This window comes from Saccopteryx bilineata, chromosome 5, assembly GCF_036850765.1.
Source record: "Saccopteryx bilineata isolate mSacBil1 chromosome 5, mSacBil1_pri_phased_curated, whole genome shotgun sequence".
Lineage (NCBI taxonomy): Eukaryota > Metazoa > Chordata > Mammalia > Chiroptera > Emballonuridae > Saccopteryx > Saccopteryx bilineata.
In genome coordinates this window covers 238,598,743-239,072,722 of record NC_089494.1, presented here as the reverse complement: position 1 = coordinate 239,072,722, position 473,980 = coordinate 238,598,743, and the positions used below count along the sequence as shown (strand labels likewise).

Here is a 473,980-nt window from a genome sequence, read left to right as displayed (position 1 = left end):
TAAGTTCAGGTGAGGGGCATTTTACAAAACAACTGACCAATGCACTATAGAGTGGCAAGGTCATGAAAACAGAAGACCGAAGGGTAACCACAGATCAGAGACTGAGGAGACCAGCAACTGACGGCAGTGGGGGATCCTGACACAGATCAAGGACTTGAGTGGGACAATTGGTGAGCTCAGAATAAAGTCGTGGCTTAATTAATGATACACTGATTTTTTTTATTTTTTTAAGTTCATTGTGTTGACATGATTTCAAGTGTCCCACTCAATGTAACGCCATCTACACACCACATTGTGCCCCATACTCCATGCAAAGTCTCTGTCTGTTCACCCCTATTTCCCCCCTTTTACACCCCCTTTCCCTCTGGCTATTGCTACCCTGTCTGTATCTGTTACGTTTATATGCTTTTTGCCCAATCACTTCACCTTGTGTTATCCAATCCCCCCATTGCCCTTCCCTCCGACAGCTGTCCCTGTTCCCTGTGACCTGCCTGTTTCTACTTTGTTCCTCAGTTTATTGTGTTCATTAGAGTCCACACATAAATGAGATCATATGGCATTTTTCTTTCTCTGCCTTGCTTATTTTACTTAAACATAATAACTCCAGGTTCATCCACACTGTTGCAAAGGTAAGATTTCTTCTTTTTCATGGCCATGCAGTATTACATTGTATAAATGGACCACAGCTTTTTTATGCACTCATCCACTAATGGACACTTGGGCTGTTTTCAGATCTTAGCTATTGTAAACAATGCTGCAATAAACATGGGGGTGCACATGTTCTTTTGAACTAGTGTTTCGGGATTCTTAGGATATATTCCTAAAAGTAGGATGGCTGGGTCATAAGGCAGTTTCATTTTTAATTTTTTGAGGAATCTCCATACTGTTTTCCACAGTGGCTGCACCAGTCTGCATTCCCACCAGCAGTGTGGGAAGGTTCTTTTTTCTCCACATCCTTGCCAGCACTTGATTTGTTAATGAAAGCTATTCTAACAGGTGTGAGGTGGTATCTCAATGTGGTTTTAATTTGCATTTCTCTAATGATTAGTGACATTGAGCATTTTTTCATATGCCTATTGGCCATCTGTATGTCCTCTTTGGAGAAGTTTCTAGTCAGGTCCTTTGCGCATTTTTTTTTCTCATTTTTCCGAAGCTGGAAACGGGGAGGCAGTCAGACAGACTCCCGCATGCACCCGACTGGGATCCACCCAGCATGCCCACCAGGGGGCGATGTTCTGCCCCTCTGGGGCGTCGCTCTGTTGCATCCAGAGCCATTCTAGTGCCTGAGGCAGAGGCCACAGAGCCATCCCCAGCGCCCGGGCCATCTTTGCTCCAATGGAGCCTCGGCTGCGGGAGAGGAAGAGAGAGACAGAGAGGAAGGAGAGGGGGAGGGGTGGAGAAGCAGATGGGCGCTTCTCCTGTGTGCCCTGGCCGGGAATCGAACCCGGGACTCCTGCATGCCAGGCCGACGCTCTACCGCTGAGCCAACCGGCCAGGGCCCCTTTGCGCGTTTTTAATTGGATTATTTGTCTTCATAATTTTGCATTTTATAAGTTCTTTATTTTGGTTATTAACGCTTTGTCAGATGTATTGGCAAATATGCTTTTGCATACAGTGGGTTGTCTTTTTGTTAATGGTTTCTTTTGCTGTGAAAAAGCTTTGCAGTTTAATGTAGTCCCATGGGTTTATCTTCTCCATTGTGTTGGTTTTGATCATTGTTCCATGGTTGTATAAGATGTTAGCACGAGGGGCAGTGGAGTGCTTTTGCAACTCTTCTGTATATTCAACAGCATCTCCAAATTTAAAAATCATGATGGCAGGGCTGAGGAATGCTGTTACCATGGGAGGGAAATCCAGGGAGGACCGTCAGCCAAATGATCACTTGCCAAACCAGACGTGAGAAATCAGGCACCGTAACATTAAACACCATCAGTGAAACTTACCACGTGACACTTTCAGTACACAAGGGTCCCCCAACCAGACCATTCACACACAGCACACTGTACGTAACATTTTTATTTTTAACTCTGCTTTGGTAGTACAAAAGTTGTAAAAGTACAAACCAGACAGTTAAAAATATACTTGACACTCAAAAGGGTGAAATTTTTTTCTTTACAAAATTTTACAGCAAGGTGGTCGCCAACACATTCGTGACACCGAAAGTTCATCCACCATTAGTGTTTCGTACATTAACCCGTCGAGGCTCTCCAGCCCTTCCGGAGAAGGAAAGGAAACACAGGCCTGTAAACATCAGTTGCTTTGGGAACACTCAGGAGTTAGTGGATAAGAGAAAAAAGCTTATGTGTTGAAAACATTGAATGCTTAACTTTTGGCATATTTGGAAGCCAGACAGACAAAACTGCTCAAGTATTAGAAAATATTTAAAACGTACTGTTGGTATAAATATAATTTTAAATATTTTTGAGTATTCTTTTGCCTGTTGTATTGCTGTTCAAGAAAGTGCTCTGACCTGAATAAAGTTAAAAAAAAAATTAAAGCTGAAAAATATTTTACATATTACCCCTCACCATTTTGAAGGTATATTCTTTAAACAAACAAAAAAATGATGCTTATCTATAAACTAAAACTATTGGTCTAGACTACACACATATTATTTACACTAATTCACACCCCCAACATTCCTATATAGCTACTTTCTGGACCCCAGTGAAATTTATTTCCATACTGACCCCCTCTCGTCTGGTGTGTGTGTGTGTGTATGTGTGTGTGTGTGTGTGTGTGTGTGTACATATGCCTTTTCATTAGTTGTCAGTAAAAATTTGCATGAAAATGCACCTACCTACTATTCATCTAAAAGGTTAGAAACTTTTAGTTTGATGTCAGAAACAGAGTGGAATAAGTCTATTTACAGTAAATACTTCCAAATACATTTGAATGGAAATCACGTGGGAGTCAAATGAGAGAGACAGGCGCTTTTTCTCTCTGAAATAAAAGAAGCCAGAAGTAGGTCTGGGAGATTCTCTGCAAGTGGACCCTTCCAGCCTTTGGCCTAAAACCTCTCAAAAATCTGCTATCTTTGCCTCTGAGCTCTTTCAAGTGTTTCATAAACTTTCAGGCTTAAAATATTGATATATATATAGGGTTTTCCAGACCCAAAGGAGAAGTAACCACCAAGACTCTCTTAGATAATGAGCATTAGTAACAAGATGGAAAACAGCAAGTGACCAAGGAAAACCAGCCAGGGGAAGGTGCGGCCCCGCCGGCACAAGAATGATGATTTTCTGGTTTGTTTTAACTTTGGGTTGTCAAAACAAGAATTTTTGTTGTTGTTGTTTTTGTGACTTTAAACCATTTCCCCCTTTATTGAATGGACTAAATAAGAATGGCTTAGCTCAAGTTTCAAAAAAAAATTCTCAATATTTTATAAGTGACCTAGGAGAGGGGCAGGGTGGTAGCATTCTTGGTCTCAGAATCCAAAGTCTGCCATCTAGACCCATCGGACTCCATGACCTCTTGGGGGACCCATTTCTCAGGACTAGACTAGGTTATCTTCAAGGACCTTCCCCACCCACGAGTCATCTTTGTCTTTTGTAACAGTTAAACTGTAAGAGGCTCTTCTTACACCAGTAGGGATATAGGAAGTAAAGGTTAGAACAGAAGCACGTGCACATGTGTGTGCGCGCGCGCACACACACACACACACACACACACACACAGCATCCGCTCAGACTGCACACGAATAGCTCCGCTGTACGCAGTGACCATTCTGGAAAAGCTGTGCTGTACACACAGAGGCCAGGGAGGGGGGCCTGGAAGGGGTGTGGCTAGTGGTTGGGAAGATAAAACACGGGCTCTTTCCTTCCCTGGAAATGTAATACATCTTCATCCAACTTTTCTAAAACCAAAACTTGTTTCAAAGCCAACTGAATTCTGTATTCAGCATAGCAACAACATTCCCATTTAGCTTCGTCCCATATGCTTGCAGACTCCATGATAGAAATCGTATAAAAGGTAAAATATACTCCTCGGGCAACTTCAGATCTTGTTAAGTTTTAAGTTTTCAGTCTCTTAGAACTCTTCAAATACAGTCATTCCTGAAAGAGAAATCAAGAAAGGTAAAGCTTCCCAGCAGGTTAAGCATAGCATCACACACTGATCTGCCTGAATATTTAAAAACACAGAGACAGTGTGCAATCCGCCCTCTCCCTGGCCCACCCCCTGCCACGGCGTTCCTTTCCCTGTGACACATTTCACTAGAATTCGGTCCGCAGAAACTGAAGTACCACAATTTCAAAAGGACCTCGTTATCAAGGTTGTGTACATGAAGAAAGAATAAAATCTGAGAACCACAGTAGACAAAGGGAATCGGGCTATTTCAACACGAGTTTCTAAGGTGGGCCTTCTCCCTGTGAGTCCTGTATCCTTCTTGGGACCGTGTTCTTTAACTCCTCGGCCACATTCTGGCAAGTGAACAGGCTCGGTCACAAGGAACCTTAGCTGTCAGGTAAGGTGTCTTTCCCAAGACACATCAAAGAGCTAAGTCTGAGTTTGGGCTGGGAGTTCACGGGGTCAGCAGGAAAGACTACAGTGAGGAAACTCAGCCTGGGTCTTCGCTGTGCCCCCAGGGGCTCGGACTGCATCACTAAGTTCTAACAACGGTCCCTGTGTGTCTACATTTACATTACAAATGAAGCGCCTTGTAAACTTGTAAAAACAGGGTTTTATTTTCCAAAGATTTTTTGTTGTTGTTTTTAAACAAATGTCTCTTCAAGTGACAGACAGTTATGCACCCTATTACTTTCCTGTTTTGAAGACTGGGCTGACCCAGGATAGGACTAGAATTCTCGAGCTACTTGCGCATGTTGAAACACACGCACCCTGCAGGCTAACCTACACCAAGTTAAGGAACAAAACACTCTCTTGTCTGACAAACGCGTGTTTGCCTATAAATGCCAATCGAAATCAGAGATGAAACCAACTTGCAAAAATATGGAGGAACAGCAAAGAGTCGATAGAGATGCCTTAAGTATTATTTTTATTTTCTAACTCACCCTTCAAAAGATCATCCATTATTATCTATATTATCCTTTTCGGTCACTCTGTAATTTATAACATTCACAGTGGTTATGAGAGAGACAGACTGAGAGAGACAAAGATAAAGATACTGACTTACCAAACTAAATAAGTTGGGTAAAGGACCCTTACCCCTTTTACTAAAGAAGGAAATAAAATATTGTCCCCAAAACAGCACAAACTGAATTATTAATTGTAACTCCCTGCAACCTAGCATGGCTGAACTATATGGATTTCAACCTAAAACTGAATGAATCAAGTCTGGGAATACTTTCAATTGTGAGTCAATTAATATGAGGCAGAGGCGAGCAAGGAAAGAGGTAGAAAAAGGCCAGGGGTGGGAAAATAGAAAAATGGTCTTAAAAGAAAAAAAAAGAGAAGTTTCCCAGTAAAACTTCAAACTAGGCTATTATCTACAAAACAGGCATTTGACTATTTTTATGTCTTTTATCATCGGCTCCCTACGGCTAGACTTTTTTTTTTTTTGAATCAAGTAGAAAAGGGTCAAGAGGAAGGGATGTTAGGCCTAGAATGTAATGTTTCATCACAGTAAGAGTTTTCTTTCCGACAAAAACTTTTTCATTGGCATTTCCAGTTCTTTGCCGATTTGACCGACTTTAAGGAGCAGGATTGCAAGGTGGAGGCCCGGGCTAGGGAAGGGGCTCTCAAGCCAGAGCAAGCCGAGCGGGGCATGCCCTGGGGCACCAGGGTTTTACAGGAGGAGCTGTATGCATAGTGCCTAAGACAGCTGAGCAGTCAGTGGGTCTGCCCAGAGGTTAGCTCTCAGGATCGTTACCCTGTTACCACCACGCCTTCTCTGCCTGAACCGAGCAATCACAAATACCTTTGGTGACAGAGTAAAAATGCACCGAACACAGCAGCCCTGAGAGAGTAAGTGAAAAATGCAAATTGCTGCTCAAGGTCCTACTAACACCAGAAACTAAGCATAAAAAGTGGGGGCAGTTACGCTTTTTGAAAGCTCTGTTAGAAGCTCGTCAGCACTGATGTGCAGTTCTGGCCTCTCTCTCCACAAACACACAGTAACAGGCAGCCCTTCACCAGCACAGCACTCTCAACTTTCAGGTGAATATCTGTCTCATCAGAATGACCATCTAGGCCCTGGCCAGTGGGCTCAGTGGTAGAGCATCAGCCCAGCATGTGGATGTCCCGGGTTCAATTCCCAGTCAGAGCACACAGAAGAAGCAACCATCTACTTCTCCACCCTTCCCCCTCTCCTTTCTCTCTCTCTCTCTCTCTCTCTCTTTTCCCCTCCCACAGCCATGGCTCAAGTGGTTTCAGCAGGAGCTGAGGATGGCACCATGCTTTGCCTCAGGCATTAAAATAGCTCGGTTGCCAAGCAACAGAGCAGCGGCCCCAGATGGACAGAGCACTGACCAGTAGGGGGCTTGCTGGATGGATCCAGGTTGGGGTACATGCAAGAGTCTGTCTCTCTTCCTCCCTGCCTCTCAAGTAAAAAAAAAAAAAAGGAAAAGAATGACAATCTAGGGGAAACAGGACAGATACCACATGTTCTAGGCTCGTACATTTCCAACAGTGGCCTTATTTCTGGGCTGTCACATTTTCACATTGTTAAATCTCTTCTCGTTTCATTCTACAGTTGTGAATATATTCATATTGATAAACAAACATAGACTTTAAAATTGTATTTTTTAAAAGATTATTTATTGATTTTACAGAGAGAGAAGAGGGGGCAGGTAGAGCAAGAAGCATCAACTCGTAGTTGCTTCACTTTAGTTGTTCATTGATTGCTTCTCATATGTGCCTTGGCCGGGCAAGCAACCTCAGCCTTCCACACTTTACCCGCTGCACCACCACACGTCAGGCTAAAACAGTATTTCTTGACCACAGCACAGTAATGTTAAGATTGTCAGAGATAAAGCCATTATTATTCCATTATTATGTTTCGATTCCGCTGAAGCCACGGACACAGTAACTGTCTTTTATCCACAGGGGGACCCGCTCGAAGACCCTAGGTGGACGCCCGAAACCCCGGGCAGTACTGACCCCTGCAGACATCCACTGTGGTTTCCCCTCCCATACACACCTACGATGAGGTTTAATGTAGACATTAGACACAGTCAGGCACGTGAGGGGTTCCTGAACACAAGCCCTGCGAGACTGCGGATGTCCATCTGATAACCCAGAGGACACTCTGTGACTGCCAGGCGGGGAGCAATGTGTGCTGGACCCAGGGATGAGTCCCGTCCCGGGCAGGACAGAGCAGGACGGCACGAGGTTGGATCACGCCACTGAGAAAGACTCTCACTTTGACAGTCATGAATTATTTATTTCTGGAACTTCCCATTTAATATTTTGGACTGTGGTTGATGGGTTAACTGAAACTGTGGAAAGTAAAACTTCAGATAAGGGGCGGGGAGGGAGGACTACTACATCTTTTTGACTAAGCTCTATATGTCCCTTGTTAAAAAGGATTCTCTAGAGAAAAGGATCTGATCCCTTCAAAAATTCCAGACATGTTTTAAAACACTAGAAACATAAGTACTCAGACCTCCGAGGACAGGGGGCCGAAGACGGAAAGGATGTCCCGATTACTGAACAGCAGGCGCTGACTCTTAGAGTGCTCACGCTGTGCCGCGCTGCGGGCGGAGCACTGGAGATCCACTAACTCAGTCTCCATCGACTCCGTGAGTCAGCGACCACGGCCCTTTCACAGGACGAAGCCAGGCTCACAGGCCCAACAGCACGCCCAAGGCCACGCATAATCACGGCAAAGTCACCCCCACTGCAGCCACGCTGGGCACCACAGACACAACCATGGCAGCCCTGAGATGTGCTGGTTCCTTCCTTCACCTGTGTGGGGGCCACAGAAAGGGACAGCGGACCCCAGAAGCCACGGCAGGGCCACTCCCTGGAGAAGTCACTGGGCTACACAGCAACCATGAAGTGATGGAGTCGCTGTGGGCACCTCTGTGACAGTGAATGGATTCAAGCCTACAGAATCATACAGCTGGCTTTAGAATTTTCTAGGACACTTAAATAAAAATGGGGAAAGTTATTTACAGCAGCAGTCAAAATTGCAACAGTCATATTCACACTCAAGTCCTATAGCTACGGGTGTGTGAACCTGTAACGCTTCAAGAGCAAACATCTTTGCTAGGGGTTATCTGGTACCCGGCTCCAGTCAGCCCCTGGTCACGTGGTGGCAGGTGCTAGCAGAGAGCGTGTAACCACCTGACAGTATGATCTGGTAATCCAGTCCTGCCTGCATTAGACTGGCACCTGGTCAGGTGGAAATTGACAAGGAGATATCAGAAGGGGTCTGTAGTTCTTTCAATCTTGCTCTGATCTACATGTTGTGGCAAATTTTATAAATTAATATTAATATTTTTGTATCCTTAATAAAGGTTTCATGTTTATTTAGAATGCATAATAGATTCATGCTAATCTAGGCTAATCTGAAGTCTCTTTAAGTCAGAGTTCTCAGAGTGATCAGTAGCACGACCTTTATAATTGGCTCAAGTACTATTAAAAACTGCAGATTCATTGGGCTGAGCCCACGACCTACTAAATCAGAATCTATGGGATTGGAGCCCAGGACACTGCTTTCTTAACAAAGTGCACAGCTGATTAATGCACATATAAGGATTTAAGTCCAAAGAAAAACCCTGTACTAATGTTTGTCAACTGGTAATAACCATAAGAATTAAATGCAGGCCCTGGCCGGGCAGGTCAGTTGGTTCGAGCATCGTCCTGCTACGCCAAGGTTGCAGGTTTGATCCCGGTCAGGGCACATGCAAGAATCAACCAATGAATGCATGAACAAGTGGATGAACAAATCAATGTCTCTCAATCTTTCTCATATTCCCCTCCTCCCCTCTCTCTTGAAAAAAAAAAAAAATCAAGAAATTTAGTTCCAAAGGGCAAACCCTGGAAACACAACACTACAAGGGCATCTGAGGTAAAAAAAAAAAAAAAAAAAAAAAATATATATATATATATATATATATATATATATATATATATATATATATATATAAGAAATGGAAGGGGAAACAGGTATGACAGAAGCATAAAAGACTGACTTATTAATTTTAAAAATCTCAGCAACTCAATCTAAAGAACAAAATTTTTCAATTATAAAATCATTTTTAAACTTATTTCAACATAGTTGGGAACTAGAATTCAGGTCATCTGCAGAGGTGTGTTTTAATGACTGGATGAGTGAGCTATATCACACCTGTTAAGGAATCACTGAGGGCCAACTATACACAAAGCGCCACCTGAAGGCATGGCAAAAGGTGAGAAGCCACAGTGTTAGCCTTCAAAGAGCCTGGCGCTTGTCAAGAGAAAACTTAAATAATCAGCTTCCACCCAAGACGAAATGAGGTACACGGCATATCCTTTCTTAAGCAAAACTAGGTATTTCAAAACTTTTTTCATCTAATAATATATCGTAGATGTATAGTAGATGCTCCGTGTCTGTGCATATATTTCTACTCACCAATGTACCTCCCTGCTTAGCTGTGTGACAATTCCCTTGTCCCTTTACCCTCTTCAAGACAGGGTGCTAACCAAAGAGACCATGGGACCCAACCTGTCTGGAAAGTCTCCATTTACATATATTTATTCTATGATCAAATATGAATAATATTTATAGTGTTCCCTTTTACACGGCGAAGAGTCTCCTTTTGGACGCAAGTTCTATTATCATGCCAGTGTTAACATTTGTCTTCACCGACAAAAAAGCAAAAGGTGATCTCATTTCAGTGTGTATTTGATGATAGGTAAGATCAGGCATTTTGCATGTTTACTGAGCATTGCATCTCCCGTGCATTGTAAGGGTTCTGCATCCAATTCCAATGTATGTGTGTGACTTTGGGGGGGGAGGGCACTGGCACACAGGACAGAAAGTTCTAACCCTCTAGTCACATGCTCGGCTGGCTCCCCAAGCAACCAGCTCCCAGGGGCTTTACCAGTGACCTCAGTGACTTCGCAAAAGATACCTTTTGCTCTCACCACTTAGGAAATGCCAAGGGTTTTATTAGCTTTGTGCCAGAACTGCCTATGAAGACCAAATATATATGTCTTATTATAAGTCACAATATCACAGATTGCCACATTATAGCCCCTACTTTGGGAAGGAGTTTAATAATTAAATTTTAGTTTTTAAAAATATCAATAGTCAGCCTGACCAGGCAGTGGCGCAGTGGATAAAGCGTCGATCTGAGATGCTGAAGACCCAGGTTTGAAACCCCAAGGTCGCCAACTTGAGTGCGGGCTCACCTGGTTTGAGCAAAAGCTCACCAGCTTGAGCCCAAGGTCACTGGCTCGAGTAAGAGGTCACTTAGTCTGCTGTAGCCCCTGGTCAAGGCACATATGAGAAAGCAATCAATGAACAACTAAGGTGCCGCAATGAAGAAGTGATGCTTCTCATCTCTCTCCCTTCATGTCTGTCTGTCCCTATCTGTCCCTCTCTCTGACTCTCTCTTACAAAAAATAAATAAAAATTAAAAATAAAATAAAATAAAAATACTAATAGTCAGCAACTTTTTATGTATGTGGGTCAATTCAGAATAATTTAAAATGTTTATAGGTACTTTTTTCCATTCAAAATGGAAGTAGTTTTTTAAAGTAGCATAGAGATAAAAGTGTATATTCCTGCAAATTATATTGCCTTCTTCACTAAATAACACCAATGAGAAATTACGCACTACCTGAGTTTTGTCTGACGTCAGATTCGGATCTTACTAGGAAGTCTGAAGCTTGCCCTTGATTGAGTTACACCCTCTCAGTTATTTAAATGTGTTCATATATTTAGCAAAAATGAGTTTCCCAAGCGACAGTTAAGTGAACATGTGACTTACTAACCCTATGACAGTAAGAGTCAGAGCACATTATTTCAAGTAAAATGTAATTGACAAAAATATTGTTCTGTATCTGGAAAAACAAGTATTTACCTAGGAAATATTTAAATATAATTCAGCAACATTAGTCTCAACACAACTAGGATTCAACGTCTACACTAAGGTACAGGTATAACTTATTACTCGGAATAGTACCGTGTCTTCCTGGTGACGAAATCAGACCGGTGAGACCTTGCCTCTCTGCTGGCTGGTGAGCTACAGCTCAGTTAACCCGCCATCACTAGGCCTCGATCTGAGCATCAAGTGAACAACACTACCAACACTACAACACCTGATAGGTTATGTCAGACCTGGCCTCTCCGAGTCGCAGAAAAATTAAGAAATATTTTTTAAAAATAGCTTTTCATACATCTATTTGCTAAGTGTATAAACAGGACTTAGTGAATATGGTAGTAACATCAAGCCTTTGCCTCCTTAGCACTAAGTGCCAAGGGACAACATCCCTAAGAGGTAGGTGGTAGTAGTATCATTATGCCCACTTTTCAGATGGAAAAGCTAAGTTACTTTCCCAAGACCACAGAACTTAACAATGATAGAGCAGGACTTCAGCACGAAGAGCCTGAACTGGGGAGTCACTTACAAGATCCTACATCCTGCTATAGATAAAACAGGCACTCTTCGTTACTTAAGCTCCTGTATTTCCCCATGAATAAGATGCTTCCATGTATAAGACGCACCTTAATTTGGGGGTCTGAAATTTGAAGAAAAAAAAAGTATTACATGAAGTTATTGAACTCAAGTTTTACTCATCATTAAAATTCATACAACTCCTCATCACTGTCAAAACTCCCATCCATTAGTTTGTCCTCATCTGTGTCCGATGACGAATCACTTGTCCTCATATATTGCCTCGTCCTCAGTTCCATCTATGGTATTTGAAATGCCACACTTCTTAAATGACTTGACAACGATCTCAATCTTGATATTATCCCAGGATCTTTTCACCCAGGTACAAACTTCTCCTATAGTTGGTTTCTTCACTCTTCCTGCTGGTGTCAAATTATCCCCAGACAAGTAAAAAAAAATCTACAACAATGTGCTCAAAAACAAGTGCTAAAAGCAGGAAATGCAAGTTTAAAAATCTACAACCACTGTATAAAATGCAACCAGTTTTTAGACCCCAAATTTTTTGAAAAAAGATGCGTCTTGTACATGGGCAAATATGGTATTTAATGTTAGTAGAGATCAAAGCCTCAAGGTACAAATTAAGAGAAATAAAAATCCTGGCTCTAACTATGAATTCCCTCTTCTTTCTAGTCCTGGGCAAAAATGTCACCGAGAGCCTTTCATATTTTGCCTCGCGTGAGCCCCTGTACTCTGTCTCTTTAGGTCCTGCCGTCTCCATAAGCGTCCAATGCTGCCGTTTCCATGGTGAGAAGGGCAGATGCCTCGGCCCCTCTTTCCTAAGCTCTGGTCAAAGGACAGGGCTCCCAAGGGAGAAGAGAAAAGCTCTCTGAGGGGCCAGTGGGCCAATGTCTGCTCAGCAGCAGGGAGGGGCCTGCCGCAGACCCTTCCTCGGGAGAGGCGCGTGGAGGGGAGATGGCTTGCTTTAGTGGAAATTCAAAACAAAGCAGAAACCTCCAGTTCCCGTGCTGTCTAAATTCTGGGAATACTGACAACTATGTTTGGGCCTCTTCTGTACACAGGACAAGGCTGTGGAAGAATGACTTACAACAGCATAGTGATGACAACAAAGTATGTTTTTAGGTCCACCCAAAACTCTCAGATTACATCCATAAATTGTTTGGAGTTATTCTCAACAACAAAGAACAAAGAAGGCATGGAACTTTTAAAATGCACCCAGCATCTTTACTATTCATAGCTCAAGCATGTGGGAGAGTACAGCCGCAGGAGTCCAAGGAGCCTAGAACCATCAGCTTCAACGAAAAGGGGGAACTGTATATACGTATGTATATTGTACAAGCACGTGTATATGCATAGAATAATCCCAAAAGGGTACAGAGGACAGCAAGATCTCTGTTTTATTTTACTTTTTTATTTTTTTATTTTTCTGGAGTGAGAAGTGGGGAGGCAGAGAGACATGTGTATCCCACATGTGCCCAACTGGGATACACCGACAAGTCCACCAGGGGGCGATGCTCTGCACATCTGGGGTATCACTCTGTTACAACCAGAGCCATTCTAGTGCCTGCGGCGGAGACCATGGAGCCATCCTCAGCACCCGGGCCCACCCCGCTCCAATGGAGCCTTGGCTGCAAGAGGTGAAAAAAGAGACAGAGAGGAAGGAGAGGGGGAGGGGTGGAAAAGCAGATGGGCGCTTCTCCTGTGTGCCCTGGCCGGGAATTGAAACCCGGACATTCACATGCCAGGACCGATGCTCTACCACTAAGGCAACTGACCAGGGCCAGGGCGGCGATATCTTTAGTCACCTCTTGGAAAGGAGACTGGGAGATGATATGTGTGTGCAGGGGAGAAGAGGGTGTAGACAGGGTGAAGACTTACATTTTTTTAAGATTTATTCAATTATTGTGTGTACTTTCAACATCCAATACCTTGCAGGCAGTGAAGAGACTAAACCATCAGGAAGCCCCAGTTCAGACTCTAGAATGAACTATGGGTATGACCTTGAACAGCATACATAACCTACCAGGGCCTCCCTACTCTGAAACAAGGGAGCCAGAGGCATGGGGAGAAACGTCTAAATACCAGAACGGAAACTCCGCAAGAGCATGGCCCCTATCTGGCCATCTCCCACAAAGCCCCACCCCTAAGGCTAGGCGCAGCGCCTGGCTTATAGTAGGGGCTCAATAAATATTGTAACAGATATAATTATACCTAACTTGACCTAAACTAGCGACCACAGCTCCTCTGAGATCTCACAGTTTATGATCTGGGTCTACTTGTAAGAAAAGCGAATAGCTCACAGTCCGGGACCTGATCCAGGTACAGCTCTAAAAGCCGAATCACATCAGAAGGTCCCCATAGGAGACTGAAGGAGGCCTGGCTGGTGAAAGCCGGTCATGTTGAAAATATCACTACAAAAAACAAGGATGTTCCCCCCTTTATTGGAGAAAGCAAAGCTCCCTTAAACTTCAAAGCCACTGAGCATGTTAGCTCTAAAGTGTGGATTTCTTCCCATCCAAACTCTCTCACTACCTAGCCCCCAGGGATCTGGGAAAAATTAATCCCCCTGAGCCTGGTTCCTTGTCTGTAAAGTGAAGAGATTACCACCCATAACTCACAAAGGTGTGATTTCTTTTTTACAAATTTATATACCATTTCCCCCTTTAACACCAGTAAATCAAATGAAGGGGCTTCCAACAAACCTGAGATCCTTTTGCTTTTTTAAAAAGAGCTATGTATTCACTTCTTCGTTTCTCACCATCCCCCTTCCCTCGTGTTAACAGAAGCCTGACCGCACATAAAGCAGCACGACCTCAGAAAGGCTCTCAGAGACTCTCACCACTCGGCTGGCCCCGAGTTCAAAGGAAAGGAGAAGAGCTTGTTTTCCTTCGCCGTGAGAGGAGAAAAGGAAGGCACTGAAGGTCAGGGAGGCTGACCTCGTGACACACCACCACGCCCGGAGGGCCGGAGGGCGGGAGCAGGACTCGAGGAACAGTCCTGGAACAAGAGCAGAGTGAGCCCAGCAGAGTGGCACAGGTAGGTGAGCAGAGTGAGCCCAGCGGAGTGCACAGGTAGGTGCAGGCGACTTCCCCGTTCTCACTGCCATCCTCTGGTCTTCAGGAGCTGACGTCAGCACAACTTTTCCATTGCCTTGTCACTATTCTGAGCCCAACCCCAGGAAGAGCAGGAATGGTTATTTCTAAGGCCCTCTTAACACAAGCTAGACATTGGCCCCAATTCCTAAGGGACTTGACAAAGTTCTATTTTGAGATGTCACAAGTCAAAGCTCTAATGTCCATTAGAAGGAAAAAGGGATTCACAGAACCTACAGCTGAGGCTTGAGAAATCAGTTAATAAATAAGGCCACCAAGAATAGAATGAGCCTGATCAGGCAGTGGCACAGTGGATAGAGCGTCGGGCTGGGGATGCGGAGGACCCAGGTTTGAGACCCTGAGGTTGCCAGCTTGAGTGTGGGCTCATCTGGTTTGAGTAAAGCTCACCAGCTTGGACCCAAGGTCGCTAACTCAAGCAAGGGGTTACTCGGTCTGCTGAACGCCCACGGTCAAAGGCACATATGAGAAAGCAATCAATGAACAACTAAGGTGTCACAACGAAAAACTAATGATCGATGCTTCTCATTTCTCTCCGTTCCTGTCTGTCTGACCCTATCTATCCCTCTCTCTGACTCTCTCTCTCTGTCTCTGAAAAAAAAAAATAGAATGAAAAATATCGATAACAGTAAATATTTAGTGACTACCAATACCAAGGACTGATGTCAGACTCTTCACATGCAGTACGATATTTACGTCCAGCAACATTTTAAAGATGAAAGGCGTGGAGAGGTTAAGCAACTTGTTTAAAACCATTGGTAGTTAGGGGCAGAGTTAAAATGAAACCTAAACAGTTCAAAACTCATCTTTTAATCACTAACATAAAACACTTAAATTAGAATTAATAGAAGGGTTTCAATAATAAAACGATTTAAAATAAAGAAATGTCTACTATTATGCTTTCGTGTTTTGATTAAAAATAATAGGTAAACTTTCTAAATCAATGTTTTCAATAGGAATTACTGTGCAATGGAAAAAGGAATATATACTTCAGAACTGGGTGCTATAGAATGCTCACGACAGTGTCACTTTTAAAAAATGAGAGACTGCCCTGGCCAGAGAGCTCAGTTGGTTAGAGCGTCGTCCCAAAGCACGGAGGTTGCTGGTTCGATCCCCAGTCAGGGCACAGACAGGAACAAATGTTCCTTGCTCTCTCTGCTCTCTCACTTTCTCTCTCTAAAATCAATAAAATAAGCATTTAAAAATAAATAAAAGTAAGAGACCAGTGATAATAAAGACAAGGCAGTGGCCTTTGCAGGCAGAAAGCAATTTGATTCATTTAACTTTGAAGAACAAAAGCTTATTCTTCTAAGAAGAAACCAAAACATCTTCTGTGGAAAAAAAGAAACTATTTTAACTGCATTGCCAAAATAAATCAGGCAGAGGGCAAGTTTGATGTAGCTGCCCAGGCCAAGGGGGCAGGGTGAAAAGAATGAGGGAAGAAGAGGTGCCAACCAACTGATTCTGTTTTCTAAAAAGAGAAGGAGAGAGAGAGAGAAATCCTGCCCTCGTCTTGACAATGTTCTATTTAGAATACTAAGTCCAGTTTCTAGTATCAATCACCTACTTAAAAGGAAAAAAAAAGGAAACCAGTAAAGGCACTATACTAAAATACTTCGGCAAAAATTCATATTGAAACTAAAACATCTTTCAGGAAAAAAGACAACTCTAAAACCTGTACCTACATGTTGCTTTTGTGAGGACTGAACTCCATGCACGGTCTGTGCCTTTCAGAGCACGTCAGGGGCACGGGGACGTGGTGGTCGACGTGTAGCCGGCATTATGATTAACTCACTCCATGACTCATGAGCGCCCATAGTATTCTCTCTACTTTTGAGTTTGTTTGAAAATTTCCCTAACAAAAAAATTTTACTTTTAATTTCAAAATTAATTACAAGTTGAAGGCTAGGAAAACACATCCCCTTTCTAAGTTATTCATGTGCTGATTTGGATGGCATCACGTAACATGACTACCCTCTGCTGACGGCTAACTACCTGTCAGACACTCCCCGGCACCTGCCCTCACCAGTGGGTAATGTGAATACCCTATTTCACATTCGAGGAGACCAAGAACAGGGCGGTTAAGTGCCATTCCCTATGGGGAAGCTAAGACTGAGTTTGCTTCTGATCAAAATCACCGCTCTCCTACAAAATCCTGGTGGATGAGTACGTGCTCTGCTGGGAAAATCAAATTTAAATCAGTTAAGTGTGGTCAGGACTTCAGATGATTAGATCAAATTCCTATACTCAGATGCAGCGGAATCTGGACCAAGAAAACCAGTTAAGCAATCCTAATTCTTTTAATCTCCCTAATGTTGGAGTTCCTCTCTCCAGGCAACAGCGACCAAGCCCGGCCAGGGCGCATTAGCAAGGCCCTGTCTAATCAGGCTGCGCCCTGCGCTTCCTGCCTGAAGGCAAGCAGCGCCTCTCTCAGCAGCTGTCAGGCTGACTCACATGCAGTCTGTCCTACAACCCATGCTTGCTTCGCAGCAAAACTGGCTGGGTCTCACCTTCAACCTGAATGGCTAGGTGCTTCCCTTCCCAGCCAGACACGTCCTCACGGCTTTAATCAGAATGCTTCTCTAATTTACCAGAGTCACTCAGGATTCCAGTTCTAATGTCTCAGGTACCATCACTCTGACCACTAAAACTTTCTGCAGTGATGGAAATGCTCTGTGTCTGCACTGCCCATGGCACTCCCTAAATTTGTGATTTTCATTCATTTAAGTAGTCACAGCCCAGGAGGTTCTAGATCAGGGGTCCCCAAACTACGGCCCGCGGGCCACATGCGGCCCCCTGAGGCCATTTATCCGGCCCCCACCTCACTTCTAGAAGGGGCGCCTCTTTCATTGATGGTCAGTGAGAGGAGCATAGTTCCCATTGAAATACTGGTCAGTTTGTTGATTTAAATTTACTTGTTCTTTATTTTAAATGTTATATTTGTTTTTATATTTAAATTTACTTGTTCTTTATTTTAAATGTTATATTTGTTTCCGTTTTGTTTTTTTACTTTAAAATAAGATATGTGCAGTGTGCATAGGGATTTGTTCATAGTTTTTTTTTATAGTCCGGCCCTCCAATGGTCTGAGGGACAGTGAACTGGCCCCCTGTGTAAAAAGTTTGGGGACCCCTGTTCTAGATCATTGCTGGAAACATGCCCCGTTTGTGGGCCCAGGGCCGCCCCTCCGTAAGCACCCTAGGACGGTAGAGGAATGTGGTCAGTCTTGTAACCAGAGATCTAGGTTCACATCAGCTCCTCTTTCCAGCTACGTGACCCTGAACATGCAGCTTATCATTTCTGTTCACTGGTTTCTCCTCCATAAAACTGGGATAGTGATACCCATCTCATTAGGGGATGTTTACCACGGGGACATGTGAGACACACATCACATGTCCTGAAGACTAGAATGCTGAACTGATGTTATCTGCTTTTATCATTATCTTCTTCCTTCTCCTAAATTCCTCCCTTAGTTGCCTTCCCAAAGCACCCGGAACTGGCGAAGAAGCCAAAGGCAGACTGCTGCTCTGTTTCTCTCCTTTAAAGGAAGCCCCTACTCAGCTCCTAAACTTGGGGGTAGGGACCAGCTCTCCCCTAAGGCGAGACGGTGAGAACTCGCACTGGGAAGCTAGCTGTCAGGGCCCTCTGTCTACAGAGTGCAGGGGCCAAGCCTTCCAGGTCACTCCCAGGTCCTCCCCAGCCCTCTGGGTCTGGACAGATCATCAGGGAGGCTTCTCTCAGAGCCACTTCGCTGTCCCACTCAGCCGCACCGACCCAGTGGCACGAACAAGTCACCATCGGCAGCATTGACCGAGCATTTCTCAGGTGCCAGGCCTGGGGCCCCGTGTGTTACTGCACAGAAATCTCACTGCCACCATTGGTAACACCATTGCCATTTTCCAGTGACGAAAGTAAGAAATAAAAAGTCAAAGTATCTTGCTCAGGTCCTAGCATTAATGATTGGCAAACTGGGATTTGAACCTGGCTGCCTGACTCCACAGGGCTCACACTCAACCTTGCCATTTCCTGGACCTTCAGAGACTCAGCCTGTCCATTTCCCCCAGGCCCCAGCCTCCGTCCCTCTGCCTTATGCTCAGGCTTTCGTCAGAGCCCTGGCCCGTGCTCACTCCTTTTACATGTAACGGGAAAACAGGACAGGACGACTGCTCCTCAAGCCAGAACAGAGAGAAGAGGAAGATAAAAGCTAAGCCAATATCAAATTATCAGACGCTTTTTTAAAATCAGAATCTTCCAAAATTAAGATCGCCAGACCAAGAAGCCTTTACTTGCGCTTTTAAATTGCTTCAAAATATTTGGTGGAAAGAGCAGTATTCCTAACTGGGAGTATTTTAGAACTATGGCCCATTGAGGAAAACTGGCTTCCAGCTCAATTAATGGAAGAAGCTTGCTCTAGCCTTTTACAAATCACAGTTTACCTAGCAATGACAACAAGGTTTTATTTCTTTTGGCCTGTACAATTTTTTAAAGGTAATTTAATATGTTGTTAATGTTTAAATACCTGCAGTGATTTCACATTTAAGAAGTCTAGATCTTATACAATTTGCATAAGATCGAGCAACATTAATTGCCTCTGCCTTGTGATAATGCAAATGCAATAGATGGGTTACATGACTTCTGGTTTGCCACAATCCCCACCACCCCACAGTGTCTCCTAAGTAAACCTCTCTCCTATGCATTATGCAGGCCAAGCCCCTGGAGGCACCGGAGTGTGCAGCCTCTTTTAAGAATCATTGGACCGACAAGTAATCACGTCCAGTCCTCTCCAGTCTAACCAGTTGCAGGACAGCATTCTCATTTTCCCGCCAAGTCATTACTATCCCCCCTTCCCACACTCCAGAGAGGCTCTCAGGACCCCCTCCCCATCAGGCACCCCCCCCTCAGTGTCCCCAACATGACAACTCACCTGCTACTCTGTGCCACTTCGTTCTCTCTTCACAGGTGTCACAGGCACCTCCCCATTGACGCTTTCAATCCCACTGATTGACATCAAACTTCTCCGCTCCTTCTGATTTGACTTGTGTTCCACCTTTGTAACTCTAAACCTGGGGGAGGAGGAGAAGAGATTGCATGGGTGTTTTGCTTTTAGTAAACAAGAAATATGAGTGAATCAAAAATCACTCAACTACAGGATTCCAAATAAACTCAGCCAGAAGTTAGGACAGCAACAGAAAGCACCATCATCATTAAGAGGGGCATTCCTGCCAGCACATGCCCCTGCCCTCTGCCCCTTGCTAGACTTCCCAGCTGATTTTCACTCAACACATCCCAGACCGTGCAGGATGCTTTGCAGAGCATGGAACATGGTAGTCAGATATCACATAGCCTCAGAGTGTAGTGTCTAATGATGACGTGGCTTTTATATCAGGCCAGATATAAGCATAACTAGCTTGCAAATTAAGCTGATGTAATAAAATGTTCACTCAGGCCTGACCAGGCGGTGGTGCAGTGGATAAAGCGTTGGACTGGGATGCAGAGGACCCAGGTTCAAGACCCTGAGGTCGCCAGCTTGAGCACGGGCTCATCTGGTTTGAGCAAAAGCTCACCAGCTTGAACCCAAGGTCACTGGCTCCAGCAAGGGGTTACTTGGTCTGCTGAAGGCCCGCAGTCAAGGCACATATGAGAAAGCAATCAATGAACAACTAAGGTGTCCCAACGAAAAACTCATGATTGATGTTTCTCATCTCTCTCCGTTCCTGTCTGTCTGTCCCTGTCTATCCCTCTCTCTGATTCACTCTCTGTCTCTGTAAAAAAAAAAAAAAAAAAAAATGTTCACTCAGAAACTGCCTTAGTCAAAGATACATTTGTCAGGGGGTCCGCTCTCTATACACACATACACTCACTCACTCAGTGGAGCCCCTACTATATATTTTATCAGTATCAGTTGGGGGTAGAATTTTTGTGTCTAATTTTTGTCTGTTTTGTTTTTCTTTTAAGTAAATTTGGGTTAATTTCCTATAAGGATTAATAAAAAATTAAGAAAATTAAGGAGGAGATTTTCACTAAGAATAAGCAAGAAATTAGTTACTCCATTTGACTTCTAGACCATCATCATCAAATCCCTACCATCTTTCATAATAGCTTCTCTCTAGGTCTGGCCTTAAATTCCCTTACAAGTATCCGGAACGCATTCTTCGTTGTCCAGATGAGGTCACCCACCATCAGGAGCGCAGAGACAGGACGCGGAGGGGGGACCGGGAGGAGCGGCCCCAGAACTCTGTTCTGAACTCGAGCACTCTCCAAGCAGCGCGTGCTGCAAGCAGCCTCTGCAGGAACTCAACCTGAGGGAGAGGAGGGTGCCCAGAACTCTGTTCTGAACTCGAGCACTCTCCAAGCAGCCCGTGCTGCAAGCAGCCTCTGCAGGAACTCAACGCTCCTGGGAGCCCACACCTGAGGGAGAGGAGGGTGAGCCCAGAACTCTGTTCTGAACTCGAGCACTCTCCAAGCAGCCCATGCTGCAAGCACAGCCTCTGCAGGAACTCAGCCTGAGGGAGAGGAGGGTGTGCCCAGAACTCTGTTCTGAACTCGAGCACTCTCCAAGCAGCATGTGCTGCAAGCAGCCTCTGCAGGAACTCAACCTGAGGGAGAGGAGGGTGTGCCCAGAACTCTGTTCTGAACTCGAGCACTCTCCAAGCAGCCCGTGCTGCAAGCAGCCTCTGCAGGAACTCAACGCTCCTGGGAGCCCACACCTGAGGGAGGGGGGGGGTGCGGTATATAGAAGCCATGTGGCATCGGAATTGAACACTTCTTGTTTCTAAAGCAAACCAAATACGCCCTGTCTCCACCAGCTCTGGGTTCTAGTTACATTCCGCATTCACAGACTCCCACGACTCTGCCTCTTACTAAAGTCGCGTGGTCAGGAGCTGTCCTGTGTGGCTGGAAGTGGCAAACAGGCCTGCAGTCTTCCCCTCACTGCTTGTGCAACCCCTGGTGAAACTCTACCGAATTAAAATAACAAGAGTGACAGCCAACATTTCTTGAGTGCGTTGGAAGTGCCAAAAACTGGCCTGAGACTTTTACGTGAAGCATCTTGTTTAGTCTTCGCTGCAACCCAGTGAGGTGAGTGGTGCAGTCATCCCTATTTTATACAGGGGAAACGGAGGCACTGAGAGAAGCAAGTCTTTGTAAGTTGTGGTACCAAGACTCGAACAGGGGAGACGCAGCGTGCAGGCCGTTCCCCCAGAGCCTGTCCCTAGAGAAGGAAGGGGCCCATGCACGACCACCACCCTCTGCGCGCGGCTGGCCCTGTCTGGTCCGGCACGCAGGCGCTCAACAAATGTAGCAGCAGCAAGGCAGCTCCTGTGTGAGACTCAAAATCAGAACAGCGGACACTGCAAAAATGCTCTACGTAAAGTCAAACTGAGTCATCACTTGCATTGCAATGTCTCCACATCACACGTGAGTCACAAGTGAAGGGCACTTTAACCTGGGAAACCCCGGGCTCGGGAGGTGGGTCAAGGAAGCAGTCAGCACTCCCCACGGAGCTCACGTGCCACAGCCTGCGGAGCGGTGGGTCAGCTCCCTCGCGGTGCATCCCAGCCCGTGGCTGGCATCTCTCAGGGGCCGAGTGACTGAGTTCTCGCTGTGGACCGTGAGGGCAAGGAACGCAGCACACCAGGCCCACCTCCCTGAGACCTCTGGGGACCATCGTCCGGTACTCACCCCGTTTGCCAGCAAGCCTGGCAGAGCTGCGGACGCAAACAACCTGGGACTCTGAGTGACTGCATGGGGAGCCACCTGCTGACCTTCCCACTTCCACAGGCAATATATCAACTAATGTAAATAGTTGAGAATTGGGGTTTAGCAATTACAGCAAGTGTGATGGTCCATTTCATGTCAACTTGACTGATGAAATGTGACTTCTGGGTTTGTCTGTGAGGGTGTTTCCTGAAGAGATTAGCATGTGAATCTGTGGTCTGAGAAAAGAAGACCTCGCTGCCCAGTGGAGGTGGGCATCGTCTAACCAGTGGTCGGCAAACTGCGGCTCGCAAGCCACATGCAGCTTTTTGGCCCCTTGAGTGTGGCTCTTCCACAAAATACCATGTGCGGGCGCTACCTCTTTAAGGAACGTACCTACCTATATAGTTTAAGTTTAAAAAATTTGGCCCTCAGAAGAAATTTCAATCGCTGTACTCTTGATATTTGGCTCTGTTGACTAATGAGGCTGCTGACCACTGGAGGCTTGAATACAACAAAAAGGCAGAGGAAGGTAAATTTGCTCCTTTTGCTGGAGTTGGGACATGCGTCTTCTCCTGCCACTAAGCCTTCAGACTAGGATCTCAAGTTACACCATCAGCTCTCCTGGTTCTCAGCCTTTGAACTAGGACTGAACTGTGCCACCAGCTTTCCTCTGTCCTCGGCTCACGGCCAGCAGATCACAGGACTTCCTGGCCTCCCTGATGGCATCAGCCAATTCCCATAATAAATCTCTTGTTTGTATCAATATCTCTCTCATTGGATCTACTTTTCTGGAGAACACTAATACAGCAAGTAATTAATTTTTTACCTCCAGTAATACATCTGACATCTGCTCTAGCAATAGCGACCTCTTAGGATTCCTCTGCTTTTGGAAAAAGGCAGAACTCAGACCAGAAAACCCCTAAAAAGTCCAGAGCTCTGACTTGGCCAGGCTGAGGAGAACATACTTTTTATATTTCACAGGTCAGTACAAGTCCACACAGCACATGGACGTGTGTTATGCAAACCCAAGGCATCCGCAGGACTCTTACCTGCCCACAGAAAGGACTGTGACCGCTCCTTGACGCCTCGGGCGGCCTTCTTTGGACTTGTTGGTGGGTTTTATGAAGTGCCACCGTTTGTGCCTGCACCGCTGACACACATCCCTCTCAACAGCACCACCCACTGTGTGCAGATGGTGGCCACAGATGTGCTTTCCTGGGGTGCCACCTGGTGACAAGGGCCCGGGGCTCACAGGTGGGCTCCCAGGAGTGCTGGGGGTCACAGGGCTAAAGTGGGAAGGAAAAAAAAGAGTAGAGCTGGTTACCAAAAAGAAACAACACCTAAGGCAATCTCTCCCACACCACCAAAGAAGCTAGTTTAAATCAAAAGAAAAAAGAAATGCCTCTTCTACTGAAGCACAGGGGCTTTGAGAACTGGTTGTGGGCAGCAAATACACCGATCTCAGGGTCGTGCAACTACAGCTCATGTTAACCAGCAATAATGTGACTTATCACTTCTAGAACGGCATTAACTGGCTGGAAACAGACCCCTTCTTCTAATGATGAAGCACAGTTTGCCTTCAAAGTGTTAGGTTTCTGTCTAAACAGCTGACCTCCATTCTCATGCGATCATACTAATGTCTCACACATAGCAAAGTGCCTGCCCAGATATCATTGACAACCAATAGCCAAGAAATGCCCTGGGGGACAGACAAACTGAAATTCCAATCAAGTTATCCAATCACTTAAGATAGACTATTTAATCCAATTGACTGTTGCACCAAAATAAAAATAAAAAGTTTAATAAATTGCCCGAGGACACATCACTAATACATAATGGATCTCATGATCTTGATCGTTGTCCAGTGTGTCAGAAACAGGGAGATCATTTTGATCATCTGAAAGAAATACAGCCAGACCATCCAGAATATTAAAGAGCAGAAGAATACAGGCCGGGGGTTGGCTGCTTGCAAAAGGCACATGTCAAGGCTCTGGTCCACCAGAAAAGGAGCAATGAAAACAGGACAGGGCCAGCCCGACAGGGAATCAGCCCTCTGACCTGCTCTAAGTGGGTGCAGGTGGGTGCAGGTGAGGTGGTATGTCACAGCGGAGCCTGACACCTGAGACTGTGCCAAGAGCCCCAAAGGCACATGGAAGTCTTATGACTGCAAAAACCGGCCTTGATGCTGCCCAAACCAGCCTGCCTGCATATTAAAAAAGAAGTGTAGCACATGGTTGAAAATGCGTTCTCAAATATCACAGACGACCAGTGGCTTCCTGGTGATCTTTAGGGATGCTCCTTCTAGCGTTAAAATAGAAACACACAGCAGCAGCTTTCTGGACAAAACAATGTTAACACCACATAGTAAAAGACTGAATTTAAAAGTTTAACAACATTCATTCAACAAACGTTTATCAAACACCCGCTGTATATAAAACCCAATGAAGGCTCTACATGATACCCAAAGAAGGCAGAGGCAAAGATACCATGAGCGAACATGGTCCTAACACTGGTGTCTCTGCTCAGGGAGAAATCTTGGGAGAAATCACAGCTCACATGTCCCTGTGAACTACACCACCAGAGTTTCCCTTGCTACCCTTCCTGCACTGAATTACCTCGCTAGAGTGCAGAGCTAATACAGCCACTTTCACAAGCAAGTATGAAATAGTTAAAATATGCTGGGTACACCGCCCACAGAGTAAGCAGGGAAAGGACCGGACTCCTTGCCAGGCAACTCAGTCCCAACATGGCTTCCCGGCCCTTTGCAGTACTGCTCACACGGTTCCCTGGCCACCCAGCCCAAACCTTCTCAGGTGCAGCTCACACTCTCACGCTCCAGGGCCTTTCCTCCAGCCCTTTCTGCCTACAAGCAACGCCTGCCTTTTGCCTCTGCTTGTGGCATGCCTGACTCAGGTGGCACTTCTCTGGAACCTTCCCTGGCCTCCTGCTGGCCCCGCGGCCCCTGGAGCTCCTGGTCGTTACCTCTCCTACAGCACCCACATGCTGTCCACCAGTGGGGGCCACACACATCCCCACTCTCCACTAGATCGAGCCCCCCCATGGCAAGAACCTGAAGGCCCAGTTCCAGTACCCAGGAGGACTCAATAAATGCTCCTTATTGTAGAAATGGAAAACTACATAGACACACAGTTCTGTAATTAATTAGGAAGGACTACGATGCTCAACGACCATAACCCACAACTGGTAATACAAAAACACAACTGAGCAGGCGCCCCCAGACAGCCCGGTTTTTCATTCATCATCATTGTTCATGGAGATCTTCCAATGCCCGAGGTAGCTCGTATTTCTTATCATAACCCAGCGAGGCTGGTACTGTGGTTATCTCCATGGTATACTATAGGTGATAGAATTTGAGCACAGTCTGGTCAGTTAACCTCCCCGAGAAGAGCTGCTTGATAAGTAGTGGAGGCAAGACTCCCTCCAGGTCCCCGGAACCAGCGCTGGTACTGCCTCCCCTCCCCGGTCTCTACCACAGCAGTTCTCAACCAGGAGCATCTCTGCCTTCAGGGGACATGGACAGTGGGCCCACCAAGCCATTGGGAGGGAGTAGGACGCTAGAATCCCATGAGCAGAGACCAAGAATGTTGTTAAACACTCCAACGCACAGGACAGCTCCCCACCGCAAATACAGTGGTTATCTGGCCCAACTGTCAACGGTGCCCAAGCTGGGAAACCTGCTCTAGAGAATATCTGGGAAAACAATGCCCCATCACATGGAGGGAGGAGCACTCACCTGTCAGGATCACAGATGCTGTTATCTGCTACCATTGCCTTTAAAATATCAGCGTTGGCTAAGGGGGAAAAATGTCAAGAATTAAAATAGCATGAGAAAGATGAGTAGTCACAGAATTATCACATCAGAAAAGCTGTTTGGAAAACACCTGACTGAGTTTCTTCAGTTCACAGATAAGGCCCTGGGGCCCTGGAGGAGGGCGGGGCTTTCCCAAATCAACCCTGTGATGTGGCCTGCGGCACTCTCAGCCAAAGACTGTTCACTCTGGGGGGAACTGAGTATTGAGTGATGAGAACCTACATGGAGGACAGCCTCCGACATAGAGCTCTGCTTCCTACACATCGTTACAGTATAACGTAGGAGACGGGTCTTCCTCCTCTCAAACCAAAGGGCACAGCTCCAGGTGCTGCTCCACTGCACTCAGCTCACTTTGCTAAGTCTACAATAAAGTATGTGTCCCAAGAGCCCTGTCTGCTAATGATGTCTGTGTGCCCAAATAATAACCTCTAAACTCTGGATACCCAAGTAGTATCAAGTTTATCCCACATATAATTTTCCAGGTTGGACCATCTGGCTCCCCTCTACTTCCTGACCACAGAGGACCTTAACTCAGGCCAGATCACTTAAAATTTCAAGCATTGGTCACACATTCAAGTTACCTAATATGAACTAAGTTAAATTACACTCCTAATGTTAATTTTTTTTAAATGACATCCATTTTGTATATGGCTGTCCACAAAAGCAAATTAAATCTAAGCTTCTGGGGTCCCTCCCTCATCCGCACATACACGCCCCAATCTTGTCGTCTCTTCTTGAGCGAGTGGTCACATACCCAAGAATAAAAGACTGAATTGAATGTTCAAGTTGCTCTGGGATATTTAACCTTTCCACTGATTTTTAAAGCACTGTCCTCATGACCAAGCACAACAAACTCTTCAGAAATAAAAAGTCACTATTTACCATGTGAGCTAATATCAACACTTAACATATAACATCTCAATGACACTCCTACCAGAGGAAAATTAACCCTGGTTCCAACTGCTGCTTTTACACATTAACAGTTAAGGGTTTATACAGTGTTTCTCAACTTTTGTTAAGTTTTTTTATTTTTTTGGCCCCTCTAGGTCAAATAAGTTTGTAAATATGATATATATGTTTGCTCGCTTATAGTTTACATGGGGTGTGGGAGACAGGCTGTGAGCTGGCAAAGTCATTATAGCCTAAGGCTTAGTTTTAAGACTAAGCTTTTCCCACCCTTTTAATACTAAGATCTTTTCAACATCCTTTTAATACTAAGATCTTTTTAACATCCTTTTAATACTAAGATCTTCTCAAAACTAAGCTTTTCTCCATACCCTTGACTGTTTCATGATGTGGGCACTCTTATGAGGAATCCCATTTATGCCTCAGATAAGTGACTTTGTATCAAAGACTTTTTTATTTGTATATTGGCTTAAAGGCTTTAATTTCTACACTATAAGATAAGGCAGACCAGGGGCTCTCTCTCTCAGATCCTGTCATCAGTATTGCAGAGGAGAGGCAGCCAAGATGGCAGAATGCTGAAGGAGAAGCCAGTTTGTGCAGAGTTTGTGCAGAGAAAAGGAGATGGGGAACAGAGGTGAATAAGGCTGGTGAGCTAGAAACCTTTGATTCTAGAAACTCAGATGAGTCAGTGGCTTTGGGAACCCTGAATGGAAAGGGAGGTGTTTCCCACTGTGTGTATTTCTCGCCTGCCAGGTGCAAGCTAGAATTAAAAGTAATGACCCACCAGTTCTTGTCTCCATTGTTTCATTACGGTCTGTCCGAATCAAAAGTGAACCTGCATGGGCCAGGCAGCTGTGATGGTGGCCACAGCCACTGGTTTTACCCCCCCCCCCAATCTAATTCTCACCCCATCACAACCTTTGTGAGTGAATTCTTTCCCTAACAAGTATTAACACAGGAGTGGATGGAGGAGAAGTAGGGCAGAAGGGGGTAGAGTGGGGGGGGTGGGGAGAGACTCTTCATGGGGCCTGGTGGGCATGCGTAGTGAGTAGAGGGTGGTATATTGAGTGGGACACTTGAAACTGTGTCAACACGATAAATTATAAAATAAAACAAGTACTTTCACAACATAACATCCTTTTCTAAAAGAAATGTTTTCTTGCCCTTTATGACTGTCTGTGAGGATGCCCGAGTGCCTTTCCACACACAGGTTTGGCTCTAACCACGACTCCTCATGTCCAATGAAGCAGTGAAACGGGCCGGCAGCCTCTTCTCCCACACGACGAAGAGCATGTTACCCTCTGCAGGGCCAAGTTCAGTATATTCTGGGGCTGGCTCTCATTTTACCTTTTGACTAACATTAAAGATTTAGAAAAACAATTTTCTTTCAGATAAATGAGTTTAGAAATACACAGTTGACACTTATACTCTGCCATAATTTACCAAGCTTTAAAACTACAAACAGGAAAGAGGGAAAACAACCACACACACACACACACACACACACACACACATGAAAGAGGGAAAACAACCACACACACACACACAGGAAAGAGGGAAAACAACCACACACACACACACACACGAAAGAGGGAAAACAACCACACACACACACACACACACACACACACACAGGAAAGAGGGAAAACAACCACATACACACACACACACAAGTATGAAGACAAAGTCAGCACTTTGAAGATGGCCTCCTTTAGAAACATTCAATTAGAAAATGATCCCAGGAAGATTATTAAAACATATTCAAATTATTACTAACACTGGTTTTGTAAAGGCTTGTGTGGTTTCCCATGATAAAAAAACTCTCTAACACAATGCCACCATTAGAACTGACAAACATACTTGATCTGGTTTTAAAAATGACTGTAAGAGCAACAATCTAATTAAATTCTATTGAATATAGACCTCTTCCTTGCATATCACTCCTAACTCCAGTAAGCCATGAAAGGTGGTTTCTCCTACACTTGTCCACATTCAGTCAACTACACCTCCCTTCGAGGGTTTCCAGAGACCAGGAGGAGTGAGTTACAAGGCAAAGAAAACATGTCAAGAAAAGGGAAAATTTTCTCGTGGGCGGTAATTTCCAGGACATGCTTCCTTTCTTCTTTCCTGCCTTTCTGCCTGATAATGTGCATAAACCAACCAAAATCGGGGGGTGGGGGGGGGGGAATGCCCTATTCTCTCTCCCACCACTATTCTTTTCAAAGTTTTCCCTTACAATCAAGGCAGATCTCCCCAGCAAGAACCACTATGGCCATCGGCAACATTAGAATGCCTGGTATACACCAGCCACTAGCTAAAAGCTTTACAGACCTTATATGTTTGACTCTCCTGACAACCCTAAGAGTAGGTAGAATTATCACTCCCATTTTACAAATATAGAGAATGAGGCGTACAGGTTATAACTGGCTGGCCAGAGCCACACAGGTACAGGGACAGTCCGGGACACAAACAAACCCAGGTCTGTTGGACTCCGAGGCACCCTGATGTTCTTCTGACTCCTCCAAATCTCTACCCCAATTCTTAATAGTTCCATCGTTGACGGGACGTTTGCATAATCCTTACAGCAAGTTTCAGAGAACTACAGTAGTTTATAAAGGCATCCTTTCTGCCATAATATAAATCGCAGTAGGAATCTCTCAAATCCCTCTGCCTGGTGTGAATAACCAGGGGCACTTGGAGAATCATCACAATACTCCCGGTTGTAACTCTATCGGACGATTAAGGTCCTGGAAGAGAAGCTCAGGTGTGGGGCTGCAGAGAAACCCCAGCGGCCTCGCAAACACTCTTCAACTCAGCTTCCTCAGGAAGGAAAATTAAAGGTAGCACTGCAGTTCATCCAAGACTTGAGATTAGAAGGAAAATAATTAGTGCTCTGGTCAGCTGATAAATTCATCCTTCAAGAGATATTTATCACAACTAACCTGATTAGCAACATTCAAGACATCATATGTTTAAACCATAAACAGGCAGTTGCCATGAGTACAGGGGAAACATGACCCCGTTTGCCAAATGAAAATGCAAAGCACAGGACCAGCCATACATCACGACTGCAAGTGTTTTAAAATATGTAAATCTAGGCAAAGAAAACCTATATATAAAATGGGAAAGTGGTAATGGATGAACTGTACTTAATTTTATTTTATATATTTTTTTCAGTTTTAAAAGGTTATGCTATGGTGTGCTTACAATTATAAAAGAATTATAAAGGGAGGTCTAAATTGATAGTAAGCTTAGAGTCTCTTAATGACAGAGGCAAAGGAAATAGAGAAATGGATTTGTTCTGTAGAGGATCTAAATCTCAAGGCAAACTGAGAAGGCTAGGTTCCAGCTGGTAAGAGACTCAAGTACGTAATCAATCACTGGGCTGTGGTTTTGGCGCAGGCTGGAAGCTAGGGAGGGCCACAGCTGGGAAAGGGCTGTCCTGTGAGATCATATGTCCCTGATGGCCAAGGAGGACCACGAGTTACACAAGAGGTCGGAGTCCCCACCCAGTGTCGCAGGTTCCAGGCAGACAGGTAAGGCGTGGACAGGGGGGAAAAGGTCAGGAATCAGAGAGAAGGGGAACCGATGAGAAAGAATGAAAACAGGGCCTTGGGTATCAGCCTCACATACATACTGGGAATCCAGCAGCCGAAACAAAAAGGCTGCTTACATCCAAAAGGAAAGGGTGTGATTTTAAAAGAAGAGAACAGACCTATGTGCCCTTGTCTGTGAGGACAAGGGGGTGAGGAAAGGGCAGAGAATGCTTGCTCCAGGGGCCACCATGCTCCTCGGCTGCTGTAATCAGCGGGAGCGCACTGCTGGCACCGCCCACCACACGCTGCTTGTGGGACCTTGTGGGACCTTGTGGGACCTGTGGGACCTTGGGCAAGTTTCATACCCTCTGGGCCTGGGCGGACTCATCTGCAAACTGGGGAGATAACAGGGCATACCTGCCTCATAAGGTAGTTCTGAGAATTTACACTTTTTTTTTGGGGGGGGGGGGAGCAGGAAGCATCAACTCCCATATGTGCCTTGACCAGGCAAGCCCAGGGTTTTGAACCAGCGACCTCAGCATTCCAGGTGAACGCTTGATCCACTGCGTCACCACAGGTCAGGCAGTTCTGAGAATTTAATGCGTTCATGTTCCTGATTTTATAAACTGCCCCAGCTGTATATTTTGACCAGTAAAAGGAGGCAGTTTACCATCCTTGTTTCCTGCTACCACGAACGAGGCAGATGGTAAAGTACAGGCTCTAGAGTCAGATGCTAGAGCTCCAATCTCAGCTCCGCCTCTTGCCAGCAAGTTAGTTAAGCACCGTGGGCCTCAGTCTCTCAACTGTAAAATGGGAATGAAGCATCGGAATCACAGAGTTGCTAGTCCCCGAGAAGCCCTCAGGACAGGCCTGGCGCGTAGCAAACACTCAGTGTGCACTATGCAGTCACACGTGAGACCTTCGGCCCCGGCGCAGTCCCCACAGGTGACTCACGTCTGTGGATTCAGCGCCCCATCCAGCAGCACTAACTGAGGCGCTGCTTCGGGCAGAAGCTCGGGTCCCAGCAGCTCGGAGCTCCCCAAAGCCACAGGCACAGGAGCCACGAGGGGCCACCCAGCCTTACTCTGCACACTCCCGGAGCGGCTGCCGCGTCTATGCCAAGAACTCATCTGAGTATTTCTTGTGCAAGTTAAGAAATACTTCTTTCCTACGTGAAAGAAACACGCACCATTGAGGCTCAAGAACAGCATCGCCAAAGACGGCCCCCTGAAGGAAACCTCTGGAAGACAGATCAAAATCCAAGTATTCTGGTCTTTTTTGCTCTTATTTTAAGCACCATTTCCATTAAGTTTGGTTATTTGGTTTTATCTGCTATTGAGACTGAAAGCTACAGTTAGAAGACAGGAGAGGCAGCACTGTACACGTGAGGGAGACCCGCTCATCCCATGCACTCCACTGCTCTGCGCCTTCCTTCCTTCATCTGTGAAACAGATGTAATACTAACTTCAGAGAGATGTTGATGAGGATTAAATGAAATGACACACAAAAAGTACCTAGCTAAAGGCCAAATACAGAAAGCATACTCTGTAAAGAACAATGAAAATTATGTTGAACAAAACAGCTATTTCTCTAAGACAAAAACTCTGACCAAGCCTGGGGCGGGCAGATGCTCTGTTGAGAGTGAGGATTCGGGGGTAGCGGATCCCCAGGGAAGGGCTGGTGGCAAAAGAGCAGGTATTTATTGAGCAATACAGAGGTATTTTGACTTTTGCACAAATAGCTCAGTTGCATCAGTGCGCACCATAGGTGTTAGCAATGACGAGCAAAGACAGTGCCCAAGGGAAAACATTTCTTTTAAATGCTCGTGAGAATTCAAAGTATGGGGAACTGCAGCTGCTGGGTATGCGGGCCAGGAGTCGCACAGCCTCTAAAGTCACTGAGTGCAGGGACTCAGCCAATGATGACCAGACCACCGTTCAGAGCAAGAACCCTGATATATCTAACCAAGATTAAATTAACCCTCTGTTTAAGAAGACGGGGTTTAGAATACATTTCAGAGAGGGAAATGCTTAAACCCATAAAGGTTAAACTTTTTACAAGTTTTTACACTTAAGAATGGATCACAACCCTGACCGTTGGCTCAGTGGTAGAGCATCAGCCCAGCGCGTGGACATCCCGGGTTCGATTCCCAGTCAGGGCACCCAGGAGAAGTGACCGTTTCTCCACCCCTCCCCCTTCTCTCTCTCTCTCTCTCTCTCTCTCTCTGTGTCTCTCTCTTCCTCTCCCACAGCCATGACTCAACTGTTTTGAGTGTATCAAACCCAGGCGCTAAGGATGGCTCCATGGAGGCTCCACCTCAGGTGCTAAAAATAGCTCCATTGTGAGCATGGCCCCAGATGGGCAGAGCATCGGCCTTAGACAGGAGTTGCCAGGTGAATCCTGGTCAGGGAACATGCAGCAGTCTATCTCTCTATCTCCCCTCCTCTCACTTGGAAAAGAAGGGAAAAAAATTACAGAACAGACAAATTCATAGAAACAGAAAGAGGAGTAGGAGAGGCCAGTGGATGATGAGGGAGGGGATGGACAATGGCAAGTGACTGCTTGACGGGTACAGAGCTTCCATTTGGGATGACAAAGAAATTCTAGAACTAGAGTGGTGATGGCTGTACAACACTGTGAACATAATGCCAATGAATTATGTCTCCTAAAGTGGGTATAATGGTAAATTTTATATCATGTGTATTTTATCATAATTTTAGAGTACAAAGAGAAACAGATAATATTTGAGTGCTTATCATACTAAGCACTTTATATACAGTATGTCACAACAATGCTATGAGGTAACTGTTGTTATTACCTTCATTTTAGAGGGAAACTGAGGCAACGTGACTGTCTCCAAACTGAGGTGAGGCCAGGCTTTGAAGGTAAGCTGTCGCCCACACAGGGCTGACTTGGAAGCCCTCAGACCAACTGACTCTTAGGAAATTCACAAATTTGAAACACAGGTTGAAGCATGCTGGAAGCTGAGCTTAGGTTTGCAAAAAGTGCTGCTGATAACCTGAGAAAGTCAGCAGGAGAGTCCACACAAAGCCTGACTCTTCCAGGCCGGTTTTCAACAAAGCACACGGATACGGCATTGTTCTGGGACACTAAAACAGCCATACCTTCATTTTTCATGATGTAGTGGACAATCTGCCCGACGGTGTCACTATTTTCATTTACACTGTCATTCAACTCTGAAAGAGAAAGGGGGAGGGGGACAGGTTACAACTGATCACCTGCATCAAGTCACTGAGGCCCTCAGTGTTAGAGCCCCAGACCCCACTGAGCAGCCCCCAGAAAACTCAGCGATCCCCCACAGTGCTAAGAATCCAGGCCCCCTCCCGGAGCCCCACACTGCCCGAGGCTCAGCACGCAGGGACCCCCTGGGCCAGACAGACATACAAAGTGTCCGCGTCGTCCCGGCTCTTCTGGAGTGGGAACACCGCTCACTTCCCAAGGCTCAGTCCACACTGCTATTCTTTCTCTCTCAGTGTTTTGTTCACCTCTTTAGGGATATGCAGTAAAGCTAATTAAAAGAAAAAAATTCTTCCTGGGTTATGTTCATTGCAGAGGTACTATTATAAAGTAGGGTATTTGTTTCTTTTTTAAATTGGGTAATATAATATTCATCCGTGTTTAGGAGACTCAATTTTTTAAGTACACTTCCAAGTGATCTAAATTTTGGCCATGGCTATTTGCCCACAGACTCCATTTACTTTGGGTGACCCTGTACACGTGACAGTCTTTGAAAAAACATCAAACCTCGAACTGAGGCGCTGTCGGCACTGACTGTCGCCCTGTCAGGCTGCCCGGGGCGCCCTGAGCCTGATATTTTCAGATGGGGGAACAGGATGAAAGCTTCAGTTCCACCTTGCCCTTCCACCGTCCCGGAAGCCCCAGACCCGAGCTGGTGGCATCCTCGCTCCGGAGATGAGCGCTTGAGAGGCCCACGCCGTGCCAGGGAGCACGCGCCACACGCATGGAGCCAGGGACAACAGGGTGAAGTCACCACACAGGCATTTCCGAAAGGCACAGCGATCAGTGCGAAACTGCCACTGACCAAGGATTGAGGAGTAAATGCCACGGCCGGAAGCTGTGGAGGGAGCAAGAAAGCCCAACCTGTTCCATGGGCAGAAAACTACCCTCCAGAATGTGCGGAGGGCGTTGCTCTCCAGGAAGACGGGGCTGCAGTGCTGAAAACGTCTTTAGAAGGAGTTGACCTCCCTAATCTCTTGCTTTACGGGCCACCTAGAACTGGAAAAACATCCACTATTTTGGCAGCAGCTAGGGAACTCTGTGGGCATGAACTTTTCAATGAAGAGTTCTTGAGTTAAAGACATCTGATGAACGTAGAATACAAGTAGTAAAAAAGGTGAAGAATTTTGCTCAATTAACTGTATCTGGAAGTCGTTCAGATGGGAAGCTACGTCCTCCTTTGAAGATTGTGATTCTGGCCCTGGCCAGTTGGCTCAGTGGATAGCACATCGGCCCCAAGTGCAGATGTCCCCGGTTCAATTTCCGGTCAGGGCACATATGAGAAGCAACCATCTGCTTCTACACCCCTTCCTCTCCCTTTCTCTCTCTTTTCCCTCCTCACAGCCAGTGGCTTGATTGGTTTGAGCATCAGCCCTGGTCACTGATGATAGCTCCGTTTATTTGAGCATTGGCCCCAGACATGGGTTGCCAGATAGATCCCAGTGGGGGTGCATGCAGGAGTCTGTCTCCCTGCCTCCCTTCCTCTCACTTTAAAAAAAAATTTTTTTTTAATAGATTATGATTCTGGATGAAGCAGATTCTATGGTCTTAGCTTCTCTGTCAGCTTTAAGAAATACCACAGAAAAAATCTAAAACCACCCAATTCTTATGTCAGTCAAGTAAATGAACCTCTGACCTCTCAATGTTCTAAATTCACTTCAAATTTCTGTTAGATAAAATTCAAGAGCAGACATTACTAGACGTTGCTGATTAAGAACATGTCAAAATTAGCCGTGAGGTAATTACTAATTATTAGTTATTATAATTACTAATTCCTTTGATGAATGCACATGAAGAGGCCCCAAAAGAAGTCATATACATGTTGCTTCAATTTCTGATGTCAATTTTTCAGGTAAAGTTAAACTAAATGAACAACAGTGGGACTGATTGTCTAAGAATTACAGCTTCAGCCTTTCTGTCACTACTAAAAGTAACAATCAGCATTTTTGAGACCAAAACTGGGGACAGATTTCATAGAAACAATGCGAATTCTGCAACAACTAATCTCTGCATAATGACACAATTTTAGTCTCCCAGCCAGTAAATCCACTTTGAAGACTGATTTAGTACGATGACATTCTGGTCCAGCGATAGACTAGACAGGCCTCTTATTCATTATAACAGAATTTAACCATTAATTTGAATTTCCTTTGCTTTATGTAATCAAAAAAAATAAGATGAGGAACATGGAACATCTCTGTCTGCAAATTTCCTTCAAAGGCAAGAGATCTTTCACTATCCTTCCACTGGACTGAGGCTGTCCCCATGAATTCCGCCACTAGAGGACTGATAATATTCCCTCAACAATGAAAATAAATTTCATTTTTCCCCACTTAAAAATAAAATCAAACCTCTCCTCTGAAACCAGTCTGCATAATTTGTTTCAATAAAGCAGTAAGGAAGGGGGAGGGCTGAAACACTCCATCCTAGTTCACAGAGAGTGAATCAAGGTGTGTAATGTTCTACCTGTGTATCTAGAAGTGTCTTCTCCATCACAGATGGCTTCCTCCTCCCCGAATATGCATGTTTGGTTGGATAGTGCAAATGCTGACTGCTAAGCCAACCTCCAGAGCATCTAGAAAGGGGAAGAGGGGGAGGCTCCGCTTTCTGTCGACAAACACTCAGCTTTGGTTCACTCCTAAGCTTACATATGACTCATCCTGCAACTGTGTTCTTTCTCTGCCGCAAAGGTCAGTGGGGGTGGGAAAAACCAACAGGCCAGCAAGCTGGCAAGGAATGAGGAAGCTCCCCCCACTCCACCCTTGGAGCTGGTTTGAAGGGTGACCTATTTACGCCAAATGTCACCTTCTGCAAAAACTGCCCTTTGAGGAGTGGAAAGGGATATGGAGAGTTAGCAACAACTCCCCAAGACCCAAGTCAGAAACGTCCCTACAGGATGGTGAGACAGGGCATCTATGGAGAAAACAAAATTTCATCTCAGCTTGTTCTACACACTGCCCAACAACTTCATGTCAGGAGGTAAAGAGAAGTCACTACGAAGGCCATTCATATACTGTACTGTTCACACAATCATTAATTTAAACAACACAAACTCCAATCTCATAGATTCAAGATAGAACTCCCCTACCCAACGAAATACCCCCAAATGCTGAGATCTACTGAACGTTCCCATCGTTTTAATTAGAATTTAATTCAATAATACTGGTAAGAATTAATATCTACTGAGAGGCCATCTGCGCCCACGTCATACCTATCTTCTCTCTAAATTTCACAGTAATCCTCTGAGGCCGAGATTACCATACTCATATAAATGAGATAGAAATTTTAATTAAATTGGCATTAAATTAATGGAAGTTACATTTTAGTTAAATTATACACAGCAGAGATTCAAAGCAATTGGAACTTGCCCAAGGCCACAAGTAAGAGTAATGGCCTGGGCAGGTATTCAATAAGTGAAAGCCAGGTTTCACACGCTAGGAGTGGCGACTGGGAAACCTGCATTGACTCTACTGTATATACCATTCCACCTGCCCTGCCGTTCACGTGGACCGTTTTGCCTCACAGGGATGAAATATACATATACACGACTGGTTTCTTATTTAAAAATCGTCCCCACCCACACTCCCATCAAAAGAATTCAGATTACTCACCTATCTTTTCAAGCTTTTCCTCTTCCACGTCTTGCTCGGCTTCCGTTGTACAGCGATAGCCTTTCTTCTTAAGCAGATGGCAGATGAAGACGCCAAAAAGCCCCATGATGAAGAACACGGGGACGAGCGCATAGGCGATATATTCTGGGTGTCCGCTCGCAGTGCTGTTAGCGGGCAGCTGTGTCGTCTCCGCTCTGGAGTGCAGTGGGTGGCTGCCACCATCGTCTGTGGGAGGAAACACGTGTGGCTGCGTTAGATGTCTGCAGGGAGCAAGGGAAACCCGAGGACCTTGGCAAACATTTAGGTTAAAACTGAGTCTGCTCCCAAAACCACGGGCCACGCGGACCCCGGTGGGTCTGACCGTTCAGGCGCACAGTGAGGGCTAACACAGTGCCATCCTGTCCTTGCTACTCATAAACTGGGTCCTACTCTGGATAAAAAATTTTTAAAAACCTCCCCAAGCCGTCCGTTGCCCCCTCCTCTGTATGAGTATCTACACAGCAAGGAATAAAAGTACAGTCAGTGAAGTGTCCAGCACAGAATAAACACACAATTATTAGGCGGTATTATTAGCACAGACACAGGAGACGTGGGTTCAAGTTCTGGTTCCACCTCTTGGCAGCTATGTGACACTGAACAATGACAGAAACAGGCGTACAAATAGTACCTACCCCCCCCCCTTCTAGGGTTGTTATAAAGATGAAATAAATTACTACAAATATTGATCGACTTACGACCTACGCAACTTACGACCGTTCGACTTGACGACCACAATCTCTAGCCACGACTGCTCCACGTCTGGCAGCGCAAGCGTTGCCCAGCTGGGCATACAACAGTGCGGACCAGCTTCCGGCAGCACTACCATCTCCGCGTGCACCATTTCAACTGTTATCCCAGACTCGGTACAGCAATTTGTGTTTTGTGTCTTGGATATTTTTCATCAAACCCCTCCCAAGATGTCTACCAAGAGGAAATTGTCTTTGCAAATATTAAACCAGTTGTACTGGTAATGCAGTGTTTTACTTAAACCTGACGAATATAAAAATAAGAAACAAAATGGTGTAGAGATGATACAAATGGCATAAAATGAACAAAGAAAATTATGATAAAATATGACTTAAAGATTTTTATAACATCATTTCACAGTACTATACATATAGCCAACTCAACTTACAACCAAATCGTGTTATGACCAGTCTGTCAGAACCAATCGTGGTCGTAAGTCGAGCACTAGCTGTACATGTAAAATATTTAGAGCCACTTCTGCAGCATAGTAGAGGCTCAATACACACATGCCAAGCACCACTGGAGGCACTTGTGATATATCACTGGGTGAGAACAAAGGTCCTTGTCTCAGAGAGCTTCCTAGGATTTAGTGAACTGACAGACGTATAGCATGAAAAGGGGGAAAAGCCAGGATGGCATTAAGATTTTGGCCCAGGGCTGCAAACATAAAAATAAAAATGAATGTTTATTCAGTCACTGATCCCAGTGAACATTTATGGCATGACCATTATGTGAAAAGGTCCGTGCTGGGAGCTGGCCATGGAGAATGATAAATAACATAAGCTGGTCAGTGCCCTCTTGGAACTTGTAGGGCAGCATCAGAAACAGCCACTGAACAAGTCAGCACGTGGGCAGATTGTGACAGATTGGGAGAAATGCATGGAAGATACAGATGGGGCACCAGAAGGAGAAACTGACCATGGGGACTTATTTTTTTACTTCAAAAATATGGCAGCTGGGAAGAGGGCATCTTTTGGGGGCAAGGAGAAATCTGCTTTCGGACATGTCAAAGGGTCACATGCCTGTACACCAGAGGCAGTCGGATATCGGGGCAGGTCAGCAGATGCCAGTTAGGCTCCTACATAGAAAACAAGGTAACTTAAGTGAGATATAGCCAACTATAGTAACAGAGAAAGAACCAACACAAAATGTGGAGAAAAATATCAAGCAAAGGCGGGGGTCAGGTAGGATGAGAACTGAAGAAGAACATGGGCTTTGATCAAAATGAAGTTTCAGTATTTTGATGATTCAGATTATAAAGGGATAACAGGAGATTTTCTATATCAAAAAGATTCATACATGTTGCTTAAGAAACCCAGAAATTGGAAGGCAAGATACATTTAATTTCAAGCTCTCCCAAGAGTATTTCGGTGAAAAAAGAATCTGTGTTGTAACGATGACATGGGGGATGAATAGCTGGTGTGAAATGACCACACTTCATCACTGCAGCAAACAGTATCCAACAGGCGCCTCATTTGCAAGCTGGGGTCAAAGAACAGAGGGCTACCTCTCTTTCGCTAGAAATATTCTATTCTCTTTGCACTTGAACCTGAAAAGAAATTGCTGGTTACTTAGATTTGTAAAAGGCTATATTCATTGTCAGGCAACCTTTTAGAATTCTGGATAACCTATATATTTTTCAACCTGTATTTTCAACTTTTTTTTTCTTGATTTCTGTTCCAAGAATGAAAATAATAAATGAATGAGTAAATAAATATACACACTTAACATATGCAAATATGTATATCACCTAAATTAGGGTTTGGACTCAACTTACTTTCTATATAAATCAGAAACGTTTCTTTAACTCCTTTTATAATTCTAAATAAGTGTTATTAATTCCTTTTAACTAACACACATCCCATGCACCCGTAGGTGAAGCAGGCAGCCTGCCAGACAGAGAGGGTTAGACTCGGAATCACAGTTTCAGTCTGGAAGTGATAACACATTCTGTTAGGGGAGCAGCAGGAGACAGGGATGAAGCCCAGGAGCTGAGAGTCGGAGCCAGACAGTTCCTCCTGACTCAGGAGGTTGAGAATGTGTCATCGCTAATACGACACTCAGCAAACCCCCTGCAGATACTACATATGCGCAGTGTTTGTGACTCACAAACAGGTATCAGTCACAATCTCATAACTATTCTACCATAAAAAAGAATTTTAAAAAACTGGAAAAGATATAAATCTAAATGAGTGGAACATGAACTCCAGAAAGATGCCATATAGCCACTGAGGTTGAAAGGTCAAGACTGCCTGGAGTTAAGGAACAGCTTGGCCACTTACTAGGCTTGTCACCTCGGGCAAGTTAACAGGCAGTCCCCTGGGTACTCACTGGGTTCTGTAGGTTTGAAAACATTTGCATTTAAATAAATGCTCTGTGCTTAGTTTCCTTGTCTGAAAAAATGCTGTCAAAATGACTCTATCTTTCTATGATGATTTTAAAACATGATCCAAATTATTAGACACAGACCCATCCATGGAGAGGTAAGGTCAATATCTCCTCCCCTTGAATATGCACTCTATGCTTTGCCTGACCAATGGAGCGCGTTGGAAGCGATCCTTTGTCAGCATTAACGTCCCGTCTCTTGGGGCACTTGCTTTCGGAACCCAGCCACCATGCTGTTAGGAAGCCCATGCTGCCCCGAGAAGAGAAACCAGTAACTTCTCATCTATTCGCCAGTCATGAATCTGAGCCAGCTTGGAAATAGGTCCTCTAGCCCCAGGAGATGCTCCACGAAGCAAAAACGAGCTGTTTCTGATTAAACCTGTCCAAACTGTAGATTCCTAAGCAAAATAAGTGATTGCTGTTGTTTAAAGCCACTAAACTTGGGGGTAGTTTGCTCTATAGCCCTAGTAACAGGAAGACAATGTTATGAAGTCATTGTGGCTATTAAATTTATTAATAAGCACTTAGAGAAGTATCTTAGGAAAAGGCAAAAGACTGTGAAAGTATTCAATCATCATCTCAATAGAACAGCACTATCCAGTTCAGTAACCACGAGCCACAAATAGCTATTTAAATTTAAGTCAATTAAAATTAGATAAAATTAAAAATTCTGTTCCCTGGTTGCACTAATCACATTTCAATTGTTCAGTCGTCTCATGCAGCTCACCGGCTACCATACTGGACAGGTCAGATAAAGAATATTTCCATTATCCCAAACTGGGATAGCTGGTTATAGACTATATAAAACTTTTTAAAAATTGCTAAAAAGCAAAAAGTTGACTGGAGAATCTACTGTGGTCTACCGTAGCAACTCAATGAAGAATAAATTTTAAATCACAAAGTAACTATTCACAAATAATGCCTAAATCATTTGTTAACTTAAGTTTAGCTTCCCTTTCATTTATACTAATAATTAGCTTAAAGACACTGTGTCCTCCTGCTCCTTCTCCCCAGCTGAATATCTGAATTATGAACAAATTATTTATTTGAATCCAAATTAATAGCAAAAGCTATTGCAGCATTTTTTTTTATAAAAGTAAAACAATGGCCTGGCCTGTAGTGGCGTAATGGATAGAACATCAACCCACAGTCACCAGTTTAAAACCCCAGGCTCGCCCAGTCAAGGCACCTACAAAAAGCAATCAATGAACAATTAGAGTGAAGCAACTATGAGTTGATGCTCCTCATTCTCTCCTTTCTCTCTTCTCGCTTGCTCTCCCTCCCCCCTCTCTAAAAATCAATAAATAAAAAATCTTTTTAAATGGCAGCACCTGCGTGTTTGATAATAGGGTAATAAGAAAATGACTAAGTCAATCATAGTCTAGTATTTGATGAAATAATATGCACTATTTAAAACTATTTATGAAGATATTGTGAAGCTATGGAAGAACACTATGATACAATTGTACAAGTTAGATTTAAAATCTTACATACAGTATGACCCAACTAGTAAAAAAAAATGCATAAAGACATAAAACATACAAAGAAGTAACCAAAACGTTAAATGAGTCTGGACAATTAAATAAGATGATTTTACATTTTATTTGTATACTTGTCTGTAATTTTCTAAAATTTGTGCTTACGTATTACTTTTGTACCAGGGTTGACACTTAGAAAAAGAGAGATATAGAGCAGAGGCTGTCAGGCACTTGGGAGTCACAGCTTCTTTGTAAACCTGTTGGATGCTATGGTTCTCATCCCAAAATTTTGCCTCCAATTTTTGTGAGCTCTGAACCCCAGTTAACATAAGGGCGAGTGACATCATAAAGTGGACGCCCACCTTTCTGCTTGAGCAACGTGATGGACATTGGTTCCATTCATTGAAATTAAAAATACCTGGAAAAAAAAGTTGGCCTGGTGTTATGGGTTGCATTTTGCCTCCCTCCCAATTCATGTTTAAATCCTAACCCCAAGTATCTTGGACTGTGGCCTCATTAGGAGATAGGATCTTTAGAACGGTTATCAAGTTAAAACGGGGTCATTACAGTGGACCCTAATTCCATATGACCGGTGTCCTTAAAAAAAAATCTGTAGGGAGACACTGACACAGGGGAAACACCACGTGAACATAAAAGGCAGAAATCGGCGTGATGCTTCTACAAGCCAAAACATGCCAAAGGTTGCCCGCAAACCACCACAAGCCAGGAGAGAGGCATGAAACAGATCCATGCTCACAGCTCTCAGAATGGAAACCACTCCGTCAACCTTGATCTTGGGTTTCTGAGCTCCAGAACTGAGACAATGCATTTCTCTATTTTAAGCCACCTACTTTGTGGGACTTTGTTACAGCAGCTCAAGCAAACTAATATACTTGGCATGGAGACGACAGTATCACGAGAACAGTTTTGAGCACGGAGAGACAGAGATAAACAGAGAACGTTCAGATGGAAATATCTACTGAGCAACCGGATCTATGCCACGAGGAAAAGCCAGGGCGCTACCCTAGGACACAAAGCAAGGAGTTTCCAGAAGGAAGGAGCAGCCAGCAAGGTCAGCTGCTTGCTGCAAGAGAGAACTACCCGGAAAGGAAATGTAAAATGGTGCAGCCGCCACAGAGAAAAGTATGGAGGTTCCTCAAAACTTAAAAATAGAACCACCGTATGATCTGACAGTCCCGTGTCTGGGTATTTATCCGCAAGAACGGAAGTCAGGATCTTGAACAGATAAATACCTGCACCCCACGTTCACTGCAGCACTATTCACACTAGCCAAGCTAGGAAACAACCTAAATGCTCACTGCTGAACAAGCAGATAAAGACAATGCAGTGTATACCAGTGGTCCCCAACCCCGGGGCCGTGGACCGACACCGGTCCGTAAGCAGAGAAAGAATAAACAACTTACATTATTTCCGTTTTATTTATATGTAAGTCTGAAAAAATGTTTTATTTTTTAAAAATGACCAGATTACCTCTGTTACATCCGTCTAAGACTCACTCTTGACGCTTGTCTCGGTCACGTGATACATTTATCCGTCCCACCCTAAAGGCCGGTCCATGAAAATATTTTCTGACATTAAACCAGTCCGTGGCCCAAAAAAGGTTAGGGACCACTGGTATATACATACAATCGAATCCTATTCAGCCTTAAAAAAGAAAGAAATCCTGTCACAGGTGACAACAGGATGAACCGGAAGGACATTAGGAAGAGAAACACCGGTCACAGAAGGACATACACTGCCTGACTCCACTTACATGAGGTACTAAAATAGTCAAACTTTTTAGCAGCAGCGGGTACATATAATGCTGGTTGCCAGGTGCTGGGAGAGGGGATATGTGAAGTTCCTCCTGTAGGTATAACGTTTCGGTTATCCAAGATGCTTAAGTTCTAGAGATTCATTGTGCAACACTGTCACAGTTAACAGCACTGTGCTATGCACTTCTGCATTTGTGAAAAGGGTAAATCTCATGTTAAGCATTCTTACCACAATGAAAAGAAGAAAAAGGAAAAAAAAAACTAAGAAGTATCTTTATAGAAAGAGAATGGAGAACTCAGGCAAATCACGCCACATAGACATTTCGAAGAACACATGGGAAACCTTTAGTTTCTATTTAGTTTCTATTTTAGGAAGCAACTAGGGTTTTTGTGTTTGTTTGTTTTTTGGGTTTTTTTTAAAGGCAGACTGCCCCATGCAGCGCCTCATTTGGATGTGTCTGGAGTCTTGGAAGCTTGACTACCCTACGTTCTCCTACAAATGGAGCTTGAGACTTGTTTGGAGGTTCTAGCAGGGGAGCGCAGCTACTCGTATACCCTTGACCAAAGAACGGTCCTCTCCTCTAGCGGGGAAGGTCATCCTCTTCGACCGAGCATGCACATGGAGCGGTGAGGGAGGAAGGGGACACCCGCCCAGCCGGCCAGATCAGCCAAATCAACCCTGGCGATCAATGGGGTGACAGATGTCGCAGCCAGATCGCCCTCACATCCTGTTTGTTTGTTTTTTAAGCTTTTTCCTCGTTGTATTTTATTCCGTACCTGTTTCTCTGTCATTTCTTGAAGTAAACTTAAAATCCTAAAATACATACACATATAAAATGAGTAAATAAGTGTTAAAAATAAACCAGGAAGAAAAAGCAATGCACAGGCGAGCCCCGTGGCCTTTGAGGGAGCCATTACCAGTCACCTGGAGGCAGGCTGGACTCCCTGGGTTGGGGAATAGGGACTGAGCTCAATTCACTTTCCTAGAAGCCAAGTATGAGTGAAGGATAGAGGAGTTCACCCTCAAGATGAGAGGAAGGAATTTTGGTTTGGAGCTTTGTTGGACTTTTATTTTCAAGTGGCTGAAACTGAAGTATTTAAATGCAGAAAGAGCAAAAGGGAGCGGCAGCCTGCGAGGGGGAGGGAAGTAGAAACCTGGAGGAGGCCGGAGATGATTTCCATATGAAGGAGACAATTAAACACTAGAATAGGAAGGACACACAACAACAAAGGGGGAAAGAAAACCCCCACTTGTTCCTGAGGCAGGGGTGGTGAGTTAGAGACCTCTGCAGGGGGCAGAAGCAAGGTGAGGGAACAGCTGCCCATATCCTCTATTTTCTCTAACATACAAGAAGAGACAGTATCTGCTGACAAGTAGGGCGGCCAGGGCAGAGGAGGGCAGGGGACGCAGAGGGGCTACGCAGAGAGACTGAAGGGACGGGAGAGGCCAGGGAAAGGACTGTGCAAAGCTGAGCCGTGCACACCAATCTCTGACTGGGCTAACCCAGGCAGGGGGACCACGGGAGCTGGAAAGCCCAGGACAATGAGGGACCAGAGTCAGGGTTGGACGAAAGTCGGCTGAGCCAGAGTAAGGAGGGGAAAGGTTTTGGTGGGATGGTTCCGGAAGCGTGAGGAAAGTGTGGTGCAGAGAAGTTATTACTCTTGCTACTCATAATGACAACTACCAATGAATGGAGCAGCCGAGAGTCAGCACTATGCTAAGCATTGCATCTCCACAAGAAACCAATGACATGTTTAATGGTATCATCCCCATGTGACAGACAGGGAATTGGAGGCAGAGAATGGTAAAGCCAGCTTCCCAAAGTCACATGCTACCCAGTACCAGTGCTGGATTCAAATCAGGCAATCTGGATCCTGCCTGCTTTACACTGCCTCCTCTCACCTTCTCAAAGCCTAGGGGTCTGCATATTGACTAGAGAAAAATCCCGAGCTACCCTAAGTTATTGCAGAAGGATGGGATCAATGCACAGAGCCATAGGCTTAAACCAACAAAAGACTGGTCACATTCCTGAAAGTAGGTTGAACCATCTTCCAGGTAGTATTTTTTTTTTTTTTTAACAGCAACAGAGAGAGAGTCAGAGAGAGGGATAGATACAGACAGGAATGGAGAGAGAGGAAAAGCATCAATCATTAGTTTTTCATTGCAACACCTTACTTGTTCATTGATTGCTTTCTCATATGTGCCTGGACCGTGGGGCTACAGCAGACCGAGTAACCCCTTGCCCAAGCCAGCAACCTTGGGTCCAAGTTGGTGAGCTTTTGCTCAAACCAGATGAGCCTGCGCTCAAGCTGGTGACCTTGGGGTCTCTAACCTGGTTCCTCTGCATCCCACTCCGACGCTCTGTCCACTGCGCCACCGCCTGGTCAGGCAACAGGTAGTATTTCAGATCTTATCTAAATGAACAGTCCACCACCAGATGCCATCATATCTTGCTTAGGCGTGAAGTTCCCAGACTGTTGGCCACAACCAGTCGAGAAGCATCAAATACGTCTTCCTTACAGAGTATTCACCTATCCCAGGACTTCCTCTGTTCACCTTTTCCTACCCACCCTACCCCCAATCTACAGCTAAAGTAAACTCTTTCAAAAGAGTGTACATCTTTCTTCCACAAACTCATTAATAAAAGAGCTCTGTCCGCCCCAGTACAGTGGACATGTGTGTCTTCTCCACCTAGCCCTGCTATGGGAGGTTTAGATTGCATGCCCCAGGACTGGGTCCTTTTTCTGACTCAATAAACACTTTCTTTCAAAAAAACTAAAACTAAAACACTTGCAGAGTAAAGGCATTTGCTTAACAATATGTATAACAGGGCTTGTAACAGAGCACCACACAACGACAAACACCTATTTAAGGTGTATTTCAACTATCACATTTTCCTTCAAACAACATTTCAACATTTAGCTACATTTCCGTTCAAGTGCTTACTGCTGGTTTGCTCTCCTATTTCAGAGCTTAAATAATTCCCAAACTTCAAAAGAATGGGTTCATTAAAGACATTCTGATTGAGGCTTGAGTTTTTGGAAAAACAGCCAGCCCCCTTACAGGAAGGTACCACTCCCAAAAAGGTGGGAAAATATGTACAAAATCATGATTGTTTATCAAAAAATGTTAGGAACCTCCAGCCCAGACTCAGATCAGCAGGGGTCAGTGCACCAGGAACAGAGATTTAGAGATTGCTCCCTGTCCTTGGATCCTGCTGGATCCACAAGGCTGTGCTCAGCTGTCCTCTCTTGACCCCTCCTTTCCTGTGACATAAAAGAAGCCTGGATTCTGGACTCTTGGAAGATGAAATTGGGGGAAACTCTGAGACCCCCATCTTCTCACCTGGGAGGCCTGTCAATCAATAAACCTTGCCTTACTCCAAACTCTGGCATTTTGAATGCTGGCCTTTCAAAGCATTGAGCACATGGACTTTGGGCCCGTAACAAGAGGAGCTGAGCTGCACCAGAGCAGAAAGGGCATTCCTCAAACCCAGTGGGCAGCGCTCGAGGGTTGCAACCAATGGGAAGACGATGGGAATAACCAGAGACTCCAGATAAGGAGACCTTGTGACTTCTCCCAAGCAGCTCTTTTCCAACCCAGGCCAAGAGCATTTTGATGGTTGATAGCTATTCCTCTCCTTTTATCAGGAAAGGGCTTGATTCTCAGAAGCTAGGGTTTCCCTGCAGAGAGATTCAACAGCTCTATGATGAGAAAAAGCCTTGGTTAGTAAGTCGATAACCCACATCTAGCTTGGTTGGAAAAGATCATTTAAACAGAAACACACACACACACCCTTTCCCTCCCACCCCACTCCGCCTCCCGGTTTTTTCTTAGCAAACATTCAAATCACAGTACACAAAAGCAGTCTATTTTTGGTCTAGATTACTAAAATCGCTAGAGCTGCATTTTTCTGAAGGTTTTTTTTTAATCCCGCTTTGCCCACCACTACCTACACGATACTGAACAAGTCACTTGGCCTCTCTGGGCCTCGATTTGCTCGGCTGAAAAGTCATGAGCTAGGATAGGTGTCTGTGGTTCTCAGAACTCCGCTTCCCCAGCCCCCCACAGTTCACTGTGGATAGACGCTACTGGATAACAAAACACACAAGTCCACCCTTCCACGTCCACAACACAAAATCCAAAACTATCTAAAAGCCAAAACTATAACAAAGGGAAATGTTCAGTCTGTCTGACTGCACCTGGTTTGGGCCTATGTCTGTTCCCACAGCCTTTGGGCTAATAGCTCCGTTTTAAACATGCTCATCATTGGAGGAATTCTGCTTGAGGATTGAGTTTTTAACAAAAACACTGCCTCCCATTTTCCCTTCCCTAGGCTCAGTAAAAGAAGTTGAACTCTGTACTTTCTTTTAAGGTGGATTTGAGGAACCACTGAGGTGCCCACCTTCTCAATTTAGTGCCTTCTCTAGCAATAAACCTTGCCTTAGTCCAGACTCTGACATTTTCAGATTGGGGATTTTCGAAGCATGGGGTACATGGTCCTTGGAACAGAAACAAAATCAAATCTGAGACACTCACTGGTAGCAAAGCCTCTACCGACCCAATGTGAGGCTATTTACGACCTCGGTTCCACTGAGCTTACTGCTTAAACAGTTCTTATATTTTCTCAGGCTTTCAGACGGTCACAACTATGAGGTGGGCACGATTATTTTGGAGAACAGGAAACGGAGGCCCAGGAGGGTATAGCACTTGCCCATGGCCACATGGATAAAAGCTGGTAAAAGCCTGGACTTTAAAAACCCAGGCAGGTCGTGTTTCAGGCCAGGGCTCACAACCAGATCGACCAGGCCCCTGCAAAATGACCGCCTGTATTAAGTTAACTGGTTACACACAGTTCAAATCAACTACCTACACTAACAGAAGAAGAGAAAGCAAAGCAAATTCTACAAAACAAAATTATTCCCAAATTATCCCTTTTTTTTTTTTTTTAGCTCTAGAGATAACTAAAGTCACAGAGCTTGGAAGATCACCCCCCACAGTACCAGTTACTAAGACTCGGCATTCGCCCAGATGTTAAAAGCTTACAAAGTACAGAGAGAACAAATGATGTTACACAAAAATTGGAAAACCGTGTCAGTCAATAAATAAGTGCTGAATTTTGTAGTGAAACTTTGGGCAGCTGCCAACTTTCAAACACCTCCCAGATAAACAGCTGCTACAGCCCCGCCCTCCCCCACTCCGCGGCTGTGACCAAGCAGGGGGAAGGACACCCAGACAGGACCTGCCTGCTCACAGTCTACCCACCCATGACACAGAATCCCTCCCAACACATATTGCCGGTTACCTTTACTTTGTCCCGGTGCCTGAAACGCCACCGCGACCCAGGAGAGCAGGGCTCTGCTTCTGGGCAGCAAGGACCACTCTGGGAACAGACGGAGGCCCAGACAGCGTTCCCAGCAACACGAGCAGGAGTCAACAAGGCCTGGCCATGCACCCGACTGGCAGAAGCCTTTGGCTAGGAGGCCCCTTGAGAAATGCAGGTGCCTGTGGTTTCTGCTAAGACCTGTGTAAGCTCAGCTGCACCCTCGGCGGTGCCAACACGGACAGCTCAGGGCAGCAGGATCACCCCAGAATCTGGAAAGAGGTATAAAGAGTGAGAGAGGAAAACGGGGAGGGAGCAAGGAGCCAAAGATTTCAAAATACTGGCTGTGCCCCAGATCGTTCCTTCCCCTCCCCCGTACCTAGTGAAATGTGTATGCAAATAGCTTTTGTTAGAACTAAGATAACCAAAGGTAACAAGTAAACCTGGCTTGAAGCCTGGTTCAAACTTTTAAATAATAAAAACGTTAAATAGCGACCAAGGATTATTGTGAGGACAATTGAGGAAACTGGGTTAGACAGTATTGGAGACTTGTTTATTTTCATAGGTAAAATACTGGTGTTGTGGTTATGCGGAGGAAGTCAATCCTACAAGATGCACAGTAGAAGTGTTTAAGGGTGAAATGTCTGCAACTTGATTTCTAGTTTAGCAAAAAAAAAAAAAAGTAGATGACAGGCAGACAGACACAGACAGGTAGGGTGAAAACAAATACGGTGAAATGTTGACTACGCAGACATCTAATTCAAGTGTCCATTTTACTACTCTTTCAACTTTTCTATAATAAAAATTCATAGTCTTATTTTCTCAGTTTTTTCAAAATATTCTTGTGGGAGCCTACCAGTCATTTTTAATGGAAAGTGCATTTTAATTTCCAAGCCAATTACTCAATAAGGAATGTTTGAAGCACAACCCATACTTACACTGTGGTTTTGTTCTTCGTGCTCCATTGTCGTTGAGAAGGGAAGTAATTAGTGTGATCGAGGAAAAGGGGGCTTCATATTAGGTTTCAAAAGAAAATTTGAATTTGGGTGGAAAAAAGGGAACAAGCATTTTTTTAAATTATTTTTTATTTAGTGAGAGGAGGGGAGGCAAAAACAGACTCCCACATGCGCCCAGACTGGGATCCACCCAGCAAGCCCACTGGGAGGTGACGCTCTGCCCATCTGGGGCCTTTGCTCCATTGCAACCAGAGCCATTGTTTAGCGCCTGAAGCGGAGGCCATGGAGCCATCCTCAGTGCCTGGGTCCCCTCACTCCAATCAAGCCATGGCTGCAGGAGGGAAAGAGAAGAGAGAGAGAGAGAGAGAGGTGAGAGGAAGAGGGGTGAAGAAGCAGATGGGTGGTTCTCCTGTGTGCCCTGACTGGGAATCTAATGACATCCACATGCCGGGCAGATGCTCTACTGCTGAGCCAATTGGCCAGGTCCATGAAGTAACGGGAACAAAGGTTTTGTTTTGGGTTTTTTTAGGTTTTATTTATTGGTTTTAGAGAGAGGAGAGAGAGAAGCGGGGAGGAACAGGAAACATCAACTCTCATATGTGCCTTGACCAGGCAAGCCCGGGGTTTTGAACCCGCGACCTCAGTGTTCCAGGTCGACGCTTTACCTACTGCGTCACCACAGCTCAGGTAAGCATTCTTGACAGGCAGGAAATGGGGGAACAACTGGAACGACTCCTGAACCCCCGATAGCTACTCGAACAAAGGACTGAAACTAGGGTGATGTCACAATAAAGAAACAAAGATAGTTAAAAATAATGATGGACTATAAATATTTACCATTGTAGGTTTTCATTTAAACTAACTTCAGAGACAGAGAAAGTCCCTAGCATTCCCCACAACCGGCTCCGACCCCCCCCTGCGAGTGACCGGGCACCGCGGGACGGAGCTCAGAGGACAGCTCCAGCTCCACAGCTGCGCCTTGGGAGGGGACTTACTAACTTTAGGATCCTTGTGTTCTGAGAAGCTGAGGATCTCAACTTCAAGACTCTTCCTGAACCTCCCAGAGTACCTCAAACAATGGTTTCCATTCAGAAGACAACAGAAGGCTCATCTGACCTGGACTCACCCCAGACTGAAGCCAGGTCAGCTCACCCGCATCTGCACTGGGACCCAGGCCAGGAAGCCACCAACCAACAACTGCGCCTCTAAAGCACAGCACGGGGTCCTTAAAGAGGGAGTGTACACCAGGGGCCGCAGGGACCAGAGAGCTCGGCAGGTGGGGCCCCCAGGCCTCCACTTTCCCTTGTTCTCCCGCCCCTTCCTCTGCCTCTCCTCCTTCTCTTGTTAGTTTCAGTGCTCTCCATTGGGAGATTGGTTTTTTTTTTTCAATCTTTACTTACTAATAGCTACGTCTCCAGGACAGGGCTGGGCGACTGCAGGACATATGAGGAATGAGACTTTGGGGACCTTTCTACACCTTGCAGATTATAAGTTACAGCCATTCCAGAAAGAAATCAGGTTTTTAAAAAGTCACTTGCGCCCTGGCCGGTTGGCTCAGCGGTAGAGTGTCAGCCTAGTGTGTAGGAGTCCCGGGTTCGATTCCCAGCCAGGGCACACAGGAGAGGTGCCCATCTGCTTCTTTACCCCTCCCCCTCTCCTTCCTCTCTGTCTCTCTCTTCCCCTCCCGCAGCGAGGCTCCACTGGAGCAAAGATGGCCCAGGCGCTGGGGATGGCTCCTTGGCCTCTGCCCCAGGCGCTAGAGTGGCTCTGGACGCAACAGAGCAACGCCCCAGATGGGCAGAGCATCGCCCCCTGGTGGGCGTGCCGGGTGGATCCCGGTCGGGCGCATGCAGGAGTCTGTCTGACTGCCTCCCCATTTCCAGCTTCAGAAAAATGAGAGAGAGAAAAAAAAAGTCACTTGCTTGAAGTGACCTTTAAGCAATAGCACTTCAGAAACTTAATATTCACTTCAGATTCCTTTTCAAAAGGTGTGTGTTATGAAGAATGAGCTGCTACATTAAAATAATTGTAAGGCAGCATTTACCGAATGTTTACAGGATGGCAGGCACTGCTCTGGGTGCTTATGTACAATTACACTTCATTTCCACAACACCTGTAAGGTAGGTCCTCTCATCACTCCCATCTGCATGAGGTAAAGGAAGCACACAGGGCTCATAACAAGCCCTCCTGTGGGAGGTGGGGCACGATCCACCCCAGGCCTTGCACTCCTGGCCACGTTCTCTAACAGTGTCTATAAGAGTAGGGGTAGCCTGACTAGGAGGTGATGCAGTGGATAGAGCATCGATCTGGGACGCTAAGGACCCAGGTTCAAACCCCAAGGTCACCGGCTTGAGCATGGGTTCATCTGGCTTGAGCGCAGGGTGGTCAACTTGAGCGTGGGATCATAGACATAACCCTGTGGTTGCTGGCTTAAACCCTAAGGTTGCTGGCTTGAAACTCAAGGTCGCTGGCTTGAGCCCAAGGTCAGTGGCTTGAGCAAGGGGTCACTGGCTTAGCTGGAGCCCCCTGGCCCAGGCACACTGAGGTGCCACAATGAAGAACTGATACTTCTCATCTTTCTCCCTTCCTGTCTGTCTGTCTGTCTCTCTCTCTCTCCTCTCTTAAAAAAAAAAAAGAGTAGAGGTAGTCTTCATTTTTATCTAGTGAGTGACATGGGCCTCACAGTAAACAGGTAGGTTAAACTATCACCAACTGACCACAGGGCCGGGCTGAGCCCTGGCCTACATCCACCCACACCTCTAATGCCTTTAAACCCTCAAATGTGGCCTCTCTTGATATGACTCTTTTATGTATGATAAACACTGGAATCTGCATGTATTTTTTAATGTAAAAATCATCTTCATGAAAAAGGATTAGTCAGCTACAGCAAGATGAATTTTGTATTAGTTTCACTTTTTTAAAGAAAACCTCAGCAGCATAAAATTTCCCATTATTAATTTAACTGCATAATGCAAAAGCTCACCCTAGAGAATAACTCTATTTTACCCATCCAGAACTATTATGATGGTAAGTGGAAGACATTTTTCCATCTATGGAAAAAGCATCTTGTGCACATATGTACATTTTCACATTATTACTCACAAACTATTGTACTTGGAAGCAATTCTTTTTTTTTTTTTTTTTTTTTTTAATTTTTCTGAAGCTGGAAACGGGGAGAGACAGTCAGACAGACTCCCGCATGCGCCCGACCGGGATCCACCCGGCACGCCCACCAGGGGCTACGCTCTGCCCACCAGGGGGCAATGCTCTGCCCATCCTGGGCGTCGCCATGTTGCGACCAGAGCCACTCTAGCGCCTGAGGCAGAGGCCACAGAGCCATCCCCAGCGCCCGGGCCATCTTTGCTCCAATGGAGCCTTGGCTGCGGGAGGGGAAGAGAGAGACAGAGAGGAAAGCGCGGCGGAGGGGTGGAGAAGCAAATGGGCGCTTCTCCTGTGTGCCCTGGCCGGGAATCGAACCCGGGTCCTCTGCACGCTAGGCCGACGCTCTACCGCTGAGCCAACCGGCCAGGGCAATTTTTTTTTTTTTTTTTTTTTTTGGAAGCAATTCAATAGTTGCCACAGACATAATTTGTAATAACCATGTCAACTATATGTTATCTGAAAATCTCTGGAAGGAAGGAAGGAGGGGGAAAGGAAGGAAAGGAGGAAGAAAATCTTCAATCACACACATTAGCTAGAGACACCATACATGATATAAAGTTCCCACCCTACTTGATACTTGCACATTCATTATTTTGATGGGAACCTCTAATCCCAAGGAAGTAGCCTAGAGGGTGGATGAGATCTCATTCTGCAAATAAATCAGTGGCCTAACATGACATTGCTGAGGAGACGCACAGCAATGAACCAGGCAGAAGAACCAAACCTCAGAGCTACTGGTGTCTTCCCCGCCCATCTCAGCAACACACATCACTCGGGCATTCCGTGGGCAGCTAAATGCCACACAATCCACAGGAAAATCCCCAAACTCTTCTGTTTCCCCAAACAGGGGGGAGGATGTCCTGTCTGTGCGCCTCTAATCCCTATCACGGTTCCTGGAATCCAGTGGGTGCCCCTGAACCACTCGCTACCTTGAACCTGTGAAAGCAGGTTCCGGCCCTCCCAAAGGGCCCCCAGTAATTGACCAGGTGTCCCCCCTCACTGTCACTTGATAAGCAGTGTTAAGATATGGTTTGGGGCCCTGACTGGTTGGCTCAGTGGTGGAGTGTCAGCCTGGTGTGTGGATATCCCGGGTTCAATTCCCAATCAGGGCACACGGGAGAAGCGACTCTCTGGTTCTACATTCCTCCTCCTTTGTGCTCTGTCTCTTTCTCTCTTCATCTCTCTTTCTCTCTTCCCCTCCTGCAGCTATGGCTCAGTTGGTTCGAGCACATCAGCCAGAGGCACTGAGGATGGCTCTATGGAGCCTCCACCACAGGTACTAAAAATAATTCAGTTGTGAGCATGGCCCCAGATGGGCAGAGCATCAGCCCCTGATGGGAGTTGCCTAATGGATCCCGATCGGGGCACTTGTGGGAGTCTGTCTCTCTATTTCCCCTACTCTAACTTGGAAAATAAGAAGAAAAAAAAGATACTATTTGGTAGGACAGAATGTCCATTGTATTTATACCCCCATATGCCAAATATCAACATATTTTTAAAACATAAATTCATTCCAAAGCTGGACAACTGACACAAACCACAACTTCACACACGTGTCAGGTAAGTCCTTTCTGAAAGATGTAACTATACCAGCAAGCCTCTGTGCTCACTGAAATCAACAGAAGGTTCCAGTAGACCAAGTTCCTAGGAAGACCACAAATAGCAGCACATTCCTAACACCAGCTTTGGGAATTGTCCTCCTTTAGATTTTCACATAACACCATCTTCTTGCAAATGGCCAGGTCCTCAGGGAGCAGAGCGGCATCGCCTCACCATCGCACTGCCCTCCTTCCCCGGGCTGCAGTTCCTGACACATCTGTCCGCACACATTTCCCGCAAGCAGGGAGGTTAGAAATTATTTAAACTGTGGGAGAAAGCTCAGCGGCGAGTTCCAGAATGAAACCAGCAAACGGGAAGAGGCCAGGCCCAGATGGCCTGTTTCAGGCAGAAACCGCGAGACTCGGGCCAGGGCTGAGGTGTTCCCTTAGAAACCAGTGACTGCCCGGAGCGTCGGAGAGAGAGAGCTGGCGCAGGCGGCCTGGCCTGGGGGACCTAGGTCCCTGGTTTCTGGGCACAACCAGGGTCAGAGTCCAGCCAAGCAACTCCCACAGGACAGAAGACAACACAAACCAACCATGTGGGACGACAATGAGGTGTCGCTAAGCCTGCAAGAGCTCAGCAAGACCTTCAAAGAGGAAGATGGCACAGCACTGGCCCAGAAAGGGCTCACCTTTCCCACACCCAAGGCCTCTGGGAAGTTTAACTCTTCTACTACCAACTGCCAATAGCAGCAAACCTGTACCAAGTACTTATTTACTGGCATTATCTTTCTTTAAATCATCACAACTCTTAGGTGTTATTACTAAACCCATTTTATAAATGGGGACATTAAAGAGCAAAGTACTGAGGCCCAGACTGCTCCTCTGGGGAGCGGCCAGGATCTGAGCTGAGGTCTGTGGCAGTCAGGGCCCGAGCTCTGCACCGAAGCCGCACCCTGTAAGGAAAGGGGACCAATGTGGGAGCCAGCCTTCTCTGGGCTGCCCTGTGTTCACCCACTGAGTTCCCAGCAGAGAGACCAGGCAAGTCTCTTACCTTCCTGTGCCTCGGTTTCTTCACCTCTGAAAGGAAGAGAACAACAGAAATGTTTCTGAGTATGGACTGTGGGGAGCCTGGTTTGACCTGAGTGCCCAGCACAGACTCAGTGCTCAGTGAATGTCAGCTGTGACGGCCATGACTGCTGTCAGTGGTGGCCAGAGTCAACACTGCTGTCCTCACACAGCGACGGCTGCACCGGCGATGCCACACCAGCCAGCGGGCAAGGACGGTGAGCCACGTGAGCCCGAACAGAGAAGGCAGCGTTAAATGTCGGGGACAGGATAGTTACGTAAGCCCGGAGGTGAGGGAGCAGCTGTCACGCCATGCCCCTCGGGCTGCCTGGCAGCGGCACACACCGACACCAGCCCAGCAGTTTCTCTTTCTTCCAGGAACAGGAAGTGGATACAGATGCAACAGAAAGCTGCAGCAATCCTAAACACAAAGACTTCCGATTAGTCACAGGTGAAGTCACGCAGGGTGCCTGCAAGGCAGGCATGCGGCCTGCCTTCTGGGAATCTGGGAACTGCAAAACAGAGATGAGTACATGGGAGCCCCGGGGTTCTGTCCCTGAAATCCTCTCGTGTGAATTCCCCACTAGCAAAGTAAAAAAGGGGACTGGGACAGAAAATAAAGCTCACTTCAGAGGAAGCAAGCAAAGGAAAGGTTAGACTGAATTAGGAAAACCCTACACGTGGAGAAGTTGATTTTAAGGGGATGAACATGGAAGTCACTAGCCTAAAACTCATTAAGGACTCTGAAAACCAGTAGCAAGAAAAATACTCTTAACAACCGTCACCCATGGATGCACACGTTGTACAGTTACCAGTCCAAGCATTTTACAGGCATGAACTCATTTAACCCTTACAATAACCCTGTGAGGTAGGTCGTATTATTTTCAACTGCCTTTTAAGGTACAAAAAGTAAAGCACAGTGAGATGGGAACTTGCACCAGGTCATGAGCTAGCAGGTGGCAGAGGCGAGATTTTAATCCACACAGCCTGGCTGCAAAGCCCAGTCCGCACTCGGTTGCCTCTGAAATGTAAGAGGTAACAGTGTTGACCTTCAGTAAAGTTCCATGAAGCGGAATTATCCATAGCTCATCTCTAGTTGAGTTAGAGTTGTGAGAAAAATCCATGGGTAATCATTACTCATCTAATTCAGTAACAGATCTAGAATGATAACATGGTTTTTGCTAGTGTGTCAATTATTGAGGAGGGAAGGTGCATTTAAGTTATAGTCTCGCCAAATCCATTTACCTAATTTTTTGGCATCAAGTACAAATTTAAAAAAATACCGCTACCAGTTTATAAGAAACAAAATCAGAAGGCCATCCAGATTCACACCTAACACTGTTGAAATGGTTCATTCATTACTTGTCGGAAATCCTAAACTTCCCTTGACTTTTTTTTTTTTTTTTGCATTTTTCTAAAGTGAGAAGCAGGGAGGCAGAGAGACAGACCCCCGCATGAACCTGACCAGGATCCACCCAGCATGCCCACTAGGGGGCGATGCTCGGTCCCTCTGGAGAGTTGCTCCGTTGCAACTAGAGCCATTCTAGCGCCTGTGGCGGAAGCCATGGAGCCATCCTCAGCACCTGGGCCAACTTTGCTCCAATGGAACCTTGGCTGCAGGAGGGAAAGAGAGAGATAGAAATAAGAAGGAAGGGTGGAGAAGCATATAGACGCTTCTCCTGTGTGCCCAGGCTGGGAATCGAACCCAGGACTTCCACACACCGGGCCAACACTCTACCAGTGAGCTAGCCAGCCAGGGCCTTCCCTTGACTTTTAAAACAATAGAAACAATTTGTATGAAGGACTCAGATTTGCCTTCTCATCCCTTTGTCCAAAATGATCTCACTTGTTAATGAAAAATGTTAAGTGAATAAATAAATATAAAACAGTAGTTTGAGCTAACATGATCTCAGTTTTATTGGACAAAAGGATACCAAAATGTTTATACTAGTTATCTCTGAGTGGTAAGATTATGAATTACAGTTCAACCTAATAGTAATATTAATGCTGTAGATATAAACCAGAAACCAGAAAAATCGCTTAGTAAGGAAACTACCTATATATAACTGCAATCCACAATACTGACATACCAGATATTTCCACTAACGAGAGGCAGAGACAATGCTATGAGGTCTTTGGACTACATAAGACAAGACTACAGAAGACAAGAGTCAAAGAAAACCATGCAGTGGTATAAATTCTACTTTATTACACTATAAAATACAATGTAAATCCATAAACAATAAGCACTGACCCGACAATGTCTTTTCTTTCTCACTGTGTTTTTTAAATGTCTTTGAGTCTTTATCTAAATAGTAAACCATTATCATTTCAAGATTATTCCAGCCCTGGCCGGTTGGCTCAGCGGTAGAGCGTCGGCCTAGTGTGCGGAGGACCCGGGTTCGATTCCCGGCCAGGGCACACAGGAGAAGCGCCCATTTGCTTCTCCACCCCTCCGCTGCGCTTTCCTCTCTGTCTCTCTCTTCCCCTCCCGCAGCCAAGGCTCCATTGGAGCAAAGATGGCCCGGGCGCTGGGGATGGCTCTGTGGCCTCTGCCTCAGGCGCTAGAGTGGCTCTGGTCGCAACATGGCGACACCCAGGATGGGCAGAGCATCGCCCCCTGGTGGGCAGAGCGTCGCCCCTGGTGGGCGTGCCGGGTGGATCCCGGTCGGGCGCATGCGGGAGTCTGTCTGACTGTCTCTCCCTGTTTCCAGCTTCAGAAAAATGAAAAAAAAAAAAAAAAAGATTATTCCAAGCACTAGCTATAATGTTGAGTTGTTTTTCCCCCAATAGGAAACACGTAACTGTTCCATTTCTTCAACAACTAATCCTCCTTTACCAACGGGGTGTCCTACGGTTCAGTTCGATGCTGACACTAACTACCTGTACAAAGCCCACAGGTTGAGGGGCTCAGTCCCCCAGGACGGCCCCACTTCAGCTGCCAGCTGCAAAAGGGGCCCAGGCTGACCAACCGAAAATCGGGGCTTCCCACACTCTGGTGGTTCGACACTTTGCTGTGACTTACAGAACTCAGGAAAGTGCTGTACTTAGGATTACTGTTTTATTATAAAGAATAGAACTCAGGAGAGGCCAAATGGCAGAGATGCAGAGGGCAAAGTAAGCGTGAGGGTGGGGGACCACTGCTCTAGTGCCGCGATGGTGAACCTTTTTATAAAAACTGCCCACTTTTGCAGTGCCGGTCAACCCGGTCCCTCCTGCCCACTAGTGGGCGTTCCAGCTTTCATGGTAGGCTAGCGGAGCAACCAAACAGCTCCGCGACTGGCCCACCACAAAAGCTGGAATGCCCACTAGTGGGCAGAAGGGACCAGGTTGACCAGAACTGCAAAAGTGGGCAGTTTTTATAAAAAAGGTTCACCATCACTGCTCTAGTGTATGACAAATACACAGTTAGCTAGCTTTTACCATTAATGAACACTTCTTGAGCTAACATGATCACACCATCAAGATTATATCCTACACTTGCTTCATGAGGCCAATTTCCCAGCACTTCTTAAACTGAAAAATTCTATCTACATCCTTCAGGTATTACATTAAACCTATATACTCCTATAGATCACATTTGTATTACTTACAAAGGGTTTGATCCTCCAAAGAACTCTGAGGTTTATAAAGAACTGATCTTCTTTTCCATCCATCTCTCTCTCTCTCTCTCCAGAGAAGAAAATAGGAACAGTAGCTCAACTGCCCTGTTGAACTTAGAGGGCCATGCTTAACTCAGGTCTTTCAGAGCTCTTCTATTGTATCACAAAGCCTAAGGACCACTGTGGTCCCCCTCATCCTCCACCCCACCCCATCCTTGGCCCCACACCCACATAGTCACGAGCACAGCCTCAGCCTCCGCTCTGCAGTATAGACCGGGTCTGCATTGACTTGGCCTCCACTCTGCAGTATAGACCGGGTCTGCATTGACTTGGCCTCCACTCTGCAGTATAGACCGGGTCTCCACTGACTTGGCCTCCGCTCTGCAGTATAGACCGGGTCTGCATTGACTTGGCCTCCACTCTGCAGTATAGACCGGGTCAGCACTGACTTGGCCTCCACTCTGCAGTATAGACTGGGTCTCCACTGACTTGGCCTCCGCTCTGCAGTATAGACCAGGTCAGCACCGACTTGGCCTCCGCTCTGCAGTATAGACCAGGTCAGCACTGACTTGGCCTCCGCTCTGCAGTATAGACCAGGTCAGCACCGACTTGGCCTCCGCTCTGCAGTATAGACCAGGTCAGCACTGACTTGGCCTCCGCTCTGCAGTATAGACCGGGTCTGCATTGACTTGACCTCCGCTCTGCAGTATAGACCAGGTCAGCACTGACTTGGCCTCCGCTCTGCAGTATAGACCGGGTCAGCACCGACTTGGCCTCCGCTCTGCAGTATAGACCAGGTCAGCACCGACTTGACCTCCGCTCTGCAGTATAGACCAGGTCAGCACTGACTTGGCCTCCGCTCTGCAAGTATAGACCGGTCAGCACCCGACTTGGCCTCCGCTCTGCAGTATAGACCGGGTCAGCACTGACTTGGCCTCCGCTCTGCAGTATAGACCAGGTCAGCACTGACTTGGCCTCCGCTCTGCAGTATAGACCGGGTCAGCACTGACCTGGCCTCCGCTCTGCAGTATAGACCGGGTCAGCACCGACCTGGCCTCCGCTCTGCAGTATAGACCGGGTCAGCACCGACCTGGCCTCCGCTCTGCAGTATAGACCGGGTCAGCACCGACTTGGCCTCCGCTCTGCAGTATAGACCGGGTCTGCACTGACTTGGCCTCCGCTCTGCAGTATAGACCGGGTCTGCATTGACTTGGCCTCCGCTCTGCAGTATAGACCGGGTCTGCATTGACTTGGCCTCCGCTCTGCAGTATAGACCAGGTCAGCACCGACTTGACCTCCGCTCTGCAGTATAGACCGGGTCTGCATTGACTTGGCCTCCGCTCTGCAGTATAGACCGGGTCAGCACCGACTTGGCCTCCGCTCTGCAGTATAGACCGGGTCAGCACCGACTTGGCCTCCGCTCTGCAGTATAGACCGGGTCAGCACTGACTTGGCCTCCGCTCTGCAGTATAGACCGGGTCAGCACTGACTTGGCCTCCGCTCTGCAGTATAGACCGGGTCAGCACCGACTTGGCCTCCGCTCTGCAGTATAGACCGGGTCAGCACCGACTTGGCCTCCGCTCTGCAGTATAGACCGGGTCAGCACCGACTTGGCCTCCGCTCTGCAGTATAGACCGGGTCTGCACCGACTTGGCCTCCGCTCTGCAGTATAGACCGGGTCAGCACCGACTTGGCCTCCGCTCTGCAGTATAGACCGGGTCAGCACCGACTTGGCCTCCGCTCTGCAGTATAGACCGGGTCAGCACCGACTTGGCCTCCGCTCTGCAGTATAGACCGGGTCTGCATTGACTTGGCCTCCGCTCTGCAGTATAGACCGGGTCAGCACCGACTTGGCCTCCGCTCTGCAGTATAGACCGGGTCAGCACCGACTTGGCCTCCGCTCTGCAGTATAGACCGGGTCAGCACTGACTTGGCCTCCGCTCTGCAGTATAGACCGGGTCAGCACCGACTTGGCCTCCGCTCTGCAGTATAGACCGGGTCAGCACCGACTTGGCCTCCGCTCTGCAGTATAGACCGGGTCAGCACCGACTTGGCCTCCGCTCTGCAGTATAGACCGGGTCAGCATTGACTTGGCCTCCGCTCTGCAGTATAGACCGGGTCAGCACCGACTTGGCCTCCGCTCTGCAGTATAGACCGGGTCAGCACCGACTGGACTATTAAGTCTTTCCCATCCCTCTCATCAGAAGAAAAGTGTCTCTTCTGTAGTTCCATGCAGCTCTTTGTCTCTAGTTCTATGATTACATCAAACACATTCTCCGTTATTCCATAATAATTTGTATTCATAGTTTATCTTCCCCTTCTCAATCCCAAGTTTGTATAGGACAGAGACCAAGTTTGTTGTTCATTTTACATACTTGCACAACACTGAACAGTGACTCAAATATGGCCTCCCTTTTTAAATGAATTACACACTGTGCTTAAGAAATATCTACAAGCCTTATCTGCAAAGGCTGTTGAGACACCAACTTGGCATTAGTACATGGGAAACGAGTTTTACCTTCAAAGCCCAGCTTCTTGGCTCTATCACCTAGCTGTAAGCAATGTCCGAGGCCTCTTTTTTTCTATCAGCGGTTACTTTGTGCTTCGCCTTTAATAGAGGGGAAGGGAATGGAAAGAATTAAGGAAGCAGCAGAAGCATTCAGGCCATACAAGCATATAGCACAAACACGCAGAGAAAAGTGAAGGAATGCCTGTTCGTTAGCCATCTGCCGCTTCAGCAATGCCAGGAAATTCCGGGCTGCTGTTTTTTATGTGAATAATTCACATGATTGTGTTGGAGTCTTCCCGCTATGAAGAGCGGTTAGAACATTTGAAAATTATTGTTACCAAGTTACATTGTGAGACAGAAAGCCCAACGAATTCTTCAAATCTCCACCCATGAAAGGAGTCTCAGAAAATCACTTTCTGTTTGTATATATGCACGGGGAAGAAAGGCTTGCCATGTTACAGAGATTGAAAAGAATCTGGCTGGCTTTTCACCTTACCTACCACATGACACTTTATGTACAGGTTCTTTATGAATCTTCAACCACCCAGCTCAACTCCTCTGGCCAGTCCAGAAGAATTAATAGCATGAGCTATCTTACTTGTGTTGCTTCAGGAAACCAAAATCAATTTTCCCCTACTCTCTATCTCATGCCAAAATTTTATAAAAATCATTTATAAACTTGACTCGCCTGTGGTGGCGCAGTGGATAAAGCGTCGACCTGGAATGCTGAGGTCGCCGGTTCAAAGCCCTACGCTTGCCTGGCCAAGGCACATACGACAAGCAATCAGCACACGACTACAGTGAAGCAACTATGAGTTGATGCTTCTCACTCCCCACCCTTTCCTCTCTCTGTATAATCAATCAATTTAAAAAAAAAAAAATCATTTATAAACCTAATGATATGTAAATTGAATTATTCCCTTCAACTATTTACTCTAAAAGCAAATAAACAATTCCTGAAGAATTCGTTGGATAACTGCCAATTTTCCACTAAAAGAAAAATCTACATTCAATTTAAAAGATGCCTTGGCTTTCTCTTTAAGTAGATGGTAAACAAACAAACAAACAAGTATAAAACCTTCCTTTCACCAGTGGTGCTAGGCACAGAGTACATGCAATTTCATCTAACACAAACAGCACTTGAGAACAATGAACATACATCCAGCTGTGGCTTCCCTTCATCTGTGACTTGAGTGAGAGATTTTTCACTTCCCTTCGTCTTAGCTATTCTTTAAGCCTCAGTCTCGTCATCTCTTCTAAGCAGAGAGAGAATGTGGCAACCTGCTCCTCGGAGTGGTCGCAAGAAGTAATTCTGATCAAGCAAATATCTGAGCGTGTCTTCTATGAGCCGCTGCCTGGAGGAGCTCTAGTTCGACCAAACACAGTGCAAACAACTGCATCTAGTTACCTGTGAACGTCGAATGGATGCAACATGTACTCATGGACTCCGAGGAGCTATAATCAGTGCGATTTCCTAGGAAAGGTTTCCTGGAGGTGTTACCCTCAATCTCAGCTTGAAGGACGGGTAGAGGACAGGAGACGGGTAGCCCACGAGGAGGAATGAGATTTCCAGGTTAAAAGAAACACAACCCACCGATTTCTTCCATGTCTTATCTCTTCCTCTCACATTTGATCCTTAGGCAGCATCACCTGGGAATATGCCAGGAAAAAGCAAATTCTCCAGTCCCTTCCCAGACCTAATGACTCAAACACCCAGGAGTGGGGCCCAGCGATGTGTTTCAACAGCCCTCTGGTTCATTCTAGGGCTTGCTTGAGTTTGTTTCGCTTTGCTTACTCTCGCCTCCTCTCTTCCATGACCTCTAGTTCCCTTCACCTGGCTCACACGGACGTTTTTACAAGTTCAAACTTCATTTCCTCCAGCAAGTCTTGTTTAACCTTTACTGGACTCTCACCCCACCCCCAGCAGTGGGTCAGATACACAGGCCCTGGGCCATACCTTCCTTACTGAGGTGCCAATGACACTTTATCCCGATTGCTTGTTAATCCCCTTCCATAATAACCTGCTTGCTCCATCAAGGCACGGCCTCAGTCTATCTGGTTCACATCCCTTCTCCCAGGCAGTTCCTTGTACACGGGCAGTTCAGTAATATCTGCTGACTTAATAAATAAATCAGAAACTTAACCCATGAAACAATGGTATAAAGGAAAGGTATAAAATATTATAAAATATGACATATACAATTAATAGGTACGTGTGAAGTACTGGTTGCAGAAACACAACTGAGTTTAGTTCGTCTTTGGAAAGTGCTTCGTAAAGGCAGGGCTGACATTTAATGGTCATTCTTTTCATCTCTGTGACCGACTTTTCCACCTCGGGCATTGGGAGCAATATGGCCCATAGGCTGGCAAACAAAGAGGGGACCACAGCTAAGATTTGTGGGTGAACCTCAGAAGGCCTAACTCTTTGCTGTATTATAAAGGAAAAGCCTCAGACAGAATAGAACACCTGACTTCCAGCTCCGGCTTCCTTCCTTCCTTCCTTCCTTCCAACATTTAAATGTCTGCTCTGTTCTGGGTCCCGAGCCTTGGACAGTGACCAAAACACACACAGTGGCCCTCCCTCACTAAACCTCATAGCCTGCTCTTCGGTACCAATACAGACTACAGCTCTTCCTGCCCTCCGCGGGCCCCTGACCCTCTCAGGCTCAGTTTCCCCATCTGCAAAAAGAGGGGTTAATTACATGATGAGCACCAAGTCCCCTCTGACTCTAAAATGATACAACTGAAAACAACACATTTAGTCTCAACAGGGAGTTGGCCAGTCATTCTTCTCAGGGCCTGCTCACGCAGACCCAGAGCTAAGAAACAAGGCCCTGGGGCATGAGGACCAAGGGCAAATGGAGACCCTGGAACGCAGAGCTGGGGCCACGGCAGAGGGGACCAGCTCGGCCACCGTGGGAGAGTGAGTCCTAGGCCCAGTGAGGAAGCCCCGTCCAAGCCCTGGCTTTGCTGACTCAGCTTCCTCATCTCCGAAGAAGCCTTGAGGAGATTATCAAGGTCCTTTCCAGCCCTAAAGCTACAGGATTCTACTTCTCATTTGAATCTGTGGTTTTTCCAACCCCACCAAGCAATTAACTCAATTCTGACACTCCCTGCGGGGAGACCACGTCAGACACCACCACCCCGCCACTGGGTTAAGGAGTTAGATCCACAAGACTCCCCCCCACCCCCCGCACATCACACAGGTTTCAGATGCGCAAGTCTAGGTTGTCACCTACACTTCTGATCAACAGGCTATAGATCGCAGGTTCCAAAGACCGCCCCTCCCTTTGGGTTTGCTTAATTTAGTAAGCCTCACAGAACTCAAAGAAACATTTTACACACTAAACAGCCGGTTCATTACAAAATGCTGTAACTCAGGAACTGCCACACGGGAAGAGATGCGTAGGGCAAGGTACTGGGAGAGGGCAAGGGGCTTCTGTGCTCTCCTGGGATGGCCCCACCCCCCTCTTCTCCCCCTGCTCCCCAACCAGGGTCAGTGGGCGGGGATGAAAAGGCCAGCCCTCTGATCACCTTCAGGTGGCCAGCCCTATCCCAAGGCGGCACCACCCCAAGTCACTCATTAGCATAGGCTCAAAATGAGACCCTGGATAATAAAAAAATCATGCCAATAGGGTAACTACATCATATCTTAGGGAAAGCTGTCAAAATATTCTGGCTTTATGACTATAGATAAACTGGCTAGAGATAAACCAGTTGGTGAATCTTCCAAAATTCTTTCCCAAAAGAGCATCACATAAAGGTAATGGTTTCTTTCTTTTTTTTCTTCCTCTCTTTCCTTGCGTAATTTTGAGAGCTAAATGGCTCAGTCTCACATACCCCTCTACGTTCCAAGAGAATTCCCTGCCAAGCCCACTGGTCCCTGTTCCTCCCCCTTCCCCTGGAGGCTGGGGTGCTACCCAGCGCTGCCTCCTCAAAGCCCCCTGCCCATCACACACCGGCCTCAGCATCCAGGGCTCAGAGCAAGATGAGACAGGGTAACTGGAAGGAAGATTCTTGAGCGGTTCGGAACTTGGTCCCATCTGATAGTTGTGGCAGGTTAGTAAATGCTTAGTATTTGGTGAAGGACAAAATAATAATAATACTTTGTTAGCACTTACTACATGCCACACACTGTGCCATGCATGTTTTATCTCCCATCCAAGTACTACGGAGGCCCGACCCTGCTTAGCTTCTGAGATCAGACAAGATCAGGCACGTTCAGGGCCGGACGGCATGGACTGTGCATATTTTATCTTGAAACAACCGTCCACGAGGCAACTCCGTCTTATTTTCTCCGTAATACAGACAAGGAAAGTGGGTTAAAGATTTCTTTTCTCTCTGTATCACAGGCACTTTACTAGCAGTCGTACTCTGGGCTGTACAAAAAACTGGGGGTGGAGGTCAGGGAGAGCTGGCCGCTGTTCGGATCCTGGGATGGGCAAAGACAAGAAGACAGGGCCTTGGGGTAGCTTGAAGGGAGCCCAGAAAACCAGTTCCCCGAGTCCCACTAGTTTGGCAAAAGGATCCTCAAGGTGAGATGAGTGGGTACGGGAACTCAGTCTGCCTGGGGTATCTGCCAACCTCGACCTATCCCTCCCTCTGCCAAAAGTCCCTTGGGTGGATTCCGTTTCTTATCTCCCTCACGCAGAGAGCTGCTATGTCAGTAACCGGCAGAGGAGAACTTCTGCCCAACTTCTCTCCAACTTCTCCATTCTAATGGGCGCCTATCCCTAAAGCCATTAAAATGATCAAAACTTCAGCTTTTCCCAGATAGCTTTATCTTACTAGATTCCACACTAGAGTACCCAAAATACCGCTTCTTTCTGCGCGGCGCCACTCATTTGAGGAGTTATTTTCTCCATAGGCTAATTTTACTATTTTGAGCAGTTTTACAGTTGGCTGCCCACTGACGTGAACAGATGAGTCACAGAAGTGGCGATGCAGGGCTGGAATCCCTTATCTGAAAACCCGGGGGTCAGATGTGCCTTGAAATTCAGACTTTGTGATTCTAGAACAGTAATGCAATGCATTTAGCATGCATTATATAACACTCAGAAGTCAAAAACTGATTCATAGAACTGCAGCAAAACTTAGCAATATTCACACTGAGATAAATATAACCTATGGAATCACATTGGTACAGATTACCACCAACGGAGTATGCAAAAAAAAGCCTCAAAAGAAAAAAATTCTTTTGGTTTTCAGAGATTTTTTTCAGAATTGTCTATAAAGGATTACAGATATGTATAAATTGCTCAAATATCACAAAAAAAAATAGTCAACACACTAGTAATCAAAAACATACAAATTAAAACAATCAAGGTACCAATTCTCACCTTACAAATTGATGAATACATTTTTCCGAGAAAATGCCAGCATTGTGAAAGGTTGAGCCCTCTGACTATTGCTTTGAGAATGTATAAACTGGGACAATCTTCAGGTCACCAATATTAATGTCATCAACACCTCAAAAACATGAATAGTTTTGACCCTCACAATATCTTTTCAGGAACTCATTTCCTGGGGAGTCATCAATATTTTGACAAAGCTTCACACACAGATGTTCACTGAATCAATGAGTTTTCAAATTCATTTGAGTCCTGGCCAGATAGTTTGGTTGGTAAGAGTATCGTCTCCGTATGTGAAGGTTGTGGGTTCGAACCCCAGTCAGAGTACATATAGAAACTTGATGTTTTTATCTCTCTCTCTCTCTTCCTTCCTCTCTCTCTAAAGTCAATCAATAAACTTTTAAAAATTCATTTGAAAATAATTAGTAACAACTGAAATATCCTAAATTGGAGGCACAATGAGATAAAATAAAGTGAATCCATGTAATAGAACATGACACAGCCATTTTTGAGTGTAGGGAAATGGAGAAACCTTCATGTATAACATTAAGTGAAGAAGGTAGGCTGCAAAATTATATTTCCATGATGATTCAAGTGAAAAACAGAGAAAAGACCAGAATGAAATAGACTAACAGTAGCAAGCGCCCTAGAGTAATGAGATCCCCTTCCCTCCAAACTTTAAATCTTGTGGGGAATATTCCAAAATACCAAGAGAACTGTATTTTAGCTGAAGGAAAATGAGAAAAGAAGACTCGGCTACCTAACCCCCAGTCAATGGCAGCAAACTCATAGATCTGTGGTGTCCCTCTCAGCTTTTATATATGTACAATGAATTTATCATTGCAAAACCATCGCCACCTCCAGAGTGAAAACCTTACAGGATCAGTGGTATACATGTATTAGATAGTTTGGTTGACATTGTAATGTAAGTCCAACCTGATGGGCACTTTGGGGAAGAAATACAGAAACAAAGATACACAGGATAAAAGATATATGTGCCACTTTGCCATTTGCCAAGACCTTTCAGAGACAATAATAGCTCATTTGATCCCTACCAGTAGCGAGTAAGGCAGATCAAGATAGGAGATGGCACGTGCCCATTTTACAGTTAAGAAAATGGAGGCAGAGAGAACCGTGCTCCCCGAACATGGCAGGGGCTCTTTTCTGACTTAGAGCTTGATGTTCTTCCATTATCTCTTGCCATTACCTTCAGTGATTCTTTATATTTTAGAATAAAAGGATACTTCTCATGTGAAAGAAAAAAATGATTTAGTAATATAATAAGAGCAGGCTTCAGAACTGAGCAGATCTGATAAAGGTCAAAATCCAACTTATACATTTGAGTGGCTTTTTATTTTATTTTATTTTTCAAGTATAGTTTACATTCAATATTATTTTGTATTAGTTTCAGGTGTACAGCATAGTGGTTAGAAAACCATTTACTTTATTGAGTTACTTTTTCAAGCTAACTTCTCAAAGACTCAATTTCTTCATTTATAAAAACAAACAAACAAACAGGAACATTTACATTATTCCAGGACGTATTACAGGACAGGGTATTATAAGAATTGAATTAAATGAGCCGAGTACACAGACAGGAGTCTGCCACAAAACAGGTATTTCTTCCTCCAAAGAAAGTAGAGTGTCAACAATGAACTAACTCCAAATTCCAATTTTAGTCCTCGGTAGCCACCCCACTTGGATTCCTTATTCTACCTGCTTTCAGCAGCCCATCAGATCTTTACCAATTACTAAAGTAAGTGCCCTAAAATAGTTAGAAATCTCTTAACATAATACTTTTAACCAATGAGAATTTAAATAATTTTTGTCGGTTTCAAATAATTTCTCAATATATAATTAAACTTCAACATCAGAGCCAAACAGTTCTTTAAAAAGTCACAATGAGCTTAACGGGTGACCCTGAGGACGCAGGCTTGCCAGCTTGTCCCTGGCTTGAGCGCAGGATCATCAACATGATCCCAAGGTCTCTGGCTTGAGCCCAAAGTTCTCTGGCTTAAAGCCCAAGGGGTCACTAGCTCAGTTTGAGCCCCCCACTCCTCCTTCCGTTAAGGCACATCTGAGAAGCAATCAATGAATAACTAAAGTGAGGCAACTATGAGTTGATGCTTCTCATGTCTTTCCTCTCTCCCTTTCTGTGTGTGTCTCTTTCTCAAATCAATAATAATTTTTTAAAAGGGTAATAATGAAATTTCTTGATTCTATCACCTGTGGCTTTGACCTGTCTCATTCAAAATCAACTTCTGAAATTCCCAAATAGATTGTTTCACTAATTTCTTTGGGGACACGGGGCATGGAAACGGGAAGAGGAAGAGTAACAGCACTTCTCAAATTTATCGTCTCCTTTTTAAATTAAATTTGAACTTGGAAGCCCAAGTTCTACGGGTGCTTTTTCAAAATATTCTGTCTACTCTTGTTTTATGTAGATGTATATCTGGGTAGCTACCCAGCCAGTGGAGAACCAGAATTTAATAAAGATTATCTTTAGCATCTAAATGAGGAGTCAGGAGGCTGGATGGCAGCCCACAGAGCCCAGGAAGTGGGCACTTCTCATTCACGGCCTCTGGACCTTTGCTGTCCACTCTTTACTAGGAGGTCCAGCCCACCATCTGGTAGAGAAACAAATAAGCCCAAAGGTTGAGTAACCAGAGAACTTAAGGGCATAAATAAGCCAAGCTGTGGAAAATCATCCCCTCTGCTGCTTTGGGGTATATAGTTTCAAATGCTGCTACTAAGGGACAGAAATTTAATGATATTCTCCCACGAGGGAGGAAGTATAAGACATTGCCACTGCCCGCTGTGAAGTTATCTGCTCTGCTTTCCTCTACTTCCCACCTTCCCATACCCACATGTTTACCATTTTATAACGTTCTTATCTCCCTGTCTTAGAATTCTAACAACTGCTCTATTTTCTCTCTGAAACAGTAGAAAGAGAAAAAATGAACTTTGGAGTTAAGCACTAGGTTATCAAAGGTAAAGCTACATATAAGTATATATATACACACACACATCTAGTGGTTCTGCTTCTCTGATTAAACGCTGACTGAGATAGTAGCTATGTGATGGTGAGCCAATTGTTTAACTGCTCTGGGCCTCAGTTGCCTCACTGGAAATAAGAACTTGCTAGGGAATGAGAAATAAGTGTAAAATGCACATGAAAAGCCGAATTGGAAACCTGGTACACAGCAGGAACACAACACTACTTCCCACTCTTTTCTCCCTACTTCCGTAACATTCCCTGCAGACAGTAACACTGTCTTTGATTCCAATGCGTGAACAGCTGTTGACTGGTCAGGCCTCAAGTCACACTATTTAGGTATCTCGTTCTTTTCAAGTCTTTCCTTTCATCAAAAAGGTTACTGTGCAATTCAATGAGAGTTTTCTTCATCCCATTCCAGTCCTGGGCGCTGGGGGCTGCTCAGAGATCATGTAAATGCTTACTCTAAGGGATGGACTTCTGTGGGTTATGGAGGATTATATGCATATCATGTGCTGAATTTTATTCCCAGGTTAAGTTCTTCAAATTCTGGAGCAACTGACTTTATATGGTAAAGTACTGTCTACAGCCTTAGGTCTAATTTGAACGTGATAACACACCTACCTGTCTCAGCAATGAAACGCAGGCTGAAAACCAAAATCTCCCCTCCAATAGCTCATCACTAGCTGCCACCTCCTTGGGAGGATGGCTGAAGGGTCCGCTAATAAAGACTCAGGAGATATATTATCCATTCTGTTTCCTTCCTGACATGTTCTGACTTCTATGAAAAAGTGAAAGCCAAAGTGATGAGCCAGTTTAAAAGCTGTCCTTGGAATCTTCTCAGGAGTGAAGACAGTGTTATGCAGGAGACAGTCACAGCTGGAAAGTTTCCAGATGTGTATTATTTAGACCTGAAGAGCTTGCTGAAGTAAGACTCCAGGTCATGGTGACCCCCAATTGGCCAAGGCATAGGTTTATTATTATTTTTAAGCTACTCAGTAAAATGGCATTTAAGAGGGAAATAGGTGGTAAAAAATCCCTGGTGCCTATAATTATAAAAACGAGAGTTTGGGACAGGACTTCTGGTAAGTTACATATCCTTTTAGAATTCAATTAAAAATTCCTGCTCTAAATTCATCATTGGAGACAACACTTCATCAACTTCGCTAGTGGCTTCCTGCTGTAACCACAGAAGGTTCCTTTTGTGGTGACAGGAATCGACTCAGAAGAATGAAAAAATGTTTACGGCTCTTCCCTTTTTCTAAGCCTGATTTATACGGATACGTGAAAAGAAATCTTAAATCCCCAACCTGTTACAAATACATCAGAAGTCGGAAAGTAATGAAATTGAAACTCCCCAAGGTTTTAAACTATAAAGGGCGGGGGGGGGGGGGGGGTGAGGGAGCGGCGATAGTGCACCCGGTCCCCTGTGTCACGATCTTCCGCTCGCAGGGCCTTTCAGGACAAGGACGGCAGAAAAGGGGTCGCTGGGCTCGGAGGTGCCGCGCGGAAGCGCCCCAGATGAATGCAAGACCAGACCGGGTCCCTACACCGGCGACAGCTCAGAACGGGGGTCGGGGTAACAGAGCCTCAGAGGAGCGGGCGAAAGCAGTCAAGGCGGGAGCCCTGCAGGCGGGAAGGAAGGGACCAGAGCCATCGGCATGCCCCGCGGCCGGCCGCCACCCCCGGGCAGCCAGAAGTTCGGCGCCGGCATCCCGCCGTGGTGCCAGGACCGGAGCTGCGCAGGGCAGAGCGGGGCTGCAGTCTCGATCCCTCGCCGCCCCCTGCGAGCCTCCGCCCTTACGGGGAACTCACCCGGGGCCACCAGCGGCGAACTCAAGGCGTCTCCCACAAAGACAGCAATGGCGAAAACGGCGGACCCCGGGAGTCTCCGCAAAGTCATCGCCGCGTCCCTTCGCCCACCTTCCCCGGGCGCCGCGTCCCGGGCTCTGACAAGCTGCGCGGAGCTGGAGCCTGCGGGCCGGCGGACAGTGACAGAAGCCTGCCCCCGCGCGCAGAGAACCCGCCCCGCCCTGACCCTCCCCCTACAGTCCCACCCATCTCGGCTCTGCCCTGCCTCGGAGCTGAGCCCCGGCTCCGCCTGCTCCAGCGCAAGGCCCACCACGTGGCCCCGTCCGGGACACGCCCACCTCTCTTGGCCCCACCTCCTCCGCAGCCTTCGCTTTCCTTCCTCCCTCCCCCCAAGGCTGATCACGGCTTCAACCGCCCAGAATAGGCGATGGCCCCGCCCCTTGTGCCCCCCCACACTTACTCAGCGCCCGCTTCCTATCCAAGACAAGTTTAGCTGTGGCAGCGAGGATTGCGCGGGAGCCCGGGGCTGGGGCTGAGTCGGTTTATCCTCCTGGGCTCTAGCATCAGGTGGGCGTGGGAAGAGGACTTCAGTGGGGCATGGCCAGTACTGGCGTGGGCACGATTTTTCTTTTTCTCTATTGCCATCTCTATTCAGCTGGGTTTCCCCTCGGTGGCTGGTCCAGAAGGGGCGCTGCGCTGGACAACTTGACAAGTTTCACTGTCTGAAAATTGAGAGAATGCAAATCATTCAAATTTCTTCCTATCTCATTTAAGCTACTCATATTGTGGGAGGGAAACCTCTACATACATCCAGGAATAAATTGCTGTTTTTAAAAATCGTGTGCCTACAGTGCACTTTGCAAATACCTCCACGAAATAGCTCTTCAAGTGCCTAGTCACTTATTACCTCCTTATATCCTCACATCAGCTCTCTGACACGAGCAGTATCCTCCTTTCATGAGCTGGAGAGTAAATCCACAATGGCCGGGCCACCGTGACAAATTGGGATTAGCTCATCTTCGTTGTGTGTGCTTCCTGCTGTGTTCTCAGCACCAGGTTTAGTGATAGCACACATTAAGGGCTCAGAGTGAGTTTTGAAGTTGAATCATCATCCCAAGCACTGAACTTTGAGCCTTTCTCTGAGTAGTTGCCTCTTTACATCACTTTAAAGATTGCTGAAGCAGGGAGGTCAGGCAGTGAGAAAATACTAAGAACACCAATAAGTCCAGGAGGTGGAAATTGGGAGTGTTCAGAGAATGGAGCCTGACCAACAGCCTCCAGTTTGCAAAGGGCGACTACTTCTCTTCTCGCTGAGTCCTCCATACAATCTACTAGACTTGCAAACAATTGCACTGAGGTTGGAATTGCCTTTGACAGAAGCTCCGCCCCTTCAGATGGCTGATCTGAGTGATGGAGCCTCTGCACTTTGAAGTCAAAGGCAGAGGCTGTGTGTCCTGTGCACAGTTGTCCCCACACCCTGCAGTCTGGCTGGTGAAGCAGTTCCACACCAACGTAAAACTGAGAATGACTGCGGAGGAAAGAGGTCGATGCAGGTTTCTAACTAAAAAAAAAAAAAGTCCTAGGCCTAGAAATTACACTGTAAATTGTAAGTGGTAGCCAGAACCTGCTTCATAATTTGCAGAGCCCAGTGTAAAATAAAAATGCAGGGACTTTTGTTCAAATATTAAGCATTTCAAGAAGGCAACAGCGGGGCATTAAATCAATCGTAAACCCCTTCTAAGTGGGGTCCTGTGCGATGAACCCATGAAGCCAGTTCTGGTTTGGGGACTTACAATGGCAAAACTCTTGGACGAAAAGATCTAGTCAAAAATTCACTTTAAAACTGAATAATGTTTCACTATTTTCTCACAAATTGAACTTTCTATTAAAAAGAGAAGATAATTTCTAACAACATATTTGAATTGGGTGTCTGCTCTGACTCTCCAAAAAATAAAAAATAAAAATACAATCCAGTAACTGAAACTGGAAGAAACCTTAGTAATCATTTACAGAGAAGAGATTGTTAAGTGACTTGCCTGATACCTCATACCTAGTATGAACTAGGGTTTGAACCCATGTTTCTGAAATCCCCCTTCTCACACTTCCATAACATTTAGATGCTTAACACTCTCTTAATATCTTACACTGCCACACAACCCCATATATGTGCATTTGCACATCTTGTTAAAGGGAGGGAGAAAGGAAAGAAGGAAGGAAGGAAGGAAGGAAGGAAGGAAGGAAGGAAGGAAGGAAGGAAAGATCTATTTTTTAGGTACTTATAACTATAGATTCGTTTACAAAAGTTATAAGCCCCGCATATGCAGATCTAAAAACTTTTGCTTATTGTTTTATTTTAAATTGGAAAAGGAGAGCTGATTGGCTAGTAATTAAATGTGAAGACTCCAATGCAATGGAAGTTCTCTTCTATATTGGAGGGGGATGTCATATTTCTTCTGACATCACAAGATTAAGTGATCTTCCCGTTTTTTCAGAAATAAAATTAAAGAATAGTAGGCAGAAATCATTGTAACAAGAGTTCTCATTTATTCATAGCTTGGTGAGTTCTTCTCCTGTGTTTCTGCATCAAATCATCACAATTTTATATTTTGGGAACTACTGTTACAGGTCCACACTTCCAAACTGTGGAGACCAGGATTTGAGGAATCAAGGCACTAACTCAAGTCACACAGCTGCTTGGCAGCACTGCCAAGACTCCAATACAGTCTGTGCAGGCCTGCACTTGAACTTCTGTTTATACTGGTCTGCCTCTAAAATGCTGAATCCCAGCCAATCAACTTTCCTTTTCCAATATAGAATCTTACTCTGTCGTTGCATGCTTAACCTAGCCTTTCTGAACTCTGTCGACAATTGCTTATATGTTTTTTTTCTCTAAGAAGAATAATTCATTTATTTATGGGAACAGGTTATAAGTAAGGTTCTGTGTTGTGTTGATTTTTTTGTTTGCTTGTTTGGGTTTTTTTTCTAGTTTCTAAGAATTTAGTTAATTATTCCCTTGAGTAGAAACCTTTCCTGTTTTCCTCTGTGCTGCTAAGGCAGTAATTTTCATCAACATCATTTAAATGTCTAAGACTCAGTTGGCTGGTATTTTACTCTAATTAATGTTGAAAATACTTCCATAAACATTCTCTGCAGAATTTCTTTCTGTGATTTAGATGTGGTCATCTTTCCTGTTGAGAGGTTATACCCAGGAGAAAAGTTTACAGTTTTTTTGTTTTTTTTTTAAAGAAACAAAAAATAGCCTGACCTGTGGTGGCGCAGTGGATAAAGCGTCAACCTGGAAATGCTGAGGTCGCCGGTTCGAAACCCTGGTCAAGGCACATATGGGAGTTGATGCTTCCAGCTCCTCCCCCTTCTCTCTCTCTGTCACTCCTCTCTCTCTCTCTCTCTCTCTCTCTGTCTCTCTCTCTCTCTGTCTCTCCCTCTCCTCTTTAAAATGAATAAATAAATAAATAATTTAAAAAGAAACAAAAAATATTTGCAGGGGAATAAAATGATATTTTATAAAATCTAGGGTTATTTTGACCTGACCATTACAGACTGTGATCTTAGTACTAGGGCAATGGTTCTCAAAGTGTGTGCCAGGGCACACTGGTGCACCCTAGAAGATTTCCAGGTGCGCCCTATGGTATAACAGAGAAATATCTGCCTATTGGGGATCAAAAAACCAACAGGGTTTTTGGAGTTTAGATTTTGGGGAGACAGAGGTGTGGGGAATTGGCTATAAGCTGACAGTCTGCTCAACCCCCCTCCTCACTTGCCTGATTAGTTTGCAAAAGGCTGTTAAGGTGTGGTGCTGGATTGTTTACACTACCCTCCATGTTCCCTGGAAAGAATGGAGGTAAGTTTCTTCTATCCTTTGTTTGGTGTAAAGTTAAGGTGATATGTATGGTGGGGGTTTTCTACACTCGACACAATTAAGAGTAAAAAGAGAGGAATTCTTCAATGTATTGACAAGGAAATGAGAGTTTGCCTTTCAAATATATGCCCAAACATTGAAGAAATCACTAAGACACATCAGGCTCATGTTTCTCATAAACACAAGAATGAAAAAACTTAACACAGCCTGACTAGGCGGTGGCGCAGTGGATAGAGCGTCGGACTGGGATGCAGAGGACCCGGGTTTGAGACCCCGAGGTCACCAGCTTGAGTGCGGGCTCATCTGGTTTGAGCAAAAAGCCCACCAGCTTGAACCCAAGGTCGCTGGCTCCAGAAAGGGGTTACTCGGTCTGCTGAAGGCCCACGGTCAAGGCACATATGAGAAAGCAATCAATGAACAACTAAGGTGTTGCAACTGCAATGAAAAACTAATGATTGATGCTTCTCATCTCTCTCCATTCCTGTCTGTCCTTGTCTATCCCTCTCTCTGACTCACTCTCTGTCTCTGTAAAAAATAAATAAATAAAAATTAAAAAAAAAAAAACTTAACACATTTGCACCGGGAGCTGCTGAATTTACTAAATCTTACTACTAATGTATCTATATATATATATAAAGAGAACTTTTTGTCATTTTTAAATTGTTTAACCCCTCTTTTTTATGAATTCTAAAAAACAGAATTCAAAAACTGTAACATAAAAATGTTTTTTAATGTCAGAATAAATTTAATTTTGTCGTATTTATTTCATTTAATTACCATAAAAGCATGCTTGGACTTTATAGTTTTTTCTTTAATATTTGACTTAATAATTATAACATATTTCTTAGAAATTTGTATATAGTGTGCCTACAATTATTTGTAGGATTTTAAATGTGCCCTGACTTCAAAAAGTTTGAGAACCACTGTACTAGGGTGAGGGTAAGAGGTTGGAGGGGAGAGTCACTGCGCATTTAATAAAAGAGCTTACCCTTGCTTATAGAAGCTTTTTAAACCTTCCGGAGAGAAAAGAAACAAGAGCACAGTGAAATGGAACTGGTCAAAAGCCCTGGGGTCAGGGGATAAAGCCGTGCCAATGGCATCCTCTGTGACTTTCAGCAGCTTGTTTTCCGTCAGTCTTTGTACCCATAAATTTAGCGGGGCAACTGGCTGATTTCTTAAGGTTCCCATATAGCCCTTAGAGTTCACTCCATAATGAATAATCAAATAGTAAGGTTCATGGTGCCAAAAGCAGGCTAGACTTAAGGCTTCCCAACTTTATGACGTTGTTGGGTTCTGTGCATTGTAAGGGTGTTTAGCAACATATAATACTTGGCCTCTACCAACTAAATTCCAGTAGCGGAATTGTCACAACCAGTTGTCACAACCAAAAAATATCTCCAAAAATGTCTCCTGTGGGACAAAGTTGACTTTAGTTGAGTACCCCTGAGCTGAAGGAATTCCAAGAAGATTCTAAGAATTGTAACTGGAGGCTCTGAGCAAGGCTTCGTGGGAAGGGTGCAATTTGAGCTGAGTCTACAGGAAGTACAGGAATTAGTGGAGAGGTGAGGGAAGTGTATGAACTTGCAGTGAAGGAATTCGTGTGGTGCAGGCTGCACAGTGATGAGTATGCACGAGGGAAGGAATGACAGAATGGGTCAGCCATGACTGTGGGCCATCGCTGAGCATCATAGTTTCAGAGACCTGAGACTTTCAAATGCCCGTGAATTATCATACATTCTAACAAAGGCTTCTAACACCAAAATGGATTTTTATAGGGATGGTGAGGTAAATGTTCACTATTCAATTCGATATTTCTCTTCATGAATTGGGAAGCTACAAATAGAGCAGTCCTAATGTTGCTGACGTGTTCAGTAGACGGAGGAATTTAATCCCTAGGTTAGCAATGGTGCCGCTGATCTCTGCCTCGCTCCCTGGACCGCCACGTTGAGTTTTGTTTCATAGGCACATGTTCTCCTGAAAATCTTACTTAAGAAAGTCAGACCACCACTTGCCGGCAGAACCTCAAAATCAGATCTATATACCTTGATATAGTTGCTCTCAGTAAAGAACACAAGAGAATTCTAGTGAGGAACCATGTGGTTCCGGCCCAATAAAACCCACAAACATACATTGAAGAGGGCAAACTACAAAGTTCAAACTGTCTCTCTTAGACAAGCTTCCTTTGGATTATAATTAACAGAAACCTAAACACTAGCCCAATAAACAGATAATTTATTATAGGAGTAAAGCGCTCTCCTAGATATAAAAAGGGCCAGGCCTCGAGCCCTCAGGCAATTCAGAACTGGGGACAGTAAATAGTAAACATGGGAAGTGAGGCTTCTCTATCCATCTTTCTGAGCTGCCACCTTGTTCTCACCTCTGCCTCTTAGCAAGTATGTGCTTCCTCTCTGTCTCTGTCTCTCTCTGTCTCCCTCTGTCGCTATCATGTCTATCTTAGTCTCTGTTTCTCTCTCTATCTCTATCTCCCCGTTTCTCTGTGTGTGCCATCTTCTGCTTATCTATTGCTTATTTGTTTTGGCCAAGGCTTCCCATGGCTGCTTCCCACCCAGGTCCTGCTCAGCATGACCTCCACAGATTGGCTGTGGGTAGGTTTTCTGTGTCTCAAAACATGGGGATGCCCAGCCATGGACTCTGAGTGTAGCTATTCCTCACAGACAGGGACATCGGGTGGTCCTCACACTGACTGATAGGTTCTGTACAGGGAGGTATCATGGACGCCAATAAAGTCAAGAGTTTCCTGCAGATAGAAGTGAACACCAATGTCAAATGTCCAGAGTAGTCCAGCAAAATAAGGACTGAAAAGTCATCCAGCAAATCAGGCAATATGGAGGTTCCAGAGGACCCTTGTGAGAGGGGGCAAAGGGGAGTTAAAGGAGGGAAGGGCAGAGTGTAGAAGGGGAAGAAGTAAAAATGACTGTACAGAGTTCTTTTCAGAATCTTAGCTGAGAGAGAATAAAGAGTAGTAGAGGGGACTTTCTGAATCAAGAAAAGGTTTATATGAAAGAAGGTAACAGATTTCACCATGCAGGCCACTCATTTACCAATGAGGTCGTTGAAAACCATGAATGTGACTCTGAGTTCCTCGCCCCCAGCAGCAAAGTCCAGAGGGGGCTGCTGATGGGATCAAGAACATAGGAGGTTCTGGCTTTGCACAAGGGCAGACACCTCATGCTCTGAAATTGAAAGGAAAAGACAAGAGAAAGGCACAAATATTTGCCAGTGGGAAATATAAAGTTGAGGAGGTTACATTAATGAAGGCAAAGCCATCCCCTGACAAAGGGAGGGATGGGAATGGTACCAGTGCTATGAGGAGACCACGGTCAGAGCCATCAGTGCAGGTATCCAGGTTTTAAACGGTACAACGGCATTGTACATTAATTTATTCCAGGATGTAAAGGCAGGAGATTTGGGCCTCCTGATTAAATCTCAGAAAAGCAGAGGAGAGCCTCTTCCTGCACAGCCCACAATGCACCCAAGGCCATGCACACATTTGGAAGAGTACACATTTACACTTCCACTGGTGTTCACACACGTATGCACACACACATGCCCATGTCCTATGTCCATCATGCCCTGAGCATCCCTTGAGATTTCTTCTCTCCCCCACAGAAGCCTGATTCATGCCGACCAGACTTCTCTTTTCTAGGGATGGTCACAAAGCAAGCATACAATGTACAGACTGCTGACAATGTGGAGACCCAAAGTCAAGGGGTTGCACAGAAGGTAAGAATTTGGGCACAGATATTTGTGCAGCCAGGGATCTTTCCCCTTGGGACTCTGGCAATCCTCTTACCCCCACCCCCAGGGTAGAGTGCTCCAGACTGTGCAATAATATCAGAACAAACTAATCAGAGGAAGGGTCACTTTAAAACAGGGAGGTTGTGTTGAATTGTCTGGGTGGACCTAATCGAGTCAGAAGTGAATTAAAAGTGGAAGAGGGCAGTCACACAACAAGGTGAATCAGAGAGATGTGTGGCTGTGGGAGAAAGACACAGAGGCGCAATGTGGCTGGTTTTGAAGACAGAGAAGGAGGCCTGAACCCAAGCCTGTGGGAGGCACTGCAAAGTAGAAAGGGCATTGATCACATGCTGTTCTAGCGCCTCCAGAAGGAAATGGAGCCTTGTTCATGCTTTAATTCAACCCCAAGAAGACCTGTTTCCTCTTTCTGTCATATAAGACTATAAGGTAATAAATGTGTGGTGTGTAAATTGCTAAATTTGAAGTGACTTGTCACAGCAGCAACAAGAAACTAATACAGCTGAGTAACTCAATCTTTACGATGGTTCTTGGAGGGTTAGTGGGAAGAGAAGATACTGAAAACCTCTTGAACCCAGCTCCATGGGTCCTACTCTGAAAATAATGTGTGGGTATGTAAGCATGACTTGAGAGCTATTATCTTTGAACAGCACCAATGTGGTGCTGGGCTCTAGACCAGTAATGGAGTCCTGGATAAACATCCACAACTTTCAAAGAGTCGAGTCACCATCAGTATTGATGTAGGGACCAAAACAAAGACATAGATGCACTGACCAGATCCTTTCTCCCCCATTGCCTCTCTCCCAAGCAATTAGAAAATGGTCCCCATATTGTGTCAACCAATATATTAGAAAAACAGCATAAGGTTACAAATGCTGAAGTTGGTTTTATCTGTCATTGCAGTTCTGGTACTGACTGGTATTTAACACCATGACCTGGACTCATTGCACACCCAATAAATATGTTAACATAGTATCTTAGACTTTCTTTGTGATGTGAATAAATTCAGCCGATCTATAATAAGCCACATGAATGGAAATGACAGTCTAAGTCCAGATCATTATGCCCAGTTCCAGGGAACTAAAGAATAGAGGAATGATGCTTTTTTATTTTTCTCTTTACTGGATCTTACCATAATTTCAGAGTTGGAAGCATAATGAAAAGATTAGTTCTAATACTCCTAACACCTGCGGTCCACTGATTAAAGCTTTATATGCAAGGCTGGCATTTGCAAGTGTAGTGCAGTTTGTTTTTGCTTCCCTCTCTTATAGTTGAGGACTGTCACCGTGATAAGCCATCTGGTCATGACCATGAACGAGCTGAAGAGCAGATCGGAATGCTGTTTGGAGAACTCTGTTTCTGGACTTTTCTTAAGCGGTTGGCAGCTTAACTGGAGGTTGTGGGGGAGGGGACGCTGGAATGTTGTTTAGCTAAAAAAGGCTGTGAAAGACAGCAAACATTCCATGGGGATATGAAAATAAATACTTTAAATTATTTAGTCATCAAATGACCTGAAAGTGACTTGGCAGGCTCTCAGATGATGGGAAGGGTCCCCTGTCTGGTCCATCTAATACTCCAAGCAGCCCAATACTAACTGCAAGGGAAGACGATTTTTAGGACCATGGTAGGGGATTGCACTCAGCATGGTTTGAGGGAACCTGTAAAGTGGATGAAATTTCTTTTAGCGTCTTCACAAATTGCTTAATTCACTCTCTTTCGACCTTCACCTGCTTAACTTCAAGAAGTGTCTCCAGCCTAAATTTTTGCCTTCTTCCCCTCTTAACTCAAAAGCCAGTGCTATTGCTCCCAGCCAGGTAAAAGGTGATTCAGTGACTGACTTGCCAGTTCTCCCAATAAGTATCTTATTTCCACTAGGAATTTAACTGTTACACCAGTCATTTATTATTATTATTAGCAAGTAAAGCAAGGATTTATTGGTCATGAGGTAATATATTCAGAAGAAACTAAGCAGGCAAAAAAAAAAAAAAAAAAAGGAACCCTGGAGATAGGGTCAGGGGGTTAGCCTGGAACCAGCTACCACTGCCCGTTGCTTCCTGGTTGCAAATCTCTGGGGTCCCTTAGAGCTCAGGAGAGAAAGAGACTAGGCATCCGCACCTTGGGAGGGGGGTGAAGGGGAGGAAGAGGAAGAGGAAGAGGAAGAGGAAGAGGGGAGAGGAGCGGGCATGCTCCTTTTGAAAAGGAAAGTGAACCCAGTCAATTGTAATAATCTCAACTGACTACATTTTTACATTCTCTAAATAACTACAAAATATCCATGTATATGATATAGTCATTGAAAAGGTTGAACAAAATTACATAAAGTTTGATTTATTATAATAGCAAGCATTAAAGTACTTGCACATGTTTCGTTTCTCTTACTAGAATTCATATACATGTGTATGTATATTATAAATATAGCTAAAATGTGGAGTGTGTGAAATCATTTATAAAACTGCTAAGCTTTCAGCAAGGCTGGATCATCTGCAAAAGGACAGGTGAGAACAGCCTGAGCGTTGAGAAGGGGCTTGATAAAGCTGATTGTGTCAGGACAACTTGTAAAAAAAATGTTAAGATGGAAATCTTAAAATCATCAAAGTTAAGGAAAAAAAAATGATTTTTTAAATGACTTGATTGTTTTCAATTCAGTAAAGGCAAGGCTTTGAACTGACTTGCTTTTTATGCTGTGACACTTTGATTTCTGTGTTAGAAACCACCTTCTTATTCCAGTCTGTGACGGCCTGGTGAATTGCTTTTTGCTTTAATGTCACCCTCCTCAGTACTGCTGGCTCACAAACATGTCTGAATCACACTTCTGAGATCCCTGAGGCAACAAGAATGAACGCAACCTGAAGATAGATCCTCGGCCTGGAGATTGCTATCAAAATGCCTTTAATGTCACCAACCTTTCCACTACCCACTGAAAAAGTAAAGGAGTTCCCCCATGTTTTAGATTTTATTCATCTACCTGCTCCAAACTTCAAATATCTGTAGTTTAAAAAGAATTCTTTTCTGCTCTAGCAACTAAGTAGTCCATGCTCATTGAAAACAAATATGGAAAACTATAAAAAGTACCATAAGCCCTGGCTGGGTAGCTCAGCATGTCAGAGCATAGTGCTGATAACGACAAGGTTGCAAGTTTGATCCCTGGTCAGGGCATATAAAAGAATCAACCAATGAATGCATGAATAAGTGGAACAACAAATCCAAGTTTCTCTTTCTCTCTCTTCCTCTCTCTCTCCCTTCCTCTCACTCTAAAATAAATTTTTAAAAATGTATAAAGGGAGGCAAGTTGGCAATGGAGTGCGCAGTCAGCAGACGTACCAACTTCCACCTCCCAGAACCAGAGTGGATTACAACTTAAGTTTAAGAACAATCATCTGGAAAAACCAACTCTGTACTAAACTAAGAGGACTCTTTAACCAAGAATCACTGAAGAAGCCACACTGAGACTGGTAGGAAAAGCAGAAACTTGGATAGGCCTGCCCAGCTCCTAAAGCGAGGAGCAGCGCAGAGGGACTTGCGTGGTGGGAGGGGAGTTTAGTGGAAAGGGGAGCATCCAGGGCCCCAGGAACAAAGCCCCAGCCTGCAGCTCCAAAACCTAGAAGAGGCGTACAGACAGTATCTATCTGCGAAACAAGCCAGGAACTGTTTGCAAGAAAGGGACAGATCTTTCAGACCCAGGATTCATCTTAAAGAGACCATGCAGAAAAATTCTTTCACAACCACTCACCCGGAGCTCCAGAGTATGGGGAGAGCTGAGAGGACTGGAGTAACAGGAAGAAAGTGTAATCTAGGAGACACAGGGAGAAACACTTTAAGGGACAGCCACTCTAACCCCTGGGCTGAGTCACTCCCCAAATCTAAAGTGAAGATTTTTCCTGGAACCAGCAATACCAGCAAAGGGAAGCAGGTCACCAGCCAAACAGAAGCTCTCCTGCTGCAGTCAGAGCAAAGAATCGCTTAGAAGCAGGGAGCTATCAGGGATACAGTATTGAGTGCTAAGGTCTGAGCTGCATTGCCCCCACCCACACTGCTGAGTGCTTGCTGGAGAGTGGCCAGAGGCAGGATGCGTGAGCATGGCCCCGTTGGTGAAGGTGGGAGCTAGGGGCTGGCCACAACTGTGGCCCAGGCATGAATGCAGTCCTTCTCGGCAGGGGTAGAGGCCGAGGGCGGCTGCAGTGGCAGAAGGGATGCACAAAAGCAGTCCGACCCATGGCTATGGGCCGGGCACACTAGAGCAGTCCCACCTGCAGTCCTGCCCACAGGGGCAAGGTGAAAGCCAGTAACCAGCTGAGTCTTGGGGCTAGGCACAGGAACGCAGCCCCACTTGCAGGGCCGAGGCTTGCAGCCCCAGTATGTGAGCACAGTTCTGCCTTCAGGGACGGGGCGAAGGCTGGGGGCCGGCCAGGGCTTGTAGCCAAAATGTGTGAACATAGTCCCACCAGTGGAGGCGAGGCCGAAGCCCAGCGACCACTGCAGTGGGGCTGACACCAGCAACGCCTGTGCCCGAACACCCGAGGTGGTAGCAAATAGGGTGGCAGGCCTGCAGACAGACCACACCTAGGGAACACAAAGGCCACACCCATCAGACTCCTGTGGCCACACCTTTCTTATACACAGACAAAATGGGAAGGCAGAGATATGCAACCCAAGTGAATCAACAAGAGAAATACCCAGAAAAAGATTTGAATGAGATGGAAATAACCAAATTACTGGATGCAGAGTTTAAAATAATGATTTTTAGGATGCTCAAAGATTTTAGAGCAAAAATGGATGAACATAACAAGCACCTAAATAAAGAGACAGTAAGTGTAATAAAGGACATTGAAATAATAAAAAAGAATCAGTCAGATATGACAAATACAATATCAGAAATGAAGACCACACTGGAAAGAATTAAAAGCAGGATAGATGAAGCTGAGGATCAAATCAGCGAGTTAGAAGACAAGCTAAATGAAAGCATGGAAGCAGAGCAGCAAAAAGAAAAGAGACTCAAAAAGTCTGAGGAAACTCTAAGAGAGCTCTGTGATAACATGAAGAGAAATAACATCCACATCATAGGGGTTCCTGAAGAAGAAGAGAAAGAACAAGGGATAGAGAATATGATTGAAGAAATCATAGCTGAAAACTTTCCTAAATTGATGAAGGAAAAAGTCATACAAGTTCAAGAAGCACAGAGAGTTCTATAAGGATGAATCCAAAAAGGCCAACACAAAGACACATAATTAAAATACAAAAATTAAGAGATAAAGAAAGAATACTAAAAGCTGTAAGAGAAAAGCAGTCTGTTACTTACAGAAGAGCCCCCATAAGAATGACATCTGACTTCTCAATAGAAATATTAGAGGCCAGAAAGGAATGGCAATAAATATTCAAAGTAATGTAAAACAAGAGCCTACAAACAAGATTTCTCTATCCAGCAAGGCTATCATTTAAAATTGAAGGAGAAATAAAAAGCTTCCCAGACAAAAAAAAAACTCAAGGAACTTATTACAACCAAACCAATGCTACAAGAAATGTTAAGGTGCCTGCTGTAAACAGAACAAAGGAGGGGGGGGAAATCTAGTAAAAGAAGAATGTAGATTTAAAGGGTAGCTACATGGATAAGAAAACAGGACCCATATATATGCTGTCTACAAGAGACACACCTCAAAACAAAAGATACACATAGACTGAAAGTAAAGGGATAGAAAAAAATATTTCATGAAAATGAAAATGAAAGAAAAGCTGGGGTAGCTATACTTATATTAGACAAAATGGACTTTAAAACAAAGGCTATGGAAAGGGATAAAGAAGGTCACTACATAATGCTAAAGGGAGCAATCCAACAGGAAGATATAACCATTATAAATATCTATGCACCTAATATAGGAGCACTAAATATATAAAGCAGATTTTGATGGTTGTAAAGGGCAAGATCAATAGCAATACAATAATAGTAGGAGATTTTAATACACCACTAACATCACTGGATAGATCTTCAAGAAAGAAAATTAACAAAGAAACAGCAGACTTAAAGACACACTAGATCAACTGGATTTAATAGATATCTTCAGAACCTTTCACCCTAAAGCAGCAGAATATACATTCTTTTCAAGTGCTCCTGGTACATTCTCTAGGATAGACCACATGCTAGGACACAAAACGAGTCTCAACAAATTTAAGAAGATTGAAATCATATCAAGCATCTTATCAGATCACAAAGGCATGAAACTAGAAATCAGCTACAATAGAAAAACTGAAAAACACTCAAACACTTGGAAACTAAATAGCATGTTATAATGAATGAAGAAATCAAAATTTTCCTTGAAACAAATGAAAATAAACATACAACAACTCTAAATTTATGGAACACAGCAAAAGCAGTCCTGAGAGGGAAGTTCATAGCACTACAGGCATACCTTAAGAAACTAGAAAAAGCTCAGATAAACAATTTAACCCTGCATCTAAAAGAACCAGAAAAAGAACAGCCAGTAAAACCCAGAGGAAGTAGAAGGAAGGAAATAATAAAGATCAAAGCGGAAATAAATGACATAGAGGCTAAAAAAAAACAATACAGAGGATCAATGAAACCAAGAGCTGGTTCTTTGAATAGGTAAACAAGATAGATCAGGAGTTGGGAACCTTTTTGGCTGAGAGAGCCATGAATGCCCCATATTTTAAAATGTAATTCTGTGAGAGCCATACAATGACCTGTATATGTTATGCATTATCCAATAAAAATTTAGTGTTGTCGGGAGGACAGCTGTGATTGGCTCCAGCCACCCACAGCCATGAACATGAGCGGTAGGAAATATAAAACATGAGAATGTTTTATATTTTTAATGTTATTATTATTTTTATTAAAGATTTGTCTGTGCACCAGATGCAGCCATCAAAAGAGCCACATCTGGCTCATGAGCCATAGGTTCCTGACCCCTGAGATAGATAAACCTTTAACCAGACTCACCAAGAAAAAAAGAGAGAGGACTTAAATAAATAAAATTAGAAACAAGAGAGGAGAAGTAACAACTGACACAGCAGAAATACAAAGAATTGTAAGAAAATACTATGAAAAACTGTATGCCATAAAATTAGACAACCTAGGTGAAAAGGATAAATTCCTAGAAACATATAATCTTTCAAAAATCAATGTAGAAGAATCAGAAAACCTAAACAGAGTGATTTCATCAAAAGAGATTGAAACAGTTATAAAAAAACTCCCAACAAACAAAAGTCCTGGTTCAGATGGCTTCACAGGCTAATTTTACTAAATGTTCAAAGAAGAACTAAACTCCTATCCTTCTCAAGCTATTTCAAAAAATTCAAGAGGAGGGAAGACTTCCAAACTTCTTTTATGAGGTGAGCATAATACTGATTCCCAAACCAGGCAAAGACACTACAAAGAAAGAAAACTATAGACCAATATTCCTGATTAACTTAGATGCTAAAATTCTCAACAAAATATTAGCAAACCAGATCCAGAAATACATGAAAAAAATCATACATCATGATCAGGTGGGAATTATTCTAGGGAGACAAGGCTGGTATAATATCCACAAATCAATCAATGTGATTCAACACATAAACAAAAGAAAGGATAAAAACCACATGATAATATCAATAAATGCAGAAAAAGCATTTGATAAAATCCAGCACTCATTTATGATCAAAACTCTAAGCAAAGTGGGAATACAGGGATCATACCTCAACATGATAAAGGCCATCTACGACAAACCCAAAGCCAACATCATAATCCATGGGCAAAAATGAAAAAGAAATCCCCTTAAGATCAGGAACAAGGCAGGGGTGTCCCCTTTCACCACTCTTATTCTACATAGTTCTGGAAGTCCTAGCCACAGCAATCAGACAAGAAGAAGAGATAAAAGGCATCCAAATTGAAAAAGAAGAAGTAAAACTATCATTATTTGCTGATGAAATAATACTGTACATAGAAAACCCTAAAGTCTCAGTCAAAAAATACTGGACCTTATAAATGAATTCAACAAGGCGGCAGGATATAAAATCAATATTCAGAAGTCAGTGGTATTTTTATACATCAACAATAAACTGTCTGAAAGAGAAATTAAGTAAACAATCCCCTTCACTATTGCAACAACAAAAAAAGTACCTAGGAGTAAATTTAACCAAAGAGGTTAAAGACTTGTACTCAGAAAATTATAAAACATTGATAAAGGAAATCAAGGAAGATACAAACAAGTGGAAGCATATACCGTGCTCATGGATAGGAAGAATAAACATCATTAAAATGTCTATATTACCCACAGCAATTTATAAATTCAGGTGCAGTTACTATTAAAATACCAATGACATACTTCAAAGATATAGAATAAATATTCCAAAAATTTATATGGAATCAAAAAGAACATGAATAGCCTCAGCAATCCTGAAAAAGAAGAATAAAGTGGGTGGTATAACACTTCCAAATGCCAAGTTATACTACAAGGCCATTGTACTCAAAACAACTTGGTACTGGCATAAGAATAGGTATACAGATTAATAGAACAGAACAGAGAACCCAGAAATAAACCCACACCTATATGGACAATTGATATTTGACAAAGAAGGTAAGAGCATACAATTGAGTAAAGACAGTCTCTTTAACAAATGATGTTGGGAAAATTGGACAGGTATAGGGTACTTGCCAAAAAATGAAACTGGATCACCAACTTACTCCATTCACAAAAGTAAACTCAAAATGGATAAAAGACTTAAATGTAAGTCATGAAACCATTAACATCTTAGAAGAAAGCAGGCAGTAAACTCTCCTATATCTCTTGTAGCAATACTTTTACTGATTTATCTCCATGGGCAAGTGAAATAAAGGACAGGATGAACAAATGGGACTATGAAACCAAAAACCTTTTGCACAGCAAAAGACACCATTAACAAAATAAAAAGACAACCCACACAATGGGAGAATATATTTGCCCATACATCTGATAAGGGGTTAATAACCAAAATTTATAAAGAACTTATAAAACTCAACACTAGGAAGGTAAACAATCCAATAAAAAATGGGCAAAAGAAATGAATAGACACTTCTCCAAAGAGGACATACAGATGGCCAATAGGCATATGAAAAAATGTTCATCACTAATCATTAGAAAAATGCAAATTAAAACCACAATGAAATACCACCTCACACCAGTCAGAATGGCGCTGATTAACAAAACAGCACATAATAAGTGCTGGAGAGGGTGTGGAGAAAAGGAACCCCTGTGCATTGCTGGTGGGAATGCAGACTGGTGCAGCCACTGTGGAAAACAATATGGAGATTCCTCAAAAAATTAAAAATGGAACTGCCCTTTGACCCAGCTATCCCACTTTTAGGAATATATCCTATGAATACCAAATCACTGATTCAAAAGAAGAAATGTACCCCCACGTTTATGGCAGCATTGTTTACAATAGCCAAGATCTAGAAACAGCCCAAGTGTCTGTCAGTGGATCAGTGGATTAAAAAGCAGTGGTACATATACACAATGGAATACTACGCAGCTGTGAGGAAGAAGGAAATCTTACCTTTCACGACAACATGGATGGACCTGGAAACTATCATGCTAAGTGAAATAAGCCAGGCAGAGAAAGAAAAATACCATATGGCCTCACTCATTTGAGGAATCCAATGAACAATGTGAACTGAGCAACGGAATAGAGGCAGAGGGGGGATGAAAGGGACCAGAGGGAAAGCAGTCAGAGGGAAAGTAGAAGAGAAGATGGAATCAGAGAAGGGAAAGAGATTAATGAAATTATATATACATAACAGCATTATAGAGAACAGGACAGCAAATCTTGGAGGGAAGGGGGGAAAGTATTTGAGGAGGGGGTATGGGGGGGCTGAGAAGAATAAGGGGGTGAGGGAGATTCGGTGGGACACTTGAATCTATGTAAACACAAATTAAAATCATAAAAAAACTCATAAAGCATCATAAGCTAATTGCTGGGTAATTAACATATTGAGTACATTTTGCTATCATAATGTATTGGTAGGGGTTTTTCAACTAATATTAACACTTTCTCATGTTATTGAATAGTCTCTAAAAACATGATGTAACTGTAAACCATTAACCCTTACTGTGCACATCTGTATTAATTCCTCTAATAATTCCATGAGAAATGGTCTAGTTCATTAACCACTAGCTGCATACCAACATTTTAAAGGATGCATTTCTAGAAGTAACTTTCAGAATTCCTCTTGTTCTTCTAGGGACAAAAATAAAGAAAACCCCATTTTATTCAGGCTTGTTCAAGAATGTGTCTTAGTTCTTCTTACTGACTAGCCTGAGGCAATGCTGTCCAAAAGAACTTCTGGTGATGACAAGAATAGTCCATATCAGGTGCTGGCCGGTTGGCTCAGTGGTAGAGCATTGGCCTGGTGTGCAGAAGTCCCGGGTTTGATTCCCGGCCAGGGCACACAGGAGAAGCGCCCATCTGCTTCTCCACCCATCCCCCTCTCCTTCCTCTCTGTCTCTCTCTTCCCCTCCCGCAGTGAGGCTCCATTGGAGCAAAGATGGCCTGGGCGCTGGGGATGGCTCCTTGGCTTCTGCCCCAGGCGCTAGAGTGGCTCTGGTCGCAACAGAGCGACGCCCCGGAGGGGCAGAGCATCGCCCCCTGGTGGGCAGAGCGGCGCCCCCTGGTGGGCGTGCCGGGTGGATCCCGGTCGGGCGCATGCGGGAGTCTGTCTGACTGTCTCTCCTCGTTTCCAGGTTCAGAAAAATACAAAAAAAAAAAAAAAAAAGAATAGTCCATATTTATACTGTATAATATGTAGCCACTAGTCACATGTGGCTATTGAACACTTGAGAATTGGCTAGGAGAAAGAGGAACTGAATGTTAATTTTTATTTGGTTTAAATTAATTTAAATTTAATTTAGATGACTAGGGAGGCCCATACTGGACAGCACACTGGGAAAAAGCAGAATATATTGATTGTACCTGGAGTTTACCAAGTAATATATTTTAAATTTTCCTTTAAGTGCAAAATCCACATTCTCTGTAATGACTAGTACTTGAAACCCTAACTTTTAAGCGGCAGCCCCTCTGCTCTGCCTCTAATTCAGGCTGATAACTGGCTTTGATGGATGGTAACAGACAAATGATATGTAACAATCTAGACAACCCATACCTCTACAGAAGTTGTGGTGATTTTAATTTCCACAGAGGATCTAAAGACGCTTAAGAAATTATGTTTGGCGAAGACCAATTATGTCACTCAGATCTTCAGAAGTAGCTTGAGATGCAATAAAACATGACATGATTCAGAACCCTAGAGAGATTTGAAAGACAAGTTCTGTCAGAGTATTGCTAAATGTTCCAAGTTCTGGGAAAGGAAGCACAGAAATCAAATAAGATTTTTAGGTCTCGTTTATGTTTGGGAGAGAATTTACCAAGGTATGCATCTTCAGGAAAACACTGTCTCACACTTACTTCCATGCTATCACCAATCCCTCCCTGTTGAGTCAGTCAACACTAGTGAAGACCTCAGTATCATCTTATTTTTTCCCACTCTGAACACTCTTCCTTTTGTTTGTTTCTTTTTTTTTCTCTTTTATGAAGCTGGAAATGGGGAGAGACAGACAGACTCCCGCATGCGCCCAGCCGGGATCCACCCGGTACGCCCACCAGGGGCAACGCTCTGCCCACCAAGGGGCGATGCTCTGCCCCTCCGGGGCATCGCTCTGCCGCGACCAGAGCCACTCTAGCGCCTGGGGCAGAGGCCAAGGAGCCATCCCCAGTGCCCGGGCCATCTTTGCTCCAAGGGAGCCTTGGCTGCGGGAGGGGAAGAGAGAGACAGAGAGGAAGGAAGGGGGGGGGGGTGGAGAAGCAAATGGGCGCTTCTCCTATGTGCCCTGGCCGGGAATCGAACCCAGGTCCCCCTCACGCCAGGCCAACACTCTACCGCTGAGCCAACCAGCCAGGGCCTCTTCCTTTTGTTTTAAAGATGACTTCTCATCATCCAACCTTATGGGTATGGAAGTGAGTAACACTCATTGTACTCCTTACTATTCAGTATCTCTCCTCACCTCTGCACTAGAAACTCCTTGAGGTTGGGGACCATGGGTCATGCTGTCTGTTTCATTGCTATATCGGCAGTGTCTTTTATATATAATGTAGGTGTTCCATAAATATTTGATTAATGCATGAACAAATTTAATTTTCACAACTATTTGATGAATACATGAATGAATTTAGTCTTCACAGCCACCATGAGAAAAGCAGGTTCTCATCCCTACGATGAACAAGGAAAAGGAGGTTCAGAAACAGCTGAGAGGTGGCAGAAGTGGGATTTGAAGTCAGGTCCCAGACTCGAAGTCTGCAGTTCTTTTGATTACATGAGAGCTGCCCTCTCCTTTTCCTTCTCCAGAATGGCGCTGAGCATTCATCTCTTTCCTTAGCCTAAGAGACACGTGAGCAATGAAAGCAATTCCAGTAAGAACAGGACTGCAGTGGAGACAGCTGTGGCCACAGAAGAGATGAATGCAGGAACAGAGCTCTCTCTAGAGCCAAATGCTCTTCTCATTCAGAGTGAATTACCACCCTCTCCAATCCGAAAAAAACAAGACCACAGATGTCCGCTCCCTTTCTTTGTAATAGTTTATAATGCAACAACTCAATTTAACCACCATAAAAAAAAAAATCCATGTGGAATGCTGTGAAACTTTAGTAACTACCATTGACTTACTACTATCCCATGGATTCTGCTTTAGTTAGTTAACCAAATCATGTAGCTCTTTATATAACAACATATTTCACTGAATTAGAATGAGAATAGGTTCTAGATACACCCTCTTTTCCTACCATACCTTTTTTCAGATGTAGGAATTGAGGTTCAGAAACTTGAGAAGACCTGCCCAAGCCACTAGGTACCGGGGTGAAAACAAAACGACCGTGTGTCTCTGTTAGGTGACCTGTCCCCTTTGCCAGTGGTCTCCGGATGCCGAGCTGCAGAGGGGTCCTCACTGGCAACCCGGTCCCTATCAGTCCGATGGAATGAGAATGTTGTCAGTACAGTGAGCTCTCTACATTATAATTAACAAAGTTTGCCATTTGTTATTTGTTCATTTGTTTGTTTTCTACCAGTCTTCCCTCATTGAAATATTAGTTTTGCGTATCAAGGAGCATGGCGGTCCTGTGACAATTCTTCCTCTCGCACTTGAACACTCCTCCCTAGCCTTCAAGAGCCTTCCAAACTGGGCTCAAGCATCCACCCCAGAGAAGCCTTCACTGAGCTCACCAGCCAGAGCAAGGGCTGCCTCCTTGCAAACTCTACAGTAACTTCTATTTGATGAGGGAATGAGTCATATGCTTTTAATTTTTATTTCTAAAGACTTTATTCATAACATAAGTTTTGCTTTGCTAGGGTTGCTGTAACAAAGTACCCCAAACTTGGTGGCTTGAAACAACAGAAATGTATTCTCTCATGGTTCTGGAGGCCGGAAGTCTGATGGCAAGGTGTCGGCAGGGCCGTCCCCCCTCTGAAGCCTCTAGGGGGGACCCTTCCTTGCCTCTTCCAGCTCTGGGTGCCCCAGACTTTCCCTGCCTTGTGGAGGCACAACTCTACCCTCTGCCTTCGTCTTCACATGGCTGTATTTCCTGTGTGTCTGTTTCCCTTCTTCATGGACACCAGTCGTATTGGATTAAGTTCTCAGTCCCCTCTAGTGTGACCTCATCTTAACTCATTATCTACAATGACTCTATTTCCAAACAAGGTCATAGTCTGGGATGGCAGGGGTTGAACAATGAAAACAATATACACCCAAACATGCATACTGAAGTTCCCCGTTCCAGCTCACAGTGAACGAAGCTATGGAACCAGTACCCAGATCAAGAAGCAGCACACAATCAGCACCCGGAGTTCTCTCGTGCTCTCCTCCAGTCACTTGTCCCCACCCTCACCAGTGGGCACCATCCTGCCTAACGGAGTGGATCAGTTTCTTCTTTTAGTCATAATCCATATGCCATAAAATTTCTCTTTTTTTTTTTTTTTTTTTTTGCACCTCCCTGAAGCTGGAAACGGGGAGAGACAGCCAGACAGACTCCCGCATGCACCCGACCGGGATCCACCCGGCACGCCCACCAGGGGGACGCTCTGCCCACCAGGGGGCAGTGCTCTGCCCCTCCGGGGCATCCCTCCGGGGCATCGCTCCGCCGCTCCCAGAGCCACTCTAGTGCCTGGGGCAGAGGCCAAGGAGCCATCCCCAGCGCCCGGGCCATCCCTGCTCCAATGGAGCCTTGGCTGCAGGAGGGGAAGAGAGAGACAGAGAGGAAGCGGGGGCGGAGAAGCAAATGGGCGCTTCTCCTATGTGCCCTCGCCAGGAATCGAACCCGGGTCCCCCGCACGCCAGGCCAACGCTCCACCATTGAGCCAACCGGCCAGGGCCAAAATTTCTCTTTTAAAGTACAAAATTCAGCCATTTTTACTATATTCAAGAAGCTGTGCAACCATCAACATTATCTAATTCTAGAACGTTTTCGTCACCTCTACAAGAAACCTCAGTCTACAGGACTGCCCATTAGCAGTCATTTCCATCACCTGCTGGTCACGCCAGTGACAACCACTCATCTGCTGTCTGTCACTATTGATTTGCCTCTTCTGGGCAGTCATTTCATGTCGATGGAATCACATGTGTCTGATTTCTTTCGTGTTGCATAATGTGTTCGAGGTTCACCGTGTTGTAGCAGGTAGCAGTCCTTCATTTGTCTTTATGACCGAATACTGTTCTACTGTTTATCCATTCTTCAGTTGCTATACATTCAGGCTGTTTTCACTTTTAAGCAATTAGGAATAATGACCATCTTTGTCCATGTTTTTGTGTGGATATATGTTTTCGATTCTCTCGGGTATGTATCATACTACATGTTTTGCACCCTACTCATCCAGTGCCATTTGAGGCTAATGGTAGATCACTATTGATTGATTGCACGTGACAAGTAATCCTGACCACTGAAAAGGCTAGCCTCTCCTACATCAGGGAATAATTGGGACTCTTAAGAGGACGGTAGCTCACCTGTGTTTGAATCACATTGTTTCTTTACCTTCATCCTTCCTAACAATCTCTCATCATCATGGGCTTTTCCACATCAGCGTCAGAGCAGGAAGCAGCATGTGTGCTCAGAACACGTCACCTCGAATCACAGCGAAAGGCCATATGTATAAAATAACAAAAGGAAACATTTTGGAAAGTGCTTTATTTTATTTTTATTTTTTTCTTTTTCATTTTTCTGAAGCTGGAAACAGGGAGAGACAGTCAGACAGACTCCCGCATGCGCCCGACCGGGATCCACCCGGCACGCCCACCAGGGGCTACGCTCTGCCCACCAGGGGGCGATGCTCTGCCCATCCTGGGCGTCGCCATGTTGCGACCAGAGCCACTCTAGCGCCTGAGGCAGAGGCCACAGAGCCATCCCCAGCGCCCGGGCCATCTTTGCTCCAATGGAGCCTTGGCTGCGGGAGGGGAAAAGAGAGACAGAGAGGAAAGCGCGGCGGAGGGGTGGAGAAGCAAATGGGCGCTTCTCCTGTGTGCCCTGGCCGAGAATCGAACCCGGGTCCTCCGCACGCTAGGCCGACGCTCTGCCGCTGAGCCAACCGGCCAGGGCGAAAGTGCTTTATAAGATAATGGCAAAGTACTTTCCAAAATGGTTATACCATTTTTTACCACTAGTGTGTTAGGAGTTCCCTTCGTTCATATTTTTCTGGTTTCTAGCCCTTTCTACTGTTTCTCTTTACTATAATCAACTCATTATTATTTTCTTGTGTTTTTGGCCTATACGTATGCTTTCTTCTATTTCATTTATGACACCTTTTCATATTGCAAATTGCCGGGATACTTTCTTATATCCTCTTTAATATTTTCAAAGTTTTGCTTGGGGCATTTTGGTTTATTAACTATCAGGAATTGATTTTTGCATCTGATATGAAGTAGCAATTCAACTCTCACTTTTTCCCATATGGAAAAGTACGGTATCCTGGCAACATTTACGGAATCCACTCCCTCCGCCCACTGACCTGACTTGCTGCAGCTGTCCTATAGCACGTTCCACCTTTGTTTTATCTGTACCTGAGCTTTCTGTTCTGTTCTCTGATCCTGTCAACCCCTGTGCCGGCAATACAATCTCAAATTGTAGCTTTATAACAAGTTTTAATACCTATCTAACAAATTTTACACTGTTTTTCTTTGGAAGTTTCTTGACTTTTTTTTCTTGCAATTTGGTTTGTTTTTGCTTTATTTTTGTTTTTGGTAAAATTTCAGGTTGACAAGGTCCATGAAAAGCCTATTTCAATCTAGAGTTTCCTATAGGTCAAATTTGGGAAAATCTGACATATTCTAGGTTGTTTTGGGGCCTTACTTTATGTTTTTTAATACATTTTTACAATTTTCTTGTTAAAGGTTTTGTCCCACTTTCTCAGATTTATTCACAGTTATCTTAATTTTTCTTCCTTTGATTTCCTCTAGATACAGACTCTGAAGCAACTGGTCTACCTGGGAGCTCACCCCAGGAAATTCTGGTGGGGCGACAGGGAAGTGAAACACAAAGTCAATCAATGATATTCTTCCAAGCAAATTTCTACTGTGTGTTTTTGGAGCTCAGTCCCACTGGAGACCCTGGGGGACATTAAAGAGTATACCTGAGTCCCTGCTGAGAGACGAGGGAGTTGGGCTACTAACCACCATCTCCCATCAGCCACTGGTTGGGGACAATGTGTGTGTGGGAGTGGTGACAGGGTGTTGGTGATGGTTAATTCCCCTGCACCTCTGGATACTTACGGAAGTCCTTAGGTCTTAGACAAAGAGTTGCAAGTTCTGGCAGTTGAAAGTGTGGTAAGAAATAAGTGCTCCAAGGGAATAGGAGTGGAGCTACGTATACATCTCCCAGAACTAATATACTGTCTAGTTTTGATGTTCATTCCAAGTTTCCATGTTAAAGAATAGAAGGAACATTTCACCAGATGTGGCTGAAGTCTTGCCTTCATTCTCCTTGAAGCACCTTGGTGCCCCCCCCCCCTTTGGGAGTTCTGGTGCCATTCAGGTACCAGCTGTTTGCCTTGCACGGTACCAATTGTATCTGTTCCCTTATAATGTCCGTGAGTAGAATTTCTGTCCATCGGCCGTGCTGCCGCGTCCTCACCGACAAGGTCTGAGGAGGATGGTTTCCTCCGATGACACTCTCTCGGAAAGGCCTGCGCAGCCACCATTTTGTCCGTATTCATTTCACTATCGTTACTCTTGGAGAGGCCTCAAGAGCAAAGTTACTACACCCATCCTGACTGGGAGAGCGAGAGAGCAGCCTCGGGAGTGGGTAGGATTTGGAGTTGGCTCCTCCCTCTTTTGAGAGGTGATTGGTTCTCAGACCCTTCCACTCCGGCACTAAACACCATCCATCTTCCCTTGCTAATGAACTAGAGGGTTTTTCCTGTTTAACTGTTTCAGGTGACCAATTCTAAGTAAGCTGTCTCTAGGTTGACATTCTTAACCATCAGTTTGAACATTTACTCCTATACTATGTGGACAGGTGGTCTAAAGAGAGATTTTGAGAGCAGACTCTGGCATCCGACCAGATTAAAAATATAGGTGTTTTTGTAGGATGTCATTACTAGGATCACAAAGTTTTCGTAGGTTATGCTCTGCTTGTGAACGGCTTTGTTCTCCTCTCCATCTGTAAGCTTGCCTCTGGGCAGGGAGTTCTGCTTCTGGGATGAGTAGGGAAGCATTAAAGCCACTGCTCTTAGGGTTGACTTCTGTCCATTAGCTCCTTTGATACAACAATCTGGTGAAGCACATGTAACAGGTCGTTGTATATTCTTCCCGTTCCTTACATACCTGTTTGTTGTGAAGCTTAAGATGGTGCAGCTATTTATATTCAATCTTAAAAACAGGACCCACTTTTAGGGTCATGTGGACTAGAACTATGCATTTCTCTTTTCCTTACCCTATTTTCCTACCTGGATACCTAAGTCAAACCAAACCACAATAATAACAGCCAAAAATACAATACAAAACAAGACAAAAGCCTCTGAGTTTGTACCTAATTTCAGTCTGATGTGTCCAAGAAGCTGCCTTCTCTTTTAGGACTTCTTACAAGATCATCTAGAAACTTGAGAGACTTTGCTTCCCAAGGACTGTTTGTTCCAGAGGTGTTGAAGGAAAACACAGACAAGCAAACAGGCTTCGAGAGGAAGAGTCAGCTCTGGGGTGGTCCCAGGACGCCAGGCCTAACCAGAGTAGGTTCCGCAGGAACAGGGGATCACTCTAAGTGTTAGGGTGCCAAGAGTGTCAGGGCAAGAGACAGAAAGATGAACTTTGGAGTCAGGCAGCCCTTGAGCAAGGGTTTAACTCTCTGTGCTTCCATTTTTTCTTCTGAGCAAACTGAGGCCCATAATGGCATGAAGACCTACCTTATATAATAGTGATGAGGATTAAGTACAATCATGGAACTTTAAAACAGGCAAAGCTTTGGGCAAAAGAACCGAATAGATGCTTCTCCAAAAAGGACATGCAGATGGCCAATAGGCATATAAAAAAATGTTCAACATAATGATGAATATTAGAGAAATGCAAATTAAAACCACAATGAGATACTACCTCACATCAGAATGGCGCTCATCAACAAAACAACACAGAATAAGTGCTGGTGAGGATGTGGAGAAAAGAGAACCCTCCTGCACTGCTGGTGGGAATGCAGACTGGTGCAGTCACTATGGAAAACAATATGGAGATTCCTCAAAAAATTAGAAATGGGACTGCCTTTGACCCAGCTATCCCATTTCTAGGAATATATCATAAGAATAACAAATCACTGATTCAAAAGGAGAAATGTACCCCCATGTTTATTGCAGAATTGTTTACAATAGCCAAGATCTGGAAACAGCCCAGGTGTCCATTAGTGGACAAATGGATTAAAAAGCAGTGGTACAGATACACATTGGAATACTATGCAGCTGTGAAAAAGAAGAAAATCTTACCCTTTGCAGCAACATGGATGGACCTGGAGCATATTATACTAAGTGAAATAAGCCAGGCAGAGAAAGAAAAATATCATATGATCTCACTCATATGAGTAATCCAATGAACAATGTGAACTGAGGAACAGAAGGGAGGCAGAGAAGGGGTCAAAGAGTCCAGAGGGAAAATGGGCAGAGGAAAAGAGGATGAGAGAAGGGGAATAAAGAAAGGAAAGACTTTAGTAAAAGTATATACATATAACACAGAGAGATAGAGGGCAGGATACTAAATCATGGAGGGAAGGGGGAAGGCGTTCTAAACAGGGGGGTATCAAGGAGAACATGGGGGGAGGGAGTGGGATATATTCGGGGGTACACTTGTAACTATGTAAACACAACAAATTAAAATCAATAAAAATAATGGGCTAAGTAGGAAACCACATTTTAAATTGAAAAAATAGATAAAATAGAATAAAATAAAATAGGCAAAGCTTTCTTAACTACCACACACTAAGAATTAGCCATAAAAGAAAAGACTGACACATTGGCCTTTACTAAAATAAAGAACTTTTGTAAACTGTTAGGATACCATTAACACAGTAACACTTTTAAGTAACACTGTTAAGATACCATTAACACAGTAAGACAGACACTTTTCTGGAAGTGTCTATGATATTTCCCATCTCGTCTGCTCATTCAGAACCTTGCCACTATCCCATGAAGGTTTGTGCCCCAGGTTTATGCCCCTCCCTTGAACCTGGGCCAATCTTTGTGACTATTTGACTAATACAATATGGCTGAAGCAATGCTAAGAGGCTTCCTAGGCTAGATCATAAAAACTCATCCCGTTTCCACCTCTCTTGGGACATTCACCATTGTAACTCAGCTACCATATTGTGAGGAAACATAAGCCATACAGAGAAGCCCATATACATAGGAACCAAGACAGACACGTCGCATCAACTTGCCAGTCATGTGAGCGAGCAGTCTTGGGAGCAAACGTTTCTGCTCACGTTTGAGCAGCTCCAGCTGACGCTGTGTGGAACAGAGAAAAGCCTCCCCTGTGGAGCCTTGCCCAAACTGTGGCAGCACATAATTAGGAACGTAATTCAGTGCCAGGACGCTTCCATCAGGCCTGATTAGTAGCGTGTTGCTGTCGGTGGATCTGTGGAGTTCCTCTAGGGCAGACAGGCTCAGTAGGTCACGATGCTTGCCAGGTGCCAAGGCCCTTTTCTCTAATTCTCCATTCTAAAAATGCATGCTCTTTTAAAATTCAGTATTTAAAATGTTACCAAGGGGACGTCTGGTGCCTCTGGTGGTGTGGTAGTTCCTGGTTCCAGTGTCTGTAACTATAGCATGAAATTGGTAGAACGAGATCATCCATGTACCCTAGATCAATCTCACCCCTTTCTGATGTCAAGTATTGAGGAGAGGCTCTTGGGAACAGGTAGCCCAGATAGACCACAGGCAGTAATAATGGGGAGATGCTGCGCTATTGAATTCACTGTATGTGAATCAGAAAAATACACATGCTTCAAAATTGCACTTGGCAAGACTCCAAAATGCTTGGTTGTGGGCATTGTTCAGTGTTACTAATAAGAATATTCCTATATGCTCCAAAACATGCATTATTTGAGGGTTGATACAAAATCAAGTTCCCACCAAAATTGATGTTCACTGTAATCATACCACACATTTCATTTTTTAGAAACACAGTGACCCACTCTAAGGTTTACAAAATAAAAAAATAACATTAAGTAATTTTACTATATATTGAAAATTTGTTTATAATCAGGTAAATCTATGTTTAACTATTCTCAAATTAAACAATATGTGGAAATTATTTTTAACCTACTTGTACTCTGGTTTTCCATGGTAAATTCAAATACAATCTGTTGAACTCAGGAAAAACAAAGATTTCCCAGGGACTTGGAGCATAATAACAACTATAATTACCATAATTTCATAATTCCATGAAAAATACTATACATGGAAATTGAACTTATATCTATTTTTTAAATGTTAAGATCATAGAAAACTTTAAAAATTTTAATACATGTCATCTCTGTGAGAGATACTGATTTAATAATATATTGCAACCTAGGTACATTGGGGATCTTTGATCACACTATAACTAATCACGAATTGGTTTTCCAACCAATACATGTAATCATATATTAGGAGTCAGAAAAATACTTTTGAATAACTCTTTGCACTTGCATTTGAATTTCAACTATTCTCCTGTGAAAAGTCACGCATTATATTGCAACGTCTCAGTACTTGTTGACCGGCTGTCTCTGAGTGATAACTTTTTTTTTTTTTTTTTTTGTATTTTTCCGAAGCTGGAAACGGGGAGAGACAGTCAGACAGACTCCTGCATGCGCCCGACCGGGATCCACCCGGCACGCCCACCAGGGGCGATGCTCTGCCCACCAGGGGGGCGATGCTCTGCCCCTCCGGGGTGTCGCTCTGCCGCGACCAGAGCCACTCTAGCGCCTGGGGCAGAGGCCAAGGAGCCATCCCCAGCGCCCGGGCCATCTTTGTTCCAATGGAGCCTCGCTGCGGGAGGGGAAGAGATAGAGAGGAAGGAGGGGGGGAGAGGTGGAGAAGCACACACGCTTCTCCTGTGTGCCCTGGCCGGGAATCGAACCCAGGACCCCTTGCACGCCAGGCCGACGCTCTACCACTGAGCCAACCGGCCAGGGCCGTCTGAGTGATAACTTTATATTGATAATTCCACTGATATGGACATTCTGGACACCATGCCTAGACATCTGCTTCTTCAACCAGAACTTGGGGCTTCTTGGGACCTGTCCCAGCTCTTGTACTCTCTGCTGAGCCCTGGATGAATCACTGCCGATTCCCAGGGTCACATTTTTCAGTCTATCAAATAGGGTGAAAGCCTGCCAACCTCCCCATCTTCTGTTCTATCTACACAGCGCTCAGTGCTGGGCAAAAACATCCTCTCCAAGGATTCGCATAAGGTCTAAATAGATGGTGTGGAAGCTCCGCAGAAGAAAGATGCTGTATCAATAGACACGAGTCACTTATTATGATGTAATTGAAATCCTTATAAAAGTCTTACAAACAAGACAGGATATATAACTGCCCAAATACAGGCTGAATGTTCAGCACAGCATCACTTTTCTGACTGCAAAATTAACATATGTTGGTTCTGGAAAAGACAAAAAATATAAAGAAGATAACAACAACAAAATTGTGCCTATAACATCTTCACACAAAGATAACTGAAAATATAACAAGATTTAAGATTGATTTCCCCCTTTTCCCCTAAGAGAATAATGCTCAAAATAATACACGGGTTGTCAAAAGAAAACCTTTGTTAAATCAAAGGCATTAATACAAATATTCATAGTGTTTTTTCTTCCCTGTGTCTCTAAGAAATGCACTGTATAGAAATTATATCACACCTTCTAGCTCAGCATAATCATACTCCTTCATTAACTCTCTGCTCTCTTTCTAGACTCTTCCTTCTGTGTCTTCCCAACCAGGTCTCTGTTCTCTATTTGCACTGCCCCCTAATTCTCCACTTCCACTGCAATATAAGCAGCTGCTGAAAGTCCTCGAGCAACTCAGTTTCTGTCCTCTGCCTGCGGAGTCCACTCAGCAGACCAAATCCCCGTATCTGACCGAAGAGCAAGCCAACTCTGCTCCTCAAGCATGGCCCTGGGACGGATGAGCTCTCCTACCACGTTCAGTTTAGAGAGTCGTTTCAGAATGGTTTCCTTCTGACTCAGGGTGCGGTTTCCAGAGAAATTCCAAAACAATTTGTAAAGTAAAAAAAAAAAAAAATGCATGTGGGAGAAGCTTCTAAACCTAACGTCAAACAGACAGAGAGACAATGTCCAAGAGGCTACAGGACCAGAGGAAACTTTATGAAGCTCAACTATAACTGCCGTGAAAATTACAAAGTCAAAAAGAAGGCTCTACACACGCAGGTGCTTTACAAGCTGAGGGGCAGAACTGATGCCGGCCAAGGGAACACAAAAGAGCAGAGCCAAGGAGAAAGGTTCCCACTGAACTCTAGGCTCGCCACTGCCAATTATCTCCTGATGACAGAGGCTGGCTACTCAGGGGCTGAGCGTGTCTTCAGATGTGGTGATGGTTTACTCAGACCTGCCCAATCAATCTCCTGATTCTTCTGGCTAAACAACACACAGTTACCTAAAAAAAGATCCAGGCTTACCCAAGAGTGCCCAAGGAGACTGAGAGGCAGCAGTGCCAACTGCTTTAAAACGGCCACAGTAGCTTCTGGTAACAGCTCTGAGCTGCCAGGAAGAAGTTTGACTACCCTGAGGTTGCCATGCACTAGGGAAGCCGGAAGCACATGGGGGCGGTCTGTGTAAACACTCCGGGAACACTCCTGGCTGGGCCCCATTCTTCAGCCACCCCAGCCCAGGCATCGGATGCGGATGCGTAAGTGAAGAAGCCGTCTTGGAGTGGATCCTTCAGTCCCAGCTATTCCAATCTTCACCCACTTAACTTACCCCTGGCCCTTCCAGTCCCTCCAACTGAGACTGCAGACGCTGTGGAGAACGGAAGAGCTATTATTCCCGCTATGTGTTGCTTGACTTCCTGGCCCACAGAATCCGTGAGCTGAGTGAAAAGGTTGTTATCCACCACAGAGTCTGGTGTGGTTTGTTACTGGGGGACAGATAACTGGAGCGGCTGCTCTTTATTAAGCACTTACTCTGTACTAATATTCTACACGTGGGTAGTTTTATATCACTGAAAAATCTGAGTTTGAGAGAAGCAAAGACCTTATTAAGATCACACTTCTGGGCCTGACCTGTGGTGGCGCAGTGGATAAAGCGTCGCCCTGGAAATACTGAGGTTGCCGGTTCAAAACCCTGGGCTTGCCTAGACAAGGCACATATGGAAGTTGATGCTTCCAGCTCCCCCCCCCCTTCTCTCTCTCTGTCTCCCCTCTCTCTCTGTCTCTCCCTCTCCTCTCTAAAATGAATAAAAAAAAAACTCCTTTTAAGATCACACTTCTGGAAAGGAAGGTGGCACAGTTGAAGACCTTGCCCATTCAAATCAGGAGCCTATGCTCTCTCTTTTTTATTATTTTTTTTTAGAGTTTATTTATTCATTTAGAGAGGAGGGTGGGGAAGGAGCAAGAAGCATCGACTTACATATGTATTTTCACCAGGCAAGCCCAGGGTTTTGAACCAGCAACCACAGCATTCCAGGTCGACACTTGATCCACTGTGCCACCACAGGTCAGGTGGAAGCCTAAGCTCTTAACCATTCCGTGGGACCACGGGGAATCCCTCCCACCGGAAGGGAGAGGGAGGGGAGAAGAGTGGTGTCTCTGCTGTTCTCTCAAATCACTACTGAGTCCTCCATATTAAATATGAACATTTACTGCTTCATTCTCTTATCTTTTTTTTTTTTTTTCTTTTGACAGAAACAGAGAGAGTCAGAGACAAGAGTTAGGGACAGACAGGAAGGGAGAGAGATGAGAAGTATCAATTCTTCCTTGTGACATTTTAGTTGTTCGTCGGTTGCTTTCTCATATGTGCCTTGACCAGGGGGCTACAGCAGAGCCAGTGACCCCTTGCTCAAGCCAGCAACCTTGGGCTCAAGCCAGCGACCTTTGGGTTCAAACCAGTGACCATGGCGTCATGTCTATGATCCCATGCTCAAGCCAGCAACCCCACACTCAAGCTGGTGATCCCGTGCCCAAGCTGGCGACCTCAGGGTTTCGAACTTGGGTCCTCTGCATCCCAGTCCGAGCCTTTATCCACTGTGCCACCGCCTGGTCAGGCTCTTCTTAATTCTAAATTTTCCCAAGGATTAGAGAGATTTACCCACTAAGAAATGTTTCTGTTGTTCTTCATAATTTGGAGGAGGAGAATGGTTTTGGTGTTTTTTTTAAGGTTTTTTTTTTCCGATTACATTTGACACTCAATAGTATATTAGTTTCAGGTGTACAGCATAGTGGTTACACAATCATACACTTTACAAAGTGCCCACCCCCAAGCCTACTACCTATCTGGCACCACAATATTATTGACTATTGTTATAGTATTGACTAATATTACTACAATACTATTGACTATACTCCCTATATTTACACCCCTATACTGCATTTCCATTCCTGGGACTATTTTGTAACTACCAATTTGTTCTTCCTAATCCTTCCCCCTTTCTGCCCAGGCCCTATCCCCCCTCCCTCTGGCAACCACCAGCCTGTTCTTTGTCTCTATGAGTCTGTTGAGAGTGGTTATCTTTTCATGTAATCTTTGAAGGTTTGGTGGTTTTTTTTTTGCTTGCTTGAGGTTATGAAATGACGCAACTGGTCTGTTGGTGACTTAGATAAATAAATTCATTTTCTCTCTCTTCTTTCTTTCTTTCTTTCTTTCTTTCTTTCTTTCTTTCTTTCTTTCTTTCTTTCTTTCTTTCTATTTGTTTATTTTACATTCTGACCCTAATTGAAGTTTCTGGGCCAGTGACTCCCATTTCAAGGGAGAAAAAGTGTCACATGGTTCACTTGGCTGGACTCAGTTTGTATGTCACCTAATCTTTCTACTCTCCAAAGTTTGCAGACCACCCCCCTACACACTGCTCATGGCAATCATAGCAAAAAATAAATAAATTATGAAGGAAAGAATGTCTCCTGTTAAACACTTCTCTGTCAATGGATAAACCTTTTGAGCAAACACTCACATGCATATGTTTAAAGTTTTTAATGGAAAAAATGGGCTGCTTCTTTCTTGTTAGCGTAGCTAATAGAGGTTAGATCAGTGACAACACTGCTTTGTGAGCCTAAGTCTCAACTGCTTCTATGTTTTGTATGCTAACACTCACAGCACACAATCCAGTGCCACAGTATGTGGACAGGAATGGACTGAGATATTAAAGCAATTTTAGTACACTCAGGATATTTATTAACTCTTATCCAAATACCTCATCTTCAGTTCTTCCTTAGAAGCCAGTTTTAATTATTTATTACATAAATTTTAGCAATATTTATATTATCTTTGGATAAAAGATACATTCTACATCCAGGAATTCCCTATATGTGAAAAATAAAATTCAAAAATTTTCTATCAATCTTCTAAATTATCTGATGATAAGTTTCATAGGTGTGAAATGCCTAGCTCATTACCTACTTCATTGATAAGTAGAGTTAAATAAATGTCATAACAATTTATGAAAACTCTGTTATTTGGAGTTTGTAACTTGTTTTATACTATGCCTTTATCTGAAGATTTAAAAATGCTTTATTCTGAGTATCTCATTCATCTTTGATTTTTTTTGTTTTTGTTTTATTCAGTGAGAGGAGGGGAGGTGGAGAGACAGATTCCCGCATGCACTCTAACCAGGGTCCGCTCAGCAAGCCCACTAGGGGGCAATGTTCTGCTCATCTGGGGCATTGCTTCATTGCTCAGCAACTGAGCTCTTATTAGCACCTGGAGTAGAGGCCATGGAGCTATCTTCAGTGCCCAGGGCTAACATGCTCTAATCAAGCCATAGCTGCAGGAGGAGAAAGAGAGAGAGAGAGAAGTGAGAGAGAAAGGCATAGAAAAGCAGATCAGAGCTTCTCCTGTTTGCCCTGACCAAGAATCAAACCCTGGACATCCACACACCAGGCTGACATTCTACCACTGAGCCAACTGGCTGGGGCCTCATTCATTTTTATAATACAGATATACATTTTATACACGTTCTTCACCAGCCAAGACAACATAACAAATAACTCATTTTCTTTGTAACCAATCACCAGTGTCACACTGAGTAGAGGTCCTATCACTGACATTGCATGGAGATAGGTCATACAAACTCACAGGGTTAAGTCACCATTTCAGTTCAGGTCAACATAAACTTATTGAACTCCGACTGAGTGCTTGATGTTGCATTAGATACTGGGGACACAACACAAATAAATATAATCCCTACTGTTAAGATGGAAAATTCTGGGTGTGTTTGAAAACAGAGGCCTAGTTAGGCAAAATGCCAAGGTTCTGACTACCATGTGAGAGTCCTCAAAATGAGAGATTGTAGAGATTTACTCGTGGAGGATTTTGCAGGGTTGGCAGTGCCTCTATCTGGGTGTTACCCTGGCGACGGACTACAATACACTCTTATAACTTTCAACTGTGGCCTCACAATAGAGATCATTATTAATGTGCTCTCCATGTTTAAGCCTTGAAAATATACCTCGAGCTTCAGAGGCAGATGTTAGAGTTGGGTTTTTTAAACATACATTATAGAAGTCTCTGATAGATGAGTCCCCCAGTGCCAAAGAAACAGGAAGTCACTGACAGATGGCAATAACAGAAACTCCAGGGAGCACATAATGATATTCCATATGGCATACGGCATGGGGCTTATCAAAGCGGTTCTAATATCCAGAAATGAATTCACCAGCAGTCACAGAGGAATGCAATCTTCTCCAGTGACCTTTCATGCTATGCAGGACTCCCTTTCAAAACAGCACACAGTGCAGCAAGAGTGAGTGTGACAGAGGACGAGAGAGCAAACACAAAGTTAAACCAAAATGAAATGCAAATCAAGCAGTCAGCAACGGAATCATAAAGCTTTAGTAGGCCGGTAGGACGAGCTCACAGTGCCAGCTACCACCATTCAGAGGGGTGTTGAGACTTTACAGGAACAGTGTTGGAAGTTGAATGTGTGAGCAATATTCTAACTTTGGGGTGAGCATGCTGCAGCCTGCAGATGAAATGAGGCTTGCTGCCCTGTGTATTGCCTGCAAGTTAAAGGGTTGGGAGAAAAATCAAAATAAGAATAACATTTCATGATCCATATAAATTATATGACATGCAAAGTTCTATTGGAACCTACAAGAGACTTGCAAAGCTGCCGGTAGTTTTGATGGACCAGGGCCATGCTCATTTGCTTAGGGATTGGCGAGACCTGCTTGGTGCTACAGTGGAGCTGAGCAGTTGTGACGCAGACTTCCCGCAAAGCCTGACATGTTGACTGTCTGCCCCTTACAGGAAAAGTTTGTGCACCCTCAGTGCCCAGGGCCAACATGCTCTAATCAAGCCATAGCTGCAGGAGGAGAAAGAGAGAGAGAGAAGTGAGAGAGAAAGGCATAGAAAAGCAGATCAGAGCTTCTCCTGTTTGCCCTGACCAAGAATCAAACCCTGGACATCCGCACACCAGGCCGACATTCTACGACTGAGCACCCCTGTTGTAGCTCAACGCCAACAGTTTAAAAATGAGAAACTGAGGCCTGCTAGGTAAGGCTTTTGCCACAAAAATAACTTCTTGAGCTCTAAGGGTCGTGTACTCAGAGCAAGGATCTGTTGTCTGTGCCTGGTTAGGGCTCCAGAGCCCCCGCGGTCACCAGAGCACCTGTCTCGTGTCCCTCTCTCTTTGACTGGAAATTCCATCTGGGTAGGGGCGGGTCCCCACACTTATTTCATCTCTCCCCTGCTATCCTGATGCTCATATATGTATATCTGTTGAGTGAGATGATCTTCAGAACCCTCTTTACTGCCAGTGTTATCTTCCTACTGTTCATCATGGTTTTCTCAGAATAATGTATGCTTTTATATTCATAAATAATAGTTGGAGATGGGACATTCTTAGAAATGCACAAGGTAGACAGTGAGAAGAGACCTTCCCTCTTACTCATGCCCCAACCTCCCAGTCGGTCTCCTCGGAGACAGAGAATGCTCTTGGTTTCTTCTGTCTCCTTCTAGAGGAATTCTGTGCAGAAATACGCTTACAGACATTCTTTATTTTACCCGGTGTCAGCATATTGTACACACTGTTTTGTACCTTGTTTTTTGTTTTGTTTTGTTTTTTCATTTTCAGCACATCTGGGAGCTTGTGCTATACCAAAGGTTAGCTGGCCATCAAGTCTAGAAATAAAGAATATGTTTTTTATTTTTTTAAATATAGTTTACTAATCTAAGATATATGATAAAATGATGTTTCCAGAATTTATAACCTGGCAGTATATATGTATCGGGATAAAAATCTCCATATGCTTTTTAAAATTCCCTCAGCATCCTCCTCCTTTCTCTCCCGGTCAGTCCTTCTCCGGCTGCCCCTGCGCCCAGGACCGGTGGAGACCCCTCCGCCACGCTTCCTGTGCGCCGCTCAGGGGCTGCTGACACAACCAGTGAGTGCGCACGTCCACCAACTGGAAAGCAGGGGTGGGAGGAGCCAAGCAGTGGATTCTCTCTCTTGTTTCTCCTCTGTGGACTGTTCTGAGATGGTTCCCACAATAACCCGTGTGCCAGCCGTGTGCTGAGTGAAATAACTCTCTTTTTCCTGTTCACTGACCTGGTCAGTGAGGTAACACATTGCATTGCATGGCACATCTCTTGACCCCTTATCTGCAATCCCCACCATCCTGGGCTTGTACCTCCCAAGTAAACGACGAGTTTTGCTTTCTAGAGAATGTGATTTAGGACACTGTAAATCTGCCTCAGTCTTTTCTTAATAGCGGCACAGTTTTTCATTTATACACATACAAATTTATTTAACCGATCCTCTACTGGTGGACATTTAGGTCAACCCCCAATCTTTTGCAGGCATGAAAAAATTAAATATCAATTGCTTTTGGATCTCTATGCTTTCATATCCATCACTTATTGGGTGACATTACATGGCTACATAATTAGTATTTTTATCCTAAAAGAATGAAAGCTATAGCCTGACCTGTGGTGGCGCAGTGGATAAAGCTTCAACCTGGAAACACTGAGGTCGCCGGTTCAAAACCCTGGGCTTGCCTGGTCAAGGCACAAATGGGAGTTGATGCTTCCTGCTCCTCCTCCCTTCTCTCTCTCTCTCTCTCTCTCTCTCCCCTCTCCTCTCTATAATGAATAAATAAAGTCTTTAAAAAAATAAAAAAGAATGAAAGCTATACCCTTTTAGAAGGAATGGACACTTTTCCCTAAGAACCCATTTTCTGCAGCTCTAGCTGCCTGGCAAATTCCTATTTGTCCTTAAACCAGTGTCCTGTGCCAAAGTTATAGCCAGTCCTCTTTCTCTAATCCCTCCAGATGGTGACTTCTTTTTCTGTGATCTACCTCTATTTTGACTATGTGACCATTGTAGCAGTCATCATGTTGCATGCTAATCCTTTCTTTGAATTTCTGTTTCTCCACTGGTCTGTGAGTTTTCTGCTGACAGTAATCGCGTTTTTCACCTTTGCAACTCCAAGGCTGTAAGTAATCAACAACAGTTATCCAGAAACAGAGCCAGACCGTCTTCGCCTCTAGGGACATCAACAGCCATCCAGCTTACGTGGATTGGTGCTCTTTTTATAAACAGCTACAGCTTTTATCGATATACCAAATATTTTGCCCTGTGAATCTGGTTTTTTTTTAAAGCAATCATATTTTCTTAAGAAAAGCATGACTCAGTTAAGACAGATCTGAATTAGATTTGCTGCTCACTAACTTACCTCGCACAAGTCACTTCAACTTTCTGAGCTCCTATTTCCTCACTGGAATAATACTTAACTCGTGGGGTTGGTTGTAAGGATTAAATGCAATAACACACACATGCATATTGTCTCTCCTGCACCTGAAATAGATAGAAAAAAAGATCTAGAAGTGTTAGCTTTCTTACCCTTCCCTTCTCTCCACTGCTCTCTCTTTAACATACTGTCTTGGTGCAAACCGTGCAATCTCTCTTCATTCCAAGAGCTTTGAGATCTATAACAATAACAGCTTTATATAAAGTCCAGTGTGTGTCAAGCAGCATTTTGTGTGCCTCACATATGTTGACTTAGCTACTAATGTTGATTAGCGTCTTGCCTCGACAACGGGACCCTTTGATGGTTTAAATTAATTCTCAAAGTACTGTGATGATAACTATTTTTTTTATATTACTGACATGACATACAAGGCTAGAGAATGCCCATGAGTATAGCTGTTTTATCCAAAATTAAAATTTTTTTAAAAAGGGAAATAAGCATATACTTTAGGATACCAAAAAAGTTTTTGAAAAAGTTAATATTGTTGATAAAAAAAAAAAAACATTGAAGCAAGTGATAGTCAAGGGGGAAACTTTGGTAGTTATGAGTTGGATTGTGTGTTTATTTTCAATTACTTGGGTAGGTGGAAGAGAGAAAGAAGGCCTCAGATCTGTTCAGTGCTTACAACTTGTGGTGCTAACTGCCATTTACCCTTGACTGGAATTTCTTAAATGGCATTTGTAGATAAAGAGCTGAGAGTGAATCCCAGATAAGGACTTCCACTCAGAATCGTGAAGATTCCTTCAGAACACAGGACAAGTGCATTTCTGATGCGGCCCCAGCAGCCTCAGTGAGAGCTGCTGCAATAGGCATAGTTTGAGCTCCTTTCTTGCAAAACCAAGACGTTTGCCGTTTCCTAAGTCCTATTTCTCCTCTTCTTCTTCCTTTCAGCACCTCAGTGCCTGCTGGTTGCAAACGATTGGTTGTCCACCTAACAACCGGTCACCCCCACTTCCTCTCTGCTAACAAAGCTCAGCCAGTGGAAATCCATTCATCTCAGAAGAGGAGGCATCTATTCCAGTCACAGCTGATTAGCTGTGTTTGGTCTAAAACTATCACCGGAAGACAGTTCTTGGTCCCAAAACTTTACTGTAAAATGCAATGACCTGGCATCTTTAAAATTTCTGATGCCTGGTTCCCATACCCAGACATTCCCATTTAATTGGGATCAGGTATACTCCAGGCATTAGTTTAAAAATCTCCCTGGGTGATTCTAAAGTGCAGCGAAGTTGGCAGCTGCCATTCTGGAGGCAGGTCTAGAGCAGGTCCTTGAATACCTAGATTTCCTTCCATGTCATTTCTTTACAACGTTGAGATACGTTACAACGTAGGAACTTACTCTTGCTTATACCAATTGGCCTATGGTATAATTGGTTTTGTTACATGTTATTGCCACAGTTTGAAGAACCTGTCAACAACATTAAGAACTTACCTGTAGTGTTTTTTCTTTTCCTTTTTTTTTTCTTTTAGGAGGGGGGGGTGAGAAGCATTGACTCGTAGTTGCATCACTTTAGTTTTGCAATGATCGCTTCTCATACGTGCCTTGACTTGGGGCTGAGCCAGTGACCCCTTGCTCAAGCCAGTGACCTGGGGGCTACGAACTGGCAACCTCAGCATTCTGGGTCCACACTTTATCCACTGCACCACCAGTCAGGCATAACTGTAGTGTCTTGATGTTAAACGGTGACATTACAATTACTTTTTCTTAAAATGACTTCTTTTTCAGTAGTCCCCACCTGCGCTGCCCCAGAGACTCACCTGGAAAGCTTTTAGAGTATACTTCTGCTTGGCCTCACCTCATGGATTCTGATCCAAATGGTCTGGAGGTAGACCAGGTACCGTTTAAAGCTCCCCAGATGATTCAAGTGTATAATCAGGGTTGATACCCCTGTGTCAGGAGAACACGCTGACGTGCTTCCCGGCTGGAAGCCCACTGTATTGTGGGTCATTCTGAGAACTCTGGGTGCCGGGGGAAAGGAAAGGAGGTTTCTGTGGCAGAGCGGATACTCTACTCCCCAGCGAGATGTTTGAGGGTAAATGTTTCCAGCTGTCCCTGACAGGAAATGTTGACACATATTTGCGGAACTTCTCTATCAGCATTGAGCAAGAATGCACTGTTTCGGAAGAACAGCCAAGTGAACCCTTGTAACCTAGGATTTATAAGGAATACAAAAGAAAGTTTATCAAAGGGATTTTAGAGATGGCGCTCCGAGGCCATCATGAGTTTCTCTCCAGCACACAGGATGGAAGAGGCAGATGTCACTATCCATGTGACAGATTGCTCCTGATGGGCTACGTGCAGGGTGCTAAGTTAGCTTCGCACTGGTTTCTAATCGTGATGGAGAAAAATGACACTTTCAATGGAAAGTTCTAGCAGGTGACACCCTAGCCTAATAGTCACATTTAGTGTCAGTCGTACAAGGACACCTTGTACAAATCACCCTAAGTGATTCCTGATGAGATGCAATGTGAAAGGCACAGGGTCACCTCTGAAACATTCATGCTAAACCTCCTTTCAAACCTCCGGACCTCCCTTCCAGCTGTCAGGTATTTCCCTGGGCAAAAAGAACAAGGTAAATGACCCCATGAGAAAACAAGCCGGTGAATCCAGACTGTGGAACATGCTACAAGACAGATGGCCTGGTCTCTTCAAAAGGACAACATTTTAAAAAGTACATACACACACACACCCATCCCTATAAAGCAAAATGTCAAATCTTAAGTTATTGAATAAAAGTGGTGGGTACACATTATACTCTTCTTTCAGCTTCTCTGACTCTCAGTTTTCAATGATTTCCATAACATTTGGGGAAATATTTCTATTCCTAATCTCTCGGTGCTAGAACGTGCCTCTTTGAGATTTGGTCTCTAGGGGTGCCAGAGATGCAAGTCCTTTCTGCCACTTTTCTCAGCTGCTTCTGGGCGACTCCTGGAGTGTTCACCTGAGTACAAGCCACTTCAATGGGCCCTTTTTTCTCAATCTTGACCTTATGTTTCTGGAGTTAAATAGTCTTTCTCGGGCTCATCTGCAGAGCTGACTCACCGTCCAGACTTCTTAACACAAATGCCACGATGCCTTGCCTCTGTTAGAAACACACTTAAAAGAAAAAATAATAAGGTGTGAACATAATGTGAAGTGATTGGCTCTTTTTGAAATCAGCATACTGTAATTCATGTATTTAAGAGCCCTCTTCAAAGACACGCCTTGCACAAAACAGGTTTGGAAGTTTGTCTTTTAGGATCACCTTTAGAGTCCACTTCACGTTCTCACAGGTCACATACCTTTGTCCCTTAAGGGTGGATTGGGTTTGTGTGAACAGCTAAATATACTTGAGAGTCACAAGTAGTATATAAAGTAATTAAGCAAATGCAGGAATGCCCTTCTGGCCAAACATGACGTGTGGTTATGTGTAGTGATATTTATTTACTAAAATAAATTGGCCTTACTAATACTTCTTTGTAAATGCAGTTCAGAAATGTTTTAATAGAAGTAACAATGCCTGCCTCAAACAGTTGTAAGGCCTAAATGAGTTGATATATGCAAAGCACTTGAAATATTGCCTGACATCTAGTAAATCAAGATAAACATTGTCTCTACCACAGTATTGTTACTATTATCTACTGAACATTCACTTATATCACTTTCTGGTTACATCTGTGTATAAACCTTGAGTAAGGTGGTTCTTTCAGTTGCAAGAGACAGAAACCTAACTTAAAATAACTTCAGTAAATAATAATAATAAGAAGAAGAAGAATAGCAACAATAAGAAGAAGAAATAACAGTATCACCAAGCTGGAAGGTTCAAGTACTGTGCTAGCTTCAGGTATGGCTAAATCCAGGGCTGAAACAATGAAGCTAAGGCTCTGTGACTGCTCTCCATGGCTCAGTTGGGCTTCTTTTTCAGTGATGGGCTATGGCAGCCAATCTCCATTAGATGGGTCAGCTGCCCACTGGTAGCTAGACCACATGCTGAGCCTTAGCACTTTTGCTCACAATCCCAGAGAAAGAGACCCTTTCTCCTCCAGCAAGTGCATGTCACCATTCAAAGGTGACTCCAAGCTGCCACAGTTGGGCCTGGCCCACTTTGTGCAAACTGCTGCACTTGAACGTGGAGCACCGAGGTTGGCTAGTGTGGGTGCCAAGGTGGGCAGGAGCTTGTGCATTTATGCAGGCCTCCCTGGAGAGGGATAGGATAGATACCAACGGAAGTCCTGGGGGCAAGGCAAGTCTGCTGACCCAGACATGAATAACCTGCTTCAGCTCACTCCACGTTCATTTATTTATTGTCAGATAGGTTTGGGTTTTTTTTATTACTCTCTGTATATACTAGGGGCTATACATAAAAGTAAAATGTAATACTAGCTAAAATTGATTGGGTGGTTGACATGCACATTCTAGGTTATGTATTCCAGATGTCTTATCTTATTTAATCTTCCCAATAACCTTATGAAGTAAACACTATTACTGTTCTCGGTTTATGAAACTGAGGCTCAGAGAATAGTAACTCACCAAAGCCACCCCCATTAGTAAAAAAGAGACGAGATTTGGACCCAATGCAACCTGACCTTCTTTTCACGTTCTGTCAATTTGACTCTCATAAAAGTCCTGAGATGTTTGCCTTGTTTAAAAAAACCACGATATTACACATGAAGAAATAAGACTCAAAGAGGTTAAGTAGATTTCTCAAGGTCATGACTGGGCCCTGTGCTGGGCAACAGGGAGCCAGGAGTGGAGATACGGCCCCCACTGGGCTGCTGGGTGTGGCCATACAGCTTGAACCGAGCACAGAGAGGCTGGCCTGCTGGGGCCGAAGGGGATGGGGACGAACTCCAGCCAGAGTTCTGCTCACCCCTCATGGCCCTCAGTCTGCTGCCTCCCCAGCCTTTTTCTGCTCGACAAGCTGTATCTACGAGCTTGCAGCTAACCAGAGGGGGAAGCATTTTACAAACAAGAGCAAAACCTGTAGAGGTTTAACGGGAGACTAGACCCCAAACCTCAAAGGCAGCCTGAGAAGCAGACGATTACAGTGGAACCTTGTAGTACTGAGGAAGAGGCTTCTGCAGGGTGCTAGGTGACACAGAGCAGGGCAGTCTGGCTGCTTACTCTGCCACGTTCAGACTTGCCCAGGTCCAGTAGCGCTCGTCTGAGGAATCTCGGGGCTGCCGAGCAAACGGGTCTATTTGTGTGGGAGCACTGGGCCCGTCCAGAGCTTGCTCTCTGATTCACTCTCAGATGAGCCAACCCGCTGACCATCCCAGCAGTCTCAGCCTGACGGAAGCAATGTACATGTTCCAGGGCAACTATAAAGTGTAAGAACGGTGTATTCAAGAGTGTGGGAACAGCTAGCTACTCATTAATCTCAACATAGAAAACCAGACTTGGCTAAAGACACCCGGGGGGGTCATTGCTAGCTGCCCACCTGCAGTCATTCCCCTTTTCCTAGCGAAGAGCCCTGATGTGCTGTGATGTTGCACACTCCCAGTCCCGGCCTCAGGGGGTCAATAATGATTGATCTAAGATGACAATTATAGTTTGGGCTCCTTCCAGAGTAAGGTCCAGGATTTTAGGAAGTGATCCCAGAAACTACTTAGAAACACAGTTTAAGAGATTTTTTTAAACGTACATAGAGCACCGGTCCCAAAGCCCTGATCGTAGTTGGCACTGATACATGATAGTCATCGTTCTTTTCTTCTTTTTTTTTTTTTTTTTTTTCATTTTTCTGAAGCTGGAAACAGGGAGAGACAGTCAGACAGACTCCCGCATGCGCCCGACCGGGATCCACCCGGCACGCCCACCAGGGGTGACGCTCTGCCCACCAGGGGGCGATGCTCTGCCCATCCTGGGCGTCGCCATGTTGCGACCAGAGCCACTCTAGCGCCTGGGGCAGAGGCCACAGAGCCATCCCCAGCGCCCGGGCCATCTTTGCTCCAATGGAGCCTTGGCTGCGGGAGGGGAAGAGAGAGACAGAGAGGAAGGCGCGGCGGAGGGGTGGAGAAGCAAATGGGCGCTTCTCCTGTGTGCCCTGGCCGGGAATCGAACCCGGGTCCTCTGCACACTAGGCCGACGCTCTACCGCTGAGCCAACCGGCCAGGGCATCGTTCTTAATTTGATGTAAGTCCTTCCTGGCTCATCACAGACGTCTGCGGAGCCAGGTAGGGTCTGAGGGATATGTGTGCTAGACTGGATAGTTTCCTGATGCCTAATCATTCAAGGGTGTGCTCATTTTCAATAAGTGTTACAATACGCTGTGCCTGGGGCCAACCAGTATGCTTGAAACCCATAGCAACAATGTTCGAATCCTGACAACAATGAATCGATATGCCAAGGGAGAAAGGAGTTCAAGTCAGGACTGGGCTTGCTCTATAAGCACTGAGGCAACTGCCTCTTTGAGTTCAAGCTCATTGAGGGAGAAGCAGGGGATTCTGCTGTGAGCAGTCTCACTGGGCTTAAAAGAAGTTTTTTTTTATTATTATTAATTTTTTTTTTCTGAAGCTGGAAATAGAGAGAGACAGTCAGACAGACTCCCGCATGCGCCCAACCGGGCTCCACCCGGCATGCCCACCAGGGGCGAAGCTCTGCCCACCAGGGGGCGATGCTCTGCCCACCAGGGGGCGATGCTCTGCCCCTCCGGGGCGTCACTCTGCCACGACCAGAGCCACTCTAGCACCTGGGGCAGAGGCCAAGGAGCCATCCCCAGCGCCCGGGCCATCTTTGCTCCAATGGAGCCTTGGCTGTGGGAGGGGAAGAGAGAGACAGAGAGGAATAAGGGGGGAGGTGGAGAAGCAAATGGGCGCTTCTCCTATGTGCCCTGGCCAGGAATCGAACCCGGGTCTCCCGCACACCCGGCCGACGCTCTACTGCTGAGCCAACCGGCCAGGGCCTTAAAAGAAGTTTTAAAGTATCAACTATATCTCTAAGGGGTGGGGAAACAGAGGAAGGAGATGGAGGAAGGAGATTGGTGGAGCACTAAAATTCTGCCATAGTGAGGAATTGCTCTACCAAAACCTTTTCTCACTTTCTTGGATCATGTAATAAAGTTACAGTTCGAGCACAGGACTGCCAGCTATTAATAGACTATGTTTCCCAGCATCCCTTGCAGCTTGGTATGGCCATGTGACCATGTTCTCATCAATGCAGGGTTAATACATACAATCCACCTATTTTGTTTAGAGGAAATTACTATCTTGTACTATTACTTTTCCCCTTCTTGAAGCTGAAACTTATCTTGACTCAGCATTGACTTATACAGAAGAAGGCTGATTTACACTGAGTATTAATTTAGAAAAGCAGGCACTTCCTGTGGTAAAAACCAGAGGTTCAGGATGTCAAAGGGTAGCTAATATCAAAGAAAAGCTACTGATCTCTCTCTCTCTCTCTCTCTTTCTCTCTCTCTCTCTCTCTCTCTCTCTCTCTGTGTATGTGAGAGAGAGAGAGAGAGAGACAGAGAGAGAGAGAGAGAGAGAGTGTGTTAATGCTACATCTACATTTATTTACTTCAACAGAGCAAGCAGGGAGAAGGTTGGTGGGAATGAGTGATAGGCACGCAGCAGTCTGCAGTCTTTCTCTGCTTCCCCCCCTGCTGACCCCAGAGGGTGTGTCAGAAATCTTGCTTTCTTTGTCTACAGGCTGAAGTCAGAACCTCTTCCAAACTGCATGCCACAGTCTACAAAAGCCATTTCAGCATTCTCCAAAGAGATGCATGAGATCGATGCTCAAGGTTCAGTGATGGGCAGGCAGACTGGGCTTTTATGCAAAAAGCTTTTACTCAGGGACGGGGGTTGGAGCCTGAGCAGTATTAGCTTAAACACTCACCAGCTTTTCCATGGGCTTTCTCTCCAGCACAAACCACTAGTTTATACTGCTTGCTTTGGGGGCACAGACATGTTTTCTAAGTTTTCCTTAAAAACAACACATGCAATAACAAATTTTATATAAACCCTAGTATGGCATCTCTTAATTTCAACATGTTTATAGCTTGCCAAAGTGCACTGTCAAAACGGGTTCCCTTTTGTGGGAAGGGTGAGTGATGTAGCCTTTAAATATTTATCTGTACAAACCACATGCATCACAGGGCCAGAGTCTGGGGGACGGAGGAGCAACAGGATGGCTGAGTGACCATCCGCAGCCCAGCCGTCCTGCCCACCTGGACCGTTTGGACTGTGACTGTGAAGGGTAGAAGCTTCTTTCTTTCTTAAGCCACTGCATGTTTTATGTCTTTGTTATAGCTGCTTACCCTTTATCCAGGCAAATACGCTCAGTAGGAGAGTAAGTAGACAATCAACATTTACTGAATAAATAAACGCATGAGTGAAGTACAAGACAGTACATCTTTCCTCCTACATCCAGAATAATGCAGCATGCTCTATTGTTTTGTTTCATCTGTTTCTGGGACATTGTGTCTCCAGAGATGGCTTCATCCTGAGGAGGGTCACACTGAGTCACTCTGTGGCTGGACAGGAATGCCCACTGCCGAGGGGGAGACAGGCCCACCTTGGCATCATGCAGCTGCTGGTGAGCCGCTGGGAAACTGGGGCAGGCCCTCTGCCCTCCAGGTGTTCGGGCGAGGAACACAACAGCACCACCAACCGCAAACCACCAACCGTGGGCGGAAATGCTCATTGTCAGGGATTTCTGAATGAAAATAAATTAAAGAACAGATGGCAAAATAAAGAGTCTATACAAATGCGAAGTCTACGCTTGCTCTGTACATGCATTTCACTTGCCCAACATTTATGCCACTTCTTGTGGTAACAAGCTCATTTTGCCAGCTCCATTTACAGCTAATAACAATCAACAATCCCAATTATTGATGTTCTCTTCGCTGCCACCTCCTACCACATGAACATTTATTGTCAGCGCTAATACACAGAAAAGAAAATTGTTGCACAGAGCCATCAAATCAGGCCTCGATATAAAAATAGTCTTTTAAAATATATATTTTTTTAACTGTAGAGACTTTGATCAAACCACTGCAAGAAAAATATTAACATGGTGGATTTCTTGGAAAAATGTGTTGTTAAGATGAAGGGGAAAGTGAGCCAGCAGCCACTGGGATACAGCAACGAGAACTGTTTACAGATTCCAGATTCCTTCGAGCCACACTACGTCTAAACATTATCTTAGGTCCAGAGAGCGTGTGACTGAGCCCCGTGTCCTGTGCAAGATGAAGTGGCTGGCTCCTGACTTCCTTCACGAGAGAACGCACAGACCCCCGCCTGGGAAAGAGATTCGGTTCATCTCTTCCAGGATAGTGCCTGGTGGGAATTCTAAATTGTAAGCTTCTATCTTCTTTAAACCACTACAATGTTAGGTTTCTTTGTTTCGACTGCTTGGCTTTTATCTTGACAAATACACTCAGCGAGACGGATTAAGATCTCAATCAAGTACTGTACGTGTCGAAGCGTGCATGCGCGCAAGCTCGGTTCCCAAATGAATTCACTGGAATCAGCAGGGCGTCAGTGCGGGTGAACTGTAAGTATTTCAGAGAGGCTCTTTCCAGAATGGCAGAGCAAAAGGAGGGTAACACAAGGCCTGAGGCTTGGGATGAGACCGAGAGAAAGAACTGGGGGCTCATTCTTCCCAGTAACTGGGTTTGCAGCTCCAGTAGTAATAATGCTAACTTACACCCATATGGTGGTTCCTAGGACTAGGAACCACTCTAACTTGGTTAAATTACTGCATCCTCATGAGAACTTTTGAAACAGGTATATTCTCCCCAATGTATAGATAATGAACCCAAGTTACAGAGAGGGTAAGTCAGTTACCTGAGGTCACACAGCAATAAGTGGTGGACCTAAGATCCCAAACCAAACGCTATGATCTCACCCATCCTGCCATCATGCCAAGGCCCAGCAGGCAGGATTGAAATGCAATTGGTGCTCTGCCCTGATAGGGAACTATACCTGTGCAAAGGAAGGGGTGCCTTTTTCTAATGGGCTCAGAGACTTCCGATGGCCAAGGTGGCACCTGTCCAGAGAGCACGTTTCTTCTGTTGTCAGACAGGCCAGGTACAGCCCAGCAGGCGCCTGTGCATCACCTCTCATCACTGTAGCAGAAACGAACTACAGTAGGCGGGAGCTCAGAACTATGGGCTGGCCACCCGCCAGCAGCTCTGGTGGAAAGAGCGGAACTCCGTGTCACCTGCCATTGCGCATGCGGCAGGAGCAGGGCGGCAATTTGCGAATGGTTGTGGGCACGCAGAACAAAGTCAAGAACCGCACCCAACGTGAAAGCTCTGCCACAGAGGGTTTTGTTGTATTACAAAAAAAGACAAGCAACTGTTAGATTTTACTTTTGAAAATAAGTAGCAAGAAATGACCAACAATAAAATATACACCGTGGTGCTATGCCACAGGCAGGTGTGGAGTCAGAATTTAGGGGCCAGCGTCATAGCTCAGCCACCACTGAGTGCACGGGCTTAGGAACTTGCCTTGGCTCTCTGGCTCTCACTTCCCATCTGTGACATAATAAGAAATACATATTTGGTCTCTGCCCCTGGTTCGTGACACAGGGTCCCTATTGCCTGAGTGATGGGGTACTGGGAGCATCTTTTGTTCTAATATTAAGTCTTTGACCTTGAATCCTTTGTAAGTTTCTGAGTGGTGGGTGTGATAGAAGTATCTTACACAGAGCTCTGAAATTCCTTGAAATTTCCTTTCTTTTGCTGTAATAATAAGGTGACTCTTGGTGGGCTCCTGGATAGCTTCAGGATGGTTACCAGAAAGACCGAGCCATGATTAGAAGCTTAGGATTTCAGTCCCACCCACTAACCTCCGGGGAGGGGAGAGGGGCTAGAGACTGAGTTAATGAATCAGTCATGCCCGTGTGGTGAAGCTTCTATAAAAATCCTGAGCTCTGGGACTGGAAGAGTTTCTGAGTCAGTTAACACGTCTGTGTGCTGGGAGGGTGGGCACCCCAACTCCGCAGGGACAGAAGCTCTTGTGCTGAGGATCCTTCCAGACCTCACCCTAGTATCTGCTCATCTGTTTGTTCATGTGTATCCTTTATTTCAACCTTTCTAAGAAACTGCTAAATGTTTACGATGTACTGAGTTCTATGAGCCATTATAGCAAATTATCGAACCTGATGTGGGGTGTGAGGACCCCCCATGTATGCCAAGTAGGACAGAAATGTGGGTAACCTGGAGACTCGCTACTTACGAATGGTGTCTGAAGCGGGAGGGGGGCAGTTTTGTGGGACTGAGCCCTTAACTCGTGGGGTCTGCCCTAACTCTGGGCAGTTAGTGTCAGAAATGAGTTGCTGTTCAGAGAGTTGGGGGCTTGTTTGGTGTGGAAAAAATTTCCACCTGTTTGGTAGCAGGAGTGTTGTGAATAGAGTAAGAAATTTTTCTTTAGCCTCAAAAAGGGGAAATAAATCTGTCTCACAAGGTTGTTATGCAAACACATGAGACGATACGTGTGCAAGTGCCTGGAATACTGGCTGTACAGAGGGGGCGCTCAGGAGGGGTGCTCCGATCCCACAGAGAGGGGAAGACTGCGAGATGGAGAAAGACAGAGGAGAGGTGGCGTTAGTATGAGTCCAGTGTTTTCTCCAAAGGTTATCTCGTGTAATGTTTTGCAAGCCCCACCCTGAGATCATTGAGGTTGTTACACGTATTCTAACAAGCAAGTCATTTCAGGTTTAGAGGTTAAGTGATTGGACCAAGGTCACAAAGTGTGGGAGAGATTGGGCCATATGACAGCAAGTCTCCTGCTTCTTAACACAAAGAGGAAGGAAAGGAATGGAGGAGAAAGCGTGTGGGGCATAGATGCACATCACAGTGAGAGTGGTACTAAGAGACACCAGGGAAGGCGATGGAGGTCGAGTTAGCCCGCTTCTCCACCTGTCAGGGTCACTGCGAACGGGGTCAGGCAAATGTCCTGTTATCTCATCACTCACCTTCTTCATGTTTCTAACTCCTCGGGACTTACTACCGGCAACTAACTTTCCCGGTGTTCAAGTTTCTCCTTCTTGGAAATAAATTACTTTTTCTTTCCCTAGGTACCTATGATAGCCTAATAACATCTGCCCAAAGATGCCTACATTCTAAACCCGGGAAATTGTGAGCCTGTTATATGGCAAAAACAAACCACTATTTGAAAAAGTAATTATGTTAAGAAGCTTGAGATGGGAAGATTATTCTGAATTATCCAGGTGAGCCCAATGTAATCTCAAGAATCCATATAGGAAGGAGGAAGTAGAGTCGGGGTCAGAGAGAGAAGTTGCAAGGACAGTAGCAGAGGCCAGAGAAGAGAGAGGATGCTTTTATCCGGCTTGGAAGATGGATGAGGAGACTATAGCCCAAGGAATGGAGTCAGACTCTAGAAGCAGAAAACGGCCAGAAAACAGATTCTCCCCAGGGCTTCCAGAAGAACCTGCCCTACTGGCACCTTGACTGTAGCCCAGAGGAGAGGTCTGACTTCTGACCTTCAGGATGGTAAGAGTACCACTTTTCGTTTGTTCATGTAATTTCTTACAACAGCAACAGGAAGCTGACACAGTACCTCAGCCCCGCCCTCTGTGCATGGTCACCTTTACAGCTTCGTAGTGGTAAGAATGATTACAAACTTAGTAATAGCCTCCTGCACAGTGCTTCAAGATGTGCAAAGAGAACCTAGTAACACCTGAGCATCTGCCCTGTGCCAGGCGTGTGTAAGTGCTCTCCAGGCATTGGCCATTGGTTCCCACAAATATCCTATTGCTCAGGGGTCCCCCAACTTTTTACACAGGGTGCCAGTTCACTGTCCCTCAGACCATTGGAGGGCTGGACTATAAAAAAAACTATGAACAAATCCCTATGCACACTGCACATATCTTATTTTAAAGTAAAAAAACAAAAACGGGAACAAATACAATATTTAAAATAAAGAACAAGTAAATTTAAATCAACAAACTGACCAGTATTTCAATGGGAACTATGGGCCTGCTTTTGGCTAATGAGATGGTCAATGTCCGGGTTCATATTTGTCACTGCTAGCCGTAACAAGTGATATGATGCACTTCCGGAGCCATGACACATGCGTCCCGTGTCACCGGAAGTAGTACTGTACATGAGTGACGCCGCGCTTTGCAGCATTGCTGTGCTTCTCTCACTGACCACCAATGAAAGAGGTGCCCCTTCCGAAAGTGCAGCAGGGGCCGGGTAAATGGCCTCAGGGGGCCACATGCAGCCCACGGGTCATAGTTTGGGGACCCCTGCTATTGCTTGTCCATGTACACAGTGAGCTTAGTTTCAAACCCATGTGTATCTAGCTTCACAACCCATACTCTCAACTGAAACTCTCAACCACTTCTTTAGAGTATACATTCAGTATCTCATTGATCCTTGTCTGAAGCTTTTAAGGAGAGTATTTCTTTACATTATTCTTCATTTATAGATGAGGAAATCGAAGCTCAAAGGGTTTAAGTGATTTCACTATGATTGTTCACTCAGTAAGAGTCAAAGCCAGCCCCCAAACAGATCAACTGCTTCACTCTCTCTGACTCATTCATGAGAAAGAATTGCTCCTCCCTTGAGTTCCGTACAACTCTGTAGATACCTCTGTCACCACAGCGCACTCCAAAATGTCTGCATGAGGCGTGAGCCTTAAGAATGCCAACCTCTCGTGCTTCGGTTTCTGCCAGAGGCAGGCACAGCCAGAAATATTCAAGAGAAAATCTTTGTTCTCTAACTTATCTCTCAAAAAGAAAAGGGGAGGAGGGGCCAACTCAAAATGTCATTACATTTTTATATCCCCTCCTTCCCATCCCCCCAATTCTCTTACGCTACAGGTCCAGAGCCCTCATTCATCACCCACCCTCCTCTTCCTCCTCCTCCCCAGCCTTGAAAAGATGCTCCCCATCTCCTCCGTGTCTGATTCCCCATTATGAATCCACTCAGCAGAGGCTCCAGCGCCTTCACCTCCTCCTTCCTGCGACTTTGATTCTTGCATCGACCTTCTGCTTCACCTCGGATTTTCACACCCGAAACCCTATGACGAGGAGCCCAGGAAAGTCGTCTCTTCATGTAGAGCAGGACTCTCGGGGTGGGCAAGGGGCAGCCTGGAAGCGTTTCCACTCAGTAATCTGACACCCTGTCACACCAGTAATGACAGCAAGCCATTCCGTGAGCACCACTTCTGTTGGAGATGCTCTTCTGGTCAGCTTATCAGAGCTATTTCCAACTTTCCCAACAACCCCGAGAAGTCAGCCTTTCATTAGAAGACAATGCAGAGATTACGTGGCCGAGCCAAGGTTCCACAGGACAACCCCCCAGGCCCTCTTCCTTGACTTATCCCACTACTGCTCACCAAGTCTTCTCACTAAACTGAGAGATCCTCAGTGTCGGGGACCATGTCTTACCCAGCACTTTATTCCCAAAGCCTACTACCCATTCCTTGACTTATCCCACTACTGCTCACCAAGTCTTCTCACTAAACTGAGAGATCCTCAGTGTCGGGGACCATGTCTTACCCAGCATTTTATTCCCAAAGCCAACTACGGAGTTGGGCACATAAAAAGTATTTGAACAAAATGCAGTGCCCTCATCACACAGTACACGTCTAAAAGAAGTCACCCCTGGCACCATCCCTCCCTCACCCACAAAAGAAGTAATTTTCCTTTTGCTAAATTCTGAAGCCACATTGTTCACACTTATCTGGATCCTTAGTATCCTCAGGCATAGGGTGGGATGGACTTTTGCACACATCTAGTCTAAATGTCTTATTTTACCCACAGGAAGCTGTACCCAGGGGGTCACTCGTCTGGTTAATGACCTTATCCTGCACCGTTTTCATTCTATTCCACGGTTTCTCCTTGCTGAAGGGTAGTTGCGAATGCAAAGCAGGAATTTGGCACTGGCCTTCTTCAGGTGGTTTCCTAGGTGCCAGCCCGACCTCTTCCCAGCAAGCTGTATGGCAGACAGGTTATCTTTCTACATGACTTTCCAGGAAGTTTTAAGCTCTGTTACTGGATTCAGACTAGGTTGAACAAAAATTGTCCTTCAATTCTGGGAAAACCATTTGACCACCTAGTGGTTTTGTTTGCTCATCTGCAAAAGGGCAAGAGTACTGACCTAAGAATAAAGAAGGAGATTGGGTTCTAGTTCTGGTCCTGATATTTGATCTTGGGCATTTTCCCAAACATCTTATGGCTGACTTTGACCCAAGGACTCCCTGGTAGCCTTTCTAGGGCACTTTACCCATCCCTCTTTTCCTCTCTTTCCGCGTGGTCTGACGACTCTCCTTCCTGGCCTGGATCCCTCTCTGTTTTCCCTCAGGCGTTTCCCTTGGTAAAACCCTTACACAGTTTATCTCATCTTGGCAGCTGTTCCTCACCCAAGTTCACAGAAGCTTCCAGCCTCCCTTTCCAAACACATTTCTTCATTATTCAAATTGGTCTGATTAGTCCCTCGATCATACATCTATCCTCCCTTGCAGGCCCAGAATTCATTCTCATTTAACTGGTGTTGACAGACTGTCCACCATGTCCAGGGATCTGCTGGGTGCTGGTGCCAACAGTGATGGACAAGCCAGACACGGTCTCCTGGAGCCCAATTTTTGGAGCCGTGTCTCTCTGCCTTTATCTCTCTTCATCAGAATCCCACTCCTTCTTCAACTTTAATATTGCCTTCTCTCCGCCTCTGGACCACAGTCTGCCTGGCCTAGCCACCCAAACCCAGGTATTGGACAACTACAGACAGTATCTTAAACTAGCCAATTCCTGAAGTGCCTTACTCATCCCCACCCATCTGTTCCTGCAGAAACCACAATAAATACTCCTGCTCACAGCTCTCCCATCCCCGGCTGCCTCCTGACTGACCCTGGCAGCTCCCCGTGTGGCCCAGCCCACGGCGTTGGCATGACCCCTCTTCTTCGTAACTGTGAGTAATAACTATCTTTTTTGAATGACCATCAACTGCTGATATGTTGGCCTTACCATACCTCAAAATTTCTATCAATGCGCTATATTTAAAAGCATTAAGGAGGGTATCCGATTTTTTTTTTCCATGGGAGAGGATATATGGAAAAAATTAAATAATGTCATTTATATTTGGTAAAAAATATCCAATTGTTCTGGAACTTCAAATAAAGTAAAATCTGATTCCATTTCCCCAGCAGGTGGAAACATCCAGAATCTACAGTGATTTTCCACCAGAGTTCGCAGTGGAGGAAATATGGGAGGGGGGAAGAGAGAGACTTATGTTTGTCTGAATAGAGCTGTATTCACTGGGATAGGACTAGGATGCTGTCACACGCAAAAAAGAGGAACAATTAACCAGGCACTTAAAGTGGACAGAAGTATATTATTTCCTCATGGAATAGTGTGAGTTGAATATTCAAGGCTGTTAGATGCTGTGCTCCATACAATCATTCAGGGCCTTGGGTCCCCGGCCTCACCCACGTGGCCCACACAGGGTCTCCACCGGTTCTAGCTAGGGCAGAAACGTAGACAAGGCACACCAGGGTCTTAGCCAGTAGCCCAGAGTGGCCCCTTTGGTGTTCGCTCATATGCTGTTGGTGAGAGAACTCATTCAGACAGGAAAATAGAGGGGCCAAGCAGTCACGTATCCAGCTACCGTTTAATTACTACAAAAGGAGAGGAAAGTGGCTCACTCTGCCTCAGTGCCACAGACGGGAACAAACAGCTTGAGAAACGCAGCCCTGCAGTCGTGTTATGAAGAATTGTTTTTATTTAAGAGTTGGGGCCACTTGAGCTCAGAGTGGTAAACTAATTAATTAGGCCAAGGTCACAGTCTGTTGAAATTGGAACTGGAATTTGAAGTTAGGGCTACTGGATCTGAAAGCTTCTTTTCCTTCTTTTTCTTTTTTACTTTCTGCTTTTTTGAGCTATAGGTAACAAGTAAAATTGTAATATATTTAAAAGTATACAACATGATCATTTGATACATGTACATATTGTGAAAGATTTTCTCCATCTAGTTAATTAACATATCCATCACCTCACGTATTTGCTGTTTTTTCTTTCTTGGTGAGAACATAGAAGTTCTACTCTGTTAGTAAATTTCAGCTACACAATATAATGTTATCAACTATACTGGCCATGTTAGACATTAGAGCCTCAGAACTTACTCATTTTATAATTGAAAATTTGTAACTTTTTACCAACCTCTCCCTGCTTCCTCCACCCCAGGCCCAGCAACCCACTTTTCCACTCTGTTTCCAAGTATCTTGTTCAGGTTTGTTTTTTGTTTGCTGGTTTGTTTTCAGATACCTCATATAAGTGATACCCTGTGGTATTTGTCATTTTCCATCTGGCTTGTTTCACTTAACGTAATGTTCTCCAAGTTTACCCATGTTGTCACAAATAACAGAACTTCCTTCTCTTTCTTAAACGTTTAGTATACTTTGCACTCCTACTGCTCTTACTAATATTCTCCAGTTATCTTATCTCTTTTAGTTTGAGTAAAATGTTTATTTTATTCTCCCTTTTCTTTCTTCAGCCTGTAATTTATAAAATGTGTCTATCTGTATTGATTTTTTTTTTACCTTATTTGACTTCCCTCATGTTTATTTCTCCCCTGTGGTTACCCTTCTTTCACATCCAAATTATCATAATTCAAACATTCTTCTGTTCTATGCACTGTTTATGTTTTGGGGTTGGTTTTTTTTTTTACCTCATCTTTTTTGCAACAACTCATTCCTGCAAAAATAGAAATATTTCTGGTCTGAGTTAGCCCATCTTAATTTCACTCAATAAAGTCCATGAAATAATAAAAATGATACTTTAAGTTTTCCAAGTATGCTTCTGTATTATATATTAAGTCATTTCATTAAATAAACTTGAATTCTAGTACTGATTCTTTTTGAGTTCAGGGTACAAGATAAAACGTAATACAATAAGGTCACTAAGATTACAGAGTGGTATTCTGGAGACAGATTCTAAATGGTGACATCATTGTGCATAAGAAGAAAAGTTAAGAGAGATAAGCTTGAAAGCACAAGGACCCACTAATAAGCAGTAACTTTATCTCTTAGCTTTTACTGTATCACCTCTCAATATACTTGGGCTTTAGTCTAGGGCAATGTTTACATAAATTAATTATATTAGATTAATAAAGGAAACATAAGTTAGATTTTAAGCTTTCTAATTTCCAGAGTACTTTTTAACTAATAAGAGAAATTATAAATTATTTTTCTTTACTAGTAGATCTATGTAGACATTGTTTTAAAACTATAATAGTGTATGTAGCAAAAAGAATAGAATATTATTTAATCTCCCCTTTAATGTAATTTATACTTTTTTATATCTTTTGGGTTCTAGTAGTCTTAGGCCATGGATTATGGTTTTTGTTTAAAACAATAAAAAAAGTAACGAAAGGAACACTAACATAGATTAATGATGCTCGTCTAAGCATCAGTTAGGAAGAACACGTGGCTGAGCTCTGTGGCCAGGGACAGTGTGAAATCCACCTGTACTAGTCAGGGGAGGCTAACTGTGTAACAAACAGCCCTGGCATGTTAGTGCTCGACACAGAAAGTTCATTTTCACTTATGAAATAGTCCAAAGTGGATGTTCCTGGTCAGGCAGACCTCCTGTGTGGCTCTCTTCCACACAGTGACTCAGGATGCAGCCTCCTTCAATCTTGGGTCTGTCTCCACTATCCCCTAAGGCATTTGAGTCCTCTCACTTTCAACTTTCCAGAAAAGGAGAAACCTAAGAATGGATTGTGTGGGAGGGTAGTTACCAATCTGTATGCCCAAGGGCAAGACTGCTAAAGTGTAGTCTGCCTCCATATCCCAGAGGAAAAAGACTAGTCAGGAGAACACACAGGATCCCAGCTGTACTGCTTATCAGCCCAAATCACTCTCCATGGCTGTCCAATGAGGAGAATAATAGTGCCAGTCTCGCCAGGTTGTGAGGATTTAATGAGTTCTGTTTGCTCCAAATAGGATGTAAGAGTGTAAGGTACAGAGTGTGTATATGAGAGTAAATATGCGTTTTACTCATTGAGTCACTTGTATTTCTAAAATGGCTAGCACAGGGCCAAGAACATGGTGAGCACTTATTAAATATTAATTTCTCCTATTCTCTCTCCCAAGAACACACACAACAAGCCAGCACCTCTTTACTCTCACAGAGATAAGCTGGTCTCCATGGTAAATGTGTGGTGATTGGTTGGCTGGACTGTAATTGATTGTTTCTGGCAACCTTGTCTTTCAGAAGTGTCTCAACCTTCTGAGATTCACTGGCCCATTCAGTGAGGTTTCAACAATCTTGGTTACCATTTGACTGCAGACTGAGTCAGCAGTACTGACGGCTTCTACCAAAACAGAAGAAGTTCACACTAGCAATTACTTTTTTGAGACAGAGAGAGAAAAAAAGAGAGAGAGAGAAAAAAAACCATCAACTGTTGTTCCACTTAATAGTGCCATTGATTGCTTCTCATGTGCCCTGACCAGGGTTAGAACCGGCAACCTTGGCACTCAGGAATAAGGTTCTATCCACTGCACCACCAGGATTATACAAATCATTTTAAATTGATGCTCTATTCTCAGCGGAAAAAAAAAAAAAACTAGAATTATAGTGAACTACAATGCTTATAAAAAAAAAAACCATTACTGAATTCCACCTAAAATGTGTCTTACATTAAAAAATACATAAAGGTCCATGAGCCTGAATGAATACAGTGAATGCAAAGATTCTAAGGAATGAACTAAACAATGACCACTGCCAGAAAAAGAAAGGATGCCCTGAGAAGACCTCCTGTTCTACCCTTTCTTGAAGTCTATTTCCGGAAAGCTCAGTGATGAATTAAAACCTCACTGGAACCTGGAGAGAGGATTCAGGTATGGGAGGAGGGATGTTTTGAGCAATGATAAAATGTCTGTGGTCCTTCCTAACCTTCATCTGTAACCCGCTAAAGCACCTTATCTATACCATCAATTGGGTCCACAGAACTGCTTTGTCCTTTGCGAACTCCTTCATGGCCCAAATATAGACAATGAAGAACAAGCTCTTGCTAGGGGAAAACTTGCACTGTGCAAATGTGGTGACTTCACTTATGAAGAGAAGACAAGTCATCAGGTTGGATGAAAACTACAGAAACCTGTGTTGAAGCTGACACATTTAAATGCCAGAATAAACTCTACAGCGTCACGGTCCCTTCAGTGTGTCTAGCGTCCCTTACATACCCGAGTTCTCCTGTTAGCTTTCATTTCCCTCTGAAGGAGAACAGTAATAACTTCAATCCCTCTGCCATTTCACATCTAGATGGATCTTAAGTGATGAGCTTTTGCTCCTCCCCACAATTTTGTGGTGGCTCCTCGGGAGAATGAGCCAGGGGGAAAAGACAAAGGCAAAGAAAGATATAAAAATAAACGGCCTGCTTTTTACTATGCCCCCTTTCTCGGTGGAATCTGCAAACTTCTTGCCTAGGTCCTTCTGTGTCTGCTTCTAGACTCTCAAAGCCGTCCAAGCTGAGCCACAGGTAAAGAGTAGAAAGGGGCCTGACCAGGCAATGGCGCAGTGGATAGAGTGTCGGACTGGGATGCAGAGGACCCAGGTTCGAGACCCCGAGGTCGCCAGCTTGAGCGCAGGCTCATCTGGTTTGAGCAAAAGCCTACCAGCTTGAATCCAAGGTCGCTGGGTCCAACAAGGGGTTACTAGGTCTGCTGAAGGCCCGCGGTCAAGGCACATATGAGAAAGCAATCAATGAACAACTACTAAGGTGTTGCAATGAGCAATGAAAAACTAATGATTGATGCTTCTCATCTTTCTCCGTTCCTGTCTGTCTGTCCCTGTCTATCCCTCTCTCTGACTCACTCTCTGTCTCTGTAAATAAATAAATAAATAAATAAATAAATAAATAAATAATTTTTTTTTTAAAATTAAAAAAAAAAAAAAGAGCAGAAAGGGGCTGGGCTGCAAACCACAGCGATTTCCTGGGGAGAGAGTGGCCCGGGCGGCCCATTGATCTTCATTGTTCCCTGCTGAACAAATAGACTTCTTGGCCTCAAGTAAAAACTGTAGCACGGCAAAGCTTTGTTAGGGAGGATGCTTTGAATATATTTCTTTTATCTTTTTAAAAATATTACCTGCAGTTCCGGAGCATATGTGCCCGGATGAAAGGGCCTGGTAAGCACGGAGACAGAGCACCCTGACTCCGCGCCCTAAAGGACCAGGAAAGAGGTCTGAAAACACCTGGGAACGTGAAACATGTCGCGTACCGGCTGAACGGCGCAGAGTAGCCAAACTGGTTTGGGTTTCTGCATACTTCTTAAAAGACAGCGTTACTAATTTGCCCTGTCAAATTCTCAGCATGATAAATGCAAAATAATTCTCCTAGTGCACAAAGTGCTTTCTCTTAAGAATCAATTAAACATGGGAAAATTTGGGGTTCTTACCTCTGGGATAGCAACCAGATCATGTGGTTAGCAAATACAAGGCGTGCCTGACCAGGTGGTGGTGCAGTGGATAGAGCATTAGACTTGGGATGCAGAGGACCCAGATTCGAGACTCGGAGGTCCCCAGCTTGGGCGAGGGCTCATCTGGTTTGAGCAAAAGCTCACCAGCTTGGACCCAAGGTCCCTGGCTTGAGCAAGGGGGTACTCCGTCTGCTGAAGGCCCACAGTCAAGGCACATATGAGAAAGCAATCAATGAGCAAATACGAGGCGTGTACACAATAAAGGAATCATACACCCAGTGATCAACCTCCGAACAAAGGCAGCATAGGATGTTATAACCGAGCACGGCTGTAACCCATTTTGAGTAGTGGGCTGATTTTGATTGGTTTGTCCCTAAACATGATTGAATTGATTTAACCTCAATCCTGTCACCCTATTGATAATACCCACGGGGAGACCCTTGCTGGTACCTGTTCTGAAGTGAAAGAGGACGGATCTGTGGGTGCTGGAGCTGACTGAGGGTGAGGTCAGCTTCTAGAATTGTCCGGAAGCTTCTGTAACAGGCTCTTCCCTCAAACTGCTGAGACGCTCTTGGGGGAAACGTGAAATGAGCCCTGCTGCTGAACCGTTACCATTTGATTACTTTTAAGTGATTTTTCTGACTATAAAAGAACTATGGTGAGCTCAGGCGGGTAGCTCAGTCAGAGCATCGTCCCGAACATGAACCTCGCAGGTTTGATCCCGATCAGGGCACATACAAAAACTAACCAATGACTGCATAAATAAGTAGAACAACAAATCGATGTTTCTCTTCTCTCTCTCCCTCTAAAATCAATCAATAAATAATTTTAAAAATTAAAAATGTATTAAAATTAAAGTTTTATGGCTTCAATATAGAGAATTAGAAACTGTAGATGAGAATAAAAGCTTTTTTTTTTCACAGTCCCATTATCAAAAATAGATACTACCCACTTTTTCATCTATATTATATCTATTTAAACCTTTTTGAATATAAATATGGTAAAGTAGCAAGTGACTCAAGGTTTACCTCTGAAGTCATCTAATAAGATGAAATAACTTGCAAACTCTCTGAACTGTCCCCAAATCACTCACAAGCTACAGTCTGAATGGTTTTATGTTCACAACACCATGAAGTGCTTCTGAGCAGTTTGAGAATGCCCAGCTAGAGGGAAAGAAGAAACAAAAGCAATACCTAGAGTAACCCAGGCAGGGACTGGCGAGTTCTACACTTGTCCTGCTGGCACTATCCACTCTATTATGTTTTCATCTTAAGCAACTGTGACCTTGATTCATATTAATAGATTGGTTTATTACCATATTTTCCCATGTATAAGACACACCTTAATTTTGGGGCCCAAATTTTGAAAAAAAAATGTATTACATAAAGTTATAAACTCAAGTTGTATTCATCATAAAATTCTTACAATACCTCATCACTGTCAAAACTCCCATCCATTAGCTTGTCCTCTTCTGTGTCTGATGATGAATCGCTTGTGTCAATGAGCACAAAAACAAGTGTGAAAAAGCAGGAAATGCAAGTAAAAAAATTTACAACCACTGCATAAGATTCACCCAGTTTTTAGACCCCAAATTTTTTGAAAAAAGGTGTGTCTTATACATGGGGAAATACAGTATGTAGATCAAAGATGATAATGAAGCAACAATTGGAGATTAAATTTTAAACTTGGTGCCTATGATGCACAAATAATGCAATGCTTCTCTCTTTCTTTCTCTCCCTCTCTCTCTCTCTCTCTCCTTTTTTTTTTTAGCAAGAAAGAGGGAGGGTCAGATAGGGTCAGACAGGGACAGACAGAGAAGAAGGGAGAAAGATGAGAAGCTTCAACTCATAACTACAGCACCTTAGTTATTCATTGATTGCTTTCTCATATGTGCCCTGACCAGGGGGCTACAGCAGAGCGAGTGACCTCTTGCTCAAGCCAACGATCTTTAGGCTCAAGCCAGCGACTACGGAATAATGTCTATAATCCCACACTCAAGCTGGTGACACCAGATGAGCCCACACTGAAGCTGGCAACCTCGGAGTTTCATACCTGGGTTCTCAGCACACCAGGTTGATGCTTTATCCACTGCGCCACCGCCTGGTCAGACTCTGGTGTTTTCTCTCTCCCGCTCTCTCTCCTTTGCGTGTGTGTGTGTGTGTGTGTGTGTGTGTGTGTGTGTGTGTGTGTAAAACTCAGATTTTACATGCTGCTTTGGAGCTCATTTCTCCCATTTAACCAGATGTTTTAAGCATTATCCCAAGATAGTCAAATATTCTAAAACACATTTTCTATTTATGGTTGTTGTTCAAAGTTTGTTTTAATGTAATTAAATTTCTATTGCTTATTATGAAGAAAGGTAACATATCTCCTCGAACTTTCACCATAATTTTCACCACAATGTATTGGCGTGCGCCGCCTTTGTGCCTGGGAATCTAGAGGCCTCTGTGCTGCTCCGGCCGGGATGGGGAGCTGAGGCTGAAGGACCTCTGGTTTGAGGAGTGAGCTCTCAGGGCCAAAGAGGGGGACATCTCAACCCAGCATCAGCCGGGATGGGGAGCTGAGGCTGAAGGACCTCTGGTTTGAGGAGTGAGCTCTCGGGGCCAAAGAGGGGGACATCTCAACCCAGCATCAGCCGGGATGGGGAACTGAGGCTGAAGGACCTCTGGTTTGAGGAGTGAGCTCTCAGGGACAAAGAGAGGGACATCTCAACCCAGCATCAGGCTAGACGTTTCTGTTGGTAACTTCTCACCAGTGTCCAAGGCCTTCTGTTTTCTAACCATTTATTCATTATGCTATTTCTTTCTAAAAGCAGTTTTGCAGCTTCTAGGTACAAGACAACAACTAAACACCAACAAGCTACATGAGGCTGAGCTAGAAAAAAAACCTTCAAAAAACTGAAGGCAGAGAAACAAAGCAACGACAGAAATTTCAGGAATGGCATGGAAGGTGTTAGACGTGAAGCTAAAGAAAAAGAGGGCCCTGACCAGTTTGCTCAGCGGTAGAGTGTCAGCCTGGCGTGTGGATGTCCTGGGTTCAATTCCCGGTCAGGGCACACAGGAAAAGCAACCATCTTTTTCTCCCTCCTCCCCCTTCCCTTTCTCTCTCTCTCTGTCTCTCTCTGTCTCTCTCTCTCTCTTCACCTCCTGCAGCCATGGCTTGATTGATTTCAGCATGTTGGCCCTGGGTGCTGAGGATGGCTCTGTAGAGCCTCTGTCTCAGGTTCTAAAAATCTATAGCTTGGTTGCAAGCATGGCCCCAGATGGGCAGAGCATGGCCCCAGATGGGGGTTGCCAGATGGATCCCAGTTGGGCACATATGGGAGCCTGTATCTCTATCTCCTTTCCTCTCACTTGGAAAAGAAAAGAAAAAAGGGACCGGGTAAAAGTGGCAAATTTGAAGACCACAGAGAAGAATAATTAATAGGAATTGGTGACTGACTAGAGATGAATATAACCCAGATATCAACCATGAGAGCTAATTGTCATGATTGGCCTGCCCCTCAACTTCACAGCCTGGGAATGCCTGGTCTCACCTTGATTTCTGCTCATTCTGGGGGGCTGCGCTCCCTGGCCTGCCCTGCTCTGTGGCCTCTTACTTTCCCATGGACTGCCTGCACTCACACCAGATCAGTACTCAAGCTGAAACACGCCGCCCTCTCTCATTTCCCAGCCTGGCTCACACACAGCCCACGTCTCCAAGTTCAGCAGACATGGTGGATGGTGGAGGCTGGCTGACGCAGCACACTGCCTCTCCCTTACCAGCCTCTGTGGAAGAGGACATAAAAGCTAATTATTTCCTTTCACCCCTCATGTTCAGGGAGGCCATGTGATGTAATTAGGAACTTGCTGGGAGTGTTTCTGGGAAAGATTTTACTTTGTTAAAAGAATATTGCCCTCATGGGTAGCTTTTCCCTCTTCCTGTTTCCTGTCTTGGATTTAGACTTAATGTGTGAGCCCACGGCAGCTACTTAAGACCATAACACAGCAGGCATGCGCACAAAAGCCCATAGAATCGGGTGACAAAGTGGAGAGAGAGAGAGAGTGCTGGGTCCCTGATGCCATCATTTGGTAGCTAAATTCATGCCAACAACAAGGTGACTCTGATTTTAAATAAAGTCCCAGTTCTCTAAGCCACAGGGATCGTGGTATTCCATTACATGCCACCCACTCACTATGTCCCTACCAGATAAAGAAGATTTTGCTGGCCCTGGCCAGTTGGCTCAGTGGTAGAGCGTCAGCCTGGCATGCAGGAGTCCCGGGTTCGATTCCCGGCCAGGGCACACAGGAGAAGCGCCCATCTGTTTCTCCACCCCTCCCACTCTCCTTCCTCTCTGTCTCTCTCTTCCCCTCCCGCCGCCAAGGCTCCATTGGAGCTAAGTTGGCCTGGGCGCTGAGGATGGCTCCATCGCCTCTGCCTCAGGGACTAGACTGGCTCTGGTAGCAACAGAGCAATGCCCCAGATGGGCAGAGCATCACCCCCTGGTGGGCATGCCGAGTGGATCCCTGTCAGGCACATGCGGGAGTCTGTCTGATTGTCTCCCTGTTTCCAGCTTCGGAAAAATACAAAAAAAAAAAAAAAAAAAAAAAGGTTGTGCTGTGATATTTTGGGAGCCCCATGGAGGGTGAAAATTACACGTTTTGCCATCTTGCTTATTTCTCATTCTATTTCTCTTCCCCTTTCCTTCCTTTACTTCACCATCTCCCCCAAAGGGTAAAGTACAACTATCTATTTCACATTTACATAAAAGTTTGGTAATAAGAATGACTTTTTACATAAATATAGCTTAGACATCTCTTCCCTGATTCTAACTATTCACCAAATATATATATTTTCTCCTCAGTAAAGTCAAAGCTCTTCCCCAAAAGAATTCTGGTGCTAGATGTTCAGATAAAAATATACTCTGGGCCCTGGTCGGTTGGCTCAATGATAGAGTGTCAACCTGGAGTGTGGATGTCCCGGGTTCGATTTCTGGTCAGGGCACACAAGAGAAGCTCCCATCTGCTTTTCCACCCCTCCCCCTCTCCTCTCTCTCTCTACTTCTCTCCTGCAGCCATGGCTCAAACTGGCTAAAGCAAGTTGGCCCCAGGCTCTGAGGATGGCTCCATGGCCTCTGCCCTACACACTAAGAAGAGCTCGGTTGCTGACCAATGGAGCAATATCCAAGATGGGCAGAGCATCGCCCCCTAGTGGGCTTGCCAGGTGGGCTTGCCAGTCGGGGTACATGTAGGAGTCTGTCTCTGCCTCCCCTCCTCTTAAAAGGATAGCAGTGCTTACAGCCCCGGAGACTGAGAAGAGGACAGCATTGCCAGTGTCGATGAGGTCATCCTGATGGCAACGGGAATCGATCACAATATGGACTCCATCTGACTGGAGGGCACTGCCTGGCAAAGGCTGAGCCATTTGGCTTGCTCTCTCCAAACAGGGAAGATCATTTCATGGGGCTCAGTCAGCTGAGCATACTCCCCACATCTTGCACATCCACTCTGAGATAGCATTGTAAACCCTGGGGGCAAGCTGTCTGTCTCAACCAGCTTCACCTAAGACCCTGACGGTTGATCAGTCACGGAATGCTCACCAAATAACAACATGAGAGTATGCACCAGCCTGGCCTCAGAAAGTTCCTGCCCTCAGCCCGCAGAGGTCAGCTGCCAAGAACAGCCAAGCCTTGGCTTGGATACTCAAGACAGATGGTGGCTTGCTCAGAAATAATACTCTGTGTGTTTTCTATCAGAAATAATTGAGGCTGCTGGGCATAAATGAAAGTGTACTTCTTTGCACAGATGTTTTATTTATTATTATTATTATTTTAAGTGAGAGGAGGGTTTATAGTGAGACAGACTCCTGCATGTGCCCCAACCAGGATCCACCCAGCAACCCCATCTAGGGCCAATGCTTGAATTAACCAAGCTATCCTCAACACCTGAGGCTGACACACTTGGACCAGCTGAGCTATCCTCAGAGCCCAGGGCAGATGCTCGAACCAATTGAGCCACTGGCTGTGGAAGAGGAAGAGGGAGAGAAGGGGGAGGAGAGGGGAGGAGCAGACGGTCACTTCTCCTGTGTGCCCTGACTGAGAATTGAACCAGTAAGTCCATATGCCAGGCAGACACTCTATCCACTGAGCCAACTGGCCAGGGCCCGCAAATGTTTTAAATGTTTCTCTTTTTTTTTTTTTCCCTGTGTGCTAACCCCACACTTTACCTTACGTATGTGATCCTTTGTTAAAGCTATTCAGGACTTTAAAAAAAAATAGACTTATTGTCTAAGCCAGTAGTTCTCAACAGGAGTGATGTCTGCAGACAGCGTTGGTTGTCACGACTGGGGTTTGTCATGACTGGGGGTGGGGAAGATGCTCTCCTAGGTAGAGGACAGGGAAGCAGCTAAGCATGCTATAATGTAGGCAGTCCCAAACATCCCAGAATGCCAATAGTGCTGTGGGTGAGCAACCTCAATCAAAGTCAAGGGCCAGTAAAAGTTACCAGAGAGACCCCTGGATGGATGCTCGGTTGGTAGAGCATCGAACTGAAGTACAAAGGTTGCCAGTTCAATCCCCAGTCAGGGCACATACAGGAACAGATCGATGTTCCTGTCTCTCCCTCCTTCTCTTCCTCTCTCACTCAATCAATAAATTAAAAAAAAAAAAAAGTGAAGTGAGAGAGTGTGCACACTGTCCATCTTCTTAGTAACATTTAATTGATGTATTTTTAATTTATTGGCTTTGTCATTTGTTGTCAGTATCCCTGGATTCATCTATTATATCCTAATATAATATATTTTTATAATTTAGTAACAGTAACTGCACAGTTAGAATCAGTTGCCAATATTGATTTTCTTACCTACTTTTTTTTCTGTACTACATTTTTGTTTGGTTGGCCTTGCCCTGCTGAGGCTGGACACAAGCTGCATACCCCCAGCCACCCCCCCAGCCACGACTACCAAGGAGCAGCCTTCCCGCCCAGCGACAGGTGCCCCAGGGTTCCCGTCACCGCCCCTAGCCATTGCTCCTCCCAGCCCAGGACTTCCAGTGGCTTCCCGCTGCTGTCTCCTGGGAGTGCCTCATTACCCCCTCCTGGTTCTCCTTGACCTAGAAACGTCAGCCCGGTCATTAAACTTCCTTTCGTTTACTTCCGGCGTGCCCACACAGAGAGGCAAGCGCAGCAACAATAAACGTCATCAGTGTTGAACGTGCCGTGAGGGTTCAAGGAAGGAGCCATCGGTCCTAGCCAGGAGGTCAGGCGAGGCTTGGTTTGTGGAGTCCTGCTGCGATTTCCCTTTTCAATCACACATTCAAGTTTCCCTAGGGGCATGGAAGCAGCCACGTTATTTTCCAGCAATTGCTGTGGAAAAAAATCTCATGACAACACCAGGAAGAAAGTTCAATAGCCATGTGATTGACTATGTAATGAAGTCCCATTTATCTATTCAATAGAAATGGTAGCACATGGATGTGTCCTAAGGTTATGATATACACTTAAAACAAGAGGAGCTACTTTTAAGATCTAATCTGTGTTCTAGTTGATAAAATGGCTGAGAGTTATTGAATCTCACTAATTATACTTAAAGTAGTATAGTATTACTTAAGGAATAACACATATAGATCTTGTGTACCTACTTATTTTTTACCACACCACCATAAGATTGTGCTATTATTATTCCCATTTTACAGCAGAGGAACTGAGGCTTACAGCGAGCTAGTGACTCACTCAAAGCCAGACACCTAGTAAGTGGCAAGGTGGGGATTCCATTTACCTCCGTTCTTAATGACTACAAAATTCTCAGGTTATAAATTAAGGTTAAGGTTGCATTAAATCTTATAACAAACTCCCAAGTCTCGGTGACTATCCATTTTAGAAGTTTCTCTCTCATCATCTTCCATTCATTTGAACTTCAACTGGCAGTGGTTTGTGTAAAAAAAAAAAAAAAAAAAGGTCTGCTCCAGGTGGACTGTCAGGAATCGGGTCGATGGGGGGCTCTGACCTCTTCAACCTCAACTTCCAGAGTCGCCCTGAATGTTGAAGTCCAGCAGAAAGGGGAAGAGAGAGAGAAGGGTGATTTTTATGAATCAGGCCCAGAAATTCCAGACATGCGTTCTGTCCACCTTCCCTTTGCCAGCAATCCATTGTGTGACTGGGAAAGGGCGTCTAGCTGGGAGTCTGGGAAGACAGAGAGAGGGTTTGATGGATAACTTAACTAGCCGTGGTAGTCAACCTGGTCCCTACCGCCCACTAGCGGGCATTTCAGCTTTCATGGTGGGTGGTAGCGGAGCAACCAAAGTATAAATAAAAAGATAGATTTAACTAAAGTAAGTTGTTTAATAAAGATTTATTCTGCCAAACTTAGCAAAAATTCGACATAAAGTACTTGGTAAATAATTATTATTATATGCTTTAACTTGCAGTGTAATTCTGCTTTATAAATTTTATAAAGTAAAGTTACTTCCCTACTTTATAAAGCACCATTACTGTGGAACCGGTGGGCGGTTAGAAAATTTTACTACTAACAGAGATACAAAAGTGGGCGGTAGGTATAAAAAGGTTGACTCCCCCTGGATAACTAGGCACACTCTGCTTCGGATTATAACTCCCCATTTGAATAAGGGTGTTCTCAGGTAACAGGAAGCTCTGTCGGAATCTAATGACTTCTTGTCAGGAGAACAGAAAAACACTTTAGATCTTTCCGGAAATGAGAATTTAATTCAATGAATATATAAAAGAACTTGAGAAGCCAAATAGGGGACAGTGAGACCACTACCCAGAGTTTAGAGGTATTGGAAGCCACTACCACCCCCAGGAGGAGAAGGCCAATGGAGTGAGGTAGGATTATCGGAGCTCCAAAGCAGGGGCTTTCCTGAGGGAGATGCCCGGCAGGACAGGTGGACAGAGTGGAGACAGCTGCCATGGGAGACTCCACCAGGGGGTGAGGGGGAGAGACAGAGAGACAGACAGACAGAGGGAAGGATGCACAGGCATGGAGAGAGAAGTTCTCTGGCTTCTCTCCTACTCCTTACCCCAAATCCCCCTTTAATGCCTCCTTCTACCTGAACTTACTGAGAAGCCAGTTGACAAGGGAGCCTGAGAAATGTGGGTCCCGGCAGTATGGAGCGGGGCGGGGGGAGAGGGGAGAAAGGCTCTGAGAGCAAGCAGGCAGGTGATCAGCAGGAATACCTCTAACCCCCTCCGAAGTTGCCCTTTCAACGAACAGCAAACAGATGCACTAAAACTGTTCAGCTTGTATTTATGCCAGTAAGGCACTGCGGAAACTTAGTAGTTGAAGCAAAAGCTAATGAACCTGGATTTTTGGGGTCTTTGATGTCCCTGTCATGTCATATCTCGAAGACATGCAGAAAATTAGAGTAAGCCCTTATCGCTGCAGATACTGAGTACCACTTTCTGCCTTAGAAACCTCTACAGAAGGAAGAAACTTATACAACATTCATGCATTTATCATTAAGGGCCAGGCTCTCTGCGAAGGGCCGGGCTAGGCCTAAGACAGGGAACACAATCTCTTTCCCATTCCTGTCACTCCACATTTTCCTCTCGTTGTGTCTGATGTATAACTGCACCTGTTTCTACGCCTAGAACTCTTGGGTGCTCCAAATCTGAAATCTTAAACTCTCATGTCCTACTTTCTGACAGTCTCCTATGTTTCCAGCATTCTCATTCTTGACGTTTAAAAATGCATCAAAGCCTGACCTGTGGCGGTGGAATGGATAAAATGTCCACCTAGAATGCTGAGGTCACCAGTTCGTAACCCAGGGCTTACTTGGTCAAGGCACATAGGAGAAGCAACTACAGTGAGTTGATGCTTCCTATTCCTCCACCTCCCCTTTCTCTCTCTCTCTCCTCTCCCTTTAAGTCAATAAATAAAATATTAAAAATATAAATAAATAAAAATGCATCATAACTTCCAGTCTCCTTCTCCCTCTCTTTTCTCCCCAGATTTCAACCACCGTCTTTCCCCACACCTGTTCCTAGAATCCCAGAACCAAGGCAGGCTCTGACCTCTTCAACCTCGACGTCCAGAGTTGCCCTGAATGTTGAAGCCCAGCAGAAAGGGGAAGAGAGAGAGAAGGGAGATGTTTTGGGGTCAGGCTTGGAAATGCCAGACGTACCTTCTGTTCATATTGCACTTGCCAGCACTCCATTGTGTGGCCGAGAGGGCGTCTAGCTGGGAGTCTGAGAGGACAGAGAGAGGGTTTGGTGGCTGTCCTCTTCCAGAACCATGTACAACAGGGTTTTGCCACTGTCTGCTTGTTTTCCTGTGTGGTGTCTGAACTTCCTTCCTCACTGGGGAGAATCCCCATGGCGAGAGCGTGCTGGGAGGTACAGACTCATGCCCAGTATGGAAGCCAAAGAGACCAGCTACTTCTCTCCTCCTCCTAGAAGTTGAGAATGGACACATGACCAAGGCTCAGTCAACTGAATGCTCCTGCCTGCAGCCCCAGAACTTAACCCCTAGGGACAAATGTATAGCTTAGTGTGTAGCATTCATTGCCACAGAATCCAGACAAGGAGGGTCTAGAGCCGGTGGGAGGGAGACCAAGTGGTAGTGGGGTCCCTTGGCAAAAGTGCCAACCTTCACAGCAGGGTGTCTGGTCATTCATTCTTGTGCTGCCTGATGTCCCTGGGTTTGCACCTGATTCTTTAACCTTTTCTTTGAGCTATGAGCTATTCATTACACTGGGGAACAATTTTTTTCATTTTCTGTTGCATGAGGTTTTAGAACTGTTTCTATATATTTATGCATTGCTGATTCCAAATCTGAAATCTGTTTTTTGGTGCATGCTCTAGTTTTTATGCAATTTTAATTTATTTTTGTTATAGTTAATGGCATGCATTGGTTTTTAAATTGGAGTTAAAGGGCAATGACTCTGGATTGAATATAACCACAAGGCAATTAATGTTTTACAAACATCACTTTTACATAATTGTAGTTGTTTTTAAATGTAAAAAATTATTATTTGATAAAAACACCCTCTTATTTCGTTTTAAGATTGAATCATTGCTTCTTTGAGTAGGTGTAAATGTAAGAATAGTCCTGACACCTTCTGTTATATACGTGGCTGTCACATGCTTCAACATCAAAGGTGCAATATTTCATCATTTGTGACACGTGCATATATTTCCCATTTTCAAGTTCTCCTTGGCGATCAAGACAAGAATAGGGCTCCTCATATTGTGTGCCATAATTGTGAGGAAATGCTTCATGACTGGACAAAAGGAAAATGCAAAGGAATGCCTTTTGGTATTCCCATAGTTTGGCGTGAACCTAAGGACCACAGCAGTGACTGTTACTTCTGTCTGATCCATACTAAGGGCATCAGCAAGAAAAAATGGCATACAATCACATATCCTAATACTCCTTCAGCAATACGACCTATCCCACACTCTGAGACACTCCCGGTTCCAGTTTTCAATCGTTTTATTTCTTCTAAGGGTGAAGAAAGTGAACATGGTGATCAAGTGTATTTTGATAAGATGAGGAAATGGTTGTAGAATCTGAAGGGTCTTCTTCTGATGCCAAGCAGTCATTAACCCCTCAGCAGTTTAGCCAACCTGAATTGAATGACTTAGTAAGAATGACATAAAAATTGTCCTCGACTTTCTGAAGTATGAGGAGCATAACTGCATCATTTGTGTGGATCTGAAAATGGTAAATTTCCTGCTAGGACAACAGAGAGGTTTCACGAAGTATCCTTGCTTTCTGTGTTTGTGAGACAGCTGAGCTCAGAAGAAACACTGGACACAGAAGGAGTGGCCGAAATGTGAAGCTCTGGAAGTAGGGATGCAAAATATTGTGAATGAACCTGTAGTTAATCGAGACAGGATCATTTTTCCCCCACTTCACATCCAACTTGGCTTAATGAAGCAGTTTGTTCAGGCTTTGAATAGAGAAAGTGAATGCTTTCAACATATTATTTCTGCTTTTCCTGCCTTGTCTTTCGAGAAGATAAAAGCGGGTGTATTCGATGGACCTCAAATTTGAACTCTCATACGTGATGAAGAATTAGCCAAGAAGGTGAATAAGGAGGAGAAAGCAGCATGGCAGTCTTTTGTGGCAGTTACAAAGAACTTCCTTAGCAACAAAAAAGCAGAAAACTATGAACTTCTGGTTTAAAGGATGCTGTTGGCTTTCCGCAACATTGGATGTAACATGAGCATTAAGATTCACTTCCTGAACAGTCATCTTGATAAGTTTCCTGAAAATCTTGGAGCTGTTAGTGATGAGCAGACTACTGCTGGAGCATCAAACGAGATTGTCCTCAACAAGTACACAAATGCAAGAGCTACAAACAGAGATTTTTGCCTGAATAGAATTTAAATAAGCTTTGCACAAATTTTATGATTAAAATAAGTGTTTTAATATGTTCTATTTTGAAATTGTAGACAAATTCTGATGCAATCATATCTTTTAGTGTATTAGTGTATTTACTGCATTAATAAATCATTATATTTTTACAAAGATGATGCCCAAGAAGACATTCTACTTCATTATGTTAAACTAAATGTTAAAAATTTTACAATAAGCCCTGGCCGGTTGGCTCAGCAGTAGAGCGTCGGCCTAGCGTGCGGAGGACCCGGGTTCGATTCCCGGCCAGGGCACAAAGGAGAAGCGCCCATTTGCTTCTCCACCCCTCCGCCGTGCTTTCCTCTCTGTCTCTCTCTTCCCCTCCCGCAGCCAAGGCTCCATTGGAGCAAAGATGGCCCAGGCGCTGGGGATGGCTCTGTGGCCTCTGCCTCAGGCGCTAGAGTGGCTCTGGTCGCAACATGGCGACGCCCAGGATGGGCAGAGCATCGCCCCTTGGTGGGCAGAGCGTAGCCCCTGGTGGGCGTGCCGGGTGGATCCCGGTCGGGCGCATGCGGGAGTCTGTCTGACTGTCTCTCCCTGTTTCCAGCTTCAGAAAAGTAAAAAAAAAATAAAAAAATTTAAAAAAAAAAAAAATTTTACAATAAGATGAAAGTCTAAAATCTTGAATTGCAAAAAAACTTAGCTTACAGAGAAAAACTAATGTCAGATTTGAGATCAGCACACTCGAATTAGGTAAGAACAAGTGTTTTTGTGGATGCAACAAAAATTTTGTTCCCCAGTGTTATTTACTTAAAAATAATAGTTCTATTACTTTCAACCAAATGATTGATATAAATATTTACCAGTACTTCAATTCACTTATTCCTTTCACCTCTCCACAAACTTTAACTTTCGTTTTATTGACTCTATTCGCATTTTTCGCTTCCATATTCTGACCCTGGATCAGTGTCAGGAAGAAAATGACTCTTGAGGCTAGAACGCATTTACTCCATGGCCACAGCCACAGTCCTTCTAAGAGTACTTGGCTCTTTATCTCATTCCAGCTTCTTCTTAGTATAAAATTCTTAAACTCACCCCCCCATCACCTCTTACCCTCCTCCTTCCCAAGTACTACTTTCAACAAACAACTTAGTCATCTGCTTCACAGAGGAAACAGGGACCAGGAGACATAAACTCAACTGAATAAACAATCAGTGCAGGAATAGTTACAGTTGCAATGGCACGTAACTGCTACTTTGTGCTTCTCTTTTTCACCTTAAGATTATGTTCATAAAAATAATTCCAAGTATTTACACTGACCACATAAGCTTTTTCTGTCTAAAGAATATGTCAATGTATATATTTGTATTATGTGTGTGTGTCATATTTTTTGTTGTTGTTGAAGTAAACTCTCTTTCCCTTTCTATTTATTTATTTTGTATTATAAATGGAGCATCTATATTTGTACTTCTACAACTGATGTTTCTTTTAAGTTTATTTCCTTAGGGTACATTTCCAAAATAGAATTAGTGGATTAAAGGGTATAAATAGTTTTTAAAGAGCCTACAAGATATTGGAAATTTATTCTCTGGAGAGTTGTACCCCCTCCTGCAGTGAGAAAGCTCATTTTTGTTTCCCCTTGAAGACCATGTCACCCTGGCTCCACTGAACATTATCATTTTTACTGATTTTTGCTGCCTTATTTTATAATCCTTCTTCCTATTGGTTTGTAGACTCTTCATGAGACAAGCACTCTCTCTTGTTCTGGATTGCCCCTCACGTCTACCTAATGAATTCTACCTGTTGATCTTCAGATTCGTGTGCTTGCCCTATTTGAATAGTAAAGCTCTTATCAGATGTTGTCACACTTGTTTCCTCTACCCCGTTAGTTTCTTTCAATATTTATTTCATTACATTGTATGCACACCAGTTTTTTTTAAAATTTTTTTTTTATTTATTCATTTTAGAAAAGAGAGAGAGAGGAGATAGAGAAGGGGGGAGGAGCAGGAAGCATCAACTCCCATATGTGCTTTGACCAGGCAAGCCCAGGGTTTCGAACCGGCAACCTCAGCATTTCCAGGTCGACGCTTTATCCACTGCACCACCACAGGTCAGGCTACATTGTGTGCACACCAGTTTTTGTTTGACTTTACATACTTGATTTTATGTAATGCAGCTCTGGTCATCTTGAGCCTAAACTATTTATCTCTCCTCCACAATTGGGTTAACATTGACATTCCATTTTTCTAAGGATTTTTTTTCTTTACTAGATCAGCATTAAATGTTTAACTCTTTGACCCTCTGAAGTTTAGTTCAATGAATAATATGAAGTACAGGTCCAAGTTCATCCAAATCAATTTTTATCCCTATCAGTCTACTTGTCTGACAGCATGTATTAAAGAGTGATTTATCCCTCAACCCACCACCACCATTTTCTTTCATTGCTGACAATAATTTTCTTTCTTTCTTTTTATTTCAATGAGAGGAGGGGAGGCAGAGACAGACTCCCGCATGCGTCCTTACTGGGATCCACTTGGCAAGCCCACTAGGGGGTGATGCTCTGCCCATCTAGGATATTGCTCCATTGCTCAGCAACCAAGCTCTTCTTAGCGCCTGAGGCAGAGGCCATGGAGCCATCCTCAGTGCCCCAGGGGTCAACTCGCTCTAATCGAGCCATGGTTGTAGGAGGGGAAGAGAGAGAGAAAGAGAAAGGAAAGGGGGAGGAATAGAGAAGCAGACGGATGCTTCTTCTGTGTGCCCTGACCTGGAATGGAACCCAGGACATCCACAAACCGGGCCGATGCTTTACCATTAAGCCAACCAGCCAGGGCCTGGACAATGATTTTCAATCCATATTTTTCATTGGGCAGTCAGAGGAATGAATTATTATAAGATGCTAATGTACATAGTTCAAACTTGGAAACCTTCTGAGAATCGGCAGTTTGGGGCTTCAGAAAACCAAATGATGAGCATGTGGAAAGTCAGGGCTAAAGGCGATTTTTAAATTGTTTGGTTCAACCCTTCCCTCCTTATACACATGAGGAAACTGAGGCACCAATGAATTAAACATGGTACAAGTCACCCTGCGAAGGACCGTGGGAAAATATAGAGAATTAAGGCACAAAGATAAATAAAAATGCATCATAACCTCCAGTCTCATTCTCCCTCTCTTTTCTCCCCAGATTTCACCACCATCTTTCCCCACATCTGTTCCTAGAATCCCAGAACCGAGGCAGGCTCTGACCTCTTCAGCCTCGACTTCCAGAGTCGCCCTGAATGTTGAAGCTCAGCAGAAAGGGGAAGAGAGAGAGGGGGGAGACGTTTTAAAAAATTAGGAGGCTAGCTTTCAGGTGAAAACTGAATATTGGCAGTAAGAACATGGCAAATAAAATATACAACAAAATAATACACAAAATAGAAAGCTAATAATACAAATATGTAACTAATCAAAATATACAGCTAGTAATAATGGCAACTACTATTCATTGAAGATTTACAGTGTTCTGACCTCTGTACATCTCTTTTAAGCCCCATGATAATCCTTATAATAATGCGCTTTTACTCTCTTTTAGATCCCTAGTAATTTGTTCAATATCTGCCACCAAGTGGCAGGCACTCCCAGCTCTCTCTGCTGGGAAAGCTTTTTCCCACTATACGACACTGCCTCCCAGCTTCCCAATGGTGAAGCCTCAAGCAAGCCAGTGCCCACTAAAGAACCTATTCCGCGGCTGAGATGAAAATCGCCCCTCTACTGAAGTTCGTTTGAAACAGGTTAAAAGAGTTATCTCCATTGCTAAAATTGAGTGATTTGGGACAAATCAAGGGGCCACTTTGTGTGTGTGTGTGTGTGTGTGTGTGTGTGTGTGTGTGTGTGTGTGTGTGTGTATTTTTCTGAAGCTGGAAACGGGGAGAGACAGTCAGACAGACTCCCGCATGCGCCCGGCCGGGATCCACCCGGCACGCCCACCAGGGGGCGACGCTCTGCCCCTCCGGGGCGTCGCTCTGCCGAGACCAGAGCCACTCTAGCGCCTGGGGCAGAGGCCAAGGAGCTACCCCCAGCGCCCGGGCCATCTTTGCTCCAATGGAGCCTTGGCTGCGGGAGGGGAAGAGAGTGACAGAGAGGAAAGAGGGGGGTGGGGTGGAGAAGCAAATGGGCGCTTCTCCTATGTGCCCTGGCCAGGAATCGAACCCGGGTCCCCCGCACGCCAGGCCGACGCTCTACCGCTGAGCTAACCGGCCAGGGCAAGGGGCCACTTGAGAACTCGGTTTCCTCAGTTGACCTCTGTAGGGTGCGGCAGACAGGTGATCGCTCCCAGTTTTCAGCTTCTAGCATTCTACCTTCTGCTGCCTTCTGTTAGTTCTTCCACACCTAATAAAAGAAAGACAAGTTTTTTAAAGCAGTGCAACTCATTTCTTACTCAATTAACATGTTTTTCTATAAAATAACCTCAGGGCCAATAAAACCCGTCATAGAAATTAAGTTTTTGCTAGCCATGAAAGAAAAGCGAAACAATAAACTAACAAATGAGTTGCAATGTTTTCAAACTGACATACAATTTTAAAAGGGGATTTTTTTTTTCAAAAAAGATTACTTTTGATCCACTGGTGGTCTAAGATGATCTGAAAGAATAAGTACTATGTTTGATTTAAGGTTGGAATAACAGTAACATCATAAATAAGTGCCAGTTGGAGTCAACAATGGGATCAATTTTATTGAACTAAACTGTAATGGCTGGGTTAAAAAAAATACAAATTTATTCATTCCGAGTTACTAATACTTCAACTATATTTTTTTAGTAATTACTGACTAAAGGGTAAGTTTTGTTTAGATTCTTTAGATCTATATAGACTATAGTAGAAATATGCATATTCAATAGAGCCATGTGTTAAATATTCTGACAATCCAGAGTAGTTCCCACAGGACCTAAGATCTGAATAGATTTTTTTTCCTCTGGATAAAGATAAAATTCTGACATACTTGCAAGAATAAAGAAGCAATTGCAAAGAAGACACTCTACCTTGCCCACCTTTTGGAGCAAATACAAGCTACGGGAGGCATTTCATGACAATCATTTCTGTAGTTGTACCCTACCTCTTCCCACAAGGGATTCAAAGGGATTTCATGTATTGAAAAGAAATAGAAATTAGAGAAAAAAGGAAATAAGGATTTGTAAAACTAAACTAAATCATTACTAGTAAGTAAAAATGGCGGGGGGGAGTGCCTCCCTAGATTTCTAAAAATAAAATACCTTGGCTGGTTAAAAATAGACATAAAAACCCTCACAATGTGACTTTTAGTTGTGTGATTCTACAAGCTTCCGGGAGTTCCAAGCCTGTTTTCTATTCAGAATCCTGAACAACATTGGACGTTTTGCCTGAAGAGGGCGCCCTTTCCCACAAAATCCAGCTCCGCTGATGAAACTAATTTGTAAACAGATCTAGGAAATAAACCCCTCTGTCAACTTCGAATTGTCAGTGGCGATGCTTTCTTAAAAATTAGATCGTATTTAATAAAACACGCGTTTATATATATTTGTAGTTTAAAGGATGAGAAGAAACTCCTGCGTGCCCAAATGAACATTTAGAAAATGGAGAAACTCCAGTAACTAGGAAGCTCCTATATGCTTTTCCAACATATTGTCATTTCCCCTCATCCCTAAGGAAACGCCTTTCTTGAATTACGTATTTATCATTCCTTTGCCTTTTTTCACAGTTTTACTACCTATGAGTTGTTTAAGTTTGTCCCCACTTCTTTTTACCTGTACTAGAACGACCATACTGTGCGAATTCTGTGGCTTGCTTTTTCCATCAGCGTCAAGTGTTTGGGATCCTTCGTACTAGTCCAGGCGGCTGTAGGTCATTCATTTCCAGCGCCGCGTCGTGCTCCACCCTATGAATCTGTCGTAGCCTACTCCATCGACGATGCTTCTGTGGTATCGACTCTCCATTTTGTCGCTATTACAAGTAACCCTGCTGGAAACTTCTTGCATGAGCCTCTCACTACACATATACACAACAGCTCTGCTAGGAGTCGTCTGCTGACTGTTTTTTTCCTTTTCATTGACTGTTTTAGGGTGACATTGGTTAATAAAATTATACAGGTTTCAGGTGCACAGTTCTAGATATAATACATCATCTTGCTGACTGTTTTTGTATGGCCTAGAAGCTAAGAATAATTTTTACATTTTAAATAGTTTTAAAAAGAGAGAAAAGACATTATTTTATGAAAATTATTTGAAATTTAAATTTTGGTATCTACAAGCAAAGCTTTATTGGAACATAAATGCGTCCATTCGGTTCCATGTGGTCTCTGGCAGCTTTCCAACTGGAGCAGCAGAGTTGAGTAGCTGTGGCCCAGACCTTCTGGGGCGACAAAGCCCTGCTATTTATTATCTGGCTCCTTACAGAAAAGAATTTGCAGACCCCTGCTCTAGGTTCTGTAAGTGCTGGTGCATAGAGTATGTACATTTTCTGTTTTGCTTGTTTTTGAAGCTGGCTCCTGCCAGTACGCAATCCCATCACCAGCATATGTGCATTAATTTCTCATGGTGAGGACAGGAAAAAGAAGTAGACTGTAGAAATACAGAACACTTTTTCTATAGCTGCAATAAACTATTAATAATGCTTTTTTTTTTTTTTTTAGTGAGAGGAGGGGAGGCAGAGAGACAGACTACCGTATGCACCTGGACTGGTATCCACCAGGCAAGCCCACTAGGGGGCAATGCTCTGCCCATCTGGGCCGTTGCAACCAGGGTCATTTTTTAGCACCTGAGGCAGAGGCCATGGACCCATACTCAGTGCCCAGGGCTAACTCACTTGAGCCAATTGAGCCGTGGCTGTAGGAGGGGAAGAGAGAGGGAGAGAGAGAAGAAGAAAAGGTGGAGAAACAGATGGTCACTTCTCTTGTGTTCCCTGTCTGGGTATCGAACCCAGGACATCCACACACTGGGCTGATGCTCTACCACTGAGCCAACCGGCCAGGGCAGTTAATAATTTTGACTGTGTTTTGGCTAATGTTGGACAGCCTTTCTTAGTTTAAGCCTGTCAGAAGACAAGATTTTGAAATTTTGATATTTTCTAGACCACATCTTCCCATCATATCATGATCAACACCATGCCATGGGGTTCCCAGCCCCTTCTAGAGGGATTTCATCTGGCTAGGACCATTCACGGGCCTCCTCCGACACCTGTGGTACAATGTGATGTATGATTGGCATTACGGCCACGTCTTGTGCGTTTATCCTGCAGTCTCGTCTTGTGAGGTCTGCGTTTATCCTGCAGTCTCGTCTTGTGAGGTCTGCGTTTATCCTGCAGTCTCGTCTTGTGAGGTCTGCGTTTATCCTGCAGTCTCGTCTTGTGAGGTCTGCGTTTATCCTGCAGTCTTGTCTTGTGAGATCTAAAACACACTCTGACGTGATCTGGCCCAGGCCGTCCTCATCACCAGTGCTGTGTCTTCATGCAGCACGTGTGTTAACACGGGGCTTCGGGCACTTGAAACGAGGCTGGTCCCAACTGAAATGTAAAGTCAGTGGACCACACTCATCAGGTTTCAGAGACTTAATATAATAAAAAGAATATAAAATATTTGGTGTTTTTAGCTGCAGCCTCAGGTAATTTTTATCCAGCAACAGCAGAAAGCTAACACAGTAGAAAAAAGATAAAAATGAAATATTTCAAGATACTCTTTAAGTTATTTTCTTAATATGCTCTTAATATTTGTATTAGTTTTAATTGGCTTGGCCAACACTTAATTTTTTTTAATGGAGATTAAGCACGTACAACAACTATCTTTAGACATTTTTAAAACCGTCGCTTCAGTTCCGGAGATGAATGGTGGTGACAGCAGCTACATAATGTGAATGGATGTCATGCCACAGAGCTGTATACTTAACACCGGTTGAAGTGGCAAATGACATGGTGTATATTTTACTACAATAAGAAGGCCTTTTTAGAATTGTAACTTTCATCTTTAGAGAATGATATTACTAGGTTACATAATAAAAATAAATAACCATTAATGCAAGAAATAATATTTTTCATATTTACTGCTACAGGAAGTCTCTCTGGCTTAAAAGATAGCCACATGGTTAATAATTGAATCATAAACTGTCTTCTTTGTTGTGTAAGTTGTTTTTTACAAAGCCACTGAAGAACAGCTTTGCCTCTTTGTCTCAACACCTAACACTTCCATTAAAAAGGAACCGTTTTCAGGGTCTGAATGACAAGTACGCTTGTGCATGAGAACAGACATCACCTGAGACTTGAGACTCTAGAAGGAAAATCCCGTACAACGAAAGCAAAATTGGTATTTTAAAACAAGATGCTCAGATTCATTCCAGATAGGGAGCCCATGTGGATGCAAGCTCCAGATGTGTGAATTAGTGTTGAGGACAAAGCACCCGAAGTGTGAGAAGGGACTGTAGGTGTGGCCAATGCCCAGCTATCAGCTATTGCTCCGGATGAAGTCTATCTGGGCCAAGCCTCGCTGACCACCAGAGTCAGAGCTGTGACTTCCTAAAATGCAGATTCCTACGTGACACCCCGTAACACACCACGTCTGACTACTGTTCGGGTTGGAGTGTGTGTATGCGCGCACGTGTGAATGACAGCTCTTTTTTTTTTTTTTTTTTTTCTGCACTCTTCTGAAGCTGGAAACAGGGAGAGACAGTCAGACAGACTCCCGCATGCGCCCGACCGGGATCCACCCGGCACGCCCACCATGGGGCGACGCTCTGCCCACCAGGGGGCAATGCTCTGCCCATCCTGGGCGTCGCCATGTTGTGACCAGAGCCACTCTAGCGCCTGGGGCAGAGGCCAAGGAGCCATCCCCAGCGCCCAGGCCATCTTTGCTCCAATGGAGCCTTGGCTGCAGGAGGGGAAGAGAGAGACAGAGAGGAAGGCGCGGCGGAGGGTTGGAGAAGCAAATGGGCGCTTCTCCTATGTGCCCTGGCCGGGAATCGAACCCGGGTCCTCCGCACGCTAGGCCGACGCTCTACCGCTGAGCCAACGGCCAGGGCAACAGAGCTCTTTTCTAAGGTCCCCAGGTCATTCTGGTTTGGGAGTCACTGAACTAGGAGGCTCATGGCTTCTTTCTAGGGGTTGGAAATCTCAAGCAAACAGCTGGAATTTCCGTATTCTTTATTCCAGTGGTAATTTCTGAAACTGCCCTCTATCTTCTCCGCAGCAGTTTGAGAAAGCTGACCAGTCCTCCTGGAAACACTCGCCTCCCTGGGCTGCTGGGACACATACTGGCTGGTTTCCCTCCTGCAGGTCCGGCTGGGCCTTCTCAGGGTCTCTGATGGTGTCTCTGATAGTGGGGATGCCCCACAGCTCGGTTCTTGAAAGGAAAGTTTACGGATTTAAATTTGTTTTTCTTGAGTTTAAACACAGTGGTGGCCCTGGCCAGTTTGCTCAGTGGTAGAGCATCGGCCTGGCGTGCGGGAGTCCCGGGTTCGATTCCCGGCCAGGGCACACAGGAGAGGCGCCCATCTGCTTCTCTGCCCCTCCCCCTCTCTTTCCTCTCTGTCTCTCTCTTCCCCTCCCTCAGCCAAGGCTCCATTGGAGCAGCGTTTGCCCGGGCGCTGAGGATGGCTCTGTGGCCTCTGCCTCTGGCGCTAGAATGGCTCTGATTACGGCAGAGCATCGCCCCCTGGTGGGCAGAGCATCGCCCCCTGGTGGGCGTGCCGGGTGGATCCCGGTTGGGCGCATGCGGGAGTCTGTCTGAATGTTTCCCCATTTCCAACTTCACAAAAATACAAAAAATAAAATAAATAAACACAGTGGTACTTTAAGGAATTTAAGGCTGGTTTATCCACCTTAAACTATGATTTGTGGGTTATCTTTGCAATATACTTTTATTAGGGCCCATATTGGTTTTAGCAGGGCATGTTGATGCCCTGATGTTGTTCACTCCAAGAAGTTCCAGCTACATCCCATATCACGCAGAGAAAATGAAAGACAACTGAGGTGAGAAAGCGGTAGATCGAAATGACCCTGTGACGAAGAAAAACGCAATCTTACTGGAAAGTTTTAATGGGAACACAGTATTTTACCGAGTGGCTAGCAAACCGGAAACTGGATTTTCTGGTTACTGTCTTGAAATGCAAGGCTGAATATTCAGTTGCCAAAACAGTGGTGTTTCAGAAACCTCAGAAATTTTGTGGTGCACAGAAAAAAACATCTTTCCTTTCTGTGAATTCTCTTCATCACTTTGTAAGGTGCATTTTTTTTCTTTTTTAACACAAAAATTGGTCCTACACTGGAATAAGCACACTAACACTTTAGAGAGCTTTGGATTTTTCAAACACAAATCTCGCAGAGTTTATTCCTCACACATTCTGACGATGTGGTCAGGGTGTCTCTTCTTCTGACCGAGACAGAAACAAGGCTCATAGCACTCAGGAGCATCAGGGCCTGGGCAAATACCCATATACCTCAGGCAGAAGGGCACAATCATGCTCAACTGGTCACCAACCATCTGACGAAGGTGAATGACTCACTGGCTGAGGTGAATCTGGTTGCGACAGGTTAGCAGGGGAGGTGAGGGACGGGGAAGGTATGTAGACAGCTGGGCACCGTGAAGAAGGCAGAGAGAAGTGGGAGGAGGAGGCTGGCAGAGGGGAGCACAGCCCAGCCCTGGTGCTACATTTTTCATGATCAGAAGGCTTAGCGGGGGTTCGAGTGCAAAGATCTATTAAAATGAGTGATGAGTGAGAACTAGCCAACTATGTGAACTTATTTAATGAAAATAGACATAAATAATAGATCTTTTTAAGTAGTTTTCACCTAGAAAGGACATTACACTGCAGCTGGTCTGCAGAAATGTTTGTAGTTGGTGTACTTTGGGTTTACGGCCGGTAATGAGCATACTGATAAAGTCTGTTGACACACTATTTACTCCTTCTCTTATCAGTCTGGAAACTGGCTGCAGAGAACAGGGACAGCAGTTTGTCTTTCTCGGCTGAATTCAGACATGCTGGCTTGTTTGGGAGAACAGGTTTGCCTCGGCGCTATACCTGCACCATACAGGTACACCTCGTGTCCTGCACCTGCTTGACTCACCTTCCCACATGTTTCCGAGTTTACAAATTGAAGGCACAACCCACCACCAGCAAAAAGATTATGACTCACTTTATTGTGAGACTCCCTCTATCGTGGTGGTCCAGAACGGACCCGCACCACCTCCAAGGTGTGCCTGTATTATTGTTACATGCCAGCGTCCCTCCAGGAGGGGAAGGGGACCCAAGGACTCGTTCTTCAACAAGTACTTGTTTAACACCTATTCTGAACCAAGCACTGTTCTAGGTGCTGGACACTCGGTCAGAATAAAAGAGTTTACATTATAACAGGGCAATATTTTTTTAAAAAATTGAAGTTATGCTATCATGGCAGGTACTGATAACTGCTTTGAAGAAAAATAAAGTAAGATAAGAGAGTGGTGCAGGTCCCGTTTCAGGAGAGGCAATGGTGGATTGGTGACAGCTCACACTGGTTCATTAGAGCTGACTGTTACATTTTTAGGAATTTTGCTAGCTGGATGTTAAACACAACCATTATTACAATTTAACTATATAACTTCACAAGTAAATGCATTATAATAAAAGCAAAGGTAATAAACTCATCATTTTCTATTGATTTCACTATTAGCTCTGCTCCTTCAGTTATTTACATCCATTAGAACTGTGCATTACAAATATTACATAATCGTGTGCATCTCCTGCCAGCTCCGTGTTCAGACACGTCATGTTGGTGGCTTAAAATCATCCATGGTGGAAGTATTTACACCAAGGAAATTGGCAAATACTAAAAATCGGGGCTTTTTATCCCAGAGAGCTAGTTGTTAAACATTTACCAGCACTTGACAGAGGAGATTCTTCTGGTGAGAAACTATTTGAGCAGAAGCCTGACTTGTATGAGACATCTGTTATTGGGATATCTGGGGGACCGCAATGGCTATAGGCCTCAGACCAGCACGTGCTTGACATGTTCAAGGAGCTTCACAGCACGGCGTCACTGATCGCAATGAGCGAAAAACGTGGCAGGAAATCAAGGCAGGGGAACAGTTAGGTTGGACTCTGAAGCCCAGGCTGAAAGATACAGTTTTTATTCTAAGTACGTTGTGAAGCCATGAGAGGATGAGAAACGTGAGGGACGTGATAGGATTTCTATTACAATGGGTCACCCATTATATGGAGAAGAACAGATTGTTCTATCAGGTGGTGGTTCTACAGTTCCACTGAGTGTCATCTAAGAATTACTCCTTGCTTGTTAGAAATATACCAGAACCACTGATATTTGCAACCGTACTATTATTCAATCATAGGCAACATAGATTGTGTGGCAAATATTATGAGGGCTGATCCCTATGAAATTCTCTTCTCTTTCCTGGGCACACGAGTAGTTTATACTTCCCAGCACTCTCGTGATTAAGTGGATTCACGTGATGAACTCTAGCTAATGAAATACAAGCAGATGCTCCTGCCACTCCCCAGGCAGAAGCATCTAAGAGCCATTGTGTGACCTCCACACTTTTCTCTTGCCCTCCCATGGTGACTGCAGAGATGATATATCAAGATGGAGGAGCCATCTGATCCCAGAGTGACTGCATGGAGTATAGCATTCACTGATTTGCCTTAGACACATAACATGAGCAAGCAAAAAATTCAGTTTTACTAAATCCTGAGATTTATGGATTAATTTATTACTCCAGCTGGGCCTAGCCTCTGCTGACTAGTACAAAATGTTAACCTAGTAGAACTTGCCTAACAGCAGCTAACACGTATTAAGTGCTTACTCTATACCAGGAAGTAATGCTAAGCAATTTACATATATGTCGTCATTTAAGCCCGACATCACCCTTATGAGATGAACACTATTATTGTTTCCATTCTAGAACTAAGGAAACTAAGCCCAAGAGAGGTTGAGTGACTTTCCCAGGGGTCCCCCAGAGAACAAAAGGCAGAGGCAAGATCCAGTCGGATTCTAGAGCCTTCCCTTTTCCTACATGAAGAATGGACACACAGCCTCCCAACTTCATTTATTTCTTCACCCACTTATTGGGCGCTTACAGTGCTGGGCTCTGGGTAGACAAAGATCAATAAAACACGGTTGCTGCCCACAGGGAGCTCACAGTGAGGGTAAGGCCATGAAGAGAAAGTTATGATAAATTACTGCACAGGCAATACAAAAGACAAAGAAACAGGCACCCTGGGAGGTGATCAGCAAAATCCAGACTGTGGGAAACCCACAGGACAAATGACTTAGTGTCTTTCTTCAACAAGTAATTTGTGAAGAAGTTGAGGTAGATCCTATAGATTAAAAGAGATTTATCAACCAATGGCAAAAGCATTTGACTCCTGATTCAAGCAAATGGCAGGGGGGAAAAAAGATAGTTCCTAGATTATTTGACAACTTGAACAATAAATGAACATTTAATTATATTAAGAAATTATTAATTTCAACTTAAAAACTGTTAGGTGATATGATGACTTTGTGGTTGTTTTTTGTGTCTTTACCTTTTAGAGTTACACGCTAGAATATTTATAGACAAAATGGTATGATGTCTGGAATCTTCTTTGAAGTATACAAGAGTGGGAAGTGGGCAGATGAAACAAGAATGGCCATGGATGGTCGCCGTTGACCTGAGTGATAATTACGTGGTGAACCATTTAGTGAATATTTAAAACTTTCCAAAATAAATGTTTCAGAATGACTGTTCCTGGGCTGGATACAAGGGACTTGTAGGATCACTAACAAGGTGTCTGGGGAAGGTGGGGAAGCTTCCAAGAAAAATGGGACACCCACATATGGAAGAGTTCTTGGGTGGCAGGGGAGCACACACAAACAGATCAAGTTATTCTGAGCAGCATCTCTTATGATCCATGCCAGAGGTGGTTAATATTTGTTCCTCTTCGAGAGCTGGCGGCTATCATGGGGACACAGGTTACCAGAGTTCATGGGACTTCCTTCTGTGCACATGTGTAAAAATGTGTTGCGTGCAACAGGAGATTGAACGTTGGATTTGAAAATCAGGAGACTGGGCGTGAGAATCTTGGCTCTGTCATTGACCAGCTGTGTATCCTAGAGAGGCACTCTGACATTCTGTGTCTTGGTTCCCTTGTCTACAAAACAAGGAAGTCAGAATTGTTCCCAGAGGACCCTTCCTGTTCCAGCATTCTGTTCTTCTACATGGGCTTCCACAGACGTGACATGTTAATTTGGGGTTACGTGTGGGAGTCAGATGCTTCACTGCAGCATCATTGTCAGAACTCTAAAGACTTGCAGTGGTAGAATCCTAGCTGCAGGAGACCCTGGGGAAGTCTTCTGCATGTAGAGACCCCCTGTTGCAACCGTAGAGAGGCCAGCTTCTGCTTCACGTGGGAAGCAGGAAGGGGGACAGAAACCACGTGCCATGTTTCATTTTTTTGTTGTTGTTTTTTACAGAGACAGAGAGAGAGAGATAGGTAGGGACAGACAGACAGGAACGGAGAGAGATGAGAAGCATCAATCATCAGTTTTTCATTGCGATACCTTAGTTGTTCATTGATTGCTTTCTCATATGTGCCTTGACCGTGGGCCTTCAGCAGACCGAGTAACCCCTTGCTCGAGCCAGAGACCTTGTATCCAAGCTGGTGAGCTTTTGCTCAAACCAGATGAGCCCGCGCTCAAGCTGGTGACCTCGGGGTCTCGAACCTCGGTCCTCCACATCCCAGTCTGACACTCTATCCACTGTGCCACCGCCTGGTCAGGCCGTACCATGTTTTCAGTATAGTACCTGAGAGCCTGCTGTCCTTTGCAGGTCAAGGGAGGAGAATTTATTCACAACACAGCAATTCCTTGTGAGAAACTCCTCCTGGCTTGAAAAATCCTACTTGCTTTCTTTCCTTGAACACTGAATATTGAGACACCTGCCCCTTGGTGTCCCAAATGAAGGTTAAGATTATGCGGTTGGGATGTCACCATGGTCCCATAATCTCCGTGCTGAGGAAAGGAACGCAAAGTGTCAAAATATCTCCTAGCCACCCCACTCTCCATGCTTTCTGAACTAGAACAAATCCTCAGCTGCAACTGCCCCCATCATGGAGGGAGAGATAGGAGCTCTGAGGCCCCCTGCCTCCCCACCCACACCCCACCCTTCCCCTGCAGAAGGCTGGGAGCCACACAGAGCTCTTTGGGAGAGCTCTATCAATCAAGAGGGAAACAAAAGCAAGCAAGACCTGACAGGTCTCTAACTCTCTGTGCCCCACAATTTCTGTCCTAGGTGTGTCTGGTGAAGAGAAAGGAGACAACCCCGAGTGTGGCAGACCCGCAGACAATCTGAGAAACAGGGAGCCACAGGCTGCTCATCTTTCTTCTCTTCTTGGAAGGACACTTGTTCTTTCTATCCGGAACATGTCTTCCCGGCTGCCTCCCCCAATGTTAACAGCATCTTTCCCTGACATCTCTACCCAAGTTTCCAGGGGTCCGGGAAGCTCCCCACACCAGGACAGCCCCCTTACGTGCACGCCTGTGGAACCTCCTGGCTTCCCTGACATTTGTATCAGTTTGGAATTATGTATTAACTGATGTGATGATCTGATTAACATACCTGTCTCATTACAATTGAGCAGATATCATGGATCCCAGATATATATGGTTTTATTTTAAAACTGAAATAGAATACACAGAAAAAGCACAATTCATAAGGGAAGCCCAGTTAATTACTACACAGTGAACGCGCCTGAGCAACTACTACCTGGGTCAAGAAAGAGAGCGGCTCCGGCCTCACAGGAGGCGCCCTCCTTTCCCCCCAAATTACTACTCTCCTGATGTCCATATATTAGTTTTGCCTCCTTTTACAGTTTTAAATCTCAAGACTTTAAAAAACTGAGGTATAATTTACATATACAGTTCTATGAGTTTTGATAAACATAGCTTTTTTTGTGGTGTTTATCACAACCACAATTAAGATATAAAACAGCCTGACCACGCGGTGGTGCAGCAAATAGAGGGTTGGCCTGGGATGCTGAGAACCCAGGTTTGAAACCCAGAGGTTGCTGGCTTGAGCATGGGATCATAGATGTGACCCCATGATCACTGGCTTAAGCCCAAGGTCGCTGGCTTGAGCGAAGAGTCACTGGCTCTGCTGTAGCCCCTGGTCAAGACACATATGAGAAGACCATCAATGAACAACTAAGGTGCTGCAACAAAGAATTGATGCTTCTCATCTCTCTCCCTTCCTATCTGTCCCTATATGTCCCTCTCTATCTCTGTCTCCCATTAAAAAAAAAAAAAAGATACAAAACAGTTCCATAACCCTGTAAAATCCATTGCGCCCTTTGTAGTCAACCTGTCTCCCTACCTCCAGTTCTTAAAAAGCACTTTTTATCTGTTTCCTTTCCCTATATTATTATGCAGTCTAGACTTTTGTATACATAGAATGATGCAGGATTTGGGGGATGGCTGTGGGTGGGAGGGAGGGTGTGGCTTGTTTCATCAATGTAATGTTTGTGAGGTTGATCCATGGTATTGTGCATAATAGTTCATTTTGTTGCTGTACAAATTTTTCTATTTTGTTTCTATCACTATATCAATATATCACAATGTATTTATCTATTGTATTGTTGATGGGCATTTGGGTTGTTTCTAGTCTAGGGTTAGTAGAAATAATGTTGCTAGAAACATTCTTACACATGACTTTTCATGCTCACTGTATACATCTCCTTTATGGCTTAGTGATCCCAAGGTCATGAAGATGGACTCCTATCCTAGTTTCTAGAAGTTTCATTTTACTTTTCACACTTAGATCTACAACTGACCTGGATGCATATTTGCATGTGACATGACCTACAGGTTCAAGTTTCTTTATTCTTTTTCCTATAAGGATATACAGTGGACCCTGTATCTTTCTTTGGAAAGAAAAGTCCTGTCCCTTTGTTCCGAAATAAATAAGCTGCCCACACAGGTGCAGTTTTGTTTTTGGACTCTCCATTCTGTTTCATTGTCTATCTTCAGCCTCCCACTCTGTTCTTTACACAAGAATTTTCTCGGTAATTCGGTTGTTCTTGACCCTCAACATTTCTACTTAAATTTTAGGGTCCTGAATTCACATATCCTTAGATTCCAGCCGCTGACCGGTGCCTGGCACATAGTAGGAACTCAGTGAATAGCTGTTGTATGGATGGGTGGGGTGACACAGGGGGCCTCTTCAGAGATGGTGGGAAGGACCCGGCACCCACTCCCGCCCCGCCCCGCCCGTCTACCGCTCCCGCTGCCCCCGGAGGCGCGCGCGTGAACTGCAAGGGGGCGTGCTCGCCGGAGCGCGTCACTCCCTGCCCCGGGCCTGGCTCCGCCGCGCCCTCCCCGCCCCGCCGGAAGGGCGAACTCGCCGCGGCTGAACTCGGTGGCGGCAGCGCAGGGATGGTGGCGGCGGCGGCGGCTCCGGGCGTCAGCGGGCCGGGCCCGGACCCGGAGACAGCCCGGTGGCTCCAGTGGGACCAGGTGAGGGGCGACAGGGGGCTGGAGGGCCCGGACGGGTGCGGGGACCTCCGCCTGCGCCCCAGGGCGCCGGTGCCCCCGCTTCCTCCCCTTCCTCCGCTCCCGCGGGCGGGCGGCGAGCAGGGCGCTGCGGCAGCCAGGCCTCCTCGGGGCGGGCCGGCCGGCGTGGGGCCGATCCGAGTTCGTCCGGGGAAGACGGTCCCGGGACAGAGCAGCCAGCCAGCCCCCCGCCGGCTGCGGCTGCGAGTTGGAGAGTCGGCCCGAACCCCGCTGGGCTCCGGGGTCTTGTCCGGTTGCGGACCGCGCGTGGTCCCGTCACTCGGACCGCCGGCTCGTCCTCTGCGGGCCGGTGCGGGTCCCCACCTGCCGGAGTCGCTCCGTCCCGCCTGTGCCCTCGCTCCCGGGACGCCTGCCGGGCGGCTTCCCGTCCTCACCTCCCAGGGGCTTGGGTGCGAACTCGGGGCCCCCCGGGAGGGCCCGCCCGACCTCGGGCGTCTTGCCCGAGTCTCTGACTTTGCTGGGGTGAGAAGGAGCCCGGGACACCGCACGCCCAGCGCTGCCCGCTCTCCGAGGCAGGAACAAAGGGAGTCGGGGGGCAGCTCCGGACCTGCCTCCCTCTCTCCAGCGCGAGCCTCCCGCCTCCTCCTCGTTCCTTCCTGCGCGCACTGTGCGTTCTTGGCACGGTCTCCGCTCTCCTCTGCTGAGCTGGGTTCTCACGCTGTTCCTCGTGTTCCGGATCCGAACTTCAACGTGGCTTAGGCAGAGGGGCCTTCCCTGGCTCCCAGGGTCAAGTATTTCTCCCTAATACTCTCCCTAAACAGACTGCTCTGTTCCTTCATAGCTCTTATGTGATTGGTCCAAAAAAAACCCAAAACTAAAACTCGTTGGTTGCTCACTGTCTCCTGGGCTGACTTCAAAGGCACGAACGAGGTCCCGTGGCTGCTGCGAGGGACGCCCTTCTCCGCGGAGGGCCCAGCACTTGGTTCAATACTCTGCTGTCTTCTCTTGAAATTCTTAAAAATCGTTGAACAAGAAGGCCCGTTCTTTATTTTGCACTGGGACCCAGCAAGTCTTGTCGCGGCCCTGTCCACGCCTTCACTCTGGCTGTTCCCAGAGCACAGATTGTAGATACAGGTTCCCCGCACTCCGGAACTAGAGCCTTCCTGTGAAACCTTTGGTCAACTCAGAGGGCGCCCCGCAAAGAAGCAATTACCATTCATTTCTATGGACAATATTTTCAGCATTCTCAGACCTCAAAAAATAACCTACCAGGTGATACCAAATAACACATAAAGCCTAAAATAACCCTAATATATAGTAAAGGCAGGAATGGTACGATAAACACACACCAGGCTTTGTACCCCCATCCGTCCACTCTAGCAACGGACGTTCCGTTGTCTCCATTTCTGGAGAGACCGCTCTGCTACCAGCAGAGCCAACAGCAGTAACTTCGGCAGCTTTCATGAGTTTTCCTCTCTGTGTGGAGATCGTCGGGGTGCTCGATGCAGGCAAGTTCAGCATGCGCGCGTCTTTATTTCATTCATCACCATCACAGTGCTTTATTTTGTCAAGTTTCATGCTAAGCCTAACACTGTGAGCTCCTAGGCTTTTCTGCTGTCTTAGGACATCCTGCTAACAGATGCACAAAATAGCCGAGATAAAGCCCAGATGCTCACAGACACCGTTCACAGCTCTGGTGGCTGGATGCTGAGCGCAGTTCCCGGGGACGGGGCCTGGCGCACCTGTCGCTGCTGGGGTGCTGTTGCCTCGGTCACGGCTGCCGCCAAGCAAGTGCTGACAGCTATTTATTTTCACCTGTCTTTTTTCATCAAGGCAAAAATCCTCTTCGGGTTTCTTTCTTTCAGTTATCAGAAACAGGTACACCAACTTTTGGAAAGTGAAGGGTACCTACCTGTACCTGAAACATTTACTGAGTAAATGAAGGAGATGGCTGCCTGTCAGCAGGACCAGGTCTCCCTTTTCTTCACCCTCGGGCGGGGTTACCTGAAAGTCACATCCTGTCCCTGGATGCTACTGGCAACTCGGGGTGGTTTTTCTTTCCCTGAAAAGAAAACCTTGTAATTCTTTAGAGAGGGAAAATGTTTCCATTTCTGATAACTTAGTAACGTGCAGTGCTTAGAAGTCGTTTTGCTGGTAATGAATTGTTGATAAAACTTTCCCTTTGAAGAAATAAACACCTAATTTCCACACAATGTTGTATCTGTATAGAGAGGGGGGTACTTCCCCAGGTAGAGGCAAAGGTGATGTTGTCCTTTTTATTTTTTAGTATCTGCCACTTTTCTTCTCTTCACTCCCAGTTTCTTTGGTTTGGGACAGGTAGCGAGAGGGAACTTCCTGCTGGCTAAAAGTATGGCAGCCCTCCAGTTGAGCCTCCAAGGGTGACAGGTTATCCTGCGTTTCCACTGAGCCTTAACTGCTGTTCCTTTAGCTGCTGTCAGCTCTGGCCACTCCCACAGCTGATTCTCATCTCTGCTTCCCTTTTGACTTTTCATTCGTATCTCGGCCTCTTTTGGTTTCTCTCAGGCTATTGGTCTTCTATAGATATCAAAGGCCAATTGCATTTGCACTGAAAATCACCAGATGTTGGGTGTGGCTTTGAGGTTTCTGTTTTCTCATTCACTCAGCAAATATCTATTGAATTTCTCTTATGTTCCAGACCCCGAGCCCTTAACTGGGGGCACCTGCCTATCTGATTGGTCAGATGGTTATCTGGGATTAGTGGTCATTGCTTTTAACCAAAAAGGTATTGCTTTTACTTGGTTCCTTTGGAATCTGGAACAATCTGGAAATGTGGGCTCAGTTCCAGAAGGCCAAGGTTTTATTGCAATAGCATTTTAAAGTTTAATTATGTGGCCATATCTTACCTGCATGCTCATCTAGTGAAATGATGACTGTAAAATAGAAATAAAGAATTGACTCTGTTGTTGTTCTGAATTCTTATTTTAAAATGTCTGCTATGGAGTTAATGTGATTGTCATGTTTTCCCCATTCTTAACATTTTCTGCAAATGTTATTCAAAGAAAACAGGGCAGTGTAAAATGAACTTAAGTGATTCCTGTGAATGTCTATTTGAAGCTGTGTATAATAGAAAAGGCGTAAAATTCATACTTATCATGCAGTTTAAGCAAGTCTCTGAATCTCTGAGGCGTCTCCCGCTGTAAAATGGGGGTTTTGTTAGGTTCTGCTCCTTGAAGTCATTACACGGTTCCTGTCTGACCAGTTATGTGAAATCATTGTACAAGTTATAAAACACTACAAAAATAAGGTTTTGACTTAAATTTTATAATCTTTTACTCTCTGGGAAAATTTGAAGGTGTTAAGGAAGAAAATGAAGATTTGATTACAACTAAGTGCCAGGCAGAGAAAGGTGTTTTACATTACATTAATGTGAATCACCTCAAAACCATCCTACAAACGTTCTAGACTATTTGCCCAGGTGAATAGGGTTGGTGAGTGGTGGTGTGGCTGAGATTCCATTTTGTTAGACCCCCAAACCTATAAGTTCATTCCATTTTCCTAAAATTGCTTGCCTTGCTGGAAAAGAAAATAATATTTATATTATAAAGACTAAGTAGTATGTATGTCTATTCTAAAATTATTCTAAAACATACATTTCTTATTAATCGCAATATCACTCATTCTAGTTAAAAAACCTGACTATATATATTTATATATTATATATATATATAATATATATATATGGTGTGTGTGTGTGTGTATATTATATATATATATATTCCCTTCCCCTTCCTGGATAGTAGAATTATCGTGGGTTGTTGTTTTATATACAGTGGTCCCTTGTCTATCACAGGGATTAGGTTCCAGACCCCCCCTCCCTGCAATAGGTGAAAACCCGCTAAGTAGCGACCTTATATTTATTTTATTATATATATATATATTTTTTTTTTAAGGCTTTATAAACCTTTCCCACACTGTTACTAACCTTTCCCATACTCTTATAAACACTTTTAATTTTTTAGGCCCAAAAATGCTTATTTTACCGCAAAAATAATTAAAATAATAAATATATAAAATAACTATATACCGCAAAATCCCATGATATAGCAAAAGATCTGTGATACAAAATTAGATATATACAATTTTGAAATTTGCAATACAGTGAGACCGCGAAAAGAACTGTGATACGGCAAGGGATGACTGTATTTCAGATTTTTCCTTCTGTTATTCACCTGACTGTATCTGGTTTATACATTTCTGTTTTGCAGAACCCTTTAACTTTGGAGTCAGTGAAACAACTGATTGCAGAAGGCAATAAAGAAGAGCTACAGAAATGTTTTGGGGCTCGCATGCAGTTTGGGACGGCTGGCCTCCGGGCTGCTATGGGGGCAGGGACTTCGCGTATGAATGACTTGACCATCATCCAGACTACACAGGTACCACGGTTTTATGTGTCTGAGTTATTCTTCACCTACCCCCCCCCCCGGGTATTAAAAGATAAACTGAGGCATAGTAAAAAGTTTAAGAGTTTATCTGAGCAAAAGTCTATTCGAATCGGGCAGTACCCAACTGGAAATGGTTAGAAGGCCTCCACCAGCAGGATCTAGGAGAAGGATTATTGAGAAAGGGCAGAAGCGAAGCCAGGAGCTTAGTAGATCTGCTATAGCTCAAGCGGTTACTTTATTTGGGGACGCCCAGTTGGCTACTTGTGGTTGATGGCCCTCAGGTTTTGATTTCTTAATCTAAGGCATTTGTAAGCTTAGGTCTTGGTTTGCTTAACAGGTTTTGGTTTGCTTACTTGGGCTACCAAGACATTAAAGCCACCTCAACCTAATGGCCTCCTTGTTGGACTGATTTAACCCTGGGCTCCCTTTATAGCTGACAGACCTAATTTGTTTTAGTTATGTCCAGATCTTGTGGGTTCATCTAGGCACAAGGAGTCACACATTTACTCCGTAAAGTAAGGCTTGTGCAGTTGTTGAAGCAGTATTTGTTTCAAAGCTTACACAGCCATTTCTTCATTCATTCATATAACAGAGGTTTATTGAGCGCCTACTATGTGCCAGGTGTTGGGAATATAATAATGACTAAAACGGACTCATGGACCTTTCATTCCAGTGCAAGTTTACCAACTAAGCCAACTGACTTTCATGATCTTAAAATTTTTTGTTTCAGTCGTATAGATGCAAGCATTGAAAAGGTTTTCTTTTCTTTTTTAAAGATTTTATCTATTCATTTTAGAGAGGGGGGAGAGAGAGAGAGAGAGAGAGAGAGAGGGAGAGGGAGAGAGAAAGGGGAGGAGCAGGAAGCATCAACTCCCGTATGTGCTTTGACTGGCTGGGATCTCGAACCAACCACCTCAGCGTTCCAGGTTGATGCTTTATCCACTGCGCCACCACAGGACAGGCTGACAAGCTTTATCTAACTGCCAGAATAACCAAATTCTATTTAGGTTTAACACACAGGATAGGTGGAAATTATTGCCGAGTTCCCTTGCCTTCGGCTGTGAATTTTACCATCAAATTTAGACCCAACTTTGAAGAATGGCGATAAAGCATTTGGCAAAGCAGGAGCGGCCACTGAGGGTGGAGATCTCTGATTACGAGGGAGACGACAAAGAGCAGATTCTTCTGTCTCCTCAGCTTCTTGCCTTTGTTAAAAATGGAGGTTACATTAATTCTGGGAAAGAAAAGGCTGGGAAAGTTGACTGTGGTGATAACGTGTACCTGACATGTGCCTCCCAACATAAAAGGCGACTGGGCATCTTGTAGCAAAACCCTAATGAGACGACGAGTTACTGGGGCTGTAAGAACAAATTACCCAAAACAGTGATTTTAATCAGTTTATTTTGCTCACAAATCTGCAGTGTGAGCAGAGCTCAGTGGAGATAGGTAATCTTGGCTGCACATAGTATCATCTGGGCCAGGTAGGAGCTGGGAATCATCTAAAGGCTCCTTCACTCACACGTCTGTTGTTATTGCTGGCTCCCAGCTGAGATCTTAGCGGAGGCTGGGCCACTGCATGTGGCCTGGGCTTCCTTGCATTATGGAGCTTGGGATCGCAGCCAGACAGAGGGGCTGTGCCAGGCGGAGGCTGTATTGATTTTTATAACCTCGCCTCGAAAGTCACCCCAAATCACTTATTCCCACCATACTGTGTTTGTTAAAAGTGGGTAAATAGGGCTGCTCATATTCAAGGAAAGGGTACAGAGGCACCCACTTCTCACTGGAGGGGAACTCAGTGTCTCATGAGAGGAGCACATAGGATGGGATATATTGGTGTGGCCATCTTTGGAAAATTAAATTGGTCATACCTCCAATTAGGCCTAAGTGTAGGGGATCCTATGGGTGTCTCAGTGCATGTAGTCTTTTCTCGTGCATTGATCTACATCTAATTTCAGTCTATCCCCAGAAAGGGGGAGAGGTCTTAGGACCTATCTCATATCTTGTCTTCCCTAGAGGACTTAGTCTATGCTGGGAATAGATGCTGTGATAGCTAAGAAGCCTATAAAACTAAGATGAGTATATCCCTTAAAGGTCACCTCATACATCCAACTACACATTTGGAAAATTTTCCCCACAATCCTTACCACTCCAAAGTGGTCATCCAGTCTACACTGGAATATTTACAATAAAAGGTAAGGATGTTAAGAGTTAAGATAATGTTATGAAAGCAACAGGGCATTTAAAAAATCTTAGCAATGTTGGCCCTGGCTGCTTGACTTAGCAGTAGAGTGTCGGCCCGGCGTGTGGATGTCCTGGGTTTGATTCCCGGTCAGGGCACACAGGAGAAGCACCCATCTGCTTCTCCACCCTTCCCCTTCTCCTTTCTCTCTACCTCTCTCTTCCCCTCCCACAGCCAAGGCTCCCTTGGAGCAAAGTTGGCCCGGGTGCTGAGGATGGTTCCATGGCCTCCACTTCAGGTTTTAGAATGGCTCCAGCCACAACAGAGCAACGCCCCAGATGGGCAGAGCATTGCCCCCCAGTGGGCACACCAGGTGGATCCTGGTTGGGCACATGTGGGAGTCTGTCTGACTGCCTCCCCACTTCTAACTTCAAAAAAATACAAAAAAATAAGATCTTAGCAGTGGTTTCCAAGTGAGAGGAAAAGGATTCCCAGGACAAACACTCAGGCTCCCACTCTCAGCCTTGGGCAGTGTGACCTGGGGGACTGTGCTGGCTTTCTCTGTGGCTTGGGCATGCTGCCTGCTAGTCTCCAGTTTGGACTCTCCTAATGGGGCTCCCAAATTCATCTGATTAGAATTAAGAAGCAGATATATGTGAGTCAAGAACACCCCAGTGAGAAACAGGAGAGAGACTGGAGGGAAATTTTTATATTGTTTGCCTCATTCATAGAGATCATAATTTCCTCTTAGGTTACTTCACTGAGCCACAAGACATCGCTGATGGAGAACTCACTGTCTTCTGAAGTAGTTGTTCTGTCTTTAAACGGTTGTCATTAAAGAATGGTTTTATTATTTTGTGTCAAAATCAGTCTTTCTGTAGCTTTTACATATTGGTCGTGGTTTGACCTGCTGAAGTCTTACAAAGTCTGTCTCTCGAGTCATGGGGTAACATTTCAGCATTCTGAAAGCCTCCCTCGGTGGGCTCTGTGGCGCAATAGATAGCGCATTGGACTTCTAGTGATGAAAGCCTCCCTCATCCCACACTGAGTCTGCTCTTCGCCGTTCTTCCCTGTTCTCCCGGGTGCTCGGTCTCAGCAGGCTCCAAGGCCTTTTCAAACTATTTGGAGATGGGAGGATTTTTGGCTGAGTGCTTTTTGCCCCCTTTAACTTTGGAGCCACAACTCAGGAGTTGACCAGGGACAGAGGGAGGGTGCTGTCACTGCTCTGTGACAGCTTCTCGGTTCCTTCTGGGAAACCCACAAAACCAATATACATGTGTCCTTATGTCTTTGTGTTGCTCAGCCTTTGGAGATATGCCTAATGTAATGTTTTTGTCCAGGAAAAACAGAGGCATTCCAAATGGACCCAGCTCTGGCAACAGAGCTCTGACGTGTCCTCCCTACCCAAATTGATTTCCTTCAGCCAAAGTGAAGTAACTAATATGAACCATCATTATTATCTGATCAACCTTTATTCTCCTTTTTCTATGATAAAACCTCATTATCCCACGTACTAAATCTGTGAAATTCAAAGTTCACTGTTTCCTAATCTTTCGTATGTCAGATTGAAGTGATGTTATTGTGCCCTCTGTGATATAGGAATTGTGTGTTCTCTCATTTGTAGGCAAGTGTACTAGCCCACATTCTGCATACTTTGTATTTGTATAATTGGCTGTGTTATGCAATTGGACTGATATGGCCTCCTTAACACCTCTACCTGCTAAAAAACAATATCACAAACAGAACATGTTAGTACAGGCAGAAATATCTGAAACATTCCCCTGTCCTCAGGCACATAAAACTAGTATAAAAGGAGTATAGGCTTTAAAGGAAAAAAAACAATAAAAATAATGTTTCTAACAGCAGCACCTAGTGCTTTCTTGGTGTTAGATTCTCAGCACTTGGCATATTTTACTCATTTAATTCTTATAACAGTCCACTGAGGTAGGTTATTGTTACTGTTTCACAAAAGAGGAAACTGAGGCACCAAGAGGTTAAGGGACTTGTCATTTGCTTGCAGGTGGTGGAGTAGAGTCCAAACCCACAGACACTGCCTGCTTTTAACCCAGCATGAACCACCTCTAATCAGACCCAGGGAACATCCAGGCTCTGCTACTCATTTATCTGGGCAAGTCACTGAGCCTTTCTGAGCCTCAGTTTTCCCATCTGTAAAATGGGACTTCTTGGCAAAGCTGATCTGGGGTTAGTGATATTAGATAGTAAGTGTCCAGCATAGTACCTGATACATATAGATCAATGATACTTAAAGCTTTTGTTTTCCTGTTGGTCAGTTTGTTTAATTACAGATTCCTCCCCTCTCTGCTACAGTGTTCTCTTGTGGAAGTATAGAAAATTTGACCAATTTATTATATACATATGTTGCGTTAAAACATTTAGACTCTTTTAACCCATCGGGTATTTTTTTAGGGATTTTGCAGATACCTTGAGAAACAGTTCAGTGACCTCAAGCAAAGAGGTGTCGTGATCAGCTTTGACGCTCGGGCTCACCCAGCGAGTGGAGGCAGCAGCAGAAGGTATTTAAGGATATTCTGTTTCTTTGTAGTGTATTATGTGGTTTTATTTTAGATGAGCATATCAATAGCTTGCCTTTAAAAAAACGTTTGTCAACTACATTGCTTAACTACAAAAAATGATGGGTAAATTCTGTTTGCAACTTTTAAGAATTCTAGTTTTATGCTTGGGTTAAGAAAATAAAATTATTTTGACAATTTAGAATTTAATACATGTCTAAACAAAAGCAATTTTTCTTTAGTGAGAGAGAGAGAGACAGATGGACAAACAGGGACAGACAGACAGGAAGGGGAGCAATGAGAGAAGCATCAACTTGTAGTTGCGGCACTTTAGTTGTTCACTGATTGCTTCTCATATATGCCTTGACCAGGGGGCTCCAGCTGAGCCAGTGACCCTTTGCTCAAGTCAGCAACCTTGGGATTCAAGCCAGCAACTTTGGGTTCACGCCAGCAACCATGGGATCATGCTTATGATTTCATGTTCAAGCTAGCAACCCCACACTCAAGCCAGATTAGCCCATGCTCAAGCCGATGACCTTGGAGTTTTGAACCCGGGTCCTCAGCATCCCAGGTCTATGCTCTATCCAATGCGCCACTGCCTGGTCAGGTCAAAAGAAAATTTTTTAAGTGTCAACCTTGTTTCTCTTTCTTCCTTGTATGTAAATTTTTTCCTTCCACTACTCATAAGCCTTATGAGCTCCTTCCTGATCTTGAATGCCTGTTTCACGGTGCATTCTTGTAACATTCCCAAACCCATGGGACTCTCTTGTGTAGCTGTACGAGGAGGATGGTGATAATGGTGATGGTCATGATGATGGCGATCATGATGATGGTGATGCTGCTGCTGCTGGTGATGGTGGCATTGATGATGAGGATAATGATGGTGGTGATGATGGTGATGGTGATGATAGGATAGCAATCATCTAACTCAGTGGTAGTCAACCTGGTCCCTACCACCCACTGGTGGGCATTCCGGCTTTCATGGTGGGCGGTAGTGGAGCAACCAAAGTATAAATAAAAAGATAGATTTAACTATAGTAAGTTGTTTTATAAAGATTTATTCTGCCAAACAGTGAAAATCTGACATAAAGTACTTGGTAAGTAGTTATTAATATATGCTTTTAACTTGCTGTAACTCTGCTTTATAAATTTAATAAAGTAAAGTTACTTCCCTACTTTATAAATCACCATTACTGTGTAACCCGTGGGCGGTTAGAAAATTTTACTACTAACAGAGATACAAAAGTGGGCGGTAGGTATAAAAAGGTTAACTACCTCCGATCTAACTGAGTGCTGAGTGTGAGCTAGGCATCTAGGGATTTACTCGTTTAATCCTCACGACAACCTGTAAGGCATGCCCTTTTATCTCTGCTCTAGATCGTACCGTGAAAGAAGGAACCACAATTTAAGCATCAAGAAGCTGGCACCAGGAGTTGGCACAGTTTTTCTCTAAAGGGCAAAGAGTAAACATCTTACACATTGCGGGTCGTGCACTTTGTCACAACTACTGATTCTGCCAGGTAGCACAAACACAGCCATATGCAGCACATAACTGAATGGGCGTGGCAGCATCCCAGTAAAACCCTGTTTAGAAAATGAGCTGTGGTTTGCCAGTCCCTGCTCTTAACCATGTAATGTGACCCTTTTTTTTTCACTTGACTACTTCCCTGAAGAACATACAAACATTTAATATTAATGAAATTTTCGTTAACTTTACTTTGCAGGATGAGTTCATAGAGTCCTAACCTTTGCCTTTCTGGACTCTTAGACTAAGAAGCATTCATGGGCACAAGTGTGCGGCTGTGAGGAAGGGAATGTAGACAGGACGCAACTAGATGACATCAGTCCCCAGATTAAACTCAGGGTGACCTAAGATTTTTGATCTTCAGTTGTGGGTTATAAATGTGACTTTCTTTTTTTCCAACTAAGCAAGAGAGAAGCTGTAGCTCTCGGGGATAGATGCACATAAAGTACATTTACAAGAGAGTAGTGTACAAACCAGACTATCAGTTTGTCAGTTTCCAGTTTGTGAACTTACAGTTAGCCTTAGATCATACACATGTGTGACCCCAGGCAGGTCATATCCTCCAGCCAGAGCATGTGCACGGCGTATATGCGGCAACCTCTACCTGTGTAACTTCTCAAATTTCTTCATTTGAGGCTGACTGCCCTGTGTCTGATTGACAGATCCTTTAGATTTGCTAACATTGTCAATTAGGTTTGTTAACATTAACAATTGTTAATGTTGCCAATAGAGATACCGCCATTTCTTGCTCTGGCCTTGCTCTGGGGCCACATTATTTCCGGAAAGTAACTGATGTTATTAACTGTACTTAATTTATGGTTCAGGTCTCAGAGTCAGATGGGATGGGATGGAGCAGAAGCTCAGGGTGGCTATCACCTACAACAGGCAAGCTTTTAGAGCTTGTCACCTAAATACTAAAAATGGCAAAGCATTCATAATCAGTCAATGGAATCTTTTTAAAGAGTTGAATACTACTGATGTCTCCAAATTTTTCCTAAGGAAATGTTTATTTGTTCTTTAATGTTCCAACTTTAAAGATGGGGGGGGGGTGCCCTGGCCGGTTGGCTCAGCAGTAGAGTGTCGACCTGGCGTGCGGGAGTCCCGGGATCTATTCCTGGCCAGGGCACATAGGAGAAGCGCCCATTTCCTTCTCCACCCCCCCCCTCCTTCCTCTCTGTCTCTCTCTTCCCCTCCTGCAGCCAAGGCTCCATTGGAGCAAAGATGGCCCAGGCGCTGGGGATGGCTCCTTGGCCTCTGCCCCAGGCGTTAGAGTGGCTCTGGTTGCAGCAGAGCGATGCCCCGGAGGGGCAGAGCATCGCCCCCTGGTGGGCAGAGCGTCGCCCCTGGCGGGCGTGCCGGGTGGATCCCGGTCAGGCGCATGCGGGAGTCTGTCTGACTGTCTCTCCCCGTTTCCAGCTTCAGAAAAAAAAAAAAAAAAAAGATGGGGGGGGTGGTGGGAACTAAGTTATAATTGTTAAACATATTCAGAGAACACACAGAGTTTTTTTAGTGCACATTTGTAACTTAGTTCATATATATCATGTATCTAATTATATATACAGTGCCGCGTGTCTCCTTGGCCAATGTTAAGAGAGTGCTTCTAAAGTCAGCCTGACCCGTGATAAATGTTTCATGAGGGTAAAAGTGACTTCCATGCCATTCATTTTAGTAAATACAGTTTAGATTTCAGATGTTTATTACATTTGTTTTTGATGCATTTTGTATTTTTATGACTTTCCCCTATGTAGAAACCTTTTTTTTTTCTGTCAAAATCTTTTTTGTATTGCTCTTGATGCTGAGGGTTTCCAGTTGTTAAAGTGCAGAGGTCTCCTGTGCTCCAGCCAGCTCCCAGAATTTGGAGAGAGAATGAATGATCTGGTTAATTCCATAATGGCATAATGTTACTCACTGGAAGTAAATTTCTCATTTATTGTGCTAACGTATTTCACTCCAAGCATGAAGAAAGACTTGGTGCTGTGTGTCCTGCCCTAAGCCACTTGTTGTAAAAGTTAAGAAAAAATGTCAATGACAAAGATTTAAGTCTTCTAAGGGCTGAATAGAGCCAAGATGTGTATATGTCATATACATAGATGTCATATACTGTCGTATACATATATATATGACACACGCACGTATGCCAACATGCCTTGTATATGACAATAAGATAATAAGTAATCAAATGCTAGTCTACGTGGTCTACTCTGGATTGTGATAGTTTGGGGTTATATCTTCTTAGTCTCTGCACTATTGACATGTGACTTCATATTGATCCAGACAGTTCTTTTTTGTGGAGGACTGCCCTGGGCACTGCAGGGTGGTTAGCAGCGTCCTTGACTTACACCCGCTACCACCAGTAGAACCTTACATCTGTGCCTAGTGACAACCCAAACTGTCTGATGCCCCATGGTCAAGAACTGCTGAGACAGACTGGGAGTTGAAAGACGGGTGTATAGGCCTGGCTCTGCTGCTAAGTGACTGTTTGACATGGGGCACATCATCTGGCCTTGCTGGGCTTTAGTCCCACTTCTGTAAAGCAAAGGGGTAGAATGAGATGACTCTTAAGGTTCCTCCAGCTGTAATGTTCTCTGCCAGTGGAAATACATTAATGTTTTCCTTGATCTGGCTGCCATACTCAGTCTAAAGAAGCGTTCAGACATTTCCTTCTTCACCGTCACCTGCGGCCCTGACAGTATGTTCTCTGTTCTCCCCGTCGTGCTGCATTTCCAGGTTTGCCAGACTGGCTGCAACCACGTTTATCTCTCAGGGGGTTCCTGTGTACCTGTTTTCTGACATAACCCCAACCCCATTTGTGGTAAGTAACCGGTTCATTCTATAATTTCCTGTCACAGGGTTGGGGGTGGGACAGAGCTGAATTTTACAGTCTTTAATACTGTTGAGAATTGGATATTTGAATGACAGAAAAGCTTCAAGGGCAGTTTGCCTTTTATTGATACTTACATTCAAAAGATATTTTAGCTAGGTAACAAATTATCTTTTGTTTGTGTTTTCTCTTTCTCATTTGGTTTGTAGTTCTTTTTCCGTCTAAGTCTGAATTCACTGCCCACCATGTCTTACCGTGAATATTTTTGACAAGTTGGTGCACCAGCTTTTTGTACAAATGTACATTCTAACTATTATTCATGGCCAGTACAGAAAGCATGCTTGACATGTTTTAGTAAGATTTTTATCAAATACTTAATGTGGCAGAATCAAAAGAAAAGAGTCGTAGGGAGTGTGGCAGCTGTTGTTTTTATGTAGATAGACATTTTAAGATTGGGACCAGATGCTAAGAACCTATTTTTTAGAAATTAAGTGAAAAACATGATTTCAGTGCATTTGCTTAGGTCAAGTAGAAATAAAAGTGTACAGATGCAAGAGAAGTAATGTCCACTGTTTTGCGTGTACTGTCTCTAGTGCACTGACAGGGAGATAGAGCACCTTCAAGGTTGTAAAAACCCAGTAGACACTCAGTGTCACATTCAAATGTAGTCAGGTTTCATTATTTGATGGGAAAATCGCAGTGGTCTTCTGTATATCTAAGTGTTAATAGCGATTATTTTTATATCAGACCTGAATTAAATGAGTGTCTCACGATCATTTCCCACTCCATGGAGTGGTTCTCCCCTTTCCTTTGCTCCAGAACACATGGGGGCTGTGATTTGACTCCGAAGGGGACAAATAGCCTGCAGTGATTCTTAATACAAGGGTGGAGGGGACAGACGGTTAGAATCCTGTGTTGCCTGTGCACGGTAAATCTCACGTGCAGCCGCAGAGGGGACAACCCTGCCCTGCTACCCATTTTGAGAAGTCGTGTTGTAAAGATAGAAGCCAAGTAGAAATAGAAAAGAGGGAGATTTTCTTCTGGAGTGCAAGATAACTAAGCAAGCTGTAAAAGCATTCTTTATTTCCTCAACTTCTTCCTTAAAAGTGACTATGGGGAAGGAAAAGAAGAGAAAGCAGTTGGAGGAAATAAACTGAATCCATAAGCTTCTGTCCCAAGAAGGAAGCTTTAAAAAGACTGTGAAATGGAAGATTAGACAATCTTATGGTTTGGAGAGTTTGCTAGCTCTACCAAGTAGAAGAAGATGAGGAGAAGACACCTAAGAAAATATTCTCCTTTCTCATTAGGGTACATGTCACAGAATTTTGAGCAGTGAGTTAGTTCTAAGGGTAAGAAGAGTATATATTGCTTGGGTCTGGCAGGAAAATATTGAATGACACACCGTTGTATTTATGTGTTATGTTTCGTTAAAGGAAACAAATTGGTACAAACAAGCAATATAGTTATACCAGACATTTTAACTATACCTAATGTGTTTGTTTAAAACTGTTCTTGTTTCCTGTTACGACAGCCCTACGCAGTCTTGCATTTGAAACTTTGTGCTGGAATCATGATAACTGCCTCCCACAATCCGAAGCAGGACAATGGTTATAAGGTCAGGTATTTTTACTTTTCTGTCCAGAAAAGTATGTATGTCCTTCTTTGTGAACCCGAAACCTTCACAGTTTTGGGGGTCCGGGAAAGGAAGGGATGCTTTTCCCTTAACCTGAAACGGTCTGTTCCTACATTCTCCAGGTCTATTGGGATAACGGAGCTCAGATCACGCCTCCTCATGACATAGGGATTTCTCAGGCTATTGAAGAGAATCTAGAGCCATGGCCTCAAGCTTGGGATGATTCTTTAATTAATGGCAGTCCACTTCTTCACGACCCGAGTGCTTCTGTCAGTAAGGACTACTATGAAGACCTTAAAAAATACTGTTTTCACAGGTAAATGGGTTGTAAACTCATTTGGCTGAGTTCAATTAATGTGATTTAGCCAGATTCTATCAGTTTTTACTTCCGTTGGTTCATATGCTATAGCTGCATGAGATTTCAGAGGCTGTAGATTGGGGCTTGGTAACTTTCTTTAAAAAGATAGGTAGTAAATATTTTTGGCTTTGTGAGCCATAGAGACTATGTCACAACTACCCAACTCTGCTGTCACAGGAAAGCAGTCATACATGATATGTAAATGAGTAAGTGCAAGTATAGCTCCGTAAAAAGAAAATGCTTATTTACAAAAGCAGGAAGCTAGCCCATAGGCCACAATTTGCTGACCACTGTTATAGATTCATATATATGTATGTGAGTGTGTATGTGTGTTTACATATATGTGTGTCTCTGTTTGTATGTATGTATGTGAAAAACTTGCTGAAATGTGTTGAATAAGAAACACTGACTTTTTTTATTTTTCCAGAAATTTTCTGTGCATATGCCAGCATATATATGTGTAATATACTTCAAAACCATAAGTAGGAGGCCCTGGCCGGTTGGCTCAGCGGTAGAGCGTCCGCCTGGCGTGCGGGGGACCTGGGTTCGATTCCCGGCCAGGGCACATAGGAGAAGCACCCATTTGCTTCTCCACCCCTCCCTCCTTCCTCTCTGTCTCTCTCTTTCCCTCCCGCAGCCAAGGCTCCATTGGAGCAAAGATGGCCTAGGCGCTGGGGATGGCTCCTTGGCCTCTGCCCCAGGTGCTAAAGTGGCTCTGGTCGCGACAGAGCGACCCCCCGGAGGGGCAGAGCATCGCCCCCTGGTGGGCGTGCCGGGTGGATCCCGGTGGGGCGCATGCTGGAGTCTGTCTGTCTCTCCCCGTTTCCAGCTTCAGAAAATTAAAAAAAAAAAAAAAGATTAAAAAAAGGAATATCCTGTGTGTGTGGTTTGTTCTATGCCTTTTCTCCCCCAGTGAATTTGTCATGGATGCCTTCTCTGTTAGCCCCTATTAATTAGTCCTGGCCCTTGTTTTTGTAATGTCTGCTGTGCCGGTTTATTTAACCCAGTGACACAGACTCAGTAATTACCGTGAAATAAGGAGCAGATGAGCGGAGTGACAGTGTTGTCCCTCCATAGTGTGCTCAGTTGGATCGTTCCCCTAGCAGGAAACCACTGATTTTAAAGAAGTGAAACTTCTAGCTTGTCTCTAACATTGTGTTTGTTGGACCACCCGGGAGTGGAGGCTCCTGGGTAATGTGTGGAGTCCCTGTGCCATCTGATGGGAGCAGCCATGTCAGCTGGGTGTCACCATGTACAAATGTGGCCCAGAGTGGCCAGGTCAGCTGATTTCTTCTCCCTATAAGAAACTGGAAACCTAGATCTTGTTTGTGAAATCTCCTAATTTTTAAATGTTGGGAGCAAACAGTCCATCTGCGAGCCTTCCCTCCGTCCCTCTGACTCAGCTTCACAAAGACTAAGGGGTTCCAGCTTGGGGCTCCTCCAGGGAGCTCTTGAGCCGTTACTGGGGTGTGTGTGTGTGCGCGTGTGTGCGTGTGTGTGTGTGTGTGTGTTAGGTACATTTCTGGCATCAGAATTGTATCTGCACCTGCATTTACAAGGCTGTTAATCATTTACGAACTGCTCTCCAAATTCTTAGGCTGGCCGACGCTCCCACCGACAGTATAGGATCCGTGTATTCTCACCTTCACTGAGGATTTTCAAAATTTCTCCTGTTTCCCCAATTTGCTGGATGAAAGTAGTATCTCACTTTATTTGCATTCTTATAAATAAGCTATTTTTTTTAATATTTCTTTAACCTCTATATTTTTATGTATTTGTTCGTCTTTTGCAATTGTGAAGCTTCTTTGCTTATTTAGAAAACAGATCCTTGGTTGTCTCGTTCCTTTGTATTACTACACTGATGTCTGACATTCTTAGGGGTCCGGTTCCTTGATGTTTTGCAAACCTTCCAATTTTGAGAGTCACGTTTGTATATTTTATCATCTTCCATGGTGTGTCTGGTTCTAGGAGTGTGAACAGGGAGAGCCCGCTGCGGTTCGTGCACACTGCCGTGCACGGCGTGGCTCACAGCTTCGTCCAGTCAGCGTTCAGCGCCTTCGACCTGGCTCCTCCCGAGGCGGTTGCTGAGCAGAAGGACCCCGACCCTGAGTTCCCCACAGTGAAGTACCCGAATCCCGAAGAGGGTAAAGGTGTCTTGGTAACCTCATATTTTTAACTATAAATTCATCTCTTATATTCAAAACTATGATTATCAAGTAACATAAGTTTGTTTTTTTTTAAATGTGTTTTCATTGTACTGAACAAAAGTAATTTCATCATTGGAAGTACTTCTTTAATCAATCATCTGTTTCTTAAAGGAACTTTCAAATTAAACATCTTAGTGTCAGGATGTGAGGACTGAAATCTAAATGTTTTAAATTTCAAATTAATTAATTAAATTTAAATTTAAGTTACTGTGCTTCCTTAATGCCAAAAAGAAACAGCAATAGAATGCACGTTTATCCCATGACTTTTATTCCTTAATTGTTATTTTTCATGTTGAAGAAGTGCTATTTATTTATTTATTTATTTTGAAAGAGAGAGAGAGAGAGACAGAGAGAGAGACAGAGGGATAGGCAGGGGCAGGCAGACAAGAAGGGAGAGAGATGAGAAGCATCAACTTGTTGTGGCACTTTAGTTGTTCATTGACTACTTTTTCATATGTGCCTTGACTGGGGGGCTTCAGCTGAGCTTGGACCTCTTGCTCAAGCCAGCAACTTTCGGCTTCAAGCCAGTGACCATGGGGTCATGTCTATGATCCCACACTCAAGCCAGTGACCCTGTGCTCAAGCCAGTGACCTCAGGTTTCAAACCTAGGTCCTCAGCATCCCAGGCCAATGCTCTATTCACTGCGCCATCGCCCGATCAGGCAAAAAGTGCTATTTAAATTATGATTCCTTCAGCCTTTATAAAGGGTAACGACGTTATTCATAGAGTCAGTTTATTTTGGTTTGTTTGTGAGGTTGATCTCACTCAAAACCTGAAAGTGCCAGTCCAGCCCCACACACTCTCGGATGTGGGACAGATCCCCCAGGCCAGCATGGGCCCTGCACTGGTGTTCCCATTATCTGTCCCGGCTGAGGAGGTAGTGTGTGAGCGGCCTGAGCCAGCTCCAGAAATAAAGCTTAGCCTCAGTTGGGGGAAAGCTTGCTTTTGGTTCTTAAATAACTGAACGTTTTTAAAGGCCACAATAGGCTTGATTCTTGACTGAAGTATTCTTTTTTCCGCTCTTTTTCAGACTTTATCTTTTGCTTTGGCTGACAAAATCAAGGCCAAAATCGTTTTAGCAAATGACCCAGATGCTGATAGACTTGCTGTGGCAGAAAAGCAAGACAGGTACAAATCAGTTGTGATTACCTACATAATAGAAAACAGAAAGGGTGACGTCTTCGCTTTCTAACATCTCTGGGGAGACCAGACCTATTTGAAAATATTTCCCGTTTACTTTGCAAATGACCATCTCACTGGATTTCTGTCACGTCCTCAAACATAGAGCAAGGTGCTGATAAGGGGGCCACACGATTACTCTCTAAGTATAATGCAGAGTCAACCCGCCCAGTCTGTCCCTGGAATTGAAATTACTGTCTGTTATCTTCCCTCATTTTATCAGTGATATTTATTACAATTAATGACTCAGCGCCTAATGAGGGCAAAGTACTTTGCTGGGTGCTGGTCTCACAGTTCTGTATTTGCCAGTGGGTTTGGTAAGGAGCCAGGCCTTTAATAAAATGTTGAATTTATGTTGAGCAGACTAGCGAGGAATACCTGCGGAGGTCAGACACAGTGTCTAAGACCAGTCTGACCGCAGAGTTTGTAGAGAGGAGTGGTCGGTGTGGGGAGAGGAGGGAAAGGGGGGGGGGGGTTGAAAGGTAGTCAGGGTGCGAGCAGTTTCGGCTGGCAAACAGCATATATGATGTGTGGGGAGTAGTGATGTGAACCAAAGGGGTTTAGATTATGATAAAACAGGTTCAATTCTATATCAGTTTTTAGAAAATTAATCCAAGGCGACACATGCTGAAACGTGAGAGGTACTTGTAGCCACATAAACGACAGAGAGGAAGATGCCTCGCACATGCGCCCCTGGTGTCCTCACCGTTTCAGCCCCGAGCTCGGTCTTGAGGAATGCCAAGCCGTTGTCCTCTCGGACTCAGCCACGCCGGCCGAGCACGAGGACATACACACTGTTCCGCTCGGGGGAGCCTGTCAGCACATTTCTGTTGTGTTTGGAAAACAAAGGCTTTTGCTGTAGACTGAGACAAAGAATTCTGTGTTGTCACTGACATGCTTATTTTATACGCTCTTCAAAGACTGGACGTTTGTCTAGGTCAGGGGTCCCCAAACTTTTTACACAGGGGGCCAGTTCACTGTCCCTCAGACCGTTGGAGGGCCGGACTATAAAAAAAACTATGAACAAATCCCTATGCACACTGCACATATCTTATTTTAAAGTAAAAAAACAAAATGGGAACAAATACAATATTTAAAATAAAGAACAAGTAAATTTAAATCAACAAACTGACCAGTATTTCAATGGGAACTATGCTCCTCTCACTGACCACCAATGAAAGAGGTGCCCCTTCCGGAAGTGCAGCGGGGGCCGGATAAATGGCCTCAGGGGGCCGCATGTGGCCCGTGGGCCGTAGTTTGGGGACCCCTGATCTAGGTAAACGGGCTGACACACGGTCGGTGCTCAGATGTGTGTGAAATGGCGGCCACATTTCTGTCCATTTACTTAAACATGAATGACAAGTCTCCCAGCAATTACTTTGAGCCTTGTTTGGCTTCACTGTCCTGTCTCAGGGACCCCAGTGTCTCTATGAAGATCACAGCACTGTATGGTGGTTGTTTTTTCAGTGGTGAGTGGAGAGTGTTTTCGGGCAACGAGTTGGGGGCCCTTTTGGGCTGGTGGCTCTTTACTTCTTGGAAAGAAAAGCACCGAGACCACAGCGCCCTCAAAGACACGTACATGCTGTCCAGCACCGTCTCCTCCAAAATCCTGCGGGCCATCGCCTTAAAGGAGGGCTTTCACTTTGAGGTGAGGTGTGTGGGGGGCATGGTCTTGGTCTTGGCCCTTTCCTTTGCTCTGCAGAAGGTCTAAGGCACGTCTTTCTCTTTTGGATTATCCCTTTAGGAAACATTAACTGGCTTTAAGTGGATGGGAAACAGAGCCAAACAGCTCATAGACCAGGGGAAAAATGTCTTATTTGCGTTTGAAGAAGCTATCGGTAAGAAGTGGTAATGATGGTCATAGACTTTGTTAATATATAGACTGCAAATGCAAGGGGAGAGGTGTTGGTTTGCACTTGGGTTCGAAAAGTTAGCGTGAAACAGGAGCACCCAGTCTGCTTTGCTTCTGTGGCATTCAAAGAGCGTGGAACTGTCCTACCTCTCAGCTGGCGTCTTGGATTCTTTTCTGCTAAAAAGAACGTCTCACAAGTAACCAAGCCATTCATGGAAGAAGGTGAATCCTTTCCCAGATGAGTCAGAACAGCGATGTTCTGCACATGGCTGCTGGTGGCTCGAGAAGCCACCTGGTGTGGGAGTTGCGATGTTTCCTCACTTGTGGCAATGATATCCAGGCCTATTGCAGTTCACTTGTCCTCCGACAGTGCTAGGCAGAGGTCTGTCCAGAGCGAAGGGCATGGTGCCTTCATCAAAGTGATTGTCACCTGAAAGGACAACCCCAAGCCCAGTCAAAATGACTGAAAAACACTTGTCTTAAACTGTCAATAGAAATGGACAGAAAGGAGAGCGAGGTATAGAAACCTGAAATTCAGACGTTCACGCTGGGGATCGTTTCACTATCCATTTAGTAAAAGCTATGCTGCGTTATACTCATTCTGTAATATGTATTCTTCTGATTCGAGCTCTGTATTTCCTACAGCACACATGTCGTTGAACTAATTAATCAAATGAAGTGGAATTGTTCAGCTTTGCTCTTTTGTTTCACAATTAGCAGTCTTATCTTTCTACAACTCTTTATTAAAATGCTTTTACATCCTTATCAAATATGTATTGAATAGCAATTACAATTGATACTGAAAGAAAGAAATACTGACCTTAGCCTATGGCAGCTTCTAAGAACCTAATTAAATAACCACACAAAAGAAGATAGACCCGGCATCAAGATGAGTAATATAACACAAGAGCTATGGGAATCCAGAGAGGGCAGGCTGACCCTCGACTGGAACCAGTGGAATCATTTCGTGGGAGCTGGATGAATTTGGGCTGGACCTGGGAAACAAGCACCACTTGTCTAAGAGGAAGAATCTCCTTCCAGGTTGTGGGAAATCTCTGTCTTCAGCAGAGACTTCTTGAAGGCCTGCTATGCGCTAGGCACTGGGCTGGATTCTTAAATGTAATAATGATAAATGAGAAGCATCCACAGACTCATACCGGACAACCTCTTATGCGATAGTTAGGAGGCTCATAGGTCTGTGCGTGCAGTGTTGTAAAGAGCCCACTCCTAAGCGTATGTATGTCTGACACGTGTTTCTGCAGGATATATGTGCTGCCCTTTTGTTCTGGACAAAGATGGAGTCAGTGCTGCTGTCATAAGCGCCGAGTTGGCTAGCTTTCTAGCAACGAAGAATCTGTCTTTGTCTCAGCAGCTAAAGGCCATCTATGTCGAGTAAGTTCCTGGAGACTATTCAATTGAAATAATATGTTTTTATTAGCTTCAGGTATACAACATAATAATTTGATATATGTATATATTGTGATATGATTGCCACAGTAATGTAGTTAACGCATTACCCCATGTGGTGATATTTTAAATGTATACTGTTCTTATGTCTGAGATACATAATATTCTTTCTAATGCTCTTATTTCAGTTACGAATTATATTTCCTATGAAAATGAAATGAGATTATCTTTGCCTTTTGATTCTTAGCCACTTGTTAAGTATCAAATTACCATTTGCGATGGCCTTGATCTTTATGAAATGGCAACTTGAGTTGCAGGATGTGATTTTAAGTGTCTGATGTCGAAAAAGATTAAATATACTGCTCACAAAAATTAGGGGATATTTCAAAATGAATATGAAGCTATAAAATATTCCCTATTTTTTTTTTATTTTTTATTTTTGTATTTTTCTGAAGCTGGAAACGGGGAGAGACAGTCAGACAGACTCCCGCATGCACCCGACCGGGATCCACCCGGCATGCCCACCAGGGGCGAAGCTCTGCCCACCAGGGGGCGATGCTCTGCCGCGACCAGAGCCACTCTAGCACCTGGGGCAGAGGCCAAGGAGCCATCCCCAGCGCCCGGGCCATCTTTGCTCCAATGGAGCCTTGGCTGCAGGAGGGGAAGAGAGAGACAGAGGAAGGGGGGCGGGGATGGAGAAGCAAATGGGCACTTCTCCTATGTGCCCTGGCCAGGAATCAAACCCGGGTCCCCCACACGCCAGGCCGACGCTCTACTGCTGAGCCAACCGGCCAGTGCATATTCCCTAATTTTTGTGAGCAGTGCATGTTCACAAAACATCTATTTAGTCTTTATAGCATTTAATCAACTCTGATTGTGTCATGCAAAAGCAGCCAGACACAATACATAATGTGATGGGTCTGGTGTGGCAGTAACATTTTTACTTACAAATAAAGGCTGACAGCAAGTAGCGGTTTGGTAAACTCTGGGATAAATTTGTACTCTTTTTTAATACTAAATGATTTCCTTGGAACCAGTCATGGTCATTTGTTTCATTAAATGTTTTAGAATGTACTGGTCAATGCCTGTTCTGTACACACTATGCAGAATTATATTTCCTCATTTTGCATGTATCTGTATTTGTTTTGATAGGTATGGCTACCATATTACCAAAGCTTCATATTTTATCTGCCATGATCAAGACACTATTAAAAAATTATTTGAAAACCTTAGAAACTATGATGGGAAGAATAATTATCCAAAAACTTGTGGCAAATTTGAAATTTCTGGCATTAGAGACCTGACCACTGGCTATGATGACAGCCAACCTGATAAAACAGCTGTAAGTAATGTCCACTTTCATCCAACGCTTCTCTGTTCGCCTTCCCTCATACTTTGAAAACATATCATTGTGCTATTGTGATTTCTGATAAGAAATACATATTTGGACCCTGGCCACTTGGCTCAGCGGTAGAGCGTCGGCCTGGCGTGCGGGGGACCCGGGTTCGATTCCCGGCCAGGGCACACAGGAGAAGCGCCCATCTGCTTCTCCACCCCCCACCCCCCCTCCTTCCTCTCTGTCTCTCTCTTCCCCTCCTGCAGCCAAGGCACCATTGGAGCAAAGATGGCCCGGGGCGCTGGGGATGGCTCCTTGGCCTCTGCCCCAGGCGTTAGAGTGGCTCTGGTCGCAGCAGAGCGACGCCCCGGAGGGGCAGAGCATCGCCCCCTGGTGGGCAGAGCGTCGCCCCTGGTGGGTGTGCCGGGTGGATCCCGGTCGGGCGCATGCGGGAGTCTGTCTGACTGTCTATCCCCGTTTCCAGCTTCAGAAAAATACAAAAAAAAAAAAAAAAAAAGAAATACATATTTGGTTTTTGTTCTCTTTTTGGCACAGAGCTCCTAAATCCCTTAGAATTTTATAACTGGTGACAGCATAAAAGTGTCTTATGTCCTGTGGCTAAGGGGACCTTTGGAAAGCACCTATGAGTGGGGGCTGGTTGCCAGGAGAACCAACCAGGTGACTGATTAGAGAGTCTGAACTTTCAGTCCCACCTGACCTCCAGGGAGGGAAAGGGGCTGGAAATTGAGTTTAATTGCCAATGGCCAATGATTTAATCGTCATGCCTATGTAATGAAGCCGCCATATAAAAAACCAAATGGATAGGGCTGGAGAGCTTCTAGGCTGGTGAGCAGGTGGAGGTCTGGGGAGAGTTGCAAGCTCGTAGAGGGCATGAGAGCTCCTGCTCTGTCCCCAAGCATTCCCCTGAGCTGTTCCAGAGTCATATCCTGTTATAATAAATTAGTAATCTAATACGTAATATGTTTCTCTGAGTTGTATGAGCTGCTCTAGCAAATTAATGAAACCCCAGGAGGGAGTCTTTGGAACCTCCGGCCCAAAGCCAATTAGAAGCACAGGTGACAACCTGGACTCGCAACTGGCACCTGAGGTGGGGGGAGGGGTGGTTTTGCAGGACTGAGCCATTAACCTGCGGAATCTGATGCTATCTCAGGTAGATAGTTTCAAAGTTGAGATTAATTGCAGGACACTGTCTGGTATCGGAGAATTGCTTGGTTGTGTGGGGAATACCCCTCCTCTACCCAACCCAGTGTTGGAATTGGGGGCAAAGCCATTGTAATCATATAATTAATTGAAGCTGATTTTAGGGCATGTAGGCATTATTATAAATAAGCTAATGGAAAGTTAAAAATCATGGGCTAGAACTAAAAGGGTTCTCACTAGCCATCTCAGCCAATGGCATGATTTAACACAAGAGGAAATCAATCCTCAGAGGTGTAGCGTCTGCCTGAGGCAACGTAGCTAGTTGGTGATAGTTGAGGTACGGTCCGGGTCTTCTGATCCCAGATCCCGCTTCTCCACTGTCTCAGTAGTTCTCAGTCTTGAATAAGCCTCAGCGTCACCTGGCCACCTGGTCCAATGCCACTGCTGCTGCAGACCAATCCTGTTGGTTCTGGTTGAGAAGGTTTGGGGTGGAGACTAAGAATTTGTCTTTCGAGGACATGGGAGGGAGGGAGGGAGAGAGTTAGGGGGAGGGGGAGGGGCACAGAGAACCAGATAGAGGGTGACGGAGGACAATCTGACTTTGGGCGAGGGGTATGCAACATAATTTGATGACAAAATAACCTAGACATGTTTTCTTTGAATATATGTACCCTGATTTATTAATGTCATCCCATTACCATTAATAAAAATTTATTAAAAAAAAAAAAAAAAAAAAAAGAATTTGTCTTTCTTACAAGTTTCTAGCTAATATTGGTGCTACTAGTCCAACTTTGAGAACCGCTGTTCGCTTCCTACTTAGTTTTGCACTATCCTCTGAATGTGCGGTAGCTGTTAGCTAGTCAGAAAGCATGAGAGCACATCCTTCACACCATGTGGATCCCCACTGGAGTTCAAATACGGCAGGAGAATATTGCTAGCTATGACACAAAGTAGGGAAAGGAAAGTGTGAATATCTTTATGAGGAGTTAGACATTTTCTTTGATGTTTACCTTTCTGTATATTTTTCATTTTCATCAATGCACAATAAATTTTTAAAAGATAAATAGTTTTTTGTTTTGTTTTTTTTCATTTTTTGTATTTTTCTGAAGTGAGAAGCTGAGAGGCAGAGAGACTCCCACAAGCGCTCGACCGGGATCCACCTGACATGGCCACTAGGGGGCGATGCTCTGCCCATCTGGGGCATTGTTCCATTGCTGCTGGAGCCATTCTAGCACCTGAGGCGGAGGCCATGGAGCCGTCTTCAGCGCCTGAGCCAACTTTGCTCCAGTGGAGCCTTGGCTGTGGGAGGGGAAGAGAGAGACAGAGAGGAAGGAGAAGGGGAGGGGTGGAGAAGCAGATGGGCACTTCTACTGTGTGCCCTGACTGGGAATCGAACCCGGGACATCCACATGCCAGGCCGACACTCTAACGCTGAGCCAACCAGCGAGGGCCAGAAGTTAAATAGTTTTAAAAGTCACAATGAAACGTGACAGCTCCGGCCACTGCCATCTCATTGTTGTGCTGTCGACTGGCACCTTCCCTCTCAGTTTCCTCCTGGTCTTTACCGCCAGGTTTCTCAACAGTGTGCTGGGGGGATGTTCTAACTTACCAGCAATTAGACTTTATTAATTTTCTGTTCCAGAGATAGGATTTAGTTCTTATACTTCCAGCATTCACTATTCCCCTTTCTTCCCTGTCCTCACAATACACTTTTACCACACCTTTGGGTGACGTCAGATTCTGCACTTGTGGAATTATACTATTATGGCAAATAACTGTTATTTCCTGCTTAGTTCAGTAGTGTACTTGGCTTGGGTTCCCTAACTTGTGAGGAATTGTTTTTTTCTACAGCTAATCACTGCTTTGTTCTTTTGATTGCTTGGATTTCTATGTAACTATCACCAGTTCTTCCCACTCTTGTCCAATACCTCTCCGGAGGGTTTCCACAGGGTCCAGTGGTTCAGCCCGTCGGTTGGTTCAGTTTTGTTTCCAATGGGCTCCCCCCTGCTCTCTGGTTTGGGTGCATAGTTGTCATCCTGGGAATGCCTTCCACCAACCCCTTGCTCCTGGACCTCATGACTTCCTCTTTGTATATTTGTTTTCCTAAATCCCATCCTCTTGTAGGCACCCAAGAAAAAGTGAATGGGAAGTCTAAAAAGTAAATTTAAGACTTCTAGATCTGCAAATGTCTTGTTCTGCCCCCAGACTTGACTGACTCACAGTTTTGTAAGCATTCCTCCATTGTTGTTTGGCTTCCAGTGTTGCTCTTGAGCATCCATCCATCCGTCCATCCATCCATCCATCCATCCATCCACCCAAACACTAGGCGGGCCTACTGTGTGCTGCATACAGGGACGTAGATGCCATATGTGCTCGGTCCTTTCTGTGCCTTGCTTTTTTCTTTATGGGAAGGTTTGAGGAACTTTGGATTCAGGACATACTTTAAAATTTCAGGCACATACTTTACTGTGGGTCTTTTATTCATTCCTTTTTCTAGACGTTTGGTGGGTCTTTTCTTTTAGTTCTGAGTAATTTTCTTGGTTTTGTGTCAGAGAAGGGGGCTGAATGACTGGATGGTTGTTTTTCAGATAACTTCATTTTTTGTTCTCTCTTTCTCACCTGTTTTTAGTTAGGCGCTGGCTCTCCAGGGCCGATTTTCTACTTTTCAGTGCTTCTCCCTTTTCTGTCGCTCGTCTGTATCTTCCGGTCCTACTGTGGGGAGATTTCCTCAACATGAACTTTTCATGTTTCTCTGGACTATATATTTCAGCTCTTAGTCTCTAATTTATTAAAAATAGCACCCTATTCTTGTTTCACATATATAAAATCTTAACTCTTTTAAGGGTATTAATGATAGCTTTTTAAAAATGTAGATTTGTTGTTGTTGTTGTTCTGTATTGCCTTTATTTCTTCTAAATTCTTTTGTTTGTTTGTTTTGGACTTTGTCTTTCATTCGATGTCTTTTCCCCCAAAGTCTGGTGAACCTTAGTTATCCTTTGGGCACTAAAAAGCTGATTGAAAGATGTCACTCCAGGGAGGCTGGATAGCAGATTCACTTTTGTGTGGGGGCCCCATGTGGGGAAGCCTAACTTTGACCCTTATCTCTTGCCTGAGGGTGTTGGAGAGGTTGTGGGGACATGGGAAGAGGGTGCCAGCGTTCAGTGTGGACTCTTACCTAATCTCTGTTTTCACCATACCCTGCCTTCCACGGTGCCTGGTACCCCCAACTCCTGAGCCACTCTGGTTCAATCACACCGGAGAATTACACCATCTCCTGTGAGCTGGTGGCCTGTGGACAGAGGGTGAGGATCTGAGAGAGTCTGGTAGCTGTTTCCAGGTGCTCCCCCTGCCTCCCCCCGCCCTTCGCAGTACCTGTGCCTGAGGTGGGGAGCTCGGCCAGGGCTCCGCAGAACACCTGGACTCGGTTCTCATCTGCTGCCTGCGGGGCTCAGCTGTCGTCCTGTGTTCCACCAGGTGGATTCCGCTCCGCCATCTGTTTCTGGCTTCTCGGGCTATTGGCAACCCCATCAAGCGCTGCTTCCTTTTCCCCTCTTTGCCCTGGTGTTTGTTTCATTTTTTATACTTCTGTCATCTTAGTGAGACTTGGAGAGCAATCAGCTACGAATACATCTGCCAGAAGCTTTATTTTTTAAGTCTGTGTATAGACTTTGTTTGCTAAGTTAAATAAGATTGGGTTTTTCTTTCTTTTTTTTTTTTTTTTGTAATGCATTAGTCTGTGTAAATCAATTTCTCATGAAATGATATATTCCAATTTTAGTAAAACTTGAATAGTTTTAAATAATAAAACGGAAGAGGTAAAAAAACCTAGCATACAAATTTACTTAATTTTCACAAATTTTCTTATTTTTATTATCTAGCATGCCATGTATATAGAGGACATTTTTAGATTTAGTCCGAAATGTTCTTTCCGAACCAATCTATTTGTCTGGCATTTATTCTCTTGCTTCTCCAGGAGAAATGATTATTTAGGCCATAGGAGCTTCTTCTGTTACTGTTTCAATTGAGCGAATATGTCATTCACATCCAGGTCCTCCCTACAAGTAAGAGCAGCCAAATGATCACCTTTACCTTTGCTAATGGATGCGTGGCCACCATGCGGACCAGTGGGACAGAGCCCAAAATCAAGTACTATTCGGAACTGTGTGCCCCGCCTGGAAACAGGTAAGCCCAGTATGGCCGCTGCTGTGGCTCTTAGTCCCTCAGCTCCCTAATTGGTTCTGTTCAAACGTGAAGTAAAACATTCCATCTTTCCGATATGTCGTTTCAGTAGGAAGGTTGTGATACCAGCAGCTGCTTGGTGCGTCCAGGGACAAGAACGTTCACTTTCTACTTAATTATTTCTTTCTCTCCCAACTAATCTTTGTATGAGAAAATTTCATTTCTAGTTTCAGTAATAATAATAACATTTCCTTGTTCTAGTACTTTTTATTTGAGGCAAGCAACGATGTTTTTTTTTTTCTTTTCCCGCATGTATGAAGAAATATTTTGAGCATCTATTTGTGTAAGTCAGTGCTGGGTCCCAAGCAGGATGAAGAGCTAATAGCAGAAAGACCTCTTGCAGTAGCAGCTCAGGGTCACGTTTTTGTGACTCTGGTAAAGGGTTTTAGTTGGTCACTTTCTAACAGCTCTAAACTTCGTAAATGGTCACAATGTGGTATATGTAGTTAGCATGGATAAATGTGATACTGCATGCCTACATAACCCACAGTTAACTAGCACTTTTCTATTTAGATAACTGTTAAGAATTGGGGGGGGCAATCATAAGGTGAAGTCGACTCTGTCCAATAGAAATAGAATGTGAGCTCCATATGCAATTTACATGTTCTGTTAGTGAATAGACACAGGTAAAAATAAAATAAGTTGTAATAATGTATAAATATTTTATTTAACTTAGTATATTTAAATATTGTCCTTATAATATGTAATCCATAATAAAAATGATTAATGAAATATTTCACATTTTTGCCAAACTGTCTTCAAAATCCATTTAGTATCTTACAACTTACCATGTATCTCAATTCAAATGTGAAATATTTTTAGAAATACTTGATCTGCATTTAGATTTTATAAAATTTACAGTTGAAAAAGTAGATTTTGATACCCAGTTGTTCCAAACATAGTTTTTCCAACAACTGAATCAAGTGTCAGCTTTTTGTTTGTTTTGTTTTGTTTTTTGTATTTTTCTGAAGTGAGAAGCTGGGAGGCAGAGAGACAGATTCCTGCATGTGCCTGACAGGGATCCACCAGGCATGCCCACTAGGGGGCAATACTCTGCCTATCTGGGGCATTGCTCCATTGTAACCAGAGCCATTCTAGTGCCTGAGGCAGAGGCCATGGAGCTGTCCTCAGTGCCCAGGCCAACTTTGCTCCAATGGAGCCTTGGCTATGGGAGGGGAAGAGAGAGACAGAGAGAAACGGAAAGGGGAAGGGTGGAGAAGCAGCTAGGTGCTTCTCCTGTGTGCCCTGGCCAGGAATCGGACCCGGAACTTACACACGCTGGGCTGACGCTCTACCACTGAGCCAACTAACTGGTGAGGGTCTCAAGTGTCAGTTTTTAAATTTTAATTTCAATCAATCAAACTTAAATAAAATTTTAAAAAGTTTCTTGGTTGCACTGGACACAATTCAGGTGCTCAATGGCTACGTGTGGTTAATGGCTGCTGCAGTGGACAGCACGCATCTCGGTAGTTGTCACAACATATGTATTACAAAGCTTTGCTCCTGGAAGATTTTTTTATGGCTTTGTGAATCAAATGTGCACTGTGTGGAAATAGAATCAGGTGAAAGTTTCTGAGCATGTTACATTGGCAAGCCAATAGCAGATTAAAATGTAGCAAATTTGCAGGGTGGGGAAACAGGTGTTAGGGTTTGCCTTTCCTTAGGCAGGGAGAAGTGAGTGCTGATAGCAAAGCAAAAAATACTGAAGCCAAATAAAACTGGAAACATAAAGACAAGAACTCAGAATGTCACCGCTTCGGGAGTTTATTGTAAGAGAGATAGTGTTCCATACCCAATGAGCCCTGCATCTTCTGTATAAAAGCTCCAACTGTCACAGTCATTATTATAGTTCTCAAACATCAAGATTCTCAAGTATATTTATAAAGTCATGGGACTAATATATTTCATTACAGATTCCCATTCAAAACCTTTGTTTGCTTAAAGGATAAAAACTCAACTATTAAGCAGTTCAAATACATAAAACAATTCATTTTCCAAGCACTTTGTATTACCGATGGTTCACTGAATATTGTGCAGGTGTCAGTGTTTCTGTGTGTGTTAAATAGCAATCTGTTTGCTATTGTATTGAGTATGATTTTTCATTGGCTTCTTTGTAATTGTTTTCACTTAGTGTTTTTATATTTCTATGTCTTACTCTTTTGAAAACAAATAGTCATTAGTCCAATTTAAAGATGCTTTCTCTGTATATATTTGTCTTTTCCTTTTCTTTATCCTATGCCTAATATTTCAAAAAATATTCCTTTATAATAATAGTACTACTTAATGTTTAAGGATCTATAACATTTCCATTTTTTCACATGGCTTATTGAATGGACTTAAATTCAAATACTGGTTTATAAGTTGCTGAAAATACTTTGAAAAATTGTCCTTTTATTATATTCATTGAAATGTAGCATTAAATGGGACAGGAGTCACTAAGTCACCCGTGGCGAGGCTGTCCGGGCTCAAGCCAGACAGCTGCATAGCTAAGGTACAAGGGCAGTAATACCATGGCTAAGGGTTTCTTATTTTCTGATTAATTTAAATAGTATTAATATAATCATATCATGAATTTTACTTATTCATAGAATTTCACAACCTACTAATCTTTGGAATATAAAATTCTTTCCCAGTATAAGTCCTATTTTTGAAAAAATATTTTTGTTGGGGTAGATGTCTTTAGTTTTTATTTTGGAAAATTTCAAACCTCCAGAAATGTTTAAATAATAATGTAGTAAAATATCACATACCCTTACTTAGACCAGAGGTTGGCAAGCTTTTCTTGTAAAGAGCTAGATAGTAAATATTTTGGGGTTTCCAGGTTGTATGTCTCTGTCACAACTAAAGCTCTGCTATTGTAATGAGAAAACAGCCATATACAAGAAGGAATGGGTGTGGCTATATTCCAATAAAACTTTATTTACACACATATACTGTAAGCCCCGGTTTTGCTACCCCAATGTAGAATGAGCAATTGCTACCATCTGTGATATTTGCTCTCTCTCACGGTGTGTGTGTGTCTGTGTGTGTGTGTGTGTGTGTGTGTGTGTGTTTCCTGAGCCATTTGAAAGTAAGTTGCAGACTTCAATATGCATTTCTAAGAAAAAAGGACATTCTCTTACTATCTGAGGTTACGTATATCTGGCAGGGTTCAAACAGAAACAAAACCAGTAGGAGCTAAATATGGATAGATATCTCTCCAAATAGACATACAAATATATGTCTGTATATCTATAGATAATAAATTCACTGTCAAGTTTTAGTTTTATGTATATTGTTGGAAAAAAAAACCCACAATAATTATTAGTTATATATTCTCCTAAGAATTGTTTTTCACTTTGAAGCACACTTATGGGGAAGGAAAAAATTACCTGTATGATCCACACATCCTTATGAAGCATAATTATTTTATATGTTACCAACTGGGGTAAGAATAATTATAACAAGAGCTGCATTTATTGAGGTTTTCGGGCCAGGTTCTATGCTAATTGCTTTATATAATCTATCTCAATCTATACAGCAACCTTCTTGAGAAAATACAGTCTGTATCCCAATTTTACAAATGAGGAATCTGGGCCTCCCAGAGGCTGAGCCTCTTGCACGGCTCGCACCAGGAATGGGGGGAGCCAGAATTACCCTCTGTAATGAAAGGGGCCGTTTCAGTTGAAATTCTTACCTTTCACAAGGTAAAAGTGATCTTAAATTACAAGGATTGCCATTTCCATTAAAATAAAGTTTGTATATAATAAAGATTGTCAAGTATGAAGTAATACAATTTTGAATTGAAGGGTTTAGTTTTTTGTGTTTTGGGTTTTTTTTTGTATTTTTCCGAAGCTGGAAATGGGGAGGCAGTCAGACTCCCGCATGCGCCCGACCGGGATCCACCCGGCATGCCCACCAGGGGGCGATACTCTGCCCATCTAGGGCATCCCTCTGCCGCAATCAGAGCCATTCTAGCGTCTGAGGCAGAGGCCACAGAGCCATCCTCAGCGCCCCGGCAAACGCTGCTCCAGTGGAGCCTTGGCTGCGGGAGGGGAAGAGAGACAGAGAGGAAGGAGAGGGGGAGGGGTGGAGAAGCAGATGGGCGCTTCTCCTGTGTGCCCTGGCCAGGAATCGAACCTGGGACTCCCGCACGCCAGGCCAATGCTCCACCACTGAGCCAACCGGCCAGGGCCGGGTTTAGTATTTTAAGTCTGCTTTTTGGTTTAAAATTCTTACAGTAAGTCACATGGTGCTAGTGTCCTAACACTTCCAGGAGCTGCATATATCTTCCAGTCATTTACATACGAATGGGTGTTTTCCACAGGCTTGAAAACCTGATTTCTCGCAAGGGGTCCCCAAACTTTTTACACAGGGGACCAGTTCACTGTCCCTCAGACCATTGGAGGGCCGCCACATACAGTGCTCCTCTCACTGACCACCAATGAAAGAGGTGCCCCTTCTGGAAGTGTGGTGGGGGGCCGGATAAATGGCCTCAGGGGGCCACATGTGGCCCGCAGGCCATAGTTTGGGGAAGCCTGCCTAGCTCCCTAGATTTATTGTTTATATTTTAGCTGTGGCCCCTTTGCTCTGGAGGTAGAATAATAAAGATAAACCCCCAGGATCTGAGTTCTTGGAATGTGACTACAAGTCCCGCTAGGTGCGCCCCCCACCCCCATCCCCTCACCCCCGTTCATCTGTCTCCCTGTCCATTCTGGGAAGGCCTTACGAACGTCCATTAGTGTGAGGGGGAACGGGGTCAGGAACGTTCTTATCCTGGGAGACCTGGGACAAAACAGATGTCATCGGTAAAGGGTCAGCAGGATTTTACGACCACTGGAGTTGTGAGTGTTTTCTCTGCACTGTTAGGTTCAAACACTGAAGACATTTTAGGGACGCTAGGCCAAAAATTTGTGTTTCTTAAAAATTCTTTTGAAGACCGGAAAGGGACGATTTTTGTTTATGGCTGAGACTTGAGGAAATCCATTGGGGAAAATCATGGATATCATCTGATGGGATTTAGGGGAAGGGGGGGGTCTATGTCAATAGGCAAAAAGTCACTGGAGTTGTCTGATATAGCCCTCCCCTTAAAGGTACATTCCAGTGTTACTTGGTCAGTGTAGGGAGGATTTAAAATATGCTTCGGAATAATCCACTGACCTGGAATGTCCACCCTTATTTTGCAGTGACCCTGAGCAGCTGAAGACAGAACTAAACGAACTAGTCGCTGCTATTGAAGAACATTTCTTCCAGCCACAGAAGTATAACCTGCAGGCAAAGGCAGAGTGAAACATCCCAGCCTGGAGCACCGTGACCTTTACCCACAATTCAGCTGACCTTGATTTGTTAAGCAAATGAATTTAAACTGTCACTAAAAGTATTGATATATTTTTTAATAGACCTACATTCCTCATCGTTTATGTTTGACCTTTAACGTAAATAAAGAAAGGTTGGGCAGACCTAACAAACCAACATTCCTGTTGAAAGATTGAATTTTTCAATTTTTTTTCAGGCCTTATCAGAATTTTTAAAAAACAAAGGTTTTAAAACATGTATTATAATGAATGTACTTTAATTAGAATAAGTAACAATATGTGTTTTCTCTATATTTTTTATATAATTTTTTCTCTATATAATTATTTTTATGTATAAGTAAAATAGCCAGAAATCCCCTACAAGTATTAAATTCTGGGCTGTCACATGTGGTAGGAGACCAGCTTTTTATATATACAGGCAGACCTTGCTTTACTGAGCTTCACGAGTGTTAACATGTTTTTACAAACTGAAGGCAAGATCCTCCCCCCGCAGAAGGACTGAGACTCGCTTTATGATGATACTTGCTTTATTGTGGGAGCCTGGGACTGAACTTGCAATATCTCTGAGGTATTCCCGTATGTATATATGGGACAAAAGGGTGGGGCAAAAGAAGGTTTACAGTTGTGTGTATGGAAAAGGATACAATAATTAATAAATAATGGTACAAGAAAAAACTGTGTTTCACGTACGCACTACTGAAAACCTACTTTGCCCACCCCTATATTTTTATTTTCATCAATTGCCTATAAAGTAAAATGAACAGATGAAATGCTGTGTTCCTGTTTAGGGAAAATACTATTTACAGAAACCTGTAAAAGGAGTAAAAGATACTGAGATACTTTAAAAAGATAAGGTTTTTAAAAAAATATACCCTTGTAGGCCCTGGCTGGTTGGCTCAGCAGTAGAGCGTTGGCCTGGCATGTGGAAGTCCCAGGTTCAATTTCCAGCCAAGGCACACAGGAGAAGCGCCCACCTGCTTCTCCACCCTTCCACCTCTCCCTTCTCTCTGTCTCTCTCTTCCCCTCCCACAGCTCCATGGGAGCAAAGTTGGCCCAGGCGCTGAGGATGGCTCCATGGCCTCTGCCTCAGGTGCTAGAATAAATAGCTCTGGCTGCAGTGAAGCAACTCCCCCGAGGAGCTGAGCATCGCCCCCTGGTGGGCATGCCTAGTGGATCCCAGTCGGGTGCATGAGGGAGTCTATCTGCCTCCCCCCCACTTCTCACTTTGAGGGGGTGGAATATATATATCCTTTTAGTTCTAATAATAATATACCATTATAACTATATATGTGCTAAGAAAAAAAGAGCTTAACCATCCTTGTTCAATACATTAGCATTCATTTTATCTCTTTAAGTCTTGAACCAAACAATTGATTTTTGAAACTTGCAAAGTACTTTATTGTACAATTTTTTTGCTTCAGTACAATTTAATTCTTGTTTCTGAGGCAGCAAGGATGATAAATAACTATTTACCTGACTTTAATTTTATTTCTTGCCTTGTACGTATGTAATCAGAATCTAAAACCAGACTTCTTTATAATATTTTCCAGGTTTAGTATTTTGGTCTATGCCTTCTATCCTCCTCATCACTGTTGGTGCTCTGCCCTTCCAAAATGACTCCCACTGAGTGAGTGCTCCTGAGCCAGGACCAAGCTGTTCTTTCTATACTTTCTGTATTATATGTGACTTTCTATTTTTAAAGCAAACAATTGCCCATTATTATTCTTATTGTTAACTTAAATGGCTATGAACAATTTCAGAACAATGAAAAATTATAATAATTGACAATCATTTTTCAAAAGGAAAAGAAAAAATGTTTTTCTATCTTAGCGCTGCATAGCTGTGCCTACCAGAAAGAACTCTTAAATCTACAACATTCAATCTATTCTATCAGCTGCTTCATTGTAGAAGCTGTATTTATTTTTTTGTGTTATAAATGTTTTCAAGTCTCAAATAGTACTCTGAAATAAAAAAGGAAATGGTAGACCTGTGTCTTCTCTCTGGCTTTCTGAGCATGTAAACTATCCCTCATCACACATTTTGTTTTGGAAACCACAGAAGTGATTGAGATCCAGTTCTGCTGTCATGGAACTCACAGTCTAATTGGAGGGCCAATAAATAACTGTCATACTCACAGATTCTATAACAGAGACTCTGAGGTCAGAAGTGTGTGAGTCATTCTGAGCAGGAAAGCCTCACAGAGTAGGCGATGGGTGAACCTCTTCACCGTTAGAGGTGAGTAGCAGCTGATGGTGGAGTAGAAAGTCTTCCAGGCACAGAGCACAGCATTAACAAAAGGGTAGCGGTGCTGGGATGTTTGTGCATTGGGGGGAATGACGATGGGAAAACATCAGTACCCAGCTGTAAACCTCGGGACATACTCCACGTCTCTGGCACTCACATGAGCGGAACCTAAAGGAGATTCCTCCAACTCTATTTTTCACTTGTATTTTCAAGAGAAAGCACAACATGGATGCTCACTAAGTATTTCTTGACTTTTTATTATGGGATGCAGGGTAGCATAATTTGTGGTGCATAAAACTTGCAGCATGAGACCCCCTGGATTCTAATCTTGATCTGCTGTAAATCAGCTCTGTGATTCTGAGCAAGTCTCTTCACTTCTCCATCTCAAATTCTGTTATTTTTAAAAACTTTTCTTTTTTAGGGCAGTTCTAGGTTCACCTCAAAATGGAGAGGAAGGAACAGAGATATCCCATATAACTCCTGCCACTACACATGTATAGCCTCGCCTATTACCAACATCCCCCACCAGGGTGGCATATCGGTGACTACTGATGAACCTGCCCACACTGACACATCACCACCTGAACTGCAGAGACAATGAAAAGATCTTTGGTTGCCAGGGATTAGCAGGGGGAGGGGAAAGAAGCAGAGCACAGAGGGTTTTTAAGACAGTTTAATACAACCACTATGGAGGAAAGTATGGTGGTTCCTCAAAACACTGCAAATAGAACTACCTTATGACCCAGCAATCCCTCTACTGGGTATATACCCCAAAACCTCAGAAACATTGATACGTGAAGACACATGTAGCCCCATGTTCATTGCAGCACTGTTCACAGTGGCCAAGACATGGAAACAACCAAAAAGCCCTTCAATAGAAAACTGGATAAAGAAGATGTGGCACATATACACTATGGAATACTACTCAGCCATAAGAAATGATGACATCAGATCATTTACAGCAAAATGGTGGGATCTTGATAACATTATACGGAGTGAAATAAGCAAATCAGAAAAAAACAAGAACTACATGATTCCATACATTGGTGGAACATAAAAACGAGACTAAGAGACATGGACAAGAGTGTGGTGGTTACCAGGGGTGGGGGGAGGGAGGACATGGGAGGGAGGGAGGGAGGGAGAGAGTTAGGGGGAGGGGGAGGGGCACAGAGAACTAGATAGAGGGTGGCGGAGGACAATCTGACTTTGGGCGAGGGGTATGCAACATAATTTAATGACAAAATAACCTAGACATGTTTTCTTTGAATATATGTACCCTGATTTATTAATGTCATCCCATTACCATTAATAAAAATTTATTAAAAAAAAAAAGACAGTTTAAAAAAAAATTCTCCATATGATATAATAGTGAATACATGTCATGATACCTTTGTCCAAACCCATAGAATGTACAACACTAAGAGTGAGCCCTAATGTAAACTATGGACTTTCGGAGATAATTCTGTCATTTTTAAAATATAGAGATTTTATTAATGTACTCTGAGGTCATTTCATGCTGCAGGTCTTTAAATTATGTGGAAATCCAGTAAGGGCACTATCAGCAACAAGAAATCATTACAATTCTCTGACAGAGAGCTTCACTAGCCCTCAGAGATGGGGACAAACACTCACCAGGAAGCAGCCTTGTGTTCATATCCTGCCTTGCCTTCAGCCTGAAGGGGGTGGACACAGCAACCAGGGACAAGCAAAGGCAGACCACGTGACCTGAAGGTGCCTGGGAGCATGTTTTGCAGGGGATTAAATCGGTGATCTATTCTAGAGTGAGCACTGTCATAGCAGCCCCCTGTGCATTCTAATAGTGCAACCTGCTTAAGGAAGACCTTCCAATTCGAGTGTAGAGCTGGCAGCCCATTTCCTCTTGGTGCCTAGAAAGGACAAATCCCAAGTTCAGTCTGAGAGGCTGACTTGCAGGAGGAAATGCAGACCAATTGTTTTTGTTTTGTTTTGTTTTGTTTTGTTTTGTTAAGAGAGAGAGAGAGAGAGAGAGAGAGAAGAATCAATTCGTTGCTCCACTTAGTTGTGCATTGATTACTTCTCATACATGCTTGCCCGGGGATCAAACCAGGCACCTCAAGCACAAGCTGGCAACCCTGGGCTCGAGTCGGCAACCCCACGCTCAAGCTGGTGACCTCAGGCTCAAGCCAGCACTCCGGTTTGGGGCTATCCTCTGTGCCACTATCAGTCAGGCTGTTTTCTTTTCTTTGTGGTCTATGAATTAACAGCTGTCCCTCTTTTCTTTAAGAAACACTGGAAGTATCTCTCGTTTAACTCATTGATTTACCTCAAACACCATGCTATCCTGGGAAAGTATTGTTATTTCATGACATGATAACTCATATGGTTTTAAAAATAGTGTTTTATGTGAGGGGTCAAATGCATATGTTCTACTTTGAAAGGATTTTGAAGAAATGTGTGTCTAACTCATTATTTCTACATCCTAAAAGACCAAATCCTCAGAGCTAGTTGTGTGTTCATCCCTATGTTATCTATAAGAATCATGTTTGAAAATTGTTATGGGCCAGGCACTTTTCTGGATACTGGACTAAACTGATCCCAGAGTTGGTCTCGCGGAGGAATACAGCCGTGCCCGGTGCATTGCAATGGAGTGCTCGCGGAGGAATACAGTCAGGGGAAAGTATTCCATCTACGGGCGCGCAGTTCTGAAAAGCCCCTTTAGACTTTTCCAAGACTGCAAAGTTCGAACTACTGACATTTTTGTTTAAAACAATTTGACTCTGGGAGGCTATTTGCATGTCATTTTCCTGCATCGTCCCTTTGTTCCATTCAGAAGAGGCTTCCCCCACATGTGTCCCTTTGGTATGTGAATTAGTTTGGGCTGAAGGTAATCAAGACGCTACAAACTCACAGGAAACTTCTGCCCCCCCCCTTCTCCCTTCACTACCTAGAAGAATATGAATTAAGGGCCTTGCCTGTAATTAAGAGCTTGCCAGAGATAATTTTTTTCTACCTATACCTATATGTCAGGGCTAACTACTAATATTGAACATCTGCTTTTCTTATTGTCCTGCAGTGTCCCTCTGAAGCCCCAGGTGCCTTACCTTATCCTTAGCTCAGAATGTCACATACACCTTGTTTTCTCTGTCTCTGAACCTCTCATACAGGCAGGGTCTCTCATGTATATGGGGTTTCCATATGTATGTATACTGTTACATTTGATTAGTTTGTCGTTAATCTGTTTCATGAAGATTTAACTATTGACTAGTGGAAAGACTGTTGAAGCATAAGGAAAGTTTCTTCCTCTCCCATGCTGGCTACAAGCATATTTGTGTTAGAATAATTCAACCACTGAAAGCAAGCTATCACAGCCGTCAGCATGAGAATCAAAGTTTAAAATAACATCCCCTCTTCTGTAAGCTTCTCCATGTATGCAACTAAGTGACTAAGATTAACTTAAGAGAACCAACAGTAGACCCTCAGACATGAATACATGGTCGCCTGGAGACAGAACGGTGTTGGGATGTAGTTTCTTTTGACCTGGCTCCCTGTGTAGATCCTTGAAAATAAAATGTGAGGAACAGCTGTCGGCCACTTCTCACTTGGGCCCAGTGGAAGCCATTTTGGTGTTTGGTCCAAACCTGGGGCAGAATGGAGTTCAGCACGTAGACCAAAGAGCCAGCTCCAGGTCTAAAGACCTTCTGAAACCATTTCAAAATAGCATTGTGCAACTTCCAAAGGGAAGTTAGGGTTGCAGTTTGCAGGAGTGATGAGCCTGATTGTGTTCTTAAAATACATTGTTCTGCCCTGGTTGGTTAGCTCAGTCTATTAGAGAGTTGTTAGAAACCCCAAGGTTGCAGGTTCAATCCCCTGTCAGGGCAAAAACAGGAAGTGACCGATAACTGCCCAATTCAGTGAAACAACAAATGAATGCTTCCCTCTCTCTTTTTCCCTTCCTCTTTCTCTCTAAAATCAATCAATACAAAATTAAGAAAAATATATATAAATACTTTGTTCTGAACTAGGTTACCTTAACTGGAAAAAAAATAAGAAGAAAAGAAAATTAAGAAAAGTAGCTCCATATCTGAAAAGTGTTCCTGTTGTTTAACAAAACAGAAGAAAACTTTAGATGGAGGCATGGCTACTGGTTCAGCAGGCTTCCCTTGTTTGTTTGTTTGTTTGTTTTGGGACCCTTGGTCAGTTCACTCCCTGAGGTGTGGTCATTCATTCTCTGCCCTCTGAAAGCTTCTCTCCGCTCATGGCTGTCCTTGCCCTAAGTGCAGGACTATAGACTTCTCTCCCAAGCTCTGACCCTATATTGCTTACTTGCTCTTTCCTACGCAGACACCGTCAAATTGCATTCAGGGCAGCCTGTCCCCAAATAGTTCTTCCCCCTCAGCTCTCAGCTGTGCTCCCTCCAGCTTACCCTGTCCACCGCCACCTGAGAACACCGACCCAGAACCTTTGGTGATTTCTGTTTGACATTCACATTTCTCTTTTAAAACATATTATGGAGAATTTCAAAGATATACAATGAATAATACAATGGACCTCCACATACCCATCACTCAGCTATAGCAAATGCTCGATTCAAGCCCAGCCTCGCTGCATCTAAATGCCCCTCATGGCCCTGGCCGGTTGGCTCAGTGGTAGAGCATTGGCCAAACGGGCCTGGACCCAGGTTTGATTCCCAGCCAGGGCACAGAGGAGAAGCGCCCATTTGCTTCTCCACCCCCCCCCCCCTTCCTCTCTGTCTCTCTCTTCCCCTCACGCAGCCAAGGCTCCATTGGAGCAAAGATGGCCCGGGCACTGGGGATGGCTCCTTGGCCTCTGCCCCAGGCGCTAGAGTGGCTCTGGTCGTGGCAGAGTGACGCCCCCTGGTGGGCAGAGCTTCGCCCCTGGTGGGCAGAGCATCGCCCCTGGTGGGCATGCCGGGTGGATCCCGGTTGGGCGCATGCGGGAGTCTGTCTGACTGTCTCTCCCCGTTTCCAGCTTCAGAAAAATACAAAAATAAATAAATAAATAAATAAATAAATAAATAAATAAATAAATGCCCCTCACTACGTTACTCCAGGACAATTCTGAAGCAAACCCAGACCTGTCGTTGCGCCTGCAAACATTTCAGTGTATCTTAGGTACCCATCACTCCTCACAGGCACAGTGGTTATTAGACTCGCCTTGTTACTTAGTGTGGTAGTAACCAAGCGCACATTAACCCCTTATCAGATGTATGGTTTGTTTGCAAAATGTTTTCTCCCATGCCATAGGCTGCCCTCCATTTTGTTGATGATCTCCTTTGCTGTGCAGAGTTTTAGTCTAATGTAGTAGTTTTTACATTTTTAAATGATTGGAAAATAGAAGGGAACAATATTTTATGACGTGTATAAACTTAAACTCAAATTTCAGTGTTCAGGTTCACTAGAACACAACCATACTTATTTATCTACACACTTTGCACTACAAGGTAAAACTGAAAGTGGGGATGGACAAATAATGGTCTGCAAAGGCTAAAATATTTACGAGATGGGCCTTTATTAAAGATTTGCTCACCCTGAATTAGAAGAGTGTAAGGGTCCTGAGGGCAGGGACGGTGTCTCTTACTGCTTTGCATTATAGGAGTGTCTAGTTCAAGTCCATAGAAAGAATCAACAAACCTCTGTTGGTTGAAAGACTCGACTAAGCACTGTTTGGTGCATACCAGCCAGTTTGGGAACCTTGGTAAAATTTACCTCCCCCTTCATTTTTTCTCTAAGCTTCACTCAAGTATTCACAATCCTTTCTCTTGTATAATAGGAGAACTTCATCTTACATTTTATATTTAGCAACAGGAAAATGAGAAGAAGGCTAGCTCAGCTGTACTGTTAAAGGAAATTACTAAGTAATGAGGCAAGCCCCCACTACAATGCTGTGGCACAATATGAATTATTATGAAATAGAAAAAGTGATCAAAAGGAGACCAGCCTAGAGCACATTTCTTCAATATGTGCTGATCAAGGGAAACTTGATTCAGTTCAAAGGACGCTCCCCCAAGCTAAAGGGTCAGAAAGCCCCAGCCAAAGCTCAGCCCTCCCACAGAACATCTTGCAACAAGGAAGTTTATCCTGAAAGCCAAAGAAATAACCAGACTCTCCTAATATCTTATTTAAAACCAACAAGAAAACAACTATGTACAGTATCACCTTCAAAAACAATCATTTTAAAAGGCAGTGATATGGTATAGAAGAAAAGAATTCGGCTTGGAAGCAGAACATCTAGGTTGAAATTCCAGTTTGTCCCCTATAAGTTTTCTGCCTTGTGAAAACTCTAACCTCAGTTTCTCCAGACATATAAGAAGGGAAAGGATACCTCCAAGGGCTGGCAAGAGGATTCAGTAAGATGAGACACATCAGTTATAAAGCACTCTACACTTGCAGGTAATGTCCGAGGTGACGAGTAAGAACCTTTGGTGCACTGCGAAGCTGGAGCCCACACCAAGCAAGTTGATATATGCTTTGCCTTGTATAAGCCTGTTTGCACATCTATTTATTCATTTGCTCATTCATTCATGTCCGCCACATTCCGGAACTGATGTTTAAATGATGCTTGTGGACTTAAATGCAGACAAAGCAACAAAAAATTTTCAAGTAACTGAATAAGAATATAGAACTAAAGGAACAGATGTCAGTGGGGTTGAATAAAGTGAGGAGTAAAGTAATAACCAGTGCTTTTTAAAAGCTGTGGTACATGTACACAATGGCATATGACTTGGTCATGAAAAAGAATGAAATCTTACTATTTGTGACAGCATAGATGGAACTAGAGGGTAGTATACTAAGTGAATGAAGTCATTCAGAGAAAGAAAAATACGACATGATGTTACTGATATGCCGACTCTAGAGACCAAAATAAACAAACTAAACAGAAACAGACTCATAGGTGCAGAGAACAGACTGGTGGTGCCCAGAGGGGAGGAGGCTTGCGGATCTGGGTGGAAAAAGTGAAGGGATTACAAAGCACAAATTGGCAGTTATAAAATAGTCCCGGGGGTGTAAAGTACAGCATAGGGAATATAGTCAATAGTATTGTAATCCCTATTATGTGTAGTGCCAGGTGCATACTTGAAATATGGGAAGATCACTGTGAAAAGTACGTGATGGTCTAACTATGCTGTACACCTGAAACGAATACAAAATGATATTGGATATAAACTGTACTTGAAAAAAAAAAAACACCCAAAAGCAATGCTTCCCAGACTCTGGGTTTTTGGAACCAGTAAAATTTCCCCAAATACTGGGGATGAACAGAGGCATGCTACCATGTTCTTTTGCCAGGTAAAGACAAATCAAGATTAAAACATGCCAACAATGGTTCCAACTATTAACTTTCACCATCATTTCATTAAAAAATACTTTCTTTTGATAACATCTACAAAGTGGAAAAAACAAGATCTCAGAATACAGGGCAGTCCAGTTTAGATTTAAGAAATTACATGTTATTCATGTTTTGTCTCGGATGGATGAAAACTGGCATAAGCCGGCGGTGGCTTAGAAAGGGCATCTGTGAATCAGTGACTTTGTACATAAAATGACCTCGACACTTTCCAAGTAATGGATCTCCAATCTGACCTTGGGCCCGTGAGTCAGTGCGAGGATGGTGACACAACCAGTTCCCCATGGAAAGAAGTTTATTCCTGGTAGAGTCCTAAGAGAGCTTTTTCCTGATTCTCCCTGAAAGGACACTGTGTAAGGTATTAAACAATATCCCCAGGTTGAATAGGGCATTTTTATAAAATGTATTCTCCCAATATAGTAAAATGAGATAATGTCAAAAAGTGCAATTCTATAAAAAAAATTTTTTCTCTGGATAAAGCCCAGGCAAACTGCTCTTCACTTGGATCAATGTGACCGGAACCGATTTTAGGATATCGGAGTCTAGAGGACCAAATGGACTGTATCTCTTTTCGGCAATTCTCCAAAATGGTATTTTTCTCAACCAAGCTTTTGTCAAACATGGAGTGTGGATGAGCTCTCAGGTGTCCCATGATTTGGCAGTCCTTTGACAGTTTATCTGGAAATCAGATCCTGTGTTGAGTGTTAAACAAGGAGTCAATGCTTGAACACTCAGCTCACCCGTGAGGAAGAACTGACTTTTCTTCTAGGACAGCTGGGAAACCTGATGAGAGCACAGGGGTAAACAGAGGGAAACCTGGAAAATTTTTCATCTAAGGGAAGTGCCATATAGACATCCCATGGCCTCACAAATGTCATGTTGCAAATTATTTTAATTAATTCATTCACTCAATCCATAGTTATTGAATGCCCACTGGATGCTAGGCTTCATTCTATGCATGAGATACAACATTATCTTTCTTTATGGGGGAGAAAGAAACAGATGACAAATTATACACAAGTAACTAATATATGTAGTATATAAGAGGGCAACACATGCTATGGAGATGTATAAATCGGGAAAAGGGGCTAAGGGGTGTGTGTGTGAGTGCGTGTGTGTGCGCATACGTGTGTGTGTGTGTGTGTGTGTGTGTGTGTGTGTGTGTGTGTAGTTGGAGCACTGGTTTCCATTTTCAAAGGTTGATCAGAGGCCTCAGCCCTTTCCGGATAGTTTGATTAGTTACATCGTCCGATTCCGTCCCCGGTGGGGGCACATATAAAAACAAATCAATGTTTCAATCTTTCTCTCTCCCCCTGCTTCCTCTCTCTCTAAAATCAATCAGCCTGGCCTGACCTGTGGTGGCGCAATTGATAAAGCATCAACCTGGAAACGCTGAGGTTGCTGGTTCGAAACCCTGGGCTTGCCTGGTCAAGGCACATATGGGAGTTGATGCTTCTTGCTCCTCCCCCCTTCTCTCTCTCTCTCTCTCTCTCTCTCTCCCTCTCTCTCTCACTCTCTCTCCCCTCTCTATAATGAATAAATAAATAAAAATTTTAAAAAATTAAATCAATCAGTCAATAAATACATAAAATAACAAATAAGTTAAAAATAAAGACCTAAAGAAATTGCAGTAGGGGGCAATGTGGATGGATGTCTGAGGGAAGAGCATGCCTGGCAGAGGGAACAGTGAATGCGCATGCGCTGGTCCTGGGGCAGGGGTGAATAACAGCAGGTGTGTGCCCAATGGGTTTGAGTGACAGCAAGCAAGGCCAGTGTGGTTTGAGCAATAAGTGCCCCAAGGCTGGTAGCATGAAGTACAGACGTGGTAGTGTGGGGAGGGTGAAGGGGGAGATCCCACAGCCCTCTACAAACCATTATAAGGATTTTGACTTTTAATCTGGGAAATCAGAAGCCATGGGAGGGTTCTAAGTAGAGTAGTGGCCAATCCCAACCGGTATTTTAACAAATTCAGTTGGCTGCTATATTCTGTATAGACTGCAGGACAGTGAGGGTAAAAAAAAAGCAGGGAGACCAGTTAGCCAAGCTGCTGCATTTTTTTTTTTTAGATGAGTGTATACATTATGTGCTAGCGATGAAGCAATGGCCTTTGGGATACAAGTAAGTGGGGGGCCTTGCAAGTTGGAAGCTTATTCCTCTTACCAGTCTGGGTAAAATCCCTGAGATCCACAACCCTCGCAATTACCAAGAAATTCTCACAGACCTTACACAACTTTAGATATCGTAACACAGGGTGATGTGCTAGCTAATACGTGCTCAGCTCTGCTCTTGCTGCCTAAACCCACAAAACCAGCTCAGGTAGGAAGTGGGAGCCCCAAACTGAGGCCGAAGTGTACCAGAGAGCCGGGAGTAACGGCTGCTAGTGTCCGGCAATGATTTAGTAAATAGGAAAGGGAGCCGAAAGGGAAGTGGAACCAGGCCCGGAGTTTATCTGCTTTGTCCGTAAAAGGAGATTGGATACTTCACAGGAGCTTAGTCTGGGGCTCGGGGAACAGTCCACTTGTTCCCACATGACGTGGTTTATATCGTCTCATCACTGTAAGCACAAGTTCTCTCGTGCAGTAAAATTTGTTTATTTAAATTGCTGAAATTCCAAAATCAGCATTGGGTTATCTGCTCATTTTATGTTTTATTACTGCGCTGCATGTTATCATTCTTATGCCTTTCAGAAAATAATTTCAGGGCTCCAGTATTGCAGGCAAGTCATTGTAAGGAGCTCTCTGATCTTTACTCCAATCCACTTACTTGTCAATGAGGAATATTTCTTATAGCTAATCAAGACACTTTGGGCCTGACTGCATGTACTGTTTAGATGCCACTAGCTGTGGCTTGGGTTGGCATGATCGGCAGGTTCTCCGGCAGACACTGCTGCTCCCTCTCATACCCTTGGCCCACTGAACTTGAACTTGACTCTGAAACCCTCTCCTGACATCTCAGATATCAGGATCCGTCCAGGGTTTTAGAAAGTCACTGCCAATTACTGAGAGTGAGCATACCCACTGGACCACCCTAGTGTCCTATCCCGTATGACCTTAATTTCTTGCCTTTATTTAATAAACCAATTTTGGAAGTAGGCCCATCAGTCAGGAACTCTTACCTCATTATGTACACTTGGGAGTTAGGTGAAGATGTATCATAGCAATAAAGTTTGGGTTTCTAATTAAAGAAACTTTCAACAACTATCTGATAGTTCTAATGATAATGAATAAGTTTATTAAAAGTCTCTCTTCTACATTAATGAAAGACTTTTCGTTCGATTTATCCGTGCTTCTCCCATCTTTTTAAAAGTCAAGTGGCCTCTGTGTTCTTTCTGGCTCTGGGCCTCTCACTTGTTTTGATGGCATGAGTAGTCAGAGTTTTCTAGTGCTCTGCAGCCTTCTTCATGTGGCTATTAATGCTCCTGGCCTTTGGCAATGAATATTTAATTATGCTACAGATGACTAAACTGGGAAAGAAGCTATAGAGGAAGCCCCCCAAAATGATCCGTGGCAGGATTTCAGGAGGAACTGGAGGTGCAGAGGCTGTCCACACAAGGAAACGGCAGCTGCCCAGATTGTGAAAACCTTCTTATCTGGGGTTTTCACTCCCCGAGCCAAGAGGTCAGGAACTGGTATCAGCTAAGTGCCTTGTGTGATCCTGAGTCATACCAGTCATTGGAATCAGGGGCCTGCGGCAGGGTCCCAGTAGAGTTAGGCCCCATTCCCTACTTCCTTTCGTTATTGGAGACTTAAAGAACTACCCACAAAACACCCTGGAGGGCCCCAGCGAGCTCCGTGCTGCCCAGTCTCTGGCATGGCCATGTACCAGGCCTGCTGGGAGTCACGCTTCTGCAGGACAAAGGGAAGGAGCTAGTTTCTTCCTGGAACAATGGCACCTGCAGGTGAGACTGGGTGGTTAGTTCTTACCTCGCCAGTGCACAGGATCATATGGATGTCCCCTCCTAATTTGACACTCTTCATCCTGCCATCAGCCCCCAAATCCCCTTTACTCTTTCTTCCAGGGCTGCTAGAAATGAGTGCAAGCGAGACTGATGGGGCTGTCTCCTACTCTCTGGGACAATGCCATAGCAAAAAAAGAAAGAAAGAAAGAAAGAAAGAAAGAAAGAAAGAAAGAAAGAAAGAAAGAAAGAAAGAAAGAAAGGAAGGAAGGAAGGAAGGAAGAAAGAAAGAAAGAAAAGGAAATCTTTATCTGGCATTATCCTTCCTTGGGCATTTCCTGACCCTGGAAGCTGGAAAAATGATGCAGAAATCACTGCTGTTTACAAGGCCATGGCCTTTCCCTAACCCAGGTGAGAGGTTGGGGCAAATGGTCACTTGCCACCAAACTGTAAATCACTGAGCTGCAACTTGCTGGCTCTCAGCAGAGGGGTGTGGGGCAGGAACGCTTCTGCCCTCCACTCCACTACCGAGGCCGCCTCTGCCCGCCCCCCTCCACTTCCCACCTTTGTGACCCAATCAAGCACCCATCTGGCTGCCTACCTGTTTCTAAGCTTTCCTGTGCCCTGGAACTGGCGGGGAGGGTGGAGCGGGAGTGAGGGGGTAAGTCAGGAAAAGAAAAGGGGGTGCAGAGCAGAATGGTAAGTGGCTCTGGTAAAATGTCCTGTGGGCAGAGCCCAGCCTTGGCCTGACCCCCTCTCCCAGAGGCAGGGGCTAACATGCAGGGTTATTAGAGAACAGTGTCCGCCATCATCTGCCAGGTCATGTATGCAAGGCGGTTCAGGGGTCAATGAAGTGGATGACTGTGCACCTGTCCTGACATTCGGGCTCTAGAGGTAAGAGTGTTGAGCAGGCTGCTGCACAGAGGGCACGGGAGCTGTACAACCAAGTTGGAGATAAAGATATGAAATAATTTGGTGTGACCCAAGTGACAATATAATTTAACTGGTTTACCTGGTCTTGTAACCTAATGGAGAACAATTTCCATAACCCAATGAATGTTCCAATCATTAGAGTATCCATGTCTGTATATATTCCTCACCTTTTTCTGAAAAAGGTTTGAGTTAAGTACACAAATAATTGCGCTATGACAAAGAGTGAGCTAAGTGTTACAAGAGGGCTTCACAGTGGCCAGAAAGAAAGCATGTTACGAGGGGTTCTGGATTGGGGGGGGGTTCTAGCATCTACTAGCTCTGAGGCCTCCAAGAAGCACTAAACTCCTAGTTTCCTCATTAGTCCAATGGCTTAATTCACCTGGGCTCCGCGGAGTTTTTGTGAGGATTAGAGGCAATAAAGTACCTGCCACAATGTCCAGAACAGACTAGCACCTCAATGAATAACAGCTACCACTACTACTAGAGTTTTAAATCAAGCCATGGAGAAAAATTCTGTGTTGCACTTAAACATACCTCCCCGGGATTTGAGCATCCAGAGGAATGGAGTCCAGGAATCTCACAAACGAATCCTGATCAAAAGGCTCCCGGAGCCTGGGCCAGCTTCTAGGAACATACTCTTCCGGAGGCAGGGAGGAGAAGGAAGGGGGGCCCCTTGAACCACTCTGTCTCATTTTCCTTGGCAACTAGCTGCTGCCATTAGTTGAGGCCCAGGTACTGAGGCCACTGTGCTAAGCACTTGACATTTGATTTCCCATTTTATCCTCACAAAGGTCCTATAGTGTGTGTTGGTCCCATTCCACAGGTAAGCGAGTGGAGGTCCAGCAGCTGCCTAGGCCACACCATTGATGGAGTTGGGATTCGGGCTCAGTCCAACCCCGCAGCCCAAGCTCTTTGCCAGTTCCCTAAAGTGGGCCTCCAGGTATCCTAAGCAAAATAACGCCCAAGATGCTTCCTAGGACTTTTCACCACCGTCCTTTCCTCTCACCTCCACCTCCTTCTTTCTCTCCCTCCTCCTGTTGACTCATCTCTGGTGTTGTGTGCAATGTGGTCCACTTTCTTCAAGTCCTACATCCTCCGGAAAGTGAAATTTGTGGGACAGGCTTGGGAGGGTGGTCAGTTTTCTGCTCACCACCATCCTTTAATCATAGGCGCCTTCTTACATATCCCTAGAGTGTCTCCTTACACTATACAAAGCCACTGGGAATTGCCCCAAACCTGACCCAAGGGTTGGCCGCCGCGGGTGTGTGTGTGTGTTCGCGTGCGCGCGTGCATGCGCGAGAAAGCGCCCACTACAGCCCCTGCGTTGCCCCCGCAGCTGCTCAGAAACCGGCTCATCGGTGTTTGACGGGGATGGCACTTCGGCCTTAGCCCCTAAGCCCCTGATCTTCCTGCCTCGCTGCCAGCGCCCGACGGGATGGCGGTGCCTCACTTCCCTCCCTGCCAGTATCCAACCGGAGGACAGGGAGAAGGGCGATGCGGCGAGAGCCAGGTGGCTCGGTCGCCTTCCCGGGTCTGATGCAGTTTTCACCAGGTCCGTTTCGGAGGGAGGAGGCGACAGTGCAGACGAGGCTAGGCTACCGCGGGGCGCGAAGAGCGGGCTGGCAGTGCCACCTGCGGAGAGCCCCGCGGGCCGGCCACCTGCTATAAATAGGCTGCTGAGGACAGCGTGTGCGACCGCGCATCCCACCACGAGGGCCGGAATCACGCGCGGGCCCCGCGTCCCCGGCGCCCCAGGCGGACGGCGAGCCAGGACCCTGCGCTGGGACTGCGCCCGGGGCGCGCTCCCCACTCCCTCCCCGGGGGGGCCGAGGATGGCCCGGCGGGCAGGGGAGAGGCGAGGGCGGGCGAGGGGCCCCGGCGGACCCGCACTGCAGCAGCTGTCGTCCGCGTGCGGGTCGCCCGTCCCGGCCGTGAAGCTCGGGCGGCCCTACGGCGCAGTAGGGAGGGGGGCGCCGCGTCCCCAGCGCAAGTCCCGGGGCGCAGAGGCGGGAGGTTCCCCGCTCGGGCCCTCCCCTCGCCTCCCCCGCGCCCGCCCAGCCCTGGAGGAGGAAACGCGAGCCGCGCGCAGACACCTCCTCCGCCTCCTCCAGCTCCGCCGCCGCCACCGTGCCTGTTGCTGCGGCCGCCGCCGCGGGACCCGCCGTGCTTGCCGCCGGGCGGAGAAGGTGCGGGATCCGCGCCGAGCGGCCCCTCCCGGCCCCTGCGGCACGATGGGCGCCCCGCCCGCTCAGGCCGCCCCCCGGCTGCCCCCGGGCACCTGCGCGCCCCGGTCCGACCCCGCGCCCTGAGCGCGCCGCCGCCCAGGTAGGAGCTTTCCCCGGCTCGGTCCCCGCCGCCGCCCGGTTCCTCCCGGGGCATCCCCGGCGGCCCCCGCACCCAGCGCGCCCTCGCGCGCCCAGGCCCGCGGAGAAGCCAAACCAGGGCAGCGCAGGGGCGTTTCTGCTGTCCCCGCGCGCCGCGGGGCTCTCGGGGGAGGAAGTTCATCGCTGCCTCTTTGCCCCCTACTTGGACGAAAGCGAAACCTTCTCGCTCTTGACGACCCCGCAGGTCCGAAAGCCTCCTTCCCACTGCCTTCCCCAGCCCTGCTTTCTGGTCCTCCTCTCTCCCTCCTTCTTCTCCCGCCAAATATCTCTGTAGCTAGTGTGTTTGTGAGGCGACCAGACTGGGGGGAGGGCGGTCTGAGTAATCCCATGCCACCCTTTAAAAGTTCAGGGTACTTTGCAGTAGTAACTTTGGCAGCTGCACCAGCGCGCACAACATTTCTTTCTATGGGCACATCCTGTACCAGTCATTTCGAAACCCTGCCTAATTGTTTCTAGCAGCTTCCTGATGTCGTGATTATGGGACCTCTCGAACTTCCACACACGTTTTTATTTTAAAAAAGAGGTGTGGTTTTCTTTGAAATTCACCTAGAGGCGACTTTATCCGTTTTCATTTTATTTAAAATAGCTTATTCTCTGTAAGTTGCTTTAAAAAAGGAAAAGAAATAGAAAGTGACGTCTGTTTCTTCCCCTACACAGTTTTCAGAGTGCCCTACATTAATGGACAGGTATTCACTTCACACGGATCTCATCCTCCTTTTAGATGATTTGATGATTTAATTTCTTAACATAGTCAGACTTTGAAAGAGCAATTGAAAATCACTTGTTTTAAATGAGTCACACTCAAGAAACTCAGCTGTCTCTTCAAGGCCAAACTTCTAAGCTCTTTGCACTGAAGTGCATAGGCCTTCATAGAAAGCCCTTCTTCAGGACAGAAGTTCACTCTCTTCCCCGGGTTCCTGATGGGATTGGTTGGAGTTGGGAGAATGGCCACCTGCCGGTTTTGTTGTATTTTGGGAGCCTGCTCAGTGTGGGAGGGGTTGGGTTGAAAGAATGAATGGGGAGCTGTCCCAGGAGGCTGGGAATCCACCTTGCAGAAGGACTCAGGTTCTGGACACTCTGTTCTATTACTCCCTTGGGTTAGAACCCTGAAGCAGGCGAGTCCTAGAGCTCAGATGGCTTCTCTTGGTTGGGGAGGAGCTCCTTCCTGGGAACCCTGAAGATATTCAGGAATAAGAACATGGCATGAAAAAGCTTGTATGGAAAAGGGCTGCCTGCTCTTGTGAACAGGTTGTTTGGTTTTAACATCCTGTTGGAAATGAAATGCTATCACAGTCTCAGATATATATAGATATAGATAGATAGATTTAACCAAGTTATAGGGAAATCAGACTCTTAAACATGCTTTCTCTCCAGATTTATCTATAAGTAACCATCGACAAAATGAGCTACTGGATTGTGAGCACAGTTGTGAGTTAAAGGGTGAAATGTTGAGGGGGAATTTTCATAAGTAAACACAGTAGAGTATCCTAAGACTATTAAATTCAGCACAGGAGATATCAAAGAGACTAAAGTGGCTCAAAGCAGCAAATAAAATCATCAGGTGATAATTAAAATAAATACCTTTATGTGGATTTGTCCAGCTGTTTGCAGACCAGCAAAATAGGAGGAAAATTATAAATTATTGGCATCATAGTCAAGTTTAGCCAATAGGATTGTGCCACAGTCTACCACTATCTTTCCGGCAGAGTGCTCTGGGGTTTTCCCCTTTCACTATGATAACAGTTCTGGCTAGGTGCGGCCATGCCAGGGTTGATCTTTCGTCCCATTTTGACACCGTCTGTCATAGTCCCAGAGGGTATGAGAGAGAAATGGGCAACTGAAGAAACAGCTTGCCCATCTCCCTGATTACTCGGCTCTCGACAATCTCTGTCTCTCACTTCTCTAGAGAGCAGCCTTCACAGGAGGGTTGCAGTAGCAGTCAGATGGACCCTTGCGCCAAGCCAGGCGTGTGCTCAGTTCCTCTCACGCTCAGATCTTCTAGCAGTTTTAGGACGCACATCTGGGAAGCAGCAAGGCGTGCCGCACCGAGCAGCATGGTGCTTACCTGTCCCCCCACTCACATCAACACCTGCAGTCATAGTGCCTCGGGTAGGACTGCCTGCTTGAGAAGATATTGTCTTTGAATATGGTTTTTTTTTTAATTAAAAAATTGTTGTTGATATTTAGAAAGAGAGAGAGAGAACATTGATTTGTTGCCCCACTCATCTATGCATTTCTTGGCTGACTCTTGCATGTGCCCTGATGGGGATCGAACAGCAGCCCTGGCACATCAAGTCAACACTCCAACCAACCGCACTGCCCAGCCAGGGCTGAATATGCTTCTAATTTCACGTCACAAAATGACAGCTCTCTCTAACACCTTTTACTCCCTTCACAGCATTTCTCTGAAGGCCCCTAGTTTCCAATCTTTGGATTCCCCGGTAGACTCAAAATGTGTAGCAGACCATTTGGAGCTCAAGTCTGCTCGTGTGGGGGTGCCTTGGCATAATTTGCTTTGCCCTTTTCCCCGTCTACTGTGTGGCCTTCTCAAGTTTAAGGGCCGCGTTAGTTCTAATACGTGATATGTTTCTCAGCCCTTTTCTCTTCCTGATCCTTGAAAAGTGGAGAAGCAGAATCTGTTCATTAAAAATGACGGTGCGTCCACTGAGCAGACAAGGAATGTTGGTGAGAGCAGAGGATTACCTTACAGTTGCCTTTTCTGACTTTTATTGTCATTTCTTCTTCCCACCCCCACATTCTGCTCAAAATATTTTAAAACCAGGTTCTTCACAAAAGACAGGAAGGTTTCCACTTTCAAGATTTTGACATTTTCAAGCCGAGATTTCCACTGGATGGATTCTTAGATTTAAGAGAAATGTGTCCCTTTTCAGCTTTCAAATGTTTAGAAAGAATGTTTGTCATATTTAGGCCATGTGAAATAATCCTGACACTCATGTTTCAGCGAAGCTGTGCAGAATGCAGGGAATAGGCTTTAGCACCAACAAAGAGGCCTTTAATATTGAGTGTGTTGCTTTCCTTTGTGACAAGCAATGTCTATTTTTCTCTTTAAAAAGAATATACTTATTTAACAAGACATTATTTATGATCAGTGACTCTACATTTTTAAACTAGGTACGTACAAGTTTATTGTCAAACTTAATCAATTTATCTATTTGAAATTCTTAGAACAGTGCCTGATACATAGGGAGCACTCAAATATCACTTATCTCTGTTATTTATTTGTTTGTTTTATCCTTTCGGAGTATAACTTTGACATTTGATTCAGATTACTAAGGCCAAGGAAAATTTAGGTAGAAAAATAACCCAGCTAATCCACTAGAAAGATATATTAGAGTTTACTCCCTTCTAGAGATATTCTTGTATCTCAAAGAATAGAAATTTGGGCAGGTCTGAAATAGAAATAGAAGACAGGTCTGAATTCAAATCCTGCCTTTAGTTACTAGCCAGGGACCCTTAGGAAAATGAGAGTGATAAAACATACTTCTCGGAGTTATAAGAATACAGAAGCTCATATATGAAAGGTCCAAGAAGAGGCAGTTAATCAATAGGTCGTCCTCTAGCAAAGTGGTTAAGAGCACGTACGAACTCTGTGGAAGGACCTGGGTTCAAAACCTGGTTCTGCCACTTCCTATTCGAATGACCTTCAGCAAGTGACTCCATGTCTCTGTGCACCAACTTCCTTCTCATTTCTCATCTTTAAACTGGAGTTGATAATGATAACAGTTCATCATAGTCCTTGTTCCAATATGATAATAACAATCCTTATTGTCCAAGGTGGTTGTAACAGCTAAATCAGTTAGGGGACACAAAAGTATTATTATGTGTTAACAATGATTACTAATAGACAAGTGGATAAAGATGTGATATACATACACAATGGAATATTACTTGGCCATAGAAAAATGAAAAGTTGCCATTTGCGACAACATGGATGGACCTAAAGCAGTCATTTTCAACCTTTTTTGAGCCGCGGCACATTTTTTATATTTACAGAATCCTGGGGCACACCACCTACCAAAATGACACAAAATGACACTCTAACACAGTACATATTATACATATAGATAATAATATAGTTTCTAAATGTATTTATACTCAGTGTGAAACCTGGGCCTGTTTCGATGAACACAAAAGGGATATCCTGGCAGGAATGGTAGAAAGACACACACGAAGCTCTTCCTCAACAGTTCTCAGTCTCTCTCTGGTTTTAGTTTTTATCGCAGTCAAGCTGGAGAAGCTCAGCTCACATAGATATGTGGTTGAAAACGGGAGCAATGTTAAAATAGCTTTGTTGGCCAGAATGGGGAACTCCTTGGCAACAGATAACCAAAAACTGTCCAAAGGAAGATCAGCAAACTTTAGCTTTAAAGTTAGATAACATTGTGATGCATTGTATATCACCCTCTGCAGGGGCCTCTCTCTCTCTTTTTTTTTTTTTTTTTTTTTTTGTATTTTTCTGAAGCTAGAAACGGGGAGAGACAGTCAGACAGACTCCCACATGCGCCGGACCGGGATCCACCTGGCATGCCCACCAGGGGGCGACGCTCTGACCACCTGGGGCGTCTTTGCTCCAATGGAGCTGCGGGGGCCTCTTTTAAAAAGAAAAACGTCAAATATCTATATACACCATCAGGATAGACATAACCAGCTGAGGCTGAGGCTTCATCTAGTGGTGGCAACATTTACCACCAGTCCTGACCAGGATTAGAAATCGGGACCATGGGGAGGAGTAGCAGCTTCAACTACTCGCCTCGGCCACACAATGACAAGTGCACGGCAGCCCCAGCGGGGACCTTCCTGGGTGTGGATGAGAGGCAGCCTACTATTGGTTCATCGCTAGTGGTCGGGATGAATCCTGGAAGGTGATTGGTCAGTGAGCATTCCCTGAGCCTCCACTCTTCCTGTCGCTGATAGCTGGAGGGATTGTGAGGGGAATGTTTCTGTTCGGATGGAGGCGGCTGGTGGTGGTCTGGATAAAAAGCCTCCGCTGGCCGTATCCGGCACGCGGGCCGTAGTTTGGGGACCCATGTTTAATTTCCCCACGGCACACCTGACCATGTCTCATGGCACACTGGTTGAAAAACACTGACCTAGAGAGTATTATGCTAAGTGAAATGCAGACAGAGAAAGACAAATACTAGATGATTTCACTTACATGTGGAATCTAAAAAACCAAACAAAACAGAAACAAAACCATAGATAGAACATTTTGATGGTTGTCAGATGGGGGGTAGATAGATGGGCGAAAAAGGTGAGGGGATTAAAAGTACAAATTGATAGTTACAAAATACAGGGGGTATGTAAAGTACAGCAAGGAATAGAGTCAATAATACTGTAATAACTAATTGGAATGATCACTTTGTAAGTTATATAAGTGCCTAACCACTATGCTGTACACCTGAAACTGATATTGTATGTCAACTGTAATTGAAAATAATGTTTTAATGATTAAATGTTAAAAAAAATATGTTACTATTACTTTTAGAACAACTTAAAGCAGCTACGCCAGGAGGGAGGGTTACACATAACCCCTGAAGGCCAGCTAAGACCTCTCTACCCCTTTATCCTGGGCAGCACAGTAAACGAGAACAGAAGAAATATAAGGACCAGCTTTAAATTGGCTCTGATTTACATAGGAAGGAAATCATTAAAAACATCAATGCTTTATGTGTCAAATCAGAGAGGCACACACCAGTGTGGTAGCGTCCTTGAGGATGGAAAGATTAGAGGCTCCACCTGCAGGAGCTCTGTGAGATGGTGAAATAGATGACCGCTTTACCGGGCCCTGTAGGCAATTCCAGGGTGAGCGGCACACTGCTCTGATTGGACAGCGTTCTGTACACAAACGAACCAATAGGTAATTCGGTTCAGCTGCATGCCCAGTCTGTTTGGATTAAAGAACAGAAAAAGTAACCGTTGATTTGCTGGGGGATAGGGGTGAGTGGCCACCTGGGGACTCTGCACCCAACCTGGAGGTCCCCAATAGGTAATCAGTATCAGCTTTTTCCTAACCTGGCCCGGAACTAGAAACTTCCAACACACCTCCTTTTCTTTCTTTCCTTCTTTTCTCCAGTTGTAAGGAGGTGAGGACGGAGCCTGCAGAGGCTGCAGTAGAGTTAGCCCCTGGAAAGTCCCCATCCTACTCCCCCTGGTGGTTTGCTGGCTGGGAGTGGAGGCGGGACGGAAAGAGAGGGGGTTCCCCATGGCACCCTGTTCCTGACTCCCACCATCCCGCCTCTGGCTCTCTGATCCATCAACCCCATCCTCCCTTCACGTTCCACCTCCACATTTACAGTCCTGACAGGAGGATGAGAGCAGCTTTTCTTCCCCACACAGTGTCGGGGACATTTGGTATTGTATATTATGAAAATTAGATTCACCAGATTTTAGAGAGAGTTGCAAACATGGGGATTATCCTGTTCCATTCTCATAAAAGTAAACTTGAACTTTGGAGAAGTGAAGTAACTTGCTTTCTTAACTGCACAACATGAAAGTGTTTTCATGAGGACACTCAGGTTCTTTGCTGCACTTGGATGGGAGTCAGGGACTTGAATTGTCCTAATTCTGTCACCAAACTTGGACAAGCCACTTAACTTCTCCAGAGCCCAGTTTCCTATTTTCAAATATGAGGGGAATTTCAAAATGGCTTAAAAGGACCTTTCTGGCTTTGAAATGTTATGAGTCTACATGCAGGCTTCCAGGAATATTTTTAGCAGGATTCACTAACGTTATTATTGAAGCTATTCTAATAAAAAGCATCTTTTGTGTTGCAAATACCTACCATGTGTATGGATGTGGTAGGTGGGAGTTGTGTAGAATACATAGAATACAGACGGCCTCTGTAGGTAATCGGGCTTGTGCACACAAAAACATAACCACATCCCTGGCCAGTTGGCTAAGCAGTAGAGCGTCGGCCCGATGTGTGGAAGTCTCCGGTTGGATTCCCAGTCAGGGCACACAGGAGAAGCGCCCATCTGCTTCTCCATCTTCCCTCTCTCATTCCTCTCTATTTCTCTCTTCCCCTCCTGCAACCAAGGCTCCATTGGAGCAAAGTTGGCCCGGGCACTGAGGATGGCTCCATGGCCTCAGCCTCAGGTGCTAGAATGGCTCCAGCCACAACAGAGCAATGCCCCATATGGACAGAGCATTGCCCCCTGGTGGGCATGCCGGGTGGATCCCAGTTGGGTGCATGCGGGAGTCTGTCTGATTGCCTCCCCGCTACTAACTTTGGAAAAATACAAAAAAAAAGAAAAAAAAAAGAACATAACCAAAACTCACTGGACTAGCAGATCACCGTGTATCTTACTGAGGGTTTGAAGTAGAAGAGGCCTCTTGAAATAGGTAGTTCAACCTGGGACCTAAGATCAGAGGTTGTGTGCAAATGATGTGGACTGAGATGACTTAAAAATAATCTAATAGTTTGTTAGTATTATTTAAATAGTTCATCTGTTTCATGGAACTTTTTATTGAAAAGTCATGCAGTTACCTAATCTGTTACTATGAATCTTATATCAACAGAATCTAAATTGCTTATAAATAATTTTGACTTTGAGCTAGAACTTATTTAATAGTTAATAAACAGTATAAAGGTCCCATCTATTTTCTTTTTCTTATTTTCTGAGTGAGAGGAGGGGAGGTAGAGAGACAGATGCCCACATGCACCCTGACCAGGATCCACCTGGCAATCCCCATCTGGGGCTGATGTTTTGCCCATCTGGGGCCATGCTCACAAACCAAGCTATTTTTAGTGCCTGAGGCAGAGGCTCCACAGAGCCAGCCTCAGCGCTTGGAGCCAATGTGCTCGAACCAATCGAGTCATGGTTGTGGGAAAGGAAAAGAGAAAGAGAGAAGAGGGAGGAGGAGGGGTGGAAAAGCAGATGGTTACTTCTCCTGTGTGCCCTGACTGGGAATCGAACCGGGGACTTCACATGCTGGGCCAATGCTCTACCACTGAGCCAACTGGACAGGGCCAAGGTCCTATCTACTTTTTACAGAGATACTATGAACGTGCCCCAGCTGGTTGAAAAGTGAAAACTTTAGACATTCGCATAGTTTCGTCAATGAAACGGCAGAACTGAGTTGATGACTTCTTACTTACCAAATGATTGAAATGACTAATTTGTCAACTTTTTTTGCATTATGTATGTTTTCCCTTAGAAGAAAACTAAAGGTCATTTTGCAGCACTTGTTGCCGTCGTACCTATTGCTGCTTCTTCTACAGTGATTGAGAGATTTCGGCTATACCCTTTGTAATAATTGTGATACTCCTTTAAGCTTGTCTTGGGATTAGCAGCTGTCAACGGTTAGAGCTTGAAACAGATTCAGTTACAGGAATGGAAGCTAACCCAGACATTTAATGCCACTTTCACCTGTAGAGGAGAGAGAGGAAGGAGAGAGAGACCATTATTTATGGGGTTATGTGAACTGCACATCTGTTCTCAGAGAAGCTATACTTGAAAAGAAAAGGAGACAGGGAATACACTGCCATGAAATACGCTGGAGCTTTAAGTAAAGTAGGGCTTTATTTCTGAACCTTTGAACATTTAAAAGAAAAACTTAGCTCTGAGCTATTTCGAATTATATTATAAAAATTCACTCAGCATATACGCGTGTATACCATCTAGAAAAACAAAGAGTAAAAAGAAGAGACTTCTGTTCCAGTTCAGAAAAGGCTTAGAATTTTCAATACTGGTTTTAGAAATCCCAAACCTTAAGAGTTTAAGAAGGGTCATAACAGTCTTGTTGAGGGACACCTATTCAAACTCTTAAAATAAATGTGACAATTCGAAAGGAAGTGCAGAAGGTCATCGTGGTGGATGCCCCAAATCACCTGCCTTGACCTATGACTTAAATAAATGTGTGTCGGAATTAACTTAGCTGGCAAGACTGGGAGTCATTGGGAGAGATCCTGCATGGGGTTCTCACGTGCCTACACATCTTGTGAACAGAGGCACTCACTAACTGCCTTGTTCTGACCTACCTTTTCAGGCTCTTTTCTTAAAAATAGCAAACGGCCACAGAAGACAGAAATAGCGTGTCCCTCTGGAGCAAAGGACAGACAAGCTTACTCCCCATGGTAACATATCGGGGCTACCGAAGCTCAGGTGTCCCTCCTGTTACCCAGTGTGGATACAGGTATCACCGGGGCTGTGGGAATTGGGGGTGGGGACATGACACAAATGCTGACTCCTTGGTCACTGCTGTCGCTCTGAGTAATACATTGTCCTTTGTCTCAGACCCAGGAGTCGCACATCCTCTACCAGCCGGCTAAATGCGGCAGGCTAACCTGTTACCATCTCAGACACTTTATTTCTGAGATAGTTTGTGACAGCTACTCTGTTCCCGGAAAGAGGAACAGTATGCACTATGGCACAGGGCCGTAACAGTCTCACCTCAGGTGGGGAGTCATAACCAGTCTCTATCTTCAGAGCCAAAAGGTGCATGAAGAAGGAAAGGCATCCGAGGGGAGCATATGGTTGGACCAAGTTCCAGAGAGGCCTGATATACCATGTAGAAGACTTAGGTTTTATGGGAGCAACTATTAAGGACTTTTGAGCAGAGGAGTGACATGATCAATTTTGTGCATCTGTTAAATTGCTCTAGGAAATATGGGAAGGATGGGTTGAGGGTTGGGGCATTTTTTTCTTCAACTGAGAAAAGATATATTTAGATGTAGAGCCAGTTTAGAAGTAGTAGTAGGTTGGGGGGGGAAATCGGAATACTCTTAGTCTATTCAGGCTGCATAGCAAGCAGCGTACCACAGACTGGCTGATTCATAAATGGCAGGAATGTGTTTCTCATGGTTCTGGAGGCTGGAAAGGTCAAGGTCAGGTGCTGGCAGATGCAGGGTCCGGGGATCAGCGTACCACACACTGGCTAGCTCATAAACAGCAGAAATGTGTTCCTCACGGTTCTGGAGGCTGGAAAGGTCAAGGTCAAGGTCAGGTGCTGGCAGATGCAGGGTCCGGGGATCAGTGTACCACACACTGGCTAGCTCATAAACAGCAGAAATGTGTTCCTCACGGTTCTGGAGGCTGGAAAGGTCAAGGTCAGGTGCTGGCAGACTCAGTGTCCGGGGATCAGTGTACCACACACTGGCTGGCTCATAAACAGCAGAAATGTGTTTCTCATGGTTCTGGAGGCTGGAAAGGTCAAGGTCAAGGTCAGGTGCTGGCAGATTCAGTGTCCGGGGGTCAGTGTACCACACACTGGCTAGCTCATAAACAGCAGAAATGTGTTCCTCATGGTTCTGGAGGCTGGAAAGGTCAAGGTCAGGTGCTGGCAGACTCAGTGTCCGGGGATCAGTGTACCACACACTGGCTGGCTCATAAACAGCAGAAATGTGTTTCTCACGGTTCTGGAGGCTGGAAAGGTCAAGGTCAAGGTCAGGTGCTGGCAGATTCAGTGTCCGGGGATCAGTGTACCACACACTGGCTAGCTCATAAACAGCAGAAATGTGTTCCTCATGGTTCTGGAGGCTGGAAAGGTCAAGGTCAGGTGCTGGCAGACTCAGTGTCCGGGGATCAGTGTACCACACACTGGCTGGCTCATAAACAGCAGAAATGTGTTTCTCACGGTTCTGGAGGCTGGAAAGGTCAAGGTCAAGGTCAGGTGCTGGCAGATGCAGGGTCCGGGGATCAGTGTACCACACACTGGCTAGCTCATAAACAGCAGAAATGTGTTCCTCACGGTTCTGGAGGCCGGAAAGGTCAAGGTCAGGTGCTGGCAGATTCAGGGTCCGGGGGTCAGTGTACCACACACTGGCTGGCTCATAAACAGCAGAAATGTGTTTCTCATGGTTCTGGAGGCTGGAAAGGTCAAGGTCAAGGTCAGGTGCTGGCAGATTCAGTGTCCAGGGGTCAGTGTACCACAAACTGGCTAGCTCATAAACAGCAGAAATGTGTTTCTCACGGTTCTGGAGGCTGGAAAGGTCAAGGTCAAGGTCAGGTGCTGGCAGATGCAGGGTCCGGGGGTCAGTGTACCACACACTGGCTGGCTCATAAACAGCAGAAATGTGTTCCTCACGGTTCTGGAGGCTGGAAAGGTCAAGGTCAAGGTCAGGTGCTGGCAGATGCAGGGTCCGGGGGTCAGTGTACCACAAACTGGCTAGCTCATAAACAGCAGAAATGTGTTCCTCACGGTTCTGGAGGCCGGAAAGGTCAAGGTCAGGTGCTGGCAGATTCAGGGTCCGGGGGTCAGTGTACCACACACTGGCTGGTTCATAAACAGCAGAAATGTGTTTCTCATGGTTCTGGAGGCTGGAAAGGTCAAGGTCAAGGTCAAGGTCAGGTGCTGGCAGATTCAGGGTCTGGGGATCAGTGTACCACAAACTGGCTAGCTCATAAACAGCAGAAATGTGTTTCTCACGGCTCTGGAGGCTGGAAAGGTCAAGGTCAGGTGCTGGCAGATTCAGTGTCTGGGGATGGCCCCCTTGTTCATAGACAGCCATCTTTTTTCTGTGCCCTCACTTGGTGGGAGGGTCAAGGAGCTGCCTGGGTTTCTTTTATAAGGGCACTAATTCCATTCATGAGGGTTCCACCTTCATGACCCAATTACCCCAGAAAAGCCTGACCTAACATCATCACATTGAAAATTAGGATCTCACCATATGAATTTGAGAAGGGGGGACACAAACCTTTACTATATAGCAATGATGTGGTAGACAGACGAATGTGAGCAGAGCAAGGACGAGAGGTCAGGCACATTAGGCCTCCAGGGTGGAAAGCCCCAGGTACCTAGCAATGGGCACAACTCGGAAGACAAGGGTCTTGCCCTCAGAGTGACCTTTCCTCCACTGGCCTAGTGCTGGTCGTGCAGTTTAGACCCCCTGATTCCATATCTCTGGCCGTGCGGCTTGGACCCTCCCTGACCATTCCTCCCCTGACATGTTGCTAGTCATGGGAGCATACCGCTAAGCAGGGAACTGAACAAGGGGGTCAGAGAATAGCCCTTACGCATTAACCCCTAAGGATAATATCTAGGCTCAGTTGTGTTTCAGCTCCAGGCCCAGAAAAGCAGCAAATCAGATGAAGAAAAGCCACAGCTGACCTCAGGACCTGCTGCATTAACTAACGACCCCCTGCCCTGGCACCGACCAGTCAGTGGACACAGTGACCCTAAAAGAACCCATCTGGAGAGCGGATGAATATTCTGTTAAGCTACTCCCCTGGGCCCTCCCCTAAGCTCTCCACCCTTAAAAGACCTTAGGACCAAAAGACCCAGAGCCCTTTCCCTCCCAAGAGCACGATGGAGCCTCCCCCCCTTCCCTCTTCTCCCCCCACAGGCACGCATCTCCTAAGCTCTAAGGGTCCTCATGAGACTTGCAGGGGAGCATTGGGCAGTGGCAGCTTGTCCTGGGCTGACCCCCTAAACCTGCCTTCATTCTCTCCTTTAAAATATTTATTGAGCCTATTCTGAGTCAGGTGCTGTGCCAGGCACCAAGGGTACAGTGGTGAATCAGAGAGATGTGACCTGTCTTTTTCATGTTTCTCCTCAGCATGTGTAGACATGCCCAGAAACACATGAGAGAGTGAATTCCTGGGGAGCAGATGAGTAGAAAATAGGGCTTGAGGTGCTGTAGTGTAGACAACTCAGTTCTGAACAGAAGAGTTTTGTCATCCAACGGAACAAGAAGATGTTAGGACACATCAAATATGATGGTTGGAAATCACCCACTGCGGGGGGAGAGGGGGAGACAACTGATGGAGTTTGGGTCTAGTAGAAACAACAGCCTGTATTGATGAGGACGGGCAAGGTGTTGGGGTGATGGCTTACATGAATGAAACAAAACAACATTTGTGTCAGTGTTTGGAACATAATAGGCATCAATACCTGTTAATGGAATTTGAATTTGTGATTCAGAACCTCTGGACTACCTCGGGGAGGGGCTTTTAAAATTTAAGCAACAGATGAGGCATTAAAACTTGTCTGTTCAGGAGACTACAATGACGGGTAGCTGATACGTTTTCTGTGAGATTACTTTTTGGGGGGTGGGGAAGGGGGGACTTACCAGTATTGAATTTGATTATCTTTTTTAAAAAAAGCAACTCCTTGAAATATGTGTTAAATAATATAACAGAGTTACAGGCTTTCCGAGTAACGTTACGTTGTTTCTTATCGCGCTTGCCTTCCTAGACTCAACCGGGATTTCCCAGTAGGATCTTTGTAACCCATCGTAAGTGCAAAGTTTACGGCGCGTTCAGGTTTTATATGAAAAGCAATGTCAAGAAAGCACCTTCTTGGCAGAGCAGCCTATGTAAAGTAATAGTCATTTCTTCCTATGTTTGGGGATTCAGACTTTTTTTTTTAATTGAATTTATGGGGATGATATTAGTTAATAAAATTATATAGTTTTCAGGTGTACAGTTCTATAATACACAACTGTGTACTGTATTGTATGTTTACCACGCCAAGCTGGCTTTCAGACTTTCAAGTTCTTCTGAAATAATAACTCTTCGAGAGTAGCTCTTGCTGTGACTTCATTAAATTCTAATCCCTCTGTGTTTCTCCCCCAGGATTCTGCACCACGTCAAATAGATTGCTTGATCTAAAATAGAAAAGGGTGGCAGCGTTTTGCTGAGTTCCCAGACCTTTCCCAAGATGGAACCAATAACATTCACAGCCAGGAAACACCCGCTCCCGAACGAGGCGTGGGTGGACTTCGGCCTCCAGCTGGTGGGCTCCTTGCCGGTGCACTCGCTGACCACCATGTCCATGCTGCCTTGGGTCGTGGCCGAGGTGCGACGGCTCAGCGGCCAGGCCTCCAGGAAGGAACCCGCTACCAAGCAAGTCCGGCTCTGCGTCTCCCCTTCTGGACTGAGATGTGACCCTGAGCCAGGGAAAGCTCAGCAGTGGGACCCCCTGATTTGTTCCAGCATCTTCGAGTGTAAGCCTCAGCGTGTACACAAACTGATTCACAATAGTCATGATCCGAGTTACTTTGCTTGTCTGATCAAGGACGAGGGGCGGAGTATCTGCTACGTGTTCAAAGCTGATGATCAAACCAAAGTAAGTGGAGGTGGGGATCAAAACCATTGAGGTGTGTGGCTGGATGGTTTTTATCGTACTGGGGTCCAGACGTTTATTTTCCATACACTGGAAAGAATAAGCGATAATGCTGCAGTTAGATGCAGATTATTTCACTGGAGTTTTGGTTTCTGGGGAAGAGTTTCTTTATAATCTTGAACACTCACTTGATAACAGTTATTAGAAATTATAAGTTTATAAGGTCAAAAATTCAAAGGAAATACCTGTCTAAACTTATACAGAAGAGCTGAACTTTTAGGATTTAGATCATTAAAGAAGTGTGTTCTAAAGCGGTGCTTCTCGAACAGAAATGTGCGCACGAGCCACCTGGGGATCTGGTTAAAGCGCGAATTCGGACTCAGGAGGTCTGGGACGGAGCCCAGACCGTGCGTTTCTAAGGGGCTGCAGGTGATGCTGACCCTGGCCGCCGCAGGTTGCGCTTTGAGGAGCCGAGTCCAAGCTCTAGATCAGTGAGCCCCCTGTTCTCTGATGCTGCTAATAAAATATGTTTATTTGTAAATTGTATAAATATACTGTTAGTTTCCCAAAGCATGATGCTCACTTAGGTAAGGACTGTTCATAAGGACAGTGGATATGAATCTAAGTTTTGATACTTTCAGTGTGGGCTTTTTTTTTTTTTTTTTTTTTTTTGCCAACTTTACATCAGATCTGATTGGCTTGTTATTGTTCTATCTCATGATGTGGTTGAGAAAAATATTAAATGAGAAATGGTAAAAATGTCCTCAGCTCTACTATTTTCCTGTTCATTCGTGCTTGTGTTGCTGTCGTTGGCATGTTTTGCTCTTCTGTAAGACTTGGTGAAAGCCCATTCTGTGAGGATTAGTTCAGATAAAACTGAAAATGTAATTCCGATAGCCCCTTTCTCAGGTGGGCCTGTGTAAACTACAGTTTGGTGCGGACTATGGGAAGGAAGCGGTGAGAAGGCTCTGCTCACCTGGTGAACTGAGGGATGTCCGCGCGAGGCCCCCCCCCCCCCCCCCCCCCCCCCCCCGGGTGGCTATCTGACAGGTGCAACCGTGAGGATGCCAGTGGCAGACCCGGTGGTAACCGTCAGTCAATAGAAATGCTAACGGTTTCTCCCTGCGTCCCACTGGGTGTTTTGCATACCCACCAGGGTGCACAGAACTCATCTGGAAATTAATGTTCTTGGAGACACTAAGTAGATCTGTGGAAATTCACTTTTGTTTGTTCATCTCTTGGTCCTTTTGCTCCCTCGTTCAGTGGTTGCTGCTCCAGGTTCCGTGCAAGAGGGTATTAGTACAGGCTAAGAAGGAAGGCAGAAGCATCAACAGGTAAATACCATGTGGTCATGGTATGACAGGAAGGACAGAGAATGGAGCCTCACACACCAGAGTGTAAGGAAGTCTTTTTGAAATAACAGCTAATCTGGACCTCAGAGCCACTATCTCCCCCACAGACGTGGGTATCTTCTTATTGTACATCATTTAATGTGACCTTCCAGGCATCTCAAATAGACAGGGTAGCCTCCTGGATTCTGGTTGTCTAACAAGAGCACATGAATCAGGAGGCTTTGGTTAGAAAGAAATGATTAAGATTTATTCAAGGGTCTTGGGGCTTGCAAATTAGAAACAATACAAGGCAATACCAACAGTGCTCTGAAGAAAAAAATAGAAAAGCTGGAGGTTCTTATGGTAAAAAGTATATTCTTGAGAAGAATTAGTCCTGCGTTCTTAGCCTCTGGATTGGTCTGAGGGTGATTCTTTAGATGATTGCTGCTCTGGGTACCGGATGTCAGGCAGTGTGAAAACATGAGCATTCCTTCCTTAGATCTTCAGTGGGTCATCAGAGGGTTATCTGGAGGTTTGTACATCCAGGCATTGACACCAGATTGAAAAGTTCAAAAGGTTTAGTTCCCAGGCTAGTTAAAACAAGAATAGTAATTTAGCAGCTTAACAGCAGTGACTCCATTTTATTTCATCACTCTATTCTTCAGTCCTATCCGCCACTCTGAGCCTGATCTGTAAAATGGGGATAATTATAGTCTCCAGCTCACAGAGATGCTGGGAGGACTAAATGAGTAGAACAGGATCTGAAACTTAACTGAGCATCAAAGAGAGCTTTTCTGGAAGCCAAATATATGCTAATTTAATTTCAAGTCTTCAGGTAAAAGAAAAAGGAGATTAAAACGAGTGCTTCAGCTTTCAGGATGAGATCCTGGTCATTTTCAAAGAGTCAGGCAACATTTTCTAAACTCGACACTTACAAAGTTGCATAAATAAACTTAATGGTTTCTGTTATTTGGGCAAAGGCCAGAATGAAAATTAGAGGCTTGAACAGCCTGTACTCCGGGCCAGCTCTATATAAGGACTGAGTTTCCTTGGGGAAAGTTCTTTGCACAGAACTGTTCAGCACTTTTCACTTTTGACTTTTCCCAAAGTCTTTGCAGCCATCTGTGAACAGGTTTCTGGCCAGTCATTTCAATACCTGACAGGAAGAAGAGATTTATAACTAAATTTTGTAACTGGGGCTTCCAGTCTTGCCAAAAGTCGAGAATTGGCCTTACTCTTTAGTCTGTAAAGCATGGTAGAAATATGAATTGGTTCTTAAGTTGTTTTTGGCTTGCATACAATTTTTGCAAATACAGCTCGTCAGTACTCAGAGTAATAGATTGCTGTCATCCTGCTCATTTTATAAAAGAGTAATTCGTAACATAGGTCCTTCAGTCAGTGATTCAGTTGCTGTTGGAAACTGAATGCTAAACCATATTGGCCATGATTCTAACTGACATGGTGTCTTTTATATTCTTGGGACGTCCCTGGCCCTGCATCTCAGAACGGAGGATTATCTGCTATGTGAGCATGTGGACCTAGGTCATCCTTTCTCTTGACTAGCTGTAATATTTGCTCAGTGAAATAATTCTCTAGAGTAAGACCTCTTCTAAATAGATGAGGTCAGCAGCCACTGTGTTTGCCAGAGGAGTTACATATGCATTCCCTTCCAGGGTCGCCAGCACAGAACTACTGTTTGAGAGGAAACCCATTGATCAGAATGTAGATTAATTTACTGAGGAATATCTAGGGAGAAGAGGCACCTGCACAAATGCTTTTATGAGCCCAGCATGAGATTGTGTTTCCCAGCGTATGTTTGGCAGGATGTACTGAAGGTATTCCCCAGAGAAAGGCTCCCGTGATTAAAATGCATTAGAATAACATTTCAAAATTTTGATCTGAGGACCTTCTTCCACTCTTAGGTATTATTGACGACCCCAAAGAGCATTCATTTATGTGGTTTACATCTACTAATTATTTAAACATTAACACTGAGAAATTATGCAGGTATTAATTAAAATTTACTTATTTTTTTATTTTTATTTTATTTATTTATTTTTTTAAGTAGAGGAGAAAAGATAGTGAGACAGACTCCTGCATGCACCCCGACCAGCATCCCCCTGGCAGCCCCCCCCCCCCGCCCCCGTCTTGAACCGATGCTCAAATCAACCAAGCTATCCTCAGTGCCTGGGGCTGATGCTCAGACCAACTGAGCTGCTGGCTGTGGGAGGGGAAGAGAGAGAGAAAGGGGAGAGGGAGGGGAGAGGAACCGATAGTCAGTTTTACTGTGTGCCCTGACCAGAATCAAACCCAGGACATCCATATACAGGGCCAATGCTCTATCTACTGAGCTAATTGGGCAGGGATTCATTTTTTATTTTAACTATTACATATTATTAAAAAATTATTTAATTATTAAAATAATTTATTTAAAAATTAACCCCTTAAATGCTAGCATAAATAATATTTTTTGTGAAAAAATAACTATATTTAAAAAAAAGCTAGTGACAGAGTTTGTGGGTGGCAATAAGGGCACCAGGTGTTAGACTGGTGGGTCGGACAGGGCCTCGGTTCAGCAAGCTTGGCATTCGCGTTCCGGCTCAGAAAGAATTCAGCGCCAAAACTCAAACTATAAGAGAAAGTTTATTTAGAAAGTCACAGAGGTAGAAGTGAGTTGTAGAAGAAATGGGTTCAGGACACAAGTTATACAGACAAAAGAAGGGCCCTTGGAGCTTAGGGTCCAGAAGGGCAAAGGGGATGTGTGGGGAGAATAGGAGGGTTCGGGGAAGTCGGGGGCGTGCCCTCAGAGGGAGAGCACCGCCAGCTCATTGGTCCTAAGGCCTTTTATGGGCGGGGACTTCAGGGGAGGTCCCAGGGGAGGATCTCAACAGCACATTCGTCAGCTCTCCAGGTGTGTCCTTCTAGAGTTGTTGTCGCCACTGATTGGTCAGGTCCAGGTCCACTGATCGGTCAATGCAGCTGGTCCATAGGTCAGCCAGGGCATCGCTTGTCTGGTTTTGCTGCTTTTCTGGGCCTGGAGCCTAGATGTTATCTCTAGGGGTTAATGCCTAAGGGAGTGGTTGTACATGGTGGGCATGAGAGTTACAGGAACACTTCCACACCAGTCCCTCCTAAGGAGGGGGGGGGGGTCCACCACGTGACTGGCAACATGCCCAGGGAGGAAAGCTCAGGGGAGAGACCGAACCGCATGACCAGTGAAGTGAGAGGTCAGGGGGTCCTAGTTGCATGACCAGAGAAATTCTAGGGGAGGAAAGGTTACCCCAGGGCGAGGTCCTTGTTTTCCCAGACCTGTACCTGGCTCATCATCCTTGCTCTGCTCATGTCTGTCTCACTGCCTATGTTCTACTCTTTCTTTCTCTTTTTTTGGCAAACCTCTTTAATGTATAGATTAATAGACAACTACTGGATTCTCAGCTTCTACATTCTTCGTGATATGTTGCTTTGGTTGAGTATATGAAGAAAGTCTGGCATATCACTGATATGTGCCGTAGTAGGAAAATGGGGGAATATGTTATAGCCTTTTTTAAAAACTGTGGATATTTTTCTCTAACACTGTACCAAAGATGGATGGCGGTAGTTTCTTAAAGGTTTGTTACAATACGATCTCTGACCCCAGACTGAAGTGTACTGGAGGGAATGGATTCTTCGGCGAAAGTACTCTTTGTGCTTTGTTGTGTTAAAAACTCATTGGTCTGTCTTGCACTTCAATTAATCTTTTAAGCATGGGACAGAAACTGAAGGCTTGCCACCCTGAAGCTGCCTTTTGGGGATATTTGTTTTAAGCTGTTTATTAAGAAACAGGACTCAGAAAGAATCTTCGATCCTCTTTTCTGCCCAAGAGATTCAGACAGAAAAACCCGTCTTGGGAAGAAGAGCTTAGGACGCCACCCCAGCCTAGTCTGACTTGAGTATGGTGAGTAAGAGGGCTTCAGACAGGTGTCCCGTCCTCTCTGAGTCCCCGAGCAAGGAGTTTCCCGCCACGGGTGTTCCAGTCTTCCTCACCTACCTGTACACGACCTATTCTCCTGTTTGAAACCTAATACCCAATGTCCCCCCTCTTTCTCCTTTGGCCACAAATGTCATCTATACCCATATAAACTCACTGTCTTTAGAATTTTCATGCTTAGGTGAATTCTCCATGTGCACGCATCAAACATTTTATTTACTCCTGTTAATCTGTCTTTGTTAATTGGATTATTAGCCAAGCCAGAAGAATTCAGAAAGTGAGAGGAAAAAAATTTTAACTTCTTTTAGTCCCCATACATTATGCATTGATTATTAGAAAAATATTGGTTCACTAAATTATTCAGACCACACTCTGAGAACCGCTGTGTTACAAAACATTATATTTTCTGTTCCACTCTCGAGTTGTACATTGGTCTGTTTACAGTGGTTGGCAAACTCATTAGTCAACAGAGCCAAACATCAGCAGGACTACGATTGAAATTTCTTTTGAGAGCCAAATTTTTTAAACTTAAACTACATAGGTAAGTACATTCCTTACTGAGGTAGCGCCCGCATGTGGTATTTTGTGGAAGAGCCGCACTCAAGGGGCCAAAGAGCCGCATGTGGCTCGTGAGCCGCGACTGGTCTATTAAATCCTCAGATCCATTGGGCCATAGATTACATTTTCTCATAAAATCCAAGAACATTCCTCAAAACACATGTGAGTACAAGGCATCAGGTTCTGGACTGAAGTGTAATTTTGAGTTTAGGTCCATGGCAGGAAACGGTACCTTCTGCTCCGGAACACAGATGGTTGCACCCAGACTGGGTGTTTACCCCATCACATCACAAACAAACCAAGAGTTCCGCCTGGACTCAACCCTGGAAAAATCATAAAGTCTAAAAAAACTAGCCCAAGATTCTTCCCTTCTCCAGTTCTTCAGCTTTGTCTAGTCTGTGAAAATCTGAACGAGAAGAACATCGGATTTGCCACCACTTGAGATCCCATTTAGGCACATCTACATTTTAATCTTTACCCAAGGTGTGAAAACCTCCGTTTCCTTTAAAGAGATTTGCCAGCACTGAGTTGCAGGGAGCAGAAGTATTCGGCTGGGGCTTCTGACATTGTACGTTGCTGTTTAAAGTCAATGAAAGGAATGGATTTCCAATGGGAAATGCTGGGATTACTGAGATGGTAATACATGGAGAAGAAGTGTGGGTTGGTGTGCAGTTGAGGAGAGGGAACAGTGTGTGGTGTGGCTCAGAGATTGGGTACATTAGAGTAGTTTTGTTGTAAGTGCCCACTGTCTTTTATTTTTAAAGTTTTAATTTATTTGTTGATTTGAGAGAGAAAGAGGAGAGAAACATCAATTTGTTATTCCACTTATTTATGCATTCCTTGGTAGATTTTTGTATGTTCCCTGACTGGATTGAACCAGCAACCTTGGCGAATCAGGATGACCCTCTAACTGAACTACCTGGCCAGGACTGCCCATTGTTTTTTAAATGACTTTCCTTTTCACATCTGAAAGAGGTCTTGGCTTTTTCAAACACTCTTCCTGACTTTATTCAGATTCTGATTTTTCTGGATTTGGCTTCCAGTTGGGTACAGCATGGGTGTGACATAGCTGTGATGGGACAGATGTCATTCATGCAGAAGTGTGCAGGGGTTTCCCTTTCTCCCTCCTGCCTAAGAGATGCTTGTATTGGCTAAAATCTTGCTAACCTATTCCCCTCTCTTCCAAAAGATGAAGTTTTATTTCCTGCTGGGAGAGAAGCTAATATGATCTCCCTGCTGAAGTGCTGGAGGGGGAACCGTGTGGGAAGGGAGACTGCGCTCTGGGTGGGGCTGGAGGAACAGCGGGGGAGTAGACATCTATCAATGTCCTTTGAATGAATTTTAATGTCCTTTTCTATGATTTTTTTGGCAACTAAACCACATTTCCTGAAGGTGACATACACCTGAGACTAAAAGTGGTGGCTTTGGCCCTGGCCGGTTGGCTCAGTGGTAGAGCATCGGCCTGGCGTGTAGGAGTCCCGGGTTCGATTCCTGGCCAGGGCACACAGGAGAAGCGCCCATCTGCTTCTCCACCCCTCCCCCTCTCCTTCCTCTCTGTCTCTCTCTTCCCCTCCCGCAGCCAAGGTTCCACTGGAGCAAAGACGGCCCGGGCGCTGAGGATAGCTCCATGGCCTCTGCCTCAGGCGCTAGAATGGCTCTGGTTGCAACAGAGCAACGCCCCGGAGGGGCAGAGCATCGCCCCCTGGTGGGCATGCCGGGTGAATCCTGGTCAGGCACATGTGGGAGTCTGTCTGACTGCCTCCCCGTTTCCAACTTCAGAGGGATACAAAAAAAAAATACAAAAAAAAATAAAATAAAAATAAAAGTGGTGGCTTTCCTTACTGCTAAGACTACTTCACTATTGTTAGACTTGTGAGCAATAAATGCTCCCTTTCAAAATGTCCAGCTAGAACCAGCGTATTCTTGCATGAGGCCCTCTGTGTCATTCTTCTCAGTAATGCATGGCCTCTCTGGATTCAGTTACATTGTGTATTAAACAAAAAGATGGCCTACAGTTATTTTCTTATGATTAGCAAGATTAATACTTCACTCTCCTATGTTAAAAGCCAGAGCTTCTTTAGCAGAGTTTTATGATTTAATTTAAATTTGGGGCAGGGGATTTAATTTTAGACTGTAGCTTTGTTTCAGTTGCATTTTACCCATTACTAATTTGTCTTAATAACTCTCCATCTGCTTGGAATTTTAAGTTAGTGACTTAAAATGTGCTCCACTTATTCTAGGGTTTTCAATAAAGTCTAGCTCCAGTTGGGTCTGTTGCTTGCTGTTACATTTGCTGGCTCATTACTTTCTTTGCTGAAGTGGAGATCGAAATTGTAACACTGAGGTGGGATGTCTTCTTCCTGAGGATGATGATCCTGAAGAACATAGCATTATTTTAAAGATATTTTTACCTATTGTCCTTTCTGCAGTTGGTCTTCATAATTTCTAAATATCAGATATTATTTTTATTACTATTATTAGGTACTAGGCAATGGTTCTGGGAAGGTTTGTAGTGTCGGTTTTGGAGGACTTTTAAATCTATGCTAAATTCCCGCTGGGCATCTTTAACTGCATTCTAGTTTATTAATTTTGATCTGGGGTCCCAGTCGGCAGCTGTGACTCAGCGCAGGGTTCCGTGAGTCAGCGTATCCCTGTCAGCTAATCAACACTTGACCGTGTACCATGCTAAATGGAAGTCGGTGCTGGTTGCAAGGGTTGGCAGGCGTTCTTCTTCATCTATAAAAAGAATGTCCCGGGCTGCATGAACTCTGAAGTATTTGCTGGAAGGTTTTGGTTTGTGACGCTGGGTGCATTATGTAATTTATTTTTGACTTTGAGAAACGCGTCGGGAGGCTTCAGAAGCACCCACTTGACGATAGAGGCTTGGGAAAAAAGTGTTAAGTCTTTATGTCTTCAGTACCTATCATGTTAAGTAGCTGTGCATTTTTCACCAAATGCTTTGAGTGTGACAATTATTTTTTAATATAAATCTGTTCCTAAGAATAGACTTTATGACTGTCTGGAACCTAGGGTTGACTTGTATCGTAAGGGGATTTATTTGTAACCTAGACACTTGCAGTGATGGCTGGTCTGAACTGAGATGGGCTGTGTCAAAAGAGTGGGTTAGAGGACTTAGATTGGGGGGGGGGATGTAAAATATCTCCGTAGTTTTTTTTATATTGATTACATGTTGCAATTATTAGCTTTTGGGTATGTTGGGTTAAATAAAACATAACACTAAAATTAATTTCACCTGTTTCATTTTACTTTCTCTAATGTGCTCAGTAGAAAAATTTAAATTTCGTGTGTAGTATGCATGTTCTTCTTCCTAATGAGCCCTGGATGTGACTAGCTAGCTGCCTAAGAAGCGTTTCTGGAAATAATCTGAGCATTCATCTGAGTGACTCCAGGTTTTCCCTTTTTCTTTGCTACCTTCTATTTGTTAACGATGGAATTTTGCTCTAAGTTCCTCTGAAAAGGTCACTTATAACCCTAGGCCTGGTTTTAATTCCAGATGTGTAAGGCAGTGGATAAGAGCCCTGAGGGCTACTGGTTCTGGCTATACTGAAGCAGATAAATTTCTTGTTTCTACTTTTGCTCTTTTTTTAGAATACTTTTCCTCCCTTTGGATGCTTAGGCATCCAACCCTGCTAAATGTGGCCTGAGCCTGAACCAACAACTAGAGCAAGGGGCGTGGGGGCTGGCCCGGCTTGAGCAAGCCCCAGAAGAAGCTGGGTTGGGGTGGGGCTCGGGGCAGGAGCTTGGTGCAGGACACCCGAGGAAAGATGTGGACTTGAGTGTGACCACTGAGGGGCTCTGGTGTCTGACCTGGCACCTCACACGTGACTTCCTGGCAGCCTGTGCTGCAGGAGCACTTTCCTGTCTGCTTTAATCCTGCTGGGGCATCGGGAGCCATTATTTCTGGTGGTGGAATGATGTCAGGGGTCGGGAACCTATGGCTCGCGAGGCAGATGTGGCTCTTTTGATGGCTGCATCTGGCTCGCAGACAAATCTTTAATAAAAAAATAGTAACATTAAAAATATAAAACATTCTCATGTATTACAATCCATTCATTACCTACCGCTCCTGTTCATGGTTGCGGGTGGCTGGAGCCAATCACAGCTGTCCTCCTCCGGGACAACACCAAATTTTTATTGGATAATGCGTAATGTACACGGGTTGTTGTATGGCTCTCACGGAATTATACTTTAAAATATGTGGCGTTCATGGCTCTCTTAGCCAAAAAGGTTCCCGACCCCTGATGTAGATATTGCTAATGTCACAGGTCTTACATGAATTCACTTTGTTAGAGTGCTACCACAGTCGTGTCTATGACTGGGCACCACGGTACAAAATCAAATAAGGCACGATTGCCCCCTCAAGAGGCGTTACGAAGTTTTATATAACAAATATAGGTTCTGAATGCTGCACTGCAGGCGTTAGCAGACATCGGTAGCTGTGGAAGAGGAAATTTGGAGGAATGGGAGGAGGCCGAAGTGTAATAATGTTGCCGTTTGTTATTTGGATAGTGGCCATGTACCAAAAGTAATGGACCAGTTATGAATTGCTGCCTAAGGCAACAATGGAAACATGTAGAGAGACAGATTTTCAGCTTTTCTTAACAACGATAGATGTGATTATTCAACAGGTTATATTGACCAGTGGGCATGGCTGGGTCATGTTCCGAGGTGGGTTCACCTGGAGAGACATCTTCTTCCTTATTTCTACCTCTCATACACTCTGACAACGCCCCACTTTCATTTCAGACAACTGAGTTGCTCTTAAATCTATTTTACGTTGAAGTGAAGTTGTTCCCTGTTCTGTCTAGCTGTTGGTCATAGATCTATCTTCAGGAAGAACCAACCCTGAGCAAAGGTAATGCATTTCCAATGGGGCATTTGAGTGGGTTTTAAAGACCTGCTGTGAGTTTTCCAGGTCAATGAGCTGGGTGCAGACTGAATGGACATTTTAACTAGAGAATATAACACGTGCCAAGCCATTGCAGGGGATTCGGAGATTGTCCACTGTGGCCATGGAAGCTAAGATTACTGTTTTGCAATAGCATGGTCAGAGATAAGACAGAAGGAAAAGGCGGGGGCCAGGGTTTACAGGGCTTTGTATACCTTGCTAAGGGGGTTGAATAGTCTCCTTAAGAAGGTTGTTATGAGAAACATTGATTAGGGGAATGAAATGATTGGGTTGGATTTTGGATTTTGGACTGGGGAGTGGGGCAGAAGAATGAGAGACAAATGAGGTAGACCAGTTAGGAGGCTGTAGAAGTAGGGTTAAAAGCAAAGAAGTGTTTTGGTTCAAAGTATTAGAGGCTTGTTCCCCCTGAACCCACAGGATGTTTTCTGATCCCTACCACAGGGGTTTTAATAGTCTGCTGGTCTCTGACGAAAGAGAAAGCCAGTTAGATTTCAATCTCCTGTCCTATTTTATTACTGATCTGCTCGCTTCCTAAGGAACGAGCAGAAAACTAAATAGAAACAAAATTCTTAATCTGCTTCTGTTTGGTCTTCTAAAAAATATAGCCTGGTATCTCTCATCTTAAAAACAAACCCTTTCCTGACCTCATTTCCCACTACAGTTTCCTTCAGTTACTGGACCAATTTTCTGCTCTATTTTTCAAAGTTGCCATGGTAGTTACCTTCGCTTCCACTCATCCGTCTTCGCCTTGGTTTACTGATTGAGCTTCCGTCCTGACCGTGCCACTAAAATGGCTCCAGCCACCTCCAGCTTGTGGGGTCTGGTGATCCCTCCTCCGCATTTCTCCTGTGTATTTTCTCAGTAGCTTCCGGCATAGTTGAAGAGAACGTGTTTCTTCTATCTGTAAACACTCTCTTCTCTTGGCTTTTGGAAAACCATACCCTCCTGTGTTCCCTTCTACTTCAACAGTGGTTTCTAACCAGTATCCTTTCCTCCTCCTCCTCCTCCTCCTCCTCTTCTTCTTCTTCTTCTTTTTCTTCTCAAATTTGAGTTTTATGTCCCTCAAGACTTGGCCTTCTATAGTTCTCTTTGAGATACCCTTTCTGGGTGAACTCATCATATCATTAAATACCACCTATTCAATGGTGACTCCGAAAAGTTCATCTATTGCTTCAAATTCACCTAACTTTCCAGACTTGTCTATCCAACTGCCAACCTGGCTTTCTACTTGTTTGTTAAATAGGCATTTCTGACTCAACATGGTTAAAATGGAACCCTTGGGTTTATACCCCACCAACCTGTTAGCTATCCCAGTCTTTTGCAGCTCTTACATGGCAATGACAGTTGCTACAGCCCAAATCTAGGAGCCATCTTTGATTTTTCACCTTCCTTCACCCTCTCATCCACATTATGCAAGACCCACTCCAGATCCGCTGCTCCTCTGCTGCTGCAGCTCGCCCTGAGCCCAAGGCCCCGCCACCCTCTCCTCAGGTGCTCCAGTCCTTGCTGGCTGTCCTCCTCGAGTGCTCCAGTCCTTCCTGGCTGTCCTCTCTGTTTCTGTTCCCGCTTTTTTCTTCCCACCAAGAAAGCATCCAGAGCCATCTTTAGAAAACTATCAATTCAGGCCACTCCCCTGCTCAAAACCTATCTAGTGACTTCCCCCTGAACTTAGACTAAATTTCTGGGTCACTGCTGGGGCTTGTCATGTGGACCTTGTCGTCCCACACTCCTTCCAGTGCTCTGTGGATCCCAGCCATCCTGGTGTTTATTTCATGAAAACATGACCACATCATTCTTCACACGAGGTCCTTGCATTTATTGTCACTTCTGCTTGGGTGGCTCTGCTCCCAGCTCATCACGTGGCTCTTCCCTTAGAGCCTCATGAACTCAGTTTGAACCTCATCTTCTGGCGACCCAGTTAAAAGTACCCTCGCGCCAATCACTGTCACAGCATCTGGTTTTAATGCCTTCATAACACTCACCGCTATCTGAAATTATCTTGTTTGTCCATATGCTCTTTGTTTGCCATATCCCCGCCTGCCTAAGTAACAAGAGCTCAGGGCCCTTCCCTGCCTTGTTCACTGTCAGATCTCAGTGCCTGGAACAGTGCCTGATACATAGCGGGTGCTTCGTAATGAATGAAAGAATGAATGTCAGCGGTAGAGCGTCGGCCTGGCGTGCGGGGGACCCGGGTTCGATTCCTGGCCAGGGCACATAGGAGAAGCGCCCATTTGCTTCTCCACCCCCCTCCTTCCTCTTTGCCTCTCTCTTCCCCTCCCGCAGCCAAGGCTCCATTGGAGCAAAGATGGCCCGGGCGCTAGGGATGGCTCCTTGGCCTCTGCCCCAGGCGCTAGAGTGGCTCTGGTCACAGCAGAGCGACGCCCCGGAGGGGCAGAGCATCGCCCCCTGGTGGGCAGAGCGTCGCCCTGGTGGACGTGCTGGGTGGATCCCGGTCAGGCGCATGCGGGAGTCTGTCTGTCTCTCCCCATTTCCAGCTTCAGAAAAATACAAAAAAAAAAAAAAAAAAAAAAAGAATGAATGTTGTTACCTTTTTGTATTCATTCTTAAGGATGTGTTCCTCCTCCCTCCACCCTGCAGTCTTGTCTGCAGACTCTCTTTGCAGCCGTATTAGTTTATTTCCTTGCTTGTCTTTCCTTCCTCATCAGGTCAGGTTCTCTCGCTCCGTAAGGATTTTATTCTTAGAGAACATCCCTGTTCCTCCATCCCTCTTGAGGCTCTTTCCCCTTAGAGTCCGTGTTCATAAGATCATATCCACTGGCTCGCATCTCTTTGAAATCCACACACTTCTTCTCCTTGGTTTTGATGAACACAAAGTTTTCCTGGTATTTATTGGTGATAGTGGTGGGAAAAGATCCAGGAGTGTTAGGGCAGCCTTCACTATTCAGAGTCTCTCTCATGTGCCTAAATTGAATTCTTTCAGCTGTGACATGAGCTCCTTTTTCTGCATCAATCTTCCCCTCACCAAAATAAATAATTTTTTTTTGGTTATAGAAGCATATATGCCACATGTAAAAAAAAAAAAGGTACAAAAATGTTCAAATTAAAAGTCTTATTTTAATCCTACCTTTAAGAGAGAAGCCAACATTAAAAGAATGGGGTAGGTTCTTACAGATTGCATTCTTTTACTTGTATTATATAAACAAACCTTTCTAGATGTGATCAATTCATATATTCATTTCTATCGTCTCTGTTTTCACTCAGCGCTCTCTCTCTCAAAATTAAATACATATTAATATAATAGTATATAATAATATTAATATAGAGCATATTAAATGTATTAATGTAAATAAGTATATTTCTACACATTTATAAAGTAGAAATATATATAGCTGTCGCTATAGATATATGTTAGTCATTATTCTCTGGTGCTCGAGAGGTATCCTCTTGGGTGATTGCAGTTCTGTGCAGCAAGGGAGAGAGGAAGAGCTGGCACCGTGACTGTGCCAGTGCCACTCCAGGGTGACAGCGCCATCCTTGTTTAGCTTTGCTGAGCCATTTTGGTTATAAAAAGAGCACATGACCAGGATGGGCTACAAGTGACTCAGAGATGTCTAATCTGCTTAGCAGAAGAAACAAACAAGATTTTAGAGCAGCAAAAGCAAAACTAAACAAGTGGGACTACATCATACCCAAAAGCTTCTGCACAGCAAAGGACACCATCAACAAAATGAAAGGGCAGCTTATGAAGTGGGAGAAAATAATTGCAAATCCTACATCTGATAAGTGGTTAGTATTTAAAGTTTATAAAAAGAACTTATACCACTCAATAGCCAAAAGTCATTTTGATTTAAAAAATTGGCAGAGGAACTAATTAGACATTTTTCCAAAGAAGTGATACAGATGTCCAACGGGTACGTGAAAAGGTGCTTAACATCACTGATTATCAGGGACATGCTGATCAAAACATGCACTGGCACTTCACACCTATTAGAATGGCTATTCTAAAAAAGACACAACATAGGAAAGTGTTGGTGAGGATATAGAGAAAAGAGAACTCTTGTGCACTGTTGGTGGGAATGTGAATTGGTGCAACCACTATGGAAAACAGTATGGAGGTTTCTCCCAAACTAAGGAATAGAACTACCATATAATCCAGCGATCCTATGGCTCAGTATGTATCCAAAGGAAACAAAAACGGGATTTTGAAGAGATATCTGCACCTCCATGATCATTGCAGCCAATCCAGTAGAAAAGACATGGAAACAGCCCAAGGATCAGTCACCAGCTGAATGGACAAAGAAAAGGTGGTATTGTGTATACAATGGAATATTATTCAGCCATGAACAAGAAGAAAATTCTGCCATTTGTGATGCATGGATGGACCTTGAGGGCATTATGCAAAGCGAAATAAGTCAGACCCAGAAAAACAAACACTGTATATCACTTTTTAAAAAATATTTTATTTATTCATTTAGAGAGAGGAGAGAGAGAAAGAGGGGAGGAGTGGAAGCATTAACTCATAGGAGTTGCTTCTTAAATGTATCTTGACTGGGCAAGCCCACGAGCTTGGGGTTTTGGACTGGCAACATCAGCGTTCCGGGTCAACGCTCTATCCGCTGTGCCACCACAGGTCAGACCATAAAGCACTTTTATGTGGAATCTAAAATGACCAAACTCATAGAAACAGAGAGTAGAATGACAGTTACCAGGGGCTGGAGGAGGGAGAAATGAGGAGATGTTGGTCAAAGAGCATAAACATCCAATTGTAAGGTAAATAAGTTTCGGGGACCTAGTGTACAGCATAGTGATTATAGTTAATAACAGTGTATTACATACTTGACAGTTGCTAAAGAGTGCATCTTAAATGCTCTCACCACAAAAAAGCAATGGTAATTATGTGATGAGACGAAGGTGTTAACTACCATTAAGGGAATTATTTTGCAATATATAAGTGTCTCAAATCAACACCTTGTGCACCTTAAACTTGCACAATGTTATATGTCAGTTACATTGCAAGAAAAGCTGGGGGGAAAAAGATTCACAAGAATTATAAAAAAAATAAAATAACAACAAAAACTGTTTTGGAGAAAGCTAGGCTTCAACAATATAGGACATGAAGGTCGAAGTGAGATTCCTATTTTTGATGGCAAGTAAGGGAATGACCGAGGTCTACGAACGAGAGGCCTAACACTTGTTTTTAGCTAGCTGCTATGTTGTATTATGTTGCAGTAAGCTATTTTGCTCCTCCTCCCAACATGGCCTGCCCTTGCTACTCTTTCCAAATAGCTGTTACATTCTACTACACCTAAGAGGTTGTTTGAATGTTATTTGTCCACATCCAAGAAAAGGGTCGATGTGGTATGTCTGCACGCAGTGAACAGAGAAGGGACGATACAAAAGCGATAGGAGGCAGGATGGGGAAGAGAGCCAGTATTCATTGGGGGCTGGATGCTGGAGGCAGAGGGAACAGGAGGAGCCGTGACTCTCAGGAACCCCTGGAGAATTTAGGATAGATGCTGGGCTTCTCTTTTCCCACGAGGAGAGAGAAATTATTTTCTCATCATTTTGATCCAATTTTTTTCATCTCTCAAATGATAGAAGGACCCCTGTTGCTATATCTGGACTATATATATGGATATACCAGAATTTACCCAGCCTCTGTTAACGGTCATTTAAATTTCCCCTATTTTCCCTGCTTTCTTAATAATTTTCTCTGCAATGAGAATCTTGCATAGCTTTGTATCTGCCACAATGCTGCCCCTCCTTAAAAACAGACTAAGAATATTTTGAAGCTGATTCCTTTGCAGCAGGCATGGCTTGGAGCCCATACTTGCTCTGTGGGACGTCCAGGATGTTAAATTTTAAACCAGAGATTACATTTTAATTATGATGGCATTCCTTAATGGAATTCACTGCTCTAAAAAACAACAACTGCAGACAAGTTGCACATGCAAGTGGATAAATGTCTTTTCTGTGTGATTTCCATTCTGAAAGCTTGATTTATAACACAGGGGCTTCTAAAATCTGTCCTTGCCTTTCTCTTTCCACGGCATTATGGATTTTCCCAGGACTGCTCATAATAGATGAGGTGCCTACCATTGACTTTTACAGTGAAGAAAGGAAAAAAAAAAAGGATGGTTTTACCTTGAAAAGCATTTGTGTTTAGGAAGAAAACAAATTGATACTAAACTAGATTTTAGGTTTTTCTGTCTTGGTTTTCATGTTTTAAAAAGTGAACAACCCAATGTCATCATGGAGTGTTTCTGGCTTTTTTGATCAGTGTACAAACCAGATGTACAAATGTACACTTCATCTGTCAATTAAAAATAAATTAGGCTACTTAATAAAAAAAGATACAACATATACTATTTAAGAAAAATTTTTATTACATTTCTGGTATATATAGCATTTTAAAATGTTAATTAGCATAATTTGACATAATCCCTGTTGAATAACTTTTTCTTTAAGGTTTTAGATGATATTCTACTTCTTACAAGAAACTTAATAGGGAGAAAGGACAAGCAAGTAGATGATTCCTATCTGGAGGCTTGAGGACTTAGCCCCTCCCCTTTAAACAAATTAGAAACATGCATCTTGGAAATGAAAGGTCCAAAAGAAGAAATAACCTGAAGAATTTTAAGGTTATGGATTTTAATTTGATCATATTGCAGGTGATTACTGGGAAAAGAACAACTACTCGTATTTAAGACTCATAACATGATCACTGATTAAAAAGTGCTAGTGCTTATTTCTCAAGGTATATACTCAATGTAAATTCAGAATCTGCTATACTATCTGTTTTGTAGTTTTCTTTAATATTTTAAAAAATGTATTTTTCAATTATAATTGACATACAATATTATATTAGTTTCAGCTGCATAGCCTAGTGTTTAGATATTTATATACCTTATGAAATAATAGCCCTGACCGAGTTTTATAGTTTAGGTGTTTGAACTTTCTTCTCCTTTGACTTTGTCAGTACTAAGTGGTTACCTTAAATTATCCATGTTGACTCTTAAAAGTTAAATTAATTTTTTCAATCACTAACAAAATGTTCTTGTTTAGCTTCATTATCACTGGTGGGAATTGGCTGAGTTCAGTAAACAGTAACTGAACATCTGCTCTGTGCCAGGCACCGTGCTAGGCACAAGGGATAAAAACCCAACAGCTAGCCTGAGAAACTTGAATCCAGGGGCGGAGAGAGCTGGGTGGGAGTTCGGAGCCCGGTTACGGAGAGATGCTTCAATATGATCTGCTGAGAGGTAATGAGGTACAGTTATGCCCAGGGCACAGGGGGAGCTCTGCCCCACCTGGGGTTTCCACGAGGCCACCTTTGAGGAGAATGTGCGAGCTGAACCTTTAAGGAGACATGAGAATCAGGTGAAGAGAAAAGGTACACACTATGGAAACGATGAGGTGGGCAAGTGGAGAGTAGCAGAAAAGAGTGGGGAGAAGAGTGAGTAGGTCTTACTGGCCGCTGGAGGTGGGGACTGGGCGGATAAGGGGTGGACTTGAAGGAGAAGCTGATGGCTTCCATTTGGGGCATGTGGGGTATTGGAGTTGTTTGAGGGGGGGCGTCCCGTGAGCTGAAGCTCAGAGTGGTCAAGGCCAGAGGTGTGTAGATAATGCCGGTCCCTGGTGGTCAGCCTGTGAGAGTGGTTGACAGTACCAAGGAGACAGGAACGTGAGTGTTTTAGGAGGTGGGCAGGGGAAGGGGAGTCCAAAGCAATATTAAGATAAAAGGCGACCAACAAGACAGCAGCATCTTGGTACCCAAGGCGATACAGTTTCAGAAATGAGGACGGGACAGCAATGTCAAGAGCAGCAATGAAGTCTGTAAAAATCTAGCTGACAAGTATTCCCTACGTTTGGCCCTGTGGGCGGTCCTCACCTGGGGACCTTTGTTTCAGTGCAGTGGCAGTGGGTGGATGCCAGATGTCAGCGAAGGGTGGATGAGCAGCAAAGACACAGAGATGCTGTTGTGACTTCTGACACCCGCCCCCCCCCCATGTATTTATATATATACACATACAGTATAGGTAGATAACATTTTCACTATGCTTGACCTAGTTTTTTCTCTTCCCTTTCCTATATTTATCTCTAATCAAGCCCATCCACCTTTTGTTTTTTACTTCCCCTACTTTTTGACCTTAAAAGCATTAACCCCAACTAATTTGCATGGCTCTGTAATTTACAAAATGCTTCCACATAGGGCATTTAGTATGCTTCCCTACTCACCCTCTGGTATAATAACTAACTGACAGTTGTTTAGGGTGGAGGCTCAGACACACAGGGTCCTAGGTGCCTTGTAATGTAACCCCCTTTTGGTATTGAGGAAACTGAGGCTCAGAGACAGTTGGTGTCTTGCGTCAAACTTCACTGCTGTTCGGTGGACTGGGTGGTGCCTGGTTCCTCTTTCGCACGTGGTTGTCTTGTCTTCCTCACTTGCACCACAGGGCTTTATTCCTGCCCAGACTCTGCAGGGTGCTCATGGCTGTATTCTTGCATGAATCCAACCAGATCCGTAGGGAACAAAGAGATGAGCGAAAAGAATTTGTGTATCGCTTCTGATTATACAAATGTCACATAACTATTGCAGACAGTTTGGAAAAATATAGAAACATGTAGCAAAGAAAACAGAAACTACCCTGTACCATTCGGAGATCACTGTTTTTAATGAAACTTTAAAACAAATTAATAAGAGGTTATATTATCCTCTAGTAGGAAAGATCAAAGTAGTTTAGTGTCAATTCAGTCAGTAAAACAAAAGGGAGAAATTGCCCCTAAAAGTCTCCCCATCTACTTCTAGTATGTTTAAATTACTCAATTCAATTACTGCAGATTTGTGTCTTTCTGTTTGGAGGACATTTATCCTACAGAATCTGCCAGATGGTGCCCTGCGATGGCTCTATCATTATCCATCATTATTAGAAGGAAGCGCTCCATAATCTGTCTGCATTAACTTTAAATTACTTGGAAGGAATATATGTGCTTTGGAAGAAAGATACCATGTGAGGAAAACATGCAAGGAAACCTCTCTAGGGAAGATGGTGAATTCTAGCAGTAAACATTATTATCTAAACTCTACAGCCAGGGGCAGAGATGACATAAATGACACCGAGATCTATTCTAGGACATTGATTCTCTCCCTTTGTGCCTCCAAAGGGTACTCTCTTCCTTCTATCTCTGTATGTCAGGTTGGCTTCTTAATGTGTTAGCATTGCTTTCCAGGGCTGCTAAAGTCATATAGCACTTCGTCCAAATTAGAAGGTAGTCCTTCCTTCCTCTGGGAGGAGGTAGCCCGGCTCTACGACCTGGCCAGCAGAATGGTGATGAGTTAGTTCATTGCTCACTTGCTTCCTTGGCCAAGCACCCTTGCTCGGTGAACAATACATACGACTCCATGTGATGGTCCTGGCTCTGCCTTTCTGAGGCTCGCCCTTCTCCAGGGATGTGGAAGATGTGATGTAGGTATTCTAGGTCCAGGTGATGCAGCCCCACGTCTAGGTTGACATGAACCTCAATTGACATGGTCCTCAATTCAATGTATATTTATTGAGCTCTTACTAGCCAACCCTAGTCCCCATGGAAAGCTCCCTGGACTAGACCCCAGTGCCAACTTCTCCATGGACACAGCCACCCCAAACTCTGTGTTTTAGAGACTAGAACTTTCAACAATGTCCTCTAAGTCTTGACTGAATTTATTGGAAGTAATTTTGCTTATAGGTCCTTGAAATCTCACTTAGTAATTATTAGCCCTTCTTCAAATTAATGCTCTCCCAATACGACCAGGGACATATCAGCTAGATCATGCAAAGCTAGAACTGTCATTTCTAATTTTTTTTTAAATTTGAAGCTAAAGTTTACTCTTCTGCTGATAAATCAAATCCTATTGCTTCTTTGAGTCTTGGTTTTTAAACTTACAAGGACTACTTGGTCTCAAGCTTCTCCCTCTCTTAAGCTACTCCTGAAGAGTCTCCCTCACTCGTGTTGCTGTTGATTTTGACTCACACTTCCTCTGATCCAGTCCCAGTTGTACTAGGCATCCCTAGTTATTACTTTGCTACGATGATGTTTTATAAGCAGAACCAGCAATTACATTGTGTTAGATGTGGCAGATGAATTTCTCACATCGGAAACAATCCTGCAAATAAAATGTAATTTTATTTTATTTATTTATTTATTTATTTTTTCTTCTGTATTTTTCTGAAGCCGGAAATGGGGAGAGACAGTCAGACAGACTCCCACATGCGCCCGACCGGGATCCACCCGGCACGCCCACCAGGGGGTGACGCCCTGCCCACCAGGGGGCGATGCTCTGCCCCTCCAGGGCGTCGCTCTGTTGCAACCAGAGCCACTCTAGTGCCTGGGGCAGAGGCCAAGGAGCCATCCCCAGCGCCCGGGCCATCTTTGCTCTAGTGGAGCCTCGGCTGCGGGAGGGGAAGAGAGAGACAGAGAGGAAGGAGAGGGGGAGGGGTGGAGAAGCAGATGGGCACTTCTCCTGTGTGCCCTGGCCAGGAATCGAACCAGGACTTCTGCACACCAGGCCAACACTCTACCACTGAGCCAACCGGCCAGGGCAATAAAATGTAATTTTATAGAAGTATGTGATGCAGCGCGAAGCTGAGCCCCTTAAATACAAATTCTTATGGTTTTGTTCAGTTAACACACCTCAGAAATGTTGGTAGGTTGAAATTCAGGTCGTGATTGTGCCTTCACCAGAACAAAAATGATTACTAGGTGGCAAATGGGATGAAAAACTGTCCTCTAGAGAAACTCACTAGTTTAAGGGCCTCGGGAAAGGTGTTGAGTTTCTCTGTGCCTTAGTGTTCTCTTCTGGGAAATGGGGATATTAAAAGTACCACTGTCCTGGATTTTGCAAGGATTAAATACATTAGTATGTGCAAAGTGCTAGAATAGGGTCTGACGCATAGTAGGAGCTACTAGTATATGAATGTTAGCTATTATATGAAAAATACTATAGGATTACCTTTTGGAAATCAGACAAAAGTTAGGTATGCATTTTTTAAAAAGTAGTATTGCTTTTGTAATGCTTTGGCTAAGCTCATTGTGATTGAATCCAGCAGTGATAAATACCAAACATTTAAATGTTTTAAAACATAGTGGTGTTTCTGTTTTGTTTCACAAACAACAAATTACCCTAGGAGTCCCCCCGCTTAGATGGGATATATCTGTTATCAGTCAAGGTAAGCTGAATACGTAGACCAGTGGTAGTCAACCTGGTCCCTACCGCCCACTAGTGGGCATTCCAGCTTTTATGGTGGGCGGTAGCAGAGCAACCAAAGTATAAATAAAAAGATAGATTTAACTATAGTAAGTTGTTTTATAAAGATTTATTCTGCCTGACCTGTGGTGGTGCAGTGGATAAAGCGTCGACCTGGAAATGCTGAGGTCGCTGGTTCGAAACTCTGGGCTTGCCTGGTCAAGGCACATATGGGAGTTGATGCTTCCAGCTCCTCCCCCTTCTCTCTTTCTGTCTCTCCTCTCTCTCTCTCTCCCTCTGTCTCTCCCTCTCTAAAAATGAATAAATTAAAAAAAAATTAAAAAAAAAATAAATAAAGATTTATTCTGACAAACAGCAAAAATCTGACATAAAATACTTGGTAAGTAATTATTATTATATGCTTTAACTTGCTGTAACTCTGCTTTATAAATTTTATAAAGTAAAGTTACTTCCCTACTTTATAAATCACCATTTCTGTGGAACCGGTGGGCGGTTAGAAAATGTTACTACTAACAGAGATACAAAAGTGGGCGGTGGGTGTTAAAAGGTTGACTCCCCTTGACGTAGACCCTGTCCTTTTCCTCCTTCCAGGTCTGGCTGTTGCGTCTCTGCGTCTGTATTTTTCCTGAATCCTGGAGGCAAGCTCCAGGGTTCTGGTCTGCTTTCTGCAGTTTGTTTGGAGTCTGTTCCCCCTGTCTCTCCCTCACTGCAGGAGGGCAGCCAGCCCCCGCAGTGGGTATGCTTTTGAAGACGCAGATCTTGGTTTTGCAGTTTGTCTGTGCACAATAGACAGCCAACCTGGGCCAGGTTCTTCTAGGCTCCTTTTGGCAAAGGAATGATGGCTGTCTGCTCTGGTCCAGAGCACTGTGTACGCCTCCCTGGGTGGCCAGAGTCTGGGCGAAAATAGAAGAAATCCAACCTTAAGCTAGTCTGGTCTTCTCTGTTGCAGAAATAGATGCCATTATAGCTGAGAAGTTTGTGATGGCAAGTTCATTGCCCTTTTTACACCGCAGTAGTCTGATTACAGGTAACGTCTTGAAACTTGGAGTTATACGAATGGTAGGCAGAGTTATCTGAAGCCTAGCAAGCTCTTCCTGAAAGACTTCTAGGCTTGGATAGGAACTGTAGGGAGGAAACAGAATTTCCTTCTGGACCACTAATCTCAGCCCATCATCGCCTCTCTTTGGGTATTGGTGCTTTAAATTTGTCATGATAAAACTATAAGATGGATCACTGTAAAACCACATTCAGTAATTTGTATCTACTTAATATTTTAAAATTTTTTTATTAAAGTAAAATTAGCCTACAACTGTATGTTAGTTTCAGGCATCCAACATAGTGATCCCACATTTATAAACCTTACAATGTAATCACCACACAAAGTCTACTAACCATCTGTCACTGTCGCATAGCAACTGCAGACCATATTGACAATATAATTGACTATATTCCCTGGGTCGTACACTATACCCCATGACTGATCTGTTTTATAACTGGAAGGTTATACCTCTTATTCCTAATCTTTTTTGATAGTATCATAATTAAGTAATAGTATCTGTAGCTAAGGGATGCCAGAGCAACCTTTTCAAAGAAAATAGCATTTATTTGTCTATTTATCTTCCAGTCATGCTCTTGAACCAGAAAGGACCATAGGTGATTGCATAAGTACAATATGCACAAATGCACCAATATTCTATGGATTAAAAATCGGGTCACAGAGGAAAGATACACAATGCTAAGGACATAATTTGAGCCAGAAAGGAAAGTTAAAATACAATACTGTGTAACATTATACCAGCGGTTTTGACTTTTGGTATGCATTGGCCTCATTGGGAGTGGGTATTTGTTTAAAAATGCAGGTTCCTTGGCCTCACCAGGAACTCCGGCACCTACACTGTTGCCATGCGCCTCAGGTGGGTCTGCTGCAGTGGAGTGGGACTGGACTCGAGACACACTGACCTATTTACTTGCTGCACCTGAATAAACTTGGCCCCGAGATTTCTGGCAGTCAACATAAAAAGGGAAGACTGTTTTTCCACAGTGTGCAGAAGATAACATCTTTGGCATAAGGTATACATGGAAGCTTAGCCATGCTTATATCCACTTTAACATGTAAATAAGATCTTGACTTGCATTGGAATTCAGAAAGGAAATGTCTGTCTTGTATTGTCCTCACTAACAGGAACTATGTCATTGAGTCTGTTGTATTCGATTAAATGGCATTAATTGACCCTTTTGGGGTGTGTGCCAAAGTCTCCTAGGGAGAACAAAAAACAAAAACAAAAAATAAGCGAAGGTGGGACAGTGATGGGGAGAATCAGAAAAGGAAGAGGAGTGAGAGAATGAAAAATGATGTTAGCCACTGTTTTAGACAACTGTTTGCTATTATCTACAAACGGTGAATATCTTGCACAACCATGACTCAGCAGTTTCATTCCAAAGAATGTCTCCTATGCAATTTGTGCCATTAATGCCAGAAAACATGAACAGAGGGTTTAGAGCAGCACGGTCTGTAAGAGAATATTGAAGACAACCCAATGCCTATTAACAATAGAAGGGATAAATTGTGGAATACGATGGAATACTAAACAGCCACAAAAGTGACTGAACTGCAGTTGTGTGCAACAACATGGATGCATTTTAAAATCTACTGCTGATCGGAGGAAGCCAGAGGGAAGAAAATACATACAGCATGAGTCCACTCATATAAACTTCAAAGTGGGTAAAAAGAGAACTGATGCCTTTCTAGGGATGCGCGCTAAGAATTTGGGAATCACTACCTTTTCCAGGGAAGGCAGGGTCTGGGCTCACGAAGGGCACATGGGCTCTGGACTGATGACTGTCATTCATTTCTTTGCTGGGTAGCAGTTAGATATGTGTCTGTTTTAATGTACTTTTCTGTATGTATGTTATTTTTCACAATAAAAATGTTATCAGATGTTGAGGGACTGTTACCAGCACGTTCACGGATAAACAAATTGTGGCATATCTATCCATACAATGGAATATTATTTTGCAATAAAAAGGAATAGACTGTTGGAGCCCTGGCCGGTTGGCTCAGCGGTAGAGCGTCGGCCTAGCGTGCGGAGGACCCGGGTTCGATTCCCGGCCAGGGCACACAGGAGAAGCGCCCATTTGCTTCTCCACCCCTCCGCCACGCCTTCCTCTCTGTCTCTCTCTTCCCCTCCCGCAGCCAAGGCTCCATTGGAGCAAAAGATGGCCCGGGCGCTGGGGATGGCTCTGTGGCCTCTGCCCCAGGCGCTAGAGTGGCTCTGGTCGCAATATGGCGACACCCAGGAGGGTCGCAACATGGCGACGCCCAGGATGGGCAGAGCATCGCCCCCTGGTGGGCAGAGCGTCGCCCCCTGGTGGGCGTGCCGGGTGGATCCCGGTCGGGCACATGCGGGAGTCTGTCTGACTGTCTCTCCCTGTTTCCAGCTTCAGAAAAGATGAAAAAAAAAAAAAAATTAAAAAAAAAAAAGGAATAGACTGTTGATACATGCAACAGATGAATGATTACAAAATCATTATGCTTGAGTAAGCCACTCCCAAGAAAGGATATATTATATGTGATAACATTTATATAAAATTCTAGGAAGTGGGAACTCTTGTAAAGTGACAGAGGGTAGCTCAGTGCCGGCCTGGGCATTGGGCAGGGTTGCTGTGGGAGGGGGGTTTCCCAAGGACAGCAGGGAACTTTTGGGAGTGATGGTGATCTTCATATCGTAACTGTGGTGATTATGTCGCAGGTGTATCCAAACGTCAAAATTTATCAAGTGTGTTCCTTGAATATGTGCGGATTGTTGCATGTTAATTATACCTCAATAAAACTGTTTTTAAAAAGTGTTGTGGGTGGTTTGTGAATAAGGTGTCAGAAATGCCAAAGGAATGGACCTACCCTAGCCTTCTCACGATTAAGGGTGGAGACCAAGCCGAGAGTGCGCGCCAGCCGTGGGGGACTTGGGTGTGCCAAGTAGGCCCACACCTTGCTATGTCTGGGGGATAACCATTCATTGATTTGCTATGCCTTCATTTCTTCACTTGTAAATTGAACATAAACACCTTTCTTTTCATGACTTTTTATTGAGTAAGAGGAAAGCAGAAGAAATCTCACATCAGCCAATTTAGTTGCTTACTCATAGTTAATTCCGACAATTAGGCATTGAAGGGGGAATTGAGTAAAATGTCCACATTTACCTGTTTGCCATGTTTCTCCCCCATTAATAGGAATCATTCTGAGACAGCTACCAGTGTTGGGTTGTCAAGTCTAATCCACTAAGCTGTTAGACAAAAGAGAATGTTCTCTTAAAGGGGACACTTTTCAAAATACAAAAATTTCAAGGCAGTTTTATTTGTTTGTAAAAAATAAAATATGTTTTTTATTTCTGTGTTAAATTTTAGAAATGCACTACTACAGTAACCTGTTTGGAAGGCAGATCTCTCTGTGATGTAGCATGAGTATGTGTGACAACAAAGATCATAGATGTTCATGAGCTCAACAAATCCAACTGCATTTGCACTGGTTTCCTATTTGTGCTTAACTAGAGTCCTTAGGTCAGCGGTTCTCAACCTGTGGGTCGCAACTCCAGCAGGGTTGCCTAAAGCCATCAGAAAATACATAATGCATATCAGGTATTTACATTCCGAATCATAACTGTAGCAAAATTACAGTTATGAAGTAGCCACCAAAATTATTTTTTGGTTTGGAGTCACTGCAACATGAGGAACTGTATTGCAGGGTCACGGCATTAGAAAGGTTGAGAACCACTGCCTTAGGTAGATATGTAAAATAATTTCTTGGAATCATAGCTAGCTCAAAGTGCAATACCAAATGCCAACTATTTAAACAGTTAACTATATAGATATCTGGAATAAGTAAACATGTTAAAGGTAGGATAAACTAATTAATCTATTCAACTTTTCCTTAAAATGCTGAGTTTTGTGGTTACAGGTTTTTGGAGAGACAAGGAATACTTTTAAGCAAATCTGCTTTACTCCTCTGATGGTTTTATATTGAATGAAATAAGTGCTTACATGTTTTCATTTTTCTAAAGGAGTATTTGCGTGATATGAAAATAATAATTACCTAAAACGGTCAGCCATGAGAAGATAAAGAATGGGGCACATCCCCAAAATAAAAAAATTTAAAAAAAAACTCTAATGGCAGAGAAGACTGGATTATACTTCGTGTACTCTCCCTTTCACAGGGAGGGAAATGGATTAGGAGACTTTGTGATACTGGATTTTTATAAGAATAATGATGGCTGTTACTATGTCTTACATGCCTCCATGACATAAACTATTTGCCAAAACACGTACTTATATATTTTAATTCCAATGGTTACAAGTGCTCCTGAGAATAAAGCACTGAATACCCTCTAATGTTTTCCCACGACCCTCACTCCTTCCCATTTAGGCTCATTCATTTTGCAAATTCCTCCTGCAGCAGAAAGTAACATCTGTCTTCTTCGGCCTCACGTGAGTAACTGAGCAGGACCGGGAAACATGTGTTGAGATCACAGAGTACAAAGATCTCAAAGCCCTGGGCCTGTCCCATTTTTTCTGCGTGGGCAGCAGCTGGTAGGATTTTGACTAACACATTTGGAATCCTCTGAAAAAATCCTGAACTCATCTGTCATTGTTTTTTCCCCCAGTAGCAGCTAACCACTGCATTTGACGAGGGCTTTTGCCAGAATAAACAGTCTGAGTCAATGGGAGATCTCTGAAACCTAACTCCCAGTCATTCGCAAAGGATATGAGACCAGGTCTCTTCAGTGTGCCCTTTACAGAAATAGCTCCATCATTCTCTCTCTAACCAATTCCTCCCACAGGGCATAGTCCGGGCCACTGAACTTCAGGAGAGTGGACACTCTTTTTCACTTCTGAGCTTTTCATTGATGCGGGAAATTAAGAATCATCCACCGATGTTTTATAACTGTTATTGTATTAATGCGTTCATTAGACTGGAGGTCATATGAAAGCGATTTTATTGTTCTCATTAAGACTTGGAAAAAATAATTTTATATGGCTTTTCAGGATGGACAAAGGCACTAGAAAGTCAAAAATGTCAACACTAGTAACCCTTACGAGCTAGCATTAATCTACTTTGAGTATTGGTTATAACTGTAAGAGAGGTTTGATTTTGACACTTTCGGTCTTCTGGATCGTGGTGTTTCAAGCAGGAACGGCCCTGATACGACATTAAACTGATCTCCTTCCCTTTACAGACAGGGATTTGCTTCCGAGAGTGAATGTGCTTCTGGGCAGAGACACGGCGGAGACTGGGTCCCAGGATGACTGGCTTCCTGCCCTCACAGAGCATTTCTAAGTGACTTTCACATAAAATGCATTTTAAAGGAGTCTATTTAATAAACTTAAAATTTAATTACTTGAAATCACTTTAAAACTTCTGTTGGGATATTGTATTATATTAAATGTGATACCAAGTGGTTAAAACCCTATATATTATGTACTTTCTAATCTGAGGTCAGAAAATGTCTACACCTATAGCTGTACACACATATATGTATCCATATATACTCCCAAACACAAACATGCACACACATATATACACACTGTATATAAACATACATATATATCCATCTGTACACATATTTATATTTATATATACACACACATGTGTTCACATACACATATATGTAGATACACATATAACACACACATTCCCATATGTGTACACACATACAGTATTATCTATATACACAGATACATAGATATAGCAGAATAATAGAAAATAGGGGCTCAGGAATCAGGCAGACCTAGAACCATACTGATACTAGCTGTATTTCCTCAGGAAATTATGTAAACTTTTAAAGTCTAAGCTTTGCTGCTTGTCAAATCAAGAAAATACTTCTAGTCTTAGCCTGACTAGGAGAAACTAAATGGATACTATGTTGTAGTTAGCACGTTATCTGCCATCTGATACATTGTGAACAAGGTGGACACAGTGTGAACAATGAGTGAACTTCAGACCAGACAGGTGTGCTCCTCATGGTGACCTCCACGCCGATCATAATCATCCTGGCCGGCTGGGGGCCTCAGGTCTCAGGACTGGGCCTAAACCGAAGGAAGTGGCAGATCTGGAGAAAGGGGCTTTTACACGGAGGGCGACAGTCTCGCTCCCGACTTGTGGCGGAAGGAGAAAAGCCTAGCGATCTGGGAAGTGAGGGGCAGACAGCCTGCTGACTGGCCTTGTCCCGGATGGTGGTGAGCAGAAGCCACTTGTGCTGCGTGGTTTTGGTGTAAATGGGGACACTTACACATGTCAGTTTCTGCCGGGTGAACAGCGACTCTCTGGATCCGCTGGGACAAAGCTGGTGGAGCAGCAGCTTTGGCAATAGGTGTCCCGTGTGTCACGGTCTGAATTCTGAGGCTGGGGGGCATGAGTGAGAAGGGAAGAGGAACCAGACAGACTGGAACCTGGCAAGGTCAACTGGGTGCACAGCTGCTGTCTGGGGCGTAGCCTGGAGCCCCGGCCAGAAGCTCAGGATGAGTCAGAATGGGCATGGGCAGCACAGGTGCAGGGTGCCCCAGAGACTGTGCCAGGGCCAGATACACAGCAGGTTGCCCACACAGCCCAGGCGCCGGTGGTTCCAAGACCAAGAACAGGCTATCTGGAAGTGAATCCGAGGAATTGGTTGAAAACTGAAGGGAGTGAAGAGAGCAAGTCCCAGGCAGGACCAGGGCGGGGCCGATGGGAGGGAGGGGATGAAGCTGTGCGGGTTCTCCTGCCATCTGTCCCAGTTGTTCCCTGTGCAGAGTGTGTGCCACCAGGCCTGGAAGTGGATGCACTGTCTTCTGACAAAGGGAACGGGAGCAGAGTGAGCGCGAGAAGAGAAGGCATTTGCTTTTGTTAGGATGGAAACCTGAGGTCGCCTCCAGAGAAGAGCCTGACAAAGGCTGATTTATAGAGGTTCCTGGGAATGAGGCTGGAATTGGAGTGGCCTTTCTTTGTAGGCTCCACGTTATCTGCTGACCCTTACATGCTGGTTTCCCCGAGAGTTCTGTCTTAGATTTGCTTCTCCTCCCGCCTGTGTCAGAATGGACTTGGTTTTGCTGCAATAACAAATGGCTCCCAAACCTCAGTGGTTTATAACAATAAATGTTTATTCCTTGCTCGAGCTACCTGTTCATTGTGAATTGGCTGCCACCCAGTTGCTTGTAACCTTTATTCTGAGACCCAGGCAGACTGAACGGTCTTTGGAAGGCTGCTGCTTGTCATAGCAGATGGCAAAGAGACCACGGAGAACCTTGAGCTGACCTTAAAGCTCTGCACAGAAGGGAGGTGACGTGTGTCATTTCTATACACATTTCATTGGTCAAAACATGTCACGTGGTCTAGCCTGATATCGATAAGAAGCAATAATAGCCCACCCCATGATGGTACTGACCCCAGGGGTATCTCCTTATTCCTATGCCTCAGTAACCGTCCATGTGATGCTAGATCCAGTCGGTCCTCTAGCTCAGATCCCTGCACCAAATCCCGGGCCACCAATGCAGATGTCAATCAGACGGTTTTCCTTCGTTGTTTTGAACCAAACATAACCAAACTAAAGTCCTTTCCTCTTCGGCACTTTGTTTCTTTATGACCGAAGGCCCACTGCCCACCTGGTTACCCAAATCAGACACTTAGGTATATCATCTCTGACCTCTCTTTCTCCTTATTCATCCCCTATCCATCATTAGTCAAAAAGTTGTCTCGATTGTACTTAGTAAATGTCTCCTGAATATTTCTGCTCCTTTTCATCTCTCCTATCCCTGCAAGTTCAGGACATAGTCCAGGGTATATACCCTGGACTACTCTGATGAGCTCTTCAATAGTGTCAATGCCTCCCTGTTTCCTCTCGCCAACTCATTCCACCCGGCATCCCGAATGACCTTTTAGATTTGCAGATCTGATGACACACCCTTCTGTTACCACCTCTGCCTAAGCTCTGCGTGGCTGCTGATTGTTCTGAGAGTGAAGCTGTGGAACGCTGGTAAGTGTCTTCATCTGCCTCTCCAGTCTCACCTTACCCGTCCCCCTACCCCTCACACCAGTTGACACTTCATGCCTCCACCATTCTGAATCCCTTTCATTTTTTCTAACATGCTATATGCTCTCTCTCACTCCTAGAATACTGCGTGTGTTGTTCCTTCTAACTATTAGGCTCTAGATCCTCTTTAGCTGGCTAACTTTTTAAAAATTAAATTTATCAGGGTGGTACTGATTAATGAGATTAGGTAAGTTTCAAGTGTACGATTCTACCATACATCATCTGTATACCGCATCGTGTACTTGACATCCAACGTCTAGTCTCTCTTCCCCTTTATATATTTAACTCCCTTTACCTTCTTCAACTTCCCCCTCGACCCCCTTCTGCTGTCTGGGTCTATGAGTTTGCTCTGTTTGTTCATCTAGTGCTTTTTGTTTTTATCCCACATATGAGTGACATTGTGTGGTTCTTGTCCTTTTCCACCTGACTTACTTTGCTTAGCCTGATACTCTCAAGTTCCACCTATGTTATTGTAGGTGGCTATATGTTATTCTTTCTTATGAATGAGTGGCATTTCATTTTACATATGTACCACATCTTCTTTATCCAGTCATCCATCAAAGGACACTTAGGTGGATTCCATGTCTTAGCTATCATGAATAATTCAGCTGACGAACTAGAACTCATCCCTCAGATTTCGGTTTAAACATTATTTCCCCCAAGAAGCTCTCTTTGGCTCCTTCCTAACCTAAGTGTTCTTACCAGGCACTTCTATGATGCCATGCTTCCTTTTCTAGACACAGGTGCCCTTTGGAGCTTACTTATTAAATGTCTGTTCTCTGTTTGGCCGCTTCACTGTAACCTTTTTTGAGGGCAGTGGCTAGTTTAACATTATGTCTCTAATTCCTAGTAGACTGCCTCATGTAATCTAGACACTAGGAAGTATTTAGGGAACGATGATGAATGGCTGTTTATGGTTTCAAGCGGTAGGGTTTGGTCTGAACTCAAGAGCAAGGTCAGAAGGACATGAAAAGGTTCTCACGTCCTAAATGTCAAGCTTGGCTTGGGGCTAGAGGGATAGTATCAAAGCAAAACAGGTTTATGACAAAGATGTAGGAAAGACAGAGTCAGGAAGAAGTGAGATCCACTATAATATAAAGTTCTAGAAAGAAGGGATGTTTTTGTGCATTTTAGACTCCTCATGGCTAGAACAGTGTTCAGTGCCTATTAGGCAGTTTATAAATAAATACTTTATTGAGTGAATAAACAAATTCTGGGTCAGAGTTCTTGGCTTCAAGAACCTACACTGTCTGACATAGGCAGCAAAAGGAGGTATTAGAAGGATACAGGGAGGTTCACAGAATCAATGTAAGGACCAGAGAATCAAGCAAATAAACAGCAACTAAGGGCAGCCAGGCTGGTGGCATCATGGCCAGGATTGCATCACGGGAATTCCCTGCCGAGGACACTACTGCTGGCACCACTGCTGCTAGACGCTGGTGTCCCTGGCACTGCCACCGCTGGGCATCAGCTGCAGCACCACTGGACTCCAATGGCTCTGCCCTCTTTGTGGGTCAGGGCTCACTGACCTTGTGACCTGGCTTTACTCCTTCAAGATTCGAAGTCTCAGACGAGGACACCTGACTGGCTGAACCAAGGTGGACTGCCTGCCCATTCATTGCCCGGAAGCAGAAGAGAGTGAATATTTGTCCCCATCAGCCGAGGGGGCCATGCTGCCACCTGTTGTTTTAACATATCTTCTTTAATAAGATGGCCATTCAATTCTGGGCAGCCTAAAAAGCTCTGGGTGTCCCTAAGGGAGGACTAGACAAAAAAAAAATGCAGAATGAAGGAAATTATTTTCCCATTTAACATTTTATCATAAATGCTCACTATTGAAAATACAATCAGTTCAGAAGTTTGTAGATATAAAATGCAAGTCCACCCCTTAATTCCCAGTCCTTATTCCACCCCAAGACATAACCAGTTTTCAGTTGAGAATATACTTTTACACACTTTTTAAAAAAAATACTCTTTGGTTAAGAACTGTTTCATAAACCGCACAGTTCATAGCTATTACTGGGTGCTTATAATTTACATATAAAGTTTATTATTGTCTCTTACGTTTTGCGTGGGAATAGGTGGCCTCTTGGAGCCCTAAGACAATGGCATGGCATATGTCGTTTTGGTGAGTGAGCACAATTTGGATTCTGTTGGAAGGAAGGTACTCACTCTGCCTTTGCCCTAGTTGATTTGAGTTGCTGACGGGGCAGCCTCCTGTTTGAGAGTTCTGTTCTTTAAAAAAAATTATCTGAAATAATATTTTGCTGGACTTTTAAAGACATAAAGTTCTAGTAGGAACCCATTCTCAGCTGACCTTCAGAGAAGTTATTCTGGGTGTGTAGCTATTAACTTTTCCTTGTTTCTGTGGCTGGTGGTGTGTAGCACCCAGGAAGCAGCGCTCTGGCGCCCCACAGTGGTTGGGCACTGCAAACGCAAGACTTTTTGATTTGAGACACTTGCAGGAAGAACAGAAGAGTTCTTGTTCAAATAAGCAACTTGAATTTTAACAAAGGAGAACTAGTTGTTAAAAATCGTATTTGCAGGCAACATATGAAAAGCCGTATGTTAAAGTTGTAAAGTGAATAATATACTTAAGTGAGGTTGGATAAATGCATCTCAGGTAGTCACACAGCTGTCCCCAACCGGTCACTGAGACTGGCCCCCAAATAAGGTCGTGGGCTGGATGGAGCCCAGTGTGGCCTTTCTAGAGCCTAAGAGTCAAAACCAGCACTTCAAGTCAGTCTGCTGGGCTCTGGATTGCCACAAGCCCACGCTTATGTCGATGAAAGATGCCGCAGAAGTCAGTTTTGAACAGCGCCACGTGCTTCTTCTTTACCAAACAATCAGTCCATGGTAATTCCTACTCGGAAGGGAGCAGATTTAGTAAGACTAAGATGTGACATACAGGATTCCCCATGCAAAACCTTGATCTGAAACCAAAGCTGTATTTGTAACTGAACCGGTAGTAGTTCTGCTTTATACTCATGGAGTGGGATACATTTTAGGTCTTTTTTGAGGGACAGATGTGGGCTGAAATTTTAAAATAACTTAATTGAGACAGTTTCATTTTGGAACCACTGCCAAACTAAAAATCAGCTGTTACCAGTAACAACTGATAACCAACTCTGCATTAAAAATATTATTTTATGTCTCCGCCTCCCCGCTTCTCACTTTAGAAAAATACAAAAACAAATTATTTTACACCCTGTCTGGATAGGTCTATTGGTTGGAGCGCCATCCTGATACACAGAGGTTGCTGGTTCAATCCCTGGTCAGGGCACATACAGGAGCAGATCAGTGTTTCTGTCTCTCCCTCCCCTCTCCCTCTCTCTCTTAAATCAATAAATTGAAAAATATATATTTCACAGCATGTAATTATAGTGAAGTTATAATCGTTATGACAGAAAGCTGTACATTTGGCTTTTAAAAGAAGGTACTAGTTGAAGTGGCAACATTTAAAAAGAGATGAAAGCAATAAACTTCGGTATCTTCATTTGAATTTAATTTGCCATTGCGTCGGTGACTTGGCCATTACTCAAACGGTCCTCAGCAGGCTGGGAATGTTGGGAAACCCAGTATCATCTGAATCTGTTAAAATAATACCCTTGTTTTGTCTGAACAGGAAGTGAACAATTCTGTCATGTCTCCAAGGAGAGGGCATTCAAGGGTCTGGGGCACTGAAGGGTCAGCTGTGTCCCAAAGAGAAGGATTAGAGGTGTCAGCTGCAGAAAGAGGAAGCTTGCTCTTCCTTTGTTTCAGAAAGAGTTGTGGTGGCCAGAGGGAGAACTGTGAGCTGTGACCGGAGCGGCTGGGACCAGTCGTGTCTGGGGGCGGGCAGATCGGAGTGGAGTCACCGCAGTGCTGAGGCTGGTTGTCTTTTCAGCCCACGGGCCATGAGCCAGGTGTTCTCCTTGGCCTGACAGCTGCAGGATTCTATGTGGAAATGAAAGTACATGTCCACACACGTCTTGCACACCAATGTTCCTAGCAGCTTTACTCGTCATAGCCAAAAATGGAAGACAGCCCAGAAACGGAAACCAACCAGGTGTCCATCGATAGGTGGCGAGTAGAACACTATTCACTCATAGAAGGAATGCACAAAGCCGTGTGGAAAATCTGCAAATCATTAGGCCGAATGAAACAACCCCCGCCCCAATTAAAGAGGACGTGTTATATAACTCCGTTCACATAAAACTCTAGAAAATGCACACTGATCTGTAATGAAGAAAACAGGTCAGTGGTTGCTTGGGATGGGTAGGGGGAGCATCATTTGCAACAGCGTAAGAACTTTGGGGAATGATGGAAATTTTTAGTAAGTTGCATTGGGTTTGCAGATATGTCCATATGTCAACACACATCAAGTTGTGTGCTTTATTTTTTTATATAAAGATTATACTTATCGATTTTTAGAAAGAGGGGAGAGAGGGAGAGAAAGGGGGTTCGGAGGAGCAGGAAGCATCAACTCACAGTAATTGTTTCTCTTATGAGCCCTGACTGGGCAAGCCTGGGGTCTTTTCATTTAAGCTTTTTATTTATTCATTTTACAGAGAGAGAGAGAGAGAGAGAGAGAGAGAGAGAGAGAGAAGGGCAGAGGAGGAGCAGGAAGCATCAACTCCCATATGTGTCCTGACCAGGCAAGCCCAGGGTTTCAAACCGGTGACCTCGGCATTCCAGGTCGGCGCTTTATCCACTGTGCCACTGTAGGTCAGGCAAGCCTGGGGTCTCGATCTGGCAAACCCCAGTACTCCAGGTCAATGCTCCATCCACTGTACCACCACGGGTCAAGCTGTGCACTTTAAATATGTACATTGTACTGTAAAGAATGCTTAACAAAAAACCTCCCCAAAAGAGAACAGGGTCTGTTAGACAGTAAATCCTCAGTAAATGTTACTTCATAAAAATAGTAACAATGTGAGATAGGCACCATCATGTTCTGTTTCCTAATTGAGAAAACAAGCCCAGAGAGGTTGTGTAACTTACCTAAGGTCACGCAGCCAGCTGGTGGTATGGTTAGGATGCAGTCTAACTCTAGAACCTGAACCCCACAGTAGGAAAGAGAGTGTAAAGGCAGAACTAGAAGAATGAGCTAGCCCAGAGAGAGGATTCTAAGGGCAACCTGCCAGCGAGGCAGCAGTACAGAACAGAGAACAGTGGGTGTTGAAAGAGCTTCCACTGTGAACATTCTGTGGCCATTCTTTAAGGACAGGAACTTGCCTTTTCTCTTTCAGTTTCTAATTCACATATTATAAAATTCACCGATTTAAACATTGCAGTGGGTTTTAGTATGTTCACAGGGTTATGCAGCCATCACCACAATCTAATTCTGTGACCTTTATGGCGCCCCAAAGGGAACACTGCGCCTATCAGCTGTGACTCTTCATCTTCCCCCGCCTCCTCCCCTTTTCCCTGCGTAACCCCCAAGCCCTAGAAAACCCGGAATCTATTTTTGTGCCGATAGATTGGCCTCTGTTGAACATTTTCATATAAATGGAATCACACAACATGTGTGGTCTTCGTGTCTGCCATCTCTCACTTAGAATGACGTTTTCAAGGTTTTTCCATCTTATCACAGGTACCAGGGCTTTGTTCCTTTCTATGGCTGCGTACTATTCCATTGCATGGTTACGCCACGTTTGTTTATCCAGTCGTCGGCTGATGGATACTTGGGTTGTTTCTACCTTTTAGCTACGGTGGATGGTGCTGCTGTTCTCAATCAGATGTGTTTGAATGACTGATGGCTATTTTAACTGGTAAAGAGAGAGGCAGGTATCAATCACAGGTATAAAGACCATACGAGCAGAAGGCTCTCTATTTCTCGGCAGGCCTTCTGGTTTATTTTGGATTTAACAAGCCATGTGGTGACTCTTTTGAAATGTTTTCCTCTGAAGTAAAGAAGTTAGACTTAGGCTATGGGTAACCAATAATACAGTTCCTTAATACTAGTGTTTAGGAAAATTATTTGCAAAATAACTGATAACCTTTATTGAGCATTTCCGATCTGCTTGGTACTTCCTAGGAGGTTGGCCTCTGTTTTCCAATATAATTTTTACACTAATCTCTGTGCTAAAGATGGCTATTATCTTTATCATAGAAGAGGCTTCTCAGGCCCAGAGCGATGGTCTGTGGCACACGCTGGTGATGTCTGGCTGTATCTCTGACCCACCTCGGAATCCACCTGTCGCTGTGGGCAGGCAGCTTCTCATTTGAACCATCTGGTCTCTGTGGCGTCTGCCTGAGGCTTGCTCGGGGCTTGAGCTCAGACTGCTGGACAGGCAGCCCGGCAGCACCACGGATCTAATGACCGCAGGACAACCCGAAACTGACCCGAAAGGAAGGAGGTGAATAAATACCCAGCTTCCCTCCTTCCTTCCAGATGTTCTACATCAGGAGTCAGCAACTTTTTCTCTTAAAATCCAGATAGTAAATATTTTCAGCTTTGCAGGCCATACAGTCTCTGTCGCAACGATTCAATTAAAAAGGCGAGCCTGGCTGGGTGCCAATAAAACTTTATTTACAGAATGAGGCGGTGGGTTGGATTGGACCTGGCGGCTGTGGGTTGCTGACCCTTGTTCTCCATGACCCTTCAGAAGAGTCCCCAGGGGAAGGGAACTGCAGCTGCCCCCAGAGGTAGCCCGTTCATTGCCACACTGTTCTCGGCTTTTCTTTCTCCCCTGTGTGATTGTTGGCACACTCTCACTAGAGCTTCCTGGGCTTTCTAACCAAACGCCCTGCCCCCAGCTCCTTTTCTCAGGGCCTTTCGTCAGGGGGGTCAAACTGAGAAACCAGAACAATGCTATTTAGTACAATATTATGACAGGCAGATGATTGAGGATGAAGAGAGGTCATGGGCTCAGCAGGAATGTGAACTGCTGCTCTGCTCCAGCTCAGTAAATGACTCTGTGCCTCATTTTCTTCACCTGTAAAATGGGTAATTATCATACAGCCTACCACAAAGTGTTGTCGTGAGCATTTTATGTTAACCTTTATAAAAGAGTACCTGATACAGACAGTGCATGTTGATATGATAAAACATGAAGACTTTTGCATAGTTGATGAAGTTTTTCTTCCATTCATAGAAAAGTGCCTTACTGCCCCCTTTGTGGGAAAACTTCATAATGAATTAGTGATTTTTGTTATTTAGTATAACAGAAATATAAATGGCTGACCAGTGCTATACATTTTCCCCCAGTTTGGGCCTTGATTTGCAAATCTGTTATCTTTCAAAGTTAAACAGTACAAATTACAAAGAGTTCAGATCTTTTGGAGCTATATACTGAAATATTTATAAATAAAATAATATTTTGAGGATTGTCTTGAAAATAATCTGTGGGAGAGAGGTGGGTGTGGATATAAATGAAACAAGATTGGTCTTGGGTTGACAATTGTTGAAGTTGTATGGTAGAATTTGGGAGTTTATTATAATATTTTTTCTAGTTTTCTATTTGTTTGAAAATTTCCATAATTAAAATTAAAACAATTTTTCAAACTTTGTAAACAAAACGTTGCTGTTATAAGGACTATATTATAGGAAAAAAGGAAAGAAAAAATTATCTCCAGAGAGAGAGTGTGGAGGCCACCACAACTTAATTCCTTAGTATATTGAGAGGAAAGGTTCTTTTTTATTCTTGAATATATCTAAGAGCCTCTGCCAGATTTCTCTTCTGTGGTCAGCATTGGGGGAATGACACTCGGCTAGGGAAGACAAGATATGGTGACACTCAGAAAAATGGAAAAGTAGACCTTATGGTCATAAATTGGCAAACTTCAAAAAGGGTATTTGAAAGGGATGTTCATCACTAACATTTGAAAGTGATCAGATATCTGTTCAGTAAAACACTTGGGATCTATAAGTATAGTATTTGTTCAGGAGAATAAAACACTAAAGATCTAGAAAGAGGTCACAGTGTTTTCACAAAGCAGTAGGACATTAAGTTAAAAGTTTAGGCTGTGGGATATTACCATGAAATACAGTTGATAACTGACATGTACTTCACAATGGCCCCCACTCTGTGAGTATACAGATCTATACTTTAGTACCTAAGAGTCCTCGGGCTATGAGTAAGTCCCTGGATTTGCTCACCATTTCCCTGGGATGCTCATGATTACTGTCAGAGACCTTTGAATGAGTTGAAGGAGAAGGTGGGAAAGATCTACATGAAAAGTAACAGTGAGCCACCAGGGTTGGCAAGGCTGAGGCGGTCGCAAAACCTGTGGCCCAGCTCACACCAGTTCATGCCAGTGGCCCTGAGATTTTTTACGCTGTGTCTTCATACTGTGTCGCGGTCCAGCAGCAAGTCTATTATGGGATCTCGAATGGGAAAAGGTATGAAATTGAATAAATGCTAGACAGAGACTTAAAGATATATACATACAGATGGGTTCTGGAAGACACCATGGTGAACAGTCTCTACTGTTCCTGAGCCGTAAGGTAACGTCTCCCAAAAGCACATCCACCTTTATTCATGGAAAAAAACGTGGAAAATTGGAAAATTCATGGAAAATTACTAATGGTAGTAATTCAATTAAGTTTCCAAGGCCACTCAAAGACAACGCCCACCATACCATTCAAATCTAACTTTACACTAATAAGAAATTAGCTTCCAGCCTCTTTTGGAGAACGTGGGTGAGACAAACTCAAGAATCAGGTGTAGCTCTCTGTTAACTAGGCAGGTGAGGTGGGGGTTGGGCTCAGCACCTCTGTCCAGATTGCAGAAATACCCTGTCTATTTATTCAGTCCCCAACAATACTGTTCTTTGAGTTTTCTGTTGTGGTCTTCACGAAAGCAGTTGTGAATGTCACCAGGTAGTTTTCCATTTTTACTCTAACAGGATGTGATTTAAAGATCGGTTGAGTTTGTAAGGAGGCTGATATTCTTGGGCAAAGTCAATGGAATGATGTCAATTAAAAACCGCATCTCTGGAGCCCTGGTTTCTCAGTTATCCTTTATGTCCTTGTTGTTTGCACAGATTATGTGATGGTTTTCAGTTGAGTTGGGCTGTGGATATATTTCACCGATTTACAGCGGCAATCAAAGCAAAACAACACATGATATACATGATATTGATGATTTGCAATCGTCATTATGTGCCGATGGATGGTTCAGGTCTCTGACAGCTCCAGGTTACCCACACAGTTCTCCGACATTCCTCTCCTGCTCCGGCACGCAGACAAATCTTGCATTCAAATTGAGTATCCAATGCCCTTTCTGGCAAGTTGGGACTGAAAAATATAAATGTTAAATTTTGGAATAATATTAAGAAGATATGTGGGAATACAGTGTGGTATGAAAAGCATGTTGTTAAATAATGAAATAGAATCAGATAGAAATTTCTTCGATTCAGAAGAGAGGGATGGTGTTTTTAAGCTGTGAGTGATCATGAATAATTCTTCTGAATTCAGTTTTAATTTGATGCATATCAATATCAGACTTTAGAAAAAGGGTGTCAAAGTGTTATGTGCAATTAAGGCTTAATCCAGGAGAGGCACATGCATGTCATTACTGCCCACCAACAGAATACTGTCTATGTAGCTTTTAATTCCTCCATTACTGAAACAGAACACAGCCAGTTACATAATATATTATGTAAAATCCATGGAATTCAACAATTTGGCAATTAAGTTTGAGGTCTTTCAAAATCATTTTGCCTGTTAAACGTATCACCGTAGTTGTTCGATAATGACTTGAATAAAAGACGGCAGAGAAACATTTGGAAGTGCATGCAAATAAGATTAAGGAATGAAAGAAGTGACCCACACTAGTGTGTAAAATAGCAGTAAAACCCACAGAAGCTCCTCCAGGGGTGATGAGCGTGAGCCTGCCCGGGAGGGATGTTATCTGTATGTGTTGAGAAGCTTGGAAGGCTAGTGTGGTTCACTTGGTACGTGGGGGAGGTACAGTGAGGACAGGTGCCACTAAAAGTAATAGAATGCCCAATTTATAGTGGCTTATATCCTCATTCTTCAAAATGTGGTCCTCAGACAGCAGTATTACCTGGAGATTGTTATTAATGTAGATTCTTGGCCTCCATTTCAGGCTTACTAAATCAGAATTTTCTTTTTAATGAGTTTTCCAAGTGACTCATAGGCACATTAAAGTCCATTTTAGGCAATAAAGATATTTTGACATCTCACTTAATAAGGATCTGAAAGTAAGCAGTTTCAGAATGGCTATATCTCCATCATTAATATTACAGGCTTTTATCTCAGAATTTGACAGTAAGCAGTTCCAGAGGGGCTTGATCTATACCATCAAGAACACAAGCTCTCATCTCATTACACTCTGCCATCTTTAGCATATTGATTTGGGCCTTTTGGTTGATGACCTCATGGTTCCAAGATGGCTGCTATAGCTCCTTGCCCAAGTGAGTTTCAAGCAGTAGGGATGGAGCACACTCTTCTAATATCTCATTGGCCAGGACTGGGTCACATGTTCACTTGCAGATTAATCACTTGGGAAGAGGAATGGTATAAACATAACTAATTTATGCCATTCATTAACTTAGTTAGACAAATGTACTGCCTACTGTGTGCCAACTTTTGAGCATTCTTGGGATAAAACCTGAACTCGTGTCTTTGTTGATTAATTGAACAAAGTTAGGGTTCTAGTAGTAAAGAGAACTGGGGGCAACCATTATTAGGGAGGAATTGTTGTTCACCACAGGTAGGTGAGTCCAGATTTGGAGGGGTCTTAGAAACCATACCGAGACTGGACTTGACCCAGTTGTCAGTGGAGAATCAAGATGGTGACATAATCAGATCTGTGTTTTGAGAAGCAAGTCTGACCCGTGGAGGATGGACTGAGACCAGGAAGGAGAGTTATGCAGCTGTCCAGGTGAGGATGCTGAGGGCTGACCGAGGGCGGTGGGATGTGGCGTGGAAAGAAGGGGAGGCGTTTGGAAGGCTGCCCTGCGATGGAAGCCATTATAGGGATGCTGTATGTGGTGGGGAGGGAAGGAGGGGCGCAGAGATGATCCACTGAGACTCTGCTGGGATGACTCTCCCAGCGGTCTCACACTGGGGGACAGTGTGAAAAGTCTGTGTGTTTTACACACATAGGATCACAGTGTACAAAGCTCTGTAACCGAGATTCTGCTCTTTATTGACCACAAACTGATTTCTGTGTCAGTACTGATAGAACTATCGCGTTCTTCTTTAACTCTGTTATTTTTTTTATTTGAAAGTATTGTAAAACACAAGCAAGCTAAAGTCCGTTTATAATGTGGTAAATTTAAGAAACTGTGAAAAGTGAGAAAGGAATTGTTTGTGGGCCACGTGCCGCCCTGGCTTGGTTCCGAAGCAATGTAGACACACTGAGAGGTTCTGGGCCCCTACGTTCCTCTGTCCCTTTTCTCTCTCATAATCACACTATTCGAATTAGTCTGCAGTTTCCGTTGTAATTCTTTCCCCCCAAATCTTTGCCCTTTATTTGTCATGAGCAGGCTGTACTCTAAGACTAGCTGTGTTCACTTTAAGATAAAAGTTTGTGCCTTCTGTTTTTCTATTTATGTATTTAGGTTAAAATCTATGCAGTCCACCTCTAACAAATTTCTAGTATATTATGGCATTAAAATTTTTTGTTGATTGTCTCTCTTTCCCTCTTCACTAGTTCGTAGGTTTTGTGAGGGCGGGACTAGCTGTTTTGTTAACAGATGTATCCTCTTGGCCTACGCAGTATCTGGCCCCAAATAGGGGTTGAATAAATATTTGTGGATAAATGAATTAACTTCTAGCTGATTATCCTCATTGCACTTTGCTTGGGCACATTTAAATCTCCAAATGGCTTTTCCTTATACATCCATTCTGTGTCTTTCTCTGTTGACCTCATATGGTGTCAACTAATTTTAATATTAATCTAAAGAAAAGGGAGGACAGAGAAGTCGCTTGTTGTCAGCTGGTCTTTGGAGTCACCTGCCTCCTTCCCTTTGCAGGAAGCCTCTAGCTGACTGCATTGCATGGAGACTCCCTTCGTGGGTTACAGGGACGTAAGCAGCCAATGAATGGGTATAATGCCCACGGCCACACTACCACCATGTGGCAGGCACATCCCTTTCTCTTCCAAGGGAGGAAAAAACTGAGTATGTGTGAGACATGACTTTCTGCGATGCTTTTATTTCTCACAACCATCAAAGTGATAAATATTACCATCCTTTCTGAGATGAGCAAATTTATCTCATCACAAGAATATATAGTAAAGGGAGATAGTTGATATTCTCTTTTAAGATTTTTATTTATTCATTTGAGAAAGAGAGAGAGAGAGAGAGAGAGAGAGAGAGAAGTGGGAGAGGAGCAAGAAGCATCAGCTCCCCTATGTGCCTTGACCAGGCAAGCTCAGGGTTTCCAACCTGCAACCTCAGCACTCCAGGTCAATGCTTTATCCACTGTGCCACCACGGGCCAGGCCAATAGTTGATATTGTAATACACCTTTTTGGACTCCAAATTCTAATTTTATGTACCCTCCACTACTTTTTTGTAAAACTTCAAAAAAAAATTGTTTGATGTTTTTCTTTCTTTTTTTTTTTGTATCACTTTTTAAAGGGTCAGTTCTGACATTGGATTTATATTTCCTGACAGGCTACGCAGGCTTTTCCTCCCTCCCGCCTTCCTGTTTCCTTCCTTCCATTTATAATGCAACAGATGACAGTTTTCCGTGATGTCTTATAGACGGTATATTGTATTGAAAATGCCAGACAAATAAAATTATAAGTGGTCACTGGTGAAAACTTATGCTGGAAAATATGATTTTCAGCTATAGCTCTGTGTTTTTGAAAGTGCTTTTTTTCTTCCCCCTAATTTCTGCTCAGAGTCACAGAAACAGATGGTCACATTTGCCGGCTTCGCTGCTAGTTTTTATGCCTCTTTTCTTATATACAGTTATGGTTATTAGGTTTACTTTTAAAAATATGCTAAGAATAATAATAAGGTTTTTTTTAGATTGAGGTTCTCTAGGAAAAAAAATGCTTAAGAAAGAGTCTGTGATGAACATAGGATATTTATCTCCTAGAAAACTCATTCCCTATTTAGGGCCATTTCATTTCCAAAGCTTTCTGGCCTGTTCACCTTTTAGCCCAACCAATAAATGCTAAGCTCCTTAGTTTGGCAGTCAAGGGCCTTGGCCATCTGGTCTCTAATGATTTTTTATACATTTTCCTCAAAGTCCAAAATTTTGTATTCTGGTCAACAAAATGAGACTGTTTATTTATCCAAAATAGCCAAGCTTTCTTCTTTTTGCCCATTTCTATTTCTTTTATCTGGGAAGTTTTTCTCTTTTTTTTTTTTTTTTTTTTTACTTAAAAGCATTTCATCTCTCCCAGCTCCTATTTCACCTCCTCCCGAAAACTTTCCTGAATTGAATTTATTTTCATACCTCTGGACCTCACCACTCTTTGTTTCTTTCTTCTTTAGGAGGCTATATCTTTTACTTTACTTCTGCCCCAACTGAGAACCATTTTAAGGTTATTGATTTAGAAAACGAGTGTGTCAGAAACACTTTGAAAGGAGCAAAGCTGCTGACAGGTGGCCCGCAGATATTTTTATTTATTTCTCTATAAGCGCGTTTGAAGACGCGCCGTTCAGTGTGGGTGCCTGCAGGTTGGCGTGCACAGCTCATTTCTCCCGTCTCTCCACCCCTGCGGCCTCCCACCTGGCATTCACATGTTTACATGCGCTGCCTGAGCCCTCATGGCACTTGAGTTCACAAGCTCCGTGTAGCCGTTAAATGAATCACTTGATACACCATATCCAACTCAGGGCCCTGTCACAGACTAGCTGTCCCAGGTTAGGGGTGAGAGTTCTAATGATATCTTTGAATGACCTTTTGTCTTTGAGATGGGCCTTATGCAAATAAATGAGATTTGTTTGTTTGTTTGTTTTGCATATGCACTCAAATGCAGACACATAGATGGCTGTGTTTCAGAGATCCCTGGAATGAATTAGAGGACCAGCATATTTATCCTTGAACTGAAAAGACTCCCTGCAAAACTGCCTTTAGCTTATCTGGAGGCCTTAGGAACAAAAGTGACACTTTGCTGCTGTCCATCAAGAGACTAGGCTGAAGTAGTACTGGCAACTGTATACAGTCCTTACAACACTCTTGTGTCCTGTGTCCACGGCAGACACCATAGAAGTCACATCACCTGGGACATCACCACCAAGCTCACACCGGGCCTTGTGGCTGTACTCACGACTGCAGCTCGATTGCTACAGCCCGTTGATCAGAGTTGGCAAAAGAGCAAAGTCATGGTGAGACATATTTGGCATCTTATAATTAGAAGAGCTTTGGGGTGCTGCTTTAGTAAAAAGTGGGAGACTTAAATTTACTGAAGGTCAGGAGGAAGTGAAGCCATGTATGCAAAAGTACATGCTAAATTAGGACATGCTATAAAGTACATGCTAAATTAGGACATGCTATAAAGTACATGCTAAATTAGGACATGCTATGAAGGCAGCTGCTGCTGCTTCATTGGTTGCCCTTTCCCTAAACTGTTTTTGATCATTTCAAAATGCCTGAAAGATTGGTGGTGTCTCCATTTTATGGACGTGGAAATGGAGCTTGGAAGTTTTGTAAACTTGTCCGAGTCTCCCGTCTCACAGTAAGTGACGCGGTGAACTTCGCACCAGCTCTGTCTGACCAGCTCTGTCTGACCACAGGCCTCTGTGCTCTGCATGAGGTCACGTTGGCTCCCAGGTCACGGTCTAGGCCTGTAAGTTAGGTAGCGCAACAATGATTTCCACTCTATCTAACATTCTATCTCAATACAAAGTGGGTTGTGTTTCTTCTTCTTCCCCCTGCTTCCACACTCCTTCCAACCCAAGGCTCCCACTTCGGGGGATGTGTGAACGAGATTTGCTCCCACAGAAAAAGCAGGAAACCAGAAATAGCAAAAGGGAAAAGAGAAAAAGCCAGGGGCGGGTCAACAGCTTCCCACATCTCATCTCAGACCAGCATGAACTGGACAGAAGCCAGAGGGGGTCCTAGCAGCCAGAGCCCACAATCAAAAGATTGAAAGATAAGTGGAATGCTGAAAAATAGGACACACATTTGCAGCTCAGACTAACAGTATCTTGAAATGTCTGGATGGTTACATGATACACAAGCTTTATTTTTGTTTCTCATGTCTTATACCTAAAAGTAGCTGTATATCCATGCCTTGGATTCCGCACAAAGCTTTGCTAGAGTCACGGGTTTCTAATGTCAATGTACATCATCTGTGAAGCTTGAGGAGTTCCTCTGTGGTTGCTGAATGTTAGAATTTAGTGAGTAGTTATCAAACATGTCAGTAGTTTTGCTGCTGCTACTGAAAGTGGGTAGCAGTGACGTGTCTGAACATCTTATTCCATAAGAAGCCAGCTGGGTTCAGCTGCTGGAGCACCATTGGAGGCAGGCAGATACCAAGGGGTCCGGGTTCCCTCCCATTGTAAGGGTGCTGAGAAATGACCTCCAGAAAAAACACCAAGTCCCCGTCCTGTGCTGCCATACTGTTCTTATAGAAGGCTCATGAGTCCATGACCTTTTCTGCCCCTGCTTCCCATTGGAGAGGGTTTACGTTAAAAACTTCAAGGCAAATCATAAAATGTTTGTGAAGTAATCATAGATGGTCTTATTCATATTTTTGAAACTAAAGGTCATTCTTGATTCTTCTCTCTCCTTTATACCCTACTTTCCATCCAGTTGCGAGCCCTGTGGGTTCTATTTCCAAAGTCTGTCTTGACTCCTTCAACTTCTATCTAACTTTCCCTGCAAGCCAGCATCCGAATCCAAGCTGCCACCCCACTAGCCTTCTAACTGGGGAACTGGTCTCTTGTTTGCATCCTGCTCCCCAATATTCCACTCTCCACGCAGTGGTCAGAGTGACTGAGTACAGAGTTGAACCATATAATCCTCTCCTCCAGCCCACCCAGGGTTTTCCATTACGTGTCATATATATATGTGCAAAATATTTAAAACTGGGTAGTAGCTCCATAGGTATCTGTCCTATTATTCTGTTTTTTAAAATCTTCTATTATTAAACAAATCTTTAGAAAACAAGAATGCTGTATGTAATAAAAAGTCCAGTATCAGATTCTACTCCATTACAGATGAGCAGTCTTCTGGCTCCTCTTTGAACCTGTTGTGGCAGATTTCTGCTTGGCCTTTGTGTGCTCCTCAGCCTCGCCTCCTCCAGGCGTTCTGCAGCCCGCAGGATTGGGTAAAGGCCTTCTCTGCATCCTTTCACAGCATCCTCTCCTTTCCTTCTCGAAGCACCTCTCACTCGGTCGTGTCGTTTCCTGTTTACTTGCTGTATGTGCCCACTGGACCCTACCACGTTCCTCTAGGGGCAGGTGGCTTGTTTGCTGTAGCGTCCCCGGAGACTGGTGTGCAGCTGGGCACCACAGATATTTATTAAGTGACTGAACGAATTAACGAGTACTTCAACAGCTTCAGTTTACTGTTATCCTCACGGTGGGTCAGAATTGGATACTTGAAATCACCAACTATTCATGCTATATATCAACTATAAATTGAAACTATAAAGCAACATTCCTTGGCCCAACGGGGCTGTGTGCTTCTGTCCTGGACTTGGTCAGCCCGTGGTCCTTGCACCGCAATGTCAAGGGGATGTGCTTCTTGTAAGCAAACATTGCTCTACCAGGCAGCCCCCTGAGGCCATTTAACCGGTCTCCCGCCCCACTTTCGGAAGGGGCACCTCTTTCATTGGTAGTCAGTGAGAGGAGCACTGTATGTGGCGGCCCTCCAACGGTCTGAGGGACAGTGAACTGGCCCCCTGTGTAAAAAGTTTGGGGACCCCTGCTAGCCCCTTTGACTCATCTAACCCAGGAATCAGGTTCCCTCTCAGCTTCGGCAGGGGCCATGTCCCTTTTCCCCACATTTCCTGGGCACTGGGGGGTTAGGGTCCTTCAGTCCATCAGCCAGGCCAGCTTTTCACAGGGAGGACCACTGTGCCTGCCTCCCCTGCACCCAGCAGCCCAGCCTCTGCTCTGTCCCGGGTTCAGGATGGATCTGGTTTGCTAGCCTACCCTGTGTGGCCTCAGTGGGGAGCCTGCTGCAGGCCTCATTAGCCATTAGAGGGTCCTCCTGCCTCAGACCCACAGAGGATGCGCTTCCCTTCCCACTCCTTCATCCCAGTCATTAGAATCTGCTGCCATTTCGACCTCCACAGAGTCCAGCTGGTGTGGCCTTAGCCCCTGGTCCTGCGAGAGGGGCAGAACTTGCCTGCCAAAGCCCGCTGTTGCCTGGAAGCTGGTGGTTGTCTGAGAACCTCTCTTGACCAGACTAGATCCCTGAAATCTTAGGAGCATGCAGTCCCCGTGTGGATAGCAGTTAGGGCCACTTGCTCTCCTGACACTGCAGAGGGAGCCTCAGCTCACCCAGGTGCAGCCTTGGGCATGCTACTTTACCTTTCCGGAAAGCTTGCTTGTTCTGTGCACCTGAAAATTGTGCTGAGCATAATGGAGGTACATTCCTTTTTAATGAAAATCAAGGTGCACGTGGCATGGTGGACTTTTGTAGGAATCTCAAGCTGCAGAGAGGAAACAGATGCGAATTTCTCTGTGCACCTGTGCAGAGGTGTGCGGCTCTCTGCCGGACACAAGTAATCAACAGGAAGGGTCACCTTTCTGTCTCTGTGGATGCTTGCTGTGTGGTTCTGATTCAAAATACTGATGCACATAAATTTAGGCGGTGAAAAGGGTGAGAATACTGACAAAAATTCAATTATGTTTAAAGCTTGACAATTTTTTTTTTGTATTTTTCTGAAGTGAGAAGCAGAGGGGAGGCAGAGAGACAGACTCCCACATGAGCCCAACCAGGATCCACCCAGCATGCCCACCAGGGGGTGATGCTCGGCCCTTCTGGGGCATTGCTCTGCTGCAATTGGAGCCATTCTAGCACCTGAGGAGGAGGCCATGGAGCCATCCTCAGCGCCCGGACCAACTTTGCTCCAATGGAGGCTTGGCTACGGGAGGGGAAGAGAGAGATACAGAGAAAGGAGAGAGGGAAGGGTGGAGAAGCAGATGGGCGCTTCTCCTGTGTGCCCTGGTCGGGAATCAAGCCCAGGACTTCTTCATGCCGGGCTGACACTCTACCACTGAGCCAACCAGCCAGGGAAGCTTGACAATTTTTTAAGACAAATTTTTAAAGAGCAGTTTTAGGTTCACAGCAAAGTTGAGCAGAAAACACAGAGACTGCCCATAACCACTGCCCTCACACATAACTAGCCTCTCCCATTATCAAAATCCCTCACCAGAGTGAGCATTTGTTACAACTGGTGAACCTACAGTGACGCATCACAGTCTCCAAAAGTCCATAGTTTACATTAGGGTTCTCTCTTGGTGCTGTGCATTCTGTAGCTTTGGGCAAATGTACGGTGGCATATATCTATCATTAGTGTGTCATACAGAGTATTTCCACCACCCTAGAAATCCTCTGTGCCCTGCTGTGTCCTCTCTTCCCTAACCACACCCTTGGCAACCACTGATCTTACATTATTTCCACAGCTTTGCCTTTTCCAGAATGTCATATGGAATCATACAGTATGTAACCTTTTCAGATTGACTTCTTTCACTTAGTAATACGCACTTAAGGTTCCTACATTTCTTTTCATGGCTTGGTCACACATATCTTTTTAGCAATGAATAATACTTTATTGTCTGGTCTTGGCTGAGTAACTCAGTTGCCTGGAGTGTCTTCCCAACATGCAAAGGTTGTGAGTTCGATCCCCAGTCAGGGCATGATATACAAGGAGTAACCAATAAATGCATAAATAAGTGAAACAACAAATCAATGTTTTTTCTCTCTATCTCTCCCTTCCTCTCTCTCTAAAATCAATCAATAAAAAGTTATTCCACTATATGTACCACTGTTCAGTTATCCATTCATCTATTAAATGGCATCTTGAATACTTCCAAGTTTTGGCAATTATGAGTAAAGGTACTATAAACATCCATGTGCAGGATTTTGTATAGACATGAGTTTTTAATTTCTTTGGGTAAATATAATATCAAGGCATGAGATGGCTGGGTTGAAACTTGATAATTTTAAAGAAGTAAATGAAGGTGAACAAATAAAAATTGTAGAAGTGGAAAGTAATTCTAATCTAAAGTAAATTAAACTATCTTTTAAAAAAATATTATGATAGATTATAGGAGAAAAAATGTTTGATCCGAGTTTATTCACTGGTAGGTTTGATCAGGAGATACAAATTCACATTTTTTAGTCTAATTTCTAAGGAGAAATATAACTTTCAGTTTAGAAGACAGTTTTTGGTCAAATTGGTGCCATGTAAGTGGTATTTTTAATGTTTCCATTATAAATTGTAATGAAAATGTTTGAGTTTAAAGTTGAGCATCTATATTTAGTTATAACACAGGGTGAGGATGTCAAAATCTTTGACTCTTAAATTTTCACTGTGTTTTCTTTTATGAGCTCATTGCTGCTGGGTTTTTCCATGTATTTGAAACATGTGTGTGCAGTACTTTGGAAAGAAGATTATTTGCTTAAACTTTATAGGCTGAGCTAAAAATAGAAAAACACTGTTTCTATTTTTGGACTGTCTTGCCTGCTAAATATTGAACAGATCACTGTATATATGAAGCAAAAATATTGAGACAGGAACAGATATTTAAATAGCAAGATGTATTAATTTCTCTGGTTTAGAAATGTCACAAGCATTTTAATGAAAAGGTAAATTTGTGTCAAAACGTAAGTTTTTGTTTTAACAAGACTGCTGAGTGCAGAGAGAAAAAAGGTATCTTAAAACTGGTGTGAACTTTTTTCTTCCGAGGGTTTGTCACCGTCTGGTTCCCTCTAGAGTTACAGGTTCCATGGCTTTCCTTCTCACACTGCGGAGTCTAATCCGGTTGCAGCCAGCTTCTAACTTTGCAAGACTTTGGGATAAATATATTGAAGTGAAGGTGGCTGGACCCACTAAAAATGTTTTTTATTAAATCTGCTTGCTATTGTTCTATCTAAGGAACTACAACTAGACAGACAATTGTGGGGGCTAAAAATATGCATACTTTTCCTCCCACCTTCTAAGTTCTTCAAGGCTGGACCAATATTCATATTAACACAGAGATCAATAGGATAGAATCAACGCTTTAGTACATACGCATGGGAATTCACATGGGTGTGAAAATCCTAAAGACAGTGGGGCAACAGTGGGTACGTAAGACGTTTTGGACAAAGGAGAGAAGGTGATGGTGTTACAGTTCTGGATCCTGACCCTCCTGGTGGGCACTTATGCTCACCAGGCCCAGGACTTCAACAGCAGGACGAAGCTGAGCCGCAAGGTTGTGGATGGGACACTGGGCAGGTGGGGACAGGCCTTTGTGTTTGCTCCAGCCTTAGCAAATCTTACCGTGCCCCTTATCCTCCCATGTGTGGATCCCTGAAATGCTTTTCCTGTGACTCCATGGAAGAACCTTTGGACGAAAAAAGGTCCACATACTAAACCCGTCAAGCTCAGGGGAGGCCTGCATGGTGGCCTTACAGACTCAGAGACCTAAAATAATCACACAGGATGATCTGAAATTAAACTTACTTCCTTCCTTCCTTCCTTCCTTCCTTCCTTCCTCCCTTCCTTCCTTCCTCTCTTCTCTTCTCTTCTCTTCTCTTCTCTTCTCTTCTTTCTATCTTTCTTTCCTTTTCTTTTCCAAGTGAGAGGAGAGGAGACAGAGAGACAAATGCCCATATGTGCCCTGACCAGGATCCACCTGGCAACCCCCATCTGGGTCTGATGCTCTGCCCAACTGGGGCCATGCTCCCAGCTGAGCTATTTTTAGCACCTGAGGCAGAGGCTCCATGGAGCCATCCTCAGCTCCCGAAGCCAACTTTGCTTGAATCATTCGAGCCATGGCTATGGGAGAGGAAGAGAGAGAGAGAGAGTAAAAGAGAGAGGAGGGGAAGGGGAAGGGTGAAGAAGCATATGGTTGCTTCTCCTGTGTACCCTGACCAGGAATCAAATCTGGGACTTCCCCAAGCCGGTTCAACGCTCCACTGCTGAGCCAACTTGCCAGGGCCTAAACTTTTTAACTAAAAACAGGTCAAGACAGGGAGTCATGTCATGGTATTTTTCCCTAACATAGCCTGTCTGTTGTCTTCTTTTTGCATCTAAGATACCATATCTGATAACATAATTTTGGAATAACAAAGTAATTTTTTTTTCTGGACTTCTCAGGGGACTACGGTACTGGAGCAGAGGCCACAGACCCCTCATTGTTATAATTGTGCTCATTGTTAACCATTCGCTATCCTGTACCCACCAATGTGAAAGAAGCACGAGTCTATTCCTTCTACTTTCCATCCAGTCCCAGAGATTCCCCGCTTTGCTTTCTCCCGCCTCCCTGATCAGTCACCAGTGGGTGTCATGGAAACTCCTTCCGTCTTCCCCTTTGATTCCGATGTATAAAATAAGTGGTGAAACTGCCTGCTGATTTTCGGCAACATTTTCTCAATCCCTTGACATTTTTGCTTCCTGGCAAGTGTAGTCAGTTTGGCTCAAATACAGTCATAAAAATTCTTATAAGTTCGGTCATTTCTTTTTTTTTTTTAAATAAATTTTTATTTTAATGGGGTGACATCAATAAATCAGGGTACATACATTCAAAGAAAACATTTCCAGGTTATCTTGTCATTTAGTTCTGTTGCATACCCATCACCCGAAAAGAGATCATCCTCTGCCACCCTCCATCCAGTTCTCTCTGTACCCCTCCCCCTCCCCCTCTCCCTCGTTCCCTCCCCCCACCCCCCATAGCCACCACACTCCTGTCCATGCCTCCTAGTTTCGCTTTTATGTCCCCCCAATGTATGGAATCCTGCAGTTCCTGTTTCTTTCTGATTCGCTTATTTCACCCTGCACAATGCTACCAAGAGTCCACCATTCCGCTATAAGTGATCCGATGTCACCATTTCTCCTAGCTGAATAATATACCATGGTGTATATGTGCCCCATCTTCTTCATCCAGTCCTCTATTTTTTTTTACAGTGATTAAAAGCCTTTAAGCAAACTCTTGGCCCATACAGCAAGAATCCCTAAAAGAGTAGTGTCCTTAACATGTTCCCCAAGTCCAAGATGGCCCCATCACCATGCCAAATCCCTGAAAAATGCAACCCAACCACAGTTCAGTCTGTTAGGAGCTGTCACAGGGAGCAGGAGTCCAGGAAAGTTCCCCACAGGAAAAGTCCGCATGGCACTGGAATTGTTGTCACCATTCTATACTTTGCAGCTCATGTCCAAGTCCCAATGACCGCTGCTTCTAGCTGGTAATGATTCAGGTAGACTGGAAAAAGCCATTTGCAGCATGCGTGGATATGGAGCTTCTGTTCTCCTCAGCCTGGAGAGAAGAGACCAGGTTGCTTTTCCCTGGAGCTCTGTGACTGTGGCCTAGTAAAGAGAACCTTGGGATACACTAAGCTGGGTGGCAAAGGTAAATTCATAATACAAGTTGGCAAAAGGAGGAAAGAGAGCTCTAAATTAGGAGTAGGTCCCAGCCTGAAATATGAGTGGGAAATTGAGGTAGGAGGGATAAAGGAAACACTATATATTAAGCAAAGCAGCAGAAAATAGGACTATCAACACCCACAACAGAGATCTTTGAGGGAAGAATAAAAAACCTGACTATTCAGGCAAAATATAGTTAAGTGGCCCTTGTGCGAATGAGATCAGTTTACCTGCTTCTTGGATGAAATACCCTAGGCTCGTCCACAGTATCGTAGATGGGGCCCACGGGCCTGGGCACCTTCAGCCTTCAGTGGCATACCCCAGCTTTCTGGGCAAGGTTAGGTCATAGGTGGCTGGAGCAGGGCTGGAAGAGACTGAACCCTCCCTTAGAGGAGCGAGGGGGAAGCCCACCTTCCAGTGTCCCTGTTTCCTCACAGCAGAGGCGTGTAAGCCTGGCAGGCTTTAGCTCAATGACCTTCCTTTCCACTATTGAAGCAGGACCCAGATGGCATCCTATGAGACCCCTTTGGGGTGTTGGAGCCTTTAAGGGTGTATCCTAAAAGCTGGTAGTTCCCCTGATCTCTATTGGGCTTTTTCTGCCTCTAGGTATCTTAAAAGCGATTCTCAGAAGATCTCGCTGAGGGGTTTGAGGATCCCCATCTGCCTATATAAATCTTTTCCATATATCTGGAGCTATTTGGAAAAAAGACAGAACAGTGTTATTAGCTAGATCTAATAAAGAAGGTAGTAGTTTGCAGGCGAAAAAGATTTGGTGTCTCCTGTTCAAAAGAAATGTAAATAAATTTTTTTTTTAAGTAAAAAGCATGATATGGTAGACCCGTCGGAGTCATTGGCCTGGTGTGCAGGATTCCCGGGTTCGATTCCTGGCCAGAGCACACGGGAGAAGCGCCCATCTACCTCTCCACTCCTCCCCCTCTCCTTCCTCTTCGTCTCTCTCCTCTCGCCCACAGCCAAGGCTCCACTGGAGCAAATCCACCCTGGGCACTAAGGATGGCCCCATGACCTCTGCCCCAGTCACTAGAATGGCTCCGGTCCTAACAGAGCAACACCCCAGATGGGCAGAGCATTCCCCCCAGTAGGAAGTTCGGTCATTTCTTACGTTGACAAACCCTGTTTCCATCCGCAACACTTCTTCCTAGAAAGCCCCTCCCTCGTTGCCATCTGCAGAAGTCTGGAGTCTTCCAGCCTGGAAGCTGGTTCTTCCCCTGCAGCCCGACCCGGCCCTTTGTTCCCCTGGGGACACCGTGCACCTTCTCTTCCCTGCGAGATCTGCCTGCTCTCCTCTCTGCTCCTGGAGCTCAGGCTTCAGGGCTCGCTATTGCTTCTAAGGACAGGTGTTGCTTTAAATACAATAGGTGTTCATGAATATTTGTGAACTGAATGAACTCCTGATCAGCTGCTATGATACTGAGATTTATAATAAGGAATATATATTAGATTTTTGTCTACCCTTCCTAGCACAGAGCTCCTCAAACCCTTTTCCTGTGAAGAAAATGAGAAAGGTGTCTTTTCTTATGTTAATGAGGCAACTTTTGGTTAAACCTTTAAATCAGCAAAAAGTTGGAGATTGGTTGCCAGGGTGATCCACTGGGTGATGAAAGGGTTGCCGTTCTCTGTCCCATCTCCCTAACCTCTAGGGAGGGAAGAGGGGCTGGAGATTGAGTTCAATCACCAATTGCCAGCTATCTAATTAGTTATCCTTATATAATGGAACCACCATAAAAGCCTAAATGGTTTGGTTCAGGGAGCTTCCAGGTTGGTGAACACGAGTAGATGCAGGAAGAGTGCCAGTCCCAGAGGGCACGGAAACCCTGTGCACTTTGCCCACACCTGCCCTGTTCATCTCTTCCATCTGGCTGTTTCTGAGTCATAGCCTTTTGTAGTAAACCATTCAACTCGTAAGTGAAATGTTTCTCTGGGTTCTGTTAGGTATTCTATTAAATTAATTGAACCCAAGAAGGGGGTTGGGAGAACCTGTGATCTATAGCCAGTTTGCCAGAAGCACAGGTGACAACCTGGACTTGTGATTGGCACCTGAAGTGGGGGAATAGGGCGGTCCTGTAGGATGGAACCCTTAATCTGTGGGATCTGAAGGTATTTCCAGGTAGATAGTGTCAGAAGTGAGCTGAATTGTAGGACTCCCAGGCTGGTGGCAGAGAAGTACTTGGTGGTGTGGAAAAAGAACACACGTTTTAATTGGTGTCAGTTGTAATTGCCTAGTGTCAAGTGGTTCTGATTCACTTGACCTTGAGTTTCCTTGTTGTTGGGATCCCAATGACTATTTTTAACCAGGTCTTGTAGAGAAGTGGCAGGAACAGGTTGGTAGGGTGAGGTCATGCTTTTGCTTCTTCCTGCCTCCCCACATTCGAGTTGGAGAACAGCGTGCCTGAAATCCCTCCCAGTTCTTTGAAGGCTTTGCTGTCCTTGCCGCTTGCTCCTTCTCAAAGGATGAAATTGGGAGAAGGGTAGGGCAGGAGTGTCAGGGTTTTTTTTTGGGCGGGGGGTTAGGGTCAGGCTTCGTTGGGGAGCAAAACTGAGATGGTGAGAGATTAAATCATACTTCTATAAAATTACTTAGAAGTCTTGTATTTTCTGTAGATCTTTTTTTTTTTTTTTACAGAGACAGAGTGATAGTCAGAGAGAGCGATAGACAGGGACAGGCAGACAGGAACAGAGAGAGATGAGAAGAATCAATCATCAGTTTTTTGTTGCGACACCTTAGTTGTTCATTGATTGCTTTCTCATATGTGCCTTGACTGTGGGCCTTCCGCAGACCGAGTAACCCCTTGCTCAAGCTAGTGACCTTGGGTCCAAGCTGGTGAGCTTTGCTCAAACCAGATGAGCCCGTGCTCAAGCTGGCGACCTCAGGGTCTCAAACCTGGGTCTTCCGCATCCCAGTCCGACGCTCTATGCACTGTGCCACCGCCTGGTCAGGCTAGATCCTATTTTTTAGATCTTTGCAGTTCTATCTGGACAGCGTGTAGCTCTCCACAGCAATGTATCCTTTTTTTATTTTTTAATAAGGAATCTAGAACTATGGAAATGGTTGTCAATCCTAGCTGACAAACAGAATCATTAGGGGGAAACACACACACACACACACACACACACACTTATAAGCTTAAGTAAACACCAATATTAACTTCTCTGACTGAATTCATCTGGCTAACACACTTTGCTTGTCTGGGTGGAGTTGAACAATTGAGCATGCCTTCTCCAAGATGCTACAGTTCATTTATTCCTTACTGTCTCACACATGGCCCTCTTCACATATTTATATAACCTGCCTACGAGAATTTTTTTTTAAGATTTTACTTATTAATTTTTACAGGGAGAGGAGAGGGTAGGGGAAGCGAGAAGTATCAACTCATAGTTGCTTCACTTTAGTTGTTCATCAGTTGCTTGCTGTATGTGCCTTGACTCAGTAAGGCCAGGGTTTTGAACTGGCGACCTTAGCACTCCAGGTCTACGATCTATCCACTGCGCCACCACAGGCCAGGTGGGGGAATCTGACCCTGCGTCAGAGCAGCCAATCATCAGCCTTCCTTCCCCACCAACCCCCGTTGGCACCACAGGTAACTCTGATAGACAGTCAGCTCTAGGAACCGTCAGTCTCTGAGCATTGAATTGACTTTTTCTGTCTGTAGAGCTTCTCCATTCTGCTGAAAGAATCACAGGGAGGTGTTAAAAATTACTGATGCCCGGTCTTCCTACAGCCCTTCCCTGGGAGAATATACAGTTTCTTGGGGAAGGACATATTTTTCAGATGGAAGGGAGTGTGGTGTGTTAAGTAAAATTGTTTAATTTGGTTGTGGGATCAGTTAGATTTCTGATATTAAGTTTCCCTTTAATGAAATTCCAGATAATAGCAGAATTTCTTTGTGCAATATGACTGGCAAGCTACATGTTGACAGCAAATTAAAATAAGATCTTTCATGTATATCTCTTAAAATATTTGATATTAGAGCTCCACACCTTACTACTGTCTATCAAGTCGACCCTGTGGAAAGATCCTTAGTTTCCCATGAAATGAGGGATTCTGCCCAGTCTTGGACCAGGGAGACCTGGAACAGAGGGAGACCTCTGTGAGTATAAAAGATATGCAAGCTTTAGGCAAGTTCAGACCAAGCTCTGCAAGAGCCTCCACTGCGATGTGTACATATGGAGACTTGGATTCAGGGTTAAATAAACGAAGCTTTGATGTTCCTGCTTCACCTGCACACTATCCTATTCTAACTGAATTACATTCAGGATTTGGTTTGACTTCAATTTTTTTTTTTTGGTAGGAAGAGCCATTTTTATTCTCCTAAATTTAATGTAATTTTTTTTTGCCTCCCCACCTCCTGCCCAGTGGCAGAAGATTTATCTCAATCAGAGCAGTGTTTTCAACATTTTTCATCTTATGACACGCATAAGCTAATTACCAAAACTCTGTAGCACACCAAAAAAAAATATTTTTTTGCCAATCTGACAAAAAAAAATTGGTATGGCCCTGGCCGGATAGCTCAGTTGGTGAGAGCATCATCCTGATGCTCAGAGATTGCCAGTTCAATTCCCAGTCAAGTCACATACAGAAACAGGTTGATATTTCTCCTTCTCTCTCTCTCACCCCCCCTTCCTCTCTTTCTCAAGTCAATCAATAAATTTTATTTATTTATTTTTTTGTATTTTTCTGAAGCTGGAAATGGGGAGGCAGTCAGACAGACTCCCGCATGCGCCCAACTGGGATCCACCCGGCACGCCCACCAGGAGGCGATGTTCTGCCCATCTGGGGCATTGCTCTGTTGCAACCAGAGCCACTCTAGCACCTGAGGCAGAGGCCATGGAGCCATCCTCAGCGCCCAGGCTGTCTTTGCTCCAATGGAGCCTTGGCTGCGGGAGGGGAAGAGAGAGACAGAGAGGAAGGAGAGGGGAAGGGGTGGAGAAACAGATGGGCGCTTCTCCTGTGTGCCCTGGCCGGGAATCGAACCCGGGACTTCTGCACTCCAGGCCGACGCTCTATCACTGAGCCAACCAACCAGGGCCTAAAAAATTTTTAACCAGGTATAATTTTGATTCATTCATACCAGAAGGCTGTTGTTGTGTTGGCTGTTGTCATTTTTTGAATTTGACAATTAAAGGAAAAGAGGTCAATGCCCCTGAAATATATAGTTCAGGTATTGCATGCTTTAAAAACTCCTGTGGCACGCTGGTTGAAAATCACCGAGTGAGAGGTAATTCAGGTTTCTTTAAGTCAAGTTCAGGCTTCTCTTTGTCTCTCTCCCGGGTTGGTTCTAAGTCCTGGGCCTCCTCTTAGAGCTCAGCGTGGCAGTTGGAGTGATGGGGTATGATGATGTCACCGATCCAGAGCTCAGCGTGGCAGTTGGAGTGATGGGGTATGATGATGTCACCGATCCAGCTTATCCCGCCTGCTCCTCAGCTGCCCATCCTCTCCCAGCAAAACTACTGTATTTCCCCATGGATAAGATGCACCTTTTTTTTGAAAAATTTGGGGTCTAAAAACTGGGTGCGTCTGATACAGTAGTTGTAGACATTTAACTTGCATTTCCCGCTTTTTTGTGCTCATTGTTAAAGACAGTGATTCCTCATCAGACACAGAGGAGGACAAGCTAATGGATGGGAGTTTTGACAGTGATGAGGAATTGTATGAATTTTATGATGGATAAAACTTGAGTTCAATAATTTTGCGTAATACATCTTTTTTTCAAATTTTGGACCCCAAATAAGGTGCGTTTTATCATGGGTGTGTCTTATCCATGGGAGCGTCTTATACATGGGGAAATATGGGTATGTTGTTGCCTAGGCTCTCTTCAGATTTCTCTCTAGCTCAGCGAATTCATACCATTTAAAGGACACGGGACCATTTGTTAGTAACTTATTATTATTAAGACTGATGTCAATGAATCTCACATACTAGTGCAATCTCAAACTTTATTTTTATTTATTTATTTATTTATTTATTTATTTATTTATGTGAGAGGAGGGAAGATAGTGAGGTAGACTTCTGCATGCACCCCGACGAGGATCCATCTAGCAAGCTCATCGGGGTCAATGAATGTTTGAGTACCGAACTAGTTTTAGCACCTGAGGCTGATGTGCTCCAACAAAGCTATTCTCAGCACCTGGGGCCACACTTGAACCAATCAAGTCACTGGCTGCAGTAAAGGAAAAGGGAAAGAAAGGGAGAGGGGGCAGGGGAGAAGCAGATGGTCATTTCTCCTTTGTGCCGTGACTGGGAATTGAACACCAGACCAATGCTCTATCCACTGAGCCACCAGCAGGGCTGCAATCTCAAACTTTAATGTGCATACTAGCTACCGGGAATCATGGTGAAATGAAGGCTGTGACTCAGTAGGTCTGGATTAGTGCAAGGGTGTATACTTCTAACAAATTGTCAGATGATATCCAGGGTACTGGTCCATGGAGCACACTTTGAGGAGGAAGGTTGCAAAGTCGAAAGGGTCTTGACTTTAATGGAACTCAGCCTGTATCTCTTCCATCTGCCTGGGGAAGTGATATAGTAACAGGGAAAGATTCGGTTAAATGGCTACAAATGCACTCCCATTTTCCACCTCTTCATTTCTTTAGGGAACATCTCTGCTTAAATCAATAAAAGAAAAGCACTTCCCTAAGATGCTTTTAAGGCTGTTTTCAATTACCCAGGTATGTTCTGTTAGAATGATATCACTCTTGACTCCCCCCCCCCCCATGCCCTTATAGTTCATTGTATTCCCATGTATCCTACTGGGAAAGAGGAAAAAAAGAGATGACATCCCCTAACACTCATGCCTTGAGTGTGGACAACACTTATTTCCTTATTTTTAAAGACTAGAATACAGCAAAAGTCTTGGGATGTCACTTCTGAGATTGGTTTATACAATAATTGACTTCCTTCTTGGATATGTGCTCTTTCTTAGATCACTTGTGCTGGGGTTGCCAGTTGCCATTTTGTGGGGAGAACCACCACAGTGCAACAAGAAAACAAGGGCCTGAATTAGAGACCTTGAGCCAGAGGCACCCAGCTAAGATAACTCAGGATTTCTCACCGATAGATTTTTTTTCCTTTGAGCAGAGAAACAGAGAGGGAGAGGTGAGAAGCATCAACTTGTAGTTGCCGCACTTTGGTTGTTCACTGATTGCTTTCCATATGTGCCTTGACCAGGAAGGGGCTCCAGCCAAGTCAGTGACCCCTTGCTCAAGCCAGTGCCCTTGGGCTTTAAGCCAGAGACCATAGGATCACATCAATGATCCTACACTCAAGCTACTGAACCTGTGTCCTAGCCTGTTGATCTCACATTCTAGCCTGACGATCTTTTGTTCTAGCTTGATTATCTCATGCTCAAGCTGGTGAACCTGCATTCTAGCCTGATGAGCCCATGCTCAAGCCAGCGACCTCTCAAACCTCAGCGTCCCACACAACCACCAGTGAGCAAACAGAAATTGTTGTTTTAAGCTTCTCAGATTTGGTCTAATTTATTACTCAGTAATAGATAACCAATTTACTTACCTAACTCAGACACTAGGCATTTGGGGAACATTAAAATGGCCTACTAATTTATCACGAAGGTAATGCAGAATTAATATGAAAAAAGGAAAGAAGTAAAATTCTTGGGCTAAGGGTGGATATTTGGAACTCAGTAAGTGCTCAGCAAGACACATTCATTTACATATCAGCTGCTAGACCTTTGGCCTTTATTTTTATTTTTTCAACGTGGAAGTCTATCCAGTGTCTGAGTTCGAAACTCAGCTTAACATTTGTAGCTATAAACTGACTACACTTGTCTTATTATCTTGCCTTGGAAGAGAACGGGTGAAATCAGTATTTCTCAAGTCACTAAAGCCCCGTTGCTAACACCTCGGGGCTGGCAGGAGCTGGAGTTTCTTTTCCTCTGCCCCTTTTCTAGTCTCAATAGCTGAGTTGTCTGACTCTGAGAAAACCACCTTCGATTACATAAAGGTTATTAGGGGCTGGGGAAACACTAGTCCTTTTGTTACCAGCAATCTCCAGAGTTTAGGAGTGGGGGTAACCCCTGGAAAATTGGGCGGGCTTTGTGTTCTCTCCAACTCCGGGGCTTTTATCAAACCCCAGAGACAGGAATTTCTAGTTTTCTAGAAGTTGTGCGGAACGGATCCCGAAGACCAGAAAGGCGCGTCCCCAGCCCCCAGGGGTTGGACTTCTCCCGGAGCTGCGCCGCGCTGGGCGGCCACGAGCAGGGAGACCCCCGCGCCTCCCAACTTCCCGCCGCGCGCCGAGCGCCGAGCGCGGGGGTGGGCGGGGTGGGGGCGGGGCCGCCGCGCTCCTCCCTCCCCCTCCCGCGCTGTCCCCACCTACTTCCCTTTCTGGGTCCGGCCGCCCTGCGGGCGCGACCTCTCCTGACGGTGACGAGCCGGGAGGTGCCCGCTGCCGCCTCCGCCGCTGCGGGGGGAGCCATGCCCGCGCCCCGCTGCGCCCCGAGCGCACCCCCGGCTGCCTGCCGCTGCACGGGCCGGCGGCGGGAGTGAGCGGGAGCGGCGGGCGAAGAGCTGCCGCCTGGCCCGCGATGTCACCATTGTTCAGCTGGGTGGCCAAGGTAGGCGGCGTCCGGGCAGCGGCGGTTGGGTGCCCGTTATGGCAGGGGACGGCTCTGGGAGCCGGTGTTCCAGCGGGCGCGGTTCAGGGAACATGTGTAGCCGTCGGGCCGTCGGGGATCCGCAGCGCGGGGAGCGCCGGCGGCGGAGGGTCCGACTGCGCCCTGGCCGCCACCGCGGGGTCGCTCCGCAGCCCCGGACCGCGGCGGGAGAGCGGCCAGAGCGTGCCGGCTCGTTGTCCTGATGGTTCTCATTCATTCGTATCCGTCTCTCTGGAGCAGATGGGCGAGTGGACAGGTGGGGAGAGTAAGGCTGACGCGGGAACCCAGGAGTTCCCGCCTAGCCTAGCGATCAGCCTCTGTGGTCCCGCAGCCCCGCCACGCACCGGGGGTTCACCGTTTGGTGTTTCACCGGCTTGGGGATCTGTGTCTCACCTCCTCGATCTAGGTGTGTGATTGATGGTCCGGATAGTATACTGAGAATGTCGAAAACGCTGATGAACTTAGTGCACCTGGAGGGTGTCTGTCTTTTTGTCTGTAACTCCCTAGTTTCAAAGACAGGTTTTGAAGTCTGAATTTTAAATATAAGTTCTTTGCTTTCTATTTCCTTAAAGTTTTACTTTCAGAACATTGGCGCCTTCAGAATAACTGAGCGTTACAAATCCAGGCCAGTTTCACTATTGCTAAAATAAAGGGATTGGAGTAGATTTCCAGAGTTCTCACCAGCTTTAATAGCAATGGAATTATAACCCACTGGAGTACCAGGTATTTGTGCGTTTTGAATGAGGCGTCCCTCACAGCCTCTAGGGCCAGCGGGGCAATAGGGCATCTTTCTCGCTCCCCACGGACCCTCTCCCTTTGCTAACACCTTAGTAGAGCTCACTCTAGCCATTCTGTGACCCTTAGGTGGTTGTTCTATGATACAACGCTTTTAGAGTGTTATTTTCAAGTACATTTTTATAAATACCTGTTTATGAAAGAGATAAGGTTTGCTTGTCCTTTAAGTGATAATAAAATGGAAACACAGAAACCAGATAAGATTAGTTATTCGACAGGTGCTATGTGCTATTCCATCACTGGGTCCTCATTAGAATTTTCACTTCTTGAAACATATTTCAAATGAAATGTAGTAAAATGAAATGAGAGAAGTTTTGCATCTTTATAATTTTTTACTGAAGAAAAATTGATAATACCCAGATTAGTTTTTGGTTTGAAATGATTGCTAATTGTCTTTTGTAAGTAATGCTAAATTTTGAAAATGGTGTTATGTAGTTTAAAAAGTAATTCAGGGTGTGTGATCTGGTTATATTTCACTTACACATTCTCGGTTGAGCATTTGAATCTACTTTTATATTTTTATAATGTAAGGTCAAAGAAGGAAAAAATCCAAATAGAAATTCATGTTTTTAATTACAAAATCAATAAGAAGTAAATCTAAAAAAAAACCTCAACTTACTGCCACTACTGTTTTATAATTTTATTTCCTTTTCCAAAATACATTTAATAAAGTGCTTTTCACTATGGGAGTGAGATGGATTTTTGTTTATACTGGCCTACGGAGCTACATGGAAACACCAGACCAAAGCCTTATTTAAAAACAAAACACAAACAAAACAAAAAAAAACAAGGACTTTTACAAGGATTGTTAGCTAATGGGCAATACTTTTGAAAAGCTCATGTAAATGAATTTTATGTTAATAATTTGATCTTAATTCTGGATTATTCCAGAGTTATTTAAACTGCAGAACAATAAGAACAAACTGAAATGTTTTCAGAGTAAATTTATAAATAGCTTTTAAAGATATTGTTATTTTTTAATTTATTTCTTCTAGGAGGTATGCTATTATGAATTACATCCAGAAATTGATTTTTTTGGATAATATGTTATTTTGTGAGAGCTTTTAGAATATGAAAGTTCATTTCTTGGGGTTATAGATTCTAAAAGTTGCTTTTATGGAACTTGTTTGGTTTTCAGTTAAGAGACAAGTCATTAATGCACTTTGAATTATAGACTAGAGAATGTTTTTTGTTGTTTTTTTTTTGCTTGTTTGTTTGTTTTTCATTTTTCCGAAGCTGGAAACAGGGAGAGACAGTCAGACAGACTCCCGCATGCACCCGACCGGGATCCACCCGGCACGCCCACCATGGGGCCACACTCTGCCCACCAGGGGGGCGATGCTCTGCCCATCCTGGGCGTCGCCATGTTGCGACCAGAGCCACTCTAGCGCCTGGGGCAGAGGCCAAGGAGCCATCCCCAGCGCCCGGGCCATGTTTGCTCCAATGGAGCCTTGGCTGCGGGAGGGGAAGAGAGAGACAGAGAGGAAAGTGCGGCGGAGGGGTGGAGAAGCAAATGGGCGCTTCTCCTATGTGCCCTGGCCGGGAATCGAACCCGGGTCCTCCGCACTAGACTAGAGAATGTTTTGAAAGCAGAAGCAACAGTCACAGATACTGCACACAGTGTGCATAATTCCAAAGTGCATTTATAATTGATTTTAGAATGGATCCTTCAAGCACACACAAATACATATGAACACACACCTCACACGAACATCTCATTTCCTTTTCAGTTGTGACCTTTACAAACTGCAGCTCAACAGCTGGTAGGGATGGAAAAGGGGACTGGGAGCAGCTTGAGGTGGGTGGATACCTGAATATGAATTTGTTTTTATTGGGTGATGCATTAATATTGCATAGCTATTTACAGTGAGCAGTTATATGGTGTAAGAATAAAGCCAAAGCTGGGAAGAATTATATTAAAAAGAGGTTATCTGTTTAAAAAAAAGAAAGGAAAAGAAAAAATAGTAAGCACTTTTTTTTTTGTTTTACATCAGGCATGACCTAGAACAGGGATAGTCAACCTTTTTATACCTACCGCCCACTTTTGTATCTCTGTTAGTAGTAAAATTTTCTAACCGCCCACCGGTTCCACAGTAATGGTGATTTATAAAGTAGGGAAGTAACTTTATAAAATTATAAAGCAGAGTTACAGCAAGTTAAAGCATATAATAATAATTACCAGGTACTTTATGTCAGATTTTTGCTAAGTTTGGCAGAATAAATCCTTATAAAACAACTTACTATAGTTAAATCTTTTTATTTATACTTCGGTTGTTCCGCTACCGCCCACCATGAAAGCTGGAACACCCACTATTAGGCGGTAGGGACCAGGTCGACTACCACTGACGTGGAATATTAAAGCAGCTGTGAATTGTGTCACAAATGGGGACAGGTTATGTAGAGGTGTGATGTCTTGATTAGCCTTCCATTGGGGACAGTTTAGTTTTTATGTAGATGATAAATAAAAACAAGCCTCTTAAGCTTTGTGGTTTTCATACCAAACCCATAGAGGTCTCCAGCAGCCTGGCAGTGTGGAGTATGTCTGTGCCTCCGCAGAACAGTTAGTGAAGACTGGCCAACCTGCCAGGCCGCTTTCTGAGTTTACTTGGACTTGCCCCTGCTGGTAAAGATAGCAGCTAAGATTATTGCTGGCATCTCAGGTGAGTGGATTATAAATATATATGTCCATTTATCAAGTAAAATGGAAAACGGAAGTAAAATATAGTCGAATTGCTGTGTTCTCAAGTCCAAATTTAGTTTCATATAGTTTAGGCCTTGTATTAAGTTATTTTCCAGAGCTGATGTATTTATTCAACAGGTGTTTGTGGGTACCTTCTGTGTCCAGACACTGTTCATGCCCTGGAGGAGGAAGTTCTCTTTGCACAATAGGTTTACCCTTTAAAAGGGCATGCGGAAACTTCGTAAGCCACATACTGAAAAATGCATTAGGGGAGGAATGAATCCTTTTGTAAAACAAGTGATTGATTACTAATTGATATCCTAAGCAATACTAGGTTTCTTTTTTTTTTTTTTAAGTGAGAGGCAGGGAGTCAGAGACAGTCTCCTGAATATGCCCTGACCAGGATCCACCCAGCAAACCCGCTACCGTGCAATACTCTGCCCGTCTGGGCCGCTGCTCCATTGCTTGGCAACTGAGCTATTTTAGTGCCTAAGGTGAGGCCAAGAACCATCTTCAGTGCTTGGAGCCAACTTTGATCGAATCAGTTGAACCATGGCTGTGGGAGGAGAAGAGAGAGAGAAAGAGAGAGATAGAGAGAGGGGGTGAGGAGTGGAGAAGCAGATGGTTGCTTCCCCTGTGTACCCTAACCGGGAATCGAACCCAGGACTTCCACACACTAGGCCGATGCTGTACCACTGAGCCAACCAGCCAGGGCTATACTAGGTTTCTTATGTTTTGGCCTTGCTTAAAACATAGGTTTATAGCCATTATCCATTTAATAAGTCATTCAACAAAATGTTTCTGATGCCAGTATTTATTGAGCACCTGCTATGTGCCAGATACTGTTTGAGGAACTGGCGATGAAGCAGTGAACAAGGCAGCCCATGTCCATGTTTTTACGGAGCTCGAATTCTAGCTGGGAGAGACAGCTAATAGATGGGAAGAGCAGGCAAGTAGATAGATGAGCAAGGCAATTTCAGATGGTGGTGAGTGTTAGGAAGTAAAGTAAACAAGGATATTTGGTAGAGGGACTGCGCCTGGGGTGGTGAGGAGGTGACATTGCATCAGAGTGGGAAGAGGGCACTAAAAATGGTCCAGGCAGAGGGAGCAGCAGGAACCGAGGCCTGAGGTGGCACCAGGTGGGCCTGTTGCAGCGGCAGGAAGAAGGCGGGCATGACAAGAGGTAGACCTTGAGTCAGAGGGGTAGTCTGAGCCAGGCCAGTTCAGGCTCTGTAGGCACAGTATGGATTTGGATTTACTTTAAAGCGCAGAAGAAGCCATTAGAGGGTGAGAAAGAGCGGAGTGACGTCAGCTAGTGTGTACTTTGGGTGGAAGCAGATGGACCACTCAGGCTCTTGTGGTTGGGGCAGGAGGCGATGGTGGTAGCTGTACGTGGATAGTAAGGACAGAGCACCGATGGATACATAATAGTTTTTTGTCTTCTGAAATGATGGGACCCAGTGACTTTGCTCTCTTGTTTGTCTGAAGTTGGTGCAAATGACCAGGTAACTAACTGCTTCTATTGAGTTGAGTTCAAGGGCAGCGTGTCCTTTGTTCAGCTGCCTCTAGCTGCTGCTTTCAGTCACAGCTGTGCCTAGACGCCGGGCTTATTTATTTACCTTTGAGGTTTTCTGCAGGCTGGAGCAGCCCACTGTGGGTGCCTTAGATCAGTTGGACTTGCCTTTCTGTTGACACAGCACACAGCAGCCTTCCTGTAAGTGTGCGTCTGACTAGCTAGTATTCAGGGAGTCCTGCTGTTTTAAAGTCAGTCTGATGATAGTGTGTTCTAGCGTAATGTGATGGGTTATTTAAAAATATGTATTAAAAGTGTTTTTTTTCTCCTGTAGACTTACATGACTTTTAATTAGTGTATATTTGAGTTTAATAAAGAGGGAAAACTTGTTGTCATAGTCAAACCATCCCTTGAATTTGAAAAATTTGCTGACTCTGCTAAGCAAAGCTACTGTAGTCCTGAACAAGATTTCAGCAGAGAACCCACGGGGGTGTTTTTGTCTGGCGGTGGCAGTAGCTTCTCTGAGTTTCGGGAGCTCTAGTTTCTCAGTGACAATAATTTGGGCCTAGGTAGGTTGTACTAAGAGAGAATAGAGAAAAGCAGGGAGAGAAACCCCATCCATGGTCTCCTAAAGAGAAAAAAGCAAAGGATATCGTTTGTTTTCCAAATTCTCTGAACTGACCTTAGCCTCTATGTGCCCCTGTCTCCATCTTCCATTTCTGACCCTCTAAACCCTTCTCACCTCTCACCCTTTCCCTGGAACGTCTCCGATTACTCATGCATTCATTCATTCCTTCATTCATTTGATGACTTGTACTAAACAGGGTAGAAAATAGCCCCCAGGGCATTTCCTCTGTCCTGTGGGAACTGCTCTGCAAGGGGACGTCAGACCACTGGCCAGCTGGGCTGTGGCACGGGAGAGTGGGGAGCAGGGAGCGGCCCCGCCCTGCCGGAAGGTGGCCAAGGAGGAGCGAGCAGAGGGCAGCAGGCAGCTGGAGTAGTATGTGCAAAGAGGACCCGGAGCACATGGGAGGAACCCCAGTCCCAGGCTGTGGTCAGGCTGGAAGGAAAATCTGCTGCAGGGAGTAGCAGAGGGTGAGAGGCCAGGTGAGCAGGGGCCAGGCTGCACACGACACGCCCCCCCCCTTCAGAGCAGCTGGCATTTTATCCTGGGGCTCCCAAGTCTCCATGTGGGGACTAAAGCGGATCTTTGCCCGAACTCTCGTAGACACATAGTCCACTCTGTGCGAGGCCTTGAGTTATAGTTATTTGAATGTTTTATCTCCTCCCCTAACCTGTAAACGCCATGAAAACGGGTGGTATTGTGTTACATGCCAGTGCATACAAATCACTGGGGCAACTTGGTCAAATGTACTCCGCTTTAGAAGGTCCGGACTGGAACGGAAGAATGTGTGTTTGCAGCAAGCACCCTGGCGGGGCTGATGTGTCTGTCTGGGGACCCCACTCTGAGCAGCAGGGCTCCCCCCGTGTGCATTCCGTTACACCTGCCTTTACACAGAGCGCTCATTCATATGGTTTTGGAAAAAAAATGCCATGATTTCAGATTAGGTCCTTATATCTTCTGAGAGAATAACAGTGGAAATTATGAAATAAAACTTTTAAAACTTAAACTCAACAATAACCTTGAAACTGGGAGTCTGGGGAACAGGAGTGGAAGGAAGAATTTGAACTGCTTACTCTTGCACCTTTTAAAAAATGTGAGCTTTTTACATATTAACTCTTCGGTTTCTGGAATTTAAAAAATACTTTGGCCTTTCCTCTTTTTCAGTACATTTAACTTTATCAAACCAAATACCATAAAGATATTATAATAGAGTAGGAATCAGATCATTATTAACTCTCATTTTAAATAGACTTTTTAAGAGTAATTACAGCAAAACTGAGCAGGAGGTTCAGAGATTTCCCATAGAAATCGTCTTCCTCATTGTCAGTATCCCCACCAGGGAGGTGCAGTGGTTGCAGTTGATAACCCTGCTTGGCCATATCATCCAAGTCTAGATACTGTTGTTCACTGTTAGCACTGCAGCTCCTGTGTATTTGGACAAATGTATAGTGACGTATATCTGCAGTATCATGCAGAATAGTGCCACTGTCCTAAAAATCCTCTTTGCTCTGCCTGGTCACCTGCTCCTCTGATCTTTATAGTTTTGCCTTTTCCAGAATGTCATGCCGTTGGAATCATAAAGCAAATGTCCTTTTCAGATTGGCTACTTTCACTTAATGATGTACATTGAAGTTTCTTCTGCGTCTTTTCATGACTTGATTGCTCACTTTTTAGCGCTGAACCATATTCCGTTGTCTGGATGGACTGAGTTGATTTCCTCATCTATGGAAGGACATCTTCGTTGCTTCCAAGTTTTGACAATTATGGATAAAGCTGCTATAAACATTTGTGTGCAGGTTTTTGCGTGGACATAAGTTTTCACCTCCTCTGGGTAAACAGCAAGCAGCACAGTTGCTGAATCATATGCTAAGAATATGTTTAGTTTTGTAAGAAGCTGCCAAACTGTCTTCTAAAGTGGCTGTTAACAGTGTGCTTCCCACCAGCAGTGAGTGCGAGTTCCTGTTGCTCCACATCCTCCCCGGCCTCTGGCTGGTCAGGGTTCCAGCTCGCGGCCATGCTGATAGGTACACGGTGGTCTCTCACTGTCGCTGTAGTTAGCATTTCCCTAACGATACATGGTGTGAGGACCCTCCCCCCTTCTTTCGATTGTTAATTTACAACAAGTAAAAACAATCAGTCCTTCTAAATTTTATTTCATAATACACAGTGGTATTCAGGAACATCTATAAAACATAGAAAAACAAAACTTTATACAGTTTATATATTTGTGAATCTAAACTTAAGTATCTCTAATTTTTCCATTATTTCTGTTATTTCAGATTTTACTCTTGGGAGAATGATGAACCAGCAGTCGATTGAACTGTTTGTTAGCTTTACAAGAAAGACATAGGAAGGGGCTTTTTTTAGTGTTCACGTACTTGGTTACTCTCTCTGTAAATTATTTTTATATTTGTCATGTGTTTTAATGAGATTAAACTAACAGGCTTTGCTCACTTCGGCTGAACTTTGTTAACTTGGCTGAGCCTATCATATTCTATATGTATCTTTTAAAAAAAATTAGATCCCATTTTAAAACTGAATACTGTCAAAATGTGCCTAGGACATTGTGAAGAACATTAGTAAATGTAAATTGTTCAAAACATGGTTGAGTGTGCAGCTGAAGTCCGTGGCCTTGGTGTGTGTGTGGTGCTGGCCCTGTGGCTCTGAGCTGAGCAGGACGGGGGCCAGCCTGTGTTCAGCAGGGAGAGGGACACTGGGAAGATCGTTTAACTTAATGTAACACTACAGCTGTACATTGGGCTAGATACGTAACCCAGCTTCGGGGAGATTCTGAGTTAAGAAGGGCCTTCTCTTTCATCCCCGCGCTCCCTGGGCTTTGCATGCATGCGTCAGCCATCGTGGTGGTGGTCAGTCTACTGTAACCAGAATGTAATCTGGAAATTAATTCCACTGACTCTTCCTACATGAGGAAACTGAGGCCCAGAGCAATGAAGTAATTTAGTTTGAACAAGGTCACACAGCTGGTTTGTGGCAGAACTAAAACCCAAGTTCTTAGACCCCGGGGTTTTGCAGGTCTTGTTAATGTTGCCCTGCTCGTTTGTTTGTGCTTTGCCTCTAAAGTATTTTACTAAAATCAAAAGTCTGGCCTGACCAGGCGGTGGCGCAGTGGATAGAGCGTCAGACTGGGATGCGGAAGGACCCCGGTTCGAGACCCCAAGCTTGCCAGCTTGAGCGCGGGCTCATCTGGCTTGAGCAAAAAACTCACCAGCTTGGACCCAAGGTCGCTGGCTCCAGCAAGGAGTTACTCGGTCTGCTGAAGGCCCCCGGTCAAGGCACACATGAGAAAGCAATCAATGAACAACTAAGGTGTCGCAACGAAAAACTGATGATTGATGTTTCTCATTTCTCCGTTTCTGACTATCTGTCTCTATCTATCCCTCTCTCTGACTCTCTCTCTGTCCCTGTAAAAAAAAAAAAAAAAAAAAAAAATCAAAAGTCTGTGTGTCTATCAAATAATACATTGTGTTTCAGCATAGTTGATTTAATCACCTGAGTGTGGACATGGGCACTTCCGAGTGGGTCAGGGTCCCTCCAGGGAAGAGGTCAAAGGGAGGAAGCCTGACATGGAGCATCTGTTGGGGGATGGGTGGGGATTCTCTGACTTGTGAAGGTGTCACATGTGCCCAAGAGCCTGGGCAGCCTAACCAGCTGTGTGAACTGTGTGCAGGAAGGAACCAGGACCCGAGGACTTGAGGAGAATGGCAGTTGCCGGAGTCCAGTGTGGCTCCCTGGTACTGGGCTGCAGTGACCTGCCGAAGTCCCTGGGTGCTCCCCTTCCCTGGAGGGTGTCCTGTGGAGATGGGGTCGGTGTGTGTAACGTATCTCTTCTCTTCTAATATGAGATATGGACTTTGCTCGAAAAAATATAACCTGCAGAGAAAATTTAACAGGAGGAGAAATTCCATTAGTGTTAATACAACCATGGGTAGGAAGAGATGATTATGTTTTTGAGCACTTAATATGTGCCAGTCATTATATTGGGAGCAGTCAACTTTCAAAAAGTTGTGGAAGCAACAGTGTTATGCCTACCTCCTGTCCTTTTTGGAAGAGGAGTATGAGGAAACTGAAGTCCAGAGGTTAGGTCACGTATAGCTATTAAGACGAAAGGTTGAATTACCTGGCTCTACATTTACATTTTATCTGTTGTACTTATGCTGTCTTGGTAACCACACTACCTTAGTCATAAAGGTATTACACACAGGTTCAGGATATAGAACAAGGTTGGTCATAACTTTGAAAAATACCTTGTTCCACTGAGAAACTTTTCTCCCTTAGGCGAGGGGCATCAGATAGGTTCAAGTAATCTGCTTTTAAAAATTGGCGTGTAGTATTGAAGCTGTACAAGAAGTGAAAGTAATACTATTTAAATCCCTGAACTTCATGATGTTCTTGATTGGGGGTGTGGTGGTGAGAAGAAAACAGGAAGTAAGAGGAAAAGTCACAGGTACAAAATTGAAGACACAGATCAAGATTGTGGGGAGGTTAGGGGCAGTTGTGATACACGTGATAGATGGAAAGAGGTCCGTTCTGAGACGACCATGAGCCTGAGTTTTCTAGTTTCTTGTTGATCCACTGTGGGCTTTAGAGAGGGTTCACTTATTATCTGACCTTCTTTCCAAAGCACTGGGAACCATGTTTCATAGCTAGGCAGCTTCTCTGGAGAGTTATCCGAACGTGAAGAGTGTGTTCTGAAGAGGCGCGTGGAGAACCCGGCCACAGTGCCGCTCCAGCCTGTGGCTGTACCCCAGGCAGTGGGTGACAGGCGTGCGCTGCAGGCCCAGGTCTGCCTGTACGCCGGGCAGTGGGTGACAGGCGTGCGCTGCAGGCCCAGGTCTGCCTGTACGCCGGGCAGTGGGTGACAGGCGTGCGCTGCAGGCCCAGGTCTGCCTGTCCACCGGGCAGTGGGTGGCAGGCGTGCGCTCCAGGCCCAGGTCTGCCTGTCCACCAGGCAGTGGGTGGCAGGCGTGCGCTCCAGGCCCAGGTCTGCCTGTACGCCGGGCAGTGGGTGACAGGCGTGCGCTGCAGGCCCAGGTCTGCCTGTACGCCGGGCAGTGGGTGACAGGCGTGCGCTGCAGGCCCAGGTCTGCCTGTACGCCGGGCAGTGGGTGACAGGCGTGCGCTGCAGGCCCAGGTCTGCCTGTACGCCGGGCAGTGGGTGACAGGCGTGCGCTGCAGGCCCAGGTCTGCCTGTACCCTAGGCAGGGGGTGACAGGCGTGCGCTGCAGGCCCAGGTCTGCCTGTCCGCCGGGCAGTGGGTGGCAGGCATGCGCCGCAGGCCCAGGTCTGCCCGAATCTGCTGTTTAACCTTGGCCAGATGCCGTGGGAATGATGACCATTGGCCGGCTGCCCATCAGGTAGCCCTGATTGTCACACAGGGTGATGTCACTGATCATAAACCGTCAGATACATTTTAGGAAGAGTTTGCCAAGGCAACATGGTGAGTGTAGTCATGTGTTTCCAGTAAATTTCTTGACTTGTACTCAAGTTATTACCTCCCGGGGCCTCGGGCCTTTATCTGTAAAATGAGGGCATTATGTTGAGTGATTGGTATGATTCTGTTCAATTTGGAGTCTAGGTCTGTATTCCTGCAAGGTAGGCCAATCCTCTTCAACTGTCCGCCTCTGCTAAGGAAGGGAGGGCCTCTGGGGCCATTGGTCCGGGACAGATTTTCTCTCCAGCTGTTACCAGTGGAGATAGGACCTCCATCAGGTCGCAGTTCTCTGTAAGCATGAATGTGCTCGTCCACAGAACGGGAGTCATAGCCGTTCTCCAGGCTGTGGGGGGTTTATCCACACAACATCCTTCGAATGATGCCTGGCTCAGATTATGCACTTAATAAGGACAAGTGATCACTGCCATTGCTGCTGCCATTGTTGTCATCATCGTTGTGGAATTTAGGGGTGGAGAAGATCTTTACAGTTGCTTAATTCTGTACTTTTTTTTTTTTTAACATGAAACAGTTGAGCCCTCCAGAAGGGAGCTTACTCTTCCAAAGTCATAGCTGAGATTAAGGCGCTCTGGCCCTCAGTCCAGAGCTCTTGCATCACTGATTAATATTTAGAGTTTTTCTGTTGTTTTATCACATTCTGCATGAATTAAACATAAGCCCTGTGGTTCAAGTGCAGAGCAAGAGCAGAGTGCTTTTGTCAGGCCACAAGTCATTTAGATCAGATAGGGAAGTGGGGCGGAGAGAATTCCACAGGCCTCTGCCACCAGCAGCTGGGCTGACCTCGCCCGAGGTCACGCTCTGCCTCGGTTTCCCCTTCCTTAGAAGGGAGCGGCTGCTCCATTGTTTCTGAAGTCCTCTTCATCTCTCAAAATACTGTGAAGAATTTCTTCACTTCTGTGGCTGTTCAAGTCCAGGAAATCATGTGTCAACCAGAGATGTAGATTCTCCAAGTTTGGAAAACTTTAAGAGTAGGAAGGAAGTTTATTTGTTTGGCAGAGTGTATAATTGTAGGCCTGCCGAAAGCAGAGAGTTGGCCAAATGGTAGGTATTTTTGTGCAAGTTCTTTTCACAGGGTGGACCCAGAGGAAATCAGTCATGAGGTGAAAATACACTGTGAGGTCTTTGAGACGATATTTTTGCTTAGAGACACTTGCCCAGGTCTATTGTGATGGTCTCTCTTATGTTAGGCTTTTTGTTTTTCTCAGACATGTAAGTTTCTAAAGTTAAAATATTAGAGATATAACTGTAAAATTTGACTTCAAAAACACAAACCAAAAGTCCCTGTGTACTGATTATTAATAAATGAATTGCACAATGGGCCTGAAATAGTGCTAATACGTTCACTATGTAGTATGGTCACGACCCTCTTAGTGTTCTAGGAATAGTCATGCTGCTGAGTTTCTAGGTGAGTGGAAGGGATTCTCTTCCCGTATCTGATAATTTGTGAAGGTGCCACCCAGGGATTTGTATTACACCCGAGTTTCAGGAAGGCAGCCGCTCGAGTCTGTACCTCCCAGTACCCGTGGAGCTGAGAGAGCCTCACGCCAGAGTTTGGTTGTCGGTTCTCCGCTGTCTAAGCTAGTTGAGCTTTGATGGCTGGGCCATTTTCCCCGGGGAAGTCCCTCCGTGCGCTGGACTGCCAGGGCATGCAGTTCTGCACTGGTCGTTTGCAGCTGCCCCTGTATTTAGAGTAGTCCTGTGGTATTCCCAGACATTCTTGGCCAAGAAAGCCAGCCTCTCCTTCAAGTTCAGTGTTGATCATGACACATTACTTGTGCATCTTCTCTGTGCCAAGTACTTGGGCCACGGGTGCCAGGATGAGAACGATAGCGTGGCTGCCCTCGTGGGGGCGAGGGCAGGGTGTGCTAAGGTGCTCACACAGCAGTCCTGCCAGGAAGCGGACTCGGAGATGAGAAACCCCTGAGGGACCCTTGGGGACGCAGAGGTAGTAATTTTCCAAATGCAGTAAATCCCACCCGACAATCCCACTGCCGAGTTTAAGCAGCAGGGAGAGTCAGGACTGTCGGTACACTGTTAACGGAAACTTTGTTCTCAAAACCATTGCTTTCCTCTTGGGAGCTAGCGATGTGGTTGGATGTGGGTGTTAGGAAGGTGTACAGTGTCCGGGAGCGCCCTCTCTGCAGATTTGGGGGGCTCGTTAAGTCTGACAGTTTTTTTTCTTTTTTTGCTTTAATCCTGATTGAATAAACAGGCGGTGGAGCCCATGTGGCCTCTCTCTGTGGGGGAAGGGTCAGCTAGCCCTTCCTGCAGACCCCAGGATTGGCACCAAAGCCTTCATCCTCACATCTTGCCTGTTGTTAAAACTCGAACTGCAAGGCTTGTGAGTCTAAGAGAAAACCCCAAAGTCACTGGAAATGTGGGCACTGGGTGCTGTTCTATTATTATTTTTTTAACTTAATGGGTTTAGAGGTTTTAGTCAAATAAGGAAATTTTAAACCAAAGACTATATTTCATCCCAGTTAAAAGCAAATCATGGGTACTTGGTGTGGCCCCGAAACAGAGCCCTGAGTGAGAGGTCCGGTTCTGTCCAGCCTGGATACCAGTCATTGCAGCCCACCGAGGCTTGGTTTCCCGCTGAAAGGAATAGGTTGAATGAGCGGTCCGGGGGTTCCATCCGGGGGGTGGGGAAGAACATCGGGATGGAAGAAGCTATGTGAGGAAAGGCATGGAGGTGGGAATGGAGTGGAGTTGAGAGACTGGCCCCACCCCCAGTGGGTGAATAGGAAGAGATAACTGGGAGGTTCCGAAGGCCAGGCTGGAGTGTGGGTGTTCTGGTGGCAGTGAGAGAGGAGCCCTCAGTCTGGGAGTGGTGGGCAGACGCCCTCAGAGCTGTGCTGTCTGGAAGACCAGGCTGTCAGTGGAGAGCGTGGTGGGTGGGCAGAGGCACTAGGAGAGGCGGAGGCGGGGTGCTGCTCAGGGCTCTTGCTGTGGCCTGGCTGAATTAAGTGCAGGCCTAGGCCAGCGTGCGAGGTTTGGGGCTCATCGTGAGAGAGCTGATGGAAAGATGGAGAGAGGAGAGAGAAGAACAGAAGCCACTTTCAAAGTTTTGAAATGAGTTACCAAAGATCATTTGGGAGATGAGGAGGAAGGAGAGAGGTCTATCTCAGGGCTAAGAGAGCGAGCTCGCTTTGGATATTTTAAGGTCAGAGTGCCTGAATTCTGGGTGATTCTTAAAAGACGTGATTGGAAATTTGAGTCAAGTTTAGGAAAGAATTCAGAGCTAAAGATGTAAATAAAGAAATAATTGGAAGAAGGCTAGACTGAATGGTGAGCACACAATGCATTGTGCCCATGATGTGTTGTAGAGTTGTGCACTTGAAACCTAAATAATTTTATTGACCAATATAACCTCAATAAATTCAATAAAGAAACAGAAAGAAAGAATAAAAAATAAAAAGAAGTCATTTTTGGGCTGGGGGAGTGGATGAGATTTCCAGAGAGAGACAGCCAGAGCAGAATACCATAAAGAATCTTCCCCAAGGCATATCTGTGAGAGTGCATTTCACCACGTACATTCAGAGGGAGGGAACTGCGGTATTAAGGGTATTAAGATTGCCTTAACCTTTCTTCCCCTTAGGGCTTATCTCTATTTCGTTCCTCTTCTTGTAAACCAAGATGGAAGTCCCACTTTTGAAAACAGCAGGATTCAGAGACTACAGTTCCCACTTGTCAGTGGCACTCTTGTTCCTTGATGGTAGGAATAATCGAGGGGAGGTCAGAGCCAAGTCAGCGAGGCACTGTGGCTCTAGACACTCCTTAGCCCTTCCCTCGGTGTGGGAAACAGCACGGCTTTGATCCGCGCCCAGTGGCAGACCTCAGCTGGCGAGGCCTGTCTTTCTCTCCCGCCAGCCGTGGTTTCCGTGCTGGTTCTCTGGGGATGTCCCTGATTAAAGTACCCGGTCTGTGAAGATGCCGCGTGTCTCCCCCACCCCCACCCCCACCCCCACCCCATCAACTCCGCAGGGTCTCACTGTGTCTTCACGTAAAGCCCTAGACTCGGGGAATTGAGAGTCTGACAGGGAGCAGTGTGGACTTGCTCTGTCCCTCTGGTGCTTGGACCTTCTCGAGGGATGCTCAGCATTCCTTAAGTCCATTCCTTTTACATAGCTCTAATTAAAAGAAAAATTTTTATCCTCGAAGCAGAAATCTTTCTCCTTTTGGGTCTCACCTTCTTTCCTTCCCGTTTATGAGAGAGCAGGCTGATGCCCTTTCCCTGGGACAGATTTGTGAAGGTGGTGACCTGTGTCCTGTCTTCCCTTCACAAACTGAGAGCCGAGAGCTCCTTCCCCCGTCTCCATTCATGGTTTCACAGACACCGTGGGCCTCTCACTGCTGCTGCTTTCAAAGTCTCCTAAAACCGAGATGGAAACTTCCTATGTAGCTTGATTTGCAGGAAGGACTATGAGGCTGTGACCTCTCTCTTAACCTACGGGTGGCATTTCTCCTAATGCCATAGGCTTTTTGTTCCTTTTCATTCTTTCAGTATCCAGGTCATTTTGCTGGCTTATTCTGGGCTTATAGTTAACGAAATCCTCAAATCTTTTTCACATGAACCTTTGGCAAGCTGGGTCTCTATCCCATGGATACTTACCAGCTTAGGGTTTTATTTTATTCATTCATTCATTTTGCAATTTATATATAATAGTTTACATATATCACCATGTTCCTGATGTTGGAAATTTTTTGGTTTGTTTTTTCATTCTATTAATTTTTTAAAATGGTAGTGATATCAAGAATACTGTAGTTTGGTCATTAATATTGTAATCACTATGCATGGTACCAGGTGGATACTTGAAATATTGGGGGATCACTTTGTAAAGTACATGAATGCCTAGCCACTATGCTGTAAACCTGAAACTCACACAAAATAATATTGAATATAAACTATAATTGAAAAATAAAATAGCCTGACCAGGCGGTGGCGCAGTGGATGGTGCGTCGGACTGGGGTGCGGAGAACCCAGGTTCAAGACCCCGAGGTCACCAGCTTGAGCATGGGCTCATCTGGTTTGAGCAAAGCTCACCAGCTTTGACCCAAGGTTGCTGGCTTGAGCAAGGGGTCACTCGGTCTGCTGAAGGCCCACGGTCAAGGCACATATGAGAAAGCAATCAATGAACAACTAAGGTGCCACAACAAAAAACTGATGATTGATGCTTTTCATCTCTCTCCGTTCCTGTCTTTCTGTCCCTATCTATCCCTCTCTCTGACTCTCTCTCTGTAAAAAAATAAAATAAAATAAAATAAAAAGAAGAATACTGTAGTTCATTTGCTTCGATGTGACAGAGTAGATGGCTTTAGAGAAGGTGGCCAGGGAGGGGTGGTTGGGCACGTGAACAGGATCAGGTTGTCTTTCTTACACACTGGGAGCACAGGCGGGTCGGCTGGCAGAGAAACGTTAGCTGGTGGGGACGCACTGGTTATGAATTCAGACTTGTACAACTTCATTCTGTGTGCAGTTTTATATTGTTTCGTTTTTTGTCTTGTGTGTTGCTTTGATTGATTCCCTTCATCTCTAAAAAGGAGAAAGTATTTGACACATAATTCTGCTTTTGAGGTGTCATGTGTTGAGATACAGTTTGAGTTTTAGAAACACTTGTCAAAGTTATCTAACATTGATCACTTCTGAGGAGCAGCAATCATACTGCTACTGTTATACTTGGTATTATATGAAGTATAAAATATGTTAAGTGGGAAATAGATCACATCAGTTCTAACTAATATCCTTTACTGGCCCAAGTTCTGGCTTGCCTGTGTATCAAGATTAAAGAAAAAGAACGGCTACTTGGTGAGAATAGTTTATTTTAAGAAAATCACTGAAATAATGTGAGAGAAAGGTCTATCTCCACTACTGGTCTGAATGAAGTTCAGGATTCTTTTTTTTTTTTTTTGTATTTTTCTGAAGCTGGAAACGGGGAGAGACAGTCAGACAGACTTTCACATGCGCCCGACCAGGATCCACCCGGCACGCCCACCAGGGGCTACGCTCTGCCCACCAGGGGGCGATGCTCTTCCCCTCCGGGGCGTCGCTCTGCCGCAACCAGAGCCACTCTAGCGCCTGGGGCAGAGGCCAAGGGGCCATCCCCAGCGCCCGGGCCATCTTTGCTCCAATGGAGCCTTGGCTGCGGGAGGGGAAGAGAGAGACAGAGAGGAAGGGGGGGGGGGGTGGAGAAGCAAATGGGCGCTTCTCCTATGTGCCCTGGCCGGGAATCGAACCTGGGTTCCCTGCACGCCAGGCCGACACTCTACTGCTGAGCCAACCGACCAAGGCCGAAGTTCAGGATTCTTGAATGTATGTGACAGTCTTTATTTGAGAATGTAGTTAATGCTGTTAAAACTAGTGTGATGTACTTGTAAATGATTGATAGACAGTTGACCCTTGAACGATGCAAGGTTGGGGTACTGACCCCCTGCACAGTTGACAATCTGCATATAATTTTTGACTGTCCCAAAACTTAAGTTGTCCCTGGGGATCCACTGAGGATTGGTTCCAGGACCCCTTGCAGATAGATAACAAAGTCCACGTCCCTATATAAGATGGTGTGGATCACGCATACAGTCGGCCCTCTGCATACATGGACTTCTGAAAGCAGTACAAGTATTTATTTAAAAAACAAAACAAAACAACTCTGTGTAGAGGTTGTTTGAACAGTTCAAACCCATGTTGCTCAAGGGTCTAAGACATGCCAGAACTCACTCTGTTGATCCCGCATTAGTAAGTTTAAAGTTGTAACATTGTCTTGGGAATTTTCCTGGACCTCAGGGACGTTGGTGACAGGGCTGTAACAGGGCGGCTCTGCATGTTTGTGCAGGTCGCATACGGCACCCGGCCAGCGGCACGAGCAGGGGCTGAGACCCAGCCTGCCCTCGGCCTACTGACGTCTGCGTCCCTGGTGTTTCATCTGCGCGCTGAAGGAGACAGAGGTTCTTGGCTTTTAACCATTTGAACAGAGGCACTGTAGAGGTGGCGGGTAGCCCTGTGCTAGCAATGATTTCATTTTAAAGAGTAATGTTGTTGCTAACATGATTCCATACTGTGCCCACAAATGTAATAATTTGAATCACATTTATTTTACTTCATGTCCTAGGCAGTAATAAGAATATTTATCTGATTCACAAGGCTGACACCTTATCTAAACTCAAGGCTGAACTGTTCATGAAACAGACCAGTTCTTACTAGTATCGCAATTTTGATATAAGCTACAAATTTTTGTCTTAAGGACTCTGCATATAAATAGGACAGCCTTTGGGATGTCGCTTTTAGACTGTCACCTGAAGTGTTTGGTTTCTCAGGATATTCAGGTTTATTTTTCAGATTGATTTTCATGATTTAAAGGCATTTATAGTGAAGCATTTGGTGGCACTTGGAAATATATGACATTTCACTTACACATTGAAATAATTTATCATCATATATTTAAAGTGAAAGTTTTAAAAATTTCTATCTCTCTAAATAATTTTGCCCCTGGAAGGCTTTAGCTAATAACAGTGGACAGTATCCTCTAATATGTTTTAAGAACAGTGTACTTTTAAAAAATTAAATCTCTTTTTAAGATTATAGAAGCAATATATGAAAATTATAGAAATTACCATATTCTTAAGCAAAAATAATATAACATATTCTTAAGCAAACCTAACAAACCCCGCTACATTTCTGCTACTCAGAGACTAACACAGGTAGCTCTTCCAGACCTAAGAATCATTGAGAAGCACTGATTTAAGTTGTATCTCTTTTGCTGAAAATAAGCAGAAGAAATAACAACTCTCTTCATAAACACTTACTTAAAAAAATGTGTCCTAGTTGGTGGCCGGCTGCTGTCGTGGCCAGGAGTACATGCCGAGGGCTCTTCCCTGACCACCCTGGCCCCACTGTCTGCCCAGTTTCCGCTTTCTGTTCAGGGATAAAATGTTCTTGAAAAGAGGGAAGATTCATGTGAATAAATATTGAATTGTAATTTGTGTTCAGATTTCAGGATTCTTTTTTTTTTTAATCTCAGCTCCTACATTGAACCAGCTACCAGTTCTGACCAGTTTTACCTTCTGGATTGTTCTTTATTTTACCCTGTCTCTCCCTTCGTCCTGTCACTGCCCTCATTAAGGTGGTCATTTCTTCCTCCCCCGCTGCTCGCTGGTTCCTTCATTCATTTCTTCAGGCCGAGCGTGAGGAGCAGTGTCAGGGACTGGCCCCAGGACCCTGCCTCCAGGGACTGTTGGCAATGAAGGGAGGCGTGAGTCTGTCCCACTCAGCGTCCGCCTGCCTGCCACCCTTCCTTGACTCTTGTCTGGCAGACTCGTCACCTCCACAGCAGCCGTGTGACTTGTTGGCTATGTAAACTGGCCCAGCCGCCCCTTCTCAGGCGGGAGGTGGGGGTGTGTGTGTGTGCTGGGCCTGGAGTACCTCCCCCCCCACCTCTCCTGACCCCTGACCGACCTCTGCTTGGCAGAACCCCAGAGCTTCTGTGAGTCCTCTCCTGCTGGGCCGCCCCCCCCCAGGGGTAGGTGCCTCAGGTCTGCTCACCTGGTGCGCCAGGCTCACATTGCCTCCACGGCCTCTTCCATCTCTAGATGGCTCCATGTTCGTCTACAGCCCAGTGCCGGCACCGCCCCAGAGGAGTCTTTTCTGTATAGTGGGAGCACTGATGCTGTCCTCGGAGGGCTGGCGTGAGGATCTGGGAGATCACCGTGGAGGGAACAGTGTCTGGCACATGGCTGGCAGGACGGGTGGTGATCAGTGCCTGAGAGACTATATTAACTAGATGCAGGTGAAGGTGTCTGAAACTGAGCTTTTCCCCCTGACATTGTGTATATGAAATATAGGTGTCACACTTTCTGTACCTAATATTAGCAGTGTCAGGGACTGGCTAATATTAGGTAAGGTTCAAAATAAAGCCATTTTATTTGTTTCTTTTGTTGTAATTTACAGAGTTTACCTACAGTACTTCAGTGAATTTTCAAGGAAATATATTTAAATTGAGGCGAATTAGCATGGCATTATTCGCTTGACACTGTAAGGTAGAGAAACTAAAAATTGCCATTTATCTGCCTCTCACATTAAAGAGTGTGTTCACTTAGCATTCTGACCCAGGCCTGCAGGGTCCGCAGAAATGAATCCAGTGGTATCCTGCCCCTAGCCAAAGTGTGGTGTAGGAGCCTACTCAGTGCTGTGACCCATATGACCCAGAGGGCTAAGGGCCTGGGGACCCGGGGAATGGAACAGAGATGTTTGAACTCGGTCTAGAAGAATCAGATGCGATGGGAGAACATTCTAGATCAGGGGTCGGGAACCTTTTTGGCTGAAAGAACCATGAACACCACATATTTTAAAATGTAATTCCGTGAGAGCCATACAATATGTTTAACACTAAATACAAGTAAATGTGTTCATTTTATGTAAGACCAACACTTTTAAAGTACAATAAGTTTCTGAATTATTTTTAAAACATTGTTATGCTGTTGCTAACCAATGATGAATAAAGTACCTCTTACCATTAATGCGACTTCTGGTGCTGCATGCTTTTGCTGATGGCTTTGTAGTCTGGTTGATACGTGGTGAGGTTAAGCTTCATGCAGGTGTTGAGACTTCCATCCGTTAAACGTGATCGTAGGTTGGTCTTAACGTTCTTTAGATGTGAGAAAGACTGCTCACATGCATACACAGAGCCAAACATTGTCAGTACAGTAATACTCACACGCTGCAGTGTGTGGTATGTGACGGGAAGCGTGTTCCAAGTTTTGACAATCAGCTGGTCTGCGGGTTGAAGTTTTTTCATTTCTCCCCACTTGAGTTTGCTCACCAACTCTGCTTGCTGTTGTGCAAGTCTTTCCAATTCTTCATTCAGTGACTTGAACTTATTCACCCACATGTCTGAGGCCTTCAGGTCAGCAGCTTGTAGCTCAAAATCTCTGATGGAGACACTGGGGATGTAACTCAGGTCGGCGCTGTCCACTACACACTCGTGTGGATGGGTGATGAACTTAAAAAACTGAGTGCGCTCACGAAATTCTCCAAAGTGCACTTTGAATGACTGCAGGAGATTAGATGTGAAGCCCGCTAGCTGCTGGAGATCAAGATGTTGAGCAGGGTCACTTGCTCTGCATGCATCTTTAAACTCTCCCAGTTTTTCAAAGTGTAGTAAACAACCTGTTTCAGTGTTGGTGATGAAGAGTTCCAGCTTGTTTTCAAATGCAAACACTGCTTGTTGAAGGGATAAGACTGTATTTCCAACGCCTTGCCTTTTCACATTGAGCTGGTTCAGATGTTCAGTCATGTCCACAAGATAGTAGAACTTCAGGAGCCACTCAGTGTTAGCTAACTCAGGATGCTCGACATTTTTCTTTTTTTTTAATTTTTTTAAAAATTTTTATTTTTTACAGAAACAGACAGAGAGAGTCAGAGAGAGGGATAGACAGGGACAGAAAGATAGGAACAGAGAGATGAGAAGCATCAATCATTAGTTTTTCGTTCTGCATTGGGACACCTTAGTTGTTCATTGATTGCTTTCCCATATGTGCCTTTAACTGCAGGCCTTCAGTAGACCAAGTAACCCCTTGCTTGAGCCAGTGATCCTGGGTCCAAGCTGGTGAGCTTTTTGCTCAAACCAGATGAGCCCACACTCAAGCTGGCGACCTCGGGGTCTCGAACCTGGGTCCTCGGCATCCCAGTCCAATGCTCTATCCACTGCGCCACCGCCTGGTCAGGCTCAACGTTTTTCATTTCAAGAAAAGTCCAATTTCACTCAGACAAGCTGTGAAACGGCTGAGCATCTTCCCTCTTGACAACAAATGCACATTGCTATGCAGAAGCAGACCAGGATAATTATTCCCAACTTCATCCAGCAGTGTTTTAAACTGGTGATCATTTAAAGCTTGGGCAACAATAAAGTTGACCACCCAAATGACCGGTGACATTCCCTCACCAAACTGCTCGCCACACATCTGAGCACAAAGCACCTCCTGTTGTAGGATGCAGTGAAAACTTAGGATGGGTCTCTTTTCATGTTCATGAAGAAGCGCTACGAATCCTCTGTTTTTCCCCACCATGCGCGGAGCACCATCAGTACACACCGAAATAAGTTTATCCATCAGTGGATTTTTTTTTTTTAGCAAACTCAGTGAAAGATTTGAATAAATCATCCCCTCTTGTTGTCTCTTTCATAGGCAAAACAGCAAGACTTTCCTCACGTAGTGTGTCACCGACAGCTTACCTTGCAATCATGCTGAACTGGGATAAATGGCTTACGTCTGTTGACTCATCCAAAGTGAAAGAAAAGAACGGTGTTGCATTTATGTCCTTCACTTGTGTTGCCTCAGTTTGATTTGCCATCATGATGGTACGATTGTGAACAGTTCTTTCCAACAGAGGCATGTCTTTTATTCGTTTGATTATCTTGTCTTTATCCAAAAAGTCATCAAAAAGTTCATTGGCAACATCAAGCATGAATGTTTTGGCATACTCCCCATCTGTGAATGGCTTTTCATTTCTCTCAATTGCTAAAGCACCAGCAAAGCTAGCCGAATTCCAGTCACCTTGTTGGGTCCAAACACGGAGTTGCTGCTGACCATCTTGCACTCTGCACAGTAGCTCTTGACATGCTTTCTTCCTGCTGTCCCCCGCTGCATATTTTGATGCAAATTTAGTATGGTGGGTGTCAGAGTGCCGCTTTATATTTGATCATTTCATCAATGCAATTTTATCATTGCATATTAGACACTCTGCAGAACCTGCTCTCTCCACAAAGGTGAATTCCTCGGTCCATTCCTGCTGAAAAGTACGATACTTCTCATCTTTTTTCTTTTAGCCATCTTCTTCATCAAAAGGGTTTCTGGCCTGACCTGTGGTGGTGCAGTGGATAAAGCGTCGACCTGGAAATGCTGAGGTCGCCGGTTCGAAACCCTGGGCTTGCCTGGTCAAGGCACATATGGGAGTTGATGCTTCCAGCTCCTCCCCCCTCCTCTCTCTCTGTCTTTCTCTCCTCTCTCTCTCTCTCTGTCTCTCTCTCTCCCTCTCTCTCTCCTCTCTAAAAACGAATAAATAAAATTAAAAAAAAAAAAAGGGTTTCTGCAATTAGCTAGCTGACCACTTGTTTAAAAGGAGGGAAGTTTACTTCCTGACCTCACAACGACCCGTGTACATTATGCATTATCCAATAAAAATTTGGTGTTGTCACGGAGGACAGCTGTGATTGGCTCTAGCCACTCGCAACCATGAACACGAGTGGTAGGAAATGAGTGGATTGTAATACATGAGAACGTTTCATATTTTTAACATAATTTTTTTTTAAAGATTTGTCTGTGAGCCAGATGCAGCCATCAAAAGAGCCACATCTGGCTCGCGAGCCATAGGTTCCCGACCCCTGTTCTAGATTCAAGGCTCCCCTGCTGGCCTGCAAGTTGTCAAATGTATCTGCAACCCAGATACCAGTTTCTTGAAACGAGAATTCAAAAGTATTTAGTTTGTCATGTTTTATTCTCCACTGGCAGGGGTAAAAGAAAGTTGATTGAAAATAATTTCCATCTGTATACTAGACTAAATTATATTCAAGGACTAGCTAGGTGAAAAAAAATCACATTGGAATTGAGTATTTGTAACATTTGAAAAGAGTTGTAATGTCTTTACTTTTTGTTGAAAAATTTTTTTATTTTAATGGGGTGACATTGATAAATCAGGGTACATATGTTCAGAGAGAACATCTCCTGGTTATTTTGACATTTGATTATGCTGCATTCCCATCACCCAAAGTCAGATTGTCTTCAGTCACCTTCTAACTGGTTTTCTTGGTGTCCCTCCCCTCCCCCACCCTCTCTCTCCCCTCCCCCAGAGTTGTAATGTCTTTATATCGGTGGAGCCATTTCATTACGTAGAAATTAATTCCATAACTCTAACTAATGGACACTTGAGTCTTATGCCATCAGACCTGTCTCTCTGCAGGGACTGCATCGTGCCAGTTTGAGCTCTCTGTGGGTTTGATGGCTGTGGCTTCCAGTGCAGCTTGCCCATCTTCAGCTGGCTCTGTGTTTGCCTTGGAACGGTGGGGTGGCTTTGTTGCATTACTCGCATACATAACACATGCACACCATGGTCCCAAGAGAGGTGACTGCTGGCGGTGGTGCTCCTATCCCTGAGTTAGTTACAGTTGGTTCTCCCAGGTCCCTGGGCATTCGTTAGTCCTGGATGTGAGGATGGAAGTCCGGGGCAGGGACATGAACTTGGATGGGAGGGGGGAATAACATCTTCATTTTTACTAACTTCATACCGAAATTTAACATTGTCTTCAATTCTGAACGTAGTCATCAAACCCAGTAGCATTAGCAAATTCTGTGATGGTAACATCAATAAAATCAGTTATTTTTATATGACATTATAGTTGTTACACATTTCCAAAAAATGCTCTCTATGCTCACCATTACTTTGAATCACAGCAGTTATCTGGTTTACCTCTAGATCTTGTTAAATATGGTGATAAACACATAATACTATGACATAATTGTTTGGATATGATTTGCTTTTAGTATAATTAAGGTCTATGATATTACCTTGTGTTCTGTTTTTTTGCACTTAAAAACCTTATTCCAAGAAGGGTACATAGGGGTCTGTCAGAGTGGGGGGGGGGGGGTCCTGTGCAACAAAAGTTGAGGAGCTTCTGCTTTGATTCCTATGGTGCATTTGAGAGAGAACACACTAATATTTGCTTAGAGAGGACTGGTAGGAATGTGGGGTGTGTAATTAAAAAACAAAATACCGTCCTTCAATCTAAGACGCCCACTGATCCCACACAGCCGCGCCTGCTGCCCAGACCCACGACAGCACACAAGTGAACCCCACCTTAGAAGGGTTAAACTACATTCTCTACAGCCTTTGGAAAAACATGAACCGGTTCCCATCTAAAATTGGTTAAAATAAAAATAACTTGGGCACTTAAAGGGGTCAATCTTCAGCTGTCTTGAAAAAAATCTCATAATCCAAAAGAACTTAGTCCCAGTGTTTCTGGTTTACTATTTTTACAGCATTGTTTATTGCGCAGATATTTGTTGCATGCGTGCTATGCGCAGGCGTTGTGTTGGGGATGTCACAGATTCCTCGTGATTCTCTTCCAAAGGCTACTTGAGACACTTCTTCCTCATCTCCGAAAAACCCTGAAATCACTGAAGTTTTCTTTTCAGTTGCAGCCATTGACACCCTGAGCAAACTTACTGAGTGTTTGCTATGTGCCAGGCACTGTTGCCGGCACTTTGGGGTACACTGGTGAGCAGCACACAGTGGTTCTCCCCTTGGAGCTGACCTGCAGGCACGGAGGTGTTTCATGCTCTGAAGGCTGGAGGGCTGTCCTGAGTTGTCACAAAACCTGCTCGCCACTCGTGGACCTGTGTGGTGGCTTCTACACTGTCCCCATGGGTCCTTGTGTTCCGCTTCCTCGGCTTCTGCGTCAGAGCGCTCCTGCTCTTGGGGGTTTAGGATTGTCGGAAAGTTGGGGGCGGGGTGTGGTGGGCGAGAGTTCTCATGCCAACAGGATGTTTGGAAATGTGGTAACATCTTTAAATGATTGGCATTTTCTGCTGCTGGCTGATAGAGTAAATGTCTGTCATTTATTAACAGTTCTGTACTGAAAGGCATTTGGAATAATCACAAACTCATTGCCTTTCGGTACTGTTATTTTTATTTTATTTTATTTTTTAGGGACTTACTAGAACCATTTATTTCGTATGTGGTTTGGTGGGTAAGGAATTTGGGCAGGGCTCCACTGGGCAGTTTGTCTGCCTGGCTTCCTGTGGGGCAGTGAGGTCTAGATCAGTGGTTTTTAATCTCTTTACACTTAGGGACCAGTGAAAATAGGAGAATTATTTTGGGGATGCTATGGCAGAAATCACCCTGAGCATAAGCAAATTCGACTAAGATCATTGGGTCTATAATCTTCATACAACATTAGGGTGGTTAACTCTTTTGCCTCCTGGCAACGGTGTGTGGACCAGTGGTTGAAAAACACTGGTCTAGGTGATTCACCTCCAAGGTGGTAACTGCTCACGTGTCTGATGTCTTCGTGCTTCTGGGCTTTTCTTGATTTCCATCGGAGGCCTCAGACCCCAGGGTGTCTCCACGTGGCTTGGGCTTCTCAGGCACTATTACTTTAACAGAGATCTGACCTTTTTTTATTTATTTATTTATTTATTTATTTATTTATTTATTTTTGTATTTTTCTGAAGCTGGAAACAGGGAGGCAGTCAGACTCCCGCATGCGCCCGACTGGGATCCACCCGGCACGCCCACCAGGGGGCGATGCTCTGCCCATCCGGGGCGTCGCTCTGTCGCAACCAGAGCCACTCTAGCGCCTGGGGCAGAGGCCAAGGAGCCATCCCCAGCAACCAGGCCATCGTTTTGCTCCAATGGAGCCTCGGCTTCGGGAGGGGAAGAGAGAGACAGAGAGGAAGGAGGGGGGGTGGAGAAGCAGATGGGCGCTTCTCCTGTGTGCCCTGGCCGGGAATCGAACCCGGGACTTCCGCACACCAGGCCGACACTCTACCACTGAGCCAACCGGCCAGGGCTGAGATCTGACCTTTTCTTACTTCACAAACATGAAGGTAACAGCTTGCACTTATTGGAAGCTAATATATGCTAGTTTCTATACTAACAGTGTTCACATTCATTGTTTAATTCTACCCTTGAAACAACATACAAGGTAGCTGGTAATGTCCCGTTTTGATGGAGGAGGATGCTGAGGTTCCGAGAGCCTGTGTGACACACCCAGGCGTGCGCTGGAGCTGGCGGCAGTCTGCAGCGTGGTCCAGCCTTCCAGTGCCCTGGTCCCTGTAGCCTGTCAGCTTAGTGGCTTCAGCTGGGCAGGGTGTAGGGCTGGCGTTCTCCTGACAGCTGTGACCAGCACCAGAGAGAGTTCATATCCATCTCTTAAAGGTTATTCTGTCTCAGTTTCCACCCCCAGATGTTCCTCTCAATGGAATATTTCTCTCCAGTCTGGTAAGCAATTCAGGGTTCACTCTCATAATTTCTCCTCCCCATCTCTGTCCTCACAACAACACACACACAAACATCTAACCTCCCCTAAAGTGTGCATGGAGGTCCAGGCAGTTTATGCAAAGCTTGGGTTCTCATCACACATTTGCCAAAACGGCTTATTATTGAGCAAGGTTTGTAACAACTAGCATAAGGTGAATTGGAACTAGATCCTGAACAGGTTCCGAAAAATATTTCAAGGTATTCCCGTTGTGTACGGCGTTTGCAGTGAATGAAATTGATGCTTTGCTTATCAGAAAGGAATGAGATGGCCCTACATGGGTTGACATGTCAATGTTACCTCCCAAGATGATAAAAATAAGTTTCAGGACCCTGGGGTCCCCCCTCCCATTTTTATGTAAAGGTAATTACCATTTAGTATACAGAAAAAACCGCATGTGAGAATACAGACTGTTAGCTGTGGATATTTCTGGGCCGGGATTGTGGGATGACTTGACTTGTATATATATTTTTTCTTATACATGATTGTATAGTAAGTGTATAATTGGAAATAGAAGATGACTAATGACCCATTCTGCTGCTGTGTTTTACAAGGCGGCTGGATTACTGAGAAGTGGTGAGACAATCAGCACTGGTTTTTCCTTGGTTCTTGCGGTCGGGCCCTTTCACGGTGGGCCGGATGCCAGCCACAGCCCTGCTTGCCGACCTGGCTCCCGGGCAGAGTCAGAGGCAGGGCTCGAGTCCTTCCTCTTTTCTGGTCCTTATGCTCCACAGTAACCTGTCTTGGTCATATAACAATTGACCTTTCAGAGACATCAGCCCCTTTGGCCTGGAGGTACCTGGCTGGAGCCGACTGGGAGCCCAGGCCCCAGGGACTGAGGGAGCAGAGTCTAAGGACCAGGGAGATAGATGTCCCAGGGGGAACTGTACGCTATTTTTCCTCTTTAAACAAAGGAGGGAAAGAATTCGAGAGCAACGCCTACCTCTCCCAGTAGCTGTCTCAATTCTGATGAACTGATTCCATCCAGTGTGTTTTAAGTTCCCAGAGTGAAACAGGTGCTGCTGCGTGGGGCTGGCTCCCCATGAGTCCTGGGTGTTTGCACGTTGTACTGGGAGGAAAAGTTCTGGTTTGACCTGTGGCGTTGGTGGTGAGCATGCCCCCTCCCGTGTTGTGTCTGGGGGGTGTGGTGCTGTGGGGGCCTCCACTGAGGTCCCTGGGTTGTGACACAGCACAGCCTCCGTGGGGACAGCTCTCACTCTTGTTGCTGAGGCTCAGAGCCACGCTTGGCACAGGGAGCTCTCTCCCGTTCACTGCCGTTGGGGGGGGGGGGGGGGAAGCCTTGTCTTTTACCCGAGTAAAAAGGCCTGCGCTGGGAGGTCTGGCTGAAACCCAGCGAGTTTCCTCTGCTGTGTTTTCCACCGAGGTGGATTCTGCTTACAGGTAAGCAGAGGAGGGATGTGAACCCGGCGAGAGGGCAAAGCCACGTGCCGCCCCAGCGGCCCAGCCACTGAGGACTGTGACCAGTCCAACTGCAGGCGGGGGCCCTGGCTCAAGGGGAAGGAAGTTGCCTTTCGAGAGAATCGGAGTCATCTTTGAGCGGCACCTTCGGGCCTCTGTGTGAGGCACCGTATAGACACCTGGTAAATCGCCCGCATTTCTAGGTTCTGTTCTTAGTTCTGTTCTGTTCTGTGTGATTACAGCCCTTTCTCATTCTATGTAGCAGGGTGCACAGGGGGTCTGGGAATAATGTGTAAATAAGTCATCAAAATATGAATTCTACTCTGGTCCCTTCTGAACCTTTTTTGATATGATCTAAAATTCCACATATTCCCTTTTTAGAGGGAAAAAAAATAAGTCCATTCTGACTCTTTGGGGTATTTCATTCTGAATAAAGCAGAGTCTGATAAATATCTAAATCATCCTGTTTGCTCATCATAATTTTTTTTAAACTTGTGTTGATTTCAGAGAGAGAAAGGGACACACACAAAGAGATACACATTGTTTTGTTGCTCCACTTCTCTGAGCATTCATTGGTTGTTTCTTGTATGTGCCTTGACCAGGAATCGATCCCACAGTCGTGGCATATCAGGATGATGCTTTCGCCAACTGAGCTCCCCAGCCAAGGCAATTCTCATTACATTTTTATAATAATTTATATCTCTTTGTAGTCCATTTCAAACTCATCCCGGGAGTTTGTATTTCTGTCCTCTTAGCCTCCGGAGCATCTACCCCTGGAGGGCTTGGCTTTCCCCTTGCTAACTGCCTACGTCCTTCTTCTCTCTGTGGGTTTCCTGAAGGAAGATCTAGGTGTGATTTTTCTTGTAGTCCCTGTAGAGTTTGGCATGAGGTTTCATACGTAGCAGGAGTGTGAACAGGACTTTTACTTGCAAGTGACAGACACCCAATGTAAAATGGCATGATAAAAAAAGGAGACTTATTGTCACCAGAGTCCCAGTGGCTGGCTTCAGGCGTAGCTGGATCCAGGTCCTTAACCATTAGAACCACCATTCTTTCTCTCTCTCCCTGTCTTTACTTCACCTCCTCCGGAGCACTCCGGTATGAATTTATGCGTGATGACACCTGCAATTCCAGGCCTGTATCCTCAGACCTCTAAGTTCAAAAACAAGATTTCTCCACCGAGGTACTGCTGACACTTGGGGCCAGGAAGTGCTCTTGTCTGGACTCTCCTGTGCATCGCGGGCCAGCATTGCCGGCCTAGTCATGTCTCTTACCTTTCAGTTACGGCCCCAAAACGGTCTCCTGCCATCGCCAAATATCCCTGGGGGAGCAGAATTGCCCCTGCTTGAGAATCACTAGTCTAAAGCAATAGCAAGTTTCTTTCTTTTCTTTTCTTTTTATTTAAAAAAAAAAATTTTTTTTTACAGAGACAGAGAGTCAGAGAGAGGGACAGACAGGAACGGAGAGAGATGAGAAGCATCAATCATCAGTTTTTCATTGCGACACCTTAGTTGTTCATTGATTGCTCTCTCACATGTGCCTTGACTGTGGGCCTTCAGCAGACTGAGTAACCCTTTGCTCAAGTCAGCGACCTTGGGTCCAAGCTGGTGAGCTTTACTCAAACCAGATGAGCCTGTGCTCAAGCTGGCGACCTCGGGGTCTTGAACCTGGGTTCTCCGCAGTCCGACGCTCTATCCACTGCACCTCTGCTGGTCACACGCTTTTTTTTTTTAAGAGAGAGAGAGAGAGAGAGAGAGAGAGAGAGAGAGGAAGAGAGAGGGACAGACAGAAAGGGAGAGAGATGAGAAGCAACAGTTCTTTATTGAGGCATTGAGGCTCCTTAGTTGTTTATTGGTTGCTTTCTCATACATGACTTGACCAGGAGCCTCCAGCCGAACCAGTGACCACTTGCTCAAGCCAGAGACCTTAGGCTCAAGCCAGCAACTTTGGGCTCAAGCCAGTGACCATGATCCCACATTCAAGCTGGAGACCCTTTGCTCAAGCTGGTGAGCCTGTGCTCAAGCCAGATGAGCCCATGCTCAAGCCAGCAACCTTGGGGTTTTGAACCTGGGTCCTCTGTGTCTCAGGCCAGTGCTCTATCCACTGCACCACCGCCTGGTCAGGTGCAGATTTCTTTTTTCCTACTAAGTCCATGAACGCCTAGGCCTGGCGTCCTTGGTCTGAGTTGAATTATGTGCGCAACCCTCCACTGACTGACTGTGGTAGGTGGGGTAACAAGGTGTGCTGGTGGGCTTCCTCCAGGGCCGCCGGTCCACTCCTGACCTGGCTCTGGGCCTGTGTGTCCCCCCAACCATTGGGATGGGTAGGGGGTATAAAACTACTTACTATTAAAGGAAAGGTGGATGGAGTTCATGTAAGACCAAAACAAAAGATAACAATAAAAAAAATCTCAAACCAAAGCTAAAACCGCATGGCCGCCCACAGGGACTGGGAGCCTCTGGACCGAGAGTGAGGTCTTGAGGTGCAGAAGGGGGAGGTGTCTGAGCTTCGGCAGGTGCTCTCCTGGCCCTTCTGCTTACTAGCTGGGCAACGTGCGGCCAGTGCTCCCCACTCTCGGGCAAATTAGATCGTGTCTGTGCAATATTACTTTCCATTGCAGTATAACACAGTTTTACATGTCATGTACTAAGTGACTTCACAGTTTGAGTAATCTTTTATAGCCAGTGCCCAGATCAGGACCCAGAACAGTCCAGAGGCCCCTGCAGGCCTCCTCCCAGTCGGTCATCCTCCAGAAATAATCACCATCTTGGCCTTCTATCATCATAGTTTAGTTTTGTCTGTTTTGCACTTTTGCAAAAAATGGAATTACGCCATGTGATTCTTGGACCTGTTTTTATTCATGGTGATGTTTGAGCATTTACCGTTGTTATTGCATATAGGGTAGCTGGTTTATTCTCATCCGACATGTTTTCGATGGTGTGAATATGCCACATTTCAGTTCTGTTTCTGGTTTTCAACCGTGGGAAATGCTGTGGGTGTCCTTGTACGCAGCTGTGGTGAGCAGGACACGTCTCTGCTGCGGATGCCCGGGTTAGACACTGCCCCACAGCAGGGCGTAAATGCACAGGGGAAACAGACTCGTGTGTCGCCTCATCAAAGGTCCATACTCTCCTTCTTTAACTGGTTTGTCTAAGGTTATTGATTTGCATATGAAACACAACATATGGGCAACTCAGTAATTTGAAAATAAATTTTAATAAGTTTAATATGTTTGGTCCTGGATGATTTTAATCATCAGAAGCAAAGTCCTGGTCCCCAATGCTTTAGCCAGTTTTACCATTTTGTTTATAAATATGCACTGTGTGACCAAATGTTCCCTTATTGATGTTCTCTCCCTCAGTGACTGAATTTCAAAAGGGCATTATTTATACAAACGGGTTATGGTGTGTATCCTGGAGAAGGAACCAGAGTTTTATTTTATGGTTTCTCCTAGCACCATGACCTAGTTGTCGAAGCACCATTCACCTGCCTTGTCGAAAAGAGACTTAGTATCACATTTTTTTTTTTTTATTAAGTGAGAGGCGGGGAGGCAGAGAGACAGACTCCCACACGTGCCCCAACTGGGATCCACTCAGCAAGCTCCCTACAGGGTGATACTCTGCCCATCCTGGGCCGTTGCTCCATTTCTCAGCAACTGATCTATTTCAGTGCCTGAGGTGGAGGCTATGGAGCCATCCTCAGTACCCAGGCCCAACTTGCTCAAGCCATTCGAGCCATGGCTGCAGGAGGGGAAGAGAGAGAGTGAGAGAGAGAGAAAGGGAAAGAGGTGGAGAAGCAGATGGTTGCTGCTCCTGTGTGCCCTGACCAGGAATCGAACCCAGGACTTGCACATGCTGGCCTGATGCTCTACCACTGAACCAACTGGCCAGGGCCCTTAGTATCACTTTTCAAAGGTTTTGTAATATACATAACTAATATTGCTGTTACCAACTGCTAGTTCATTGTATTTGGATTTCTTAATTTTATATTATTTTGAAGTAATCTTTGATCAGCATTATAGAGTAGCATTTTTTATAAGGCATCCACTCTTATGTGTTTAATTAGCTGAGACCTCTGAAGTGTGGTGAGTTTATTTGTACATCAAATTGGCCCTTAACTGGTAGTAACAGTTCATCAGAGACCTGGGTGGTGATTCCGCATTTTCATCTTTGCTAGTTTGTTCGTCTCTGCGGGAAGCATGTCTATGCGGTTGGGCTGCGTCTGTGCTGCTGATGCCTCATAGTCATAATCAGTTATCTGGGGGCCTGGTGGTGTGGGGGACAGGGTGAGGAGGTGGCATTCCGTTCCTCGGGCATGACAAAGGACAGGTGCCGGGGCCCTGCCACCAAACCGGCTGCTTCATCTACTCTGGGGTGCGGCTAGATGTTCATTTCTTAAAATATTGGCAGTTGTAATGTGCAGCCACATTTAGTTGTGAATCAGTTCCCTAAAGGAAGAGGGCTGGACTTTGAGGGCTGATGTTCCCGTGTTGAACACTCAGTGATTTATTTCATTTCTGTCAATATTTATGCTAACCAATCAAAACGTTGGTGACTTTTAACACTTGTTTTAGAGAACTAACAAAGTAATTTCATAACCGTACAGGGATATCTACTCCGATGCTTTCATTTCCTTTCTCACCCTCTCCCACTCTATTTTGTTGACTCTTGTAGCTATTAGATCACTTCTTACACTGCATTTTGGTCTCACTATTTTAAAGGTTTGTAGAAATGTGTTGGTTTAATCCAAAGGTTGTGGTGAACCTTTCAAATGATTATTTTGGAGTATGGTGCTGGGTTTTGTGTTTGCGTAGACTTTCCATGTAGCTTAAAAGCTATGTTTATCCAGCTTCCCATTTCAGAACTATGGGAGCTGATGACTACTACTGTTTAACACATGACAAAAAATATGAATGAACAACGGGGTGTGGCCCTGTGCGAGGGGCTAGCAGTCATTAGCATTTCACATGTGCCACATGCTTCCTCAGCCAGCTAATGAGCACATCTGATCTCTCTTTTGGGAGGATGTAACCTGTTAATCTGACCTTGTGGCGAATTGTAAGAATGGCACAGGAGTTGAGACTGTAGTAGGAGCCAGGGAAGGTAGACAAGACAGACCTCTCTACTCAGGACCAGCTGTCTCTAGCACATATTTTGTGCCTTGTTCATGACTGTGTTCTAACATCTGTCACATTATACTGAAAATCACATATTTAGACATGTCTCTCACCTCCTGCATGGCCAGCCTCATAAAGTCAGGGGGAATCATGTCTTATTCATCATATGAAATGTATTCACACACCTTTGTGTTGAATCTGATTGCAACAGGCAAAATTGTTGGATATAAACCCTCATATATGTCTTGTCTAGATACTGTCAGACAGGTATTTTATTATTTTTAAATATGATTTAAGTGTTGAGCACTAGTAAGAACAAATTTTCTTTAGTATTTTATATAGATTATAAGGCATATAAGACAAAGTGAGGAAATAGTTGGCTAAACTTAGTTTTCTTTCCCTATTGATATTTATCATTTTTCTTTACTATTTTATATAGATTATAAGGCATATAAGACAAAGTGAGGAAATAGTTGGCTAAACTTAGTTTTCTTTCCCTATTGATATTGTTTATCATCAACAAATAAAAAATAACCACTTATTACCACCACCACCACCACCAAGAACAAAAACACAAGGCTGTGCCTGACCAGGCGGTGGCGCAGTGGATAGATTATTGACCCAGGATGCTGAGTTCCCAGGTTTGAAACTCCAAGGTCGCCAGCTTGAGCGCGGGGTCGCTGGCTTGAGCGTGGGATCATAGACACGACCCCATGGGTGCTGGCTTGAGCCCAAGGTCACTGGCTCAGCTGGAGCCCACCCCTCACCCCTGTCAAGGCACATATGAGAAGCTATCAGTGAACAGCTAATGTGCCACAGCCACAAGTTGATGCTTCTCATCTCTCTTCCTTCCTGTCTCTAAACAAACAAACAAAACAAAACAAAAAAGCACAAGGCTGTTCCTTCTAGAAAATAATTATGCTGAACGATTATTTTCTGTTGGAAGTGCTTGCTGTAACTGCTATGAGAGAACATGTTACCCACGGGACCAGGTACAGTGTTGCCTGTCATAGTTTTGCCATTTCAGAATGTTTTAATGTTAAGTAACAAAGAAAATGTTAGAGTTCTACACACAAAGATGGGCTTCTTTAGATTGATTTGTTACCCGTTGGCAGAAAAACCAAAGTTTAAATGTAAAGTAAGATGACTTTTCATTCTATATATTGTTTCAGGAGCTCTTTTTCCAAGCTCTTATGAGTAAAATCACACATTGTAGCATGTTTATAATCCTTTAAAATCCCTAAATCCTTGAAAAGAAAGTTGACCCAGATGTTTAAATAAGGGCCTTATTTATAGAAATGAACATTTCTGACTCCCTTAGAGTATCATTTTCTGGCTACTTAATAAAAACAACATTCACTAAAGCTGCTGCAGCAGCTTTGTGCTGTGCTGTGCATCTGTTAGCATGTGAGTTCAAAGGAGACTTGTTTTGGTTGCGAAATAAGTACAGATTTACTTTAAAATCGAAGTTTAGTATAAACTCAAATAGGTCAACAGAAGAGCAGTTCAGTAAAATTTTATGTCTGAGCACAGCCTATTCATTATCGATGATTCCTTTTTGTGGCTATTCCCAGTGTAAAAGGAAACAAAACCAAATCTCAAGCCCTTCATGAGTTTATTCCAGCACAATGTTTTCCAGTCTTGTTTTTGCTTCATGTGACTTTGATTTACGCTACCTGCTTATCTCCAGTCAGAAATGACGTCGATGTTTTTGCTCTGACTAAACTGAGAAAGATTTCTGTTGAAAGTACCCAGATCGTATCAGTGGGAACAAATTCCACTGTCCTCAGTGTATTTGGCCCAAAAAGGTCTCTGTATTTGTAAATATTGTAACTTGATGTATATGTTCCCGTAGGGACTGAAGTTTGACCTTGAGACGTTTTTCAGTTAAGTTTGTTTCGTTTGGGGGTCAGGGCTGGCACCCCTCCTCTAGTTGCGTGCCCCTCTGTGAGCTGCCAGCTCCAGCAGGCCTGTGTCAGACCTGGGCTGCTTCTCAATCTCCTGCTCTCCCTTCCTGGAAGTGGGCGGGCTGGCTTCCTTTGTACCTCTGCCGTCATCCTGCCTGCCTGCCTGCCTGCCTTCCTACTCTCTGCCTGAGATGTTAGTGTGTCCTAAGGTCCCATCTTTGCTCCATTCCTTGACTTTCCCTTTTTCTCTTTCCAAGGTGTCAGTTCCCTCCTGTGTACGAGCTCTTGACATCCGACTGCATCTTCTTAGGGGCCAGGCTCCCTCTCTGGGGTCCACCGGCCCACCAGATGCCCTATCTTTTAGGTCCTCCTGGTCTTACTCAACATGTACAAAAGCAGAACTCCTTGCAATAGTTCCCCAGAGCTGTTTCTCCTCTGCATTTCTGATGTGGGCTAATAGCATAATCATCTACCAAGAAGTCTAAGCTGTAAAAAAAAAGAGAGAAGTATAAGCTCTGAAAGTCTTTAACACTCTCATTTCCTCTTTCCAGGTAATCGCCAAACCCTTTGGATTCTGTCTTCCAGAATCTTTTCTTCATCCTTCCTCTTGATCTTCAGTGACTGGTTCTCAGTTCAGGCTCTGAGCAGACCCCATGTCAGTTACTGGGTTCTCTGGTCTCTTCCCAAGCAGGGCTGCCTTGCATTCATCTCACATTTCTGCATCTTTGCCTCCTGGCATCGAGTCATACCTGGAAAATGTTTGGAAATAAATGAAGTAAATGACCCAATTCTCTCATGTAACAAGTAACAGTGTAGGTGAGTCCAGGCCAGAGTTATAAAGAATGGAGAATTCAAGATTTCCTCACAAGTGGACATTATGCCCTCATTTTTCAGAAAACAGTGCCCAGGTCTGTTCTGGTGAAGGAAACTGAACAATTAATAGAGTTTTACACAGTTATGCACATTTAGAACCCACTTTTTATTTAAATAGGTTCCTAGTATACTTGAATGATTTATACTAGTTTTTAAAAACTATATATTTTATTGATTTTAAAGAGAGAGGAAGAGAGGCCCTGGCCGGTTGGCTCAGCAGTAGAGCGTCGGCCTAGCGTGCGGAGGACCCGGGTTCGATTCCCGGCCAGGGCACACAGGAGAAGCGCCCATTTGCTTCTCCACCCCTCCGCCGCACCTTCCTCTCTGTCTCTCTCTTCCCCTCCCGCAGCCAAGGCTCCATTGGAGCAAAGATGGTCCGGGCGCTGGGGATGGCTCTGTGGCCTCTGCCTCAGGCGCTAGAGTGGCTCTGGTTGCAACATGGCGACGCCCAGGACGGGCAGAGCATCGCCCCCTGGTGGGCAGAGCGTCGCCCCCTGGTGGGCAGAGCGTCGCCCCCTGGTGGGCGTGCCGGGTGGATCCCGGTCGGGCGCATGCGGGAGTCTGTCTGACTGTCTCTCCCTGTTTCCGGCTTCAGAAAAATGCAAAAAAAAAAAAAAAAAAAAAAGGGAGAGGAAGAGAGACAGAGACAGAGACAGAGACAGGAACATAGATCTGTTCCTTTAGTGCCCTGACCAGAGATCAAACCAGCGACCTCTGTGCCTTGGACAGTGCTCTAACCAACCGAGCTGTCCAGCCAGTAATCTGTAAACATTAGATTTTTAACCCTTATGATCTATTGTTGAATCTGTGTTTGGGAATGTACCTTCAGATATTCTGAAATTGTTATATTCTTCTGGTCAGGGTCCTAGTGATTGTTTTTAACCCCTTGTTATATATACATAACTCACCAAAGCCAGCTGAAGCAGGCACTGATCTTTGATTATAACATGTCACTTTAGCATTCTGATTAAAGTATAGAAGAAATTGGTGACTGGACAAGCTACCACAACCCAGCCCTGATCACAGTACAGTGTACTCTGTGTAGCCTGTTCTGACCCTGTGAAACGAGGGAACAATTAATGTTCTCTACTCTGTGTCTTACTTGTGCCTGTGTCCTTTATTACTGAGTCACCATAAATGCACGTGACTTCACAATTTTCTCTTTCCTTTGATACATAATGAAAGACACTGTTACTCACTTCAGATACAATGGGATGACCCGGCATACAGAAATGTCACTTATTTTTAGTAAACCTCAAATGACTGAGTAAGCTTTGAATTTTCTGTTCAAAGACTGAGGGTTAATAATTGGACAGACTCATGTGACTCTTGATAAATTAATTTCACACAATTGCTCAGAAAAGTGACAAGGTTCCTTACTTGCATAAATTCGTTATTTTTCTTTGAAAAACATCATTATTATTCACCTCACAGAAACAACTTTTAACTGAAAAATCTTAAGCATCTTTTTTTCAAAGAGAGAAACTGAAGCTGTTGTTGCCAAGGTCCTGTGGTGACTTGTGATCAAAGGTGTGAATGGAAGCAAGACTTCCCACCTCTTCTTTCTTTCCTGCGTTTTTTTCTTATCAGTGAACAATTCTTGGACCTCCATGTGATGCATCATTCGTGGGCAGTGCAGGAGTGAGCTACAGCACAGGCAGATTGTGCTGATAGATGCTTGATGTCTGTTGACATTTCATCTTTTAGTATCATTTAGGTTTTATGCTTCAGTAATCAATTTTAAAATATAAGATATCCCTAAAGGTATTTTTACTCTTTATTTGGTAGAATACCTTGAAAGTATATATCCTCACCTTTTATGGTAGAGAGGTTGTTTTTAAGATGTGCTTGATATGAAATTGCAGAGAGAAAAATCTTTGTGGAGTAATTGGATCTTTGGGGATTATGTCATGAACTCAGAATACAAGCATACTTTAAAAATCTATTAAAACCACCTTCCTTTACTGTATATGTTGATCTCTGACCTGAGTTGAAAAGGTTTTTTTTTTTTCTTCTTCTTCCCTATAATGTTGTTAAAAAGACATCGGACCTACAGGTATTGGGCTTTAAATTGGATTTTCTTATATGGGCAAAAGGGGGAAAACTGTGCTGTGAGGTCATATAATAACGAGGCCCTTCTTATGAAGATCGGATCCATGCCTGTGCTGTCTCAGTGCTCTGGCTGTCTGTGCATCATCCGGGTGATCGCAGAGACGCTACTCACTGCAGTGACGGGCTCATCTTTCTGTCTACTGCTGCTTTGAAGGACCTTGTCCCAAGCTAATGATAAGAGGGTGTAGCAGTCAGGATGATCACACACGAGAGCATTTTGTTTTATTTTCTTGATGGTGACTCTACACTGAACCCACGGGCTTTCGAATCTCCATGGGTGGAAGCTCCACTATGTTGCCACGATAATGATACCATCATGGTAGCTTACTCCTTGATCAAAACCTTGAAGTTCTCCAGTTAATACTATTTATGCAGTTAATACTATTCATGGAAAAGATGCCTTTTCCATGCAGGAACTATTAGGAAATACAGGATTCAGCAATAAATTGTCAGTTGTTATTGAAGAAAATAATGTTGTGATTTGAAGAAATGTTTTATAAGATTATTTCAGTCTTGTGTTGCCACCCTCATCCCAACCATTTATTGTGGAAGACTTTCCAAGTTACACTTTCCAAGTTACATTGTGGAAGACTTTCCAAGTTGCCATGAAATCTAGAATAACTGCAGTGTTTTGGTGAGCCACAAGGGAGACAACTCTCTGGGAGGTGACGACTTCTCCAGATAGGACCTTTGCTTTGGAGTGAGACCAGCCTGGTTTGAATCCAGAGCTTGCCATGTTGGCTTTCGTGGATGATTGACTTAACCTTGTGGTGTGTTGTGGGCCTGTGACTTCTCTAGTGTAGCCCCTCAGATGTACGAGGTGCTTAGTAAATATTGTTCCTCATCTCTTCTCTGGGAAAGCTATGCATTTTCTGCCCATGGGAGGGCAGAATTCTTTTTCTAGAAGTTCATTAAACAAAAGTGAAACAAATGCAGAAAAGGAACGGACAGATTTTGTTTAGAATCCTCCTTTGGAACCTTGTGCTGTGGCCCACGGTAGAAGCCGCTGTTGGTACCATGTGATGTGCAGCACAGTAATCCCTCCTTGGTATCATGTGATTGGATGCGCACTGGAACCTTTCACTGGTGCAGTGTGATGGGTTGGGTAGTGGAGCCGAGGGGAACAGAGTGTTGTTGGCTCTGTGTTGTGTGAGCACCACTCTTGCGTGTCCTGAGTCACACTCCTTGCTCTCTCTGCAGGTGCCTGAGATCATCAGCTCCATCCGCCAGGCGGGGAAGATTGCCCGCCAGGAGGAGCTGCATTGCCCATCCGAGTTTGACGACACGTTTGCCAAGAAGTTTGAGGTGCTCTTTTGTGGCCGGGTGACGGTGGCGCACAAGAAGGCCCCACCAGCCCTGATCGATGAGTGCATCGAGAAGTTCAATCACGTCAGTTGCAGCCGGAAAGCCGACTATGACTTGGCCTCACAAAGCCCCGAGCCCTCTGGCCCTGCCGGGGGGCTCTCCTTCACGGATAAGGTCCGGGCGGTGCTGCAGCCGGCCGGGCCCGCGCAGCAGGGCAACTGCCCCATGCGCAAGTCCTTCTCGCAGCCTGGCCTGCGCTCTTTGGCCTATAAGAAGGAATTTCCAGATGGAAGCCTTCGGTGTCACAGGTTCTTCAGCTCTTTTGAGGAAAACGACATTGAGAACCACCTCATCAGTGGACACAACATTGTGCAGCCAACGGATATGGAGGAAAACCGAACTATGCTCTTCACGGTAAAACGTCACCAAGCCTCACGCGCATCCCCAGTCTGAGATAACGTGTTCAAAGGAAAATCTGCTTTATTGAGCGAAGATGCTCAGGAAATAGCTTTTGGATTTATGTGCAAATCCATATATTTTTATACCGAATAATTCTTTTCTCAGGATAAAATCCTTGCTTTAGCCCTGAGCCTTTAAAGTCATCAAGGGGAAACAGAAAGAGAATCCAAGTCCATTTCCTGTGTGATTCTTTTCTTCCCCACCACCATGGTTGTGAAGATGGCTTTCCAGGCAGAAAGAACACAGTTCATGTGTGTAAAAGGGACCCAAAAAGGGTGTTTTTTTTTAATGTATATTAATTTCAACAAAATATTTTTGGAAAATACTTCCTCTTGGCTATTTTTATCAATTTATAAAACAAATATTTTATAACCTTTTGTTAATCAGGATTTGGAGGTGACATGATATTTGAAATTTATACCAAACTGAAATATTAGTTTAGCCAACTGCCTACTCATTTTTCTCTAGAAGTTTGGTAAACTGATAATGGGCCAAATGCCAGTGAGCAGTGGCCTGGGAGGATGTCCCTGGTGGTTGGGCTCCTGGGTCCCATGCTGCTCTGGGCTCTTCTGGTTGGCCTGGGCCGCGCTAGGAGTCCCCTGGGTCTGAGCTGATGGTTTTGGAGCTGTCCCAGCAGTGAATTGGCCTCTGAAGATACAGAGAACTGATTGTTCCTTGACCCCTGTCTCTGTTTTTCTTTTGGCTGAAGGCTGACCAACATTCTAGAGAGAGCAAAATCACCTTAAATCAGGTCTTGTTTTGTTACTAACTCAGGGCAGCGAACTGGCTCTAGGGCAAGGAAGCTGGCTACTTAGGTTCATGCTGATGGATATATACAGGCTTCAGAGCAAGAGAGTGAGTCAGGGTAAACAGGGCTGGTTTCTCCCTCTTCTCGTCACAGACCTAGTATACTGAGTGATGCGTGCTACCTGGCAGTCAGCCTTGTGCTTTAATCTGTATTTCTTTTTAAAAGAAAAGTCTAATGGTGTCATTGGGTAAGCTTCTTGGTGCATTTATTTTTAAGTACAGTACTTACTGTGTGGCTGCTGTGTACAGGGTCCTTGCAGTCCACTAGAAATATTTATACATCAGTGAGCGTGACAGGTGGTCTCTGCCCATGTGCACTTGAGATTCTGTGAAGAGAGACCAACAACCGACTGCAAGAAATTTATCTCACTACAGTTGTGGTAAATGCTGCAAAAGATAAGTAGAGGATGCCGTAAGAGCATCCGGGGAACCGGAAGGCTTCTCTGCAGAAGTGATCTTCGCTGAGCAGAGGTCTCAGGGTAGACAACTAGAGGAGTGTCCTGGGTTCAGGGAGCTGCGGGAGAGAAGGCCCTGGGGGCGGCCCGGAGCACAGGCAGTCCTGTGATGAAGGCTGTTACCTAACCCAGGTCAGTAAGACAATGTTAATTAATGCTAATGCTCTAACTATAAAATGTCAGGTAACTAGTATAGGCATGCCTAACACAGTACGTACTCCACAAATGGTAGGTTATTTTAACAATAAAAAGACTTTTCAGTTAAAAAAAAACCGTTAGAAAAGTGTTTGGGAAGTTTTAAAAGAGAGCTTCTGTTTTCTGGAAGATTCCCAAGTGTGGAGACCACAGCTCTGTACAGAATGGGGTGTGTGGGGCTGAGGCTTTCCCTCACTTGGATATTTGGTCCTTCCATCTCCAAAGGCCACTGTCTCGTGCAGGTGGACGCACTAAGTTGTCCTGCGCCACCCGAAACCCACAGGCTCAACCACAGCCTTGGACGTGACTACAGTACAAGTCAGAATTTTATAAGAGCTTGCCCGTTTTATCCTTTATTTCCATAGGTCATGAAATGAGAGTTTATGTGATAAATTTGAATTCAACTTTCATGAGAAGCTGGTTGCTTTTTTTTGTTTGTCTTTTAAGATTGGTCAATCTGAAGTTTACCTCATCAGTCCTGACACCAAAAAAATAGCATTGGAGAAAAATTTTAAGGAGATATCCTTTTGCTCTCAGGTAAATGGAGATGGGTTATTGGCTCGATTGTATTTGAATTTTTAATGCATTAATATCTGTCTTTCAACAGAAGTGCTAGAGGCCATAAGATGCATGCGTTCTAAGTACTTGTTTTGTGTTCCTGCATTTCTTTCTCTTCTTAATATGCTTTGGCATATTAAGGAAAAATATAGATATAATTTTGAATTTAAGAATTTTGATTTTAGAAACAATAACCTACTGGAGAAAATAGATTTTTCTTTTTTTTCAATTATTGGTGGTAATGTTCCCCAGTAGTGATTTCCAGATGTATATGTGTATGTCTGTGTCCACATTTTATATATACTTTCATATATACACATAAAAACGTTTTTCAAAATAAATACATATTTTTCCTTTACAAAAATTGGTAACTTTTTTGGTGGTACCAATTGTCATTGTTTTCTTCTTCCTTAAAATATAATAGATAGTGATTATTTTTGCGGATGTTTCACTCAAAATGCTATCTACTTGAGTGCTTTCTTGATTTGGAAAACCTGTCAGTTGTAAATGAGCTCTGCCAAGTCTATTCAGGATCTTTCTAACAGATATGAGGCCACTTAACGTTATTGTCTGACTATTTTTAAAACTCTGACTTCTCAGTTTCTCACTTCCATTTTCTCTTAATAAGATGATGAAAACTTCATTGTTGATTTATATCATGATCTACTTAAGAATTCTTAAGAATTCAAAAGGGATTTTTTTCAAAATGCAAAAATAAAGAATGTTCTTTAATAAATCAAATAGAGAACCTTGTACAAAAGAAAAGTTTTTCCAAATCCTGTTCCCCTGAGAAGTAGCCTCGAGCATATGCTTAACTTGGCTGTTGGAAAACATTGACTACAACACCAGCTCCTGTCACAGTGATTCCCCGTTTATTGGAAATTATTTGATCTGAAAGTGAGATTCTCTGCAGAATTTTTATCTTGACTTGCTATTTTTATTGAAATGTTAATGTTAAATGTTTGCTTTTTCATTCGATAGTTTTGTGATTCCTAACCAGTGCAGTTTACAGGTGTGATAGTCACCTGAACTTCCAGCTCTCAGCACACACACCTCTGCACGCGGTGCTCCCAGGGATACGGACACATTCCATTTACAGACGATGTCTTTATTAAAGCGCCTCTTAGCTGATACTTTCACAACAAGTTTAGATATTAATATTTATTAAAAAGAGCTCTTAAGGAACTATGATAGAGCTCTGGCCTTAATAGCTTATGTTTAAAAGCTTCTCTATTCTTTGCGATTATAATTTTTGGCTCTTCATACCAGTTTACTTCATTATTTACCTGTTTATTTTAGCAGTACACGTATGTTTCATATCTTTTCTTTTAACCTTTGTGTCCATGTGTGTTTGTGTGTGCACATGCACATGTGTGTGGATAGTTGTGCGTCTTCATTACTCTCCAGTCTGCTTTTGGTTCCAAGTAGCTTGTTATTCTTTCACACCTAAGAAAATTCTCATTTTTCTGGGCCAGCTTTTCCCATTTCCTCTTAGTGCTAATATGAGTGTTGAAAGCTCCAGTTCTCCGAGCTTACTTCTCTTGTCGGAAAAATCAGAGTAGCATTTTAGAAGAACGGTGTTCATATATTTGAGAGACGTTTTAGATATTTAAAGTATCTGAAAAAGTGATCCTGTTAAGGTGCCCTCTCACATTGCGCTGTGGACGTCTCAGCTGCCTTTCGGGCAGGGAGGCCTGTTTGGATCCCACTCAGCGGCCCTTCCTCTCTCCCCGCCCTCCACAGGGTATTAGACACGTGGACCACTTCGGGTTTATCTGCCGGGAGTCTTCCGGAGGCGGAGGCGTCCACTTCGTCTGTTACGTGTTTCAGTGCGCAAACGAGGCTCTGGTAAGCCCGCGCGACCCCGCCCACCCTGAGGCCTCACCGACGAGGGATTGCAGCCTGGCTCAATTTTCTTTTCTTAGCAAAACCACAGTCTCATTGACATACCGTTATTCGGCTTCAATCATTCTTTCATGGTTGTGAATAATTAGCACACATCTGAGGTTTATATGGGTGTCCATGGTCAATTTTTATTATAATATTTTCAGAGAACCGGCTCGCTTGCACCCTCTGGTTTAGCAATTTAAAAAATGCCATTTTGGACTTTTGATCAGAGGAGTTGGCTTTTTCACTCAGTATTTAACTTGCATTTTTAGTGTTTCCCTTATCTCCTTTAAGAGCCTTGAGCATCTAGGTCATGTTTCTCAGTTGGTAATCCTAGCAGTTATGATTATTACCCGTCAACTCGTGACTAACAGTCCAGAAAACCCTTAAAATATGAAGTCTTCCCACAGAGCCCTGAACGCTCAGCCCAGCGCGGTCTCCGGTCTCTCTTCTCTCTGATCAGGTGGATGAAATCATGATGACCCTGAAACAGGCGTTCACGGTGGCCGCCGTGCAGCAGACGAGAGCGCCAGCCCAGCTGTGTGAAGGCTGCCCCCTGCAGGGCCTGCACAGGCTCTGCGAACGCATAGAGGGTGAGTCCGGCCCTTTCACGCTGTAGCAGAGCCAGCGGGTAAGGCCCCTGAAAACTACATGCTGTGCATTTGTTGACAGGTTGCGCCTAACAGAGCCTTGTACTAGTTGGGATTGCTGGTGAACTTTCAGCGTGCAATGAATATGTCCCGTGTGTCAGCCATCATGCTTGGTGCTTGAGGTGCGAAGATAGAAATCCATGCCTCCTTCTGCCCTCTGCCCTGCGGGGGCTCTGAGGGTCCTGGAGGACTAGGGCGAAGGGTTACAAACGCAGTCCAGTCGTTCATCAAGGTTGTGTGAGAGGCCAGTCATGGTGGCGGCTCTGCAGAGATCTAGTAAGATTAGAGCTAAAGAATTTTCTACTAGGTGACTCGATTCGAAAATAGGAGAATTATTTCAGGGACCACTAAGGCAGAAATCACCCTGAGCATAAGCAAATTTGACTAAGCTCATTGGTCTATAATCTTCATACAGCATTAGGGGTCAGGGTGGTTAACTTTTTCACAGACTGGCACAGAATTCCTGGTGGACCTGGGCAGGGACCGGTGGTTGGAAAACACCGGATGAGAAGGCCATCGGTAACCTCTGCCAGAGCAGTTGGAATGGAGTGCAGGGCACAAGGACAGGTTGCAGTGAAGAGCCACTGGGGAGGAGTAAAAGAAGTGTGACTGTGTATGCACCAGTTTCTAGAAACTTCACTTGAGGAGAAACCGTAATGCTAGGATTTGCAGCTATTAATTGTTGAGAACATAATCTGTGCTGGGCACTGTGCTAAATACTTTCTTTCACATGTATTCTGACCCATTTAGTGCTCACCACATTGTCAGGGGAAGAGGGACTATTTATTTTGCACATTGCAAGGGTAAGTTGAGGACTAGAGAAGTCTTAAGAATAAACTGGGAATAAACGAGTCCAGGAGTCAGACCCAGGTGGGAGAGCCCCAGCTGTTACCGGCCACCAGCACCGTCCCCCCAGGAGGAGGCCATGCAGTGGGAAGGACCAGAGGACTTTGAGTTTTACAACTGGAGGGGTTTGAGCAAATTCAGAGCCTGAGTGACATCACGAGTCAGAATGGGCTGGAGAATGTCGGTCCTGAGTGGGTGGGAGGTCCTCCTGGGGCAGGGAGAAGCTCCGACTCTCGGCTCTCGGACTGCAGGAGGGGCCCTGGGACGAAGGTGAGGATGAAGTGGTGGCCGTGATGCTCAGCAGAGGAAACTCTGAAGTTGAGTTCATTCCTCTGTTTTCTTGATTTTGCATTTTGTTCTGTTTGTAGAAGGATTTTTTTTTTTTTTTGTATTTTTTCTGAAGCTGGAAACGGGGAGAGACAGTCAGACAGACTCCCACATGCGCCCGACCGGGATCTACCCGGCACGCCCACCAGGGGCCACGCTCTGCCCACCAGGGGGCGATGCTCTGCCCCTCCGGGGCGTTGCTCTGCCGCGACCAGAGCCACTCTAGCGCCTGGGGCAGAGGCCAAGGAGCCATCCCCAGCGCCCGGGCCATCTTTGCTCCAATGGAGCCTTGGCTGCGGGCAGGGAAGAGAGAGACAGAGAGGAAGGAGGTGGGGGGAGAAGCAAATGGGTGCTTCTCCTGTGTGCCCTGGCCGGGAATTGAACCTGGGACTCCTGCACGCCAGGCCGACGCTCTACCACTGAACCAACCGGCCAGGGCCCTGTAGGAAGATTTCTAAAACATTTTGTGTGTGTGTGTGGTTTTGAGGGGAATCACACGTTAGCAACCCATGTTACTATAAAAAGTAAAAAAAATATTTAATTGCTTCCCATGTCTCTTGATTACTTATAAGCTCTACTGAGTATAAAGAAAAATGACATTACTATTTAAATCTGATTAAAAAAATAATTGTGGCAGAAATATACATAACATAAAACTTACTATTTTAACCTTTTTAAGCGTGCGGTTCAGTGGTCTTAAACACGTTCACATGGTTGTGCAGTCATCACCACCGTCTGTCTCCAGAACTTTTTCATCTTTTCAAACTGAAACTTATTAACCATTAACTCTGTTTCCCCCTCTTTCCAGCCTTGGCAACCACCATGCTTCCTGTCTCAATGAGTATTTCGTGTAGGTGGGCTCACACAGTAGTTGTCCTTCTGTGTCTGGCTCATTAGCACAGCGTCTCCTACGTTCATTCACGTTGTAGCACGTGTTGGAATTTCATTTCTTTTTAAGGCTGAATAATATTCCATTGTAATGATTTACCACATTTTGTGTATCCATGTATCTGTTGGCGGACGTTTGGGTCGTTTCTACCTTTTGGCTATAGTGAAAGGTGCTGCTGTGGGTGGTAGTATACAAGCGCCTGCTCAAGCGCCTGCTCTCAGTTCTTTGGGGAATATACCCAGAACTGAACTCGCTCCGTCATATGGTAATTGTGTTTAACTGTTTGAGAAACTACCATAATATATTCCGCTGTGGCTGCACCATTTTACATTCCCATCAGTAGGTATTTTCACATCCTCATCAACACTTACTGCTTTCTTTTCTTTCTTTCTTTCTTTTTTTTAAGATAACCATTGTCAAATTACATTGATTTAAGTGAGGTAAATTGAAATTTTTCATCGTAAGTTTTTTGAAGGTTCATTTTCTGGCATTATAGTGCTCTTTCAAAATGAATCAGAATGATTAAAATTTTTGTCTGTGTTTTCCTAGTTGTTACTATTTGCTGACATTATACAAAAATATATCTGGGAACAGGAAAAGTTGGGCTTTAACTAGAGATCCCATCTCAAGGAATCAGTAACCTTTTCCTTAGTAGTTTTCAAGATAAGGTAAATGATGAAGGAAATGTCCCTTGAGAGCTTATTAAGAAGCCAGCAGTGACTTTGACCTTGAAGATGAAGCAGATCATGATCGATAGGGCCTGGAAGGATTCCAGAGTTCCATTTCATAAATCTCTCCTTGGTCTGGCTCTGCTTTCCAGAAGTTATAACTGAAAAGTGTAATCAGGGTAGGAATCCTGCAGCTGTAGTTTTGGAGTTATTATTTAATTCATCTTTTACCTGACAAAAGCTAAGCAAAGCAGAAAGCTGTGCTAATGTAGAAACATCCTTCAGGTAGGCTGGTGAAGTATGGTTTGCCTGTATGATGGGATGCATTTCCAAAGAATAGCTGGCACATCATTAGAGGCAGCCTCAGGAGGGAGGATGCTAATTATTTTATGAACAGTTTAAGGCCCTTTCTTTTTGTTCTGTTGCATTCTAATCAGTGTAACGAAGTGGTTTATTAAAGCTCAATTCATGTTCCCGTAAGAGTAATTCTAATAGGAACTTATGGTGTGCCTGAGAACTCCATAAATCGTGGAGAGGAACAAACAAAAACAAGACTTGTTTTGTTAGTTCTTATAGCCACATTATGCCCTGAAATGTACAAAACAGAATAAATACGCAGGACGTATTGACTACGTTGGAAACTCCACTGTAACGTGCACTTACAGCATGCGAGAGGTGCGGCTGTGCTCGGGTCTGCATTTGAATTGTGTATCACTGCTAAGAGTATTTTTTTTATTTTAAAGTTTAGAGGAGCGTTTTCAGAATTACTAAAATGAATTATGCTTTCACTAAAGAGAAAAGAAACAGTTTAACCGGAGCTTCCTCTTTCCACTCTAAGTAAACTTGCCTCCAGCAAAGCCACGCCATTCGTCAGAGCTCCCCTGAGGCCATTTCAGCACTGACAGTGAAGGTGGCTCACAAGGGGGCTGCTGGAATTGTAGTTGGGAATGCCCTTGACCCTGGTTACCTTCCTCCTGCCTCCCTTTTCCCCTATAATGCCTTTTGGCATCACGTGGGAAGTGCGCCATCTTGCCATAGAAACCACCCAGGAGGTGCTGAAGGTGGTGGGGAGCCACGTGGCAGGTCTGAGGTAAACAGAGTGGCCCCGGGTGGGACCACCTCCGCTCTGAGTTGGGGCAGGAAGAGGCGAATGCACCAAGGCATCCTGAAGACAAGGAAAAAGCTTGTCCAAGGATCTCTTCATACCTGCCGAATAGGACGCATCGCTTATACTGCATGATTTCACCTAAGAGCATAAGCAGTGTATAACTAGTCTAACAATTCTTAGAGTTTGAGGTTTCTCTCCGTGTATGAACATCTCATCAAATAATGCAGTATGTCCAAACAAGGGTGCTTACACTGTGTCGGAGACAATTACTGAGGGCTTATGTTACAATAAATTTAAATACTCATTTGGTTCAACGTTAAAGAAGTTAGTACAGTAACATCAAGTACTTGTCTCCTTGGCTTCTGTGACCTGACATCTTGCCAAAGGAGCACCTGAATTTGCTCTGACAAAACTCATCTGCCCTTTCTGCACTTTTACCCGCCTGCGAGTGGATGCACTTTGGTGGTGAAGCCCTCCTGTGCTAGACAGCCTAGCTCTGGGTAAGAGGGAGGCAGTGAGCGTTTCAGAGTGATCTCTGGAGGCAAACAGACATGGTTCATATTCTAACTCTGCCCCTTACTTAGCTGGTGACCGTGGACAAAACACTTGACTTCACTGTGCCTCAGTTTCTTCATCTATACCTTGGGCTACTAAAAATAGTATCTGCTTCAAGGATTATTTTGAGGATTAAATGAGATGGTGGGAATAGTGTTGAGTAAAGTGACCTAGCAATCACTGAAGACATACTGGCCTTTATTTTCACAGGGGCCTCTTAGCGTTCTCTCGGGGGGGGGGGGGGGAAGGTGGGAGGGAAGGACTTCGGAGAAGTCCAGACGGCTGCAGTGGTTTGAGTCTGGGCAGCATCCTGGCCACCACCTGTTAGGAGGGAGCTGGCTTGCATGTTGGTCAGCTCCTGACCTGGGACAGGTCACCTAGACCTCAGCAAACTCTTCTGTGGAAGAGACATGATTTCCAAGTTCCTGTTCCAGATTTGAGAGGATCACTTGGTGGTATAAGTGCATCCACACTGTGCTCCAGAGGCTGGAGGGCAAGGCCACAGCCCTGCCCAGGGCCTCGCCCTCTGGGAGAAGAGAGTGGCAGGTGGGTGAGGGAGGCCTGCCCTGGAGTACGAGTACCAGCAGACCTCAGAGATGTGACGGGTTCAGCCCAGACCACCACAATGAAGCAAAAACCACAATAAAACGAGCACACGGATATATTTTGGTTTCCCATGCGTATAAAAGTTATGTGTACACTATATTGTGTGATAGCAGTGTGTCTCAAAAAATGTACATTCCTTAATGAAAAATACTTTATTGCTAAAAAAAAATGTGAACAATTATCTGTGCCTTCTCTGAGTTGTAACATTTTTGCTGGAGGTTGCCACAGACCTTTAATTTGTAAAAAATGCGGTATCTTCAAAGCACAGTCAAGTGACATGCAGTGAAAAGGCTGTGTCTGTCATGCACAGCGGGTTTCTTCATGGTAGTTAGGCCGGTCAGCCCTTTTCTTCCAAATCTCATCATGTGTAGCATTTATCTTGGACACCAAGAACAGGCAAAACAGGGTCTGAGCTATATATGTGTGTGTGGAGAAAGAACTTCGTGGAATATCAGACGCTAATGGGCACTAAAGCTATAACTCTGTTTTTATAACTTTTCTCAGAATCCTCTGTAATAGTAACTAAATTGTCTTAAGATTATTAATAAGCAAGTGGTGGTAAAAGCATAGCCCCATGACTCAATTTTATGTGAAGGAGTCTAACATGCAAGAGATAAGTGCTGACCACTTTTCTTTCATCATTTTTTAGTTAAGAGGAGGGGAGATAGACTCCCACATGCACCCCGATGGGGATCTATCCGGTGACCCCCATCTGGGGCCATGCTTGCAACCGAGGTATATTTAGTGCCTGAGGTGGAGATTCCACCAAGCCATCCTCAGAGCTCAGGGCCAACATGCTCGAATCAATTGAGCCATGGCTGCAGGAGGGGAAGAAAAAGAGGACGGGGAGGGGAGAAAAATCAGATGGTTGCTTCTCCTGTGTGTCCTGACCAGAAATCAAACCCGAGACATCCACACACCAGGTCAACGCTCTACCACTGAGCCAACTAGCCAGGGCCGCTGATCACTTTTCAGATGGAGTAGTAGTCATTTCCTAAGAAAAGTGTCAAGTTCATATGTAAATGCTCATGGGAATTTATCATTTTTTGAGAACTGTTCGGACTGTGTGAGGGAGAGGTGGCCAGAAAGTCACTTGGAACCACACAGACCTGAGGTAGAGTCCAGGGTGGTAGTTTGGGAAATTATGTAAGCTCTCTGGGTCTCAAGTTTCCTCGACTGTAAAATGGAGACAATCAAATTCTCTTCCTCAGATTGTTCTGAGTATTAAGGTTATGATGCAGGCCTGAGGACTGAGACCGTGCCTGGCACTGTGAGGACTTCACTAAAAAATACTAGTTTTGTCATTGTCATCCTCATCAACATCACTGATTAGGATTTCCATAAATCCTCCAGAGCCTGAAGTGGGTGGGCCAGATTGTGAAGGGCGTGAGTACAGAAGTGTTCGCTCTGCGTCATAACTTTTCCATGTGTTTTCATCTCTCTTTTTCTCTCAATAGGAATGAATGCTTCCAAAACCAAACTAGAACTCCAGAAGCACCTGACGACATTGACCAATCAGGAACAAGCAATGATTTTTGAGGAGGTGCAGGTACAGTTCCAGTTTTTATTTTATCTTCCATGTGGAAAGAAAAGGCAGCAGCTTACGTGAGATGTTGTTTCTACAAAATAGGAAACCCGAGCTGTCCCAGCCCCAAGGAAGGGGTCCCAAGGTCCTCTGGGTTAAGCTTTGCCCACGGAGGGGCCACGTGAGAGCTGCAGATTCACATCAGGCCTTGGTTTTCATGTGAAAACAGTAAAATCAGGGAAGCACTTCCTTAAAATAGTATTTTAGAATGAGAGGAAGGGAATCATAAAGTGGAAGGGCCCCAGCCTGGGGGACAGAGACCTGGCCTTGGCTCCCGAGCACCATCTGCTCCGTGGGAGAGTCCCGCCAGCCCCTCCTCAGGCTGGGCTTTGGCCCTGAGTATGCGAGCTGAAGGAGGTGATGTTCTGTATATGAAATTGAACTTTTAAGTGTTCCTCCTCTCTTTTATTTTTATATTTTTTTGAAAATAAATGTAGATGACATTGTCTCCTTAGAACGACATAACATATCATACCTAAACAAAGTGCAGAACAAAAACCAGGCTCGTGGGTTTTCTGCATGAGCCCTGGAAACCGCTCTCATCCTTGCATTTAGATGCAGCGTCTCTGGGGAAACCACACGGCGTGTGCTGGCATGCCTGTAGTCTGTTCATTATGAATCTTTAATGAGCTCATCAAAATGTGCGTGTCTGCTGTAGCCCAGGGGTGTTTTCTGTGGCTTCCTGGCACTTTCCTAGGGACTAAAGCACATCACAACAATAAATATCTCTTTTTTGAGGGGGAGGAGCGTGGCAGGGGTCCTGCAAAGAAAGGACGTTATTAAACCACACAAGAAGGCTCTCAACTCGCCCTCGTCAAGGGGGGATACAACAGTCAGGGCCCACAATCTGTTTTCTGTTAGTGAGAAAGTTGAAAGTCTCGTCTTTCTTGTAATCACGTTATAAGTCCTCCGAATCTCCTCTTCTTCCGCAGCAGGATTGGCATATGTTAGTATAATAGAAGGAAGCATAGGAAGATTTTTTTAAAAATTTAATAAATAGCTAAGGATGTAACTTTCTTGATTTCTAATTGGCTTTACATTTTCTTGTTTTCTCCGGAATCAACTTGAGACACACCATTTTGTTTTCTTCTTACAGGATCTTTAGAGTTGAGGCTGCAGTATGCTCAGACAGACTTAGTGTTATTTGTACTTGGAATTCATAAGTGGATAAATGGATGGCAGTTGCTTCTGATCATTAATGCGGTTGCAGTGGAGGCTGGGCCGTTTTCGTCTGCCATGCTGGGGGGCTCCGCCCAGAGCTAGCACCTCGCTGTGGGGAGCATCCCGCAGGCATTGACTAGGGTTCCTCCCCCAATGTGAATTTTCTTTTTTAGATAGACAACGTCTTGTAGCTTTCCCCCAAACAGTGCGATGAATCAGGACAGGAAATACACAAAAACTATTTTTCAGCAGCGATGAGATGTTTCCAGCGGGTGTAATTCTGAGATTCTCTTTGACCTGCACAAGTTTTCAGACGCTGACTGTATTATGACAGATACTTTAGAGAAAGGCAGTGACACAGTTTTATTTCTAAAAAGTGCATTCCTTTAACATCCTGGGGCCCCTATGTGTTGTCCTTGAAGGCCCCATAACTTTTTGATTGGTTTAAAGACCAAAGGGAAGTACTGGGTTAGAGAAGCCAGCTCAGACTTTGTCCGCCATCCTCGTAAGTGCGGCTCTTTCTGGAATGATAGAATTTGACAAGGGCCTCTTCTTCTGGTCGCTTATTGATCGTCTGGTTAAATGATTTCCTCAATGACTATTTGTTGTTTTTTGTAAAACATTTTATAAACCAAGCCACTGGTTTCCTTTTAGGAGCAGCGCCTGCTAATGTGCTTGAAAAGCATGCATTTCAAAAAGATCATAAAGAAAAAGGTGGCTCTGCAGTGTCATGAGTCCTCCTATAAATAGAATGACTAATATTTCCCTTCATACAATCGTTCCTGGAAGTAATTTGTTTCTGAAGAACTCTCCCGACGTACATTTTCATAAGACAAATATAATTGCTATTGAAATTAATGATACACAGTTACTTACTTATTAAAGCGGAGGTAGTCATGGTTCTGTAAATAAATGTTTAATGCAAAATAAAAGGCAACCCAAACAGAACCATAAAGAAAAAGGGATGAGTAATTAATTGTCATGCTGATGATGCTGGAGGTTATCACAGCTGCCAACATGCCGACTTCCCTGGGAGGAGAGTTTTGTGCTGGGTGGGCATCCGGGCCTGTTACCCCTTCTCTCTGGAGGAGGACCACGATGGCGCCGCGGAGCCACCTTCTTGTCTGTGATCTGTTTGGAATGTGTGGATTTCGAACACATCTAACTGGGCAGATGGGAAGGTGTCTCCTGAGGTCTCGCTGTCTCCTCAGGCCACTGTGTGGCTGGCTAAGAGGGCACCATTCAAAGTCCTCTCCAGTAGAGAAAGTTGCTTTTAAGCCAAAGTCAGGCTAGTGAAGAAGGTGTCCCAGAATCTAATTGAACGAGTGCATTTCAGGGAGTGCCTTAACTAATACTGAGTAGATAAATCAAGTGGGCTTCTACTCAATAGGCATCAGTAATGGATTCAGTAACCTGACTTTTCACCAGTTAAAGATGAATGGTTAGAAGAGCTGTTTTTTTACTTTGTAAGGAATATATCAACTTCGTTGGATTTTTCATGGTTATAAAATTATTTCGTATAGGATCTGATTATAATTTTTTTTAAAAGATGTCAGAACCCGTTGTCCAGGTGAGCACTGCCATTTTAAGTAGTTTCCTCAGAAGACCATAGGCTTTCTCGGCATTCTGCGTCCATTAGTCACTGATGGGAGTTCATTTTTAACTGCTTTTCCAGCCGGTTTTTAGGCCCCTCATAGAGGTAAAGTTAAGACACATATAACAAAATGGACTTTGTTATTCAACAGGCAATTCATTTTTTTTGTTTTTGTTCTTTTAATAGATGTAGAACATAACCACAGAAAAGCACACAATTGAGCAGTGTGCAGTTCAGTGAATTCTTTTTTTTTAAATTATTTATTTATTCACTTTAGAGAGGGCAGTGGTGGGGGGAGAGAGAAGGGAGACAGAGAAAGAAGAGGGGAGGAGCAGGAAGCATCAGCTCCCATATGTGCCTTGACCAGGCAAGCCAGGGGTTTCAAACCAGCAACCTCAGCGTTCCAGGCCGACACTTTATCCACTGCGCCACCACAGGTCGGGCTTCAGTGAATTCTTTACAAGGTCACGACATCTGCACCACCAGCACCAAGAGTTAACACTAGAGCATTTCCAGCCCCCCAGAACCCCCATTGGCACCGCCCCCAAGAACCCCCGTCCTGACTCCCGACACTGTAGATTAATATTGACCAAGCAAGTTAATTTTTGACTGCAAAGTGATGTTATCCAACCTGATTCCCCATTATTCTCAGACTCGTCTCTCTGACTCATGAATGCTTATAAAATGATACCACTTTTTGGAAATAACGCTTTGCCATTATAGAGGAAGGTGCAGTCACAGGGCAGGTTGGGAGGGTCTAACACCTTGCCAGTCATTTTAACTCAATAGATTGGGCTCCTCTAATCATGTTCTTCTAAGGGAGGGTTAATTTCTTGATCTTGTGTGACACCATGGAAATGCATTTCTCTGCTTTGGTGACGTTTCACAAGCCCCATGATGTGATGTCTGGTTTTCAGCTTCAGTTTTTAATGGGCAGAAACTGTGCTCAGCTGTAGCCTCATTTTCTGCCCATTTGAATAGTTTCTTTCATGTATATTTTGAGGAAAAGAAAAGTATTAACCCTCTGAGTAGTACAAACATTCATGTACGTCCTTGTGCCTCCTGACCATCCAGAGTACGGTCAATTTATTTTTAAAATGTGTAAGGCAACATGAAAAAAAAGGCAAATGTATGTTCTTGTTCCCATAAATTGGTTATCAAACAAACATGATATTTTTTTTCAAACAAACATGATTTTAAGTTAATAAAACTGTAACTGTAACTAATTTCATTTTTGGAAAAAAAACTCCTTCCCAGGGGTCATTGAGCGTGAAAAAAACTCACTACTCAAAGGGTTAATAATGTTCTTTTATTACTGAATTCGTAGCCTTTTTAGAAAATACATATATTTTTTGAAATAAGTAATCATAAAAAATTTCTCCAATAAAAATACACAATTTCTTGTGAGGGTATGCCCAAATTTGAATGAAAAGATACAGGAGAGAAAAGAGTAGGTCACCCTCAGTACCTGGCCTGCTGTGGGCTTCTTGTCATTTCTCTCTCTCCTCATTTCTGAGCTTAAAAAAAAAAAATGGAAATAGACTTTATTCTTCAGAGTGGTGTTAATTTTGCAGTAAAATTGGGTGCGAAGTACGGAGTGTTCTCACATAAACGTCCACCTCTGCTCCTCCTGGCCCCAGCCAGTTTCCCGTCTTAGTGAGGGGATGCTGGAGCGTGGTATGTTTGTTATCATTGAGGATGCGCTATTATTAACCAAAGTCTATAGCTTACCTGGGGTTCACTCTCGCTGTTGTACATTCTGCTGGTTTGACAGACGAATAATGACATGTACCACCATTATGGTATCACCAAGAATTGTTTCACTGCCCTAAAAATCCTCTGTGCTCTGCCTGTTCCTCCTTCCCTCCCTCCTCCCCCTCTTCCGCTCTCCTTTCCTCCTTCCCTCACCCCCTTCTCCCTCCCTCCTTTCCTCCCTCCTTTTCCTCCCTCCCTTCCTCCTTTTGTCCCTCCCTTCCTTCCTCCCTCCCTCCCTCCCTCCATCCCTCCCTCTTTTCCTCCTTCCCTTCCTCCCTCCCTCCCTCCCTCCCTCCCTCTTCCCCTCCCTCCCATTTTCCTCCCTCCCTTCCTCCTTTCGTCCCTCCCTCCCTCCCTCCATCCCTCCCTCTTTTCTTCCTTCCCTTCCTCCCTCCTTCCCTCCCTCCTTCCCTCCCTTCTTCCCTCCTCCCTTCCTCCCTCCCTCCCTCCCTCTTTTCCTCCTTCCCTTCCTCCCTCCCTCCTTCTTTTCCTCCTTCCCTTCCTCCCTCCCTCCTTCCCTCCCTTCCTCTTTTCCTCTTTCCCTTCCTCCCTCCCTCCCTCCCTCACTCCCTCCCTCCCTTTTCCCCTCCCTCCCATTTTCCTCCCTCCCTTCCTCCTTTCGTCCCTCCCTTCCTCCCTCCCTTCCCGCTCCTCCAAACCCAGGGCAACCACTCATCTTTTTACTCTCTGGTTTTTTCTTTTCCACAGTGTCATATAGTTGGAACCATAAAATATATAGTTTTCAGATCAGCTTCTTTCATCTCTCAGTATTCATTTAAGATTCGTCTGGGTCTTTGCATGGCTTGACAGCTCTTTTCATTTTAGTGCTGAGTAATATTCTGTTGTCTAGGTGTGTCACATTTATCCATTCATCCATTGACGGACATCTGGATTACTGATGACTTGTGGCTTTTATAAGTAAAGGTGCTGTGAACATCTCTGTGCAGGTTTCTGTGTGGACGTACATTTTTAACTCCTTTGGGAATATTCTAAGCAGTGCAGTAGGTAGATCACATGGTAAGAGTATGTTTAGCTTCGTAAAAAACCACCTGCTGCCTCTGAACGTGGCTGTCCTATTTCCATTCCCACCAACAACAGTGTAGATAGAGCTTCTATGGTTTCCTGGGCTTTTAAACTCGCAGATACCAATCACCTCCCTGGACTCAGCAGTATTAAGTTGGGTGACCACCATTTTCCTTTATTGAAGATCTGATGTGATCTGTCTCTGAAAAAACCTAGTTGTTGAATAAAACATCTACAGTTTTAAAACATCAAGGTTCACGGTTGAGAGCATCTCTTCTAGCCTCTTAAATATTTAATCTTTAAATCTGAAATTTGAAACAGAAAGACCTCAATAAAAGCAACCCCATCTAATTTTTCAGTCTTTTCCTTGAGTAACAGAAACAACTTATCTTTTAAAATGATCTTTTTCTGTAAGAGACCGAATGTTGTAAGGTCTGGGTTAGTCCTGTATTTGCTTTTACAGCCTGTGACATTAGGGTAAAATTGTTGTTGCCTAGTTAGCTGAGGAAAGAGGTTGCCAGGAGTGGCACTGACCCAGCCTCCATGCTGTGTAGCAGATCTGTTTACTACACCCCAAGTTTGTTCTAAGGGCAGGCTAGAAGTTTGGAGTAGGGAGGTAGGTCTGGGAGTAGGACAGTAGATAACTGTCCATCTAAAAAAGATGTATTTCCTAAGTCTAGAGGTTAGAAGTTTTGTGTTTCTCCAGAGTAATTGAGTTTTGTTTTCTTTGAATTCAGAGAAAGTAATACATTAAATTAGAAGGTCTTCTAAAAATGAACTCTGACTGATTATTTCAAATCCAAGGAAGTTGGGAGCTGGAGCAGACCTTCGAGTTTAATTTATGCACCATTTTCATTTGAACAAATGAAGTTACAATTAAAGGATGCCTTTGGTCTCTTGTCTAGACAGCACCTAGAACCTACGTGTCCTCCTTGCTACTCCAGTGCACTTTCCACCACCTTGCCTGAAAAATAAAAGATGTGGAGAAAAAATTTTAAATAGAGAAATATTGAATCTGTGCCATAACATTTTAAGTGCAAGTTCATGCCTGTGGGGCTTACAGAAAGTGCTTCCTGGCGAACACATCTGACATGTAGACCCATGACCCTAGGTCCTGTTCTTTTCATCTGACATGTAGACCCGTGACCCTAGGGCCTGTTCTTTTCCTTTCCATTTCACTAACCATAAGAGTTTATAGATGTGTAGCCACGATGGCTCTTGACCTCTGGGTGTTTACAAAGATTTTGTTCTGTTCTTTTGTTTTCAAGATTATTTATTTATTAAATATTTTGACTCTGCCTTATCTGATGTAAAATATTTATTTTAGGTATAAGGACATCAGAGGTCAAAAGCTAAGTCTGACCCATGGCTAGCTTCATATTCTGTTTTTAAAATGATCTCTACTTTGGGGACCATTGGTGCCCCCTAGTGAGATGTTTGGGTAAAGGCAACAGGGAATGGATGGATGGATGCTGTGTTTCCAAAAAGAGGGTTTAGCAGTTTTGTTAACAATGAAAAAATAAATGCAATACATTCTTTTTTTTTTTTTTAAGAAATTGAGACCAAGAAATGAGCAGCGAGAGAATGAATTGATTATTTCTTTCCTGAGATGTTTATATGAAGAGAAGCAAAAAGTTCACGTCCATATTGGAGAGGTAAAGCAGGTATGCCATTTTTTCTCTTCTTATAATTTTACCAGGGCACTGTGCAAAAGCGTCCTGAGGATTTTATGATGCTCTGAAATATGTATTGTCCCCATGTGTTATTTGTATTTGTTACGCATGTTGGGAACATTGGGAATATTCCGACCGTGCTGGAGAAGGTGAGGGTTCCTGCCTTCCAGGTGGGGTGGGCAGTCGCTCTGGCAGGAGGCGTGGTGGAGAGCATTGGGAGTGACATTTCAGAGTGGGCAGTGCCACTGCACGCCGTCCACTGCAGGGAGCCGGTCTCTGTCACCTCGCCATTCTCCCTGGTAAGTATTGGGACTGATATTACATAGCCGCTTTCAGAACTGCATAAAGTGCGTGGAGGTTCTCCGTAACGTGAAGGCTGTGTGGATGCGAGCTCGCACTACGGGACCAGCAGACGGAGCGACAGAGCCTGGCTAGGTGCTCCTCCGTGTAGAACTTCCGCTAGTCCCATTTCGCACCATAAAGTGCGTGGAGGTTCTCCGTAACGTGAAGGCTGTGTGGATGCGAGCTCGCACTACGGGACCAGCAGACGGGACGTCAGAGCGTGGTTGGGTGCTCCTCGGTGTAGAACTTCCGCTAGTCCCATTCCACACCGTGGAGGCGCAGAGTCTGCCCCACCCTCTACTGCCCACCAGCCGCGCTGTTTGCGGGGGGCTGTGTCGGGAGCTGGGGCGCCCTGCGGCCTCTGTCTCTGAGGAACCCTTAGTTGGGGCTTCAGTGTACACGGCGTCATGGACCGTTTTTCTATGTCCTTCGGACTCCTTGTAAGTCAACTCATAATAACCAGTGTACCTTCAGAACATGCATTTTATATTTGTTTAAATTACTTTTAGGCCAGTAAATCTAAAGAAAAATCAGTGAAGGGTGTTTTTAAAAATACTCAAATTTTCAAAAGTTTCAAAATAGTTATTGCCTGTTTCAAAAGCACCAAATGCTGCCTTGGCCAGATAGCTCATGTGGTTAGAGTGTCCTCCCAATACACCAAGGTTGCAGGTTCGATCCCCAGTCAGGTCACATACAAGAATCAACCAATGTGCCTGACTAGGGGTGGTAGTGCAGTGGATAGTGTCGACCAGAATGCTGAGGTCCCTGGTTTGTCACTGAGGTCACCGGCTGAGTGTGGGCACGCCAGCTTGAGATGGGGTTGAGTCCAGGATCAGCGACATGATCCCAAGGTTGCTGGCTTGAGCCCAAGATTGCTGGCTTGAATAAGGGTCACTGGCGCAGCTTGAGCCCCCGATCAAGGCACATGTGAGAAGCAATCAATGAACAACTAAAGTGAAGCAACAATGAGTTGCTTCCCCCTCTCTCTCCCTTTCTACCTCTCTTGCTCTCTCTTTCAAATCAACTTAAAAAAAGGATTGAAAGTGACTTAAAATAAATCAACCGATGAATGTATAAGTGGAACAACAAATCTATATTTCTTCCCCCTCTCTTCCTCCCTCCCTCCCCCTTCTCTGTCTCCCTCCCTCCCCCCGTTTCCCTTTCTCCCTTCCTCCCTCTCTCTAAAATCAATTAATTAATTAAAAAAAGAAAAACACTGAATGCTTCTTCTAAAGGCACTTTTCTGTCCAGTCATGTGCTCTTGTCCTCACAAATAGCCTCTGCTTTTTCTGGTAACCTAACTATGATGCAGTTTTACTGGGATGCACACATAGCAACTGTCCCCATCGGATTTTTTAACTTCCGGTCTGGCGATCTCGTGCCTCTCCTGACTCTCAGAGCTCGTGTGCAGCGTCCGACGATGTTTTAATCTTCCTGGCCGGCTAAGGGTCCCTAGCAGTGATGCCAGGGCCAGTACGCTGCCTGTGTTTTGGCCTTTGGCCTTTGTGTGTTGACGTTCCTCCTTTCCCAGCCCGGACCCTTCAGATGGCGTGGGAGTTCTGTGCTCCTCCTGCCGCTGTTGGGTGGGCCACCCAGTCTGAGGTTTCAGTTCATCCTCTAGTTCCCTCTTTAACTATTTTTTATTTTCGTTGCTTTTGCCCCCTTTTGTTCCACTAATAGTTTTCCCTTGATCTAATTTTTTCGCTAACTTGTTCCAACAGGAAATTGATCATTTTGAAATGGTTTGTAACTGCTGGAGGGGAATGAGTTCTTGGGGTGGACGGAAGGTTTTGACCTACATGCCAACTCATTTTTATGGAATAGGATAGTATCTTTATGATTTGGGCAAAGATTAGTCCCGTGGAGAAACAGATCGAATAGGTTTCTTTTCCCCTGTGAAGACCGCAGAGAGCTGAACGTAAGAGAGAACAAGCCTCGCCACACGGAACCGGCGTCTGGGTGGTGCTTTCTCTCGGGGTCTCTGACCCTCCTGTGGTCCGGGAGGCTCACGCCTGCCCCTGCAGAGATGTGGCCGGGTCCCCGGGCTGCTCGGCTGTTCCCAGCATCATCTTCTACGGAGAAACTTCTAGATGATTACTTTAAAATAAACAAGGAGTGTGTTATTTTCTAAACATGAATTGTTTCTAAACGTGTCATTTTCTTTTTATTTCTTTTCCAAGTGAGAGGAGGGGAGATAGATTCCTGCATGCACCCCCCACTGAGACCCACCGGGCAACCCCCATCTCTGGCCAGTGCTCTGCCTATTGGGGCCATGCTTGCAGTCGAGCTATTTTTAGCACCCGGGGCCAATGCTCTCGAACCAGGGCTGCGTTCTTTTCTAAATGTGAATTATGTTCAAATTATATGTGAATTGTGATGACAGACATACCAAAAAAAATCTTATTAGATGGGAGAAGAGAGCAGAGGAAGCCTTGACTTAAGGGTACGGCGATTCTTACGGTTGGGTTTGAAGACAGAAAAACAAGTGCTGTGTTTTTTATGTCTGTAGGATCCACTACGCGCTGCTAGTCTTTTAGCCAATATTTTCTTCATACATCAAAACAGTGCATTCTAAATGCTTCTGTTTTACGAAAACTTCTGTTAGGAGTTTGAAAGCAAACCCACAGCTTCCTAGCTTTGTGAGCGAAGGGGTGTGGGGTAGAAGGCAGTCCCTGAGGCCCTCTGTGGACCATCCTCTTTGCCCTGGAGGCTGCCGCCAGTTGGCACAGACTCTGGTTCTTGGTAAATGATTGCACAGGACCAGTTTCAGCTGGTGGGGCACCTGCCCGTGGGGCTGGGGCTCAGTAGGCGCTGAGTATTTGTTGGGTGCGCCTGTTACTTCCGGTGTACGTTTCCCACGGGCCTGCCTGGTGACTCTTGCCCATGCATTCATTCGTTCACAAACACTCTGAACGGCCCAGAACCTGCACAGTGCAGTCAGTGAGAGCACAGAGGTACGTGATAGTCTCCCTTCCTGGAGTTCTAAGCTAAGTCATTCTTTTAATGCACCTGCTGAGTCTCTTAGATGTAAAACTGTGGGTGGCTGGACGAAGACAAAGGTAGCTCTTCTCAGAACCATTTCTCTTTTATGCCTTGAAAAATATATAGTGTTTCAGCATTATATATTTCCAGGTTGACGCTTTATCCACTGCGCCACCACTGGTCAGGCCAGGTGGTGGTTGTTTTTTTTGTTATTGTTGTTTTTTTACCAGCAAAATAACTGAATAAAATACAAAGTGCTTAATCACAATAGGAATCAGGGGAAGACAAATTAAGGGATCACCTCTGCCCATAAGATTGGCAGAAATTTAAAAATCTGACAGTACCACAGAAAGGTAAATTGTCACATGATAGTGCTGGGAATATGAATTGGTACCGTTTAAGGGAGAGAAATTTGACAGTGTGGTTCAGCTGAAGATGCATAGTCCCAGTGACCAGCAAGGACTTTCACGATTACCTTGTAAAGGCTTTCACGTGTGTGATAAGGATCTGTGTCAGCAGAGGTTACTGCAGTCTCCTTTGTAAAAGCTTTAGGAAGTCGGTTCTTAACAACAGGAATATGAATAAACCTTTATGACTATACAGTGAAATATTATATTCCGATTGAAGTGAGTGAATCAGAGAACCTTTGTGAACCTTTGTTTCTTGATGAATCTCAGAAACAACATTGAAAGAAAAATGCTAATTACAGAAGAGTGTGTACAGGATGACACATTCAAAGTTTCAGCTCCATGTAACCAGCACAAATGTTTTATGGATGCATACGTATATAAAAGTACAAAACCAAATGTGAGTTGATAGGATAAGCACCAAATTCAGAAGAGGGGCTGTTGCTGCAGATGGTGGAAGGAGAGTGGTTCCAACATGTCTGCGTTTCTTTCTGTTAAACGTAGAAAAATGATAAATTTTCTATCATTTATACGGAGAACCGCCGATGATGACCTCTATTGAGAGCCAGGCGTGTCTGAAGTGCTTTCATGACAATAACTGCTCTGTAAGGAAAGCTCGCTGTGCATCCCCAGCCTGCAGAGAGGGGAGCTGAGTGGGCAGAGGTAGTAGTGACCTGCCCAGGGCCACGTAGCTGGGCAGAGCGAGGGGGCAGCTCACCTGGGCACCGAGCGCAGAGCCCGTGCTCCTCACTGTTCTCAACACCCGCAGGGTGCTGGCTTGGCCTGCGGGCGCCGGGCTCGTGTAAAACCATCAGGTAAGAAGTCATAGAGGTAGGAAGCAACTTATCTAGGGGTTCTGTAGGTTTTTCTTTTCTCTTTTCATATGCCTCTCTGTTAATAAGTAACATTTAACTTCACTTAGTGGTTGGCAGGCGAAGCCCATTATATTGTCATTTTGATGCTGTGGTCAGTGAAGGGAGAGAAGCTTGGTGGCAGAGGAGAAGGAGAGGGACCATGGAAACAATAGGTGGAGAGAAAGCGGCTCTGAGGAAAGCGGTGACGAGGTTAGTGCAGGCAGAGAGAGTGGATTCTTCATTTGGTGAGTTTACTTTATCGCACCCTCTGAAATGCCCCCAAAGGTGAGTTGTTATGTTACTTGGAAAAGCTAATCATAGCTACCTTTGTACCAGAAGCTGTGCCCGGCGCTCCACTGGCTCTACCTGTTTCGTCTCACAGTTCAGCACTACGATTACATCTTGAGGTTGGGCTCAGTTTACAGAAGAGGAAACTGCGGCCCAGAGGGAGTAGCTTGCACAAGGCCAGTTAGTGAATGACAGGTCTCTGATCCCCCTGCCGAGTTCGAGCTCTGGGCCACGAGCTCTGAACCGCTTTGCTAACTGATTGGCTTCCAAGCACGTGTCTTTGTGTCGTTTGGAGTAGGCAGGCAGAGCAACCCTAAGGCACAACTGCTTCCTGGATTCTCAGCCGTCTATCTTGACGAGGTCACAGATAGAATAACGGCTTGGGATCAACACAATGCTTCCGAGAGATTTTTTCATTCCTTTGGAAAGAAAAAAAGAAAGGAAGTCATGACTTAACTTTTTGTTGTTTCACTTTTTAGACAACACAGATTGCAGCAGAGAATATTGGAAGTGAATTACCGTACAGCGCCGCGCGATTTAAGCTTGATATGCTGAAAAACAAAGCGAAGAGATCTCTAACAGAGTCCTTGGAAAGTATTTTGTCCCGGGTAAGTAGCGTCATTTCTCTGAATTTAAGCTACGTCACTTTTTAAAAAAAGAGTATAAGATTTGATCTGTTGCTTTTGTTCTATCAGTGCTCATCATATAAAGTATAGAAGGTGTTTTTAAGCATCTTCTCAATCTTAGACCAATGTTATCTACACTTTAAATTCAATCTTTAACTTGGCCTTGGTTAAAATAATTTTTTGTATTATTTATACTCCCTTAGAATTTTTTTCTGTCCCCCCAAAATGTTATTCACTGGCTGGTTCCTATAAAGGGCGCCGATTAGATATACCCAGGTGTGGGTTCCAGTCTCCCTAGAGTCTCTGGGTACTTTAAAATCCAGTGGCAGGTCAGCTGCCACTGTGTGTGCCTGGCGCTCTGCAGCGGCGTCAGCCACCTGCAGCCCTCAGCCCAGATGCCACCCAGCTCCTGGGTCTGTGAATCGAGGTTGGTGGAGGCACAGCCACGTCCACTCACGGTTGTCTGAGGCTGCTTCTGTGCAGCGCTGAGTAGTTGCCAAGACACCACATGGCCAACAAGGCATAAGACACTTGTTTTCTTGCCTTTGCAGAAAAGGCTGTGGACTTCAGCTCCATAGGGGTAGAAAGTAGACACAGACACCAATCTGGGAGTTCTTTAAGAAACACCCCCACCCTGCAATGAGTGTAAATACCCTGATGACACTTCTCAGAAATCAGAGTTTGATACCTTTCTGGCGCTTGCAACATCTTCTTATAGCTCTTTATTTCATGACACACTCCATTAAAAAAAAAAAAAAAGCTGTATATTTTTAAAGTTAAATTTTATTTTGTTTGGAGGCACTTCTGAGAATTTTGCAGCATCCTTAGAGATCATAGAAATAGTCCATTTACAAAGTCTGGGTGGAGAGCGCCCATGGAGACAGAATGTCGTTTGAGTCACACAGCTGGCAGATTACAGTGACTTGTGACTTGGGAGAGAGTTGTGAAGAATGCTCACACTTACGTTAATACTTGGTTTTCTTTGTAGATGAAGTTTTCTCTTCTTCCTGCCCATTAAACCTGCTAGCTGACAAATCCACAAGGTGTTTTGGAGCATTTGGGCTAGTGTGTTATTAAAAAAAACCAAAGAGACAGAAATGTGGGTTATCTTAATGTCTACCTGTTCTCAGCAGCACTTCTCAAGAGGTGCATTTTTCCTGAGTGTATTTAAATAACCAAGGTGCTTCTAGCGGATGCCTTTGCAGAAGCCTCAGGGGTCCCACCTCCTCTGCCTTTTCTTTGTGCAGGGTAATAAAGCCAGAAGCCTTCAGGAGCATTCTGCCAGTCTGGATCTAGACAGCTCCGTGTCAAGCATGTTGAGTAACACCAACAAGGTAAGCATACTGTTCTTTACGTGACACTCTTAAGAAGCCAGCAGGTAGGTCTTGCTTGTTTTCTACCTACGAGGCCTCTCAAGGGACAAAAGGCTTCATTGGTTCACCCATGGGGAGTTTGGTGCCAGTGGAGGGCTGGCCGTGCAGTTATACCTTAACAGAGAAGTTTTCCATCACCAAGCAGATGGCTATTGCACCAACAAAGAAATGAGCCACCGATCTAGACCACAAAGATCTGATTTCTCACAAAGCCACCGATGGATTTCTCTCCCAAGTAGATCTTCCAATATTAGAAATAATTGCAACTGGGCAAACCTCAGAAGCGGGTTTGTGAATTCTGAGGAGTATGCAGCTCAGATCCCTGAAACCTGTAGCCGCTGGCTGCCTCTATGATCATGATTCAACGTTTCTGTTTTATTTAAAGCATCAACTAAGCTTCTGCGTTCGTATCTGCCACCAACCATGGCCTTGTGATAGTGAGCAGGCCGGTGGTTGTCGTTAGTAACAAACCTGCCCTTATTTTCATTCCTTGCTTTCTAGACGTGAGCATATTTAAACATGGGTCGTTCAACTTTTAACCACCAAACTGTGGGTTTGGGTGGATTTGGGTTTTGTGCTGCGGGGGTCAGCTTTCCTCCTGCCGCCGGCCGGCCTCAGGTGGGAGTCAGCGTCTCAGTGGCGGCCAGCCCCCTACCTCAGAGACTCCAGTTCTTCTGAGGCCCCTGCTGGGCTGGTTGCTGTAAAGCTTTTAGATCATAACCAACACTAAGGAACACACTGAACACTATGAAATGGTTCGCAAACACATACATATTCACTCACCAATTAAAATGTCACAAAACAGTATTTACTGTAGACAAACATGTGACACATGCTGGTATTTTGTTAAAACTGTTCATGGCAGCATGAAATGGATAGCACCGCCTACGCACGTGTTGGAGCCTGCAGTGTGAGAAACACTGCCTTAGATGAGTGCTTCCCAGACTCTGAGGTTCGTCTTTAATGGGGTTCTGTTAAAATGCTGATTCTGATTCCCAGCGGGCCTGGGAGGAGGCCAGAATCACCGAATTTCCGACATGCTCCACGGTGATGTTGGTGCTGAGGTCTGTGAGCCCACCGTGGGGAGCGAGACCCTACTTGCCAGTCACCTGAATGTGATTTTCCACGTTGAAATTCAGTGAAATGTTGCCTCATCCACCCTCCATTCACTACTTACTGATTCCACCTCATGGTTCATTTCGAGTTTGGAAACATGGTTTGTCTGCTATATACAGATGAATGGACAGAGCGCTGCCCTGTGGGCACTTGTCTGGTAGGAGAGCGGTGACGAGTAGAGTCTGGAGAGAGACCCGAGAGTCTGAGTAAGAGGTGGTGGTAACTGCGGTCACAGGAGCGAGGGGAAGGTGTCTGAGGTCAGTGGAGCCAGAGAAAGCACGGGGGAGGCAATGGTGCTTTTGAATCAAATCTTGAAGAAGGTGTAGGAAGTGTACTGTGGAGGTGGGTGGGGAACAGGGCGTTTCCAGTAGATCGGAGCAAATGAAGATACTGTGAGGAAGTTCCTGCCACGCAAAGTGACTTTCCAGTCAGTCTTGCTTGTCTTTTATTCTCCAAAACACACATCTAGGAATGTACTCACATCTTGAATTTCTAGGGTAATTCTAAGAGAAATGGACATTTTCAGAAGCCACCTGTGTGTACTGTGTGTGTGAAGGACTGTATGTGCACTTCTGCACATCTTTTCTGCGTCCCGAGGTTGAGGAACTGTTGTAAAGGCACGCATTTGAGGCGGTGGGATCTCTCCCAATAAATCGATCATAGGAGTTGCAAAGAAGCTGAGCATCTGAGTAGGCCTTTCAGGTGTGAGTTTTAGCTAAGGGTTATCAGCTCTTTCACAGAATTCGGAGGGATGTTCACGAGCACCGAGATGGACAGATTTGCCTCGCGGGGGTTGTTTGCTGTGATGTACTGTCTCAGACAAGTTTTTAAATGCTCACGTGAGAAGAATCTTTGGAACTGTAGATTCCTGAAGAATATCATTTGGGAATCAACATCTTGTTGGGAATTAAGCTTTCCCTTCCTAATTCCTACAGAATTAACTATATATAATATCTCCCCTCAAAAACCATAAATTTAATTTCTTAAAATTAAAATCCATAGTGCTGTTGTCTAAAAGGCACTCAACTATGAAGCAGATGGACAGTAGAGTTCAGGTCTCCAGTCTAGCATCAGATGCATCCATTCCTTTCTACTCCCTTCATGTTGATTTATTCCGTCTTGCAATTTCAATGGGGACAAGCTGATGCATTTCCTCTTAAATCTTTTGATTTGAGAAAAATATATTGGCTGCCAGCCAAGTCCTGGGCTTGCGGCCCTAAGCATCAGTGTGAGTGGTAGCAGTTCATGCCTTTGAAAAAGTGTGTATCTTGAAAGCTTACAGTATTAGAATATTGTCATGATTCTCAACAAATGTTTGAGTACCCACTCAGTAAGTCCATTGAGTACCTCACAAAACAGTAACTTGTATTTGTATGACATTTTACAGTGAACAGAGTACTTTTAGTTATATTATCCTGCTTAATTCTGAAACCCAGCGAGATAAATTTTCACTGTACAGACGAGGAAATCGAGGTGCAGAAAGAAGTTAAGTGATTGGCCCCGAATCGGGGCAGCACGTGCCTCGGGAGAGATTTCCCATATTCTGAGAATAATTGAGGGAGTAATTTTTAACCCTCAAGATTACCAAGTTAAATCTGAGCATTAGGTCAGATTCAGAGAGAGCTTTAAATGGTGGGTATAAAATGTATGAACACACTTGGCAGAGAGAAAGAACTTGATTTGTTTAAATAGTACAGACAAGTTTTACAACCCTCATTACATTCTATTTTTTATTATTTGTTTTTATTCTGAAGTGAGAAGCAGGTAGGCAGAGACACAGATTCCACGTGTGCCCGACTGGGTCCGGCATGCCCACCAGGGGGCAATACTCTGCCCATTTGACATTGCTCCACTGCAACCAGAGCCATTCTAGCACCTGAGGTGGAGGCCATGGAACCATCCTCAGCGACTGGGCTAACTTTGCTCCAGTGGAGCCCTGGCTGCAGGAGGAGAAGAGAGAGACAGAGAGAAAGGAGGGGGTAGAGAAGCAGATGGGCGCTTCTGTGTGCCCTGACTGGGAATCGAACCCGAGACTTCTACATGCCGGGCTGATGTACTACCACTGAGCCTACTGGCCAGGGCCTCATTATATTCTTTACAGGCAATAATAGTACAGTTGTGTTTTCTAGATAGAGGAAACTACTGGTTTTGCTTAGAACAGTTATATGTTGTGATTTCTATCCCTTACGCTTGTATTTGGGCAATTTCCCATTTGTCCTGCAGCCTTGCATTTTGTTTGTCTCTGAAAAGCAGGTATTTAATGGGCCTTTATTTCCTTAGTATTTTGGTGGCCTCTAGATGGCATTATAACCCGATGTGTTTATGTATTGCAGTGTTCTCCCACTGCTGGGATTAGAGATTTGTCAACCCCACAGGTCCCTCCCATGTGTCTGATCTGCTGTCTGTCTGTCGCCAGGAGCCCTCTGTGTGTGAAAAGGAGGCCGTGCCTGCATCTGAGAGTGACTTCAGGCTCCTCAGCTCCTGCGAGGACCTGCCCAGCGATGCGGAGAGCCATCCTGCCGAAGAGCCTGCCCTGCCGTCACCCCCGCAGGGCTTCAGAAGGCGTGCGAACACCCTGAGCCATCTCCCTGTGGAAGGCCAGGAGCCCCCGGAACCTGCCCCGGGGTCCCCCGGGGTCTCACAAAGGAAACTTATGAGGTATCACTCAGTGAGCACAGAGACGCCTCATGAACGAAAGTAAGAGTTGTTTAAAATGTGAATTTATTGTATAAAATAGCTGGGGCATAGCTGTTAGCCAGGTGTGTGCATCCCAGGTATTTTTATTGGGTCAAAGAAAAATCTAGTCAGATTTTCCTCTTGGCTTAGAAAGATGAAACTTGAAGCAGTGACATGCTTCCACCCCCCCCCCCCCCCCCGGCCCGGGAAATGTGATGTAGGAGGAACTTGTTTCCTGTTCCAGTCGCCAGCAGCACACGGTGAAGAGGCAGGTAGAACTGCACAGAAATGGCCCTTGCGGTGTGTAAGAATCACTGACCAAGCAGTGTGAGGGGCAGTGTGGACTTTGGGACTTAGCTTCTGGGCTTGAGGACGAGTAAGGAGTGGGCCCACTGGGAAACCTGGACCATCTCTGGTGGGACCGAGATGCAGCGGTTCCTACCGAGCAGAGCGTGAGCAGCGACGTGGACGCCTGTGCTGGCCGCGGTGGCCGTGGGTCCTGGTCCTGGCTCGGTCCTGACCTGGCTGTGACCTGGACAAACGTGCTTGAACCTCTCCACGACAGAATTGGAATCGATGTTTTCTAAGATCTCCTTCAGTGTGACAATTCTAGATTCTTCTAACACGATTTACTAATTGTAATTATTGGGCTCTCATTGGAATTTTCTGGTGCCAGAGATGGATAAGTAATACAGTAACAGAAGTCCTCTCTGTTCCTTCTGGGGTCCCTTGACAATACATCGGACTCTATAAGTGTCAGAGGCCATAAGTGGACAGAATTATCTTGAGAAATAACTTTACAAAACCTTTGACAATCCCCACCTCATAAACACAGAGGCAGGCCCCTTCCTCTGCTGGCGACAACTGAAGCCACAGGACGTGTGCCAGGGCAGGTCATACACGGATAACGGACAGTCCACACGGTGGGTGGGGAGGACCTGAAACACTCCCAGTGAAGAAGCGACAGCGCTAACAATCCTCAAGACAGTAGCAGAGCCTCTGAGCTTTGTCAGTCAGCCATTGAGAAAAGTCCTAGAATTCACTGGAGAACATTACCCCCAAGCAGGACATACTTCAGAAGCTGGTATTTAATAATATGACATTTTAGAGACAAGCATAGTTAGAGACCTTATGAGGCACCTGTTGTGTTTCCTAACGACTTGTATACACACTAGGTACTTTTATTCTGCCTCTCCCCGGTGTTCCCAGCCCTCAGTGTCTGGCAGTGCCAGTGCCCAGGCAAACATTCCTGTCTGGAGAGCCCTAGTTCTCTTGCTAAGCCTGATGTTCCACACAAGGCAGAGGCGGTGGGAGTCTGCATCCCTGACAGTTCACTTCCCTTCTCCCCGAAGAATGCAGCTTCCTGATGGAGCACGCTGGGCATGGTGTGGGTGTGAGCGCGATAGGGCAGTGTCCCCCTTTCCCCGCCCCTCCCCTCCCCTCCCTCCCCTCCCTCCCCTCCCCTCTCCCCACCTCTTCCCTCCCCTCCCCTCCCCGCCTCTCCACTCCCCTCCCTTCTCTCCCTTACCCTCTCCCCTATTTTGCTTTCTGCACCCCTTGCGAACTCTTCTCATTTAGTACAGGAAATGAGACATTGACATTCAAGGCAGGTTATTGTTCATGTTCAAGAGAGTTGTATTTTAAAAACTCTGTATTTTGTTTTGCTTCCCTTTTCTTTTGTTTTAATGAAAAAAAAATTTCCTGTCGGTTCCTAAAAAGGGAATAGAGGAAATGGTTCTGTTGGGTGTGGAGGTACATGGGAAGTGATCAGGAATTACCTTTCACAATATTTTTTTTACTAAAAACTGCCTTTGCCAATGAGAGTTGGGGTGCAGACACAAAGGGACTTTCATCTAGAGTGAGGCCCCAACATCCTGGCTGTCTCTCGTGTCATCCGAGCTCCCTGCCTGTCTCCCCTTCTCTGCCCCTAAAGCCGGGTGCTTTTTCTCTACTTGCTCTTTAGTGGGAATCATCCACCTGTTGGCGAGTCTAAAGGTTGCTCGGGTCCTTCAGTTCCTGTTCCTCCACCTCGTCTTAACCCCTCCGCCTCCTCACCAAATTTTTTTAAGTACCTAAAACATAATTCGAGTGGAGAACAAAGTGGCAGTGCTGTGCCAAAGAGGTGAGCACACTCGCATGGCAGGTTCAGTGCCGCTGCCCTCGTGGGAGGCGCACGCAGAGAGGCTGTGCTGCATGGAGGGCGCGTGGGCCACCGTGTGCGCATGCGCGCATGTGTGTGTATGTGTGTGCGAGCACGCGTGTGCGCGCACGTGCTTTGTCCATTTTTGGTTTTATTATTTTCAGTCTATCATTCGAACTGACTTAATTTTTTTACTATTTTTTCAAAATTAATTTTTCAAAATTTATTTTCTCAAAGGGTCATGATAGCAAGCATTTTTATATATTTATTAATATTTTCACATTCCCCTGCCCCAGTATACACTCACACACACACACATACACACACACACACAAATTAACACTGTGTTTGACCATTTACTGTGCAGTTTGTGCCACATCAGAAATACCCTCATTAATTTAGGAAAATCATTTTTTTTCAGTGAAAGAGTCATTTTGGAAGATGGACTGATTCTTTTGTATGTTTTGATTTTATTTTGTTCTGGTAAAAGCCCTTATAAAGAGATCTACCCTCTTAACAAATATTTAAAGTGTACAACACAATATTGTTAATATACAATGTTATGTGGCAGATCTCTAGAATTCATCTTGCACGACTGAGTGGACTGATGTTTTTAAATTAATTCATTGATTCCATTCATTTAAAATGGAATTTTGTTAACTAGAAAATAAAAGTTAAATCTCATTTGTAAACTATTTTTAATTTCTTACCTGGTTTAATTTTCTTAGCTTTAGAACTAAAATGTTTTTTTCTTATTTCGAAGCTGATGTTTTATACTTTGTATGTTTGTATTTCTTTATCTTGAACTCTTTCTTCAACCGACTCTCAGCATCTCCTACCGTAATGCCCTGCGGAAAAAACTTCATTCTTCTTCCTCTGTGCCAAATTTTCTAAAATTTCTGGCTCCTGTAGATGAAAATAACACCTCTGACTTTATGAACTCAAAAAGGTAGGGTTTAATTTAGATACATCAAGCCTGGGTAGAAGTTCTGGATTGTTAGCTGAACAGGGATTTTCAGCTGTTCTTTTGTCATTTAAAAGCTCATTTTTGCTAAATGTGTTGTATCTTCTTTCTTATACTTTTTTCTTACCAGAATGTCATTTTTAAAAATGTACATCAATTTGTTCTAATTTTGATGAGGGTTAGTTTATTAATATGTTGTTATTTTCAGAAGATTAAATAAAGTCTTAACCAGCTCTCAAGTGCCAGCAGTGTTAGTGGGTAGTGAGTGCGTGGCTGGATGTCTCCTCTGTGCACTCAGGCGATTGCTTAGTTGTGGGTGTTTATAAATGGGGTGGGCAAAAGTAAGTTTACAGTTGTGAGTACACAAAACAGAGTTCATTTTTGTATTCTTATTAATTATTGTATTACTTTCCATATGAACGACTATAAGCCTACTTTTGCCCACACCCCTTATATATATACATTCAGGTGTAAATTGTAAGGGCTTCCCCCAGCTGTCCTGCAAATAGGAAGAATAGTGATGGCTAGATGTTATTTATGAATATTGATAAATATACTTTGTTTTGTAGTTCTAAAATACAAATGTTTAAACAAAGGTCATCAGCAAATGTGTAATTATTGCCCTGACAGTTCTGTGTAATTTAACCTTTTTACTTTTTTTGTGGTGATCTGTAGAGACTCAGGCTTATGCTGAGAAAATATTCCCACGGACTGACCAGGGAGACCGTGGTCCTGGTGACAGTGCTCCCTTAGGCAGTTCCTCTTATCATGAAGGGACACCAGGAGAGGCCGATTGGAAGCTAAGGATTTGTTGAGCATATGTCTTAGTATCTTTTATACTAGAAATAAATTAAGGGCATGTAATCTTATCTTTTAATGGGAAGCATCCTATAAGAAAGCAGTGCTTTAGGAGTGTTGACCCACTTTGAGTTTGATTTAACTTCTGTAATTACCTAATTATGTTTTCTTATACAAAGATAATTTATAATATAGTGCTTTGTTTAAAAAACAAAACATCAACTAAAATACCAGTTTATATCTATTCACCAGTCATAAATCAATTATGCTGTAATTTTAGGGACTTTGAATCCAAAGCCAACCACCTCGGTGACACCAGTGCGACCCCTGTGAAGACCCGGAGACACTCGTGGAGGCAGCAGATATTCCTCCGAGTGGCAACCCCCCAGAAAGCGAGCGATTCTCCCAGCAGATACGAAGGTAAGGCCCACCCCTACAATCAAAGTGCTGGATGCTGGCTTGATTTTTGCCTGTAGCTCAAGTATATCGGTGGAAGAAGTGAAATGGGATTTTAAAGCTCCCTGGGTCAGAAGCTCCAGTGGCAGTGCCTATTGCTATTTCCAGGGGGTCCCTAAAGTCCACAGAGACCTACGACAGGACTCAGCAGCATGTAACGCCTTATGTTAAAAATGGCGCCTCTGCCGAGTCTCTGTGTTGACTCGGCGCCCTGCCCGTGGGAACGTTGGGAGGCTCGGCCTGCACCCCCACGCCCCCTTCCCTTCTCACTGGGTCCCTAAACCTGTCCGTGCTCCCTCTGTGCCGTCCTGAGTGCAGGTCTGCACACCGCCTCGGGGTGGCGTGGTTTCAGCTGCCCTGAGCCCAGGCTGTGGTCACGTGACAGCGCTCCCTGTGTCCTGAGTGCAGGTCTGCACACCGCCTCGGGGTGGCGTGGTTTCAGCTGCCCTGAGCCCAGGCTGTGGTCACGTGACAGCGCTCCCTGTGCCGTCCTGAGTGCAGGTCTGCACACCGCCTCGGGGTGGCGTGGTTTCAGCTGCCCTGGGCCCAGGCTGTGGTCACGTGACAGCGCTCTCTGTGTCCTGAGTGCAGGTCTGCACACCGCCTCGGGGTAGAGTTATTTCAGCTGCCCTGAGCCCAGGGAGTGGTCACGTGACAGCGCTCCCTGTGCCGTCCTGAGTGCAGGTCTGCACACCGCCTCGGGGTGGCGTGGTGTCAGCTGCCCGGAGCCCAGGCTGTGGTCACGTGACAGCGCTCCCTGTGCCGTCCTGAGTGCAGGTCTGCACACCGCCTCAGGGTGGAGTGGGTTCAGCTGCCCTGAGCCCAGGCTGTGGTCACGTGACAGCGCTCTCTGTGTCCTGAGTGCAGGTCTGCACACCACCTCGGGGTGGAGTGGGTTCAGCTGCCCTGAGCCCAGGGAGTGGTCACGTGACAGCGCTCTCTGTGTCCTGAGTGCAGGTCTGCACACCGCCTCAGGGTGGAGTGGGTTCAGCTGCCCTGAGCCCAGGCTGTGGTCACGTGACAGCGCTCCCTGTGCCGTCCTGAGTGCAGGTCTGCACACCGCCTCGGGGTGGCGTGGTTTCAGCTGCCCTGGGCCCAGGCTGTGGTCACGTGACAGCACTCTCTGTGTCCTGAGTGCAGGTCTGCACACCGCCTCGGGGTGGCGTGGTGTCAGCTGCCCGGAGCCCAGGCTGTGGTCACGTGACAGCGCTCCCTGTGCCGTCCTGAGTGCAGGTCTGCACACCGCCTCAGGGTGGAGTGGGTTCAGCTGCCCTGAGCCCAGGCTGTGGTCACGTGACAGCGCTCTCTGTGTCCTGAGTGCAGGTCTGCACACCACCTCGGGGTGGAGTGGGTTCAGCTGCCCTGAGCCCAGGGAGTGGTCACGTGACAGCGCTCTCTGTGTCCTGAGTGCAGGTCTGCACACCGCCTCAGGGTGGAGTGGGTTCAGCTGCCCTGAGCCCAGGGAGTGGTCACGTGACAGCGCTCTCTGTGTCCTGAGTGCAGGTCTGCACACCGCCTCAGGGTGGAGTGGGTTCAGCTGCCCTGAGCCCAGGGTGTGGTCACGCGACAGCGCTCCCTGTGCCGTCCTGAGTGCAGGTCTGCACACCGCCTCAGGGTGGCGTGGTTTCAGCTGCCCTGAGCCCAGGGTGTGGTCACGTGACAGCGCTCTCTGTGTCCTGAGTGCAGGTCTGCACACCGCCTCAGGGTGGCGTGGGTTCAGCTGCCCTGAGCCCAGGCTGTGGTCACGTGACAGCGCTCTCTGTGCGGTCTGTTTCTGCTACTCAGTCTGGTGTCATGAGAGGATTGTCTTGTGTCCTCCCATCCTTCTCATGCCCTAAAGAAATGAAGTTTGTCCTTAGGCCTTCTAATGTTGAGTTGTATTGTAAAAAATGAATTTAAATGTAGTTCTTTCGGCTAAAATAAATATTTTTTCTGCATAGTGATATCATCAACTTTCAACCGTGTTTACTGTCTTTAATCAAAAAATATTTGTTTCCTTAAAAAAGCAAAGCAAAAAAGCCCTCCAAAGATTACTTGAGTTCCTCAAATTGTTTGTAGTGTAGATTGACCCTTGTCCCTCGACACAGTTATGAGTGTCCCTTGGGAAGCATCACCGACTAATCTGACTGAGTTTTCAGATGGGGTTCCAGGCGCCTGCCTTGGGGGTGGAGGCGCTGTGGAGGACCCTCCCTCAACCTCTCTCCCCCCACTCTCCTCCCCCTCCACCTTACTTTCTTGTTTCTTTCCTCCGCCTTTTTTCCCTCCCTCCCCCAGTATTCTCATTAATATTTAATTTTTAAAAAATTAATTCTCTGCCAAATTAAACAAGAGCCTGGTTTGGACACAGCTAGTTTTGTGACGTAAATCATATAACTTCACTTGCACTTAGTTCTTTTAGTTATAAGACGGTTACAGTAATCTTGGCTCTTCCTGCTTCATGGAATTACATGAAATTATCCCAGCGAAAGTACTTTGCAAACCTAAAGACATGTCCCAGTAAAGTGTTGTGTCGTCTGGTTGCCTCGACGGCGACTGGGGCGCTGGTGTTAGGCTCCCACACTCTTGTTCCCCAGCAGGGTCTGTGCAGGAACGCTGGAAAGACTGGCTTTATGCATGTAGTGAGATTTAAAAAAATATTTTTTTAGTAAACTGAATTATGTCAATTTGTCTCAATTTAGAAAGATTACTTTTAAAGATTTCGTTTTTTATGTTAGAGCAAACAATGGCCTAGATTGTGTGATCCAGTTCCTTCCTCTTTAAACTTCTAAGGGAGCTAAGAATGAAGCGCCAGGTCTACTAGGGTGCTGTGTAGAAGATACTGGGCTGTAAACTGTGCAGTGTGGGGTGGAGGCTTCTCTGCTGTGGGCCCCACCCGGAGCCTCCCTGTCCTGTGTGGGGAAGGGTGGTGAGTGTCCAGTCGGACAGTGGCATCTCCTGGTTGGTGTCTGAGGCCCTGAGTCAGGAGGGTAGTCAGTCCTGGAAAACATCTGCTTCTCTGAGGAACCCAAGAGAAAACGGGCATGTAGGATGCACTGTGGGCTGCGTGAGAGACCATGTCCTCGTGTCACCTGTCACCATAGTGGGCGGAAGCGCTGGGGATGGGGAGGAGGAAGCGTGCCACAATGTGTGCCCACATTCTCTTCTTGGAAGTTTTTTCTTTATTTTTATTTTTATTTTTGTATTTTTCTGAAGTTAGAAGCGGGGAGGCAGAGCAACAGACTCCCACATGCGCCTGACTGGGGTCCACCCGGCACGCCCACCAGGGGGCGATGCTCTGCCCATCTGGGGCATTGCTCTGTTGCAACCAGAGCCATTCTAGCGCCTGAGGCGGAGGCCATGGAACCATCCTCAGCGCCCAGGCCATCTTTGCTCCAATGGAGCCTTGGCTGCAGGAAGGGAAGAGAGAGACAGAGAGGAAGGAGAAAGGGAAGGGGTGGAGAAGCATATGGGCTCTTCTCCTGTGTGCCCTGGCCTGGAATTGAACCCAGGACTTCCACACACCAAGCCGATGCTCTACTACTGAGCCAGCCAGCCAGGGCCGGAAAGTTTTTCTTTTTAATCAGTGTAGTTTGGGATTATTGTGAGATATGTAATTCCCTGTTGCGTTCTTATTTATGATATTTGCAATTGGCAGGGATCTTTGGTGACACAGAGTGAATGAGATAGGAGAATGGTTGTTGCCCCAGAGGTCAGAGCACTGAGCCGGTCCCTCCAGAATCCTGGTCTCCAGGGAGCTAAGAATGGAGCACTTGGTACTGTCCACCCCCCTGGAAGTGGTACCCAAAAGGACACTCAGAGGAGTGCCCGGGGCTCACCGGCAACCCCTGGATCTCTCACACATTGGTAGCCAAGCAGAGCGCTGTCCTCCTCAGCCTGGGAGGGGCTGAGGTTGTCACACAGGTGACGCAGGGAAGGGGTTCAGTGCTCTTTCAGGGTCTTCTCCTGAAATCAAGAGCAGAGTGACTGTGTTCAAGTCCAGCCTTTCACCTCAGGAGCTGGGCACTGGAGCCAGCTGTCTACATTGTTTAACTGTGACAGGAGCGATTATGCCTCCTGCCATACTGATTAAGACAAGGGAGCATGACATTTTTTCTGACATTTTTTTAAGCTTTCAGAATTGATAAGATTAGAAAGAAAGTCAGTGAAGCGAATGTTTTTAGTAGAAAGCCCCCCCCCCCCATGGAAGTCCCTCTGGTGCTCTTACCTCAGCCTCTCCACGTGGGGGCACTGTGGAGCCCCCACTCTGCCCGCCTCCTCCTGCCTGGTGGAGCCCCCGGTGGAGCTGCTGTGCTGAGGGGCCAGGGTTGATCTCTCAGCACCAGTGAGGCGGGAGGATGGCCAGGCCTCGCTCTTGCCTGGCGGCAGTGGAGAGGTCCGCCTGCTGCAGAGGGCGCTTCCTCCCAGGTCCTTGGCAGTGCCCTGTTGGGGGGAGGGGTGTGGGCAGAGTAGGGAGGGGTGGTGGGGAGGGACCTGAGGGAAGCCCGGGAGGGGGATCCAAACTGGGATTGGTGGCTGAAACAACAGAACAGCAGTAGCACCGGAAGTGGAGTTTCCATGTTTAAAAGCAGTGCCCCGGTAGTGCTGTGCCGCACAGGCTGTTGTCGTGAGACAGAAGCGTGATCGTATATTTAATGTGTTCAAATGCGTAACGTGTGACGATAATGCATTTAAAACGGTTGGTGCAGTGCCTGGGAGTGTACGAAGCCTGTGCACGACTGTGAAACAGCCTGTCCCAGTTTAGAACGGTTCTAAGTTTTCAAACAAACTTTTTTTTTTTTTTTAATTATTGATGTTAGTGAGAGAAGAAGGGAGAGAGAGAGAGAGAGAGAGAGAGAGAGAGAGAGAGACAGGAACATAGACCTATTCCTGTATGTGCCCTGTCCAGGGATCGAACCAGCAACCTCTGCACTTCAGGACAACACTCTAACCAACTGAGCTATCCGACCAGGGCTCGAATGAACTTTCTTAGATTGCCAAAATTGTGCTCCACATCTCCCCAGCCCTGGTCTGGTTCTGGTCTCCGGAGCTGCACAGAACACGTTTGCTTCCACTCCCTGGGCTTCAGATGACAGAGCATCTAGAGCAGCCGCTTGCTCTGCGGGCTCTCTGCCCTCCCTCTGCCCTCAGGGTCCCCTGCGGCACCCCCAGACCAGGCCCTGTCCCCTGAGCACCGTCCCCCTGCGGCACCCCCCAGACCAGGCCCTGTCCCCTGAGCACCGTCCCCCTGCGGCACCCCCAGACCAGGCCCTGTCCCCTGAGCACCGTCCCCCTGCGGCACCCCCAGACCAGGCCCTGTCCCCTGAGCACCGTCCCCCTGCGGCACCCCCAGACCAGGCCCTGTCCCCTGAGCACCGTCCCCCTGCGGCACCCCCAGACCAGGCCCTGTCCCCTGAGCACCGTCCCCCTGCGGCACCCCCAGACCAGGCCCTGTCCCCTGAGCACCGTCCCCCTGCGGCACCCCCAGACCAGGCCCTGTCCCCTGAGCACCGTCCCCCTGCGGCACCCCCAGACCAGGCCCTGTCCCCTGAGCACCGTCCCCCTGCGGCACCCCCAGACCAGGCCCTGTCCCCTGAGCACCGTCCCCCTGCGGCACCCCCAGACCAGGCCCTGTCCCCTGAGCACCGTCCCCCTGCGGCACCCCCAGACCAGGCCCTGTCCCCTGAGCACCGTCCCCCTGCGGCACCCCCAGACCAGGCCCTGTCCCCTGAGCACCGTCCCCCTGCGGCACCCCCAGACCAGGCCCTGTCCCCTGAGCACCGTCCCCCTGCGGCACCCCCCAGACCAGGCCCTGTCCCCTGAGCACCGTCCCCCTGCGGCACCCCCCAGACCAGGCCCTGTCCCCTGAGCACCGTCCCCCTGCGGCACCCCCAGACCAGGCCCTGTCCCCTGAGCACCGTCCCCCTGCGGCACCCCCCAGACCAGGCCCTGTCCCCTGAGCACCGTCCCCCTGCGGCACCCCCCAGACCAGGCCCTGTCCCCTGAGCACCGTCCCCCTGCGGCACCCCCAGACCAGGCCCTGTCCCCTGAGCACCGTCCCCCTGCGGCACCCCCAGACCAGGCCCTGTCCCCTGAGCACCGTCCCCCTGCGGCACCCCCAGACCAGGCCCTGTCCCCTGAGCACCGTCCCCCTGCGGCACCCCCCAGACCAGGCCCTGTCCCCTGAGCACCGTCCCCCTGCGGCACCCCCCAGACCAGGCCCTGTCCCCTGAGCACCGTCCCCCTGCGGCACCCCCCAGACCAGGCCCTGTCCCCTGAGCACCGTCTGCCCCGTGGGGCCTGCTCCCAGCACAGCCCGTGCGGAGCCCCCCCCCCCTGCCCAGGGGCCTGTTCCTCACCCCAGTGCTCTACGTAATCAGCTCCCATTTCTGACTCATGGTATGTTGTCCTTTTGGCCATAAACTTTTACTTAAAAATTAGACTGCTTTTCTAGCTACACTCGAGAAAGGGTTTTTTTAGAAGCTTTCCCCCAAACAGTTCCTGCCTGTGAGGTGTGACAGCACTGGTCTGGCCTGTGCGTTGGGATGGTTGTGAGCTTGATCCTGGCGACCAGCACGTGGCAGGGAGCTGTGAGAGGCTGACGGGCCGTGCCTCCTGTGTCCTTAGGACCTGGTGAGAGGCTGAGCAGGACAAGGCCCTGCCCTGCATGGCACCGCTGCCGCCTCCTCGCCTATAAACGCCACCCAGGCTTCCGGCCCGACTCCTCAGTGACTGTCAGCAGGTGTCCTGAGAGAGCCCAGGTGGCACCAGGCGACTGTCATGATATGTCGCCCACCTCTCCTCTCTCAGACTCCTGCTGGGGCCCCACTCTGGCCACGCGTGCATCCTGAGGCCTTTGCACAAGCTGTTCCCTCTTCCTGGGTGGCTCGCCCTCCCAGAGTCCCGTGGCTAACTGTCTCTTTCCTGCAGATCATGGCTTCAAGTCTCCTTTTCATCAAAGCCTGTCGGACTTCTCGGTCTCAGGTCGCAGCCCCGCCCCCCAGACCTTCCTCCTCTCCGTTCCGGCATCTCCTCCGCTGCACCGGTCTCCTCGCCCCTGCGCCCCTGCTCCAGGCTCGCCTGCTCCTTATCTTTGTCCTCCGGCTCCGTTCCGGGGTCTCCTCCGCTGCACCGGCCTCCTCGCCCCTGCGCCCCTGCTCCAGGCTCCCTGCTCCTTATCTTTGTCCTCAGGCTCCCTTCTGGGGTCTCCTCCGCTGCACCGGTCTCCTCGCCCCTGCACCCCTGCACCCGTCTCCTCGCCCCTGTGCCCCTGCTCGGTCTCCTCCGCTGCACCGGCCTCCTCGCCCCTGCGCCCCTGCTCCGTCTCCTGCGCTGCACCCGTCTCCTCGCCCCTGCGCCCCTGCTCCGTCTCCTCGCCCCTGCGCCCCTGCTCCGTCTCCTGCCCTGCACCCGTCTCCTCGCCCCTGCGCCCCTGCTCCGTCTCCTGCCCTGCACCCGTCTCCTCGCCCCTGCGCCCCTGCTCCGTCTCCTCGCCCCTGCACCCGTCTCCTCGCCCCTGCACCCCTGCACCCGTCTCCTCGCCCCTGTGCCCCTGCTCGGTCTCCTCTGCTGCACCGGCCTCCTTGCCCCTGCGCCCCTGCTCCGTATCCTGCGCTGCACCCATCTCCTCGCCCCTGCGCCCCTGCTCCGGCTCGCCTGCTCCTTATCTTTGTCCTCCGGCTCCTCTTGTCCGCATAGGCTCCGTGATTTTTCAAGGACAGCAAGTAAATTGCTCAGATTCTTACAAGCTTAATATTTGTTGGTGATTTAACTCCCTCTTCAGTCTCCTGTTTCCCTACAGACACTTGTCCTTTTCTGTTCTCTTGCTGAAATTAAGAAATGCTGTCTAAACCTTATTACATTGTAGCTACTCTGTGTGTGGGAGACAGAGAAGCATTTAAGACTAAAATGGTATAACGGTAATAATCACTTATTATGGCCTAATTTATGGCAAGTGCTTCACATGAATTATTTGCTTTAATTCCCAGTCAGTTTTAGGATGGTCAGCATTTATTACACCCATTTTACAGATGAGGGGCCTGAGTCATGGAGTGACTTAAATCACTTCCCTGAGTCACAGAGCTGGTGGGTGACAGAGGCAGGATAGGAGCTCAGGGGTCCTTGACCCAAAGCTCACACCCTGAACCACGTCAGGCCTGGGCCGTGGCCAGATGTGACAGTGTGACCCCCCTGGAGGTGGCCCCGTGTGTGTCCTGGTGTGGAGCTCCTTCCCACAGGAGACCCCCGTGGGCAGCTGTGTTCGTCCACAGTCTCCCTGTCAGCCTGGCAACATATGTTCTGACCGTGTGAACGTATGAACATGCCTCGGTCAGTTGCCTGCCCTCCCTCCCCGTTCGCACTGGGATTGGAGGATGCAGGGGAGGGAGGTGGATTCCTCGTACCTGTCTGTGAATTTTCTTCTTGGCCTCTGTCACTGTCTGCCCCCGTATTTAAGGCATGGAGTTGCCAGCGTCCTCCACTGCGGTCTGGGACCACTTGGACCCGACAAGGTCTGTTGCCTTCGCATCTGGACCTGTCGGCCCAGGTGTGTGCAGCCGGTCACCTTGGTCAGCTCGAGCTCTGAGCTGGACCTGTCGGCCCAGGTGTGTGCAGCCGGTCACCTTGGGCAGCTGGAGCTCTGAGCTGGACCTGTCGGCCCAGGTGTGTGCAGCCGGTCACCCTGGTCAGCTGGAGCTCTGAGCTGGACCTGTCGGCCCAGGTGTGTACAGCGGTCACCCTGGTCAGCTGGAGCTCTGAGCTGGACCTGTCAGCCCAGGTGTGTACAGCGGTCACCCTGGGCAGCTCGAGCTCTGAGCTGGACCTGTCGGCCCAGGTGTGTGCAGCCGGTCACCCTGGGCAGCTGGAGCTCTGAGCTGGACCTGTCGGCCCAGGTGTGTGCAGCGGTCACCCTGGTCAGCTGGAGCTCTGAGCTGGACCTGTCGGCCCAGGTGTGTGCAGCTGGAGCTCTGAGCTGGACCTGTCGGCCCAGGTGTGTGCAGCTGGAGCTCTGAGCTGGACCTGTCGGCCCGGGTGTGTGCAGCGGTCACCCTGGTCAGCTGGAGCTCTGAGCTGGACCTGTCGGCCCAGGTGTGTGCAGCGGTCACCTTGGTCAGCTGGAGCTCTGAGCTGGATGTCAGGGACATAGCAGTGTGTTTGTAAGGAACACTCAACAGTGCTTTTGAAATGTTTCAGAAGTTCAGTGACTGTTTGGCACTGTTTTACATTGCAAACTTCTGTTAAGCAGACGGGAGACCTTTACCCTGTTTTCCAGAGTGAGGCGGGGATGCTTGCATTGACCTGTGCATTTCATCCCACTTGGAAAGTACTAACAAAAAAAACCACCAGTCGTTTAAAACCCGTGGTGTTGACATAGTGATAAGGACACAGTGAAGGGGAAGCGGGATTTTCTGTAATTTGGGGGTTTGGGTGTTTATAGAAGGACTAACACCGGGACAGAGGGTGTTAGCGGGTAAGGAATGCGGCTCTGGGTAAATACAGTTCAGAGAGGAAGGAAGACAGTTGGGCAGTACAGGTGGAGGGGGCGAGGTTAGGCTGGGCAAATACCGTCACAGACAAAACTCAGAGGTCTGGGACTTGCTACATACAGGGTCCCTGTGAGATAATTAAGTTGCAAGAATCTGAATTTTACATTTCGAAGACATTTCTCAAGTAGGTAGGCAGTTTAGAAATATGGTTGCATAGGGACCGTACTTATAGATGGTTCTGCTGGACCAGCTTGTAGGGCCAGCCAAACATCCCTAAATCCCGAACGGTTTTGTTTTTTCAATTGAACAGAGACCAATAGGTCTCTTGTAGGCATTCCCACTTGCAGTTAGCAAAGTTGGGGTGGGGGGCTTTCCTTCTGAACCTCGGAGGGGTAGGTCTCTGCTTCTCCGACGGTAGGGCAGGTGTACATCACTACATCGAGGGGAAAACTAGACGACACGTAGGGGAATCACTAGAGTGCATCTGAGGTCTGGGAGAGACAAATGTTTTTGTAATAAAACAAGGTAGAATGCCAAGATCTGCATGGCAGTTTAAATGTAAAGCAAAGGCTTAAGCCAGGGGTCTCAAACTTGCGGCCCGCGGGCCGCATGCGGCCCGCCGTACAATTTTGTGCGGCCCGCAGACTAATCCACGAAGTTCAAAATATTTTGGATAAAATTAAGTAAGCCTAGGGGCCTACTTGTATTGTTCATTTCTCTAGCATCCTAGCTAGATATTAGCTTAGTTAACAGCAGTTGTGATGCGAACTACAGTTTCTGGTCGTTTTGTGACACTGAAAAGTGTTGCGTAACAATTGCCTTTTGTAGACCTAGTGCGGCCCGCCGAAGGGCTGTGATCTTGCTCTGTGGCCCACATGCTGAGTTGAGTTTGAGACCCCTGGCTTAAGCGATGCTTTAAGTTTGCAGTGACCCTTCTGGCGGCTGCCCCAGAATCCCCAGGAAAAGCCCCTTCCCTCTCCTTTGTGTGATGGGTTCCTTTGAGAGATGGTGTGGTTTGGGAGAAAGGTATATGAAAGATTGGTCTTCAGGAACCATAAGCTCAGTAGAGGGTGGTGTTATGGGGGTTCAATTAAATGTGTTACAGGGCAAAGCTGCTGTGTTTAAGACTGCTTTTGTGGAGCGTGGCAGACATCATTGTTCCTCTGAGTGGAGCATGGTGACATCAAGGGCTGTCCAGAGCCCCTTCTGGCTTTCAGAGCCTCCCTGCTGTCACACAGCCACCGTGGGCCTGCACTGGCTCTAAGGACAGTCGACGTCATCTCGTCCTCAGATGACGGTGTGAACACAGCTGTAGATTAAGTGGCTTTCTGCAGACCATGGTCTGGAGCGGCACTTCACAGACTGCCATGTGCTCGGAGTCCTCAGGGGCTCTTGAGAAAGGCAGGTTCCGGTGCAGCGGGTCTGGGCTAGTCAGCGGGTCTCCACTGGTAACAGGCTCCCTCGTGATGCGGGTCCCCTGTGTGTAGCCAGGGCTGAGGGCAGGTGGCCGCAGTGAACCCAGCCCCGACCGTCCAGTCCTGGACTAGGACTCCTGTGCGTCTCTCTGCTGCTGTCCGGTGCACCCAGGTGTCACAGACCTCAAGTAATCTGGGTCGTCAGTGACATTTTTTGTGAAGATTTGTGCTGCCTGGGAAAGCGCAGTGAAAATAGAGCGAGGTAACAGGGCTACAGACAAGTCTGATGATGTGCCGAATGCAACCGAGCCGTGGCGGGGGGTGGCCTCCTCCCTGCCCTCCCATTTTCCAGGACGCCTTGCCCCGTGGGTGGCTCCGTGGGTTCAGAGTGTGGGCAGGGTTTGTTTTTTTAGCTGTGGGCTCTGACTTAATTGTCAAGCCTGCAAAATATGAAGATCAAATTCTGACTAGATGTTTGGTGGTAGAACGACGTGACAGTTTTTCCTTCTGGTGTATCATGCAAAAGATTGTTTTTGTTGTTGTTAAGAAATAATTTTTTAGGTAACTCTTGACTATGGGGTGGGGTGGAGATCCTTTTATTGACCTCTGCATGCCAAGGAACAGTGTTGGGCCTTGTCTAAGTCCTTTCATTTAGGCCAGGAATCCCCAAACTACGGCCCGCGGGCCGCATGCGGCCCCCTGAGGCCACTTATCCGCCCCTCCCCGCACTTCTGGAAGGGGCACCTCTTTCATTGGTGGTCAGTGAAAGGAGTATAGTTCCCATTGAAATACTGGTCAGTTTGTTGATTTAAATTTACTTGTTCTTTATTTTAAATATTGTATTTATTTCAGTTTTGTCTTTTTACTTTAAAATAAGATATGTGCAGTGTGCATAGGGATTTGTTCATAGTTTTTTTTATAGTCCGGCCCTCCAACGGTCTGAGGCACAGTGAACTGGCCCCCTGTGAAAAAAGTTTGGGGGCCCCTGATTTAGGCAATGCAGCATACTTGCTGCATTAAAGGATTTCACCAACAATAGATGTGTTCAGGCTATACCCATCCTGTTAAAATAAAAAAAGGAAAACCCATCTAATATAGATACGAGTTATTGACTTGAAATCCATTGCATAAGCAAATAGTCCAGTAAAACTAAAGTTACGAGAGTTTTGTGTTGTGAGTATAATGGTGTCAGTGTGCCTAATTTATGATAAGGTCAAGTTCATTAGTTTAGATATTAAATGTAAATTGTAATGGCAAAACTAAGGGATATAGTCTGAATCTTTATAGTGACTTTTGTGTTATTGTGAAAATGTAGATAGACACTGTTGTGTGACTGTGATTTATTTGTGTTGTACATAGCCATGTTTCCAAAAGTTTCTGTGTCACTGGGACATTTTAATGGATGGTATAAGAGAATAAATACAAGTAAAACTTGACTGGAAAATTGAGTCATCGTGGTGACAGCTTTTGTTTGGATCCTGGGTTCTCTCTTCCACTGTGCACCCAGGTCAGCTGGGGGATTTATGCTGCGGCGGCACCTGCCCCGGGGGTGGTCTGCCTCACCGACTCACTCGGTGGGGATGAGGCCTGGGCACGGACCCTTTCTTTCTTTTTAAACTCCCCCCATGGTGCTGATTGCTGCCCTCACTGAGACCGCGAGTTTAGGCATCAGAGGGTGACTTGAGACACTGTCACCACTTGGTGGCAGTGTTGTTCCTCTGTCTTGATGGCCCCGCTTTCTTTAAAATCCCAGAAAAGTGTGCTTTCCTCCTCTTCTTTTTCTCCTGTGTTTTTGTTTTTGGTCTTGTTGTTGTTACAGTATGTCTCTTTCTCACTCATTTGCAACTTAATTGAATGGAGAGCTACCTTCTAAATTGAGATGTTTTTATTTTTGTACAGTGTTTTAGGAGGTGAGTGAAATAAAGGAGAAAAAACATGGTGTCCTATTGCCAGAAACACATGGCTTTTTAAGATTGTTCTTAATTTATTTTCCATAGACTTTGCTCTCCTGTGGTGGGTAAAGACCAGGTTCATCCTTCCGCCCCTGGACTTCTGTAGAGGGAAGCGGCTCGATTGTTCCCCTGTGTTTCTTGAGGCATCATTGCAGATGCCAGGGGAGCCTCAGCGAATGACAAGGTTTCGCTTCAGTCTGCCGTTCTTGTGTGGGATAACAGCTGTGATTTAGCATCGGTTGAGCCTTTCCTAGTTACCCATTGGTACTTAGAGCCAGTTCTTACACTTGGTGCGAAGGCTGGAGATAAGGGTTGTCAGTGACCCAAAGACGGCCCACCCTGTGGCGTTGGTGGGCAGAGCTGAGGGCTGGGGCCTTGGAACTGGCAGGGGTATCTATTCGGGCTTCTGGCAACCTCGCTGACAGAGAATTGCTCCTGAGGACCAAGCTAACTCCAGGGCCTGTGCCAGTGTCATGGTAAGATTCGAGTCCAGAGTCAGAATCTTGATTTGTTACTTTGGACTTAGAGCTGTAGGCGCTAGGGAGCTACTGAAGTCAGTAGTTTGAAAATACAGTATTCTCAGGAGGATGAAATCCGTAGATATATCGGAACTGGAAGCAGCCTCAAAGTCAGGGCAGGACTAGGGTGAGGCAGGCAGGTGCCCTGGGTACAGAATTTAAGGAGGTCCTCACTTTTAGGGTCTGGCAAGTCCTGACAGGTATTGACATGGTTCTAAGAATGACGCCTCCTTAAATACTGCCTCCCAGGTGCCTGCTGGCCACGTCCTGCTGGCCTCTACCTCTGTCCACCTCCCCTCCAGCTTACTTAAGTGGCCCACAGCCCTGCCAGGGAGGTTATCACATCAGCTGTGAGGAGGGAGTCCTTGGAAGGAAGTTTGTTTTGTTAAAAATACAGATTGAAATATAATTCATGTACTATACAATTTGCCCATTTAAGTGTACATTTTTTCTATATTCACAGAGTTGTGCAACCATCATCACAATCTAATTTTAAAGAACTTTTTGTCCCCCAACAAAGAAACCCATAGCTGTCACTTCCCATCCCCCCCCCCCAAAAAAAAAACACCCCTAAGCAACAACTAATCTTTCTGTATCTATAGATTTGCCTACTTGGGACATCTCATATCGATGGAATCATGCAATGTGTGGTCCTTTGTATGTGGTTTCTGTCACCTAGCGCCATGTTCTCAAGGTCGGTCCTGTAGTGTGGATCGGTGCTTTGTTCTTTTTGTGGCCACAGTGTTTTCCATTGTCTCTCTGGACCTCACACACATTTTGTTCGTTTGCCGGTTGATGGACATGCGGGTTGTTTCTATCTGTTGGCTGTTATGAACCGTACTGCTATGAATTTCATGTGTACATATTAAGAAAGGGTTTACAGGCTGAGCCGCTGTGGGGCTTTGAGTTGTTACCTGTGATTCTGAGCGTGAGGATGGTTAGACCTGTGGGGGTGGGTGAGGTTTGCTCCTCCAGCCCAATCTTTCCTGCTGACTGGCCTCGTTTCCCTTTCTTCTGCTCCAGGCCCACAGAGCGGGTGCAGGGGACTCTGGTGTTGCCCTCAGAGGCGCCTCAGAAGGCCAGGAGGACCTGGGAGCCTTCATAAGGGCCCCACGCTCTCTCCGTCCCAAGGGGGTGGTCACAGGCCTGCGGGCTAGGGGCACTGGCTCTAGGGGCACTGGCTCAGGGCTGCCTTTCTCCCAGCTGTCCTCGTGCTCAGCATGCCCACCGTCCCTCGGAGAACTTGGGGAAACACAGATCACTGGGCTTTACCCCCAAAGTGTCTGAATGTGGAGGTGGAATTGTTTTGGTGGGGCCTGAGAATTTGCATTTTGTACAAGTTCCCAGGTGATGCCGACACTGCAGTTTTGAAGACCACACTTTGAGGTCCTTTTAGTTTCTCAAACTACAGCTATTTACAGGCAAGGGTACAGCCTATTCTGACTTAAACTCCGGCCAAAAAAGCCCTGAGTGATGGTCAGTAAAATAAACAGATTGAAAATTAGAAATGTGTTCTACAGCAGATTATGAAAGAGCCAACAAATTCTGTTTTCATTGTAGTAAAACGAATGGAATATTAAAATTAGCTATTGTGGGCCCTGGCTGGTTGGCTCAGTGGTAGAGCGTTGGCCTGGCATGCAGGAGTCCTGGGTTTGATCCTGGCCAAGGCACACAGGAGAAGCGCCCATCTGCTTTCCACCCCTCCCCCTCTCCTTCCTCTCTATCTCTCTCTTTCCCTCCCACAGCCAAGGCTCCACTGGAGCAAAGTTGGCCCAGGAGCTGAGGATGGTTCTATGGCCTCTGCCTCAGGCACTAGAATGGCTCTGGTTGCAACAGAGCAACGCCCCAGATGGGCAGAGCATCACCCCCTGGTGGGCATGCCGGGTGGATCCCAGTTGGGCACATGAGGAGTCTGTCTGACTGCCTCCCCATTTCCAACTTCAGAAAAATACAAAAAAAAAAAAAAAATAGCTATTGTGGCACAGTGGATTGAGCATCAGACTAGAACACCGAGGACCCAGGTTTGATCCCTGAGGTCACTGGCTTGAGCACGGGCTCGCCAGCTTGAACCCAAAGGTCGCTGGCTTGAGCCCAAAGTCACTGGCTTGAGCAAGGGGTCACTTACTCTGCTGTAGCCCCCTGGTCAAAGCACATATAAGAAAGCAATCAATGAACAACTATGGTGCTGCAATGAAGAATTGATGCTTCTCATCATTTTCCCTTTCTGTCTGTCTGTCCCTATCTGTCCCTCTCATTGTCTCTCTCTCTCTGTCCCTGTCTCTTTCGCTAAAAAAAATAAATAAATAGCCGTTGTGATTAGCCCTATGTATGAAGCACATAGTGTTCACACTTCTGCGCAGTTGGGTGACCGTCCTCAGGCCGACTCCACTGCTGCAGAGACGAGGCTGGAGCATGACCGCTGTGCCCGTTCCCACAGCACTCAGTCCACACGGCTGTGATCTGGTTCGACTCTAAATCCAGTTTCTCCATCACAGTCATGAGCTGTTGACAGCTTTAGGAATAAGTTAGCAAGAGTTTCTGACTGGTTGGCTTGCTCACCTCGGTGTTGGCGCGGTGATAGGCTGTGTTCGAGTGGGAGAGCAATTCTTACACTGGGAGTATTCTAGAATTAAATGTTAATCTTGTGAATAGAGCATACATTCTGAGCAGTATTTATTGGCAATCCTGATTTTTTAAAACAGACTTTTCCTAGTTGAGTGGTTTCTGTTAACTTTATTTATTGAAATGAGAACATGTCTCTATCTCCCTGAGGTGCCGAAGCCGTGCGTCCTCCCCAGATGTGAGCTGGCAGCCACAGAGCTCCAGCTGCTAACACAGCCACTGAGCTCTTGATTTTGTAAGAAGCTGAGATAAAGCCAAGGGACGCATCAACTGCACGGATATTTTGTAAATGAATTTTTTTCCAAGTAGATTTGTTTTATCACTTTGATATAAATGAAAGCATTTGCAGAATGAGTACTAACAAGATCTTAAATACCATTTACCAAAGTAGGAACACTGTAATTATGGTCTGATATAGCTGAAAATAATTTGTAGCACCAAACTATACATTTCATACTTGAGAGAAGATGAAGTAGGTGTTCCCCTAGAAAGCTGAAATATCGTGGGTCACTGGAAGCCCGGTGGCTGTGGGCACGGAGGTTCCCATTGGATTCGGCCAGACGGTAAAGGAACTGTGGAGTCAGAGGATGGTGGGCCATTCCGTTTATTCGAGTCTCGCACCAGCGGACGAGCAAGCAAGCAGGGCAAACTGCTTCTCTCTCTCTCTCTCTCTCAGGACTCACAGCAAACAGGCTGGGGGCGTGAGGGACCCCTTCTCCAGCAAACAGCAGCAAGCAGTGGCCCCTCCCAGTGGCATCAGGCAATCCGCAATCTACAATCAGCGGCCCTGAGGGCAAGCCCTCTCCGCCTCACGGAGACTGTGCACAGGGGGTGCTGCCCGTGCCAGGGGCAAGCGAGCGAGCTGAACACACTTGTGTTCCCAGCAGTCATGTCCTGTCCGGGTGTGTGAGCTTGAGAACTTCCAGTTCACGGCGGTTCTGGCGAAGGCGAGATTTTGGTCTTTCCTCTGTGGGTTTGGATTTTGGAACTTTTCCTTTTTTGCAGCATCATCTTCCCCATACAGTGAGTGGGGAGGGGAGAGCTTCTCTTTCCTGTTGGCAGCCTGTCTCCTGCCCAGGCTTGTGCTGGTGGGGGCAGGGCGGCTGATAGAAGAGGTTGGCAGCCCTGCTGGGCTTCAGACTGTGGCAGAAGGGACTGGATTCTTGGTTGTCGTATTTGCAATCCATATCTCTTTCCACTGAGGCAGCCTCACTGTTCCACCAACCCTTTGTTTGCCCTGATTATGGTGTGCCCTGCCTGTGCGGCCAGTGTCCAGTTTGTTGAGAGAGGAGGTTGTTTTCAGGTCCTCAGTTACCTGCAGATGCCCGCTGTGTACGGGTGGTGCTCAGGGAGCGCTCACAAAACAGCTGGCAGTAAGGCCATCCTCATCAGTGACCGTTTAGTTATGAGAAACACGGTGACTCAGCAGCGTAACCAGACATCAAGATAAGGGAGGAGCTGGAAATGAGGGCTGTCAGCACCCAGGGAAGTCTCCCTCTCTGGGGACCACGGAATTCTTCTTTTTTCTTTTTGGTCTCCTTATTCTACATACCACCTTTTCCAACTTGCTCAGTGGGGACCCACCCAGGAAATTGGGCTGTGGAGAGGAGGGGGGCGGGGCCAGAGAAAGTAATGAGGCTCACTAGCTTTTCAGTTAATGGTTATCCAAATATAAGTAAAATTGGTGGCTAAGTGTAAATTTCTTATGACCAGAAGTACTTGCAGAGAGGTTCGCTGACCTTCTGACAAAGATTCTTCTGCTAAGAAAGACGTTTAATATGTTCACCCAGTTATAAAGAGTTGGGGTTTCTTAGAGCAAAATAGATGTCATGCGACTCAGCAGCCAGAGGTGGTCAAGGCGTCCTGTTGGAGGAAAGACCGGGGAACTGTGACCAGGCTCACCGGGGACCTTAGACGTGGGTTGTGGCAAGCTGGCCTTGTCGGTGCTCTGCACTCCGTCGCATCCACTTAAGCTTGCCCAGACGCAGCAGGCATTGGGGGCACTTCTTTTTCTTTCTTTCTTTCTTTCTTTTTAAAGTGAGAGATAGGGAGGCAGAAAGACTCCCTCTTGTGCCCCAACGGGGATCCACCAGGCAAGCCCCTGCCAGGCGGTGCTCTGCCCTGCGAGGCTGCAGCTCTGTTGCCTGGCAACTGAGCTATTTTAGCACCTGAGACCAAGGCCATGGAACCATCCTCAGTGCCTGGGGCCAACTTTGCTTGAACCATTTGAACCCTGGCTCTGTGGAGGGAAGAAAGAGAGAAAGAGATGGGGGCAGGGAAAGAAGCAAATGGTCACCTCTCCTGTGGGCCCTGACTGGGAATTGAACCTAGGACTTCCACATGCTGGGCCAACACTCTACCACTGAGCCAACCGGCCAGGGCCAGGGGCACATTTTTAAAACCCAGTTTAAGAGGCCCTGGCCGGGGGGCTCAGTGGATAGAGCGTCAGCCTGGTGTGTGGACATCCTGGGTTCGATCCTCAGGGCCCTCAAGGGAAGCAATCATCTGCTTCTCTCCCCCTTTCTCTCCCTTCTCCTCTCACAGTCAGGGCTCGGTTGGTTCGAGCACTGGCCCTGGGCGCTGAGGATGGCTCAGTTGATTTGAGTGTGTGCTCCAGACGGGGGTTACCAGGTGGATCCCAGTTGGGGCACATGTGGGAGTCTGTCTCTCTGTCTCTGTTCTCTCACTTAAAATAAGTAAATAAATAGAACCCACTTTATGCTCAGTGCCAGTGAGGACACTGTCTTGTTTTAGTTCTGGGACCCAGCACTGGGTTTGGTTCACAGGTGGTGCTTGAGTTCTGTTGGATACAGGCATCGATTTCGGAATAATAACCAAATACGGATTTATTGTGATTACAGGATGAAAAAAATACGTAGAGAAACATACATAGAAAAAAATGACAAAGGAAATGTTTGAGAAGGTGTGCTGATATTTTCCTCTTTTCTCTTTTTCACGTCGTAATGTAGTGACATTTTGAAAGTAGGAAAAATTAATTTTTAACCTAGAAACATTTGAAATGTCTTCTAGAAGGTTAGAATGAAAACACATTCCTGTCTCAGATCTTGGTGGTGGCAAGAATTCATATTGATTAGAAATGAACTCAGTCATAAAAACACTCCTCTGTAGTGGGCTCAAGCTACAGATGATCATTGGACAAATTTTCCCCCCTTTTTCCTGTGGAATTATTACACTTGATATGGCCAGTGACTGGAGTTGAGAAAGTGATGGGCCTGACCTGTGGTGGTGCAGTGGATAAAGCATTGACCTGGAACGCTGAGGTCGCCAGTTCAAAACCCTGGGCTTGCCTGATCAAGGCACATATGAGAGTTGATGCTTCCTGCTCCTCCCCCTGTTCTATCTCTTTCTGCTCTCTCTCTCTCTCTCTCTCTTTAATAAAAATGAATAAATAAAATCTAAAAATAAACATTAAAAATAATAGTTTAGAAATAAAGTTGTTGAAAGCGATGGCCTTGATTTGCAGAAATCAAGCTGGAAGGTAGAGGCCCCGGTTGTGGTCCGCAGGGCGTGCCCTGTGCGCGGCCCTCCCGCCCCCCACCCCGTTCTCCCGCCCCCCCCCTCGTCCTCCCACGCCCCCCCCCTCCTCCCGGGACACCTTTGCTCCTGGGGACACACCACCTGCTTGCCTGCCCAGGAGAGCGTCCCACTCTGCTCCCTGAGTGTCCAGCTTTCTCTGGTAACAGCAGAAATAAAACTTCAGGATGTTGTGTTTATTTTTTCAGAGATTAGTTTGAGAATTGATTTCTTAAAAATATTTGTTATATTGAGAAATAGAATAACCCATGGAACCTTTTTCTCTGTGTCTGGTAGCTTATAAGACACAACATCCCATTTTCTCTGACAACTAAAAACAGTTTTTGAAATTGTAATCAGTAGGTTAGTGTAAATCAGTCTGTTCTGTTTCTAAATTAACATAGGCTGTTAAGGTTCAACCCCCGTGGTGGAAGGCATTTTCAGGTTTCTGATAACACACTGGTTTCTGGAGAAGTAACATCAGTGATACGGAAAAAGAAAATATACCAGTGTCTGTTTTTAATGGTGTGGTGATGGGGTCACCGCCCCCTGGTGCCTCTCCATGGGGCGCTCTTGTCTTTTGCTTTCTCTGGTCACGCATGTTAATGTAAACTCCAGCCCACTGCCAGAGCCCGGTGTCCTGCCTTCAACCTGTCACAGCTCCGGTTGTGATCAGACATCGTCCTACCTGCTGGGGTCAGAAATGGTTTCATTATCATCCTTTTGCTACTTCATTTGTGTCTATATCGGTTTTTGTCTGAGGCAAAAAGGCTCTTTTGTTTGCTTATGCTTTGATTGAATATTCTTTTTTTTGTTTGTTTGTTTTTTGTTTTGTTTTTTTGTGTGTTTTTTTTTTTTTTTTACAGAGACAGAGAGAGAGAGGGATAGACAGGGACAGACAGACAGGAACAGAGAGATGAGAAGCATCAATCATTAGTTTCTCATTGTGCATTGCGACACCTTAGTTGTTCATTGATTGCTTTCTCATATGTGCCTTGGTCACGGGCCTTCAGCAGACCGAGTAGCCCCTTGCTCGAGCCAGCGACCTTGGGTCCAAGCTGGTGAGCTTTTGCTCAAACCAGATGAGCCTGCACTCAAACTGGCGACCTCAGGGTCTCGAACCTGGGTCCTCGGCATCCCAGTCCGATGCTCTATCCACTGCGTCACCGCCTGATCAGGCTGATTGAATATTCTTGATACTATAACCTGCATCTGTGGAGCTCACTAAATTTTCCTTGATATTGCTGATAACTTTAGATTATTTGTAGCTTTTCATATTAGAAATAAAAAGACTTCTCCTTTTTTTTTTTAAGATGATATGAGGGGATATAGGCAGACCCCTGCATGAGCCCTGACCAGGATCCACCCGGCAACCCTGTCTTGGGCCTATGCTTGAGTACTGAGCTATCTTTAGTGTCTCAGGCTGCCACACTGGCAAGGAGCTATGTATCCTCAGGGCCTGAGGCCAGTGCTTGAACCAATTGAGCCACTGGCTGAGGGAGGGGAAGAGAGAGAGAAGGGAGGGAGAAGCAGATGGGTGCTTCTCCTGTGTGCCCTGACTGGGAATCGAACCCGGGATGTCTACATACTGGGTCTATGCTCAGTGGAGCCATCAGCCAGGGCCAAAAAGGATCCTTAATCCCACGCCTCACTTCACAAATGAGAAGACTAAGGCTTAACACCCACAGGAGCCTTCATCGGCACTGTGCTATGACCACAGGACAGCCTGTTGGGAGCCCTGGGGGTGCGTGGCCCTGGCCTGTGGGGTGTCTGTTACTGCCCACCCCAGGACTCGGGCCTGCTGCCTGGCCTCAGCCCCTTCCTTTGTGGAAAGGGGCTGGCGGTAACCGCCTCGGTCCAGGAGAGGCGGGCTTGCGTAAGGAATGAGAGCGTGGGCCTACGGGAGGTGACGTCATGCCCTGGGAGGCCTCGCAGACCCTGGGAGGGACACTTGGGCAGTGGCAGACCTCGCAGACCCTGGGAGGGACACTTGGGCAGGTGGCAGACCTCGCAGACCCTGGGAGGGACACTTGGGCAGGTGGCAGACCTCACAGACCCTGGGAGGGACACTTGGGCAGTGGCAGACCTCACAGACCCTGGGAGGGACACTTGGGCAGGTGGCAGAGACTCGGGGCTGGGGAGTGTTTCGATGTTGTTTATGAGCTGGTGTGATCTTTGGGAGGATATCCTGGAATCTCAGACCTTTGTTTACATCGGCACTATTTCCTTGCACACCTTTTCCAAGCTGCCAGAATTAGAAAATGGGGCCTGTGAGCTTTCTTCTGTTGCCTCAGTCCAGCCTGTGGTCTTTTGTTTTCTTAGTATCTTAAGAGGCAAAATAAAGTAAAACTGAGTGCAAGTTGATAACTCCCATTGTAATGACTATTTCTGCCAATACCTTCTGGAACTTGGGAAAAAGTGTTATATATAATTTCAGAAAGATGTGATAGACTAGAGGGCCAGTGTAGCATCCTGGTTAAGAGTATGGATTTTTAAAAAGATTTAATTACAGTAAAAAAAACAAACAGACACACATAACATAAAATTTACCATCTGAACCATGTTTAGGTATGTAGCTCAGTAGTGTTAAGTATATTCCCGTTGTCCAGTTGGTCTACAGAATTTTTCACCTTGCAGAGCTAAAACTATTCCCATCACACAGTAACTTTCCGTTCTCTCAACCCTGGCACCCACCATTCTACCTTGTTACTATGAATCTGACTACTTTAGATTCCTCGTGTAAGTGAGTTGGTCTTTTTGTGACTGGTTTATTTCACTGAACATGATGTCCTCAAAGTTCATCTTTATTGTAGCATGTGACGGGATTTCCTTCCTTCTTCAGGTGAATAATATTCCAATGGAGGTATAACTACATTTTATTTATCCGTTTATCTGCCAGTAAATATTTAGGTTGCTTCCACCTCTTGGCTGTTGTGAATAATGATGCAGTGGACATGGGTGTGCAAATATCTGTCCAAGATCCTTTTTTCAGTTCTTTTGGCTATCTATGTACCTAGAAGTGGAGTTGCTGGATCATATGGTGGCTCCAGCTTTAATTTCTGAGGAACTTCCATGCTCTTCTTCAGAGCTGCTACACCGTCTCACGTTCCCATCACCGTGCCCAGGAGTTCCGGTGTCTCCACATCCTCACTGGCACTGTGTTCTGGGTTTCTTTTGATAGCGGCCACCCTAGGGGGTGGGGATGGTAACTCGTTATAGTTTTGCTTTGCATTTTCCTGAGGATTGGTGATGTTGAGCATCTTTTCATATGCTTGTTGGCTATTTATTTATTTATTATTTATTCATTTTAGAGAGGAGAGAGAGAGAAAGGGGGGAGGAGCAGAAAGCATCAACTCCCATATGTGCCTTGACCAGGCAAGCCCAGGGTTTTGAACCGGCAACCTCAGTGTTCCCAGGTCAATGCTTTATCCACTGTGCCACCACAGGTCAGGCTGTTGGCTATTTCTTTATCATCCTTGAAGACATGTCTGTTCAACTCCTTTGCCCATTTTTTAGCCAAGTTATTTGTGTTTTGGGTTTTTTTATTTGTTTGTTTGTTTTGTTGTTATTGAGTTGAAGAGTGGATATTTAAATCAGATTGGTCCAGGGTTTCGTCTTGGCTCCTCCATCTAGGAGCCGTTTACCAGGACAGTTGCCACAGAACCCTCAGCTGTCGCGTAGGCCGAGTCATGGCACCGCCTTGTAGAGTCAGGGAGGTTGTATGAGTCAGGGGTTTGGGAAACAGCAGTGAGGGAGCACCCGAGAAATGGGGGCTGGTGGTTCATGAGAGAGTCCAGGCAGAGTGCACGGTATCGCCTGAAGTTACAGCTGCCGCCAACCAGCGCAGCTAGGAATTGTCCAGGTTCTGAGTGAGAATGGTGCATAATGAGGAAATAGTCTCAAAGAGAAAAGGGGATGGGATTGGGAGACCTCTGCAAGCTGATGGCAAACCAGAGCAAAAGCAAAGCCCGTCTGCTTTATTATATAGTGCAGAGCCATGTGCAAATAAAGAAGTCTCTGATACAAAGTCACACATCTGAGCATAAATGGGAATCCTCATAAGAATGCACCACCCCCCACCATGCAACAGTCAAGGGTGTGGGGAAGATCTTAGTCTTAGAAGGGTGTGGGGAAGGGTTTAGTCTTAAACTAAGCCCTAGGCTATAAGGACTTTGTCAGTTTACAGCCTGTCTCCCACATGCAGCTAAAGAAAGCCGGGGTCCTGAGGCGGCAGCTGGGTGCCCCTGCTCAGAACAGGTGCACACCTGCAGCGACAGTCCCCGCCCCCTCGCTGAGCAGCCTGTGCTCTGAATCCAGGGCTGGGATGGGAAATCTGTGGGCTCAGCGCGCTGACCGACGCAGACCCGGGGCGGGGGGTATGGCTTCAGTTCAGACTCTTGATGAACAGAAACAGAAGACTCAGATCGATGTAAAGAAATTAGTCATAGATGTTTCACTCTTTAAAATCATCCCAGCAAAAGGTTGGACAATGTGCCGCTTTCAAGATGTCCCAGAAGTTGACAAGTGCAGTGCGGTGAGACCTGGAGTCTAAGCTCAGGACTCTCAGGCTCCAGGGGGTCGATGTCCTCGGGCACTGACCTTCCTCGGGATCTGAGGCCCCGCTGCTCGCTGAGTGTGCAATGCACGGTTTCTCCGCCTCTTCTGGAGCGGCAGATATGCACGTCTTTACCAAGTTACTTCGTTTTTCAATCAGAACAGCCCATTTCTCCCTTCTTTGTCTTTTTACTCTTGCTTCTTACTCTGAACGGAAGCTCGGTGTGCTGGGCATGTCTTCTTCATTCATGGTCAGTGGAGACTTCTAAAGGAAGCGTCACCTCCTCGATGAGTTTTTTTTTAGTGAATTAAACTGCGGTTGTGTTCAAGAAATTGACCTACCACAAAAACAATTTTCAAAGAACATTTGACCTTGACGTGTTCACTTGTCACACCAGATCGAACTGGCGTGTCTGAAATCGGCTGCAGGTTCAAGTGAATATCGATCAGTGTGAGGGAGGGAAGCCATCTTCGTGATCATGGAGCCTGTTTCCAATCTTCTAGCCGAAAGCATCAGAGCCAGACTTCACACCGCCAACACCCCGGCTCCCAGCCGTCAGACAGTTGTGGGCACCCGGAAAGGACGCTGCTTTCCAAGCTGATTTCCTTCAGGATGTGGCGCTTACGAGGCGGGCAGTGAGCTGGGGTTTTCCAGGTGGAAAGGTCACATTTCCACATAGAACCCAGTGAGCGTTGTGTCGCCTTGGGGAGAGAAAGAACTGGGTTCACTGTTTTCAACTTCTTGTTTTATAGCGTGGACTTCCCCGTGCCCTCTCCCCAGAAGAGCACGAAAGTATTTCCTAACTTTTAGTCATGGGCGTCCTCTGGTGGATGTGGGCCTCAGATCATACCCAGATAAGCACTGTGTAACGGGCTGGGTGGGGCTAGGGTTTCAGTCCCAGACGCGTGAGCAGCTGCGGGGAGGGCTGGAGGGGGGGGCAGCCCTGTCTGTAACCGGCCAGGGCGGGGTTAGGGTTTCAGTCCCAGACGCGTGAGCAGCTGCGGGGAGGGCTGGAGGGGGGGGGGCAGCCCTGTCTGTAACCGGCCAGGGCGGGGTTAGGGTTTCAGTCCCAGATGCGTGAGCAGCTGCGGGGAGGGCTGGAGGTGGGGCAGCCCTGTCTGTAACCGGCCAGGGTGGGGCTAGGGTTTCAGTCCCAGACGCGTGAGCAGCTGCGGGGAGGGCTGGAGGTGGGGCAGCCCTGTCTGTAACCGGCCAGGGCTCTGAGCAGCTCCTCCCTTGGGGACTGAGTCAGTTCTCCCTGTAGGACTGCGGTGCTGCAGCCCCACCAGGCTTGCTTGCTGGCCACCTGTGCGTGCCGCAGGGACCTTTCCTCCTCTCGTCCTCTGGTCTCTCCCTTGGTCACCCATTTCTTTCTTACATGCCCCACACTCCCCTCTCCCGGAGCCCCCTAATGCCATCTGCTTCCCGTTCCTACTGTTTCCCTTTTCACAGTTCCCACCAAAGGTCTCCCAGCTCTCCCCTGGGAATCACGGGACTGTGATGTGACCGTCTCATTTTTGTTTATTTCTTTGGTTGAATGGCTTCAAGTGCTCCTCCCTGGAGATGAATCCTAAGGGGGCCCCGCCTGACCCTTTCTGTGGCACCGGGTGGTGACCCACTGCCGTCTGGTCTTGCTCCGACTGGGGTGTTCCTCAGGTGCTTCAGGCTCTGCACCCCATTATGATGTTTTTAAAGGGTGGTAGAGACTGAGGAGATGACACAATGCAATGCCGACAAAAAACCAGAATAGGTGACGGGAGGTGCATTTATGTATGTTCAGTGAAAACCCAAGAGAGCAGAGGGAAACAGATGAAAATGTAAGAGCACTTATCTTTGGGAGGCAGGGTTACAGGTAACTTCCCTTCCCCTTCCCCCATAATTTTTAGTGTTTCCTGTTTCTCTGTAATCAGTTAAAATATTACTTTTTTCGGGGGAAAAGCCAGTCAGCATATCTAAAAGCATTCTCCTGGGCCCGAGGCAGAAAGTATGGCTGTACGTCTTAAAAATGGTCAGTCTGTGCTGTCATTTAATCATTTCCCCACTCACTTGAGGCTGCTCGCTGTGAGGGAGGCTCTCCCACTGCGCTCACTGAGCTGTCTCCCTACAGCACAGCCTCTCCCCCTCCCCCTCCCCCTTCCCCTCCCCCTCCCCCTCCCCCTTCCCCTCCCCCTTCCCCTCCCCCTCCCCCCTCCCCCTCACCCTTCCCTCCCACCTTCTCCTGGGCGCTCACATTCACCTTGCAGACCTCCATAGCCACCACAGCGGCTCCTCCATCACTCACCATGGTTCTTTCTCTGACTCGGTCCTTGTCCTCATATCGTCAAGGCACACTAATGTCGTTCTCAGTGAAGGTCCAAAATTTGCATACAGCATACAACCCCTGCCCGTGACACCAAGAGGGAGATGCATCGTGTTGTTTAACACGCAAGTATTCTGAGTGTACAGTTGTTGCAAAGCGCTGTGCTAGGATTGGGTCGGAAGCGGATTTCATGCTAGATAAAGGGGCATGCAGGTGCAATAAGGGAGACCAGTAAGCACCAAGGGAGAAAAGAGGATGGGAAATGCGGGCTTTGGATACAGCCAAGTCCAAGGTTCTCAGCTGGAAAGCTGCGGCTGCAGATGGGGAAGAGCTCCAGTCCCCTGGAAGGTGTCTGCGGTTGTCTTAGAGCTCCAGTCCCCTGGAAGGTGTCTGCGGTTGTCTTAGAGCTCCAGTCCCCTGGAAGGTGTCTGCGGTTGTCTTAGAGCTCCAGTCCCCTGGAAGGTGTCTGCGGTTGTCTTATACCGTGCAGTGCTCTTTGGTGGCCTCATCCTCAGTGATTTGGGGGCTACAACTTTATGAGGATAAAGTAACCTGCCTCAGTCGGAAGTGGGACACAGAAAGGCCCCTTGGGCCTGAGCACACCTTCCTCCCGGGGTCTGGTGGCAGGGGCTGTCCTGTGTGGAGGCCACAGAGAGCCGCTGGCAGCTGTTCTGTAAACAAAGGGCTGCTCTTCTGCAGATGGTGGAATAACACGACTTGAGAAATCATGATCTTAGATTTTAGCGGTATGCTTCTCTGTTTCTGTTGGGTGACTTATCGATCTGTGTGTCTGACTCTGTTCATATTGAGAAGTTTTCTGAAAGGAAGTTTATTATCAGTATAACACCAAGGGTTATTGATGTGAGTCAGCTGGGAGGGACTGCCTTCTAATGCATTTCTTTAAAAAATGGTATTAATTTTAGTTCAAACAGTTGGCTTTGACAAAGATGAAACTAGGTTTGGCTGGGTGTTTTAAAAGCAAGATATGTTACATTTTAAAATTGTATTTGATAGTAGGGTTATCCATAACGGATGCAGCCATTGCTGAATTAATTTGAAACAGTTTATTTAGAAGGTATCCCTGTCCCTAGTGTCATATAATATAAAATCACTGATTAAGATAAACCTATAAAGCCTTACCTGTAGTAGAACAGTGGATAAAGTGTCGACCTGGAACGCTGAGATTGCCAGTTCAAAACCCAAGGCTTGCCTGGTCAAGGCACATATGGGAGTTGATGCTTCCTACTCCTCCCCCCTCTCTGTTTCTCTCTCTTGCTCTCCTCTCTTTCTAAAAATGAATAAATAAAAATCTAAAAAAACAATAAACCTATAATCTAAAATAAAGTGGCTGAGATGCCAAAGGCCAGTGATTCTCAACCTTGCTTGTGCATTGGAATTCTAGTTGCTAAAACCCAGCTTGCTGAGTTCCAGCCCAGAGCTTGCGGTCCAGTGGGTCTCAGGTGGGGCCAAGGTCTGCAGTTCTAACAAGCAGCCGGGTGATGGAGACGCTGCTGGTCTGGAGACCACCCTCGGAGGACTGCACCCCTAGGTAGACTGAACTCGCAGCTGAGGTTCTAGTGACAGTGACCACATGTGCTGTCGTGTGGAGATCCAAGCAGGGTGGGCTTTCCAGCAGCTGTAGTTATGGCGAGTCAACAGTGTGAATGGCAAATGTTAAGATGATCTGACACCTTTAAAAAAAAATCCATGCGGATGAGATCAAAGGGCTATATGTGAGTGAGCCCCTGCATGGTTAAGCTCACCGGCTCTCAGAAGCAGAGCTTGACAGCCAGTCATTTCTTCACCTCTTCTCTGGAGCTGGTGTCCGGATGGCGCCTCGCTCTGTGCAGGAGGTCCTGCACTGCTCGACCTGACTCATTCTTACCATCTGTGTGCGCTTCCACCCCCCACCCCCACCCCCACCCCCGGCACACACGCTCCCCCCGGGTCCGATGAAACCACTTGAAATTTCCGAGTCCAGCAAGACGTTTGTTCTCATTCCAGCACTTCACAAGGCGTGGCCTTCTCTCCCTCTTGGGCAGTCGTGAGTCCGGTCATGCTTCAGGGCTCAGCAGTTGACCAGTCCCTCCACCCCTGTCCTTCCCCTCACCGTAGGAAGGGGTCAGGTTGGGCTCATCACTTCTAGACCCGATCCGTGCGCCACGCTGGGGGCAGCGTGATGGCCCTCGGTACTTTCTCCCCCCCACGGGGGGCTGTTCTGCCACTTCTTTTTTAAAAAATGTTTATTTTTCTTAAGTGAGAAGTGGGAAGGCAGAGAAACAGACTCCCACATGCGCCCAACCGGGGTCCACCTGGCAAGCCCCCTATGGGGCAATGCTTTGCCCATTGGGGCTGTTGTTCTATTACTTGGCAATTGAGCCATTCTAGCGCCTGAGGCAGAGGCCATGAAACCATCCTCAGCGCCCGGGGCCAACTTGCTCCAACCGAGCCATGGCTGCAGGAGGGGAAAAGAGAAATCGAGAAAAGGGAGAGGGGGTGGAGTGGGTGGAGTGGAGAAGCAGGTGATTGCTTCTCCTGTGTGCTGACAGGGAATCGAACCTGGGACATCCACACACCAGGCCGATCCTCTACTACTGAGCCAACCTTCAGGGCCATGTTTGCCACTTCTCACACTGACTTACCATGGTTGCCTACTCAGCTGTCCCTGGGGGACAAAGGTTGGTTTTGTTCCATCACTGTTCTTGGGACGAATTAAATGAAGGATTGATCAAACGAGTGCTTAACACCTTATTTGTAGTGTGTTTTTTAGAAAGCTTTATATCAATATATATAAAGTGATATGTGTATATACATAAATGTTGGATGTTTGAATATAGATATATGCAGTTTTGAGTTTTGCGTAGCGTAAGACTAACACTGTTGAAAAGAGTTGGGACCCGAACCGTGCGCCACACGAGGGCCTTGCTGGTTTCTTTCTGCTTCTGTGCATGTGTTTTCTTGTCCCCTCTGTCTAGAGAGAGCCTCTTTCTTCTCTCCCTCCTCTTCGTCTCTTCCAAGATGCTCAGACTGCCTTGATCTTCCTCTTCTCTGAGCCGCCCCTGCGTGTGTTCTCTGTGCCGGGGGCAGCAATGCTCAGCCCCTCAGGTGCCATTCTCAGAACCACGGAGGCTTGGCGGGGGTTTGTCCTTGCCGCTGGCGCTGGGGGAGCATGAGGAGAGGCTGCAGGACCTGGCAGGGCACGGAGGCAGAGAGCCTTCCTAGAGGGCCTGACCTTGGAGCTGAGCCCAGGAGGAGGAGCCTGGGAGGAGGAGCCTGGGAGGAGGAGCCTGACCTTGGAGCTGAGCCTGGGAGGAGGAGCCTGGGAGGAGGAGCCTGGGAGGAGGAGCCTGACCTTGGAGCTGAGCCTGGGAGGAGGAGCCTGGGAGGAGGAGCCTGGGAGGAGGAGCCTGACCTTGGAGCCGAGCCTGGGAGGAGGAGCCTGGGAGGAGGAGCCTGGGAGGCAGCCGGACACAGAAAGGCCAAAGGGCGTCCCCACCGTTGTGAGAGCGGCCTGCACTCTCCAGTGCTCCCATGTCTCTCGTGTCCACAGGTCCCAGACACACAAAGGCGGTGATGGGGCCTCCTATTGTGGGAGGGATTTTGCAGGTTTAGCGTAAAGTAACGATGAAAGCAACGTAGCACGTCACACCTGGCCAAGTGCTGTTTTAAGTGCTCTCGAGGGTTTTTTATTTAATCCCGCAGCAGAGCTGTGGGAGCTGGGTGCTGTTAGTGAGGAGAAACTGAAGCCCAGAGAGGATGGGGGCGTGCTTCGTCCCCGGGGAGGGAGTGTCGTCAGTGCCTCCTCCTTCTCCTCTGTGCACGCATTCATGTCACCCGAGGCACGCAGGAGCCCGCCCGGGGTCTGAGCTCAGTCCTGCCCCCCCAGCTGGTCAGCTCTGTGTCTCAGCCTGGCCCTCAGGGATCAAACAGTCCTCACTCAGCAGGCAGTCGTGAGGACGAAGTCCCACCCTCCGTGGGTACAGCACTCTGCCTGGCACATAGTCAGTGCTCAGGAAAATGGGACTTTGTACCTCTTCAAGTGTCCGTTTTTTCATCTGGCCAAGGAGGTGCGGTTGAGCTGACCTTGTGGTGCCCCTGTGAGCCCTAGGTTTCTGCGCTCCTGTGGATGCGACCGTGTCCCCTGTGTCCCCTGCAGTCCAGAGGGAGGGAGGAAAGTGAGCGGGGGTGGGGGGCTGGGTCCTGGTCCTGCAGCAGGTGCTGGAGGGGAGGCCCCGCACACACCCAGCCTGCACGCGGTGACCGCGGGGGGGGGGGGGGGGGGGGGGCTAGGTCCCGGTCCCGCAGCAGGTGCTGGAGGGGAGGCCCCGCACACACCCAGCCTGCACGCGGTGACCGCGGGGGGGGGGGGGGGGGGGGGGCTAGGTCCCGGTCCCGCAGCAGGTGCTGGAGGGGAGGCCCCGCACACACCCAGCCTGCACGCGGTGACCGCCACTGAGGGCTGTTTGGGGTGGCGGTGCTTCCCGCCCCAAGGCGTGTCATAAAGCTGCCAGGGCCACAGCGGCAGTCAGAGTTCTGTAAGTGGAGCCACAGGAGAGAACGCAGTATGGCAAAGATCAGCGTTTTATATTCCAACTGAGGCTGAATATTTGTGTTTCTCTTCATAGTTTTATTGTTTTTAAACCAGAAATGAGCCCTGACCTTCAGCCTTCTCAGAAAGTTCAGTATCATCCCCCTTGCCGATGCGAAAACAAGTGCCATTTAGCCAAAGGCTAATTTTACCCAGTGTGTTAAATAAAAATGTGTACAGCATTTTCTTGGTTCTTTTCAAGCTTAGGTAGGCCTGGACTTGCACAGCTCCGTCTCCCCTCCCCCGCCCCCGGGAAAACAAAGCTCGTGCGCCCCCTGCCTGCAGTCCCCCAGCGTGGGGCTGTCCCCCTTCTCTAGTCCAGTGTGGACTCCCACTGCCACACTGCCTTCTCTGAGCTGTCATCACAGCCCCTAACCCGGCCGATTGGCTTCCGCGAACTACCAGTCATCTTCCTAGAGCCTTGGAAACTCACCCCGAGTGACTAATCTGGGAGGGCGTAGGGATGAAGATCTGCAGGGCTGTGGCTTCTGTTTCAAGTTTCTGCATATCCTAGCTGCTTCTTTAAAAAAAATTTGTGTGTCCGCCGCCCATCACGCGGCCTGGCCTCCCGCTCACCCTCTCAGGCGGGGCTGGGCTTGCGGTCCTGACACCTGGGCTCGAGCACCCTCGTCTTTGTTTCTACATGCACGCCATCTGGTCAGTCGCCAGGATGGGTTACTGAATGACTGCTTGGAAGTCACCTGTACACCCTGTTTATGCCGCTCCGTGTCGCTGAAGTGGCCCCGTCATTTCCAGCTGTCAGGATTTTACTCCTTCAGGAACCACCACGACTTCCAAACACCGCTGCTGCTGCTGATGAGAAGAGTGGGAGCTGACGTTTTAGTGAATGCTTCTGGGCGCCAGGCTTGGCTTTCCCCACACATGTACCTGCTTAATGCCCACAGTGATCCCGTGAGATCGGCACTAGTATCTAAATTTTGCCGACGAAGAATCGGGTAGAAAGTGGTCAGACCACCTGTAGTATTTGGGGTCAAGTGGCTAGATTAGCTGGGCACCTAGGATTTGACCCTAGACATCTGGCTCCAGGGCCCATACTCTTGGCTTGATTAACAGGAGAAATTCATTTTTTTTGCTGAACTTCTAGAACACTAGCGGTCGTGTGCTTCTCTCAACCACCCTGTTGAAACTTTTAAATTATTAAACTTATTGGGGTAAGAGTGGCTATTAATACTATATAAACTTCAGGTGTACAGGATTATTACTCGACATCTGTGTGCTCACCACCGAAGTCTGGTTTCCTTCATTACCATACATTTGACCCCTCTACCCACTCACCCCCATCTATCCCTCACTATCCTAGCAACCACCATACTGTTGTCTGTGCCTGTGATATTGTTGGTGGTGTTTGCTCATTTGTTGCTTTCTGTTTTACATCCTACACGTTAGTGAAATTGTCTGGTTTTGGTCCTTTTCCATCTGACTTATTCCCCTTAAATAGTACTCTCAGGATCATCGACATTGTCACAAATGGGAATGTTTCATCTTTTTAATGGCTGAGCAGTATTCCATTGTATAGATAAAAGGCGTCTTCTTTAATCAGTCATCCATCAATAGATACTTAGCTCATTTCTATATCCCGGCTATTGTAAATAATGCTTCAGTGAACATCACCATGACGAAATTTGAAAGGACTGTGTTATATTCACATCTGCGCTTCTAGCAGCAGGTAGCAAAAACTTTAAAAAAATTTTTTTTGCCAAATGAATGCTTTTGAGGTTTGTTTTTTTTTTTTCAAATGAATGTCTTTTTTTTAAATTTCTGTTTTTCTATAGCTAGACCATCATAGAGTACCATGCAAGCATAGAAAAATAATGAAGTTCTTTTATTATTTTTCGTAAACCAGTTAAAGGCATCCTGGTAGGGTTGTACCGTGGCTTTGGAACAATCCGGGGTCAATGAACTCGTTTGTTCGTGACTCTCCCATGTCCACCTGCTGGTCCCCGGCGCTGGACAGGGCCAGGAACAGAAGTCCCTTCTCTCCTGGCATCTCTGTTCTTCTGTAGCAGAGGCGAAGGTGCTTACGCTTTGTAACCGTGTGAGGGCATTCCTAGATGAGTCTACATGTTCTCTTTTCTGTTTTTAGAGACGTTTGCTCCAGCTCTGGGCAGCAGCAGATGCTGCAGATGTGAGTCTCATTGCCGTGAACTGTTCTCCGGAGAGTCAGTGCTCAGTTTCATTTTTCATTTCCCAAATCTACTTATGCTGTTAAAACAGAGGTTTCAGAATCATTGGAATGTTAAACATTTCTTTTCCTTTTGGCACAGGAGATCCAGATTTTCAAAATGGACCAGGAGAGACTTATAAAGTGCTCTCTTGTAGGATAACAGAAAAAGTCAGAGTACTGGAGACTAAGAGTCTGTCTCTTCGTTTTCTTCCTGGAGCTCCTCTTCCTCACAGAGCACGCGGCTGTGATTTACCGTCACTTCTGTGACTGCAGATCAGAAGTTGATGTCGGTGTCTCGTGAAAACACAGGAAAGGAGCGCTGTGTTCGACACTTTACAGACCCTGAAGCTGGCCGTACAAGGCCATACGCAAGTTCCTTTTCCTCTGCCCTGTCCTGGCACTGATTGTGTTCATACCAATGCGCAAGGTCATGCTCTTCCGCACGCATCAGTGTGCAGGCGGACAGGAGAACGCAGCAGCACAGTTGTTGGAGAACAATTTGGCATCTAAAATATTGACGCACCAGCATAGATCATATTTATGACTCTATTGAGAGTGTCACAGCAGTGATTTAAATGGAGGCAGTTGTCTCTTATAGCCCCTGAATTATGGCTGGTTTTTAAATTCTTAGAACCCATTGAAGCCGTTGTTTCTGAAAGTCTACATAATTTAAGCGTTCTACATCCTGTCATTATAGCAACGTCAGAATAGTGAAATTTAAACCTAGACTAACGCGCCATTGTAGCCCTCTGGTTTTGTGGCTTTGCAGGCTTTGTAAACGTCTGTCAGTGCCTGTGGTCTCCACAGTTGGGGCAGTCAGAGTTGAGTGTCACTTCTCACATTTCAAACCAGGGGTTTGAACTAAACAGTGTCCATGTTTACCCAGAGGGACCAGCTGGCCATTCTGGGGGTGCTGCAGCCCCACCCCAGCCCGGCTTCTGCCGTGCGGAGCCTGCTCTTCCTCTGCCGCCTGTCTGTGCAGCAGTCTCGCAGCCAGAATGTGAGTCGAGGAGAGACGCCAGATCCAAACATCACAGCAGCCTCCCTTAGACCACCTAGCACATCCCATCCCATCCGGGTGTATAAAAGGAACTCAAGATATACTGGTGTCTATGGTTTAAGAACTATCCAAGTTGCAATACTGCTCATATTAATTATCAGAACACGGTTCTCAGCTGACAGTTGTCCAACATTTCCATTATTGTCCTCTCCCTGCCAGTCCACTTAACCCCTTATGTGTATGAGTACACACCTCACAAGACTACACCTCAAATGCACACACGCGTGTACACACACAGACACACACATGAAAGAGAACCGATAACAAAACTGGAGAGCCTTGTCCCAGATCTGGACTTTTCTGCGTTGAAAACAGAACAGCCCTCTTGGGGTGAATGAGCCAGGCCGCGTTCAGAACACAGATGTTTAACTATCACCCTTTTGTAAAAAACGGGTTCTCGTTTGCCCTCGTCCTCCCAGGGGACATTCAGCAATGTCTGGGCATCTGGTTGTCGCTTCTGGGTGGGGTGGATAAGACTGTTATATAGTGGCTGGGAAGGGCACTCCTAGGCATTGCTCAGAGCTCAGGACGGCCCCCACGACAGACATCCAGCGCCAGGTCAGTAGTGCCCAGGCTGAGAAACCTTCTCTACCCTGTTAGGTTGTTTGCGGAACTTTTCACTGGATTCACTTTTATTCAGTTAATTCTGAGGTGAAATTAACACTAGTACTCATCATCATCCTTTCTATATTTGGCCTCAGTACCCCGACCAAGGTGGGGACAGGCTCAGGCAGCTGACAGTAACAGCTTTGGAACTGTGTCCCCTTGGTGACAGTGAAAGGAAATGACTAGCCAACTGATGATGAGTGCACAGGGCCACATGAGAGAGTGAGAGGTGAGAGTGTGTGTAAGCCCCGCAGTGCAGGGAGAGTGTGGAAAGAGTGAGAGGTGAGAGTGTGTGTGAGCCCCGCAGTGCAGGGAGTGTGTGGAGAGAGTGAGAGGTGAGAGTGTGTGTGAGCGCCGCAGTGCAGGGAGAGTGTGGAGAGAGTGAGAGGTGAGAGTGTGTGTGAGCGCCGCAGTGCAGGGAGAGTGTGGAGAGAGTGAGAGGTGAGAGTGTGTGTGAGCCCCGCAGTGCAGGGAGAGTGTGGAGAGAGTGAGAGGTGAGAGTGTGTGTGAGCGCCGCAGTGCAGGGAGAGTGTGGAGAGAGTGAGAGGTGAGAGTGTGTGTGAGCCCCGCAGTGCAGGGAGAGTGTGGAGAGAGTGAGAGGTGAGAGTGTGTGTGAGCGCCGCAGTGCAGGGAGTATGGAGAGAGTGAGAGGTGAGAGTGTGTGAGCCCCGCAGTGCAGGGAGTGTGTGGAGAGAGTGAGAGGTGAGAGTGTGTGTGAGCCCCGCAGTGCAGGGAGTGTGTGGAGAGAGTGAGAGGTGAGAGTGTGTGTGAGCGCCGCAGTGCAGGGAGAGTGTGGAGAGAGTGAGAGGTGAGAGTGTGTGTGAGCGCCGCAGTGCAGGGAGAGTGTGGAGAGAGTGAGAGGTGAGAGTGTGTGTGAGCCCCGCAGTGCAGGGAGAGTGTGGAGAGAGTGAGAGGTGAGAGTGTGTGTGAGCGCCGCAGTGCAGGGAGAGTGTGGAGAGAGTGAGAGGTGAGAGTGTGTGTGAGCCCCGCAGTGCAGGGAGAGTGTGGAGAGAGTGAGAGGTGAGAGTGTGTGTGAGCGCCGCAGTGCAGGGAGTATGGAGAGAGTGAGAGGTGAGAGTGTGTGAGCCCCGCAGTGCAGGGAGTGTGTGGAGAGAGTGAGAGGTGAGAGTGTGTGTGAGCCCCGCAGTGCAGGGAGTGTGGAGAGTGAGAGGTGAGAGTGTGTGTGAGCCCCGCAGTGCAGGGAGTGTGTGGAGAGAGTGAGAGGTGAGAGTGTGTGTGAGCCCTGCAGTGCAGGGAGAGTGTGGAGAGAGTGAGAGGTGAGAGTGTGTGTGAGCCCCGCAGTGCAGGGAGTGTGGAGTGAGAGGTGAGTGTGTGTGAGCCCCTCAGTGCAGGGAGTGGAGAGAGTGAGAGGTGAGAGTGTGTGAGCCCCGCAGTGCAGGGAGTGTGTGGAGAGAGTGAGAAGTGAGAGTGTGTGTGAGCCCCGCAGTGCAGGGAGTGTGGAGAGAGTGAGAGGTGAGAGTGTGTGTGAGCCCCGCAGTGCAGGGAGTGTGTGGAGAGAGTGAGAGGTGAGAGTGTGTGTGAGCCCCGCAGTGCAGGGAGTGTGGAGTGAGAGGTGAGTGTGTGTGAGCCCCTCAGTGCAGGGAGTGGAGAGAGTGAGAGGTGAGAGTGTGTGTGAGCTCCGCAGTGCAGGGAGTGTGGAGAGTGAGAGGTGAGAGTGTGTGTGAGCCCCTCAGTGCAGGGAGTGTGGAGAGTGAGAGGTGAGAGTGTGTGTGAGCCTCGCAGTGCAGGGAGTGTGTGGAGAGAGTGAGAGGTGAGAGTGTGTGTGAGCCCCGCAGTGCAGGGAGAGTGTGGAGAGAGTGAGAGGTGAGAGTGTGTGTGAGCCCCGCAGTGCAGGGAGTGTGTGGAGAGAGTGAGAGGTGAGAGTGTGTGTGAGCCCCGAAGTGCAGGGAGTGTGTGGAGAGTGAGAGGTGAGAGTGTGTGTGAGCCCCGCAGTGCAGGGAGTGTGTAGAGAGTGAGAGGTGAGAGTGTGTGTGAGCCCCGCAGTGCAGGGAGTGTGTGGAGAGAGTGAGAGGTGAGAGTGTGTGTGAGCCCCTCAGTGCAGGGAGTGTGGAGAGTGAGAGCTGAGAGTGTGTGTGAGCCCCACAGTGCAGGGAGTGTGTGGAGAGGGTGAGAGGTGAGAGTGTGAGCCCCTCAGTGCAGGGAGTGTGGAGAGTGAGAGGTGAGAGTGTGTGTGAGCCCCTCAGTGCAGGGAGTGTGGAGAGTGAGAGGTGAGAGTGTGTGTGAGCCCCGCAGTGCAGGGAGTGTGGAGAGTGAGAGGTGAGAGTGTGAGCCCCGCAGTGCAGGGAGTGTGTGGAGAGAGTGAGAGGTGAGAGTGTGTGTGAGCCCCTCAGTGCAGGGTGTGTGTGGAGAGAGTGAGAGGTGAGAGTGTGTGTGAGCCCCGCAGTGCAGGGAGTGTGTGGAGAGTGAGAGGTGAGAGTGTGTGAGAGCCCCGCAGTGCAGGGAGAGTGTGGAGAGAGTGAGAGGTGAGAGTGTGTGTGAGCGCCGCAGTGCAGGGAGAGTGTGGAGAGAGTGAGAGGTGAGAGTGTGTGTGAGCGCCGCAGTGCAGGGAGTATGGAGAGAGTGAGAGGTGAGAGTGTGTGAGCCCCGCAGTGCAGGGAGTGTGTGGAGAGAGTGAGAGGTGAGAGTGTGTGTGAGCCCCGCAGTGCAGGGAGTGTGGAGAGTGAGAGGTGAGAGTGTGTGTGAGCCCCTCAGTGCAGGGAGAGTGTGGAGAGAGTGAGAGGTGAGAGTGTGTGTGAGCCCCGCAGTGCAGGGAGTGTGGAGTGAGAGGTGAGTGTGTGTGAGCCCCTCAGTGCAGGGAGTGGAGAGAGTGAGAGGTGAGAGTGTGTGTGAGCCCCGCAGTGCAGGGAGAGTGTGGAGAGAGTGAGAGGTAAGAGTGTGTGAGCCCCGCAGTGCAGGGAGTGTGTGGAGAGAGTGAGAGGTGAGAGTGTGTGTGAGCCCCTCAGTGCAGGGAGTGTGGAGAGTGAGAGGTGAGAGTGTGTGTGAGCCCCTCAGTGCAGGGAGTGTGTGGAGAGAGTGAGAAATGAGAGTGTGTGTGAGCCCCGCAGTGCAGGGAGTGTGGAGAGAGTGAGAGGTGAGAGTGTGTGTGAGCCCCGCAGTGCAGGGAGTGTGTGGAGAGAGTGAGAGGTGAGAGTGTGTGTGAGCCCCTCAGTGCAGGGAGTGTGGAGAGTGAGAGGTGAGAGTGTGTGTGAGCCCCGCAGTGCAGGGAGTGTGTGGAGAGAGTGAGAGGTGAGAGTGTGTGTGAGCCCCGCAGTGCAGGGAGAGTGTGGAGAGAGTGAGAGGTGAGAGTGTGTGTGAGCCCCGCAGTGCAGGGAGTGTGTGGAGAGTGAGAGGTGAGAGTGTGTGTGAGCCCCTCAGTGCAGGGAGTGTGTGGAGAGAGTGAGAGCTGAGAGTGTGTGTGAGCCCCGCAGTGCAGGGAGTGTGTAGAGAGTGAGAGGTGAGAGTGTGAGCCCCGCAGTGCAGGGAGTGTGGAGAGAGTGAGAGGTGAGAGTGTGTGTGAGCCCCGCAGTGCAGGGAGTGTGTAGAGAGTGAGAGGTGAGAGTGTGAGCCCCGCAGTGCAGGGAGTGTGGAGAGAGTGAGAGGGAGAGTGTGTGTGAGCCCCGCAGTGCAGGGAGTGTGGAGAGAGTGAGAGGTGAGAGTGTGTGTGAGCCCCGCAGTGCAGGGAGTGTGGAGAGTGAGAGGTGAGAGTGTGTGTGAGCCCCGCAGTGCAGGGAGTGTGTGGAGAGAGTGAGAGGTGAGAGTGTGTGTGAGCCCCGCAGTGCAGGGAGTGTGTGGAGAGAGTGAGAGGTGAGAGTGTGTGTGAGCCCCGCAGTGCAGGGAGTGTGGAGAGTGAGAGGTGAGAGTGTGTGTGAGCCCCGCAGTGCAGGGAGTGTGTGGAGAGAGTGAGAGGTGAGAGTGTGTGTGAGCCCCGCAAGGCAGGGAGAGTGTGGAGAGAGTGAGAGGTGAGAGTGTGTGTGAGCCCCGCAGTGCAGGGAGTGTGTGGAGAGAGTGAGAGGTGAGAGTGTGTGTGAGCCCCGAAGTGCAGGGAGTGTGTGGAGAGTGAGAGGTGAGAGTGTGTGTGAGCCCCTCAGTGCAGGGAGTGTGTGGAGAGAGTGAGAGCTGAGAGTGTGTGTGAGCCTCGCAGTGCAGGGAGTGTGTAGAGAGTGAGAGGTGAGAGTGTGTGTGAGCCCTGCAGTGCAGGGAGTGTGTGGAGAGAGTGAGAGGTGAGAGTGTGTGTGAGCCCCGCAGTGCAGGGAGTGTGGAGAGTGAGAGGTGAGAGTGTGTGTGAGCCCCGCAGTGCAGGGAGTGTGTGGAGAGAGTGAGAGGTGAGAGTGTGTGTGAGCCCCGCAGTGCAGGGAGAGTGTGGAGAGAGTGAGAGGTGAGAGTGTGTGTGAGCCCCGCAGTGCAGGGAGTGTGTGGAGAGAGTGAGAGGTGAGAGTGTGTGTGAGCCCCGAAGTGCAGGGAGTGTGTGGAGAGTGAGAGGTGAGAGTGTGTGTGAGCCCCTCAGTGCAGGGAGTGTGTGGAGAGAGTGAGAGCTGAGAGTGTGTGTGAGCCTCGCAGTGCAGGGAGTGTGTAGAGAGTGAGAGGTGAGAGTGTGTGTGAGCCCTGCAGTGCAGGGAGTGTGTAGAGAGTGAGAGGTGAGAGTGTGTGTGAGCCCTGCAGTGCAGGGAGTGTGTGGAGAGAGTGAGAGGTGAGAGTGTGTGTGAGCCCCGCAGTGCAGGGAGTGTGGAGAGTGAGAGGTGAGAGTGTGTGTGAGCCCCTCAGTGCAGGGAGTGTGTGGACAGAGTGAGAGGTGAGAGTGTGAGCCCCGCAGTGCAGGGAGTGTGTGGAGAGGGTGAGAGGTGAGAGTGTGTGTGAGCCCCGCAGTGCAGGGAGTGTGTGGAGAGAGTGAGAGGTGAGAGTGTGTGTGAGCCCCGCAGTGCAGGGAGTGTGTGGAGAGAGTGAGAGGTGAGAGTGTGTGTGATCCCCGAAGTGCAGGGAGTGTGGAGAGTGAGAGGTGAGAGTGTGTGTGAGCCCCGCAGTGCAGGGAGTGTGTGGAGAGTGAGAGGTGAGAGTGTGTGTGAGCCCCTCAGTGCAGGGAGTGTGGAGAGTGAGAGGGAGAGTGTGTGTGAGCCCCGCAGTGCAGGGAGTGTGTGGAGAGAGTGAGAGGGAGAGTGTGTGTGAGCCCCGCAGAGCAGGGAGTGTGGAGAGAGTGAGAGGTGAGAGTGTGTGTGAGCCCCTCAGTGCAGGGAGTGTGTGGAGAGTGAGAGGTGAGAGTGTGTGTGAGCCCCGCAGTGCAGGGAGTGTGTGGAGAGAGTGAGAGGTGAGAGTGTGTGTGAGCCCCGCAGTGCAGGGAGTGTGTGGAGAGAGTGAGAGGTGAGAGTGTGTGTGAGCCCCGCAGTGCAGGGAGTGTGTGGAGAGAGTGAGAGGTGAGAGTGTGTGTGAGCCCCTCAGTGCAGGGAGTGTGGAGAGTGAGAGGTGAGAGTGTGAGCCCCGCAGTGCAGGGAGTGTGGAGAGAGTGAGAGGTGAGAGTGTGTGTGAGCCCCGCAGTGCAGGGAGAGTGTGGAGAGAGTGAGAGGTGAGAGTGTGTGTGAGCCCCGCAGTGCAGGGAGTGTGTGGAGAGAGTGAGAGGTGAGAGTGTGTGTGAGCCCCGAAGTGCAGGGAGTGTGTGGAGAGTGAGAGGTGAGAGTGTGTGTGAGCCCCTCAGTGCAGGGAGTGTGTGGAGAGAGTGAGAGCTGAGAGTGTGTGTGAGCCTCGCAGTGCAGGGAGTGTGTAGAGAGTGAGAGGTGAGAGTGTGTGTGAGCCCTGCAGTGCAGGGAGTGTGTAGAGAGTGAGAGGTGAGAGTGTGTGTGAGCCCTGCAGTGCAGGGAGTGTGTGGAGAGAGTGAGAGGTGAGAGTGTGTGTGAGCCCCGCAGTGCAGGGAGTGTGGAGAGTGAGAGGTGAGAGTGTGTGTGAGCCCCTCAGTGCAGGGAGTGTGTGGACAGAGTGAGAGGTGAGAGTGTGAGCCCCGCAGTGCAGGGAGTGTGTGGAGAGGGTGAGAGGTGAGAGTGTGTGTGAGCCCCGCAGTGCAGGGAGTGTGTGGAGAGAGTGAGAGGTGAGAGTGTGTGTGAGCCCCGCAGTGCAGGGAGTGTGTGGAGAGAGTGAGAGGTGAGAGTGTGTGTGAGCCCCGAAGTGCAGGGAGTGTGGAGAGTGAGAGGTGAGAGTGTGTGTGAGCCCCGCAGTGCAGGGAGTGTGTGGAGAGTGAGAGGTGAGAGTGTGTGTGAGCCCCTCAGTGCAGGGAGTGTGGAGAGTGAGAGGGAGAGTGTGTGTGAGCCCCGCAGTGCAGGGAGTGTGTGGAGAGAGTGAGAGGGAGAGTGTGTGTGAGCCCCGCAGAGCAGGGAGTGTGGAGAGAGTGAGAGGTGAGAGTGTGTGTGAGCCCCTCAGTGCAGGGAGTGTGTGGAGAGTGAGAGGTGAGAGTGTGTGTGAGCCCCGCAGTGCAGGGAGTGTGTGGAGAGAGTGAGAGGTGAGAGTGTGTGTGAGCCCCGCAGTGCAGGGAGTGTGTGGAGAGAGTGAGAGGTGAGAGTGTGTGTGAGCCCCGCAGTGCAGGGAGTGTGTGGAGAGAGTGAGAGGTGAGAGTGTGTGTGAGCCCCGAAGTGCAGGGAGTGTGGAGAGTGAGAGGTGAGAGTGTGTGTGAGCCCCGCAGTGCAGGGAGTGTGTGGAGAGTGAGAGGTGAGAGTGTGTGTGAGCCCCGCAGTGCAGGGAGTGTGGAGAGTGAGAGGGAGAGTGTGTGTGAGCCCCGCAGTGCAGGGAGTGTGGAGAGTGAGAGGTGAGAGTGTGTGTGAGCCCCGCAGTGCAGGGAGTGTGTGGAGAGAGTGAGAGGTGAGAGTGTGTGTGAGCCCCGAAGTGCAGGGAGTGTGGAGAGTGAGAGGTGAGAGTGTGTGTGAGCCCCGAAGTGCAGGGAGTGTGGAGAGTGAGAGGTGAGAGTGTGTGTGAGCCCCGCAGTGCAGGGAGTGTGTGGAGAGTGAGAGGTGAGAGTGTGTGTGAGCCCCGCAGAGCAGGGAGTGTGGAGAGTGAGAGGTGAGAGTGTGTGTGAGCCCCGCAGTGCAGGGAGTGTGTGGAGAGTGAGAGGTGAGAGTGTGTGTGAGCCCCTCAGTGCAGGGAGTGTGGAGAGTGAGAGGGAGAGTGTGTGTGAGCCCCTCAGTGCAGGGAGTGTGTGGAGAGAGTGAGAGGTGAGAGTGTGTGTGAGCCCCGCAGTGCAGGGAGTGTGTGGAGAGGGTGAGAGGTGAGAGTGTGAGCCCCTCAGTGCAGGGAGTGTGTGGAGAGTGAGAGGTGAGAGTGTGAGCCCCTCAGTACAGGGAGTGTGTGGAGAGAGTGAGAGGTGAGAGTGTGTGTGAGCCCCTCAGTGCAGGGAGTGTGGAGAGTGAGAGGTGAGAGTGTGAGCCCCGCAGTGCAGGGAGTGTGTGGAGATAGTGAGAGGTGAGAGTGTGTGTGAGCCCCTCAGTGCAGGGAGTGTGTGGAGAGAGTGAGAGGTGAGAGTGTGTGTGAGCCCCGCAGTGCAGGGAGTGTGTGGAGAGGGTGAGAGGTAAGAGTGTGTGAGAGCCCCGCAGTGCAGGGAGTGTGTGGAGAGAGTGAGAGGTGAGAGTGTGTGTGAGCCCCGCAGTGCATGGAGTTTGTGGAGAGTGAGAGGGAGAGTGTGTGTGAGCCCCTCAGTGCAGGGAGTGTGGAGAGTGAGAGGGAGAGTGTGTGAGAGCCCCGCAGTGCAGGGAGTGTGTGGAGAGAGTGAGAGGTGAGAGTGTGTGTGAGCCCCGCAGTGCAGGGAGTGTGGAGAGTGAGAGGGAGAGTGTGTGTGAGCCCCGCAGTACAAGGAGTGTGTGGAGAGTGAGAGGTGAGAGTGTGTGTTAGCCCTGCAGTGCAGGGAGTGTGTGGAGAGAGTGAGAAGTGAGAGTGTGTGTGAGCCCCGCAGTGCAGGGAGTGTGGAGAGTGAGAGGTGAGAGTGTGTGTGAGCCCCGCAGTGCAGGGAGTGTGTGGAGAGTGAGAGGTGAGAGTGTGTGTGAGCCCCTCAGTGCAGGGAGTGTGGAGAGTGAGAGGGAGAGTGTGTGTGAGCCCCGCAGTGCAGGGAGTGTGTGGAGAGAGTGAGAGGGAGAGTGTGTGTGAGCCCCGCAGAGCAGGGAGTGTGGAGAGAGTGAGAGGTGAGAGTGTGTGTGAGCCCCTCAGTGCAGGGAGTGTGTGGAGAGTGAGAGGTGAGAGTGTGTGTGAGCCCCGCAGTGCAGGGAGTGTGTGGAGAGAGTGAGAGGTGAGAGTGTGTGTGAGCCCCGCAGTGCAGGGAGTGTGTGGAGAGAGTGAGAGGTGAGAGTGTGTGTGAGCCCCGCAGTGCAGGGAGTGTGTGGAGAGAGTGAGAGGTGAGAGTGTGTGTGAGCCCCGAAGTGCAGGGAGTGTGGAGAGTGAGAGGTGAGAGTGTGTGTGAGCCCCGCAGTGCAGGGAGTGTGTGGAGAGTGAGAGGTGAGAGTGTGTGTGAGCCCCGCAGTGCAGGGAGTGTGGAGAGTGAGAGGGAGAGTGTGTGTGAGCCCCACAGTGCAGGGAGTGTGGAGAGTGAGAGGTGAGAGTGTGTGTGAGCCCCGCAGTGCAGGGAGTGTGTGGAGAGAGTGAGAGGTGAGAGTGTGTGTGAGCCCCGAAGTGCAGGGAGTGTGGAGAGTGAGAGGTGAGAGTGTGTGTGAGCCCCGAAGTGCAGGGAGTGTGGAGAGTGAGAGGTGAGAGTGTGTGTGAGCCCCGCAGTGCAGGGAGTGTGTGGAGAGTGAGAGGTGAGAGTGTGTGTGAGCCCCGCAGAGCAGGGAGTGTGGAGAGTGAGAGGTGAGAGTGTGTGTGAGCCCCGCAGTGCAGGGAGTGTGTGGAGAGTGAGAGGTGAGAGTGTGTGTGAGCCCCTCAGTGCAGGGAGTGTGGAGAGTGAGAGGGAGAGTGTGTGTGAGCCCCTCAGTGCAGGGAGTGTGTGGAGAGAGTGAGAGGTGAGAGTGTGTGTGAGCCCCTCAGTGCAGGGAGTGTGGAGAGTGAGAGGGAGAGTGTGTGTGAGCCCCTCAGTGCAGGGAGTGTGTGGAGAGAGTGAGAGGTGAGAGTGTGTGTGAGCCCCGCAGTGCAGGGAGTGTGTGGAGAGTGAGAGGTGAGAGTGTGTGTGAGCCCCTCAGTGCAGGGAGTGTGGAGAGTGAGAGGGAGAGTGTGTGTGAGCCCCTCAGTGCAGGGAGTGTGTGGAGAGAGTGAGAGGTGAGAGTGTGTGTGAGCCCCTCAGTGCAGGGAGTGTGGAGAGTGAGAGGGAGAGTGTGTGTGAGCCCCTCAGTGCAGGGAGTGTGTGGAGAGAGTGAGAGGTGAGAGTGTGTGTGAGCCCCGCAGTGCAGGGAGTGTGTGGAGAGGGTGAGAGGTGAGAGTGTGAGCCCCTCAGTGCAGGGAGTGTGTGGAGAGTGAGAGGTGAGAGTGTGAGCCCCTCAGTACAGGGAGTGTGTGGAGAGAGTGAGAGGTGAGAGTGTGTGTGAGCCCCTCAGTGCAGGGAGTGTGGAGAGTGAGAGGTGAGAGTGTGAGCCCCGCAGTGCAGGGAGTGTGTGGAGATAGTGAGAGGTGAGAGTGTGTGTGAGCCCCTCAGTGCAGGGAGTGTGTGGAGAGAGTGAGAGGTGAGAGTGTGTGTGAGCCCCGCAGTGCAGGGAGTGTGTGGAGAGGGTGAGAGGTAAGAGAGTGTGAGAGCCCCGCAGTGCAGGGAGTGTGTGGAGAGAGTGAGAGGTGAGAGTGTGTGTGAGCCCCGCAGTGCAGGGAGTTTGTGGAGAGTGAGAGGGAGAGTGTGTGTGAGCCCCTCAGTGCAGGGAGTGTGGAGAGTGAGAGGGAGAGTGTGTGAGAGCCCCGCAGTGCAGGGAGTGTGTGGAGAGAGTGAGAGGTGAGAGTGTGTGTGAGCCCCGCAGTGCAGGGAGTGTGGAGAGTGAGAGGGAGAGTGTGTGTGAGCCCCGCAGTGCAGGGAGTGTGGAGAGTGAGAGGTGAGAGTGTGTGTTAGCCCCTCAGTGCAGGGAGTGTGTGGAGAGAGTGAGAGGTGAGAGTGTGTGTGAGCCCCGCAGTGCAGGGAGAGTGTGGAGAGAGTGAGAGGTGAGAGTGTGTGTGAGCCCCGCAGTGCAGGGAGTGTGGAGAGTGAGAGGTGAGAGTGTGTGTGAGCCCCGCAGTGCACGGAGTGTGTGGAGAGAGTGAGAGGTGAGAGTGTGTGTGAGCCCCGCAGTACAAGGAGTGTGTGGAGAGTGAGAGGTGAGAGTGTGTGTTAGCCCTGCAGTGCAGGGAGTGTGTGGAGAGAGTGAGAAGTGAGAGTGTGTGTGAGCCCCGCAGTGCAGGGAGTGTGGAGAGTGAGAGGTGAGAGTGTGTGTGAGCCCCTCAGTGCAGGGAGTGTGTGGAGAGAGTGAGAGGTGAGAGTGTGAGCCCCGCAGTGCAGGGAGTGTGTGGAGAGGGTGAGAGGTGAGAGTGTGTGTGAGCCCCGCAGTGCAGGGAGTGTGTGGAGAGAGTGAGAGGTGAGAGTGTGTGTGAGCCCCGAAGTGCAGGGAGTGTGGAGAGTGAGAGGTGAGAGTGTGTGTGAGCCCCGCAGTGCAGGGAGTGTGTGGAGAGAGTGAGAGGTGAGAGTGTGTGTGAGCCCCGCAGTGCAGGGAGTGTGGAGAGAGTGAGAGGTGAGAGTGTGTGTGAGCCCCACAGTGCAGGGAGTGTGTGGAGAGTGAGAGGTGAGAGTGTGTGTGAGCCCCTCAGTGCAGGGAGTGTGTGGAGAGTGAGAGGGGAGAGTGTGTGTGAGCCCCACAGTGCAGGGAGTGTGGAGAGTGAGAGGGAGAGTGTGTGTGAGCTCCGCAGTGCAGGGAGTGTGTGGAGAGAGTGAGAGGGAGAGTGTGTGTGAGCCCCGCAGAGCCGGGAGTGTGGAGAGAGTGAGAGGTGAGAGTGTGTGTGAGCCCCTCAGTGCAGGGAGTGTGTGGAGAGTGAGAGGTGAGAGTGTGTGTGAGCCCCTCAGTGCAGGGAGTGTGTGGAGAGAGTGAGAGGTGAGAGTGTGTGTGAGCCCCACAGTGCAGGGAGTGTGTGGAGAGAGTGAGAGGGAGAGTGTGTGTGAGCCCCGCAGAGCCGGGAGTGTGGAGAGAGTGAGAGGTGAGAGTGTGTGTGAGCCCCTCAGTGCAGGGAGTGTGTGGAGAGTGAGAGGTGAGAGTGTGTGTGAGCCCCTCAGTGCAGGGAGTGTGTGGAGAGAGTGAGAGGGAGAGTGTGTGTGAGCCCCGCAGAGCCGGGAGTGTGGAGAGAGTGAGAGGTGAGAGTGTGTGTGAGCCCCTCAGTGCAGGGAGTGTGTGGAGAGTGAGAGGTGAGAGTGTGTGTGAGCCCCTCAGTGCAGGGAGTGTGTGGAGAGAGTGAGAGGTGAGAGTGTGTGTGAGCCCCGCAGTGCAGGGAGTTTGTGGAGATAGTGAGAGGTGAGAGTGTGTGTGAGCCCCTCAGTGCAGGGAGTGTGTGGAGAGAGTGAGAGGTGAAAGTGTGTGTGAGCCCCGCAGTGCAGGGAGTGTGGAGAGTGAGAGGGAGAGTGTGTGTGAGCCCCGCAGTGCAGGGAGAGTGTGGAGAGAGTGAGAGGTGAGAGTGTGTGTGAGCCCCGCAGTGCAGGGAGTGTGGAGAGAGTGAGAGGGAGAGTGTGTGTGAGCCCCGCAGTGCAGGGAGTGTGGAGAGAGTGAGTGGTGAGAGTGTGTGTGAGCCCCTCAGTGCAGGGAGTGTGTGGAGAGAGTGAGAGGTGAGAGTGTGTGTGAGCGCCGCAGTGCACGGAGTGTGTGGAGAGAATGAGAGGTGAGAGTGTGTGTGAGCCCCGCAGTGCACGGAGTGTGTGGAGAGAGTGAGAGGTGAGAGTGTGTGTGAGCCCCGCAGTGCACGGAGTGTGTGGAGAGAGTGAGAGGTGAGAGTGTGTGTGAGCCCCGCAGTACAAGGAGTGTGTGGAGAGTGAGAGGTGAGAGTGTGTGTTAGCCCTGCAGTGCAGGGAGTGTGTGGAGAGAGTGAGAAGTGAGAGTGTGTGTGAGCCCCGCAGTGCAGGGAGTGTGGAGAGTGAGAGGTGAGAGTGTGTGTGAGCCCCTCAGTGCAGGGAGTGTGTGGAGAGAGTGAGAGGTGAGAGTGTGAGCCCCGCAGTGCAGGGAGTGTGTGGAGAGGGTGAGAGGTGAGAGTGTGTGTGAGCCCCGCAGTGCAGGTAGTGTGTGGAGAGTGAGAGGTGAGAGTGTGTGTGAGCCCCGCAGTGCAGGGAGTGTGTGGAGAGAGTGAGAGGTGAGAGTGTCTGTGAGCCCCGCAGTGCAGGGAGTGTGTGGAGAGAGTGAGAGGTGAGAGTGTGTGTGAGCCCCGCAGTGCAGGGAGTGTGTGGAGAGAGTGAGAGGTGAGAGTGTGTGTGAGCCCCTCAGTGCAGGGAGTGTGTGGAGAGAGTGAGAGGTGAGAGTGTGTGTGAGCCCCGCAGTGCAGGGAGTGTGTGGAGAGAGTGAGAGGTGAGAGTGTGTGTGAGCCCCTCAGTGCAGGGAGTGTGTGGAGAGAGTGAGAGGTGAGAGTGTGTGTGAGCCCCGCAGTGCAGGGAGTGTGGAGAGTGAGAGGGAGAGTGTGTGTGAGCCCCTCAGTGCAGGGAGTGTGTGGAGAGAGTGAGAGGTGAGAGTGTGTGTGAGCCCCGCAGTGCAGGGAGTGTGTGGAGAGTGAGAGGTGAGAGTGTGTGTGAGCCCCGCAGAGCAGGGAGTGTGGAGAGTGAGAGGTGAGAGTGTGTGTGAGCCCCGCAGTGCAGGGAGTGTGTGGAGAGTGAGAGGTGAGAGTGTGTGTGAGCCCCTCAGTGCAGGGAGTGTGGAGAGTGAGAGGGAGAGTGTGTGTGAGCCCCTCAGTGCAGGGAGTGTGTGGAGAGAGTGAGAGGTGAGAGTGTGTGTGAGCCCCGCAGTGCAGGGAGTGTGTGGAGAGGGTGAGAGGTGAGAGTGTGAGCCCCTCAGTGCAGGGAGTGTGTGGAGAGTGAGAGGTGAGAGTGTGAGCCCCTCAGTACAGGGAGTGTGTGGAGAGAGTGAGAGGTGAGAGTGTGTGTGAGCCCCTCAGTGCAGGGAGTGTGGAGAGTGAGAGGTGAGAGTGTGAGCCCCGCAGTGCAGGGAGTGTGTGGAGATAGTGAGAGATGAGAGTGTGTGTGAGCCCCTCAGTGCAGGGAGTGTGTGGAGAGAGTGAGAGGTGAGAGTGTGTGTGAGCCCCGCAGTGCAGGGAGTGTGTGGAGAGGGTGAGAGGTAAGAGTGTGTGAGAGCCCCGCAGTGCAGGGAGTGTGTGGAGAGAGTGAGAGGTGAGAGTGTGTGTGAGCCCCGCAGTGCAGGGAGTTTGTGGAGAGTGAGAGGGAGAGTGTGTGTGAGCCCCTCAGTGCAGGGAGTGTGGAAAGTGAGAGGGAGAGTGTGTGAGAGCCCCGCAGTGCAGGGAGTGTGTGGAGAGAGTGAGAGGTGAGAGTGTGTGTGAGCCCCGCAGTGCAGGGAGTGTGGAGAGTGAGAGGGAGAGTGTGTGTGAGCCCCGCAGTGCAGGGAGTGTGGAGAGTGAGAGGTGAGAGTGTGTGTTAGCCCCTCAGTGCAGGGAGTGTGTGGAGAGAGTGAGAGGTGAGAGTGTGTGTGAGCCCCGCAGTGCAGGGAGAGTGTGGAGAGAGTGAGAGGTGAGAGTGTGTGTGAGCCCCGCAGTGCAGGGAGTGTGGAGAGTGAGAGGTGAGAGTGTGTGTGAGCCCCGCAGTGCACGGAGTGTGTGGAGAGAGTGAGAGGTGAGAGTGTGTGTGAGCCCCGCAGTACAAGGAGTGTGTGGAGAGTGAGAGGTGAGAGTGTGTGTTAGCCCTGCAGTGCAGGGAGTGTGTGGAGAGAGTGAGAAGTGAGAGTGTGTGTGAGCCCCGCAGTGCAGGGAGTGTGGAGAGTGAGAGGTGAGAGTGTGTGTGAGCCCCGCAGTGCAGGGAGTGTGTGGAGAGTGAGAGGTGAGAGTGTGTGTGAGCCCCTCAGTGCAGGGAGTGTGGAGAGTGAGAGGGAGAGTGTGTGTGAGCCCCGCAGTGCAGGGAGTGTGTGGAGAGAGTGAGAGGGAGAGTGTGTGTGAGCCCCGCAGAGCAGGGAGTGTGGAGAGAGTGAGAGGTGAGAGTGTGTGTGAGCCCCTCAGTGCAGGGAGTGTGTGGAGAGTGAGAGGTGAGAGTGTGTGTGAGCCCCGCAGTGCAGGGAGTGTGTGGAGAGAGTGAGAGGTGAGAGTGTGTGTGAGCCCCGCAGTGCAGGGAGTGTGTGGAGAGAGTGAGAGGTGAGAGTGTGTGTGAGCCCCGCAGTGCAGGGAGTGTGTGGAGAGAGTGAGAGGTGAGAGTGTGTGTGAGCCCCGAAGTGCAGGGAGTGTGGAGAGTGAGAGGTGAGAGTGTGTGTGAGCCCCGCAGTGCAGGGAGTGTGTGGAGAGTGAGAGGTGAGAGTGTGTGTGAGCCCCGCAGTGCAGGGAGTGTGGAGAGTGAGAGGGAGAGTGTGTGTGAGCCCCACAGTGCAGGGAGTGTGGAGAGTGAGAGGTGAGAGTGTGTGTGAGCCCCGCAGTGCAGGGAGTGTGTGGAGAGAGTGAGAGGTGAGAGTGTGTGTGAGCCCCGAAGTGCAGGGAGTGTGGAGAGTGAGAGGTGAGAGTGTGTGTGAGCCCCGAAGTGCAGGGAGTGTGGAGAGTGAGAGGTGAGAGTGTGTGTGAGCCCCGCAGTGCAGGGAGTGTGTGGAGAGTGAGAGGTGAGAGTGTGTGTGAGCCCCGCAGAGCAGGGAGTGTGGAGAGTGAGAGGTGAGAGTGTGTGTGAGCCCCGCAGTGCAGGGAGTGTGTGGAGAGTGAGAGGTGAGAGTGTGTGTGAGCCCCTCAGTGCAGGGAGTGTGGAGACTGAGAGGGAGAGTGTGTGTGAGCCCCTCAGTGCAGGGAGTGTGTGGAGAGAGTGAGAGGTGAGAGTGTGTGTGAGCCCCGCAGTGCAGGGAGTGTGTGGAGAGGGTGAGAGGTGAGAGTGTGAGCCCCTCAGTGCAGGGAGTGTGTGGAGAGTGAGAGGTGAGAGTGTGAGCCCCTCAGTACAGGGAGTGTGTGGAGAGAGTGAGAGGTGAGAGTGTGTGTGAGCCCCTCAGTGCAGGGAGTGTGGAGAGTGAGAGGTGAGAGTGTGAGCCCCGCAGTGCAGGGAGTGTGTGGAGATAGTGAGAGGTGAGAGTGTGTGTGAGCCCCTCAGTGCAGGGAGTGTGTGGAGAGAGTGAGAGGTGAGAGTGTGTGTGAGCCCCGCAGTGCAGGGAGTGTGTGGAGAGGGTGAGAGGTAAGAGTGTGTGAGAGCCCCGCAGTGCAGGGAGTGTGTGGAGAGAGTGAGAGGTGAGAGTGTGTGTGAGCCCCGCAGTGCAGGGAGTTTGTGGAGAGTGAGAGGGAGAGTGTGTGTGAGCCCCTCAGTGCAGGGAGTGTGGAGAGTGAGAGGGAGAGTGTGTGAGAGCCCCGCAGTGCAGGGAGTGTGTGGAGAGAGTGAGAGGTGAGAGTGTGTGTGAGCCCCGCAGTGCAGGGAGTGTGGAGAGTGAGAGGGAGAGTGTGTGTGAGCCCCGCAGTGCAGGGAGTGTGGAGAGTGAGAGGTGAGAGTGTGTGTTAGCCCCTCAGTGCAGGGAGTGTGTGGAGAGAGTGAGAGGTGAGAGTGTGTGTGAGCCCCGCAGTGCAGGGAGAGTGTGGAGAGAGTGAGAGGTGAGAGTGTGTGTGAGCCCCGCAGTGCAGGGAGTGTGGAGAGTGAGAGGTGAGAGTGTGTGTGAGCCCCGCAGTGCACGGAGTGTGTGGAGAGAGTGAGAGGTGAGAGTGTGTGTGAGCCCCGCAGTACAAGGAGTGTGTGGAGAGTGAGAGGTGAGAGTGTGTGTTAGCCCTGCAGTGCAGGGAGTGTGTGGAGAGAGTGAGAAGTGAGAGTGTGTGTGAGCCCCGCAGTGCAGGGAGTGTGGAGAGTGAGAGGTGAGAGTGTGTGTGAGCCCCTCAGTGCAGGGAGTGTGTGGAGAGAGTGAGAGGTGAGAGTGTGAGCCCCGCAGTGCAGGGAGTGTGTGGAGAGGGTGAGAGGTGAGAGTGTGTGTGAGCCCCGCAGTGCAGGGAGTGTGTGGAGAGAGTGAGAGGTGAGAGTGTGTGTGAGCCCCGAAGTGCAGGGAGTGTGGAGAGTGAGAGTTGAGAGTGTGTGTGAGCCCCGCAGTGCAGGGAGTGTGTGGAGAGAGTGAGAGGTGAGAGTGTGTGTGAGCCCCGCAGTGCAGGGAGTGTGGAGAGAGTGAGAGGTGAGAGTGTGTGTGAGCCCCACAGTGCAGGGAGTGTGTGGAGAGTGAGAGGTGAGAGTGTGTGTGAGCCCCTCAGTGCAGGGAGTGTGTGGAGAGTGAGAGGGGAGAGTGTGTGTGAGCCCCACAGTGCAGGGAGTGTGGAGAGTGAGAGGGAGAGTGTGTGTGAGCTCCGCAGTGCAGGGAGTGTGTGGAGAGAGTGAGAGGGAGAGTGTGTGTGAGCCCCGCAGAGCCGGGAGTGTGGAGAGAGTGAGAGGTGAGAGTGTGTGTGAGCCCCTCAGTGCAGGGAGTGTGTGGAGAGTGAGAGGTGAGAGTGTGTGTGAGCCCCTCAGTGCAGGGAGTGTGTGGAGAGAGTGAGAGGTGAGAGTGTGTGTGAGCCCCACAGTGCAGGGAGTGTGTGGAGAGAGTGAGAGGGAGAGTGTGTGTGAGCCCCGCAGAGCCGGGAGTGTGGAGAGAGTGAGAGGTGAGAGTGTGTGTGAGCCCCTCAGTGCAGGGAGTGTGTGGAGAGTGAGAGGTGAGAGTGTGTGTGAGCCCCTCAGTGCAGGGAGTGTGTGGAGAGAGTGAGAGGGAGAGTGTGTGTGAGCCCCGCAGAGCCGGGAGTGTGGAGAGAGTGAGAGGTGAGAGTGTGTGTGAGCCCCTCAGTGCAGGGAGTGTGTGGAGAGTGAGAGGTGAGAGTGTGTGTGAGCCCCTCAGTGCAGGGAGTGTGTGGAGAGAGTGAGAGGTGAGAGTGTGTGTGAGCCCCGCAGTGCAGGGAGTTTGTGGAGATAGTGAGAGGTGAGAGTGTGTGTGAGCCCCTCAGTGCAGGGAGTGTGTGGAGAGAGTGAGAGGTGAAAGTGTGTGTGAGCCCCGCAGTGCAGGGAGTGTGGAGAGTGAGAGGGAGAGTGTGTGTGAGCCCCGCAGTGCAGGGAGAGTGTGGAGAGAGTGAGAGGTGAGAGTGTGTGTGAGCCCCGCAGTGCAGGGAGTGTGGAGAGAGTGAGAGGGAGAGTGTGTGTGAGCCCCGCAGTGCAGGGAGTGTGGAGAGAGTGAGTGGTGAGAGTGTGTGTGAGCCCCTCAGTGCAGGGAGTGTGTGGAGAGAGTGAGAGGTGAGAGTGTGTGTGAGCGCCGCAGTGCACGGAGTGTGTGGAGAGAGTGAGAGGTGAGAGTGTGTGTGAGCCCCGCAGTGCACGGAGTGTGTGGAGAGAGTGAGAGGTGAGAGTGTGTGTGAGCCCCGCAGTACAAGGAGTGTGTGGAGAGTGAGAGGTGAGAGTGTGTGTTAGCCCTGCAGTGCAGGGAGTGTGTGGAGAGAGTGAGAAGTGAGAGTGTGTGTGAGCCCCGCAGTGCAGGGAGTGTGGAGAGTGAGAGGTGAGAGTGTGTGTGAGCCCCTCAGTGCAGGGAGTGTGTGGAGAGAGTGAGAGGTGAGAGTGTGAGCCCCGCAGTGCAGGGAGTGTGTGGAGAGGGTGAGAGGTGAGAGTGTGTGTGAGCCCCGCAGTGCAGGGAGTGTGTGGAGAGTGAGAGGTGAGAGTGTGTGTGAGCCCCGCAGTGCAGGGAGTGTGTGGAGAGAGTGAGAGGTGAGAGTGTCTGTGAGCCCCGCAGTGCAGGGAGTGTGTGGAGAGAGTGAGAGGTGAGAGTGTGTGTGAGCCCCGCAGTGCAGGGAGTGTGTGGAGAGAGTGAGAGGTGAGAGTGTGTGTGAGCCCCTCAGTGCAGGGAGTGTGTGGAGAGAGTGAGAGGTGAGAGTGTGTGTGAGCCCCGCAGTGCAGGGAGTGTGTGGAGAGAGTGAGAGGTGAGAGTGTGTGTGAGCCCCTCAGTGCAGGGAGTGTGTGGAGAGAGTGAGAGGTGAGAGTGTGTGTGAGCCCCGCAGTGCAGGGAGTGTGCGGAGAGAGTGAGAGGTGAGAGTGTTTGTGAGCCCCGCAGTGCAGGGAGTGTGGAGAGAGTGAGAGGTGAGAGTGTGTGTGAGCCCCACAGTGCAGGGAGTGTGTGGAGAGTGAGAGGTGAGAGTGTGTGTGAGCCCCTCAGTGCAGGGAGTGTGGAGAGTGAGAGGGAGAGTGTGTGTGAGCCCCACAGTGCAGGGAGTGTGGAGAGAGTGAGAGGTGAGAGTGTGTGTGAGCCCCTCAGTGCAGGGAGTGTGGAGAGTGAGAGGTGAGAGTGTGTGTGAGCCCCGCAGTGCAGGGAGTGTGGAGAGAGTGAGAGGTGAGAGTGTGTGTGAGCCCCACAGTGCAGGGAGTGTGTGGAGAGTGAGAGGTGAGAGTGTGTGTGATCCCCTCAGTGCAGGGAGTGTGGAGAGTGAGAGGGAGAGTGTGTGTGAGCCCCACAGTGCAGGGAGTGTGGAGAGAGTGAGAGGTGAGAGTGTGTGTGAGCCCCTCAGTGCAGGGAGTGTGGAGAGTGAGAGGTGAGAGTGTGTGTGAGCCCCTCAGTGCAGGGAGTGTGTGGAGAGTGAGAGGTGAGAGTGTGTGTGAGCCCCTCAGTGCAGGGAGTGTGTGGAGAGGGTGAGAGGTGAGAGTGTGTGTGAGCCCCGCAGTGCAGGGAGTGTGTGGAGAGGGTGAGAGGTGAGAGTGTGTGTGAGCCCCGCAGTGCAAGGAGTGTGGAGAGTGAGAGGGAGAGTGTGTGTGAGCCCTGCAGTGCAGGGAGTGTGTGGAGAGAGTAAGAGGGAGAGTGTGTGTGAGCCCCGCAGAGCAGGGAGTGTGTGGAGAGAGTGAGAGGTGAGAGTGTGTGTGAGCCCCGCAGTGCAGGGAGTGTGTGGAGAGAGTGAGAGGGAGAGTGTGTGTGAGCCCCGCAGTGCAGGGAGTGTGTGGAGAGTGAGAGGTGAGAGTGTGTGTGAGCCCCGCAGTGCAGGGAGTGTGGAGAGAGTGAGAGGTGAGAGTGTGTGAGCCCCTCAGTGCAGGGAGTGTGGAGAGTGAGAGGTGAGAGTGTGTGAGCCCCTCAGTGCAGGGAGTGTGTGGAGAGAGTGAGAGGTGAGAGTGTGTGTTAGCCCCGCAGTGCAGGGAGTGTGGAGAGTGAGAGGTGAGAGTGTGTGAGCCCCTCAGTGCAGGGAGTGTGTGGAGAGTGAGAGGTGAGAGTGTGTGTTAGCCCCTCAGTGCAGGGAGTGTGTGGAGAGAGTGAGAGGTGAGAGTGTGTGTGAGCCCCGCAGTGCAGGGAGTGTGTGGAGAGTGAGAGGTGAGAGTGTGTGTGAGCCCCGCAGTGCAGGGAGTGTGTGGAGAGAGTGAGAGGTGAGAGTGTATGTGAGCCCCGCAGTGCAGGGAGTGTGTGGAGATAGTGAGAGGTGAGAGTGTGTGTGAGCCCCGCAGTGCAGGGAGTGTGGAGAGTGAGAGGGAGAGTGTGTGTGAGCCCTGCAGTGCAGGGAGTGTGTGGAGAGAGTGAGAGGGAGAGTGTGTGTGAGCCCCGCAGAGCAGGGAGTGTGTGGAGAGAGTGAGAGGTGAGAGTGTGTGTGAGCCCCGCAGTGCAGGGAGTGTGTGGAGAGAGTGAGAGGGAGAGTGTGTGTGAGCCCCGCAGTGCAGGGAGTGTGTGGAGAGAGTGAGAGGTGAGAGTGTGTGAGCCCCTCAGTGCAGGGAGTGTGGAGAGTGAGAGGTGAGAGTGTGTGTGAGCCCCGCAGTGCAGGGAGTGTGGAGAGTGAGAGGTGAGAGTGTGTGTGAGCCCCGCAGTGCAGGGAGTGTGGAGAGAGTGAGAGGTGAGAGTGTGTGTGAGCCCCGCAGAGCAGGGAGTGTGTGGTGAGAGTGAGAGGGAGCGTGTGTGTGAGCCCCGCAGTGCAGGGAGTGTGGAGATTGTGAGAGGTGAGAGTGTGTGTGAGCCCCGCAGTGCAGGGAGTGTGGAGAAAGTGAGAGGGAGAGTGTGTGTGAGCCCCGCAGTGCAGGGAGTGTGGAGAGAGTGAGAGGGAGAGTGTGTGTGAGCCCCGCAGTGCAGGGAGTGTGTGGAGAGAGTGAGAGGTGAGAGTGTGTGAGCCCCGCAGTGCAGGGAGTGTGTGGAGAGTGAGAGGTGAGAGTGTGTGAGCCCCGCAGTGCAGGGAGTGTGGAGGGTCAGCATGGGCGTTGCTGGGAGTACAGCAGGCATGCGGACTTGGGCTCCCCCCGAGCTGTGTCTTAGCAAGACGCCCACGTGATGCGTGTGCACCTGGAAGTCAGAGACACACTGCGTGAGCATTTCCAACTTCAGAGGAAAATACACCTTGATTGCGACTCTTACTCTTCCTTCAGGATGTGACTGGCTCAGTTAAAAATAGACCTCACTGCACCTTAGTTGTTTGGCTGTAAAATGGGGATAATCTCACCTTTCTCATAAGGTAGACATGAGCATCAGACAAGCTTATTTGTGTCAAGGCCTCATCACGTGGTCCAAGCTCAGCACATTGAGTTGTGATGGATGGTAAGAAAAAAAAGGCCAGAGCAGAGCTCCTGGGGGAGGCGTCTGTGCCTTACCCTCCCGGGCGTCATCACCAGATAGAGCCCGGTGAGACCTAGCTCGGCAGGTCTCATTCCTCTGAATAAGGAAACAGCAAGAGCTGGAGCTTCGTAAGCTTCTATAGACTGGGGTCCTTGTCCGCAACCCAGTTGGCAGAAAATAAATGGACCGAACAGCCTAGCCTCCTAGGCAGGTTTGATCAGCCCGGCCCGAAGCACACCTGCTCGGTCCATTTTGCTCCGTTCCAGAGTGTGTAGAGGAGTTGTCAAGGCACCGGGAGGAGAAAGGCTGTCGAGGCACACCTGCTCGGTCCATTGTGCTCCGTTCCAGAGTGTGTAGAGGAGTCGTCAAGGCAGGAGAAAGGGAGGAGAAAGGCTGTCGAGGCACACCTGCTCGGTCCATTGCACTTCGTTCCAGAGTGTCGTAGAGGAGTCGTCAAGGCACCGGGAGGAGAAAGTCTGTGCTGAACAGAGAAGATGCGGGTGGAGGGAGGGACCAGGTGAGACGAGCCCTTGTCTTGTTAGGGGGGTTAAGAATGGGAAAGAATGCCCTATGATTTCACTTACATGTGGCATCTAAAGAACAAACGAGGGAACAACATTGAAACAGACTCAGATACAGAGAGCAGGCTGATGGTTGCCAGGGTGGGGGGTGGGGGACTGGGTGGAAAGGGTGGAGGGATTAGAAAGTACAGGTTAGTAGTTACACAACGGCCGGTCACGGGGATAGAAAGTGCTGCGTCGGGAATATAGTCGGTAATATTGGGATAACTGTATGGGGTGCCAGGTGGGTCCTGGAAACACGGGGGACACTTTGTAAAGTGTGACTGTCCAACCACTATGCTGTACACCTGAAACTGATACAAAATAGTACTGCATGTAAGCTGTCACTGAAAAATAAAATTAATGAAAGAATTGTTTAGCTTAAAAAAGATCGGGGCCCTGGCCGGTTGGCTCAGTGGTAGAGCGTCGGCCTGGTGTGCAGAAGTCCCAGGTTCAATTCCCAGCCAGGGCACACAGGAGAAGCGCCCATCTGCTTCTCCCCCCCTCCCCCCCTCCTTCCTCTCTGTCTCTCTCTTTTCCTTCTGCAGCCGAGGCTCCATTGAAGCAAAGATGGCCCGGGCACTGGGGATGGCTCCTCTGCCTCTGCCCCAGGCGCTAGAGTGGCTCTGGTCACAACAGAGCCACGCCTGGGAGGGGCAGAGCATTGCCCCCTGGTGGGCAGAGCATCGCCCCCTGGTGGGCAGAGTGTCGTCCCTGGTAGGCGTGCCAGGTGGATCCCGGTCGGGTGCATGCGGGAGTCTGTCTGACTGTCTCTCCCCGTTTCCGGCTTCAGAAAAATACAGAAAAAGAAAAGAAAAGAAAAAAAAAGAACGGGAAAGACTTTTCTGGTGATTGTCACCTAATGTTGTGTGGACGGACGGGTCCCTGAGTTCCTCTGTGCACGCGTGGAGGTCCGCCGACATGCCGCCCGGCCACTGTGCCGGGGCCTCCGCCGCAGCTGCGGCCGCAGCAACCCCTGTTTGAAACCGATCTCTTTTGTGACCTGGCAGGAGTGTGACTACTTCCAGCATGAGAAGAAGCAGAACTTAAATCAGAACTGAGTGTCCAGCAGTTTCAACAGTCAAGATGGGAAGGGGGAGGCTCAGATGGAAGGTCTCCAGCTGCAGAATAAGATCAAGAAGACTGACTCAGAGTCCTTGGAGAGAGGATTCAAGTCGACCATACTCAATAATGACTAGTCCTCCATGTACTAGGCGTGGGGATTGATTTGTCCTCTAGGTGTTTTCGAGGCGAACATTTTTCAATCTTTGACTTAAATCAGGACAGTTTTGCACTATTTGTCTTTAATTCTCTGATTATAAAAATGTTCATCATCATGAATTCAGGAAAGACAAAGAAGAACAGCAGGCATGCCCAAACCCAGCACCTGCTTATCTCTTGTTTTTCAGCAATTATTTATAAATTACCTGCTGGGTGCCCAGGACTGTGCCGATGATAGGCAAACCCTCATTGATAAGATGGCTTTGTTGAGTCTTCTTAGAGCTTACAGATGACTGGCTGAATTTGGATGTGTGTCAGCCTTTCTTCCTGTGCCCTTAATGTGTATGTGATAGCAGATAATAAGAGTGGATGTGCCTACTGTCTATTACTGTGTGTGAGGTTTTAAGTGGTTTTATATCACGTGTTAACTCAATCCCTGTATCGCCACCTTGAGGGCAGTGCTATTATTCCCACTTGACAAACTGGAAAACTGAGGCACAAAGAAGGTAGGCAGTTTGCTAAAGATCACAGAATCAAGCAGTGCAGACTCTTATTAAAACCCAGAGAGGCCTGACCAGGTGGTGGCACAGTGGATAGAGCATCGGACTGGCATATGGAGGACCCAGGTTCGAGACCCCAAGGTCGCCAGCTTGAGTACAGGCTCATCTGGTTTGAGCAAGGCTCACCAGCTTGAGCCCAAGGTCACTGGCTCGAGCAAGGGGTCACTCATTCTGCTATAGCCCCCCAGTCAAGGCACATATGAGAAGTCAATCAGTGAACAACTAAGGAACCGCAATGAATAATTGATGTTTCTCATCTCTCTCCCTTCCTGTCTGTCTGTCCGTCCCTATCTCTCCGTCTCTCTGACTTTCTCTGTCTCTGCCACACAAAAAAACAACAAAAAAAAACCCAGACAGCCTGGCTCCTATGAACCACTAAACTATACTCATAATAGTATAATAGTGAGATCACACTATACAGTTTTGATTCCTGCATTTATATTGACCGTTAATATTGAGCATCCTCCTGTAATGTGCATCAACTGTGTGTTCTTACTTCAAAAAGAAGTAGAATTTTCATTTATTCATTTGTTTAGTAGGACCACAATGAAATAAGCATATATACAAATATGATAATAAGCAGTTAAATGCTACAGAGGTCATTTAGATTTCTTAATGCTTATCATAATTTTTTACTATTTTATTTTACTTTTAAGTACAGTTTACATATAATATTTTATTTTCTATTTCAGATGCACAGCCTAGTGGTTAGAGTGTTATATACTTTACACAGTTTTCTCCTCAATCATAGTTCTTCTTAATCTTGTGATTTTAAGAAGAGTTAACATGAACAAGTGCCTTTAGGAAATTAAACATTTGGTGGCTTGTGTTTGACGTCATAGCAGGAAAACAAACCCAATCTGAGATGAAGGTCATGAGCAGTCGATGCGGATGGCTGTCCTGGAAATGAATCGTAAGGTGGACTTGTGCCGGAGCTGCGACTGGAAGAGGCTGTCATGTTATGGGTCACTGTGGGACTCCAGCTGCCCGTGAAGGGCTTTCCACGGCACGTGTTAAGACCGTGATTGTGTTTAGGTTCAGTTTCGACAGAAGTTCCCAAGGATGAGTTGTGTGAGATGGGGTCCCTTTGTGCAGGGACTTGTGTTGCTCTTCAGAGCTCGTCCATGGTGAGCAGGTGTGTGCTGCTCTGTGTGTGCTGTTGACGTTTGTGCGTGCTAACACTGTGCACCAACATCATGTCTGCAGTCAAGAAAGCTGCAAATTCATGAACTGTAAAGAGATTTCAACTAAACTATAGAACTTTAAAAATGGATGACAAAGGAAACATTTGAATGGTGGGGTATCCAGTGGAAAGCGTGGGCTTGCAAGTCAGGCACACATAGGTTGGGATCCCAACGCACCTGCCTGTTCACTATATGACCCTGGGCAAGTTGCTTGGCTTCTCTGAGCCTCAGGTTTCTCTTCAGGCTTCTGGAATCATCCTCAAGACTTTTGTTTTGATTTTTTACAGAGAGAGAGATAGATAGGGACAGACAGACAGGAACAGAGAGAGATGAGAAGCATCAATCATTAGTTTTTCCTTGCGACACTTTAGTTGTTCATTGATTGCTTTCTCATAAGTGCCTTGACCGTGGGGCTACAGCAGACTAAGTAACCCCTTGCTCAAGCCAGCGACCTTGGGTCCAAGCTGGTGAACTTTGCTTAAACCACATGAGGCAGCACTCAAGCTGGCGACCTTGGGGTCTCGAACCTGGGTCCTCCTCATCCCAGTTCGATGCTCTATCCACTGCGCCACCGCCTGGTCAGGTTCATCCTCAAGATTGAATGAGTTACTCTACTTAAAACACTGGTATGGTGCCGAGCCCTTGTAGAGGATCTGTTAATGGTCACTGTTGTTATAGGCTGTTAATTATGTTTTAATCTTCTTTCAAAATACCTAACTATATAACAGAGCAGTTAAAGGAGATGAAAGTGAGGCTGGGGTCCAGTCCTGGCTGTACTTCTTCCTAGCTGTGACACTGGCAGGTTACTTAAAATCCCGGCACTTCAGTTCGCTTTCTTTAAAACTGGGTGGTGATAGTACCGGCATCTTAGGTTGAATGTTAAAGAAGTTATTATACATACAGCCCCCAGAACAGCCTGGTACAGAGTGAGCACTAGGGGAATGTTTGCTGTCATTGTTATCATTAATGTTACCATGAACTCAGAAGCTCTGTTATACCTTAAAAAGTAGGTATCTTTGAATATTTCCTCGGCTGCTACAACTTTTGCTTACGATTTGATATGTTGTTAGATGTTTCTAGCTCAGATGTGGTTTATTGCAGTGCATTCTGAAACGTGAGCTATCTGTTTGGGTGATATCATTACGTAGTATCTGAATGAGTAGAATTTTCTGATTTGGCACCATGTTTAAATATAAATCTTTTTTGAAAAATGACTATTCTGAAATGTCCTTTTCCCTCTGCAGATTATTCCGAGCTGGGAGAGCTTCCCCCACGATCTCCTTTAGAACCAGTTTGTGAAGATGGGCCCTTTGGCCCTGTCCCAGAGGAGAAGAAAAGGACGTCTCGTGAGCTTCGAGAACTGTGGCGGAAGGCGATTCTACAGCAGATACTCCTCCTCAGGATGGAGAAGGAGAACCAGAAGCTGCAAGGTTGGTTTGCCGTTTTTTCCATTTGATCGTGCCTGGTGGTCTTAATTTATCTTGGCTTAGAAGTGACATCACATCAGACATAGGCATGCCGTCTTCACAAGAAAGCAGGACACTCCAGCATACACATGTATGTTAATATCTGTTTCCTTTTTCAAAGTAAAGTTAACACTACTTTCTAGAGATCTAACGATCTCACCAGCTACAGTAAGTATTCCCGTATGGTCATTTTTAGCATAATGTCTAGAACTTCTGAGGGACAACCTGCACATTTAAGCTTTAATCTTCTAAAAGTGGCTTTTGTTTTGGTCTTTTTCTCTCCCTCCCTGCTTTGTCCTCAGCCACCGTCAGTGCCTGGGTGTTGCTATATGTGAACTCATTCCACATAAGCATCAAAGTTTATAACCTCACTATATGTGCATTTTCAGCGAGTTGCAAGTAACCAGAAAACTTCAGCATTAGCTGAGCTCTGCCTGTGCTGATACGCTGGTGTTCTATGTAGACAGACTTGCACGATCCCGAGGACGGCTCCAGAAGGCAGGTGTTAGCCAGAGGAGGAGACTAAGGCTCAGAGCAGCCAGGCAGCTTGCCCACGGTTGTGTCAGTATCAAAGTAAGATGTGAACTTTGAAGTTTAGATTTTGTTCATTTACTGTTTACATGCTGACACTTGAAGCAAAACTAGCATTTTTGCAAGTTAAGAAGCTAAATTTATGTGCCCCGGGTGGTGCAATGGAAAGAGCATGGGTCTGAGGGGCACGGAGCTGCCGACTCTAAAGCAGTGGGGACTGACCGGGAGGTCTGGACCTGCTCTCGGGAGCCCGCGCAGGGCTGCAGTCCCGACGTCTGACCGGGAGGTCTGGACCTGCTCTCGGGAGCCCGCGCAGGGCTGCAGTCCCGACGTCTGACCGGGAGGTCCGGACCTGCTCTCGGGAGCCCGCGCAGGGCTGCAGTCCCGACGTCTGACCGGGAGGTCCGGACCTGCTCTCGGGAGACCGCGCAGGGCTGCAGTCCCGACGTCTGACCGGGAGGTCCGGGCCTGCTCTCGGGGAGACCGCGCAGGACTGCAGTCCCGACGTCTGACCGGGAGGTCCGGGCCTGCTCTCGGGGAGACCGCGCAGGGCTGCAGTCTCGACGTCTGACCGGGAGGTCCGGGCCTGCTCTCGGGGAGACCGCGCAGGGCTGCAGTCCCGACGTCTGACCGGGAGGTCCGGACCTGCTCTCGGGGAGACCGCGCAGGACTGCAGTCCCGACGTCTGACCGGGAGGTCCGGGCCTGCTCTCGGGGAGACCGCGCAGGGCTGCAGTCCCGACGTCTGACCGGGAGGTCCGGGCCTGCTCTCGGGGAGACCGCGCAGGGCTGCAGTCCCGACGTCTGACCGGGAGGTCCGGGCCTGCTCTCGGGGAGACCGCGCAGGGCTGCAGTCCCGACGTCTGACCGGGAGGTCCGGGCCTGCTCTCGGGGAGACCGCGCAGGGCTGCAGTCCCGACGTCTGACCGGGAGGTCCGGGCCTGCTCTCGGGAGACCGCGCAGGGCTGCAGTCCCGACGTCTGACCGGGAGGTCCGGGCCTGCTCTCGGGGAGACCACACAGGGCTGCAGTTACATCTCCCCGCAGAGCACAGCGGTCCCGCGTTAGCTGACGTTTTGCTTTCTGGGCTTTCCATTACTTGGTGGCCTGAAAATATTAAATGGAAAATTCCAGAAATAAACAGTTCACGAGTTTTAAGTTGTGTGCTGTTCTGAGTAGTGTGATGACATCTCGAGCTGTCCCGCTCCATCCTGCCCCGTGAGTCACCCCGTTGTCTGGAGTATCCCCGCTCTGTCCACCCTTCACCCATTAGTCAAGTAGTGGCCCCCTCCGTTTTCAGGTCCACGGCCACGGTGTCGCACTGCTTGTGTTCAGGTCACCCTTATGTTACTCAGTAGTGGCCTCAAAGCACAATAGTGGTGACACTGGCAATCGGATGTGCCAGAAGAGAAGCCATAAAGTGCTTCCTTTAAGTGGACAGGTGTGTGGACAGGGAAGCACAGCACACATCGGGGTCGTGCTGGCGTGTCTCAGGCGTGCACCGGAGGCCGGGAAGGGGGCCCTCCTGCACGTGTGCGTGAGCTTCCTCCTTGACTGTGAGTCTTCACTCTTTAATAATACTCTGGATGTTTGTAAAGAGCTGAAAGTCTTTAAGACACTAGATTTGATGAATACAATTCATAAACAAGAAGTGAAATGTAAGGTCGTAAGACCTCCTGATACGGAAGTAGTCCAGCCGGTGTAGGAGGCTGCTCAGGGGTGTGGACGCAGGTCGGAGCTGAGAGAGGGGGTCCTCCCGGAGGGTCCTGGGCTTTGTGGGAGGGGGCTGCGTGAGGGCCTCCTAGTGCAGCGAGGACTAGGGGTTCTCCCAGCTCTGTTTCTCTACCATTTTCTCGTGTGCTGCTGAAGGTAATTAATCGTAAAAGCAGTGTCTAAGCGAGGTCAGAGAGCGATGGCGGCACTGTGTCATCAGCGAAGTGGCAGCTCTGTAGCACAGCACTTACGTTCCCATGTACATTGGTTGGGATTTTTGCTGAAATCCCAAAGGTCACCATGTTTATCATGTAGGTCACAAACCTTGGCCTTTATCCCAGCCAGTCGTGCACATGACAGCCACGGAAAACCGGGGCTTAGCTGAGAAATGGGAGTGACGCTGGCGGGGCTGGCGGGACCGTTGGGAAGAACCGTGACCACGGCAAGTGAGCTCAGTGCACCACAGAAGCAGCGGTCTGTGAGGCTGTGCAAGTGCTCGCCTGCCGGACCGTGACCACGGCAAGTGAGCTCGGTGCACCACAGAAGCAGCGGTCTGTGAGGCTGTGCAAGTGCTCGCCTGCCGGACCGTGACCACGGCAAGTGAGCTCGGTGCACCACAGAAGCAGCGGTCTGTGAGGCTGTGCAAGTGCTCGCCTGCCGGACCACCGTGACTGCAGCGAGTGAGCCCGGTGCACCACAGAAGCAGCGGTCTGTGAGGCTGTGCAAGTGCTCGCCTGCCGGACCGTGACCACGGCAAGTGAGCTCGGTGCACCACAGAAGCAGCGGTCTGTGAGGCTGTGCAAGTGCTCGCCTGCCGGACCACCGTGACTGCAGCGAGTGAGCCCGGTGCACCACAGAAGCAGCGGTCTGTGAGGCTGTGCAGGTGCTCGCCTGCCGGACCGTGACTGCAGCGAGTGAGCCCGGTGCACCACAGAAGCAGCGGTCTGTGAGGCTGTGCAGGTGCTCGCCTGCCGGACCGTGACTGCAGCGAGTGAGCCCGGTGCACCACAGAAGCAGCGGTCTGTGAGGCTGTGCAAGTGCTCGCCTGCCGGACCGTGACCACGGCAAGTGAGCTCGGTGCACCACAGAAGCAGCGGTCTGTGAGGCTGTGCAAGTGCTCGCCTGCCGGACCGTGACTGCAGCGAGTGAGCCCGGTGCACCACAGAAGCAGCGGTCTGTGAGGCTGTGCAAGTGCTCGCCTGCCGGACCGTGACCGCAGCGAGTGAGCCCGGTGCACCACAGAAGCAGCGGTCTGTGAGGCTGTGCAAGTGCTCGCCTGCCGGACCGTGACCACGGCAAGTGAGCCCGGTGCACCACAGAAGCAGCGGTCTGTGAGGCTGTGCAGGTGCTCGCCTGCCGGACCGTGACTGCAGCGAGTGAGCTCAGTGCACCACAGAAGCAGCGGTCTGTGAGGCTGTGCAGGTGCTCGCCTGCCGGACCGTGACTGCAGCGAGTGAGCCCGGTGCACCACAGAAGCAGCGGTCTGTGAGGCTGTGCAGGTGCTCGCCTGCCGGACCGTGACCACGGCAAGTGAGCTCGGTGCACCACAGAAGCAGCGGTCTGTGAGGCTGTGCAGGTGCTCGCCTGCCGGACCGTGACTGCAGCGAGTGAGCTCGGTGCACCACAGAAGCAGCGGTCTGTGAGGCTGTGCAGGTGCTCGCCTGCCGGACCGTGACTGCAGCGAGTGAGCCCGGTGCACCACAGAAGCAGCGGTCTGTGAGGCTGTGCAGGTGCTCGCCTGCCGGACCGTGACTGCAGCGAGTGAGCCCAGTGCACCACAGAAGCAGCGGTCTGTGAGGCTGTGCAAGTGCTCGCCTGCTGGACCGGACGCACTGGGACCGTGTCTGAGGTGACCTGGAACACCTCGCCAGGTGCTCTCCCACTTCTTTCTGCTGCTTCCTCGTGTCACCTGGCAGTGCTCTGTGCGGGCATTCATTTCATTTTTACTGCTGGGATTCATTGCTCATGTTAGCTCTGTGAAAGTCAACGTGTTTACCTTCATGAAAGCACAATAAACTTGCTAGTCATAATTTAGAAAGCGTTGTATCAGTGTGAACAGTATCTGGTATATTGCTGAAGAATAATCACCAGTAGGAGCCTGATCGTGAACTGCCTAAAAATATCTAGTTAGGCCGGTTGGGTGGGATGGGGGCCAGAATTTTGTCCTTAAATACAGAAACAAAAATTGACAAGAACCAACTAGGGAGTGTACTATGTGCTAGAGAGAGGGTTATTTTATTGCATCTTTTTTTCAATTACTTTTAAAAAGGAAAGTTACATTGCAGCTGGGACTGGCTCTTGAAATTGATGACCGGGTAAAGCCAACTGGCATGCTTTACGGAAAATAAACATGTAGAAAGAGGTTCTTCCTATGGGTAAGCCAGGTTCCTGGCTTTTGCATGTATGGATCAACTATTTATTACTGTTCTAGGAGCACAGCATCTGAGAAAGAACCAAACCACATCAGCAAAGTCTGCCCCAGTCCTTGTCGACCGTTGGAAGCCGAATTGTAATCTCCCTAGTGAAACAGTGATGCTGGGTCTGAGATGCATCTCCTCTCTCCGGAGCGGCACCCCTTCGCACCTCCTCTGTCGGGCCGCATCTCCTCATTCTACAGGAGGACGCACGCAGCCCGGGCAGGACAGCAGGGCGTGATTCAGTGCAGACATGTATAGGTTTTGGTCAGCATGTTAGTGCTTGTTGGACTGAATCTCACAGTTCAGCATCTTTTGTTTAAGATGACTATGTTACACGTATTACATCTATATGATGACACGTCAGATTTGTACAAGCTCGGAAGTTATCTACTGTTGTTACTGAGGCTCCCACCCAGCCCCTCAGCCTTCCCTTCCTAAGCTTTCAAGAGCTGGTGGCAGCTGGAAGAGTGTTTTATTTGTGGAGGTGGCTGCTCATGGCACAGAACTGGGGGTGGGCAGCCACAGCCCACCCTACACAGCGGACAAATCAGATCTGAATGTTAATCCAGAGTCCAAGTTAGCTCGTGCATCCGTGTTTAATAATAATGAGTGGTTTAGAAGACAATGTTGCCAAGTTACAGCGTCTGGTCTCATGCAGTCCTGGATGCCCCCCCCCCCCCAGAAACTCACAGAGCTGGGACCGACTGTAGTCACCTGTCTACTACTGTAAACAGTTTGGTGTAGCAGCTGCCGTTCTTGGCTCAGCGCCATGATGTTTGCCATAGGCCAGCACCACCTGTCTTGGCTTAAGGGCATCTTGGAGCCATTGATTTTAGGCAGCGGCATTGTCAGGATACTAAATTCACAGCAAGATGTGCTTGGGCCACTGGTGGAATACCTGGAATAAGCCTTCTCAGGTCTGATATTCCCATTCTGTTGACTTCAGAGCGGGTTTCTCTTGTTGTTTGCTGGGCTCCTCAGTGCAGCCAGACATGCTCATATGGAACTCACTGCCAGGAAGTGTCATCGGCTCCGAGAGCCTGTGCTGCTTGTGTTCAGCAGGGCTGGTCCTGAACCAGATTTGCCACAAGGGTTACTTCAGCTCTGATGACACCTACTGTGTTTCCTCATAGCCAAACAAAAATATCTAGTGTTAACATTATTTTAAGTCAAAGAGAGGAGAGACTCCTGCATGCACCCCCACTGGGATCCACTTGGCAATGCCCGTCTGGGGCTGATGCTCCAATCAACAGAGCTATCCTCAGTGTCTGGGGCCGATGCTCAAACCAGTTGAGCCACTGGCTGCGGGAGGGGAGAAAGAGAGAAGAGGATAGGGAGAGGAAGAGAAGCAGATGGTCACTTGTCATGTCTGCACTGACTGGGGATCGAACCCAGGACATCCGCACACCAGGCAGACACTCTATCCACTGAGCCAGCTGGCCAGGGCAACACTTTTTTTAAATTTGAACTCCACAGATGTAGGGAATGGTTTAGCAGGACCTTGATTATGAATTCTTCAAAGTAAGAAGCAAAAGAATAAAGATAGTGGATGAAAAATCACAAAAGACGAGAGAGCACTAGGCCTGGAGCCCCTGGCTACTCACCAGCCAGTCGGTAATCTGGTCGAGCCCCTTAGTCGCCTCAACTAAGTGGCTCTCAGTTTCTGTGCCCATGAAATGAGGGGCTGGACCAGGGATCTCTGCAGGCCTTTTTTGTGAGATCTTTTGATGTATTTGTATTTGAAGGCGGTAATTTGGTCCGTTAAGTACAGAATCCATGCATCAGATGAATAAGGTCTTAGCACAGTGTATTGTTAGCCGGATTTACCGAGTTATCTTTGCTCCATATCCAACTTGGAAAAAGAACATATTTCATTTTACACTATCAGCACTTAGTTTGTAAAGCAACATTTTGTGCCTTCCACTGTCTGTCTTTATATTTTTGATAATATAGCTTGTGGAACACTTGCGAATTAGCAGACACTTTGCAAATACTTAATATATTTTATTTTATTTAATCCTCATAAGAGCAACTCGGTGAAGTAGCTGTCATTCTCATTTTAAAAGTAAGAGGAACTGGGGTTTAAATCCGGAGAGCTTCACATCCCGCCGGTGGAAGGACCCTGCTCAGCCTCGGCCAGCTCCTGACAGGGGCAGGTTGGGGTGGAGAGTGGATGTACTTGTAGGGGGTGGGGCAGACCAGACTTGTGAGATGTGTGTGCTGACTTATCAGTGTCTGTAGGACGAAGAACAACCTTATGCCGATAAACTCAACAACTTAGATGATGTGGACACACTTCTTGAATGATACACTTTACCAAAAACTGAAATGAAAATTAAAAGAAGATCCAAATGGCCCAAATCTGTTAAAGAGAACTCCAGGCTCAGATAGCTCCCCTGTGTTCTAGAAAACATTTAAGATCCCTGACTGATCCTAATCCCAGAAAAAAACTGGTGACAGCAAGCTCTGTAGCATAGTGAGACCGAGGGGACCGGGTGTACTGTGCCTCGGAGTGACGTTCAGATTAAATGTTACTAAACAGAAAGAACTGAGGACATGTAGTACTTACTGCTCGTAAAGAAGTCGGTGTACCAGCTCTGCAGAAGTCCGGGTATTGGCTTCCGCTTAGCCGTACACCTGCCCGCTCTGCTAATAAACTCACAGTCTAGATCTCAGAAGTAATGTGGAGTGCTTTGGGGGGCTGACAACATTACCCCTGTACCTAAAGAGGATTTTGTGGTTTTAGGTGGAAATGAGGTTGTCAGTTTTAATCTTTCTTAGAATTGTCAATTTAAAATCTTCCCATGTTGACCTTCCCCACCCCTCACCCTTCAGTTTGATCATTTAGGTATAATTCTTCTTAATGCAGCTTTAAACTGAATCGGGTTGGTGGCGAATAATAGCTCTATCCACATACACGAGGGGAAGCCGTGTGAGAAGTGCAGATGTGTTCTGTTCGTCCCCAGGAAGTGGGAGCGTGGCTGCTGGGAGAGGCCACCTGAGGGAGGCGTGGCTCTGAGAGGGAGACCCTGGAGCACCTTAGTTTAGATGAAATTTCTTTGTTAGGCGGCCACGTTGTGAAGGACACGCAGCCATGGTGACCACTAACGTGCTCTGAAACGGTCTGTTCCAGCCTCTGAAAATGACTTGCTGAACAAGCGCCTGAAGCTCGATTATGAAGAGATCACGCCTTGTCTTAAAGAAGTAACGGCGGTGTGGGAAAAGATGCTGAGCACCCCAGGAAGGTCCAAACTTAAGTTTGACGTGGAAAAGATACACTCGGCTGTCGGGCAAGGTAGGCCTTCCCGGGAACCAGTCCAGCCACCTCACGCCTCCCGGGGGTTGGGGAGAAGTAGGAACTTCAAAAGAAAAAAATTAAGTCCAATTTTAGTGGGCATTTCTCTCCTATTTATCATAAGTAATCTGTTTCCAGATAACTTAGTTAATTGATGTGACCTTCATTGCCTTTCATGAGTTCTCGTAACTAAATCAGTTAAAATGCCCAGACAACCAGGAGACAGGAAGGAGAGAGAGGAAAACCCGAGAACTTAGCTGCCTGCAGACGGGGTGACGACATGATGATATGCTCCAGGTTGACAGTAAACTGAAAACTGATGGTGTGGCTCCTCTCTGAGTGCTCCTGGGAGACAGCATAGAGTGTTGGGAGCAGACTTCAGACAGGTCATCCCCGATTCAGGTCCCAGCCCTCCCAATGTGCAGTGTGGCCTTAGGCAAATGACTTACCCTCTCTGAGCCCCACTTTCCACACGTGTACAATGTGGGTGGTGACAGTGGTTGCTGCAAAGGGTAAATGAGCTGATTGCCAGGAGCACAGTGCATGGATCGGCTCCACCAAAGGGCCCTGAGAGCGGGCAGTTTTGCTGTGTGTGTGTGTGTGTGTGTGTGTGTGTGTGTGTGTGTGTTTTCTGCTGACTGTGTACCAATCTGAACTGTTACTGGCCCAATACAAACACAGGACTTGAGATTAAGCATTTAAAACTTTTCTAATAATTTGACAGATCCTAATTTTTTTAAAAAAAAAATGTGAACTTTTATTTTGGCAATCTTTTTTTTCTCATTTTGTTTTTCTACTAATTCATTTTTTACTGTATTTTATAAAAGTGTTCATTTGCTATGGATTGGAAAACTTTAAAAGAAAAAAACCAGTCCTTCATCACAAATAGTTGGAGCAGCACCATTTCAGAGCTTGATTTCGATGACTATTAGCGTTCAAGTGAAACAACCATTTCTTTTAAAATGTATATGAGTGAGTGTCTGCTGGCAAGAGGAGGAACTTTTGAGTCTAATCTAATTCCAGTGCTCCTGAGTTCTGGCCAGTGTGCGCTTGAATAACCAAGTGTTTAGAAATAGGGTTACAAATACATATAAATCTCATGGTTTTCTTCTGACTTTATTAGCTGTTCAGTGGAAGAAGTTACACATGCATCATTCAACTCTAAGAGTAAATGGAGCAAAGTGGTCTTGTTCTACTAGACTAAGGCGTTCTTTAACCTTTATCTGGATTTGACAGCATCAACTTTAGTAATGCGTAGTTATTACTAGCGATGACTTCCCCTTTCTACGGATAAGGAGACTTGGACGTCGAGCGGCTGAGTGACAGCCAGAGAGCCGTTCTCATGCCATCTGTGCAGGCCCTGTGTGTTACTGCCTGTGGTTGGACTGTGCCTCAGCCATACTGCTCTGAGACCAGAAATACGGCAGGCGGTGAGGACACAGGTTTTAAATTGGCCAGGGCTCCCTGTGTGATCTTTGGCAGGTGTCCTCACCTTTCTGGGCTCTGGCCTCCTGGCTGCTAGAATGAGAGGCAGGGACCAAGCAGAGAGTCTCAGAGCCCTATTCCAGTTCTCACATTCTTTGCGCCCATAGAGGTTGCTGGAGGCTCACCATTACACCACATGGCCCTAGATAGCTATTTTGATAAAAGGAGGAAGCAGAGATAAGAATGAGTTTGTCCTCTCCCTTTTCAGTGTTGACCAAATGATGGTCTTCAGCTGGCTTTGCTCCTGGGTCTGTGACAGCCGTCCCAGGCGTTGACTTTCTTAGAGTCCTGACACTTGGATATGTTAGTTTTTCATCATGCATTTTACGAGGGAGACTCATAGAAAAACTCCAGGCATCTGGAACCTGTGCAGTGATGTTAAGGAGAGATGGCAGGACAATGTGCATGCTGAGGTGAGCGGAGCTGACCTGGAATTTCCTCATGTGTCCCCAACATTGCCACATGGCTTCCGTGGCAGGAACTCCAGATCTCTGTCTGTGAGAGGGGCTTTGTCACTTGTTCAGCTGGTTTCAACACATAGGATTTAATGACTCCAAACAAATGACCACAGTCTGTCTTGTCGCTCAGAATAAAACAGGAGATTAAATCAGAACCACACCTTTGGCCTTTGAGGGAGAGGCCAAGTCCCTTCCAAGCCCTTTAAAGACAGTCCCGTTATGAGTAAGAGGCCCCTAAGTGAGGGACATTAAGGGATGTATGAACTTTCCAAGTTAAAACTGAATCAGATTAGCAGGGATAGGACATCAGCTTGGGAGAAGGAAGAATAGTTCTGTGGAATTTTAAATATTTCAAAGTTTAGTTTGGATTTAAATGATTTCTTTTATTTAATGGTTTATTTAAATGACCTCATTTGTTTAATGCTTAAGAGATGTCACGCAGAACCTCGTAAACCAGAGTGTGCTTTTCTAGGAATGGGGTTGCGAAGAGGCTCTCTGCGACGTTGGTGACATGGGCCAGGTGCAGACTCTGCTCACCTCTGACCCAGCAATGCCGTGTACAGAAACCTGTTCTAATATTAATCAGTCAAAAATGTTCTGCAGCAGGAAAGAATGCTTATTGTGACATTGTATAATAGCCCAAAAATAAAACAGAAAATTCCCAACCGTGGGACCACACCCATGTCCTATTTCTTGAAAATGAGTGACACAGTGCGTTTGTATTGATGCAAAAGATGAGTTGCTGAGTGAAAGGACGAAGTGCGCGTGGCCTCACCGACTCCGCGTGACGAGGCGTTTGCAGGTAGATACCTGAGGAATAAGCAGGTGACGGACACCTGGGTGGCCTGGCGCAGCCCTGGGCCACTACTTGTTTTAGCAAAATAGAATCCGTCCTCCCCTTTGCTTCCAAACTTTCTGCTTTGGATGGTGAATTATATATTCACTCTAGTTATGGGCATTTTTTCATTTTCTTCTTTATTCCTTTTGCCTTCTCAGAAGTTTTTAATTTTTTTTTTTTTTCATTTTTCTGAAGCTGGAAACAGGGAGAGACAGTCAGACAGACTCCCGCATGCGCCCGACCGGGATCCACCCGGCACGCCCACCAGGGGCGGTGCTCTGCCCCCCAGGGGGCGATGCTCTGCCCATCCTGGGCGTCGCCATATTGCGACCAGAGCCACTCTAGCGCCTGAGGCAGAGGCCACAGAGCCATGCCCAGCGCCCGGGCCATCTCTGCTCCAATGGAGCCTTGGCTGCGGGTGGGGAAGAGAGAGACAGAGAGGAAAGCGCGGCGGAGGGGTGGAGAAGCAAATGGGCGCTTCTCCTGTGTGCCCTGGCCGGGAATCGAACCTGTGTCCTCCGCACGCTAGGCCGACGCTCTACCGCTGAGCCAACCGGCCAGGGCTTAAATTTTTATTAACTAGCAAGCATATATTACTTTAAAAGTCATAAAAATTAAAAGGCACTTAGTTTGGGTGGAGGGTGGCTGTCACCCGGAGCCCAGCCTGGGCCCAGGCAGATCCCTCCGGCGTCTCTCTCGCCTGACCCTCTGTTTTCAAATCAACACATCTAAACTTTCTTTTAAATACCAGAATATGTGGTACTGTCCAGTGACACAGCCAGTATTTTATTTCCTCTAAAAAAAATAATAAAGGTCTGATAAGTTAATGGAAATGGTTTAGTAATAAGAGGAAATTGTTCATCTCATAACATGGGAAAATTTCCCAGTTTGAAAAAAATATTTTGTAAAAAGTCCCACTATAAATCACAGATCACTTCACACGCTGACTGTTTTTCAGGCCACGTATCTTTTTTTTTTCTGTTTTTTTTTTTTAAATGTTTTTCAGGCCACATATTTTTCTTTTTTTTTCTGTTTATTTTTGAGAGTAAGAGTGAGAAGCATCAAGTTGCTGTTCCACTTAGTTGTGCTACTGATTGTGTCTCATATGTGCCCTGACCAGGGCTCAAACTGGTGACCTCAGGGTATTGAACCGGCACCCCCAGGACCGAACTGGCGATCGTGGTGCCCCAGGCCAGCGCTCTGTCCTCTGTACCAGGGCCAGGGCCTGCGCAGTTATTTCTACTATGCTTTGCAATATTAAAAGCTAGCATGTGTGTGTATATACACAGATACCTAAGATACATCTCTGAGCAGGAATAGCAGAGAGAGAAGCAATAGATAGTATAAAAAGGCAGATACCAAGGTGCAATAGTTTCCTGTTCCTGCCACTACAAATTGTCACAGAGCTGGTGGCTGACACAACAAATTACTCTCTCACATTCTGGAGGCCGGAAGTTGAATTCAAGGAGTCTGCGGGCTGCACTTGGCCTCGACCAGGTTCTGGCATCTGCCTGCGTCCCTGGGCGTGTGGCTGTACCCCTCCAGTCTCGGCCTCTGTGGTCACGTGGCCTCCTCTTCTTGTCTTCTCCTCACGGAGACATTTGTCCTTGGATAGAGGGCCCACCCGTATAATCCAGGGTGACTATCTTATTTCCAGATCTTCATTATATCTACGAAGACCCTTTTCCCAAACAAGTTAATGTTCACATGTTCTAGGGGTTAGGTCTGGATGTAGACGTATCCTCTTGGAGGCCACCATTCAACCCACTACCTGGATCAGATCAATGCCAAGATAAACATTCAGAAGAGATGTGTAGGTATGGTCCTTTACGGTTAAGTGTGACCCTGTATTTCTCCCACAGACTTTTTTTTTTTTAACAACTGGTATGTGTAGGGGAAAATCCAAATTACTTACTATATATACCTTAGGTTTTTCCAAGACATGGCTGTGAGTGATTGTTTCAAAATCATTCCTTGTGGACTGAGTCATAAATTGACTACTCTCTAGTTCAGATCCACAAATGATTGTTATTAATTGCCAGGCACAAGCATAAAATACTTTTTTCTCCAGTATCCCGTGTGAGCAGCAGCATGTCTGACTGTTCTAATGGGAGAATGTTGGTAGAAAACATCAGTCCCTCTCCCTGGCCGCCACTAGCCAGCCGGGCGACCTCGGGCAAGGGGCCCGTTCTCACTGGCCTCTGTGTCCGCACCTTTGCCAGGAGGCTGTTCCCTTCGCAGGCTGTCAAGTGTGTGAGGCCTTCAGAGTGGGGGCAGCAGGGCGACCTCGCAGTGATCGTAGCTGCTGCAGCCTCTTCCCAGAGTAGGAACGTCTCTCAGCCGTGGCCAGTGGGAAGCTTAGAGAAGCCGTCTTCCCAAGGAGGCTCTCTGAGTGGCAGGGAAGCGCATGAAGCCGTCACATTTTTTTTTTCTGGTTGGGAGAAAGATTAATCCCTTATTCAGAGGTTCCTTTTCTCCCAAGAGAACTCTTGTCAGAGATGAGAAAGGTTTGGTGTCTTTTCTGTAGTCTTCTTTCTTTCCCCATTTCCACACTGGGCTGGCGACAATGATGCACCAGAGAATTTTGAATTTTGAATTTTGAAAACCATCACTTTTTCAAAGGAGGTTTGTCCTAAGTAATATCGTTGACTTCAAGAGGACTTTTTTAGTTTTATACAACACTTTCTATCACTTTGAGTGTTCAGATTAATCAATTTGAATCATTGGGCAAAGTCTCTTGGATGATTTTGTTCGTTTTCAGGTGTTCACCACAGCAAGTTTATGCAGACGGTGCCCTGCCCAGCCTGTGGCCCCTTTCTCCAGCCCGTCCTCACAGAGAGATGTCTCATCAATATGCTAGAATCTCAGCTTTGATCAGGCTCTTCCCTTCCCAGCTCAAAAACATCACGTGGCTCCCGAGAGCCACCAGATGAAATGTGGGCTTCTTGCCTCAGCTTTGCCTCCGATGAAACCCTTCCAGCCCGGCTGCCCCTGCTCCCTCCTCACATGTGTCCTGTGCCCCAGGTGACAGACACACACTAGCTCTCTTCCTCTGGCTTGTCTTCGCTCTACCTTTTCCCCACTCTCAAGTCCTCGCACAAGCAAACGATTCTGGGACATCGTGATTTCCTTCGTCTCAGTTCGCCTCACTTTGACATTGTCCCCTCCAGGCGACGCCACTCTGCATTGCAGTTACACACTTGGTCTTCTTCCCTCGGACACGGTTCACTGGCACCAGACAGGGGCTCCCATCACTTGCAGTTTATCTCTAGCAGGTCCTACCATAATGCAGAGCATACATTGGAAAGGCAGAAGGAAAGTGGGGAGGGGTTGGGGGTGAGGGAAAATGTGGGGGGCTATGGAGGAAGGAAGGAAGGAAGGAAGGAAGGAAGGAAGGAAGGAAGGAGCTAGAACAAAACTGTGGTTACTTCCTATGCCTCTGGTTCCTAGTGGAACAAGAATTCAGGTCAATGGAATAAAGCACAACTCATTTTTAAGTTGCGTTCTGTGCATAAAGTCTTCCTCTGTATTTACACCCCCTCCAAGGTGTGCTACGTCATCACCGGGGTGAAATCTGGAAGTTCCTCGCAGAGCAATGCCATCTTAAACACCAGCTTCCCTGTAAGCAGCAGCCAAAGGACACACCCTACAAAGAACTCTTAAAACAGCTCACCTCCCAGCAGCACGCGATCCTCATCGACCTTGGTAAGTCTGCAGATCGACGCGCCGTGGAAATGGAGATTTCCCTCACTTGAAAAATCTGGAGAGACTGTCTTGAGTTGTTTAGTGATCTGCCTTTAGGTCTAGCAATCAAGATTTGCTATCGAGCCTTTCAATTAAAAAAACCCTGGAGTCATCACAAATGCCTTGGTCAAGTACACATTAAAATCTTTCTTCACCAGGCGGCTTGCTAACTCGGCTTGGTGCGGAGGGCGACAGTCATGCAGGCTGCAGTGGCGGCCGGCTGTGGTTCAGGTCAGTCACTCACATGCTGAGGGGGGTCCTGCAGTCCACGAAGGAGGGTCCTGGAAAACACCTGTCAGGACTGAGGCTTGTAATTACAGGAGCCGCTCCCTGGCCTTGGCGGCTTTCAACGGGAGTCAGTAGGAAGACTGTAGAAAGCAGACTGTGTGTGCCTGGGGCAGTTTTATTTTGGAAAAGGGTGGGCACCTTGTCTCTTGGATCGTTTTGGGACACTGAGTTGGGAACCGTGAATCGGACACATGTGCCGTGGCCACAGTGCAGAGCATCTGTAATTAGGGTGTGATGAGGAAGTACAAAAGAGCCTGCTGACTGTCAGCAGCCCCGTGCGGGAGGCGGCTGCGTCCTCCTCGGCCCGCTGCCTTCCCTGGGGGCCGCCCCCTCCACGCTGGCCTCAGGTGAAGGCCACCGGGTCCTGGTCCTGCTGCTGTCAGGGCCTGGGGCCTGGCTCCCGGAGTATTCATCCTGGCTTGGGGTGCTGCCTCCTGGGTCTCCGTGGCGCCCCTGTCTGCGCTTCCGGCCTGGCCGGGGCCTGGATCGTCAGCCCCGAGCAGCCGGAGGGGGGCCTGGCCAGGCTCCTCTGTCTCCTCTGTCAGCCACCCAGCAAACTGGAAGGGGCAGTGTCATAACTGTTCGTGGTCTAAGCTCTCACGTCATCTCTGAGAAACTGTCCCTGGTCGCAGCCTCTCCTCCCCCTTTCTGGCTGGATGAGGGGCCCCTGTATGGTCACCTGTCCCACCCCAAATCTCCCCCTGCCCTCGTGATACTTGTCTCATTTATTAGTACTACAGTTATCATTAGGTAAAGCTAATACTTAACTCTCCTTTATACCAAGCACTGTGGGACATTTACTGAAACTGCTTTCTTTCATCCCCGCAGCCCGGTCAGGTGGTCAGGCAGGCATCCTTCTCTCCCTGATTGGAGCAGAGAGAGTGGAAGCGCAGGGAGGGGGGTGACTCGCTCCTGGCGGTGCATCGCCCCGGGCGGCGGCCGCTGTATGCCTGAGCAGCGCTGTCCAGGGTCCGTGCGGGCACCCGCCCGCCCCACACCGTCCTCGGTGGTCGGCAGTGGCGGCGGCTTTTCTCGCTGCCTCTCTCCCCGTGGGGTGCGTCCCCCTGTGGGCTGGGTCGGGGCTGTTCTGCCATCCTCCCCCGGCTCCTAGGACAGAGCCGGTGACACAGTCAAAGCTCAGTTGTTGAAGGGGAGGCACTGCACTTGTATCTCAAGCTCGGTGACCCTCACAACAGCCCTGAGATCAGAAACGAGGAAACTGAGGCAGAAGCAGGTCAAGTGGTGACCGTAGCCACACAGTTTGGCTGGCAGGACCTGAACCCACTGTGGCTCTGGGCTGCGTTCCTAAGGCCCTCCACGCCCAGGAGACAGCATGTTCCCATGGAAACGACTAGCTGGGTGATGGGGATACTGACAGGCCGTGATTACACCTTGGGGACAAAGTGAGGCTGGAGCCCATTTGGCCCACTGACCCCAAGCAAAGCAGTTTTGTGAATTGGCAATTGCTCTCTTTGCTCATGTGATGAGTAACAGAAAAAATGACATCATGTTCCTATCATGTGAAATGAAGTGGAAAATGAATTCAGAGTAGGAGGTTGAAAGGGAGAGACAGAGGCTTCTCTGCTCTGCCCCCTCCTTCCCAAGGTGGGGGAGGACAAGGAAACATGTCTTCCCTCCTGGATTCGGAGGTTCTCGTTTCTTAGCTTTCTCCCGTTCTCCCATGGCCCGGACCAGCCCTCTGCCTCTTGTTGCTCAGACGGAATCGCTTTTCTGCAGAGGGGAAGGAAGACGGCAGGTCATGCAGGGTCTGGGGCCCATGCCCGGGAAGCTGCTGGCTGTGCCACACCAGGGCCTCCCTGCCCAGAACCCCTGAGCCTCTCCGCTGGGCGGCACGTGGTCTGTGGGAGCCACCGTGGGGCTTTTCCTCACCCCCGGCAGAGCCAGGCACACTCCTGTCCCCTCCTTCCCGCCGTCTCCCGCCCCACAGGCCAGCTGCGGCCACCCCACCCCCCCTGAGAGCCCAGCCTCCTCTCTCTCTTCTCCCCAGCCCTGGCCTGGCCCCATTTTGGATGCCCTCTGTGTACCCTCCCAAGGTCTAGAAGAAGTCCTGTTCCCAGCAGTCCGTTTCTCAGGTAACCTCTGCGCACGTCCCCGGGATCTGTCCAGGGCGGCCTGCTCTCCGCACGGGAGCTGGCAGAGCCTGTGTGTGGCCCAGGCTCGGTGGTTCTGGGGGGGGGCCTGCCGGCCGCTCTGCTCGGTCGGGCTCAGGGAGCCTCTCTCAGGAGGTCCTCCGGGCTGCCCCGGCCTCCCCGCCCTCCCACCGAGAGGGGCATTCCAAGGCGGTTGTTTAGTCTACACTTTCTATTTAGTCTGCGCGATGGCTAACTCGAGGCCCAAGGAAGGTGTATGGTGGAGGGCGGAATCAGTTTCCAGTCTTTCTGGGGAGTGACTTCCTGCTCTGCCAGAACAGAACGCTGTTGGGTGGATAGACTTGAGTTTTCATGGATTTTCATTTTTTTTGCCTCTTGCTTTACTTTCTGAAATTAGATGTTAGTCTAATCAACTTTTTTGCAAGATTTTTTTTCTTCTAAAGAGAAGGAAAAAAATGAGAGAAGATATACTGATAGTTGGAGAATGATTCCCTAGCTTTGTTGGATCTCAACTTGACACAACCCTGTGAACTTAGACACACGTTCCTCTCTAGAGGTGACAAGTGAGGCCCGAGATGCTGAGTCCTTCGCCCAAGTTACAGGCTCCTGAGTGGCAGGAAGTTCTAGAACCTCAGGCCCCTTAGTCTCCCTATCATGTCCCTTCTAGGACACCATATCGCTTCCATCTTTCTTGCTCTGAGTATCTGTGCCAACACAGCTTTGCCTCCCGTGCTTCAGTGGCATACACTCCCTCAGAGTCGACTGCGCCCAGTCAGGAGGAAGCAGCTTCTAATTAGCAGATGCCCCTTCGCAGCGGACTCGCCAGGCCCCAGCTCGGGAACCGCCCGTGAGGCCTGGTTGCTGCTCCGTCCCTCTCTGCAGCCTCTCTCCTCTGGCTCTCTCTCCTGGGGGGCAGTGTGGACTGACAATGTCCTGCCTCCTAGCTGGACCTCCCAGCAATAGCAATAGCTGGACACCCCAACCCTCCGGGTTCCACTAATCCCCCGTCTTCTACCAGCTGCTCCCCACCATGGGTCCCCGCCGGGACACCTTCCAGCAGGTGCAGCTTCTCCTGTGACAGGAAGCACTTCGTTGGGACAGCATTGGAACGGGTCCAGAAATGTAGGGACACTGCAGTCAGAGAGCAGAGGCGGGAACTGTTTCTGACCTCCCCCCACGTCATTACTACCATTTTACTAACCTGTGCTTTATAGATCAGTCACGTGGTGGAGAGGTTAGGTACCCTGCAGAGGTCCTCTGAGTCTTCTGGAGACCAGAGCAGCCTGTCCGGATGGACTTCTGGAGGCTGTGAGTGACCCTTGGACGGTGCTGGGCACGCCCGTGCCGCAGGGAGAGGCAAAGCATGCATCCACAGGCACGCAGAGGCCAGGAACACAGTGTGGGAGCTGCCGCGTTGCTCTCTGCTTCCACGTAACCTGTTTTAACCAAAGGTATCAAAGCTGCTTGGTACTGGGATCTAGCCCAAGTGTTAAAAGAGAATTTTCTCCCTGGCCTTTTAGAACCCGTAGAAGATGAGAAGAAGGGTTGCCAAAGGGGAGGCCCCGCCGAGGGACTAAGATGACTGCATCTAGTTAGGCAGCAGACAGCTCTCCCTCCTCCCAGCCTGGTGGTCGCCTCCCTTGGCTGTGCACTTGGGGGGGGGGGGCTGTTCGTTGTCAACAGGTGGAGCGCCGCTTCCCGTGCCATCTCGGGGTTGAAGTCCCGAGTGAGAAACTAAAAAGCACTGATCGCAAAGGGCAGAAACGCCCCTAGAATTTGTCATGCAGCGGTCTTAGTACGTAGCTCACCTGTCTGTCCTGTTGGGGACTTCTCTTAATGGCGTTCACTTGAACAAGCACAGCTTAGGAGTAGGATAAATTCTTGCAATGACAGCTACATGTGTTATTCCCCAGGGTCTGCCACTGTCTCATAACATCAGAACCACCTCGTGAAATGTTTATTTGGTCATTCTAAATAGACTCTAACCTCTTAGTGCTACAACTAAATGTGGGTGATACGTGAAAAGAGTAATGTGGGGTGTGGCTTCAGTTCTTTCATAGGGGTCTGAAATCTTCCTACATCCTTTGAGCTGGTCAGTGGTGCACTGGCAAAGGTTTAACAGCCAGCTCCCCCGGCATTTGCAGATTCCCATGGTGTAAATACTCCTACCTTGGCTAATGGTAAGCTACCAACTTGACTTCACTGATGGTGGAATTGGGCAGAGATGCATGTGGAGCCAGCAAGGGCCACTCAGTGGTCCCTGGACTCAGCCAAATGTTTCCTAAAAATGATCTGTGGATAGAGGAGCTCTCCCTTTCTAATCGCCCCCTCCCCCACGTCACTCGGTGGTGGAGTCGTCGGCTAGTTCCTGAGCCCCCTGTGCATTCCGTGCACTGTGGGAAGTACATGTTCTGTTGGTTTGGCCTGGCTCTGGCGTCGGACTGCCACCGTGCCCTCCTCCAGCCGAGCCTTTCCCAAGAGCTCCTTGTCTGAGCCCTTCGGACAGAGCACAGAGCGTGTGTGGTTCCTTTTCGTGTCGGCTTGCTAATAAGCTTGTATCCTTGGCAGAATTTGGCCTAAGGTTTGCTTTTACATAACGTACTGCTTGGTAGCAAAGCTGTGGGGAAGGTGGATGCAGCCACCCCTGGGGGCTGCCTAGGGAAATCTCTTCCCCAAACAGGGTGCAGAATTTGCAAGCCCTGTTGCAAAACAAAAGTGCAGATCCTATTGTTCAATTAAGAATTTCAAGATGGCGACAGAGCATCAAACCCAGCACCAGGCTTGTGTGACGGCACAGGACACTTGCCCGCGATGGCCCTGCCCCACACCTGACAGCTGTGGAGTGGCCAGATTGGCAGAGTCGCTTTCCAGGCTGCCAGGCTCGTCCTCTCAGGCGCCTTGTTAGGTGAGGTGTGTCCGCTCCACGAGCAGGGCCCGTCTGTGTGAGCGCTTGTTTCTGTGTGGTGTGGTGCAAGGCAGCATCTGATGAGCAGAAATGATCCTATTGAAAAATTCAATTTAAAACCAGTTAAACTTTTCCTGCTGGTCCCCCATGCCACAAGACCCCTGTGTGTTCTGCTAGTTACCCCTATTGGAGACCCAGAGAGAGTCGGGGAGGTGTGTGCCAGGCCGGAGCCGGGGCAAGCATGCAGAGGCGGAATGGCAGCTGGTGGCGGCCGTGGAGGGAAGAGCTTCCGTGTATTTTCGCCCTAGTCCCTTTGAGAATCTGCAGAAAGCAGGATACTTGTGCTGTGGGGATGGGAGCCGCGTGAGGCTCTTGAGCACTGGAAGTAGGGCTGGTCTGAGCTAAGGTGCGCTGTCAGTAAGGAATACACCGGACTTATTTGTATATTGGTTACATGTTGTATATGTGGAGTTAAACAGGACGTCTTATTTAAATTAATTTCACCTGCTACTTTTTCATGCGGCTGCTGGGAAGTTTTAGATCATGTCTGTGGCTGGCATTACGGGTCAGTTGTGCGTGCTGCGCTGGGCTGGGAGGTGTGCAGGCGTAACTACACCCTCTCCTACTTTGCACATGCACAGGCTCAGCTCTGCCCGCATCCTGGAGGGTCCAGAGACCCGGAGGGCCCCCACCCCCGCCCACAGCTCCTAGGGCAACCGTGGAATAGATTAGAGGATGAAGTTGGGACGGTGGGTGAGGAGGTGAGTGGGCAGAGCCCCACTGGGGAGCTGCTGGCTGCTCTTCAGCAGTGAAGTGACATCTGTGAGGTGTGTTTTGGGAATAATTGTTGGGAGAAGAGGGAGAGCAGGCAAGAAGTCAATACAGGACAAGCAATCAGGAAGGTAGTTAGGTCACTGTTGTCATCCGCTTAAATCAAGTTCAGATAAACTGTGTGGACTGATAAACGTTTTCTCACGAGGCTGAGGAAGAACACAGGAGTGTCCTTTCCTTTCGTTGGGCCCAATAATTAAGCCGAGCAATTAACTTGAGGCCTAGACGCACCTTCTGCCTCTGCTGACCGGACAAGGCCATGGCTGTCGCCTGGGTCCACACTTGGCCCTGGTCCCTGCTCCCTGCTCCCTAGAGACCCACTTCCCCATCAGTGACATTCTGCAGGAGAGGGGGAGGTGGGATTTGACAGGTGTCAGTCACAAAAGCCTCCTGGACAAAAGAAGTCTTTAAAACATTTTCTGAATACCAGCTTTTTTGTGTGTAAGTAATCTGGGATGTTGAGAACTTTTTTTAACCTCTTTCTCGGAAGGTAGGTAACTGGTGTGAGAGAGAACACCTGCCCCTCAGTCCATTTCAAAGCACTGCCTGGGGGTTAACAGCACAGAGTAATGCCCGGGGCCTGAAGCACTTGCAGGCACATTGCTGATGGGATGTCTGTGGCCGGGTGGGGCCTCTGGCCACCTTTAGATGCTGCTGGGATGGGCGCTCCTGAAGAACCAAGCTGTCTGCTCCCCAGTTCCCTTTTCGTTTTACGCTGAAATCCAGATATCCTGGGCTGCCTGGTCAAGGCACATATGGGAGTTGATGCTTCCTGCTCCTCCTCTTTGCCTTCTCTCTCTCTATCTCTCTCTCTCTCCTCTCTAAAATGAATAAAATCTTTAAAAAAAAAAAAGGAAAGAAAGAAATCCAGATATTTGTAGGACCTAAGGAAGTTCTCACTTCTTTCATCACACAAAATCATGAATACTTGCTGAGGTGTTAATTGCAAACATTATTCCAAGGACAGCCAGTGATCTTGATTACAGAACTGTTGCTTTAACCTGAAGCCCATCGGATTTCTGGTTTGACAGGCTTGCTTTTTAAAAATTACCACTGCTGTGTCTTGTTTTCACAGGGCGAACCTTCCCGACACATCCGTACTTCTCGGCCCAGCTGGGAGCGGGGCAGCTGTCACTCTACAACATTCTGAAAGCCTACTCGCTGCTAGACCAGGAGGTGGGGTACTGCCAAGGCCTGAGCTTTGTGGCAGGCATACTGCTGCTGCACATGGGAGAGGAGGAGGCCTTTCACATGCTCAAGTTCCTGATGTTTGACAGGGGACTGCGGAAGCAGTACCGGCCGGACATGATCATTTTGCAGGTACAGCTGTTCCTTAAGTCTTTGGTGGAGGCAGATGCCACAATGTTTGTGATTCCTTTCCACGTCTAGCTATTTCTGTTTTGTTTTGTTTTTTTAATTACTTTTCTTGTGACAGAGAGAGGGACAGATTGGGACAGAGAGGCAGGAAGGGAGAGACATGAGAAACATCAATTCTTCGTTGCAGCACCTTAGTTGTTCATTGACTGCTTTCTCATATGTGCCTTGACCAGGGGGCTACAGCAGATCAAGTGACTCCTTGCTCAAGCCAGCGACCTTGGGCTTCAAGCCAGCGACCTTTGGACTCAAGCCAGTGACCATGGGGTCATGTCTGTGATTCCACACTCAAGTTAGCGACCCTGAGCTCAAGCTGGTGAGCCCGCACTCAAGCTGGCAACCTCAGGGTTTCAAACCTGGGTCCTCTGTGTCCCAGGCTCACGCTCTATCCACTGTGCCACCGCCCAGTCAGGCTTTTTAATTACTTTTTGTATTCAATATTATTTTGTTCTAGTTTCAGATGTACAGCAGAGTGGTACAATTATATACTTTACAAAGTATTCCCCCTGACATTTCCAGTACCCACCTGGACGCATACATGGTTATTACAATGTTACTAACCGTATCCCCCATCAAGGAGCTTTTTCACCATCAGTAACACTGTAATAGCAATCCTTGCTGAGCACTTACTCTCTGCTAGGCATTATCCCCAGTGTTTCACAGGCACTGATCTCCTCACCGGCCCTCAGGAACTCACTGTTAATCAGTTCAATTTATAGAGGAGAAAACTAAGGCTCAGAGAGATTACAAAACTTGACCAGGTCACACAGCTAGCGAATGGCAGAGTTGGGATTTAAACCCAGGCCTGCGATTCCCGGCCAGGGCACATAGGAGAAGCGCCCATTTGCTTCTCCACCCCCCCCCCTTCCTCTCTGTCTCTCTCTTCCCCTCCCGCAGCCAAGGCTCCATTGGAGCAAAGATAGCCCGGGCACTGGGGATGGCTCCTTGGCCTCTGCCCCAGGCGCTAGAGTGGCTCTGGTCGCGACAGAGCGACGCCCCGGAAGGGCAGAGCATCGCCCCCTGGTGGGCGTGCCGGGTGGATCCCGGTCGGGCACATGCGGGAGTCTGTCTGTCTCTCCCCGTTTCCAGCTTCAGAAAAATACAAAAAAAATGAAAATAAACCCAGGCCTGGCCGAGTCTAGGGCCCTCCTTTTTATTCTTCGTCAGGCCATCTTCAGGTGATCTCATTCCTGCCCCGCACTGTGTTTGCCACTTCCTGTGCCAGGGATTCACCCAGCCCGACCCCTTGCCATCCAGGGGTCGGCTCAGATATCGCATCCCGGAGACGCTCTTCCGACTGCCCTGACGGATGTGCCCCCGCCTCCACCCCGACACCTGCCTCACGACAGCCTGTCTCGTTTCTTTTGGATCACACCCTCGCTCCCTGAAATCGCCTTATTTACTTACCTGCATATATCTTGACTTGATTTAGCATATATCATGGAGAAGGAGGGTTGGGCTGGATGGGACCCACCTTGGAGCTGCGTCCGTGGTTCCTGGAACAGCATGCTGGGATGAAGTAGACACCCAGTCAGTATCTGTTGAGTGAGTGACAGGAGAGAGGCCATATCAAGGAAAGGAAACAGCCGACTGTTTTTACTGCCAAGTGCTGCCTCGGCCACCCTCAGAGTGGGAAACTCTGGCTCCCTCCTGGGAATATTCCTGAATATTTGAAATGACCATATCTTTACATGTTCACTTACCAGCGAGATACTATGATTTCAGGGCCTCAGAAAGTGTCCTGGGAGTATGTATTAGCGCTGAGGATGCTTTCAGAGCACCAAATCGTGTGCTTAAACCTATTCTACCTCCACCCACGAATATAAGCCGCACGGATGTAAATCTCATAGAAGGAAGCCACTCCACTCACTGAAATGACCCACCCAACACTGCATACATACTGCCAGGTTCTGCCTGCATCCTTCCCATCAGCGTCAGTAGAGATGTGCCTGCCATCTCAGAGAACAGAATTTTTGAGTTTTATATAATTTAGTATTGTAACAAACAACTCTTTCTTTTTTTTGGCTTGTGGCCTTGATAATTAGATTTTTTTAAATACAAGGGAAAAAAAAGAGAGCCACAGCTGGTGCTTAAGAGGACTATGTTGTATGGCCCCTGGAAACAGTGTTTTCCAGTTTGGACAGTTCCTATCCAACGTGGAGCGTCTCAGCAGGGACCTGGCCCTCTCTAGGTTATCGTTTCTTTGGGCTCCGGCCAGGGGACTGCTGGGATGTGGACAGAGCTCTGGGACTCGCGTGGGGCTTCCAGCCAGAGCCTGTCCCACTCTGAAGAGGGAACCCTTCATGTTGAAATTCTACTGTCGTTTGAAAAATTATTTTCTCTTTCTTAAGATAATCAATTTTTATTTCAACTCAGCGAGGCTGTCTCCCCTGTGTTGTAGACCTACAGAGATCCTGCTCATGCTGCCCCTGAGTAATTTGGGGGGTCCGAGGGGGTTTTCTAACTGAACAGACACAGTAAAGCCCTTCTCCAACGTCACCGTGCGTACTCGCTTTACTCTCAGTAGGGAGGCTGGTATGTTATTTCCAATTCCCCTGGGTTTGAGTTTTGCTAGGAATGCGTATTTGTGAGAGTTTATGCAGTGTTTCCACAGACAGAAGTTTCGATTCTCTCAGCCAAGGACACAGGGGGACAGTGAAAAGGATGGCAGTGGTAGGAGACCCAACATGGGTGTTCTGGGCCTGCCCCTCGCCAGGGCCTTGCGTGCAGTAGGCTCTGAGAAGCTGACACAAAAGACGTCATGAGCCAAATAGAAATGTGAATTCTCCTCTTACATCGGGTGAGTGGGCTAAGCCACAGCTCACATGTGGCGGACTCGGTGCTGACGCCATGTGTCCCTGCAGATCCAGATGTACCAGCTCTCGCGGCTGCTCCACGATTACCACCGAGACCTCTATGATCACCTGGAGGAGCACGAGATCGGGCCCAGCCTCTACGCCGCCCCTTGGTTCCTCACAGTGTTCGCCTCGCAGTTCCCCCTGGGGTTTGTGGCCAGAGTCTTCGGTAAGTGCGTGCACGCCTGTCTGCCGGGACTGGCGTCATCGGGTTGGGGAGAACCAGTAACTGTCACTCCATGGTGGGTGGGCTTATTTTTCGACCCATACCTTCTGTGAGAACAGGGCGCTGTCTGGCACTCCGCGTTTGGTTAGGGCTGGGTTTTGCGAATTTCAAGACCTACCATCTGATCATCATCGGGCTTCCCTCCGTGCCTTCCCCTCGTGGGATCAGACCCGACTCCCTCTCCGCTGGGCCCCCCACAGAGCTGACATCCTCAGGACTCGACCATGGAGCCCGGCGTGTATTCCAGGAGATTCCAGAAGACAGTTCCCGCCAACCCTGTGCCTCAGCCTCCCTGGCCCGTGACACCCTGTTCACTGATCGCTCCTTAAACCTTTCCGGCCAGTGACCTCTGGGCTTCGTTCTTCCTCAGTTTCTCTTTGCGGCCCCTCCTCTCCTTTCTCCTCTTTCCTACCCTTGGCTCATTCTCTCTGCCACCAAGCTCTTAGAGACACCCCGAGTCGATGACACCCTGTTCCGCCCTCGTCCTCGCTCGTCCCCCTGCCTCCTGGCTCCAAATGTCAGCCACTTGCGCCTCTGTGCCCCGCCCCGTGTAACCGTAGTTGTTCTCACTTCAGATCAGCTCCCATTTCTTGATTTATTTTATAAGAAGATTGTCAAAGTAAAATAGGTATTCACGTGCAAGGCCTCGAAACTGCCTTGTCTATGACAAAAAGGATATATATTTTTTAAATTTAAAACTTCCTTGATGACAGGGATGGACACATCCTCCGGGACAACAGGAGCCGAGTGATACCTGGCTTCAGAGTACTGTAATAATTTTGACAGTTCGGGTTCTTTTTTTTCTTTTTTTACTGTGGAGGAGGAAGTTGTTAAAAAATTGATGGTAGGCCCTGGCCGGCTGGCTCGGTGGTAGAGCGTCGGCCTGGCGTGCAGAAGTCCCGGGTTCGATTCCCGGCCAGGGCACACAGGAGAAGCGCCCGTCTGCTTCTCCACCCCTCCCCCTCTCCTTCCTCTCTGTCTCTCTCTCTTCCCCTCCCGCAGCCGAGGCTCCATTGGAGCAAAGATGGCCCGGGCGCTGGGGATGGCTCCTTGGCCTCTGCCCCAGGCGCTAGAGTGGCTCTGGTCGCCACAGAGCAACGCCCCGGAGGGGCAGAGCATCGCCCCCTGGTGGGCGTGCCAGGTGGATCCCAGTCAGGCGCATGCGGAGTCTGTCTGACTGTCTCTCCCCGTTTCCAGCTTCAGAAAAATAAAATAAAATAAAAAATTGATGGTCATCTCAGCATCAAGTGGTTTTAAAGTCTCATATACATTCACAGTCACTTGATAGCATAAAGATTTGCAGTCTTACCCTTTTTCAGATGTGCTTTGAGAATTAAAGTGCATTTTAAAGGGGATGTTCACGGACATTGAGAAAGTACTAACTACACGAGGCAGCTTGGGTAGACAGCTGTATGTCCAAATTCTCAAAATCCTATAACTTGTACTAGATTTTTATTATTACTCACATCTGTCCAGAAGAACTTTTAAAGAATTTTCCATTTGGCTTTACAAGAAAAATCTATGTTTTTAAATCTCCACTCACTCCACTTTTGTGTAACTACTTCCCCAAGTGGATTTTTATTTTCCGTCCCTAAAAAAATAAGCGTTGAAGAAAACAGATGCTCAAAACTCTCTTTGTGGTTAAACAAATCGCTAGTGAGATTTCATAAAGGATTTATACCATAGTTTAAAAAAAAAAAAAGGATAACTCATAGCCTGAAAAAAAGAGTCACAGCAACTAGAAGATGTGTAGCCACAGGCTTCAGTCTTTCTTGCCCAAAATTTTAGTGTATTTTACTTTTCTTACTCTGGAAATTCAAAGAAAATCATGTAGTCCACTTCACTTCACTTTTGTTCCCTTCCTGGTTCTTTACTGTACTTTTCAAAGAGGGCAGTGAAGGAGGGAGAAGGCCAGGGTGGGGAAGGGGTGTTGTTCATGGCGTGAAAACTGCTCAAGCATCCCATTACAGAGCACAGAGGGCCTGGACCGGAGGGTCAGCACCAGGGTTCCCTGCCCAGAGTGCTGCCTGCGGAGTTCCTGGGCTCTGGGCCATAGAGCTCTAGGGAACAAGTCTTCCCTTAGGCCGCACAAGTGGGTAAGAGGCACCGGCAAACACTCTGCTTTGGAAATGAACATTGGGAACTAGATGAAGCTCATCCTAATGACTTCGTACCAAAAAAAAAAAAGCTGAAACCAGTAAAAGCGGATATCTGCTATATTCTGTAGTCAGTGGCGGGTCCTGGAGTCTCTTGCACATTATACGTAAAGATGCTGCTGTGGGGCCCTCCCGGACCTCACAGACCCCTGCTGTGCTCAGGAGTTCCTGTCCTGCTGGCTGAGGGCGCGGGCTCCTCCACTGGTTGCAGGAAGCGGGAACTCAAGGCAGCCTGGACTGTGAGGTCATCTTGCAAAAAAACTGCTAGGTTTTTTGCTTGGTTTTCACAATCTATTCCATCTATCAGTCTTTAAAAAGAGGCTGTTTTAGTAGTAGATTCCACAGAAGGATAGGTTTTTAAAAAATTATTTCTGTACTTAGCATCAGTGACTGGAAGCTGTTTGCTTAGCTCTGTGGTAGCATATCGCTTAGTTTTAAACCCAGAAGTCCACCATTTATACACTGTAGACTGTTTCGGTCTGAAGCCCATTTCATCATAAGTCTTGAGGCCTGGATAAACCCTAAAAACAGATGGACCTCTGTTAATTACTCACTGTTTTATGTATAAGTAAAGGATCCTCAGCTTGCAGTCAGCATGGCGCGTATATTGAGTATATTCTACTTGGAGGGGCAACTGCCAGTGACCTGTGTGCCTTAACCTTCATCATGAAGGCACCTGACAGTCACCCGTTCCTGAACGTCAGTTCTCTGCCCGGATGTCACACCATGTAGAATAGCCTCCCCCTGTTTTTCCAGTGTGGCTGCAGAAGGGTCCGAGGGGAGGTGCTGGCTCTTTGCCTTCTAATCATGTCTGCCTTTGGGGGGAGAAGGACCAGGCTTGCTCCTAATGGAAGAGGAGGCTGCAGTGTTGGGGTCCTGAGATGTTCTGTAGGATGTACTTCCAAATAGATGAGAGAGGAGATGGAATATAAAAACCAAGAGTTTGGCAAAAAAAAAAAAAAAAAAACCCACAGAAGGCACCTGTCATGTAGGGAAGGGTTCAGAGAGACTTGACTGAACTAGACGGGATAAATGAGGTCATTTCTACAGACGAGAAAAACGGCCCTCGGGTGACGTGATGCAGTGGTGATGAGGTGTTTGCAAAGTCTGGGCTGCCATCGTCCTCCATGTCCCCCTGCCGGTCCCGGTCCCTGGTAGGGACGTGGGGGTGTCCCAGCAGGGGGACTGCAGCCGCAGAGAAAGGTAAGGAGAGTGGTTGCCCTTGACAGAGGCGGCCGGGACAGGGGATGCAGTAGAAGTTCTGCTGGCCGTGCGCTTGGCCTTTATCGTTTCCCCCCAACAGGGAAATTGCCCTTTTATATCACGGGGAGTTTCAGATCGAGTTCCCAGGCCCGTTAGCACAATAACAGGGCTGCCGGAGTGTCTTCAAGGGAAGGTAGTTATTTGTGTCGTTCTCAGCAAATAATTTGCAAAGTGATGGAGTCAGCTGAATTTAAGGTTCCCTTACTTCCTGCCTGATAAAAACCCTTTGCCTGTTTCTAAGTGGCTTGAGAGCAGAGAAGGAAGGAAGTGAGCCCCGTGTTGTGAGCTGGGCAGGGCAGACCTGCTGGGTGGTCTGGCGGGTCACTTTCTTGCGTAGTAATTTTCAGATGTGGGGAATTAAATCACTTTTCCGAGGAGATTATTGTTCCTTTTCTTTTTTTAATTCCAGAATGTAAGTGTGTTAGGATTGGAAAATGGGCAAAAATATGAATAATAGGGTTGGGACAGTGGGTTTATAGGTAACATTTTTCTTTAATGTTACTTAAAAATTATTTAACTTTTTAAAATTTCCGGTAGGAAACAAATGCGCTCTTTGTTTAAAGGACATAGCTATTGCCCCACAGTGTGGTCAGATTTCCAAGTCTCTTCCTCCAAGCAGGACAGAGGGGTCTCCCCTTCAGCCCCACGGGCCCTACAGAATAGAGCAGAATGTATCCACTCTTACTGGCTCACTCGTGCAGTGAGTGAGCTCCGTACTTGAGGCATCGCCAGTCTGACAGAAGCTTCTGGAGCTGAGCTCTCCTAGGCTTACTAGTGCAGCTAACTGGCTGGCTTGTCTTCGGGAGGAGTGGGCGTCCAGGAGGGCCGGGGGAGGGGTGCGTTGCGGCTGGCTGCGTGCCCTGGGGAGCCAGCTGGTGGGAGTGTGATCTTAGTGGCTCCTAGAAGGTGACTTTTCTCTCTAAAGCTAACTAACCCTTTCAAGGATCAGACCCGTAATCTTTTTTTTTGCTGTGAAGCATTATTTTTTTATATAAATTTTTATTTTAATGGGGTAACATCAATAAATCAGGGTACATATGTTCATTCAAAGAAAACATCTCCAGGTTATCTTGTCATTCAATTATGTTGCATACCCATCACCCAAATTAAGAACAATCATACCCGTAATCTTGATCTCCTTGACATCATGTCCTTACCAAGGCACTGGCCCACTCAGAAAAAAGGAGCAGAGAGCCTTCGGTGCCCCGCTGCGCTCTGGGTAGAGGTAGCTTGGCACCTCCGGCAGAGAGCCCTGGGACCTGGCCCCGCCTTTGCCCGCAGCCGGAGCCCTGGCCTCACCGTACTCTTCCCAGGATCCCTGCCTTCTTTTCCTTTGCTCGGAGTATTGATTACTCCCCGCCTTCTTGCCTAGCAACTTTCTATTGGTTCTTCAAGACTGGGTTTGGCTACCTCCTTCCCCTGGACTTTTTTCTTCCCTTTTGTTTTAAAAGCAACCTGGGCATAACTCTCCCAAACCAAAGGCTGATCGTGTTTCTGCAGTGTGCTCTTTCTTCATGGTTGATTTCCCAGAACCCACTGCAGTGTCTGGCATGTTCTAGATGCTCAGTGAATGCTTGTTAACTGGAATTAGAGAAACATCTCAGCAGGTAAGAGTGCTCTTAAGGTATTGAGAATACCATTAGAAAAGAAATTTTCTTTTTTATTACATTAAATACAGACCATTAGATCCAATGAAATACATATTTGCAGTTTTATTTTTTTAACATACCAGAGAAGAGAGTTTAAAAAAAAACAAAACACCCTCTCTAAACTTCCTTTTGTTTTTTTCATACAGTCCAGAAAAGTCCGAGTTTAGAATCACAGGAAGCACTCTACGAAGTAGATTTGTTCTGAAAGCAAAGCTCCTAAAGGAATAGAACTCGGAAGACTGGTTGCTAACCTTAAGAGACCGCTGATGTGGATTATATATTTGATTTTGCTCGAGTTCCCCAAATAATTACTTAATTGGCTTAGATGTGATACTGTATCTAAATTTTAAAATTGTTTATTGGGGTGACATTGGTTAATAAAATTATAAGTTTCAGGTATACAGTTCTATAATACATCAACTGTATATTATATGTTCACCATCCTAAATGATACTGTATCTAATATTAAGAAACTTGTTCCTCAAAGATATTGAGCTATAGCAAGTCATCTAGAAGTGCGGTCCATTCCCCAGGCCTCCTGCCTAAAATGCTTTAGACAATTTTCCCACCAGTTTCTGATCAGCTATGAATGTTCATTTACTGAAAGGAAGGCTTAGTGTCTAAACTACAGAATCTTCAAATTTACTTTTTATTTTTTTGAAATGTCTTTTCTGTTTTAAAGTACAGAAAAGACTTTCTGGTTATCGTGGTATTTTGAAACATTTTTTGTTTCTTGTAGTGGTGAATTACATGGGTAAACTGTATATTAAAAAAAGCAGACATTTCACAGGAAGGTTCTGCTTGAGACACGTGACACTTCCCCTAAGAAGCTCCCCATTCAGAGATCAGCTCCCTAACTCATCTTTCCAGCCTCTGTCACCAAGCTGAAGAGGGAGGCAGCCCCAGTACTTTCTGGTTCCCTGGGGCTGCCCTGAACCACCAGCAGTTGTGAATTTGATGAAACTGTGGCCCTGACCTCTGAGAGAGACAGTCTGACCTCAGCAGCAGCGTAGCTTAGGGCTGTACCCAGCCCACAAGGGCGCCCGCGGGGTGAGGCCTTCACAGAGGTCACAGCGCATCTCCGGGGCTAGCCGGCCAGGCGGTCCCTGGGTCTACCCTGTGAGCTGTCCACAGACCCCCCTGACTACCCTGTGAGCTGTCCACAGACCCCCTGGCCCGGCTGCCTTCCCCATATGCACAGCAGCATCCGGCCTTTGCCTATCTGTTTCCCAGTGGCTTTCACGTTGATGCACACTGAACCACCCAAGAGGCATCGGACATGGGATTCTCCCTCTCACCTGCTTGTCTTCCTTGATGGTGAAATTTAAAAGTTTTTTGTCTCTTGCCTGACCAGGCGGTGGCGCAGTGGATAGAGCATCGGACTGGGACATGGAGGACCCAGGTTCACGACCCTGAGGTCGCCAGGGCTCATCTGGTTTGAGCAAAGCTCACCAGCTTGGACCCAAGGTCACTAGCTTGAGCAAGGGGTCACTCAGTCTGCTTAGCCCCCCAGTCAAGGCACATATGAGAAAGCAATCAGTGAACAACTAAGGTGTCGCAACAAAGAATTGATGCTTCTCATCTCTCTCCCTTCCTGTCTGTCTGTCTCTATCTGTTCCTCTCTCTGACTCTCTCTATCACCAAAAAAAAAAAGAGTTCTTTGTCTCTTCCATTATCCTGCAGGCAAAAAGAGAGGAGGATTGACAATTGCCTCTGACTAAATTTGTGCTCTCATCTTTAAAATTCTCTCTTCTTGGCCCTGGCTGGTTGGCTCAGCGGTAGAGCGTCGGCCTGGTGTGCGGGGGACCTGGGTTCGATTCCCGGCCAGGGCACATAGGAGAAGCGCCTATTTGCTTCTCCACCCCCACCCCCTCCTTCCTCTCTGTCTCTCTCTTCCCCTCCCGCAGCCAAGGCTCCATTGGAGCAGAGATGGCCCGGGTGCTGGGGATGGCTCCTTGGCCTCTGCCTCAGGCGCTAGAGTGGCTCTGGTCGCGGCAGAGCGACGCCCCGGAGGGGCAGAGCATCGCCCCCTTGGTGGGCGTGCCGGGTGGATCCCGGTCGGGCGCATGCGGGAGTCTGACTGTCTCTCCCCATTTCCAGCTTCAGGAAAAAAAAAACAACAAAAAACTAACTCATTATAAAATTCTCTCTTCTTATATACCTGTTATTCCAGATGTTAGGTACCTAGCCTGAACTTAGTCACCCAACAGTGAGTTACTAGGGCTGTGCTTTAGCCACTCACTTTGACTCCCTGGCGGCTTCAGCTCTGTCGAGGAACCGGAGCCAGTGTTGGGCTGGCTGCTCACCTGTTGCTCTGTCCACCTGGCCCCCCTCATTTTAGGGATTGCTAACGTAAGAGGAAGTAGTCCAGAACTAGAAAACTACTCTGGATAGTTCTTAGAAATCCTCTGAGAAAGATGTTTTTTACTCCATATTAAGTTTAGTATACTTGTATGTAATAATATACTTTTGGAATTGAGCAAAAATTTTACAGTTTTTAGAGATCTTTTAATTCAACTCCTTATTTCAAAATAGAGGGAACATAAGGCTTTTTCTAACCTACTTTATCTTATGCTGTATATTCAAATGTATGTGTCAGATGCTGTGTATCTAAAAACCTTTATTTTACCCATGAAAACGTATGTTTTAGTAACTCCTATAAAATCTAGAGCATTCCTGGGAAAATAGACAGAGTTTTTCTTTTTTCAATTTAAATTTCAAAGCACGTTTGAACTTGATGTATTTTTGGAGCAAATAAAAAGATTTGTCTAAACCTGTGACAAATTCCTAGCAGTATGTTTACCTATATTTCTTTTCATTATTTGCAATATTGTCTTGACAGCCTCCTCTGAAATATCAGGCTCTCACGAAGGAAGTGGAGCTCCCAGGCTCTGGCCTGCTTCATGTGTGTGGACAGGACACAGAGTGGGTTTCATCAGGAGCCTGCCTGGCTTAACTTTCTGCTTTTTGTGTCTTTTCAGATATGATCTTTCTTCAGGGATCAGAGGTCATATTTAAAGTGGCTCTGAGTCTGTTGGGAAGCCATAAGCCCTTGATTCTGCAGCATGAAAACCTAGAAACCATAGTTGACTTCATAAAAAGCACACTACCCAACCTGGGCTTGGTGCAGATGGAAAAGACCATCAACCAGGTACGATTCAGTCCTAACTTTTCAGAAAGCTTAAGCGATGCTGGATATGTGAAAGCTGAATTATTTCGTTTTGTTTTGTTTCATTTTAGCAGGGCTTCTTACCACCTTGTATTCTGGGCAGCATCTTGCGTGATGCCTGGCATGTAGGAGTCACATCACAAACGTGTTCAGTGATTAAATGCACGTCTGAGTGTGCGTGTGTGCTGCAAGTAGAAGGGTGACATGGCAATGTTTAGGTGTGATAACCAGCACAGGCTTCAACCCTGGTCCTTTGCTCTTCTAAAATACATACCTTTACTCAGTGTAGGCTTTTGTAAAATAAGTGTTTTGACTTTTCTGCTGATAATATTTTCTAAAACTAACTCTTTCATAGGAAAGTTGTGATACAGTATAGATACTTTATGTAATTTTACCCCATGATGTATTTGTGTGTGTGCTGTAATAGAATTCACTTCCACATGACGGTTACAGCACCTCTGGTTTCCGGGTACAGTGAAACCATTATCCTCTGAAATGTTAGGGGGGTAAGTGGTGAATTAGGCTAGGAGTTACAACTAGACTAGTAGTTAAATGGTCTGGATTAGAGGCGGGAGCAGATTTTTGTTCTGTTCAAGGAAGAATCTTCCAGTAGTGACTACTGACTCTGAAGGAGTGAGCCGCTCAGAGAGGGTGGGGTCCCCCGTGGACGTGTCCAGAGGCCAGATGGCTAGGAATGTTCTGGAGAGATTTTGGCATCAGGATACTGCCGAGTCAGCAGTCTGGCCTCTCGTAAGCCTAGAACTTACCCCACAAGCATAGAGCAGTTTGGTAAAAACAGACAGCTTTAGTCCAAGAGGAGTCAGTGGTTCTGGTGTTGTGGACCCAGGGGCAGAGTTTGTGATTCCTTTGTGCTGAGCATAGAAAAGGGAGCGAGAAGGCCTGGAGGGAGAGGGTGTCACTGGGTGCTGCTGGGTCCCTGCACGTGTCATGTGTCTGCGTGTGACAGCTCTCACCCTGCACGTTCTTCAGTTCACGGCCCGGCTCTGCCTCGCTCTGTGTCTTCCTCCCTGGCACGCTGCTTTCCAAGCGAAGAACTCCGGCTTGTTGAGGCCCCGGTTTGCCAGGTTCTGTATGAACCCATAAATGCACATGATCTCCTTCAATCATGACAGCACTCCTGAGAGGAGCGCTGGTTTTAACCTACGTGGAGTCGAGGCTCAGAGTGGGCAGTGAGCTGGCCCACGGCACGCTGTGCAGTGGGGTGCAGGCCTCAGACTCGTCCTCCACCTCAGAGCGCCCAGCAGCTGCTCAACACCCCCAGGTGCCTCTGGGGGTCCTTTTCTTACCGAGTATTTTTATATTTCACCTGTATATTGGTACCAAGTTCTCTACCCTTTTGATACTTGAATTTCTGGCATTTTTGTGGATTTATTCCTTTTTAGAGCTTTCATTGCCTTTACTTACATTTTATGGCTGTGTGGGCAAATGAGACAGCCTTGGTCGCCTAAACCCTGCCTGTGCCCAGTGTGGGCCTGCTCCTGCCCCTGCCTCTCGGGCAGGCAGCCTCAGCTGACATTCAGTGAGCTCCAGAGGAAAAACCTTTCCCTCCCTTTTCTGTAGAAGGTACTCTTTGGGATGACCAGGTGCTCGGTGACTGCTGGAGGCCTGGAGGTGGCCACAACACGGGAGAGAACAGTTCTGGGTGTGTACCTGGTTTGTTTCAGGCTGCTGCTGCAAACTTGGCGTCTGTTAGACCGCCGACTCCTTGACAATCTGGAACGTGTATCACAATCCCTTTCAAAGCCGGGGAAACCGGGCGTGGAGAGAGTAACATGCCTCCGCGCCCTGTGTAACGTGGCAACTCCGAGAACGTTCAGTGTCTGTCTGACTCCAAGCCCATCCTGGGCAGAAGTAAGCATGTAATCGAGCAATGACAAGTGTGGTCAGAGCCACGGTGGTGCTTGTGCACGACTCACGGGGCTGGGCTGGTGGAGTGAGCGCGTGCTCGTGGTGGACAGTTGAAGGCGTGCAGGGCAGTGGGGCCTAAGGGAGTGAGCCGGGACAGGGGTCAGCAACCGTGGTCTGTAAAGGGCCCAATAGTGTGTAGGTTTCGTGGGCCCTGAGGTCATGCCACAGCCACTCAGCTCTGCCCATGCAGCGTGAGGGCGGCCGCAGACACCTGTGTCCACTCGGCTCTGCCCATGCAGCGTGAGGGCGGCCACGGACACCCTGTGTCCACTTGGCTGTGCCCGGGCAGCGTGAGGGCAGCCGCGGACACCTGTGTCCACTCGGCTCTGCCCGGGCAGCGTGAGGGCAGCCGCAGACAACCTGTGTGGGGGTGAAGTGACGGTTGCAATAAAGGTTTATTTACAAAAACATGGATTCAGTCCGTAGGCTGTAGATAGAGTGCTGGGCCCTGATCACAGCATTTGCAAAGGCCCGGGAGTGAGAGAATAGAGAGGAAGTCTAGATGCCTGACATGGTCGCCTTTTTTCTTTTCTTTTTTTCTTTTCTTTTTTTTTTTTGTGGGGTGGTTGGAGATTAAGGAGTTATAGTGTAGGGAACACAAAAATTTACATTTTGGGACCCAGGCTTTTATTCTGCCAAAAGCCTTGATGGGAAGCGTAATGCCCAGTGCGCTTTCCTCTCTCCCTCCCAAATTACCCTCCGCAGTTTCCCTGTGGAACTCAGTGCTCCCGGTCAGGTTACTGCCCCGCCACTGCCCTGCGCCCTCCGCCCACCAGAGGGCGCGGCGCCGTAGGCTCAAGGCCGACTCAGGTGCCGCGGGACTCCTCCGCAGGCTCCAGTCCTGCGTTCACTGCACACAACGGCCTGCATGTGGATGGGCGGAGTCCGGGGCGGCCTCGGTGATGGCCATGGCTCCGTTTCGTTCAATGCCCTCCCTGTGGGTGGTCTCGGCTGGAGCAGCTGGGGCAGCACCTGCGTCCAGGACCCAGGACGGAGAGAAAGGAGCTAAGGACAGAGCTCTGGGCCTCCGCTCAGGGTGGGCAGGCTGGGAGCGGGGTAGAAGGCAGGTCCAGAGTTGAGAGTTCAGAGCAGTAGGACAGGGCTCTCTGAAGGCTCTGGGGAGTTCTTCAGTGTGACTCAACTGTCAGTTGAATATAAGCCATACAAATCCCTGACCCAAGAAGAGGGGAAACCCTGGGAATAAGTCCAGAAACTAAGGGGAGGTCAGGTTGGTATTCTTGTCACAGTGAGTGTCATCTGCCTGTGCAACCTGAGCTCAGTGTAAGGAAGGAAAACAGAGCTGGGGGGAACCAGGGCAAATACCTATTTTAGCGTCCTTATGTGCTTTCAAAGTGTGGCCCCAGCCTGTCAGCTGTCAGGTAGACACTTGTTAGAAATGCATTATCTGGGGCCCACCCAAGACCTGCTGGGTCAAAATCTGCATTTTAACAAGATCCCCAGGGGATTCACACACTGGGGACCATTTGAAAAGCTCTGCTGTGGGCAACTTCATTGTAAACACACTACAGTTTTCTGTTCTAGTCAAGCCTGTAGGGTGGAAACCAGAATCTTAACAAGGTTCCTTTGTTCGGAAGGCACTCCTCACACTCTGCGCCAGGCTGTCCCTACTGCCTCGGGGAAGAGCCCTTGCCCTTTGGGCAGATTGCACTGTTGAAAATGAGTCCTTTTTAAAAAGGTCAGTCAGAGCCAGACCTAGAGGGTGTGGTAGGGTGGGGGCACATTTTATTTTACCACTGGCATTGTTTAGAATTGCTCGCCTGTGGTGGTGGTAAAAAGCAGGCCAACTATTGGAGTTTATTACTGTGTTTAAATTCACTACAAACACAACACCCCTTACTGCAGACACCTGGGCAGAGGCTCCACTTTAAAGACTTGGGAGTTGCCACTGAGCCCAGCAGGGGGGGGGCGGGGCCTGGGGCTGGGAGCGTGGAAAGTTTGTGGCTAGTTCTGCAGAGGGCAGGGTTTGTGGCTTCACATACAGAGTGCCCACAAGTTGCAAAGAGAAGCACTGAGTCTCCAATAGTGCACAAGCCGAGAGCACAGACAGTTCACTCAAGAGGAGCTCCGTCTGGTAAACAAGTATCTGGGAAAATATTTAGCTTTGTGCGTAATTTAAATGTAAATAACATGTAATGCTTTACTGACTAGATGAACCAAACGAAACCATCTAATGCCACCACACAGTGCCCAGGGTACACTGTATTTGGCACGTTCATATGTTGCTAATGGTATTGTATCTTGATCATTCCCATTTGGGAAGCAATTTGGCAATATGTCTTACAAGCTAGTAAAATATTCATACCCTTTGACTTAGTAATCCCATTTCTTGGAATGTATGCTTAGAAAATAATCCAAAATATGGGGAAAGCCATATGTACAAGGATGTTTAGAGTTGTCATTTATAACAACAAAAACTTGCAAGTAACTGGATAGCCAACACTTGATGAATGATTAGCATGCTTACGATATGTCGAGTTGGTAGAATACCATGAAGCCGTTTATAATTCTGCTCATGAGGAATATACAGAGCAACTTGAAAAAGCATTGTTTGGGGACCGGGGCTGCTTTTCCCACCAACCACATGCTGCCATGTTTTGGGATGAATTCTGGGGCATAACTGCAGAATCTGAGAGCTGTAAGCACCTTGACAGCCAGGAGATACTGGTGCGATTAAGCAGAGATGAATATGGCCCAGGTTGGTTCCTGGGTATTAATGGAGGCCCAAGAGAGTTCATCGCGTTGGACACCATTGAGAGCCATTAGCCTTAGCAGGTCATCAATCTGTATGAAAGGCCAGAGGTTTTGTTCCCTAGTTTTCCAGGTTAGAAGCTCCTTTAAAAATAAACCTTAGTGAAAGGAAAAAAATAAAAATAACAATGCATATGACATTTATTCCTGCACCATATTTATAATTACGCACCAATACCACGGCAGTCTCGGTCTTAATGTTGGTGGTTTTTCACTGTATCTGAGCTATTCAGAAGTTCCATGATGTGGCAGCCTTTGCGATTTTGCTGAAGCACAAGGCTGAATGTGAGGGTTTCACAGTAAGTGTGAGGAAGCAGATCCCTCAGCTAGCTGAGCGCCTGCCTGCCTGCCTGCCCAGCTTGCCAGGAATGTGCTGGGACCTCCCATGGGTTGTCTGGTGGGACTCCCACAGTGATGGGTAGGTGCTATCACCCCCACGGTGGAGGCCACGAATGGATCCTGGGAGAGAGGTCAAGTAACTTGCTCAAGGTCATTCAGGGAGTCGCCAGTGGAGCCTCAAGTTGAGACTGACTCAAAGCCTGAGTCAGTTTCCCTGACTGAAAATAGAGATGATAATCTCAGTTGACTTCACGGCCACACTGAGCCACAACGGGACAACAGAGTCAGGTTCAATGCAATGGACCGCTCACACACACACGCCTCAAATACAATGCATATTAGTTTTTCAGCATAGGACAGACTTGTGTGCCTAATTAGTGTTATCCATTGAATTAAATTGAAAACCAGGAAGCTGAGAAATTAACCTTAAGGAAGACCAAATAGGGTTGTTGTGAATGGTGAGAAAGTAAACATGGTTTTTGAAAATTGATTTCGGGGAAGATAGGACTCAGCCATGTTTGGATGCTAATAGACTATCATCAGGAGGGAAATGAGTTTTTTATTGATTTTAACTCTGTTGGCCTTTCTCTTTAAGGGAATGCAGTGAAGAGTCAGTTTCTGCTCTTGTAAAGCCTAATTTCATTCTCTAAATGTGTATTCTGATCATGCTGGCTTTTTATATGGTGACTGAATTCTCAGCTTCCCCCAGATCGATGTTGGGTGCCAAGAGGCACAGCCCCATGGGGTGAGCCCGCACAAACCCCGGAGAGAGGAGAGACGCCTGGGCAGCAGCCTCTGCCCACTGGCCCCCTCCTCGGCCCTGCCTCCCCCAAGCTCACTCACCAGGAGAAAGTACAGACGTGACCGGCTCGCTCACTCGTGCACTGGAGGCTGTTTTTCACACGGGTGGTTTTTTCATCACTGTTACTATTATGGGAAGGAAGGCGGCTCAGGCATTGTTTCGTATTCACTCATCTGTGTGGGTGACATTTGGGTTTTGGCTCATTTCTGCATGTCTTGTGTGCAAAGGAGAGTTTTTAGTAAACAGTTCCATTACTTAGCTGTTCTTATAACTCTGGAAACCCAGCTGAACTATAATTAAACTTTGACTCGGTGACGGGGCGAGTCGGGCTCTGGAGCTTTGTTTTGTTTCCTCCCTTTGACCCACAGTCGCTGCATCTGACCTAATAGGCTCTTCAGAGAAAAATCACATAAGTGCTGGAATAAGATCTCAGAATACACTTTTGTGAGCCTTTTGAAAAACAATGTTTTGGCTTTTGGAAAATGAACATCAGAGACCCATCTTACTGTTATCTTAGCTTTATTTCTAAGTGCTTCTTATAGCCTTTTCCCAAGTAAGATTATCAGTACAGAGAGTTTTCCTTAATTATGATTAATGTACCAGGCACAGAGCAGGTGTTTAGAGGATGCTTGTTGACATGGCTGTGTGTGTGTGTGATTTTTCTTACATTCAGCGCCTGTTGACTCCTCTGCTTTTAACAGGTGTTTGAGATGGACATCTCTAAACAGTTACAAGCTTATGAAGTTGAGTACCACGTGCTTCAAGAAGAACTTATCGATTCCTCTCCTCTCAGTGACAACCAAAGAATGGACAGATTGGAGAAAACCAACAGCAGCCTGCGCAAACAGAACCTTGACCTCCTCGAGCAGCTGCAGGTAGAGCGCGTTCGGGAAGCGGCTCCCTGACCCCCCGGCACGGTAGTTCATTAACTCACCAGAGGCGCCAGCAGGCCAGGTTTTCCCATGACCGCAGGACCTTTCTGTCCCCCGCCTGTTTGTAGTTGGGATCAAAGGTGTCCCGGGAGAACAGGGCCCTTTCTTAGGCAGCAGACAGGCTGCCCTTGGCCGAGGTCACACAGTCCTAGAGCTTTCTGAGAGGCTGCTTCTGCAGTGAGCGGAAGTCAGCCGAGATGAGCGTGCGCTCCTGGGCCGTGATGCTCTCAGCTGAATGCCAGCGGCTGCGCTGTGCGTAATGACGAGAGGCTCCAAGGCTGGAGCTTCCATGAGCAAAACCAGCCAGGTGCACAGAAGGAGGTTAGGGGAGGAAAGTGACACCAAAATCTATCTTATGACATAAACCAGAACATACGATCTTGATACGTGTGTCCCTGGTGCAAATGCCCAGGTTTGATTAATGAAGGATGCAATTCTCCACTCTGGAATCATCCATTTTAACCTGGATAAGTGTGACTGAGGACGGTGTAGAAAGGCGGACACACACTGCGCTCACACGAGGGTGACGTGGAGCCAGCACAGAGGTGCCGTCAGAGACCGGGTCTCCCCCACGCTGTCACCCTGGGCAGACCGCTAACCTGCTCTGTCCTGATTCCCCAGTCTGTGTGACAGGACAAGAAGCATACCTAACTGCTTAGCACCGGCTCCTTTGAGACAGATGGAACAAAGGAACCGTGCAGTCTTCTTTTTTAACATCATAAATGTCAGGGTTCAAGCATTGCTTGTGGAGTGTTTAAAAATTTTTTTTTGAGTTTCCGCAGAGAAAAATGCATACCCTTCCCCCGTCCCCAAGTATGTATTTTATGGTGTTCTTGGGCTGACCTTAGAATAAGCTTTCCGGCCCGATCTAAGCATCTTATTTTTCTCCATAGGCAGTGGCCCTCTGGCAGACATGCGCTTTGTGGTGGTATGAGAAAGGCCAGCGTCGGAGAGCCTGATAAATCAGTCTTGTCTGAAATGCATTGCTCCCAGCAGGGACTTGTCCCCGCAGACCCGAGTGGATATTTATTGTAGAGGAACAAAGAAAAATGCTCTCCCTCCCAGCCCTAACTACCTGCCACATGCGGAAATTTAGCTGCTTTTTTCCTCCCCGAGATGGAGACATCCCGCTGAAAATATGTCTGTGTACAGTCTCTCCGGGACGTCTCGGCCATAATGTGCAGGGACGCTTCCAGAGGACAAAGAGTCCTATCTGGCCTGCAAGGGTCTGCGGAGTAGGTGGTCATTTCACAGGACTTCCAAACAAACAGTGGGTCCCTGAAAGTTAACAGGATGGAAGCGTTTCTGACAAAGCTCAGACTTGCACTGAAGCACTTGGCTTGTTAAGATAGGCAGGACTCAGATGAAAGGGTCGTTTTATTGGGCTAATGCCCGGGTTGGAGGGGGGGTGAGATGAAGGGTGGAGAGCAATTTTATGTGGCTTCTTTGATACTGTCCCTTATTGTGAAGTGAGGGAGTTGTGCAAAGCTGCCCTGAAATCTGTCCTCAAGAAAGGCATCAGTAATTACAGATGTTCCCCTTGCAGTGTTCTGTCTCTGGAGGTGGCTCTGTCACAGGTGGCTCTGTGTGTCTGGAGGTGCCACTCAGGACTGCAGCCTGTGCCAGCCCACGATATTCACTGAGTCCTTGTCCGGCTGGGTCCCAGGGGCCACCACAGTCCATGAGACCCTCACTGTGGCTCTCAGAGAGTTGGCTTATGGATTGTGTGTGTCAGTTTGTGGATGCTTGTGTATGGTTTCCTGTTGCCCTGTGGGCCACATGGGTGTCCTGGCTTTCAGCCTGGCTCTCTATCTGGGAGACTCACCTCCTGTCTTCTTCTATTCTTTTTCTTTTTCCTTTTTTTTTTTTTTTTTTTTTTTTTTGAGCAGTTTTCAGAGTCTAAGGATAGGTGTCCAACACAATGCTTAATTTTTCAACATAAATCTTTTTTTTCTTTTTCTTTTGCCAGAGTACCAAAATTGACTTATTTTCTAGTTTTGTCCTGTCCTTATAGTTGTTAGACATCCTAAAGTCCCACCTGTTTTCTTTTTTAAACACTTAAAAGTGTTGCCTAGCAGCTAGAGACCAAACTGTTAACCTCTTTTGACCGGCAGCATGCATAAGACGATTGCGTAGACATGTCACATGGTCCAGATAATCACAGATGTACATTTTTCATAATAATCACCCACAAGTCACCGAGCACCCCAAGCTAGGTGCTGTGGGAGGCCAGGCCCTGTGCAGGATGAGATGTGCTTTCTTCCGGGAAAGGGCTTCAGTCTCATTGAGGAGACTGTTCATGCAGAACAGTGAATGACCATGCATAAAGCTCCCTACCGCGCTCCGTGGTACACTGGAGAATGCGGTGGGACTCCGGAATGAGCCGTCCTTCCTGGGGCTCACGTGGGCCCGACCCAGGCCTCGGCCGCGGGGACGATGGGAAGAGTCGGGGAGTCCAGTGTGGAAGTGCACAGCAAGCGTAGCCACACCCTGCCTGGTAGACTGGCAAATTTGGGACTATCGTTCTTTTTCTATTTTAAGTGTGCCGGTGGCACAGTCAGGGCTAGACTTTGAGTCATGAGTTGTCTGTCTGGCTTAAGTGTTATCTGTTCAAAAAACGGTTTCTCCTGTTTTGAAAATGAGAAAAAAAAATGTACCATTTTCCCTACCTGAAATAAATGGGGACGTGTAGAGGGCGGGGCTGGGTGAAGGAGCTCGCATGGGACGGAATGGCCCAGTGACCTGCACGCTGCAGGTGCAGCTCCGAGCTGGGCCTTGGGGCCGCGGGGCATTCGGTGGTTTTCTCAGGAAATCCTCAGCCTCACCAGAGCCCACTCTCTTGTTGCGTGGGCAGCCTGCCGAAGTGCATTCAAGAGAGAGGCACCTGGAAGTTCCACCTGGCACTGATGTTGTGCTGGCTACTGAGGATGTAGACCAGGTGGACGTGAGCAGACCGTGCAGCTCCGTGGTGATGGAGACCAGGCTGGGAGCACACGAGCCCCTTCAGCAGAATGCTCGGCTCTTCTGAGCACTCCACACACGTTCCAGGGGAGATGCCCATGTTCTTAGACACAGTGACGTCTTGTTTGTTGAAATAAAAGAATTTCAGATTAGAGAGCTATTACTGATGGGTCTTTACATGGAGTCCCTTTTGACTGTTAGTTTGAAATCAGTTTGTACTTATAAACATATATAGTTATTAAAATAGGCCATGCTTTGCTGCAGTAATAAGTAAAGCTCCAAATCTCATTGGCTTAGCACAAAAGACTCTTTGTCCCCAGAGCTCCACCTCTTCTCTATGAGGCATCCTTTGGCTCTATCAGAGCTGTCATCCCTGTAGTGGGTGACTGGGAGATTGGGTTCCCTCTGCGTTAAGCCACCATCTCAACATGCAGCTTCCAAAGTAGCCACAGCAGGGGAGGATCTCTGATGGCCCAGACTACCTGCAAGGGAAGCTGGGAAATGTAGTTCTTCCTGTGTGGCCAGAACTGATAGCAAACAGTAGACTCCTCACTGCCAAAATATGGCTGCAAAGTTCTCCAAAGGCTGGACAGTGCATCACCCTCTGTCATCACTGGGCAGTTACATTCTCATGTTTTCTTTTATTCCCCAGGTGGCAAATGGTAGGATCCAAAGCCTCGAAGCCACCGTTGAGAAGCTCCTGACCAATGAGAGCAAGCTGAAGCAGGCGGCCCTGGCCCTGGAGCTGGAACGCGCAGCCCTGCTGCAGACGGTGGCGGAGCTGCAGAGGCGAGCTGCAGAGCCCCCTGGCCTGCAGCCTGACCTGGCACAGCCCCGGCCCGCGGGGGACTGACAGCGGCTCGCAGGGCACGGCTCCGGAGGAGACACTGGGACACCATCCTGACACTGTCCAGGCCTTCACTGAGAGACAGGAGATGCTGGAGGGAGAGGGTGCAGCTGCAGCACGCTTCTCAGGGAGGAAGCCGGCTGGCCAGCGTGGGGACTCGTCTGAACTGAAACTTGCGGCTCAGGGGGTGACTGTCCCCCGTGTTTCTGTTGTTGTTTAGGTTCCACTTGGTCCTGGTTACTGTAATCAGTAGATTTAGATGGCATGGACACAAATAAATGCACCTTTATGTTTCCTTTTTCAGTATCACTGTGTCTGTAAAGAGCATTCATAATACTGTGGGATTTCCAGAGCCGGCTGGGTTTGGGAGGATTCCTCTGGCAAAGAGGTGCGTGTTCCGAGCTCCCAAGGAGGCTGTGGGACCACACCCTCGGCAGCCTGGGCAGGCGTGCCGCTGGCCGGGGCCGTGTTTGTTGTGGAGGCCAAGAGGACCATTAGGAAAGATCAAAAGTGATTTATCTAAATTTGACATCTTGAAATTGCTCACTATTCTTGGTATTTAATGAATTTTTTTAAAATAGTATTTTCATACATTTTCTGCTTAGTTTTTAAGTATTGATCAAAGTCATTGTAGATAAATGTTTTATGGGCAAATCACCATTTTTAAGATTCTGTAGTATTGCTGGCAGGCGACCTGCAGTTGTAGAGTCTGAGGTATTTATTTCTTTGTGATGTTTCATATTCGTGTTGCAGTTTTGTATTTATTTTTGCCCGTTGTATGAGTTAGCAGCCGTGCGTTCCTTCCAGCCTCCACCCTTTGGGAGCCTGACTTCCTTGCAGAGGTAGCAGGCCACTTCAAGATTTGTAGGGGTGCCAGAGATTTGGGGGACTTTCAAAAAGAGGTCAGCCTAAACTTGCAATGCAATGCATGGCAGCTGAGAGCCGTGTTTTGAAGGTAGGATGTGTGTTCTGAGCATAACTCCCCAGTCTCGGTGACCCTCCTCTCCCTCAGGATGATGAGGACCTTGTGCCTTCAACAAGCAGAAAAGCCGCTCCGGTGGGTTGCCTCGATTTCAGCTGGTCCCTGTGGGGGCCTGTCCCGTGTGCGCCTTCAGAATCGGGGTGGTCTACAAGGAACTGTGTCGGCACAGGTCACCTCCTTGACCACAGAAGCATTTCTGGTCTTTATCATCCTAATCCAGCAATTTTCGACCTTTGTTATCTCATGGCACACATAAGCTAATTACTAAAATTCTGCAGCACATAAATATATTTGCTGAGCTGCCAAAAAAAAATTAGGTATAACTTTGATTCATTCGCAGCGAATGGCTATTGTTGAAGGCTGTGGTCATTTCTTTTATTCAGCAGTCCAAGGGAAAAGAGGTCAGTGCGCCCTGACTAAATCAGGCAGTGCACGTTCTAGCAATCCTTGTGGCGCACGGGTTGAAAATTGCTGTCCTAACCACTTCTTCTATTCCACAGGAGTTTCTTTTGACTCTTTTAATGAAGCCTGAGGTGAAAGGAAGGATTCTCATACTTGCAGTCCCTGTAAATCTCCCCAGATGTTACAAAGGAAGACGAAGGTGCTGCCCCCAGTGCCTACACACCTGGTCGATATCCGGGACTCTTCCGCTTCCCACGGCGGAGGACAGCGGTTCTCGTCGTAAACCAACGCTTGAAGGCTGCTTTCCACATAGTTTACTGTTGGGATGTTTAAGAATGTCGAAATCTGGACATCTTCTAACCATTACTCAAAAACATTGACTCTGCATTAAAGAAGAAACAAGAAAGCAATAAAACAACTTATGTGCACACTTTTATGGTGTTTGGTTTTTGTTTGTTGTTTTTTTAACTTTGGATTTTTGCATTTCAGCCCAGGAGTGAAGGAATGCCTCATGAACACCTCTGGGTCAAAGTGTGAATATTACCTAACCATCAGTGAAGTGATTTGAAGTACTGGCGTTTCATGTTTTCAGTGTTGCTAACCAAGTGCCTGCTCGGTGGTAACACCTCTGTGCAGGGTGTGGCGGCAGCCTAATGAGGCCACCCGGCAGTCGTATGTGCCAGCGAGTGCTGTTAGGAGGTTGCGCTGGCCAGAGGGGACTGTTGACATAAGGCTCTGGAAACAGGTTGGACAGAGTCTCGCCTGTGACTTCACCAGGGATAGAAAAATGCCTAGAACCTCACATCACATCATGAGGATGAACAAAGGCAAGTTTTTAAACCAAGTAAGCTTCATCTTCTCCCCAGACACACTCGTGTGTGCCCTTCATGGTTCTTTCCTTTGATACCATCCATGCCCTTTTAGACTTAGGACAGTTGGAGTGCTCAGGAAGCCCGTTATTAGAAAACAGGTATAATTTGTTTCCTATGTGGAACACTCAGTATCCACCTAGGGATCAGTGTGTTTGGTATGGGTGGTGGGTCCAAGGAGAAGAGTTGTTCTGAGAGCTAGAGGAATCGGGACTTGGTACAGGAGTCAGACCCAGCACGCCCGTGGGAGGGACTGAGAAGGGAATTTGCAGACGGAGGTGTGTGGATTGCAGTGTGCAAACCAGCTCATCACACAGCTGAAGTGGGCGTGGGCAGAGTGGCGTTCGGGGAGCCCTGAGGGGAGCTATTGCTGCCCTGTAGTGCCCACCGCTGTGCATCTACAGCCAGATAGATACCTGGTGGTGAGCCTGCGGCTGCCCTAGGTCAATGCTCAAGGTCACATCTTGGGAAGGAAGACGGAGGGGGACTGCAGGAGAATGAGGACAGGCACCTCTGTGTGTTAGTCACCATATTTGACTATGATGATCTTCAGAGAAAAATGCCCTTTGCCTCACCTCTGTCTTCCAAATCTCCCACAAACACATCTTTGAGCCAATTCCAACATACAACCACCCAGGGACGGGGACACTGGGGAAGGTAGTCTGGGGAAGGAAGTTAACTCAAATGGCAATAGAAACCACCACAGTTAATTTTGAAACCTGCCTAATTTGATAGCAGGCATGTGTAGTCGTTTTATGGAGGCCCTTCATCTAAATATATGTGATTAGTGATCCATAGAGTTCAGATTCAGACTGACTTTTGACTTTGAGAGTCATCGATGATGCAACATTGGAGACTAAAAACTGCGACAGACCTCTGCAGCGTCCGGGACTTCCCCTGCCTTCATCTGCCCCCTCTGTCCAGTGCTATGAAAATTCTACAAGTTATAGTCCAGAAACTTTCCGTGCAGTAAAATAATTTACAGGCCACATTGTCTTAAACTGAAACTAAGCTTTAAAGGTTCGGACTGGGAGAGCTGCAAGGAGCCTAGCACTGCATAGTGGTAAGTCACGTCCCGACTCACTCCGTAGAGGAGAAAGCGAGCGAGGTGAGAAGAGGTTCAGGATCCCCTGGTGATGACTGGCTGCAGGCCGGGGCAGGTCCCCGGCTTCTGACAGCTTAGTAGCAACACCACCCAGCTCTAATTGCAGTGAGTTCTCAAAAGCAGTTCTGATGACATCAAGATTCAGAGCAAGGAACGGTCTGTGTCGTTTTCACAAGGCTGACCTGTATAGTACGGAGCCAAAAATCAGGTTTTCTCCTGAAATGTGAGGTCTCCAGGGGCCTTAATCTATCATGAGTTAAACCCAGTGGCTTCTGCAGCCCAACCCTGTGTGAACTGCTAGGCTGAGGCAGACTCACGCAACAGGGTCTGGATTGATGGGGCCCAGTGTTTATTCCTGACACCCGTTTTTTTTTTAATAATTCTTTTTTTTTTAAGATTTTATTTTTATTTATTCATTATAGAGAAGGAAGAGAGAGAGTGAGAGAGAGAGAAGGGGGGAGGAGCAGGAAGCATCAACTCCCATATGTGCCTTGACCAGGCAAGCCCAGGGTTTTGAACCGGCAACCTCAGCATTTCCAGGTTGACACTTTATCCACTGCACCACCACAGGTCAGGCGACACCCGTTTTTTTTAAACCCTAAAATTGTTATGTTTTTAGGAAGAAAATCGACCCAGAATTGCCTTTGGTTTTATAAAAGGGAAAGCTTCTGTTACATAAAGCGTTTTTTGTTTGTTTGTTTGTTGTTTTAATGCCATCTTTAGAAATTACCAGAACGGTTAGGGAAATGTAAGGGCATAGCCACAGTCATTATCTGGACCATTTGAAATTGATCACACACACACACACACACACACACACACACACAAAATAATAATGTTTTAGGCTTCATAGATTCTCTGCCTTCAAATTTCCAAACTAAATAACTAACCATTTAAGCAAAGTGCCTGAATGCACACCACTATGTGTGTTTATTTTAAAATTTCGTACATGACTAAATTTTGTAAAATAGAATTTTTAAAATAAGATAGTTTAAAGATATTAATGATTTTTTTAAAAGTTGACAATCCCATGTTTTTAAGAACAATGAACACTTCATTTTAAGTATTGTGTTAAAGCATAGTAATTCACATTGTCAATTTCCAACTTCAGCCTAGGTTAATGGGTAGTTTTAAAGTACTCGTGGCTGGGCAAAGGTGGCTTCCAAAATCTAGGAACTCGGGCGGAAGGGCGGTGCCGATCACATTAAGTCATGAAGCTCATGAATTCACGTTGATTCACCAATTATGCAAAGGTTTTTGTTGAAATCTGGCTAGAAATTTTCCATCTTCTCTGATGGCAGACTATTCATGGCTGTAAACTAATCAAAACGTGTTATGAGTTTTAGATTTGTAAACCAAGGACTTTAAAGCACTCAAACTCATCATTTGGAAAGTTTTGAACAAGTTATAAAAGCATTTCCAAGATGAGTAACACTCTCACGTGGGTTTTCTGGCCAAAAGGTGACCTAACGATGGAAGCTTCCAAACATCTTCCTCTGAAAAGCCCTTTACTTAGTCCTTTCTCATCAGTCTTGTCTTGGGGCCCCCTCATCTGGACCACTGTGCTCTCAGTGGTCGGGGCGGGAGTGGCATAGGGGGCTGGTCTGTGGGTCTCCGCTCGCCATGTAGCTGCTGGCTCGCCTGCCTGTGTTCCTGCTGCAGACGCGTCCTCGCCGCCAGCCCCTTCCCCACGGTCTTCAGGACCCCAGGAAGGCTGAGGTGCAGAGAAGAGCCAAAGTGTGTGTATAAAATAGCAGCTGTGACTCACTGCCCTTTGTCACTGCAGTGCCCTTTCCTCAGAACCGTGGAGATGGCCTGGACACTGGCAGGGTGTGAGGGGGGGGGCGGGGGGAGCAGCTTTGTCACATTCTCTCTCCTCGTCAGATTGGTCTGCTTTTCCTCACGCTCTGCCTCCATCTTCCTGCCCTTGTTTTTGTCTTCTTCCATATTTGGATCTATGTTGACCAATCCTGAGTGTCTCCTTCCTACTCCTCTAGACACTTCTTTCTAAATCTCTGTTTCACATTTCTTCCGACCGTAGGAAAAGCTGACTCTCTGATGACTGTTCATCTCTGGCTGTGGTTCAGCATGTGCAGGATGACATCCGCAGCCAGCACCGTGGGGAATTGGTGCAGATGTAGCCCATCTGGGAAGTAGAGGCAAGGGTGTTTCGGGGTGGAGGGGTATTAAATGAATGAGATCAAAGTTCCGCCCATCTCTGTGCTTCCTCTTTCTCTGATCCATGTTCCTGCCTTGGAGGTACCTGGCAAGCAACTTCTAAATTTCATAAGCTCAAATAACCTAAATGGCTTGGTTATTAAAAAGGATAAATGGGGCCCTGGCCGGTTGGCTCAGTGGTAGAGCATCGGCCTGGCGTGCAGAAGTCCCGGGTTCGATTTCCGGCCAGGGCACACAGGAGAAGCACCCATCTGCTTCTCCACCCCTCCCCCTCTCCTTCCTCTCTGTCTCTCCCTTCCCCTCCTGCAGCCAAGGCTCCATTGGAGCAAAGATGGCCCGGGCGCTGGGGATGGCTCCTTGGCCTCTGCCCCAGGCACTAGAGTGGCTCTGGTCGCAACAGAGCGACCCCCCGGAGGGGCAGAGCATCGCCCCCTGGTGGGCAGAGCGTTGCCCCTGGTGGGCGTGCTGGGTGGATCCCGGTCGGGCGCATGCGAGAGTCTGTCTGACTGTCTCTCCCTGTTTCCAGCTTCAGAAAAATGAAAATAAATAAATAAATAAATAAATAAATAAATAAATAAAATAAAAAAAAAAGGATAAATGGGCTTTTTCACCCTGGATTCCTCCGTCTTCCCCCATGCTTCTGTGATCAGTCCTAATGTCGCTAGGGCCCCACTGTCTACCCATTGTGTAGAAATGGACCCGCCTGCCTCTCAGGCCCTTGCTCTGCAGTCATTGATGTGTTACCTGCTTGCCTGTTTCCAGTCTTTCCTGCAAATGGTGGTGGTGTCTCCTACTATGAACCAGATCCTGATCTAGGTCCTGGGACCCCAAGATAAGCATTTACCATCGTCTAGCTTTTACCTGGCCGGGGAGATAGGTCTTTGAAGTAAGTAAACAAAAATCCGAGCCCAGGTTACCTTCACAGAGCTAGCCAGGAAGGCTCAGTTGAGAAGCTGGTATTCAAGATGAGATCCAAAAGATAAGAAAAGGAGCCAGCCCAGGAGGAGGTGGGTGAGAGTGTACCCGGCAGCTCCACCTTAGAAGATAGAAGAGCACTTTCCAAATGATGTACAATTCTATCCTTCTCTTTGATTTTAGCCAAGAGATATATTTCTCAAAAGCCCCAATCCACTTGAACATCACATCTTTTTCAGATGGTGAGAAAATATCAAGATTTTTCTGGATAAAACTCTCATTACCATATAGCCCTGTCAAGATAAATGATAAATTATTGGCCTCACCCCACTGATTGTCTCAAGTGACTGTTTTCGACTTGGCATCAAGCTACCAAGAGGAATGAGTTGGTGACAAGGGCGTTGTGACAGGCACCTGGTGGGGGTCGACCTTGTTATTTCAGTGTATGCTGGCCTTGCCCGCAGCCTGTGGACACAGCCATCTCAACTTCATGCTGTGATAAGTGGGGATACTAGGCAGGGAGACCTGGCATTGGGAAGGCATTCCTTTTAAAGTTGGGTGTAATTTTGTGGCATGAGAGTTCAAAAGGGAAGGTGAGTCAAGAGACTCCATGAAACTCTCCAAAAGTAAACCCTGCCTGCTCAAATTACATGGCTGTTAATATTCTTTTGCAATGAGTTTACAATGGCAGAAGAAGTACTGGTAATGGGAATGCAGAAGTCTTTGAAGAGTGATAAAACTAGGCAAAATTCCCAGTTGTTCCTTTTTTTCTTTTTTTTACAAATAAGGAAGTGATGGTCTAAATTATGGTTCATTGTGCCCTGGGAACTCTTATCACCATCAGTCATGAAGATGTTCTTGCAGATGTTCTTTAAATCTACGGTGTCTTCTTTAAGAAGGCCCAAAGTTTCTCAGGTACTTCTCCGGAGTCACGTGTGTATTTAATCCAGTGTCCACAGGACATGTGACCCTATTTGAACTCGACCTTTCCAGAACACTTAAAGCCAAATTGGTAACCCCTCAGTTAGCAAATACGCAAGCATTTTGTTCTGACCCATGACTCATTTTGACCTTCTCCAGTCTTACTTTATTCCAGTCATTTCTTGCTTTCTCCTATCTTGAACATTCTTGT

General features: G+C 46.4%; 3 protein-coding genes, 1 long non-coding RNA gene, 1 other non-coding gene and 1 pseudogene across 12 annotated transcripts; 4 read left to right on the top strand and 2 right to left on the bottom strand.

The window, feature by feature from the left end:
• Positions 1–1,998: 1,998 nt before the first annotated feature.
• On the bottom strand, positions 1,999–72,425 carry RELL1 (RELT like 1). Of its 2 annotated transcripts, XR_010731958.1 has the most exons (8): positions 72,219–72,425; positions 37,475–37,699; positions 33,731–33,802; positions 26,086–26,143; positions 23,381–23,617; positions 19,558–19,696; positions 5,013–5,060; positions 1,999–4,055 (listed from the first exon to the last, which is right to left on the bottom strand). XR_010731958.1 is itself a non-coding variant. In XM_066280775.1 (7 exons), the coding sequence occupies exons 1-6, from the start codon at positions 72,304–72,306 to the stop codon at positions 19,561–19,563; spliced, it is 816 nt and encodes a 271-aa protein (XP_066136872.1). In that variant the 5' UTR covers positions 72,307–72,425; the 3' UTR covers positions 1,999–4,055; positions 19,558–19,560. The 2 variants fall into 2 exon arrangements, 1 of the variants encoding a protein (XP_066136872.1); XM_066280775.1 differs by lacking the exon at positions 5,013–5,060.
• Positions 34,460–36,640, top strand: LOC136338065 (replication factor C subunit 4-like; annotated as a pseudogene).
• Positions 58,292–58,367, top strand: TRNAT-AGU (transfer RNA threonine (anticodon AGU)). The gene has a single exon. It is a non-coding gene; the product is annotated as a tRNA-Thr (tRNA).
• An 88,851-nt stretch (positions 72,426–161,276) lies between the features above and the next one.
• PGM2 (phosphoglucomutase 2) lies at positions 161,277–197,563 on the top strand. The gene is made up of 14 exons (XM_066279803.1): positions 161,277–161,435; positions 165,680–165,847; positions 170,463–170,569; positions 174,819–174,903; positions 176,444–176,527; positions 176,668–176,861; positions 178,872–179,061; positions 180,142–180,239; positions 181,758–181,938; positions 182,035–182,128; positions 183,405–183,534; positions 184,702–184,891; positions 190,095–190,228; positions 195,451–197,563. The coding sequence occupies exons 1-14, from the start codon at positions 161,355–161,357 to the stop codon at positions 195,551–195,553; spliced, it is 1,839 nt and encodes a 612-aa protein (XP_066135900.1). The 5' UTR covers positions 161,277–161,354; the 3' UTR covers positions 195,554–197,563.
• Positions 197,564–212,109: 14,546 nt separating this feature from the next.
• On the top strand, positions 212,110–466,703 carry TBC1D1 (TBC1 domain family member 1). Of its 6 annotated transcripts, XM_066233846.1 has the most exons (23): positions 212,111–212,320; positions 221,389–221,535; positions 225,915–226,407; positions 328,256–328,774; positions 330,724–330,813; positions 332,578–332,682; positions 333,185–333,314; positions 339,828–339,919; positions 347,042–347,152; positions 352,514–352,642; positions 353,908–353,994; positions 357,566–357,846; positions 359,789–359,947; positions 360,795–360,914; positions 362,008–362,147; positions 422,291–422,476; positions 430,305–430,466; positions 436,794–436,952; positions 444,202–444,446; positions 447,365–447,524; positions 455,631–455,800; positions 462,359–462,532; positions 466,203–466,703. In XM_066233846.1, the coding sequence occupies exons 3-23, from the start codon at positions 226,000–226,002 to the stop codon at positions 466,401–466,403; spliced, it is 3,828 nt and encodes a 1,275-aa protein (XP_066089943.1). In that variant the 5' UTR covers positions 212,111–212,320; positions 221,389–221,535; positions 225,915–225,999; the 3' UTR covers positions 466,404–466,703. The 6 variants fall into 6 exon arrangements, with proteins under 6 accessions (XP_066089944.1, XP_066089943.1, XP_066089942.1 ...); XM_066233847.1 differs by lacking the exon at positions 221,389–221,535 and having other exon boundaries at positions 212,110–212,320; positions 357,566–357,807; XM_066233845.1 differs by lacking the exon at positions 221,389–221,535.
• LOC136306935 (uncharacterized) lies at positions 436,968–442,362 on the bottom strand. 2 transcript variants are annotated; one of them, XR_010725716.1, is made up of 3 exons: positions 442,219–442,362; positions 440,580–440,826; positions 436,968–437,283 (listed from the first exon to the last, which is right to left on the bottom strand). It is a non-coding gene; the product is annotated as an uncharacterized lncRNA (long non-coding RNA). The 2 variants fall into 2 exon arrangements; XR_010725715.1 differs by lacking the exon at positions 436,968–437,283 and adding an exon at positions 438,565–439,010.
• Positions 466,704–473,980: the final 7,277 nt, after the last annotated feature.

Excerpts from the sequence above, each read along its gene's own strand:
- RELL1 (XM_066280775.1), bottom strand. The coding sequence starts at position 72,306 with ATGACTTTGCGGAGACTCCCGGGGTCCGCCGTTTTCGCCATTGCTGTC. Across the intron at positions 37,700-72,218 it reads TTCGCCGCTGGTGGCCCCGG|ACGATGGTGGCAGCCACCCA; the intron begins GTGAGTTCCCCG and ends TTCCTCCCACAG. Across the intron at positions 33,803-37,474 it reads GGAAAAGCTTGAAAAGATAG|AGTTGAATGACAGTGTAAAT; the intron begins GTGAGTAATCTG and ends TTTCTCTTTCAG.
- PGM2 (XM_066279803.1), top strand. The coding sequence starts at position 161,355 with ATGGTGGCGGCGGCGGCGGCTCCGGGCGTCAGCGGGCCGGGCCCGGAC. Across the intron at positions 170,570-174,818 it reads AGTGGAGGCAGCAGCAGAAG|GTTTGCCAGACTGGCTGCAA; the intron begins GTATTTAAGGAT and ends CTGCATTTCCAG. Across the intron at positions 180,240-181,757 it reads GTGGCAGAAAAGCAAGACAG|TGGTGAGTGGAGAGTGTTTT; the intron begins GTACAAATCAGT and ends TTGTTTTTTCAG.
- TBC1D1 (XM_066233845.1), top strand. The coding sequence starts at position 226,000 with ATGGAACCAATAACATTCACAGCCAGGAAACACCCGCTCCCGAACGAG. Across the intron at positions 330,814-332,577 it reads AGATATCCTTTTGCTCTCAG|GGTATTAGACACGTGGACCA; the intron begins GTAAATGGAGAT and ends CGCCCTCCACAG. Across the intron at positions 353,995-357,565 it reads TGTTGAGTAACACCAACAAG|GAGCCCTCTGTGTGTGAAAA; the intron begins GTAAGCATACTG and ends GTCTGTCGCCAG.